At 41.1% G+C, this 559,504-nt stretch overlaps 23 protein-coding genes, 3 long non-coding RNA genes and 1 other non-coding gene across 72 annotated transcripts; 15 read left to right on the forward strand and 12 right to left on the reverse strand.

Moving 5' to 3' along the window:
* Positions 1-6,643: 6,643 nt before the first annotated feature.
* bcorl1 (BCL6 corepressor-like 1) lies at positions 6,644-35,378 on the reverse strand. Of its 9 annotated transcripts, XM_046405502.1 has the most exons (13): positions 24,362-24,510; positions 21,267-21,338; positions 20,737-21,163; positions 18,572-20,589; positions 18,183-18,315; positions 17,384-17,845; positions 15,433-15,620; positions 14,907-15,173; positions 14,641-14,807; positions 13,924-14,069; positions 12,428-12,505; positions 11,113-11,284; positions 6,644-8,530 (listed from the first exon to the last, which is right to left on the reverse strand). In XM_046405502.1, exons 2-13 carry the CDS (start codon positions 21,270-21,272, stop codon positions 8,164-8,166), a joined length of 4,431 nt encoding a protein of 1,476 aa, XP_046261458.1. In that variant the 5' UTR covers positions 21,273-21,338; positions 24,362-24,510; the 3' UTR covers positions 6,644-8,163. The 9 variants fall into 9 exon arrangements, with proteins under 9 accessions (XP_046261458.1, XP_046261452.1, XP_046261454.1 ...); XM_046405496.1 differs by lacking the exon at positions 24,362-24,510 and adding an exon at positions 35,182-35,378 and having other exon boundaries at positions 18,572-21,163; XM_046405498.1 differs by lacking the exon at positions 24,362-24,510 and adding an exon at positions 33,644-33,724 and having other exon boundaries at positions 18,572-21,163.
* On the forward strand, positions 34,026-34,098 carry trnav-uac. Its single transcript has one exon. It is a non-coding gene; the product is annotated as a tRNA-Val (tRNA).
* Positions 35,379-35,523: 145 nt separating the features above from the next.
* On the forward strand, positions 35,524-48,011 carry cstf2 (cleavage stimulation factor, 3' pre-RNA, subunit 2). Its single transcript, XM_046405510.1, has 13 exons — positions 35,524-35,683; positions 35,920-35,998; positions 36,269-36,438; positions 36,526-36,662; positions 38,587-38,706; positions 38,828-38,950; positions 40,036-40,147; positions 43,987-44,086; positions 45,518-45,717; positions 46,188-46,312; positions 46,638-46,721; positions 47,133-47,290; positions 47,453-48,011. Exons 1-12 carry the CDS (start codon positions 35,587-35,589, stop codon positions 47,256-47,258), a joined length of 1,473 nt encoding a protein of 490 aa, XP_046261466.1. The 5' UTR covers positions 35,524-35,586; the 3' UTR covers positions 47,259-47,290; positions 47,453-48,011.
* Positions 47,742-54,274, reverse strand: nox1 (NADPH oxidase 1). Its single transcript, XM_046405508.1, has 13 exons — positions 53,968-54,274; positions 53,723-53,818; positions 53,524-53,634; positions 52,949-53,033; positions 52,168-52,313; positions 51,859-52,052; positions 51,643-51,766; positions 51,418-51,510; positions 51,088-51,329; positions 49,803-49,965; positions 49,413-49,559; positions 49,152-49,276; positions 47,742-48,738 (listed from the first exon to the last, which is right to left on the reverse strand). The coding sequence occupies exons 1-13, from the start codon at positions 54,010-54,012 to the stop codon at positions 48,612-48,614; spliced, it is 1,698 nt and encodes a 565-aa protein (XP_046261464.1). The 5' UTR covers positions 54,013-54,274; the 3' UTR covers positions 47,742-48,611.
* A 135-nt stretch (positions 54,275-54,409) lies between these two features.
* xkrx (XK related X-linked) lies at positions 54,410-62,863 on the reverse strand. The gene is made up of 3 exons (XM_046405511.1): positions 61,935-62,863; positions 56,517-56,779; positions 54,410-56,180 (listed from the first exon to the last, which is right to left on the reverse strand). Exons 1-3 carry the CDS (start codon positions 62,273-62,275, stop codon positions 55,315-55,317), a joined length of 1,470 nt encoding a protein of 489 aa, XP_046261467.1. The 5' UTR covers positions 62,276-62,863; the 3' UTR covers positions 54,410-55,314.
* Positions 62,864-63,501: 638 nt separating this feature from the next.
* On the reverse strand, positions 63,502-77,437 carry LOC124067843. Of its 4 annotated transcripts, XR_006844823.1 has the most exons (5): positions 77,350-77,437; positions 69,337-69,520; positions 68,682-68,923; positions 66,278-66,555; positions 63,502-65,970 (listed from the first exon to the last, which is right to left on the reverse strand). It is a non-coding gene; the product is annotated as an uncharacterized LOC124067843 (long non-coding RNA). The 4 variants fall into 4 exon arrangements; XR_006844826.1 differs by lacking the exon at positions 66,278-66,555 and having other exon boundaries at positions 63,502-63,560; positions 77,350-77,431; XR_006844824.1 differs by having other exon boundaries at positions 63,502-66,555; positions 77,350-77,430.
* arl13a (ADP-ribosylation factor-like 13A) lies at positions 66,467-71,458 on the forward strand. The gene is made up of 10 exons (XM_046405512.1): positions 66,467-66,621; positions 67,977-68,093; positions 68,539-68,609; positions 68,709-68,961; positions 69,109-69,214; positions 69,357-69,562; positions 69,680-69,788; positions 70,110-70,386; positions 70,477-70,593; positions 70,705-71,458. Exons 1-10 carry the CDS (start codon positions 66,602-66,604, stop codon positions 70,758-70,760), a joined length of 1,332 nt encoding a protein of 443 aa, XP_046261468.1. The 5' UTR covers positions 66,467-66,601; the 3' UTR covers positions 70,761-71,458.
* tmem35 (transmembrane protein 35) lies at positions 73,416-76,067 on the forward strand. Its single transcript, XM_046405513.1, has 2 exons — positions 73,416-73,667; positions 74,632-76,067. Exons 1-2 carry the CDS (start codon positions 73,548-73,550, stop codon positions 74,995-74,997), a joined length of 486 nt encoding a protein of 161 aa, XP_046261469.1. The 5' UTR covers positions 73,416-73,547; the 3' UTR covers positions 74,998-76,067.
* An 11-nt stretch (positions 77,438-77,448) lies between the features above and the next one.
* cenpi (centromere protein I) lies at positions 77,449-91,754 on the forward strand. The gene is made up of 20 exons (XM_046405507.1): positions 77,449-77,753; positions 79,228-79,365; positions 80,659-80,777; positions 81,078-81,185; positions 81,738-81,786; positions 81,934-81,980; positions 82,238-82,327; positions 82,444-82,575; positions 82,812-82,955; positions 84,899-85,019; positions 85,251-85,345; positions 85,467-85,584; positions 85,694-85,758; positions 86,484-86,593; positions 87,442-87,577; positions 88,570-88,694; positions 89,151-89,199; positions 89,854-90,069; positions 90,501-90,542; positions 90,705-91,754. Exons 1-20 carry the CDS (start codon positions 77,582-77,584, stop codon positions 90,846-90,848), a joined length of 2,220 nt encoding a protein of 739 aa, XP_046261463.1. The 5' UTR covers positions 77,449-77,581; the 3' UTR covers positions 90,849-91,754.
* A 96-nt stretch (positions 91,755-91,850) lies between these two features.
* On the forward strand, positions 91,851-233,930 carry drp2 (dystrophin related protein 2). Of its 3 annotated transcripts, none has more exons than XM_046405504.1 (26): positions 91,851-92,468; positions 136,318-136,488; positions 158,177-158,280; positions 166,417-166,591; positions 180,173-180,329; positions 187,368-187,488; positions 187,939-188,050; positions 189,456-189,612; positions 191,700-191,846; positions 196,564-196,642; positions 198,091-198,151; positions 199,404-199,465; positions 200,021-200,095; positions 201,727-201,928; positions 205,473-205,558; positions 207,990-208,147; positions 210,488-210,654; positions 211,466-211,577; positions 212,438-212,574; positions 214,122-214,187; positions 219,739-219,804; positions 223,215-223,361; positions 225,827-226,079; positions 228,470-228,587; positions 230,034-230,120; positions 230,533-233,930. In XM_046405504.1, the coding sequence occupies exons 3-26, from the start codon at positions 158,241-158,243 to the stop codon at positions 230,550-230,552; spliced, it is 2,805 nt and encodes a 934-aa protein (XP_046261460.1). In that variant the 5' UTR covers positions 91,851-92,468; positions 136,318-136,488; positions 158,177-158,240; the 3' UTR covers positions 230,553-233,930. The 3 variants fall into 3 exon arrangements, with proteins under 3 accessions (XP_046261460.1, XP_046261462.1, XP_046261461.1); XM_046405506.1 differs by having other exon boundaries at positions 230,037-230,120; XM_046405505.1 differs by lacking the exon at positions 91,851-92,468 and adding an exon at positions 125,593-125,788.
* LOC124068635 (aryl-hydrocarbon-interacting protein-like 1) lies at positions 232,269-244,367 on the reverse strand. Its single transcript, XM_046407031.1, has 10 exons — positions 244,075-244,367; positions 242,681-242,860; positions 242,106-242,294; positions 240,935-241,111; positions 240,224-240,365; positions 237,584-237,812; positions 237,235-237,385; positions 236,472-236,613; positions 235,631-235,837; positions 232,269-232,276 (listed from the first exon to the last, which is right to left on the reverse strand). Exons 1-10 carry the CDS (start codon positions 244,168-244,170, stop codon positions 232,269-232,271), a joined length of 1,521 nt encoding a protein of 506 aa, XP_046262987.1. The 5' UTR covers positions 244,171-244,367.
* A 1,281-nt stretch (positions 244,368-245,648) lies between these two features.
* Positions 245,649-254,605, reverse strand: taf7 (TAF7 RNA polymerase II, TATA box binding protein (TBP)-associated factor). The gene is made up of 12 exons (XM_046406346.1): positions 254,241-254,605; positions 253,033-253,109; positions 252,857-252,935; positions 252,224-252,357; positions 251,894-252,014; positions 251,694-251,752; positions 251,132-251,204; positions 250,383-250,496; positions 249,351-249,545; positions 247,505-247,617; positions 246,856-246,915; positions 245,649-246,454 (listed from the first exon to the last, which is right to left on the reverse strand). Exons 1-12 carry the CDS (start codon positions 254,257-254,259, stop codon positions 246,410-246,412), a joined length of 1,089 nt encoding a protein of 362 aa, XP_046262302.1. The 5' UTR covers positions 254,260-254,605; the 3' UTR covers positions 245,649-246,409.
* A 484-nt stretch (positions 254,606-255,089) lies between these two features.
* slc9a6a (solute carrier family 9 member A6a) lies at positions 255,090-270,637 on the forward strand. 3 transcript variants are annotated; one of them, XM_046406343.1, is made up of 16 exons: positions 255,095-255,663; positions 258,521-258,720; positions 258,987-259,064; positions 259,239-259,315; positions 259,872-259,984; positions 260,564-260,669; positions 262,436-262,577; positions 262,732-262,837; positions 262,950-263,038; positions 263,659-263,772; positions 264,060-264,171; positions 264,645-264,798; positions 265,750-265,780; positions 265,883-265,968; positions 266,581-266,686; positions 266,973-270,637. In XM_046406343.1, exons 1-16 carry the CDS (start codon positions 255,372-255,374, stop codon positions 267,246-267,248), a joined length of 2,082 nt encoding a protein of 693 aa, XP_046262299.1. In that variant the 5' UTR covers positions 255,095-255,371; the 3' UTR covers positions 267,249-270,637. The 3 variants fall into 3 exon arrangements, with proteins under 3 accessions (XP_046262301.1, XP_046262299.1, XP_046262300.1); XM_046406344.1 differs by lacking the exon at positions 255,095-255,663 and adding an exon at positions 256,754-256,982; XM_046406345.1 differs by lacking the exons at positions 266,581-266,686; positions 266,973-270,637 and adding an exon at positions 266,096-266,532 and having other exon boundaries at positions 255,090-255,663; positions 265,883-266,027.
* A 1,479-nt stretch (positions 270,638-272,116) lies between these two features.
* Positions 272,117-285,901, forward strand: fhl1a (four and a half LIM domains 1a). 4 transcript variants are annotated; one of them, XM_046406351.1, is made up of 7 exons: positions 272,117-273,074; positions 273,845-274,001; positions 281,531-281,712; positions 283,050-283,227; positions 283,850-284,019; positions 284,237-284,423; positions 285,072-285,901. In XM_046406351.1, the coding sequence occupies exons 3-7, from the start codon at positions 281,557-281,559 to the stop codon at positions 285,224-285,226; spliced, it is 846 nt and encodes a 281-aa protein (XP_046262307.1). In that variant the 5' UTR covers positions 272,117-273,074; positions 273,845-274,001; positions 281,531-281,556; the 3' UTR covers positions 285,227-285,901. The 4 variants fall into 4 exon arrangements, with proteins under 4 accessions (XP_046262307.1, XP_046262306.1, XP_046262305.1 ...); XM_046406350.1 differs by lacking the exon at positions 273,845-274,001 and having other exon boundaries at positions 272,124-273,074; XM_046406349.1 differs by lacking the exons at positions 272,117-273,074; positions 273,845-274,001 and adding an exon at positions 278,309-279,065.
* Positions 285,902-285,947: 46 nt separating this feature from the next.
* On the reverse strand, positions 285,948-312,067 carry map7d3 (MAP7 domain containing 3). Of its 16 annotated transcripts, none has more exons than XM_046406328.1 (20): positions 311,910-312,067; positions 304,297-304,398; positions 303,899-303,979; positions 303,465-303,628; positions 303,048-303,159; positions 302,635-302,715; positions 301,871-301,978; positions 300,988-301,089; positions 300,414-300,512; positions 298,422-298,547; positions 296,457-296,596; positions 293,837-293,967; positions 293,480-293,700; positions 291,547-291,676; positions 290,653-290,938; positions 290,218-290,271; positions 290,070-290,139; positions 289,662-289,830; positions 288,875-289,167; positions 285,948-288,784 (listed from the first exon to the last, which is right to left on the reverse strand). In XM_046406328.1, exons 1-20 carry the CDS (start codon positions 311,953-311,955, stop codon positions 288,777-288,779), a joined length of 2,523 nt encoding a protein of 840 aa, XP_046262284.1. In that variant the 5' UTR covers positions 311,956-312,067; the 3' UTR covers positions 285,948-288,776. The 16 variants fall into 16 exon arrangements, with proteins under 16 accessions (XP_046262284.1, XP_046262283.1, XP_046262285.1 ...); XM_046406327.1 differs by having other exon boundaries at positions 302,635-302,718; XM_046406329.1 differs by having other exon boundaries at positions 296,457-296,572; positions 302,635-302,736.
* Positions 312,068-317,361: 5,294 nt separating this feature from the next.
* On the forward strand, positions 317,362-330,246 carry adgrg4a (adhesion G protein-coupled receptor G4a). 3 transcript variants are annotated; one of them, XM_046406862.1, is made up of 29 exons: positions 317,362-317,537; positions 317,659-317,783; positions 317,992-318,615; positions 318,879-318,976; positions 319,087-319,145; positions 319,715-319,727; positions 319,979-320,016; positions 320,157-320,305; positions 320,894-320,953; positions 321,114-321,191; positions 321,943-322,028; positions 322,117-322,187; positions 322,275-322,302; positions 322,482-322,504; positions 322,643-322,788; positions 322,873-323,002; positions 323,769-323,875; positions 324,095-324,311; positions 324,413-324,578; positions 324,946-325,104; positions 325,929-326,066; positions 326,168-326,213; positions 326,445-326,548; positions 326,815-326,936; positions 327,768-328,036; positions 328,154-328,259; positions 328,534-328,814; positions 329,185-329,286; positions 329,389-330,246. In XM_046406862.1, exons 2-29 carry the CDS (start codon positions 317,708-317,710, stop codon positions 329,532-329,534), a joined length of 3,642 nt encoding a protein of 1,213 aa, XP_046262818.1. In that variant the 5' UTR covers positions 317,362-317,537; positions 317,659-317,707; the 3' UTR covers positions 329,535-330,246. The 3 variants fall into 3 exon arrangements, with proteins under 3 accessions (XP_046262818.1, XP_046262816.1, XP_046262817.1); XM_046406860.1 differs by having other exon boundaries at positions 317,363-317,537; positions 319,712-319,727; XM_046406861.1 differs by having other exon boundaries at positions 317,363-317,537; positions 319,712-319,727; positions 322,646-322,788.
* Positions 329,224-345,582, reverse strand: LOC124068529. The gene is made up of 3 exons (XR_006844924.1): positions 345,519-345,582; positions 336,869-336,938; positions 329,224-329,419 (listed from the first exon to the last, which is right to left on the reverse strand). It is a non-coding gene; the product is annotated as an uncharacterized LOC124068529 (long non-coding RNA).
* vgll1 (vestigial like family member 1) lies at positions 330,469-334,085 on the forward strand. 3 transcript variants are annotated; one of them, XM_046406865.1, is made up of 4 exons: positions 330,469-330,680; positions 331,610-331,806; positions 331,914-332,270; positions 333,178-334,085. In XM_046406865.1, the coding sequence occupies exons 2-4, from the start codon at positions 331,617-331,619 to the stop codon at positions 333,246-333,248; spliced, it is 618 nt and encodes a 205-aa protein (XP_046262821.1). In that variant the 5' UTR covers positions 330,469-330,680; positions 331,610-331,616; the 3' UTR covers positions 333,249-334,085. The 3 variants fall into 3 exon arrangements, with proteins under 3 accessions (XP_046262821.1, XP_046262820.1, XP_046262822.1); XM_046406864.1 differs by having other exon boundaries at positions 330,471-330,685; XM_046406866.1 differs by having other exon boundaries at positions 330,473-330,685; positions 333,173-334,085.
* tmtops3a (teleost multiple tissue opsin 3a) lies at positions 338,150-344,186 on the forward strand. The gene is made up of 4 exons (XM_046406863.1): positions 338,150-338,607; positions 339,569-339,897; positions 343,579-343,812; positions 343,917-344,186. Exons 1-4 carry the CDS (start codon positions 338,220-338,222, stop codon positions 344,139-344,141), a joined length of 1,176 nt encoding a protein of 391 aa, XP_046262819.1. The 5' UTR covers positions 338,150-338,219; the 3' UTR covers positions 344,142-344,186.
* Positions 345,583-347,085: 1,503 nt separating the features above from the next.
* Positions 347,086-350,228, forward strand: cd40lg (CD40 ligand). The gene is made up of 4 exons (XM_046405478.1): positions 347,086-347,367; positions 348,031-348,055; positions 348,165-348,263; positions 348,379-350,228. The coding sequence occupies exons 1-4, from the start codon at positions 347,167-347,169 to the stop codon at positions 348,756-348,758; spliced, it is 705 nt and encodes a 234-aa protein (XP_046261434.1). The 5' UTR covers positions 347,086-347,166; the 3' UTR covers positions 348,759-350,228.
* Positions 350,229-350,578: 350 nt separating this feature from the next.
* arhgef6 (Rac/Cdc42 guanine nucleotide exchange factor (GEF) 6) lies at positions 350,579-374,165 on the reverse strand. Of its 2 annotated transcripts, XM_046405474.1 has the most exons (22): positions 373,743-374,164; positions 372,534-372,617; positions 370,575-370,659; positions 367,871-367,992; positions 367,503-367,707; positions 367,133-367,185; positions 366,485-366,579; positions 366,084-366,179; positions 365,018-365,140; positions 363,521-363,659; positions 362,453-362,512; positions 361,067-361,213; positions 359,924-360,010; positions 359,476-359,557; positions 358,614-358,729; positions 358,243-358,422; positions 357,024-357,044; positions 355,629-355,725; positions 355,052-355,138; positions 354,851-354,950; positions 354,491-354,545; positions 350,579-353,117 (listed from the first exon to the last, which is right to left on the reverse strand). In XM_046405474.1, exons 1-22 carry the CDS (start codon positions 373,905-373,907, stop codon positions 352,995-352,997), a joined length of 2,322 nt encoding a protein of 773 aa, XP_046261430.1. In that variant the 5' UTR covers positions 373,908-374,164; the 3' UTR covers positions 350,579-352,994. The 2 variants fall into 2 exon arrangements, with proteins under 2 accessions (XP_046261430.1, XP_046261431.1); XM_046405475.1 differs by lacking the exon at positions 357,024-357,044 and having other exon boundaries at positions 373,743-374,165.
* Positions 374,166-374,598: 433 nt separating this feature from the next.
* Positions 374,599-380,615, reverse strand: rbmx (RNA binding motif protein X-linked). Of its 2 annotated transcripts, XR_006844822.1 has the most exons (10): positions 380,304-380,615; positions 380,066-380,191; positions 379,353-379,459; positions 379,108-379,273; positions 378,827-378,970; positions 378,050-378,167; positions 377,461-377,589; positions 377,283-377,374; positions 374,903-375,006; positions 374,599-374,718 (listed from the first exon to the last, which is right to left on the reverse strand). XR_006844822.1 is itself a non-coding variant. In XM_046405476.1 (9 exons), the coding sequence occupies exons 2-9, from the start codon at positions 380,172-380,174 to the stop codon at positions 376,174-376,176; spliced, it is 1,182 nt and encodes a 393-aa protein (XP_046261432.1). In that variant the 5' UTR covers positions 380,175-380,191; positions 380,304-380,615; the 3' UTR covers positions 375,852-376,173. The 2 variants fall into 2 exon arrangements, 1 of the variants encoding a protein (XP_046261432.1); XM_046405476.1 differs by lacking the exons at positions 374,599-374,718; positions 374,903-375,006 and adding an exon at positions 375,852-376,490.
* Positions 380,616-382,373: 1,758 nt separating this feature from the next.
* On the forward strand, positions 382,374-391,461 carry LOC124068368 (transmembrane 9 superfamily member 2). Of its 2 annotated transcripts, XM_046406567.1 has the most exons (18): positions 382,374-382,703; positions 383,267-383,334; positions 383,447-383,540; positions 383,679-383,806; positions 383,975-384,104; positions 384,928-385,055; positions 385,187-385,301; positions 385,411-385,490; positions 385,602-385,707; positions 386,614-386,664; positions 386,997-387,129; positions 387,316-387,435; positions 387,561-387,618; positions 387,769-387,928; positions 388,027-388,178; positions 388,291-388,402; positions 388,775-388,946; positions 390,762-391,461. In XM_046406567.1, the coding sequence occupies exons 1-18, from the start codon at positions 382,566-382,568 to the stop codon at positions 390,827-390,829; spliced, it is 2,013 nt and encodes a 670-aa protein (XP_046262523.1). In that variant the 5' UTR covers positions 382,374-382,565; the 3' UTR covers positions 390,830-391,461. The 2 variants fall into 2 exon arrangements, with proteins under 2 accessions (XP_046262523.1, XP_046262524.1); XM_046406568.1 differs by lacking the exon at positions 386,614-386,664 and having other exon boundaries at positions 382,375-382,703.
* Positions 391,462-394,070: 2,609 nt separating this feature from the next.
* Positions 394,071-396,763, reverse strand: gpr101 (G protein-coupled receptor 101). Its single transcript, XM_046407211.1, has one exon. The coding sequence runs from the start codon at positions 395,863-395,865 to the stop codon at positions 394,525-394,527; it is 1,341 nt and encodes a 446-aa protein (XP_046263167.1). The 5' UTR covers positions 395,866-396,763; the 3' UTR covers positions 394,071-394,524.
* Positions 396,764-413,071: 16,308 nt separating this feature from the next.
* On the forward strand, positions 413,072-420,613 carry LOC124068331. Its single transcript, XR_006844902.1, has 4 exons — positions 413,072-413,531; positions 419,251-419,309; positions 419,519-419,600; positions 419,711-420,613. It is a non-coding gene; the product is annotated as an uncharacterized LOC124068331 (long non-coding RNA).
* Positions 420,614-424,085: 3,472 nt separating this feature from the next.
* On the forward strand, positions 424,086-493,812 carry zic6 (zic family member 6). 6 transcript variants are annotated; one of them, XR_006844915.1, is made up of 4 exons: positions 424,086-424,178; positions 425,018-425,111; positions 473,579-473,647; positions 475,555-475,964. XR_006844915.1 is itself a non-coding variant. In XM_046406731.1 (4 exons), the coding sequence occupies exons 3-4, from the start codon at positions 466,160-466,162 to the stop codon at positions 469,413-469,415; spliced, it is 1,290 nt and encodes a 429-aa protein (XP_046262687.1). In that variant the 5' UTR covers positions 424,086-424,178; positions 425,018-425,111; positions 466,083-466,159; the 3' UTR covers positions 469,416-470,311. The 6 variants fall into 6 exon arrangements, 2 of the variants coding, with proteins under 2 accessions (XP_046262687.1, XP_046262686.1); XM_046406731.1 differs by lacking the exons at positions 473,579-473,647; positions 475,555-475,964 and adding exons at positions 466,083-466,823; positions 468,790-470,311; XR_006844913.1 differs by lacking the exons at positions 473,579-473,647; positions 475,555-475,964 and adding an exon at positions 493,444-493,812.
* zic3 (zic family member 3 heterotaxy 1 (odd-paired homolog, Drosophila)) lies at positions 452,935-458,251 on the reverse strand. The gene is made up of 3 exons (XM_046406732.1): positions 456,991-458,251; positions 455,994-456,157; positions 452,935-455,347 (listed from the first exon to the last, which is right to left on the reverse strand). The coding sequence occupies exons 1-3, from the start codon at positions 457,979-457,981 to the stop codon at positions 455,165-455,167; spliced, it is 1,338 nt and encodes a 445-aa protein (XP_046262688.1). The 5' UTR covers positions 457,982-458,251; the 3' UTR covers positions 452,935-455,164.
* Positions 493,813-559,504: the final 65,692 nt, after the last annotated feature.

Below are 559,504 nucleotides of genomic sequence, written 5' to 3' on the forward strand. Positions count from 1 at the left end.
CAGTGATTTAATAATTTAATAATATGGAATAATATTGTCAGTAAATTCTTTCAAGGGCCTTTTTCTTCAAGGATACAGTTAAAGGAAAATGTGTACAATATAGCACTGGAAACAGATCAATCACAAGGAGGTGAAAAGCTGTCCTTGTTTTTGTTTATGTTTAACTGGATGTGAACTTTGTACTGTGATCAATAAGTTTAAGGTCCTGGTGTCTGGTAATAATAAACTCTAAATAACAAATTGTTTCAATATTCTAATATATGAAACAAAATAAGTTGCTATTTGTAACTGCAAAGTGCCAGCAGCCATAGCCGGATTATGAGAAAATGAACTGCTGGACCCCCTGCCCCCCCCACCCCAACTCTTACACTGCAGCTGAAATAGACACACAGCGTTTTCTGTCTCTTTCTGTCTCTTTGTAGTCGTTTATATCTCAGTTGTCATTTTGAATCGTTATCTTTATGTGGTCATTACGCATCTCTTTGTGGTAACTTTCTGTGTCTTTGAGATCATTTTTAAAAATGATAATCCAGTAATATAAAATAACGTAAGCTGTTTAAGATATGTGAAGTACACGTTGCATATTATACTAAAATTAAGGTTCTGATTGTTTGCTTCAAGCTGGGATAGGCTCCAGCCCCTGACGGATAAGTGATATAGAAAATGTATGGATGGATGGATGGATGTGTGATCCACCGCTGGTACTACAGACCAACATGCATAGCCGGGTGCTCTCTCTAGCTCTCTAACTGTTCCTACATTATTATTTTTAATGCTTCTGTATTAACCTTTGGTGAAAAGATTCCAACTTCATATCCTCTGTGTCGAGTGTAAGGGTCTGGTTTCAGATGAAAGCTGCTGTCCGGTCTTTCGGGCCTCAGATCAGATTCATCTCTTTTGTGTCGTCAGCACGGAAACTCCAAAGTGAGACTGGGAACACCATGTTCTCTTTCAGGCGGAGGCTTTCCCACTGAACCCAGAGGCAGCACCCCACCTCCCTGCTTTTCCCCTCGGCTTGATAAGACACAGCACTGACAGATAGCTCAGTCTTCTCTGTTTTGGGGGAAAGGAATCGATCTCTGTGTTGTTTACGTTACAAAGAGTTTCCTCCATAGTGAAAGTACTCTTAAAGACGGGACAAGAAAAAACTGAATCAACTTAGAGCACAATAGAGCCTATTTATTATGTTAGATATGCAATCTACACAGAGTTACACTAGTGTAACACACAGATAGCACGCCATTCCCTGCCATCGCTGGCGAATATCACGCCACGATCAGTATGTGTATAGTCCATACAGAACATAAGGAGGAATGTATGCGGTTATGTAAGAGGCGAGTGGGCGTGGAGTCCAGCTGGAGCAGCTTGCAGGCTGACACAGAGTGTATCTGAGAGCGAACAATCCCCCCTCAGCCTACCCTCCACTGCACCTCATACACTTCTGACTCCATCCCTTTATGTGCTACTTATATGGGTTACTACAACTTCCCATGTGCACGCACACATATGAGGTTTTGTGTGCCAGTCTGGTCTGTGTAACCTGTTTATCAGCTTCAAAATGCATGCCTTATCTACAATGTATTTTCAAAAATGAACTCTTGTAAACTGTGAGCTTTGTGGTAGAAGCACTCAGAGCTTCTATTTAAGTAAAACAAAAAAACCCTGTAAAAAACAAAGAAACAAATAAACAACTGTTTACACTGTTCCTCAGGTGCTCAGTTTACTGTAACTATCAGGTGTGCAGGTGATAACTATCACGCAGCTGAAATCCTCTGCTCTCAGTGAGACAGTCGGTGGTCAGTAGGTAGCACAGTGAGATAAAGAGAGGAGTTCTCTGCAGGTCAGTGCTCGTGTTGTCCAGCTCTAACGGCCCGCTGCATTTAATCTAATCTGCAAGATAAGGTATGAGACACTAGCATGGCTGTGTGTGTGTGTGTGTGTGTGTGTGTGTGTGTGTGTGTGGGCTCACTGACATGAAGCCCTCAGTCAGTGGAGCTACGGGGGACCCATACAATCACCAGAAAACACAGTGATCGGATTTCCAACATCAAAGTGTGTGTTTGCATTGCAAAGCTCAAGCTTTATCCTCTAACAAGAAGCTTTTGTGGTCATCAAGTTTGCTAGTAAGCAACCAACATGACCTCAAACGTGAAGTGAGCCAAAGAACGGAGAAGTGCCTTGTGATGATGTGTTGTTTTGAACGTTAACTCCTTTAGCCACCAGCTAGAAATGCAAAGTGAAGAGTTTTATTCTCAATTTCTTTTTTACAAGACTTCATGGAGTTGTGGCATATGCAGGCTAGCTGAAATGTTAGCCGAGTACACATGCAGCTCTAAGGGCCCAAATATACTCCCAGACGGATGTGTACACGGACCAACTGTGAACATGTGTGAAATGTGTCCTGCAAGTGGGTCTCCACAAAGTATTATAATCAGAACAAATGCTTGCTTGTGGTGTCTGCAGAGATCTGCTCATACAGTCTCCATGGACGTCTGCACACCTCATTAGTTGTGACCAGACGGGCTTGTTGTACAAAATGCATCAACTGTATATGCAGTGGATGCTCCAAATGGCTGCCATATTCAAAGAGATGCTGTGTGAAGAGATCCATCACTACCCGCATCTCAACAATTCAGTTCTTCTTTATTGGGTGATTAGACCTAAAGCATCTACTTTACACTAAATGGAACCATAATTTACAAAATGAACATCATGATGTACTGAAGAGGACTTGAAATTAGCAACTGAGACCATAAATGCATTAGGAAACTATTTTCTGAGGTACAAAATCGAATGAGAAGAAGGATCATTTTCTCATAAGCTTACATAAAATCAGATTTCTGTTTGAAACCGATGCAATCACTTTACATTCCCAGCAGCTGCAAGTTTAAGCATTTTTAAAGTCTTTTTTGGTTTACTTAATCATCTTGTAGTTTTCAAATTGTGCAAAAGTGCGAAATGTCTTAATAATTTTAACGAGATTTCATTACTGTGTCTGGGTGACAAGGTTTCTGATGTACGTGCAGGCTGGCTGAAATGTTGGCTGCACACAGAGGCTAACTCAGATGTCTGGACAGGGTCAACACCCTTGCAACATAGCGAGGGACAAACCATGACAATGTTTCATCCTTTCCAGTGTTATTTTTTCCCCTGGGTTATATTTGGAGCTGTAGGGATGAAACCATCAAGACAGAAATAACAGCAAATTAAAATTATATGCCACGATATTAACAAGAAGAAAGGACATTTAACTCTCTTCCGGGTGTTATCTTATTGCAGCAGTGCTGTAGAATTTATGATATATCAATATGTTTTTTAATGTAGAGCCACAGACTGCTGCAGACGTTCTTGACGACAACACATTCATTTAAATCCTGCTGATCAGGATAACAAAGGAGTACTGTGCAGTCTCATGGGATAGAAGCAAGCACGATCTGTCTCAAGCACTAAAACGTCTCCCCAATGCCCAAAGGACAATTCAGACAGATTACAACATTTATTCTTGCGTGTTTAAGATTCTGATCAGCCGTCTACAGAGCAATACAGCAAGATGACTTCAATAGAGACTGAGAGAAAAGGAAGTATCTAGGCTGTGCTTGAGATGCAAGTTAAGTGAGCAGGACTTCCCCTTTCCTTGGTTTTCTTCTTTCTTTTTTTTTTTCAAAGACGGCTGTTACATAACCTGAGCTAAGTGCCGTTAAGAGAGACAATAGAGACGCAAGTGGCATTTAGAGGAAGACAGGACCCCCCCCCCCACAAATGGGCCTTGATGTGAGACTGCTTAGTCAACCCCCCCTCCCACACACACACACGCTTACACACACTTAATTTTATTTATACAGAATGCTCTATTTTACCGAATGTTGTTTTCCCTTATGTTTCTTTGTCTCCATGTAAGGGCAATGTAAAACTCCAACTGGAAGGCCTCCCTTCCTCTTTCCATGTCAGTCTGTCAGTAGGTCTTGTGAAGACTTGCCCTCGTTTTCATCCAATCAAATGCTACTGGCCCACAACAGGGGGCCAATGAGCAGCGAGGCATGGCAGAGGCACGGTGACGGGGGCGGTCGGAGAGCTCAACTCCATTTATGATGCAATGAGACTTTACGGGAGTCAAAATTTCCACCCCCAAAACTCCTCGTGGAGCAGCTTGAAGCATCTGGATAAAGTTTACCACTAAAAATACTTCAAAAATACTTTAAATCATTAATGACAACCCCCAAAATCTTTTTTATGTGATTTAGAATCCATTCTTCATCAGCTCTAAGAGGTTAAAAAAAGACAGAAACAGGCAGAAAAATCTGACGGCAGCCACATGCTGTCACTGTTGGGAGGCACCGCCTTGTTACCGAACCTGCTGACCTGCAGTGACTGAACTTGAGTAACCTCCTGGGGGTTGCACAGGTTACACTGTGGTTAGGACCATCTGTACTATGAGGCCCTGCGAGGGGCTACGACTGGTATGTCACGCTTCGGTACAATGAAACATCTCTGTGTTTCACAGTCACACTGAGACATCAGACGGAGAGCCATATGCTCCCAAGCAAATGCTGAATTACAGTATATCATAGTGGTTCACATATTGGTTTTAGCATAAAAGTGAAAAATGCTTCCTCTTAGCTGATTTTTGATTTGCATTTCTGGTATGCTCTCGGTGGGACTTTTATCAGCAATGTTTTTTACCCAAAGCTCCCCAATGTGAAGTAATAAAACTGATCAATGAGTTTGATTTAACGTCACTTTTAGGTCAGTTTTAAGGATAACGATGCTTTTTTTTCAGATGACTGTCAGATGACGGATAGTGTTACTTTAACAGATCCATGTTCTTTTACTGTCATGGATCGTAATGTTAAAATCAGAGAAATTAGAGTGAGAATTTTAAGTGGATCTCAAATTGTTGTGCGTCTAGTCTGAGAGCAGACTTTGCCAACAAGAACAGCAGCCCTGCAGGACACACAGAAGACCCAACATGTCTCACATGATGCCGCCTCCTGACGTTTGGCTCCGTTACTTTCACTTTATCAGGCTCCACTCTGTCTTGAACAGCAGTGTCTGAACAGTGAGAAGATGCAGATGAATTGCAGAATTTGTTGAAGCTGACAAGTTATCCTTTGCATTTTTGGATGCTGTTTCAATCCTCAGAAAACTCTTGCAACACTTTCAATAAGGGCTGCTCTCACATGGCCTTAAAAGTTGAATTATCTCTCCACAAACAGTAATATAATGTGTATAATCTCGCCAGTGAAGTCACTAGTCACCCATGAAAGGTAGCTCACTGACTTTTACATACAACAAGAGGAACAGGGAGCAGATTCCTCCCTTCTATTTATACAATAATTGAGTCACTGTCATTGGTTCCCTCTAGTGGATAAAGCCAGACAACACTGTATGTCTGAGTTACTGGAATGTATTCGGTCACTTAAATATGTCTAGTCCTGATCCCTGACAGTCTAATCTTGACCTTGGGAACAGCATCTGACACAACAGTCTCGACTCACAGGCCACGTACTGCGCAGGTGTCTACTGAACCACACAGTCCGTTTATCAGCAGAGGGAGTTTGCAGAGTTTTGCAAACCTTCCACGATTCTGAGCACCTTTGGCACGTCTCATCTGTTTAAAGTGAGACTAAGTTTTAGTGAACAGTGGCTGCCAGCATGCTTTCTCTAATTACTGAACTACTGCAGGAATGACTAACCCAGAGAAAGGTCAATGAGCAGACACAGTAAAACCAGTTAACCAACAACTTTAACTGTGAGTTTTGACTTTAGCCACCACAAGCTACTGGTGACTCCAGAATAAAAAAGCAGTAGCTGTAAAACCACTGGGTATATTTAAGAGAGGCTGCCTGTATTGCTTATGAGTTCAGCTTTTTTATTTGGGATCAGCAGACAAAAGGTCAGTCTGCTGATACAGACTGAGTGAGATGGTTGAAAAGGCCCAGAACAAGCCAGTATATGGGCCTTGATATGAGACCGTTTAGTCAACATTTCAATCCTGTGTTTTATTTCTGGGAGGGCAAATTATCGTGGAACAAAAACAAAAGCACATCCAAAAGCCACACACACACACACACACTCTTCAGCAGGCACCAGACTAAACAGGATATCATGTCAAAAGAAAATCTCCACACTTGTTCTCTGCTCATGCTTTGCTGTTTGCGGTTGCTGTGGGATGTTTAAATCAATCAGGTGCGGTGCAGACTATCCAGATTCTACTTTTTTTTTTAAATGTAACTCTTTATTTTATTTATTTATTTATTCTTTTTGGCATTTTCAGCTTTGCTCGACAGCCTGACAGAAGGGACAGATGGGTAATCAGTATGTACCTTGGACCAATACTCCACAGAAAAGCCCATTTATGATATTTACTCATCAGAGAGTTGAATCAGAACAGCTAACACTCTTGGGTTTAAACATAGAAAGCTTTTCTTCTGGTACAGTGCAGATTAAAGTCATGATTCTTTGCAGTATTTCTCTGAGGGGTGAGCTATCTGTGATTCAAGAAAAAAAGAAAATCAGCAAAATATCTGAGGCTAAAGAGATAAACTTGAGAAACGCCTGAGGAGAATTCTGACATTAACATTCCCTTCGTTATAATAATCATTTTTACTGTAATAATCCAATTGACAAAACAAAGAGATAAAACTAGGATTCACAATCATGCTTTATTCTTGTTGATTTCTTATAAAAGAATCAAATAAAAGGCTCTTCAAGATCTCTCACACTGCTCAGTCTTTCAGTCTTGCTGTGTCCCGTTTTCTTTAACTAAACTATACTTTTCTTTACACCTTAAGTCTCTTCATTTTAAATATCTTTTATTAGTTTGTGACTTCAAACCAAGACATCATTGATTGTCAACACAAAAATCTGTCTTAGCACCAGTACAATAAAACTGTACTTTAGCTTTTTTGAAATACTGTTTTTGAATGAGGGAGGAAAATATCAGAATAAAGGGATCCTAATAAGTACATTTCAAAATGAAGCACCAACCATACAAAGCATTTTTTTTTCCATAGATAGGCTTGTCAGATATACAAGAGGTCAAATATATTAATGACTATTAAATTAAGCACAACAAACAGTGTAAAGAAAACACTGCAACACAAAGCACTCTAGGATCCGGAAACACCATACTGGGACGTAGGGGGACAGTCGCTGCTGCAGTTAATCGGGCGTCTCTGCTCCTCGGACACAGGAGCAGGCTCTGGACTCCAGAGATGGTACTGATTTTCCTCTGAACAAGATCCACAGGATTCTGTATCGGTTCAGGAGGAGTAAACCCGGGGAGTGGAGAACACCACTGCCATCTGTCCATTTCTGTAAACAAACTCTCAAGGTCCAAAACAAACAAACAAACAAACAAAACTTACTATTTCATACTATGAGCAGGGACTTTGACAGCTCAGAGCTGCCCTGGCTTACTCTGTGAAATGCGGAGGAGAAACAAACATCGTAAGCTATTAGCTCTGTCCACTGATTTTCTCCCACGGATGTTGAAAGTGAATGAAATGAAACACAGGAGGTAAAAGGAAATGAGGCTCTCATGTGAGAGGGTGATTATGTTTGAATATTATGTGCCGTGGTCTCTCCTCTGCAGGTCTCCGGGTCTCCCAGGTTGACAGAGAAACCATCTGGGCCACTGGCCTCCCTGACTTAAGCGTCTTAGCGTTATGCAAGAGTTCACCAAGATAAAAGCCTTGGATTATCTCCCATCGAAAAATAGCGCTTTCCCTCAGGAACAAACTCAAACGAAAAAGTCCTGAATATAATCCGTCCTTTGCCACAAGAATACATTTATCTATCCAAATGTTAACCCTGATGGCAAGATATACATATACACTACATGTACATACATAATCAATAAAAAAAGCTTGCTCAATAGTTCTCATGTATTCAAATATACCTATAGATAGGAACCTGAAAGCTGCTTTCCAGCACCCACCACTCCCATGTGCAGGTCCTCGTGATCATTTAATCACCTTCTGTCTGAGGTCAAAGGTTATAGATGGAGTGTCAAGTCATTACTGGAGCTGGAGTCAAAACCCACGACCCTCGTTACAATGGACGGAGAGGTTTCGTTTGAGCCGCTGAGCGCAGGGAAGGACTTGGGCTGACACTTGAAAACGACAACAGTTTGCACGTTGGAGGAGTGCGGCGACAGAGAGGCTATCGGCTGCGAGGCTTCCCTGTGTTTCTCACCATCTCCTCCTCCTCTTCCTCATCCTCCTCGTCCTCCTCCTCCTCCTCCTCCTCCTCTTGTAGGATGTGAATAGTGGAGCCCAGTAGTCTCTGGAGCTCTGGTACGCATCGCACCAGATCCACAAGTCCCTCCTCTTTCTCGTCTTCCTCCTCCTTGTTCTTCCCTCTGTAGGGCGAAGCCAACGTGGAGCTCACCTGGCTGACCGATACCTGCCTCCAGAGCTCAGAGCGCGACAAGCTCACCACCTCCAAGTGTGGGTAACGCGCCCGGAAGATCCGCGCCGACATCTTCAGGCGCTTCAGGACGTCTGTGAGGAGGAACCAGTTGCAAAAGCTGCGAGAGAGAAAAATGTCTGATATTAGTCCAAGGTTAGAGTATTGAATAAGAAAGACAAAAAAAAAAGATCAGATTTGCTATTCTAGGAACCACATTTTATATTTTTACCATATTAATTCTTATGTGTGGACAAACAAACACAAGTCTACACATTTCAAGTGAGGTGTACAATAAAAACAATTTTCCATAAACTGCCTTTTTGCATTTTTTGCACTCTTTTCTTGCTGATGTGCAAAGTTTGCTGCTTACATCAAACCTGTTACTTACTCACTGACAAGAAATCCTACTTTTCCTAAAGTTTTCGTTAAAACTGTTCCTCAATTTTACGATCATTTATGAGTTTGTTCTGTTGTTAAATTGTATTGCATTATACTGACAGACGTTTCTATTATTTTGTCCACTGTACTGATATCCATGAGGGTTGAGTGCACCTCTCTGTATAAGGTGATAACAAGTGATAAAGTTAGGACTAATGCAAAGCAGAAAGGTTCATGAAAACAACACAACAGGATGGATTAATTTAGAAGGTTTGACATGTTTTAGCCCATTAAGAAATCACTGTTGACTGAGTTTTAATACAGCCGTTGGTTTCAGTTGATGATACAGCATGAAAAGCAACCATGTTGTGAGAAAGATTTAGCGCATGTTCAGACAGGTAATCCAGCAGCATGGAGTCTGCTAATTTTACATATCAAGCTCTAAAATCAAGTCTGAGAGCCATAACAATCACAGCAGCCGTAAGCTCTGATGTCAGGAACTGAAACTTAAGTCGATATGGACACAGAGAAAAGCGGTTGCTTACTTAGAAAACATTACAGTTTGCCAGATGAAGCTTGATCGTGTCTGCCCACAAGAACACCATTTTTAAAACAGTGCAATAATAATAATCTTCATAAGAAAATGAACCGAGGTGCAGGTTGATCATACAACTTTGCTCTTTTTAATCAAATAAGCTAGTTTCAATCAAAACTCTGTTTCATAAATGGATTAAAATGCATTTCCCGTCTCATACATCTGGAGAGCTATGCTGACTAAATCTGTCTGGTTGGTTTTGAATCACTCTGCCATACTGACTCTGATGCCGCAGGTCAAAAACGAAACATCAAACTTTGCAGAATTTTTTCAAACTGCACAGCAAAAAAGACCCGACGAGGATGACAGACAGGAGCAGGTAGATTAGGCAGCTTGCTGGTTGTCAAACCAGCCAATCCAAGCTGTCTTTTTCTAATTCTGATGTTCCGATAATGTCGAGCATGTTTAATATCACTGGAAGGTGGGCATGCACTCCCTCACCAGCAAGCGGCAAACTGGATGGTTACTTCAGCAACGGTTGGAAAAGCGTTCAAAACGCCATCACACCCACATGGTAGACGGTGAACTGACAGGGTTATGAGTTGGCGTTTCACTTGGCGTGTAACTTATTTTAGTGAGAAGTCTTATTTTTGAAACAGTTCGCCTCTCATTCTCACTGTGCTCTCCCACTAAAGCAGCACAGCTAACCAGTGGAAGCTGGTCGAGAGCTGAGGCGACAAGATCCAAAATGTAAAGGTTGTAAGGAAACAGAGTTTATGTTTTGGGATTGTACTGGCAAGAACACTGTTGACACATGACACCTTTCATCTTGTGTTCTGTGCTTTTACTGACACTTAACAAATTGTTAATGTGTCGTGTTTCTCAGGGGGGGTGTAGCGTGTTAGCTGCCCCGGAGCTCACAGGGAGCTGAAGTTTAATTCAAGCTGTTAATATTTAATTATCTGTATTTTTTAACGCTTTGTCAACACTACAGAAGCACTGGGTAACTGCTAAAGCATGATAAGGTTGTCTGACAACGACTGTTGTTAGGTACTGGTTTGATTAATGTTTTAATGAAGTGTGTATTGATTACTGACAGAAGTTAATCAGTGATCAGGATAATTATGAGCTCATTGTACTTGATCATCAATCATGATGTGCTTGATGGTGTTGTTAATAACTCCTAATGAAACCTGAAAGCTCAGGATTCTAATTGACCTTTAGCTTCCCTTTTCATAAGTCACATTAACATTTGAAAAGCTCATATTGTGCCCTATAATGTGACCTCCACATTTTGTCAGCTGCTGCTTCTGATGTGTAAATACAATTTCAGGCCAAATGAGAGAAGTTAAAGCTGTGACTTACAGACTATTTATGTGCCTGTCGTTCTAATGTAAACGCCTACCAATCTAATCACTCAAACAGTGCCAAGTCTGTTTCCATTTTCATCTTTTATCATAACCTCATCATCATCACTTACAACTACTGAAAGCAAAGTGAAAATGCATCCAAACTGAGTTCACACGTGCTAAATTTGGAGGCATTTTGCTTATAAGTGTCAGTAAGAATGTATTGAATGAATTAATGTGGCTCCCTCCAATTTTCCATGTTTCATTCTTGTTTATTTAAACTCAAAATTACCAATTTAAAGAAACTATAAGATGTGGATTTTTGGATAAGGATTTAAAGCTTTAAATTAAAATAAACAAATAAATAATAATTAAAGGATCGTGCAACCTCAGCACAGTTATTCATCACTTTCAATCAGTTCATCTTTGCGAACTTACCCCTGGGATAAGGACACCTGAACATGATAGCAGGGTAAGAGAGGCTCGGATGAGAACTCAAACAGAAGGCAATCTTTGTCCGAGTCCGGCTCAGTATTCCCTGTTGTATTCTCCTCCAGTTCCTGATTCTGCTCAGACAGCAGGAAGTCCCAGCACGGCTCCTGGTCGGTCTCTGTGACGACAAGTTCACTGAGGTGAGAGGAGGACCAGCGAACAAACTCAGCTGCTTGGATACATGGAGTCTGGACTCCCTCTAGAGGACGATCTATTCACGTCAACCGTAAAAGGTTTAAGACTGATTGCTGGTGATGCTGAGATCAGATACAGGAATGCAAACTTTATACCCACAGCCACATGTGGTAAAGGAATATTTACTGCTAGACTGCAGGGAGTGTGATTCAGTGCCTCTACTGATATGAAAGACACAATGAAAACAGATACAATGACATTTTAAAGCCTCATGTTTTCTGTGACAGGAAGTCAGCGCAGCTGTTTCTCAAACAACAATAAATGCCAAATAAAAGCGCACAAATAATCCACGATTTCTCCCGCAAATAACATAAAGGATAAAGATTAAATATAATCACACATATTTTACAGAAATCTATTCAACACTAACCAGCAAACCAAAGACTGGCATCAGTTCTTTCAATATATTAATAAAAAAGTTGTCAGGGAGGAAAGGCTGCAATATAAAGGGAGAACTGGATGCAGGCTGTATTATGGGTGATTTAAAACCAAATGGAGGGGAGTGTTATCATCCTCCATGAAAAGATTTAACACAAAAAATGGACAATAATGTACAAGGAGCAGATGTAACTTTGATGGAAATTTTAGAATAAGAGTACTTAGATAAGAAAAACAAATGAAAAAAAAAACCCAATAAAGAACAATATACATATCTGTCCTCAACGTGGGGGGCAAATAAACGTTTCTTCAGTCATTTTTTATCTGGACAGTTTCATTCCAAAGATTTCCACCTTCTCATTCATTCTTCCATGCAACAACTCTAATCCTCCACTGAATAACTGGCTCCCTGTGGCTGTTTACAACACAGCACTGATGCTGGTACAGCAGACTGTCATCCCTCAATGTCCCGATGGCCGAACGTGAGCCTGGCCTACAAACTGGAATAATTTTGCTGCAGAAGGCTGGTCAATGCTTCAACAAGCCTCAACTAGTCTTCCTCACTGCCAGAGCAAGACTGAAAGTACTTCTTCATCACCACAAACTGAACTGAAGAATCGGTCCATCGATCAGCGGACGGACTGACAGACAGTAAGACAGATCAAGCCACTATTGCAAGTTTTCTTACCAAAGAGGGAGCTGCTGTAGAAATCCCAGTGTAAACTGGGGTCTTGTTCCTTGCGGCCTTCCAGGTCGGTGAAATATTCTGTGAAAAACAAACCAACAAACACAGAAACAAACAAACAAACAAACAGTGTCCTGTGTTATATTTTGTGGTAAATTTGCAAGACAGGGCCTAACATTAAAGCCTGTCAAGATCAAACAAAAAACATGATGGCTTTTGCAGACGCCTCAACAAAATAATACACAACATAAAAATGAGTACTAGTTGCTGGAAAACTGGCTGAAGTAGCAGTTTGTCTTTGTGAAACAATCTATTTTTAGGCATCGGAGCTGGGCCTGCGTGTGGCTGTATTAACTAATGAGCCTCCATCTGTCTATTTACCTGAGACGATTACATTCCTTTGAATGCTGATGCTGCAGCCAAGTTGATGGTGAAAGAAAAACGAGTAGCAGCGAAGTGTTAAAAGCAGACTGGTGTTTCCTGACTCTTCACAACCTGGCTAAGCGCTGCAGAAAGATGCTTTAAACTGGTCAACATCAGCAGCACTGATGTGAAGATAAACCACAAAGCTCAGCATCTATAAACAAACTGATGGGCCTGACTTTTTACTGGTTCCCAATGACAAACAAAAGAGTCTTTAGTGTTGTTCTAAGGAAGGCAGATGTGCAATTAATGGCTCAGTTATGGAACAAGGTTGACACAAGAGAAGCCAAATTAAAGCAGTTTCCTGAATCTATTACTAATGATCGATAACTGAGAAATCAATAGCAGCTTTTCAGACACACCATGCATGTTTTTCTTCAATAAAAGCTATATTTAATCTACCGTGGGCTGTTTTTTCACCACAGCGATATCATGTCAAGATGCAAGTCTCCCTGATTTTCATTTATTAATGCGAACATATCGTCACATATTGATGAAGAGCTGCAGTGCGTTCGTTTATGTGGACGCGAACCCAAGGTGATCGTGCCCCAACCACTGGGGAAACTCAACTGAAGTCCAGCAATTAAAACTCCCCGAAGTTTCCGTAACCAGGACAATATTTTCAACTTTGGACGACCACAAGACAACAAAGTAATACGATTCACACATTTGAACGCAAGCAGCTCAAACTGTTAATGACAAGCCCTTTATGGGTTATAAGACTTTATAAAATAGAAAAAAGTTCTTATCTATGCTGCACGCAGCATTGTTAATCTTTCACTGTGCCAAATGTGATGTAGTGGCACTGAGCACTGAGCTTAGTAATGTGTTGACACATTTACAGTCAGAGTTACTGTAAATGTGTCCAAGTTTTATTATTTATTTTCTTGTCTCATTTCGATTAGCTTTACTGTAGTCTGCTGTGTTGTTTATTGTGTCTGAAGTGTTTGTTGATGATGTGAAAAATGAATTTAGCCTGGAGTAAAACAGCACTTCAACACCTTGGAAACGGGAATGGGAAATTTATTCAAAACTAGTTCTCCTGGCTGATGAAAAAAAAAAAACGGATGAGCTACCTGTGAGGAAGGTCTTCATGCTCGGGCTATGAGCCAGTTTGACTGGTGTGTGCCCAGAGTAGGTGGCCAGAGTCGGGTCTGCACCGTGGTTCAAAAGCAACCAGACTATTGGGAGGTTATCACTCGCTACTGCATCATGAAGGGGCCTGAACGAAGAACAAACAAAACACAGATGGCTTTCAGGGCTGCATTTTACGCTGTAGATGAAGCATCAGATGTGTACTACAGTAAAACAAAAGCAAGATTAACTTTCAAATACTTTCCTCCTCTTGCTTTGATCAATTACGATCTGTGTGAACAGAAAAGTAAATAGGCTTAACAGGCAACAGGAAATATTACCATTTTTATATCTCATTAAGATGTCTAATTTCAGGCTGTGTATTTTCAGAGGAGTAAATAATAAACAGTGAGATGATTGTCAGGTTATTTTTGATTATTGCAGACATTTCTTGGCACAAAATCTACACTACTCAATGAAATATGTGTCCACTATATGAATACGACCAACAGGCATCCACCTGAGATCTCCTTTTGCTCAACAAAGAATGCAAGATGCAACAAAAGGCTCCAAAAAGCCTGTAAGTGGAATTTGAAGGTCAAGAAACAACCTCCATATTCAAATATGTCACAAAGGTTACACCCATGACAGTACTTACATGGGTTTAATTCAGCTAACCAGAATCATAACTCAAAATCATCCCCCCCGTGAAGCCTCACCGTGTTCCATCCTGGGCGCTACAGTTGACGTCAGCGCCGTGTTTCAGTAACATCTGGACAATCTGAGTCCAGCCTCGAGAGGACGCCTCGTGGAGAGCTGTGTAACCGGCATTATCACGCCGATTGACCTCCCTGATGTCCTTCTCAAGACAGTACTGGACTACATCCTGCAGCACAGAGGTAGGACGACAACATGGTTCAAAGAGGTGCACGGCTTATTGGACTTCACGTTATCAATACGACACATGTGAACCAATGGATTTTACCTGATAGCCCAATCGAGCAGCACGCTGCAGCAAGGTCTCGCCTGCATTTTTATTGACAATCAGCCGACGAACCTCCGGGGGAATGGGCCTTTTGGGTGGAGACTCTGAATCGCTGCTTCTTCCCGATAAGCCTTTCTTATTGGGAGGAGATGACGGCAAAGTTTTTGGAGTGGGTGGGGGGCTGGCTGTTCTTTTTACATCGGAACCATCATCATCCAGCGCAAGTGACGCACCACGCTTTCCCAAGCTGCTGCGTTTAGTCTTGATCTAAAATACAGAGTTATTGGTTACAGCACTGTGCAACGAATTAATTTTCTTGTAATACACTGACCATGCAGTGTGTTCCACTTATCAAGGAACTGCGCAGCATAAAACCAGCTGCTATCATAAATGTGACAAACATAGCATTTATCTAGCCACAGGGGGGCACTGTAAGCTAATATATTCATGGTGCACCGTACGTTATCAGCCCCGTATGGTTCGAGGTGTACTGTAAGCCTACAAGCAGTATCGGAGAGCAATTCACCTTCTGATCGTCACTGTCACATAGGTGCTTGCTTTTGAACTTTCTCTTCCCTGAAGGCTTGTCACTGTGCTCTGGAGATATCTCGCTGCCCTGGTAGCGGACCGACCCCGAGCGAGTGACAGAGGGTCTCCGTGGAGCAGGATCTGGACTGGAGGCAGTGCGGCTCGGACACTGATCCACCTGTGGATCTGTAATGACAAATTAGATTGGAGGTTATGCTGAGTAGTACTGAAGTGAAAAATCCACTTAACATGTTAATATCTTAATGTTACCCATTTTATCTAGAATGTGCTATAGACATTGTAGGTGCCTGCTGAGCACAATGTGGAGTTTTCTTCAGGAAGCATGGCACTTCCTGAACCAATGGTCCATGGTTTAGTCATCGTATCTGCTGTAACAGGATAACTTGTGTCTATGCGGCTCTCTGCTCAGTTTTCAGCAGCGCTGCGATCAGGCTGGAGATACAGTATTTCTGTTAATTCTCCACATATAAACCTTATGTGTGTCTTATCAACAGGTAGCTGATGTCGACATGACACACAGCACCTCAGGAAGATAAAAGAGTCAGATATTACTGTCTTCTATTTGTCACTTTTCATATACTGTATACATTGTTTTCTCTGGGTTTACAAAGAAATTAACGTCCCCATTATTAACTGTGTACAAAAACTTGGGAAAGCAAGTGGGAAAGTGAGGACCAGTTACAAATATTAGATCTAGGAATTTTGTTCATTCGGGTTAGGTGGTGCCCAGAATGGATCTGGTGCTGGGTGTAAGCATTATAATTGTAGGGAAGACCCAGGTACATGCCGTAGTTGTTGAAAAATTTCAAACGGTCTCACAATGTTCTATCAAATGATTTCCCACAGCACCTTTTATGAAGATGTACCTCACAAAATCTGAGGTACATCTTCAGAAGCCAGAAGCTGCCAGCTATGCTTCCTTATGGTCCATTCTGAATCATTTATCCTTTATTCCTGGATGGATCATTTACGGTATATGAATACACTGAGGGTTCACAAACAGCTATTCACACCACCTTGTCTCTGTGTGTTGTTCAGAAGCTAATAAAAACAACATAAAAACAAAAACATGCAAATGTAAAATGTAGTGTTTTTATATGTATTTTATCCTATATTCGCTCATTCCTAAAAGCACAGTTTCCACTGTCCGTATAGATTTATTCATCAGGTTTCTTTTTTTAATAGAATGAATTATCACAGTCTACAAAGAGTCAGAAATAATGACAAATGCCCATCACAAGGCAGCATTGCCAAATGTTTTGTCACTTAGCCTGATTAGCAGCCAAAAAAGGATTAATATATAATGGTATTAAAATACAACAATTCAGGCTTATTTGTGAGGCTGTTACAAACTAATGAATTGTGTGGTTCAGAGCTATAACAGCTACTTGATTATTCAAAGCTGCCACGGTAATTTTCATAATCATTTAATGTGCTGATTTTTTTCACAAGTAGTTGATTAACGGTTAAAATGTCAGAAAATTGTTCAAAATGTCCTTCGCTATTTACAGGGGCCCCAGACGACAACTTCAAAGATCATATATCTTGTCTGCACAACACAAACTCAAAGATACTCTGTTTACAATGATATAAAACAGAGAAAATCAACAACTTCTGAAATTAGATGATGACAGTTTTTGCTTTACAAATTACTTAGACAAACAAAGCTGGTTAATTTCCTGTCACTTAATTAAATGATTAATCAACTAGTTGTGGCTACCCTGGTCAAAGCTTTCTTTTTAAATATCAACTTCAGCCCTTGATGAACAGAAACACTAAGAAGCAGACTCAAATTTTAAAGATTCATTCTCTAAGCTTACACACTGCTTTTGTCATATCTGTAACTAATAGCTGCACTTTTGATCAACACTTGGGCTGGAAACACTTAACTGAAAACCTGACTTGGTCTCTGGAGACAAACTGCATACCTGCTGGTATTCCACTGTCCTGTCTCAGGGAGTCAGATTCCTCAAGGCGCCCTCCATCTTCCAGCTTGTCTTTCTCAGTGATGTACTCCCCAGTCTGGTACTTTCTGCTACAACATCGTCTGCGTTTCTTATGAGCGGGTGTCTCACCGTCTGCACTGACCGTCTTGCCCTTGCCCTGAATCATTCGCTCTGGCAGGGGGTTTGAGCGAGGCCTCCCCCTCGGACGGCGGGCGGGTTGGGCAGTGGGTGGCAGGGAGGCTGGTGGGGGAGGCGTTGGTGGGGGTGGAGGGGAAGGCGTTGCAAAGCCCCAGAGGTCCAGTCGTGCCTCATCAGCTCGCCGTCGTCCTCTCCTCAGTCTTGGGAAGGAGCTCTCTGTAGTGTCGGGCTCTTTACTGGATACGGCACAGCTATTGAGAGAGACTGGAGTCTCCACACTCTGAGTGCTGCTGCCACTATCTGTAACTGATTAAATCACATTTGATTGTTATACTCACACCAGCTTTTATCCAAAGAAGTATGACTGAGGCATCCAAAAATGCCATTCAGACAATTCATATGACATTTTCCATTTCCTATTACACAAACTACAGTACTGCTGCAGATGACTGCAGGTTATTTATCTCCAGAACTAAAGCTATGAGATGCCAGAGTAATCTAACTGCAAGCTCGATAAAAGGCTACATGTCAGACATAACTGAGAGCATCATTAAATTTGTGATAGATATCAGACATTTGTCCACACTGTGAGAACTTTACAGGGCAGTAAATGCCACAGGATTGTAAGAAACAATGACTTTACCTGGTTTGTCACGGGTTGGTTGCTCCACCTTACTGGGACTGATCTTGTCCCTTGGAATCGGCTCTTTACTCTGTGCAGAAAGTTTTCCTGCTGATGGACTCTGCTCCAGCACAGGTGCACATTGTTTCTTCTGCTGAAATACACAGGGGGACATAGTGAGCATGCTGTATCGTATGCTATTGATCACACAGCTTTCGTGCTGATGGAAAGAGAACGTAGCTGACTCACACTAAGCCCTTGGAAGTTAACAGTCGTAGATTAGTATTATGACAGGGAGCTCTGTATGGCCAATTCACTAGTTAAAATCTTTAAAAAGGCAGATAATAAAAATGAACACAGATATTTTGGACACTACAAAGGATGTATAACCATACATACAGATAGTTTACCTTCTTTTGGCAAGACACTTTGGTCGGATTGTTTTCTGTGCCTTTCTTCTTTCCCGTAGCCTTCTTCGATGGGCCAGTCGCTGACTTTTCCTTCGCTGCCTTCTTCGGGCTGGTTTTCTTTTGTTTGATGGCAGCAGCTTTTGCTTTGGCTGGCGATTCCTCTTTGGTTCCGTTCGTTTTCTTCTCAAACTTGTCGCCTCCACCCGCACGCTGGCCCGTAAGAATAGACGCAACCGTGCTATCCAATTTGTCACTGGGAGGACTGTCTGATGCCCCACTTTCTTTCTTCAATATCTCCCCCTCTAACACCTGGGCTAGTTTGCTCTCCACCCTGTTTCCATTTGTTGATGCATTGCTCCTAAAGAGATAAGACTGGCCGGCAGGATTTGTGGAGCCCTGCTTCATTTGTAGTCCCATGTGTTCTCCCGGACTGGTGTTTAATTCAGTATTATTCTCTGAAGGCTCTGTGGCATTCACCTTCTCGTGCCTCCTCATAGTTTGAGCTGAGTCCCCTTGAGATGGCGTGCCAGCCCACTTTTCCAAAGACCAGTATGGTGGGTATTTAAAAGCAGGCGTATGCTTAGATTGGGTGTCTTGGCTCCCTGTGAGTGGATTCAGAACTTCAGCTTTTCTTGATGTAACAGGTGAGGACTGAGTATTACCCTCACCAGTCAGTGCTGTTGTTTCGAGAGCTTGCTGCTTTACAATGGACGCAAGATTAGACAGGGGAGACTTGATTCTCTCCCACTTATCATCCTCAGGTTTGGACGGGCTGTGGTGGGTATTCTGAAACTTAGATCCTTCTGTCACTGGGGCACCCTTGGTCTTTGGAGATCCTTGTGTGATTTTTCCCTGAACAGCCAAGGCTTGGTGCGGAAGATGAGACGGCTGTTGCCATGCTGGATTGACAACGGTGGCTTTGCCAGGTCCGGATTTCTGATGAATCTGAGCATTGGCACAGCTTGACAGAGCAGTTGTGAGCGCTCCTTTAGAAGGACAGTTCTTAGTTATGGCTGTGCTGGTGTTTTTAACATGTTTGATGCTGTGAGAATGTTGGTTGCCCTTCATCAGACAGGATGGCTTCTTTCCTCCTGAGGCCAGATGTTCTCCTTGGTCAATTATTGATATAAACTCCTGTTTTGCGAAACTCTGAAATTCATCGGCAAAAGTCCCTTTTCCATCTTTGCCCCGTAGAGTAGAGGCCAGTATGGGGCTAGCCACACCTACATATGTTCCAGGGATGCTTTTAATGGGGTCTTGTGAAGATCCCTTACCCCAGGTTGGTTTGGGCTCTGGGATCTGGTGATTCTGAGGCCTATTTATTTGCTTTTGATGAGATCCATTTCTGTGAGTGTTTGGTAAGATAGGGTACTGCACAGCTGAGCTGTAAGTTGCCGAATGACTCCTCTTCGAGTTTAGAAAATCTCTCTGATTTGACTCATTATGATGAGTCTCAATCATTGTAACGGGAGGGTCACTTGTGCATTTTGGACGTTTTGATTTAGCGGACAGATCAAGTGGTACATCTCTTGGTTCAGCAGAACAAACTGTGTGGTCCTCTGGAGCAGAGGGAGAAGTCGTTTTAAGAGAGCCCGTGGTTGTCTTGTCTACGCTGTTGCCTTTTTCCACATGGTTCAGCAATCTGCTCTGAGAGTTGATGCTGGCCAGTGCAGAACCACAGCAAATGGCAGCAGTGGGAGACAGCGTATAGCAGGTGGGTGCTGCAGAAGTTAATGATGGGTGCTGCAATGGTAGAGCAATAGCTGGTGAGGCTACCACTGAGGCTAAAGATTTATGCTCTCCCACAGACTTGGCATTCTTATTAGATGAATGGCTAGATTTAAGTTTTGAGGTCGACGTGGCTGCTTTTTTCTCTGTAGCTGGAGTCCGGCCCATGGAGAACGGATAGGGATAGGTTCGCATGAGTGGTGTCCCTCCGACACCTGAGCTTTGAGGCTGAATTTCTTTCTGAAACTGACTGGCTGTGGCTTCCCTCAATGCTGCAATCTGACCCAGTGCTGGTGGAAGAGTGATTTTACAAAGTTGAGAGGAGAAATTAGTGGAAGGAAGGAAGGCAACAGGCTGGACTGGTTTAAACATAGTGGAGCATTGAAACCCAGGTGGAGCGCTTTGCACAGATTGTGTTTGTGGGTGTGATTTCTTACTGGATGTCACATTGCTGTGACAGGGGTTGAGTGGGTCCTCTCGGCTGACTTTTACACCACTTGACCACTGAGGAGTCGGGAAGACCCCAGCACCATCAGCCTTGAGTTTGGATGCTTCTACCCTTTTGTCTGCTCTCTTCTCTGAGCTGGTGAGGGCTGAGCCGGACATTGGTGCATTGTTGGGCTGCTGAGGTGGAGAAAGCTCAGGGCTGTGGTTGTAATTGCTAGTGTCCAGGCAGGCTTTTGCTGTCTTACAGTCTGTTGTTGGAGTGGTCTTGTTTTGCTGACTGAGGGTAACATCTCCTCTGAACTCAAGGGGTAGCGTCTGGGGGGGATTTCCCACCATACTAGCAGACGCTTTATTTGGAGCACTGATCTCTCTGCTCACCGTGCCTCCATCCCCTACATTCATTAGTGTAGGATCCACCTGAGTAATAAGAGAAGTTCATGAGGCCAGTATTAATTAGACAAGAGGAAAGAATGCTCTAATCTAGTAATCCAACTGTAATGAAAAAAACAAAAACAATTACCTGCATAGGTGTTTCTTTAACACAACATGCCTCAGGGGTAGCTGAGTCAGTCAGGGGAGATTTTTCCTTAAGCTATAGGGATATGCAGAATACACAGGAAAAATAACATTTAAAGCAATCACTAATAATGCTGCTGGATGAATAAGAGCCATTCTATACAACAAAAGGCTCAGAGCAACCAAGGTTGGGAAACTGAAAACTTCCTTTCTGTGATACAGGCTTGGAGGCCAGATATGTTACAATTTCCTCAAAGCGGGGAGACAATTCAGGGTAGCAAACAGAAGTGTGGTAAACCGAAGAGCATGGTTCTTTCGTTCTTGCATTCGGTTTTACTTGATTGCACATAATGAATGTTAACAATTTGTCAGAACTGATCGATCCAGAAAGCAAATTATCATGACTAAAATTAGGATATCCAGAGAGGGAAATGTGACCTTATGCATCAGCTGCAGCCTGGAAACATTATTAGCCAACGACGCCCCAGCAGAGACACGTAACAGGTCACCATTCCTAAATACCAGATCACCCTATTCGTACTATTGGCCACAGTTTCGCTTGTGTTATCCATGGTATTAGCAGGTTGACTCTTAAGTTCTGTTGTCGGTTGAAGCTACTTTGTTCGCACCGGAGATGAAGAGAGGCTGTCTCAATCCTCTTCAAATCTTCCCACCACAACAGATCCAGACCGACACTCGTCTCCACAGATTTCATACAAAACACTGAAGCATGCGGTATGAGATACAGGGAAACAAGAAGGGATATTCTGCTGTTGAACGTATCACTGTTGAAGCCTAAATACGGACTATATAGCAGTTTTAGGAAAACAAAATAAATACTAGATGAGATGTTTTGGTCAAGCCCTATGACTTTTCAACGGCAAATGCTTGTAACAGTCACAAAAACAGAGAGTCTTGCTTTTACCCTGTGACCCCTTTGGGCCCCTGAGCCTGGCCTGGTAGGCCCGTTCAGTAATCCATCCATGAGGCAATCAGCTGTGACTGCTCAAATGATCTTTTATTAGTGAGCGGCAGCCGCAGTGTGTTATGAGCTGTGGAGAGCCATGTGCACCCGTGAAAACCGGGTGACTGAGACTGAGCAAAAGTTTTGCTACCCGCTATGGGCAGGTGGTGATTTATGATTACAATAAGGCAAACCACCTCAATTAAGTACAGTTTTGATCACGCAGAATTAAGATGCTATCAGTTTTATGTAAAATTCAGCATGAAATTTCACTCACTGGCTCTCTGCTGAAAGATTTTCACAACAAAATACATACCCTCCACCATAAAACAACGCTCACCACACACACACACACACAATCATTAATAATAACACGACAAGAGTCGATCTGTCTTGATGTCATCTGAAAACAGGTGCTTGAAATACTCTCGTGTATGCCCAGGACACACGCCAGGACAGCCCCCGTGGTATGTTCACACAGGTGAGCGCGGGCGAGCGCATCTGCAGGTATGTGAGACCACCAGGCAAGAAAAAAACAAACAAACTGTCAAAGCTTTGGGAAAATGGAAAAACGCTTCACCGTGGAGTCAGTGAAACATAGCGAATACGATGCACATAATGAGTGACACACCAATCTGCTGGAATCTGCGAGCACGGACTGAAAAGGGCTCCAGCGATGCAGATACCGCTCAGTGCAAGGAGGGTCTGCATTCATTACCGTACAACAGTTGCTTACAGCTAGTTAGTCTTAGCGCTGCGACCATACGCGCTCTACTCCGCATCAGCATTTGAATTCATCCGCTCTGATGTAGGCCAATAAATGTATGCAGTGCTCCGCACACACGCCGCGTTCAGACAAAACAAAGTCAAGCCTGACATTACCTTTGAGGAAAAGAAAAAAAACAGCCTCGAAGAAATCAAATTATTCTGCTGTAGCCTACTTCGACCCCGGCCAGCTCAATGTCCGGCCCACGGCATGAGAGAACACACGTCCCAATGTCACGTCTGGAAAGTGGACAATGTAGACCACATGTGTGCTGTGGCACTGGGGCACTCTGAAAACAATGTGCTTTTGCTCTATTACAAATATCGGCACGGGAGGGGGGAGGCGACTCTGGAGAGCTCCGGGTCGCTCGCTGCTCTCCCTCACTGGAGATGGCGAGCAGTCACCATAATGAGAGAATGGCAGCCGGCTCTCAGGTGATCGCTCCATCCACAGACAAACACGGCCACCAGCGGAACTCCCTCAGTGAACCATGCCTAAGTGACGAAGACTAGCGTGGACTGAAACGTGTCGGGATGAAGGGCAAATGTTTGGGTATATTACGGTGACAGGAGAAGAGAGACCCCATCACCACCCAACACCCACCTCCCCTTATCAAGTGGCTGCGTCGCAGGGACACAACGTGGCAATGTGTCACATCTCCGCCCGATAAGGTAAGTCAACATCGGTGCACAGCAGCACAAAAAGAAAAACACAAGAGGGGTGAGACAAACAATCACAACTCATAAACGACCATCAGTCCACGAACACCCGACAAAGTAACGCTACCTGTCTTTGGGGGACGAAGTGAGGGGAAGGGGGGCGGTTTTTAACAATCAAATAATCAATTTGCCCCCAAACACACATCACACATCGGCTGCCATTTGAGTTACTCGCGCACAAGGGGGGAGAAAAAGTAGCCAGCCGGACAACTAACGGAGGGGTTGTGGGGGACACAACTTATTACACCGGACTGAGCTGCTGGAGGGGCCACGAAAAGAGGACAAACAATATATTTAACTCCGCTGACCACCGCCACGATCACCACGGGGAGGTTTCCCAGCTCCCTGCGCAGCGGAGACTCCGCGAAGCCCTCACGCTGCTCCCGGCGGTTTACATGTTGAGGCAGGCTACTGTTATTTATCCCCGGCCGACCTAATACGAAGTGCTCCCGTCTCTCGTGTCGGCCCTTTGGTGGACTGACTGAACCACTTCGGTGTTGAAAGGCATTCGCCAAGCCACCAAGCCTCTCCTCTCCACCCCCCTCCTCCTTTAAGACTCTCTCTCTGGCTCTCTGAAATATTCAATAATTCCCAAGCTAATCAGTAGGCGAGAAAAAAAAAGATGTCTAATGACACAAACAGTTACGAACCCGCTCGTCCAGATGGCATGAGAACGACGGAACAGGCACACGACTCGGATACGGCCGTGTCCAGCCTCTCGCCTGCCGTCCGTGGCTGCTCACTAATCTCGACGGTTTTCGGTTCTAAAAAGTCCGGGGGGGAGGGAGGGAGGGAGGGAGATAGAGAGAGAGGAGAAGGGGAGGGGAGGGGAGGGGGGGGTCGTCAAGACAGTCCGTTTCGTATCGCCAGTCTCCAGTCTGGTGAGAGAGAGAGAGAGGGATAGAAAGAGAGGGAGAGAGAGGGAGAGAGAGAGGGAGAGAGAGAGAGAGAGAGGGAGAGAGAGAGAGGGGTGCTCTCGGTGACAGCATGGGAGATGTAGTGCTCGGCTATCCACGCCCAGGATTAGACGCTGGAGAGCCAGGGAGGGGTAAGGACTACAGGTACCGGCATGCAACGCGAGCTCCAGCCGCTCAAGGGGAATTGAGAAAAGGGGGGGCGGGGGTCGCAACCACAGAGTGTAACGGTGCGCTAAACTGAAAAGGCTTATCGGGGTAACGAAGTGATAAACTGTAATATTTGATTTTAACCAAAGCAGACTCGTGAGTATCACTCAGCGGGTGTTTCCGTTTCAGTGACGGTCAGGTCAATTAACAGAGAGCCAGGGCAGCGGGTGATGGCCGCTAAACAGAAATGCCAAAAAATAAAAAAAAAAGAGAGAAGAGTGGAAGAGGTTTGCTTCTGTTGCAGGGGAATTAACACGAGGAAGCAAGACTCCGGGTGCTGGAGGCACTCCAGTTGCATGCTGTAGGCTGCAGGCTGATGCAGCTTGGAGAAGACTGGGGGGGGGGTCCGTACTAAAGCCTCCTCTGCTGGTTTTTTTGTAAGGATTTCAAACCCACCAGGTTGACCATGTGAGACATATATCTTCCAGTAAGTTTTGGTGATTGGCGTTGCCCCTATCTAACTCGACTGACACATGACGAGGTTGAGCTTCAGTTGTTTTAAAAAGGGGCGCAAACACAAAGCGTTTGCACTAACTCACAAGGTGACAGTGGACTGTTTTGTAAAGTCTCACTTGTGTCTTCCCTTTAGTTGAGACTGGCTTATGGGATATGAGCTGTATGACCGTTTCCACATGCTTTTACAAACCAAAAGTGATATCAGGAACCTCTAGAGCCAATATCATCATTGCCTCCTGATTCTTAAAGACTAAAATGCACAATTAATCTAAAATACCAAAAAAAAGGCACAATTCCTGCAGAAACATGACAACTTTACTCCTTTGGATTCAAGTTGAATACTTTCCTCTTATCTCAAGGAAATTCAATCGAATGCAACTGGACTTAGTTATTGTCTTTGAAGACGTTTCACCTCTCATCCAAGAGGCTTCATCAGTTCATGCTCGCTTGACTAGGCTGGGACTTTCCTCTTAATCGTGATGACTAACTATAATGTAGGGTGACGACATCCCAACTGAAGCAAACTAAACCATATGATTTCCTTGGTTGTGTAATTTAGTCTAAAGGCTACTAACAATCGGTGGTCATGAACACGAACAAAAAGGTGCCGCTCATTCTGCAGTGCTTCTCTTCACTTCACTCTCATTCAGATCTTGCATTGCAGTGTGTCAAAATCACATTTCCTGTCATCATCAGGTCAGGTTTTAATGTCACTTTAAAGTCACACACACACTTTCCCACTGAAGAAGAAGAAGACGGCTTCAACTGGGTTCCAGGCAAAACTACAATTTGAATAAGTTTTTGATTTTTTACTTCATTTCAGCCATTGGTTCTATACCAGACTTTACGCAAAATCAAGCAAAGCCCTGACAGTCCCTAAAACGACAGCCATCTCAATCTATACTGAAATGACCCAAATGTGCTTCACGCAGCAACTGAGCTTAACACAGAGGACACACAAGTTATTTTAGAAAAAACAACAACAAGGCAATATGGAGATGAAGCAGCTCTAATATGATGCACACCGAAACCTCTCCTGGATGTAATATCATATTTACATCATTTGTTAAAGAATAAAATCCATATTTATGTCCAACTTTTTTTTTAAAAAAAGATACTTTCACTTTGAACAAGTGCACAATGAAACAAGGTCAGCTTTTACTAAACTGAAGTCTGACTATAACTTAAGTGCTGGAAAACAAAGACCCAAGGAGCTGAGAGGAACATGTGAGGATCAGCAACTCATTTGCAATTCTGACATCTGCAACTTCCAATCACACACAAGCCAACGGATAAAAGTTTCAGGTATGAAATCAGAGACAAACACCCACAGAATATTTACCTGTTCCTACTCCATAATCACATTTTTGGCACAAGAGCTAAGCAACACAGGTTACCCTGCTGTAATTAGGCCACTTGTCTTACCTGAATCGTCAAAGCAGGCCTGCTGTTTACAAGGGTATCCACTCCTTTAGGCCAACAGATTTCCTACTTTTCTTTCAACACTTGTGGTGGTGAGGAAATAACCGTGCACACACACACACACACACACACAGCGGGGCTGACATCGTCGTGTGACTGAAAAGAGTTTGTTTACTACCATGCACGATCCGTGCCGTCCCTGACCACTGAGGCGGTGCAGGGCGAACGATCCTGCCCGTCCGCCGAGAGCAGAGCGAGCTGAAACTATTTCGCCGCTTTCCTATCGCGGAGTGAATCGGTGTGCGAGAGCTTCGAACATGCCCTTCGCCATTGGCTCAGTAATGGCTGCGTGCAAGCAGCCAAATCGCTGACAGATGATCAAACCTGACCTGGGGAAGCCATAAAAAACGTCGACCAGTAGAAAAGAAAAAGAGGAACGCCGTAGAAAACCGTGTCGGCATACAGCAGGACTACCACAAAGTCGGCAGCTGACACATCGCATTGTGTCTGAGCCGGGGTAACCCGGAGACCTCAACGACCGCGCAAGAGCTATCCCAGTAGTGACCGGCTGCTCGGGGCTTCACCAATTATAGACGAGTTTAGTTCACAGGCTCCACATCGTGGTCTATGTCTGGAGCTGTGGGCTTCAAGCAACTTGTTATGCATGCAGTTATAAATCTCTCCCGAGCATGGATGTGTTCCGCACATGCACTACGACAACTGCGATAGCACAGATGAAGGCACGTTGTTTATTTCGAAGGCCTGATTTAAAAAAAAAAAAAAGAGAGAGAGAGAGAATGTCGCCTTCAAAGTGGGCATACATGGTCATCTATCTGCGAGTCACATTGGAGATTATCGACCCTATTTAGGCCGCCATGGTTATCAGCGACGAGGATGTCCCGTATAAGTTCGTGGTTCACCTGGTCAATATTGAATGTCGAGGCTGGGAAGGCGGCGGGGGGTGGACACTGGGTAAAAATCAAGCGCATTATTCTTCCATCTTGGTCTAAGTAATGAATTATTCTACAATGAACGAAGGATGGCAGCCGATCACAGAAAACAGTGAAGGGTGATGTTCTTATTTGCCAGGTTAACGGATGGCCCGATGTGCCGTCCGGCTGATGTTACATGTCTGTCCGAAATGTAAACGCATCACTTCGTGTAGTTACCGTGTCAGCGGTTGTATAGCCCATCGCATCCACAGCCGACACGCATGGACAGCAGAACCAAGTCCTATGTCATCTCGACACACAACTTGGCTGTCCATACATGTGACACGATCCTACATAATACCGTGGGATAACAGCGAGGCATCACGGCAACTACTGTGGCTCCTCAAAGACACCAACAACTAGAAAATACAGATATCCAGGTCAAAGTTTGGCAGAGTTTTACTCGCCCTCAATAGCGTTGTGCAATGCCCCCTTTAATGCCCCCTGCTCGCCCGTAACGCCTTTGTTATTAGTAATCGCATGGTATTGCACCGTCTTACCTTGCGCTCCGAGCTGTCTACAGCCACAAAGCCTGCACACAGCGCAACAAGCTATTGTTGTCTACACACAGCGGTCCGTGCAGGGCCAGGGATGTGATTTTGAAGTAGAATGAATACAGTATGCAATTTTGGCTTGTCCTCGCGATCTTCCCTTATTGCCAGTTTTCGGTCTGCAGCAGCTGGAGATGAAAATCGCGCACCCTGGGTCCTAGCGCCGGGTAAAGCCCTACAGGTGAATAACAAACAGACTGGTGCTCGGTGGGTTTGAATCTTTAATTGCTGGGGAATTTACCGGAGTCACATAAACAGTCCTTCTAGGGCAGACTGTCTAGCTTTTTTATTCCTGTTAAACCTCAAAGATTTAGATATTCTGCTCGGATGACGTCTTTTTTCTTTTAAAGAAAGGTGTCAGGTCCGATTACGCGGAGCACACGTTACTTTAATGGTGTACTCATGGTCTGCTGTCACCCTGAAAACGATCATTTGCATTCTGTCTAAATGCAACACCGTCAAAAGCACTTTTGACACACCACAGACCGATTTTATTCCCAATGAAGCCATCCGTGTTTAACAAAAAGATAACATAAGTGTTTAAAATCAGTGTCCAACAGTTGGCAGGCACAGCCACTGTTTCTTTTTAAAAGGCAAATCCAGATTGATTGCAATGGCTGAATGGACCTGCTGGGAACGGATTGAGTGGCCCAAGAAGTCAGGGGCCAACAGAGCCAGAGCATCTGTTTGAGTGACCCCTGGCATTACTGATATTTCTCTAAGTCTTGCTATATGACACAGCTGCACCATTCAGACACCTGCTACATTATAAAGCTATATTATAACTGGTCAGGCAGTTTGCACATTAGACAGCTGAGTAATTCTGCTATAAGAAAATAACAAAAAAAATACAACCTGCACCACAGGTTCTCTTGGTGGAGCCACCTTACAGACCAATGTATCGTCCAAAATCCGATCATTGCAGGTGAATCGGTACAGGTGCATACATCAGCTGATAAATGCAGGCGAAGTGCAGAAATGGCAAAGACGTGTTGTCAAACGGTGTCACCATTCTACAGTTTTTCAGAGAGTAGAGATAAGTTTATGTTCAACTGCAAAATATCCTGCCCTGTATCTCTCTTAGCAGAGGTTATTGAAAAAAGGAAAATTTCAGGAAACCCTTTTCCCTTTTTTTGTTTTTTTGTTTTTTTTTAAATATGATCATTTACAGTATGGGCTGCCAAGGGAAAAAAAATCTAGGCTGATGAATCCTTATCGGATTTTTAAAAACTCTCAAATATCAATATCAGTACTGGCCTCAGAGAGCCTATCTCAGTTTCTAAAATATTTGTGTCGATTTAGTTATATTTCCGGGACATTGGCATCGGCGTGGGTTTTCTGTGGAACGAAGCTTTAGACTGCCTCTCAGCATTTCCTGTGTGAATATAATACTGAAATGCAGGTACAGCAGCCAGGTCTCTCATAATCCGTATACAAGCACCCAACATCACAGTATCTGCCCTCAACTGTGTGACATCCAGTGCATGCGGCGTCTTTAATAGCTGAAATCTTTGCCTCTAAAATGCCAGCAAACCTGTAGACACGTGTCTTGTTATTTCACTAATGAATCATAGATAAGTAAAAGGTGTTTGGAGGGAGCTCATGTACGATAAACAGATCAGAAACAGCTAGTCCTCGTTCTCTTGGCAACGTCATGGCCGACGAGACAAACTAGACGTTCCAAAAGTACAAATATAGAAGTTGGGCAAAACACTGAAGCACAAACAAGTCTAGTAATCAGCAGCAACACATACAGGAAGCTGGCAGAATCCAGTTTTCTTTTACTATTATCATACACTGACCTGTCAGAGATAGCTGGACACTTCAGGTCAGAACATCCTGGCAACTTATTAGAGGCTTGTAAAAGTAGCTTAAGTCAGTGAACAAATCAAACTGCGGTTACTGAGGTAAAGGCCCGGTCAAAAGGTTCAAGAACTGTCCAGTGGGACGTGAGAATATGCCAAATGGGAAGCAGGCAGGGGCATGAGGTCAGGTAGGCCATGTCTCAGTGCAGGAAGTCTACCATACAGTGCACATGGTCTCACTAGCCTTTCTGATGCTCACCTGTAAGTGAAGTGATGCTCCCTGTGCCTCAGCAGACAGTAGTGAACCCGTAACGTCAACGCAGCAAAACCGTCGGAGACGCGGCACAAACTAAAGGCGTCTGGAGACAACAGCCTCGGATACAGGACATTATTCAGATTATCCTGTCATAAACAGGCACTGGTTTCACTAAAGTGGCGTTCAAGCCGTCGCCCAATGTGCAGAATGCATGAGTGCGTCCGGCAGGTGCAAGCTGGTTATTTCCCGAAACTATACTTTGCTTACTCTGGATAATCTACAGACCACGCAGCAGGTGAGCAGTTTTCATTGGAAATACTGTACTTTCTACTGAAGAAACAGATCCTATGGAAACTGTTGACAGTGAGGTGGATTATCCTGAGTAAATGGGACACTGCAGCTTTTCAAATGTACTTCACAAACTCTTTAAGCAGCGCAAATGAAACCATATTCACCACAACTCTATTTGGGTGGTGTTAGAAATTTCAGAGGTGGGTATTTGAGAATATTGGCACATGCAACTGAAATTACCTTCAAGGCCAGACTCCACTGGGACTCAATAGTATTTTTTTAAGTAAACTGACTCTTTGTGTCTAATCTTGTACCACTGTCTGAAACAGAAAGGCAGATACTTAAGTCGTCTCTCAGGAAAAAGACACAGATGGGACCATTAGAAGTAAGACGGACAGTCGGACGGCTGATTCTCCTCACAGAGAGAGTATGTCCTGTCTGCAGGGTCTGCAGAGTTATTGGATTCACAAGTGTGTGCAAGAAGAGGGCCATAAAAACGGCCACAGCCTGTAACAGCAAATGGTGTTCCCTGTTAAACTGGGAACACACTGCACAGTCGAAAGTCCCACTGTAGCACTAATTTAGTCACAATGAGTGATGACTGAGAGTCTGCACCAAACAAGGCAGGTTACCACTGACAATATCCTTTAGCGTATGGGAGATTAGGAATAAAATCTTTCGCCTTCCGTCTGAAGCTCAGATTTTCTTTTTTCAAGCAGACATGATTAATTCAAACACATTAGACTTTCATGACTGGAAAATGGACAAATGTGAATGTGAAATTTAAATGCACTGTGCCTATCTACACCTGCAATCTCCAAAAGACAGGCATTTTAAATGTGCGCCGCTTCCACGTTCGCTTTTGTGCACGAGACAAACAAAATGGAAACCAGTTCAAAATCTCCGCAGAGCAATTTTACCAACCACTGTGGTTTCCCCATATTCTACCGACTGACAACCGGTGAAGGCAACACAGCAACAAAGTTAGCAATGAACTAACCAAGGCAGGAAGTCAGCATGGAAATAAAAAAAAAAGAAATGCATTCTCCTTTCTGTTAGACTGTCAGAAGATGCAAACAATGTTTCTGATGAGAAGTACTGATAAATTTGTTTACAAGAAAAACCCTGGAGGCCATAAAACTCAGATCTGATGGTAAGCGAGTCAGGTATCGAGATTAACTGTAGCATCTTTTAGGCTGTTTTTAATAATATGATTTTAAGAAACATATGAAACAGGACCTCAGCAACCGATTTGCAGCCAAACATATGTGATCAATTCATGTCATGCCAAGTGGACACTGCTTCCATTAAAACACAAACAAATTCATAAAGATCTACTTACAAGCTGCTTTAGAGGAAACAAGCCGGAATGCTGTTTAAAAGATTATGAACGCAGATGCAGAGCTTAAATAATTTGTCAAATGATCAGCTAAAATAGCAACAATTTTATAATTGATTATTCCTTGAAGTCATTTATCACACTAAAATATCAAACATTCTCTGACTGCAGCTTCTTGGCTGTGACTACTTGATATTTTTCTCTGTTTTATATTGTTGTAAATAGAACATGTTTAGGTTTCGGTCTGTTGGTTGGACAAAATAAGCTATTTGAAGACATTGCGCTGGGCTTTGGGAGATTTTCACGGGCATCTTTTTGTTCTTCTTTTATTTTAATTTGTCAGTCAGATCAGTTGCTAATGAAAATAATACTTAGACGCAGCTCTACATGGATATTTTATGCTTGTTCGCTATTTCTTTTTTTGTTTGAAATGTTTCTTTCACATTCCAAATAAGACACTGTAAACCAGTAGATAATTACCATTACTTTCCAGTATCACACACCATACTGAATGTCAGCCGGATTCAGAGCTTGTGGAATAGACCCAGCACACCTTGAATTTTGATCCTGTCCACATATGAATCTGTCTTGTCTATTAATTCTGGCCTACCGTGTCAGAGCCAGAATCAGTGAGAATACAAGCTCTGGCTGCCTCTCAAGGTGTGCTATTGTACCCCACATGATAAACAGATGCAGCTGTCATCCCCACATTTTCCAATGCAGCCTTTCTGCCCTTCCCTCACTGGTACCTAAGGAAGCTGGAGAGCTACAGCCAAAATGGCTAAAAATGGAAGGACGATGCTGAGGGCAGACAATTTCAAGAGAGGAAAGTTGTTGGTATGAAATTAAACAGCAGATTGGGGCAGTCACTGATTTCACACCCTAAACCACTAAACTACGGAGAGGTGGACATGCAGAGAGAGTTTAATATGGAAAAGCTTCTTGATAGATGCTCATTTTAAGGATTCTCAAACAGCTACAAACACACTTACAGGCCACAACTGTGTGTATGAAGAAGATAGAAGCAGAAGATGTGGCTATGAGGTTTAGAAATTCAGTTTTAAACAAATCTCTTTGTGTTCGATGCAGAAACACTCACATATACTGTATAACTGATAGCATCACAGCACAGGAGCTCTCTGAGAAATGACTGAGATGAGTGAATGTGCCCTCTTTTCATGCATTCATGATACAGCAGTCTCAAAACAAAAACCTGTATGACGGGAGGAAGCGCTGCTCAAGACGCAGATCTGTGAATCTAGATGCACTTTCTTCTTAACAGCCTGTATTTTAATATGACCTTAAAAATTAGGTTAAAAAAAGGCGACAAGGGCGGCTGCACTACCTGTAGGTCAGAAAACTATTTTAACTGCTTAAGGCAAAGATACTTTCAACTGTACATCAGATTCAGGAGTGGGAAACTCATTTGATGTGTAATGTTTAGACCTTTGAGGTGGGCTGTGTGTCACTTGTAAAATATTAAACACTGACTGAACTGCAGTGCACAGTCCCTGTTTGTTTTTAGCAGCGCAAGTATGTGAGGGTCTACTGAATAATGTCAGTAGGTGACCTATGCTGCTAAGATGCATCAGTGACCTTCTTTGTGGGAAACGACGTTCCTACAAGTTTTTTCTCGTGAAATGCACAAACTTGGTTCAGGCTAGGTGGATAAGACAAGGCAGCTTTTTGAACATACGTAACAAGCGTAAATCCTCACTCCCCAGTATGATGGTTCCAGTGCATGCAGGCGACAGGCTGGAAAGACGAACGACGAAAAGACGAGCTCGACTCGACTCACTACTGAACCAAAACACCGACAGCCAAGACGTAATGCAGCGTTAGTATCCAAGCTAGACGACCTACTGGGGAAACTGAAGCTGACCGATATTTTGTTTCGCTAAACCCTATCCTGCAGCTACGAAGCACGGAGCTCAACTCAGTGTTTCAGGAAGCTTCAATGAACGTCAGGCGACTGTCGATGTTGTCATTCTTTTATCACACTGCGAATACAAGATTGAGACGTAAAAATTATAAACAGCACACACATATACCGAGTCAGCGACCTCCTTTTGTCAGCTGGTTCCATAGTGTAGCGGTTATCACGTCTGCTTTACACGCAGAAGGTCCTGGGTTCGAGCCCCAGTGGAACCACTAATTGTTTTCTGTCCAGGATATTCCCCGCTCTACCTTTACTGATCAACTACCGATTAAATAAAGCTATTAAAGTAGAGTGAAAAGTCCATACAATATACTCGTCACCAATTGAGAAAGGTTAAAAATACACTCAGTGAGACCTTTATGGGTTACAAATAAAACATCTAAAAAAAATCGAATGCGACAGCGTTCATGTCAGTTAAATATTAAGGTATTTACTTATATTGATATGCATCTAGCATTGAGACTGTCATTTCTGTAGTACTGATATGTCTGTTATGGTTATGCCATCACTGATAACAGTCTGATCAATTGTTCGATGGCCCAAGGCCTACGGTGGCCGCAAACTTTCATTTCATTTAAAAAGTCCGTTTTCACAAGAAGAAGGTAGCAGAAACAACTTTTGACATCCAGCAACAGCAAACACTGCTGCCTATTTATGTACCAATGGAGAAAATGCAGTTTTCCAACAAGCAACCTGGTGACAAAGTAAGTAAATAAATAAATAAATAAATATATATATAACTACAAAACCTGAAGGGTCAAAACATAATCCGCTGGCCATCACAAGAGCTAGTGCAAAATACTGACCTAATGACCTAAATGACTTTTCTTTATGTTAAACAAAGGCGTCTGTAAGTGTAGATGAATAATAAAGATATATACCTTTAAATTATCCATCCTTTAAGAAAGTTTTTTATTGCCTAAACTAAACCCTAAATGTATCATTTACGTAACTCATTCATACAGGTGTGTGCGCTTACCCATGTACAGCAGCCGCCATACATCACACTACATACTTACCTATTACACTTTCACTACATGCTACAGGTTCATTACCTACATAAATACTATTACCCAAACATTAAGGACAGTCCAATGGTTAACCACTTCATAAATTATAATTAACCAAGTTTTGATTGACATTATTGACATCATTTACACCTGTCTGATCTCAGTGCCGATCCACACTTTTGTATCCCAACGGCTGACTAAATTTTCAGTTATAAATATTTGTTAGCTAACATCAATGAGCAATTCAAAACAAGTTTGAGTCCTTATCCCCAAATAGTCACTCACCAAATCAGCTCTTGTAGGAAAAATATCTTCTGGAGCATATCGGACGCGTCTACACCATAAACTTTTAACCTATAAATTACCAGCTTTTACCTTTTCATATTTTCATCTATCACACTGATCGAATGTAGTCCAAACAAATGGCTAAGTTAACCACGGACAACAGCGCCACCTATTTGTTCTACCAAATTGTGCTGAGCACATTGACCGTGGTGTTGTCTTTTATTCTGTCAAACAACTATTATTCATTGCTAGTTAATTATTACACATTAAAAACTATGTAGCTGATGGTGTCAACTGTCAAGAGCCCGGGATCGATCGCACGGTTACTATTTAATGTGGCCTTTCCCACGAACGGATATTATCTCATCTTAATTTCCGGGTGTCACATTAATTTGTGTCCCCAAAATGGCGAACGTAGCTTCAGCTGCTGCTGCTGCTGCTGCTGCCGCTGCTGCCGCGAATAGAGATCCAGCTGTTGATCGTTCATTAAGATCAGTATTTGGTAGGTTTGTTGCACTCAGGTTCTTAGTTACTCCAAGATTTATCCATTACGTGTACAATAAGTCGATAAACCACCTAATGAATTAATGCGTGCTAACAAAGATAGCGGGCTAATTTTATCGTTAGCTAGGCAACGATGGAACAAACTTAACTTAAAAACGAGAAAGCAAGTCTTAAATTGAAAAAGTGAGGTTATTTTAACTGTCACGTTAATGTTTCTCGTGCATCTTGCTTTAGTGGGGAACATCCCGTATGAAGCCACAGAGGAACAGCTGAAAGACATCTTTTCTGAAGTCGGACTTGTTGTCAGCTTCAGGTGAGTGAAAAAGGCTTCAGTTTAATTTCACACGGCACTGTGCTCACAAGTTACCCATAGTTATGTGCTGCAAACCTCAGATTCAAGAGTTATTTTTTGCCCCATTAAACAGACTCCTTAAGGTCAAATGAACAATCCAGTCTTGAATACCTTTATGGTTGTATAAGTTATTGTTCACAAAGAATTTTTAAATGGAATTTCTCAAGTTAATTCAGGTCAATTCTAAATCCAGATCATCAAACATGATCACATGTCGTGTGTTGTTTTCAGGTTAGTATATGACAGGGAGACAGGAAAGCCAAAAGGGTATGGCTTCTGTGAGTATCAAGACCAGGAGACGGCCCTCAGTGCCATGCGGAACCTGAACGGCAGAGAGTTTAGTGGTCGGGCTCTCCGTGTTGATAACGCAGCCAGTGAGAAAAACAAGGAAGAGCTCAAAAGTAAGTATTTATTTCTGTTTTTGATTTGATTGACAGATGTTTGTGCAAAGCTACGTTTCTCTACTATTTCTGTCTTTTGTGGCACAGGTTTGGGAACAGGAGCCCCCATTATCGAGTCTCCTTATGGAGATAGCATCCAGCCACAGGAAGCCCCAGAGTCCATCAGCAGAGCTGTGGCCAGCCTGCCGCCCGAGCAGATGTTTGAGCTTATGAAACAGATGAAGGTAGGCTGATTCACTGCCTCATTTTTGTTACTAGCAAATATTTCAACTCCCTCTGGTGTCTCAGACTCAGATTCTCAAGCATGTTATGTTTCTAAGTGACCTACCGTGTTTTAAATTCATTAACGCAATACTTCCAGAGAGAAGCAGGCTGCAGTGATTAAATTCACCTTCCACTCTTCTCTACACTAAACGTATCAGAACAATTGCGTTCCACTCACTGTTTGTATGTGATTTTAAAAACAAAAACATATAAGTATAACATAAGTCCTACTTCTTATAAGAAAAATGAGCTATCATGCTTGCTTACAACCCCCCTTGTAATATGATGGCAGTCAGTCACCATAAACCCAAGCGTCTAAGTTAGGTTGTATCCAATTCTACTTCATAATGGAATATGCAGAAAAGAGCTCACTGAATGGTTGCCTTTCGTTAGTTATGGTGCGTTTGTAAATAATCCACAATCTAATTGACCGTTGACATTCATGTTGTCAGAGAGGTCAGCAACATGGCTTGATTTTAGTGAAAGTTAGGTTAAAGTTACTGTGACTAAGTCTTGTTTTACTTTATACATGTGTATGTACTACTTCGTATTTATTGGCTATGAGGCTGCCATAATTCCTGTCAGTTTCATCAAAAACATCACAAATGTCAGTGATTACTTGGATTGCTGTTCTGTAATGAGCTGTCACATGTGACAACTTTAGGGTTTTGATAAAATGCATTTGTAGTTTTTTTTTTAAGGCAAATCTGTGTCTCTCTCTCCCCCTCCCTGTCTCTCTCTCTCTATCTATCTCTCTCTGACCCATCATAAATCTTGAATACGACTCTGCACACCAATTTTTTCTTAAGTTTTAAATAGTCCTGTTTATTCTTAAAGAGTATGCATAACACACATGTTTAAAGCTAATCAGAGGCTTTGATAGGCTGATGAGTGTTAGTGGTAAAGTCTTTGGCCTGGCCCTAAAAGGATTAATGGGCAGTTATGCTTTGTATCTTGTTTTAAGAGTTGATCTGGAACTGGTGAATCCATGACATTTATTATTCTGTTGGATTTATGCTCAGATCCTTGTGTAACAATTTAGTCTTGCCAAATTAGGGCAGAAGATATAGTGTCTGGCACAATATGCCAGAATGTCAAAATTTTGATGCTATTTGGCTTCTGTTAATGCTGTTAAGGCAGTCGACACACGTCTTTCTGCCAAAATTTTAAAACCAAAGTCTTATGGATCAAACTCACTGCTGCAAAGGTTTTCACAAATTCCAAAGGACCAAATTAGAGACGGTAGCGAATGATGAATCCAGCATTACTGAATGTATTATAGTTATTCTCAGACTGTACGTTTTGATACTGTTTCTTCTTTTTAGCCTCTGAAAAAGCCGGTGATAAATGTTGCTCTTAGCTTGAATCACCTCCAGGATGACAACTGTATGCAGATGCTCCTACGTCCCTTTCATTAACAGAGGCTGTGCTCTCACAGTCTGTCTCGCGCAGCTCTGCCTGAGAAGCCTTTGCACATCATTTGATCTTTGCACATCAGTCAGTGTGCTTCATTAAGCTCAAAGAAATGCCACACTGCAGACGTTTTCCGCCCAACTGGAAAAGTGTTTTGTTGCAGTAGGACGGCTCCATATGCTGATCAGCACAAACGTTCTCACGTCCTGATACCACGGAAATTGTTGCACATCTTTGTTCAATGTTTTGTAACGATGCAGCCAATTTGGTTGGTTGGTTGGTTATAGATCTGTATATGAATGTTAGTTTTTTTGCAGGCACTACAGGGGTATGTCCAACTTGTCAGGAAGTAAAAGCACATGAAGGTTTTTGTTTTTTTATGTGGGAAGTTTTTATGGAAAAGGGATGTCTTTTTTGCTCTGCCTAATTGTAGGCAGTCTGTAATATTTTGTTTCTGGTTTCTCTCTCCAGCTGTGTGTGCAGAACAGTCCTCAGGAGGCCAGGAACATGCTGCTGCAGAACCCTCAGCTGGCCTATGCTCTGCTGCAGGCCCAAGTAGTCATGCGGATTGTTGACCCTGAGATAGCCTTGGTGAGAGATGCTGAATTGAGAATGAAGAGATTAGTCAAATCTCAGGAGATCTTTTTTTTTTTTTTTATTTAAACCAAAATAATTTTTTGAGAGCTACTTTTTCCATATGCTCTATACACAGAAAATGCTCCACCGTCAAACTTCGGTCCCGCCTCTGATTACCAGCGGGCAGGGTGGAGGAGCACCTCCAGTCAACCCCTCCCCTGCACAGCCCAGCGTGCCAGTGTCTCAGCCACAGACTGTGGTGAGTACAGTTACACTACAGAACAGTTTTTCCTCCCTCTGTAAAATAATGGCCACATTACACTTCACTCTATCCTGGAAAAGGCTGTGAGGTCACGGCTCTATTGCAGTGACAAGAAACCAGTGTTTCAGAGCAATGATACTGGTTGTTATTTGGCCAGAGAGCTCACTTAAACAGGAAACATAAGCTTGAATTAGTCCATTTTCTGGGCTCCAGTCGGAATGAATGGGAGATGGAGCAAATATTCGGTGGATGTGAGTGTAATGTGACTATAGCTTATCGCAAAAATAAAACGGTTTACATCACATCATGCAGTCGATTGTCTCTCTTCTCTTTGTGTAATCTAATTTTTCCAAAGATCTTGATTTAAGCAAATTTAAACTGTGAAATAAATGATGAAAAGTTCCTACTTAACCAAAGTAACCTGTTGGCTTTTAGTTTTATGCACTCAGCCCATCTTGCACCATCTTAGTTAAGTTAGATGGGATTGCAAGTAACATATTCAGTTTGACAAAAAGTGTAGGATCTTTTTTTTACATCAGACATGCTGCTCTGGTTGGTTATAAATCCAGTTATCTGATGTGTCCAGAGGCAATTTGGTCCACGCCCTTCAGAAAAGGACCTGAGTTGTTTTTGTGATGCCAGGCAAAGATTTTGATTAAATTACTTATGTTTGCCGTTTTGGCGGCACGGTGGTGCAGTGGTTAGCACTGTCGCCTCATAGCAAGAGGGTTCCAGGTTCGAATCCCGGTCTGGGCCCTTCTATGTGGAGTTTGCATGTTCTCCCTGTGCCTGCGTGGGTTTTCTCCAGGTACTCCGGCTTCCTCCCACAATACCAAAAACATGCACATTAGGTTAATTGGCTACTCTAAATTGCCCCTAGGTGTGAGTGTGAGAGTGTGTGGTTGTTTGTCTTTGTGTGTTGGCCCTGCGATTGACTGGCGACCAGTCCAGGGTGTACCCCGCCTCTCGCCCGTAGTCAGCTGGGATAGGCTCCAGCTCCCCTACGACCCTGACGGATAAGCGGTATAGAAAATGGATGGATGTTTGCTGTTTTGTTTATTTGATGTTTTCTTTACAATCAGCCTGGAATGCATGTCAACGGAGCCCCTCAAATGATGCAGCCCCCCAATATGGGCGTTGTCCCCGGCCCAATGGCAGTACCAGGACCGGGACCAGTACCAGTGGGACCTCCAGGTATCATCATCAAACTACTTTTATCCTTGCATCACACACTGAACTGAAAAATGTCAAATATTATTTGGAATTTTTTAATGTGTTTTATCCATAGGCAAAAATTTATGTTTTGAGACGGGGGCCAAATCAGTTGAATGCCACCAAGGTGATGATGGGCACAAATTTTTGTTGAGTTTCCTTTAGCAGTCGAGCTTGCTGTCGTCTGCCGGTCGTAGCCACAAACCACAGTCCTGAGGGATGAGTATTTATGTACACGTTGGCAGCAACACAAAACTACATCATCAGCGAGTATAATGGCCAAAAATTAGTGCTATAATTATCACACAGAGACGCTGGTTTATTCATTTATTTTTGTTTAGCCCTCCCCGTGCGTGCTGAACCCTTTGGGTGGGTGCTCAGGCCTTGGGGCACCCATGTGATTAGTGCGTATGGTCGTTTTTTTGCCCAAACCAAGATTTGTCTGCAGGGTGTTCCCCAAACGTTATCAATCTGATGATGTTTTGTTTTGCCGTGTTGCGTTTCTTAGGCACATTTCATCTAAGCAGATCACCAAAATGGCTTTGGCCAAACCAAAAACATTTGTTTGTATTTTTTATGTATTACCTATTCCATTCAAAAGTCAAAGAGACATTAAACCATCTTGTAGCAGGTGTAAACAAAGCAAATTATCACTTTGTCATGTAATGGTTGAAGCTCTTCTTCAAAGTTATTTTGCATGCTAAAGTAACTTTGAAGAAAGAAGAAACTGTCTTTTTAATGACTAAATGTCTTTACCTCATTTGATGTTTAGCACATGTCATGGCTGACTGGGACCACTAGGTGTCACCAGAGCCTTGTAATTAGTCGAGGCGCTTTATGAAAGGGTTAAAATACAATCAGCTCGACTCTTCAGGATGTTGATTCTCCCTAAATGTTTTGGCATTAAGTTGTCTCAGTGTGTCTGTTGAGTCATCAGGTAATATATTTACTAATGTGAGTGTGTATACAATAATGTCGTCTGCACGCTTCAAAATGCTCTTAAAGTGCTGCTTTGCCCTCTTGAGTCTTGTGTCTCCTGTTCTTTTTGTTTTTGTTTTTTGTTTTTTTTTTTGTTTTTTTTCAAACTTTAATGCTGGCTCAGGAAACCTTCAGCATTCCCCCACAGGATCGTCCGGGCAAGCTGCTATCGAGCGGCCTCAAGGTATCACTGTACTCCTTCAGTTCTCCGGTCAGATCATAGGACTGATACGGAGAGCCCACACATCATGAGGGCAGGAGGGATGTGGTGACCCTGCATGTGAACAGATAAACGTTTGCCAGGAATAAAAGTGTTGCTATGACCCAAATGTTATCGCATAATTACTTTTGACAGTGTTAAATCCAAGCCAAAATATTCTTACTGGATATTATGGTAAACAGGAAGTGTATTGTAGTAGTACTTTTGTCTGTAGCAGAATACGGCGATGGGTTACATCATTAGGAAGGAACAATATATAGTTAAAAAGAAGTGTTTAAGCATGTGTATGTGTATGCATATTTGTGTAAAAAGATTGTCAGAACTGGCGCAGAAAATACTGCTCATAATCTGAACAAGTAACCCCAAATACAGAAAACCAAACAACAGTATCACAAATGTAGAAAAGTGCAACATTTTTAAATACTAAATATGCTCAGTGGATCAGCAGCTGCATTTTTAGATAAAAATGAATCGACTCATTATCCTACAAAGACAATGTTGAAACGAGAAAACTTAAATATTAAGCGAGGCAGCATACGTATAGAAGAGTGATTAATACGCAAAATGCATGTTGTTGTGTAAATGTGACAGCACTATTGTAAGAACATTTTGCATTTAGTCACATGAGAATAAGCATGCTGGTCACCTCTTGATAATACAAATGCATGTGAGGTGAGTTTGTGAGGACACTGCAAGTTTTCTGCCTTTTAACTTTCTTCTAATTGGACTGCCAAGTACAGCCTGGTGGCCGTCAATGCAAAACAACCCTTGAGATACTGCTGGGTTTACTTTTGGATGTCGTGAAGGAGGTGAAAGTGATTTAGAGGTCTCATCAGCTCAGCACACCGGGTCTGTGTGTTTGTCTTGTGTCAGTGAGACCTGCCGTAAAGTTTCGGCTGTGGTGTGTGAGGATGCACTTGGAGGAAACCACAAACTTTTAGTCACTGAATTGTAGCAGCAACAGAACTTTTGTCCATGCTGATGTCTTCTTGCTTCTGGTGAGACTCTGTTGTTAATCACCTTTTAGGATGTTTTGTCTTGTGCTTCTTTACATGCGACGCTCTGCATTTGACAGAAGAGAAATTGCTTTAACCCCCCCCACACACACACACATTAATATCAAATTACTTTGACTGAACCTGTTTATTTCCATTTCCTGATTTCCTTTGTGTGCTGTCAGACATCATTTACCGCAACCGACAAAATTGAACTTGGCACAACTACTTAAACTGAGATACGCTATTTACAAACTGCAACTGGCAGCTTTAAACAAACCTGAATCATTAGATATTCATGTGAACTTTTTAATTTCAACAAGTAAAGAGTTTCGGTCTGTTCAACCCATGACTGTATTGCCAGTGTAAAGTTGAGAATAGTGAGAGTCTGTTCTTCATCACATAAAATTGCTGCGCATGCTTTGGAGCAGCATGCTGCTTTCAAGGAGTGTTGGAAAATCAAGCTTCTTGGCTCTTCCTGTGCCCTTTGTTTGTGTTTGTCCAATACTCCATCAGTTTCATGTAGCTGCACCCCCCCCTGGGCTCTCCTCTCAGTCAGCTCTCTTCTCTGTTTTGCATAGTTTTCTTTTTTGATAGACACATATTTAACTTTAACATATCAACGTGTGAAATAAATGTCAGTTGCTTACAATGTAGAACAATGACTCCATTTCCCTGCACCCTAAACACCACCTTCACTGTGCAGTTTTGGTCACGGTCATCAAATCTCCTGAGAAAATGAAGGCTGACTGGTGATGCAGTGAGGCTGGCAGCTTGGCACCATATCTGTCTGCTTTCACGTCTACCTTACAGACCGAGTGGATGAGCAAAGTCACACCTTTGTCTTGTGTTGTTGGTAGCTGCTGTGTAATACCATTAGGCTCTCCTTTGGCTTCTGGGTTGAATCGTACCTGTGCTGGCATTTGCTGGCACGATGTGACACCACGCCTTCCTACCTCCACCGCTCTCTGGCAATCGGGCAGCCTATTGGCAATGCCAAGTAACCACGAGTGGGTGATGTGAAAATAGATATAATTAGTCCAACTTAATTCCAGTCACTGTCATGTACAGATGTAAGTGTGCCTTATTGAACTTTACTGACATACTTCAGGTAATGAGTGGTACTTAAGATGTCAGACTGAACACTGACACACCCATTGTACTTCTCCCTGCATGCGTCTCGTCATGATGTACTCATTGCCCCATAACACCAGAGTTGCAAGACACAAGTAGGAAAATATTCTCTAGTCTTTGAATTCACGGTTTTCATGTTCTGAACCTAAACCCTCCTTCTAAATATTGATGAGTATTAAGAAGGAAGATGATGAAATTTTCCTGCCCCCCACCCCACCCCGTTGTTCTAATCACAATGTGTTGTGATATGAGCCTGTGGCAGTTTGATGTGGTCGCTGTGTGCTTTTATTGCATAGTTTCTCCAAGCTATTCTCCACTCCAAACAGCTGTGGTTGTTTTCTCTGTGTGTGTGTGTGGTTTCCCTTACTTAATTTCCCCATGTAAAGTTGCAGCCTATTTTTAATTGATTACTCATGGAACATTTCCTGGTTGAGGAATAGTGAAAGTGCTCTTGGGTGTGGTGGTTTTTATGTGGTTTATTTGTCTCCCCTCAGGACCAGGTGGGATCCCCCCCAGAGGCCTGCTGGGAGATGGTCCTAATGATCCCAGAGGAGGAACTCTGCTGTCCGTCACTGGAGAGGTCATAGACCCCAAGTAAGATGTTCACTCTGATCACGTTGCCTTAATAATAGAACAGGATGGGTGATTTTTTTTAAAGGAGTGTCAATTCAAGACAGCAAATTTATAATCCATAATTTTCCATTCCTGGTCGATGTGGCCACACCTGTGGTTACCGGCAAGGTAACGGCAGGCGTGGTTTAATGCTGTAGACCTCACAGTTCTGGAGGCGGCACACACTCACCGAGCAGCATGGTGAGAAATACAAAGTGAGGATTAACCAGTGCATGTGTTAACAGCACAGCCAAACAAACTCTCGTTGTCCTGAAAAGTCGGTAGATGATAATTTGCAGCTGCGGTCTGATTTCACGCTGCACACAGTGAGAGTAGCAGGGCACAGCAACGGAGGCGGATAATTTTATCTTTATCTAACAGCTCCTTCTGTTCCGTCACTCATTTGCAAAGATTAAAAAAAAAAAAAAAAAGATTCACAGAGGACATAAATGCTAAAAATATTTGTGATTGACAAATTGATCGCGTGTCTTGTGACTGCTTCACAAGGCCACTTTATGCTCTGCCGCTTGAACACTGAAAGATATAATGTGTAACGTTTGCACATTAAAATGTCTAAAAATGACTAGATGGTTTCCAGCAGTGTTCAAACCCAGAGAAATCAGAGAAATTTATTCAAGGTAACGCTGTTTCATTTGGTTGCGTGTCGCTGTAACCTCGGGAGAGAAACAGAGCATAGAAGTCCATTAATGTGACTGAATGTATCACGAATAAAACTTTAAAACATTACCTCCTCTGTGAACATTTCTGCCTGAATCCCGTCTGAAAGGTTTTCACGGGCAGTGGGTGTGGTTCACTAATGAAGACAAGCTACGTCTCTTGTTTTTATCGAGGGACCTCAGTGGCAGACACTGCACACTGTGTTTAATGTGCTGCGTTTAAAGCTTTGTAAAGCTGGCTGTGATGTCATTCTGTACCTCGTTGGTTTTGAGCGTCAACAATATTGAAAACTACCACGTGAAAACATCAAATAGGTATTGCTTAAAAAATATCCGACCACAAAAAATAACAAAAATTTGATTTCCTGAAAACACTTAAGGATTATAACTTCAAGCTTTTTTGCCAAAAATAATGGACTATTGAGCACACCTGAATACAAGCCGCACCCACTACATTTAAAAAGAAAAAAATACTTGTACATATATAGGCTGCAATTGTCTATAAGCCGCAGGTGTCCACGTTGTCAGTCTCTTTTGTTGTCGCTCTCAATGTCAATTTCGTCTTGAGGCAAAATCCATAAATTAGCCGCCTCATTGTTTAAGCCGCAGGGTTCGAAGTGTGTGAATAAAGTAGCGACTTATAGTCTGGAAATTACGGTAATTGTGATTTTTGAAGTTCCTGGCTTGTTTTTTACAAAGATTTAATTGCTCATATTTTGTGTCTGTGTGTATGTAGCCGGGGTTACATGGGCGCTCCGCCGCCACACCAAGCCCCACCTGTACACATGGCCCCAATGGCAGGTGGACCCCCTCCGGACATGAGAGGACCTCCAATGGACATGAGAGGCCCGCCCATGGGTGAACCACGAAACATGATGGGTGATCCCAGAGGGCCCCCGATGATGGAGCCACGGGGACCTCCGATGGAAACCAGAGGTAGCTGCTGTAATAACCTGAACTTGTAGTAGTTTCAGTTCATTTGTCACTGTGTGCACATAGTCAACATTACGTCTGTAACACATCTCAGCTCAGTTTCCGTCCCGGCTGGCAGACCAACCAAATTCCACTAAACCAAACAAAAGTCTTTTGTCTTTGCAAGGGTTTTTAGAGAATAACAACAGTTGTTTGATATGTCACACACTGATTTTCCTGTTACTGCAATTACACCTGATTTCCTTATATTTAATAATTTATTTTCTAAGGTCATCCATGGGGCAGTGTTTTTCTAAAACTTCTCAGCTACAAACAGATTTTTTTTTTTTTTACATTTGTGGGTTTAATGTTTTACGAAAGTTCCTGTCTCTTCAAACAGTGTGAGTCCCGTTTAAACAGAATTGTCCTTTGTTTAATGCACGCATACTCTGCGATGTGTGAAGGGTAAGCGTGGCTTTGTTTCATTTCTGCAGGTCGTGACCCGAGGGCGATGGACGCTCGCGGTCCAGTGACTGGGCAGAGGGTTCCCATGGCAGTAGGGATGCCAGGCCCTGTTCCTCATAACATGGGTCCTAATGCTCCTCCACCTGCGAGACAGGTAAGAACCACATCTAATGTCTGTGTTGGCTGCGTGGTTGTGTTTTTATTATCAGACTGCCATCCAGAGACTCTTCTTTTGTGTTTTAAAACTTAACTACATGCAGTTTTTGTACACAGTAGCTAAATTTGATAGGGAATTTGAATCTCTCCTCATTTGACTCATCAGGTGTTATTCTATAAATACTGAAACATTTACTCCAAAAACAAACTTTGTGAAAATCATGTAAATATGTATTGAAGGAAGAAAGGTACAACAGAAATCAGTGCCATGTTTTCCTATTGGATAATCACTCAGCGAGAACTAACAGTAGTTTGTCCCGCAGGGTCCTGGGATTTCTGGTGTTCCTCCATCAGGAGGAGGCTTCAGTCCAGGGCAGAACCAAGTCTCCACACAGGACCAGGAGAAGGTGGGTGTCACTTAAACTGTCACAAATAAAAAGTGGCTTTGCACAACAAAAGTCACCTCTGAAGGCTAGACACCGAACATTACTGTCTGTTTTACGACTTGTTGAAGTGCTTCTCAGGAAAATGCAAATGCTTCTGTGTTCTCATTCTCTGACTGCAAGTCATTCAGACTATGTAGTGCTTTAAGGTGAAGCAGGCGTGGTTTAATGCTGTAGACTGCGCTGTAGACGCAGGGCTTTTGTAAAATGCTATTGTTCGACAAACAGCAAGTCAACGAAGGCTTTTCAGGAGGTTTTCTGATTGTCTTGTTGGTTGCATGAGACACGTAAGAGGCACTCATGACTTCTGGTAAACACATTTAACTTCCATTTAACTCCATAATGTATCACATTTTCTTGTCTCTCTCTCCTTAGGCTGCCCTGATCATGCAGGTCCTGCAGCTGACCCCAGAACAGATTGCCATGTTGCCCCCAGAGCAGCGACAGAGCATCCTCATCCTCAAAGAGCAGATTCAGAAGACGGCAGGAGGGGCACCCTGACAGTCCAGCTGAAGAACTTTAAAAGCTTTCAGGTAATCTAAGATGGTTTTTTTTTTGTTTTTTTTTACTTCACGTCACTACTATCACTACTTTCCATCGCTGCAGGAAAATCACACGTTTTTGAAGCGTTCTCATATCGTCATGGAGTAATACTGAAATTTCTGATGCAACTCTTTGTTTTGTTCTTTATGCAGGACACACAAACTACCCCAAACCGTCACCTTCCTTTACCCTCCGAACAGATCTGAAGATGACTCATTAGTTTTCTAGTTTGTTTTTTTTAATCATAATGTCTGTATGAGAGTTAGGTCTGTGCTTGTTGATCTGAAAATAAGACGATGAGTGTTGGCCAGAGCGTGTGTGTAAGGAGGTTTAATCCTTTCCTTCAGTTTTCTTGGCGAAGCCGACCATTTTCGTGTTATCAGCTCTGGAAACTGTTTGTCTGCATGTTGTTTTTGTCAATAAAACAAACAAACAAAAAAATACATTGACTGCTTTTATTTATTTATTCAAAGGGAGTTCGGTATTGCATACAAAAAAGGGATATAAAACAAATTGTGAAATTAAAATTTCCATTAGTGTAAGCCCTTCCATGCCTTTAGAGGATGACTAACCGCAGGCTACGTGACTGGCTCACAGTCATCTTATCACTGCCATAAGGAAATACAGTTTTGACAGATATAATGAGCCATTGTCAGTTTACAAGAAACCTGTTTCCTTACCCATTAAACCCTTTCAAAAAAAAAAAAAAAAGTGGCACTGGTGTACAAGTTCAGTTTACCATGTAGCTCAATCACCTTTATTAAGGAAACTACATGGTTATTTACAGTATTTACAGTGTATTTTAACAGGCTAATTCTGTCTTGTGTGGAAAATCCATGCGTCAGTTAAATATTGACGTGGAGCTATAATGATTAATCGCTTGGTTTAACATTAATCAATTTTGAATTTTAATAGTTCATCTTTTGTTTTAAGAAAAAAACATTTTTACTGAATCCAGCTTCTTCCACACAATGACCTGCTGTTTTCCTCTGTCTTACGTGACAGTAAATTATTTTTTTCAGGGGTTGGATAAAATAAGAACCTTCTTCTAATAGTCACACAATTTAAAGACCTAATGATTAATCAAAGTGGGCCCTGAGTAGTGCTGACAACAACATGGCCTGCCTCTTATCACAGTGCATTAGTCTAATGTGCCAAAATATACCCAGCAGGCATCAAAGGATGTCGGACAGACAACCCGTGTGTCTTCATCGTCATTAACTGCTTTAAAATAAGCCATAGATAAAAAAGAAAATCTGCCACCAGCAGTCCTTCAGAAGAACCCAAATGCTGCTTTCCTGTTGTTTTCCCTCAGAAGTTCTCCTTGTTGAAATAAAACTTGGTTTTCCGGGGATCCACGTCTGAATATTTCACACATTTCTTCTCCAAGACTTTTGCCAGAGCTTCAGGGCCGCATAAGAAAGTTCCCACCACAGACCTGAAAGACAAGATTTCAAAAGGATAACGTAAAGTGCTTAACAGAGTTAGCCATTCTACTGTGATATGGAGTATTTTGAGCTAAAGGCTAACATCAACATGCTAACCTATTCACAGTGACAATGTGTATGCTGGCACTAAATGAAAAGCTGAAACACTCCAGTTTATCTTGAGGGACCAAGAAAAAACAACTTAGTTTATGGAAATCCATCCAATCTCTGACATTTCATTCAAAAATCACAAATGTCAACCTCATGGTGCTGCTAGAGCAAACGTCAGACGGGGTCCTCAGGGAAAGGCTGACGTCTGTATAGGACTTAAATCAATGAAATATTTGCAGAGATATTTCAGCCTGGACCAAAAGAGGCGATTCTACCTCTACTGTCGCGGCTAAAAGAGAGAATTTTAACTCACGTGGGGTTCTCTTTGCGAACTTGTTCAAACTCCTTGTCCCAGGCGGGTCTGCCGTAGTAGGTTTTCTGTCTGAGCCCAGTGATCACGTCTTTGTCCTCATCGGAGTGAACCATCACGTGATCGGCCTGTTACAACGTGTGTGTGTGTGTGTGTGTGGGGAGAGAAAGACACAACTGAGTTTAAGTTGAAAACAACCTCACGCTGTTCATCTGGACTTTGTTCTGTGACTTGAGCAAAGCGGGAACTCATTCACACACGTACTTGGCTTTGATCCCACTTGGTCAGATACAGCTTGTAGGTGAGGAAATCCCCCATGCCTCTCTCCTCCATCTCTTTCTCCAGCACCTGCAGGAGGTCGGCAAACCATTCAAAGGCGTGCGTTTCCCGGCAAAGCCAATAGAAGTAGATCTGAAACCAGGAAGCAGATGCAGGCGTGTTAGAACAATGACCCTCTTACATAACAGCTGTCCACGCTGCTTACGAAGTTTCATTGTATTGTGAAAACACACATGTCCTTTATTGAAAAGACAATAACAGCTGCTGTCTCACTTCTATCAAGTGCATCAGCGTATCAGCTCAGTGAAAAGGCTAAACAGGTTTGAATGTCAAAGGGGATGAACTGGGACCTGATGTGGGCGTTGGAGCGGTTACCTTTCTGGTGCGCAGTTTAGGGTTGGAGTCTTTGAACTTGTACCAGATGGACTTGAGGATGGAGGCAAAGGGAGTGACTCCGATGCCGGCACCGACCAGCATGCTCACCTCATAGTCGAATACGTCCTCACTGGCTGTGCCAAATGGGCCGTCAACTCCCATTCTGAGGGAAAAAGAATCATAAACTCGTTTGCTCAGGGGCGAATAAACTACAGGTGGCAAGAACGGGCTTGGTAATGAATACATCAACTATGCTGGTTTTTACGCTAATGAGGTTGAAAATATTTCTTCAGACACACATGGCATGACAGCCCACAGCCTGATAATTCTTGGAAACGCTAATACAAAAGGTGGGTCACACAAGCCTGCGGCTCTTATAGCGGGTGTTAGTCATATTTCAGTTCTATTCAACACATTATTCAGTTATTTGTTCTGTTAATGGGAACAGAAGTTTGCCCTGAAGTTCTCCCAGTTGTTTGCACTGGGGTTCAGAGTTCATTCTTGAGTTTGGAACAGCAACTGTGAATAAAAAGTTATTTATATTAAATGTTTATTTTTACAGTGACAAGTGTGCAGCACTGAGGAGTGCCACAGGTCACAGTGTACCATTAATACCCCGAGCCCGTCCTTAGAAACTTTTAAGACAACGCTGAAGACCTTTAAAGCGCTCAGACAAAAAAAAAACTGAAGATTGTGCAATTGGATCAAAAGCTTCAGACGTCATCTTGGTGACAGTTTGCTGTACACGCTGCTGATTCACAGCCACATTTGTGCAGGACCTTACAATCAGTGGCTTAAGATGGGGTTGTGTCAATACATCCAGGGTGGACTCCCAAACCGACAGTTTACCTCCAAAAAGGTAAACAACTTAATAAGTTAAACGCCAAATGTTATTTTAGTTGCTTTGAGTATGGAAATAATGAGGCAGCAAATGTGTCCGCGGCATTAAGATCCCTAATCTTGTCTGGTTTTATAATTTAACATTCAATGTATGTTATGCGGCTTTCCACTAGAGGAAAAGATGGCACAGTCATTGATAGCTCTACTACAATGATTAACAGAACTTCGTAGAAAAAGACAATAAGCTTGAGATGTGGGGCTTATGACAAACAATGGATTCTTTGTGAATATGAAAATTGTTCTTTCATAAAAACAACCCTGAAGGACCTCTTAAATCAGATCAGTGGATAAAAAATGTTTCCTGCTCGTACAAGAAAAGATAATAATGGTAAAACTATGAAATCTGGTAGTTATTTTTATTTATTTATTTTTTTTAAGCGCTCACTTGGGTCCCTGTGCTCCCTCTGGTAATTTCTGAACGATGTCGATGAGTTTGTCGGTCCAGTCCCCAGCCGAGCGGATGTGGATGCTGAAGAAGTCCTCCTCGGGGGCAGAGGTCATGGTGAACGGGTGCCACTCCAGCTGGGAGATGGCCGGGCAGTTGAGGAAGACGTACTGACCCACCTCCATTTTGAAACCGTTCTTCACCAGCTGCAGCTCCAGCACCTTGGACGGCCGCATCACGATCTGAAAGTAAAGCAAGCGAGTTAAAGTCGCTGAGACGTGACCCACGGGACAACTCAGAGGACGAAGATGAAGCGCAAATCAAACGTACCCTCCTGTATCTGACCGTCTGCATGTAACGAATGAAACGTATCAGACGCTCGATAAGGTAGAGAACCATCGGACCGATCACATAAAACCAGGTCTGAAAAAACAGAGAAAATACAGAAACTGAACGGCTCATTTCTATGTACTAGTAGTTGTAAAGACTGTTTACACCACTCAGGTAGCCTTGACTTATGAAGCTTCGGACAAATCGAAATGGACAAAGACGAACCTGCGGGAATCCTCCTGCAAACTGAGGGATGGGACACTCGGGAATCCGTCCCCAGTCATCGATGCGGTCTTTACAGAAAGTGAAGTTGTGTTTATCTGTGTTCTGCTGACTCCTCACAATGCGCCTGCAGGTGGGACAGATGAGTGAAACTAATCTGCAACCACGACAGCAACGTTCCATTAAAAAGAAAGAGAAAGCCCGAAATCTTTCCCTTACCCGGCTCCGTGAAAGACGAGACCGGCGAAGAAGATGACGAAGAGATGGTGGGTGTACCAGAAGACTTCAAAGTAGCTGCGTCTGATGACCTCCATGGAGGAGGTGATGATGAGGATGAGGGCTAGAGTGATGATGACTCCTGTGAGGCCAGCGATGGTGGTGAAGGCAAAGTAGGTTGGAATCTGCTGCGGATCCTGAGACACAAGAAGGAGAGGGTGTGACCAGTCTGCACATGTAAGTGGATTTTATGTCACCACGTTCATCTTATTGCATCATGGTAGCTGCATTCTGTTTAGTCCGGTAGCTTACCAGGTCTGTTATGCGGACTGGGTTCAGGTAGGTGGTGTTTTCTGTGTCCTCCAGGTCGGACAAAGCGGTGCTGAGTTCGTCGTACACTCTTTGTCTGCTGTTGTTGTACCACTCCAGGTTCAACAAATGGGCGATCATATGAACAGCTGTCAGTGCACAGGGAGGAGACACATTACCGCCGCTGCATCTTAGCCGGCTGCATGAGCAGGTCAGGGGAAATTTGAAGACGTAACATTTAAGAGGTCTGCAGTTGCTTTACTCAAGGCTCAAAGATTTCTTCTTATCTTTGAGGACAGAAGAGGGAATAGACCTTCAGTCAATATTTATTTTAACATTCGTTTGCCTCCCCTTCACAAAATATGACCCCTTTGGAACATTTCGACCAGTGTTTGTCTGTCTGTGTGGTGAGGAGGATGTACGGCGGGAAAAGACCACCACAATCTGTGTCATATCTGAAAAGAGAAATCTGTTTTGGTATAATGTAAATATTTCTTCCATTTGTACCCATTTCAGGGAATGAAACCTTTTCTCCCCTCTTTACTATCCTGTGCCATTCTTTGTCTGGTTAAACGCTGATAAGCTGCAGGTCAGACAAGCTTGCTCAGTGTGGGAAATAGTAAACTATTCACCAGAGTTGTCCACAAAAAGCACTTTGGAATCAGAGCAGAAAGCCTGCATTTCACTGTGAATATACCTTTTTTATTTATGTTTTCTTTCACTGCAGAGAAAAAAAAAAAAAAATCTGTGCCACACCCAAATCTACAAGTTTGCATTAGTTCACCTGTCATCAGAGCTATCATGTAGGCCACCAGCTTGTGGAAACTCAGATTTTTGTCCAGTTGCTTCCTCATTGATCTGCCACAACACTAAAAAGATAAAGAAAGAAAGAAAGAGAAGACAAAAAGTATCTTATCAAAGCTGTCACACAAACCTACCCGACCTGCATCTATTATGGAAGGCGTGGTGGTAAGAGTGTAGAACTCCTTACACACACGCATATTGAAAAGTGTATTTGCGTAGCACCTACAGAGATGCAGCCCTCGTGTCCTTTGTAAAACATTATTTAAAAGGAGGAAACTAAGTTAAGACAGAAATTTAAAAAGCATTGAATAGATTTTTTGCTCATTAAAATGAAACATAAACCAGTCAGTGATGGTAACATCATGTATCGCAGATTAGAAGAATTAGAATTGAATTTAGGAGGCTGAATAAGAAGCTTTGTGTTAAAATACCACAGATGAGTTTCCGCCACATTCAGCTGTTGAATTATTTTGCATGACACGAAAATAAAATGATCCATTATATAATGTGAGGGTGCTCAGTGAACCTCGCCCTGCTTTGTCAGTACAATCTTACCACGAAGGAGCCCCGGAGCAGAGACAGCAGGTTCCTGCACACCGGGAGGAGGATCAGCATGCAGTTGAAGTTCAAAACGGCAGCAGGAGCTCTGGCCCAGGCCAGTGCAGACTGAAATAAGAAAGTCGTGTGTGTATTCACATGAGTGGGACTGTAAAATAAAAAGCATCTGAGCGGACACCCCCAGTATGTTACTCACCCCCAAGAGATGACGCGTGTAGAAAAACTGATCCCCCAAATCGTAGAACAGGTAAAACCTGACGAAAAGGAAGATATTGAGGCCCATCCAGACCACCTGCGAACACAGTCAGGTTCATCTCCATCACAATAAAACAATAATAATAATAATAAAATCAATTTAGCGCATTTACATGACACTTTGATGGCATTTTACGCACAAAACTGCGCGTAAACTCGCCGTACGTTTAACTACGAAGAACTCACCAGTATGAAGGATGTGAGTCCATGGTTGATAATCCAGTTAGCCATGTTGAGCGCTTTGTGTCGACTCGTAACAGCTTCCCTGCATCCTCAGCCTGCCTGCCTGCACTTTTTATCTCAGATCCTCCTGTCCGGACTCCTCCTCCTCTGCGCGCGTACAGGTGACACAAGGAAACAAAGCCAGCAGTAATGAAGTTGTCAAGAAAGTTCCGGGGAGAGGCTTTCCTCCGCTGCAGTGGAAAGACTACATTCCTATTCGCTGGAAGATTAGGTTGGACCAACAGGCATGGACTGCAGGAATGAGGAAGTACCTGTTGCACCATACGGGAAATTATAATTTGCTCGACTTTGATCAGAGAAGCAAAGCTTGTTACAAGAATGGGTGATTTTTTTTCAGTTTTATTTTAATAACAAAAAAACAAACAAAAAAAGGGGCAAGAACACATGTTTAGACTGCTTACTTTATTTAACTTTCAAGTAAAACACGAGTACTCAAGGCACTGAACAGACCAAACATTAAACAACACGCAAACCGTGAAAGCACTTCAGTGAAGTAGAAACCAATTCAGTGTCCGTATCGTTAAATGCATCGACTGTAATGTTAATATTGAACGACGCAAATGATATTCCCTGCAGGGGAAGATCCTCACATATTTCCATGTTTCTTTTTGCCAAACCAAAAAAAACAACCTGTTTTTCCAATCGAGGCATCCAGACCAGACAGTAATCAATACAAGGCATTCATCAAAGCAGGCTTACGCAGTTGGGTATGAGGAAGATAAATTCTTCTTCTGACCGTTTCTTGCACTCCTGTTTTTCTTCTATTTTTAGTCTGTGTTAGTGCAGATGCAAAAACGTGCAAACGGGCCGTCCACAGTGTGAAAAACCCTGAGAGGAAGTAAACTGCGGGTGGGTTCCTGTTCAGTCTTTAGGGCACTTCGGACACACTTGGCACAATTCCTGCACACCTGTCTCAGTCCTGTACGCACTGCTGCTCTTTCAAGACGGCCTTTGTGCATCGCTGCCTACCTCGACATGCTACATTCTTTGGTATACTGGGGCCCCGTGGTGCCCGAAGTCTACGTAATCATCCCTGATCAAGACCTCAGGAGTTAACCTAAATCCTTCTCAGAATGAATGAAAGTTTTCTGCACTCACGAGGGGAAAAAACCCCAACAGTAGTTAGTTTCAGAAGATTCAGATAGATTCAAAAACACAAAATTATTCAGTTTTCTTGTGTTAAAAAGACGAGGTCTCATTCTGAGGTGCACCCTGCAGCGCCAGCTGGAATGCAGTTCTCCTACATTGGAGAAATTAAGTTTGTTCATTTAATTCCCCACAACGCCCATCTCAGGCAGCTTCCATCATGTCTTCAACAATAGCTGTCTCGCGCTCTCCCGGCTGACTGATGAGGTCTGTTGCTTCTGAGTTGTTGGGGTTCAGCAGCTCCACCGGCTCATCCGGCACCAGCACCATGGTGGCAGCGGTGGAGTACGAGGGCGCCAGCGTCCGTCGTCCGCCTCTCACTCCACCTGTTCCTTTATAACAGCAGACGCAGTGCAGGCAGTCATGGACGTTGTACTTGAAAAGGCGTCTGCAGGGGTGGCAGAACTGGTAGAAGAGCAGCATGAAGAGCACCGCCAGGCTGTAGCAGATCAGCAGCTGGACGGCCAGCAGAGGCGCGCACACGTACTCGTAGAAGTCCGACTTGAAGAAGTACCAGAGCGTGATGAGGACAAAGTTCTCAACGAAGCGTCCGCAGTAGTACATGGCCAAGCGGCCCCAGCGCTGCTTCCTCTCGATGAGCTCTCGATGGGTGAGGTCCAGCTGCACCGCCGACCAGCAAAAGACGTTGATGCATGCGTAGAGCAATGTGAACATGCTCAGCACCACGACGGTGCCCAGTTTAGAGAAGTTTTTCTCCACGTCCTCAGTCAGCGAGCCTTTCCTGGCCCAGAACTCAGCCCAGGGGAGGAAGAAGAAGAACAGCAGGTTGGCCATGCCGACAAGGATCACCCAGTGAGTGAGCGCCGTGCTGAAGAGCACCAGAGCGGTGATGCGGGTGGCAATCTCCAAGCCTCTCCACACGATCATGCACAGGTAGGCTGCAGGACGCAACCGCACCTTGTAGTCATCGTATCTGATCTGGATGGCCAGAACGCTGCACACAAGAGCCCCGTAAATGATGGAGAGCAGGGTGATGATCATCAGAGTCCCTTTGAAAACAAACAGAGGTCATTTGTTAGTTGTCAGCAGCATCACATTGCTGCACCATTCGAAAACATCTGAGCTCCTTCTGCTCTCAGCATCGACTCACCATGATTCAGTCCAGCCAATATTTTCAAATATATTCACTTACTACAATAGCTGCAAAGCTAATGAAACTCTCATCAGCCTCAGCTGTACTGTGTAAACTGTTAATTGGCAAATGTCAGCAGGCTAACATGCTGAACTATGTTAGTGCAAAAGGTTAATATTATACCAGCTTAATATTAAATACTGACTGTCTTTGTGAGCATGTTGGCTGACTCTAACCCCTCAGTCATTCTTACATCTTGCAGGCAGCAGTAGGTATTTCTCCTGGATTGTGGCATAAAGCTGGAGTGTCAGTTGAGGCGTAGAGCCCAGAAAAGCCTGGATGACCGCGGTGCGTTTGAAAGCGTTTCGGTGAGTGGCCAGGATGCGCTCCGACTGGCCTATTTCCCACTCCATGGGCGTCTGCTGTCCCTTCTTCAAACTGATCTTCCTGGAAATGGTGACGTAAGGCTCCTCCTTTTTACCCGCCTTGAAATAGACCACCAGAGCTTCAAAACACCTGAGGAAGTGATGAAAAGTGACCGTGAGTGCAGTACTATATTCGCACCAGTAGAGGGCAGCACAATGTTGTATTTAAGCTATGAGACACCACAATTAAATGTGACGCTGACTTGTGTCATTTGATATTTAACCATCATAGAGTGAATATGAAAAGGAAAACTCTGAGTAGCATAAAGGAAAGTACCAGGTACAACATGTCAGCCGTTTGTTGTTTCAGCTTATGTTCAGCCCAGAATTTTAAAATTAAATGTCTGGGTATTTGTCATGGATGGACAATGATGTCAGATATGTTGTCTCATGTGGGCCACCCAAACAGACATTTTTTTAAAATCACAGCTGAACAAAAATGAGCACAACACGGAGAATCCACCAGAGGGCAGCAAGAGGATGGAAAACAGAGTTTCCTGAGGCCGGGACGTATGCACTGGAAATATGTGGGTGTGTAGCTCTTTATGTTTGCAAGGTAAATGTCTGCTGTGTTTGGGCATGGCGTCGAAATCAACACTGTTCGTGAAGAGGGAAACATGCTTTTTTCCAGAGATTTCTGTCCGTGAAGTGCAGACTGCTGACTTTAAAGAAACTATCTGAATATTCCGCAGATGCTGGCGACGTAATTGTGTCTATATTAAAATAAGCAATTCAAATTCTTCCCGACTGTGACACAAGATTTAGTCAAATTATTTCAGAAACAAATACTCCAGCTGAAACATGAAAACTGCCTAAACTGGAAGTGCAAGTTTTCCACCTGCCGACAGCAAAATGTGAGAGTTATTATCCCTGCATAATGCATGTAAAATGACCCGAAGCTCACAGTGCAGCACATCTGTGCTCAACAGACAAACCCAGCCCCCTGAGGATTTCCACTGCAGCACTAAATCTCACATCAATATGCTGGAATGTTATCTTTTGCTCCAAAATCCCAGACTCCAAGAGTCACACATGAATGTACTCCTCCATGGTGCTACCAGCCGTCCTGACATTCCAGTCACCAGTCGGACATTTTCCCAGACTGTTGCTTCAGCTGCTACTAGTATGGAAACTGTACTCTTTGCTAATGAATACGTCACAGAGCCAAGCGTCCCCACAAGTCCCTGAACTGTGCTTGACCTAAACGTCAGAGGCAGGCAGGGGAAATCTTGCGGTTATTTGGAAGCACATGCTTATCTCTACACCAGCACACACACACACACACACACACACTGTCAGTATATTCACTCCCTTGTAACCACAGGCAGATGAGGGTTATTCTGCCCTGTTGTATAAGCGCTATGACAGAGCAACAAAAACCTGATTTACTGACATCCTTTCCTTGAAAATCTGGCACCACAATAGGCTGAGGACGCAGTATGAGGGTGCTGAACTGAAGCCAGCATGCACTTAAGATTCTACAAAGCAATGGAGAAGCAGACTGAATTTCACTTAGCAGAGAGAGAGAGAGAGAAAAAGGCAACATTACCGATGAAAGCATTAGCCAAGAGAATCAATATGCTGACTTCCAGGCCAGCGTCTTATGGATGTATAAAAAGAAACACAGGATACTGCTCGGTTATTTGCAGTCTAAACTCGCAATCTGTTCCCTTGCTGTGTGTGTGAACACGGCGGTTTGGTGTGACAAATACCACATGAAAGAAGAGGACTTGCCTTAGAAAAAAAAAGTCAAAAGACTCTGGTGGCAAGTGAAATACAGTTTTTCTCTGACTAAAGGGAACCAGAACATTCAGGAAATTCTTTCAACAGCTCTTTAGCAAGACTTGGTTGTCTGGGAGTACACCAACAGCCTGATCAGGCTGTGGTGAGTGTCAAACACAAAGAGACACAAACAAGAAGATCCACATGCTGAGACTGGTCTACACTGACAGTAATTGTGTAGTTTCTGTCCCTGCTTCGGGAGCAGGATCATACACTTAGGAGACAAGTCAAGACAGGGTCCAGCCTGTGTCAGATACTCCAACCCCGCCTCCTAAAAGTTGCAGTATTGACTGATAATCTTCTGGGAGACTCCAAAACTACAAAAACAAGGCTGTTAAAAATAGGAAAAAAAGAAGTTTATTTGTAGCTATCTCTACATGTTGTGAGTTGAAATGCAGTTTCTGATAGCAGACAATATGCTGACTGTTCAGCTACAAGATGAGCAATTACACCATCCCTGGGTCACACAGGAAGTCTCCAATCTGAGCCAAGAAGAGTCTGTTTACAGCAGCACAGTGTTGAGTAAGAAGAGCTTGAGATAAAACAGAAGAATAGAGCGCAGAATGGAATGAAATATTCTGAAATGACAACCCTAGCATTTGTTTTCTGGGCTATGGATCAGTGTAACAGATGACAACTGCTCTCAAAGCTCACACAAGCGATGCAGCCAGCATGGTTGCATGGGCTCACTTTTGTGTACAAGATCATAAACGAGTGTAGCTGGAGCTGAAAGATAGCTGCTGCTTTCGATATTTGGCAGGACAATCCGGGATAATTCTTAACCAGGCTGCTGCAGCAGTGGGCCTCTATGGCTGCTAGTGTCAGTCTGACAGTTACTCTGTCCAGACCGAAATATCTAACAGCTACTGTTTGTGTTATGATGAAGCCTATACACAAAATGATGGTCTCCAGAAGATGAGGCCTACTCATCTTAGTGATCCTCTTACTTTTTCCTCAGCAACTCAATACTTCAGTGCTTTGGTTTATGTCCAAATACCTGCAAAATTAAAGACATTTACCATGCTAATGATGATGGTGACCATGGCAAATCTCTGATAAACATCAGCCATGTTAGCATGTTAGCACAGTGGACACCATTTAGCTCAAAGCCAAATTAGCCGCAAGCAGGAGACTCTTAGTCTTATATACTATTTGTTTGTCTTTTCTGTTTTCTTTGTCAGGGATCCTCCACCGAGTTGGCCTTGAGTTACTTAGAAGAAGGTATCTAAAAAAGTAATAAAAGCCGATGCAAAAGAGATATCAAAGCAAAGTCAAACATCATCCATGAAGTTGAGGCCGTCATCACTAAATCAAACACCACGGCTGTTGGTCTGCAAGTCCCCTGAGTGGAGTTTTAAAACACCACATCACTTACATGGGAAAATTACATGCAAACTCAATCCAATCTGCTTTCTGTTGACTGGAGTAACAGTGTTAAAAATCGCCAGCACTCTCACTTCATATTGAAACAGAGCAGTAGGTGGTCTCCTTCAGCTTTATCTCCAGTGTTAACAGATAATTATAGACCTGTGCCTGACCTTGGTCCAGTTAACTGGGGAAACTGAAGCACTGCTGTATTAAAAGAAAGGTCTGGCCTCTATACATGTCTTAAATTGCCCTGATATGTGAAGCATATTTGGCATTTAGCACAACAGGTAAGGTGGAAATTGTGCAAGTCTTGGCACTGCGTTCTGAAAACATACAGTTTTATCTGTTGTGATGTGCTTCAATACACAACAGATAAGCTCAAACCAAAACTGCCTCCTGTCTTGTGAATAGCATTACAAAAAGGTCTGCACATGTTTCATTTGTAGCTCTCCTAGGTCTTTATACCTCACTTTATCGGCACACATTTTCTTACGTATGCTCTTTTGAAATCTGTTGGACTATTTTATGCTGCACTAAAAACTAAGCCATAAAACAAAGTATTTATATTCCTTTAAGCAACACTTTCTCCTGCACAGCGTTCTTCCTGTAGCACATAACCTGCACGGAGCTGAACATAAGGCTGAATTTCTGCCCCACTGCTTAACTCTTACAGACCTGAACATCCCCTGAGGGCTCACTGTTGACACAAAAGTTCAGAAAGAGAAAGAGATCAAATGGAGTGCAGATTTGGATTTCACAGCGCAAGTCTCCGCCTACTTCTTCCTGCATGAGTCACAGCACATCAGGTGGAACAAACTGCAGACTGCCTGTATTTAAACAGACTAACCGTCTTCAACAAGCGTCTTAAAATTCAAGCTGCATTAACCTCTCAGAGCCTTTCCGGCAACATCTGCAACCCTTTCCTGACCTCCCTCTGCTCCTGAGCCAGCCAGGCCTAATCATTAGTATGACTGGTCTGTGGCACTGAGGTCTCTGGGTGCCATTATCCTGAGATGAGGTCATACAAGTGAGTGGCGTACAAGCGATACACATGAAGAACGTGTCACCAGAGCAGGTGCTAACATAGCAGTCATTTGACAGACTGGTTTTAGAGTCTAGCCTGCAGGGGGTTTCACTAAAGGATGGGACCACATACTCATGGAGGACTACAAATTTAAAGCTCAGAACTCCTTATATTTGATGTCTATTCCTGCTCAAACCTTTACATGACGTGGGAGGCTGTTATGCTCATATCATCCCACTTACTTACACATACTGGAAAGGCTCTCCATCTGGAGTGTGATTCAGTTTGTGCAGTAATTCTTCACTGCAAAAAGAAACCAAAACTGCTTCAAACAAAGTTAACACGATGCTGCTACAGTCTATCACACACATTCAATTGATGAACTGCAACAGACCAACGCAGACCAACAGTGAAACTTCTTGTTATAATTTCATGTCTTTTTTGTTTGTTTAGCATTTATGTTAAGTAAAAACATCAAATGCTCACATCTGAGGCTAATATTTTGCAATTAACTGATCCTGAAAGCAAGAAAAACGCACTGCGCACACACTCTACATCCACGTCTCTTTTATCAGGTAGATGTTTCGACCCTCAAGCCTTCTACAAGATCAACACTCATCCTTTACTGAACAATGCAAATGAAGCCAGAATGTGTGACACTTTCTTTTGTCCTTCTTTCAAGTCTGCTTTCAGTGATCAGGACCAGAGCACGGCCCCTGGTGTGTACTTTTCCATTATAAGCAATCGGTTATCAAAATAGCTGCAGGTTAATTTTCTGTCAGGTGACTAGTCGCTTTAATATAATAAGCATTGCTGCTTTTAAACACGAGTAGCAGGTATTTATCGGGACAGAATCGAAAAATACCAAACCTTTGTCTTGTAAAACTGCCAGGTTCGGAAGACACGACTTTTCAGGCCTTTTATTAACCTTACTGGTGCATATGGAAATGGAATATGGAAAAACCACCAGGACTAAATCAACGTATTTGTAGTGAGCTGTCCTTTAACATGTCAACCCCACCCATCCCATGATGACCATGCCTTTGCGTTGCGCCACCTGACCTTCACCCACCTGATGACAGGGCCGAGCAGCAGCAGGTGCAGGAAGAGGACCAGAGGCCGGTCCCGACCCACGTCTCTGTGGATGAACGTCAGCGCCAACTGTATGAGCACAGCGGGCACCAGCATGAAGGCGATGGTGAAGCCCATCCAGATGACATCGTCGGTCTTGTGGTACATGCTGCAGAGCACGGCGGCGGAGATGAACTCTGCGCAGTACAGTACGGTGGCCAGCACGACGCTGAAGGGGGGAGCGACCCGGCTGTGGCTCACCACCAGCATGACTCCGTTCTCCACCACCGAGGGGCACTCCTGCGGGTCTAGGTCCGAGATGTCCCTCTCCTGCTCCTCCATGGTTCGCCCACAGTATTAGTTCGAGGTGGATAAATGACGCTGGAGTTGGACTGAACACGTCTTGCCGAATCGCGCTAGCAAAAACATCACTTTTTGTAATTCAGTCCCCTGATCCGTCGTCTCTCCCAACTTTCCACCAAGTTGATCATCGCCGGTCTCACATTTTGTTTGACTTGAAAACTCAGCTGACAGCCACTCACTCAGCTCATAGGAGCTTTTGTTTGGTTGTCTGTTACACCGCGGTACGTGGCGTTACCACCCCGTTTAATCCAAACGAAGCCACCTGACTATCCGCAGTGATATCAGGGTTGTGACCGCCCCGTCGGTGTGCACAATGGGGAAAGTTCAACCTCGTCAAACACTTATTGTCCCGACTCGGAGGATTTGTGTGGATTTAAGTTTGAGTAAAAATGGTGTTAAGGTTTAAAACACACCGAGGTTTTCTCCAGGATCTGACCGCAGGCTGTAGAAGGTCTGGGTGTCTTCGTGTCGGCATACTTGTGCGGTCTTTTGATGCGCTATCAGCTCAACGGCTGCGTGAAGTCAGCCAGAAACACACGGGGCGGTACCGGAAATGATGGGCGGCCGCTTTCAAAGTAAAATAGATTAGATAGATTAGATTAGATTAGATTGGATCGAACTTTATCAGGACTTTACTCATCACTATATACGTTTCTTCTTTTTTCGTTTTTGACGTTTTACTTCTTTATATACATATACTAACATACAAACACACTGTCAAGACACAATGCAAAAAACACACAAACGGCATGAAGAACACAGAAAGGTGTTTGGACAGGCAGCTGTTCCGGAAATAAATACGTTATAAATACACTCTACTGTATACCTAATTTAATAGATACAAAATAAAAGTGAAAATGAAGTAAAGCGAGGTATAAAGTAAAAATGAAGGTCTAACACATCAAGAATGTAAAAGGTATCAGTTACATAGATTATAAATAATAATGAATCAACTGTACAAGAAGATTTAAAAAATAAAAGCTCGGAAATACACAGTCTGGATTACAAATGAAAATACTAACACATATTCGAACAATATTTGAACTGTAGCCTTGAGAACTACTAGGCCTAGAGGCCTCTCAGTCTTTCTATAACAATAGTAAGAGAAATAAATAAAGAAATAAGAGAAAGAAAACATTATTGTGAATTTAGTGAAACACGACAAATTATTCAACATTTGATTTGCTAAAAAAACTAACTGCAACTGGGAGAAATGCACTGCAGCTTTGTTACGTACAGTATTCGTCCTATCCAAGTGGAAGCACTGTGGAGGGAGAGCACAGAGAGATCAGTTTCTCCCCACTTCCATTTTTAGTTTCCACCAACAGGGCGGACTTGGCAGTGTTATGGTGACTTGCAGGCCTCATGTGAACAGGTGCAAAACAGACACACACACACACTCAGACTGAATCAGCTTCTAAAATGTCACTCTGTCATCTCATTCACGTTTTCCGCAGGCTTCTCCTCACTGTATTCCTGTTTCTTGAGGCTACATGCCCATTAGACAACACTGACACTTTGAGACTCAGGTGAAACTGAGTGAGTTCTATATTTGCTCAACTACTTATGCAAACAAAGAGTACCTGTTTGAAAGATGTATGAGAAGCACACAATCTGTACTGACATAGTTAATATTTCCAATGCAAAACCAGTCTGTGTAAGTAAGTCCTGTCTTATTTTCTGAAAAACATCAAGAAATCAAGCCCTTAAACTACCGTCATGGTAGGTGTCTTTGTGTTGTTAAACACAACAACAAGGTGAGTTGTTCTGTTTCTCTTTCACTATGAAACGTGGCACAGTTTGAACACAGATCGTCCCAAACATGTCCACGTCTCCCTGTCTAATCAGATTCAGACACATCAGCATAGCATTGTGAAAGGGGCGAAGGCTTGTCATTACTAATGCATGTGTGTTGTGAAGCATTGGTGTAGGTCAGTGACTTCAGACTGCAGAGGATGCATGCTCTGTGGAGTCGAGGGGAAGTGGAAGATGGAAACATCATTATGGGGAAATCACGAACTGTACACTGTTATCACTCAGGGGCCAATCAGGTACACTGCTTGTCTATGTTTAAAATTCTTTAGCAGAGCAATAAATTGCTCTTCCTGTCTTCGACATGAATTGTCTTTAAAGAGAGAGTTTGACAGTTTGGGAAATTTGCCTTTGCTTTCTTGCCTAGTGACACCATTTTAATGTCTGTACATTAATTATGAAGCTACAGCCAGGAGACAGTCAGCTTAGCTTTGTATAAAAACTGGAAACAGAGGGAAACAACTTGACTGGCTCTTCTAGTAGGTAACAAAAGCTACGTACCAGAACTTCTAAAGCTTTCTGATTAATACATTTCATCTTGTTTAATTCTAACAAAACAAAGAAGTGTTAAAAAAAAATATCACCATTTGGCAGGTCATGCTGTCCCTTGGTCAGGTGCCTTCACTTCCTGCAGGCTCTACTCTTTGCCTGGCACATGACCCTTCGTAACATCTGTGTGTGTCTGTTATATACTTCAGTTTTTGTACACCGTAAACAAGCCAGTTCTAAAGAGTTAATTAGTGAACTTCAGGTGCTGGTGGGCTTTGTTCTGTTAAATTTGAAAAGAGGAAACAAATAATCAGGCTATTTGCTTCCCTCTGGTGCCAGTCATTTTGCTAAGCTGGACAAACTGCCCCCTGAACGTAGCTTCATACTTATCACAGTTTTTATTTGGACTGTGGTGAACGATTCCTTCAGTGACAATATTTCATAGCAGATGCAGTAAAGTAATCTGACTGTAACCCGGATAGCAAAATCATCGGTCAGAGGTCTCTTGAAACATGTTTACAATGTGGAGAACAGGAGCAGATGGGGGGTGTGGTTTTTAGCTGCTGCTGTTTTTGCAGTATGTGCGTGTGTGTGTGTGTGTGTGCCTGTCAGTCAGCTGACACAGGGCTGTGGTCAGAGTCTGGGATGAGTCTACTCAGCAGAAGAGGGCAGATCCTGACTGGACATTGATTTAATGACATAATGAGATAAGGCCTGCACAACAACCAGGCTGCAGGTCTCTGAAGGCTGGCAGCAACACTCCTTTGCTTAATGTATAATTTCATACTCGCTGCAGAAACTCTGCCCCTCACTCCACTGTGAGTTTTCTTTAGATTTAAGAGATAAACATTAAGATAGAAAATAATCACTTCTGTAGATTGGTGTTAATAGAGGGTGCACATCAAAAATATGTATGTTCAGTTATGAATAGACTAATCATGGCTTATCAAGGACTAGAAAATGGAGCCTTTATGTTATTTACGTAGTGGTCAATATGCACAGCAGCCATGAGCAGTGAAAATAAATCCTGTGAATATGAGGCCTTCTAGTGGCTCCTGCTTGCATTACAAGATGTATTGGACTCTATGTATTAATACTATTATCTAATATGTTCTTGTAAAGGTTAAAGTGAGCCCGGGTTGCAACTGAACATTAATATTTAAAGTGAGAAAATGACATTGATCTATTCTAAACAAAGTGTAAAGAAACATGTTTTCACGTGAAATATACTCTTGTTATAATCCATACTGAATCTGTCTTTGTTTGTTTATGTTTTATTTCTTTTATCTGACAGGAACAGTGTTCTCTAGTCGGTGGTAAACAGCCTAAAATTGATTTTCCTCTGTTGTCCCTGGCCGGATGAGAAAAATGCCCTGTAAAAAGAATTAAATGCCATATCTTTATAGGTTCACATGCAGAACATAATTAGTATACACATAATCGTGCACTATAGACCCACTAATAACTATTAGTATAAACATGGTATCATGTTGGTTAGCTACAGTCCCTTTCAACATTGTTATTTGTGAAATTATCACGCCACATCTAATCCAATCAAAATGTACCTCACAAGAAAAAAATAGGTCTGTAATAAGCTTTAGGTCCAATTGTACCTGTCAGGTTGTTGCACGTACATTGTAATGTGACAACATCTGGTCACCGCGGTTATGATGTCATTACCTCTGTGAGTCACTTTGCCACCACTCTGCTTTCAGACTTCAGCGGGAACAGGATGTGACAGCACGCCACAGATCACACCATGAGACACATTTAGTTCTCCCGGTGGGATATATGCACCTTAGTTTGTTATAGTTAAAGAAGAACCACGCCATCCAATGGGATTATCGACTGGCTCAAACGACTCTGTGATTGGTTGGAATGCCAATCCAACATTTCCCAGGCTGTACCTCCCACATGGGGTGACCAAAGGCTTAGTGTGAGCCTGATTACTTCTGTAGCTGTTGGGTACAAGATGTTAGCAGAGACGAACACGTAAACAAATGCATGGACATAGACTTGCTTCTGTAAGTATTTTTTAAACTTCTCATGGCATATTAAACTCTTTCACAAATTTTGAAACTGTTACATGTAATTTAGTCCCTCATTGATAATCCTGCTGCTTGTCCCCGACTGAATCCGTTGTGTGTTCCTACCCATGTGCACAGTTTGCTGATTGTTATTTAAACTGATGCACTGTTATTGTGTGTTTTTTTAGAAGTTATGATGGAAATCTTAATACATGTACTGTATTTTTCTATTAGTGATAAACAAATTGATCTACTGCAAGCCTGCTATAGTTTTAGTTGTCCATTATGTCTGTTACTGGGATTTTTAATTACACTTTAAAGCTTTTTATAGTTTATTCTTTGTGTTTAATATTCTGGTTTCTTATTTTATTTATGCTTTCTGATATTCATAAATTGACTTGTATATTAACATTTATATATTTACAAAATAGGGACCAGAACTAAACAATCAGTTGGAACAAAAAACATCTCAGTATTCAGTATAACTGCAGTATTTTTCAAAACAAACTTAAACTAAACTGCAGTGAGTATACATTTAATGTTCTTTTTTAAAATCTCCACTCACATTTAAAAGTTCAGTACTATACAAAAATATTTTCCGACACTGTTATACTAATTTGGTGTGAATGACACAGCAACCTCAGATGCTTGCGCAAAATACTGTTCTCAAACATGGAAGACTTGCACTATGGTGGAAACTGTGATCACCTCACTGTATTCTGCAGCCAAAACAAATATGGGTCAGCTTGTTAACAACACTACAAAAAGAGGCCATTCTAAACTGGCTTTAGCAGATTACAGAAGCCTTAACAGACGCACTGCTAAAAGGACTGAAAGATCTGCCCGTGTTTTTTTTTTTAGCATATGGTCTCAGACACACCTGCTGCATGTGTACTACAAAGACCCAACAGGATTACTCATTGTTCCCTAGACGTGGCAGAACACTTTCGCAGGGCTCATAAAGATGATATTGAGACTAGTTACAGAGAAAAATTATATAGATAGATATTTATGTTTATACTATATTTCAGTATTCCTATATTTGCAGATAGATACTTCTAATTTGTTTGCTTCTGATAGGTTATTTTTCTAAGAAACTAAACAAAATAAGACGTGAAATGAAGCTGTGTTTAAGAGATTAGAGACAATTTTAGATTCAGGAGACTTAAAGAAAGACTCTTGGCAATCAAAGCATTGCCTGGATGTCTGACCATCTGTGAAAGGCTCCAAAGCCCACAGTAGACACAAAGCGTCTTTGTGTTAGACCTGACCATGACAGCCCAGTGACTCAACTGACCGGCTCTATTTCTGTGTGTGCGTGAGTCATACTGAGGCTGACCATCTGTTTGCAGGTATCAGTTCCAGAGAAGATGGTGGCCACTGTGCACACCTTTCTCACCTCAAGTAAACATGTTCAACCTGATGAGCAACTGCTGCACCTGGGTCTCAAAAATACAGGAGCCGATCAGGTACAAATAATGCATTTCTTGAAAAATGACAGGGTTGTGTAAATGTGTGTAAAGGTAAAATGAGTCTTTAAAAAATTATTGGTGATGCATGTGCTGCATTCTGGTAGTTTTGCATAAAAGGGATTTGCATGTCATGCACACTTCATCTGGTTTGTGGTTTCTGCTTTGGCACAACTTCAGTTTGTAGAGGCAGCAGCAATAGCAGAAACTAAGCAATGTACTGCAGTGGCAGCAGTAAAATGCATTTTAGCTACCCAAAAAAGGTACACCTAAAAAAATATATATATTTTACACAATATGGGAGGTTCTGCTCGACTGTTGCTTTGATTGGTTAGTATGTTTGTATTCTCATGTGGTTTAATGGGTAAGTACCTCATATAACTTGACATCAAAACATGAACTATCCCTTTAAGTGACTTCCTGTGCTGTGCATATGTCTTTGCAGGAAAGTGACCATTCTGGTGGTTGGACTTGACAAAGCAGGAAAAACATCCTCCATCAGAGGGATGTTAAGGGGTAATTCAACAGTGACTTGGCAAATGATTTATCTCTTAAAGTGCTCTAAAAGGAACACAACAAATGATATACCTTTTGTTTTGCTTGCTGTTCTTTCAGTCCCCTATGGTGTGGAAGCAGGACCCACCCAGGGCTGCATTCGAAATGAGCTGAGAGTGGAGAACTACCTGGTCACCTTGCTGGATGTGGGAGGATCAGCAGAGGCAAGAGAAGCCTGGAGGGAGCTCTACGGAGAAGCCCATGGCATCATCTTCGTGGTGGACTCTTGGGACAGACAGCGGATGAAGGAGGTCAAGGAGGTTCTTGCTGACCTACTGAAGCAGCCGAGAGTGTCAGGAAAGCCCATATTAGTGTAATTATATTCAACTTCAAACATACATTTCGAGTGAGAGCTTACATCATGTGCAAAGTAAACAGTGCCCCCTGGTGGATAATGAGAGGGAATATGAAATAACTAAACTACTTAGTTCCAACCTGTTCTGAAACTTTTTCTTCTTAGGTTGGCTAACAAACAGGACAAAATGAACGCCTTGCTGGGAAGTGAGCTGATTGAAATTCTCTCACTGGAGAAGCTGGTCAACCAGAGCCGCTCTCTTTGCCATATTGTAAGTGTTGTTCTAAACTTCATGCATGTAAACGGAACTATTAAAAATCTCTTGTAGGCACAGAAACAGTAAAAAAACATAGAAATACAGGATTGCAGAGATGCAGGTAGACTTAAACAGACCTTTTTCCTTTCTGTATCAGGAGCCTTGTTCAGCCTTAATGGACCTGCGACGCTGGTCGGACAGGAAGACTCTACGAGGCCTTCGCTGGTTGCTGCGAGCTGTTTGTCTCAATTACCCCGAGCTGTGTACCCGTGTGGCCCAGGACAGCAGAAGGCCTCTGGAACCAAGAGACAAGGAAAAGAGCTGGAAAACAGAGAAAGTACGAAGAAAAACCAAAGGAGAACGGTAAGAATAGCCTTACCCTTGAATGCTTTCCTTTGTACAAATATTGTACTGATTAACATAATACACAGATTACAAAATACACAGAGATTTTATGCTGGATTTTATTCCTCCTCTCAGAATGCGATCGAGCAAGTCAGATCTTCGCCAAGTTCATAGACCAAAAGACAAGGAGAAAAAAACCAAGGGTGAAGGAAAGCTGCAACCCATTCGAAACATGCTGCAAAAGGTTAGGAAAAAATCTTTTTAAAAACCACGCTCAGTGCCCGCTTTATGAGGTACACCTGTAAAGTTGAATTCAATCAAAACACTACAGCCACAAATTCTAGGTGACAATGTTCACTTTTTAATGGACACCATCAGAGTGGTATTGATTTAACTAAATGTTTATTATTGCAGTTGTAGTTTGCAGTGGTAGTCTATTCCCCTGGGGATCAATAGACTATTTCCCTCGGGATCAATAAAGTATCTATCTCTATCTATCTATAATGCCATACAAAATGAATATTAGAAGAAACAACGTGAATTAAACACAGCCTTTTATTCACAGGAAACAACTTTGAAAAAAAAGCTGAAGACAAAAAAGAAGAAGAAGTCGGTTAAGGCCAAGGAGGGTGAGAAGGATCGAGAAGAAGCAAACGTTCAGGAGGAGGAAGAAGAGGAGGTTGATGGTAATGAAGGAGAGCAAGAAAACTCTGGTCACAGAGAGAAAGCCAGCAGTGCCCTGATCCCTCCGAAAAAAGGCAAACCGAAACGCAAAGCAAAGGTTAAAGAAGAGACGCTGAATGAGCCAGAATCGCCCGACAATGATGAGAAGGCATTCAAAGGTTGAAATCAGTTATTGATGGCCTACAATTTTTGGTTATTAGCTGTGTAAAAAGGACAATTTAATAATTTTTTTAATATCTTCTCTCTAGTTAAAGGGGAAAAGAGGAAGAAGAAGAAAGTCATCAAAGTAAAAAGGAAGAACAAGATCAACACAGAGGAGATGCCTGGAGCTTACGCTCAACCAGTGGACCTGTCCGCAACCTTTGGTGAGCCTCATCCACTTGTTCCATCTCCAAATCAAATCCAATAACACTTTGGACGCTGACATGATGAAATCACGGCTTTGATTTTAAAAAGATGACCCTGTCTCCCGATAGATCTTTATCGAAAAGCAATACTGGCTCTGAAGGAACGTCAAGATCAGGGACAGTGAGAGTGAATCCTGGTTGTGTTCTGTACCTGAGTGAAGGATTTGTTCCACAGCAGTGGTACATGGTCACACAACATCACTTCACAGACTCACACTCTTTTTTTTTCTAAAAACTGTTGTGTCTTTATCACTTTCTGTAGATGATCACTTCAGACCTGATCGCTGAACCTTTGGAGTGAAAACTCCAATGTGTAGTGAAGGGCAGGTCTGCATAATGATGTAATGGTAGAAACATTAATGATATATAACTAAATAGACAACTAAATTGTTATATATACTGTGCATCTAAAAAGCTTTTTGTGGACCTGGCCAAAATGTTAAAGGTTTTGTTTGTAAAAATCTATGCGATTTTGACTGTGGGGGAGACTTTTTAAAGTGTATCCCTTTTTTTTTAACGATCAACACTTTTTAGCGATAAACAGTGCACCGGGCGCAGTATGGAATATTGTTGAAGAAATGAACAAACCTATAAAATTGTACAATAAACATGTTGTCACTCCTTGCAAGGCATGGGTTATGTGTTTACACTGCAGCAGTAACAAAATATTTGTGCTGTTTTGACCAACTTCTGCAAGACACTGTTCATTTCCTGTATCTGGAGAAACTCTATTTACCAGATGGTACCACAGATACGAGTCTTTGTGCTACCGCTTTGTGGCAGTTGTTCAGTTTTATCAAAACTGATTGTACTGTCTTGTCTATGGTAGTGAAGCAAATCCAACATAGCGGACAACTCTGTCGAAGCTTAAAGTGACTCATGAGATATATCCAGCTCTATTAGTAGTTACCTCTAAAATTTCTACAATAATAGTTAATTATTCCCACATGAACCCATAACTCTGCATGTGAGTATGTGTATAGATTTGGTCTGTTCAAGGTTTGCTAGCCTTTAATAAAAGTGCTAAATTAATTAAATACAGCATGTAGTCACTTCCTAAGCTACAGGAAGGTTAGACAGCTGGTATTTGTCTTTAAAGAAAATCTATTCAGAGCCTCATGGGCTGCTAAGAATGACTACTGACTAAATACTTGTATTGTGAAAGCCTAATTTGGGATTTTTTTTAAGAACACCATCAAATGCCTAAACCACCAGGTGATGTTCATTTTGCTAAACATTGCAGAGTTTTATTTCACCGTCCCATGGTTTTAATGAGCGTTTAGTGAAATCTACATAACAAGGGACATTTTTTGTGCTGTCTGGCACTAATGGGAATAAAATATGTATTTATATATTTTCCGTCTGTGCGGACAAAAGTAAAACTTTTCCGGATGGCCAAAATCAACCAGCTTGGAGACCCTGAAGGGAAAAACAGGAGCTAGGTTTTTGTCCCACATTCTGTACAATGTGTACAGTTCTTCTATGCTAGAGCACAACCTGGTCCGACTTCCTGTAATTTGATCATTGATTTGGGAATGTGCAACATGGCAGACAAAAACTGAACAATAAAAATTCAATTTTAATAGAGGGACCCTCTCCAAAATCAGATACCCGAGCAGGGTCCACCTTAAAGGAAAGGTTAAACATTTAATGAAACACTTCTCTTTTTTGCCAAGAGTTAAATGAGAAGGTCCGCTCTTATGTATAGTAAATAACGAGCTACCACCAGCAGCCCGTTAGCCTAACTTAAAAACTGGAAACAGCGAGCTCACCCCAAAGATAACAAAATACACCAACCAGCACCTGTAAAGCTCTCTGTTTAACTTGTTATATCTAGTGTATTTAAAACGTACAAGTAAAAACGCCAGATTGTGGTTTTATTGGGAGTTGTGTGAGACTATTTCTGTCCCTGGCACAGTGGGATTGCTGGAGTCTTTGCTGGTTGCCTGGAAGCCTCAGGTTTTTCCCAAAATGTTCAAATATTTTATAACCATATTGAGAGTTTAGAGATGATTTATTGTAGTTTAAAAGCTATAATGGCCTAATAGCACTATCAGGTCCATGTTATCAGTAAGTGAAGTTATAATAGCATACTACTACTTTGACCATTAATGATAAAAATCATAATAACTTTATGGCATCTTTCATGCAAAGATGCAGGCAATGATAGCAACAAGTAAAAAAACAAATAAACAATCGCAATAAAACATTATTAACAATGATACTAGGAAAGGATAATAATCAAAATTGAAAACAAAACAGGTCTTTAATTTCTTTTTTTTTTTTTTTAATTCCAAGGGAGTTTTCTTTTTAAAGACTCGTGAGGATGTTTGTTATGATGTGAATAGTGTGTTAAAATAATGTGAATTTTAACAAAACACCAGCCTCACCAGATTCCTTAGAGGACTTCTTAAAAAAAGGCAATGGAAGATCAGAGAGTCTTTGTTGGGGCACAAAATGATACTAATAGCTTTCTATAAGGGTGCAAGACTATGTGAGGCTTTGTAGGTAACTAAACGGACTTCCTGGCGGCAGCGTTCTGCAATATAATTTCCTTTCTTAAACAGAGATTTGCAATAATATAACGGGCTTGTAATGGCATTTAAAAAAAAAAAAAAAGTTTTAATTTTTGCAACGTTTCAATTTGCTTGGACGGGCTACCACGTAAAGGTATAGACAACCAGATGTTCAGTTATCTGCAGTTTTCAGTAATGAAAGTGTACAGCTGTGTGTGAGGGGTGAGTGAGCTCCTGTCGGATCGTGGATGCGGCGCAGAGAGGGGACCAGGGCGACGCCATTTTTGTCGCTCATCCAGAAAGCCCATCCCCCTGGCTCATCTTCACCAGGAAACCGTCAGACTTTTCATTCAATTCAGTGGGGGGAAGCGCCTGCTGCATGCACGAAGGCGAAAGATGGCCTCACCAAGGACAGTAACTATTGTGGCCCTTTCTTTTGCTCTGGGTTTATTTTTCGTGTTCATGGGAACCATTAAGCTCACTCCGAGACTAAGCAAAGATGCATACAGTGAGATGGTGAGTAAAGCGGAAGGCTAACGTGCCCTCATCTGTGTGGGCAACAGGGCTATTGTTCTGTGTTAGCTGCACACGAGAAAGGCTCTCAGGCTCGAATAATGTGATTAGATGCTGACCTAAATGGTGGATAATGCGTAAGATAAATAAAATAATGCTTTCGATGTAGACTTTCTCCTCTAATCTGCCTCTGTGAAGCGGTATTTTAGTTAATCTGGCAGATGAGTTGCCATGTATATGAAATGTTAAGACGTGCTGCACTGCATGCAACAACACAGTTAGCACACATGCTAATCCTGTCATTTTTAAGGATAAATCTTGAAATATTTAGGTATTACAACAGGTGACATCCTTAATTCATTTTAGATACGTGGGACAATCAGATATGTGTCTGCCATTAACTGGTGAACGCTGAGACAGGGATGAACAGCGAATCAATGAATGCGCCTTACTTTCTTAATGCGTGCCACAATTTAGCTTAAAGATGCACACACATGCCGTTTAATCAACCGATTTGTAAGCTACAGCGTTCCTTTTAAAGCCCGTTTAATATGGAGCAGCTGCTAAGCGTCTCGTTTAATATTAAAAGCATCTTGACAGCTTAAGAGCAATGGCGGCGCATTCGAGCAAATTCTGTGAGATGCACCTGTCGGTACTGATGTTGAAACGTCCTGTGTGGAAGATGATAACTGGCTTGCCGAAAGCCATCATGCAAAATCCAAATAAATATCCTCAGACTATACTTTCATATCATAATTGAATACGTTTACGGGCTTTCTTGAGCCAGGGTGCACGGCCGAAGAATAATTGTGCAACCACATTCATGAAATGAAAGCACTACATTTGAGAGTGGGTGACTTCACACGGCCCTTAAATGACCTCACTAAAGGACATCCATGGGAATTTGTAAGACCTTTGTTTGATGTTAGAAATATTTTAAAAAGATCTCTGTACTTCTTCTTTTCAGAAAAGGGCATACAAGAGCTATGCCAAGGCATTGCCAGGCCTGAAAAAGATAGGGATCAGCTCAGTCCTGCTTCGTAAGATCATTGGCTCTCTGGAGGTGGGCTGTGGTGTGGTGCTCACCCTGGTGCCGGGCAGGCCAAAGGATGTGGCCAACTTCTTGCTGCTACTGGTCATGCTGGCTGTCCTGTTCTTCCACCAGCTAGTAGGAGACCCCCTGAAACGGTACGCCCACGCTCTAGTCTTTGGTATTCTGCTCACCTGCCGACTGCTTATTGCCCGCCAGAGTGACGACCGGCCGGAGAGAGAGGACAGTAGAGAGGAACAGCACATCAATGACCAGGAAAAGAACAAGGTCAAGCAGTCTTAAGATCCTCTTCTCCTGTGGTCCAAGCTACACCCAAGGGATTGTGGTGCGCCTCTATGGATTGTAGTAGTTCAAATTTTGAAGGAAACAGTCACTCCCAGTAATAAAACCCCTCATGCACATCTTGTGTCCATCCAGCTGGCTGACTGATTACTCTCACCTACTCCTCTGCACTCTTGATGTGTAGCTGAGAACTCCTGATGCATCCACCCTCTACATAACCATGGACAATCATACCTGTGAAAACTCTGATGAGCTCAGCTCATTGTCACAATAGTCAACCCATTTTACTATTTATTTAATTGCTACACTGTGTTCAGTGTGTCTGTGTTCTTGTTTTTAATCAAGTGTAAATTTCATTTGCAGTATGTTACGAGTTGATTTGAGAATGCTGTTTTTCATGAAAGAATCTTTGTAGCTTGTTTTTCTAATTTGTTTTTATACTGTAGGTAGGAGACACTGGTCATATGTGAATTTCAGTAGTCCAAGCATGTTTCATTCTGGTCATGCGTATAAAACACAAACCAAAATCAAAAACAATTTTGAAAGGATTTTATACTAATTATACATTAACTAGTAATACATATCCACATCTTACTTTGGTGCAGTGTTACCAGAAGGCTATTTTAGAAGAAAATCTAATCAAATCCTGGTTCATTTTTCCAGCAATAATGCATGAAATCCTTTGTCCCAGAGTAAAATAAGCTGAATATCTTCTGTCTCCTTTCAGTCCAGTTACCACAGTGAAGTTGTTTACCTGGAAATGACAGCTGTTGCTGCCTCAGGTGTCTGCTGCTAGCTTGTACAGCAGAAAATAACTCCAGTCTTTCTGCCTGTTAAAAACAGAATTTTACCTTTTGTAATTCAAACTTGATGTCTTAAACCTATTAACCATCTCTCAAAGATTCCTCTCATCTCTTTGGTTTTATTTTTTTCTCTGTGAAGATATGAAAAGAATTCCTATTACAGTTTTGCTAGGGGATGAGGTATCAGTTGAAAATTCTGTCAGTTTTGAGATTCACAATATTTCTGTAAATGATATACTTAAAATAAAGAATTGGAGGTGAGACTGACTAAATGGTATTTATTGTTTCACTGGCACTCTTGCATTTCATTCAGTCAGAGCTAACGTTGCTACCTTAAATTTTAAGCAATGTGTTCTGGTGTGGGATTTTTGTGTTGTAAGATTGTTATATAACTTCAGTTATATAACAATTTTAGTTCTGTCACTTTAATTCCTTCATATAGGTATAAGCTGCGTACAAAGTTACAGAAATACAGTGCTTGTCATCATGCTCTTTAAAAGATTTGTTGTTTATTTTATTCTGTGCATTACAGGTATTTCTGCTGCAAGCTAAGACTAAAAATCTATTTTTAATGATGATTAATAATGGAAATCGAAACATTCTAATATTTATTACAAGCTTGAGCAGTAAATTAATGTAGCTCTGGAAGTTTGCATCATAAGGGAAGTGGTGTCCTGATTAAATCATTTTATTTTGTAAACCTAATTTTTGCCTTAAGATGAAGTCTAGCTGCAGAATCTGCTTGACATTTTTAGGGCATTTTTGGTGACTGAAAGTGCCTCAGTCCAGCACCATTTTTGACACAGCAATACCCATCCTAACCCTACATGGCCAGAAAAGGACCAGTCTAGACTTGTGTCAGACCTAATAAAAGAAGCGAGGGGACATAAGGGTCTTTCTGTTATGTCTTCTGCCTTTGAGACAAAATGGAGTCACTGTGCCCCTGCTTGTCCCTATAAGCATGAAAAAAATTTAAAGGCATCCTCCTCCAGTTCTTGTATCTGTCATTTTCTGACAATTTGTTTTGTATGATTCAGATAGTTACCATACCATAACAATTTTGATAAGTCACTGATCATTAGTGCGAGCAAAAATACTCAAAAAGTGAAGCTTTTCAAAGGTACGTTATTTTTGTACATGTTACCATGGGATCTGGGAAATTGTGATGGACATTATTTTCAGCACATTTAAAATTCTCAACCAATTCAACTCATTTTCTGGGAAACTTTCCCAATGCTGAATAATTTAGACTAGAAACACAGTCCCCGAGAAAACCGTTCATAGTGAGGGCTGTGGATTAACAACCAGAGTGCTTGCAACAGTGTTTCAGAGGCGAAACATTTTAACGTCAAATCAAAAAAATCCATTCTCCTGCTTTGTATGGCATCTGTTCATCCCCAGAGATTGATATTTCAAACCGGATGCAAATAAATCCATCAGCTGGCTAGTGTCACATACTGGTCTTATCAAAGGCCTCAAAGTTTTCCGACTAGTCATTCACTTAGTACGCACTTAAATTCTGATTTATTTTAAGAAGTAGACTACTGACCGGCTTTCGGTGCTGAACGACTTAGCTTCTTCCCCTAAGCGTGCTCGGCTCAGTTGGTCCAGGCTCTGTCGCGGTTGAAAGGCAAACGGACTACAACTACCGGGAAGCAACCAAGCGGATGGACCATACTGCGCAAGCGCAGAGCAAACGGTCGCGCGGAGGATTTGAGTTTAGTTTGAATGGCTGAACACAGGCAGAAGCAGATTGTTTTTTAACTTTTAGCAATGTAGAAATGGCAGCAAAGCGAAACCTGTCAGGGCCGGTGGATTCAGACACATCCCTACCAAACGACCAATCTCTGTCCAGTCGGAGCGTTAACAGGAGTTTGAGAGTCGCAGAAAAGGAGAGAAAGAAGAGCGAGGCGGAGGACCCGTTTGTTCTGGCCCTGAAGTACTTCACTGACGGTACGGCTAACGCTAAGTTCAAACTCGCAGATCGACATCAGATGGTGGCGTACTGTTAGCTATCAACTTTACTAGCTAGCTGTGCATGATTTATACGTCAAAAGTCTCCCCTAAACAGACACAGAAGAAACATATAACGCTAACCTAAGTTTCTTTCTTGTTTGGTTGGGATCTAGACATGACGTAATAATAATAATGCACATAGGTTCAAATCTGCCATCCTTTCCTAAAAACTGTAGACCCAAAACCAAATCTTAAAACTACATTCACAAAAGATCTGACGCTGCCGTCAAAATCAAACCGTCCTCAAGCGATTTGTCTGTGCCCCAGTTATCACACAGTCCGCTCATGCACGCAGCCATAGTCAAAACACATTGTTCAGGGCATGTAGCCACAGATAAAAATGTTGTTTACTGTTAACACATTTTGTATAAATGTCGACTCACAACCTGGCATGAAGGTGTTACTTAACAGACAGTATTATCTATTATTAAGCTCCATACTACAGTCCAAGCAATGTAGTAGTACAATAAGAGATTCATTCTGCCTCAGCATCTCATTAGTGCTGCGACAGGGCAACGGCCTAAAACAACAAAACATGCACAATATGGATCTTTTTAGCCTGTTTCTCCCAGTTGATGCCAATAAAATAATTGATAATTTAACATTTTTATATTTTAAGAAGAAGTTCATAACTTGTACTTTATACACACCTGAGAATAAGAAGGGCTAAGATGGATGTAGTGAGCAAAGATGGATGATTTAATGATTTGTTATGTTAAAAGACGCAGGTTATTTCCCTCCGCTGAGAGCCCTTGTGGAACATGTATTGTGAACTGCAGTCATGTTGTCTTCCTCTGAAACGGCAGATAAAAAAAACGTCCACGCTGCCGACAACATGTTTGAGTCTCTAGTCTACATTGTTTGACTCCAGGCAGGTGCAGCAGTTTGAGATCATGAGTGCCACAACAGCATGCTGTGCCTGATGTTGTGCTGATGTGTTGGTCATTTATACTTACTGAAGTGACTGAATCTACAAGAGAAATAAATAAATGTATAATGAGGTTACTGATTTTTGTTATATATTTAGATTTTACATCTATCAGTCCAGCTTTTTAGGAATTCACAAGCATCCACCTACAGATCATAACCTTTAATACCTCCCCCCAGATGAGGATTTAAAATGTTGGTATTTTAATTCATCTGCCACTGCGAGATGTGAATTCATTTCATATCACAAAACAACAACCATGAAAACTCCACCTTTTTTTTTCTTCAGAAAATACTGAATTTAATTCTCACACACAGTTTGTATAATAACAGATAGTCTGCTGTGATGCCACCCAATGTCTTCAATAGAATAAAAAACAACTGAACTTGTGGAGTTGACGCTACCTCTTGTATGTACCAAACTGTGTGACGATTTGAATGTTTTTGAAAGTACTCCCTCTGATGATACCTCTCCCTCCTGTAGTTGAAGCAGGTACTCCTGTGTATGGAAATGATGAGGTGGAGAGGAACCTGGTGCTGGTGGAGAAGGTGGCCTACAGTAAAGGACTGTGCCCAGAGGCCATCTCCATCATGCTGGACTTTGCCATGAGCCTCCGTATGGGTGAGACAGTTACTAAGCTGCAGTTATGACCTTGGTATTAATTGTGAAATTTCTAGCAGAAGAAATAGACCTGTATGTATAAAGCCATAATTCCTACTATACATTCTTCTTCTTTGGCGCATTACCCTGTATAATGGGGTCATCAATTACGTCTCCCAAAGAGTCAGAATTTTTTTAAGCAGATACTGGGGAAAGGAATTTCTTTGAAAAGATTAAAGTTTAATTGGGCCTAATTAAATAACCAGACTCTTAACTAGAAAATGCTCTTAGAGTTCTGCCAAGGCAGTTTGCAGAGGAGTTAATTAAACCCATTCTGTTGACTGAGAAGTTTTGATTGTTATTATGAGTCACCATAATTAAACAGGGTGACCAACTCTCACACATGGAAGTGAAACTCTCAGTCTGCACATGTTGTCATGCCACACATCCATTTTCTCAGACAGCCAGAAACAAATTTATCACTGATCCTGACACAATAAAAAAAAGAAGAGCACACGAACAGACAAGAATCAGCGGCTTTTCTAGCAAGCGTGCATCTCGCTCTCCTTACACCGCATGCAGGCAGACAGGAGTGAGAGGGAGCTGCTTTAAGCTCGGAGTGAGATTCGGTATTGGTATAGCGTTTTACTCAGCACAGAGGTCATAATAATCATGTCATGTCAAGGCTGATCAACATACTTTCCAACGGCCAGCCATCAGGGTATGTGAGAATCTTCTCAGTTACATTTATGCTGACACATAGGCATACTAACCCAATAACCATTTAGTCACAAGAAGGTTTCTCTTGTCTGTTTGTGTCCTCTTTTCATGCCATTGTCTGTTCTAAATTTATTTTTCACATCGTAAGAAAATGGACTTGTGATGTGAGACTGTATGAAAAGTGCTGAGTCTGTCCTGTCACATGCAAAGCAAGTGTACACCTTGGATGAGTTGCCTGTCAAAATGACCATCACACTTTTGTTCACCTCAGCCAATTTAAATGGTGCAGTGTTAATTACTGAGACACTTAGCTGTAAGAAATGTAATACCTTCTGGTTTTTGTGTTTATAGGGCAGTTGAGTTGGCAATAGTGCTGCGGCCAAATATCACTTGTGTGGTAGATATGATATAATGTCTATGAGAGTGATATGAGCACATATCTTTCACACAATTAACACACATTGCGCATGGTTGTCTTTTGTTCTTCCCAAACATTTAGGAACACCTGCGCAAAGTAGAAAGTGATATTTTTACAGTCAGTCTTAACGTTTGCCTCCTTAAACTGATTTTGTTCCTGTGAATTCCTCTGTGTAGGGACGACTCTGTGTGCCCGGGTGCTGAAGTGTCTGATTCCTGCCTCTGTGGTGCCACAGCAGGCTGTTGTTCGAGCGGTGGTTTGGCTGGGTGTAGGAAAAATCCCCATCAGCACACAAGTAAGTGCAAATAGTTTTATTTGCAATTAGATATCGTTGTCTTCTTACCCTTTTAATTCATGTTGTTGGTCAGTAAATCTTGATTTGATTTGCCCAAATTCTTTTAGTCTTTTGTCTATTCATTAGTAATTGAGAGTGTTTGGAAGAGATTGTTGCCATGTGTCACTCTGTGTTACCCCGAGATACACAGTATTTGAGATAAATGAGTGTCGGTTTATCTGCTTTTGATTCTGTCTGTGTCTTTGCTGAGGTTGGACTATAGTTAATCATTTTTTTCCTTGTATGTGCTGCAACTTTCAGGTTCTTTTCATAAAGTGGGTGTTGACCGTGTTTGACATGATTGATGCAAAGGACGAACTTCGAGCTATCTACGGCTTCATCTTCAGCTTCGTCACAGAGGAAAATCTGGTATGTGTGCTGAAGATGATCTCTGCATCGTTGTATTAAGAAGTTTAATGAGGTCTAACTGTTCACTAATGTATGGCTTTGAGCAACAAAAGTAGAGTTCATTTGACTTATTTGTCATTTAAGTGGCATGTATATTTTTATATGCCAGAGTTGGGGTTTTTTTTGGTATGATGAATGAAAGTTTGTTTCTGCTGGACTGAAAAGACAGATACATCTATGGCATATAGACGTGTAATTCATCACAAATGAGGTTTATGCCTTTCTGTTTGGCTGAAGTTTTGTTAAGGGCCAAAATGCCTCATAACCCAAGAAGCAGGTTAGCAAGTTATCTGTATAAAAAGTCTGCTCATATCTGAAACTGGAAGTTAACAGGTATATTCTGGATTTTTCTCTGCGAAGTCATTCACATAACTGAGTAAAATTACAGGTTGCAGTCTTTCTCAGTTGTTGTTTGTTCACGGGTGAGTGATTGCCTATTTGTCAAATGAAGTGACTGCATCACTTTAGACTAAACAAGTGCTAAGATTCAAAATCATTATCTTTTGTTTTCAGTGTCCTTTCATCTGCCATCTATTATACCTTTTGACCAGAAAGGAAAGTGGTAAGTCAACCATTGTCACATCTGAAACATCCACTTTTGTACTATTGTTTCCCCCCTTTTTTCCAGTTTGCTGAATTATTTCCTCTTTGTAGTGCTCTCAACACTTCTGCAAGCATTATTGACAGCTTAATTTTTTCCTCATTGTAGTGCGAGTCTTCAGGGTCAGAAAGCTGCTGGAGTTACAGTCTAAACTGGTAAGCATCCTGCTGATTTGATGCTCTCTAGAGCCATTTATCACAACTGCTACCTGTTTTCCATAGTCTTCAGTATGCACTTCTACTCAGTGATAAATTGCAGGATGTTTTGTTTTGTACACTGTGTATATTATTCCTGTAAAAATGCAGCTTTTCCATACTAGTGGTTATTGTTATTGTCTGCATTATTAGGAAACATCAATCAAAAATGGAGATTTCAAGCTGAAAGACGTGTCATATTGTTCTTGTTTTCTCAGGGAAGACAGCCTTTTCTTCTGCACCTGCTCTCACTTTACAAAGTGTTTTGTCCTGAAATGGTGACACTCTCCATTCCGTCTCGAATGAGGGTTTGTACAAGGACTGTGCCTTTAACACATGTTCCTCTGTCACAATATCGCATGAACATCATCTCTGAAGTCCTAAAGACATTGTATATTTTTTTTTTGTTCGTTTTTTTTTCCAGAGTGGGTTTCGGAACCACAATTCCCCCTGGAAATCAGCACTAATTGGTGTTCAGAAGAGGAATGGTTCCCAGGTTGACTCCAGCATCAGTCTGGCCTTCACAATTAAAGATAAGACCCACTCAAGGAAAAGGGTATGGAAGTCTATTTAATTTGCCAGCTTACTTTGTTTATTTGTTTGTGTGAATGATTGCTGGATTGACACGGTCAGAAGATCATTTCAAGTAGCAAATAAATAAAGTTTATGTTTGTAATAAATATGTTTGTGATTTTGGCATTTTAAATTCCAGGCAATTTGAAGGTATAAACATATACAAGTATATGCTATCCTGGACTTGCCTTTATTTATTTTCTTATGTGCCTTTCTCAGAAACACCACCACCTGGACCTGCCGGCATTGAGTTCCATAGTCAATAAAGAGGCTCAGACTGAGCCATCCTCCACCAGAAAGGGAGTCCCCCTGGTTCAGGTCCACTCCTTTGCTCACCTGTTAGAAAATATGCACCATATAGAGGTAATTTCTCCCAGGACAAACCTCTGAGCTGCTCAAATCAGCATCTGCAGTTCCGTTGTTAATTCCCTAGCCCCCAGTGCATCTGAACTTCACTGTTCAATGATTATTTAAGCAGCAGAATAAATTGTATGCCAGTCCCTTCATGTCATTAGTACATGTAGCCACGGTCTGTTTAAATTGTGATAAATCCCCACAGCCACAAGGTGGTGCTGGGTCACTGTTGCATTTTCTGTAAATTCCCCAATCGGCCAAATCACTGAAACCCTTGACAGCTGAAGTGAGTAACATTGATTATGTCACTGCAGTGCAATGTTCTGCTGGGAAACCTTGGGTTCTGGCATTCATATGGATATTTTTTTGACACGTGCCACCCACACAAGCACTCCGCTGCAGTCCAAATATACTCCTCTGTGGTATTGCACCATCTCCCACCACCATTTAAACCACTGACACTGATCGGTAACAACAATGCTTTATTGTGGCTGATTTGGGTCCTGTGGGTTTTTTTAAGGTGGGGCCTGACTGACTTGTGTGTTTTTCTGATGCTCAAGCAGAATGAATTTGAAGTTTGAAGGCCAGCTTGGCACCCTGAGTTCCAAGTTCCTCAAACTGTTCCTGAATGTTTTTTCCAGTGTGCTGCTGGTTGTGGTGATGAGTGCCAGAACCTGAGGTTTTCCTGCATAACATGATGACTGTGATACACATCACCCAGTGGTTTTTATGTTTTGGATGATCGCTGTATGCTAGAGTAGGAACATCCCAGTCAAAGTACAGCGGAGGGGCTTGGGGCTGTAATTTGTTTATTAGATTAGAGCTTAAGCAAGCTTCATGAACACAGTGCTGAACATTTGTTTCATTAAGCAGGCCATTTTTTTTGCAGATATAGTCAGTGGTTTATCTGTGAGTAATGAAAGCAACAGACATGAGATGTGAGGTGTCTGAGTAATACACTGGACAAAGTTTCCCAGCAGTGGACTGGTTGCTCAGCAAACATTTTGACATATCAGAAGTGAAACCTCACAGATGTATTAGTGACTGCTGCATTTCACTATCACTGTTAGTAGGACACCGAAGCTGTCGTTGGGACTGTTATGGCCGCTTGTTCTTCCTGCTGTTATAAGTCAAAATGTCTGCCGTGTAATCAGTCCGTTGGTTACTTAAAAAGGCCTCTTCCATAAATGTTTATTTGCCCTGCATATTCAGTGCCCTGATAAACGAATATAAGTCATTTTAATGGCTTGCAGACCTTTACGCGTCACGCTGCATAAATTTTCCCCTTTTCAACCAGCCACAAAACCAATGTGAGCGATAAGACTTGGCCTCTACTTTGCTGCATCTGAGGAAAGACGGATTAGTACACTCAGTTATATTCTTAAAACTATTCAGCAAAGCCATTGACACAGGATCATTGATTATTTCCCTCATTGCCTGTAATTCTGTTGTCAAAAGTTGAATGGTGCTTTCGCAGTTTAATGATACAGTTGCTCCATAATTATGGAAGAACTGAGCTGTGTCCATTCACAGTCTGTCTTCTCCTCATTCTAATTTATTTATTATACTGACAAAGTCTCCATATTGGGAGGCAGCTGTTCATGCACAATAAGGGACTGTATAAACTATCCAGCGTGAAATGTCCCAATGCTGGCATTATGGGGATTACTGGATACTGAAGCTTTAGCCCAATAGCGCGTTGCTGGCCCACTCAGAGAAAACAAGGACATGAGCATCCGTTTATTCTCTAGCAGGTAAACAGATTGATTTGAAACTAACTTGAGGGTGTTTTTATGCAGTGTTTGACTTTCTGACTATAGTCACATAGCAATATGATTTTTGTTTTTCCACCTTTTCTCTGTTCTTCGTGGCTTTTTAACGGATATTTGATTATTTCAGGCTCTCAGTCTTTCTCACATGTTCTATCTTCCCATTCATTTTACCTCCACCAGCTGCCTGCTCAGATGGGCTCACTGCTGGGCTCCAGTCTGGCACTGCAGTACCTGGACTGTGTACAGGATGAGTCTGCCCTCCTACGCCTCAACTTCTGGCTGGGATATGCTCTTCATGAAGGTAAGGAAAGTGAGGAATCAAATTACCAAACTGCTGTGACTTCCTCTGTCAGGAAGAGTCATCTTAAGCAAAGACCTTGAATTGAACCCTAACGCATAAAATAGTTGGCATATCAAAGAGATTCTTTCAGGCAGAGGTTCAGGGGTTGGGGTCTTCTGCTGTTTTTCTTTTTTTCCTTTTATTCCCTTGATTTTTACACCAACTAAAGACCCCTTTTGCTATTTCGTTAAGAATTCTTGTCCTGCAGCGATGGAGGAGCCTCCCAGAATTCGGAAGAAGCTCTGCTGTTTTTAAACAAGTTGCTGTCCACGCAGCACTTTCTTCAGGTAAGCCTCACATTTCATTCACAGTAGTTCATTCATTGTTTCCTGTGTTCAATAGCCTGCACCCACATGCTTAGGCAGGCAATGGTTTCATAATGACCAATGGTCATATTTTGCCCACCAGGAGGGCTTTTCCAGTTCAGAGGTTTTTCTCTACAAATTCCTCACCGTTTGGGATGGCTGCCTCCTTCGCCCGCAGATCCTTGGCCTGCTGAGCAACATTCCCGTTGTCCCCAGTTCCCGTGAGTTTTGTTTTTGGGTTTTCATTCTGTACATCAGGTGTCCCGTCCTTGTGTTTTCCTCAACAACCTTGCTTTCCACTTGAGTAAAATAACTGTCTCCCTGCTTCAGAAATCGGGTCACTTTTGTTTGAGCCCCTCATGCAGCTCTTCTTCACATCCTCAGTGTTTTTCAAGGTAGGCCCTCCTCTCATCTACTGTACTTGAATTACAAAACTTTCTGCTATAAATTAATAATAAACACAATATCTGTTTACATGCTAATGTAGACTCTCTGAAGGTTTTCTTTACAGGTATACTCTTCACATCAGTGTGAATTAGATCCTCTGCACAGCACTTATTTAAATAGCAAATACATCAGGTTTAAAGCTGGTTCACCCACCACTTCCTTCTTCCATTGAGGGCAAAACAGCATCACCAATCTGTTTTAAATAAATAGTTTAGCTAGTTAAAAACACAAATGCACAATATCTGCCAACGTTGGAGTGTTGTACACCAACGAGCCTGTTTGTAACCCATACAGACAAGGTTTTGTTCACCTGTCTCCTCCCTGCTCAGCTCTGTGTGTCTGCCGAGGGGCCCCGCCATCGGGGAAACACAGAGGGCGTGGCCCCTCAGCAGACACACAGAGGGACCTGCGCCCTCAGTGAAACACAAAGAGCAGTGGAGAGGAAAAAACTAGCATGACCGTAAATGACCGCAAAATACGTTAAAGACTCATACTGAGATGAAACGATATGAGCACATATAAATTAGGTAAATAACTGTAAATATTTCTTTCGGGGAGAACAGCAGTGGCCAATTAAACAGGAATCAGTGGCAAAGAAACAGCATTGTTTTGTAATTATAAAGCACTCATTATGGTCTTGTGTATGTACGTATGTGTGTGTGTGTGTCTGCAGTGTGGACTGATGGAGTGTCTAAACAATATGCTGCTCAAGTGGCTGACCTGGCACTCAGTCTATGCTCTGGAGGACGACTTGGACATCAGCCTCAACAGCCACACCTCCATGTGAGTCTCACATCTACTTCCTGTTACTTGTTTATGCCCTGAGCATAAACAAGCAATAGACCTGAAACACTTTGGGAATTTACTTGAGAGCATAAGGGTTATAGCTCGTTTAGCTTTTACTTTCGAGCCAAGATGTGCCAAGATGCCTTCTCATATCTAATCCATTCTTACAGATGTAGTAAAAGTGTTGAGGTGTTGCCTCAGCTTTATTTACGGGGGGTTAATGTAATGAAAAAATCACTTTCTGTTATAGGTGTCCCTGTTGACTTACCCATTTTTGTTCCAAATATGAGGCTTAATAGTTCTATTAACTTTCAGTTACACATTGTCAGAACTTTTATTTTTTATTCTGTCTGATAGCATTTTGAACAGTAACTTTTTAGCTTTAATTTAAGCCATTGTTACCCTCTGCCAACCAAAGCAACGATGGCAGAAGTGTGTATTCACAAGATTTTCCCTTTTGGTTTTGAGCCTATTTATTCATCAAATCCTTAAATTGAAATTTGGGTACAGACACAGTCCTAATGTCCTATTAAATGTGTTTCCAACTTCCAAATTAAGGTTAATTCAGTTGGTGTCCATTATGTTTAAGTAACGATAGATTTTTATTCACTGCCATTTTCAAACTCACCTCTGGTCTTTAGCCAGATCAAAAGATCGGAGATTAGATTAGATTTGTATTTGTGTACACTTTCGGAACATCACTCTTGATTCTGTTTGTCCTTTGAATTGCATTGAACTGCCTGTCAGATTACTTGTGTAAACAGATTTCATTTAGGATCGTTCCCAGGTGCTGGCGCTCAGCTTAAAATGTGCATCTGACTCTTTTGCTCTGCCCCCTGTCCCAGAAACATGACTCTGTCGGGGTTCAAGGATTCAGTGATGGAGCTGGTTCACTTTGTGGGTCGGCTGGCCTCTGTGGGCCTTCAGCTTGAAGGCTGCCATTCACTCCTGCTCAGCTTCATCCTGGACTTCTACGAGACGGTAAATGAGCTGATGCTAATTCAGTCTGCCCTCTGCCTGGGCTTTACTCGTGCCCTTAAATGATATAACTTTAATTAAAATGTTTTTTTTTGTTCAGTGTTACTTCATTTCAATGTCAGACCTTTAATGAGCAGATGTCATTCTGCTCAGCGTTTTCACATTCGTCTATTCATGAGAAATGTTTCTTTGTGCTCAGGTTATGTATATTTCAATATTCATAGATTCTGGATTTTTAAATGCAGAAAAGAGCATGTGTATTTTTTTAATAACCACATTAGGCACAAATTGCTGTTCAAAGTTTAGTATTATTGTTAAAACTTCTGATTTGGATCTTTATCCATGACTTGAGATTAAAAAGGCTGCCTTTCCAGATCAAGTCAGCAGCAGCAGCACTTAGAACATAAAAAATAAAGCTTGCAAAACATACAGGTCGGAAAAAAAGTGAGATTAAATATTGGAAGAATAAGCAGTGATCAAAAAACAGATGAGTGAGGGACAAGTATAAAAATGTATGCAGTGGATACATAAAGTCCTAAAATTGGTATCACTGATGGTCACAATATAACTTAATATTCCATCCGGATTAACATGTAAGAAACACTGACAGGAGGAAAACTTTTAAAGGAGTGCAAGTAGATAAATTTATGTCTACCTGAAGTGTGTTACAATCAGCATGTGCAGTATAAATGAATGTTTGTTGCTTTTTTTCCCCTTCAGTTGCTTGGTCAGTACACAGCTTAGGAACAGAGGAAAGAATCATGTTTCTGCAGCAGAAACGGCACTTCTCAGCTTCATTTGGAACAACAAAACTGCCTAAATTCAAAGTTACCATTAGCTTTTACCAGCTTTGTAGGGCGCTGTTAGTATTCCGTTAGTTTTTCAGAGTCGTGACTAATGCTTCAGCCGTGAGATATAAGGTAATTTGGGGTATCCACCTTTCATTCCTAACTCTGTCTGTCCTGATTAGCCTGCACATTTATCTCCTCCTCCAGGCGTGCGACACGTTTCTGAAGTATGGGCTGCCCCTCATTGTGATGCCCCCTCCTGGAGTTTTTTACCCGGCCCTGTTCGCCGCTGACCCTGTTAGCGTGGACAGACTGGCCTACATCATGTACAGGTGGGGACTCTTCATCTCCATGCTACAACCTGCCATCAGCTTATCGTGATGGCTACAGCAATTGGCAACATCCTTAACGTAATATGTCACACATTTATGCATATTTGATGGCGGAACAGAACGGGAATCAAATGGCTTCATTGTACTCAAATGTATGATTTATGAAAATGTGAGGCCAAGAGGTAGTGCACTTAAGCCCTCCTCTCCTTTTTATGTAGAATCCGAGCGTCATTCGTACGTCCAGGCTTTAATAATACAAATCCTCATAGTGTCGGCTAATTGACTACACTCCAGGCTTCTGAAGTAATTTTACTGAAGCTGAGCGTAAAAGAATGCCACGGCAAAGGAAAATTGCAGCGTAATTGCATTATGTTTTTTGACAGACTATAGCGAACAAGCTGTTCTGCAGTAATTCATGATCACAGTGGTCTTTTCTGTGGTTTTTTTTTTGCTCAGGTACAAGGTGAACTTGACATCAGCCAAGAGTCAAGAAAAGCTCACTGAGGTAAATAAAATACTTTGTTCTTTGTGCTTTGCATGTCTGATAATCAAACATGCTGTGATTTGCTGTACAGTGATAATACAAGAACACATTTTGGTCCGCTGCATCAAGCACTTGACATATGATGTAGAGGAAAATATTTTTTATTGGCTTACTTAACTGTTATCTCAAACCATGGATTTTGAATGCATTTCTTGTGATTGCATTTACATTTCAGGCATTTAGCTGCTGCTCTCCTCCAGAGTGGCTTTCTGTGTGTTTTGATTCACTGTGAATCAGTTTTGTTTGGGGTTTTTTTTCTAGATTTTACATCTCTCAGTCCAGCTCTTTAGGAATTCACAAGCATCCACCCACAGCTCATAACCTTTAATACCCTCTCAGACGAGGACTCAAAAAGTTGGTATTTTAATACATCTGCCGCTGCGAGATGTGAATTTACAAGTACATGTTAGGCAGCCAGTCCACTCAAATGAAAATGTCAATGGCACTTCTTATTAAGAAAAATGGAGTTTGTAAATGGCATGCAAACGAATCAGGACAACAGACATCAAATGTGAAGCACTGCAGTTTTGGAGAGTGCTTTAGCTGGTCTCTCTTACACTCTCTCCACTTTCTTTTCTTTCTTCTCGTTTCAATTTGGATTCTCCTTTTCGGCAGGCCTTTCACATCAGCCGCCAGACGTTCCACGAGTTCAACCATTACATAGTCGTCATGGTCAACTGCCTGTGGAACTCCCAGATGTTTCAGCCTGGCATGGGGGTACAGCTGGGGGAGGAGCTGCTGCTCAAGAGCAACGTGCCACAGTACTGGACGAGCTTCGACCTCGTCCACCATCCCGCCTTCGTGAGCTACGCTGTTGAATTTCACCAAAGGGTGGGTGTGGACCATCTGACGTCTTGATTCGGGTCTTAGAAAGATATTTTGCATGCATCCTACCAGCTGCAGACTACACAATGTGCTTGTCCTCTGCACCTTTTAAACAAAACCTGCTCCAACTCTCTTGTTTATTCTCAAACTTTAAGAGGCCAGTGATGGATCACTGTGCAGCCAGTCTGTACAGTTTGGTTAATAGATTTCCAGGCAGGACAAGGAGACAAATGTGGTATTAATGTATCTTTCATAGAGGATACATTAATACAGAAGGACATTTTATTATTAATGGCTACTGCATGAGACGTGGTCTTCATCATGTTTAATAATACACATACCTTTTTTGGTTCAGTCTAACTACAACATCCAGCAGTGATCTTGTGAGATTTAGCCGGGTGGTCTGACAGTGCATATTAATGTTCTCTCTCTATCAGTGTTGGCCAGGGAGAAAGGACATGGACCTCAATTCCATAAAGGTACGACAGGTCTCCTTTTCAATTCTGCGTTTATAATAGAAGTCACATGTTGTTCGATGTGCATCAGTCATATTTCAGAGCTTAAGAGAGGTCGCTTTGATTTTGGAAATCCTCAGATGTCTGAGATGTGATTGGGTGTGTTTTCCACCGTGTGCGTTTCAGGATTCCAAGCCATGGAGCTGGTACCTGGAGTATTTGTACACTCAGGGTTACGACGGCCTTAAACAGTTTGTTCAGAGCAACATCAGCCGGAAGATGGCAGCAGGCGACGGGCAGCATGACGACCTGTCCACGCAGCGGAGGTAGTGGCACAACTCGGTGGAGAGCAAAGGCAACCACTTGCATCAGTTTTTTTTTTTTTTTTTTTTTAAAAAAGACTTGTACATATTTCATCTCCTCGTGTCTTCATAGCGAGCTACTTGCAAGCGATCTGAGCATCTTTTTATGTATATAGATTTATCTGTGTTTATTGTATTCTTGACGACTTAACGGCTTCAGTGTTGGCAGCATGCTTAAAAATATCAGTAACAAAAGTTTCAGTTATTTCAGTAACTTCAAATATCTTTGCAAGGAAATCACGATCATACTTAGTTTAATAGCAGCGAACCGACCTTGAACTAGCCACAACATTGAAAAAACATTTTTTAACTTACCTTTTATGTTTTTGAGGTATATTTTCTTGTACAGCTTTTCATTTGCGAAACTCGACTCTTGAACATTGTTGAATATAAATAAGTGTGAGACTTTTAGTTTGCAAACAAATAAAATTAATTTGTTTTGTATATACACAATATACTGAAGTACAGTACAGTGCCCTAATGTGAACCTCAATTTCACCATTATCAGTTGGCATTGCTAGCTTGGGGATCTGTTAAATGGATAAGTATTCTGGTGCAGTGCAGTCAGTTGCTTTTCCCAGCTGGAAAACAGCATTTTGCTTTAATGGAGGAACCTTTCTGGGTGGTTATTAGGCCTCAGGCTACTTGCGCTACTTTTGAAAATGCAGGATGAAATCGTTGCATACTCCGTCCATACAGTCATCAGCTTTGTACGTGGCAAAAATGTATTGACCCAGAAAGTGTTAAAGACTGGCTTGTGTTCCTACATAAATAAACCTTCTTCATATCTCTGTAAAACAAAAGAGAGGTTCAGGAACCTCCGCAGGTATCCAGAAAATAAACCAGTGTGCGCTATTGTACTGCTGCAACTAACGATTATTTTCATCAGTTCATTTTCTTCTTTTAAATTAAACCACTGATTGTTTTGGCATATTTAACAACGCACTTATTTAGCTTATTTTAGTTGTCAGACTTCCTCTGGGGTGTTAAGCATCTAAGTTTGGCCTAAAAGGACTATTTTGGACATCACAGATTTATTTTTACGTTAAGTTTTCATTCCACTGTCGGCGATGATGAAGAGCTGCAGAGAAGATGTGCTCTCTCAACCCTGAGCCAAATTGGATCCTTACAGGTTTTTGGATGCCCCCCCTCCTCACACACACACACACACACACCATCTCAGCTCTGACTTCAGAGCCTCCCTCCTGCAGCTCTGTCATAACGCTCCACGGAAGTTTTCTGCCCGTGTTACGTTTAATCCAACTCTGTGAGATGATAATATCATTTGTTGAGACGGTTAAACCCCCAGCAGACGAAACCCTCGGCGTGTGGTGAGTGAGTGGCGCTGATGAGAGGAGCCACCTTAAAGAAAAGCATCCCGCTGATGTCAGAGAGACGGTCTCCGCCGCCGGTACAGCGCTGCGCTGCTCCATCGTTTCAAATCTTCATCCGCGCTGCTGCTCTCCTCACTTTTCTTCAGCTCATGTCTCCACCGCATTCACTGGAGTAGCTTATTCCAACCTCTTCGCCAACACATTCAACTGTGTCAGTCCTACCTGAGCCAAATCCTCGCTTCGGGGAGAGAAAGGTAAGATTGTTCAAGGCTGCTTGTTTTTTTTTTCTTTTTTTTTAGTGTTGACTGCAGGAAATGTGTTTTGTGATTGAAGCCGGTTAACCCCGCATCCAGGGCGCGCACACTCACAGAGAAACATGGTGTGACAGTGTGTCGGGCTTCTTAAATCGCCTCGGAGTCACTCCTGTGCACGCTGAGGGAGACGCTGGCTGTTGTGCTGCAGTTCACATACTGTGCGCCGTCCTGGTCACAGTTTGGCAGACGGCTCTTACTGAGACCAGACGACATCCGTGTGTCGGGTGAGCTTTGCCTGATTCTGGCCCTTGGAGCTGTCAGACCAAAATGTGTTCAAGTGAGCGTTTTGGCAGCCAAATGGTGTGTTTACGCTACAGTCCTGTTCGTTATTCTGAACTGCATGTATCTCACAGACTTCATGACCAAAACGCACAGACGACAGTTTTTTAATTCAGTAGCCTAATTGCGGATCTGAGGAAGTGAAATTTTTCCAACGCTGATCAAGTGTGCGCTTAATTGTGGAGTCCAGAGGAAAGAGACCCTGCCATCTTTCTCTGCAAGTTTCCCCGCAAGTCTCGCTTCCCGCACAAAAGGCGCATTTTTAGAGCTTTTCTGTCTCACCAGTTTGTCTGGGTGGAGACTGACGTGTAATGGCAGACTGAGGTGCTGAGCCGGATTTGAACTCTGGATGTCGCGAGTAATTATGGTTACAATTACACTGAGTGCGTCTTAAGCCCCAATACGCAACCCAGTGTGGGATGATTTAGAGAAATGTTTTACAGGGAGGAGCAGCCCTGCTTCCCTGCACAGGACAGTGGTAATAGCTTTTATATTAAAAAGAAATCCAAATATCAACTATGAACAAAAAACACATTGTCTAATGTTTGTTTGCGGACCTAGTTGTGCACCCCCCTCCCTCCTTTTTCCATCTAAAACTTCATCTATGTGACTGATATAGTTAAGAAACATGCTCTAACAGCCCCACTGAAGGGCTGGCAAAAATATTTTAGCTGTAGCAAATTATTGCAAGTGTACATGTCTAAATATATCAGTTCATCATGTGAACTGTACATTTGTCAGGGCTTTCATGTCCATATGTCGACTGCATGCTCATTTTGAGAAACAATCAAACACAAATATTTGATTCATGAAAATTTTATCTTGGTTTTGAACATCAAAAGCAATTCAGACTGAAAGGTCGAAGTCTTTCATGTTCATAAAGCCCAGTAATTCTTGGCATTCATAGCTCAAACCAGGATGAAACTGAAGGTCTCTGGAAGCTTGAAGTGGTTTATTTTGATTTAAAAAAATGAGCTGCATAATGTTTCTTCCCCAAAGGGAACATCCTGCCTGACAGTGAATTTCCTCTGACAACGACTTTTATGTTGTCATTCTGCAAGACCTTTTTAGTGTTTTCAGTCTGTTGGCCTGTTCATTTAAAATAGCTTCAAGTGATTCTCATGGACAGTAATCTTCCTGTACCGAGACACTGAAAGATCATTTCCCTCAGAACGCATGTCTGAAGTAGGAGGGCGTTTTGAATTTTCTTCAAAGAATCCAATTTGATGCAATGATAGAATTGTGTGTCTTTTGATCTTAAAGAATCCTGAATAACATCTGACAATGTAAAAAAAAAAAAAAAGAGGAATAATTCTGCAGATAGTTGGTTTAATAAATGGTTGATGATGAGTAGCATCTCGCATATTATGTGTTGCTCTTTGTAACAGATTTGGCAGAGGGAAACTGTGTTTGTCAAGGCTCCACACAGTAGTGAAATATAACTGCGAGAAACGCTAAAAGGATTACGAGGATGTTCCATTGTCACCGCCTCTCTCCATCTACATACCTTCTGGTCATTTTCTATGTTATGCATTTTCAACAGTCTCCCTCCAGCTGTGTTTTGGAGAATGTAGATTAAATCATACAGCCTCATCCCATTTTAATGTCCTGTATTTATGCTTAAGATGACAGTGCCACTGTCACTTGTATCAGCTAGCGTTAAGGCAGTGGTTCTGCCTTTTTGTGTCTGATGTGTGCGTGTGGAACGAGGCACTCTTCTTCTATTAATAATACCATGACATGCTCTGCTGCAAATGTTTTAATAGCTAAATTGTACTTTCAACCATCCATTAGTTACATTCAACGATAACTCAACCACTTATCTTTTATTTTTTACGCTATTTTATCTGTTTAATTATTTGAGCTAACTATTTCAGCTCTTTATGAATTTTAGCCATCTGATTTAACCATTTAGCCCATTTATCTATTTGAGCTGTTTCTGTGGGACTCCATAAACCCTTGGTATTTCAGCTGTGGCCAGGCCTGCCATCCTACATCATGCAGAGTGTTGGTGCCTGTTCTTGTTCCCTCACATTATGTCATCTTGTCACTTTTTGGATACACTAGCAAGCCTTAACCCTAATTGTAACTTCAGAGATGATCTTTTAAACATATTTTTTGTTTGTGTCCCTTAAGGAATCAAAGTCAGTGTTTGTTTGTTTTTTAATTTAACCCAAAAAAAAACCCAACCAAAAATAAAAAGTCAACAAAGCATTACGCAGGGTTCGAACCCCAACCTCCTGGGTTAGAGTTCTGTTTGGTCATTCATTCAACACAATTTGCTGCTTGATTTGGACTTCTCTTTTTGTTACACACTATGCCACCTATCTTCAAGTCCACCGTCTGGTCCAAACGTGGTTACTTCTGGTTCCAGAAACACACCGGTCAACCCTCTCATTTCCCCCATATTTAGCCTTCACTCCCATTGTCCTTCTGTTTAATTTTTAGCCTTAAACAAAAAATACCTGACAGTAACATTGACACCAGGCATAACTGCCGGGTTTAATTTGATGTGTCTGCCACATTCCGCTCTGGTAAACCAGATGGTCATATGTAGAACACTGACTGTAACACCTAGTGACGAGAAGTCATTCAATTAAATGGCACCCGCTGCTAAAACAAGAAGAAAGGCAGCATGAGGATCCAAGGATGGATGAGTGTAAGAGGGATGGAGTAGCCTGCCTGCCAAAAAGGCTAAAAGTTTGTGCGAATATATGACCAAATGGGACAAGGCTTACCTGAACCTATTGGAGAGCAATATTGATCAAAGTCAACCAGGTATCTCATTCTGACCACCTAACTGTAGCCACTTTATTACCCCGTTCTTTGTTGCACTGATATTTTAAAGCAAGATGTCGCCTAGTGGTGATCTTTGCATTCACCATGTCCTTTGTCTAAATTCAAGGGGTGTGTGGATAGTGCTGGGGATGGAGGGACGGCTTGTGGGTGGCGTGCCGGAGAATTTTCTTTTATTTTCAAACGCCGATATTGACAAGCATGCCAATATCACAAAAAAAACCCCCCAAAAAAACCAATGGGTGACATCACATTGGTTCCGTCCAAAGGTGAAAGGTTAATCTTAAATATGCAGTACTTTAAAGTGGGTAGCTGGTTTCTTTCGTGATTTGTTTTCATCACCTCTGATGAATTCTAAAGATGTATTTTGGGATTGCATTATTTATGCTGTAATGTGGGGAGCAAGCTGTGTTAAAGATTGTCTCGGGCATGTTTTTCTTTTCTCCCTTTTTTCAATTCAGGAGAGTGATCTGAAAATGTCATCCTTTGTTAAAGTCTGCCCCAGGTCTTGAGTAACTCTAGCAGAGCGTTAAGAATTAGCAAACTACCAATTGCTGTAATGACACTGCATATTCTTACTGAAAAGATTTTTCTTTATTTACAATGAAAAGGTGGCTGTAGGTCAGATCCTGTGAGTTCATGTAAGCACTGTGATCATGAGTAATTAGTCAAGTCTGATATTTTCTTGCCATACAGAGGAAAGCAGTAGCGAGTTTTCAGGTTGCGACCTCATGGAGTCAAATGGTCAGACTGTCATAGTGATTTAATTACTGCTGACCCCAGTGTTGACCTTATTGATGTCACCTTGCTGTCCGGTTGGACAACTGAAGACCTGGGTGAATTGTTCTTCTGCATTGCCTTGTGTTGCTAGACTGAATATTTGCACTTTAAGAGCTTTTTTGACTCAACATTTCTCTGTATTTAAAGCATAATTCTTATTCATGATGTTTGTCTAGACTGCTTTTTACATAAGTATAATTAGTATTAAGGTGTCATATTTCCTCTGGAGTCTGTGCACAGCATAGCTGGAGCTATCTGGACTCATTTTTCTCCGCTTAGAAGAAGCCATATGTTGCTAATCACTCAACATAGTGTGAAAAACATCTACCAAACATTAAAACACTTGACAAGCCACTGAGTTTGTATCCCATGAAGCATTTATTTGGTTTACTCAAAGTCTCTCTGCTGTGTTATTTCATCATCCCTTAGCATGATGCTTTAAATTTTAACCATGCTGGCAGAGAGCAGAGAACATGTCAGGCTGGCTGATCAAACCAGTAAGACAGTGTCTGTGACAATATAATTGGTAAACACACCAAATTAACTGCTGGTATCTTTTGTGGATACGTTGCATTAATATTTGGCTTACTTACAATCGCCTCTGAAGAAATCTGTATGGAAGTAATCTCTAAAAACATTGTCACACTGTACACTTAATTGCCACATTCATGTCCTATCATTTGGGTCATCTTTAAGGATCACTTTAAAGGATTAGCCTAATGATATTCTGTATTTTTATCATTGTCAACAACACTCACAAAAGAACTAAAGAATGAACTGACTCTACTAACTGAGCTACTAACAGGTTTTGGTTGTGTATCCAAAGCTTGATATTGTACACCTGACCTAAGAAACTGGCCAAAATGAATAAAAACACAAATGTCTTAATTGTAATGAAAATAGGCACTAGGAGTGTGAATCTTTGGGAATCTCATGATTCATGAATCAATTTTCAATTCATAATAATTCTTGATTATAAAAGATTTTTCATTGAATAAATATAAAAGGGGGTATTGTTTCCAGTCTCTTGCCTCAGTGTACTTTTTGCCAAATCATTTACTGGTGCCCTCCGTTCATTGAAATACAATTATGAAATGCAACTTCAAAATTAGGATAAATGTTCTGCAGCCTTTTCATTTAAAAAAAAATTAAAAGTGTTAATTAATGCATGAATTAATTTGAAAGCATCATCTTACCGTCAGGCCTGTGTGAGAATAACCAAATGAGGGGGAGGTGGAGTGCTCCGCTGCATTGTTATTAATGCTGTTTCTCCAGCAGTAGAGAACAGCCTGGAAAAGCCATCGCTGTACAAGATTGTGAGCGCTGCAGGGGTTTTTTGTAGTTGAAACAGACTGAATCTAAAGCTCTTTTTTTTCACCTCAGAGTCAGTTTAAGTTGTTTAATCCTGTGTATTGATCAGCTGTGTTTCTTACTGCTGATTGCTGCTCCCCTTTGTTGAAGTTAGTAAAAATAAAAGTATATTTGTGACTCGTTTTTAGGGCCCTGATACATCTGCAGTTTGGCGAGTGTCAGTGTCCCTAGTGGCCTTTGTTTTCAGACTGCTGAAGATCGGGTATCGGCGGTGGAGCCCATTGGTGAGACAAAATCGTGCTGATTGGCTGTTCAGCTAAGTGAGCCAGTGAACAAAAAGTGAGAAAGTCAAGAGGGCACACAGAGAAGTGTGTTTTGCATAGATCATACTAATACTCAAATATTTAAAAACGATGAAGCAACTGAAGACCAACTGAAGCCAAGTAGTGAGCGACAGTGGTGTGAAAGGCAAATGCTGCTGTATCACAACAGCAGTTTGTATTTTCACAGTCTATATCTTCTGAGTTCCCTTTTAGTTTTTTGTTTTTTTGATAAACACTATCGCCACCTGCTGGTATGGAGAGTTATGCCAGCTAGTCTTTGCAGTGTGTTTAAATTTAACATTTTGGCCCAGACAACCTCAACAGGAAGCTGCACAACAGTCTGCTTTTGCCGTTGTTATGGTGTCAGTCCGTTGTGTTGGGCTTTAAAGGGTAACTTCCTGCCCTCTGTGGTTGAAAGCCTGCAGTGTTGTACCTTTAAACACACTCGGAGTCATGGCATATACCTGTATAGATGCAGCAAGGTAAGAAGTTAAACCTGTGGAGGTCAGCAAAACACGATTTTCAGAGGGTGATAAGGTGCTCTTTAAAGGTCCAGTGTGTAGGTTTCAGTGGCAGCTAACTCAGCCCTTCCCCACCGCAGCCATTAAAAACATGATTGGTTTGGTTTATCCGTTCAGGGCTACTGAACAAACACGACTGTCCAATGCTGTAGACTGCATGGAAGAGGACTTGCTCCATCTGTAGATATAAAAGGCTCATTTTTACAAAAATACATTATTTATTATCCATACATATAATATTAACATAACTATAAATACTATACTGAATTTCTGCCCCTAAATTCTACAGCCTGGACCTTTTTAAAGGGAAAATTTGTTTTTCATTACAATGTGAGTTGTATATGCAAGTGAGCAGGATGTCAGCTTCTTTTTATTTTGCCTTTGCACAGATCCCACACTCCGCGTTTGCTGGCAAAACTCTGCTGATGAAGGGGTGCTCTAGGGCTACTGTACGAACTACAGCTTGTACCTATGTCACTTATTGTTCCCTTTAGGGACACAGATGCAGAAAGCAGGTCGAGAGAGAGAGAGAATACCAAAGCTTTTTTCCCCCCTCTGTTTTCCCTGGTCATGTAACCCTAGTTTAAAAATTTCCATCTTCCTATACTGCATAGACAAATCATTTTTATTATTATTATTTTTTTGTTAACTTTTTTGTTAAATTTGTAGAATATTTAAGACAGTAAGCAACAAATAAAATGCTCTGATGATTCTACCTGTAGCACTCTTTCACAATGCTAAGTGAGTATATTACTAGAGCTGTCAGTAGCAGAAGTATAGCCAAAATTTCACAATACCAACATGATAGCTTGACATGTGTCAGTATCAACGATAGCCATGTTCATTGCGATATTTTAGGTGTTTTCTTAAATGTGAATTGAACACGAGGTAATATGATTGGCGATGACAATGATGAACTGTTTTGTCAAATATGCAGCCTAAATCTAACTTCACTGTGATGCTTGAGCAGCCCTGAACCGAAGAACGATTGTTGAAGCAGCAGTGACGTTAGACTTGTGCAACTGCTGACCCTGTTGCACAGATCATATGCACACAGCAGAAGGAGTAACTGACGACTGGTTTACTTGTGTGCGTATGATCGTGGCATTTAACAGAGTTGATTTTTTTAAAAATGCATTTGTTATATTACATTAGGTAAGAGAGCTCGGACAACTTGCTGCTGGAGCTATGGGACAGCCAGTGTAGTCAGCCAGTGTGCATTCATGTATTTCAGAAGAGTGGCTTTGAAGATAGTCCTGAAGTGGGGGGTTGGGGGGATTATTTCTTTTGGATACTTTCAAAATCCATCTCTTGCTGAGTTCACCAAACTCACCAATCCCAGCTTTAACAAACTTGCCAATATTGCAAGCTTTATCTTTTATTTTTCTACTAGCTTAGACACTGTGAAGTTTTCTTTTAGGGAAGACAAGAAATAAATATTTTAAAATACATTTCTTTTTTGAGTAGAAATCAAGCTTGGCTAAATGCCCTCACGAAACAGATAAGAGCAGTTTGCTCTGGCCCTGTGTATAACCTCTTTCAACACTGACCACAAACCAGCTGTGTCAGGTGTGTCCGCAATTCCAGTCCAACAAAAGTGCCACTGGTCAAAAGCAAACACCTCAGGCCCTGCTGGAATAAAAACATCTGAGTGCCCTGTCAAATGGCTGTCCCTCCTGAGACCCAGATGGACGGATAGCTGTCGTACACCTTGGAGCATCATCACGGCGAGCTCCGTGGCCGTAGGACAGCTGCGCTCAGTCAAGCAGGCTGCAACAGTCCTATCATCTGCCTGCTCCTCTCCATCATCCCCAACATGCGCTGAGAGATGGAAAAAGGGACAAATGGGGAAAGAATGGGGATAGAAAAGCAATTTGCTAACTCCATAAATTCCTGCGCCTCCAGTACCTATCCTTGGCCATGGTGACTGCAAGCTATTATTTAGAATCTGGTAACCGATGCTTTGCTATTAACATTAAATGGGTTGGTGTCTGTGAGTTGTCTCCTAAGACACGTTTATGCTTGTTATTTACTGCCCGGCACTGCAGGCCTTGCTCTTGGAGTTGCTCTGAGGGCTGACTTTAAGTGTGGCCCCATGTGGCCAGTCATCTTTAATATGGCAGAATGGGAGGGGGGAGAGAGGCAGCGACTGGTTACTTAATTTACAGTCGGTAGCTAAAGGCAGAGGAAACTCATCAGTGTGCAAATGAACCAGAATCAGAACCAGTTTTATTGCGACATATGTATGCACATACAAGGAATTTCTCTTGGCTTAAGGTGCAAATACACAATATAAATCTAGAATTAGAGTTCATAAGTACAATATTTACAATAAGAAAAACAAAGTTAAAATATTACAAAAATATTAAAAGTATGTACAGTGACATGAATGGAATTTTTTACATAAGAGAGCTGTACAGTGCAAAAATATCATCCTGCAGTGTTCACAGTATTGAAAGAAAAAAACAGGAAGACTGTGAATGAGCATTAATGTAATACATAAACAGATTGTGGAATACACTTTTCTTATATCATGTAATGTCTGTAGAGGACAGGGGGTTAGAGTCAGTGTATGTGGTGGGGGCTGGGGCTTTGCCTTGTTGATGAGGCTTGTTGCAGAGGGGAAGGTTTTGGTCTTGATGGACTGCAGCCTCCTGCCAGAGGGGAGGTGCTCAAAGAGTCCATGTCCAGGGTGAGAGGGGTCAGCTACAATCTTTCCTGCGTGCCTCAGGGCCTGGGAGGCATACAGGTCCTGCAGGGAGGGCAGATTGCAGCCAATCACCTTCCCAGCAGTGTGAACAGTGCACTACAGTCTACTTTTGTCCTTACCAGTAGCAGCAGCAGTGTACCAGGCTGCAGTGGAGGAGGTGAGGATGGACTCAATGATGGAGGTGTAGAATTGCACCATCATTGTCTTTGGCTGGTTGAATATCTTCAGCTGCCCAGAAAGTATCCTCTGTTGGGCCTCTTTGATGAAAGAGCTGGTCCTGGGTGATGATGGATCCCTGGAAGCGGAAGGAGGATGGGAGCGGGTGGGGCAGTGTTCTTCCTGAAATCTACAACCATCTCCACTGTCTTAACCACATTCACTTCCTGGCTGCTGTAGTTGCACCATGTCATCAGATGGTCAATCTCCCATCTGGAGGTGGACTCCTCAGAGATGAGCCCGATGAGGGTGGGCAAACTTCAGGAGCTTGACAGACTGGTGACTGAAGGTGCAGCTTGTTGGTGTACAGCGAGAAGAGTAGAGGGGAAAGAACACAGCCTTGAGGGTGCTGATGGTCCGAGTATCAGGTGAATTTTCCCAGTCTGACGTGCTGCTTCCTGTCAGACAGGAAGTCTGTGATCCACCTGCAGATGGAGTCTGGCATGTTGAGCTGGGAAAACTTGTCCTTTAGCAGAACTAGGAGGATGGTGTTGAATCAGTGACACGGGAAGAGAAAACCTGTGAGTACGTGATGAATACTGCATTAACTGCCAGTTTCCTGCTGATTTTCTTGTACATGTCTGTATGTCAGCATGTGTTTATGACAGCACTACCAGAAGGGATTTAGGGATGGCAGAGTCAGTCAGTTTGTTGGTCCACTGCTTTAGTCCAGACTGAAATATTTTAACAGCAATTGGATGGGTGACTGTGAAACTTTGTACACACATTCATGGTCCACAGATGATCAATCCTACCACCTTTGATGATCCCCTCACTTTTCACCCGTTGCCACTGGCAGTTCAGATTTGTCACTTATCCTGTGAGGTCCATGTTAGCATGCTGACATTAACATTTAGCTCTAAGCACATCCTCTTACAGCTGCTGGCATGGCCAACAGACTCGGTCTTGTTTAACAAGAGAATATGAAAAGTCCACACTGTGAAAGACATATATTTTGCCCAGACTCACTGTCAGGCAGCAGTGCAGTGAGCTACAGATGTGAAGGTGGTGTTATTTCTTAATCCTGTCATCCTCTGTGCCAGAGATGCTGGCTTTGGTTGTTTTGCCTTTTATCTGCGTTTGTCAGCATGTGGGACAGGGGGTTGACTAAATACTCACTGCCTGAACATTTCTGCTTTTATGCTGAGTAACACTCTATTTCCCCTTCTGACAGCAGCATCTCACAACAGATGAATGATTAAACATGTGGCAATTAGTCAATGGCAACTGGCTTATGGCTTTTTTTTTATATGTTGAAATCTAGTGTTTACAAGAAAGTTGTTTCTGTTCTTAGGTTTTCTATCATTGCTTAGTGATCGAAGCTCTGCTTTAATGGTCCTTTCTAGTTGTTCCATTCACAGGCAAAGCTTCATCTAATCTAATCAAATGGACTCTCATATATACAACTTTTTGTGATGAATCTGTTCAGTAACGCTATATCAGCAGTCCTCCACAGGCGCTCCACTCTAATTGGAGTTAATGGCTCCACTTCAGCCAACGTTTTGTGGCTGCTACTGGGTTTCTTTCCCTGGTTGCAGCTTCCTTTCCAAACTGTGTAGAATATCTTAAGTAAGTATAAATACTTATATCTACAGTATTTATACTTTTTCCAAGTAAATGTTATTTCTCAAGTGAACCTGTCACTCTTGTGTGTCAGGTCTGGTTAGGGTAATGCAGTGTCAGTTCTCCACTGGTCACACTTCGTTGTCTGCACATGTGCTAACATGCTCCAATTAAAGCTGACATGTTCTGATCTTCTCATCAGCATGTTGTCATGTCTGGCAGCATGAGCTCAGGTGGTTCGGCTTGTCCTCGACTGCTCAGTCTCTCAGTTCCATCCTTGTTTTGTCTCTTAAAATACATAGGGATGTGTGTTGCCATGGATGTGTGTTGTGACTGTGGTCCACACCTCAGACAGGAACTCTGTCTTGTGTGTTTTCTTTTTTTTTTTTGTTTTTTATCTAAAATTTTCAGATTCAGGAAATGAGACAGACTTATGTTGGTAACTGCAGCAAACCTCCTGAAGTGTTTCGAGCTGGGTATCATTTTCAGAGCCATTGTTTCAATCGAATATAACAACATTTTACTAAACTGCACTGTTGCACACACTGCAGAGATGGTGACTCTACTAATCACAGTTTTAGAACAGTAGCCATTACTGCAAGCAGCACAAGCTTTTAACCCTGTCATTTCAACAGCAAAATAAATTCCCTGGTGGCTTTGTGTGTGTGTAATTTTCTGTTTTATAGGGCTTCTTCCTTGTGCTGGGTGGGTTATGTTTCCCATTTCTCACAGTGTGCAGTGGCAGCAGCAGTAGTCTACTCCTGAAGAACAGTATTGGTACTATGTACATGTTGTCCTCCCATCTCTGCCTTCTCTCATCTGTGCTCTTGATTTCAGCTCTTTGTCTGCATTTAATGCCCAATAGATAAATATGGCAGACCATCAAAGAGAAATGACTCACAAACATGCTTGCAATAATACTTCTCATAATTGCTCTGTGGAACAATTTGGCATCATTTTGATGAGTGTTTTGATGTTCAAGCACAAGCTTTCTTTTTAGAGTTATGAATGTTTCATTCTATAGTAAATGTACTATTTAGACAAAAGGGCACCTGACCATTGCACCAACAGGTACATTAATGACATCACATTCTAAGTACATAGACAGCTTTGTAACTATAACAGCTTCCACTCTTCTGGGGAGGCTTTCCACAAAATTTCTGTATTTCTGTGGAAATTTTGGCCCATTCATGCAGTAGAGCATCTGTGAGGTCAGACACTGGTGGTGGACAAAACAGCCTGGATCACAATCTGTATTGCAGTTCATCCCAAAGGTGTTTGATGGGGTTGAGGTCAGGGCTCTGTGTTGGCCAGTCAAGTTTTTCCACCCCAAACCCATCAAACCAGGAATAGAAAGGGTCTTCTCCAAACTGTGGGCACAAAGTTGGAAGCATAGCATTGTCCAAAATGTCTTGGTATGTTGAAGCATAATGATTTCCCTTGACTGACAGTGAGGGGCTGAGCCCAGCCCCTGAAAAACAGCCCCAGAAAAAGGTGTGTCTGGATACTTCTGTCCATATAGTGTAGTTCTCATTCTTTCAAGCTCGAGATCACACCCAACAGTGATGTCCCACAGCACTGACACACCCTGGAGTATATGTCTACATCACTTCAGTAAAGTGAGAAGTGAAGTCACCGAAAGTCATCAAAAGCAATTTTCAGCTGGCGTTAAGTTAGTCTCCAAGTTGTGTTTTGTAATGACTAACAAACTGTATTTAATGAGGACTGGTCACCATTTGGATGGTCCACTAAACAATGTCAGCATCAGTGTTGAAACTGCTCCAGTGCATAAAATCCCTTGTGAGGGTGGTTTTGCTAATGGCTTTGTAACAGTACTGTTTAGAAAAAAAAAGAAAAAAAGAAAATTTAAATTTCTGCAGCAGAGCCTGTTGACTAACGGGTTATTATGCAGAATCAGAGTAAAGGTCAAAACTATGAAAATAAAATCAGCTGTTGTTGCATAACCTAATGGGAAATGAAATATTACTACATTTTGAGATATACATTATGAGACATTAAAAAGTAGGGTCTATTTGTACAAGTTTTGTTTTACAGCAGCAACCTGTTATGTATGTTTCCCCTTAATAGTCCTGTCAGTTTCATCTCTGCAGACAGCAGACTGTAGTGTTTCTGTGCTCAGTTTTCCGTCTTTCTTTGTTTTTACTCATTTTAATAAAATATCTTATGATTGTTTTAAGACATTGCAGAAATAATTAATCATATTTCCAAGACAACAAAGAAAAATGCAGATCAACTCAGCTGTAACCTAATTTTTGTTTGTAAAGATGTGTAAAGATGAATATGTAAAATTTATAATTTAACACAATGTAAATACAATTAATTTGGCAAGAGCTGAGTTAAACAAAAACATTTAAATCTTCCACCACTTTGACTGATCTGTTTTGCAGACTGAGTTCAAGACTTCATACTGCGCAGCATTTAATAAAGCCAAACCTCTTTATAATGATGAAATCACTTGGAGATCACAGTTGATTCTCCCACCTTTTGTTTCAGAAGATTAAATGATTAATCTTCTCTAAATCTATGATTACCTGATTTGTTTTTTAAGGCTGTCTAACTTCTGATTTTGAAGTTTGCGATCAGCAGCAGCAGATAAAGAAGAATGTTCACAACCTGCCAAGTTCAGAAGCCTCTGCTTCAACATTGTGTCACAAAGCCAGTGAAATGTGGTTTCCTCTTTAAAAGAACCAAAAAAGAAGCTAATGACTGTACATTATTCACAGTCCAGAGACTGGTGTGGCTCCTCCTGTTGGAGCCTAATTGAGCACCACGGGAATGCCTCTCTTTACTGAGTGATGAAACAGGAATTTGACTTCTTCTCAGACAATAAAGCTCTGAGTGTCTTTGTCCCCTTTTGAGCAGAAAGGAGCAGAATAATACAAATTTTGCATGCTTGCATGTGGTGTATGTGTGCTGAGAGCACAAACTGGCCCGGGTCGATACAGAGCTCAGATCCTGAGATCATTTCTCAAAACTGAGAAATCTATGAGGATTTCTCATCTACGAGGCTAACAGCAGTCTCTCAGGCTTTATGATTTATCAAACAGAAAAGGTCACTACGGCAGGCCGCAATTAATTCTGTCTGCTTTTATTTGGTGCAGCTTGGGATGCTCGCTACATTAGTGACATCATTCATTACATATGTTGTCTTTAGCATGGGGTGGGGAGGAATTTGTAACACGTTAAAGAAAAAAAAAGCACATAATAAGTAGGAAGGAAAAAAAACTCGGCGTCCTCTCTCGACCGAATTGATGAGTTGGAATTCCGACATTGTGTGGCCCTTCATTTATCACTTCCGGAAAACAATTTACAAGTACAACTCGAACGCAACATAATAATCACAATGTTAACATACTAGTGATTAGCAAGTAGTGTGTTTGTGTTAATAGTTTGGTGTGTTTGCATGCTAATATTTGTTGATTAGTGCTAGTCACAAAATGCAGTTGAGGCTGATGAATCAAAGTAGCCTGTTAGATTTTCATCTGATGAGATTACCAATGATCCGATGTTATTATATGGATATGTGCACTTCAGTTGTTTCAGTTTTCTCACTTATAGTGGTCATCATAAAACATGGAACTTTGGAATTGCTTCCAACTTAAGTGTGCAGTCAGTCTGACTGTCAAATTCTGTAAACCTAAGACACAGAAAGAGGAAAGTCCATGTACCAAATTTAATAACAGTCCTCTCTGTGGCACTTGATTGAAAGCTCAGCAGGACTCCTCCCTTGGTGAGCATGAATATTTCTATAAAACTTAAAGATTTGAGATATTTCAGTCTGGAACAAAGTGGTGGCCCAACTGACTGACAGACTAACATTACCATCTTTAGAGCCACGCAACTAGCATGCTTAAAAACTGCAGTTATATGGTGAGTATAAAAAACATGTAGATGTGCACACACCAATAAGGGACAAATTAAATAATTCAGATCTGTTAAATGAAAGTAAAGAATACGATTATCAGTACGTTTGTCAGTCTCGGACAGCAACAGTGGTGTATTTTTAAGGTTATTTTTTCTGTTTAAAGAGTCACTTGACTTAAATAAATGTTCATACACAAAAGTCAAGTAAATTAACTGCCTGTTGTGGATTCACCCCACAGCTAATACAAAAGCTGTGCTCTTCTGCTTCTTTTCATTTTACTAGTTCTGTTTTCTGATGAAAAAGACTTTCCATCTTAGATTAGGCACCTTGCCTCAGGCGGTGTTTATTTTTGTGATGTTTGTGCAGTAGAAATAGCTTGCATGATGAAAAATCTCAAGTTATTTCAATATGTTTCATAAAGCGAGGTTATAATCCCTCCTAATTAATGCCAAATCATTTTCTCTGCCTTTTGGCTGTGTTTTGAACATAAATAGTCTTGCTTCTGCACTTAAAGCGTCTCATCAATCTGGATTGTGAGCTGATAGTCACCTTACTTAGTTCCTATGGAAACTGCAGTGTTAAGAGTTCAAACTTATTACCATGCAGAGCAATCCAATAGTCGGTAAAATGTTGTAAGACTGCAGAACTCTTTGCCCTTGTAGACGGTATTCCTTCAATGTTAAATTCTCCTTTTTGGTGTAGGACAGCAGGTCACTGAAGTGAAGGCAGTATTTTGACTTTGAGCTTCTTTCTCAAAGATCCAAGAGCTATGGAATAAACCTGGACTAAACTAGGATGATTCAGATGTTTGATTATTTTACTGGCTTGACCTTTTAGATTCTCTCCAATCATGCTGACCTTTCCATGTGCCAGTAGATGTTGTTGTAAGTCTTTCCTCTTAACATATTAAATCCTGACATACACTCCAGAGCTGTTGCTGTGATCATCCTTCTACTCCTCAGTCTTGCTCTTACAAAGCTGTGCCTTTTTATTTCTAGATCGAGGGAGTATTCTGACTGGTCCTTTCTGCACGACGCCTCGACGGCCGTGTCAGTACCAATGCAAGATGTATAGTATGTGAGGAAATGCTGATGGTGCCTGGTCTTTATTTTTAGAGTCAATCTCCTGTTGGTGCTCTGTCTTAGCGAGGAGTGAGGCAGTGAGTCATGTTAAAACCAATGAATGTGAACTGTCAAATGCCAGTGGTATGATAGGAACCTCACAACTATTGCTTGGTGGTATCAAAACTCTCTTTTTACCCACAAGATACAATATGTTGTTTTGATGGGTAAACATCCAGCTGGAGGATTCAGTGGCAGCTTTGATTTGTGGTGTTTCCCCATAGCGTGACTCTGGGTAATGACTAAATTATTTGGCTTCATTTGGCTTTCTGCATCACAAATTAGTTGGAGCAGGATATTCACTAAACACCTCATGCACCTACTCAGTCATCAAACTGTACCATCTTATTTCTCATGTTGAGGCATATTTGCTACCCACCAACCGTGTGGGACATAGTGCTTATGTATTTGATTATATTTAGAACAGATGAATTTACTGAAGAAAGTAGTAGAAGAGGGGTTTTAAATGTCTGCTGATTTATTGTATGGAGATGTTCCAGACCACATCAGGCACTGATGGCTCTTCAGAAGAATGAGTGTTATGTTATAAAAGCCAACTGTACGTTAAGAATACACTCACTCGCTGAGTTTAAGGTTCACACAGGTAAGTTATGAATATTTAATTGTATCTAAATTTCAACTTCACAAGAGCTGCTTTTCGTCAAACTGGAGCGATGTACTTATTAATCTGAGCTAGTTAAGTTGTAATTTGTCATTGCTGATTGAAATTACATGCAGCAGTTGGAAAACACTTCATGGTAGCTCATTCTGTGGTAATTAGGCAGCCACCACAGTGAGCAGGCAGCCAGTGACAAAGATGTTTTAGCTTTTGAAACTTGGCTTATGATAGGAAATACTGCTGGATAAAACACAACAAAAATAAATCATAATTTAATGGTAGGGGAAATTTGTTTCTTACTAGACGCATAACTCATAACATAACCGTTGCCAGGTTCAGTATGATTCACATGTGAAAACTGTCGCAGGCAATTGAAAGATAAAAATAAATCTGACTTACATGTCTTTGGGTTTTCAGACTTAGATTTTAAAGGAATGATTTTGTTTTGAGTAGAATAGTTTTTGCAGTCTTCCTGACATTTCAATGAGAAGATCGATATCACAAATCTGGCTCTGGCTGGAAGCAGGTTTTAGCTAAGATCCTCCACAAAACTTTCAGAAAATCTGAAAAGTACTCTGTAATGTACATTGCCATAGCTTTGAATTAAAAAGTCTGTTGTTTTCCTGTTCAGTTTCTTGATTTTTTGAAAAATTTGTTTTGACTTTTTTCTGATGTTTAATTCATTTTATATCATTTATTCTGTTCCCCAAATCTTATATAATGCACTTTGGATGATTGAATATGTTGTGCAAGTACAGCTGCTGAAGGAAACCCAAATGAAGTCAAGAACCTCCCCACAGTTGGCTCTAATTGGGTCAAAGAGGACCTTCCTCCTGTGAGTTGACATTGCTAACCACTGGGTGCAGATACTGGCTAAGATCAAATATTCCCATGTTTCAACTCTATGTCTAATGGATTGAAATAGTTAAGTGAATGCATCAAAGAGTAATTTGTTCTCAGATCTTAGTATATGCAAATTAGCCTGGCGAATAAAAGACATGAACTTTAGATGGCTGCAAAGATCAATCACTGATGTTTAATCAGCTGAGTACTGCGCAGGGCTGCAGCTAGATGGATGGATAGATGACAGAGTGAAGCAGGTGCTGAGCTAGGAAGACACTGACCTCAATAGCAACTGACTGTTTATCTCGAGCTGTCATGGCTTCCATTATTCTGAATGCCAGCCCTGTCTTAGCTTCATACTCCAGAGTGATTGCGTCTTGCATAGATAAAGCCTTAACGTCAAAACTTATCTCTGGAATTCAGACTGGCTGCCCTTATCCCTGTACTGTTTCATGCTCTTATTCAAAACCCAAGAGAATTGGCAAGGTTTGATTTGCTCTAACTCTCTAATATGGTCCTCAGAGGAAATTCAAAGAAACAGGATGCTGTTTTGTTTTTGTTTATTGTTTTTTTCCAAAATCATTTTGTGTAAGAGTTTGTTGTTGCCCGAGTGTTCCACATCAATAGAAAGGAACAGGAAATACAGGGAAGGAAAGACAGAAGGACAATCCTGGAATTGTGCTGCCCCAGAGATGATTGTTCCTGCATCTGGGATGGTGCGAAATATCTGGTTAGTGTTTTCATTGTGGCGTGAGGAGGCTGCATCACGTGGGGGCTTCAGGCTATCTAAGTAAAGGAAAAACTTTTAGAATCAGGACGTCCAGAGGAGGCAAAAGGTAAAAAACAAACATAAAATTTTAATTATATTTTGATTAGTAGTCATTTCAGAGCATATAACTGAAAAACACAATCCCAATTTTCAGTCTATTATATGGATATTCAGATCTATATTTCAGTGTGGATCGATCAAGTTGAAGAGGGGAATGTGGCAAGCAGAGAGGAAAGCTTTTTGTACTGAATAAAGTCACCTGCCTGCAGTTTGGAGAACTTGATTTTCTGGAAATGCAGTGAAATCAATTGTCTGACGAGCACCTTGAAGGCACATGTTGATGTTTTCAGGAGTGGGATTTGGTGAGATAGTCACCATCATCCAAATCCAGGTGATGGCTTCACTTTTGATTTCTGTACCAGTCATGCATTGATCATGGATACTTACATACATACTTTTGGCCGTGATCCTTAAGCAGCTACACAGGTGTAGAGCAAAAAAAACAAAAACAAAAAATCCCCCGATGCAGACCTGCAGTATCTACATCAACACAGGCCCGTGTTGCCTCCTACTGACATGAGGCAGATGAATATTCATGCAGTAAGTTAATTTGTATTTCATATTTGCATTGCTTAGATCAGTTTGTAGAGATTTGTCTTTACATTCACACTTGACATTTTCTTTTTCTGTTGAGTTCAGTGTGAAAATGTAGTTCATCCGCTATGCTTCAAATCTGAGAGACAAAATGAGATACTTGTCACAAACACTGTATACCACATAGACAAACATTTCAAAGAAAGAACTTTGCGTGAAAATAGTACATATGCGCATATAATGAGAAAAGGTTATAATATCGCAATTATATTTAAAAAAAAAAAAACAACTACTGTCAGCCCCTCCGAAACAGTAGCATTTGATTGAAATCTCACTGTTTGGTCTCTCTTGACAAGCCAGTGCCAAAGTGCTGGGAAAGTGCTGGACTCTCGCCAACAGACAAACTTCAGATACAGCGAAAGGAATGCTGTCTTTATTTTACATTATTTTTAAACATTATTCTATGTTGAGTAGTTGATTATTTTTATTTTGTCATAGATGATCATGATGTTGTGGTCCGTGGTGCATGCTGTTCATGGTTTGTGCATCTGCGTGGTTGCGAGGGGGGTCACTTGATTTGAATTCCATCTGCAAAGACTCGGCGGGTCACAATTTTATTTCATTTTGTGGGGAAGGCACAAATCTGAATCTAAAGTTAAGGCAGCAAAAAGATTGGAAGTAATTTGAATTCTGTGTGGGTTTATTATCAACAATATTAAAATGTGAACACCATCAAACCCACGCAAAAGAATATGTAATAATATAAAAATATTAAACAAAGAACATGCACAGGCAAACACACATATGACCTATTCCACAGGATTAGCCTACATGTACTAAGGTATCACAGCAATGTGTTGGGTAAATAAATTAAAAAAATACTCTGCTTAAATAATGTGCCTGGTGTTGTTGTTTCAAGAATTTCCCTCCAGGGATTAATAAAGGAATTCTGATCTGATCTGATCTGATTGTTTCCCCAGAAAAGTATAATCACCATGAAGTTCTTAAAATCTTCTTTTTCATCTTTTGTATTAAAAACTATATTAACAGTTAAACTAATATATTAACAAGCAAACACAGTTTATTTCAAAAGATTGCATTGCCAAACCTTCTTGGCAAATCTCCTTAAAATACGAACCAGAGTGTTGTCCTGCTCTGTCTTGATGTCTGACTGGTCAGGTCCAAGCTACCACAGGGAGCCACTTGTTCTATGACTATGATGTGCAATTGTGTCAGTTGCAGCTGAGGATAATGACGATCAGCACCACAGAGTCAGAAGAAATTCTTTCCTAGATTAAATCGAGCGTTGTGGTTGGTCTTACATTCTGTGGAGATTAGAAATTGAGGAAGCCACTGGTGCTTCCTAATTAGGAGCACTCAGGTGATTCGGGTCCTGATATACTTGATGCACCTTGCTGCCACTCTTTTGCTGATTGACTGGGAGCAGGCTTGGGGGAGGACCCAGGATATGTTGGAGGGACTACAATAACTGCTTCAAGGTGTTCTAGCAATTGCAAGGCCAGGAGGTGGCTCGAGGTGCCCCCCTCCACCTCTGGACACCCCACACAGCACCATATGCTGTGTTGCTCTTTTTCCTTTTTTTGTGCAAAATCATTTCTCAACTGCCACAGCTCCACTGGGGATGCTTTTTAGCAGTACACCCATCTGGTTGTACTGCATGTCTCCTGCTCACAGTGTATTCAGTGTTCAGCGTACTTGCTCCTGGACCCCTTGTGACACGATGAGATTTCCATGAAACTAGAAAAAAGCCTCATCGTGTCTGTTGCTTCTCATCACTCTTCCTGTGATCATTAAAACTGATGCACCCTGAAATCTTGCCTATTGATGTTTTGTTGTGTAGGAGTATTTTCTTTCCCCAAACAGTAACAATTACATATTAATGGCAGTAACAAATCGTGTGCATCACCCCGTATCTGTTTCAAAATAACAACAATCCAGTGATTTGTAAAATGTCTTGCTTTTGATATGAAAGAGCGGTTTGCATTAGCGAGCATTAGCCCCTCCTTGTAGAACAGTGACCTCTGTGAACAGACCTGTCACAGACTATAAGCTTTTCAATGCATATATGTTGATAATCAGACTAAATGGAGGTTGCAGCTGAAGGTGGATTGGGTCTCTGTGTGCAGTGAGTTGCACCAACTCACAAAAAACTGTATCAGCAAGCAGCATGAAGGCCAACAAATTTTAAAATACTGGACACTCAAACTGCAAAGCATAGTTTCCACAAAGAGTCTGAGAGCCAGAATAATCAAGGAGACATGCAGGGCTGTTATGGAAAGTGATGGATTTTGATAATGCACAGAGGAAGGGGAGTAAAAGTAACTGTTTTAAGATAAGACAGCACAGTCTGACCGTGTGTTTATTTTTTTGGCTGCAGGTTTGTATAAAGTTAAGATGATTTCAGCGTGGTGCTTAGCTGTCAGTTGATACATGGGACATCAGATTTGAAAGGATGAATTGCAGGTGTTTACATGTTGTTGATTTGCTGTTTTCCTGCAAGTGGAAAAAAAGGCAAATTTTGCAACTTTGTACAATGCAATCAAATATGTGTGTGCTATTTCACTGGAAAATGGCAGGAATTTATTGGAGCTGCAGCTATTGACTACGGCATGTTTCTTTATTTCATTGTAAGAATGCTTAATCTAGTCATCCAGCCAGAATCATCAGAAATGTTTGTTATCTGGTGATAAAAAAAAAAAAATATATTATTATTTTTTTTTTTTACTTTTATTTTGTAATCAGATGGAAGGATCTAATAGCATCTAGCCTAACATGACTCACTCACTTCCAAATCAAATTAAACAGGTGACTCCCGTCTCTCAGTTTGAGTCTGTACACAGCAGATTCAGACCGCCAGAAAGTGAACGTGAACAGTTTTGACCAATACGAGCTCTCATTGGCTTACACAAGTCCTCTTGTGTCCTGAAACCATCCGTTGTGCTTACAATTCTGTCCCCCTTTTTCTTGTGCACAAATCTGATTCTGCTCTTATAAAGTCGTGCCTGTGTGCTATCAAAGGTTGAATCTTTTTTCGTAAGTACACTTCCATATAATTTTCATTGCGAGAAGACGTGGTGCAGACATGGTGGAGCAGGGTTGAGAATGGACCATTAAATGATCTGCTGGACCCAAATGGCAACAAATGTGTGGCAGATGATGTTAAAATTGTCAGATGGAATGATGTTATTTTTGAGGTGTTTGTATTCCAAGTGAATACAATAGCAGACAGAAGTGACAAAGGCTGAGGTCCAGGCAGTGGTATTTGAGGTTTCAGTTCATAAAGCCAAAACACACACACACACACACACCTCAATTTTAGCTTGCTAACCACTTTGTTTGGTCCTTAAGCTGGTTTATTCACTGTTTCGAGAAGACGCCTTTCTCAAGGTGGTTATAATTCCATCCACCCATTTTCTTATTTGGCACCAGTCCTAGGCCAGATAAGACATATAATCCTTGGTCCGCCCGTAAGTCTCTTCCCAGTTGGACATGTCTGGAAAACTTCCACTGGAAATAGCCCAGGAGCATTATAATAATACCAAGACTACCTCAGCTGGCTCTGCTACCACAACACGCCAGTACAACGCCTGCGTTACTGCTGGCAGCACAATAATCCGGCTGTCCGTTTTGCTCTAAAAATTACCATCAGTCATAACCAAGACCTCAAGATGCTTAAATTTCTTCAACTGAGCTATCAGCTAACCCCCTCATGCTGGAGGGAGCGATTCGCTGTTCTCCATGAGAGAATTATGGGCTCCGACTTGGAGATTCTGACTCTCATCTGAGCCGCTTTCTTATGGTCCTGTGGTCCTTTTATAGGGCGGATTACCGAGCACTGTGTTTAACCTGTCAGTAATCACCCATATTTTCAGCAGCAATAACCGACTTGAAAAAGATTTATGTTGTATGTTGATTAATAATGTGCACTTTTGGTCCAAGGCCTTACACCGTACATCCTTGTTTTTAAATCACATACCTTGTTGACAGCCACTTCATCAAATGTGTTTCCATCGTAACAGCACAACCTAAAGCATTTTTTAAATCCTCAGATTGTATCAACATAATTTTAACCCACGCTTTCTCCTAAGTGCTTGAAGAGGCAGCTGTGTGTTGGGAGGATGTGTGGGGGAGGCATAACGGAACAGGAGGAGGGTGAAATGAAGTCTTGAGTGAGGTGCGTGAGCCCTTATCAGAGGTTTGTCGCGCTCCTATTGAGAAGGCAGTGAAGATGAAGCTAAAACGGAAGTGAGGGCTCCCTGTGTGGCCTTTTCATTCCTCCCTCCTCTCCTCCTCACCCTGTATCCTCCTCCCAGTGGTCTGTGAGTAATGAGCCTTAGGCTAGCCTGGCTAATTAGACCTGACATCACACCATAATGCGCTCGCTGAGGCTCCTCTGGTCACTTTTTGACCCACGTAGATACTCATAAGCACAAACGAATGTATAAGCACACACGCTCACACCCAAACACACACCCCCCACACACTCATGTTTCCTTGAGCCTGTCAGGCACCATGCTGCACACAGGGCTGCTCACATCTGAGTGTTAAGTCTGCGAATGACCCCCTGCTTGCACTGATCTTCCTCATCTATCTCAAAGTTTAACATCCATACGAGGCAAGGTCTAAGCTCACAAGCAGCACGACATGCCTGAGTACTTGGGTGTTTTCACAAAGATATTACGAGAGAAAGATGTTTTGTTAGCTGTCTTTAATGGCTGTCCTTAATAAAGATGGGTTGAGATGCAATTACCATTTAAATATGTAAATAATGGAACGGTCTTTCCTGGAAGGCACTCATGATGTCGCAATTATTTGTTCACATGAAAAAAGACAGAAATAGATGTACACAGAATGGAAATGTGGAACTTTCATGCTTCCTCACATCTGTATACCTTCTTCTTTGATTCAGTCAGAAGATTTTCACGGTCATGAATGTCCGATGGTTTCAGAAAGTAACAGAGATGTTTGGATGCGGTTCACACAATTCTGATGTTGGAAAAGTGATGGGGAAAGGGGGTTTCAGACTTCTGTTGGAGTATGCTGGCGCCTCCAGGGGAACAGATATGAATGTCCATGACCTGTGGATTTTAATGTGGCTCTGGGCAGGTTAACCTCAGTCTGTCAGGCGGTCTGCCGCTTTCATCCATTCTCAAATATCTCAACAACCATTCAATGGATTGCTTTGGTGATCCCCTGACTTTTCTGTCATTTTTTTTGTACAGATATTCATGTTTTTTCTTGTACAGTTGTACTAACACACATGTAATAAGCATATGTTAGCATGGTAACACACAAAATTCAGATAGTGACCTTGGCAAACATTACACTTGCTAAACATAAGCATGCTAACATTGTCCCTGTGTGCATGTCAGCGGGCTGGCGCATTTATCTCAAAGCACAGCTGTGCCTGAGTTGAGCCTCACAGAGATGCTAGCGTGACTCGTGTTTTTGTAGTTTGGAATGTAGGATGATTTGAAAAGGGTAATTTGAGGACATGGTAGTCAGAAAGAATGAGTTGCTTGTTCAATGCATCTTCTGAATGCTGTTAAAGTGCTTCAGTGCCATACAGAGTGTGAGCAGCTGGGTTTGAAGCAAAGAGGACACACTTTCCAAGTTAGTTCATCTGTGTGTGAGAGGAAGACTAATGGAAATGTTCGGCATGTACCATAGAGGGTTGAGTTATTGTGATGTGGAGTTTATTTGAATCATCGCAGGACTAGTTGGACGTGTGTGACGCAGCTGGGACCTGGCTGTTAAATTCACTTCACACCGCTGTTTGAGTCAGGTGATAGCCCTATGAATTACGAGTAGGATCTCTTACACGTATACTTACTCACGCTGCCACTGAATGGCTGCTGATTTATTGTGTAATAAGGTGACTGATCCAAAGCAGCCATGCTTTGATGCACACTCTCCCTGCTCTGTGTGTAGTGATATTTTATTATTAGTCTCCAATCTGAATGTTTATAATAAAAAAGTGTTATTGAGGATTATCGTGGAACTGTTTGCCAGTCCACCGCTCTTATCACTTAGTAGCAATAATTTATTAAGTTCAGTGTGCCAACCGCTGCTGCAGCTTAAGGCACAAAGCCTCTTTTAACCTTGACAGCTGTAATCAAACCCTAATAAAGTAGTTTTAATTAAACAAATAAAGCAGATGATCTTCTAACCAGAGGCAAATGAGAACGTGCCCAGGATAATTCTGTTTAAAAACTATTGTTTGTAACAGTTTTCAAAGATATGGACAGTGATGTTGTTCTGGTAGGATGGCTGAGCTAATTTTTACCCAAATAAAAGCTTGGTATCAGAAATATTTCAAAGACATGATAATCACATAAAAAACTCTGCACATATTGACTTTAATAGCGGAGTACTGAGAGCGTCTTTAATCGATTTCTGCTGGGTTTTGAATTTCTCGGTAAGCCACCATACAAATGGATATATTCATTAAACAAACACGACAGCAGCTGTATGATGGACATAAGTCATGATTAGCAGCTTTGATTTTATGCTTTTAAAATTTTTCTCTTCACGCATTTATTGCCCTCGGCTGCACTCTTTACAGGCATCATAAAACAAAAGCTTGTTCTTTGATTCAGTCAGAAGATTTTCATTTGAAATCCTAGTTTATACATTTTCTTTAATCACTCAGGATCAAGGCGTCAAGTATGAAGTTCTGTCAGGCTTAAGACTTAGGTGTTTTTGAACACATTTTCTCAGTGATGTGCTTTGACTTTTTAAAGGAACTGGTGAATGTGCTTTCTTTGCTCACCAAACAGTAAGCAGCCATGTCTAAGCTGAGCTTTATGAGATGCTGAAGCATGGTACTGTATAGTCTGCATGACACAAAGACCCATCTCAGTAATATCTGCGACCTCTCTTCTGCCGGCTACCAAAGGCTGGGTATTATAACTATTGATCTGTAAAGCAGAGCGCAAATCATGTGAATCTCTCTCTGTGAAAGAAAATTACTTTCGGCATCAAATCTTAAATGCACCACAACTTGTCTCTGGAAGAATATCGTGACTTGCGACAGCCACATGAGGTTAGAGCTAATGGAGAGTGAAGGGCAAATAAGTCAGAAAATGAGTATGCGTGAGTGTGTCCGTGAGGTGTCCTGTTGACTTTGTTCTTGGAACGGCACAGGATAATTGATCTGTGTTGGGGACCGGGAATGCTGTCCATTCTTCCATTAGAAAAGACGATCTAATGACTTACACAGCGACCATCACATAGCCATTGATTTCTGGTGTGATGCCTTGAAAGCCACATTCGAGACAGCGAGGGGGGTACGGTTGTGAAGAAGACACAAATGGCAGCATCTGCTTCTCCAGGATGCAAAGAGGCAGGAGAAGAGGAAGGGAGGTTGGTTCAGCCTGATAAAGAGAAGGAGGAAGGACGAGTAGGGGTGGCTGTCTGCTCTCGGTGATAAAGGTGCATCTCCTGTGGCTTGTATCTGCACAAAGGCTGGCACCTGATTGAAAAGTGTCCTTGTTTGTTGCTGCTTGGTGGCAGTTCTGGCTCTTTGCATATTTCCATGTATCTACAGCACAAAACGATAACCTGTTTGCATATAGTGGTTTTGTTTGTTTGCATGCGTCTATGTGTGAGTGTTCCGTTTGCTGTGTGGAGGCTCGCTACTCTGAAGGATTTCCAAGCACAGCTCAGCGTGGTCATCTCTATGGCAACTCTGTTCCTGTCAGGACTTCATGATATGCTGAATATAATTAAATTGTGTCATGTAGGAGGGAAGAAATTCAAGTGTTTTTAAATGAAGTTAAATATTCTAATTACACCTTATGGTTTTAAATACAACAGGAGGATTTAATTAGGGGGAGAGGCGTCCCAGTCTGTGCCATCCACAGGGAATGCGCTGTAGACTTGAAAGCAATTTGTTCCTGCTCTTCCTTCATTCCTCAACCCTGAAATGGTTCTGATAAGTGCAATAAAATTAATGTTTGGAATAAGCATTGGTGGGATTTAATAAATGCCCCCCCTTCTTCACCCAACTATCCCTCACTATTCATCCATTTCTCTCTTTCACACCACACTTTCCTTTTATACTCCTTCACTACATTCAACCACGACAACACATCACACAGCTTCACGTTCCCTAAAAGATAATATGTCAGTAATGTGAGGTTTTCTGATGGCTGCTTCAGTGCATAGATTAATCTCTCCGCTGTGTGAATGTGACAAGGCATTGTTCATCATTCTTTTGGCCTCAGGTGAAGATGAGCTCGGAATTCAGTTTTCATAAGTGCGAAACCCTGACTTCTCACAGAGTTGTGAATAAGCAATAGAAGCCTATGGGGAGTTGCCAGGCAATGAGAGACTTCGCTGTGTATTTACAAAAATGCTTGCCAGCTGTGTTTATTGAGACCTTTGAAGTGAGGTATAGTGGCTCATCAAAAATGAATGCCCTGCTGCAGTGGAATTTCATTTGTCATTAGAAAACTAAAGTTAATTTCCAGCTTGCTCATTTGCTAAGCCAGGATGTGACACTGGGATTCGCTCCAGGAGAACTGATCAATTGGCAAATATGCCGAACAGGGAAAAGAAAGAAAACAATAGATACTGAATACATGGCTGCAGGGCTTAATAGAAATACATAGTAAATAATATGTTCATGTTATGTTAATGCAATTACTTGACTGAATATTTTGCTCCCAGCTGAAGGTATCAGGAATATGTTCATTTTAATTAATCCACATTATACATTCTCGTCATTTCGCAGGGACAAATATAAAAATTATCAGCAACTTATAATAGAAGTAGAAGGTATTTGTTGGAACATAACTGAAATTGAACAATAACACAACACAAACTGCAAAAATAAAAGTAAATGTGGCACCATGACAGTAATGCAATTATTTTATGATATTTACCATAATTATACAACCAACCGGTACTTAATGTTCTGTGTCATTATTTTTAAAATGTGTTTCAAAACTTTTAATCAGAAACAGAATGAGAATCAGAATTCCTTTATTTATCCCTGAGGGGAAATTCTTCAAACACATTTTTAACACATTTTGCAACGTGTTACTCGATAGCAGTCAGCATTTACCTGTATTTGTTTTATTCCCTCCACAAATACCAGATGATATTAATATATTGTTGTGGGAAAAAAAAGTCGTGATAGCAAAAAATAAATTAAATAAATTTATTGTGACTGTTGCTGTGATGGTCACCAGCTTTTTTTCTCCTTTTGGCAAACTAACGGGGACAAGTGCATGACCACTTAGTTTGTCTCAAACTTCTGGATGTTCTTTCACAGAGGTGTTTTATTTTTTAAGGGGTGTGCACTGGTCTTTTGACACCATATTTCTTTTTTGCCCCATCACAGACAGGTTTGACAAGGTATGGTTCCCCCCTCTAAAGTCTTGTTCCTCACCAATGAACCTTCTCTTTGTCAAAAACTTTATGAACCATGACTGCTCTATCAAAGGACACTGGAAAAAGCTTGCCCGATGGACTGTCAGTGGTTGCCATTCAGTGTTATATTGTATTATCCTATAAGAATGTGGTTTGAATATCCTTGACCTTTATCTCATCTGCCTTCTAAAGAATCAAAATGTTCCCCACAGGGTTACAAGGATAGCCTGCAGTCCTAACTAATTCATCAGATGCTTTAACTGTAATGACCAAAAATATTCTGGCTTTCTCGCGCCACTTTCCTCTTTTCAGCACGTTATGGCACCAGAGTCCCAGCTAATGAGCAATTCTCTGCCCTGTGTGCAGTGTGCCGCAAAAAAAACCCAACAATAACAGAGGAAAAAAAAGTGCTGCCTCAAGCTATGAAAATGTAAGTTAAGTGCTGACCTTGGTGGCCTAATGGCTCTAAATAGCTTATGAATGTCAGTGTGGTCTTGAGAAGGGCAGCTGGCTCAAGGGTAATGGGTAAATCAGTGCTCTGAAGTTGTGAAAAGGGGGTGGGGGGTAACAAGGCAGTGGGAGGGCACTGTTAGATGCATTAGACGGGAATAAAGTGTTTGTGACTATAATTTCTACAAACCCACTACTTCCATTTGCCCTGCTATTGCAGGAAAGTACAGGGCTCAGTGATAGACAAGTTACAACTGGACAGATTGGAAGAAAATTGACTTGAGATCGTTGCTAAGCCCGTTTCTAATGTTGGGCTTTGGTCTTTGTATTGAGGTAGAAATAAAGGCAAATTCTCATTTTTAGTCATTAAGTGTGGATTTTACTGGCTCAAATAATGATTTGCTTTATCAGCTGTTGGTACCTCCTGTTGCTAATTAAGCTAACTTCAAAGCCGTGAGTGGATTAAAAACTCTGTCTCTGAGAACAAACTCTGTCTGGCTTTTTACTGTTTCCATCTGACCTGTTTTGTTGGGGATGTTGCCTTGATTGATTGCTGAATTTGATTGCTATATGGTACCATGCTAAAGGAATTACTGAGGGTGCACAGTGCAGGGAAAAACTCTTGCACTTGCACCGACTTTTCTCTCATTTTAACTGGTCAGTAGGGCTGCAAGTTAATTTAGTAACCTTTACAGGATGCCATGGTAAAGTTCTACTAACCGGGGTTGGTGAGTTGATTCTGTGCTCTAGTGGTGTAGACGATAATACTGGCTCTGTCATGAGGCTTCCAGATATGAAATCTTAATATAGGCCATTCCTCACCAGATCATTAAAACCCATTGAATTGGAAGTCTGATATGATTTAAGGGATTTTGACTCAATAATCCATCTCATTTTACCTTCCATGAGGCAATAAAAGCAATCTTTTATTCACCATTGATGTCTTTTTATTCATCAGTAAAGAGCTTGAGTGGGACTCAGTAATGAAGTGAGCTACGTTCATTGACAACAATTGAGTGGGATGTGGATGAGTGGACGACAGGTGCCTGGGTTTCATTGCCATTGTGTGAGAATCCCTTCACTTGCCCAATAGGTGTACTCACAGAAAGCACGTAGAACAGTGATGCTCACACAGTTTGAGTCATTTAAGGAGTAAACACAGTCAGGATTTTAGTACAAGTGCTTCAGCCGTCCACGGCAGGCGATTTGTTTGAAGTGTGTGTGGGTGTTTGATGCTGGAGTCAGTTTTTGCATGGTATTTCAGTTCCACTGCTTAGTTAGGCCTGACTGTATTTGGGACATTGATGAAAAGGGACGGGGACAAAACGTGGCTTTTTCCTATCTGAAGGCATTGTCTGTGTCATTGGGCTTTCAAAGTGTTTTATCAGCAGAGCACAAAATGGTTGTGTGAAATTTGCTGTGCAGGCTTTACTGAATTGGCAGTGGAAGAAGTCTATTCTTCTCAAGATGTCTGGCTCAGGGGTATGGGGTTTCCTCTATTTGTACTTTACTTGCTATGTATTTCTTATTTAAATGAAAGAGGCCCATATGGCCTTCAGTCATAGAAGGGTTATTTCATGTTTTATGTCTATCTCACTTACCAGTGAACTTTGAAGTGTGACATTAATATGTAAATCTGCTACCAGGGCCTGTTTATAAGTCTGACATTTTCTCATGGTAAATAGGATAGTTAAATTACAGATGCATCACTTAGATGAATGTAGTTATTGTTTAAAGTTTGCAGAATGGGTCAACATTTTAGCTTAGCACAACATAAAGACAGGGGAAAACAGGTGGTGGTGGTGGGGTTGTGTACAGGACCATTTCTTGGGTCAGAATAAGTATTTTCCTGACAGCCTCATGGTGATAAAGAGGCTCCTGGACATCACGGCACCCAGTCAAAACATAGTCCCTTAAAACCACTACTTATCAGTCTTGTAACAATCATATAAACACGATGTAAAATATTAACTATTGATCTTTAGACAGATTTTTCAATCTTACCTTCAACAGACGTGTTTGCGGGATGGTTGAAACAACACGAAAAGGACTAGATGGTGAGAGGATAACAAGAGAGATTTACAAAACCCTATTTCTCCATTCTGTATACTATTTCTGTCGCTCATAAATGCAAAGCCTTCCAGGAAATGCTGACTGAAAATGTGCGCAGTGATTCCCTATTTAAACAATATTTTGTCTCTCTGAGAACTGGTATTTCACCCAATCTTAAACACTTCCAATGTGGTCTGCCAGCATGAGGTACAAACTGGTTGTTTTCTTGAGTAACACAACCCTTATACAGAGTCAGGCTGGCTGTTTCCCCATTTACTCACATTATGCCAAGCAAGGTCAAATGCCCGTGACCTTTGATTCCTCAGGCAGCACTGCATTAAAAGCCAGCATGACTGCATAAGTGATATTACTACAAGTGCTTAGAAACAGCTCAGAAAACCACTGTCACAGTTCAACCCTGCATCTAAAAGAGACCATGCAAAGAGTAATCGTATATTAACAAGATCCAGGCATCAAATTCAGACTGAACATATATTTACATTTAAAACATTAAAGTGCATCAGTTTAAACATTAAATGTCTTCTCTTTGTACGGTATTCCAGTGAACCTATATTGCAAATCCTTGCATTCTGTTTTCATTTACGTTTTAAACAGCGGCTCAGATTTTTTGGAATCAGGGTTGTAAATCAGTCAGCTGTCACCACATTTATCCAGTTTTGGATAAAGAGTCGCTCTTGCTATTCGTAAAGCTCTTGCTCTTATTACTTATGAGTAAAAACAGGGCACAGTGGACGTCAGGACTGACAAGGACTATTATTAATTTTCCAGTGATCGAGCTTGTCCCTTACTAGGTGACAGTTGAATAGTGTTCCCCTGCAGAGGGAATGATGACTTAGTCATTCAAGTAAAACGCTGAACTGCTTGACTCACCACAGGTATGAACTGTGTGGAAAAATATGCTTTTTTTTTTTTTTTTTGTAAAACAGACGGGACTGGAGATGCTCCTGGTCAAACTGCTTTCACTCCATTTGAACACTACATTTCTTAGCTAAAAATAAAAGGATGGTAATGAGGCACTGTTGTGGAGCACTAAGGCTGTTACCACTGCCCAGTGCTGTAAGCTCTCTTATTTATGGTCTTTTTTTATTGCCACCAATCGATCTCTCCATAGATGTTTTCTATGTGAAAATCAATGCCTTGATTGCATTTGCTTTTTTTTAACCTTGGCTAATTTCATTCCTGAAAATAAAACTCCTAAATATCATTCATCCTGAAATGTCACTTTGTTTTGTGGGAAGGTGGTGGGTGTGCTGTAGGGCGCAGAGGGAACTGTGGGAGCCATGTATCTGTCAACATAACTCAGCCACATTTAGCTTAGCTCTGCCATGGTTCCCAATGAACTCTGGCATTTCAAGGATCCGAGCATAAAAGACTTGCAGCATTGGGAAACATATGATGGAGGGGGAAGATAACCTGGTGATTTGTGGAAGGAACAACCCCCCAGGAAGTCTTCTAACATCGGTGCTTTAGTGGCAGCAGTTAGCAGAAGGACAAGGTTAGCTGGCATCTGTTCGTCCTCAGCCACACTCCTGACAGGTCCAGCACAGAAGTGGGGGAAGGGGGTGCAGTGCTCTCATAAGGAGTGGCTTATTGTAAATTCAACATTACAGCCATGTATTTAGACATAAGAAAGTAAACAGGAGAACAGGATTCTCACATAACAAAAAAAAAAAAATGTGTATGAATTTGTATTTACTTGAGTTTGTGTGTCTGTTTGTGCGTGTGTGTATTCCTTTAGTTGTGGGGACAAAACTCTGTTTAGACAGTCACATTGTGAGGACCAATGGGGACAAGGCCCTCACAATGCAAATCACTAAATGTTAGTGTGAAAACTTGCTTTAAGGTTAGGTTGAGGTTAGTGTTAGGATGAGGAAAGTAACATTTATTGTTATTGTTAGGTGGTGGTTAAGCCTCCAGGAAATGAATGTTAGTCTATGTAATGTCCCCATAGGGCATGAAAACATAAACTGTGTGGGTGTTCAAAATTGAAATGTGTGGCCCTGTTTTATACAGGCTGCCTTATTTTTATGTAGCTTGTCCTCTTGAAAATATTCAAAAACTGCCCAAAATCATATATTTACCCACCCTCATTTTTATTTAAATGACTGAATCCTGAGAGGGGAAATTTATGTGCTAATAGTGTCCAAAAAATTCCCATGATAGGACAAAAAATTAGTGTCCGTGGCATGCTCTACATCACCTCTAACAATGCATTGTTTCACTTTAAATAAACCTGTTAAAATGGCATAAAATGGCAATTTACTGCTCACTCCAGTGTAAAGTATCAAGTGTCTATTACAGAGGAAGTGGTACATGAATGAATGCGGGAGTGATCTCAGACACAGTCCTACATTTTGCTCCTGGAAGACATAATTAACATTTCAGTTAACATTAAAAGCACCAAAAAAATTCATCATAAGGTATCATAAGTGTCTTGTTTACATTAAAAAATTAAGTCTTGTCTGTACTTACTTGGTTCCATTACTCAGAAATGACTAGAAAGGAGGGATAAACATTGACTGTGTGTGTGTGTGTGTGTGTGTGTGTGAGAGAGAGAGAGAGAGAGAGAGAGAGAGAGAGAGAGATGGGAGTTGTTTACTAAGATCTAAATTACTTCTTGACTGGTCTGGTCAAATGCATTTGAGTCATGGTAAAAATGAATAAAGTTTAAAGATGGTGCTTATTTTGAAGCTGTTTGTGGTTCCTCAGTTTGCAGTTCACACTCTTTTGCACCTCTCTCTCTCTCTCTCTCTCTCTCTCTCTCTCTCTCGCTCTCTCTCTCTGTCCTTGGCTGGTGAGGAGGAGGCAGTCTCTGGCCTGCATAAATCCAACATGTAGTGTAACAACACTTTTGCTGGATCTTGTTCTATCATTTTATTACATGCTGTGGAGGAGGAAGATGACTGGTATTCGGCAACTAATTCCTGGAATCTGGACAAGCACTTCACACTTGCTTGTTTTCTCTGTCTGGGGTTGAGGGGGCTGTCTGTGTGCTGCATAAATCAAGGTCTGGTTCTTATTACACTATGACCATGTAAATAAATTATGATGGCTTTCTGTTGTATAGCAAACAGGAACAATAGACATTGAGAGGGAGGGAGAGAGAGAGCTCCGTTCCATTTGCAAGACAAAATAATATTAACAATAAGTGGTTTATTGACATATTTCCCCTGCATATGCGGGTGATGCAGCCATTAGCTACTCTGGATTTGTGCTAAAACCAAGTGTGAAAAAATGAGAACAGTGCAGATGGTTTGGCAGTGGCACTTGCCTGAATCTTTTACACTTAAGTGGTGAATGATCAATGTTTGTTATTTGGGTTGTAACACTTTGTGTCCACATCACATATAATGTAGTTTTTAAATAGTTTGCATTAAAACCAACAGGATTCATTGGATTTATGGATAAAGTAAAGTTTTTAAAATTCTGTCTGTTTCCACTTTGGTATTGATAAGATTAGGGAATGGCTGTTGTAATAACAGTTAGTGATTAAGGTGAACCGACTTAAACACTTTCTTAGAAAACGGTTGTTTTTATGGTTGCAAGGGAAGGGAATTATGGAAGCTTCTAATATGAATGCAGGCAAAACAAGCTGTTAATAATACTGTTAGCAGTGGTTTATTTACACGTCCATAGAGTAATATTTGAATTCATCGCCTCTGGCAATCTTATGAATGTAAGTCCAATTTTCACTCTATGTGAATAGCAAGAGTGACTCTTTATCCAAAACTGGATAAATGTGATGACAGCTGACTAATTTACAACCCGGATTCCAAAAAAGCTGAGACGCTGTGTAAAACGTAAATGAATACAGAATGCAAGGATTTGCAATTCCTTTGCAATATATATTCACTGGAATACCGTACAAAGAGAAGACATTTAATGTTTAAACTGATGCACTTTATTGTTTGAAATGTAAATATACGGTCAGTCTGAATTTGATGCCTGGATCTTGTTGATATATGATTACTTTTTGCATGGACTCTTATAGATGCAGGGTTGAACTGTAGCCCATGTAGTAATATCACATATGTAGTCATGTCTCTATCAACTCCTGAGAGGATTTTCTGTCTTTACAGCTGCTTCACTTCCTTCACCAGTTCATCAGTAACTTGTGTACAGTCAGTTTACTCACAGCCTTTTAGGCTGAAAATTCACGCCACACAAAGCGACGCTGGTCAGACTGAAGTTTGCAAGCTTGAAAACCAACGGCTTAAAAGGGGCTTAAAAGCTCTCCAGCGCTCAACAAACCAAATGCCTGTCAAGAACAACAACAAACTTAGCTCAGTTGGAAACACTTTATAATACAGTACATGAAAATGTGAGTAGTTACTAAGGAATGAGTGAGGAACAATCTAACAATCTATCAATCATTAATGAGTTTTACTTCACTTGAGGAGGTACAAAAAGAGAGAATGATTAAGTAATAAGTAATGAATGAGTCGTTACTAGTCTGTGCCACTCAGCAGCTGATGCAGTTAATCATTAATCATTAACAACAGTGTAGTTCTCATTTTGATTTGCCCATATCAATGAATCATTACCTATTGGTCTTTAATATATCATCTCCCAGTCTGTTCAGTAATAGCTCATCATTATCCACAATGCTAAACCAAATTTATTTGGGAATTACTCATTAACGTTATGAAGTGTTACACTTCAGGTTAAAGTTAGTGGAAGATCATGGTTACGCTTACATTAATGTTGAATGCAGGTCTCTGATGTTAGAAAAACTCCTTTCTCCTTTGTGAAAGTTGTCTATAAGTCCACTCAGTGTCCATCCATTCTTGATTACCATCCATTTCATGTCCCCCTATTTAGGTCACAGTCGAAATCGTGCAAAGTCATTCATTCATTCATTTGGATGTAATTCGTAGGGATACTGGGTTGAGCTGACAGAGATTACAGAGCTTGATGATAATTCCCTGTGGTTATATCACAACATGTGACACATTGCCATGTGAGCTATTGTTAATATAAACAATGATAAGGAAGGGAAATTAAAGGAAGGAAATTAAAGTACATTAGTGTTGCCACTTTACCTGTGGTGAAGAGTGTCACCATTAAGCCCCGATAACATTCAGCAGCTGAGTTGATTCATGCAACACTTGTTTTGTTTTGTATTATTGCAGGGGACAACTTAATCCTCTTTAGCACTGAAGCGGATGCGAGTCCTGTGTTCTCTCTGCTTCCTACGCCTTTGGACATCAGTAGTAAAGAGTGGTGTTGTAGCTTTGCTGTACACTTTTTGCTGCAATGATCTGGTTTGTTGTTTCAGAGGATCATAGTGAGGCCATTGTGGACGATTAAGATCCCACAGCATTAACTAGTGGGAATTTGTAGTGCAGTATTCTCCCGTGCGTGACTAAAATCCATCGAACACCATGAGAATTGGTTTATGTTATGTTATTTCTTGTTCCATCTGTCCCTCATTAGGAGAAATAAAATAAAATTCAGTATTAACCCCATCCACCAAGATCAATATAACCTTAATGTAGTGTAGCAGTTTGTAACCCATCAACCAGAGTGAGATAACAATCTACCAGAGTCAACAGAAAGCCCAACATGGTAGCACGGTGGGAGATTATAAGACCAGATAGGGGGCCATAGTGAAAGGAGTCCTCTCCAGCTTCTCTGTGTGATCATCAGGCTGAGGCATGATGCTGATCTGCAGGCTAATAGACCTTGACGACCTCTCAAGGAGGAATGCTGGAAGACCTCACACAAAGCCGGTGACCTCTCCTAAAAATGAAAGCCTTCCCATTGATTAAACACCGCGCACTTCTATGGGTGCTTAATAAAAAATGCAATTACATTTAATAGCTTTCACAGTATAGCAGAATAATGCTGACATGAGGAGCTTGCCTTTGTCAAGGTTTGTGTAGTACATTGATAGAACTCACCTTAAAACCTTTTTTTGGCTCAGTAAAGATGGATGAGATTCAGAAAATGCATGTATGCATAGTACCGACAAGGTAGAAAAGGAGACCTTAAAATGGACGTACTGATGGTTAATGGAAGGCTGTGGGTTGGGGCAGCTGGTACTGGAACAGTGCCTGAGGACAACGTTTAAGTCTTACAAGGAAAGGGAGACTGTACTTGGAGGGAAAAGTTCACAAAGTTGGGTGGAAGAAAACACATTCTTAAAACTATTATTACAGAACATGCAGTCAGATATGTAAGCATTTGACCTCCATGCTGCTCCAAGAAAACATTGTTTAAGTGGGAGGTGAAAGGTGGGGTTTCAGCTGATGTACACAACAAGCTTGGCTACATGGATGTACCTCTGCTGCTCAGTTAAATTGTTATTCATTCACTGTGCATCAGGGGCACTGTTAATGTGGGTAAAAACAGATTTAATGGTCATATTCATTGGCCACGGTATCAAAGGCGTAGTCTCAGTGAGTGCAACAACACAAGGTGTCAGCCTAATTATTCATAAGGAGCTGTAAAGTTTTGTGGTTTGGTCCTCCAAGTGAAAAAAAAAGAAGAAGCTACTTAAGATGGGTAATCAGCAGGAGGAAACTTTCCATGGCTACTTTTCCCCTTCAGCTACAGCTTGGTTCCCAGACAGGGTTCATTACCAAAGAAGATGGCCTGCAAGTAATCTCAACACTTAACCCTCTGGAGAGTCCCAGTCGCCAGACTCTCAGGGGCAAAAGCTTCACGTCTGACTGGATACATGGGCAGCGTATAATGTCCTCCCATTTGGAAACTGAAATCGTTCAAAGTTCAGCCAAAGTATTGAAGCAAGAGCCAGGCCCTGGTCAACATTTTCCCAGAGGCACGTGAGATTGATGGAACAGCTGAAGCAGTAACTGCACATGTGAAATTCTGCTACTTACATCACATAACGCAGCAAAAATACGTTTCTTTAGAGTCCATTGTTGGCAGTGATGTAGTATTAGCAGTTTCAGGTTTGTGTTCAAAGGATCAGAGAAACGCTGATTACTTGTTTTGGACATGAATTGTTGTAATTGTGTTTCTCACTATCAGTTGATTACGTGACAATAGCAGTAATCAGACACAACAGTTTCCCTTTTTGTCACACAAAAAAGCTATGCCAGAGTTAAGGTAAGATAGTGTTTGCTTTTCAGTGAGAAAGTAAGATTAAACTGAAAACACCATAACTTATCATCAAAGCATAACAACTACAACAACAACAACTCACAGGAGCTGCAAGTGGATGGAAATGCACGTTCAACGGTTCTACCTTCGTATTCATACTAGCAGTTTTCAGTCATGTCTGCTCACATAGTGCTTCATATTTTAGAAAAACTCTCTCTCATTGCTCAGAACATGTTTTTGCATTTTAAGAAGCACTGCTCACATCAGATTGAATACTAGACTTGTGGTCTTGAATAGACTTTCTACTGTTGATCCTGTAGCTGAATGTGGAAAGCACAACACTGACACTGCATGGGTGATGATTCTGATTCACACTGCAGCCATTCAGGCTAAAGTGTGTGCATCATTCTGCAGTTATTCATCATCCTCCATACCCAGAAGGCAAACCCCACTACACCTACTGTATATGGCCTCAGTGACACTAAGAAACTCTTAGAGAGTCTTGTTTTACCATTGGCTGAGTCTTGGCCATGCTTGGGTATGAATAATGGAGTGACAGCAATGTGAGAGCAAGGTGGCAGCGAGGACACAGAAACTGAGAGGACAAGCTCAGAGATGGTCACCCTGTGTGGCTCACCACCTCTGCTGGGCAGGCAGCTGTTACACTGAGGTGGGCAGATATTTATGCAACTCTGTGCCAGTGCTCACAGTCTTGTTGATAAGGAAAGTGAAGGAAAGGGTGAACTCTTTAAGGGACTTCTGTAGATATGCTTTGCTATATATATATGGTACTAATTTGTCTTTTTTCCTTCTTATCGTTTTTGTTAGATATATGCTTTATAGATGATTGTGTAGGTGGATTCTGATTTGTGGTACTGGATTTTGCTGTCTCTGCTTCCTCTGCATTTCTGCTGCATGACAAGACTGAAAATTAAGCAGCTGCGAGAAGTGATTGACGCTGAAGCTGGATAGGAGATTTTCACACTTCAGTACCAGATGTAACAGTCAGTAACTTAGTTTAGGATGTTAGCATGTTTAGTTTTTTTTTTTTTTCACTTGAATGCTCTTTATCCACTCATTGTATTACATCATTGTATGCATATGGATATTTGTGTGTCTGTGCTTTGTGCTATGTACTGTTTAATTACCTCACTAGGGATAAATCCAATCATTGAATTGTATTGCACTGACCTGAAAAGTGCTATAGAAAAACAATAACATTTGCAAGTCATAAGACAAACCTGCACTACTGGCTCTATTAAGGCCTCCTCAGCAGAACAAAAACCACTATACTAAGTGACAGTAATGTTATCTTAACAAGGAAATTACAGAGAAAAGATCTCACAGTAGACTTAAAGGTCAGCAGCTCAATTTTTATTATTCGTGGCAGGTGAATCATATTGGCCAGTCACTGTGGTGTATAACATTAGAGCTCTGTCCTGTTAAGTGTGTAGAGAAGACTTTTGTTTCAGTATGCTCTGGGACCAAGCTGCTATTAAATAGTAAAGATAGTTTTTATTCCAGGCACTGACTTCAGGGACCAACTATGGAATTGCTGACATACTTTTGAAATGAGTGAGAATGACAGCAAGTCCTCCCAGCATTTCACTTCTCATTTCTCACACCTTGGCTTAATAGGATGTGTTGGACCAAGATTGCTGCCATGTTCCTGGAATCTCATGTTGGATGTGTTCAGCACTGCTCTGTCTCTTACTCTCTCTCTCTCCAAAAGTATAGGATATCCAGCCATTCATCTGTCATGCTCTTTATCTCAGATTCTTTATTCTCTAGTTCCACTTTCTCCTATTTCTCTCCCCGTCCCTTATATGAATGTCTTTCACCAGTTCTCTTGCCTTTCACTCTTTTTATTGAGTTATTCTATGAATACTATGTAAAGTTAAATAATTTACAATATACTGTACTGTATGGTATACTGTTCGCCATTTTATTTGAGGAACAAAAAAGGTGCTAATGACATGTTCACTTCCGCCAGCCATGCATCACATTTTATAGATGCGAATATTAATGTGAATGGTGGAGTGATTTTGGACACAGTCAGGAAGCCACTGTGACATTCAGTAGGTGAGGAACTGATATATTAAACTTTACTGTTAAAGTGTCATAAATGTCGTTGATTATGATTATGCTAACTCGCCTCATTGGTCATGTGGTATATTGTTGTGCGATCTGAGGTGCACTAAATAGACAAAAGTATTTGGATGGGGCTGTTCTTCACGGGTTGGGCTTGGCCACTTACTTCAGTGACGGGAAATCTTAATGCTTCAGCATACCAAGACATTTTGGACAATGTTACACTTCCAACTTTTTGGCAACAGTTTGATGAAGGCTTTTTTCTATTCCTGCATGACTGTGCCCCAGTGCACAAAGCAAAGCTCCATTAAGGCATGGTTTGATGAGTTTGGAAGAACTTGACTGGCCCTCACAGAGTCCTGACCTCAACCCCATAGAATGGGATGTCATTGTGAATTTCCCCACGGACTGATAAAGCCTTATCTTATCTTATCTAATCTTACATAAAGTCTGTGTTCCTGTAATTGCGGCATGTCCCAATGCTTTTGTCCCTATGGTGCATATTGTGTTATTTTCATCAGTAAACATAATTTTGATTAAGTGTCCGCTAACATTACTTTTCTCTGTTATGGGAGATAGCAAAGAACCACACCTGACAGTTACTGGGTGTACATATTCAGTAATAATCTAATCTGTACATACATTAACTATTTTATGAAGTATAATTTGTTTTAAATTTGTAAATGTTTACTTTGTAAACCTGAACTGACAAACACCTAATGCATCTGGGGATTGGAATCATTGGGATTGTATGGTTCTAATTTCCTTTCTTTTTCCCTCTCTTTCCCAGTCTTTTATTCTTGCTTTTTCTTATTGTCTTCCATTGGGAATACGACTGTGATGCTCCTCTCTGTATTAAATTCTGCTCTCTTGGGGAATACAACCTTTTGAACTCTCAGTGTAAACACATCTTGGTTACTCTGTGTATGTAGGGTATTGCCTGTGTGTGTATACCCTTTCTCCTTGTCTGTAGGTTGGATGCTCTGGCTGTTTCCGTTGTCTGAAAACCTGATTTTAATCTGTCCCAATAAGTTTGATTAAATTGAGTCAGTTCAACCCATAACAAACCAATCCCACCGAAAGCTATTTCATTTGACTTTTCTGAATGCGTATCCAGTCATTCCCAATGACATAGTGCTTCATTACTGAGTCAGCATGAAAGTGGATGATGAATTGCGTAGAGTGGTTGAAGTGCTCTTCAGTATGCTGTCCTATTTAAATTGACAAGCAGCCTCTGCAGCTATATGACTAAATCTCATACCCCTATCCTGGTAGGAGAAAGATGGCAGGAAGATGCGTGAGAATTGCTTGAGGCAATGAGTGCCCCTTATCCACCATGGAGAGAGAAGCTTTGACAACCTGGTGTCCTCCATGAACGATTGGATTCCTTTTGAAATGTTGTTGTTTGAGGCGACTAAACTCTCACGGTCAGTGAGTGGCCACGGGGCAAGTGAAGAAGAAACAGAAAGGGAATGTTAGTATTCAGCAATACATCATGTTCGTGTCACTTTTGTACTTCTGTGAAAGAGACAGAGCCAAACATCATTCTGTCTGGCTGTCTGTTTTTCCAGCTGTCTGTCAATATATACATATATATTTTGTCAATATATGTATCTGTCAACAAAGTGATATTCAGCTTCCCCTCTTTCCTGAAGCAAATTATTCTTTGTAAAATTCATTAGAAATAATAATTAGAAATAAATGAATTAATAAATGAATACTGCTGCCACATTGCCAGTGTGGTTTAGCTCTCCAGCAGAATCCTGATTGAGGTTTGTAAGACAGATATTTTATGAATGACAAAAAGTCGTGAGCCACTTTGTGTTGTTACACACAGCTGAAAAAAGCTTTATGTAATAAATCCTTTGCACCTGCAGAACTGTGGTCCTGCCCCATGTCTCTGTGAACCTTTGTTCCACCATAAATCTGTTTCTGCTGTACTGGACAGTAGAATCTGAGCATGTTGCTATTTTAAATAAGATAAAACTAGAAATATATCATTACCATTTAACATTTCTGAGATTTAGGCAAGCTGACGAATCTTCAAAATGTGTTTATTTATTCCTGCCATTTACTATGACTGGTAACCACAAATCGCATTATCCAGTTATTATCCATATACGGCATAGTGTTATTGGACACGCAAGAGACCTCATGCTGTGGACAAACATGCGAGTACGATCTCCTCACCTGTATGCTGAGGTGGTGAAGCCTGTTATGATTTGCAGCAGCACAGTGTTTTGTTCAATAGTCTTACTAAAGAAAGCTCAGTAAAAGGGATTTTGTCCCAGTCATCACTGGTGGTATCCACTAAAGTTGGGCAAAAATATGAATATGACACCTATGCTGGGATATATTCATAAACAAGTCAAGATACAAAGTAAAAGCATGATTCAGACTTTTTCTTTGCTTTATATACTTCACTTTTTCACATGGAAGATACACAGGTGGTTGCAGAAAGGAAATTTGCCTTGATCTTATTTCATTTACATGAACATCTGCCTTGTGAAGCATTAATGTTGTCTTCTGTTCTGATCTCAGTGATTCCTTGTGGTTTTATTGTCTCATATAATAAAGTGGACATTTATTCTCTGGGGACTGTTTCCATTACTGTGGTTATGGCTTCATGTTCTCATTTGTGTTTCACTCTGAGTTACGCAGTGATGTGAAGTGACTGGTTTTGTTCAGTGCATAAACAAACATCTTCGGAGCTGCTGGTTGCCTAACATGTAGAAATGTGTGTGTGTGTACCTGTATGCTTATCTGTGTATGCTTTCTACAGGCTAAATAGGAAATGAATCTGTTAATTGATATTTTCAAATCCGATCAACCGCTCTTTCTGCAGTGTCGCGTTTACATTTAATTAACGGTTCGAAATTAGGTTTTCACATTTGAGGCAAACTTTGCATTAACAGCTCAATGTTGTTTTCTGTTTCTCACTTTTTCTTGCTGTATTAGTGCACGTTTGTCTGTATTTAATAATTTCTATCACATTATGTCTTCCTTACTCATTCTCTATCTTTTGCTCCCTGCTGTTTCCTCCCTATGGGTGGTCCTGCTGTAGCTAAATGGATATCTACTGCAACCTTTGATCACATTAATATCCTCACTTTATTACATCTCATTATTATTAGTTTCTTTTTTTTTCATTGAGAGGCTGAAATAGGTTGTTGTGCTGGTTCTGGCTGTCTCATTTAAAAATGAAAACTGCCTCTCGGTTTGTGACTTGCAGTTGTCAGAAATGTAACGTCTGGCTGTTTCATTTTGACACCCCTGCGGGATGTTTGCATAAAAATCTAGCATATTGAGTAATTTAAATATTCTGTCATTCATGTAAATAAACATAATAAAAAACTAACTTCTAATACAAACACAGAGTGGCTACAGCTCAGCCGTCAGCGCTGAGGGAGAGTTACAGGCAGGAAGAGGAAGACAATAAGTATGAAGGAATCTTTTATTTCCTCATATTAAACTATAATGTGAATTATGAATGCTGCTTACTACTCTGAAAATAGTTCAGCTCATCCCCTCTCTGCTGGCTGCTTGCTGCCAGCTTGGCATTAAACTTTTATATGTGTTTTGAACTGTTAGTGCTTCCCTTCTTCCTGCACCCCCTACTAGATTTATTGGAAATATGAAACACCTCTAAGGAAGCCTGTTTGCTGACAAACTTTCTCTAAATATTTTTCTCTTATTTTAAAGAGCCCCTGTCTCTAAGCCCGTCTGTGCGCTGTCTTCAGTATCTGTGCAGATTAATGTGGTTGTAAGTGGTGATTAATGGTCAGGTTGTGAAGCTTAGAATCAGAGAAAAGTCTCTGGCTTGCTATCAAACCTGAGTCCAGGATAGAGTTGCTTTGCAGGGCAGTGTTGTGCCAGAGTAGAGGATGAAATCTCAGGGAGGAGAGGGGACACTCATTGGTATTCCTCTCACATTGCCTCACTCGCTGTTTCCTCCCAGCGGCCAGCACCCAGTGTCTCAGCAGTCCTATATTCCAGGCCCGAGTGTGCTGTCTGCTGATAGTAAGCAGCCCAACGAGCGGGTCAGAGTCACAGAGGTTTGCTGAGTTAAAGCTGAGCTGCCCTACTCTGTCTGTCTCGCTCAAAGGTTGGGCGAAACCTTTACTTTATGTTCAGTGTCGCCACGTTTTAAAGCCCCTGCTGTTACTGCTTTGCTCCCCAGGTCTGAATGTCACTGAGTTTGTAGGAATGGTGGGTGGGGGGGCTGAGGAGGAACTGGGTCTTTGGCATTTAGCTATCTGCCAATAAAGGATTAAACTCCAAAAGACAGCTGTTAAATGGTGTGTCTTTTCCAGCCTCTTATCAAGTCTCCTTCAGTCCACTGGGGAGGGGTTTCTGACCCTCTTTCCTGTATTGTAGGTTCCCCTCCTGTGTGAGGACATTGTTGGTGTTGCTGCTGCTGTTACTCCACAACAAGGTCTCCCCCACCCCTCCTCCCCCTCCGCCAGCGCAGGGCAGCCACAGAAGCGTTGGCTCAATTCCAGGAAGGCTCCGATCCTGCAGCCACGTCAATCACGTCTTCACCGCTGGGTAACTATCAAGCATGCAAGCATATACTCCTAGTTTCTGAATTGTTTCGGAGATGAGAGGCACAGACTTTTGAAATTATGTGGTCTTGTTTTTGAAATTGTTTTTTTGTGCTTGTTTGTTGCTTTTGGCTTCACCCATGTGTGCATTTTCCATGTAAAAGAGGTATTTTTTCCAGTCAAGCATGCAATACACTGAAACACACACACACACGCACACACACATACACATGAAGCAGAGATGCCAGAGGGCTCAGGAGGAATCTCAAGGGGTTTGATCAGAACTGTTGTGTTTTGTTTTTGTTTTTTATGCCCTTTGACTAGTTTGACTTCGGCTCCAGGTGTCATCTACTGAAGTGTGTCAAACTTAGCAACCGTATTTCAAAGTATTGTGTCAGTGAAGCGAAGAAAAGCAGAGGATAAACCAGTATTCTGTATGAAATTGTCTTGCCCGCTGAGAATAGCACCGCAATCTAACAAGTCAGGTGTACATACTGATGAGCTGACAGGCATGCAGTGTATGCAAGGACGAAAGTTCTTAAAGCTGCACTCAGTGTTTCTTTGCAGTTAATCAGATGACAATGTTTAATGAGGATGGAGTGTTAATTATTACAGACTCCTCACTGAACAACATAAATATCATACACATAAATACTTTCTTCAGTCTTGTTCTTTTTCAATGTTTTTTCACCCATTCCCACATCCATTTTTGTTACAATTATGTCTCTGCCTACTTCCTGTTTCCAGAAAGCTTTCAAATGACCTAACTAATATCACATCCCTGTCTCCCTCCTACACATAAATGGAGCTCACATGATCGGCAAGAGAGATACGAGCAGTGGCATCTTTTTGTTTTCCTCCATGCTCTCCCCTCCAGACCCGCTACGGTGCATTTCATCATCACATCCGCCTACACTCAGCCGTCGTTGCAGGCCCGTCGTTTGAGGTTTCTCCGAGTTAAATAAATGGGTCGTGAATTTCCGCCGAGATGTCATTTAAGTGTGTTTGACCCTCTGGAGCCAATTCAATCACTGTCTACCCACATGTAATGTCCGCCGCCTGCCCTTATCTCTCTGACTCCAAATTACTGAGCTTCATTGCTGTCTTCACATCACAGTATCAGTGAGGGAAGTGAGGGAACAAGGAGTGAGCTCAGAGAAGGTCAAAAAAGGTAGCTGTTGGAGAGAAAAAAAAGTGCAGAAGCTTGTGTGTTGATGCACAATGAGGCTGCAGCGATTCTGAGGATGTAGACCCAGCTCCATGCCCAGGGCTGGCAGGGAAATTAGCTCTGTGCAGTGCTCACTCAGTCATCCAACTGCTGTGGCACAAGGGAACATTGCCTCGCCTCAACTGCTGCACATAAGAGATCTGATTTTGGAGTTGCAGCCTGTTAAAATGTTATCTCACTCCAAGACATTTGAGAAGTGTTTACTTTGTCAGTGAGAGATTTTGCTTTCTCTTTTTTCCTCTTTCCTTATCTGTGGGCTGCTGCATTATTGTTGGTGCTGATTGACAGTCTGCAAGTGCAATCCATGCTTTTTATTATTTTTCTACAAATCAGTATGCCAGCTGTACCGTAGGTCTGTGCTCTAATGTGTTCCTCTGCTCAAATGCTGGAATAAGCCTCTCCTCGCATTGCACTCCTGTGTCACAGATCATCCCCAGCCAAGTGTGTACGACAATAAGCTAATGTGGCAGCACCCTCACCACCGTATTCCTATGCTAATCAACAATAAAGTAACATGAACCGCAATCATCAGCATGTTTCCTTAAGGTTTATCCCCTCCAAAGCTCCCAGCCTGTAATTCCTCTGTCTGTGCTGATTCCCATGTATTACCATATAACCTTTGGTGCATAATTTTTTCCTTAATATCATAATCTCTGTGTTAATAAGCATAAAACATATGATTACTTGGTACATCTGAAACTGGCTAAATATATCAACATCACATTAGTGCTTTAGCTTTTTGAAACCCTCATGTGACCATGGATGAACCTTGGAAACAACTCTGCACTGCAGAGCTCAGTGTTAACATCACTCACTGTTTCTGTGGCTTTCAACTAATCTATGTTCAAGGCAGCTTAGCCCGCTTGCCCACCCTGAACGTCCCTCAGTGTGTCAAAGCGTCAAAGACCCACCACAGCAGCTCCTGGCAGCATCACGTCCCACATCACATTTTCTTTCTCCCTCTTTGTACTCTCTTTCCATCTGTAATTCCACTTTCTACTCCCTTGTCACACTTTGATCGTCTTATCTCTTCTTTCATTTGAATCTTCTGCGTCCCCCTTTTCACTTTCCTGTCCTCATTCCTCCCTTGTTGTGTGTTATGTGCTGTGATGCGCTGGAGGCTGCCATGCATGTGTGTTGTCCTCCAGAGGCCTGGTTCCTGGTGTGGAGAATGAGCAAATGTGGCTCTCTTTTCTCATCCTCTCCGTCTCCTCACCAGTCTCCCTCGTTGCCATCACATCTCCCACTCCCCGTCTTCACTCCTTTCTTTCCCATTTCACTTAGCATGTATCTCTCCCTCACTCTCCCAGCCTGTCGCTTCTTAGAATGATTGGTAATGCACAGGGAATAGGGGTGGTAAAGGAGCAGAGATACACAGAATCAGCCTTACTATTTGTTCTTCTGATGTGTGTGTGCGTGTGTGTGTAGTTGTGTGTGTGGTTGTGTGTTTTATAGAATTGTAAATGGGTAAATGGGTGGTTGTACATCTTCACGCTGGTGTGAGAATATGTGGGAGGTAAGGGTGTGTTGTTTATGTTTGCTGCATCTCAATGTTACCCATCTGAGGAAACAAGAATTTATGTGTGTACACAGGATGAGTGGTTGGGTGTGGGTCAGTGGTGTGTGAGGATGGCGCTTTCTATCTGTTCTTCTATCGTAGTCCTGAGGTGTTGAACTCAACGGCACCGGAGAAAAAAAATGTCAGAAAAGTCAATAACAAAACCGAAAACACAACATTTCAGAAAACATAGTAGCAAATAGGACAACTGAAAACTGAAACATGAAAGCAGAAAGTGGCAATGGTACTTTGTCTCTGTCCAGTCACAAAGAAGAACAGTTGTCCCTACCTTTTCCTTTCTGTAAAACATTGTTGTGTTTTTTGTCTTGTTATGGTGTTTGTCTGCTGTTCTCGCGTTTTGTACCTCAAGGCAGCGTTGCTCATGCTGCATGTAGATGTCTGTGCGTGTGCATATAGTTTGTCTGGTGTGCACTTACACAACTTAGCAGACGTGCACTCGTGTAAAATTAAATCCATGTCAGCAAGCAGCCATTCAGATAAGATTAACAGGACCTGACATTTCTTTCATTGGAGACAGATGCTTGCTCCAGTTCCCTCAGAACATTTCCCCTCCATCCTCCATCCAAATTACATTTCATTTCAGTTTGAGGACCCCCCACCCCCACCCACCCACAGCAAGACCTGTTATCATCACCATTAATGTGATTTCTGATATTGTTATTACAGTGCGATATGATTAGGAGAGCATGAGTTAGATTAAAGGCTTGTTTTATGCCATGTTGAAGCCAATTATCTCTTAGTACACCAATTCACCTCAACAGACAGATGACCATGAATGCAGATATTATGTATACAGGCAGTCTCACTGCTACGGCAAAATGTTTCAGTAGAAGTATACATATATATACTGTACACAGTTTCTATATTTCTGTGAAGGTGGAAGAAATTAAAAATTAATAGGGCTTATGTATGATGGATGTCACCGTGCTGCTTTATTACTAAAGTAGAAGTTCAGCCTAGCTTGAACTATTATTTGATTTGAAAAATGGCCTCTATTATTTCAGATAAGAGTCATAATGTTCATATGATTAAATAAAAAAAGATGCATGCAAGTATTAAAGTAGCATGTCAGTTTACAGAGACAGTATACAAACATGTGCAGTGTGCCATACAGCAAAAGATTTATGTAACTGCACAAAACAGCGCATAATGTGTGCTAGTGAGTAACACTTTAGGAGATGTGGACATCATTTATACATAAGCACAGTGGATGTCACAGGAATGTCACCAAGGGCCACACTGAGGAAATGTGATTATCATTTATGCATAAGAACCATTATTGTGTGGGAACATTGCACTGTAAAAAGCAGTAACATCAGTGTTTTAAAGCAGCAGGTACATGTGATCCTTTCTCTAAATGGGCTGCTTTACAGCACAATACCTCATTGGTCGGCATGTTTTCGTGATGATGGTGAAGGTACAGCTAAGGTCAGGGGCCGAAAGTAAGTACATTCACTCCTGTATTCAAGTACTAATTTCAGGAACTTATATTTTATTTCTGTTTTATACGACTTTATACTTTCTCTGCCTTAATTTCAGAGGGAAATATTTTACTCCCACATTTATCTACAGGTACAACTATTAGTCACTTGGCAGATTAAGATTTGGCCCCTTAGGGCTAATTGCCACATTTCAGATATTTTTTTTGTGATATCCCTTCCACCCAAGACATTTCCTCTTTAAACTGTTCAGGTAGTTTCATTTCAATAGCTCTTTAAGGCTCAAGGAGGTAAATGATTGGAGTCTGTCCTGTCAAGTAAAATGACTGCATTACAGCAAGTAATCAAATCAAAATGAGACATTTAAGTTCAAGTGACAAAATCTTCTATTGACTGTAGAAGATTCTTGGACCTACAAGAACAGTCAGCTTTGATTTATTTTAACCTTGACAATGAAGGTCTCATAACCTTCATGAAGGACGTATTTAGAAGAGTATTTATCAGTGAAAAACATGAGTAAACAATAAACACAGTTCCAGGTTTACACGTCATATTTCCTTTTCCCCTTTCACCCTTCAGCGCCGCCCAACCTCTTCACAGCAACAACAACCCACATCACTGAAAAAAGTAAGGAGGAGACGTTAGGAGACAAAGGTTTGCAACTTCTTTAGAAAGCCCTCAGTAGACCCTCTGAGCAAATTCCAAGTTGGGAGTGTTGTTTGTCTGGCTGTAAGTGTTGTGAAAGCATCACAGAAATGTCCAGTGATGGGCAAGTCTGTGAACTGTTAATCAACAATTTTGAGACGTTATGAGAATACATCAAAAATCAAAGTCCAATATGTTCCTTTGGGCAAGACCAGAAAATATGAGAAGTCTGTCTGCAGTAATGATCACATTTGGGAAGGGAATCAAGGTAAATCTCAGGCAGTGGACTACTTTTAGCTGGATCAAACTGAGGATGCACAGGAGGATGAAGAATTTATCCCATCTAAAGCCAATTTCCACCAGTACTCTGCCAATTCCATTCCCAGGTCCCTCTCCCTCCATGGCGTGTAGATAAATTTCAGATCCTGAGGGGTCCTGTGAAATGAATCAAACTTTGTATGTATGAGGTGACAGACCGCAAGATAATGGAACAAAATTGAACATGGGAGAAATAAATATAGAACATAAAGAGTCAATGCGATAAATAATATCACCTTCATAGAGGTCTTTAAAATGATTGATTCTCTGTGTACCCCAGAGAATAAAGGTTGAATCCCAAATGGATGGAGTGAATAAGTGGTTATTACCACTAGGCCTTAGACTTGACCCTGAGGAAAAATTAAAATGGGTACCTGTCCGCAAGTTTTTTTGTCTTCAAGTGGTGACTCATTGACCCACCCTACTCTGTCATCATATTAAGTAGTTAAAACTAGTTCCACCTGGACAGCTGCAAACAATAACTACTATTGCTGATACTCAATCATTGTTGCAACATATACATGGAATAATGTCACAGGGGTTTTTTCTACGGAGGAATACTTTTGCTAATAGGCCTTGCGTGAGTGCAGGACTTTTGATTATGATGGACTATTTTTTACATTGTTGTACTGGTACTATTAAGAAATGGATAAGAGTATTACTCTTTTGCTGGTTTGGCTCAGTGTTAGCTGACGTGGCAAAACTGCTTTTGTAAGGTGCATCATTTTTATCTTCACAGTGACAAGAATGAATGATACTCTCCCATCATTTATCCATGTAAGGAGCGGAGAGTCGCACATTGTGCCCTGCCTTTTATGCAGGCGAGGCCATTATCATGTGTGCTGTGTGAAATAGAGTGGAGGTGACTGAGAAGTAGCTTGGTGGTGTGTGAATGTGATGCTGTCACTCCAATGTGTTATGAACCATTAGTGGAGCTATGAAACGGGGGCTTAGGGGGACAAGCCATTGATCTTTTTTGTGCATGTGTGTGTTTGTGTGTGTGTGTGTACATGTCATGTTATATTTTAGTATTGGTATGCATTGATGTATATATACAGTGCTGGGCAAAAGTCTTGGGCCACCATTAGATTTGTTGTTTTAGCAATGCTATAATAACCATATATAATTATTTCTCAGGCTCTGTATTAGAATACAACAAGAAAAAAATGTGTATGCAGTATTAAAAAACAGACACAATTTTTTAGGTCCAAATGTCAACAATATGTGAGAAGAAGAGTTGGAGAGAGATGAAAGAATGAGCGTTTGCTGCCTTGTGAAACATGGTGGAGGATCTGTCATGGTTTGGGGCTGTATTTCTGCCAGTGGTGTTGGTGATATTGTCCAAACTGATGGGATCTTGAATGCTGAAAAGTACAGACTGTACAGTACAGTACAGTACAGGTTTTAATTCATCAGGCCATTCCTTTTCAGCATGATAACGATCCAAAGCACACTGCCAATGCAGTATAATCATATTTAGAGGGAAAAACATCTGATAAAACACTGACAGTCATGGACTGGCCTTCACAGAGTTCAGACCTGAATATTATAGAGGCAGTGTGGGATCACCTGGACAGAGAAAGAAATGAAAGACAGCCTAAATGTAAAGAACTCTGAGAAGTGCTGAAAGAAGCCTGGTATAATATACCAGAAGATTACTTTAGAAAACTTCACAACAGTCTCCCCAAGAGAGTTCAACATGTGCTTACTGCTAAGGGAGGTAACACTGATACTGACTGCCTGTAGAAGCCATTTTGTTCGTTTGTTCATTTTGTGTTTTTTCTTTTTCATTTTAATTTTGTGTACATATTTCCTATGTTTTCTGTTTATATCCTAATAAAGATACCAAAAAATGAATATGGATGGTCATTAAAACTTTGCTAAAACAATAAATCTGATGATGGCCTAAGACTTTTGCACATTACTGTATGTGTACGCACTGTGCTGTATATCAACCTGTATTTAGCATTCTGTAGACGTGTTCACACCTTTAGTGTTAATCCTGGAGCACAGTAATTGTGAGGATGAGGGAGAGAGGGTCGTTTCATTGGTATCTGTTGGTCCTAATATCAGCACTGAAATGCCCTTCATTAGGGAGAAGTTAATCCCTGCTTATAGTGGTGGAGGCAGACACTGAGCGTGCTCTGCAGAAGGCACAGAACACATTCATTACAGTGTAGCCTCTGCTGGAGGAGGGCACTTCTCTTAGGCGATGAGGACAAGTCTGTTGTTTCTGGTTAGAGTTAAACTGCAGCTCTAATGGAGATATTTTTAATGTTTTGCATTCTGGAGGCATAGCTCTTCTGTGTTTATATTTTGCTTATGTATTTATCTCTGTAGGTTCTTAAGAGTGTCCCAACATACCCTCAACCTTGGTGTTTAGACAAAGACAAGAAGTACAGGTCATGCAAAACTGTCAGAGACCACGGTGCAAAAATATAATATAATTTATATGTTGAGAGCTTTAAAAAGGTGTTGAACTTTGGTTGAACTTTGGGTTGTTTGGTGTCCCTGCTGTGATATTAGTCCAAATTCTCATTCATCTTTCTCAGTTAAATGAGTCGGAAATGGGAATTAAAGTTTTTTTCTATCTCTGTTTACTATCTCTGCGTGGCCAAACAGGTCATAAAATCTCACTTTCAGCTCATAAACAAACAGGAACAGTGAGGATTCTGCCAATATGCAAATAGAAAAACAGATTTCGTTGAGTTTTTAGCACGTTAATGTGCTATTTTCCTCCTTGCACTGAGTTTGCACTGTAGCATTTCAGCTCATACAGGAAGCTTGCACAATTCTGGGTGTAATAATGTGTTATTAAAATCTTTTTTCTGTCCCAGACATAACCCAGACATGAGTAACAAGACTTGCTTTTATAAGCAATGCAACATGCTTTGTTAGGATTATTATACATACTAAAGTAGACCTGTTCGCTCAGAGTTGCTACAATATAGAGGGGAAAAATGCTGCTGTGTTTCCTACTGACAGGCTAAGGCAGGTGTAGTATATCATGTCCAGAAAGCTGTACAACTCAATGTTCAGTATCACTTAAAGAATACATTTTCTGCAGTTTTCTGTATGCAGCTCTGGGTCCATCAACCTGTGGTAAAGAATCGAAGATTTGAATGATATCACACTGCGGAGAAATGGCTCTGATGTGAAAGACCTTACCCACATAATTCAAGAGTCATAAATAACCTTGCATTTGGCGCATGACAGCTCACCTTGATACCCTTTAACGTCTGATTGAACGGTGGATGTGCGCAGCAGGACAGCTGTGAAACATCACATGTAAATGTATCTATGAATTGCAGTAATATTAAGTAAATAACCTTGTGGGCCACTCTTTACTTTGTCAGCAGAAAGATGTGCCACTGAGATTTACTACTGAAGGATGACGGGACACATCTGAGCGGCAGAGTGGAAATGCACATCCTGGCTCACAGCCTATGCTGCTTTGAGAAGTTCTGTGTTCGTATGTGTGATGGCAGCAGGAGTTATGTGGCTCTGTGAAATTGAACAAACAAGTTAATAAAATCCCCGGCTATCTGTTACCCAGGAGCGTGCTGAAGCTGACAGGCGTGAGCTAATATGTGTGACGTGTGTTGTTATTTGTGTGGCGCACGACTTAGAGCCGCAGGCTTTCATCTAAAACATGAAGCCCCCATTGAAGGTAGTCTCCAAATTACTTTATGTTTGGATTAACTTGATGCAGGTCAATTACTCCCAGCTTTGGGCCTGATTCCACAGCTTAACTGAGGTGGACCAGGGGTTGCCATGTCACGCTGGGGTCGGATGAGCAGACGGCATGGGCGCCTGTGATTGAGAGCGCTGTCACAGCACCTGCGGTCACAGCCTCTGATGAACTCCTCGGGGGGCATGAATAATGTACACAGTGGGTCTGAGTGATGGGTGGTGTAATAACGCCAGGCAGAATAGCGTGACCAGAAACCCCAGTGATGTCCACTGTCTTAACCAGCCTGCTAGCCAGCACACACACACTCACACACACACCTACCAGGGGAAAGAGATGTATTTAACTTGCAGTCTGCTATTGGATAGTCTCTCAAGTGCTCCTGTTAGAGTGAAACTGTTCTGCTTTCCTTTCACATCTGAAATTTTTATGTAGGTTTAGAAACATAGCCTTACTGCTCAGATGTATTGGCTCTTACAGTTGTTGTATTTAATGAAGTGGGATGCAAAAGCAGACTCCTGGGACAAGGAAGAATTTGTAAAAAACAGGCTCCACTCAAATGTCGGCCTGCACAGGTAGACAAATCTTGAGGGTAAAGGCAGGAAACCACAACATCAGAGCTGGAAGTTAGTCAACAACTAACCACTAAACCACTATGGTAAGTTGCTCAACACAAAATGGGAGATAAAAGGCTGTGGTACAGTATGTTCAAAAATTAAACCCGGTTTGTGCAACGTCTCACCACATCTAAAGGCAGTAGCGTTTATAGCTGTTCTGAACTGCCACACTGGAAGTGGGATAAAAGTTCTGCAGTCACAGTAAGGGGTGAGCTGCCATGAATGCCACAAATGGGGATAAGGATCAGACACTCTCTCTCTCTTCAGAGGCATTTATGGTGTTGCACTCAGTGGCAGAAACAGTTGTGTAAAGATTATAAAAAGAAGGCTTGAGAGAGAAGTTGAAAAAGTGCACTTTCTCACATCAGCACACTTGACCACCTCTTGAACGAAATGGGCAAAGTTAGCCTCGCCCTGCTGCGACGTCAGAAAGACGTAAGGAAAGGATTTCAGACACTGTCGACTTGAATGAAAAACACTGACACCCTTAAAAGGCTATCTCACACTTGTACTGATCCTTACAAACTCTGGCTCAGACTCTCATCACCAATGGAAACAAGCACTGTGTTTGAAAAATTAAGCTTGTTATGCCAGCATAACAAGCAGCATTTTGCCATCGCCTTTTTGCACAGAAGACATTTTGACTTAGTAGCAAAGGCAAAGGTGTTGACAATAACATTAACAGTAGCTCAGTTTTATTCAGATGTCCCAGTAAGTCATGACAGGGTGACACCTCAATATCACAAACAATACCAGGACCCTGAAACTGAAGCAGCTAAATGGAATTCAGCCATCATGTTTACGTGTCTGCCTTTGCTACTGCGACATGTCAAAGTGTTTCATGTGAAAAAGACCCACTGACAGTTTAGAGAAGCATGGTACAGGCGTCACCATGGCGACAGGACGTTTCATTAATTTGACTGATAGCTCTCAGAACAACAGTGTGAAGTTAAACGCTGCCGGTCAGGTGACTTTGAAACACATCCAGGTGTGTTGTCTCTGGGTGGGAGGTACAGTAGGTGCGACGTACACCTGCAGGTACTACAATCTTCCTGTCACCAGTGCAAAATTTGTTTGAGTTCAGAAGTTAGCTCACGTCTCTCTCAGACCACCGAATATGCATCAGGGACTTTTCCACTAAAATGTTGCACGTGCCTTTACTGCCTCAATTTTCTTCCCCTCTTTGTGATATCTTCTTGACTGTCCTCTTCCCAAATTCACCATCTTTGTGCAAGTTGTTCATTTTCCCTGAAATGTTGATTTGTTTCTGCAGAGAACATGCATCCTCCACTGGGGCTTGCCCTCGTTGATTACTGCTAAGCTCTTTCCTCCTCAGATCCCCGTCTGTCATCGACTACTTCCATGTTGTTTTCTTCTTTCCTTTCTCATCGATTCTCCCTGTGTCCCGCATCGGCACACTTTTCCCTGTCACTCATTGTCTCTCTTCTGTTCTGTCGTTTTTCTCTGTTGTGCTGGTGTCAGGTACTCTGTGACAACTCAAGGCTAATGGGAATAAAAAGGATATGAGAGACACGCGAAAACACCACCATCCCGTTAACATCTCCCATCTTCTCTGGGGTTGAGAAAAAGAACAGGAGGTAACAAGGGAGAAGAAGAAAGGAAGTGGCGCAGATTACTGGAAAGAGAAGGCATCTTTTTCTGGGCCGGTGATAGGGTAACAAACACCAGACTTCATGGCAGCACTGTGATCTTCAAAGCCTTTCTCCCCTAGTCCCCTCTCACTCCCCTGCTCCCATGTTTTTTCACTTGAGAGATGGTATATATTGGCTCGCTTCAGGCATGAAGTTGTTGTAGCTTTAAAGTTTTGATCGTATCATCTCAGGCTTACAAAATAACCACATCCTTTGCTGCATCCTTTTGCCAACAACATCCACTGTTCTTGTAATTAAATGACTTTTCTTTCAAAAATATTGCAGCAAGAACAACGTTAAGGTAATACGTTTTGTGTCGTAGGCACGATAGGGACAGTTCCTCTAAGCTTGAGCTTGATTCATTAGGGTTTGCAAGCCCAGAGACACAGTACACCACTCCTATCATTATTGCCTGGCTGATACTGAGTGTCTTTGAAATTAATTCCACTTCACTATTTCATTATTAAAACATGCTGCAGTAAAAGAGCTTGTCACAGAGATACACGGGAAGCTGCTGTACAAAAATTTTGCTGGAGTTTGCTCATTCGATTTTTTTTTTTTTTTTTTTAATCAAATTTTCAAAAACTCTTCCTGTGTTAAACAATCCTCATGGCCAGTTGATTGATCTCTGAGTTTACAAGGGGGATTTGAATGCACCATGAAGGCCCTTTCCCTGTGCCTTTCAAACGTCCATTATTGACACCAAATCATGACTTTTTCTTATGTGACTATTTTGGTACATATATTTGCTCACCAGTGTGGTGAATAGCTTTGCCACATTTACTTGCCAAATGGAAAATCTACCCACCTTTGGCCCTTGGTGGATGAAAACAGACATGTCACCAGCTTTCTCTAGCTTTTGCTTCCTGCTCCATGATGACTGGAGCATTAAAAACCTGGATGTGCCATGGTGGATAATGCTCACATCTGAAGCAGAGCCACAGTCTCGGTTTTTCATAGAGAGAAGACAGTGAACTTGCTTTGAAGGGGGTTTGCTATTTTTGTACTCCACAAATACCTTTGGTATCCTGTTTTTTGATCCCTCCTATTTAATCCAGTCTCTGCTTACAGGGGAAAAAAAAAATCTGACAAAGCATTTCTCATGGAGGTGTTGCTCAATATTTATTTAATCAAGATGAAATATTATTCTATGCCTGAATATAAATGTTAATTAGATGCATGTGGTAATATCTTAATTCAGGACAATGACAGAGTGATGGCATTATTTACCCAACAAGGTGCCCAAGGGAAGCCTTTGATGGTGGTTTATGAGTCTGGTTAGACATTTGATTAAGGACTTCCAATGAGGCTCCATCATCAGCGGAGCGCTAAAAAGACACAGTGAGCTTCAAGTCTTTCGTCCATCATCTGTGGGCGCCAGTATGTTTGATGCAGCATATAATTCATCTTAAAAGGTTGTAAAATTGCAGGTTTTTCCAGCATAATCTGATGAGTAAAAAGCACGTATTTGTCCACCAATTTTCTCTTTTGGGGGGGGTAGAAACTTTGGAAAAAGCACAGTGGTAGAGTCAGGTATAGCTTAGTGTTTAAATGAAATATCTCTGTAGGAGCCACAAATCAAAGTCATCAACAGTTTATTTTCCCCTTCCTCAGCAGCACCTTTGGAAATGACAATGCGAAGAGGTGCAGCAAAAATTAATGTCTATATTGGTAACTCAAGAAGTCAAACAGACCTGCATGCTTACATGGAACAAACTCCAGAGCAATGTCCCTAATAGAGTCTTTTTGCAATGTTGTATTACATAATAAGCTTGAGTGGATAAATAAGAAACTACCTGGATGGATGCCATGTCCCGAATGAGTTCTCTGTCTCAGTTTGGCTGGGAAACTGAGCGTAATTATTTCATGAGATCTTGTCAGTGTCAGTCCCAATGCTGTCTGTGTGTGTTGGCTTAGCTGTGACTTGGCACTAAGAGGGCAAAGTGTGCTGCTCAGAGAAGAGCAGCAAATGTATACAGACATTTTGACAAGTGATTGGTTCTTCACTGTCAGGCTGCAGACTGTCCCTGACACCTGTGTGCTATAGACTCGTGGTAAAGCATTGATGAAAGTGTGCACCCCAGTGCTGCTTGGGCCACCTGGACAGTGCCAAGAAACAATTAGCTCTCTAAGAGCACGACTGACTCTTTAATATATGTCACATCTAATCATCACCAAAGTAAATGTTATCAATTTTAAGCTCACAACAGAACTGTGTACCAAAACTGGTGTAAAGTAATAAAGTAATTTTACCCAAGTGCTCTTTTTAGCCACATTAGCTCCATGACTCTTTTCCAAAATGAAAACATTTATGGTCCCCAGAGGATAAATCCTACTGACTTTGGTGAGCTCCTTACTCTTCCTCTAGTGCAGCTGACAGGTAGATGTTTGGGGTTTTGAGTTAAATGTCTCTTTATTTGATGGATTGCTGTGCAATTTGGTATAGACACCAAACTGACAACTGTCACAATATCATGGCCTTGGCTTTTCATTTACATCTACTGCATGTCGGTCCATCCTGGGAGACGGATTGGTCCTCTGTTGCTCTTCTTGTCATTTTTTCAATGTTATTCCATGTTAAAGGTTTTTAGGGGAGCAGTTTTTCTTCATATGAATTAAGGTTCTAAGGATAGAGGATGCCATATAATAAGACACTCTCACAGATGCCAAAGCAAAACAGGGTCTCACCTTTCCAAATTTCCAAGTGTATTATTGAGCAGAAGACATATACAACATTGTGCACTCTGAATGATAATTACTTCAGAATGTTGCATTAGAGACTTATTGCAGCATTTGAACATCTGTACAGAGATAAAACATTCTTCTTCTTTTCTCAATTGTCATTAAAATTCAAACTGCCCACATTTCACCTTTTTGGGTATCATCATTTTTGGATTTCGTGAGGATGAAATCGAAAGATTTTCCATTACTTCCTCTTAAAAGAATTCACTAATATATTGGAGACCAGTCTCTGCAACAAAGGGTTTATTTTCCATCAGTGTGACCTTATCACAAATGTTGACCCATTGTCTCAAGATTAATTCTTAAGACAGCAGTGGGGGGACTGATTTGGATTTTCAGGAAGATGAATGAATGAATGGGAAGTTTTAGCCATTCCTCTTCCATCTCAGTCTTTTCAAACTCAAGCTTTTCAAATTTGAATTTGCCCCACATTATTTACCTTGTACTCTATTCCAAGCATTGTAAACAGTCATTGACTCTTCACTACTTACCTAGAAACATTTCTTTGTCTAACTCCCAGAAAGATGCCCCGGTCTTCTTTACTTTAATCACCAAATAGTTGATTCTCATTGGCTGGAAGTTTAATCAACAATCTTCTCATATACACTAGATCAGAGATTTAATGAGTTGCTTTGCATCTTGAAAACATCAGAAACACACAACAAAGCATGGCAGAGAAACTTCATTTTATTTGTGGCCTGTTTATTTCTCTCTTTTCCTATCTAGGCACAGCTGAGCTCACTCTTCTACTAACTCCTCAAGTGCATCTCATCTTGAGAGCTCGCCTTTACTGCCATTTTTTGGTGTTTTTGTTTTGCCTTGTATGTGTGTGTGTGTGTGTGTTCTTTTGTGATCGTGTCTAATTCAGTTGTTGCTGTCAGAGTACAGTGGGGAGGGTAGGGGATTGTTAAATGTAAAAAAAATAAAAAAATTAACTCCTTCTCAAACAAGTTAAAATGCAAGATACAAAAAGCACGTAATCCAAATACTCTTCCACCACTGTCTCTCACACATCACATTAGCACCAGGTCATTATCTTTCTCAACATATTATTTATACTCAGTGGCACTAACTGAACAATATTTGCTGGTACTAATTGGACAGAAAGGATTGAGAGATAATCTATTTCTTCCATTAGTGAGATCGAACCTTCCACCAGGGTGTGAAAAAAAGGCAGAAAAGCAACTTGATTTGCTGCAATTTAATGACATGTGGCTCTTGTTTCACATTTAGGCTTGTGGAAATGTTCCATTAAAGGATATCTTTCAGTCTCTCCTGGTCGACATCTGACACTTGTTTGAAAATGTTTTCTCTGCAGGCTGGAAATGTTATTGTTGACTGTTGTTAATCATAAAAGAGCCTTGACCATTTTATCATCCCTGGCCATTATCACGAGGCTTGCTGGAGGGTGCAGTTATCTTCCAAAACTGTTCCAAACTCAGGAGAAATGACTCATTCAGAGCTTACTTTTTATGTGACGGTACATTCAGTAGCCTTAAATGTCAGGTTCAGTTCTTTCCGTCCAGCTCCCTGCCTACTGTCCTTCACTGAAAGGACAGTTTGTTTGGGAATGTGTTTGCAAGGCCTACTCAGCCTTTTCCCTTCCAACCACATTTGCAATCTTGTCCCACGTGTAATGATATATGGCAAACGTTGTGTGTGTCTAAAACAGGATTTACTCTCCTTTGGGTAGAATCTCTGAACTAATCAAAAGGAGCCTTATGAATAGACCTTGAATTGAGGGTATGAAGAAGGTTAAAAAGAAGTGAGCATGTTTATGCAGGTCTCAGAGTTTCAGAGGAGATGAGTGCTACCTGAATATTTTAAACTCTCCTCTATCATTAGCTCTTCATTAGTGCATTGGAATCCACCCTAGATTCATCTAATGGAAACAAATTATTCTCCCCTTTTATTTTCCGCCACCTGCAATCCACTTACGAGTAATCAGCACCATACAGTGCCTAGGAATTGATTTTACTCACGTCTGACTTGCTATTTAGGTTAGGTTTTGAAAAATGGAAATGATCATTTTCTCATTTAAGTTAAGATCTTAGCTTTTCTATTGGTCATCACTCGTCGTCCCAGTTTCATCCCAGTTAGTTTGTCCAATTTCGGTGCATGTAAATGATTCTTGAAACATATTTATTTTTTTTGAATAAAATAATTTGTGTTCAGCGAGAGGAAAACAGACATGACCCTGTTTACACAAACAGCTGCTTTCACACTGGATTTGTGCCTGCCCCAATTACATAGTTAGTCAGCCACGGAGTTTATGTCCCAGTGTTTTGTGACACAGGCAAAGCATCAATGTTGCATTTTCTATTTCTGTTGTAATGTTTGTTAAATCCGAATGTCTCCTGTGTGTTTTACGTCTCCTCCTCTGTTTGGCAAAGTGCACTGCTGCTCAGTGCTGCTCTTTCTCAGTGAAACTCTGATTTATGCTGTAACAAGAGCTCATACTGTAGGCTGCAGATATTCTGTGGAATTCATTGTCACCTTCTTAATGGACAGCAAGCTGTCAACCAGATTTCAGTCTTTTGGAATCTTTATGGCTCCCTCAACAAATAGGAAGTGACAAGGATGACAGGCTGGTGAGTGTGGACAGTTGAGCAGAGAGCCAAATGTCACACTTTACCCTGTCAAAAGCCTTTTCTTGCTGTTGAGATGAGATTCTTGCTTCCAAATGGGCCTTGGTGAAGTGTTGAATCCATTAAAGCTCTTTCCCTGTTGATTTGTGCTCTCTGCTGCCTTTATTATCGCGGATGTTCATCATTAGCGTCTACTGGCACTCTATGCACAGTGGCTGTGACTCTTCTGTAATTGTACCTTATTTTCCTTCAGATGACAAATCCTCTCTCAGCACTATTTTTTTTTCATAATTTCACAGTTCTGACTTGATATGTAGTGTTTTGTAACGTGTCACACGTTTATATCCGTTACACTGTCAGTGTTTCAGTCTTCTGGCCTCACTGTGTGTACATTGTACAGATATACAGCGAGATAAACACTGGAAGCATTGTAAAAACAAGCAAAACAATTTTAATCAGTGATTAAAATCAGAAAATGATAACAAAACAACATTTTCTAAATTAATTCTGCCAGCAACAAGGAACCTGGATTCATAAAAATATAAGCTAGTTGTCAAATTAGTTTAGTTACACTGGCCCTCATGCCAGAGAGAAAAAATGAGCAAATTTAATGAAAGATAAACCTTAGGTTCCAATAAGAAGTGCAACACAATAATTAATGATGTAAACACACAGCAAGAGTTCAATTTTTTTTTTTTCCACATTTTTTTATTTCCACAAGGTCAGGCTGGCTAAATCATTGTCAGTACAGACTGAGTGGCTGCAACAATATAGCACATACAAAACAAGCGCAAACACAAAGAATATACACCGATTGACCACAACATTAACATAAACATTAACATTTACTTCAACATTAGCACCACTGACAGGCCAGTGTGTGGAGTTTGCAGTCTGTGATCTTTGATGCCCTGGTGATAATTCTCTCCATTTTCTTTATTGTGCACTTAGAAGTGTTTTATCACACAGTAACTGATGGTGACTGGACGCTCTGGATTACGTCTGTGTAATTTTCCCACTGTGGCACTAATAAAGGATTATCTTATCTTTTCTTAACAAAGGACCAGTAGACCTTGGCCAACTTGTTTTTGCATTGTCTCAGTAAGTAGAGTCTCTTATGGACTTTTTGCATTTTATGGTTGGCACTGAGGTCCCATTTCAGGTTACTGCTGATGTGTGCCCCAAGCAATGTGAAGGAGCTGGTTATTGTACCTGGTTGGCTATTGATGAACATAACTGCTTTCATTGATTGTTTTGTTCTGAAGCTAATGATCACTTCAGTAATATTTTTTCCATTCAGTCTGTTCTTCTGAAATCAGTGGTGAAAAGGGACAAGAGCAACAGGGACATTCTCATATTGGCGAATGCTGGCCCCTACACGAAATGATAATTGGGCAGATTTTGGGTCTGATTTGCCACTGCCAACAATTGAAAGGTTGTGCCCGATTTAAAGTTTGTCTGAACAGATTTTCTGCTCAAAAATTCCTGTATGGGAGGAGCTTACAGAAAATAATTAATGTTACCGAGAGGGATCTGTAGTGTGTTGGGATCCAGGTGAGACTGAAAGTTTATTACTGAGCATGGAAAGTACTATAGGTAAAATATATTACTGTTAAGGTTAATTGGTGACTCTAGATTGCAAAATTGCATGTGAATGGTTGTTTATGTCTATATGTACCCCCAATGACCCTGCAGGGGATAAGCGGTGATAAATAATGGATGGATGGATGGAATTAACATCAACAGAATGTGGCCAGACAACAGTGATGAAGTTATGCCTGTCTATGTCTATGTTGTGTTGCAGAGATATCTACTGTTAGCATACTAACTACCTAGCTCCAGCAATACCACTTTGAACCTCTAGAGGCAGTTGTGTGATAGCATTCAGTAGTTTCAACTGGAAACTGTTTCACAAGGTCTAATGAGTAGAGTTAGTCTAATAAGTAAACATATGTTGCTGATATGTTATTTTGGAGCTACCTTCGAATTCTGTCTAAATTTTCTAACTTCAGGTTTTCAAGTCTATCTAGTACTGTCTTGATGTAATTAGAAATATGTCAGGATAAATTAAAGAAAATACTTCATCAAATTACATTTTTGCTCTGGAGCCAAGCTTGTATTACACCAAATAAGGAGAGCTGGTACTGGTGAAATGATCAGTGAAAACGCATTGCTTGGAACCGAGGTCAGGTACATTGTGTATAATCAGGTTTGATAAGGTCAGCAGTACCTTCCCTGTGAAAATCAAATAAAAATAAGCATTTTATTACTACTTGTATTTTGTGCTTTTATGCTCTCTTTGTTATTTTAATCATTAAAAACTGAAATCAGAATACGCAGACTTTAGCTGCCTTAGTTCAATAGAATCCCAGCTGTTTTATTCATGCACTATTAGTCCCAAATGCTACACAAAGCCATAACAAAATCCTGGCTCTTAATTTGCATTATTTTTATGTGGTCGTTGGCTGCTGTGCCACCTCTAAACCAAACTGCTTGTAATTTTTCTAAGGAAGGGTGGATTAATGAAGTCATGGCCTGATTGTTACCATCTGGAGTTTTATCACAGTAAACTTGGAACGTTTTGTGACCTAACCTGTTTGTTTCAAGACCAAGTACAGTGGTGTATAGTCCTGATCATAGCAATGCAATCTTTTAGTTATCTTTATCGGGAATTATGTGATGAATGATTAACCAGAAAATGAAGGAAAAGGAGTCGCGGATATTTTATGAGCAGGAATGAATGGGAAAGAAAAAAAGTTACATCTCTTTTGTTTTAAACTTCATCTGACTCCATGCGAATGCACTCTCTCTCAACAGAGTATTTCATCTCATAGTGTTTGCAGTTGAAGAAACGCATCTTAATTAGCAGGGATTTCAATTGGGGTTTGCTAAATCGCTTCCTTTCTGAACCGGGCATTCCCTCTCCACACATCACAGCCTGTTAGGAAGCACTGACAGGGCTGACTTTTAATCAGCATCACTTGTACAGTAATTGAAAGGCCATATGTGAATTTCTTTGTGTTAATTTTCTTTATTTAAGTCTAAATACAGCAGATGCGCTGTTCAAGAAAGGGGTTCACACACAAGGGACTTTTTAAATTTATTATCCTCCAGTGGTTTTTAATGTTTTTTTGCGCAACCCTCCAAACAATGCAGCTGGGGCCACAGATATGAACTCTGTTGAGATGAATGGTTTTATGTCTTGCCTTTTGATACAGTTATAAAGGACTGACTAAATAGTCTATTCAAGATATGGACTCATATGTCTTAAATCCTCTTTAGTGGTCTATCGGTTTATTTTTTTGACAGTTGCATTGTCACTATATGCACCCATCAGCCACAACATTAACACCACTGGCAGGTGAAGTGACTAACATTAATCATCTGTATACAATGCAGTGTTATGTGGGGAAACCTTGGGTTCTGGCAATCATGTAGATGCTCTTTGACCCAAAGGGGCCCTACAAAATATTAAGCATGTGGTTTTAATGTTGTGGCTGATCAGTGTATATTACAGTACCGTAGACGAAAATGATTTCATACATTACATCACAACAACGCATCGAAATTGCATTATTAAAATGACATTGTCAAGACATTTAGGGCACTTAATGTTGAGTTATAATCGACTGGAAATAACCAGTTGTATCATATTTGAAACCCACTGCAGAACTCAATTTATTTTTACATCTGGCTGCTCAGTCTCAAATCTGTTCCTTTGCTTTCTCAGCCAATGTATTTTTCAGTGTGCTCACTCGAGTTTACCAAAGGTGTGATCAAAATCATTCACGCAATAACAGTATTCCAGTCTGTTAACAATTAAGTTAATCACAATTTTTTGCTTTTGCTTAAGTAATGAGCCTGCAGATTCCAGAAATCAACAGAGTAAATTTTGTGATTTGTTCTCAAGTAATTTCATGCCTTGTGATCCTGTGTTTTTAATTTGATTTGTATCTGCTTGTCATCATCAGGAGCCCAGGAGTTAATTTATGACAAGGGAACTATTTTTTTTCTTTTTTCCTTCTCTTTGGTGAGTTTGGTTTGATACAGGATGAAATATCTCAACTGTCATCTGCTGCCTTAAAACAAATTAGAACATGGTCAACAACTCAGGGCATGCTTCAAAACTTCATAACTCCATCTTACCAAGTAATTGTTACCACTGAGATCTAAAAGCATTTTCCTCAAATAAGTGAATAAGTGTATTGTGTCAGTGTATTAAAATTAAAAATCAGCTTGTTTTGGGTTGCAGCATCTTGAAAGAACATAGAACAGACTTATGAAGTGGGAGAAGTTGTTCAGTGTGTGTGCTGGATTTTTGTGGGAGATGTAGTTTGCAAGGCTTTGATCAGTTATAAAAAAAAAAACAAAACAAAACAAAACATATGAGTAATTGCAAAAAGTATTTTGTTCGTATTTTGTTCTTTGCTCTTTCGATAAAAAGTCAAATATTCTAGCCTGTCCAAAACCTTGAAGCTGCTCTATAGTCAATATTTTTATATTGAGAATAAAGCAGATTACTTTTTCTAATGTGAAAAGAATTTCTACTACTGACACCCAACTCTTCAGTTTAACACAGCTCTGTGAAGCTTATTTAGCCTCTTTCAGCTCATTGTTTTGCTTTTATGCTTGCAAACTTTACTGTTTTCATTTCCTCTCAAGCTTCTCGTCAGAGTTGTTTCCAGATGCAGCAGGCAGCTGTTTTTGGCCAAAAAAAAAAGCTCTATTAAACCTACTGTACACAACCCACTCAGCAACAATTGCCAGAATTAGGCAGAATTAGTAACTAGCTGCTGAACATGGCACAAAGCACCAACTTACACAAATCAGGTGCCCAGAAACATGACTCGACATGAGTGTTAATGTTCCTCTGTGTCTGTTGGCTGTCTAAATGGGAATTTCTTTGCTATATTAGCTTTGTAAGGTGATAACATCAGCACTTGTCACTATGTCTGCCTCGTTGTGTACATTCCTGCTCATTCTGTCTCTCTGTCCCTCTTTAGTTCACTTGCTGCGTTCCAATTCTACCATACTATTTAGCACACCAGACAAAGATTTAGTGCGTCCCAATACATAGTATGTCAGATGCACTATGCCAAAAATACCAGAATGTCTTACTGCATCTGGTTGCATTTTGCAGTATGTAAGCCAGCATGCTTTCCCGGCTATTCTGACCCACAATCCTCTGCGCAGCCGAAGATACGTCACATCAACTGAGACACCGAGAGAGCACAGACAGATGACAGCTCATTGACAGATGACAGAAGCTGCAATGACAGATGACAGCGCATTCAAGAGTGAGTACAACATACTTTTTGCGACTCGTGTGTACAATTAATACATTAAAATATGGGTTATATACATATATAGTACTCTCCACTTATATGCATACTTCATACAAAAAAAGCATGCAATTTGGAACGCAGCCGCATTTTCACTTTCTCTGGCTCCTTCAGCATTATTCTTTACCTTTTCAGCAGATGCCATCTCACTTTTCTCTTTCTACTCTCGATCCTGCCGTTCTCATCTGCCTGTCAATCACTTGACGGTCAGATCAATCACCTCACCTGATTTTCCCCATCCATATCCTACTCCTGCACATGATTCCCTCATTAGCCACTTGTGTGTATACCAGCAGTTGCAGTGTTCCTCTGCCAGTTTGTTGAAGTTGTAATGTGCTTCAGTTTTTGAACTTCTGCCTGATCTTTTTAGACTTTTGGATTTCCTGCCTACCTCTCTGGATTGGTTTAGGTTTTGCCCTTTGCCTCAATATTCTGTAAACTGTCTCCATTTTGGTCCATAAATCCATGAACTGTGCCAGTCTGCCAAGTTGTTGGCATTTGGATCCTATCCTGTTCCTCTGCTCACACCAACTGCTTTTTGCACTGCCCTCAAATGACCCAAAACAGACACCAAACATGTTGAATTTGTCTCAAATGATGCTCAAGAATGATGCTCTCTCAAATGATGCTCTAGAATGCTTTCATTTGATTTGGAATATGCGTCAGTGTAAACAGCATATAGCCTCAGTGAAAAGCTAATACTGAATACACTCATAAATACAGTGATTTAGGCAGTCTTAATGTTTTTTTTATGGGAAATACAGAAGAAATCCATATTTTCAGAGGTTAAGAGTTGGGTGGAAAACCTTGGAGACCAGCAACCCTTCCTGGTCTATAGGCCTATGAGGCTGATAGCAAAGAGAAATGACACTTGATTCCAGGTCCTAATGCGTTAATGCGTTAAAGCAGTCCCAGCTCTAGTTTTTTGTAGTGCTGCTGCTCACTGGGATCAATGGGCTTCAGTAAGGCTGTGTCCCGTCCCATAGTATCCTCTGAATAGGCACAAAGGGGCCCACAAACCAGCATATGTACACACAAACTACAGCAGAATATTTCCAGCCTGTCAGTTGATGATGTGCTGTTCCTACAGAAGCATTTCAATCACCATGAATGAAAAACATAACCATTACTCACCTAATGATAGACTCAACACAACAAGACTCCTATGAAGTGTTCAAATAACACTTGTCCGTTTCAACCTTCTTAATGGTGTTAATGTCTGCTGAGCTTTTTTCTTTCTCTCCACCGAGCTCTCTCTTCAAAGACATCTTTCAGGAGAAAAGCCAGCAATGGCATCATGTAAATATAAATTAAAGTGTGCGAATGGCATGTTTGCTCCTGGTGGAAATTACTTTGTCATTGAAAAGAAAATAAAGTAAAAAGGGTAATGAAATGTCTGGTTGGAGGGCAAAGTACTGCAAGCATGACAATGAGCAGTCGTGATGGGTGTACGGGATGAAGATGGCAGGAGGGGAAGTGAAAGTCTTTTCTTCCCCCTGCTGTTCTGTTGGGTGCTTCCAATCACAAATCACTGTGCCACATGTCTGCAGACAAAAGGAGTCAAGCTTGGAAAGAGTGCAGCAGTGTTTCAAAGGGGGACAGTAACAGTTTGATAGCTGCCTGTGCCCAGCATGGGGGTGTATGGAGAGTACTGCTAATGTCATTGCAAGTGTGTGTGTGTGTATTTTCCTACAGTAAGCGTGTGTCTCTGCATTTCCACTCCTCAATAGGTGATATTCACGAGTGCCTCTGTTAATATGTGTGTGTTTGCCTATGTGTGTATGCTGTGTCATTGGAGCTTCTCCAGTTCCTCCAGCAGTGTGTGACGGTTGCAGCTGTGAGTGGAATCTCAGCTCGCTCATCCTGCATCAGCAGCAGCAGAGAGTGACTGAGAGCTGGAGGGTGTGTGTGTGTGTGCGTGTGCATGTGCGTGTGTGCGTGCATGCGTGTGTTTGTGTGTGCTCCTTTGCCTTCTAACTAGTGGCTGTTGAGGGGCTGTGGGACAGCGGGATAGAGCAGCAGGGAGGCAGTGGTCCAACCTCCACTAACCCCCATCGGGCTCAAAGCCAAGAACCTGCTACTGAAACAAGCCACACACGCATCAGCATGCATCCACATACGCACACGTACTCACAGAAGTCTGCGAGTACACTTGCACCGACTTGCATTCACACGCTATTCACCAGCAGGCCTCCTGGACACCGATACTATGCGTCATTGTTGGCGTGCCGTTTATTTCTTAAAATTAAAACAGGGTTTGGCACATATAGTGAAGCCAAGCCAGAGATCTGGGCATCCATATTAGAGCTTGCCAGTTCTGTTGGACAGTGCATAATAGTTTTATCACTTCTGTTAAGTGTTGTAATTGTGGGTGTAAAAGCATTACCATTCGTTGTTGGCTTTATCCTGCTGACGGAAGGATGTGTTTGCAATTACTGTACGGAATTAGTTCCATTTCAGTACAATCGCTCCATCTGTCACAGCTGATGGTTGTTTTAATATGAATGTCTTATCTCTCTATGAAATGTCTCTGAGAAAAACTTTATGACCCCTTTGGACCAGACCTTTAACTCACCCCAAGTGAGTTTCCTTTCTGCTCATCCTTTCAATTTTTATTTAAAAAAACATCAACAGTTTTTTTTTTACAATTCATTGCAATTCATCCATTCATGACAGCCCATGTAATAGTTGCTGAGATAATTTACTACAGAAAAGTCAGGTAGTCACCAACACTGGTAGGATTCATCCTCTTGGAAACATGATTATCTTTACAAAATATCATAGCAATGCAGTCAGCAGTTCTTGGGAAAGGACCGAAGTAAACAAAAGTTACCTTCTGAAAATTTAAAATTAACAATGAGAACATACTTGCTGTTCACATAACCTTCCCTGCTTTGCTGTTATTTATTTACAAGCTACACATTTTAACTGTTGCCGTGGCTTTGACACTTGCTCTCCTTATTATTAATTGTTTTTTACTGTGTGAGCATGCCGTCTGAATCCAGTTCTCTGCTGTAGTCATTTATTTTTTAACTTCACTGAGTCAAGACTGTTCTCAGAACCATTAGTGCAGATTTCTGTGCACTGGTGTGTGTGTGTGTGGGTCGACGGACATCAGGCAGATGGCCTTTTCTTCCCGTTGGGGAGTGGGGGACCATGTAGGTGTGAGCAGGAATGCATATGGACAGAGAAGTCTTTGACCAAGAGAGAAGTCTCTACTTATTAGGTCACCCGTGCCTGTCTCTGTCTACCCCTCCAAACCCCCCCTCCCTCCCTACCTCTGTCTCTCTCCCCGTTTTTCTCAGTTTCTTTTGTCCTTCTCTGCATGCCCAACTTATCTGCATTCTCTGCCCAGCCAATCAACAGACATGGTAAATAACGTCAACACTGAGTTACTCTTAGTGACGGCTTCCACAACGTGAGTCTGAGACTGGAATCGAAACTGCGCAACAAGTCTGTATTATTAAGGTAGGCACTGCACTTTGTGAAAGACTTGCATTTATCTGAAGAGCTCCGATAATGAGTGTAAATCCTATCTTATTGGTTCTCAGGGATATCTTGGCTACAGTCTTGATTCCTTCAGATTAATATCAGTATGTAGACATGGTGTACAGGCACAGTGGCTTTGATCCTCTGAGGCTCTATCTGCACAGCTCAACTGTCTCCTCTCTTTTGCTCTGAAATCCAGTAAAGCTTTGTGTGCTATCTTTTATCACCTCCTGTGATTTGAAATTCACATATTGTCTGGAAAATGTCCTTCCATGTTGCTCGGCTTGAGTGGTCAGAATAAAAGGAACATGAGGCTGATGTTCTGTCCGCACTGTTAATCTAACTGGGCAATTTCAAAAGTGTGAAGCCATGATTTCTGTAGGACACAGTCATGAGTAGGTTACATGGAGGTGAGAGCTGTAGCCACAGCAGCAAGATGAATATTGTCTGTGTCACTTTGGGGAATGTCAGTGAAATCTCTGCTGGTTTTTCAGCATCTTTAGAAAACATGCAGCACGCACGCTCGACTGGGCAACGCCACATCCGATCAAGGCCGTAAATAATACATGTAAAGCTTGACTCATGTTTTTGAAGTTTAAAATGGGAGACACCCTATGTCTTCCACTGCAGGCTGATGCATGCAGCATGATGCAAATGTGTGCTGAAGATATTTGTGCAACACACTTTTTCTGTGACACAATTTGGAGACATCATTTCCCCATTGTGATGGTGTTTTATATATATTGAAACCAAAATGAAAATGATTTTTTTTTTTTTTTTTGTATTTATAAATACACACTGCCAATGATAATGGGAGAATTTGTAGCTTTATATGAAACCGTGCTCACAGCTGTTGGAGGGTATAAAGGAAGAAGAGAGATTGTTGAGACAGCTGTCTGTCACTCAGTTCCCTCTTCACTCCAGAAACAAACCTCTCTCATGGCTATGTTTCACCCATGGGGTATTCCCTCTGTGATAGCAGGGGTGGTTTGCTTGATGGTTGTCATTGTCGGAATCCATTTGATGATGAGTCAGTTTTCCCTTGCAAACAATCAGTTTGCAAGTGTGTTCTTAAACTCGTCACTGGGTCATGTGGAGCCTCCTCTTTTTTGTTTGCATTTGCTGTCATGTTCTGTCTGCAAGCATAGCAGTGAAGTGAATCAAATAACGTCCACAAAATATAAAGGCCTTTATGTTATTTTGGTAAATGGTATTTGAGCTCAGGTGAGGTGCTTGAAGCACTAATAGTATTCAGAGTGACGCATGACCTCAGATTACCAGTGAAGGAAAAGAGACAGCGTGAGCAGGACTGAGTAGGAGGGATGTGCAGCGTACTGCTGATTCATACGAAACTCACCTTACACTAACAGGAGCTGTCTGCAGAAGAAAAGGGAGGAAAGGAGGAGAGGAGATAACCGGAGACAGGAGTGGGAGCGAGATGGTGATGATTCAGGCAAAAAAAAAAAAACATCTGGACAGTCTGAGGTGAAGTGGCCTGCAGAACAAACTAGAAAGGAATAGAGAGGAATGCAAATGTATAAAGAACATGGATGAGGATAAAGTTTAATCAGTCTCTCTGAAGTCGTTCACTCAAATGTTGACACTGCAACCAAAGTTACGTCTTCTTGGTTCACTTCAGGCTCAGTTAGTTTTAGACAAACCACCTGAGAGAGAAGTACTCAAAAGTATACGTTAAAGTACACTTACAACAATTAATATTTACTTCCGTGCATTGATTTGTTTTTCTGTTAAGGGGAAATCAAACACATTTTCTTGTTACATGTCTCAAGAGTAATGTGTAAACCCGGAGAAATAAAACTCATTGTTTTCTTGATTGGGTGATCAATCATTCAGTATATAAAACATTTACCAAAGACCAAGCTGATAACTTCAAATGTCTTGTTCTGCCTGACCAACATTCAGAAACTGAAGAAATTCATCTTAAATTGAGCGAGAAAAAAACTGTTGCTGCTAAAGAATTTTGCCTTTTCTTTTCAGAAAGGTTACTGGTTGATCATAAGTGGTGGTGCAGTGGTTAGCACTGTCGCCTCCATAGCAAGAGGGTTCCTGGTTTGAATCCCGGTCTGAGCCCTTCTGTGTGGAGTTTGCATGTTCTCCCTGTGCCTGCGTGGGTTTTCTCCGGGTACTCCGGCTTCCTCCCACAATCCCAAAAACATGTACATTAGGTTAATTGGCTACTCTAAATTGCCCCTAGGTGTGAGTGTGAGAGTGTGTGGTTGTCTCTCTTTGTGTGTTGATGATTGACTGGCGACCAGTCCAGGGTGTACCTCGCCTCTTGCCCGTAGTCAGCTGGGATAGGTTGATGGATAGGATTATTAATGAATAGATACAATTAAAAAGCACATGTATGATATTTATAATATTCAGTTCAGCCTCAGTAGAACCAGCTCAGACTTGCTCACAGGTTTTTAGGCAATCCTATCATTGTTTTTTCCTTTACAAACCAGCACTGAACATTTCCTATACATTCAGTTTGTTTATTTATTTTATATCACTGTTTGAGTAGCACCACTTCCACTGATGACGTGAGGCTTGTCATGATTCACGATCAATTGACTTTAGCAATGTTTAATTTTGTAATACTGTCTATACCATACAAAGATGTTACAAGATACATATCAATCACCTGCTAGAGTTGCAGGTGAAAGTGAGTTAATGTGTGTGTGTGTGTGTGTGTGTGTGTGTTTGTGTGTGTGTGAAAGATGAATGACTGACTGCTGCTGTTTAGGTTTGTGGTTGAGACCTCCAGCAGGGAAGAATCGGATTGACCAGTTTAAAGAAACAAAGTGACAAGAGCCCCCTGGCAAAACACAAGCCAAGCTTCAGGCTGGCTATGGTCTCTGTGTGTGTGTGTGTGTGTGTGTGTGTGTGTGTGTGTGTGTGTGTGTGTGTTATGATGCTGAAGGTGTTACTTGAAAGGTCCAGCTGCTGCTGAAGTAACGGTTGTGAAATGAACAGAAAGACAGGAAGCCTCTGACGGCTCAGTGACCGGACACAAGATTTATCGTGACCTGTGAACCTGGAAAAGCTTCTTCTGCCCTGAATGCTGCTTGTTATAGTGTGTGTGTGTGTGTGTGTGTGTGTGTGCCGATGATAGTGCTTGTATGTTTGTCTGCATGGGCTGCCTCCTTGATATTTTTCCCAGCAGCTCCATCAAGGGGATTGCACCTTTTCAACTGTAGCCCCATGGGCCTCCTCACACTCTAAAAGTCTGTGAAAAAAGAAGCTTTTTGTCTGTGTTTGTTTCCCTGAGTTTAATGGATTGGAATAATGGAATAAAACCGCTGCTGTCTTATGATTCAGGTTTTTTATACTACACGCCAGAGAAAATTATTCAATTTGACTTTTGTTGATGAGGTTTGTGTGTGTGTGTGTGTGTGTGTGTCATGCTTCATATTTTTGACCATTGCTACAGAGTGCACTTGTGCTTTCTTTAACCAGGCAGGTATATTAACCAACTTAGCTGTCTGATAACATACTGTTCAGTCGATTCGGATCTATCAGATATCAGAAATCAGCATCAACACTTGAACTCTGAACACATGAAGCTTCGAACCACTTCCAGAATTTAGGTCACTGGCTCAGCAACGAGACGCCTCACTGAATATATATAGAAAATAACAGGATTAATTTGACATTTTGGAACCAATTTCAAGGCAGACTCCAGGAAGCAGACAAAAAAAAAATCTGGCACATAACTCCATAACTCCTTTGTTGTTTTTACACTTTGATTTTGTATGGCTTAAACAGTCTATAACATGTTAATTGGTGATCTTTAGAGGTGCTGATGGGTGGATTCTGATAGCTTTGGACAGAGCCGTGCTGGCTGTTTCCTCCTCTTTCCAGTCTCTGTCCTAAATCAAGCTAACACTCTCTCAGATGTAGCCTTATGCAAGAGTGTATCAATCTCTTCATCTAACCCAAACAGGCTCATTTCCTAAAATGAACCTAAACTGAACAATGAGCTGTCAGTGGAGATGTTTGTATTCTACTGGATTCTTTTCACTTGTTTTACTTCTGGGGAAATGCTGCATATTTGTCTAATTTGAAGTTGATTGGACTGAAAACAGCCCTGCATCAGAGCAATGCAAAGTGCCCTGTCCTGTCAGTGTAACTATAGCAGTCATTTTATCTTTTGTCTTGACGATTACAAAGAAATCAGAAGAAATATTCTCTTCATCTTAGAAAATAATCTACCAGGGTTGTGAGCTTGGATGTTATTTGATTGGTCAATGCTTTGCCTTGACAGATGATTGTGTTGTGGCAGGAGTGGAGCCAGGTCCAACTTTTCTGTTGGACAGTCCTGCATTGTTTTCCAGAGCTTTTACCATTGACATTCCTGCTAAAGTTACTGTCGTCTTAACTGCAGCTTGAATATCTGTGGACTGGGTTTGTACGATGAGGTGTAGTGTTTGATACTACCACGGGTGTAAACTAAGCCAGAAATTTTCCAATCCCGCCCACACTGGCTTCATGTATCAGCCCAAAATATGAATTATCAGCGCACCCAAAATGTGAATCAGCCTTCAAAAATGAGTTGACTGTAATACTCTTGGTATTTCTTTCTCTTGTGCCTCTTAGCTGCGGGGCGGCCCTCGTGGCCGGGATGCCACTGTGTGCCTTGCCAGTCCACAGTGGACGGTGAGGGGCAGGAGGAGGGGACCGAGTGCAGGAGACTGAGAGGGGGCGGCTCGCATCAAACAGGAGACATGAACCTCTGCTGGAACGAGATCAAACGCAAGTCCCACAACATCCGGTAAGGCATTCACAGTGGTGAATCCTGCAGGGATTTACTTGTTCAGAGCCACGATGACTTTGCAAGAGTACAGATCTTTTTTGCCAAGGAATCATCTGATCGGTTTCAGCTTTACACAGGCTGTTTGTTAGATAGCACATAGCCATCAATGTCGCATACCGGTTCACTGAGATTCACATGCAACTGAACATTTCTTAAGGAAATTGCCACTTGTCACTTGTCTTTTTGTGATTGTATCTCTAGAGGAACATAATGCTAATATGTGTAAATTTATGTTCAGCCAGAGACACGGGAATACAGCATAATAATGTCCAACATGTACCGGTATATACTGTCTCTTTCCTTTGTTTGCTTTCCACTTTGCCTTGATTATTCTTTCTGTTTCCATTCACAGTCCGTTTTTGGGTAATTAAAAAAGTCTAATAATGTACTTGCACACAATAATGCATATTTAAATACTTCTTCCAGTCAGCAGATTAATTATTGATATCACATGGGTTAATACTGTCATTGCATAAGTTACACTTGAGAGGTTTTCCAACACAGAACAATTAGAGGGTGTTCATGTTCTTTGATGCTTAATTGGAAATTGTCCAGGCTTGCCGCATCATTTCTTTAATTCAACTGGCATCCTGTTTAGACAGTTGGCCCCTTAATTGCTTACTTGACCCTGATGTAACTAGGAAGCGGGAGGGGGAGGTTAAGAAAGGATAGTTGTGAAATTGGTGAAGACAGTTTCCCCTGCAGTACTGTGTAATGAGATCACTATGGATGGCCTGCAGTGGCTGTTTATACCCGAGCTGCACTCTGACTTCATCAGGCCGAGAGAGGAATAGGTGGGGGGGGAATATAGGAAGGAGTCATTGGAAGGAGAGAGAGAGAGAACGGGAGAGACAGCTGGTATTAAATCATCACAGAAGAGACATGGGATGCAGGAGAATGGGAGGGGCACAGAGAAAAAACAATATAAGAATGAATGAATGAGAAAGAGGTTGACTGCAAAGCTGTCTAACCTTGAGGATGAGTGCTGTCCAGAGGAAACGTCCAATGCCGGCGGCCGTGCAGGCGCAGACAAGTGGCTTTATAATGGCCTGTCTGGCATTGATTGACAGGTGGTTGAGGCTTGGTTCCAGTAAAAGTCATGGCTGCTTCCCTCTATGCTTTAAATACATACATTATACTGTGCCGTTACACCTACTGTACCTTGGCTGGAATTAAATAGAGCCCTGTTGTACTTTAGTACTCAGCTCTTAACAGTGCTAAGATTCTACAGCCATACTATCTATGTCTGCAACCGTGTAACTGTTGACAAGCTTGACCACATGCTGATGTTGAACAGGTATAATGTTTACTATGCCTGCCCCAGTTTAGTTTAGCATGTAAAATTCTAGTGCTAATTAGAGGTAAACGCAATGTAAAGTTGAAGCTAATGGGAATGTCATTCGTTTTGTATGTATTTTACCTGATCATGGTGCTATATGAAAAGTAAGAGGATGACCAAAGTGATAAGAATTCATTCTGTGGTGATAATGAATTGAGAATTTATCCTCTGGGAAGCAAAAATGTTCAGACTAATCCGTCCAGTAGGTGTTGAGATTTTTCACTGCTGGTCTGGGGATCACCAAAGTCAGTAGGATTCATCCTCTGGAGACCATGAACCATCCATCCACCATATTTCAATCTTGACCAAAATGGTGAACTGACTGACTGATGAACAGTGAGCTGAAATTATTTTTTCCAAAGCACTTGTATGCCCCCATGTTTGGAAACACCCTGAGAAGATAAGCAGTAAGAAGTACACAAAATATATTCTCTAAATATTTAGAGATGGCTATGACACAGGGAATTTATCAGTGTGACACAGTGTAGCTCAGCTAATTGGACTCAGCCCTGATAACAGAAGGTTAAGGTTTGATCATTTTTTGGCATGTTGTATGGAAAGCAGGCAAAATCACAACACTGTGAGCTCGTCTGTGTACACTCACCAGCTGCATAGCATGTGTTATCTGGAAAACAGCATTTTGATGCCATTGGCAAAAATGTAGACATGCTGCTCTTATTGCTGTGTAGTTTGTGCTTTATCAAGTTATGGTTCAATGTCTTATACAGGATTGAGATAATAGCCCCAAGTGGACCACAGCACTGTATTGTGCTGTGTCTACTATAATCACCAATGAATGAGTATGAATACATGTATGTATGTATATACATGTATGTATGTATATATATGTATATATATATATATATATACACACACATTTATTACAGCAAGCATATTTGTAAGGCCATTCCGCCATCTGTAACTATTACGTAAGAAAATGTAATGTGAGAGTGTAGGAGGTTTCAGTGAATTTACTATGCTGTTTACTGTTATGTAGCATTGCTTCTTGTTCTGTACGTGCCTTTTAACACTTTTAAAGGACAAATTGGAGCTTATAACAACTTCCTACTGTCATTTAACTCATCTTCTGCTCAGCGTATGTTAGTGTTAGACCATTGTGAGACCAGCTGTAATGCATCCTATTTTTGCACTTGCATACTATGGCACTCACATACATAACAGCTTGATGCTGAATCATCACAAATCCCCTCCCAGTTTAGTGTTAACACAGAATGCTTAGTCATAGAGTCATAGTTAGAGATATGAGTTTGTCAAACAGATTTTACATTTAATATAGCTGATTACAGTGTCAACCTTATCGGTAACAATATCAGGCATTGTTGAGATTCGGGCCACATAATAAGGTGCTCACTGTTTTGCACTGCAGGGAATGCCCACCAGGGTAGGTGTGGGTGTCTTGGTGGCATGTTATGAATTTATTTGCCGCATGGCTCAGATAACTGCAGAGAGCCAGCCGCCCACGCTCAGCGTCTGTCTGAGGGCAAAGGCAGACCTCTGAGTCTGTTTTTGTCTTTGTATGTTTTTGTCATTACCACAATGTTCCTGTTGAGCTGTATAGTTATCTCTTGAAACCGTTATCACTCAGTGTCTCTTTTATTCCCATTCATGTTCCCATTCAGCCTCTGCTGTCCCTACTTTTCTCTTCTTCTGTTGGTATTTTTCTCTTTTATGTATCCCTCCTCTACCTCTATTGTTCTCCACATCTTCCTACCTACTCGTGCTGGCGCTTTCCACGTACAGCCCAGACTTTAGTGGCCTGTGGTTGTACTGTGCTCCACTTTTCCTACACCACCCTCTGGCAAGTTAGAGTACAATGGCTGCAGGACTTATCAAGCTCCAATTACATGTTAATGTTAATTTGTTCAAGGTTAGGGGTGAAAACCTGGAGCTGCTAAAGGAGTTAGCAATGGCAAGTGTGTGTGAGAAAGTGTTGTGAAATTCAGCCATCAATCATTCAGTATCTTGAAGGGATGGATTTTGCTCTCACTGCTGCCTGAGAATCATTCAGTGGTGTATTTCAAGTAGGAAAAAGACAGCATGCTGACAGAATGATACATATTTAGCAGTCTCTCAGTGTACTCATAGAATGTTTAATAAATAGTCAATGGAGCCACCGTGACGTCACCTGTAGGATTTTTAAGCTCAGCGTGGGCTGTCGCCATCTTGGCTTTGATTGACTGACTGGCTAATCCAAAAATGGGCAAACGGAGTGTGGGTGAAGCTAAGGTGAGCCATTTACACTCACGCTCACCCACCTTCACACCATAGACTGTATAATAAATAGGTTCACACCACCGAAAACAAGCTAATTTTTGCCTTGTGTCATTCTGGCAGTCAGAATCCTTTGCTGTATAGAAACAGCTGGTGTTTATGGCTGTGTGTTGGTGTCCAGTTTGGCCTCCAGAGACCAGAGACTCCAGTTCTTTGTGTTAACCTTCGGGGTCTTATCATTTTCACAATTCTTCTCCCTACAGCCATTAAGTTAAGTACATATCCTCCATTTGGCGCTCATATTATCTTTAATTATGCATAACTTTAAGCCTTATTGTAATTTAAGTGAGTTATATAAAAAAATTACCTTGTGTGCAGTTGTCATAATCAGGGAAATCAGTTATAGAGACCAAAACCATTTAATGTAGCAATCTGTAAACTTGTTTATTCCAGCTGTAAAGTTGGGCATTTTAACTTTGCTTTGGTTTGCTTTTGAACCCACCCTGAAGTTGCCATTTAAGTTTTTGGCAGTTGATGTGAGATTTCAAATGTTTGAATTTGAATGTTGAATGTTTTTTTGTTTTGTTTTGGGTTTTCTTTTTTTTTTCCACCCGGTTTTCCATTTGTAGGCAAGTGACATTTTTTTTTAAACATCTTAGCATCTTAATCAGTTAATTCAAACATGTATTCAGGCCTCATGCAAACTCTGTTCTCTTTTCCCTGAGAGACTGCTGTTGACGTCATGTGTATCACTCTGGCTATAGGGAAGTAAATCAGGCAATTAAGATTTCACAATATAGTCTATGTACAATATATTTGACAAAATAGTTGCAGCTTTTAGACTTGCGGGACAGACGTCATACCTGTATGACAGTATGTGTGCATGTGTGTAGATCTTCAAATTAAACAAGAATGAAGCTGTGAGGAGAGTACTGGACTGAACCTACGTAACCTTCATCTGGTGTTCTTGCACAGATGAGACAATTTTGGACTACAGTGTCTTTTTGACTAACAGGGAAAAAAAAATCAGGTTTTATGCAAACGCAGCACCCCGGCACTGGTTTATATGGAGCAAATCACATCCCCAAAGGAGTGAAAACATTGTGTGCTTTTGGAGCTGCAAGAACAATGAAAGCTCAAGCACTGGAGACATGGTTGGTACATTAGCTCTGTTTACTTGAAGACCTGCAAACCGAGACCTGCATGCAGGTCAAAGGAGGACAAGTCAGTCGAAAGTCTGGGTCGATAAGTTAAGTAACTTTGCATGCTTTACTGCTGTGTTTATAATTACTGATGAAAAGAGACCTTTAACAGCATCATAAAACAGCAACATAATTTAGTTGTTGCCTGGTGTTGATCAGTGTATTAAAAACATTTTAATCAATTTTCCAATCAAGTTCCAATCTTATTGTTTTGATGATTATAATTAAAAATTGTGTTCTTAATCTTGCCAGTATGCCTGCACATGCAAATACACCCACAAGCGTTTTGATGCTGAATACTTTCCTACAGAGAGACAATAACTGCCCTTCTTTGATCTGATCTTGATCGTACTGCTGCTACGTTAAATCATGAATTTAGTCCACTATTGGCTTAGTTAAACACTACTGACTGCTCATACTTATATGTCTTATTGTTTCTGTTATTGTCATTTTTCTCTTACAACGTAAAGTACTATACATATAGTGCTATAGAAATAAAATGTATTATTATAATTCTAATAATTATTATATTTATGAATCAGTGAAACATTATCAATAACAAAACATGCACTTGAGTGACATCTGCAGCCCAAGATTTCATATACTTCAAGAATGAAAGAGTCAAACAGGAGGCAAACATCATGGTTTGAGGTTTCAGTTTAGTTTAGTTTAGTTAGTTTTAGTTTTTCTCCTCTTGAGTTTTGTTTACCTTTTCATTTCCTGTCTTTGTCTGTTTTCCCTCCTTTATTGATTGTCTGTCCTTCCCTGATTGGTTTCACCTGTGTCTTCTTAACTCCCCTATATAGACTCAGCTCTGTTTCGTCTCTGTGTCTGTGTTTCCCTGTGTTTCCTTGTGTTCTCTTGTGTTTTCTGAGTCGTTTGGATTTTCTTTTGGACTCTTTTGACCTGGACTCCCAGCTGTCTTTAGTTTGTCTTGTTGTGTTCCTTTTTAAGCAAGTTCATTAAAGTTTGTTTCATGTAACTCCTGCACTTTGGGTCCTGATTTTTACACTAACTGTAACAAAACAAACTTTAAGTTAGTAAATTGGCTACATAAGGAAGAATAAAACTGTATGTTGTGTTCAGAGAAAGAAAAAAAATAAATGGTTTAAGTCAGTCATTGAAACACCGTCCTACACTATACAGACCAAAGTATTGGGCATCCCACCATTGTGCCAACAGGGACTTTAATGATGTTGCAGTCTTTATACACAGACAGCTTTGCAGTTTCAGCTTCCACCCATCTGGAAAGGATTTCCACAATGTGTGTTTCTGTGGGAATTTTTGCCCATTCATGCAGTAGAGCATTTGTGACGTCGGACACTGATGTTGGACAAAAAGGTCTGGATCGCAATGTCCAGTTCAGTTCATCCCAAATGTGTTGGATGTGGTTGAGGTCAGGACTCTGTGTGGAGTCCTTCCACCCCAAACTCACCCAACCATGTCTTTGTGGACCTTTGTCCAAAATGTCTTGGTATGGTGAAGCCTTAAGATTTCCCTTCACAGGAGTTGGCTGAGCCCAGTCCCTGGAAAACAGCCCTGTAAAGCGGTGTGTTTAGATACTTTTGTCTGAATGGTTTATGTTGTATTGAAGCTTGGCAGACATTGTTATAATAAATGTAAGGTTAACATCTGTAGCAGTGGCAACACCACCTGTACAAGTAATAAAGCTAATTATTTTCTCTTTACTAAAAGAGATGGTGGCTTGAGCTGCTACGTTGTGTATATTACCTCATCACAGCTCTCCAACCTACATAATAGCTTCTTGTGACGTGAGAGAGGAGCCATTATCGACCAACAATCTAAATGCCCCAGTCCCCCTTTTTCCATCTGGAATACTAGTCTTGAAAATCTGTAAACCAAGTTTGCATGTATTTTGACTCCAAATAATGAAAATGCTCTTTGCTACTTTGATAAGACAGTGCTTGCCTGAAGGTTAAGAAGTAAGCTTATGACTGTGAGGATTAATTCCCAATCAGCAGAATAGATGGGGAAAGTGGAAAAAATAGCACTAGACTTCTTTATTCCCTTGAGCAAGGCCCTTAACACTAACCATTTCGAGTTTCCATTCAGTAAAACGTACCTTAATAAACGTTAAAAATTATGGGACCGTTTTACTTGTTAAAATAAGCCATCTGTTAGACAGTTGGTGTAATTCAGTGAGCAGTGAGTGCCGCAAACAACATTGTTATTCCATAAAAATCAAAATTTATAATATTTTATGCTGAAAGTCAGATATAACTGACAATGTTCAGCAGGAGATGAAAGGCTCATGGCCAAAACCTTATCTAACACTGAATGCTGTCTGAAGCTGTATGTATAGGCTTGAATATTGTGAGAGAATGACTGACGGAAATGGAAATGGGCTGCTCACACAATGTGAACAAAAAATGTTAATGAAAAAGTTTACCATTCCAGGGTTTGGTCTGCACTTACTTAAGGTTAGGAAGTTATCGTGGCCATGGTCTCCAATATGGCTGGAAATGGAAACAAATCAGCGATTATCCATTTATTTCCTATGTGGACTTTGTCATTTTCTAATTACATCAAACTGCTTCCTCCTTTGCTCCACATGGAACAAAGGCAGAATTACTATTGTGCCGATAATTATTGCTGAACTGTTGAACGAATGAATGAATGAATAGGTACAATGATTGTATGCACTCTTACAAACATAAAAGCAATTGAAATTCTAATCTGTAAATGTCTATCTTGTAACTATGAGTGGTATGTAGAAGAACAAATGATTCACGCAGGAATTATAATTATAGCAGTGAGTCACTTGCAGAGGAGGATGAGGTTGTTTTTAAGAATCTTTCATTTCTGTTCTTAGTCATTTTTTTCCTCCAAAGAGAGCATCATAATCAGACTGCCATAGATAAAACTTCATTTTCCACCTTAATTGAGAGCTGGTAAATTTGCTTTATTTGTCCAAAAAAATTCTGGAACTTAGAAATTAAGAGTGTCTCATAAATACAAGCACAGAAACTCACAATCAAGAGAAGGCTGAGTTCATCAGTACTGGATAAGAAGCTTTGTCTTAACTCCATCACAGTTCAGCTATTTTTAGACCAGCCACAAACAAGCACCCTGTCTGCAGTTTACTGATTTGAGGTCATGTGATTTGATGGTATTGGTGTTTACATGTGTTTGTGTCTTGTGTTGTAATTTGAAGCTATAAGCATGCCAGGTCTGCCTTGTGCAGCTCTAAACAATTTGTTACAGGAGTGCGTTACCTGTGGGCATCAGCTGCTGTAAATCTTCAGAAGTCTACAGTATTTCCAGTTGTGTTAAACAGCCCCAGTGGCTGGTGTGCTCTTGTTACCCATCAAATGTGTTTCCCACAAATCTCAATGAGATGGCTGTTGGAAGAGTCGCTTTAGGCAAGGCATGACTTCAACTCCTCCACCACTAGAGAAGTCCCTGAATGCATCACATGCGACACACTCTATTCCTACTCTGCATAAAACCTAAAAGTGATGCAGAAAGAGAGAGAGAGAGAAATGCAAGAAAGGCTGGCAAACATGAACATGCTGTTTGCAGTTTACAGCTTTCCCGCCACATGATTTAATAATATTGAATTTTAAAACTTACCTCCTTCTGCGACTGCCACCGCATGCAACAACATGCAACTCATAATCAGGGTGACAATTAATTTGGGCAACATGCTCAGTCAAGCCCAGGTGAGGGATGGCAGCTGCAACAAGAGATGTTGTGTTGACTTTCATTTGGTGTGTTGTACTGTGTCATAGCCTGTGATTTGGGTGCACGTGTGTCTCTATAAAGCACAAATGTCACAGTAAAATTACCATTTTATAAAAAGAGTTTGTAAAATCAAGAAATAATGCAGTTTAATGGCAAGAGTTCAAGTCAACAGGTCTGTTCATTTTTGTTTATTTTTGTCAGTTAAGACCGTATTTGAGCCTGTCTGAAATTTGCCCATAGGAGATGAATCATCAGTGTACACATTAGCAGGTAAGTAACAGTTTTGCTTTTCTCTACAGCCAAACCTACATAAAACCATCAAACCTATTTAAAGGACAAGTCTAAGGTTCTGCAGTAAAATTCATCCACTGATGTCTGGTTATCATATTCTTTAAACTCCTAACTATCAGTATTAGCCTCAAAAATTCAATATCTGTCAATCATAGCTATTGTCTGAATATGTGAAAAATTTAGGAACTAAATATAAAATATTTTTCTTAACCAATAAATTGTACTTGAGTTTTATCAGAGAATTGTACCTCTCTAAACTGTAAGTAACAAAATGGAAATAATAAAATATCACAAAGCTGTTTGAGCAGAGAAAGACACTCATGGATGACCTGTTTGCTCGTTGCACATACTTAATTCATATGTCAAAATAGGAAAAGAGTCCAGGAAACCATTGCTCAGTGGGTTTGGAGAGTAGGTGGACAAACCAGTTCTGGCTTAGATGCAAACACACACACACAAAAACATTTTGTAGCTGCTTCACAATGAAGGCTCTCCAGTGGGTTTCCAGTGGGAAGCTTTAAATGTGAAGGAGCAAGAAGAAGAGTTTGAGCTGCGTTAAATTTACGGTAGTGTGACACAGCAAAACAAGAAATCACAAATCAGTTTGCTGGATGAACAGAGCCAGAGGAAAAATGTATATTCACACCACCAGGTCTTTGCTCTTTGTGATGGAGTAATGAAGTCAGTCATTCACTGCTGCTTTGAAATAAGAGTTTTCTGTTGCTCCCTTTCTGTAGCCCTCTGACCGTACCTCTTCAGTGGTGTATGTTTTCTCATGATCTTAAGAATTTCCTGACCTCAAACAAATCTAGCTAAAGCCTTTTTATTAGCTGATGCACTGCTATGGCTATTTATAATGAAGAGATTAGAAGAATCATTTTAAGGTACATGGACTTCACAGTGTTTTACTGTAGAGTTTTTAAGCACTTCCTGTCTTTGATGACACAATGCAATGCAATGCAACCTCCACGCAATGCAACACAGCAGAAATCACTGTAATGCATCGCAACAAGCCTGATACTGCTTCTCTTTCAACATATTGCTGACTCTCTCCATCATGACTTCTTTCCAAGCTAGCTAATCCGAGAGCGACAACGTGACACAGTAAATGCGTTGCATCTCAATCTACTTTGATCCAAGGCTGCCGTGCCGTGGCATCCCTTTAGATGTTGAAGAAAAATATACATATATATATACATTTTTCTATGCACACACACACACACACACACCTTTTGAATATGTACCCTTTCTACTAAATATAGTGCTGCTATGTCATCTTGGCCTATCACACACCCTCGCACTTTTTGCCAGCTCTCGCAACATCTCTGCAATTGAGAAAGAGAGAGAGAGAGAGAGAGAGAGAGAGAGAGAGAGAAGAAAGGATATAGGAACAGAGCTGTTCTCAAAGCTTCTCTGGGCCCTGAGGCAACACACTAGCTAACTCCTTACTCCTAAAACAGCAGAAACACTGCTCCTATCTCCTATGCATTAATTAATCATCGACCCGAGCTCTATGCCTGTCTCTCTGTAATCTCTCTGAGTGATTTGGGAGTTGAATTTTTATTTGGCCATGTTATTTACTTTAGATGTTAACAGTTAAGAAATGTGGGGATACAACACTTATTAATATGCAACAGAATTTTCCAACTTTGAGAACACTGAGGTACAGGGAATCCAAAACCCACAGTTTGTTGAAGAGTGCCATAATTTTATATTTACACTCAAAACACTGTGATTAGGATTCTTATCCATAATCATGTTGAGTTGGTAGCGGTTCAGTGTTTTTCTCAAGGACACATAAAATGTTAACTGATACCTTAGAGGTTGCTGCATGACTCAGTGTATTCACATTCAAAACAAAGGTTGGCCTTTCTAATGCTGGTCTGCATATTTTCCCTATTTTGAATCCTTTGCTTGCTTGAAGCTAATCCAGGAAATGAAAAAGGTCTACAATCTTTATTATGTCAATACCTGTTATTTGGACAACAACTCTCAGCTTAGACGAGCTCATCATGTGTTCCCTGGTGAGATTGGCTGTTTTTCAATCTTGAAACTGTTGAGTGTGTTGAAGTCCCGCGTCACACAGCATCTCTTAGCCCGTTCTTGCTGATTATTGCTGTTGTTCTCGTGGTTGTTGTTTAGCAGCCTGAGATGGGAACACACATACATCTAAAAATAGACTCAACAAATGCCATGCCATAAACTGAGCAACCAGACTGTGTTGGATGTGCCTTTATAGGCAGAAATTATTTTGATATGTGGAATGTACTATTTTCTGTGACAGAAAGCGCTGCATCTGCATTGGCTCTAGACACTGTGGGATATTTCTGATGTGGTCCTCTGAAATTTATTGTCCTCTGCTGGAGTAACACTTTTGCTGGTTCTGGCCTTTTCATGGAAGAAAAATCTCAACAATTTGCTTGATCACAACACTGAACTGAACCTAATGCTAAGCCTAACTCTAAACCAAACACTTAAACCAAGTCCAAAACAGTCCTTGAACTGTTTTTGGTTGACTTTCATCTTTGCTTCAGTACTTGGCCCATAAATAGCCCTTAAAATGATATGATGTGTCCACTGCAGACAGAATAGCATCAGTCAGCCTCCTGTACTGGCAAACCTTTAGCCTGGCTCTCGCCCTGGCTTAGCAGGGCAAGAGTTGTTGTTGGCAGCACTCTCCATGTGACGACGCTTCCATTACAGCACTGGCAGTGCTCTCTTACTCTCGCCTTCTGTGTATGTGTGTGTAATGGAAGCAGGAGTGATGGGTGAGTGTTTGTGTGTTTTTTCTGTAGGAATGTGTGTGAATCGAGGATTTCGTGTGCAGTATTAAAACGTTTTGAAACTTCTCAGCAAAAGCGCATCCTTTGATTGATGTCCTTACCTACATGTATCTGAGGCTGATATTCATTCTGATACAAATCAGAAACCTTCCTCCATTCATGTTGCGTGTATGTTTATTTATATGTGTGTATTCATGCCTGTTATGGGCTGAGAGCTTGGTCTGAAGGGGCCACAGAAAAAACACTTCCTCTCTGATTCAATTACCACAACAAGCTGAGCTGGAGGGGCAACAAGAGGCTAGGGGACAGCACGGTCTGCTACACACAAGTTTTCTGACATAGGGTTGAACAAAGAGGTCTATCAATTCTGAAATGTGCACTTACAAGCTCGATTTCACCTTTTCCCTCTTTTCCCCCCTCAAAGTCTCAAAGCTTTTCCCACGTCTTCCTGCAAATGGCACTCCTGAAGTGATACCTAATCCCTCATGTGTCAGAACTCATCTGTCCCAAATTCAGTTTGCAGAAAATTGCCTTGCAGTTCTTTTTCCGTCTGCACATTGCTGATGGTAACATGGTATTGGTGCATGTCAGTCAAACGATAAGAGTTGAGGATTTTCTTGGACTTTTTATTTAGCCATGTGAATGTTAACCTTATGTTTTGCAGAATTGCAGCATTGTGATTTATTGTGTTTGACTGTATTCAGACCTAGAAATCTTAAAGTGTTTTTCTGACTTCAGTTATGGTTTCATCAGAATGTCAGTCCCTCCCTTACAGTTGTGAGCAGATTCACTTTGACTGTCTGTTTTGCTGCCTGGCTCTTGCTCTCGCTCCCACTCATCATGTCTGATGTGACAGTGCTGGCAATTTGTGATGTGCTGGAATAACAATATTTGAGTGCTGGCTTCTTGTATGTAATTGAAACACTGGGTCGCTTTCACACTGCTCCCCTCACTCCCCCCCACCCCAGCTGTGCCACTGATACAACAGCAGAGATTCCCTCAGATATCTCTCATGCTACTGGCAGGTGGCAAGCATAAATTCACTCTGTTATTTGGTCCTGATTTACTGCAACAAACCTGCTGCAAGACTAACCTGTGACTCTGTGTCTCTCATCCTGTCCTGCAGGTGCCCAGCATACAGGCAATATGCTTGTTTTACTGTGACTTTTGTGCTGTGATTTCACACTGTTGAAGGTACATATGCTGAATAGTGTCCTGCATTGGGAAATCAAGCTTTTGTGTGGCAGAAATGTGTGGTCACACAATTCTGCTTATACTTGCTTATAGTTACCCTCGTACAAGATGTTACAATCAGCCTGTGATTTCAGGGGGGAAGAGGAGCAATGATACCCCCCCCTCCATAAGAAACCAGCCTACACTGAGGGTGTACTATCAGCAGGGGAGGACGAAACTGAGAAAAGCGCCTGCTATCGAAAGCAACTCGAGTCAGCATAGACGAGCCAAGGAGTACCACTGACAAATGTAATGGTTATTTACATCCCTCAGGCTTCCTAAGAAATCATGGCTGACAATACTGAAACACAGCATGCAGATACAGCATTGTCCAGGATGACATGATCAGCAAGGCGTGACAGACCTCAAGCATATTTGTTCTTTACATCAACAGCAAAGCACTGACCTTTTCATAGCTGCGTCCACAAGGCTCTTCAGAATGTTTATTCTGACAGTTTGACATGAAGACATCTAGAAGAAGGTTTGTTAGTAAAAAGACATTTTTTTATACCACTTTCTATTGTTGCTGATGATTAGTAGGCAAATCACAGGGACTGCATCATTACTGGATTGCAAATGAAGGTTTAAATTCAACATCTTTTGATGAAGTTTGAACTTGTGGATGTTTATTGTGGACATTCTGGATAATGAGAAGCAGTGACCAAATATCATGTGTACACTTTGGCTGGTGTGTTGGAGAATGTTACTGTTCGCTGAGCTAATTGTGTGTGTGTGTGTGTGTGTGTATTGGCAGGGTACGGCTAGAGGCCTTCTCAGACAACAGCGGGAAGCTGCAGCTCTCACTGCAGGAGATCATAGAATGGCTGACAGCCAAGGACGAGGAGCTGTCGGAGCAGCTGCCCATAGGAGGCGACGTGGGGGCCGTCCAGCACCAGAGGGAGTTCCACCAGGTAATGTGGACTATAACACCTCTCCAGTGCAAATATTGATGGTGTAGAGTCTTTATTTTGTCCAAGGGAAAGCAATTTACACTGTATGTTTAGTCACTCAAGACAAAGATATGTCCATACAAAAACACACATGCACTCAGATAAATGGAATCTATATATAGAGCAATATATATATTCACAGGGGTTTTGTGTTTGATATTGCATGTGCTAGAGGAGCCAAGGCTCCTGCTAAAGAAGTCCATTATCTGCATCCGTGTGCAAATACTCTGAAAAATGGACCGCGAGTCTGCCCGGAGTCATGTACATTGATCTGTGCAATGCATGTGATGGCTCTGTCATTGAGATATAAGGAGGGATGTCCCCAGATGAAAAAAAAGAACAGTAGTAGTGAGGTATTATGGGTTGTGTGCTTTTTCAGATTGGCAAGGAACAGAATACAGCAATTGGACTTTACTGTTGTGTGGATATCACAGATATGAGTTTACTGTCCGGCCTGAGTTCATTCCAGGTAGCTGAAACCTTTTCCAAGTTAACCTGTCATTGATGGAGTTGGGGCTCTGTGCATTACAGAGTGTGTTGGGAGTTCCAAGGACCAATTCTAACAGTGCAAATAAATCTTTGTTGGAAATGAATGGCATATTGAGTCCTTAATGAACACTTACAGGCTCATCTTAAAAAACAGATTGAAATTAGAATAGATTCTAATCCTGTGTTACTGTGTTAGTCATTCAGTTTTATCTTGAATATGTCAAATATATGTCAAAAAATCATTTATGAGTGTTTTTATGATAAAATAAATCCCCTTTCCCTTGCTGTAAGAGTTTATAGACTAAATACTTTTTTACAACTCATTTTGAACTCTGGAGTCTTTACAGAAATTCTTCCAGTCAAACACAAACCACTTGAGAGTGATCCAATCAAGTCTGAAGGATTTGATTTAAAACCCTCTCATAACTATACAGGAAATAAATCACATGCTGGAAGATGAACCATGCCAACTCACAATTTCACCTTGCTTTAAGGTAATTAAGAATAAGTTTATACTCTGTTGACTAGAAGATGACATTCATTTGGTCAAAAAAGAGCAGCAAACAAAAAGAAAAAAATATATCTTTATCTTTATATGTTTCTTTCTATCAGCAGTCTAAAAGAGAAGGATATTCCATCTTCTATGATGAGAGATCTGTCAATCAAATGTTTAGGATTTTGATTCTCAAAGTAGTTCTGGTGATTGACTCAATAACTACATTTTGCAGCTCTAGATTGGACCATAAAGCAGTAGATAGTTTTCATCCGACAAGAAATTCGAATGAGCTCAAAGGTTTTGTGTTTCCAGTTTTTGGTCATTGTGTGATTTATTCAGCCAGGCATGTTGACTCCATTCATATTCCCATCTGTGGAGTTTAGATGCCATTAGATGTAACAGTACAAAGGGCAATATTTATAACACACAGATACTTAATCTGCACAGTACAACACTTGTTAATATTGAGCCACATGAGGATGAACTGGTTCACCTCAGTTTTCATGTCTTTGTGAGTTTCTGAGGGTGATGAAATTGCTCAATGGTAAACTGGTAGGATTGGTAGTCATTTTAACATTTTGGGTGTTTTTTTTTTTTTTAGTATTGCAGTTGAAAGTTTTAGGGAACATCCGTTAAAGTTGCTGACAGTGGGGTGAGCCTCCCTCCTCCTTCTCCTCCTCCTCCTCCTCTTCCTCCACCTCCTCCCTCCAGATAATTCCTCCATGGTTCAGCGAGTTGAACTGGGCGGTAAATCCCTTCAAGGGCTTGTGTGGATAGAAGGGCACACAAGCTCACAAACTCACAGACTGAGACCTCATTGATCGCGGCACAAATCAGCACTTGTTTATCTTTCCAATAAATTGTTTCATCCTCCTATTGAGGGCAGCGAACTCCCCTTTAAACCTTGGGATTATAATTTGACTTAGAATACTTGTTGTCATATAATTTTGCAGAATAAGGTCAGGGGCTTGGTAGAAATACACAAACACAGACCAAGTCACATGTTCAACGTACATCAGGCTGCTGCAGCTGTTGTCATCTTCTCTTGCCTGTGTTGACATGTAGAGACATGTTGCTTAATTTTGGTTTGGTTACACCTTTTCAAACAGGGCAACAACTCGTCCAGGATTTATTTCGCTTCGCCTGGCCAATAGCAGCTGCTGCAGTTATGAGCTGTGAAAAACATTTACAGACATGTTGTTCATCAGCTTTATCGATCTCCAGGTGGGAAATTAAAAACAATAGCCAGGAGTCACCCAGTAAGACACTGAGAGTTACTATTGCAGTGAATAAGATTATATTTCGCTATATATTAATGAAGCTTGGTTTATTGCCCATTTCACTGTGGAGTGACAGACTTGTATGGACTGTGCAAAGATCAATTTTGTACAGGGCCGATCAACGTGAGTCATTTTATTAATGAAACAATATACACAATAGAATGAGGTGCTTTGTGTCATATTTTATCTCATGGGGGTTGAGGTTTTTTGGAGTTATGATGGGACTCTTGGAGTGCCCAAGGCCACAGTAACAAATGTGTAAAATTAGCATTGGCGAATATTCACCTCCCATTTATTTATGTTCTATTTGAGGGAAATCACTTCTAGCAGCAAAGCAAATTAACATCTTGGCTCGGCATGGAGTTCAGCTTTGGTGACCTATAAGCAACAGAGTCACAGCCTCAGCCACCAGCACAGATGTGTGTGTGGCTGACCCCTCAAACGGACTACAAACCAGCAAGCTGATGTGTGCGTCACGGCCTGCATTAGCTTTTGCGTGGTCATGTATTAACAGGTGCAACAAAACTTAACAGGACAAATCAGTCAGGCACAGTGTTAAACGCCCACACACTCCAGAGAAGAGGACCAGTCGGTCAGTGAACACCTGTGTGGGTGGAGCATGTGTGTGTTAGCTTTGAGGCTATCGACCTGCGTTAACACACAGTGAGAAAGAAGAAGAAAGCCTCTTGTCACTGATGGCTTTAGATACATATGCATGTATACAAAGTCACTTTGCAAGCTCTTTTATATTAGACTTTCTTAATTTAGCAAATTGACAGAATAGTTGAAGAGAGTTTCAATGTTATGTTTGTAGCTTTTGTTTTATTGGGCAGATCAAAAGAAAATAATTGGCTTCCCTGTGTGTTAAGACTCTCACTGGTGGGACAATAACAACAATTCCAGGTTGTCTTTAAAGGAGGAAAGTCTCTCCACTAAAATCTTTTTAATTGACATGTTATACAGCCTTGTGTTCACTGCGCTGGGACTGACGCCCATAAAGTTGGTACAGACAGGAGTCATGCAGCATGCAGACAGTGTGTGTGTGTGTGTGTGTGTGTGCAAAAATTGCTTCAGACAAAAAGAAGAATCTGATGCAGTAACTAAATAATAGCAGAAATAATGTTTCTAATTAGTTTTGGGAATAAAATTATTTTGAGCTACCATGATATCTAAATCAAGAAAACTAAAAATTCAAGTATTGTATGTAAGTGGATGTAAGTAAATGAAGTAGTAAGTAGTAGTAAGTATGAAGATGTGTGTAGAGATGTGCGGAAACACACACACACACGCGCACACACACAGACACAGAAGGACTGTTCTTTAGGTACAACTGAGTTTCCATTTCCACCCCCTTTTCCAGTCAAGTGTCTCTGAGAGCAGACTTGCATTGACAGCTAGAGGTTTGTGGCTCCCGCACACCTTTACTACTGCACTGAGACATCAGCCTCGCAATTAACAGAGCAATAAAAACAACACTTAACATTATCCTACAGTCACTTCTTTCTTCTTGTCCCTCCTCATCCCTCTTTTAGCCTGCACCCTGTCTGTCTGCTTTACATGCTTTGAAGTCCTGTTCCTGTTTTCTCTTTCTATTATGCCTCCAACACTGATGGCTCTCCTCTCCTCTCCTCTCCTCTCCTCTCCTCTCCTCTCCTCTCCTTTCCTTTCCTTTCCTTTCCTTTCCTCTCCTCTCACCTCCCCTCCCCTCCCCTCCCCTCCTCTCCTCTCCTCTCCTCTCCTCTCTCAAATTTTCCATTTTCATCACAGAAAGCCTTTATTATCTGAGATGCCTCGGCTTCCCAAGCTTCTGGTCGCTCTAAAACTTCCGACAAAGCAGAGAGAGAAATTGCATCCCAGTTTTCTATAGAGAATTAAAGCGTTTTAAGAAATGTGAATTATTGATCTTAAGTGGATTCGTTCTGATGTCATTTTTGTGTGTGGGATGAGTTCCCTCTGCACGCATTTGCATGTGTATTGGTTTTGGAGGATGTTTATGTCTGTTTGGGGTGATGATGCAGGGAGGAAGATTTGTTGGGTGTGTTTTGGTCTTGGGATAAGTATGAGTTTTGAGAATGGGAAGGATTTTTTGGTGTGTGTGTGTGTGTGTGTGTGCGTGTTTAGCTGCAGAATCTTCTCTGCCTTGCAAGAAAGAAAATGACTCGGAAATGTATCTTCTGTGCTGTCAGAAGCACATTGAGAGGGACTGTCCAAAGGGAGGGGTGCAAGAATGCCATCAACATGTTTAGACGAAGTCAATGAAGTCATTTCCTCCCTCCGCCTTTTCCTACCCCATGTATAATGTATCTTAATCTGATCTGAAGGCTTCGCTCTTAATGTTCCTTCAACCAAAGATGAAGCCTCTGAGTGTGAAATTTAGCTGGAATTAAAGTTTTAACATGACAGCTGGCTCAGGGAATCCATGGCTCAGCTCCTCTTTGGGCAGCAAAGCAGCTAAAGAGAGGATGGAGAGAACAGAAAGGATGAAGAGAGGGTGAAAGAACAGCAAAGGAAGGAAGCGAGGATGGGTGAGAATTTGAGGCTGAGGAGAGAATATAGAAAGAGTGGTATAGAGGAAGAGGAGAAAAAAACAGACAGCAGGTTTTCTCCATGAATGTTGTGCTGGGAATCTTATCTCATGCCACAACTCCACCCGCTACACACTTTTGCATGTTTGCTTGGTGCCAGTTAGTGTTTTACTGGGGGCTTTCCATTTGACTCTGCATGTCAGGTGTTATCAGGCCTCCTGGGCTGTGGTCCTCTTTTTATTTTTTCCCCCGTCATTGCTGTGCTGTACAACGCCGCTAATTCCAGCTAGTAATGTAGATTTTCAGCTGAAATTGTAATCTCTTCACACCGTAAGAGGATTGAGTGTGCTGGCTTCACCTAAATAAATTACTTTGAAGAGAGTGGATATCCCTGGCATTAATTCACACACCTTCAGTGTGTTTTATACTAAACAAAGATTAGTGTAGAAGAATGAAGAAGGTTGACACATTGGCTTTCTTCAAGGCCCTGGGGAGGTTCTGGGTATCTACTCAGTAGCGGAGTAAAGGTGTGTGTGTGTGTGTGTGCGTGTGTCCTTGCACAATGAGCTCTTTGTCTGTAATTTACATAAAGTGAGCTGTTCAGTGTGGACCAGTTGTGACTTTCCAGTTAATTGGGTCTTCTGTGCAAACAGGCCAGCTAACCAGTACTCCCAGTAGATTTAGTCTCCTATTATGGCTTGCTGCCTCCCTGTACAAGCAGACAGCCATGTAATATCATGTCGCCCTGCCAACAGATCACTGCTAGTGTGTACGTGTGTGTGTGTGTGGGCGCTCATTTATTCCTATAGGTAACCAGTGTATTCAAACAAGCCAAATTTCTCTCATGGAAGTGTAAGGTGTTTCTTGAATATGTGTGTATTTTGCTCTTGGTGTCATCTGAAAGCAACATATGTGCAGTTTTTGAATAATAAAAAAAAATACCGCATTTTTTTTCCCTAAAAAGTCAAATTCTTAAACAGTATAACACACTCTTGCTCAGGTCAGTACACTTTTGAAGGTTTTTGTTTTTTTTTTTTACTGTGAACATTTTTGTTTCACCAGTAGATTTTGATGGCTGAATTAAGCTAACATAAGCAAACATTTGATAGATAACATTTACAGCATCTGTGACTTATTTCCCATTTCCAACTTCTATTTAGTGTGTGTCTCAATAAAGGATCTTCCAAAGTCTCCATTTCCAAAATGAAATGAACAACAAATACATTCTTCTTTTTCCCAAGTTTGGAGGACACAACATCAGCATCCCGTAATCCACTGTGTGCCAATCAGTTGCTTAATGATGCATTCGGATGATGCTTGTCAACCTGCAAAGACTGGAAATATGACCACATTTTATGTACCACGTATTTCCACTCAGGTGGTCATTGGTCACCATGGTGATACATCACTTGAAGTAGGCCGATGAAAACGCCACTGCCGAATGTGAATAATGGAAGTCGGACATAAACTTTTCCTTTGGTTCTTTTTAGCAGCTCAGATGTGTTGTGAATCACTGGGGATAAATGGAAGCCACGTCAGGTCAGGTTTACTTATACATCACAAAAGTTTGTCGAGAACTTTATAATCAGTACAGCATACGATTAAAGGGATCTGAATCAATTTATATGAATGATGAGCTCTTGTCATTGCTGTTTGTCTGGTAGCCTAGATTTAAGTTGCTATAATAACATTTTCTCTTTTTCTTTTTTCTAAGGATGTTCCTCTTTATTTTAATGCGAATGGACTGTATTTATATTTGTCATAGCTTGTTTTAGGCATCATGGAATTCGACCTTCAGATATTTAATGCTACAAGTGCACCAGGGCTACAAGTAACCATTGTTTTTCTTATCAGTTAACCTACTGATTATTTTCTCTGAGTGGCAGATTAATTGTTTAGTCTATAAAATGTCAGAAAATAGTATCCATCAAACGTTCCACTTACATTGAAAAAGGTAGCAGGTCCCTACATTTCAGAATGTGGAATGGGCCAGTGGTTATCTTTTTTGCTTGATAAATGAATTAGTTTAACATTATTTAATGTAAAAATTGTTATCCATTACTTCAGGTCTTATGAGCTTATGTGTGAAAACCTGGCACAGGTTCAACAGGACTCATCTTCCTCGACTACAAAGTCGATTGAACTTGAAAACAGCTCACTTCTCTCATTCTCCATTCATAAAAACTCCTCTCTGTTTGTCTCATCGCAGGCATTCATGGAAGATGTCAAGTCTCGCGGGCCGTTCATCTACTCAGTCTTGGAGTCTGCCCAGGCCTTTCTGGCTCAGCACCCCTTCCAGGAGCCAGAGGAGACCCTGACCGATGGAAAAGGTCTGCTCCCTTCATACTCTGTGCCAACTGCTGCGCCAGCCAAACTGTCATACTCACAACCTCCCTGGGCCAAGCCCGGGAGTTCATTTGGTAGGACCCATGCAGGTGAAACCGTCCTTTAGTAGTTATTAACAGTGCTCTGTCCTCTGATGTCACACTGAGTGTAGGGAAAGTATCCAGGTCGGGACCAATTACCTCTAGACTGTCAGCTCTATGCTAACATCTGCTCAGATCAATAAACAGCATGCTTGGCTGTTTCTCCACTGACGCGTCCTCTTCATAACGTCTGGCTCTGAACACAGGATGCTCACCTGGAGAATGCTGTAGCAGTCTATACTGTGTCCTCTTTGTAATTCCACCTTCTTTGTTCCCTTTCCTTCTTTTTCATGAAGTTTGTATACCAAACCTTCTCCAGTCATAGTTCTTCTCTTTCTCTGACTTCCAACACAGAGGTGTCTCCACGTCGACGGATCTTAAATGTGAGTCGCTCAGTGTGGAAGCAGGCCAACGTGGCCAGTGACCTGTGGGAAAAGCTGACGGCACGCTGTGTGGACCGCCATAGGTCAGACATATTGTTTTGTTTTGTTTTTTTAACACTGTGTATATCTTGCACAGGTTAAGTGTTCCTTCTACAGGGAAGTAAATTTCTTTCAGACTGTAGTTACAAGTTAACCTATGGTTATTTTACACTAAATAAAAACATGTATGATAACCATATACAATACAATTCATTGTTAAGATTTAAGCTGCTGTTTGCCAAACTTTTTGGTTTGTTAGCCCTTACAAAAATGCAGCGTCTGGCCTGGGCCTTTGTCACATCTGTGAGTTGTTTTCTGTTAGCAGTTTCACTGAACAGACATTTCACATCTAAACTTGCTGTTATTTTAGTAAGTGGTTGAAGCCCTACCTCATCCAGCCACACCAGTAAAATGCTGCTCAGACACTGATGCATCAACATTAACAATAAATTCAAATGTAATAATCCAGTCACGTGGGATATTCAGAATAACTTTTACTTTCGATACTTTGGGGACCATTGGACCTTTGTCACTAGATGTAAAAGCACCAGGAATATAGTAAAGGTTTTGGTGAATGGAAAGGATTGTTTTCAGTGGTGTATTTTCATTCAATAATCTGTTTAGAATAGCAGCATTTTTCTCTTTCCTCTAAAAGCCTTGCACTTTGAATTTGGTGATTATTTCTTCATTAAATAATAATGATCATAGATAATCAGGGAGTTAACTAAAGTCGACAATCGTGTGCTTGTGAAACTCAAAAAGTAAGTTTAGTTTTTGCTAAAATGTCAATAATTTTTCATTCCTCCTGAGTGAAGAGCTTGCTTGAATATAAATGTTATCCTGACAAGAGCTAGAAGCTCTTTTATTTATTTATGCATTGTTATATATATATATTTATTTGGTATATTTGGGTATATTTGTTTTTTCCTTTTGTTTTTTTTTATGTCAGTCCTGTTGACACTCTCTCTCTCTTCCATCTTCTTTTTTAGTTTTTTAAATAATTTGGGTATATGTAACAGGAGGAAAACGTAGGCAGAGAATGCTGTTTGAAGATTTTTGATAGAAAAATATCATATATCAAAGTTGATGCAAAATTATTATTTCTTCCTGTGACTATGTGCGTCAATCCATAGCTGCAGGGTCATGCAGCGGCAAATTACAGGCAACACAACTACAGTAATCTGATTACAAAATGTCGCACATATAATCAACTACAGAAACAATTAGGAGAACACATTTATCAGCTTCTATAGAGAGTAGAGTTTATGTGTGAAAACCATAACATTTGTCTTCAAAGAAAAGGCATTTAGGCTGGTTTAAAATATTGCATAGCCGCACTGAAATGAAAGTCTATACATCTGAATAAATGATGCGTTTGACTGCATGGATTTAGAATTTTTGACTATTGTCTCCGTTAGTGAGTCATATTTTCAACAAAACCCCCACCAGACACATGGAGAGGACCTTAGAGCGCCTACTTCAGATCCAGGCAGCGATGGAGGAGTTGGCTGTGGCTCTGGAGCAGGCAGAGGGGGTGAGAGACGCCTGGGAGCCTGTTGGAGACCTCTTCATCGACTCTCTGCAGGACCACATAGACGCTACCAAGGTAGACTCACAGACAAAACCACGCGACATTCATTACATCCACGCTCTCCTCTCTCTCTTTCTCTTTATCTCCCTCACACTTGAACATGCACACACATCATCATGAATACCAGACATAAATTGGTTTTACCTGTAGAGCAAGTTAATTGTCTCCTCTGAGACAATCGCCTCCGGCTAACCCTGAAAAAACGCACTTTGACACGTCGTAAACAAACAGCAAAAACAGTGACATCCAGCGTTTTTTTCTTTATCACAGGAGCGCAGCAGTGATGTTACTCGTGAATAAGTGAGAGATGTATATCAGGCTGTGTTACTTTAAAATGTTTGTTTTGGCTGCCTGTGTACACATCCCTGTCTGAGTAGCTGTGATGTGACAGATGATGACAAGGACATGGCACTTCATACTGACACGGAGGAGAGATGGCAGGGGCTGCAATCCTCAGTTGAATAGATGTTGTTAAACAAATGACAGGTCATTGGTTTAGTCATTATGGAGTGCCGAGTGCCGCTGCTGCCTGTAATTGTGTGGTGCTGTTCATTAGAAGTGAGGGCACTTCACAATAATCATGTCACTGTTTGGACTCCTGTCACAGTCAGCACATGCTCAGCTCAGGCCTGTCACTTGGCCCCATATGTACCCCCTCACTCAATTACATTTACACGCTGACATGTACAAAAGCAGACACGTGGATGCATGGACACGTCATAACACACATACATAGAGTGCTGCAAGGCTCGCTCTCATCAACCATTAATGAATTAATCATTTGCTCTATAAAATGACAACATGAGTCCCAAAGGGACGTTTCTTCATGTCTGATCAACAGTCTAAAACAGGAAGACTTTTTTCACTTATGACTGAGCAGAGCAGCAATCGAAAGGATCAAACCACCATAACATTAAAAAAATTGATATTAAATTAGCTATCACAGTAGCTGCAGATAAATTTTCTGCTGATTGACTCTGTGAATTGTATCAGCACTCAGTATAGTATACAGTATGCTAAAGCTTGCACACTCCCATGATAGGGACTGCTTGTCTTTTTTGTTACTTCTCTGTCTGAGGTTGTTCCTGTTGTTGTCTCAACACAGTCAGCACATTTGCAGGTATCAGGGACTAAGCCATTTGGTGAATTTGACTCAAGTTCAAGCGGTAGCAGATCTTCCATAATGGTAACCACAAAACTTTAATATGGTTTGAGCAAGATTTGTGTTTGAACATTATTTTAAAGTGCTGGAGTTGAATATTTTTCACAGGAATTCACAACCTGACATTTAGATGGCTTTCATAGGGAAAAACGGTGGGAAATAATCCCTAAAAATGTGACTTCAGGCTGTGCTAAAGCTGAGTTTGCTGACATTAATGCCATGTAGTCATAGCTTACTAGTTTAAAATGAGGCATAGTATCTTTCATTTCTACTTTTCTATTTTTCGTGTTTACTGTTTACTGCCAAATAAAGACATCAGTGCTCAAACCATTATCCTAAAAACATGTCACACAGGCACATTTTCTTGTCACATTTCTCACTATGGAGATGTGTTACTTTCAAGTGAGGCTACACTCTGAAGTTTGTAAAAATGTAGAGCAAATTTTCGCAAACTAAAAAGAAAGAAAATACTGTTTACATGCAAAATAATTAGTAAAAAGATAATCATATGTACACCTAAGCTGTCAGTATACTCACACTAAGCAGAATCGGTTATGAACAGACGCTGGTACCTTTCCAGTATTATTGTACATTCTTTTCTCTTCAGGTCAGGTAAATATGTGGTTACTGTCAAATATTTTCTACAACAGAGCCGACAGCAATCCTGGATCAGAATCAGAATCAGAATCAGAATCAGAATCAGAATCAGAATCAGAATATTTTCTACAACAGAGCCGACAGCAATCCTGGATCACATGTCTAATGATTTTTAAAAAAATATGATTTAATTTGAGTGGAGTTTGGCCAGACTGGATTTTTGTCTTTATCTGATGTTTTCTAAATTCTGTATATTAACAGCCGTTTTCTCTTTTATTCCACTTCCTTCCTTTCTGCCCATGTCTCTCTACCCCTCCACTCTCACTCTCTCGTACTCCTTCAGTTATTTAAGGAGGAGTTGACCCAGGTGAAGGAGGGCATGAAGCACATCAATGATTTGGCCCACCAGCTGGCGATCTCCGATGTCCATTTGTCGATGGAGAATGCCCGCGCCCTGGAGCATCTCAACAGCAGATGGAAAGTGCTTCAGGTAGAGTTCACTTCTGGGTCTGTGTTGTCTGTTTGACATTGTCAGCAGCAGCCTTTTCAAGGGAGACATTAGAGAGTAATTCCATGTGTAATGTTTGTCCTAATGGAAGTTAAGGGGTTTTGTGAGGTTCCAATAGTGTGTGCAGCCCAGGCCTCCAACTGCTGTATGGCTTTTTATCTTTTTCAGGTTTTAAAGGGCTGTGAGTTGTCAGTTTTAGGGGATGGATAGATGATGTGTAATGACAAGTTTTGATGTCGTAAGAAGAGGTGAACAGAGAATGTTTGCAAGCTGATAGATGAATGGCAGTTGCTAACACAGATCATCAAAACCACTGAACTAAGTGTTTCATACCACCAGATGCCATTAAAATGCCTGCAACTGTTCAATTAGTCAAGTAGCATCAAATCCGACCATTACAGGCTTTCTGCCCTAGCTTAAAGATCCACACAGCTGTGCTCTGATGGCCAAGGGGTCAGGACACTGTGAACTCAAATACCCAATGTTTGAACCCAGAGGGGAAACTTTGTTAAATGTTGTTTGCCTTTTCTTTCCCCACACTTTTTTGTCATTTCCTTAATGTCGGCTATTGAATAAAGTTTGCAAAATAATTATTTATTCCTGTTCATCCCGGTTTGTTTTGGATAAGTTAACAGGATCTTGCTTATGTTGCGTAACCCATCAAAGAGAAAAGAAATGGAAAAAAAAAAGAAAATCAAAATTCTATAAAAAGCCTGCTTTGCAAACTGGTCAGTTTTTTCAGCATATAAAGTAAAGGTTGGCTGCACCTCATCCGGTGATGATCTGAGTTAACCATTTTCTAATGAACACACTTATGTATATGGGGGAAACATTTGCGTAGTGTTCATTATTTATAGAGCATAACTATTGGTTAAATTTTTCAGTTTTGGAGTCATTTAAATTGGGTCTTTGGTATTTTTGTCCATCAAGATTCGGAGGTTAAAGTGAGAAGTACGTCAGAAAAGATGAGTGAATGATTAAAATGAATCAAAGTTTGAACCCATGCACTCACTCTTAAAGCCTTTTAAAAATTTCAAGAATAAAGTGACTTGGATTCATTGAACTGGACATGCCACCACCCTTGATGCTCAAAGTATGGATGCATTATCCAGAGAGCATTACTGTAATTCTACAGCGGGCAACTTTCAAGCTGAAGCCACATGTTCCATCAGTATCCTCTGCATTGCTCTCATGAGCATAACAAAACCCCATGCAGCCTTCCCTGCACCTTATGCGAGGACATCCTGTTCCCATTAGTTAACCCTCATGGCATCCTCTCCACAGCCTGTCGTTTGTGGCATCATCATCACGACATAATTGCTAGTCTGGCTTCTCCTCATCTCTGTCTGTCTTTTTCTCATTTGATGGTGATTTTTTATCTTTTCAACAGTTCGGAGAAATCAGTATCCACTTTGCACAGCCGCTGCCTCTGTGCTTCTTTACGACTTTGATGTTGCCTCTCTCTGTCAAAATATACCAGAATAAAAGCGTTCATGGAGAGAACAGAACGAAATTAACCAGAGCTGATCAGTAAAATTGAGCTTTGGGTTTGATTTGTTAGCCAGTGTTTTTTCATGTTCTCTGCTCTGAGTGAAAGACATAATTGGTTGAACTTAAGCCTTTGTCTTCCCACTGAAACTTTTGGATTGCTTGCAGCAGTGATTCACAGCGATACAGAGTCACATGCTGGCGTTTTCTGAAGAATTCTCTCTACATCCTGGCTTAGGTTGAAATACTTTAGGCTGGCTGTATGAGAGGAGCTGGCAACATGGCTCATGGGATGGCAATGTTAGTGCCAAGTTGTTCAACCCATCACTTCAACTCTGATGACTCCCTCATGTTTCTTGTAAAACCACCTGCAGCTTTCATGATTTTAAGAGAAATGTCTTACCAGCTATTGGAAGGATTGACTTCATGTTCACACTTACATGCTTATGGTACGAAATTAGGACTCAGGTTCCGGGAGCAATACGTAGAATATAAAAAAATATGAAATGAAAAGCTGAATAAAAAATAGAAATATAAGCTAAGTAAAAATAGAATATATAAGCTAAGGACAAATGCAATATAAAAACTAAACATTCTGAGAAAAATAAATAAATAAAGAAGCCAGTTTTAGCATGTGCAGCATAGCATAAATATACATGTGCAAGTGTGTGCTAGTGTGAGGTAGTCCAGGACTTCTGGATGAATTATAACAGCTTTGGTAATCACAGTTTATGGATAAATAAAGAAGATAGTAAACACAGTAGACATTATACTTACTGTATATCAGCAAGTTAGCATTGTTACCGTGAGCTCTGGACTGTAAAGTGCTGACTTAAGCATTTCACTCAAAGCTCTGTTGTGCCTTTCCATTTTGAGTGTGTCGTCGACGCGCACTATGCTGCCACAATGCAATACACAGGGGAGATGGAGGAGACGAACAAAATGTGAATAAAGGTATCGGTGGTGGTGAAACAGCACTAAAAAGTTTTGGGATAAAAAGTATTAAAGATTAAAGATTAAAGTGACATATTTTGTCATTGGAGGGAACTCACTCCAACGAAATTTGTTCTCTGCATTTAACCCACCCAAGTGACGTGCACACACACACACAGCAAACCCGGGGCAGTGGGCGACCGCGTGCAGCGCCCGGGGAGCAGTGGGGGTTAGGTACCTTGCTCAAGGGCACCTCAGCCATGGACACCGGGACAGGGAATCGAACCAGCGATCCACCGGTTACGGGTCCGACACCCTAACCGCTGATCCACGATGATCTTGGGATGTCAAACTTGCGCTGTCATTTCAAGTGGAATGTTGGTACTAACTGCTTAAACAGCTCATTGCTGTACTGTGATGATTAGTATGTAGCGCATATATCAAATTAATATGCAGCATGGATTTCAGACACACCTTAAAAGGCACTCCTCCTGTGTAAGGGTCTCATTTATTTCTAGCTGCATTGATCTGGTTTTAGGACACCTCTTTGACCAAGTTTAAGTGCTCAAAAAAGTGTGTGGGACGAGCTGCCTCCTTCCTTCTGGTTCATTTAAAATGGATTTCTTTCATAAGGGGGTCATGATGCATAGTAAAGCTTAACTGATGGTTAAAATTATTCAAATGTGCATACAACTTCAATGACACACTTCCTGAAGCCTGAAATATCAAGGAGACATCCTCTACAAAGTGTCACCTCAGCTTCATGTATTTTAGAAAACGAATGATATACATCCAAAGAATAAAAATCTGGACTCATCTTGCTTCCGATTGATGTCCCTTTGGGTTGGAAGCAAAAAGAGTCTTCATGAAAAAGTTCTTTTACAGGATTAGTTCTGTTAAATCTTTCATGTGCCACAGTCAGCAGTGTATCTTGTGGTTGTTGAATCAAGAACTAAGTGAAAGCTTCTTATCCCTCCTGGTGATCAGCATTGTTAAAAAGGCTTTTAGTATCCATAGTCACCAGCAGATATTCATCTCCCAAATGTTAGATTGTTATTGGACTTTCTGTGATATCAGTACAGCCCAAGTGACATAAAATGAAGAGACAAATGGTTATAGAAAAAACCCCCCAATTTTTTTGTGTATTTCAGCCTTCTTTGAGCTGTGTTGTTCGTACCACCGGTGGATCTGCTATCTATATTCATTCACATTCATTAATTTCAGTGCAATAAGATGCACCGTCCAGGCGCTTTGTTATTTTCGATTGTGAAAGCATTCTTTTCCTTTGTCTCCCTCTCTGTGTCTCATTTTTCTCTTAATTAAAATAATAAATGCTAAATCCCAGCAATATCCTGTGCCTTGTTGATTTTGGCTGCTCTGACGCCAGCGAAAATGCATTTCCAAATTTGATTTGCTAATATTTGTCGATCACGGATAATTTAGTCATTTGTCTTCCTTATGGCATTCCAAATTGCCTGTACAACAAATAGATTGTGAAACACAGCACAGTTGGCAGCAGCATCTCCACGGCACACCGACAGTGCTCTTTATTAGTCCCAACCAATTTAAATCACGGGTCCAGATTATATTGTTCGAGGGAGGCGAGGGAGCAATGACGTGTGCACACTAAGAAATGCTAACTTAATGTATCTAACTTCTTTTGGAAGTGTGGGCACTACTTAAATTGTCTCTTTTCTCTTTCTCTCTTTATCGTCTCTCTACCTGTGTGTATTTGCCTCCCATTGTTTGACGTTTCAAACATCCAGCTGACACTGATTCAGTTGCTAAATTCAGTGCTTTTAAAGTAAACCAGGATTAGCCAGAGTAAATCCCACTGCGTGGGAAATGTGACTGACGTGAAATGCTTTTACAAAGGTAATGGCAAACTTAATTTTGTCAACGCAGTCTCCATAGTTATCGAACACATGAGGCTTTGAGGGTGTGTAATTTCATATTCTCTTCCTCCAATCTCTTTTTCACACTGACACTGCAACAAGGAACCGTTGTCCTCGTTTAAACAAAATATATAATTTAATCATCTCTGTCTTCATTTCTTACCTGCTGCTCTTCAAAGGCTTTCAAAGTCCTTCAAGACAGGCAGCAGAGGAAAAAGACTTAATTTATATTCTGCAGTTAACTAATGGAAGAGAAGCAGGTGGTTTGTGCATGTGTATTTCTATTTGGGGCATTTGTGGTGAAGAGGGATGAACAGCACGATTCCCTTTGATTTAACTCTGCATGTGTGTGTGTGTGTGTGTGTGTGTGTGTGTCTCCTCAGGGTTCGATAGAGGAGCGGCTGAAGCAGCTCCAGGATGCACATAGAGACTTTGGCCCCGGATCGCAGCACTTTCTTTCCAGTAAGAGTCCTCTTCTGCTATTTGAAGTAGTTACGTGTGTGTGTGTGTGTGTGTGTGTATTTGGGTTAGAGGTGGAGCTGTCAGGCACTGTTCATCTGTCTTCATCAGCTGCTGGAGACAGATGTGCTAAGCATCCCCGTTGATGCTCATCACAACGGTCATTGCTCTCATTTAAGCTGAGATGCATATTTGTGAGTTCCGTCTCTTCTTTTACCTGCTGCTCTTCAAAGGTTTCACTGATGTAGCAGTGGGGGTGAGAGGCAAGATTTACTTTGCCTAGTTTAAGTTGACGAAGAAACGGAAAACGCTGTGTGTTGCAGGGCTCTCTCTCTCTCTGTGAGTGTGTCTGGAGTGGTGTGTGCTCGTGCCTCTCCAGTGTCCTCACCAACCCCATCCAGTTTTACTGCTGTCACGCTGGCTCAGAGATGCCACACTAGGGCTTATTTAGCACTACTCCACTGCCAGCTCAGCCCCCTGCACCCTGCAGGAACGTCTGGGTTTGTGTCTGTGTGGTTTTTTTTAATGCACCAGCGTGCCTGTGTTTCATTGTGTTGTTTGATATACCACACAGTGTGTATGGTATAGTGCATAGGGTGCTTATTGTGCACAAGCAGACAGATTTGTGCTGTTGGAGCATATTTACAATTTTATTCTTTCCATTTTACGCTTCTGCGCTTTAAAGAAAAAAGCTGTACTGTTTATTCCACCGCACATTCATCTGACAGCTATGATTGCTAATTATTTTCAAGTTAAAATTGGACCATTTTATACAATATGTTTAAAATTCTACTAGCATTGTCTTGTGACCCTTTGGGTGAAATTACTGAACTGTAAAGTAATTAAAATGACCTCCTGCTCAAGCAGCTGCAACTATAAATGCTACGTTTGCACTGATACACTGATATTAAAAATCTAATAATAACAATAATAATAATAATAATAATGATAATATGTCAGTCAAAGGAAATATTTTCCTCCACAAACAATACTTTTATTTTTGAGTCCATCCTCCCACCGCCCTGCAGAACAGCAACATCCATGTCTACATCGTGCCTTGTCATAATACAATAATGAACAATGACATGGTGTGTGTGTGTGTGTGTGTGTTCCTCTCAGTGTTTTGGTGTGTATCATCTGCCTTTTGTTTCTTCTGGTGCAGTCCGTCCCATTTGCTGAACCCCCTCGGTTTGAAGTCCTGTTAAAACGTCTCACCGGCTCCTCCACCTCCCTGTACTGTATCAGGCCATGCCAAATAAACCAACACTCTGAGGAAGCCCGTCACAATAGACTTATCTCTTCGGCTTTACTGCGCCTGTTGTACACCCAAACCGCTCTGTTAAGAAGGTCTGAATTGGACATGCTGCCTGGACACGCTCTCAGGGACACTGCACACAATGACTCTTCACGTGTGACATTTCTATTGATTTGATTTCCATGTGTTTATGCAGGTTCAGTGCAGATACCATGGGAACGTGCCATTTCTCCGAACAAAGTGCCCTACTACATAAAGTAAGTGCAACTTCAGGGTCAGTGTTTTTTTCCTTGTAAGGTTAGGAGGCTGGATTAAAGTGTGAGGTATCACTGTTGTGACTGCTCTGTCAGTGGAGCACATTGGTTTATTACCAAGGTTAAGTTTGACCACACAAAACTCTAGTGAAGCGGGCCGTTTGTGGTATTTTTCAGGACTGTGATTTTTGTTGTTTCTCTTCCTGTCAAGAATGATGGGTGAGGAAACTCATTCTTCTGTGTCACTGTGAGTTAATATGTCATTTTTACAAGCAAGTTCAACAGCCGAGTCGAGTTAACCTTCATCTTGCTTGCTTTAAGCACAACTCGCCTCACATTTTCAGAGGTCTTTTAATTGCCCAAACATTAGAAAGCAGGTGCAGTAAATACTAAATGATTCAGAGAGGAACTCTGTTGAGTTACTGTGTGCCCTATTTGCCTGAGCACTCATCTGTTCATCTATTTACCTCATCAATACTGTTTCACCAGTGGTTTTATCAATGAGCTTTGAACGTGTGTGTGTGTGTGTGTGGAGGGGGGTGTTTTCCTTCAAAGATGGTATTTTTGCGCATGCAAGTTTACAATTGTGCAAGCATTGTGTACAATTTGTTCCTCTGCAGACTATGAGTATTTATTTTCTTAATCATTTGCAGCACAACCTCGTGGGTCTTGTTTTAGTCTGCTACTCAGTTCTTTATGGGCTATATTACTGTACCAGTGAGACTGGGAGTAGTATCTGAGCAGCACTTCATTGGATCCCAATCAATGGGTGCTCACACTGCTGAGACGATGAGCGCTGCCCTAAATGGCACTTGGGCAGTAGCAGGCTTCCAGCTGTGGGGTTTCTGATTTATTTTTCTACACTTGCCTTTTCTCATTTGAACTTATTTTCTGAGTGTGCTGATGCCTCTGAGTCTGTTACTGGCAGCACGTCTCTAGCAGAGAAGCAGTGGTACGTAACTTTGATGTCTGAACCTGAATCCTTTATTATGTTTGACATATGTTTGCACTTCACAGGCCTGAAATCTCTTGTAAACATTGGTCGCCCTGTCCTGCCCTCTTATTTTTCTCTTTCCCTCTCTCTTACTACCCTTGGATCTCCTTTCTTTTACTGTCTCCCACACCTGTCTGTCTCTGCTCTCCTGCCTCATTCGTTCATTCATTGTTTCCTTGATCTTTCTGATATGAAATGTGCACCTCCGCTCTTTGCCACCTTCACAAAATCCTCGTCTTTCATTTTTCTGTCTTCTCGCAGCCATCAGGCCCAGACGACGTGCTGGGACCATCCAAAGATGACAGAACTGTACCAAGCACTGGGTGAGTAAAGAGACAATTAATGCACCCTGTGAGTTGTGCTCATTCACCCATGACCCCCGCTGGACTGCAGCAGCAGCAGCAGCAGCACCTGCAGCACCAGCAGCACCACCGCACCTCTGCTTTGAAGGCCCTGTCAGACTGCTCGTTAAGGGCACTGTATTTCAAACACCTTAGGGACTAAATCACTGCTGTCATTAACCTACGAGGCCCAATTTGCCAGTGCTGTGATTGCCTTTTGCTTAGCCTTTAATTAATTGTGATAACAACATCATGTGTTTTACCGTTAATCTGATCTGACGTAGAGAGCTTGCGGGGAAGATAGGGAGGTTTTCGAATACACATGCCCAGCTACATGCAAGCGCACAGATACATACACAGATAACATTAGCAATACAGTACCCTACTAATGACTTTTGCAATGGTGTGATAAACACAAGGAGAGATAGCGATGTCTAATTCCTCAGTGGCAGGGTGGAGTAGTGCGAGACGAGTCTGTTTTGCCTCATCTTTTCATTTACTCTAATCTCTTTCTATCTTCCTCTCTGCCTCCATTAGCGGATCTGAACAACATCAAGTTCTCTGCATACAGAACAGCAATGAAGCTGCGGCGAGTTCAGAAGGCTTTGAGATGTACGTACAGCATTTCATCGATAGTTTTTTCTGTTTGCAGCGCCGAGATGGCTGGTTAGGTGATATACTGTTATCCTGCACCATCAGTAATCCACTATGACAAGTTCTCTTTGGAAATGAGATATAACGATTAGCTTCTTTACTCAGTTGGAAGTAGAAATACAAGGAATCTTTGCTCTCTCTATTCTGCTTGGAATGCAGTTGAAAATATTGCCCGTGCTCACCATTACTATTGGCTTTAAAAAGTACAAATCAAAAGTATTGATAAACTCAAGAGGCCCCAGAACCACAGGATTCCTTCCTCGTTTGGATCCAAGGTCTGGATTGTTGCCGTGCTAGGTAATTAAAGCTATTAATTGGTCAATTTGGCTTCGAGAAAAGAAGGCAATTAGTTTTTGCCGCATGGTTGAAGCTTGAATGTGTGTCTCTTCAGGGTCACAGCACTTACTGTATCCCTCTTGGTCCAGGCTCTCTGGCGTTCTGCTTGAATTTTCTAAACATTACCGATTCCTGTAATGCTTCTCTTCATGACTATTTTGTGTTTTTGTATGCTTCCGTTTCTTTGTGCTCTCGTCTTTTCACTACCTCAAATATGGCCTTTCTTCCTCCTGTTTTATGCTCTCCTTGATGTCATTTTTCTCCCATCACCTGCAATGCTACAACTCCCACTGACTCCTGACAAGCCCATACATGTGGCCAATTTTGTACTTTTCCTCATTCATGTTCACCTCACACACACACACTTCTCTTCCTTCTCCTTCAACTCTCCTGCCACCTCCTCTCTCTTCCACATTGCAAGCTGCTGTAATAAAAACTCAGACCAGTATGAAAAACCTCTTTCAGTAGCTCTCTCTTATCTCACCCTCCTCTGGTCTGCTAGTTGATGTCGTTACAGAATTTAATTGCAAGGCTGCCTTGATAACTGCAGACCTCTCATTCTTTCTGTCTGCACACTTTATGAATGATTGAGCAGAGCTGTATAAGAGCCCATCAGAAATGCATTTTTAGGTGACTCCCTTCCCAACCTTGAGAATACTCCTGCTATCTCTTCTCTCTCAGTTCTGCCTTATTATCGTGCTATCCAATTATACCTGGCATCAACGGACACCTTTTTAGCTCCACTCCAAGGGATGGGCCATCAAATTAGTTTAGAAGGGTGAAATCAAATTTGTGTCACTGCTCTTGAAACATCTGGTAGAGCTTAAGTGGGCAAAAAGGGTGAATAAACACTATTATCGTGTGTGTGGGTCAGGACGGTGATCCGGCTTGTGTTTTAATGTGCAGTCGTGTATGTATGACTGTAGGTGCTAAGGCTCCAGCACATGCTTTTAAATTAATAATAAAATAATAATCAGTTTACTTTATTTCAAAACATTTAACTATATCAAAGTTGCACACAAAGCATACAGTACATATGGTCACAATGAAATTAAAAAAAATTTGCACGTGCACATCAAAATCAAATGAGCTCAATGTCTGTCTTCTTTAATTCTTAAGAACCCAGACCCATTTTTATTTACAGGAAAATTATGGCGCATAAATAACAGATCAAACGGACCTCATGTACACATTTCTGAACTAGTGTCACAGTGGGTTCTTATGGGTTAATAAGCATCTGTGTGTGTTTTCAGTGGATTTAGTGGCACTGAGCAGCCTTGTGGAGGTATTTCGGGAGCAGAAGCTGCAGCAGGGTGAGCATGTAATGGATGTGGTGGAAATGATCCACGGCCTCACAGCTCTTTATGAAAGACTGGAGGAGGAGCGGTCCATCCTGGTTAACATTCCCCTCTGCGTTGACATGTGTCTCAACTGGCTACTCAACGTCTACGACAGGTCGGTAGGATGGGGTGAGATGTTTAGTAAAGTATTTATTAAAAATCACTGAATGCGTTGGTCTGCTTTGATTTACTTTTGGCTTAAGTTAATTGAATTCAACTGACAGCCAAGAGGATTAATGAAGTAATTCTTTGTCTTCTTCTTCCTCTGCTTTTTCTTCTGCTTCCACTTTTTCACAAATTTAAATCCAATATTAATTTTCCTTGTAGCTCTCTTATTCAGTCTCCACCAGCTCCTAGCAAAAATGTCTTTACCTCCAAAGATGTCTGACTTTCTTTTCAAGCATTTGAAGTACTTTAAGTACTTTAGTTCTCTGCTGATTTATACTACCTCGAAGGCAAGGACCATATAGCCTCTGTAGTGGTAAAAAAAAATCAAAGTTGATGGGAAATAAGCTCATTGTTAAGACATCACCCAAGACAGTTGTACCATTTTAATGGGTAATTAACAATGGAAATGTGCTAATCTTGTAGAAATTATGCAGAAAACCTTTTAATGCACCACACACTCGGATTGTCCTGTGATACTATGTTTCATGTCTTTGTTTTCTGCCACATTGGATTACTAACCTTGCCCTGATTACCTTCACCTGTGCTGTTTCCTCTGGTGTATGTATACCTGTGCTCCCTTAGGGTTTCTCACCAGGTGGTTATGTTTCCTTCTGACTTACATATCAGCATTGCCCATGTTTTGCCTACCTGTTTTTTTTGGGACTCTTGCTAGCTTTGTGGATCTTGACTTTGTCTTGCTCTCTGGTTCTGTCCCCACTGCTGGAAGGGGGCGCGGTCCAATATACTGCCCTCTGATGACGTGGCAACATTTGACTGGATGACCTCTCACCTAGAACTGTCAAAACTGAGTTTGACGAACTGTACATCCTTATTCTCTCTAATTTAATACCTTTCTGAGTCCAGGAGAATAAAATGTTCGCAAGTCTGAAAATGAAAATACCTGGAAGGTGGTGTTAAAAAGCTTGCTTGCTTCTCTTGCCTGCATCTCCAACCTAAATGTGGGCAGTTGAGTTGCATTGTGGGTAATGTATGCTACGCTTTTACAGAAGAAGAATGTAAAAAAAGATGGTTCTGTTGCATTAATTCTGATCTTGTCCTTTCTTACAATGCTAAATCTGTGCAGAAGTGGCACTCCCATTTTTGTCATGTAACATTATCATAAAGTTTTGTGTTATAATGACACTTCAGAAGATTTTATATCAGAACCTATATAAAGAATATATACAGTATACTGTACTTTACATACTTTACTTTACATATGACTGACACTGCAGATCTGGACTGTGACCTTCCCCGTCTGATTGTCTAATTTGATGCCACACTTGAATCAGACACTTGAATTCCTGTGTCAGGTCAAGAAAGTCCGCAGAAAAGTCTGTGTGTAATACTCGGTAGATTTAAACCCCTTCATGTTACTAATGGGTATGCTTCCTCACAGTCCTCAGCCAGTCTGTCTACAGATTGATGTAATTGGTGCATTGGCTACTTGTACAGACATCTATAAAGAGGCTAAAACTCTAATAACAGTGTCCAGGCAGACAGCCAATCACCCCTACTGAGACACAGCAGGAACAAATCCTCTTTCACACTAACATTCACCCCATCTTTGCTCCTGTTTGGCTCTTTTGTCTCTGAAGAAAAAACACAGAGCACACATACAGAAATACAGGAATAACCCCACGAGTATTGTAAATTCAGGCAGTAGTTTGTAACTACTTGCTGCTAATGAGAGACAATCAGAGACTTTACCTTCTGCATAAATTTCAGTAATTGCTTTTTGTTTTCCAATAAATAACAGCAGTGAATCTGAATGAGTTTTGTGCGTCCATTTTGTGTGTGTTTATTTGTGTGTGCCCCTGTGAAAGTGCATTACGGGATGTCACAAGATGCATGTGGTGTGTGTGTGTATGCGTATGTCCTCCAGAGGCGTGCCACACAAGCAGGGTGTGCAGGAGTGACATATACCCTCAGGAGCAACACTTGGGTGCATATTGAAGATGGCTTGCAAGTGTGTGTGAAAGATGTTGACAGCCAGTCATTCCCATGTGCTCTCCAGCTCCTGTGGACCAGCTTCAGCTCTGAATTTATTTGGCGAAATGACAGTAATGCTCCCATTATTGCTTCTCATGTTTCTCGACCTGACTCTAATGGCTGATCTGGTTTGACCTGCCTGCAAATTAAAAAACAGTGTCCCCACTTTGTTTTTCTGACACGTTCATAACACCATCCAGCTTTGGAAATGTAATTCTTTGATTCAGTTTTGTGCTTTATTGGCCTGACTTGGCTCAGTATTGGCACATCTTCTGTCGTGAGAGAAATGTTTATTCTTTTTGTCTTCAGTTAAACAGTTTCTGCTTTCCCTCTGTAACAATCTTGACTTCACTGTGTTCACTTCTTACCTGATTCTTCCTGTTTTCTCACTCCTCTTCTCCCTCTGTGCTCTGACAATCACACACAAACATATTTTTATGCAGCTGAAAAAAATAGACAACTAAACAGAGCATTTATTGAAAAAATAAGAGGTAGGAAGAGGATGGAGAATCCATATTAGTCAAAACCTTGTTCTGACATGACCCTGGGTGTTTTGCTGAGAGAAAAAAAAATGTCAAGGGGAAAAACAATTGTACACGACTCTCAGAAACAATTTTTTTAGCATCATGTATAAAATTGAGAAGGGCTTGATCAGAGCCAACATCTTTATGAATGAACATAAGTTAGGTAAATAACAGAAGTAACATGTAATTATTGACATGATAATACTTATAATTGTTATTGTTATCTTTTAGTGGTGCTGAGATGAAATTTAGGTTTGCTGAAGCACCCCTATAAGGAGTTGAAAATCGCCTGTGTGTTCTCTGATGACTGTGATGTTCTTGCTCTTATTTTTCACTGAACAATTCAAAAGTGAATTTAATAAGCCTGTGGTTTCTGCCAATGATGCTCAGCTCGACACAGCGTTGGCACTGGAGCTGTGAAATCCTCAAGCAGTGATGGTACATTTGCCTCTCAGATCCAGTCTCCCCATAGAAGCGTCCTCATAACCCCCTTTTCTATTTCAAGCAGAAAGCCAATGTGACCTTTTTAGGCTCAGGTCAGGGCACAACTGCGTCCATCTCACTGGCCTTGCCAATGGCCAGTGATGAGACAATATACTCATCTGGGGACTGGACTTCCACAAATACCAGATATGTGTGTGTATTAAGCAGTGTTTGCCTGTAAGGGACTTTGTGGTGTATATGGACGTATTATTCCTCTTCTGGGCATAAACTCATGGATACTTCATCAAGTCCCTGTAGTGCTTTTAGTTACTGTAGATGTGCTCAAATCCAATTTCACACTGTTGCACTGACCTGTACAGTACTGCTCTGACCCATGTAATTCCTCCATGCTTTGTCCCTCCCAGCAGGGCTCACCCACTGTATGAATAAATTACCACGACACAATACACCATCATTAGAGATAACTCACTGTTGGAAATTTTAAACCTCACATCTCTCTCTCCCCCCCTCCCCCCTCTTTATTTCCACTAGTGCTCGAAACGGTAAAATGCGGGTTCTCAGCTTCAAGATGGGATTGGTGAGCTTGTGCAATGCAGATGTCCAAGACAAGTACAAATGTGAGTCTGATACACTCTCATGTGCCTAATGCATCTCCTCAATTGCACACAATGAGCCAAAACAAAATGGCCCTGATTGCCAGTATTACATAAAAACATCCACTTAGTCTAATGGAGGAAATGACTCTGCTGCCATAATGGAAGAAAGCTTTCTTTACTTCTACAAAGTACACTGGGGGGTTTAAAAGGATTGCTTGCCAAAGACACCATTCATGCATACTCTTTCTATGACTCTCTCTCATTTTACTTCTCAAGTCAACTAGCAAAGAGTGAAGTGATTCACCTCCTCCTTTTTCTATTATAAACTATGCTGTAATATTTTATTAGTGTGCTGCTCCAGTCTGATATATGTTTTTACTGTTCTATTGTAAGTCCTGTTTACGAGTTATCCTGTAAATGTAGGTAAAATGTAGTGTGAGTATTTGATCTGATGATGGTTGGACCTGGAACAGCTTGTAGCTGATACAGGATCTGAGACCAAATGTTGCCATGCCAGGATTATTCATGCTTGGCACACCATCTGTGTCAGCTCTTAAAGGCAGACTTAACAGATATGCCTTCAACTGAGTGGTCCCTGAGGGGAATCAGCCCTCTTTTTCAGGGATCAGGTAGTGGTGGCCTTAACAATTTGTCATTTCTTTCACTGATCACACATTTGCCAACTTCAGACAACACTGGAATAATATTTGCAAACAAAGATGAAGCACTTGTAGCAATCTGTTTTGAGATGCAGATGGTGGCTGTTTATATCCTCATCACCAGCTTTTGGCTCATGATTCAAAAAAGGAATATACTTTTCATGCTTTGTCATTTATTGTTATTTGACTTTAACACGAATTTCTGATTTTAGACTGCATCTTATGTAGTGCTTTTAGCTAATATTTGCCTGCTTTCACACATTACTTCACAAATGTGCCACTGGCTGCTGTTCTGTGCCTAACTTCCGTTTCTGATTTTTATATCAGCAAAACATGGCGGTCTCCAGTCTCCCAAAATTGCTTAACGAAAATCAGTTGCTTTGGATGTGTGACTGGAGAAATTGTCCACACAGTGTGACTTCATTACATATTTGCCTCATTTAGTTTAAATGGTTGTTTATCGTGTATAGACAGTTTTAGGGGGCTGTCATGTAGTAAAAACTGAACTTGGATTTGCACATCTAGTTTCCACTAGCTTCCTCATTCCTCACTTTTTAAGCCACACAGTTTAAGTTTAAAATGTTGGTCTGTGGGTCATCTGGTTCAAAACAACTTCAGAAATTTTTTTTTATTATTATTTACCCCCCACAAGTATAAGTAATATTGGTGGTGATTTAATTTGTCCAATCATTTTTTTCAGGCTGTAACCAAATGTTTGCAAAACTAGTGACAATCCCATAAAGCTAATCTGTACTACTGTGTTTAATGTTAGTTGTCTAATATTAGCATGAAAACATGTTCATCTTAAAGATAGTAAGCCATCGTAAACACAACACCTGGTAAACAACAGCTTGTTAAAATGAGAATGTTAGCAAGCTGATGTTAGCATTTAGCTGGTAATAGCTAAGTATAACGGCATCATAGAGTTGCTAGCATGGCTTGTGGCTGTGGTTTATTCATTCGAGGTGGCTATTTCAGTAGGTGATAGTGAAGTGATAAGTTAAGACATGTTTACCCAGTAACTGATGTGCAGCCAGTTCAAGGAATGGCATTATTTCACTGCAGGGTTTGCAACATTTCAGGCTCCATGTAATAGACCAATATAATGTGCATGTCTAAAACTCATCTCTATCAAACAGCTCACTGTGGACATTTAAAATGTCAAACACACCTCATAAGAGCTATATAGAGGAGGCTGTTTCACATGCAGGTGTTAAAGTGTTGTCCCTGTTGAATAACAGAGAGGGGAGATGCTTATACTGACGTGCAGCACCCTCACATGCCTGTCAGCATTCATCTACTCAATGACAGCCAGAGTCTCAGTGAAAGGCCTCATTCAGACAGGACTCCACTTATGCATCTCTTTCATGTCAGAGCAGACCAGCCTGACCACCAATTCTGATTCTGTATCTGTCTGTAAGTCACTGAAGTTAGTTTTATTCAACAAAACTATCTTTAGTAAATCTGTTGCCTGGGGTTTGAGGATCACTCCTGAAAAACAGTTGAAAACACACGTTTGGATGTTGTATTGCCAAACTTTGAATACTTCTTCCAATGCAGTTTTTATGTTTAGGCTAAAACTATGCTGCAATACTTTTTTGATGGTGAATTCTTGGCTTTGAAATTTACATTTTAATTACATTTATTTTAATTTGCAGGCTCTGTGTCTACTTTTAATTTACATTTTGAAAACACTGAGGACATCCACTTTAATGCAAATGCTTCAATCAGGAGATGTAGCTGATGTACTAATGTAATGATACTTTACTTTGTGTATTTCCTTGTGGTTTCAGACTTATTCCGTCAAGTATCTGGTCCTGGAGGTTTGACAGACCAGCGTCACCTCAGCCTGCTGCTCCATGAAGCTATTCAGATCCCCCGCCAGTTGGGTGAAGTCGCTGCTTTCGGGGGCAGCAATGTGGAGCCCAGCGTCCGCAGTTGCTTCCGTGTGGTGAGGACAGATGCACCTGCATGCATGTCACGCCATTCATATCCACATCACAGATAGGCAACCTTGCGTGTACAGTTTGCTATGCACTTGCACACACACACTATGGACAATCTGAGCAGATGAAATCGTCTGTCTGAGATATTTTGTGAGCTCACTTTACCCCACTTGGTCAGATATACATTTTTCTGGAATTGATCATTTCAGTCACAAGATTCAGCTAGTAGTAGTCTCTGTTAAACCCACAGATACACACTAGAAGCAAGAGAGAGGCTGACCACCGCTTGTAACACTTCATAGTGCCAGTTTCAGTACTTTAAACAATGTCACGATTGCCCCAATAAGAAAATTGAAGTTGAACTTGAAAACTGCTATTACAGAATACTAATGTACCTCATTTGCTAATCAGTTAATTATTGGAAAATAATGACCTCCGGATAATCTGAATAGTCTTAGCCAAGATGATGTTTCGAATATAAAATCATTATTTTAAAAGCAAAAACAATGGCAAAATCAAACAGTTTCCTTTGCATGAGTTCCATTAAAATCTGCATATGTGTTTGAATGACATCAGCACAGTCTCCTTCAAAGGAAGAAGTCGTCAGATGCATCATGTCAGAAACTGAAAAAGTTAGAATTGTTATACTTGTCCCAAGTGCACTACCAATTGCCTTCCAAATATTGCATAATATGAATACTGTATTGCACTGATGTTAATACTCATAAACTAGAGTCAGTGGCAGATAATACTTGACATGCACGCTTAACCATACACACTGTGAAATCCAGGAAGTTTAAGTGGGAAAGTTGCTCTTAGAATATGACCTATTGGAATATTGATATGATGAATCAAAGTCCACTGGTGCACAGAGCAGTAGCTAATGAGGACACATGTTCAAAGCATGAATTAATTTGTCTTTCCCTCTTTTGCTTGTTCTGAATGCATCTGAACTTGCACGTTTGTCACATTTTCACGTTGTGAAGTTCACCTTAGGGCACCAGGTAATTAGAGAGGTGTCAAGAGCAGACCGCAGCTTTTTTGGAAGGTGGCCTATGCAAATCCTTCTAAGTCCCTCATTTTCAAGGAAGATCCTAATTATACAGAGTCCATTTTGGTTTGTGCTTGCTGTGTCAGTTACAGCTGCTTAAAATCAATTCTGTTCTCCATTTGCTTCTTGTCAAGGCATTTAGTCGTAGATGAAATATCGATGTAATGTGAATTGGAGAGGTGACCCATTTGTCTATTTATCACTTGGCTTGAAAATGAGCGACATCACTTAATGGAGATGTGAGAGGAGCATTTACTGCCACCTCAAACAGACACTGACTTTTAGACTGCTGGCAGAGGGACCAGATGGACTGACATGGGGCAGAGAATATGCAGAGTTAAGTGGCTACACAGAACGCTATGATTTTACTGAACGTGTTGTTTCTGTGCAGACTGTTATCAGCTGGGGGAATAATTCTCATTTAGTTCTGAGTTCTGCCTGTCAATTTGTTTTCTTGTCACATGCTGTTTACTGGATATATGGTGCCGAAAGCACATCGGTTTGATACATGACTAAATGTTTATCACTCCGTTTTTCCAATGATGTTGAAAGCATCCCATATGCTCAGCTTGTTGCTTTGAGATCTGTCGGCGTGCTCAGCATAGTCAGTGCCAGTCCCAGGTGTTGGGCATATGAGGGGCTGCTTCTTGACCCCCCCCCCCCCCCCCAGCGCACACACACACACGGAGCAAAGCTGGCTACTCTACTACCAAAGAGGAGCTCCTTCATTCTCGGGAGACTGCACCTCCGTACACCTCACAGTCTGTGATCAGTGTGCACACACACACACACACACACACACACACACATTTATTATGCTACTTTGGTTGAGCCATGGAGGAAACCCCAGGGAAATCAACCTCTTAATGCATCTCTGATGCAGACTTAATGAGAATTTAGCACATCACGGATTTTCAGCGCTTGGCAGGTCATTCTTTTATTAGGTTGACTTCCTTTTTATCCCACTTTCTGGAATTCTCAACAAGGTGAGTCTTAAGAAAACACGTACAGTAAACACTTTATTTATGTCTGCTGTGTTTTAGCTTTATAATTGTTCAGGTAGTTACATAAAAGCAAAAGATGTCCCCCAAAGTATTGCATCTTCTTTCACTCTTTTCTTCCTTCTCTTATCCTTTGTATTCCCTTTGATTCCTTTTTTCAGCAATAGCTCACTGCTGGTCCACGTTTTGGAAAGGAAGCACACCCTCTCATTACTTTGTTTACCTTCCCTGCTCTCAGTCTATATTTGGATTGTTTACAGTCTTTTGCACCCCCACCTGCCTTCCTTTTCCAGGCCCCAGGGAAACCTGCCATTGAGGTGTCTCACTTCCTGGAATGGATGAGCTTGGAGCCCCAGTCGATGGTTTGGCTGCCTGTCCTCCACCGTGTGACTGCTGCAGAGTCAACCAAACACCAGGCCAAATGCTATATCTGCAAACAGTGTCCCATCAAGGGCTTCAGGTAGGCGTGCCAGTGGAAGTGAACAGATGCACGGATACATGCAGGTAGCATGTAAGCAGTGATCACAATGGGCTATTGCAACATCACATGAAGGATCCTCACATTCTGTAATTTCCCAGTTATGGGACTAATAAAGGATTATCTTATCGGATATCAAAGTCTAAATCATATAATTCTAAACATTAAGGAGGGACATATACTATGGACATACACAACCCTTATACACATGTTAAATAAAATTGTGAAATTGTGGCTGGTGTTATCTGTTTTCATAAGAATTGCTGCTCACTAGATAACAGCTTGTTAAAGACTCTCAGATGCAATGTGTAATAAAAAGAGGAGCAGCTGCACTCTCCAGTCTGTACAATAATGTTCATTTATTGAGGCAAGTTTTAAGTATTGCGCATGTCTGTTGTTATGCAGTGTTCTTCATCCTGATAAGATCTGCCACCAAAAAGAATTTGTATATGGGTGCAAACTTAAACAATATGTTAAATGAATATAGTATTCAAGTATTGAATTCACCTTCTTTTATTTGTATTTCACAGACTGATCAGTAAGCACACAGCTAAAAATCACATTTCATAATTTATTACTTAGGATTCGGTCGCAGTTTTCATTGACGGGTGGCTGTAATGGAACACGCTTCTGTCTGGAGCAGCCCAGTGTGTGGAAAAAGTAAAAGGAGAGCAAAGGGAATACATTTGACATGCACCGACCATTTATTCTACACACACAAACGCATACCTCAAACCTGTTGAGTTCTCTTGCAAACATCAGTTGAGCCTCGGTGTTGTATTGATCTTGTCAGGTATCGCAGTCTGAAGCAGTTCAATGTGGACATCTGCCAGACATGTTTTCTAACCGGCCGCACTACCAAGGGAAAGAAGCTGCACTACCCCATCATGGAGTACTACACCCCAGTAAGTCAAACATTATCAAGTGCTGTAAATGAATACAAATATCCAAGGCGCCAGGGATGAATAAAACTCAGCTGTACTACAAAAGTAAAAGAAAAAAAACGTTACTGCTATCTTCTTATTCCTGCTGTCAGACATAGATTAGCCTTCTCGCAAATGTGTCTCAAAGTGTATGCTCCTACATATGCCTGCAGTGCCTCGTCTAGATCTATAGTATGCAGAAAATGAGTACCGCTCAGCAGTAACTTCCTCTCTGGTTCACATAGGGGGCACATAAAGTGCTATTTGGAGCACACATTTTTGGACTAAATCTCCAATAAAACTACAGTGTTAAGCGACCGCGCACACTCGCATCTCGGAAGTCGAGTTAATTTCACAAGAGCACTGAAGAACTTGAGCTGGAGTGTGCTGAGAGGGTGTCAGGTTTAATCTCTAATCAATTCTGAGCTGTAAAATATGGCAAAAAGCCATTTGTACAATATATTTTTTTCCCCCACTGGAAAATGCTTTATATTTACTAGTGAAAGTTTTTCACAGTAATGAGGCAGGCGGGTACACATAGATTCCCAGTATGATAGACAGAGCAGGAAATAGAGAGCCAGATAGTGAGAGTGTGTTAAATGGGATGGAAGCAGAGAGAGAGAGAGAGAATCTCACTGGGAAAGCAGATGGAGGAATCAGTTAGTCTTCTGAAGTTAAAATAAGACAAACCTGCACTGAAACAGAGTGGACAAATTTCATTTGGATTTTCAAGTGTGATAATTTGTCTCCCACCTATCCACTCCCACGGCCTGCTTCTCCTAAACCACCACTGCCACCTACCACCCCTCCTCCAACCTCTTTCATCCTAAATCACACTCCAGACAACCTCAGGGGAGAAGATGAGGGACTTTGCCAAGACTCTGAAGAATAAGTTCAGGTCAAAGCAGTACTTCACCAAACACCCTCAGAGAGGTTACCTGCCGGTGCAATCTGTGCTGGAAGCCGAGAGCTCGGAGACGTGAGTCACACACGTAAACACTCGCAAACACACACATCTCTCTGTCTCTGTCATCTGCCTCTCACTTTGTCTCTCTTTCAGTCCTGCTGTTGCAGGCTAATTATCATGCTCTGGCAATTTTGGGACCTCTGACTCGCTGAGATGGGTTAAAGAGGCAGCTCTGTGTTCAGAATTAACATAATGGTATTCGTGTGGATCAGATGCTCAGTTCACATGAGTGAGTCTCACTCGAAGGGAAAAATAAAAGCGATGAGACTCACTTCCATGAAATCATCAAGAAGCATAGCTCAGGGCTACTACAGTAACCAGAGAGATTAAGAGTCCTTGTTTTGACTGATTGTGTCACCATTAGAGTCACCTTTTATAGCCTCAAATATTACACGAGACATAACATGACATAGAGCAGAGATGAGACTCTGCTACTGCTACTATTACTACTTTGCGATTATTACTATTATACTTACTGCTTATATTCTTCATTATACTACATCTGTGTTTACCCCAGGGTTTTCTAACTTTGGTGGTGGGTTGTTGGATAGTTTTTCCTGTACATAACTCTTAAAATAAAGCTGTCTTAAGTACTTCTTTGGTCGAACTGCTCATGGGATAGGGTACAAAGGTGTCAAAAGCAGACAAGAAAACTTGGAGACTTGGAGCACAAAGTTAAAATAAGAACTTTTTAATGAGGCGCAGCACATAAGTTGAGTTATAAAGCATTTCTTCATCAGAGTGAGAAAAGACATTATAAGCTATTTAAATTGCCTGTGCTCGGCTGATAGCTGTCTCTCACTGGATGGCCTGAATGTGGTGATATCATACATCTTGCCAAAGCCAAACTGCAGCATAAATAAATATACAGAAAAAAACATACAAATCATCAAATTACCGTGTATGCGTTATATAAGATGAGATGAATTCGTTTCTTTCTTCCTGTAGCTTTTGCTGTGCATCAGTTTGTTTGTAATGTTTCCTTCCTCAGGCAATGGGGAAATCTTTTACATTCCCCAGAAGGTCAGGGTCGATCTATGATTTGCATTAACATGACGACGTGCCACTGCATACTCATGATTCTCATTTTGAATACCCGACTCATGCTCAGCCTTACTAAAGAGCTTTTACTATAGGTGTATGCTCTACATGCTGATTCACTCATAGCTCATCAACAAATGCAACCTGTGGCAAAGGCTCGTAAGTAAGTATGGTTTGGTTGTAAAACATCAGAAGCCAAAAATACTGTTATGTTATAAGGCAAGTATATGTTTTATGTGTAAAATATTAATCTGCAAAGTACCTAGTAACTTAAGTTCTTAAATGAATGTAGTGAGGTAGAAGCGTAAGGTAACAAAAAATGAAAAATACTCAAGTGAAATACCTCGAAAAAATTTACTTGCGTTTCTCCACTGTCATGCTAATCTTGTTTTCATCCCATCAAAAACGTTTTTTTCTTTTTAACAAGAAACACATTATTTTTTTCTGGCTTTTAATAAATAATGTCACGTTTAGATTTGGCTTGGTGGGGTGTTTACGTTGGCGTCTCTCGTTCTCAGGCCGTGCTCCTCGCCCAAGCTGCCCCATGCAGACACACACAGCAGGATTGAGCATTATGCCAGCAGGTACGTGGCTCGCGGTGCTGTGCTATACATCAAATCATTACAGCAATGTTTCTTCCTCTCTCCCTTTCACTCCACCCCTGTCTCCACCTCCCCCCCCCCCTTTAGTCTTGGCTTCACACTGATTGAAGTATTGATTTGGCTGCGCTGTGCACTGTACTCCAGCCAGGGTAGGGACTGGACTGCCCAGCAGTTTCCCTCTAGCTTATTCTCCACACAAGCAGAGCAGTTTGTGTTCATCGTTCAGTATGTGTGTGTGTGTGTGTGTGCGTGCGTGCATGTGTGTGGAGGTCAGCAGGGTTCAGCGTGCCTAGCGGTTTGTCACTTGCTGGGGCAGTGAGCCCATTGGTCACCTGGGAGCTGTTGGTGTGGATTAGTGTCTGTTTGACAGGTTATAAACAGGGCACAGCACTGGACTCATACTCTCCTGGCAGCTCTGCCCACAGTACCACAGAGCTGGACACACACACACACATTTCCACTGAGCCTGCTAGGGTGTGTGCCATTGTGTATTACTTCCCTGAGGCTCTTACACACAACCGCCTTACACCCTGCCAACACAGAGGGAACACACACCAACAAGAGAGCAGGCACAATTGTCCTCTTTACCCCTCTTATCTCTCCCTTTTCCCCCTCTCCGCTTGTGTTCTGCTTGCCTTTTTTCATTTTTCTTTTTATTCTTTGATCCCTCTGTTCTATTGTCTCCCACCCACATGTTTATTTCTGCCTCTTTTCCCTCCTTTTACTCCTTCTCTAGCTTTTTGTTACTCTCCATTCCTTAATATTTTCTCTGTTACATCCTCTTACATTAAATCATTTGTAGTTAATTACATTACAGTTTTACTTCAAATAGGCCTTAAGTCATTTTGGCCACTCAGAAAAATCTTAGGCAAAAGCTGTTAGTACCCAGGGGTCTGTAGCCAGCAGCGATATTGTGTTTCCTAAATCTAATCATATAGTTTGGTTCCGTACACCTCAACAAACTGTGACTAAAAACTGAAAATAATAAGTCAGCTGTGTCCAAAAATAAAAAGCTAGCACCGACTGGGTGAAAGTCTTGTGCTTGACCCATTCATCCAGCACAGCCTCCTCTAAATGCAGATTCTGTTGGGAACAGATGAATAGCTGCTGAATGACTCTGCTCACCCAGGTGCAAACAGATGCTGAAAATCTTAACCGGCATAATACTGTAACTGCCAACATCCTTCATTAAAAGAGAGAACCGAAATGGAAACATGTGCAAGGTCAGTTAGTCAAAATGTTACCCAATCACAGAGAGAGAGAGAGAGAGTTTGTGTTTTCTTTCTTCTACCTGCTAAGAAAATGCCAGGAAAAAAAAATCCCATGGTTGAACATAGTTTTTTGTAACTCACATGTACCGTAACTCACAGCTTATGTGAAGCGTCTGCTACTGCTTTAGAAACCGATAATGATTGCTTAAAATAATTGTTCTTGAATTCTGAACAGTTTTACATGAGGCCTGTGATATTCTGTATTTTTGTTGTTTGTTATTATTGTGCTCTGTGACTTCTTCAAACATGAATTCTGTATATATGTTCATTATTCCCCTAAAGAGCTTGGCTCTGTTGCTTTTATCGAATGACACTCAAACGGAAGTAAATAACGATTTTGCTGGGGACTATTTTCAGCCGAGCATCTGGTGAACTAGCGAGTAATTTTGGCAGCAGGATTGTGCATGACGGATTAACTCTAAATAAACTAACAAGGCCCATATTCATCATAATGAAACATGTCACCCAGTGGCTCACTGATGTGTTTTTAATAGGCTTGGACAACAATGGAGCTTTATGGCTTAGAGGCACGTGTTAGCTGCATAACTCTTTGCCAAACAGCACTTGTTATTAGGATGAATTAAGGGTTGGTTTTGGTCTTTTCGTGTTATTTGTTGACAGTGAAAAACATATAATATCACCGGACTTACCTTTAAACCTCTTGTGAATGACTGAATTATCTATACGTGTTTGTAAAAAGTTGAGAAACGCTTTGTAAATCTACTGTTATCGATGTTTATCTTCAAGTATGCATTCATGTATGCCCCAGCTCTGGATGTTTTATGGAGGTATTTACAGATACATTCAAACAATTTTGAAATGTCCTTACATCTGCTTTTACCTACATAGTGGTATTTACATACCACTGTGGGTGTAAACCAGACAGACTGGAACACAGCTAGAGCCTGTCCATTTCTCCAGTGTTTAATACTGCATCTTCAACAGAGGAAGTCAAAACAAAATGTGACCATTGTGCTGCATATTGCGACTAATGGTACAAGAGCGTGAGGATGTGACAGAGATCAGTTAAACAGTCTCACAGTTGAGGTTTAGTTTTGCATGGCATGGTGGTGCAGCCGTTAGCGCTGCTGCCTCACAACAGGAGGGTTTCAGGTTCGAATCTCAGTCTGGGCCCTTCTGTGTGGAGTTTGCATGTTCTCAATGAGCCTGTGTGGGAATATCTCTGGGTAATCTGGCTTCCTCCCACAATCCTAAAAACATGCACGTGCACATTAGGTTAATTGGCTACTCTATATTGCCCCCAGGTCTGTGTGTGTGTGTGGTTGTCTATCTTTGTGTGTCAGCCCTGCAATTGACTGGCGACCAGTCCAGGATGTACCCTGCCTCTTGCCTGTAGTCAGCTGATGGATAAGCGGTATAGAAAATGGGTGGATGGAAGTTTTAGTTTAGTTTTTTTTTATAGATATACAATAGCACAAACACAACAAATGATATTGTTGTGAAATTTGTTAAGTTACATTTTTATTGAGATAAAATCAGAGGTATTTTGATTCAGTTCAGTGGACATTTTTAAGCTTGTCATCTGTGTTTAATTGGACTGCTGGGGGTGGCCACGAATTACTGGGTTGGCAGTTCTGTCTCTGGTTCCTCCTGCCAACATGTCAATACTGTTCCTGATGGTTAGGCCAGTGTCTGGCATGGTAGTCGGGAGCTAAAAAGATAAGGGGCTGAGCAAATATTGTTTTTATTTCACAAAATCATTTTCTGTATACATTGTACTATGATTCTGTTACTGCATGTGTAGTCCATTAACCAGTATAATTTTGGTCCAGCGTGCATAAACACATAGTATCAGCTGAAATGAATGAAATCGGCATTCGCAGATTTACACACAATAAAAAAAGAGAAGTGCAAGCACACTGATCTGAGCACCGTCATAATAGGAGTAGACAGTCCTTATTATGGGAACGTTAAGTATTTTATCTGTGCTCAAGCAGCATGCAGAATTGACTTCAATCCTCTTTTCAATTCTATTTTTTCTTTCTTTCTTTCTTTCTTTCTTTCTTTCTTTCTTTCTTTCTTTCTTTCAGTGAGACATCACATTTCTTATTTGAATTCAGTGCTCGCATTAATCGTAACTCACCTCTCACTTTGAACACTAATGGAAAGTCAAGCTGACATCAAAATACTGGATGTCATCACTGGCAGGTCAGGGTCTGAAATTCTCCTCTTCTCCTCGACAAGCATGGTGTGTTAGACAGGTGTGTGTAGGAGTCAAATGTGTCAAAGTGCCCCTCAGTCAGTGAGGGATGGACATGTTAATCCATGGCAATACTGTAGTCTCCAGCCACATTAAAGGAGATAAAGTATGTGATTTTTGGGGTTAGGAAAGCCAAGCTCATAGGCATGTCAAACACACAGACAGCCTCTGTCTCTTCCTTCCTTCCCCTCTCTCTCTTTCTCTCTCTCTCTCTCTCTCTCTCTCTCTCTCACCCCTCCCCATACTGATATCAGGAGTAGAGTTCATTCCTTTCATGATTAGCGGTGCTGCTTCGAGGGTAGAGGATGGATGAGAAGAAGAAGAAGAAGAAGAAGATAAAAAAACCTCTTAGAACTCTGTTAGGATTTCTCCTTTCTTACCCTCGCTCTCTCTCCCATTTCTCATTTCCTCTCACATTTATTTACATCGATACAAGCAGCCTAACTCACATGTATGCACAAAGCATTCACACACAGACACACACGCACACTGTTATTTCCTATTATTTTCTGCCCTCTCTTTTCTCATTTGATGCTGTTCCTGACTGAGACTGAGCAGGTTTTGCCGAGACCTTCTGATGAAAAGCGTAGCAGAATGAATTACGGGTGGTCAGGTTCACAGGCCGAGCCTCCTGTAGGAGGACATGGATAAATCCTAAATTTCTCAGTGTTACGGCCTTATTGGACACTGGAGAGAAGTAGGATGTAATGTGAATGTCCCTGACAGCCTCTACATCACTCACCCCTCCATTTCACATCTCTCACTCCCTCAGCTGATGACATTCTGAGAAAGATTATGCAGCATGCAGTGTACCGTGTGTGTTTGCTGCAGTGTAGGTTTAATGCTGGCTTTCATGTGGCACGTGTGTGTTTATGTATGTATGTGGGCAGCCACAAGGCTCCTAGCACTTCTACATCAGTGGGTTGGATCTCTGTGCGGGTTAATTACCTTACTTGAAGGATAAACTCAGCCTTTGATCATCTAGGACCTTTATATATCATTAACATGTGATCTTCGGTGGACTTTCAACATGCATCAAAGGTCAGTCAGGAAAAAGTGAGGGTAGTGTTAAAACAATGGAGGTAATAATGAAACTGAAAATGCTCCTACAAACAGTCAGCGGTAAATGATGTTCTGGTCACACAAACACATTCACAAAGAAAACACTATTAATAATCGTTGTAAACAGTGTTTTGTTGGGTTGCAGCCTGTTTATATGAACCATGAAACACCAAAAATTGCAGCTGTGCAACCAAAAGCATCTTATGATTGGCCTCCCATTCACACACACACACACACACACACACTCGCACACTCACTCACATGCATGCACTGATGCCGGTGACAGACACTTGCCTCAATTCTGAGAGCAAATGGGGCTCAGTGCCTTGACTCAAGCATCTCATGTGATTTTTCCAACTGTGATTTATTTATTTATTTGTATTCATCGAACCTGAATCATACATTTGTTCTTATCGTGAGACAGTTCACAGTACACGGCATGGCTGTGTCCACTGACAGTCAGCAGGTCATAATGCAGAGCCTGATGAGCTGTCCTCGGTGCTGAAAAGCCACACGGCAGCTCACTCGTTTCTTCCTCACACTCACACACACACACGGTCTGTGGTGTCTGGTGTAAGGCTGTTTTACCGCCTGCATCCTGGGAAACCTTTCACAGTATTTTATCAGAATTTCATCCTCCCTCCTTATCTCGTACTCTTTGGCAAGAAGAATTTCTGCCACTCACGTTTGCTTTTCAGCCTCAACCCATAAAAGTAAAAGGCCTCATATCTCGCTCACACTAGTGGAAAGCTAAGCTGTACTGATTGTTTTACCTTGTGTTCGTAGACAGTATTTCCCTAGCGTGTGACAATATGGACATGTTGTTTTTGCTTTTTCCTGCATTTGCTCTGACTCATCCACTGTATCCTGTATTTCTCTTTTGTGTGTCTGTGTATATACATATGTATGTGTTTGTTTGTGTCATATGATGTCCTTGGTGTGTGCGTGTGTATTTTTATTTATATATATGCTTATATAGATTGGCAGAAATGGAGAGCCAGAATTGTTCATTCTTCACGGATAGCCTGTCTCCTGATGAAAGTCTGTGAGTATGCTGCCTCCCCCACACTAAGAACTCCCTCATTACAATCATAGCCTTTCACTGGGATTATTTGCGTGTGTTTTGTGTGCACACACTTAACTCTGGGTATCTGGATTGTTTCTGTGTTTATGTGCATGCTCAGTCTTGTGCATGTATGTGTGACTGCGTGGGAAAGTCTGGGTAATGACATGAATAATCAGCTACATAATGAAAATGACCCACAGTGAGCAAGCGTGTGCACATTTTCCTTTTATCACGCACATGCCTGCTGTGATTTAAGTCTTTGGCTGTGGGTAGGTACACGAAGCCTCTCTGAGAAGTGGGAGACGTGTGCACGTATATGTAGAAGTTGGCTGAGTGGCGAGGCTACAGCAGAGAGAGGATGTTTGATGTGAATGAGGTAGCCAATAATATCCTCATTGTGGAGTGCTGAAAAAGTGTCATGTGGATGGAGTGGTTGGGGATGTTTGAGAGCATCTATTTGTGTGTGTCCAAGTCTTATTTTATTGACATCTGTGTGGGCTGTCAACTGCTTCCTCCTTCTCTGAGATGGTTGATTTTCAAGGCAAGTTTGCGTGCGCAGCAGCTCTGTGTAAAATGTTCTCTGTTTTTTTAAGGGCTCCAGGTGTGTCTGTGTCCTGTGAATTGTGCTCATTATTTCTTTTCAGACGTGTGTGTGTGTGTGTGTGTGTGTGTGTGCTCTGAGATAAGGCTGTGATTGACACCACATTAAAAGCTTAGACTTAGACAAGACTACTACTTTTCAAACAGTGCAAGACTTTTTACTACTGACACCTGTGCTTCTCAAGCCTGCTCCCGATGTCTTTGTTGCCATGTGCATGTATCTAGAGTGCTGCTTGGATCGAGCTTTGTCAAAAAGATGTGTGTATATCAGTGCATGTGCATATAATATTTGCATCTGTTTCTGTCAATATTTCTGTGCTCTGAGAGCATTTGTGTGCGTCACACTTCTCTCCTACCCCTTATTTGTTGTGCTGCTGTTTGCTTCTCTTGCACCCTTGTATTGTGTTGTATTAACTCCGTTAACCCGTCCTTCTGTCTGTCAGTGCGTCTCAGTTTTTCTTGCTGCATGGCTCTCTATCTGTGCCTCCAGCTGGTGTTTGGCTGGCATCACAGTTTCCTGTTCTGGGCAATGCTGATGTGCAGCCTTTAGCCTGCAGCTGTATGCATTGTTCTGAGTTCACTGTTGTTGCTTATTGCCATGGAATGGACATGAAAATAGTAGAACCCTTAGATGCATTGTTCAAAGGACAATAAAATGAATCCAGTTCGGAATATTGTTTTTGTTAATCATGAATATATACTATGTTCAATTCCAAAGTAACATTATTTAATTGTCACATTTATGTGCATTATAGTATTATTATATTTGCAAATATTAAAGTCTGTCTCTGTTTAAGCCAGCTACAGTGACATGTACAACTGCAATAATATCAGCAAGCTAATATTAAAGCGATATAAATACACTATATGGGCAAATATATTGGGACAAGTGACCATTACACCAACAGGTACTTTAATGACATTGCATTCTAAATAAAGACAGTGTTGCAGCTATAACAGCATCCACTCTTCTGGGAAGGCTTTTCATAAGATTCTGGAGTATTTCTGTGGAAACTTTTGGCCATCCGTGCTGTAGAGAATTTGTGAGGTCAGACACTGAATGAAAGGGCCTGACTCACAATCTGTTCCAGTTCATCCCAAAGGTGTTGGATGGGGTTGAGGTCAGGGCTCTGAGAGGGCCAGTCAAGTTCGTCCACACCAAACTCATCACAGAAGGAATAGAAAAGGGACTTCCCCAAACTGTTGCCACAAAGGTCGAAGCATAGCATTGTTCAAAATGTCTTGGTATGCTGAAGCATTAAGATTTCCCTTCACTGGAAGTAAGGGGTCGAGCCCAACCCCTGAATAACAGGCCCATCCTATTATCCCTCCTCTACCAAATTTTACAGTTGGCACAATGCAATCAGGCAGGTAATGTTCTCTCTGTCACTCCACACAATACATTTCCACTACTCCAGAGTCCAGTGGTGGTGTGCTTTACACCACTCCATGTGACGCTTGATATTGTAATTGATGATGTGAAGCTTGCATGCAGCTGCTCAGCTATGGAAAGCCATTCCATGAAGCTCCTGCCGCACATTTGTTGTACTGATATTAATGCCAGTTTAAGTTTGGAACCCCTCACCTATGCAATCAGCAGAGTGTTGGCAACTTTTATGCACCATACACCTCAGTCCTCAATGAGGCCACTTAGACCACTTAACATGGTGTTTCGCTTCACGGCTGAGTTGCTACTGTTCCTAAATGCTTCTACTTTCCAACAAAGCCACTTACTATTAACCGCAGAATTTCATGAACTGTCTCATTGCAATCCTATTATAATACTGCGCTTGAATTGACTGAGCTTTACAGAATGACCCATTGTTTTCACAAATATTTGTAAATGCAGACTGCATTGAGAGGGCTTGATTTTATACATCTGTGGCAATGGTTCTGATTGAAACCCCTGAACTCAATAATCAAGAGGTGTGTACCAATACTTTTGTCCATATAGTGTATCACTAAAGTAGATGCATATAGGTAACACAAATTTTCTGTGTAAAATAATGTGGGTTAGTGAAAAAGAGGCAAATAAAAAAAAGGTCAATGGACAAAAACAACAACAGAAACATTTCTTCATTCAAGTTCATTGATGACCTGGTAATGCATCTAAGGGTTAATTTTGAGACTTCCTAAATAATCGATCTGACTGGGAGGTCTGTTATGACTAAAATGGGTCTGGCCATTGCTAGACAAAACCAGTCTGCTTGAACACACTTGGCCTATAAATACCTCTGTGATGTATAATCTGGCATTACTATTCAAAGCCTATAACTTATTTTTAACCTTGGCTCAATGGTGTAGTTTGATTTGTAGCCTAGAGCATTAAACATATAAACAGACAAACGGCTGTCTTTCCTTTAAAAGAACTGCCAGACATTTACAGATGCATTTATTGTTTCTACAGCCGTAGGTCTACACTCATAGAACCGCACATTAAGTTTTCTGTTCCATTGTCAATAAAATGTTTCTTCCAGAGCAATAAATGAAGCTCCACCTTCCATTTTTTAAGAAATGTGAGTGTGTGTGTTTTTTTTTAATGGTGTGTTAAGCCACGTTTATTGCAGAACATTTAATATTTGAACTGTGAACCTGGCACAGTGCCTGTGTCATAGCTGCTCATCCCATTCAGTCCAGTCTTGTTTGATCGCATCCCGTCCTGTAATACCTTTCCTCGCCCTGCTTGCTTTGCTTTGCTTTGGCCCGTCTGCTGTCCCTGGCTCTGCTTTGTGCTGCTGGTGGCTGTGTGCTGGTGGCTCAGTGTGCTGTCTCCTGTGTGGGGGACTCAGGGATGAAGATCAGTACCTCCTGCGTCACTCCAGCCCAGCACTGGACCATGACTCACCCTGCGGACAGCACATGCTTCTGGCCCACCTGGAGCACCAGAACAAGGAGCAGCTCCAGTGCACCCTGGCCCGTCTGGAAAATGAGAACAGGTCTGTATCCAGGAAAAACAACATGAGAGGTGGAGTCATCGCCTCGTGTTTGTTTTTGCACGCAATAAATTCCTCTTAAACAGACTGACATGCACATTGTACGTCAACAGAGTACAACAACTCCGTCACATCCATAACAATTAGTGTTCATGTAAACATAGAGAACTGTTTTGAATTCGATTTGGTTATAGCTTCAAATGAGATTAAGTTTTGGAATAAGACATGCAACAGAGACATTAAAGTTTGTTTCCATCAGCAAAGCACCCCAGAATCATAGTAACATGCACTGTATAGACAAAAGTATTGGGACATCTAATCATTACACCAGCAGAGATTTGTGCATGGACACTGGTGCGGAGTTGGTCCCCACCTTTGTGGCTGTGACAGCTTCCTCTCTTCTGGGAAGGCTTAAGAAAGACTTAAGAGTGTTTCTGTTGGGGTTTTTGCCCATTTATGAAGTGGGTTGTCTCTCAGTATGCTAAAGCATTAACATTTCCCATCACTGGATGTAAGGGGCCGAGTGCAACCCCTGAAAAACAGTCCCATAACATACCTGAATTCAGTTATAAAGAGGTTTGTCTCGGCGCTTTTGCTTATATAATTTAAATATGTTTGTGTTTAGGCATTACAGTCTTTTTGGTTTGCCTGCTGCTAGTGGCAGGCCTTTTGTAGAAAGTCATTTCCTTTACACACAAATATTATTGAACATCCTTACTTGAAAATAATGTGGTGATAACATTGAAAAACACTTGCAGAAGCTAAAGGAAGTGGCTATCAGGGATCAACTTTTGTGATTTTAATATAAAACATCCATGATATACAATAGTGTATATGTTAGATGTTAGTTTATAGGTTGAAAGTACTGTGTCGTTTCTCCTACGCTCTTAATTGGTTACTAGGGGCAACCTTTATGTGAATGATTCATACAAATAATTTTCTCTTTTTGTCCTCTGGTTGTGACCTTTCTACACACACACACACACACACACACACACACACACACACACACACACACACACACACTCACTTGTTCCCTTTGGGTGTCTGAAACCTTGACCCGGTTCAATTTGCCTACATAGTACGCCTCTTGTTATGACACTGCAGTGTACCGTGTTGTTCTTATTTATGACTATTGTTGCTGCCCCTTCTTGGTTTATATCTTCTGCCATGGCTCTCATGTGGCTCATACTTGAACAATAATTCAATACCAGAATCAGACACCTTAAACTCTAATCCTGCTTTGGGGTGTTCAGCTATCAGATTAAAAATACACTGAACATCGTTTCATCGGCTTGGTACTTCATGCCTTTTCCTAATTTTATGAGTATCGCCTTTAAATCGGATTTTGAATGGATTGTTCAGAGGATTCAGATGTCTGCTACAGAAAATGATGCATTGCTTCAGTTTGGGGTCTCATATACATGACTGTGAAATATGGTTACGTTCGATAGATTTTCATCTGCTCTGTATCTGTGATTGGTGTTGACAGCACATTTTACGCAGCGCCCCTCTTCTCAAATGCAATTTTTAGATTTCTGTTATTGTTCTGAGTTTGTTCTAACAGGGAGTTTGACTTGTCTGTGGTCTAATCGACGTCACGTCACTGTGGTGGAAGGCATATCATATCATATCATCACTACTTTGTGACTTTTTAGCAAGCAAAATAAACATACATTTGTTCATGCATCGCCCATATAAATGAATATTTCTTATTTGGAGCAATAATAAGTGCTTTATTGAAATTTTTGTTATCTTCATCAAAAGCCTCGTGTACCATAGGGAATAGTTAGCAGTTCAGTACTCTTCTATATGCTGGGTTTTAACAACATCAGAAAAAAGAAAAGGAAAATATATTTTTAAAGGAAAAAAATGCTTAATTTTGCAGTTGTTGTTTGTTTTACAGCAAGACAGAATTCTGTGACACCCAAAACTACAAGGAAGACAGGAAAGCCAATGTCAGCAAAACAGTGATTTGTATGTTTGTTTGTTTGTTTGTTTTTGTCACAAACAGAAGTTTATTACTAATTCAGTACATAGATAGACAAGCCTGATTTTCCAGCACCCAAATAAATCAAAATTCTTTCTGCAATGCTTCACTGCACAGCACAGCACAGCACAGCACAGCACACAGTCAGTTAATGGCCACAGAGTCGCACAGACCCTGATTTATTGCAGCTCATATTCACAGTGAAGATGGTTGCTCTCCACATAGTAAGATATCAACAATACATTCGTCTCCTTGCTGCACTTCTTTTAAGTATTAGTATTTACATGAGGTGAAAGTATACCATTAATAATGAATAATATAACTCACAAACATTTCATCTTAATATGTGCAGGTGCTTTCTGACTTGTGTCAGGTGGAAGTTGGATAAGAACATTCAGTTGTGTGCATGTCTTTTGTATTCTGCACCACCATGTGGGCCTTATTGTTTTCCCTCCATCTGTCCATTGTGGGTCCTCAGGGTGCTGCAGGGCGAGTACAGGAGGCTCAAGTGGAAGCACGAGGAGGCGGCATCAGTCCCCATGCTCACTGAGGCTGGAGAGGGCGGCCCAGGTTCACCCACAGCGGAAGGGCAGCAGGATGAGGAGCTCCTAGCAGAGGCACGGGTCCTCCGGCAGCACAAGACGCGTCTGGAGACTCGTATGCAGATCCTGGAGGAACACAACAAACAGCTGGAGTCCCAGCTGCGCAGGCTCAGGGAGCTATTGCTACAGGTACACCTGTGTGAGAGGCACGCAGGTCTGCTGTTGTGACAGGAGTACAGTACAGTAGATTTACAGTAGAATTAACTAATAACTTCTTAAAAGTTTCCTGGAAAAAAATATGTAATGTGGTACTAATTACACTGAAAATAGAGACAAAGAAATTGTTTCACTGTTCGTATTTCACTTAGTAAGTGTTCCCAGAGGAAAAAAAAAATGCTCCATTTTAACTCAAGTAAGTGTTAATTTATTATTTATCATCATTTATAAAAATGTATTCTTCACATATCGTAAATGGTTTGTTTGCCTGTATATATGTATATATTCAAAAGTTATTTAAAAAAAAATATTTTGAATTTGTGGATCCATAAATTAAAGCGTGACCATAATTTGTTATAGATTGATAAACTCCACAAGTCAAGCAACTGCAACCATAAAATGTTGCTTCTTCTTTTTCTTCTTCTTACCCAGGAGCACCACATCCCCTCCTACATCCCTCTACTGTGGTGCAAAGTTTAAGAATAATAAAAAGGGAGGAAAGCAACAGCAAAATGAGTGGCTGCTTTTGCTGAGCTGCCAATAATTTTGAAAAATAACATCTTTTCTGAAATTAGCAACTCCGTGGAGTCATTTGTCAGGCTGTAAAGTGTTTCCTGCCAAAAAGAGTGTACATTTGCCCTGTCTATAAAGTACAGTACATGCTGTTGTCCTTTTGAGACTCAAAACTATGTCATTCCTTTCATTTGCCAGTCGTGAGAAGGTCATTTACATCATCAACAGGAGAAACATCCAAAGATTAAAACTTAATAAACATAATAATAACGCTACAGGTATTAGTAGATCAGAAATATCCCACAGTATAGTGGCTATAGTAGGCCTGTCAGCTGAACTCTAGTGTGTAGTTTGAATAACAGTTATGGACACTTTCAAGTTCAATGATTTTCACATTTGTATGCATACATCAGGTAGCACAGTACTTTATATGCATTCAAGTACAAAAAGCTAAAGGTATAAGAAATGTTCAAAGTAAGAACTGCACCAAAAATGTAAAATTGAAAGTTGAAAGATATGACATTGCAAGATGGTAATACCAGTAGCAGGAGTACCAAAAAGTTAAAAAAAAAAAAAAAAAATTAATAGAGATGATAAGCATTAAGATACTCTGGAGGATAATATAAAAGGATTTTCTGCATTCTAAAGGAATGATATGAGTAAGAGTTTCAAGTAGAGTGGAAAGTGTATCAGAAGGAGTACTGAATAAAGGGAAAAAGGGAATGGTAACATGTCAAAGCCTGGGAAATTGCAATGGAAGTAGACATAAATATTGGGACAAGTGGCCATTGCACCAACAGGGCATACTAAATACTCAGACAGCTTTGCAGCCATGACACCTTCCACTCTTCTGGGAAGGCTTTCCACAACATTTTGGAGTGTTTTTTTTTTTTTTTCATTTTTCACCATTCGTGCAGTAGAGCATTTGTGAGGTCAGACACTGATGTTGAACATGAAGATCTGGCTCACAGTCTCTGTTCCAGTTCATCCCAAAGGTTGATGGGGTTCAGGTCAGGGCTTTGTGTGGGCCAGTCAGGTTTTTCCACACCAAACTCATCCAACCATGTCTTATGAACTTATGCTTTGTGCACAGTCATGCTGGAATAGCAAAGGGCCTTTCACAAACTGTTGCCACAAAGTTGGAAGCATAGCATTGTCCAAAATGTGTTGTTATGCTGAAGCATTAAGATTTCCCTTCACTGGAAGTAAGGGGCTGAGCCCAACCCCTGAGAAACGGGGGTATGTCTGTATATTTTTGTCTATATAGTGTAGTTAGACAAAGTAGAAGGACTTAGTATTCATCTCCTTTCCTCCCAGAATTAACATCACAGTTCATTTCCTCTGCTCCTCTGTTCTGCTCCTCTGCTCCTAGCAAGCCCCCCCCCCCCAGACAGTTTACCCAGTTTCACTGCAACTACTGACCTCACTCACTTTTAGATATTCCTACAGAGTTGCTAAAAACACAACGAATGGCAGGTTATATATATGTGGTATTTGAGAATATCCTCGAGTGTTACATATGCAACTTTGAGTGCAATTTGAGACCTTACTTCACTTCCGTGAGTGTGTTTTTTACGGTGCTGCAGTATGCAGTGTAATTCACTATCTTTTTATCTGTCTATCAAAGCACAAATCACAGTAACCTGATGGTATTGTGTAACAGCTGTTGGACAAAATTGGCTTTTTAAAAAATGATTCTGTTCAGAGATTCCAGTGGAGGACTGATGGCTGAGTGCCATTAACTATCACATTCCTTATTATGTGAAAGGCTAAATGACTCTGTAGCCTGAAACATGATGGATACGAGCTATTATTTTAAGTGAATGACAATCAGTCTTTCCTAAAAACAGCCCAAAGATGACTCAGAGGCCAATGGATCAGAACCATCAACCCTGTCTTCTCCTGTGTCTGGAGGGGGTCTCCACAGGGAACCGGCCAGCAGAGAGACCACTGACACTGAAGCAGCAGGTCAGCGACATGCCACCAGGATCAGATGTAGGCTTGATATACAGTGCCTATAAAAAGTATTCACCCCCTTTGATGTTTTCCCATTTTCTTGCTTTTATAAATGGCAGCATACTCAATATAATTTGGATTTTTTTTGACGAATGTGCAAAAAATGTCTTTAATATCAAAATAGAAACAGATTTCTACACAGTAAAGTCAATTAATTTAAGATAAAAGATAATAATGTAATCAAAAATTTTACTTTACTTACTATTCTTCTTTACAAAACTGCTCAAGCTCTGTCAGGTTGCATAGGGTTCAGACGTGAGCAGCCCTTTCCAAGTCCAGCCACAAATTCTCTATTGGATTAAAATCTGGCCTTTGACTCGACCAGAACATTCACCTTGTTGTCTTTAAACCTTTTCTGTGTAGCTTTCTCTGTATGCTTCAGGTCATTGTATTGCTGGAAAATAAATCCTCTCCCAAATCATCATCCTCTTGCAGACTGAATCAGACCATCCTCCAGGATTTCCTTACATTTTCTTGTATTCATTTTACCCTCTACCTTTACAAGCTGTCCAGGGCCTGTGGCTGAGAAACATCACCACAGCGTGATGCTGCCATCACCCTGTTTCATGGTTAGGACGGTGTGCTTGCGGTGATGTGCAGTGTTTGGTGTCCGCCAAACACAGTATCTAGTCTGATGGCCAAAAAGTTCCATTTTGGTCTCATCAGAACAAATAACTTATTTCCAGTTGATCTTGTAGTCTCCTGCATGCCTTTGGCTTTTGGCATGCCTTCAACAGCAACTTTCTACCATAAAGCTTTGACTGATGAAGAAGCTGTTGCCTGGGTTCTTTGTCAGTCTCCCATTTCAGCTGCTGAAGCTTTTAACTGCTTCATAGTAGTCATAGCTGTCTTGGTGGCCTTCCTCACATTTCTCTTTCTTGCACGGTCATTCAGTTTGTGAGGACGGCCTGCAGATTTACACATGTGCCATATTCCTCCTGTTTCTTAACGATGGATTTAACTCCAGGAGATATTCAGTGAGTTGGATTTTTTTTTGTATCCATCTCCCGACTTATACTTTTCAATAACCTTTTCTCTGAGTTGGTTGGAGTGTTCTTTTGTCTCCATGGAGTAATTGTAGCCAGGAATATTGATTAACTCGTGACTGGACCTTCCAGACAAAGGTGTATTTACACTACAATCATTTGAGAAACATTAACATTAACAACCAGTTGGCTTGACCCTTGCTGAATTAGATCAGTCATTATATATGCTTAATAAATTGACATTACTTTGTAGCACTTTGCCATTAAAGATGTTTTTTGTACATTTTTGTCCAACATCCAAGGGGCAAAGTGCCTTTTTATAGGCATCGTATACATGCATAATTAATGTTAAATCATCCCACATTCCATCCTTAACCATCCATAGAGGTGTTACGTTCTGTGTGTGTGACAGGAGATGACATGGAGCACGAACACGATACAGTGCTGCAGCTCCAGGAGGTCATCGAGCAGCTGAGAAATGTCTTCCCTTCGGAACCGGGTGAGTTGGTCTGGGCTGCATGGATCGTAACACCCAATCCTTCAGAGACAGGCTCTCTGCTCCTCCACCATCCGCGGAAGAGTGAGAGATGAAGAGGAGAGCAAATATGTACTGCTGTGGGTCGATAGTTGGGGGGAGGGACAGGGAGATGAAATGGCAGGGAGGTGGAGAAAGATAAAGAGAGACAGTAGCTAAGAAAGACAAAGAGAGCATCAACGTCGCACGCTTTGCAAACTGTCCCATCCCATTTAAAATGCAATCTGCTGGGCAGCCCAAAGTCTGTAATTTGAACAAAGAAAGAGATTATTATAATTAAAGCCTGTTTAGTTAAAACCAAGAACACTCTGTCTTGTGCATGTGTTCATGAAGTTGTCAATTCCCTTTTTTATGTTCTTCTTTTTCCTACTTTCAGGCACCACATCACACATCTAACCCTGAGTGGGTCTGGAGGAGCAGAGTGTAAGCCTGAAAAGACAGTTGATGGCAGAGGGATGAGCTCCAGATGGTTGAGGTCAGGTCACTATACACCAGGCCCAGTGACCACTGCAGCAGCTATGATAACCAGAGCTAACCCTCTACCGGAAGTCTGTGCACTAAAAGCCTTTTTCATGCATACTGCTGAAGGCTCACGCTGATGTCCATTTGGCCAGGCTGTGCTTGATAACTTCTGTGGCGCAGCCTGACACCATTTTAACGAGCCAAAGGAAACTAATGTTAGCAGCAGGTCAGGGAGAGACTAAAGTAGAAGGGAAAGGCCCAGCCAAAACACTGTGCTTACCAGTATCTGTGTAGTTGTTCGGAGGTATGAAGCTTTATGTCAGTCCACAGCACAAATTGGACCTTCAATGAAAAGAACTTTGAAAAATGCAAAAAGGAATAACAATATCCCCTTGTTTTGTCAGAATGCCTGTATCTTCAGTGTTTGTGTTTTTCTTTCTCCTTGAATGTGTTATCATGGTTATTATTTTGGTTTTCTGAAGGGAGGTGGTGCGTTAAAGCTTGCTAGTGTTAACTAGATCAGGGCTGGGCTGACTGCATTACATGTGGCTGCGTGGTGCAGATTGTCGGGGAGTTAACAGCACCCACAAAAAGCTTATTTACTTTGTGTGAGTGACACATCATCAGTTAAATCCATGATTTATTTAAGACAGCCAAAGTGCCCGCTAGCACAGCGCCTCTGTATGCACACACTGTGTTCCTCTAATCCTCTCAAACTGTTTGTCACTCTCATTGCTTGTCTCTCCTAAGTGAGCCCTTTATCCTCATACAGAACCACTTGTACTTGCCGTCTGTGCACACACATACACACACATCTGCTGCTACATCCATGCTCCCTATTGACAATGTCCCCTTCCCTCACTGTGAGCAAATGGCTCCCTGCATGATCAATATGCACTGTGCTGCATCACTAAATGCAGACTTCCAAAAAAAAAATTGAGATCCATTACATCTCTGGCTTGCGGGATTCAGACAGAATCTCAAGTTTTGAGCCAATTTGTATTATGACTGAAATTGGGTTTTGTTGAGGAAATGTCTGCCGATAAAAATCAGCATGTAGGCATCCGCCCTGGAATCTTTGGGCTCTCCTGCTGTGTGCAGAGAAAGAGAAGGAAGCAGCTCCAGGCAATAGTGCTGCCAGGCTGAAACCCCTCTTTCTCTCTCTCTCTCTCTCTCTGTACATTCCTACACTGACGTCAAGCCTAGTAATCTCCCCTCTCCATGATCTCCATGATAGTTTTCAAAATAACAGTAGCTATTGAGTGTACATGCCTCATTTTCGCTCTTTAATGCATACTTAATTGCTTTTAGATTTGCAAAAAGACGAGCGTTTGGATTGGATTTGGCCCTTTCGTATCGGGGTCATTCAGTTCTAAACATAGCACAGTCAGTTAAAGCCTTAAGACCAAACAGAATCCATGCAAAACAAGTTAGTCTTTCTGGACTTATTTTTATGTTTTACATTGAAGGAAAGTGGTTGCTCAAGCGTAGGTTTGTTTGTCTGTGAGTCACTGGTCAGACCTGTGGTTAATTTGGTGTAACAGTAAAAACAGAAAAGTGTTGATCACAGCACATGAATATCCATTCATTGAAACCAGCTAAATAGGGCTTTTGAGGGTGAAACCATGAAACTGGGGATGCTTGAAGGGCCTAAAGATCTGAGACAAGAGAAGAAAGGTAGGGAAAAAACACAAGAGAGAGATCCACTTTGATGTGCCTGCCACAGAAAAATCTCCAGAAGCAAGACAAGCAATTGCCTGAAACAAATAAGCTGTGGCTCTGTGTGTTTCTCAGCAATCATACCACCTGATTCTTGCAGAAAAGACAGACACATACACAGAAATTCATCCTAATCCTTAAAACGATGCTCTGGCCTCACATACATGAGTTTGAAACCCATGTGCTGCATTCATTACGGGCGAGCCCTCCAGGCACACAGCGCTCACATTTTGACACCATCCCCCTCAGCACTCGCTGGTTGTTAGTTTTGATACTGTTGCTAGGGAACTGCCTCCAAGGACGCGGTACCACAGGTTTGTGAGTTATAAAGGTGATGTGCCGTTCATCATACAAATGCTAATAGCCTTAAGGGAAGCAAGGGAGGGCGTCACTCACCTCTTCTTCACTTCCACCTCCACTGAAGCCTGTCAGTTGCGTAGCTGCTAAAGATAATCATTATCATCTGTTGAATCGGGCTCTGTACTGCTGAAGCTCTCACAAAGTCAGAACAAAGAGCAGCGGCTTGATTTATGGGTGGAAGAAAAACAGCCTTGACAAGCAATGTTTATTCATCCGTGTTTATTTATTGGTATTCACACATCCTGTTACATATTGGCGATCACCCGGCAGCCTCACACTCTTATCTACATACTTTTCATGAGGGTACACAAACTGATGTAACAGTGACAGCGTGTGAAAGAGAAGAGAAGAGGAGGCATTCCCCACAGGACTGCTTGTCAACATTTGTCGTGTGTATTTTAAGATCGTATAGAGGAGGCAGATTGGAATAAATGTCCTCGGTGGTTCAACGACAGAGTTACGTTATCGTACACATGTTGTCCCCGTGTTTAACTCTGCTGGTTTCCGTGCCGTCTAAATCGACTTTAATGGTCGTCCAGCTTGTAGGAGAGTCAACTGGTGAGTCTCTTTACGCTGTGTGATCATCACTTTGAGGTCTGATACATACAGAAATTTCCATACTGGAAGTGGTTTCCTATATTCCCCATGCACACTAAGACATACTCCGCTCTCTGTGGCGTGACTTAAGTTGTTTGATTGAAGAAAAAAGGCTCTCCACAGAGGCAACTTCCCCAGAGGACACTGCTTTCGCTCTCCAAACTTCTCTTACTGCATGTAGCCAACCAACACACTACCGGCGCCGTACATTACGCTCCCGCCGCTCCCGTGTCACACCCTCCGTGGTAGCGATTATGCATCTAAGGTTGTAATAGGGACACGTGTGCGCTTGTGTGTCGTCTCTCACAATGAGGCAATGAATCATCTAACCTCAAACATGGTGTTGATAACACTAACACACACATTTACACACAGTCATACCCTGAAGGTGAAATAAAGGTTTGTCTTTTTTTTAAATCACCATTAATATACCTCATTAATCATTTCATATGTTTATTGTTTAATGGGTTTGGTTTTATGTCACTGTCCAGCACTCAAACACTTCTTGCTGTCTTTTCTCTGGAGTTTTTAATCTGTATAAAAAGTTTTCTGAGGAAAGGCTTTTTATTGTAATAACAAGTGGGTTACTGGCTGCTTTATACTCTTTGTGTACAGAAATAAAAACTTTGTATTTGGCAATCTGTCTGCCTGGGCTTTTTTCATGTGCCTGTTCTTTATCCCTTTGAGGACTGAATAATGAAAACTTAATGAAGAATGATGCCAAATGTGGTTTATATGCTGTTTATATTCATTTTTCTTCGTGTGTTTATATTTGGATTTGTATGTGGTGGAATCAGTGTGTCTTGCTGAGACTTGAGACTTTGCTTCACTTCTCTTTGCTCATGTTTCAGTGCATCCATGTAGCACACACTTATTTAATAACTTCATGAAAATGTAACAATAATAAAATTTGCACTTGTGAACAAAAAAAATGTTCTGACTGGTATTCTAAGAACATTTTTAATCAGTAAACACTATTACATTGTTGGTAATTTATTACATTTTCAAGTCTTTTATAATATCTTACACAGATAATGTTATACTGTGTTCATTTTCAGCCCAGAGTTCAACATTTTGTTTTAAGAACGTTATATATATATTGGAGCTGAAATATCTACGATTGCTAATTGCTTTGAGTACCAAACAGCCAGATACACATGGGCAGAAACTCATGAACTTGGAACAACATCCTGCCCTTTTTGAGTGGTTGATGGACTACCTCCTTGGGAGACCACTAAATGTCAGGGTCCAGAACTCCAGGTCAGAAAGGCTTCTGAGCAGCACTGGAGAGTCAGGTAACTATTCACTGAATCTTCACTCTTTATTTGACAGATTTCCAGCAAAACACTCATGAAAACAACCCGAAATCCAATAAAACATCTTTCAGTAATACTTAAGTTTAAGGGATTTTACATAAGCATTCATAACATCTACATATATGAACTACATAATACTTGATATAAACATAGATAACCACTCATAAGTTTTGCTCTGTGTGGGTGGGTTCATTTCCCACTCATAAGGTTCTTAGTTTAATGAATCTTTGCCAGATAACAAAGTACGACATGCCATCTGGTATAAAGGTCAAATTCCATATAAAGCCTATAGTTTACATTTGCAGTCATTTTTCAATAGGTTTGCATAACACTCCAGTCCTCCAGTTAATTGACTTGCAATATTTTTTCTTACTTCATTGTATCATCTGTCAAAAATTATTACATCATCAGTTTAAAAAAATGACCCACCTGAACAACGAAAAACAAACAAACAAACAAACCCCCCCCCCCCCCCCCCCCCCCCCCCCCCCCCAAGTTATTACATCATTGGGGTTTATTACATTTTTGACTCTATTTTTGTATTATTCTATTCTGACTGAGTGCCACCGTTTCCTCTTTTATCACTGATGGTTTTGTTCTTTGGGGTTGTGCTTGGGCCCAGTGCAGCACTTGATTGGCATTTAACCTTTCTGCCCTTATCGCTCTCTGATCTCTTGCTCACTACATTATCTTTGCCTGTGCCGGTAGGCGTGGGATTGCTGTCTTTATCTGTTGCTCGATTATCTGGTGCACTCTGCCCGTCCTCATGAACCACTACTCTCTCCATATTTTCATTACCTAACCCCCCTCTACTCTCACTCCCACTCTGTATCTCTTTACTACTCTGCTCTGCTTTCACATCTGGATTTTTCTCTGCTTCTGCATCATCCACTCCCTGTGTCTCAGCAGAGGCTAGTTTCTCTGAGCTTTCCTCTTCTTTTATTTTGCTGTTTCTTGTCTTCTCATCTGCTTCAGTTTTTTCTTTAGTGATTTTCTGTGAGAATTTCTTTCTCGCCGCACCCTTCTCCTGCATCGTATCCCAGTAAGTCTTATTTTGGCGGGCATGCATGGAGCGCATGGTCTCACCCAGCTTTTTCAGTTCCTGCCGAACAAAGGGTTTGAACTTTGGGTCCAGTTTCTCCACCGTGTCAAAGTCCCTCCGAGCTTCATCCACATTGCACAAAGCGGCGTGTGCTCGTGCCCGCTGGTACACCGCTTTAAAGTTACCTGTGGAGAAATAGAAAGAACTGAAATACTGACATATAAAGACCACATGAGGCAGCTGGAAAAGAAACAGGTGGTCAGCAATAATAAAACTGGCACGCATTAAACTAAAAGTTAAAGGTAAGATAAAGTACCAGAGGGTGAATGAAACAGCAGCACTGAACCAGCGGTGATATGGGCAGTGAGATGAAATAGAAGGAGAAAGTTGGAGAGAAGTAAAAGCAGGAAAAAGGAAAGCATAAGAACAACCTTTTCATCAGCCTCAACTATAAATAATTCAGTCATTGCAGAAACGAAAAGAAAACAATGAATTCATTTTTGACTGTGATGGCCATGGGCGGGCGCCAGGGGAACGAAAGAGAGACTCAGCAATGCGACTGTGATTGTTTGGTTCCTGCTTTCTCTGGTAAACACAGAGATCAAGGAATGTTGCAGTGTGAAGGCAGGCACTTGCTAGGGGCCAGGCATCTGTACTAGCAACAGATTCTGATATTTTTAAGCTAAAAAATTAAGGTGTGAAGAAAAACATCAAAAACAGAGTTTATTATATATATGTGTACACATACACTCATGTACCTATTTCTTTATCACGTCTCTTTCTGTTTCCTCCTTTCATCTTCACTCTGACATGCATTACCTTTATGCTTCTTCAGCAGCTTGTTGTTAAGCTCCACCACTTGCTGGTATTGTTTGAGCTCCAGCATGCACTGGCACAGGTTGAGAGTAAGCGGAAGACGCACTTTCTCCAGAGACTCCCAGTCGTCTGCCTTTTGGTCCACCTGTCGCGCAAACAGAGAGGACAGCAAGGGTGGGATTTAGGGGCCATGAGGATGAAGGAGGTGGTGGTGGTGGTGGTGATGGATAGCAGAGGAAATGTTGAAAAGATGAAACAAGAATAAAAGAGCTTGAGAACAAAAACACAGGTGAAAATGTCAGCGCGAATGATGAAGAAGACTAGATTCTGAAGATGACAGAGAGATGAGGTAACGGGTAGAGGACTGTAAAAATAGGGTTGACGAGATAAGGGAGTGTGTGTGTGAGAAAGGCGTGAGGATGTGAGACAGCCAGGTGTGGCAGGAGTGGGGGAGTTTAAGAAAAAGAAAAGAGCGTTGTCACAGTGATATCTCTGTGGATAGCTGTTATTTTTAGTGCTCTTTTCTGCGCTCTTCACTTGCCAGCATACCAACAATACCACAGCTGCTCTTTAGTAAAAAAGCAGCAGTGACAGATGATTATAGTTTACGGACCACAATCCCACTTTCTGGCACATTCAATCCATAGTCTGGGCTGTCAGTTGGTTTGCATCATTCCTACGACCATCCGGACAATCTTTTTGGTCATTAATTTGACAGAAAAGAACTACATGTATTAAACATCACTGTGCAATCAATTACACTTACCATATTCTGAAGGACGTCCACATATTCTACGGCCTCCTTGAACTTTTCTGAAGCATCTTCAAAGTGCTTTTCCTTGATGAGGAAGTTTCCTTCGTTCTGCAGCAACATGACCAATCGTAACATCTGCTGCCAGTCCTTCCCCTCTGTTTTACTGGAAGCATTTGGATTGATGGCAGAAGAGCGTGCTTCCTCTTCATTACCTGTTCTCTCAGGTAAGAGTCCCTCTTCAGAACATTTGGATGGATATTCTTCCTTACCTTTTTCTTCTCCTGCTTCATCTTTACTATCTGTGGTTACATTTTCATTGATTTTTTGTTCTCCTTTGTTTCCCACATCTTCTTCTTCTTCTTCTTCTTCTTCATTTTTATTATCCTTTTTCTCCAGCATGTTCCAATACTTCTCCTTCTCCTCCCAATACTTCTCCCTCATGCGGTCTGACAAGGCCCTCAGCTCTCGACTGACAAGAGAGGCCAGAGTGACATCCAAATGGGCCACCATGTTGAAGTCTCTCCGTGCTTCCTTTTCATTCCACACGGCAGCGTGAGCCTTGGCTCTCTTGTAGTAGCCCTTCACACAGTCTGAGACAGCACAACAGAATATTTTTTTTTTTTTAAAAAAGCATAAAAACAGAGTTGTTAATGTCTAGCCTTGAGATATTCAATAATAAACCTGCTCTGTCTGCTGAAGCTGAGGTGGCCATTTGTCTGCATCTGGGAGAGTGTAGATGTGTACTGTCAGTATGTATATTTCTCATCATCACTGAGTTTGTTTTGCAAACTCAGCACTTATATGCTGTATATTTATTTCCTTGCTACAGCATTATGTCTTAAAGCAGAAGTTTGACATGCCTAATTCGCAGAAAGGCTGGAAGCATGGAGAAACATCTACCCAAAGATGACAAAATTCAACCCCACAGCTCACTAATTAATGCATCATATCGTCTTGTCTTTGCCTGTGTTACAGGTGGTTTCTGTGCCTGGCCAAGCAACAGTCTGGCATTATGCTTTTTGTTTGTTTTTTTTAAAACAAGGCTTCACGCCTTCTTCTCAACTGAGTAAACCATCTACTCGCTGTAGAGCCACGATGAGCTCAGGTCAGAGAAAGAGAAATATGGTTTAGCTGACTCTGCCCAAAACCATAACCTGTTATTTTTACATTTGTTCAGGTTAAACAGTCAGACTAGCTGGTGGCCCCTTTTTTCAGTCTCTATGCTAAGCTAAGCTAACTCACTATTAACTGTAGGCTTAATAGACAGACATAGAAATGATATTGATCTTCTCATTTAGCTCACTGCCAGATGCAGCATAAATGTATTGTCGTGAACATTGCATACATCCTCACACATACACACTGTAATGGCTCTGTTTCAGCAGAACGGGCCCATGTGCTTAGTTAGATACCCACTGATGACTCAGTTTTTTCTGTTCCTCTGCATTTAATTTCCCTCTACACTAAATCTTCATTCAGCCAACATTTAAGAGATTTTTTTGTCGCCTCTGGCAAAAGCAGAAACACTGCAGTAAGCCACCATTGGGTGCTTTTCTAAAGAGCAACTGGGCTGAACGGATAAAACAGAGTAGAGTGGCTGACTAGAACTGATACAGACTACATGATATTGATGACAGGAGGAACAACACAAAGGAGAAGACGCAAGCAAAGTAGAGGGCAGAAGAAGAAAAGGAGAGAATGGTTTGAAAAGAAGAGAAATGAAACTGGAAGAGAAGCTGTAAAACGGTGGCAAAAAGGAAACTATAGACACTGAAAAGGGAGAAAATGAGACGGGAAAGTTGGAAAGAGGCCTGCAGCTTTGTGGCGACAGTGGAGCTCTGTACCATTATTTCCACAATGGTGTTGCACTCTTGTGTACAAGAAAGTGAACTCCTCCTGCCACACAGTCTCAAACACATCGTACCGGCACACACATTCCCAACTGTACACACTTCCTCCTACAGCCATACACAAAGACAAATATAAAACTGGAAATCCAAGCCGAGGGACGGAGAGTAAAACAAAGACTGCCTCGGTGGCGTAATTCATAAGGCTCTGAAGAGGGGAGTGTGCCAGCTTGTGAGCTCCTGGGATTATGCGAGTAGCCGTGGGAAGGGCAGAACAATTCCCAAGGCTGCTCAAGCTGTAAAATACTTGGTTATGTCAAACTCAGCCATCCTACATACTCACACTTAATACAGAGCTGAAACATGCAACAGTCACTAAAGCCAGCAGAGGCCTGGTACCCTCTCCTCTAAGTGTTTCACAACATTTTCAAATTAATGCTTGTCACAGTGTTCGTATCCCCATAACTCTAACTTCTTTTGTTGGTCACATTAGCTGGGAATTGGTTAGCTTAGCTTAGCACAAAGGTTGGAATTAGAAATGGCTAGTTTGGCTCTGTCCAACCCTCCATAGCTGTAGAGATGCTGGTAATCTGAATTTCTAGATTTACAAAAAGCCAAGCCAGCTGTTTCCTGCCTTTTCTCTCGCTTCATGTTTATCCGAGAGACATATGAGTGCTATCTATATTCATATCTAACTCTTGTGAATGATTAAATAAGAGTATTTCTCAAAATGATGCAACTGTGTGAAAAGTGTGGTCACTCAGCAATAAAAGTAAATTAAAGATGTGCTTCCAATAATGACGATTAAATGGCCAGTAAGGATTTAGTGGCTTCTAGACATGATGCTGCAAATTACAATGAAATACATACCCTTTACCTCACCCTTCCCTTTCAAGCACATCGGAGAACCACTAAAATGTGAACAACAACAACAATAAAGGCCCTCTCCTGAGCCCGTGTTTGATATATCCATTCTGGGCTACTGTAGCATGGCACTGCAACATGTCAGGCTACATGGAAGAGAGATATAAAGGGCTTATTCCAAAGTAAAGAAAATGCTACATTCTGAATATTATATTCCATTTCATTTCCATATATCCCCCCTAAATGCCACACACTGCACCTTTAAATCAGTCCTCCAACCAGGCATTTACCTTTGTGTTTCTCAAGCAGTTCATTGGTGTGCTCTATGACTTCATAATACTCCTCCAGCTCCAACATGCACTGGCAGTAGTTCAGCTCCAGGGGGACGATCATTCGACCCAGATTAATGTAGTCTATATCACCTGGCATCTCCTACGCACACACACATACACACAGATGGAAGTACAAGAACAGTGCTGTTATGTTTCTTGGCATCTCCTACATATATTTTAATATTTTATGGGGATTCTGTAGGTTTGAATATTTTCACACAGAGAAAACATAACATGGCTTTGGGACAGTGAAGTATCTTCTCGAACAAGCCTAACAGAGCTTTACTAGCTGTTTGCACACAGGCCAGCTATCTGAAAGCCTCCAACGTAAAACTTGGAAACGCAGTATAAAGCTGCCAAAAATCACTCTCTCACACAGAAGATTCCTTTACAATCTCTTCTCAGAAAATCTCATACACAGCTTGTTCTCCCTCCAGTATTCCTCCATGCAGTCCCCCCACCTCCAACCACCACCACCACCACCCCTAACCTGTAATCAGGGACACAGTGAAGCAGAGCAAAACAGGAAAAGAGCAATCTCCCACTGGACAAAAAGCATATCCTAAATAAAAAAACCAAAATCCTGAGAAAATTCAGAAGCCTGTACATCAGTCATTCTGTACATCACAATCCTCCATCTCATCTTTCTCCACTCGGTTGTTCACTCACTTTGGACTGGACTGTTTTCAGCAGCAGGACGGCCTCTTTGTACTTGCTGGCAGCCTCTTTGAATTGTCTCTGCTTGACCAGCGCATTGCCCTGCATGTGGAGAGTTGGCACAGTCTGCAGCTTCTCATCCTTTTCCATCATCCACGACTCTCTGTGGTAGGACATGGGGTCTCCCACCTGGACGCAGCGGAGGCAGCAGAAAAACACAACAGAAGAAAAACGTCAGAAAGAGAAAAGGTCCAACAATGGAAGCACAAGTTAATGCCAAATCGGTGTAAAGAATTGCAGTGGTGAAACTTTTTACTGCACCACATTTATTTGACAGCTAAAATTACTGTTTACTTTGATTTTTACATACAAAACACTTGATCATCTTGCATAGACTACGATGTTTTATTAGATAAGGCCCTGCATAGTCACATGGGTGTTTTCAGTTGATTAGATCTGCTCAGACTGGAGTCATGCTAAGCTCTGCTGGAATTAATTTGAGATCAACAATGATTTCTTTTTATCTTGTTGAACAAATGGGCCTGCACATGATATTATCTTGTGCATATAACGTTACAAAAATTAACATTCAAGATCTCCACAATTTATCACTCTGAAACAGGTCCATTATAGATTATTAGCACATTCACTTTAGATAGTAATGCTTTAAGTAAGTTTTGTGGGGAACACTTTAAAGAAAAATTCGATAAAACAAAAATTTTGAATGCACAACTTTTACTTGCAAGAGACTGTGTTGCTGCTTTTCCTTAAAATAAAAGATCAGAGTACTGAGCTGACAACTTGTTCATGAGAAAGCACTGTGAAACTGGAAAGATGTTAATTTACTGCTACTGCTGCTCTACTCCCTGCTGAGTTTCAAGCTTGTTCTGGATGCTATATAATTTAAAGCCCTATGACTTAGGCCCTACTTGGCCTGAGACATAGTCAGTTCTGTTTGTCATTTCTGTCAGTGGACTATAGAAAATAATGTGTAAGCGTGGCTCACATTTAGAAGAGGTTTAGATGATAAAGTAAATGTGTCTTTTTTACTGTCAGCCTATGTTAACAGATGCTAACATCTAAGAAAAGCTGATTAGTAGACAAAGTAACAGCTGAGTATTCAACACTGTCTTCTTCCTTTTCTATCCAGTGTGATATACATTAGTTTGCCACTGGTGCTTACCTGCAACAGCTCCATGATAAATATAAGTGGTTGAGGAGTTCTCATTAGCTCATCCAGCTCTGGGAAACCGGTGGAGTGATAGTGAAACATGTTTCCCATGCCACACATGTGCCTCTGGCCCTCTAGGGGGTCTTTCCCTTGAGCGATAAGCCTCATTCCCTTGGACACGATGGGGTACAAGCCTGTGTGCTGCAAAATAAACTCATCAACAAAAACATAAACCACAGGTCGTAGGGACACAGGACACACAACAGGACAACACATGGAAGCACTTAATCATAATCCCCTGGTGTTACCAGCCTGTGCCAATCAGTCCTACCAGGAGAACACAAGGGGTGACTGCAATTTTACTTGCAAATTACATTTTTTCCAGAATAACAACACTACAATTTGCGCAAAAAATATTGCACTGTTTTGTGTTTGTAATACTGAGCATGTAAGGGCTTTCTGGAGGCTGATTCATGTGCATCATAATGAGGATCAAATGCTTCCATTGCTCACTTATTAGGACCTTTTTTAGGGCCCTAATATCTTGGTGTATGTGTATGTGCAATGAAGTCTGTAGATCAACTCACAATGGCGTCACACCAGAATTCAGCCACCTCTCCAATCCTCATGGACATCAGCAGCGTCTCCCAGACTTCCATCTTGAACATCTTTCCAACAAAGATCTCAGCTGGCCTGCCAGCCAGTCTACTGTCATCAATGACTGTTCGTTCAAAGTTGTCCAACAGCGTCTGGAAATGGAAAACCAGCTGGCATGGAAGTTAGAGAGTGAAGATTAATGAGTGAAACTATTTATCAACAACAAATACTTGATCGAATACATTAAAAAATCGAATAATGGTGTGCAGTCTGTCATTATATTTTATACTTTAAATAGACTGAAATAAATAGTTTTAGTGTTGTGGTATTGAAGAATCCTTGGTGGGATTATTTTTCAGGAAGTCCATGAATGACCCCCCACGTTTTCCAAGACATCTCCGTTGAGAGAGAATTTAAAAGACCTTTTATTCAGTGGCTAAGAGATGTGTTTTGTGGGTTTTTCCAGCAGCCCTGGTATATTTAGCTTGCAGATAACAAAAATACACCATGTTTTTCTTGTCATTTTTAAGCATGGTAAGGAATTACTGCCTTTCAATTTTTTAATATATGTATATGTATGTTTGTATGTGTTTTCCTTCCTTTTACAGCAATGTTTTGTATTCCACATAAACACATACATTAGATGGAAACAAATTATTTGTCAATTCTGACAATGTGCTTCTGTTTAATGATTATTTTTAAAGCTTATTATACATGAATTATGCATATATTTTCAAAAAGTTGAATTGCACTGAGTACTGTCTTAACTCACTTGTTATGAACATACTGCTTTTCATTATGTGTGCCATATGTTTGTGTGTATTAATAAGCCTTTTCCATCATTCTGACTGTAAAATTATGCTGCCTCCACGTAACCTTCTATTTACAGCATGACAGATTGTGTATAACTGTCTGACAACTGTGTGAGCAACCGGGAATCACCTCACCTGGGAGCGAACACATACTGTAATACAGACACACAGGTAAATGGAAATTCATGCTGGCATTGTCATGGAAAATGTTTGTCACGGTGTCCAGGCTCAGTGCCATATGGCTGGATATGACTTGGAAGGGAAAAAAGTCAGCGACCAGCGGATCAGTGGAAGAACAGAAACACAGGTATGGTGCCAAAAAACATGCTGCAATTTGGGTGACCAAATGTTTGCTCTGTGTGCAAGTGCCAGATACAGAATAAATTTTCCTCACTTCATGAATAATTCAACAGAATCTAATTGAAGTGGGCAATGCAACACAGCTAAAAATAGACATTTTATTCTGTGGAGTTAATTACATCACAATGGCATTGATGCAAGCAATAATTTCCAGCCATACTGAGTTTGAACTTAGTGTTATTTAGTTTTTCAAGTTAACCATGACTTATTACCTTTGTTCCACTTGGAAAGTGTGGCAGCGGTCCTGTCCCTCCAGCCAGAATCTTCTTCCTGACTCCTGGATGGTTCAAAAGATATGTCTCTTCCATTGTCACTCTGCCTTGACCAGTACCAGACAGAACAGTGTCTGTGTGTCGAAGATGTTTTTTACCCCTCTAGGTTCTAGCTCCTGGCTCTTAAATTAGCCAAGTGGAGACAGTCTTGGCTGGTTAGCTGCTCTCTGACAGATGGCAGGATTAGGCAGGTTTTGAAGGTGGACACTTTAATCTGAGGAGCTAATCTCTTGCCTACCCCTGCGATTGGTGAGACAGTCCCTGCAGGAAGGAGCAAAAAGAGGCGGGGATGACCACCAGAGCACGGGATCATGTGGACGAGAAAGGCCCAGATCACTCTCGACCAAGTTAAGATCATTCTGGAAAGGAAGTAATCTGATGACGTGGTGATGGTTTAGTGGTGCAGCTGTGTGGCCATGATGGCAGGACTTTTTACGAGGTAGTTACGGTTAGATCATTTCTTTATAGGGCTGACACACGCACAAAAGAAAAATGAATGCAGGCTTTTATAACCTTAGTGCTCTTGGCTAATGCCATGCTGTTTCGACCGGTCTACCTAGAATTGCTGTTGGCTGGGTACAACTTGTCTGGAACACAGCAGCCTGAGCACTGATGAAGACCAGGCAGGGAGCACACACAACACCTATCCTGAAGTCACTGCATAACAGTTTCAGAATACATTTAAAGATTTTATTACAAGCTCTATAATAACTGAATGGCCTACCACCAGCCTATGTCTCAGCAGTGCTTTTTCGACACGTACCTAGCTGCACTCTCACATCCTTTGCAGCCGGCAGACCTCCGAGTTAGCACTAAAATTTCAGTAAAAATGGCATGTGGAGTCAGCCTTCAGTCACTGTGGCCTTAGTCTCTCAAACAGGCTGCCTGAGGATCTTAAGCTTTCATTTTTTTCAGGTTTTATCAATGGTTTTCATTACCTTTTTACCCATTGTCCTTGTTAATTTTATTTACGTTAGTGCCTTTCATTTATTTTTGACATTTATTTTTATCAACAGAACTTTGATAAAAAAAATTCTATTTATTGTTGTCTATTTTTATTTTTTAGGCTACTGTTTTTTGGTCTATTTCGCTCTGTGAAGTACTTTGGGCTGCCTGTCTGTACAAAGGGTGCTATAGAAATAAAGTTAAAATGAGATGAGAAACTCTTTAACCTTGTGACTAATTAAATTTGAACCAAAGCTGCAGCTATTATTTTCTTTACTGATTAATCCACCAGTCATTTTCTTGATTAAATGTTGTAAATTGTTATCACAGCCAGAAGTCCAGAAGGCCATGCCATAAAATTGTGTTTTGGCCAAACCACACTTCAAAATTCAAACATATTCAAAATATGATGAAAGAGCAGCAAATCTTCACATTTGAGAAACCGGAAACGGCAACTTTTTGAGTGAAAACTTCAACACCTTAAAAGATTGTTGCTGATTGTTCTGACTAATCAAGTAATCATCCCAACACTTATTTGAACAGAGGAAATTGAATGAGTGAGAAACTAATTGTGATGAGTGTGCATTGTGCTGGCACAGTTTAATTCCAACAAACTCAGGGGACGTTATGCTAAATACACTCGTGAGCTGTTAGAAAGACACGGCCAGCGCCAGGCAGCTTTAACCTAATTTAAATACACAGTGAAATGAGAAATACATGCTAAAAATGAAAAATAAAAATAGAATATTTGGGGATGTGGGGAAGGTCTGTGTGTGTGTTGTGTGTGGAGGACAACTGCTGTCTGTGGTGTCATATCTCAAAGTGTCAAAAATACATCCAGTTACAGAAAATAAAGACACAAAGTTCAGTTTGACTCTCTCTTTAACACTTTGAGAAAAGCTCATCCACCTGTACAAAAAAAAAAGGATTTTAATGACCAACATCAAACTGCTCACTTGTGTAAATCTAGGCCCAAATGCAATAAAATTGGTAGTTTCCATTGACACTTGTGTATGACTGTAATTTATTCTTTATGGAGGTAATGAAAAAAGACTTGGAGCTGTAGTAAAAAATGGCTGAGTGACATTTAGCAAAACCGACACATAATCACCATTAAAGTCAACCAAATAATCAGACAGAGACTTTTGTAAACTTAATAAAAGAAAAACAAGAGAAGAAAGAGAATACAGATATCAGTATGCTGTATGTGTAATGTATGAAAATTACAAAGTGAAAGATATGACACAGCAAGTCATTTAATGAAGGCTCTCCTTTGCATCCTCCTCCTCTTCTCGTGTTGACATGATGACATGAGGCTGCCCCCTGGTGGTCACTTCTCTATCAGAGAGTCCAGCTGCTCCTGTAGGGAGGCCAGCTGTTGGAGCAAAGAAAAAAAAGGGAGTGGTGATTGATGCCAGACAGCCCCAGGGTGTAATTGGAGGGTAAGTGGATGATGATTAACATGTCTTTTCACATTAATTTGCTGCCTTCATTTGTCAATTCAAACATCGACCCAAGACAGTGGGTGGCCTCTATGCCATAGCTGCAAAAAGGACTCCGCAGGTATCTGCTGACAAATTAAATTTCATGTGATTGAATTTGAACTTTGCTATCAGGCATGAAAATGACTGGGTTTAAAAAAAGGAAAGAAGACACAATGCTAACTTCCTAGCATGGTCTTTGACAACCACACAAGATAAATACATGCTAAGTGCTGAAAGCTGTCAAAAGCTCACAGCAAGTGCTGATCCTCAGCTTTCACAAAAAGGTTCTTACCTGCTCCATCTCCCTCTCCTCCTGCTGAATGATCTCATCCAGCAAAGCTTGGAAGCGGTTCTGCAAGAGGAGAGAGACAAACAAGATTTGTACAAGACAACATGCTGAGCCTCATTAAATTGTGATGGCTTTTACTGCCCGGGCTGCTCATGTCACTATCTCCTCTCTGACAGAAAGGCCATTTGGAATGCCAGTCAGAGACAACTGACCTTTTCTCTGCGACTGTGATAATAACGACTGGAGATGGGGCTTTGACGGTCCCATAACACTGGGCAATGAGAGTTCTAAATGACGGCATAAAAACGTCATGTCTGCTCATGTTTCACTCATTGTAAAGTCCCCATTAAAAGGTCCTTGACAGAACAATGAAGTTCCTTGGCATAGCGATGCTTACACAGTAAAGGGCTGACAGGAGAAATGTAATATGTAAGACTTTAAAAACACAAAAACCAACCAATGCCGTCTAACACTGTTTTCGTCATAACTGATGAGAGAACTTAGGCTGCATGACGACTTCTGCCTCCAAGCTCATCTGCATGTTCTTGTTTATGTTTCTGTACATGCAGACCTAGTTTCTGAATGACTGAAAAAAACATGAGTATGTATGTGTGCATGTGTGGGTGTGCGCGCGTGTGTGTTCACTGTTTACTTTGAGGGCCTGGTTTTCCACTTTCATGATGAGCTCCTCCTGCTGTTTCTTTCTGGCGCAGGTTTCCTGGAGCTTGGCCTTGATGTTGTTGATCTGCACCTGATACTCCATCACTGCAGGAAACAACAGGAGGTTCACGTTACAACTGTCATGAAAACAAAAAAATCCTTTACGCTTCGGCTTTCTTGTGCATTGAAGAGCAAATGGGGAAAAAAAAAACCTTGACACAGATGATGATGTAGCATTATTTGAGGGCAACATTACACAAAACTGTATGGACAAGATGTGCACCTTAGCTTGCTGAAACACCAGGATGCCTCCATTTCAGTTTGACAAATTGCAGTTAATGGGAACAACAAATCCATTTAAAGGGATGTGAGCCAGCAGGCCAAAGCACTAAAAGACTCAACTAAATCAAGTCTGCTCTGGTCTCCACAGAGGGTTCTCATTAAATCCAGCCAAAGTGCCTCATAACAACCTGTAGCTCCATCACCATCACCTATCCTAACTAATTGCACCCATCCACTGCCTCCCCCCAACTGACTCTCAATCCACTGATAAATACCATCAAATATGCACCATCGAGTAGGGAGGAGTCCCTGAAGATCCATTTTTTTTTCAACCTTGCTTTGCATGCAAGAAACATGCACAGCCACACTCTAACACATCTGCAAAGACTCCGCTGGTCTGCTAAAGTGGAGCGGACCAGTAATGTTGCTGACTGACAGCTCCATGTATGTAGATAAGCAGGCATTGAGCTGTCAGACTGGACAGCTGTCTGAGCCAAACACTGAAGCACAACACCTGTCAGGCCAGTTAGCCGAGAGCTGCCATCGTAGTGCACCTCTGTGGGCGAGGGTGCAGCACGTGTATTTAAGGAAAAGCAGGGCTACTCATTTGAGAGAGAGTGTGAGCGAGTGTGTGAGAGTGTGTGTGATGTCTGACCTAGAAAACTCAGCTCTGATTAGAAGTTCAGACATCTGGCTGAGATTATTTTTGACCTCCACTTTGACAAGTAGTAGGGGTTTGATTTAATTGAATGTCGGACCGTCTCTGGTCTACAAGTCTGATCCGAAATCAGCAAGCCAATTTCTCGGTCATGACCCAATATAACTAAAAAATGAAAGACTGTAGGTTTGCCAGATAAGACGATTGAAAGAATCAGCATTCACACTGAGGCGTAAATGCAAGATGCAAGCACAGCACCAAGGTCTGCATAATTTAATGCTGCACTTTCTTTATCTACCCAGGCGGAGACGGACAGACGCACACAGAATAGCTAACACGTGCAAATACTCAGCTTAAGGACACATGTACGTGTCATGTCTGTTGCAGTTTCTATATGTACTCCATTTACAGTATTCCACCACCTTCTCCAGACCTGAGTTTCTGAACTGGAAACAAGTGATACAAACAAATGTTGCACCATCTCTAGACTGCATCTAACAACAATTTTCATTAACAATTAATTTGTCACTTTTTTCAAAATCCAATTAATTGATCATGCCGATAATGTTTCCACAGCCAAATGTCACAATGTGAAATTACTTGTATTGTCCAATCAAAACTCCAAAACCCAAACAGATTCAATTTCTAATTGTATAAAAGAGAGATGAGCAGCAAATTCTGTACATTTGAAATGGTTAAACTAGTATTTGTAATTTTTCCTTTGCAGACATTTTTTTTTTTACTGTTTTGGCTCTGCATGTCAGTAACATAAAATCTCTATATATAAGATAGAATTTTTAATACTTCAATGAGCCTTTCATATAATGACCAGTATTCATCATTCTGTAATTTTTTATACAGTTTTCTGGTCTGTGTAGAAACTCTGATATCCTCTCACCTATTTGGCTGTTTCTATCACTTTCATGCTGTGCAGAATCAGACTCATTGAGCTTGTCTTGGAGCTGTTGGACCAGATCATCCTCCGTATCCATGATATTCAGGTCCTCGTCCTCGTGCCGGTCCCCTTCGTCTTCCTCATCCTCACTGGAGCTGCTGATGTCATTGAAGATCTCCCTCAGTTCGTCACGCTGGGCTGCTCATGCGGAAACACACATTAACGTTATTAACAATGACACAAACACTTGCTTGGGCTTCGATCTAGGTCACAGAGACTACAGGCTGGTGAAAAACACATGAAGAAGTTAGGGATATGTTCTTGTGTAAAGTAAAACAGATATGATTAATGTGGACACTTAGCTACGCCACGATGTTGTGAACAGTTTGTCTTACATCCCGAGGAAAAACCGGGTGCTCCAACAGTTGACGGTATATTCATGGATCAACCAGTAAATAAGTGTTTTTTCTTTTGATTTGGAATATTCGCTGTCGTGGCCACTCATGCACTCCGTTCACATTAGCATCCATACATGCCACCACAATTGTGCTGTGCACCTAGGTAATCTTAAGGCCTAAGAATAACTAAAACTGGAGTGCACTCTATTTCCATTTCAGACCACCGGCGCCGAGGTTATTGAGAGTACAAGAGTGGTGTACATGTTCAAAATGAAAAGGGAAACCTTCTTCTGAAGAGAGGAGGAGAGCATCAAAGAAATCACTGTACAACTGTCAGGTGTATGAGCTATCTGTGTCTTTTCAAAGGAAGTGCACACAAGTACACCACAAAAAAAACACACATTGGAAGCCTCGCTTTTTAACAGCTCACAATTACACTTAAGATTCACATCAGATCTAATCTTGCTTTGTAGAGCTTCAACAATAACTCTTTGTTTTGTGTTTCTATAGGCCATGTGGTCCAGATAACAACATGTACCTGATCTGCAGCTTTAACAGACTGGAAAGGCCAGCAGGTAACACAGCTCACCACATCTTAATCCTCATTATTTACTAATGAAAATCATGTTTCACTTACCAGAGGACCCATGACCCATCTTGTGTCCTGAGGTGCCTGGTGAGGAGTCCAGGTTGGCCAAAGAGCCATGCTGATCTGCTTCCTTAGATTCATCCTCTGCTATGATTTCCCACCCTGAATGTCATGGGTTAAAGTCAACATACCCTCTGTAGCCCGATGGTCTTTCAAACTCTCACTTTCCACAGGCTCTTCTTTAAAGCAGACTTGAGAAGTAAAAACCAGCTGACACCCCATAGGAACTGCCTTCACTTTAACATTCATTTATGTGTCAAGAGCACATCTACTGCTGCATGCAAATGCTACAACTATAATTAGAGTCTGGCTTCTCTGTGGCCAACTAAGCAATGATAATGAGCAGTCCATCTCAATTAACACACAGCAAGCAGCCACTCAAAGAGGCCCTGCTGTGCTCTTATTCTGTCAGGCGAGTTTAGAGTCTCATTAGGGCACTAATAGCCTACTTGCAAAGTGCATTTCCCCCACAGAGACATATGACTGAATGAAGTCAGGTGAGTCAGGCAGGAGTCAGGACACCTGCTTTGGCCTCTGATGCACCCATTTTGGATTTAAGGTCAGTGTGGATTTAAGGCTAAGGGTTAGTTTTGCATTTGATTCTACTTTTACATGCTCGCTTGCAGTTATATGAATTAAACACCAGTGCTGTTTTGCTTAGTTCAACAACCGGTTAATTCGTTTTTTAGGCTTTTCTAAATGATGTGCAGAACGTTTGTAGGGGTCTAAAAGGATACGGACACTGACGGCCTCAGCATCTGTGCTCAGCAATCTCTTCACCTCCTTCTCCACATCAGGAGACTCAATGTACTGTGAGAGAGAGAGAGAGAGGGAGAAACAGACTGGGTTACATGTGGCATTAGCAGCATCTCTCTTGCTCACTTTCTATGTGTCTCTCATGCACACTCACACAAAAGGTAGCAGCTGGCCGCATGCCAGGAAGCACATTAGTGATTAAAAACAGAAGAGGCCAAATCAATATGGTTCAGCTCTGCATCTTCAGGAAGATTTATTCTGAAGACAAGGAAGAAGTGCGATGTTCAAGCACATTTGCTTTCACTCTGATCAAAGCAATAGTGAAATTGCTTTTTTTTGCATGCCTTTGGGCAAATCATGATGGAAAGGCTTTATTTATATGTAAATCTTGGTTTTCACTTTCACCACAGTCCCCATTTCATGAAATGTAAATGTTTTGTTGGAAGACAGCCTAGGAAAGCGATGGATGATCAAGCAGGATGCTAAAAGAGACGGATAGGAAAGGGGAAGGCATTGCTGAGGGGGAAATGCAAATGTCAAAACCTTCTTTTTTGCAGTTTTCCGAAATCGTCTTTTGCGTGTGTTCTTCAGAGGGCAGGTGACTGGAGACAAAAATAACAGGATTAGTGAAGTCAAAACAGCTTAATCAGCCGCACAGGGCACATTTCGATTCCTGAATTGCTTAAGTTTTCAGCACTAACAGCTAAAACAAAACTGTTGTGTGCAGATATTTGTCTACTTACTGCCGTGGTTCCAGATGAATTTCTTGTCCTTGTCCTTGTCCTTTTTCTTGCTCTTGGGGTCGGTGCCAGTTGGCTCCTCTAAAGGGGGGTAAAGGTCTCCATCTAGTGTACATACCAGCATCTAACCCATGGATGCAAAAATGACAATTTAAAGTTACTCTGCATTCTGCTGACTAATACTGTTGTTTGACATTTTTAAAACAAGCAGGATAAGCAAAGACAATATATTAAGTTTTGAATGCTCATGTTAAAATATGTAAAAAGAACTTAAAGTAATAAATAAATAAATAAAGATGATATCCTAAACTTGATGCCACTGCAGTGGTTTACCTGGCAGACATCAGCAGTCTTGTAAAATGTCTTCTTGTCCACCGTTTTCAGAGACTCAATCATACAGGGCAGATCCACCAGTTTGCATGCCAAAGGGACCCGGTCTACTCTCACTATGCCATGACGACCATCAGCTACATGTAAAAAAATAACACGATTGAGTACAATAAGATATTGTGTGTGAGACAAAGCTCACCATTGCCACTAGGACACTGTATTATTATTATTATTATTATTATTATTATTATTATTATTATTATTATTAAGTAAATGCAAAACATGTTTTTCAGATATGTGACTTAAGACCATGACACTTGAAAGTCATTGCCAAACTAGCAGTTGTAGTAATGTATTCCAACAAAACTGAAAATAAAAATCATGAACATGATGATTTCAGCTGGACTGTTAGAGTCCAAAGTTTGTGTACTGAAAATGTCAGCTGTGCATCCGCAATTACAGACTACAAACACTAAACATCTTTTGTTTCGCTGCAGACATAATTAGATTTCACAAGTGACAGCTTTCATATTAAAGTGAGTGGTAAGACAAATTAAATCAGTGTTTGAATGGTGACGTCAAACAGATCAGTCAGACATAAATGCCAGCATTAAAACCACTAATAAACAAGCTTACGGTGCAGCTCAATGGTGAGTCTGTCTTTCATGTTCATACTGCTAGACTGGGCAATCCTTCTTACTGTTGAGGCGTACTCCTGGATAAGAAAGAAGATGAATGAAATCAATATCATTTACAATGGTCACACTGAATTTGACAGAAATGACTGGTTTCAGTGTTTTCAACAGTCTTACCAAAGGAAGCCTCAGGACAAACTGGCTCTCCAGCTCATACGGTGCATCCTCCTTGTTCTTGGAGCCGACCTTCCCAACTAAAAATGAAACAAATCACAGAGAACAAACAAGCAAATAAACAAATAAATAAAATAAATTTAAAAAAGGTAAATTAGCTCCCTCACATACTGGACACAACCGGTGGTGTTTGACTTCTATGCAGATAAAGCTCAACATATCTGGTTTTAGAATCAAAGAGTACTTGTTGGCTTATTTTTAGCTAACAAAAATGTTCTTGCTGGACGGTGATTTCAACTCATATTTCTGAGCATTTTAAGGCCTTCTAACCACATCTCAACGTCTGTCTTTTTACAGTGGTCTGCACCAAACAAGCACGTTCTCTCATGTCTGGTCCATGATGCTTCAATTATATGCTGATATTGATGATATCTGATGTTACAATGGTTTGTTGTCACACATTTTATCTTGATCAAAAAAATGTAGCTTGGATATTGCACTTAGCCATATTGCCATTTTGATTTTATCTTGATTAAATGTTCAGTTCTACTGTTGAATGATATAATCTTTCACATTTTAAGTTGCTACATTGTTGTTACATTTTTGCCACCTGTATCCTAATTTCTTGTTTTAACACGGATTATACATTAAAACGTCCTTGTATACATGACTTCTATTGCACAGTTGCATACTACAAACGAATGTCTTATATTTTTTAGTTTATTTTATTGAAGTGATGACTTTATATTGTCAGTAGTAAACAACAAAATAGCCAAACATCAGCCATCATCAATATATTCAAAAAAACAACGTTATCGTGACCTATGTAGAGGTATTAATTTTACTGATAATACTAACCAACATTTAGTTTTCAAATATCTTTATATGAATGACCTGTATGTTTTGCCGATGAACATATAAGTGTGTGAACTAGCACTAGCTGATTCATTTCATCCATCTATTAGTTAATGTAACAGTAGCGTTAAGCTAATGTAGCAGGGTTAAGTTACAGAGAATCATACATAATGCTACTAATAAGCTTGATAAAACAGCTACAAACCAAATTCTCGTAATTCTGTGCTGTTACTTTTATCGTAGTTAATAACAACCTCTTCTGCTTGAGCAGACACAGCATGTTTACAACAGAGAGCTAATATCAGCTATTGTTAGCCTATTGGTTAGGATGAACTAACGAAAGCCTTGCAACGTACCTTTCAGTTTAGACGTCATCTTCACTTTTGTAATATGGACGATGCAGCTGCATAAATATGTTTAAAAGCACACAACAAAAGAAGAGCCAATATGTTGATCTTCACTAAATCAATACAAAAAAAGTGTGTTGTCACGAAGCAAACACCGCCATGGCCGAAGCAAAATGCAAATTGTGACGTCTGTAAACTCTTGCTACATTCACGTTCTCCTCGGAAATTGCGTTCCTCTCGGCTACGCAAGCTCAGAGATATACTTTCCAGTGTAGCTCTGTTAAATAAATTCTTGTAACATAATATTTATGTGGCTTACATTTATTGTACTTGATTTTAGATTATCGATGATATTGTTGTTAGTTCATATGAAATGTGTGCCAACATGGAAAGCAATAATTTCCGACAGCGACCTGGGACTGCCACGAAAATTCCCGTTTCTGTATCGCGAGACTTGTTACGCGGGCTAGTTTCGGGGTAAAAATGGTGATTCTCAAATATAGACAATTTTCCAACATATTAAGATTGTAATATATTGTTTTGTATAGTTGTGCTGAATTATTATTAGCGAAACAAAGCCGCTTCAGTAACAATTTTGAAAGAAATTTTTGGTGCAAATGTACCATCGGAGCCCATTAGTTGATATGACTATAGGTGCTCCACGTGTTATACAAAATGTGTTATTATAATTGTTTAACTTTAATCTTGCATCCGAGCCAACTTGGTCAATATAAAAATATCTAGATTTTAATCCCAATTGTAGTTCAGAGTAAAGAAAATTTAAGATTTCAAAATAAGAGTCTTCAGTTAGAACTAGTATAATCAGATATGGAAAATACTACATGAAAATGGCTAAATATATGTTTTTATTCCTTCAAAACTTGAATCAATTACAGACAATGCGTTGCTCTAAGATGCGTCAGGTAGGGGCCATTTAAACCAGCAACATCTTGCTTTGGTGCTTTTACATTGAAGTTAACATCGAACACTTTCTGGAGAAGTAGTTTTCACTTCCGGGCCGGGATCGATTCCTCTGTTGATGTCGTCTTTTTGCTCTCCCCTCAGCTCGCGAAAAATATTAGCGTGAAGTTTGTTGTTATCTACCACGACAGCGTAGCGTTTGGCCGCTCGCTAGCCGAAATGGTGCTTAAAGTGACTGTCAACAGTGCCTGGAGGGCAACGAGGACGCTGTGGCTGCTGGTGCTAGTGAGCCTGTCTGTGTGCATCTGTGTTGGCCGAGCATCATCACCTCAGGAGTACAGTGCCATGGAGAACATCGTCACAGAGAAAAAGGCTGAGGAGAGCCACAGGCAGGACAGCGCAGACCTGCTCATCTTCATCCTGCTCCTCACCCTCACCATCCTGACCATCTGGCTGTTCAAACACCGGCGGTTCAGGTTTCTGCACGAAACTGGACTGGCGATGATTTATGGTGAGGCGCTCCGGCGTGACTGCGAAACGTCATCAGTGTCATTACTCTCATTTTGTGCTCATGATTAGATTTGAAATGACTGAGCGTCAGTATGAGGGTTTGCTGTTCTAACCCCGGCAGTAATTTATTAAGAATCGTAGTGCATTCAGGCCCCGGACTGTTCCAGGTTGATTCTGTAAGGTAGCCAACATGTTTACGACAGTAAAAAAAGTAAAACTCCTTCTCTGCACCCTGTTTTGTCTTGAACACAACCTCCAAGCAGCTAGTATTTTGTTTCCCCAGGGGGATTACTGTAGCATGAAAAACCCACAATTTCACTTTTCTACACTTTCACTTCTCCAAGGCCAAGAATGGATGTGAAATACATCAGGCTGTAGACAAACACGATGTGGCTGACTGTTCACCCAGACACCAACATTTAAACCCTTCCTGCTCCCGAATCACTGGCTGGTCTTTACTTTCTATTTTTAACGGTTATGGGATGGTGACATTTCAGGAGAGTTGGGAAATTTCTCCTGAGTCAACCCCCTTAAAGTGATTTTCTGAATCAGTGAGAAGTTGGCCGTGCTGTAGCAGAATCATGTTACACTTTGTAGCTACGATAACTTGTTTCAATTATTGCTAAAACCACAGCGCACCCACAGGTCTTTCAACTCACAGAGCCTGATAGGCCTTTTCCTGGTGTTGTGCATGAAGCTCACCGGTTTGGCTTACTGGAGTCTTCAGTAACAGTAGTAGCTTTTCCTGCTTGACAAGTGAAACTGTCTCCTGTGAAAACCTTAAATTGCTTCTTAGAGCGACTCGACATGTGCAAGCGCTGCTCCACTCACATCTCCTACACTGCTTGGTTAGTTTTGTTGTACACACTTGGACAAAATTGTTGGTACCCGTCTTTTAATGAAGGAAAAACCCATGATGGTCACTGAAATAACTTGAACCACCTGACACAAGTAATAATAAATAAAAATTTAAGGAAAATTAACCAATGTAATGCAGACATTGCTTTTGAGCTGTTGTTCAACATAATAATTTTAAAAAACAAACTAATGAAACAGGCCTGGACAAAAATGATGATACCCTGAGAAAAGATTGAAAATGATTTGACCATAGGTACATGTTAAAGTAAGACGTGTCCTCTAATTAGCACCACAGGTGTCGTCAAACTTGTAATCAGTCAGTCTACCTATTTAAAGGGAGACAAGTAGTCATTGTGCTGTTTGGTGACATGGTGTATACCACACAGAACATGGACCACAGAAGGAGCAGGCGAGAGTTGTCTCAGAAGATAAGAAAGAAAATCATAGACAAGCATGTTAAAGGTAAAGGCTGTAAGACCATCTTCAAGCAGCTTGATGTTCCCGTGACTACAGTTGCACAAATTATTCAGAAGTGTAAGGTTCACGGGACTGTAGCCAACCTCCCTGGACGTGGCTGCAAGAGGAAAATTAATGACAAATTGAAGAGAAAGATCATTTGAATGGTAACTAAAGAGCCTAGAACAACTTCCAAAGACATTAAAGGTGAACTCGACGGTCAAGGTACATCCGTGTCAGATTGCACCATCCGTCACTGTTTGAGTCAAAGTGGACTTCATGGTGGACGACCAAGGAGGACACTGCTGCTGAAAGCACATCATAAAAAAAATGAGACTGGAATTTGCCACGATGTATATTGACAAACCACAAAGCTTCTGGGAGAATGTCCTTTGGACAGAAGAGATAAACCTGGAGCTTTCTGGCAGACACAAAAATGAAGCATACCAAGAAAAGAACACTGTCCCTACTGTGAAACATGGCGGAGGCTTGGTTGTTCTGGAACTGCTTTGCTGCATCAGGCACAGGGTGTCTTGAGTCTGTGCAGGGTACAATGAAATCTCAAGAATATCAAGGCATTCTGGAGTGACATGTGCTGCCTAGTGTCAGAAAACTTGGTCTCAGTCACAGGTCATGGGTCTTCCAACAGGATAATGACCCAAAACACCCAAGAATGGCTAAGGGCAAAACATTGGACTGTTCTGAAGTGACCTTCTATGAGCCCTGATCTAAATCCTATTGAACATCTGTGGGGGGAGCTGGAGAAGACACCCTTCAAACCTGAGACAATGGGAGCAGTTTGCCTGTGAAGAATGGGCCAAAATACCTGTTGACAGGTGCAGAAGTCTCACTGACAGTTACATAAATTGTTTGATTGCAGTGATTGCCTCAAAAGGTTGTGCAACAAAATATTAAGTTGAAGGTACCATCATTTTTGTCAAGGCCTGTTTCATTAGTTTATTTTTTTAACAATTCAAAAGCAATGTCTGGTTTACATTGGTTGATTTTCAGTAAATTTTTTGAAGTTTTGAGTTATTTCAGTGACCTTTGTGGGTTTTTCTTTCATTAAAAGAGGGGTACCAACAATTTTGTCCACTTGTGTACCTGTTAGGTGTCACTTTACATGTCATCAGCAAGTATGTAGAGTTTGTTGATGTCATGTAATTCCCAGCATAGCAGTGCCTTTTAAAAAGTTTTTGTTTCCGAGTCATCCTGTCAACAATACTGCAGTATTCCTTATTTATATTTGACAAGGAAATCAGTTCTCAAATTGATGTTTTTCAGAGTTTAGTATCACACCAAAAGCTGAGCTTCTACCAGTTTAAAAAATACAACAACTTTGTCTCTGTTTTTCTTTATTTACAAAATAACCGTATCAAAACATTTGGCGGCGCTCTGCAAGTTTATGCAGCCCCACAATCAGAATCGTGACAATCAGACATCCTCTAATGACACCTTTTCATTGATTTTTTTTTTTTTAGCCTCCCTGTTGCAATATTCAACAGCTGTCCTCTGTATCCTTTTTGTCTCCCCTCTTTTCCCAGGCCTACTCGTTGGCGTGGTCTTGCGCTATGGCATCCATGTTCCTCGGGATATTAGCAATGTTACGCTCAGCTGCCCCGTTAATGCCAGCCCTGCGACACTGCTGATCAATGTCAGTGGCAAATTCTATGAGTACACTCTGAAAGGAGAAATAAGTGCCAGCGAGGTGGATGACGTGCAAGATAATGAGATGCTGCGAAAGGTACAGATTTGTCCTTGTCATCAATTGATAATGAAAATAATCATTAGTTTAGTCTTTAGTGAAGTATATCACTGGGTTTTGTATTTTTATGCATCACACACAAACGCTTGTAATGTGTTTATATTTGTGTTTTATGATAAATTAATTTATTAAGTTATGCAATAATGCAGCAGCCTTAAAGTGTCCATTAAACCAGGTTTCTGTTTTATTTTTAAATCTAGTGATTCAGAACTTTATTATAATGCTGTTTTCTCTTTCTGACTCAGGTGACCTTTGACCCTGAAGTGTTCTTCAACATTCTCCTCCCACCTATCATCTTCCACGCTGGCTACAGCTTGAAAAGGGTACAGTAGTGACCGAGGCACACTCTTTACTGTTGCATAAAAGCGAAATGCTTGTTAATTACGAAGGCAATATAAATAACACACACTTTTTCACCTTTAGAGTTAAATGATGTTATTGTTATTGATGTTACATTGCACATGATTGTTGACGCGTGTAATTGTTTTGTCTTTCAGAGACACTTTTTCCGTAACATGGGATCCATTCTGGCTTTTGCTTTTGTGGGCACAGTTATTTCCTGTTTTGTTATTGGGTAAGAATGTTAATTTGCTCAAAAAATTTGGCTCCATTTTGCACACGCAACTCTTGTTGGAGCCACAATATGCACAATGAGGCTGTATGCCAGCAGATATTCACTAGTAATCGACTGATTATTGGCCTGGCTGATTATCACATTCAACATTCAGCATTTTTCCCATTAGAATAATCTGTGAAGTAACTAAAGTTATCAATCATGGGGTAAAAAGTTCGATATTTGTATCCAAAATGTAGTGGAGCGGAAATATAAAGTAGCAAAAATGGAAATAGTCAAGTAAGGCACAGATACTTTAAAAATGTACAGTGTAGTAAATTGTGCATAATTACGTTCCATCACTGGTGGCACTAAGATTTTTGTTGTTACCGCACATGTGTATTGGTTCCAAATATTGGTTATTGGTCTTCTTGATTCAATAATAATCTGTATCCAAATGAGTCAGTCCCTAGTGTTGACATGTATCTGTTACAGTGGTGTTAAAAATGTCAAAAACGGCAATAAAGTCCATGTTGTTTATGACGATATGCAAAACCCCCTGCTGTTCCTCCGTCAGGTTGCTGATGTACGGCTGCGTGATGCTAATGAAGCAGGTGGGACAGCTGGCTGGAGATTTCTTCTTCACTGATTGTCTGTTCTTTGGAGCCATCGTCTCCGCCACAGATCCTGGTACGTACGCTGACTCTCTGTCTTCACAGTGTTTTCCTGCTAATTATAAACCGGATTTGCTTTCATCTCTTGAATTGCTCAAAGCTTGCAAGAAGCAAGACACAGACATGAAACAGTTCTTCATAACGCCAAGGATATGTCAAAGTTGCGAATGTAATGGAAAAAAATAAGGTCACGCTTCATCCACACTAAAGAACTGACACCATGCCTGTTTGAAATGCACAGTTCCTTTCCTTTCAATACCCAATTCCCGCTGAGAAGGAAGATATAATATATAACAACAATAATAATAAATAAAAAGAAAAGCAGTTTGGGGAAAAAAAATAATGTTCATCAAATCCTGAAATTTTACATTAACTTGCAGTTTGCTTAACATCCATCAGATCCTATTATACATGTTATTTGCGTAAAACAGTGAAGTAGAAGTATGGTAAAAAGTAAAGTAAAAGCGTATGTTACTCAACATTTACAGTATTAGTATACAGAAATGAAGCGCAGGTCCTGACACCTGTTTCCATCGGACCCAGTGAAACATGGAGGAATGCCGTGGGAAGTAAGCGTGATTGTGTGTGTTCACAGTGACTGTCCTGGCTATCTTCAACGAGCTGCATGTGGACGCTGACCTGTACGCTTTGCTCTTTGGAGAGAGCGTCCTCAACGATGCAGTGGCAGTGGTCCTGTCCTCGTAAGTCGTCTGCCGTCTTCTGGCGTCTGTTCCACACTGTCTTGAATGTGCACAAATCTTCTTAGTTATTGCTTCACCTAGAGAAATGGCAAAAAGTTTTTTTTTTGTATGGATCAGCAAGTGGCCTTTTAATTTTAATTAATCTAATATCAGCTTCTCATTAGTGCTGTGCTGAATGAGCTGGTCCCTAAGCTAACAGTTTCTCCACTCCTTTGCGTGCGACTGTGATTCATTCCACAGCATTGTAAATTATGATAGCAGGCGCAGCGGAGGGGCCGGTCTCTGTGGAGAGACTCTGACCAGCCCATTGAACGGCTGTACTAAGTAGAGCATGGCGTTGTGTGCGTTTGTGGTGCCTTGAGACTAACTTGACAAATCACCAACCATTTGTTTTTCCGCTCTGGTTTATTCAACTAGGGGCACAGAGGATCTCATGATTTATTCATTAATTTTGTCCTTTTTTTTCCAGTTAAGTGTCTGATGTTGTAACTCGCCTAGCAACGCATTCCTATTATCGTTTGAATTTACTGTACACACAAAAGCCAAGGAGAGTACAGCTTGCCAGGAAAGCTTAAAGACAAAATGCCTGGTGATTTGTTTTGTGAGTGGGGCCTGGGAGGGTGGCGGGGGGGGCTGTGAATAGAGAGGATGATTAAATCACTATTGCCAGAGTACCTCAGCAAAAATCATTTTTTATAATTGGGACAACTGCCCTGCTAAATGCCCCTCTATGATGAAAAGCCTCTCATCCCAGACTCCAGTTTAAAACTATCAAACGCAGTTGTTTTCAGAAGCCATATGATCCTGTATGGTCCTGTTTTTTTTTTTTTTTTTTTCTTTCAAGTGTGACTTTATTAGAATGGGTCAGTGTTGATACTCAACTATCAGGTCACTCAGTTAATGAACAGTGCAAAGTGTTCATGATGTTTCATGAAGGATACACACTGTAGAGTGCAGCTGTGGCACAGATGTGTCTGTGAGTGAGTTTGCTTTCTGTTACCGCCTTTGGCACACTGAAAACCTTTTACTTTTCTTTCAAAGCAGACTTGATTGAGGAATCTGTTTTTTGTTTGTTTGTTTATTTTTGGACTACATTTTCTTCTAGGAAGGTAAAAGCACTTTTTTTCTTGCTCCACCTTCAGAAATTGTTTTTCCCTTCTTCCACCTTGAACAAATGTGTGTTAAACAGCATGTAATGATGTTTGTTTGCTGAAAACACCTATTTTTGGTTATTAAGACCATTGCAGTAAGGTAGACCAAAATGTCACCATAATTTAATTATTTGTTGTTCCACATTTGCACAAGATTTATGGAAACATGCACCCCTTGCAAAAAAAATCCTTGACCTCAGTGAAAATTTAAATGCATCCAATCTAAAAACAGTACTTATCTGTACTTAATGTCACAGGGGAATATCACTGCAGTAGACTTTTTAGCAAGCCAGCCATCATAAGTTGAGTGTTAATGCTGAACTGTCCTAATAGAGACTCTGTTGTTCCAGTCTGCTGACCTCTCCATTACTTCTCTTTATCTGAACTCCTTTTTTTTGCTGTGAAAGCCTATAGAGGCACAATTGAAGTGATCTAAGTTCCTTGTGCAAAGAGACCCGCTACAGTGCCAGAGCGTGCTATTAGTTATTGACAAAATATATAGAAAACTATTTACAAGAAAGGTTGTTACTACATGCCACCACATTTTCTGTGTGCAGGCCTTAATTCAGGCTTACTTACTAATTTTCATTAAATGTATGTATTGTGTTATATCAGGTCTATAGTAGCATACCAGCCACAAGGAGACAACAGTCACACCTTTGAGGTCATGGCGATGCTGAAGTCTTTTGGGATTTTCCTCGGAGTTTTCAGCGGCTCCTTTGCTCTGGGGGTGGCCACGGGAGTCGTCACTGCTCTCATATCTTTTTCTCTCACTAAATTATTGATTTATTTCTATATCATTAAATGATCCCTTCACAGGTCCTTTCTCAGATGTTATGAACTGACATATCAAAGTTTCATGTGAGTTCACCTTTCAGTGTCTTGTTAAACTCCTTGACTGCTGTCTGTACGTGACCAAGTTCACCAAGCTGAGGGATTTCCAGCTGTTGGAGACGGCTCTGTTCTTCCTCATGTCGTGGAGCACATTCCTGCTGGCTGAGGCCTGTGGCTTCACAGGTAACACACACACACAGTAAACCTACAGGAGTAAGCAACCTTTGAACTTCATGTTCTGTGTTTTCTGATGGCCTGACTCCTCTGTGCCCCCATCGCCCCTGCTGTGTTGCAGGTGTGGTTGCAGTGCTGTTCTGTGGAATCACTCAGGCCCACTACACATTCAACAACCTGTCTGCTGACTCCCAGGACAGGACCAAACAGGTCAGACCTGGACTACAACCACACGACTGCTCAGTCTGTTCTTTTTCAGTGTGCTTTATTTTGACTGTCGAACAGCAAAACCAAGAAATGTTTAAAAAGTGAAATTGTCACACAGCTACTAAAGGTGTGTGTCAGTTTACAAGCTATGAAACGCAGCAGTGTAATGAGTTAATGCACAGTTGGTTGATATTTGTTGTTTGATATTGTGGTTCAGCAACGCATTGAGACACTTCAACCAATCAAGAAGGGATGCAATAAATCTGTGAAATTACTTCAGTTCTGCTCTGTTAAACTCCTTCTGTACATCTCTGTCCTTCTCACACACACACACAAAGTAGCAGGAACAAAGTAGGTTTGAATTAGGTGTTAAAACTAGATTTTATTGGTGAAAAATATCTGAATGGTAATACATAGGAACTATCAAAATGCAAAAGATTAATACAACAAAATCCCTGCATTTATTCAGGCGCTGAAATTGAATTTGTTAAAATTCGATTACCGACAAAGCCCTTCGTTTAGCTGTTGAATGTCTTTGTAAATGTAATTTTCTTCTCTTTTACTGTGAAACTCTACACTCACCGAGGTGTTAAACATTTGATCTTGCTTCTTTTGTTTTGCAGCTCTTTGAACTGTTAAATTTCCTGGCAGAGAACTTCATTTTCTCCTATATGGGTCTGACCCTGTTCACCTTCCAGAACCACGTCTTTAATCCCATGTTCATCGTTGGAGCTTTTGTATCTTTTGTATGTGAAACTACCAGGTGCACACAAGCCTGCTGTTTGATGACAACAGTGGCTGTTTTCACACAGGTGTTAGTCTCACCATCAGAATAAGGAAGTGCTGCTTATTTCAGGGATTTTCAGCAGTAAAATTCTGCCTAAATTTCCACGGTATTATAACCAGCAACCAAAAAGTAAACAGTACTTTATTTGAAGGGGCAGCAAACAAGCTTGGAACAGAGTAAGACGACTTTATTAGTTCTCTGTTTCGTTGTTGTTTCCTTAGCTGTGTTCCCTCTCAGGTGGCCGTGTTCCTGGGTAGAGCCGCCAACATCTACCCTCTCTCATTCCTTCTTAATCTGGGGCGACGTTATAAGATCAGATCCAACTTCCAGCACATGATGATGTTTGCAGGTTAGTGGTGCAAATATGTACACTATATAGACAAAAGTATTAGGGCACCTGACTATTACACCAACAGGGACATTAATGAATTTTAAATACAGCTTTCCACAAGATTTTCTTTCACATCAAAATCATCCAACCATGTCTTTATGGACTTTGCTTTGTGCACTGGGGCACAGTCATGCTGGAATAGGAAAGGGCCTTCCCCAAACTGTAGCCACAAAGTTGGAAGCATAGCATTGTCCAAAATGTCTTGGTATGCTGAAATTCCCTTCATTGGAAGTAAGGGGCCAAGCCCAAACTCTAAAGAACAGCCCCATAAAGAGGTGTATCTATTCTTTTCTCTATGTAGTGTATATCATGAGCACCGTCAAAACCTTTGAGTTCAAGATAAGACTTTGTTGGAAACTTAGGCCTTTTGGCCTCTGCACAGATTAAAATACAGGCTTGTAAACAGAGATAACCTGATTTGTCTCATGCAGGACTGCGGGGAGCGATGACCTTTGCCCTGTCCATCAGGGACACAGCGACGTACGCCCGTCAGATGATGTTTTCCACCACTCTGCTTGTCGTTTTCTTCACTGTTTGGATTTGTGGAGGGGGCACCACCCAGATGCTGTCATGCCAACGCATCCGGTACTCCTCTCCTTCACCCGTAAAGATCCATCTCAGGATCAAACCATATTTGGCTTTGTTTTAATACAAACAAGTGTATTTCAAATATTGTCAAAGAAATTGGCTTTTCTCTGATTGTCCAGATTTTATGTCTCCCAAGTTTTACTCATCTGTTCCTCCAACCAGGACTCCCTAAAAACTTGGTATTTCATCCTACACCTGATGTACTTTCTGGCTCACATTGGGTCATCTTGTCAGTTTTTGAGTAAACTAGCAAAGCTTTTCCCCAAGAATAATCTGTACAAGACTTCATGCCTAATTCTAACTTCAAACAGAGATGATTTTATACTTTTTTGTGATTGTGGCTGTTTGTGTTCCACTTTTAATCCAAACCTTGAGGTTTCATTTCCTAAACCGAAGCAAACTGTGACTGAAAACTGAAACTGTTGGGGGAAGCCCTTAAAAATAATAAATTCACAGAGTCTCAAGATAAAAAGTAAATGAAGTGGGACACAAATGCTGATCTCCTGGGTGAAAGTCCATTTATCCAACACGATCAGTTCAGTTTTATTCCCTCTTTATATAGCATGTCATCTGACTTCTGAAGGTAACTGCCAAAACGAGCTTACGAGACAGAACATCACTTTTTATGTACTTAGGTGTGAAACCAAGTTTGCAAATTGCAGGAGAAAAATGTGCACTCAGAGCAAAAACGTGAAATGTGCACCGCTGTATCCTGCAAAACCACACCCAACCGGCTGAAATACCAAGTTTCACTTGCAGGGATTCACTCCTTTGCACAGGTTACAACATTCAGCATTCTGTCCGTGCTGATGAATGCTTCAGGCTGTTTATATGCAGTGCGGCCACCTTTTAGATGGAGCCTTGCTGCTCAGGTGCTTGCTAAAATGGGGGGAAACTCATAACACAACTGCAGCTGATTTGCGTGTGGTTTTCTTTTTCCTTTCACAGAGTGGGAGTGGATTCTGACCAAGATAACTCTGTAAGTGTGGATATTGTAAAATACTTACTATGATACTATTATTACTGTAATGTGGTATACACCGACTGTCAGGCCTAAACCAATTTTTCTGTGTTGGTTCAGATGAGCATTGCTGAAGGCTCAGAGAGAAGAAGCACCAAACAGGAAAGCGCCTGGCTTTTCAGAATTTGGTACAACTTCGACCACAAGTATCCTTTGGCAACAAATGATAAGTTTTGTCACAACCGTTACAAGATCTCGACACACTCTGAAGAGTGCTGCACCTCTGACACGGAAACTTAAAGTAAATTAAAGTGCATACAGTGACATGAACAGCAGAAATGATCATAGATTCACAAAATTAACCATTAAATATTTAAATAAACAAGAGTTCAAAACCTGTGTTAAGTCACGGGTTAATATTAAAGTCTGCCAATATAAAAAGGCAAAATCTGTATAAGGTGTTTAAAGAACAGTTGGAGGCTATGAGACGACGTCAACCACGTGTCAGCTGAGCAGTGACTGCTGTACTTGACAAAGGCAGACAGCAGAGGGAGCACCATGTGTAGGCTTGAAGACAAATGATCCCTTTTATTGGCTGTGCTGTATGATGGCCATTAAGCTCAATGCAAGTTAATTAACATACTTGAATTGTTTTCATTTTGACTTGAACAACAGCAACAACAACAAAAAAAAGCCAAACTTCTTGTATTTGTTAATAACTCTTTACATTAATCTTTACGTAAAATCACACACTCTCTCTCACTGCCTTTGCTTCTTTTCTGGTATTATGTCCTCGACTCGAGCCCCCTCTTTTCCAGCTACCTGAAGCCCATCCTGACTCACAGTGGCCCCCCTCTCACCACCACGCTGCCTCCCTGCTGCGGCCCCCTCGCCCGCTTCCTCACCAGCCCACAGGCATATGAGGTCAGATGCTGCTTCATGAGGGAGCTATTTCTGGCTGAACTGTGTTTATTAACTTTTATCCCACATTAATGGATAGAAGGGAGGGGAAAAAGTGATTCTGTCGAGTCACGAAGCACAGAGGTTTAGTTTGAAAGTTAAGGTTTTGTTTTGCTGGTGCAGATGAGGAAATAATAAGAAGCACTAATCAGAGTTACAACCTTTTATTGGTAAAATTTCTTTAATATTTTCAAAGTATTAAAGTCACTTCCTGTGCTTCATTTTGGTTATTCGTCTTTCCTCTCACCAGAATGAGTGCCAGCTGAAGGACGACGACTCAGACCTCATCCTGACAGACGGCGATATCAGCCTGACCTACGGCGACATCACAGTCAGTACAGACGGCACGGGTGCCCACACAAGCGGCGGTCTGGCTTTCGCAGGCGCCACCACCTCCGATGACTTGGACAGAGAGTTGGCGTACGGGGATCATGAACTGGTGATGAGGGGCACGCGCTTGGTGCTGCCCATGGATGACTCCGAGCCGCCGTTTACAGACCCCCACCACCATCGCTTGCAAATGTGAAGGTGTTCTTTCAGCGCAGAACCAGACCGTCCCACTCGAACTGACCCGAGCCATCGAGCAAACCACTAGTACCTGACACTCTGTCTTTCTGTGTCTTTTTTTCTTTGCACATTTTCTCATTCCGCGTGTTGTCCTTGCCCACACTTGCTTTGTCCCCTCGTGGCAAATCACTGTCTCTACCTCATCCTGGTTCTCCTCCTTTCTACACCTTCCTGGCATCTGCCATAAGTGTAATATAGTCTTATTTATTTGCAGGGTTTGTTTGGTTTTTTTTTTGGTACTGAGTTGAAAGTCAGTTTGCCTAAGTTCAGCTTAAAGTTGCGTGTCAGCCACCTTACTGTAGCATTGCACAGAGGTCCAGCAGCATGTGTTAGTGTGTAAATGCAAGTACCAACCACTAGCTAATCTGTCGATGTACAGTATATCACAAGAGTTCTATAACTTCGATATGCATGCTGAGGACGCTTGTTGTTTTCTTCGTGTGGGAGGTTGAGGGCTTCTCTGTTTTGGGTCTGACTTTGAATGTTGCTGCCTTCTCTCTGTGCGTCAGAGGCATGCTGACCCAGCGGACAACTTTACTGTAAAATTTGTTACAATCAAGTGCCTGCGAATTGTAGTTTTAAACTCGACAGCCCACACTGGATCGGCTCTGGGAGGCAGAGCCGGTTCAAGGCGGGCTGTCACGCAGCTGTAGTTTTCCTTTGTAAAAAAAAAAAAAAAAAGAAAAAAAAAAAGAAAGAAAGAAACACCTAAAAATAAATAAATACATAAATAAAAAATCTAAACATACACCTCTGTCCATAAGGTAGCAATATACTCAGTGGGTGTTTGGGCTGTCAGTTTGTGCTATTCGCCTGTAAATAATGTGTGTCAGTGTGATGCCACCGATGCAGTGTAACCTGGCAGTGAAAGTTGTGGATCTCTTCCAATGACCTTTGACTGTGACATGGAGAGGGGCTTTACACCTTATTTTAGAAGTTGATGTCGCTCACAGCACAACGAAGGGCTGTTGTTCTGACAACGAGATCCTAGTGCGTTTTAACAGAGAAAGCTTAGTGCCATTTCTGTCCTGCATTTTGACACTTTGTGAAAACTGAATGCAGACGACCTTAAAGTGTTTTGTATTCTTTTTGCAGCAGAGCTTAAGGACTTTAAGCTGAGTCATGTTTGTCATATACAGTTAGCTTTGTGAATACATTTTCTGTTACAGTCGTGCGTTCATGTTCAGACCTTTGCTCACATTTTAGCACTGAAAGAACCTGAAAAACACAAGACGAATCAGAGGATCGATTGTCTCTTTATCTGATTTTATTAGGGCTGCAACAAATGATTGTATTCATTATTGATTATCATTATTTTTGTATAATTAAATGATCATTTTGTCTACAGAGTGTCTGACGACAGTAAAAAAAAAAAAAAGCCCTTTACAGATTACAATTTCCCAGATCTTTGTCGACTTAAATATCTAGTTTTGTTCCTTCAAAAGTTGAGAACCCAAAGATATTCACTTTATAAAAATCTAACAAATATTTACTTTGGGGGAAGCCAGACTCGGTGAATTTTTGCTTCATTTTTGCTTCAACAGTGACTTAATCGATTAACAAAATTGTTGCCGATAAATTTTTTTGTTGATCAGCTAAGCGATTAATCAGCTAATTGTTGCAGCCCTGTATTTTATACAGAGACTCAGAATGCCCACCTGTTGATTATTCTGATCAGTTTATTCCTGATATGAGCAGATATTTATGTTGGTACTGTGGCAGTTCATCCTTATGAGAGCTGCGGGAAATGAAGAACAATGGTTGTTTATATGCTGGCTGTGTTTTTTCGGGATGGGGATTCCTGTGGGTTGAATTGTGATTGAGCAGCATTAAAACAGCATTACTTAAGGTGCATGAAGTCATAGAAACGCACTATTAGAAGGGTACTCATGAACTGAGCGTGTTAACGTTTAACTTTGTGGTCTCATTGCGGGGTGGGAGGAAGGGTTAGTTCTCCTAGCAGCTGTTGATGCAGGCTGAACAGGAAGTGTTGACGGGGCGTCACCGTAGAAACGCTGTGTTGATATGGACGAAAGCCAGAAAAACATGAACGCATGAACTTGGTGACTAAGTTGCACACAATCTTGCCGGTTCATCATCTCGGTGAACCGAAGACAAAAGACAATGGGGTGTATGCAAAATGGATGCGAGAGGATGATGTTGGTGTTAAAGAAAAGAGTGACAGAAATGGAGGATGAAAGACAAAGAAATGTAGACGGAGGGATGGTTAGTGTTTGTGTGTTGGGGATGTTACAGAGGCGGAAGGAAGAGCAGGCTCTTTATGTATCGCTTTTCCTACCACAGTTATCTTCTGCTGTGCAGGAACTTTTCTTTGTTTTTTTTTTTTGTTTGTTTTTTTTAATCAGGCACGCCTCTTGACATCACATCGTCCAGGAAATGATTCATTTTTTTCCACCATTTTTATACTTAAACTCATTTGTTGTTGTTGTTGGATTTAATTTTGTAGAAGGGAAACGGTAACATAAAAAAAAAAATATATATATATATTTGCACTCATCCATCCAGAATGTTTTAGCGTTTTGTTATGATGTTGGTGTTATCTAACAGCTGCTTTTATAGTATTTACTTTCTGTGTTTCGGAAGGTTGTGGGAAAATGCCAGATGAATGTCAAACTCATGTCAGTTTCATGACTAGGAGTTAAGTTGGCTCTTTGGCATAACTTTGTCAACGATGAAATCTACATTTTTGGCGGCGGTTGAGATGGTCCAAAGTCCTTCCATCGTCTTCATCTGTTCCATCTTTTCATTCTGCCATTCAGGTACTATGGTGTATGTTTGCAACAGATTACTCTCTGAAAGCTGTAAGCAGGACTTCTGCAGAGCATCAATCATTCATCTTCCACTCATGGTGGGGGAAAAACAAAAAACAACAAAAAAACAGACAAGCAGAATTGTGTGCCACTGTTCCTCAACTGAGACATGAAATAATGTGAAATCTGCGAAAAGCTGATATAGGTTTTGGTGTTTGCCTACTGCTCTGCCAGTATGTGTTCTTTCTCTCTCTCTGTCCTCTGAATGGTGACTCGCGATGGGCTTTGATCAAATGAAATCTTCGTCTGAAGTAGCTGACCAAAGAGGCCTGCTGTGCTTTGTGTTTTCAGACAGTCCACTCTATAACTCTCTTTGTACTGCAAATTCTGTGTGTGTGTGTGTGTGTGTGTGTGTGTGTGTGTGTGTGTGAGAGAGAGAGAGGGAGACTTGGACTCTCTCTGTGTTGCAGGTACTGACTGTTTACATCTGTGTAAATATACTCTCATTTGTTCATTTGCGTGCAGCGGTCAATAAACAGAAGCCTGTGCTTTTGATTAAAGCCCTCGCTGTAATGGCCTCCTCGTTTATCTCGTATCCTCTTTTTTATGTTGGGTGTCTGGGCTGCGTGAGGATGTATCCGCGGAGCTCCTCAGATCATCCCATCCCACAAAAGGTATGAAAGAAGATTAGTGGCAGAAGTGATTTTATTTGAGTTACATAAAGGGAGAGGATTTTCTCATACTTAGAACAGGTTTCTAATCTTCCTAACCCTTGAAATATGGCAGTTAGCACGAGCTTATATGCTGTTAAAGATTTGTAATTATTCTGGTGGGATAAAGTCAACTTTAGACTGAGGCTGGATGATCCTGAGGGGATGTGCAGTGGTTCCCAACATGGTGGTGAAGGCTCCACCAAAGGGTCAAATTATAAAGAATCTGGACTGGGGGAAAAAAAAAGGTTTTTCTGTTGTGATGTTAACTTTTCAGACTTTATAAAATAAATTGATCTGTAAAACACTTCTTGGTTGAAGTGGTCACAACTTGCTGACATGTGAAAGCTGTTGTGACGATTCACAGGGAGAAACATTCATTCATTTTACAAACATAAAAGGTTTGGAATCACTACTTTAGTGTGGTAAAACTGGGGTTAAAATTCTCCGCGTTTGGGTAATTTGTCTCCCGATACAGTCAGTCAACAGTCTCGATCTGTGAATTATAATAAGTATGCATAGATTATTTGTTTCAGGTTAACTCTGGGACCCTGGATCTACCAAACCATCTCCAGTGGGTGATGTATGAGCTAAATAACCACTTCACATGCTGTATTTATTGAATGAATTTTAAAAACTAATCCCAATATAAGGTATGCACCTTGCTCTTTCTTGTATCTAATATTTACATAGCCCCCCCCCCCCCCCCCCCATTTTGATGAAACACTCACCCGACTTACAAATTACTGTGACCTGGTCCACTATTTCTTTGTATAAAGAGTGGGGCAGAGCGGTGTTAATAAGAACCGCACCCTGCACCGCCAATACTGATGGCATTTAATTCTTCCAAGCGCAATTTGTGCCAGACATCACGTAAGACGTTCCTAATATGGGCACAACTCCCTCCAGTGTGCTCAAGAATGTCCGTATAGTAGAGTTACAGTCCAGGGAGGAAATGGTAGTATTAAAGAGCCACTTAGCTTCAGCTCGCGTCTCTAACTGAACAGTCTGATTTCCACTGCCTGTGCAAAGATGTTGATGTTGTTCAGCACAACATATTTTTCAAAGATTATTCCACCAGATGCTAAGAGTTACCGTTGGTGAAGTTAAACCGGTTTCAAATAAAACAAAAGGTTATTTGGCTTATTATAAGAAAAATTGGGCTCTTTTGTGCTGTCGACTTCCTGTGTCATTTTAATCCATCCAGTGAACAATGGATTTATAATAATTAAAAAAAAATGCAAAGGTACCAAACATCTCCGGCTAGATGTTCGTGACGTACAGACCTGCACAGGTGGAACACATGGCTCTCATACATGCTGATCTGTTGCGCAGTACAGTGCATACAGCTATGGGAGCTTCTTTATAAGTAGATATGTGCAGATAAACACGGTTAGGAAGAAGAATGTGTGAATATTTATTGCATGTTGGTGCAGGAAAATGGAGCTGCATAAGAAGCCATATTTTGGCCTGATGTTAGAGTAACAAAGACAACAAACATGGCTTGGTAACCTTAAAAATCCCCCCCCTTCACACTCGAGCCCTGACTTCGCAAACGCAGGTATCCTCACTCACTTACACCTTTTGTTATCTGAAGGACGCGCGTTGGCTGGAGCTCAATCCATGATAGGAATAACTGTTTAGTCTCAGTGACAGCTGGTGTAAAAGCTGACATCTGTGTTATGTAACAGGGACACCTTTTGAGCATTTCATCATCCATTTGTGATTGTAATGGATTAACTTTGAGGGTTAAGTTTACAGGCTGCATGTGTTTTCTTTGGGTCAAGAAATGAGTCATCTTGATGTTATTCGTCTATTTATTACCAAAGAAGGAGATGAGTGAGGTTGATACAGAAGTGGGACAACGGTGTGTCAACTTGGGCAGTGCGTGCATCTTTTTAGAAGCAACAGAGCCGTTCAAATGTAGTGAGGATCATTAAAAGCATGATTGATGAGGGGGGGGCTCCCTGCACAGCACACCTGCCTCGAACACAAAAACGTGTTATTAAGTCAGGATGCGCGTTGATGCACAAAAGTCATGAGTTAATTTCCTTCTTGATGCCGTTTGCTTGGAGTGCAGCGCCAATGTGAATTTTACTGAGAGAGCTTGAAAATTCCTGGTTGAGGTCATTGTTTATGCGAGCTTACAGACGTTTGGCACACGTCCTGCAGTTTTTCTCCCCCCCACCTTCTCTCAGCTCCGTCTGTCTTTTAAAGCTGAGTTCAGAAACCACCTCTCGGCCAAACCCACCGGACACACCGCTGGCGTCCAGTGAAAGACGCTCTTCTGTTCACTTCGGAGAGGTGAGTCTAAAACCACAGCTCAGGTTACCGGGCAGCCGCACAGCTCTCACCTCAGCTGGTGTTGGGCCAGTAGCGCGACGGAGGAAGTTTATCCCAGTGCGGTTGTTTTAGCCACTGAAGTGTAGTGAAGTCCCAAAGCATGAAAGTTTTCGACACAATCGGGCTCAGTTTTAATCCTCAGTCTCACAGGAGGTCCTAACTGAAAGATAATGAAATGTGCAGCAAATTCTTTTTTTACTTTAAGCTTTTATTTTGATAGTTTTTGGCACGAGGCTGATGCGCTGCGCAACAGGTGATGCGCTTTGCGTGGCTCTTCAAGGGCACTTAATGTGGATAACCAGTTTGCTCATATCTCCCTATATACATATTTATCTTTTCTTTCGTTATGAGGAATTGAACGTCTTAACTTTTTTATGATTATTATTATTTCTGGCATGTACTTCTCTATTTTACTGGGTGACTCATATTCACAGGAAAGTACTGCACTTTAGTATTTCCATTTTATGATAGGTGCAATTCTAGTCCACTACATTTCAAAAGGATGTGTTTGTTTAGTTTGTTTAAACTCTACACAGCTTCAAATTGCTGGTTACTTTTCATATCAGAACCTTACAAATCATGATTACTTTATAGGATATGATGCTCTGTTACAAACAAAACAACCCACAACTATAAAGCAGTTAAAGTTAGCATTTAATCCAGCAATAATATTAAAGTAGTACTTACATGTTAATGCTTTTTAATACTGTGGTATTGCTACCTTCATTTAGGTGAAGAATACTTCTTCCACTAGCAACCAGCACAGCATCTTACTGCAGTATGTAAGGGAACCCAGTGCAGCAGCCCTGCAGAAAAAGACCTGCTAATGAAGCTTTTAATGTTCAGTTTTGTTGAGACTCCGTCAGGAAGGTGTTGACTGAAGACATCGTAAGTGGACTTGAACTGTTGAAATGTACTAAGAGGGTAATAATACTCTAATATTCTGAAGCAGGTATGTCTAATGAAAAGCAGAGGACAAAGGTTAAAACATACATCAGCTCACTGGTTTGGGCAGCTGCCAAACCAAATGCATGATGTCATTAAAGAGACTTGGAGATTACTGACCTTGTGGCTCCAGTATGACTTCACCATCCTTCAAAACTAATAAAAACTTTGTACTTTACTGAGAAATAAATTAAGTCACTTTCGTCTTTTTATTTTAAGTGTAAAATCAGCACAAAAGCAGTGAAACAAATCCAGCAGCGCATCATTCTTTCATAAAGCCTAGCATGTAGTGTATAATTTATAAAAACTTTTCAATGAAAGCGTTGTATGCCAGCGCCTGTGAGATCTCCTCTCTCTCTCTCTCTCTCTCAGGGCAGCAGCGAGACGTTTAGTGACTTGGTGCCTGCAGTTAATAGAGGCAGAGAACGACATGCTTCTGTGGAGAAGCCAGTTTCATCATTTCTTTTTTCTTCTTTCAAATGTAGCAGAGAGACAGAAAAAGAGAGAAAGAGCAACAGAGGAGGGTGTGCCTGAGAGTAGATGACCGAGTTGATGAAACACATAATACAGCCCTCTAACCAGCACAGCGCGCTGCTCCTAAATAGGCAATGCTTGTTTGTCCATGTGGGCTGAGCGAGCTGAGTGGAGGCAGCGTGTTCTCTTGTGGATGTCAAACTGCTTATCCTGCACTGCTGTCCTCCCACTTTCTCCTTCTTCTGCCAGGGAAAAAGCCTCAGCTGAATAGCACATGATTCCTTTGCGGAGAAAAAAAAAAACAAAAGAGGAAGAAAGGTGAGACTGAAGGAGGCTAAGAGGGTTGAAAGCCCACAAGAATAAGCCAGTGTGTTCATGATTTCATGCAACTGTGGAAGAATTACTGCAGCACAAATAATAAAGTGCAAATTTACTCTGCTATAAGCAATGGGCCAGTCTCAGCAGTAAAGTGTAGACTGCTTAAAGTATCAAAAGTAAAAGTATTCATGATGCAAAGTGACCGAGTACGGTAGATATATACACATGCGTATTGACGATTCATCAGTCGTCAAGTCGTTCCTTATTCATTCTTCATCTGTTTCCCAATTAACCAATCATTAGAGACTCTAATTTGATTAGTAGTCACTCATTAACAGTTTATCATTTGTTCCTCATTTGTTCCCTTGTAACCGATAAAACTTTAGTTATTCTGCAAAGTACAGATAACTATAGGTGTCAGAGGAAAAAAAACAATATTCTCCTCTGAAATGTAGGAATATAAAGTAAGATATGAGATCAAAGTACGAAATTAAAGTAACGTTACAGAACTTGAGTAAAGGTACTTGTTTGCTGTACTTTTCGCAGCTTAAAAGTACAGCAACTGTGTGCTTAATAAATGGCTTCCCCGGTTTTGTGGTAAAACTGCCAAAGCACCATTTCTTGTCTCATAGTGGGAGGAGAAAGGCAGGAAGATTGAACAAAATGGTGCCTTTCTGTGTTGAAATGTGACTTTGGATCGCTTTGACTCCCTGAGGGTTGAGTGATGCAAGTCTTAAGAAAAATCCTCTGACATCCACTGCCCTTGAAGAATGAAGTTTTATGATGTTTTAAGTGTATTCTCACTGAAATATTGAATCAGTAGTCAAGGACACAATTAGGTCACTTCTCCCCTCCACACATCAGGGACTGACTTTTTCTGTGTTCAGATGCTTTAGTCATGTGAGACGAATGAGAGCTGAAGTGTTTGCTGCTCTATAATGAAGGCTTTATCTGATCGTGTGTGTGTGTGTGTTAGCAACACTCCAAGCCATATTTGTTGGATAGGAGTGTTACTGTGTTGATAAAGCTCCCCTCCCTTTTGTCCACACATATTTGACCTCAGTGTGTCTGGGTCTTGCAGCCGCACCCTGATTTCTTCAGTCACCAGCTGACCTTATGTATGTGTTGTGATACAGCTTCATGTGTGGACAAAAGAGAGTGTGTGTGCCTGTCCTGTTCTCCTGACACTGTGTGTGTGTGTGTGTGTGTGTGTGCACACGGTGAGTCACCGAGCGACCTGACAGAGATCGTGCAGCCCAGTCTGTCACTGGTCTGTCTGCCCACTAACTAGATTTGGAGGGTTGGTGAGACACATGGATGTCTCTGGGACACAGGGACGAGGAGCTTGTTGCTCTTGGTAACAGTGAAGAGAATGCGGGTGCTTGTTTCAGTCACGCTGAGCGATTTCCTCTCATTTGTTCAGGAAGTATAGGTCGGGTTTCCTGTTTCTCTGTGCCAGCAAATGCCAGATCTGACACTCTAGAGCTGAGCGGTGATGGAACTGTATCCAACACTTCTGTATGCGTTTGATATGCATTGCATCTCTTGTTAGGATGACTTTCAAAAGCACACCATGATTTTCTTGTATTTGGCAAAATACACAAATATATACAATATTTGTAGTTTTGCTTATTGTTCCAGATGATCAGTAGTTATGTCTGCTTTATTAGAAGTAGGCTTTTGTAGATGGCATGTGGGGAGATGGCAGTGAGTGGGTGGAGTGAGGACCATCGCCGGGTGAGACAGTCAGTATGCAGCGAGACACTGTGAAACCAGATGTACTTTTATCTATGTTAGTGCTGTAAGAGAATCAAAACTGAATGGAATGGATAAACAAACATGTCTTACAGCTTAAAAATCCTATTTAACAATGAGTGATTTTATGTTTCCATCGATGGACTTCTGGTGGTGTTTACAACAAATGAGAGAAGATAGATTTTTCTGTTACAGCAGTTCGAGAAAACAAATTATACTGACAAACCGCAGTGTAGTACATTATGAATATCTTATATTCGTGAATATCTAATTTGGTTAATGTAAACTAATTGATGGAGATATATATTTCCATGTGACATAAAAACTTCATGTATACCCTTTATGCTCTCTTTGTTTAAATGATGTTCATGCAAATTGACCTTCTATTAGTAACTTAAATGACAGAATTGTCAACAAATCAGGTCCTATGTTGCGTTAAGCATTTTTTTCTACATTATGTGCTGTATTTGTCATTTTCTTCTGCCGATAATATTCGACTGCTCAAGGTGTGCATCCTTTTTTCTTTAATTATTAATAATGGGGTTTTTTTTTCATCTTCACCTGCCTGCCAAAATCTACGTTAATTCAAAGCTTCAAATGATGGAACTGGAGAGAAATGCAACAAGCCAGATGTTAACATGAGAACTTTCTTAAACGTTAACAGGAGTGTGAAGGAACAGAGGAGCTGGAACACAGTTTCTGATGTTACTCAGAGGGAGGTTTTTGTAGGCGGAGAGTCACGGCGCCTTCCTGCTCATTAATTAGTCTTTGTGGGTTTGGTGTAATTAGGTGACAGATTATAAAAGGCCAAACGTAATGCTGTGCTCTGTGGTAATGGACCAAATCAAATCTGTAATTACATCCAGCTGCCCTTTACACACAAACACACACAAATACACTTACACACAAGCCATCTAACTGCATTGATTTATTTTGTTTTTGATGTATGAAGAAGGTTATTTAATAAAGTTAAGAGACAGGCCCCCCTTTTAAAAGGAAAGTATTATAGTTCCTGACCGAGCTTAGTAGATTTATCATGAGTGATTTCCTGTCTTAGTCATTCTCTTGAGGCTCTTGGTCTCATCTATATTTCAGTATTTAAGCTTATCTGGACTCTAAAGGGCCAGAACAGTCAGAGTAAAGTGAAATGTGTGGACTCACATTTGCTTTAGTGCAGAACAGACGACGACGATGGTCGTGCAGTCAGAGGTCGCACTGGCTTTGCCTCATTAACTCATCGTAAAACTAGACAAATATATAATTCAACTCATCAAAGCCATTTTTTTTTTTTTTTTTCCCGCAATCACTTCTGGTTTGGTCAAAATGAATCCTTAACTCACAGAGTCAGATGAGAAAATATTCTGGTTCCACATGCTGTCTGCAGACTCACTGCGACTCTCTTGCTTCCTTGCTGCTCACCTGCCTCTCACCTTTCTCCTGTCCCTACCCCACCTGCCGCGTCTTTTCGTCCCTGGAGTCACAGACCTCGCTGGAGTTGCTGTAAATCCCCTCTGTGCTGTTTACCCCACCCCCCACCCCCGCCCCTGCTGGTCTTTGTGGCTGCATCCAGTCCCTGTCTGAGGTCAAGTTGCGTTCACTGGAAGGCTGAAGACCTCGGCTGACCTGAGATTGCTGTCAGTCTGAGCAGACAGAAATGGATGGGGACTTTGTTTTTTTGTTTTTTTTTTTTTTCAGTTTTGGTGAGATTATCCATGATGTCTTTTTTGCTTTTCTATCAGGAATGCACTTTGTGTTTTCTTGTGCAATATTATCTCTTGGAAGAACAATCACCGAAATAACAGAGGGGAAAAAAAAATGTCACTGATGCATGTTTTTCTTCCGTTCTAAAACGTTCTACTCTGGCTCACTTCACAGTTTAGTTTCGAGCACATACCACACACCACCTGTACTTATATAAGACTTCGCTTCTCCTCTACTCAGTCGGATATACAGTTGCTCCTCCTGTGAGTCATCCCTTTGACTTATGATGTCAAGAGGTCCAACATGTCATCTATACGTGTTCTGGACTCTCCAACAAAACATTTTATGTTGGGGCAATGGGAGTATCTATTGTCCCTCATGGCCACCATTCAAAGCCTTCACACTGGGTTTTCTGGGAGTTTTTTTTACCCTCTGATGTTGCAGCAGTGGAATCCAATCTCCATCACCTAATCTATCCCGTCTGCATCATACTCTCTCTCATCCACGCTGTTCTCTAATGCATAGCCTAAAAAGGACTGGCAGGCCCAACGTTGGATTTGCACATGGGGTCGGGGGTGTGTGTGTGTGGGGGTTACAGAGGGGTATATACAAGCCCCCCATATCTTCACAAGGCATATGGTCTGTGGGTTTGACCCTCTGTGGATGCTACTGTCTCCTCCTGTACCTGCATTGTCTTTCTTTTCTCCCTCTTCTTGACCTCTTGACTGGAACCAATCATGACTTTCTACAGACATTCAGGTAAAATTAAGAAAAATATCGGCACCACAACACTGAATGCTGGATAAATTATTGAATATGTTAGCAGTAATCAGTTGCAAAGTGTCAAACCTGTCTGCCATTTTCATGCCTCCATTTGCAGCTCCAGAAAAATTGTTTTAGGTTGATTGTGAATTTGTGCAATGATTTCAACATAATACTGTGAAAACCACAGTAAAAATGTTGAGTTTTAGATTAGAAAACTTTCAAAAGTTCAACCAATTTTAAATGTATTATTTAGTTTAAGAGGTTTTTAAAAAAAGTGTTAATGCATGGCATCAATACTCAAATGTCCAAATAGAAGTATATTCCTTCTCTGGTAGGAGACATTTAATTGATTCCTTTATGCTCTGTAGCACTGACGCATTGATACAGACTTTGTCATCTATTTCAAAACTAAAACCGCATTGTGTTAATTAGCAGATGAAATTTGTCACAATGAATCCATGAATTTGTAGAAGTAGAGGGCCCAGAGGTTCATTAGTGCTCAGTAAGAATAATGATCATCTGACCTTTTTCTGCAGTCCACTGAATGTCAATTGAACTAAACATTTGTGGTTATGACAGAATCATCTTGTAGTAGAAAAATATTTGGTACTCTCTTTTACTCCTCGTTTGTAGTTGCATGTCGTGGGAAGTGTTCTGCAAGGTTTACATTGTATCTCACATGTGTTTTGTTGTACCTCAGTAACTTTTTGTCTCCGAACCGCCATGATAACAAGACGTGAATGTGTCATAATGACCTGATTTCATAGGAAGTCTACCTTTAAGAGAGCACGCTGTCATTATCCAAGAAGGTTTTGGCAATGTTGATTTGGCTTATAAATGGTCTGAGTCTTTCTGTCTTTGATCTCACGCTGCCACTGACTCACCTCTTATACTGGTCTCACATTGACCTTTCTTGGTCCCCAAAGGGACCACAGTAGCATAATCCACCCCGTATACAGCTCGGTGTCGGTACATACCACGCCTGTTTGACAGAGGGCAGCTGTCATACTGTTTGCAAGGAAAGATTAAAGTGCTGGACCCTTCTCAGCTGGAGCCACAATAGCTGCATAGTCCCAGTAGTCATCACTCCGCATCCGTCTCCATTTGTCACCTCTGGAATGTCAATGCACTTTAAATAGAGAGTGCAGATTTAAAATAGATCTCTGGGCTGCCTGGACTCAGGGATGAGACCCAAGCATTGTGATTTGACAGGACTGACTATGGTGGACTGGGTGGGCTTTTCCTGTTTTAGTTCCATGAAATGATAAGAGGAGGTGAGTTGAGGCATGTCAGGGCTCAGTCATCAGTCCAGTCTTTATCCCCACAGCACAGCTGCAGATAGCTCCCTCACTCCAATCCCTCTCCCATCCATGTACACTCCAGGGATGCATACCACGCTCCGGGAGGCCCATCTCTTTGACACGGCTGTTTACCACATCCCACTTAAATAGCTGCAGTCTCCTTTCATAAATATTTCCCTTGTTCCTATGGTTACTTGGACAAAATGACATTCCTCCCATTGTTTACTAAATCGCTCCTGTTGCACCGACCAGATTAAAATGATATCTGTCGCGCCGGACAAATCACTTTTTCTGACACAATGCTCAGCTGCTTTCCCTGACATCCTGTCAGAGAGAGAGATAGAGAGGTATTAAAGTGATATAGATGATGCATTTTATGCCCACGCTCTCCACTCTACGCAACAGCTGTTCCAGGAATCTACTCAGCTCAGGCCTGGTCCCAGTGGATGCCCCCTGCGATGGGAATACAGAAATGTTGTTGACCGAGGAAGCAAAGTGACTAAGTTTACAGTGCTTACACAAACAGTCGATAAAATGACCGGGCAGAATATGCAGACAAAAGACAAATTGTGCGCCAGAGTCATCGGGGAGGTCTTCAAGGTGGGGGGTGACGAGAATGAGCCAGACAGTCTAAAAATATGCCCTAAGCTTTCCAGGGAGTGTTTGATAAAAAGTCTGCAGGCTAGAAGGCATGCAGACAACAAGCTTGACTGCTCTTTTCTTTTTTTGCCTAACTTGCCCTTCTCTCATTAGTTTGGTATGCTGCTGTTAATGGCTGCATCTCCCTGTGTATTTCATTGTACAAATATTAAAAGGAAAACATAAAAAGTATACATGTATAAACAGATTTAGAGTAACAGTCCATGGCCTTATTTAATGACTGGTGTTCACCAAACTCCAGTCATTAAATTTTTATTGCATCCTTATTAAATGCTTATATTAAACTTGTGACTTTCCTCACCTCTTTTGTTCTCTTTTTTTCTGAGCTTTAAATCAACTGTATTCATTGTTGCTGAATGGGATCATCTAGTTTTCACTTGCAATGTTCAGAGAATCATGGGGACTTTAGAAAAGGTAACACTGTCCCCATCTGGTGACTAAAGGAAAGAGCCAGAAGCTCTCCAACCGGCCGTCTGACAGTCACTTGTGTTTCCACAGGTCCCAAGAGTTATCTCACCTCCACCATGACTGATCGCTTCGACTGCTACTACTGCCGTGACAACCTGCATGGGAAGAAGTATGTGAAGAAGGACGAGAAGCACGTGTGCACCAAGTGCTTCGACAAGCTGTGCGCCAACACCTGTGCGGAGTGCAAACGCCCCATTGGTGCCGACTCCAAGGTGAAAACACAGTGTGAGTGAAGGAAAACGGATGAATGAGTAAAGAGGGGATCAAAATAAACAACAAAAACAACCAGCAGTTCAGCAGTGGTGGGAGGTAACTAAGTGAATTCCCTCAAGGACAACTTGAGTACAGTTTTAAGGCCATGCTTAGTTTTTGATTTAGTTCTTGTGAAAATAGATGCATAGGTCGTTGTGAGGGTTGTGGTGTGTTATGCCTCAGTACTGGTGAAAGCTGTGGTCGGAGGCATTGTGGCTCAGCATTATTGTTATCTGTTCAGCTGTTTCTCAAGAACATCTCAGGAATGCCTTTTCGTCTCAAACGTTCACTTGGACTTGAGGATGGACTGATTAGAATTTGGCCAAAGATGGTCCAATGTCACTGTGACCCCACAAAAGACATTTTTGGCCGCAACTCAAGAATTTCTACATTAATTATGACAAAATTTCAAAATGTCTAATAGGATAAAATGATGAAGGGCTGACATTTTATATCCAAATGGTCAAAGGTCAACTTCACTGTCACGTCATAATGTTTTCTGGCCATTGTTCAGCACCATAACTCAGGAACAGAAGGGCAGACTGTGAACATATTTCACAATTGGATCAAATGGTGGACTCTAATCTTGGGAGTCCACCTTGAGGCTGTGCTGACTGCATAGATCTCCGGTATAGCTGGGTTGAAGATGTGTGTGTGAAACCTCAACATCAATATGTGATGCATTGTAGCCCACCACAAGCTCACTGATTTTGCTGATACTGAGCATCAGGAGATTGTTGTTGCATCATGTGGCGAAGCTCTCTATCAGTCATCCTCTGAGTCTGACCAGACATGGATGTAAAGTGCAAATTGACTGGTTGGTGGAGGCATACAGAAGCTTTTCCATCTCTAACATGTCAAAATGTCCTCTGTGAAAGGTTTGTTACTGGCTTAATACAAACACAGATGGCAAGAGAGGAAGTGAAAGACAGAAAATGAGGATGTTATTGTTGCGTGTGTTTTTCTCAGTTATCGCTTGTCTATTCAGAGATCTCCGTCTGAAGCTGTTGCACAAATTGCCTGTCATCTGGCAGTGACTTCTGCTCCTATAATACTCTCACCACTCAGTCAGACAGTTAAATGTGTGAAAAAGATGTTATTACTGCTAATGGGGCTTAAATACTTTATATCTCATTTCCACTATCTAAGCCCCCTAACGTCTTCATGGCACACCACACTCAAGTTCAAGGCCCGGGCCTCAGTTCACATGATGGGTAAACAAACTACTTTAATGAGGTCTGCATGAGGACTGGGTGAAGACACCTCTGCTCATCACAAGCCTCCTCTGTGTGTTCAGGAGCTGCACCATAAGAACCGCTACTGGCATGAAGACTGTTTCCGCTGTGCCAAGTGCTACAAGCCGCTGGCCGCGGAGCCGTTCAGTGCCCGAGATGATGGCAAGATAATGTGTGGCAAGTGTGGCGCCAGGGAGGATGGCAACCGCTGCCAGGGTTGCTACAAAGTGGTCATGCCAGGTGAGTCTCTTAATGAGAGACCAGCTTTGGTTGATTTACTTGAGATGATGAAAACACACCCATGCCTTCCTGATGAAGCAGTTTAGTTTAGTTTTGAAGCAGGATTTCTTCAACAATAATACTTTAAGCTGTACTGTTTAAATGTTGACTCTGATTGCTGTTCATTGCTTTTTACTTCTTCTTTTTTTGCTGTTTAGCTGTGCCTATTTAGACCTCTCTTTGATGTCATTTTACTCTATATGAAGTATTGTGTAATTGAATGAAGTGCTACATGAACAGAAATTATTATTACCAGTGACAGTAAAGATCCTGGAAAAATAGCTTCCTCATTTGTGCCACTCAGTGTCCATTAAGCCTTCAATAAGCAGCAGCCTCCCTTCCAAAAATACCAAATATGTAAATGCATAAAACAAATTATGCACAATAGATTTTAGTCTTGGATTTTATTATTTTCCCTCATTATAAAAGCTTCAGTGATGAGAAGGAACAAATTAGATATAATTATGTCAGACAGAGTAGAATTAAAAGATATTAAAAACACTGTCGCCTATGTTAAGGTAGCCCCTTAAATCCCATTGACTTAATCCAAAATGGTTGATTTTAATTTATGTTTGTGTTTTAGGATCCCAGAGTGTGGATTACAAGAATAAGGTGTGGCACGAGGAATGCTTCAAATGCTTTGAGTGCAATCAGCCAATCCGCACTCAGAGCTTCCTGACCAAGGGTGATGACTTCTACTGCGTTCCCTGCCATGACAAGAAGTTTTCCAAGAAATGCTTCTGCTGCAAGCAGGTGAGAGCCTTGAGCGTATCGCTGTGTGTGTTTTTGTGGTTGGAAAAATATTCATTGGTTTGACTGAAAGAGCAGATGTATCACTTACTGTTTAGTGTCCTGTCTGTACAAAACTGTGGTGCAGGCGGCTCACTTTGCCAAATTCCAGCTGAATGAACAATATTACAGCAATTAGGTGTTTAAGATCGTGATCCAGTCGTTCCTGTGCCCCTCTAAGGCCATCACCTCTGGAGGAATCAGCTACCAGGACCAGCCGTGGCACTCTGAGTGCTTCGTGTGCAACAGCTGCCGTAAACCTCTTGCAGGAGCTCGCTTTACTTCCCACGAGAACCAAGTTTACTGCGTGGACTGCTTCAAGACCGATGTGGCCAAGAAGTGCCATGGCTGCAAGAACCCAATCACAGGTCAGGGCAGCCTAAACAGATGTTCTTATTAGTGGGATTTCTGTTGCAAACACATACCAGTGCTGTTAACTAATTCTGAATAATTTCCAAGAATTTTGAATAATTTGAAAAGAACTTTGGTATGTAATTTGGTACTAATTACAGAGAGTATTGACCCATGTTGAACTGATTGACCTTGAGTTAAATTAATTCCCGTGAACTGTCATCACAGACACGCACAAATGTGAAATTTATCTTCAGCTTAGGATACAATTCCAACTAATAATTCTATAATAATAATAATAATATTCCATAATAATTAAGTTTGTGTTATACTGAGGAGGGCAAAATCTGAACTGTGGTAAAAGCATATTTTGAATCCAATTTAGCATGTGTTACTTCGACTGACAGCCGTCACACTGAGCATCCTGAACTAAACAGTTCAGCAGTAGATTACAGCACACACTGAATTCAAAGTGCCTTGTTTAAATGCCCATAAACCCTTAAAAAGGAGCATTAATTTCTAATTTAATTCTTTAGTTCTGTCATAAAGACCAATCTGTGTTGGATGTTGGGACAAATGACTGGAACAAGTAAAAGATTCATTACCAGTCTTGACTGTCGACTGAAGGATAAGGATGTCCACCAATCTCTGCCCTGTCTCTGCAGGGTTCGGCCATGGCACCAATGTGGTCAACTATGAGGGCTACTCCTGGCATGAGTATTGCTTCAACTGCAAGAAGTGCTCCCTCTCGTTGGCCAACAAGCGCTTTGTCATCAATGGAGATCACATCTACTGCCCTGACTGTGCTAAGAAGCTGTGAACTGCACAATCAGCTCTGCAGAGGGACACTGTTTAAAGGGGAAATACACCAAAACTGACTCTTACTTTGCAAAAGAACAGTTTGTTCTCATTAAATTCAACTTTTGGGAGTTTTTGTAGTGAGATTTAACAACAGAGCGCGTGTGACGGACGTCTTAGCATTTCTGAATTGAAGAAAATGAAGATGTCAAAAAGTTTTGGTGAAACTTCTCTTTTATGCAGCTGACAGACAAGTTTCAACTAAATATGCACTAGCTTGAATCATTTATCTACATATACTGTACATTACTGCAAACTTGTTTCAAGTGTTAGATGCTAACATGGCAACAGAATTTTGTGGGATTGTGATATGCACTGCTGGGTCTAATCTCATCCAGGATTCTGTGCAGCTGTATGAGACAAAGGCCTTTTTAGTGCTTTACTGGAGTCTATCAGAGAGAATACTATGCTTTTTCCATGCATACTGCTCATACATACCAGCTTTGATTAATAATCTGTTATGTCTAGGAAGATTTGAATGGATTATGAGAACTTTCAAATACGTTTAGTGAGTGAATTTGAAATGCTTATAATTAGGTCTTTGAGACTGATGCTGAAATACAAACTGCTCATGTATTCAAGATTTTATGAGTGATGTTAAATATAAAAGAAGAATAAAGGAGGAAGTGACCTGTTATCTCTCATTTATCTACAGCAAGGAATTAAAAACATGTCAAAGGGAGTATTTTGCAAGACTTTATTGTTTTAACAGTTTGTATCATCTCAGTACGCTTTAGATAAATTTACAGTACAAATTTTATTTGTGGACAGGGCGTGGTTAGGATTCTACATCTTCCAGAGAAATATGCATATTCACAAAGTTGCCCTGGTTGGGTAGACTGATTGTCGAGGCCGAGGTAAGGACAAGCTTTCTTAGTTAACTGTGATACAATAAAAATACTAAATCTCTAAGGCACCTTTCTATCCTACTGTAAGAGCAGTCGGCTCTGCACTCGAGCCCTCAAAGATGCAGCAGGACCTGGAATAGATACAGTATCTGTTCAAGCAGCAGCTACAACAGGCCCCCAACAGGTGCTACTCACGAGTGGAGAGGGGAGTAGAAATGTTTTCGGGGGGGCAGACAAATTAACTTCATTAAAAAATTTTCACACAACTCTCCTATGAGTATGTACAGTAAAGCTACTCCTGGATAACCATCCTTTAAACACAGCGAGTACTTTTGTGACAGTGCAAAGAGTCTCATGTTTTCTAAATGAATAATGTATGAACGATAAAAGCCGGCAGCTCTGGCAGACATAGTAAATAATGAAGGACGGTTTCTGGAGTCTGTTACATTCTTTGAGCTTATATTAATCAAAGCTAACATCAAAAGCCCCTTGGCTTTATATACAAAGAAATTTTAGTTAGCAAGAGGGTATGAAAGCCAGCAGAGAACAAGGCAAAAATCAAGGTCCCCAAACCTCGTGCTCAGACTGTTCAAGCATAAGGGATTTCAAGACTTTTAACACAATTCACTGAAGATCAGAGAAGAGACAGAAAACAATGTGGAAACAAGTCTGACCCATGTCGTATTTTGTTTGGTGCCTCACGCTTCAAAGTAGAAAATCTGCGACCTGAATTGATATGTCTTCCATAACTGTTAAACAGCATCCCCGCATACTTTGATATTACATAAAATACATTTTGAAGACATTAAAAGCAACACAGAGGCACAGCCATGACTCCCGTCATGGGTCAGACATGTTGCTGTAACAACTTGCTACCAAAATGTTGACTTAAGTTTCTGTGAGGCAATATTCAGAACCAGGGCTGGGGGTTAAAGGGCTGAAAGCACTCAAACATACACACAAATAAACACAACATATTTTGAGAAATATATATTGGGTCCCCATTTGGCCCCTTGTTTTGCAGAACTCTTGTGGAAGAGGACTTAATGTAAATTTTGAGGTTTCAGGTTGCCCAAACGTAACCCGACTACCCTGTCACAGCACATGAGTCCAACAGAAACCTAACATATCGTAGTCACACACAGGTGCTTCAATTATCCACATCCTGCCACCACTCCATCCTAAACATGGCTTAATTTGCCTAATACTGATTATATACAAAATACAGTAACACTTAAATATATGTAGAAAGGATTTTTTTTATATATACGTAAACAAACAGCCAAATTTTGTATTATAAAAACCTAGTTGAAATGCATTTTATCAGGTGTAGCAGCTAGTGTGTTGGGAACCTCGGAAGAAGGTTAGCAGGGGAAATGTGTGTGTGGTTGTGTTGTTAAAGCTACCAGAGAAGTGAAAATCTGATTTTAGTTAGAACGGAACATTCAAGTCCAATTCAGTAATGAACACAAAGACAATCAGAAGCAGCTACGAATGAGACTAATGGACTTTGCCTGTGTATCAAGTTAATATGTGATAGCGATGGTTGGACATGGAGATTAGACTAAAACGACCAGATTCTGATGTTAATTACAATAGCGTAGTTAGTAAACATAAATTCAATATACATGTGTAAAAATGAACAAAAACCTAAATGGCCCATAAACCCCAAATGAACACATTGCTGAAACTTCACCGAATACACAAATTCACAACCGAGTTTGAATCAGCACTTATCAGCTTCAATCATAGCAGTTGGAGCTGTGCTCCTGAAGCCCCCTAGAGGGCAAAAGCAGGAATCACACAGTGGGAGAAGCCACAGCGAGATGGGTGTGTATTTCATGCCTGAAAAATGAGGCTGAAGGAACAGAGATGAGTGAAGCACGAATAAGCACATGAAAAGATGGTTTGCTTAACTGTGCGTGTGTCAGCTTCAGCACAAGTGCTTTACAATATTCACTCTTAAAAATTCAAGGTTGGGAAAAAATGTTAAGGCCATATTTGCTGGATGCTACAAAGAAATGCAGCCGGTCAAGTAAATTTGGATGAATCACATGCAAAACCTGGTATGCACTCCCCACCTGACCACCGACACAACAGAATGTATTAACCTTCCTTTCACTCACAATAGTAGCCTCATATTCAATTCAGACAGCCTGGAATATTCTCGTACGTGAGAGAGAGGAAAAAAAAAAAAACCCAACAGACTAAACACGTTAGAACAATAATTACAATAACAATAAAGCCAGAATTAATAAATTACAACAATGCACCCCTGATGAATACAACTCTTAAAAAACATCATCGAAACTGGATGCGACATAGAAAAAAAGTCTAAAGAACTAAACACAAGAGGAAGCGGAAAAAGAAACCTGAAGCAAGCACACTGAAGGAATATATAGAATTTCCCTGAAGCAAACATATTTTTTTTATATATATATATAATTTTGATATATTTGTTTCCTCATCGTTTATGGTGCAAATGTAGCTCTAGGGGTGGTCTTTCCACTTCATCTTGTGTTCCTCCTTCTGGAAGAGGAGGAGGAGGAGGAGGAGAAAGAGGAGGAAACTGTAACTGGGAGAGAACTTTTCTACTTTTAAGGAGCTCAGGGAGACGGGAACTTTACGAGTGCAGTAAGAGGCTTCTCCGCAATGGCTGCAGCATCAGATCTCTACAGACACACAGAGAGAAAAGTCATCTTTCAGATGGCTGTGTAAAAATACATTCAACAACAGATGAATGCGCGTAAGGGACTCCTCACCTGACAGGGCTTCTATGGGTTGATTAGAGGAATGCAGGGTGTTGACGGGGGTTCCCTTGTCCTCGAAGGCTACCCTGGGTCCATCTGAGCTCCCTTCACAGTTAATCAAGACCTGATCACAGTCCTCTGCCTTGATGAGGGGCCGAGTCTTGGAGTGGACGTTGAGATCAATGAGTTCCTCAAAGCTCCACTGGCCGGATTTGCCGTTAAGACCCGAAACCAACCCCACCTTGGCGGAGCCCTGCTCATTCAGGAACTCTGAGCCCTCGACGAGGTGGCCCTTGGGGACTGGACTGAAAGGTGGGAGGGGATGAAGATGAAGAAGTGACAGAAAGAAAGACAGACGAATAAAAGAGCTAATGTTATTCTATGTATTTTTTCTTAGCAAGGTCAAAACCAACAATGTGTTTTTATTTTTTCCTACCAAGAAAAACATCAAAGTGGATCACAAATATAGTTCCTTAAACAGTAATTTGTGCAGTACTTTAAATGAGTTTTAAATCTAAAATTTAAATGTCCTGAGAGCCAATCTGAAAAAACTAGTGCTTTTCTGGCGAGGTAATGCGTCATTGCGTGATGCATGGTTTTTACAAACCAACAGCTCTAACTGTTTCGAGATGCATTAAAACGAAGTTGTCTGATCTGCAAAGATCACGCAGATTCCATAATTTTTCATCCAAACAGGTAAATGTCACCCCTTCACTTATTTATCTCAAAGTACAATATGTTCAGCAGTTAATTAGAATTTTCTGCGTGGGTTTCATTATCTTTTCTAAAGTCTTCACACCTCACTGCCTGAGTCTCATCTGTGCTTATGCCATTGTTATTCTCCTTGTCGTCTGTCTCTGGTTTTCCATTCACGCTGCCCAGGGGCTCCTGTCGCTGTTCCACCGGCTCACCAGTGGACAGATCGCACTCATCTGCGTTGGCCTCCATGGTCATATCATCCATCTGATCTACAATAACAACAGAAGATGGATGAGACACTGACTTATCTAAATTCACACAAACCATTTATGTAAAGTATAAGCAAATAAACACAAAGAGGGGAAGATGCACTCTCACTCAGTGGCAAAACACAAAATTCAAAAATGTTCATGAAAAAAGAAAAATAATCATGCACTCTTTTATTTCCTGAACCTACCATCAGTTTAAAATCTAGAGTATGAGAACACTTGCTCAAAGTTTGTCTTACCAGAGTTTGTCTGGTTCAAACCCTCCTCTTCATTCTCCTGGGAGCATTTATCATCATCGCCTGCATCTCTCTACACAGGAGACAAACAACACGTTAAGGTGACGCGCACACACACCGAGACACACCAGACGAAAGGATGTGAGCTCACCTTCAGATCATTCTGGTCTCCTCTTCTTGTTCTTTTCATAATCTCTTCTATTCTCTGAAATGGAAAAACAGCATATTTTAGCTGATTATTTTCATTGGATCTACAGAATAAGGCAACATTAATAAAAAAACTATATATATTATATATACTATATGTCGGACTATAATTAAACCACTTAGAATGTTGTTTTGCAATTTTGAGAATTATATCTGAAGAGACAAATAAATAAATGAATGTCAAAATATAAACAAAGGTAGTATAATCAGATAATGGTTTACGGTGATCAATATGACAGATTATTTCAGAATTATTGTAGCTTTCTGCGACTGATTTCTGACACAGTGTTGCTGCTAAAAACAGGCCCGACGTTCTTTACAAACACTGTTTGATCTACGTCCTGATGATTAAGAAAGAACCACATCAATCTACGCATACCTTCCGCCTCTCCATTCGTTCTTGCTGGTTCTGCTGCATAATGCGGTCTCTCTCTTGACGGACTCTTTCTGCCTCCTCCAGGGCCTTGGCCTCAGCCTCCTCCCGTTCCCTCTGGAGCTCAGCCTGTTTCGCTGCCTCCTCTTCTGCCCGTCTCACCCGATCCTCCTCTGCTTGACGGGCCTCTTCCTCTTCTTTAATTTTTCTCTCCTCTGCGAGCTTCTTTTCCTCCTCCAGCCGTTTCAGTCGAGCCTCCTCTGCTAAGCGCTTCTCTTCTTCCATTCTAAGCCTGGGATGATAAAGAAATTGACATGTAAGGGACGTAATTTCCAACAGTGTGGATTCTTTAAAGCCTCGATGGCTCACTGGCTAAAAATGATAATCTTACTATTTTTTATTATTATTATTATTATTTTTGGATGTTTTGCCTTTTATTCAGATAGAGCAGCTGAAGATATGACAGGAAGGGGAGGCAGAGAGAGACAGGGGATGACACGCGGCAAATGAACCACAGGCGGGTGAACCTGTGGCCACTGCAGAGGACAGACAGCCTCAGTACCTGGTCTACAGGGGCGCCCGCTAATTGTATTTTTAATGGCCATAAAATAAAGACCTGCAGTAAAACACTGCAGGTTTCTATTTTACTAAACTTTCGTTCTTTCTTATTTTTATTACGTTTGTAATATATTTATGTTTATTTATGTATAATATTTATGTTTATACTGTTTGCACACAATCAAACAATTCACTTAGTCTGGTTTCACTTAAAAATAACTCTATTTTTCTCAAGAACATTTTTTACAACACAGAGCCACTGATGGTACATTGCTGTTATCAGACCTGATTCATCAGTGTGACGACAACAAGTAAGACACTGAACATTTCCAATACGCTTACTTCTCCTCTTCCTCACGCTGTATCCTGAGCTGCTCCTCCTTCTCTTTCTGCTCTCGCATCAGTCTGCGATTCTCCGCCAGGATCTTGGCAGCCTCAGCAGCAGAGTTGGTGCCTGCCGAGGCTTTCGAGTCTGACGGGTCGAAAGACAAGGCAAGAAGATACACATTATACCAAGTTGAGGAAGGTTCACACGATCATCTCCCTGCGCTTTTAAATAAAAAAGCTTCTCAATTACCGTAATTTCCGGACTATAAGCCGCTACTTTTTCACACACTTTCAACCCTGCTGCTTAAACAATGATGCGGCTAATTTATGGATTTTGCCTCAAGACGACAGTGACATTGAGAGTGACGATGAAAGAGAGACTGACAACATGGACACCTGCGACTTATAGACAATTGCGGGCAATATATGTACAAGTTTTTTTTTCTTTTTAAATTTAGTGGATGCGGCTTATATTCAGGTGCGCTCAATAGTCTGGAAATTACAGTAATTTTTCCATTAAGATAAGATATTCCTTCATTAGTCCCATAACTGGGAAACTGCAGAACATGTAAAATGTACTACATTCTGATATATGATGGTAACAAGTGTGCAAACCGACACCAATTTGCTTTTTCACCTTTCTAGTTTAGAGTAGAAAACAAGTCTTTGCCCACTTGTATGTGGTATACATTTATTTTAGTTTGCAGAGTATGATTCCTGGCCAGGAGGTGGCAGCAGCAACAACCCCAGATCTGTAGCAGGATGTGACTCCAGCTGGAACTTAACAGGACTCCAGCTCCACTGAGATTTATTGCAAACTGAGCTACTGCCACATAAATTTGCAGCACACAAACAAACATATGATTCTGTATATGGTGTGCTGAATAAAACAGATGACAATACTTTATTATCTTCAAAGCAAACTGCTCCCAGAAGCAGTATTTGAACATGAGGTGAATACTCCTTCATGAGCTTTACTTGATGCTGTAAGCATGCTTATTACAGAGGCAGAGCAGGAATTCAAAAGGGAACACAGAGCTACACTGTGTTAAAAACCTGTGGGGAAATTCATTCTCAGCATTAACCAATCCTAAGTATTAGGATGCAGTGGGCGGCCACTGTGCAGCACCTGGGGCCTAAAGGCAACTATAAGCTGGCGTCTTGGTCAAGGGCACTGACAGGAGAATAAACCTAACACAGATGTTTTGATGGCAGAGGAAACCCGTGGAAACACAGGGAGAACACACAAACTCCCCACTTCAACTGGGAACCTAACCCAGGACCTTCTTTCTTGCTGTGACAACCAATGAGCCACATCGTGCACAAATTTCAGCAACAATTGCTTAATTTAAAAACAGTTAATTTAAAAGCTGCTTTCGCAATCCCTTAGGTCTGTATGTATAATGTTAGGCATAAGTGGAACAGGTATCTGGACAATGAATACACTGAGAATGAATAGCAAGATGGGCTAAGGTCTAGGAACAATCTTTACTTGCTACAGATTAAGGGACACCCAATTAGTCAGGGGTAATTATTTGGAACAAGATGTACCTCAGTATAATGGCAAAGAGAACAAAGACACAACTTTAATCTTTTATGGGAGTGTAAATAGATTCTGGATGTGCACGGCAGAACTTCAGTGATATTTATTTAGTGAAGATGAAAAGGAATTCGGCTTGTCTCACTGGGTTCACTCCCCTCTCTGAAACTGATGGCACGTCTCAGTGCACCAGTGCAAACATCCTGGTTGCCAGAATAACAATCAGTCTTGGCAAATATTGATCAAGACTAATTAAAACCTGTCAGCTGACTATGGTTGTTCAGTCTCTTTATATGAAGCTCTATTTTATAGAATTACATTTTTATAGAATTACATTTTATATATGAAACATCTTCTACAGTGAACATTATACTGGGAACCACATTCTTATCACTGAGACTTGCTCACCATCTTTGTCTTTGGTCTTGCTAGAGTCAGAGGACTGCGGAGACCCAGGCTGGACAGGACAAAGATCCTTGGACTTGGAGTCCCTCTTTCGTAAGGTGGGAGGCCCTGTTGGAGTGAGAGCCGGTTTCTGGATAGGTGGTGGTTTGGCTGATGTGGGCTGGGGGGATGGGGGACGTTGTTTCATTGCACCAGGTGAGGGTGGGCGTGTCTTCGAATTCTGCCTGTAAGAAGAAAGTGTCAGTCGTAACTATTCATGTTTTATTATGAAATCAAAATCAGAGGATCCAAACTCTGAAAAAGCTTTCAGTGATATATAACTAAATCACTGGCTCTACTGAAGAAGGCTTGTAGTCTTACTTGGCTGCTGTTGGGGACGGGGTCCTCTTTGGGGCTGGATTGGGGGCTGGGGAAGGTGAACGGTTACGTCCCAGGGGGGTAGATGGGGAGGCAGGACGCTGCCCTCCAGGCGATGTTAACTGCTTGTCTTTCTGTAGTTAAACAGAGATGGGACAGAAGTGAAGAATCAATTCCTGACTAACACAGTTAACTTAAAGGGAGTTAAGGGGAAAAAGTAAAGTTTAAAGTTAAGGGAACATAAAGGGACTGTGCAAAGAACTCACAAGAATTTGTTACAAGCACTTTTAGCATTTACCATTTAAAAATGTTGATGTTAGTTCAAATCCATCAGCATAGTAAAAAAAAAATTGTAAATCATATAACTTACTTGTACTAACATCAGTAAAGGCCACAACCACAATAATTAGTCACTACATGTTGGACTAAGCAATTGTTTCCCAGTATTTTGGCTAGGTATTTGGCTAGGCAATGAAAAGGTAAAGGTATTGAGTATTATAGAAGGAACAGGCAAAATGTTTTTTTTAATTTATCCCATTCATCATCTTGCACTCCCTAATGTTGATATTGGTTCCTCTCTGGTTGGTAACCACAAATCTACTGAATTGCCTTCATTTTCGGACAGAATCAGGAGTGAGTGTGAATAAAAATCTAAAAGAAATACACAAATATGTGGATGCCTTTTTATTATAACTAAAATGAAAGATAACTATGTAACTCCCGTTTAAATCCACTTCTGTGTCTTTCAGCTTCCCTGGCATTTCAAACAGTGACACGATGCTGTGTAAAGGAGGCCATGTGTCAGGTTTTAATTCATCTATTTTTAATGCCCATGTGTTAAATTTGGCTCTGTCAACATGATAACAGAGGGGACAGGACGGTCAACCATGTGCCACCCAGATACAAATATAAAGTACTCTCCCACCGCAAGCCTTTAGTACTGAATACAGAGTAAGTAAATTAGATACAAAACATTTAGAAGGAAGAAATTGCTCTGCTCTTATAACGAACTGTTTCAGCTGTGGTCACACAGCCTTGACAACCATTCTCTTGGGAGGATGGGATGGAAAAGCAGGACAGTAAACAAGTGACTGGTGTACAGTTTCATATCAGGGCAAGATATCAATTTCCTATTTATGTCAATATCACATTGGTGCAAACATAGTATATAGGCAGTATGAAGGACAGGTCCAGAAGTGATGTCAAGGACACACACAGAACAACAGCCATTAAAAGTACTTTACCATGATGATCTATACCATTGATAAGATCCTTTAATGTTAATGAGTCTAATTTCCCTCATAATCGTTGGTTAAACAAAATATCCCACACTAGGCTGACTTGAAAAACATAATTTAAAGTACTTGAGTGATGGGCTTTGAATTTCATTTATCACCACCCCAATCTGTGCACGTGGATGAGAGAAGATAATGAAATTGTGAGGAAAGTCAGAGGCTTTTGACGTTTGCCCCCAGGGCGAGGGTGGGGTCTGCTTTGCATGGCCTGATCTGTCCATAATCAGGCTACTGTGGATCCCTTTGTCTCATACTACGACAATGAGTCCCTTCACAAATGCATAGGAGGCTAACAACAGGAAGGTTACCAGAAAGAGTAAGGCACTACGGGTCATCAAGTTAGAAATTCTGAGACATCACTCACGAGAGACAGTAAGTAGGGTAAAATGTCAGTGATGTATAAACGCATTCATATTATGAGTGACCAGCTAAGGTCAAAGAACAGCTGGAGGAACAACATTTCCCTATGGTTAGCATCCTGCAGCAGTACTTTGACAGGCAAATGTGGTCAGATATGTGCATATAAATCAGAGTCTTTGGTGCCATCCACTTATTCGTCTGAACAAAGTCATTTCAGCATAGGACAGTATGCATTTGGTATTGCAGCTTAAGGCAGTTGCTACCAACAATTAAATCATGTGTCAACTAAACGAAAATGTTTTCATAATCTGTCCATATTTTTAAAGTCAAATCCAATGGCTTTCACAATGAAATTAAGGCAAAGTACTGGTGGTAATTTAAAGGTGTAACATAGTTGTACAAAAACTGCAATGCTATTTTCCAGAAATTATTTTGGATTTCTCTTGACGGTATACAGTATGTAACACATCTCTGTAACCAGAACATTATAAGGATCCTATCCATCCATCCTACATATGCACTATCTTGAATTTATCTTTTATCATATAATCTAAAGCCCCACGTCCAGCTTACGCCATCAGTAAATGCCAATTAACATACTGACACAGGTGTAGGGCTGTAAAATAATTTGCAGTGAAACTTTGAAAAAGCATTTCAAGTTTATCAAATCATTGTCAGAATCTTACCCTTCCAATACTGTAACAAGCAAACTTCTGGGAAACAATATTAATCAATCAATAGTCATTGTCAGCTACTTCACGCATTGCCGTTTTACACATGCGTGTACTCAAAGAGCCACCTAAGACGTACTTGTTCAGTCAGGATACAAAAATGCAGCTTATGGACAATTGATGAGGGAGCTCTCACTTCAGTTCATCATGAACAACATTACACATTTCTTTTTGTACATGTCTGATCTCTTTGAGACCGGTGGTGTAAGTCACATGAACGTCAAAAGGTGTTCTCACCAGCGAAGAGCCGAGGGCTCCGTCGGCCGACACAGAGGTGGTCATGCCGCTCTTCTGTCGGTCAATGCTCCGGCTGCGCACGGGTCCACGCGGTGGGTGCAGGGGACTGGCAGAGGCTGAGCGAGGACACAGGTGACACTCTGGTAAAGGACACAGTCATCGCAGGGCCAGGGGAGCACAACCAATGGGAGTCGAGATAAGCGGCCGAGTTGGGCAGCAAAGCAGCAAAGAGCAAATGGACAGAGGAATACGGAGAGTGGAGGGAAAGAAAGAGGGAATCGGGAGAGGAAGAGAGAGAGGAAGGGAGGGGAGATGATGGTTGACAGAAATGCAGGAGAAGGTTTTTATAAGGGGAGAAGAGCACACACACAAAAAGCGATTTGTTATATGTAGCACTTTTAGGCAGGCAACAGCTTGATTTCTGAAGCTTTGATTGAGCTGGAGATTACTGGCGACATGAGCAGCATAGAGCAACGATCTCAGAAAAACCCCAGACACTCCACAGGTGCAAAAGCCTCTGGACACAACACGAAAAAAAAACATCCGGGCACTAAGCACCACAGCACACACGACACAAAATCTACCACCAACACAGCATAACAAACAGTGACACTGCACACACGTATCACACAGATTTGTTAGTATACAAATTGTCGATACTGCTGTTTGCAGTGTTTTAAAAATTGAGTAATTGAGTAAAGACTGCATCTCTGAGTGGTGCTCTTCATTCTCCTGGGAGCATTTATCATCATCGCCACACTGGCATCACACCATTACTCTCCAGATCAGACACTGAATTCAGCATTTACTATGGTTTCAGGACCAAGCCTTCTCCAGTAGTAGTGTGTAAACAGGACCAACAGTGCTGCTAAGAAACTATAACTGTCGAATGGAAATGGGTGAAAAGCGCTGTCCTTAGCACTGAGTTTAACCGTAGCCTTTAGTTAGTAGGCAGAGCATGTACTGTTGTCCACATGAGCTTGCTGTGTCAGATTGAGGGATTAGCTATGATAATCCCGAGAGGTAGAGAACTCTCCCTGCCACAGCCTGGTCACAAATGTTTTGTATTACATTCTGACTGCACTCTGAACAGCTACACTACAGTGACTATGAAATTTACCCTGCCACAAGCTAACACTGCTACTGCTAATGCAGATGTGTCATATTTCTGCTGTGCCTATACTTAGCAGAAAATCTATGGCTGCTAATGGGTGTGTAATGGCCTGTCAATAAACACCACTACCTAAAACCAACATGGGGAATGCAGTTGCAGCTCTGAAGTGAGTCACTGCTTAGGCTGCCATCACTAAAAGCATAAAACATAAATAAAACAGTCCCTTTAAAACAAAAGCTATGCAAGTCATCCAGTGAGATAAAACATCAGAGATGGTTTACCGTGTACTGGAGTTGCCGGCACTCTTGTCAAACTACCAGAACACATGCAATAGCACTACAGTCTGATTCTGACGTAAGAAGAGCCAACAGGTAAGCAGCTTAGAGCAAATCTCTGAGCATGGACTCCGAGGCTCCTCAGATACAGAGAAACGCTCCCAGCCAAGTCAGCCCTGCTTAGCACAACACACAACAGCCAATTGTGTCAGAACTGAGAATGCATGTGAGCTGGACCCACGTGTGTGTCAATATTTATTGTGTAACTATGGCCTCTCATATGAGTGTATTTTGGTGCAACTACTGTACATAATAACATAAATATTGATCATTGCAATGGAAACTTTTAACGGGCGGAAGCTGTGCAGAGACTTCTGTAACACCACCACCAAGAGGCCACCCATGACTTTGAAAGATCTAAAGGGTCTGCAGAAGGGCGCTGGGGTGAACTCAGATCTAGTAGGAGTGACTGGGCTGAGCTTCTACTGATATAAAAAAATGAGGTGAAATTGAGAGGACCAGGATCTGTGTCTAGCCATCCTTCCTCTCTGTCAGGATCTCCTATGCGGAGGTTACCTGGAGCATCTTTTCCTTCTGCTGACAGGGCGGCGGCGCTCTTGCTCCTAGCTAGTGAGGCCTGGGTGGGAGTGAGCAGGCGACTAAGGACCCCTCCGTCCACAGTGCTAGTCGGTGGCCTGCGAGCTACACGGCCGAAAAAAATCACCCGAAAATAAGAGGAGAACAAAAAGGCCAAGAAGGAAAGAGTGGATGAGAATGGGGAATGAAGGCAAAACAAAGGGGGGAGGGGGGTCAATTCAGTTTAGAAAGGGCACCATGTGATTTAACCAAGAGGAAACAATCAATGTCAACAACCAAAGGTTAAGTCCCAGTAATCTTACATGGGTTCCTTATCAACTGTCTTTAACCTGTTAGTGTATCCAATAAAATGAAGATAGCCAGCAAAAGACAGTAAAGACAGGATGCCATGGAAGAGTGCTGAGACATACCAAAGACTGATCGTGTGATAACTGAGTTTCAGTTAAAACAGTAGTCAAAGTAGACAATGAGGTCAAATCAATGGTTCCTAGGGGCAGGAGGATGTGCTGACGGGAAAAAAAGACGTTATAGTGAATTCAAAGACAGCAGAGGAATACTATTGGGTAGGAAGATGAGAAGTGGGATGAGAAAAAAAAAAAAAAGACTAAACATGATTGAGTAGGTGACTGTGACCAAGCAAGAGCTCTTTAGCTTCTGCTGTGCAAACTTTTCTATGGTTTAGATAAAGACAGTGCCAAATTTAAAGCAAGGAGGCTGACTACAACGGTCAGTGCTAAACAAGTCAGCAGTGAAAGTATTACAGTGTGCCTTTATTTTACAGCACAAAGAGCTCCTGCTTCTGTGACATGGAAGAATTAAGAATTCTCCATTTATGCCATTGTTGCTATCCGAGTCACAAAGTGGAAATCATAAAAGAAGAGAGAAATTGGTGATGGGTTGATTTTTCTACATTTCCCTAAATACAAGCTCTTTAAAAGGACATACAGAGTCACATGTCCCTCTGGAGACCCTTACTGACATCTGTTACAGACAGGCTTGTTTTTTTATCAGCTGGTGAGTGCTAGCTCCTGAAGCATTTCAGTTTGGCTCATTGCTCTGCATAAAGGTACTACAAAAATGCAGTTATTGGCCTACGATAAGGTAAAAAAAAATAACAAATGTGTGGTAGCTTTTGCTTTATAGTATTTCAAGAAAATGTGTTTTTGCAGATGAAAACTACTAAGAAAGTAGCTGTATTATCACCTAGACTAAACACACAGAGCAAACAGGAACATTTTTGCAGTTCATCATCTGCACGAACAGCATGGCTATGGGACAAACAAAAGCATTGGTGGTTAATGGCAATACACAAATTGCAGTCAGCTGCCGTGGTCATTTCTGTGCTCTGGGGGTGCTAATGGTGGGATGGCACTGACACACACCACACTGAAGCACGAGCCCAGCAGCTAAAATCCAGCTATGACGTCATCTGGGAGGGAGAAAACAATCAACACTTTGTGACAACAAAACAATACACTGTGTTAGTGCAGACAAGGAGTGTGGCAAAACTATTCCTGGGTTGTATCGAAAAGAACAATAAGAGGGGTTAAAACAAATCATCCGTAAGTGAGAAACATGGCACAGTACAGAAACTGGTATGTTAAGACAGCAGAGAGGTTAAGGCATACATGGAAGGAGCACAGTGTTCCCTGTTAATCACAAACAAAGAGTGCTTAGCAGCTGCCTAGGGGTGATTCAGCAGTCAGTGAGAAAGATTTAATTGAAAGAGAACACAAAATACATCACAAGAAGAGCTGGCCACTGATAACACTGAATTGTGCCAAACGAGTGTGTTATCCACAGAATCTCTCGAAAAAGTAACCATGTTGATGAGAAAAGAAAGAAAAAAAAAAGGAAAATCAGAATGAGCCATGAACATCATAGCAACAAGCTTGTTATTCCAAAAGGGAGCCCTGAGCGATGCAGATAGGTGCGTGGAGAAAAAAAATAAAGACCGTTCATGCTAGCCACCTTGCTCATCCGTTGTCCCCTTATCAGGCTTGGCAGGGGTCTGTGCTCTACCCACACTTACTCGTGTGAGGGAGGAACTTCTCTTCTTCATGGAATGGCCTACGGACATGAAAGTGGAGTTATAGCCAATCAGGCACTGAGAGGGAGTCAACAAGGAATCCCCAAAGACAGTTTACAAGTCATGTGCACTTCATTTGGCCTTATGTGAGTCACCAGGCTACAGCAGGCAGCAGCTGATGTGCAAGTTTCATAGATAATACTTAAGCACAATGAGGAAGACTGTAACTGTCCCATTTGATCAGATCTACGGCATCTCATTCAGACTACTACAAGGTTAATAATACAATGAGAAGACTTGTTCTAGTAGCAATAGCTGTGAGAGTTTAAAGCATTAGCATGTACAAATGTACAAAGCTTGCTATTTTGCTGTCATAGCTGTGATAGAGATAGAGCTTTATAATGGAACCCGAACCGAAGACATTCCTTCTAACCTGTGGTGATTTGGCAAATTGTGTGCAGTACACCATCTTTGTTATAAAAGTATAGTGTGGGATGAAGAGGGGATCTTTTGCACCTGTCTGTTCCAACTGAAGCTTTTTGCCATCTTCCTTACTGGCCTGAGCAGCATTGCTGTTGTTAGGCAACCGGTTACAAGACGAACTCCTTGGCTTAACCCCTGAGAGACAATGATGAAACACCCAATGATGAATTTACATAACGCTCATGAATGGTCTCTCGGACTTTTTAGAATGTATTCATAGGTCTGGGAAAAAGAAAAGCTGAAGTATTGAAAAAGTTCAGAGATATAAAGAAATCAGCAACACATCCAAGAAATGGAACTTGCAGGTCAAACAAGCTGTGGAGAGATGTGAATCAACTGATTGTGTTGATTATTTTTTCTGCAAAAAATCAAATACAGTCCTAGTGAATCTAAATATGTTTAGAAAGGCTTCTATACCATTACGAACACATTTATTAACAAATCACAACTTGATGCTTGGGATCCCTTGTGATTATAAAAACTTGATTCAGTACTTCATGAAGGTCCACAGTGAATGGATGCAGAAGCAACTGGGAGGCAGTGCTAATTTGCCATTAGCTCGAACCAGAGACAGAGAGCACAAACAATTTTTACCAGTCTGTTCGTGCTCCAGTGAGACTGTGTGTAAAATCCTGGATATGGAGAGCACAGAGCTCCAGGGGTCAGAGCTGTAAGGCTAAAGATTTGTAAATTGTGAAATTAATTTTGTTCTAGATGACCTACAGTTTGTAACATGGTATATCTCAGTGTATTAATCCTCACAACAATCAGACAGACGGTCTGGAACATACCACATTGGTCAAGACATGGCACACAAATACAGGGAGGGAAGGAGGGAGAGAGGGAGCAAATAAGTGGAGGAGGGAGGAAGGAGGGGTGGGGTCGGGTGGGGTGGTTAGGAGGGCAGAAGACTTACTTTTGTCAGGAGATTTGATGAGGGTGGCAGAGGAGGAGGATAGGCGTTTGCTGATGCCAGCCTCAGGCGGCTGTTTCAGGTTCATGGTGGATGTGGAACGCTTGTCCACTAAGAGGGAGGAGGAAAGACAGACAAGGGAGGCGGGGTTTACACTGGAGGTTGGTCAGCGGGGAAGGGCAGCTGAGTGCACACGGTTATGTAAGATCTTAATACTCCTAATAAGCAATGGGTGATATGTGACTTTTATGATATGTTACCTAAAAGAAAAAAAACTATATATATTAATATAATATACTTATTCATATGACATACCTATTAACCCACTGATTTAATATACATACAACTTTTAACAAAGTTGTTGTGGTTTGAGAGACAGGCATGGGGGGTTAGTAAACAACTGATGCTTCTGTTTGGTCACTCCAAAGAGGAGAGCATCACCAGCATAGCACAGTCCATGCCAAAGAATCCAGAAATGATATTTAGCCTTGTGTTTTGTGCTGGGCTTCCATGCGAAGTCCCCAATGTGACCCGAAGTGCTTGATGATGTGTGTGAGTGACACTTCCAGCTATTCACCCAGCACAAGGTACACTCAGAACACCGGCCCCAAAAGGTTAGTGGAAAACTGCCAGCTAGACCGCAGGTGAAGGTTGGTGGGGTGGGGGAGGTTGGAGTGTGGGTAAGGGGGTAACCAAGCTATTTGGAGTGCCAGTGCCAGTTCATGCTGTGTGACTACATAGGTAAGCAAATTATCAACAAACAAAACCTTGTCGACTCCTTGGTGGCTTTTCTGGCGAGGCAGGGGATATAATTATTGTTACTGGAGATGAGGCGCCGGCATCAGAGTCTCCTGAGGGAAAAGATAGCTCTAAGAGAGGAGCAATAACATACAAGATGCTGAGGCACATCCTTCATGCAAGGACCACCACTACATTACAGGCGCTGAAGATGCTGAGAGTGAAGGGTTTATGACCTGGACTAAAATGTGCTATTGGCAGGAAATCCAGTTGTTTTGCCCTCACTTTTGGTTGAGCTCTCATGTCGTATCATAACTTTATATACAGTCACTGATCCTAACTGGCTCTTTAATGCACAGTGGCAAGTTTATGATGAAAGTCTTGTTGAACAGAAAAGCGGAAAGGAAAAGTTGAATTTTTCAGGCAAAGAAAGGGTGTCTACCTGTTCGTCCATCTGAGTCTGTGGACAGCCCTCCCCAGGACCATCTTTTCTGCCTCTGCTCCATTCGCTGACTACGCTCCAGTGTCCGCCGCATCACTGCCTCGTAGTGCTCCTGCAGCATAACAGGGGCAGGGGGAGGACAAAAATTTATTTACAGCAGATCAACATTTGTCCCTTAATCTGAAGCGACAGTGTCATACCTCTAAATTAGAAAGAAAGGATAAATGCTGTTATCCCTTCAAAACTTATTCAAAATTGTCCCTCTTTCTTCTTCTTCTTTTTAACTATATAGAGGAAATACTGCATGTGCCTGTGCTTCTATATATTTTTCACTCTTTTAGTCACAAGAGTCAAATCAGCTGAGGAACTACAAGCATTGCTCCAAGGCTCTAAAGACTCCATACACGCTGCATCTACCTTTTCCTCTTCCTGTTTCTGCTTCCTCTTCTCTTCTGCAGCCAGTCGTTTCTGCTCCTCCTTCCTTCGCTGTTCCTCAACCTTTTTCTGACGCTCCTCCATCTGACGCTCCACTTGCTGCTTGGCCTTTCGCTCCCGCTCCATGATCTGAGACTCTCTCAAAGCTTAGGACACACAAAGTATATGTTCACGCAAGATCACACAAGAAAATCAAGTCAATCATTAGCATGCTGTCATCATGTGCATGTTAACAGCTCTTTATTGACAGAGAGACAGCCTTTATTGTCATTGTATAAAAAACATACAAGAGTATGAGTGCTACATCTGAGTGTCAGATCCATCCAAGAAAAATTAACAAGACAGACCACATGCAATTCAAAGATAACAGGAAATAATTCAATATATAAATAGTTAAAATAGGAATAAATCCTTACCCTGTTGTCTGTCTGCCTCTTCTCGCCTCTCTTTTGCCACTCGCAGTCGGTCGTCTATTCTAAGTGTGGCACCGTCAATGACTGCAATAACATACATGTGTACATGTGGTTAAAAAGGAAATTGTGTAGCAAAGCATATTCAGAGAACAGTAGAGTGTCACATAAAAGTTTTGCATCAGGCAGGCAGATGTGTGCATTTGATAGTCATGAATGAGCTTTGCCAACTGTTAGAGTAATAAGATGAAGACTAAGATTTACTTGCATTAAACCGCTAAGAGGATGGTGGAAGTGGATTGTGTTTCATTTAATGGTTCAGATTATGAAAGACAATTGTGCAGTGACAGGATAGTGTCTGTGAGAACAAATCTGTTTCTCTGTCAAGGTGTGGTGTCACTTACCTGGCCTACACCCCTGAGGTTTAGCTGGTGCGTTGGTTGTAGGTCCTGGACTGTTCCCGGACAGGCTGCGCCGCTCCTCGGCCTGTGCCTGTGCAGCTGCAGCTGTATGTAGGAAAACACACACCTTACACACAGAGAACTGGAGTGGCTTCATACTGTACTGTACATCAAATAATATCAAGGAAATAAAAGTGCATTGGATACTCCAAACCAATCAAGTTTAAAATCAGCCATTTCCCTCTGCGTTTTGTTTGCTCTCCATAGGAATGCTAGTTCTAGAAAGATTCAACGGATCTGAAGCTACAGAAACAATCCAGCCATTCAGTCGTCTGACATAACACTCTGCTCATGGTCAGCCGTGAAGCCAGCCAAACACTGCCTTCTGTGACAGCCCCAGAGGCAAGGGCTGCTGTGAGAAACACGTCTGGAACCAAACCCTTGTGAGCTTTCTGGTATACAGCTCACATGCCCTATGGTCCACAACATTTTAAGCCCAAACAACTTCCTATAACATAAAATTAAATAAAATCAACAGGCTATCAAACAAATTTCCCCATACACAATCAGCTTTTATGTTGGTTTAACCATCTTGAGAAAACAGATTATCAGCATGGGTCATCCTAAGCCTGCAGCAAACTGTTTCACAATCTCTGTTTTCCCTTGGAGATATGATTTCCTGCACCACAGAGAGAAAATGTCAGTGTCCATGAAGACCATTCTGTTTCAATACCCTTAGTCCATGGGTGTTGAAACAGAATGGTCTTCATGTTATGTGATTCCAGATAAAGGCAGAGGTTAAAAATGTGCTTTAAAGGTAGCAAATAGTTCAACCCTTTCACTTGGAGCACCACAGGGTTGACTGCACTTTCTTCAACCAAAAGTATTCAAAGGAAAATCACAGTTAGGAGATACAGGGGCAGGAAGGAAGGAAACGGCGAGGATGTGATCAACCTTTATGAGCCCTAGTATCAGCCTTTTCTTTTCTGTCGCTGTGTATTCACTGCCACAGAACTGCTGACGACGAGGTGAAACGATGGTCAGTCATGTGATATTCACAATATTGATGAACACTTCTAATTCTGTTCTGAAAGGGTCTCGCTGTCTCCGTTGCTAACTAAAACTATGACCATGTCAGTATAACCATCACAACCAACGCCTGCGATTTGCACAGAATAACAACTATTAAACTTACTAATAAAATTTCAGTTTGTGTCATTATATCTATACTTCTGTAAGGAAATCTCTTTAAAAAAACTAGAATGCTTCTGCACTAATGCTTTATGGCAGTGAAGTTAAAATGCATGGGCTGTTTAAAAACCTCAGACAAATGAGTTTTGAGAGTGAGCTGCCATGAACATTCTTTATTCATACTGTATTTTACCTAAAACAGTAAAAGCAGTCTGACAGGTAGCCCAGGACTATCACCAAATATTAGGTCATCAATGACATACCTTAAAAAATATATTAAATATAGCATGTCACCATGAAAAACTCACTGATCTGTTAAGATTTTAAGATATTTAAGATATGTTAAGATATTCTTATTAGAGTCTCCTCACACCCCCGCCATAACTGTTCTCCCTGTTAACCTTTGGAAGGAGGTTTCGCAGCATTCAGTGTAGAACCACCAGGTTCTATAACAGCTTTTTCGTCCAGGTCATCAGACTGCTCTACTCTAAATGAGTACTAAATTTCTTTTTGCACTACTGAACTCAATAGGTCACTTTTACTACTGCACTTTTCAGTATATATTTTTTTTAATTATACTTTATTTACTGTAATTCTGTGATGAGCCACATTGCAACGAAATTTTGTTCTATGTACACTGTGCATAATGAATGACAATAAAGTCTAAGTCTGAGATTTAGTGCCACTGAAAAATCAAACTTATGTTGACCGTCTGTACGATAGTACTGCTTCTCCTTCTCCTCTGTCATCTTTCAGAGGTGAGACAAGATAACAAATGCTCCATTAGCTTAGTATAACATGCCTGTGATATGGTGTGCTGAGTCATGATCACATGCGCTCTCCAAACAGGGAATAACTGAGCTGACAATACCGTGGCTCTGGCTTGGGAGCTAAAAGATGACCATCTCTGCCTACAGTGCACCTAATGAGAGTTGTGTTGTTACACAGGTATGCTGTGTACAATATGATGCTAATGCAAGCTAAAGATTTTCTGCTACTTCACATCAAATTACTTTCTACCAGTGAATCACTGGAAATATTGTCTCCTTAAAGCAGCTGCATGAGTCAAGATAAAATATGGATATTGTCAAAAAAAAGCTGCAACTGTGAACTGGAGTGGCTACATCAAGGCGCTTACTGGACTGCATCAAAGTAAGCTGCAGCTTTTCCTGTGTTGTCTTAATGTACTGGTATGTAAAACATTGCTCACCACAGGCACTAATCGTGGTTGCTCGGTACAATACTGCATGCATCTCCCATCTGTATGGAAATTGTACACCCTGCTACCTTACTCTGTGGAAAGCTGGCTGGAAAAGGGTCCCTTTCAAGTAATAACATTTGTTCACTCAGCTCTATTTAGAGTATATATCACACTGTATGTTTAGCAGATATATGTCAGCATGTAGGAGGGTTCCAAGTTCATATCCCAGTCTCTTGGTTCTGTGAGGAGTTTGCATGTTCTCCCTGAGCCTGCTTAAGTTTTCTCCAGCTACACAGCTTCCTCCCAAAATCCCCAAAACATACACATTAGGTTAATTGGCTACTCTACATTGCCCCTAGGTGTGTGAGTGTGTGATTGTCTGTCGGCCCTGCGATTGACTAGTGACCAGTCTAGGGTAGTGGACCAGTTCGTAGTCAGACTTCAGCCCCCCTGCCACCCTGACAGATAAGCGGGACAGAAAATGGATGGATGGGTGTTAGCATATGGATTTTGGGATATCAATGAAACTATTAACTGTCTGTCAAGACAGACATTCCCATTTACTCAAGTGAGTAGGCAGAAAAAACAGACCAGGCATTGTGAGCTAAAGGAGCTTTCAGAACACAAAGCTACCTAATTCTAGGACATGAATGAATCTGAGCCAAATATAAACACGGTTATCTATCCAGAAATATGTAGACAGACAGACAGACAGACAGAACTGCAATGTGCAGGCTTTGAAAGTAGCTCCAAATCACACTCTGTTACCCAACCTTCCCTGTTCATATAAAGAAAAAATAATAATAAAATGCCAAGCACCTCATGTAACAAGGTAACCGTTGCTAAGTAATGCATACAGCAGCTCAGAACGGTTGAAGAGCTTCTCAACCATGCTTAGTGTCAACGAAGACACTGACTGTGAAATGAGATGATTCATAGCTAAGTAAACAGAACAGAGAGGTAAAGCTTTGAAGGATTACTCATCAGACTGTTGATTTACAAGCAACAATTACTTCACATTTGGGCTTTAAAACATAGAATCTATTTATGAACAGCAACACCTTGTGTATAAAAAGATGCTGATCTCGCCCCTGATAATCAGCAGATTCAGGAAATATATTATAGGGTTACTCAAACAGTAATTGCACAAAATACTGTCAACATTTTAGATGGGACCCCACATATTATGTTTCTGACTTTCTTCCATGATATGACAGGCTTTAGACTTCAAGCTCATGGCATTTCCAGGTCTTCAGAGAGAAATAAAAACAGACGAGAAGGCAAAAAGGTCGAGTAGCAACAACAGCCGTAATGTTAAAGTTAAAGAAAAATGCAAACTCTTTCTTGTGACATGAGTACAATAACAACATCTGCTGTAATATCCATTTAAGTATGCCCTTTTCATTTTTAGGGTGCCATAACCACAATGGATGCACCTATTCAATTAACTTCAAGAAGCTAAGTAAGTGCAACATTAAACTGAGATGCAGAGAGAAACTCTGTATTCCCTAACAAACCTCAAGAGAGCCTGGTGTGCTCATAGAAATGAAAAGGGCCAATCAGAGGAGCTGTCTCTCATCACTCAGTCATCACTCCACATCACTATGGAGATCTGCATACATTAACATACATCAATGAACATCAGCATCAAGAAAGGTTAAATTCTTCAAATGGTAAGAGGAAGAAAAACACAAAAATTAGTCAGGCCAGTAATAATACACCGGACTGATACATGGTTTTATCTGAGCCACATGATCAGGAAAGTACAGCAAGTAGTGTTAATCATCATGTGGTCAGTTTAATGAGATGTATTTCAGTCTGTGATGAATTTTACTGTTGATTCTGCAACATAATATTAATCAATTATTGCAATGATACTGATGCCAAAGCAATATCCAGCAGCTGCCAATAGCAGGTCAAAAACAATAAAAACCCATTCTGAGTGCAGCACATATTGGCTGGTTGTGGACCAACCCTCAGGGTGCAGAGTTATTATGGTGGCAGTAAAGACCACAAGGGGGGCTGGAGGTGATCACATGGCTCTGCAGGCCAGACAAAAACACTAAACAGGAAACAGGCCAGCCTGCATTACATCATCATAACACTTCTAGTTGAATGTTAGCACTGATCAAACGCTCATTCTCTCAATAATAAGCAGGAATTTTAGATATATCTTTAGATATCTTTTGACAATGTTGGTATAGTGGGGAAGAGAGAGTGGGTTAGGACTGTTTTATTTTTCTGTCCCTCCTTCCAAATCCAGCCTTTACTGTGCCCTGCTATACGGTACAATTAAGGGGCTTGTTGCACAGGAAGTGTCTGCACTGCTTAAATGAAAGGTTGGCCAAACATTTGCTAGTGAGTACTTAAAGTAGGGATTTTCAACTCCAACTGAACACTAAGAGGTTAATTCACCTACCAAGACTTGAACTCGCAATGTGTTCTTTATATCTTGTTAATTTTGTCCCAAATCAGCGACAACATCTTGTGTAGTATTTGACTGCAATAAAAATCTCAACATTCTTGGCCATCTGTGGCAAGAATGGCTTAAGATTTCAGGTCCTCAGATAACACTGCTGTTGCACGCTCATACACGTGCACACACGTGCGCTCACAATCACACCAGATCTTCTGTGGGATTACTTGAGACTTGTTCATGCAAAGGTAAGCCCTGGCTATTTGCAGTACGTGCAGGATAATGATGACACAGTTCCCTAGGGTGACTCCTCTTCCAGGTGGACTGCATTTTGCTGTGGAGTTTAAGTCCATTACCAATGGACCAAACTGGCAACTACAGGTTTATCATAAGGTTCAATACTTAAATAGTAACAAAAATGGTCAAAGTTGACAATGAATTACAAATATTCTGGAATTCTAAGTCACATGCCAGGAAGCAGACTGAAATTAGACTTTATGAGACTATTAAAATTGTAATTCTCTGATTTATAAACCTTACTGATACAAAACAAATTAGAACCAAGAGGGTCAAACATGTGGTTCCAACTATTTATGATGAATGCATTTTACACTCCTACCTTACACATAGCATCCATTTTGCTGTCTGTATTTCAAATAGCACATTAAATCAAACTTTGACTCTGTGCCCCATAGACAATGAGTGTTATGTAGTTGCTAACACAGTGAAAGAACAGATAAGAGTAATTAACTTTCAAAAACTGCACTATTTGGACCTGCCTCGAAATGGCAATTTCCCCTTAAAACCATTCCCAATCTCTCAACATACTACAGAACTTGTGAATGCAAAAAAACTAAAAATAATTGGGATATATAAACGTACCAACTGATGCCCAATGAGCAAAAACACTCTGATGATAGACTGAACTTAGTTATAGTCTACACAAATTAGCATGTTTTGCTATTCAAATCTTTGGTGTGTGTACGTGTGTACACTTATACTGTAATACATCAGTTTATTTGGGACCAAAATAAAACAAGGACTTGTGCAAGCATTTGTGCTAGAATAGCAAAGCTATGCGGACAGATCCAAGGAAGTACACGCTGAAATTGAGGCTGGTCCACTTCCTCCCCTGGTTAAATCCAACCAGCTCTGAAATATTTCTCATGCTTTTAATTCTGCAGCAGCAATCACTGAGCCAGGATCAGGATAACCTTGCAGTGTGACTTGCAGTAGTGTGATCTCCCTTTATAATAGCAGGGTACATTTTCTTCTTGTGCACATTCTTGTGGAAATACGCAAAAGCTAGATTCATTCTTCATTGTTTTGTTACTGTCAATCTTCCACTGTGACTGGAGCAAGCTGACATCCTTTTATTCCTCACAAAGCCAGGATTCAAACATTTCACATTACTCTCAACCATGTGGATATTTTCATAAAACCACAGAATTGGGTGGATGTACATTCCAGATTGAAAATACTGAATGTTTAAGAGAAACAGAAAGAATATCAGCACTAAATACGGTCCAGTTCTTGCCAGGAGTAAAACACGCATACTCCCAAACTGCAAGATAACACCCTCATACCTTAAAGCACCAACTAAAACTGTCAGCCCAACTGCAGCTCAGGTTATAACAAACTATGCATTCATGCCCACAGAATCAGACACAGCAAACATCCATGTCTAAGTGTGTAAGTCTTAAGACATGGATGAAAAGCACTGTCAGAGATTTTGCCGCTGCAGTCAGTCTACATAGCATCATTTACAAAAATGCAATGTGGGTTTTGCTTAAAAGAACTGTTTGTAACACAGGTCCAAGCAAAACTCTGTTATCACTCCATCACAACATCTCTAGAAAAACAACTATGCAGCTTTATTCTCTTATCAGAACTCAGTGTCTGACACTCCAGCTTTATCTGAAATTCAGGTCAGACATTGTTATAGTTACATCCCTCCCTGTGGACAGTGGAAGGGGTTATGCCATATGTCAGCATAGCTATAACAACAATAGCTATAACAGGGACAGCAACACTTTTGTTAAGGTAGTTTTGAACAGGAAGCTACAAAACTGCTGATGAACTGTGAACCGGCTGTTATGTGGCAATTATAATCAAGTTGGTTTCTACGATAGGTATCAACTTAGCCTGTTCTCAACAGGCATGAAAAGAGAAGCAAAACGCTTCCTAAACTTTTCTTGAATATTGCTCTTGATAATGATCCCCGAGTGATGGGCAACGTTGTCTACGCTACTGACGAATGTCAGTTACAAAGCAGTTAGCTTCGTTTACCAAGCACTTAGCGGTCATCTAACTGGCCTAATGCGTCCCCCCAATACCACTTTGCTGGACAACGTGATTAAGATGTGGCAAAGCAAAGCTAATGAAAAGCTAGGTGAGCTGGACGTCAGAAAATTAAAGCCGTGACATGTCAACCAGCGCTCAGGCTACAAAACCTTATTTACAACTTAAGCTAACGTTAACGGCAAGTAAGTTGTTTTACTTTCAGTAAGTCAAACCCGCTCTAGAGTGGCGTTTTTTCCAGAAATGCACAAATATAGCTATCGATAAGTATAGATAACTTTAATACAATTTATAACGTTTAATGTGGGAAGAAACAGCAGGTTTTTCCGCATCCATTGTCAGCGGATGACCGGACAGCAAGCTAACGTTACTAGCCAGAAAAGCTGGCTGCGTTGCGACACGTTCAAAAATCCCGGTTAGCGGCGGCAGCTGCCAGCAAACATCACAAAGTGATTACTACATTGTAGACGGGGTCAAAAACAACTGTGCCTGCCAGGATTTTCTTACCCATTTGGGCTCGCAAGCCTTTGAGAGTCGTAGCACCCTCCGCCATTTCTATGAAGTTATCCTTGTCTGTTTTTTTCTAAGGCAGGGGCGCGTAACACATCGCAGCCGGGTAGGAGCACGGACAGCAAGGGGACGTGGACACCAAAGAAAAGATGAATGCTGAAGATGCCTCACTCTGACTCGTTTTCAAAAAACGAAAACAGAGTCGAAAAGGAGCAAAACAATCACAACTATGCTGTGTTAACGGAAATTTTATCAACTGCAGATATCATATACTTAAGACATTTGACAACTCGAAAGCAGTTCGTTAGATCAGTTTAATAATCAATAAGGAGTAATAATAATTTAATAATAATCAATCAGGAGGGCAAATGCAACACCGCTTAATTAGCTTATGAGCTCAGTCCTTACTTCCACAACTTCGACAACTTATCCATTTCCATGAAAACTTTCCATTTTGCACGTTCTGTCTGTTTAGGTGAGACTTTTAATTACAAACGGAAAGCTGTGCAAACCACGAGGCATTATTTCGAGTAGTAGTGGCTCATCTTTATGTTAGACGATCTCAGTACCATAAAGTAAAATTCTAGGCAAATTGACTATTACACATAAGAGCGCCACCCAAGGTTTGTGGTAATTGTTGCATGCTAATAAGACGAAAGCAGTGCGCACAGCTCTAGATCTTAAGCACTGCATTGGTTGCCTGGTCAGCCAAGAATAAAAGAATACAGATCCTACATGTTCACACACCTCTGTATGTTTTCACTAAAGATACTCAAAGATATCAAGTTTCTGCACCAATGAATAAAACATTCATAATACCACCATGAAACAAGAAGGTTCAGTTAAAGAGAGACAGGGAGAGAAAGAGAGACTTTCATGATATGAAACATTTTTCATCAGGCTTCTGAGATCTAAAGTCTTCAGAGTAAAGGAAAGAAAGAGCCTATATGTCTCAAACAACACAGTGAACTTTACTAAAAAATGTGTTGCTCATTAGCTTTTGAGATGGCTCTGAAGAAAGTGTTGGAAAAAAAATTGAAATCTTACCAGATTGTAATTGCTGAAGAATCTGCAGAGCTAGAGACCAAAGAAAATTGTCAGTAGGCTAACTTGTCCCAATGAGAGAATAAAATATTTTCTCAGGGCTCTCAGGGTTGTTTCTTTTGACATGAACACTGCATCCTCTGTCCTGGTCTGTCTCACATGCTTTAGCCCGAGGGTCTCTCATCCACTTATTGCGGTAAACAGGAAGTAACACCTCATGTAGGGTTGAACTGAAACGGTCTAGATGTTGTGTTTTAACACTAGAAGCACAAATTTTGACTTCTACACTTCATCCAGCTTCAAGTCAGTCATGCTGTATCTGTTGTAACAAGGAATTTATTCAGATAGAACTTGATAAAGAAAATATTTATACAAACAGAGCGCAACACTGAACAACCAATTGAAAAAAATATTCTTTACTCACACATTATAACTCTCATTCCCTTAAAAGTAATTGCTTTCAGCAAAAAGAAAGCCTGTGTGCTGACGGTAAGTGTTGGGTGACCCATCTGTATTAGTGTCAGAATGCAAAATGTGTCATAAATAACAGCTGGGGTTTTCACCACAGTTCTGTGTATCTGAGCTACAACTTTGGGATTAGGCAAAAGCACAGCAGCCTGGGCCAGCCGGGGCAGCAGTGTGTAGGTGGAGGTGCGCAGGTACTGAAAGAGGTCCTGGAAGCCTTGGAGATGAGCGATGACCTTTTCAAATTGCTCCTGTTGCCAGCAGAGTCAAGCAGCAGGGACAAGTCCTGGACTGAGACAGATTCAAGCATCTCGATATTCTGCCCTGGACCGAGTCAGAACCGAATCAGTACAACTACCAGCATGAACTTAAGAAACGATTCAACTGAACTGACTGATGAACCTGCTCGGAGGCCACTTATTCTCTTTGCTTAAAGGAAAACATACGTACCTTGAGCCACTTCCCACACTGTCCAACGTTTAGTGATGGAAACAGATGCTGATGCTAACATCATTCTGACAGAAGCAAAATAAACTGATGTGCAATGAATATTACATTATTATTATCTTGAGTTTCCTTTGGAATCAATAAAGTATCTATCTATCTATTAGCACTAAATTAGCACTAAAATTCATGGAATTAAGCAAATGATCATTTTTAAGAACTTTTTGGTCAAACCCTCTGAGATGCATATTCCTGATTTTATCTCTTTGATCGAATTTTAAACTGAATACCTTTGGGCATTCAAACACGTACTGTAACTGTGCTGTGTGAAGCAAAGTTTCTGACAATTTTTAGATTCAGAGAAGAATCAGTGAATCTCTCTCTTCTTTTATTTTTTTCTTTACAGAGGAAATAGCCTTCATGAAAACTATTGTCAGTGAGGTGTGTGGATCTAAATGAACTTGTTTATGTGATTTGCACAACTGACAAGTTGACCACATAAACTTAACCTGATGGTATTAGAATCACTCAATCATACTGAAAGCAGCAATGCATTTTTGAACTGTCCTTGCCTTTACAACGAATATGATACATCACATCCTCTTTACCGCGTCCATGGAAGAGCAGCTGCTTTGCTGTTCCGCGTGTGTGATGTCCTCCTCTCTCTGATCAGAGGACTAAATGTTGGCGATGACATTAATCACAACAGATTTAGGTTGTACTTCATTCTCTTGGTCTCTGGGCAGACATGAAATTGGTGTACATAATTGCACAGGGACTGATAGAGATAAACTGAATGAGTAATGAAGCAGTAAATAGTATTTGGAAATCACCTCAAGGTACCTTGAGTTGAGCCAAGTGTCTGTGAAGTGGCGTTTGATTGTTTGGCTGCTCCCTCAGTGGGGCTGGACAAAGGCGTGTACTGAAGGTCATATGCAGACAATTGTCCTTCAGGATCTGGACGGGACTCAGGATCCTGCTCTGAACATTGCAACAAGAGCAAATGATGTATTATGTCAGACATTAAGTGTCTTACTCACTCTTCTCTCTGCCGTCAGGAGAAAGGCCCAAAACAGTGGAGCCATGAGGAATATCAAGGAAGCTTTTGCTGAACCAATCATGACCATTGAAAATGTTTTCTCTTTTACTGCTTGATTAAAAAGAAAGTCGGTCAAGTCAAACTGAATACGAGGGTTGAAATTAAAAAGAAAAATCCACTCACTACTTTGGGTTCTTGGGCACCGTGACTGCACTCTGTCAGAGGACAGCAGTTATAACCCTTCCTTGACAACATCTGTGGAAAATCACCAGTCAATAAAACTATTTATACAAGCTTATTAATGTTGTTCTACCTATGGTTTATCTCTGGATCTTACCTCCTTTAGAGCTGTGAGCTGTCAAAAGCAAACGCTCTTTATGTACTGTATCATGGCTGTAAAAACGCACACAAGCTCCACCTCACCTGTCATGCTCTTGAGTTCATAATACCTGCACACACAACCACATCCAACCACTTAACACACACACAAGATTAAAAAAAAAATGCTGTCATCTCTCATGTGGTCTGACCCTTGTGGCTGTGGGTGTAACTCACTCTGACAGGCACTGACCACGCTGGGCATCACCGGTGGGTGAGCACAATGTCTTTTCCAATCGGTTCAACAGACTGCACTGGTTGCATTGCATGCAGGGAGCTACACCTGCGTCAACGCTGAACTTCCCTACTTCACACAGGATACAGACACCTTCACCAAGATGCACCAAGCCGATTTGGAGTAGAGAGGGATACTGGTAAAGGAAATTAAGGCCATCAGGGCAGAAGAAACTCTGTCTGATCACAACTTTCCTCAGATTTCACCAGCACACATAAAGCCTGAGGAAATACGCATTCAAAACATGTTCTCAGCAAAAAGTATTTTGAGTGTGAAAGTAAAAATATACATGCAGAAAAAGTTATTCTTTCATAGTTTTTTAATTATATCTTTATCTATATCTACATATCTCTCCTTATGTGGATAGATAAATATGTTGCACTTTTTAAAGAAACATAGACTTAAATGACTCCATGAACTACTAAATTTGCTCAATAAGATGATTTTGTGTGCTGACCAATACATCATGTAACCTGCAGCATAAACTGGGATTATAAGATGAGGTATTTGCACTTTACTTGTGGTGCCAACCCTGTAAATAATTACTATATAAAAACAATACAGGATGAAACAGTCAAAGATTTGGGAATATGTGTCAGGAAACTGCTTGAAGGTCACACCTACCTTGAGCAGAGCAGCACAGAGACAAAACTCCACTGGTGAAGTGTCTTTGGTCTCTATTTCCATACGGAGTAGAGCTACATTGAAACTGCAACTCTAAAAATGTGTGTATTCTCTTGTGAACACAATTTCACATTTACAGTTAAAATTCGATAGAACTACCTTTGTCAAACTTACATACTTTACACGCAGAGGCTGTAAAATTGACAACAGAGACCGACAAACCTAGACAAACCGGTTTCCATCAGTGGCAGTGAAGTTCGCTTCCCTACAAACCTGCTCCTCAATCAGCAGAGATAAAGTGCTTTAGAAATCCCCCGAATTTTTCATTACTTGTTACGTGGGGAAGGTTTCCAGCGGGACTATCAACCGGGGGTGGGGGGCAATCAGCACAAGACTTTCATGTCACCCTCACGTGGGCCACATCATGTTACTCCAGATCTTCTCAGGAGGGAGAGGAGTTAAAACTTATGAATGAGACACTTGTTAAAGATCGTTTATGTGGGTGAGTGTGTGTTTTCAGACCGGAACAACATCTTCAGCTTTGGTCTCTTAAGTTCTGGCTCCAGGGACGTTCCAAAACTGAGTTAGAGAAACATCAGTTGCAATATACATTTTGACCACTTGGTGATAGTATGGAGCCATAAAACTGACAAAAAAATCATTTCACCTCCCTGACAAAATCTGATGGGTATTAAAAGGTTTAGTGACACAGATCGGTTGCATACATCACTGGAAGGCTGTAATACAGACTTTCTTCACTTACATGTCTGTACACCTGAAAATGAGACAGAAATGTTCATCATGCAGCACACAGAAAAGCCAGACAGATTTGTTGAAGCGTTAATCACACAAGTTCAGTACAAGAATATTACTCTGAACCTCGGCAGGAAATTTACGATGGCGGCGAGCCTGATATATGGAACACACATGCTAAATCACACCATCCTCTGCTTTTAGTTGACATGACCATTAATGTCAACCAGACAATGTATCTATCCACGTCAAAGGAACTGAAAAAAAGAAGTCCTGAATAACAAGTCTAAACTATTTTCATTAGCTCTTTAACTGTTCAAACCTTGTCCTTCCATCAAAGCTTTTAAATTCTAACACTAAAACAAAAGTTGCTTCACACTAAGAACGAATGATGTGTTAATGGGGCGATTTTGAGATTCCACTTGCAAATGTTTCATGCCTGTTATCTTGTTTGTCAGTTGTGTTTATTGCCGGTGATTAATGAGTAACTTAGGGAACTAAAGCAGGAGGGTGTGGAGGTCTTCCTATAGAGAAATAAAGTGACGCCAGTCTGAGCCAACTTCTCACAAACCGACACTGATTGCTTAAATACTCACAGAACGGCATAAACTTCAGATTTGACCATTTCAAGGAGATGACTGCGGTAAGTTTCACTTATGTGCTCAGCCTCAAAACTTAAGTTAATAATTCCTGTGTTATTACTTCAAGGTGACTGCAAATTTAAAAACAAAACAAAACAAAATATTTCTCTTGTTACATTTCAGCTAATGACCACTTTACCGGCATTGAAGCCCTGAGTTTTTGTTTGCTGTCATGAACTCCATCAGCAGCTTGTCTTCTCACACCATCTGTCTTTGTATACTGCTGTCAGTGTGTCTTCCTGGCTCAAGTAAGATTTCAGAGCAGCTGAATGAATTTAAAGCACTTGACAATGTAAAGTAGTACAATGTATCATGTGGAGTCATTGCCTTACATGCAAAATGTCACTTTGTACCAGTATTTTTAATTGTATTTAATGACATGTACATTCTGCTTTCAGCATCTTTATGTTACTGTACTGTTCATCAACTGTCTTTTCTAACTATTTGTTATTTCAGGTGCCTCTGTCGATTCCAGCCTGTGGGGTAAGAAGATACCTTTCAGTAGCCGTCCATGCATGTGGCAGCTAAAACCAGGTACTGTGGTGCCAGCCCTTAAGGAACTGAGTGTATGTATGCTTTTACGCCTCAGCTATGGGACAGAATGGACAGGATTTGTCTACAAAGCACAAGGTAAAAGTCAGATAGAGCTGGGACTTCGGGGCGGAAGTGGGCGTCTGGCAGCATGGCTGTTTGGAAAAGAGCAGCGCTTTAAATCGGAACTGAAACTGCAGGAATGGTACTCCGTCTGTCTCACTTGGTCCGGCCAAGTTCGCAGACTTCGGGTCTACATAAATGGAACCAGACAGCATGAGGTCTCTCTCTCCGCCCTACCCCAGCAGCTGGCCCAGAATGGGACTCTCACTCTGGGGGTGTCTCATTATGTGGATCCAAATGGGGAAATAAAGGCAGAAAGTGGGAATAATTTGCTTGGTGAGATCAGTCAGTTCAGGATGTGGTCCAGAGAATGGAGCGCTGAGGAGCTGAGCGATCAGAACTGTGTAGACGGAGACGTGATGAGCTGGGACACGAAGCAGTGGAAATACAGCTGCCCTCCTGAGCCTGACAAGACCCTATTTTGTGGTAAATACAATACGATCTTTTTCTGTTGCATTTCAGGGTCATCCTGTTTGACCTGCCTGAATTAAAAAAAAATTATTCCCAAAGGCAATGTACTGTAGGTGAGAGTTGAATGAGTGGGAAGATAACGCAGTCTATTGTCCTCTTCAGTCAAAGAAATAGTAAACCACCCATTCCTGAGTTCAGCAGTTCATAAATCTGTTTCCTTTGGAAATAATTCAAAGCAATCATTTTCTTTGCTTATGGCTTTTTTTCTCTCCTTTTAGCGTGGCCGTTCTATAAAATCAGAATGTGGACATCCATACTTCAATCCACCAGGTCTGAAAATTGCTCCGTATCACCGGAGGAACTCACAAGAAACTGGGTATGAAGAATTTATGAATATGTTAGTGGCCAATAACTTTGAACAAACAGTCATACTGGCTTATCAAAATAATCTTTATTTGAATAAACTTTGCTGCCATCTCTTATCAGCTGGATAGCATTTTCCCTTTCAACATTTCTGTCCGTGACATCATTGTGTCATCCCCAAGGTAACTTCACTTTTTGTTTTTTGTTTTTTTGTTTTTAAGCAAAACTATCCTCTCAGCTGGCAGTGGTGGGGGAGGTGTTCTGATCCCTCAAGTGAAAGAATCAATACAGCAATATAAAATTACTTCATTCAAAGTAAATGTCCTGCTTTGGAATATACAAGCAATCCATAAATAAACATATTTAAAAAGCAAAACTTGCAAATTTAAAGTATTTTACATTCTGTCGGATAATTAAATCTATAACAATACATGTATTTTGGAAACATGCCTACCTAATTTTTTGCATGTAAAATTTGAAAAAAATTTGTACAGTAATTTGTAGCCAAAGCTGTCAAATAGGTATAGTGTAGTAAAAAGTAATATATTTATGTACTTAATTACTTTCCACTGTTGTCAGCTGGTTTCTTCTTATCACTGTGTGTGTGTGTGTGTGTGTGTGTGTTTTGGCAGTGCATGACAACAGTGATTTGTGCATTATACATCCAAATGTATATTGTGATTGTGGTCCTCGACAACAACACCAACATTCAAGTCTCTAATTTCTGTTTATCTGTGTTCCCATACAGCAGTTCCTGCCATGAGGTTAGAAATTCTGCTGCTCTACACATGCAGCAACCTCAGATACACCACTTTGAGTCCTCAGTTTGATTTTCCACTGGAAGAAGCAGCAATATCCTCAAAGACCGTCTGATTAGCCAACAGATGAAAGATGCTTTTTTTGTAGATTGAGACAATGTCATTTTCCATGGAAATTAATAACACATGTGAGCACTGACGTCATTTCAGAGGCGAGGTGTAAGCAATAAAGATATGAAACAACTGTGTGTTTTCAGGGATCAGGAGCTTTATCAGTCTCCACCTGCGATAAGTGGTAAGATAAATTCAACCCACAGAATACTTTACGACATAGATGAGCTACATGGCACGAGATGAAAGCCATATATTCTCTAAAGTTAGGCGCAATGCAGTTCACATGTGGGTTTCACTCATGTCTTTGTGATTAATCCCCAGTTTCAGCTGCGAAGTCTATGTGGAAGTGGATCCTGCTGCTAATGTAGGAGACGTTCAGGTGAACATTGCCACGTTACTGAGTTTGAACTTCTCTAACAGCTTTCTCAACGTGACATCTGACCCTAATAGTATCAGCATAATACCTGTGGGTATGTACACACTGTACAATACACTTCGGTCCTCTTACATGCACCTGTAAAATGCTCTCACTGTGTTTTAGCAGATACTTAACCAAATGCATTTTTATTACCATAAAAAAAGAATGTATGTTTATGTCACATGAAGTATTTGCATATTTTTTATTACTAGCTTATCTACATGCAAATTTTATAATGAGTGACCAGTGCTTGTGTCGTAGAGACACGAAGCAGACTGTGGTTTTAGCTGGATATATTAACTTGAAGCATCAACATTACGCAAGTCCATTAAAGAGATTCAGTTTAACAATACCATGCACTTTATCTGCGACTGTGAAGTGGCTGGATTAAAAGCACGCCGCACTAATGAATACAGTGAAAAAAAATCCAACACCTGCAAGCATTAGAGACAGACAGCATATTTATGTGTTTCTATGAACTAATACTAAAAACTAAACTAATAGATGAGCAGAAATGCGTTACTATTTGTTTTAAGAGCATTAACATTTGCATAATTTGCATCCTGTCAGACGTCATGCTATTTTGCTATTTTTAATTCTTTGCATAGCGGTTTTGTAATCAGTGATTCGTTTCTTTCAGAGTCATTCCCTGTGGTGTCAGAGCCACCACCAACTGCCAGCATTGCTGTAATTTCATCAGGTGAGCACGCAAGAAAAAATAAAACAAATGCCTTTCACAAACTGGTTTATCTGTAGTAATAACAGTTCTTCAATTTCTTTATTATGGTGCATTCTACAAGACCATTTCTCTGAGCAGTTATACCTTCTTGTAAACCGTGTCGTATGATTCACACAAACAGGTCCAACTCAAAGTGCGCCAACTCATCCTGCTAATATATCAACAACAAGAGAGCCATTAGAAATCAACAAGACTGCCGGTCAGTTTGCTAAACAACTAAACACATGATCATTGTGTTTGTCTTCATTCATGTTTCTTTCTCATGTTGTTTCAGATCTGACTGGGAAAAATATTTGTGCAGGGCACCAGCATTAAAGTGTACAAACACTGACAATGCACGATAAATATGCAAAAAAGAAGCATTAAAAGTGCTAGTAATGTACAAACAAAACAGAGTGCAATAAAGGTTTTGTACCATTCCATCAAATCAGTGTCAGAGCAGATCCAATCACGGATCTGGAAAATCACACCAAAAGCTCTCATCTAACATTCAACCTGAGTAGAAATTACACACTGTGTTGCCCTTTGTTGCATATTGCCTATGTGTTCGCATCAAGGCTCAATTTCGCAGTCTCAGTATCCACTTTTTACCCTTTGACAAAGATCTGAGAAGCCTTTCTGAAGCAATTATTCTTAAGCTTTAGAAATGTTCAATCTTAGAAAAGTGAGCACATGAGCTGATTATATACTCATTGCTGCTAATATTAGTGCCTGTTGTTACAGTGAATTTTGGAGTTATTGATAGAGAGAGTCGTGTATGGAATCTGCTGAAGACAAATGCTAAAATAGACTAAAATAGACTAAAATAAATAAACAAATAAAAACACAATACTATTTTTTGTTCTTTAAAATCTTAAATGATCCGGGTCAGTCAATGATTCCGCCTAAAAGAGGAATAGTGACAAAGCGTCCATGTTTTGATGCCCTGCTGTCTTTTCATTCCATTGCAGTTGCACCTGATACGTTCTTCAGAGTTAACATGACCTTGAGTATAACCGGAAGCCCCACAAAACCACAGGACATTATTGAGAAATGGGTAAGAGATTCGCAAAACTGCATTTGAAAGCAAAGCTTCACTAAAGAAAAAAAAACGGGAACACCAAGTTATTCTCTTTGGGCAAAAGGTAAAAGAGAAGCTGGAGGTGAATGACACCATGGTTGTACTGAATCTCATCACACAGGAGAATGTAGACAGGTGGGTCCCACTGAGTTCATTTAGTGTTTTAATGTTTGTTATAGGAAAGCTCAGGCTGACTTGTTATTTATTGATAATATTTCATAGGAACATGGACCAGTACAGTGGACTGATGGTGAGTTTGCACTTCATTTTAATAGCATGACGAGTTAGATAAAAATACTAGACAAATAAAAATGTCATAAATAAAAGCTGAAGTTTAATCCTGGTAATAATATGTCACACTGTTGTGACAGTTATATTTAGATATTTACGATGTGACATCTCTTTGTCTCTCTCCTTTTTTATTGTTAGATTTTCCAAGGCCAACAAAAACAGTGGGTGACGTTAACAAAAAAACAAAAAAGAATAAGGATGATGAAAGCTACCTATACAACCTGTTTTTGTAATTAATTCAGAATTTACTTAACCTGTGGTTCAAACAAATGTTGTTACCGCCAATTGTGTTTCATCAGCAGATATTACTGCACCTTCCATGTTCAGGAATACAACATGAACAGTGTGGCAGAAATCAAAACTTTTATTCATGCTGCCTTAACATCAAAGTATCAAAACAACTCCCTTACTGTTCATACTATGGATGTGGCGATCAAGCACATAGGTAAGATGGATTTCCTGTGACAAATAAAAAAATAAAGGTGTGCTTAATTGTGGCATGAGACTTGTATATACTGATTTCTTCCAGTGCCAGAAAACTGTTTAGAAGAAACTACTTCAACAATCTATGGACAGTATATTTGGCCTGAAGCATTTCCACAAGTCAACCAAGAAATGGGATGCAAAGAGCCCATATCAGAGAGAGCCTACAGGCTTTGGTAAGGCATTAACTTCAATTTACCCGGCTGATTTATTTGTTACCAGACACTATGATAACTGTATTGTTAGACTGCAAAATTATGACCAAACCACACGGCAATAATCAGTCAAAATGATGAATAAATCAACAAGTTCCCTCACGCTGTATAAAATGATTTGGTATTTTATTGTTTTACATAACACAGGAACACATTGCATATTGTCTCTAATAAAATAATAAAGCATATATTGGTTCACAATTGAGACAAAGTGTAATAATATTCACGGGTTTATTCATGCAGGCTATCTGAGCAAACATTCATCTCGGTGAAAAAATATGAGGAGAAAATGGGGATTTTCTTTATATATTGCTCTATATTACTGCCACAGACCCTGGTTATCTTTGTCTCAACAATATGTTTCCATAGAGACAGCTCGACCACAAAATTCCCTCAATTATAGTGTCCTGTTCCAACTAATCCTCCCACACAAGCTCTGACTAAACACATAATACTGAAGGATCCCTGCCAGCTTGCAGCTTGAGTAAAAATCAATTTCCTATGAGTGAATTATTAATGCAGTGAAGGGCTTCAGTCTCCTTTACTTCACCTCGGTCAAATTTTATATAAGCATCACTCAAGCAACAATGACTGACTAATATTGGTCATCAGTTTTACGGTCTATTAGTGAAACAATGCAGTGATGCTTAACACAATCATCCATCAGGAACAGACCTGAAAGAATATTGTGTTCCTTCTGTTACCTCTCATTTTCTTCTATCTTCAGTAAGTTAGACATAGAAACTGACACGACCAGTTGGGCTCATTCTGATATGACAAACTGCAACCCACTCATGAAAATATCAGACCTGGACAATATCACCGTCACTGCTGGTAAGAGGATCGATCACACACAGTCTGGTTCATTTACATTGCTTATAATATATATATATTTTTTTAACTAGAGGAAATAATTGCATTTTGAGAAAAAAAGCTTTTGCCACAACTCTTGGAATAAAACATTTCTTTTTTTTGTTTATATTATCTTTCCATCTAAACAAAACCACAACAGAAAAACAGAAAAAAAGCTCTAATGATATGACTGATTTCCAGGTAATGCGGCTGAGGTTGTGGACGCGATTCAGGAACTTGTAGATGTTCAGTTGGGTACCAGTCCAGCGCTCCCTACCTCCGATCTGGATAGAGTGGTGGAGAAGCTCAGGGAAGTGGCCAATATCAGCAAGATCAAACCTGCTATCGGTGCCATTATTGTCAGTATTGTTTCAGATATCCTGCTTTCCAAAACTAACGTCAAAGGGGTGGCTAACACGTAAGTAGAGAGGGACAAGGGTGTCATGTGAACACAGAAATGTGCAGTATATTCCTTCTTTATTTTCTTGTTGCTAATCAGTCTTTTGTCTGGGGAAAAAGTGTCCTTGTCCTGACAGAGACAATGGGAAACAATATGGACTTCCAAGATGAATCTATCAGTATAACAGCACCCTTGCTGGCCCTGTCCATGGTCAACATAGATCCAGATGAGTTCAATGGCCTCACCTTCGGCGTGTCCTCCAACGATTCAACCCTGAACCCAAAGGTGAGCCAGCAAAAAATACATCCTGTAATATGCAATAAAGGGGGCAGCAAGTTTTAATTATGAACTGTTTCTGTAACCCTCAAAAGTGACAGATAGAAAACCCTGTTTCAATTTTTTCTCAACTCCAAAACTGTTTCCACCTGACTGCCCAGCGATAATTTCTGTTGTGTCAATATCCTTGAGTGACTGGGAAATAGTTAAACAGACGTTGTGGCCCCAGGCAGTCTTAGCACATTAAGCTTTAACTAGAACATGCACATAACAAGAACTGGTAGAGCATAGTGAATTACTGCACGATCCATTGAGGTGGTTTCAAAGTTCCCTGCAGAATTGTGATTCAGTCTGTCATTATTACTTGTATTTTCAGATTTTTCTCACCCAAGGCTTTGTTAGTGAACCTCTCCCTGACACAGACGCTACCATCTCTTTGCCCTCTGCACTCTACAACTTTTTTAGCTTCCTTCCCGGAAAAAGGAAAGAAATCCGCGTGCAGTTTAATTTTTATGGAACACAAAAACTTTTTCAGGTATTTTCATTCAAATTTTTGTTCTTGTTACTTTCACTTCTTCCTCTTCTATTTTTAGATGTAGAAACTTTTTATGCTATTTTGCATTTTATGCAAACCTCTCAACCAAGACATATGGTTGTGAGGAACAATTCAACATTTTGGGGATTTAGCTTATTCACTTTTTTGCAAAGAATTAAATGAGAATATTGTATTGGCAAAATGTCTGTGGGACAACTGTGAAGTTAGACTGGACTGGAAACAGGGGAAACAGCTGGTATGGCTCAGCCCAAAGATAACAAAAACAACCCACAGACTCCTAACTATTTAGGTTATATCTGATTTGCTCAATTTGTACAAAAACCAAACCATAAAACCCCCAGTTTGTATGTACATCTACAATCAGACTGTTTCTCAGCTGCTACCTTAAGGTTTCCATGTAGGCAGCCAATGAAAAATTGTTGCTTTTTCATTTGGGTTTTTGTAATGGTTAAACAAACAGTATATAATGTGTTCACTGGTAAGCCTTTGGGCTGACTCAGGCTATTTTATTTCCCCTGTTTCCAGTCTTTATACTAAGCTAAGACAGCTTGCTGCTGCCTGTTGCTTCATATTCACCTGCAAATGTCAAACAGTTTCTTTGGCGCTAAAATAATTACATTTTCCCTTTATTTAGATATTAAATAATCAATAGTTTAAATATGAGATATATAATATAAGTTTGCTCTTTCTGTCTGCAGAATGTTTCATTAAATAATGACCTCAATTAAACTTTGCTACTATATCTACTTACTTTCACTTATAGCCTTGCCTGTTAGTGTCACTACAACTTTATATTTTAACAGGACCCGCTCACAACCAATTCAACTCACTGCAACTGGACATTGAATTCCCATATAGTATCTGCCAGCATCAATAACAGCCAAGTCAGCAACCTAAAGGATCGAGTTGTGGTGACCCTCAACAATCAAATACCCAAACGAGTGAGAAGTGAATCCACTCAGTTCATCAGTAAGAGGAAGGCTTTTCTATTTGACTCTAAAGCGTCATCACTTTTCTGTTGTTTTTTTTTTTTTTTGAACAGCCAGAAGACAAGGTACAGTGCATGTTTTGGGATTTCCACAAAAATGGTGAGTAGGTCGTTGTTTATTGTACTTTATATGTTTATATGTGGACTTAAATGATTTACAGTAATGGAGCTTCATACTCTTTAGGGAATCAGTGAGATCAATAAAAATCCCTCAGTGCATGAAGCAGCGTGTCATTTAAGAAGATTTAATCAAACCTTGTGTGTCTTTGCCTATCTGTGTGTGTGTGTGTGTGTGTGTGTGTGTGTGTGTGTGTGTGTGTGTGTGTGTCAGGCGGGCAGGGTGGCTGGAGCAGCAGAGGTTGTGAGACCTGGAGTATTTCTCCCTATCGTACCAGCTGTCTCTGTGATCATCTCACACATTTCGCTGTGCTCATGGTGAGTCTTTGGTCTGCTTTGAGAAAATGCTGTGCCACACTGCCCGTCTAGCTTGACTATTTGTAGACTACTTCCAGATATTTCCACTTTTCCACTTTTGATCATATAATAATTTCTGTCGCATAATTATGATAGGGTGGCTTTCAACAGCTTGCACTGTTGCTTAACATGGTGCCTTTTTCGATTCTACCACTAAGAGGCACAAACGTTCACTTTAAACAGTAAGTAAACAATAGATTTTGTTCTGTCTGTATTTTGGGTTTCAGGATATATCCAAAGCCCCTCTCAGTGAAGCTGACAGTAAGATCCTGACAGTGATCTCATATCTTGGTTGTGGTATATCCTCCATATTTCTGGGCATCACTCTTCTCACCTACCTTGCTTTTGAGTAAGTCATTTGTATCACAACTAACACTTCTTACCACAGTGTCGCAGGTTCTTGTTGCAAAGACTGTATTTGCTGAATTAATCAGCTGCAGGAGGAGGAGGAGGTTGTACATTTGCAAGATACTGCACATTATCTGCAATGCTACTTCACAGTAGATACAACTTTCTTAAACATCCCTTAATTTTGTTTAAACAAGCACTTATTATTTTCCAATTATAAGGTAATGTGATATCATGGGGGTGACCATAACATCTTCAATAATGGTGTATTTAATGATAGAAGTTTTAATCATGAGAGTCAAAGTCTGGAAAGTTTCATAGCTTCTGCAAAAAAAGTCAAACTCAACTATAGCAACACAACAATTGTGTTTTTTGTGAAATGGTACAACCCCACTTGATGTGCTCATATAAACTTTAGAAGAATTGATCGTTGTTTAAAAGTTGAATGCTCTCAAACCAAACACGACCACCTTTTTATCTCTTTCAGGTTTTTCCAGTCTACAGTGCATTTAAACTAAACACAACATGCATGCATCATGTCTGTTATAACTACTTAAATGTTTAAAAAGTAGAATTGTGTTTTTTAAAATGACTTTCCAAATAATTATACTGTAATTAAGGTTGAAATCTCAAAATTATCATAACAACCTTCCACAATCCAAGAGATAGAATTTCTTTATCACCACTGAACTGTATGTATGATAGGTTTTAATTGCATTTGTTAATTGTCAAATGATTCCTTACTGGTAATTTTGACAAAGAAAATCATATTTTGCCTCTTTGCAAATGCCTGACATTCGTTTTCCTTACTGTTCACTCTCGTACACTTTAGGAAGCTGCGTCGAGATTATCCATCTAAGATACTCATCAGCCTGTCAGCTGCCCTGCTGGGGTTGTGCATGCTCTTCCTTCTCAACTCCTGGCTCTCCTCCTTCTCCAACTACGGTCTTTGCATAGCCACTGCTGCAACACTACACTACTTCCTACTGGCTTCTTTCACCTGGATGGGCCTGGAGGCCTTGCATATGTACTTCGCACTGGTCAAGGTCTTCAATACCTATGTCCCTTCCTACATCCTCAAGTTCTGTGCTGTAGGATGGGGTAAGACAGATGTTTGAGTGCTTCTCACTGTACCAGAAAAAGTCCAGTGTTCGTTTGCTTCGTTGTTCGTTTGAGAGGACTAAGGTGTGATTTATTTATTTGTTTATTTTTTCACAGGTATTCCTTTAATCATAGTCAGCCTGGTGCTGGCCATAGATAAAAATGCATATGGCAGCATTGCACCTGAAGAGGCTGCTGTAGTGCTTCAGTCCACTGAGCAATTGTAAGTGCAAACTCTGGGCGAACAAAGTAAACCTTGGGAGCATCATACTTAAATTGTCTGATAAAGGAAAATGTGAGATTAGGTTGTGTGTGCTTATGACAAATTGTAAAATTATAAATTCATTGCAGAAATTTAGAAAATTGCACAAAGTACATAGGCAACAAATGCAACACCCAGCAGTGTCTTGGACAAAGAAAACCGCAGCATGATGACATTTGTCATAAATCCTCAAGAGTATCAAACAATAACCAATCCTGTCCCTCCCTCCCTCCAGTTGCTGGCTGCAGAATGACGTCTTCTTCTACGTGACGGTGGTGGTGTTTGTTCTTCTGATTCTGTTGTGCAACGTTTCTGTGTTCATCGTGGTTCTGCTCCAGATCAGACAGATGAGGGCCAATAAGGTGTCAGAAAACAGCCGCAGCTCTCTGCGGGACTTGAAGATGGTGGCCAGCCTCACAGTCCTCTTGGGCCTGACGTGGGCAATGGGCTTTTTTTCATTTGGACCAGGCAGAGTGGTCCTGATGTACCTGTTCACCATCTTCAACAGTTTTCAGGGTAAATGTGAGCTGTTGCTGGTGTTATATTAGTTACAGCAGAGCAAGTCATTTTAACACATCTGTAATTTTGTTTGTGTTTGAATTTTGACTTTGGTTTGGAAATAATTTAATCAGCAATGTGTTTGAGTTTCCTTGATCGACAGAGAAACAATTACTGATTAGGTTTTCTTTTTGGTGAAGTATCACAGTTGTTCAGAACAGGGCACTTTTAAGAATGTAGTTAAAGGTAATATATTAAAATGGAAATATGAAATGAAACTAAGTGGTAAGGGAAACAGAAAACCAAAACTACGGCTATGTTTGTAGCATTTTAAGTGACGGAATAATAGATGAATATGTCTAATATCTCTAATGCTCTTTGGTCCCAGGATTCTGTGTTTTTGTGTTCCACTGTTTGATGAAGGAAAATGTGAGGAAACAGTGGAGAATCCACTTGTGCTGCGGACGTTTCCGACTCAGTGATTACTCAGGTACCTATTTTGAAGCACAGCAATGGATGGATGTTTGTCTGGATGTTTTCTATTGCAGTATAATGGCCGTATGTTTCTTTCTTTCCTGCGTCCTGTGTTCAGACTGGAGCCGCACTGTGACGGTGGGTGGTCCCTGCAAAAAGAACAATCTTGTTAACTCTGACTCAGTCGCTTCTGACAGCACATCTGCCATCAGGAAGATTTCAGACTCCTCGGCAGGATCAGCACCAAACCACCGGAAGGCATGAGCTGGCTTCTGAATGTGCCATTATGTACTGCTCTCTCTCTCTTTCAAGGTCCATCACTGTCATATCACACACTGACAGCAGAAAATCAAACAGCTCCATGTCTGTTTCAGCACTCCTGCACCTTTCATTAAAATCAGCCATGAAAAGCAAATGCTGCACTGACTGTTCTGAAAAGTACACATTAAACGCAAGATGCCCTTGTCTTCAAGAACCATATAACCACTTTCACTGTTCAGTTGACTCCTGCTTGGAAAAAAAAGATTTTGTGTTTGTAAATTTTTAACAGTTAATTAATGAATACTTGTAATGTTGCATGCGTAGCAGTTATGAGTTTTCCATTTACGTGCAATGAGAATGACTGAATATGTAATAATGAACTGTTTTCATCACATGAGGAATCTTTAGTGCTCATATTTCCTTTAAGGAAGCTTTTCAAAGGTGTTCTCACTGTCATTCATCACCAAATATTGCTTTGCATTTTGTCTATCTATATTGTGTGTGTCTGAAGATTGATTTTGAAGATTAAACCTTTGAGCATGTTTTCTATTTTCTCTGACTGGGGACCGTACATAGTGTGTGAAAATCAGATATTTATTTTCTCCCATCAAAGTGCTTTAAAAAAATATCATAGCATTGAAATCCTATTATCATTTGCTCACATAAGACACAGTTTCATTACAGTAAGTGAAAAAGAAGGAGGATGTACCAGGGTCCAACACTGATTTGTGGCAACAGGAACAGCCACACTTTGTAACATGACCAGCAAATCACTTCAAAGCGGCTGCTGTATAACTTGTGACTGGAGAACGTTTGACTAGGTGTCATTTAGATTTGGAAGAAACTGGCTGGATGACATTCTGCTCATAGCTGTCTGTATTCACGAAGGATGACACGCCCTTCTCGGTCTCTGACATCAAGTAACTTTGGAGGCTCAGTGAGAGAAATGTTTTGTCTGTAGAGGAGGAAAGGAAAAACTGTCGATGTTGGCTCTTCAAATTTGATCAATGATTCGGATGTTTAAGCTCAAGAAGAGTGAGGTTTTCTTTCCAACAAATTTGGCATCTCCTCATGCAGGTGAACCCATCGGTTTTGACTGATCAGTCAGCACGACGCCGCACCACCTGGTGATCTTTGGCCAATCATCAGGTCAGGTAAGAGAACAAGTTATTACATGTTTAACTGACATGACGGTTTGGTTAGCTGGTCAACCGAAGTGGTACAGTCTTTTTCTATCCACGCCATGAGATGGGTGCGATGCATTTTCATTTACACGTCACTCAATCAGTTACAGGTTCTCCCAAAAAGAGGGCACATTCTGGCGGCTTGGAAAATGAATACTTCATGATGTTGACATTTCTCAAAAGTGTAGTATTGCATCATCTGATTTTCATGCATTGCGAGTAAAAACATTGATTTTACTGCAGACATGATTTCTTTGCCATGTAGTTTACGAAAACGAAAGACTCACGTCACACTCTTCCTGCTAGTGTTACTTGTTAGTGTGCTATAATCGGCCTGCTTCAAAGACAGCCAACAGCGATCCATGTCATGAGTCATTCTAGGCAAACTCAGTTTAAATTGCTTCAAATAACCAGCTATGGAGGGAATGTCAGAGGAAGAGGGTTTAGTCTGATTTTCCTTTTCAAGGCTAACGACATGAAATAAAAAGGGTTGCTATAAAGATGGCCACTTTTAACCAATTTAAAATGTTGTGCCGTCATTACAAAGACACCAGGTGGTAAGTAAATGTATCCTAAAGTGTATTACATATATGAAAAATGAAAGCATGTAGACTGATAGTGACACTCGCAATCACTACACTTACTGCCACTGCATCCAAGAGGAACAGGTTTTAGGGTCACAGGAAGCAAAAGCCTTTCCATCACTATATGCTGAGAAGGACCAACAGTAAAATATGTACTGCACACAGTATGAATCAGACTTGTTTTTTGTGAAAGAAGAATCCAATCTGTTCTTGCATGGATCTTGTAGAGCAATACAAGATTATAAGCCATGACGAATTACATTAAATACTGGTATCTTTTAATGATCCTGTTTTGTCTCTCTTTTCACAGTTGACAGATGGAAGATAGAACAGATGATCTGATGGCTGTGAAGGTGGAAAAGCATTCTCAGTATGTCATCCTGACCTACTTCCAGGGGGACATCAACAGCATGGTGGATGCTCACTTCACCCGTGCACTCAGCAATATCTGCGAAGCCAAGGCACCAGCAGTAAAGACCAAGAAAATCCGTAAATCTATTAAAATGGGTAAGCACACCAAACCAGCGGTGTATGACCTTCCTCACTGTAATCATAACATTCAGTCCCATTCAACCATCCTTCACTGTTTCCATCTTTGTCCCCCTCCCCCCCAGAGGAAACCAGCACCTGTCAGGGGAGTGTTGTTGACCCTTACACCAAGTCACAGCTCCCTCACGGAGGAAACCTGCTGACCTTCAGTCCTGTAGATGAAGCTCCTGACTCGTGGCACTCATTGCCCACCAGGGCAGGAGAGGGCCCAGGGTTTCCATCCATCGCATACTCCCTGTCCCATGAAGGCTTGAGTCTTACTGGACAGCAGTACGCCACATCCCTGCTCAACCTGCTGCATAGTGACAGGGGTGAGATGGGACCCAGTCTGGCTTCCAGCTCCAAGCCAGAACTGCTTCCCAGCTGGACGGTGCCACAGGGATTTAGAGAGTCTGCAGACCCTGCTGTGGTCTTTGAACCTGGTAAACCCACGATATAACTTTAAAATGTCTTCTAACTTCCAAAGTGACTGCTTTTTAGATAATGGAATGGATAAGACTTGTCCACAAAATCAAAACTCCTGTGAGTTCATTTTTAAATAAACTCAGATACTGTGCTGAGGGGCAGGATCCAGTGATGAGCTATTAAATATGTGGGAATCATACACTATCTTCATGAATAATTTTTAATGTTTTAAAGGGGTTACTAGTTGTTCCCCAGCTTAAAGGGTGGAACTAAATTTCTGAAGTTCCACTTGAACTCTAAACCGGTTGCCACATGGCACATGATCCTATTATTAACCTCTTACATTTCAACTGATTTTTTTTCTAGAAAGCATTACTCATTCATAAAAGTAATGAGAGAGACAGCTACACTCTCATTTAGAAAATCCCATTGTTGTAAACATGATGTATTTCCAGAAACTATTCTGAACGATCCACCATTTACTTAAAGATCCCCTCCACTCAAAAATGTCCTTTACGTTGGTCTAAAACGTCTCAGCTGTATTTTAATGACTTTTATTTATCCAAAGTTTGCCACTAGATAAGTGTTCACATTGGATGTGTATGTGCCATCTGAGTTGTCCTTGAGCAGTTCATCAGGCATAATTATTAAAAAAGTGTGCGTCAGTGTGCGGGTTCATGGTTATGTTGGAGCTAGCGGTTGGACTGTAAACACCTATCATTATCTAATCTGGAGTATTTGTCAGGTATTTGTTAATTACCAGTTAGTTCCTAACATCCTTGCTCATTACTTGCTGCCTTTTTGTAATTTTTACGTCGTATCCAGGGAAATGATACTATGTGAAAAAGATAAAAATGTATTATGTATTATTATTTATAAACTTGCCTAGAAATCATTGCCATTTTGTCTCCTCTGTCAGGACAGCGTCTGGACAAGAAGGACTTGTACTGGTATTGAAGAGAGAGCAGCTGGAGCAGCAGAGAGAACAGCCTTAAATACACCACCTAGCTGTGGTTCACTCTGGGAGCTGTCTGATATTGTCTGGTCAAACAGGTCTGAGCGGCATCTGAGAATAAACACGGAAGAAACAGCAGCTCCTCCGTTCCCTTCCCCACTCACTTCTCTGTAAAATGACCTCAGCTTCTCAGTATGTTCTAACTGGAACAAACTCTCTGAACGGGAACATTCTCTGACAAACCTGTTCTTCAACTCTGTCATTCCTCTGCATGTGTCGCTGCTCACTTTGCAGTGGAGTTGGATGAAGGGTATTTTCCTGCTTTTATCAGGCATTTTCTCTTAGTGGGCCTACACCAGTAAATAGACCAGTATTAAGTTAAAGTGCATTGTGAGCCTCTGGAGTGTGTAAATATTGATGTCAGTATATGTCTACAGTTCGTTAGAGTTAGAGTTAGAGTCAGTTAGATGAGTTGCTTAGAGAATTGTTTTTATGCATCCAAATGAACAAAAAGTGAAGGATAGCGATGTTATGTTAATGATTTCTTCTCTTCACAGAGTGTCAAGCACTGGGCAAAAATGTAATCATATATGAACTTAACTTAAATAATAACAGAGTAGACAAAATTACTCAGTCCTTAATATAATCATTATATGAAATACCTCAAAACTAAGAATATATATGCTCTGTATATGTATGTATGTGTGTGTGTGTGTGTGTGTGTGTGTGTGCGTGTGTGTGTGTGTGTATACACATACTACTATGATGACATACTTTTTTAATATATATATATACAAATATGTAAACAACATACGGTCAGTGGTGGAAAGTAACTAAGTACATTTTCTCGAGTAATAAATTTCATTTGGACATACAAGTTCTTGAGTACTTTCATTTTATGCTCCTTCATATCTCTTCACAAATGAAGGGCAAAACTATCAACAAAGTATTAGTTTCTTCTCATCTGTGTGAGGGCTCATGGACCTTAAGCCAGGTGCAGGCATTGACGGAATAAGATGCCCCTTCGTGTGTTTGCATTCAATATTCCAGCATCTCATAATCAGTTGAAGGTTTAATCAATTCCAGAGCAGGGAAATACTTCAACTGTTCTCATTGTGGAATGCACGTGTAACACATTTGCTGGCAAAAAATAATACACAGATGCATATGTGCTCATGACGCCCACATTGTCCATACAGACTTCCTTATTATATATTAGCTATTAATAGACACCTTCTCCCAAGCTGGATATGTACAACATTTACTTATCAACTCAGATGATTGACGGATCTACCACCTGTTGCACAGTAAAGAAGATGCAACCAAACAATTATCGGGTATTTCAGCCTTTTAGTTTTACAGGTACCAGTCTCAGGTCGATAAAATCTTCTTTATTATGATTTAATGCTCAAGGTGTGCAGATGAATTCTCCCAAAGCAAACTCCTGCATTAATGTGTCTTCTCCTGCAAAAGACTTCCTGCAGTGTCAATTATGGCTTCAGTCACAAAGGTTTTCATAGTCCCAATAAAGCTGGTAGACATGATTGGATGGCTTGGATAGAAAGGATTATCTTGACTTTGGTGGTTGATTGACCCTTCCTACTGGTTAACACCGATTTTCAGTGAAAACATCCATCCATCCATTCATTTTCTATACCGCTTATCTGTCAGGCTCGTGGGGGTGCTGGAGCCTATCACAGCTGACTACGGGCGAGAGGTGGGGTACACCCTGGACTGGTCGCCAGTCAATCACAGGGCCAACACACAAAGACAGACAACCACACATATTACACATATTACACCTGCTGAACATCTGCATTTTAGCATTGTCAGTGTCAGCATGCTGATATTAGCATTTACCTGAAAGTGTTGTTGTCCATAAATACAGCATCAGAACAGCTAGCATGGCTGTATAGAATAACCACATTATCATGGTAGTACACTGAAATGTGTGTGGTAGCTAGACAGGTTAGATTAGTTGCACGTATGATATGACTCACTTGACTGCCTTAAATGTCTCTATAGAGCAACAGGCAGCATGTACTTGAAAATACAAGGCGCCACACAGTTTCAGTAATGTCATATTATCATATGTCATTTTGACAGCACTGGAAAATTACTGATGATGGCATTGAAAATGCTGTAGTAATCAAGGTCCCTTAACTAACTTTCAGAGCCAACTACAAAACAATCTAGTGATATAATTTCATTCAGTAACTACACTATAGCTCTGTCTCTCTCATAGTCCTCAGTTCAATAATGAGTATAACTATCTCTTTGCTCTCTGACCGTTCCTATTGTATTGGCCAATATCTCTATTGATTTTCTCTGTTGGTCTCCCAAAATAGAAAATATTTCATGTGAAGCTTGCATGAAAATAGCTTAGAGTTGGAAAAAATGATGGTGGTGTTTCTACCAAACACTGCAGACAGACATCACTGGATTTCAAAAAAATCAAAGATTTAAAAAATAACCCTAACCCTAACCCTACAAGAAGGTTTGAGTACGGGCTGGGCCCTTGTGTGGAGATTTTGCATGTTCTCTCTGTGCTTTGGGGGGTTTCTCCCCGTGTAACCCGCCTCTCGCCTGTAGTCAGTTGGGTTAGGCTCCAGCCCCCCTGCAACCCTGCACAGATAAACGGTATAGAAAAGGGACGGCTGTCTTCAGAGGGCTGTCTGTTATTAAATCTGTTAAAATTTTCACTCTTTCCAGCTGTCTCGTCTTCTTTATATTATAATACTGGTTGATTTGGCATTTCAAGAATTCCCATTTCATGTATTTCCTATGATCTTCAGATGGCAATATTTAAATCCAAGAGAGGTAAATTGTATGGTTCATGCTCGTCCAAATCAAACTGTAGATACATCAGCAACATAGGAACATTTCTTTTGGTTGGTACAATTATGGATAACTCATAGACAGGGCACTATACACATATTATTGAGACATTCTGGGAACCACTCCAGCCACTGACTGACCTGAGAAGCTCAAGTCTCATGTAAAAGGAACTGAATGTTAAGTGGCATTTCACTGGGATGTTCTACGGATACAAAATATTTTCTGCTTGCTTGCTGACACAGTTTTGGCAATGAATAAAAAGCCGTAAAAATACAGCACAGACAGTAAATCTCAAACAAATACCTGCAAGATCAGCTTAACGGCAGACGTCTACTAGGAGAACATTTGATTCCTCTTTGCCTTATAGGGCTAACATGAATTCAGTGGTTTAAAAAAGCCAGAATAAGGGGCAAAAGAAACTGGCTGCTATGGATCTGAGGGGCTTATTGTTAACAGTTTACCACTCCTTCTGGTATGTTTTTTCCAACATTATAGACAGAAGACTAGCAGCAGGTGTGGTGGAGGAGGAACGAGCAGAGAACCTTTCTCAAGGAGGAAGGTTCAACAACCATGCGGATTTAAAACCATAATCCCTCTTCCTTCCTTGTGGAAGGAATAATCAGGCTGATCTGAGGCCCATCTGGAAGGGAGAGGAGGAAGAAGAGATTGGGTCTGCAGTGTTAAATCTCCCGTTGAGCTTTTAACAAGTCAATGATGCTGACTGCAGAGCAAGAAGAGGCAGCATTAGGTGTTCAGGGTTGTTGTGTGTGGTGTACAGCTGACAACAGGGTCCATAACAATTAAGAATTATGAACATCTCACCTGCAATGGTGGCCTCAAAGAGATGTCAGCCACTCCAGTCACGTCGCCAATGTAATCATCAGTGAGGGAGCTGATGCAAGCAAAATGGGAGAACATCAGGGTCAGATAGAATGAGTAACAATTTTAAATTATATGTTGTCGGTGTTTGTGTCCTTTCATCTGGAGCTCTTTGTTTTCAGCAGAAGAAATGCCCCCAAAAGTACCTGTAGTTTGCTTTGGTCTAAAGGATCATGCTGGTGTTTTTTCATATTAAATACCATTTACGCCAACTTATATATACTTTCTGTCTCTGGGACCCATTTTTCAAGGGATACTATAGTTGTTTTACATTTGTCAGGATGCATTTTCTGTACTTACAGGCATTTGTTGATCTCCAATTTACTATGTAATAGATATTTGAACACTGATTTGAAACTTGCTTGAGTGAAGAAATTCATTGTTGTGGTTGCTTTTGCTTTTACTTCAAGGTGGTGCCATTGTTTGATGACACCTGGAAGCACAGATGGCATACAGCAATAACTCAACTTTTATACAACTTGGGCCTTTTCAGCACAGATCTCAAGACTGAAGTGAGTTCACACAGACCAGAAGTGAACGGGAAGTAGTGGCTGCCTGTAAAGACGTTTTTGAAAATACAAAAATACAAAACACTGGAATGGTCCTTTAAAGTTGTTGTGGAAGTTGGTTTCCTGTACGGCAGGCTGCGCAGAAAAGAAAATGCTGAAGATGTGTGAAACTCTTTTTGTTGATGACTACCTTTGTGCTCCATTGTGCCGTCTGTATATGTGCTGCTACACACAGGAGCAGCCTGGCACAGGAAGCAGCAGTGAATATGAAATGAAAGGCTCAGCTTAGCAAAATCATGCAACCAAAGTTTGTATTTCTGGAGCGGAACACCCCGAGCTATTCTCTCCAGTGTTACTGAAAAATTAGAACTTCATTTAGGGCAATCGCTTAATCTTGCTTTTATCTGCGAAGAAAAACCCTAAAAATCCAGAGCAAATCGGTGTAACTATGCGAATTTGATTCACGTGTCAGCACAACGCCTTGAAAGGCATTTACAACCTGGAAAGTAATAAATTTGGGGGATTTGCTGTATTTACACAATCCTTTGCGTTCAAAGGACTTACTATAATAACTGGAGAGTATCTAAGAAAGAAAAAAGAAAAAGAATAAAAAACGGAGTTTGTACGTGGCAGAGAGAAGAGGGTGGAGGTATTTACATACATTATGAGGGTGTAGGTATAAAGGAGTGCACAAGGCGCACTCAGCTGTCTTCACACTCTAATAACTGTGTTGTATTGGCCCTCACAGCGTGTGAAGCTGCTCTACTGGGGTTCTGCTCTCTACTATGGTCGTCCACACGCACGGCTGCAATTTCAGCACCACAGACAGCTCTCTCTCCAGCTCCAGCCTCGGCACTGCCGCCCCCATCCTGCGGGGCTCCACGGAGTCCCGGAGCCACGGCGATCTGAGCCGGACGGGCCACACGGTGGTTGCGGTGTGCCTCGGCTTCATTTTGGTAGTGGGAATCCTCAGCAACTTCCTCGTTCTGCTTATTTTCGCAAAGTTTCGCTCCCTCTGGACGCCCATCAATCTCATCCTGCTGAACATCAGTCTGAGCGACATCCTCGTGTGCGTCTTCGGGACACCCTTCAGCTTCGCTGCCAGTTTGCACGGAAGATGGCTCATTGGAGAGCACGGCTGCAAATGGTACGGGTTCGCCAATTCCCTCTTCGGTGAGTGACATGTGCAAATCTAAAACTTCTTCCGTTCTTGTTTTACACCAAGTGGTGTAGAATGTAGGAAGTTCAGAAAATTCAGGAAGTTAAGAAGTCTGACTGGGAATGTTATTCAGCTATTTGGGCATATATGAAAATTTTGCATAAACTTGACCTGATGATGGCGCTATATGAAACGTCAAGGTGTCACTTAAGTTATTAGAATTTATCCTGGGTGTCATCAATGTCTGAACCAGGTTTCATGACCAAAATACAGCAGTTGACAAATCTGTAAGTCGTGATGGTGCAACAGGAAAAGTCATGGATCACCAAAGTATGGAAACCATGAATGTCTCTTCAAAATTTCCTATCAATTCATCCAGAAGGGCAGTGTTAAGATATTTCAGTCGGAACCAAAGTGGTGCACACTGCAATCCATGCGGATAAAAAGGAAAATAAAAGGTAACATTTCAACATTAAGATTTCCTTGAAGGAAAAAAATGTTTCTCACACACATTTGATTCGATTGCAATGAAAGGGTCATCACTAATGTTAGTCAGTCAGTAAAGTGTACCCTTTAATTACTACACAGATATGTATGGTGTAGTTAGTACAGCAGGACGGAGGCACATAATATTGGCTCTCACCTTAATGTCACAAGGATCTATTTCCATGATCTGGACATCAAATTCAGCAAATTATTCTTGTCAGATGAAAGCTTTTCTATAGTAAACATAACATAAAGTACATTATGCATAATTACATTTTCACATTTCTTATTTAAAATTCTAATGACTGTTTTTTGTTTTGGTTTTTTTTTGGTTTTTCACTTATAGCTCAAGCGATTCACAGCTGCTCTCAGCCCAGCGATCATTTTGTTAGAACTGGTTTTGAAAAAGGTGCAGACTTAGTGCTCATGTTACAGTGAATGAAGTCCTGGTGGTCATTTTGTTCGTCTCCTCCTCCCCTTGTCTTAAAGGGATTGTGTCCCTGGTGTCCCTGTCTCTTCTCTCCTATGAGCGTTACACCACTGTGCTGCGTTCCTCGAAGGTTGACATCTCAGACTTCAGGAAGGCCTGGTTCTGTGTCGGAGGCTCCTGGCTCTACTCTCTCCTCTGGACTTTGCCGCCCTTCATGGGTTGGAGCAGCTATGGGCCAGAGGGACCTGGTACTACATGTTCTGTCCAGTGGCACCTCCGTTCAGCCACCAGCATCTCGTATGTGTTATGTCTCTTCATTTTCTGCCTGCTGCTGCCCCTTTTGCTCATGGTCTACTCTTATGGCCGAATCCTGGTCGCAATCAGGAGGGTGAGTTCACACTGTGTTAATAAAGACATGTTGCATTTCACGCATTTGTGAGTCGAGCGTGTCACAGACATCACTGTTTTCACATGTTGTTTTACTTTTGATTCATATATTCACTAGCAAAACAAGAAAAAATAACAACTTTAAGGTTTTTGATGACTACTGAAGACATCCTTTGTTGATATAATACAAAATACATGATATAGGCAAAAGTATCCAGAAACATCTCTTCATTGGGATGTTTTTCAGGGGTTGGGCTCAGCCTCTTATACTTTCAGTGAAGGGAAGTCTTAATGCTTCAGCATACCAAGACATTTTGGACAATGCTATGCTTCCATCTTTGTGGCAACAGTTTGGGGAAGGCCTTTTTCTATTCCAGCAAGACTGTGCCCCAGTGCGCAAAGCAAAGTCCATAAAGACATGGTTGAATGAGTTTGGTGTGGAGGAACTTGACTGGCCCACATAGAGTCCTGACCTCAACCCCATCAAACACCTTTGGGGTGAACTGGAGCAGAGATTGTGAGCCAGGCGTTTCAGTGTCTGACCTCACAAATGCTCTACAGCATGAATGGGCAAAAATTCCCACAGAAACACTCCAAAATCTTGTGGAAAGCCTTCCCAGAAGAGTACATCATTTCTCATTCATATGTAAGCATGAACTGCAACAGTCATTTAGAAAACAACACACATGGGAAAGTCACTGAACAGCAGAGTCAGAGTTAGTGACTTAAATCGAAATTCACATCTCTGTGCCATCCATATGCAGGTGAAGGTGTATCTTTGCCTCCAATTTTGAAATGTGTTTTAATTTTTTTCCTTCATGCTTTGGATTATAATTTACAGGAAATTCAACCTGAAGGGCACTGAGATGTTTTGCTTTCAATTTGACAGAGGTATTTCCATTAAAACTCACATTTTCCCTCTTTTTTATTCACAGGTGGTTCACTTGTCCCACTTTTCTGTGCTATAATTATGCCACTGAAGTATGTGCCAATCCAACACTGATACTGCATTTGATATGTCTGAATGCATTGTATCATCACTGATAAATTTCCACAATATAAACATTCACAAAAGAGCAGTATAATACACATCTAGCACGGATTGCATGTATGGAATTGTAAGTTCCTTAGGATGATGTGCTTAAAGTACCATTTCAGTTTGCTCAGCCACACGGCACCGGAACAAAAGCTGTGTTAAAGTGGGTCAGTTGTGGCTCTTGAGCTGTCAAAATTTTATTAGGATATAAGATCGTGGCTCAGAGGTTGAGTGATGGCCAACTAACACCAGGTCAAATGTTTTCAAGGTAATTTCAAGGAGCATCAAGCCAGAAAATCCTATAAGGTCTGTGTTTACAATCTCACAATCAATTTATCCAGCAGGAGAAGGAATGAGGACCAGTATCTTTAGGGGAGAGCTTGGGATGTTCATCCGTGGCTGCTAATGGCCACCTGTCAGTTTCCAGTGACTCATCCCTGCCTTGGTGCCCCTTGCATAAACCTACTAGTCACACAGATAATTCATAATTAAGGGCTCCCAGTTGGTGTCGGGTCCCTTCATGCACATTGTTGCTGCTACTCCTATCAATGAATCACCCCAAAGGTATTTTTAGATTGTGGAAGCAAGCCGTTACTATTGGATACCCGCTGTTATATAACCACCTCTATTTTTTTTAACTCTGTGAACCCGAGGGAGTCAGAGCTGAGAGGGGCTTTGCAGACTTGATTACTGTGCCGATGAATGGGGAATCTCCAACTGAGAGCCCCTGCCTTAGGCTTTTCTTAGAAACAGAACAGTCTGTGGATCCTTCTGCTAGCTTCTCAAGATGGCTTATACCTCCACGTCAGACTGTGACATGACATTTATATCAACAGCATCGCTGTGGCTCAAGCTTGGATTTCTTTTTCCTCTCTGCATGACAGCATCGCATCTCGATTCCATTCATAGTGCAGTTTGGAAAGCTTCTCCTACAAACACGCACATTTTTGACATTATCTGTTCCATCGCTGTCATTGTAGAACTGACAAAGGGCACATTTGCAAACACAAAAGATTCAGTTGAAAAAATAGGAGATTTTTATGTGCAATTCAGCAGATATTTTACTCTCTTCAGATAAGACAAAGTTAGTGTGACCTAGAGCTGTGATGCTTGTCCCATTTTTTTTGGCCATTGCCAGAATAGATAATACAATAGAGGGCGTCGAGGAGTCAGAGCAACAGATGCTTTGACCAAATATCATACAACACAAAGTGTAACTGCGTGTGCAGGTGGACAGAAAGGGCAAGGGTTTCTGTTCTGAAGGATCTCCTTCATGGTAAGAAACCCTCATTTATTCATGAAGCACTGTGATGATCATCAAAGTGGTAAAAAGACCACAGGTGCATGAAATCAATACTGAGGAGGTGACAATCACCACAGAGGAGATACTGCTCTGTCTGGACTAATTTCAGAGCACAGCTACAGCTCCTCAGGAGAAATGAAACACATCAGAGCACATAAAGTGGGCTTATAGCTGCTGCTCAAACTTTAATCTGGTGATGTTTGATGTGTTTTTTGCAGCTATAGTTAACATGGCGTGGCTGAGTTGCACACATTACATCTGTTTTACTGATTTATTAGATCCAGCGGTCATTCACAAGTGATATTACTTGTCTGATTCAATTAACACCACACTGTATACATCACATGTGAATACATGACAGTTATTACATTAATACACTAATTGCTTCTGAAACAGTGAAGGAGCAGTTGATTAAAAAGCACAACATACAAAAGAATTATGTCTCAAAGAACTTAACAGATATGGAGCTCTAAGATATATTAGAGGGATGATTTTATACATTAAGTTCAGAGTTTTCTTTTACCCTGTTGGTGTAATCAGGGCTATTTTTCTTTGCTTAGGCTCTAAGTCACATTCATAACAGAAAACCAAGTAAATCAGGCAGGAAAGGTCTTCTGAAAGGCACTGTTGAGTTGCACTATGTTTTTGGAGTGTGTTCCTGTCCTGTTCTTTCTCTACAGAGACATGCTACTTTATGAAAGAGCAGCACTAAATTGAATGACTCTTATGTGTTGAGTAAATAACATAATTTCACTTTTGTTGCTTTTCCTTTTCTTTCCTTTTTTTCTCAGATTTTAAATGGGACTTGCTAAAGTGAACCAAGGGTAAAACTGAGTTGAATGCATGTTGCCTTACTTTGTGATCACAGCGTTTCTCATTGTTGTTCTGATGGGTTAAGTTTTAGTTTGTAGAAAAATTAAACAATCTTAGCGCAGATTTGTTCTTCTCAGTGCCCCCAGGTCGGATCCATGAGGGTGTCTTTATTGATGCTACCACTGGGTGGCACTAAAGGAAGAAAGTGTTCAGCTGCTAGCGTCTTACGCAGTGTGTTGCAGTAATAAGTCACAGAGCAAACTGAGTTAATAGATGCAACAAAACACGGCATAGAAAATTTTTAAGTAAAAATGAATAAATAAATGTGGGAGAGACATGTAAAACCTCCCTACCTATCTACTTTTTCTATATCTGACCTCACCTAGCTTAGGCCCTCAGAGAATCTGTTAAAAATGACATAAAGATGCACTTTCTTTAATTACAATAATAAAGTCAGTATCAAGCAAAACTATTGGCAGGAGAAGTTAAATCTCAGCACCTCCTCCTCCCCTCCTCTTTCATGTCTCCAGGTGGGTAAGATCAATCTGCTTGCCGCTCAGCGCAGAGAGCAGCATATTTTAGTGATGGTGCTGTCCATGGTGTCCTGCTTCATTGTGTGCTGGATGCCCTACGGCATCATGGCACTGATGGCCACCTTCGGTAGGTCGGGACTGGTCACTCCCATGGCTAGTGTGGTGCCCTCCGTCCTGGCCAAGTTCAGCACTGTCGTCAACCCCGTCATCTATGTGTTCTTCAATAACCAGGTTAGAGCAGAAGGCAGAGCGGTGATGAATTGTGATCCAGAATCCAGTCACAATTTCTTGGTGTTTACAGGAGGTGACCATAGACTTTTGTACTTTCTTCATAGTTTTACAGATGCTTTGTGGCCTTCTTGAAGTGCAGTGGAGAACCCCAGCCTGTTCAAGGGGAAGAGCACCCAGCTAGGAGGACACAGTTCTCTGGTTCCTTCCCCATCCACAGACAAACTTCCTTCAACTCTCCACAATGTCAGGTCCTCAGCAGCTCCAGAGGCACTGCCCACTGCAGCCGGCACAACGATCGCCGCATTCTTGTTGTCCACTACACTCCGTAAGAGCTTGTGATCTCAATTGATTTTCCATATGAAGCTAAATGTCATGTCCAAACTGCGTTTCGTTGCATTGTACTTGTACATGTGTACACAATAAAGTTGAATCTAATCTAATCTAATCTAATTATCCATACCATCACTTGGTACTTGTTTTTTTAAGTAGCACCATGTAACACCCTGGAGGAATGTTGTTTTATTGCTGTATGTACTACACATGCACGGTTGTAATGACAATAAAACCTTGACTTTGATTTAGAGTGAGTGCAGTTCAGCCTCTGCTTTAATCCATATTTAATCTGGTCATGTGCTGACTTTCCATATGTGTGTTAGTGTACATGTTGTGAATGAATGCTCTGAAAATACATGTATGCGTTTGCTGCAGGTTTATGTTCCATGTTAAAGCAGTCCTTAGGTTTTGATACTGAAGTATCATCTTGTTTTTTGTCACTAAGTCTTTTACTTTTCCCACGAAAAATAAAGACCACAGCAAACAGGAGTGGCAAATCAAAGATCAACATAGTTATTAATACAATACGACTTTATGTGTTGTTTAACAGAGAAACTTAGCACACAGAGATGCTGATTCAGTAGAACAAAAGAACAAAATATATAAGATAAGAACATAAGAACAAAATGTGATACTGTTAATAAAATCAGATCTCACATCATCTGGCAGCTCAGACAAAAGTTAAGACTATAAAGTAAAAAACTGATTAGTTGAATTCTAGGATTTGTTATCAACGTTTAGCAAACATTTATTATGTACAAGTAATCTAAATACTTGGTGTCGCAGCTGAGAATATTTTCAACCACTAGGTGGAGTTGTGAACCATTGCTAAAAAAGATTAACAGGCATGTCTGGAGTCTCCTCATAATGGCCGCATTGTCATTACTATACATTCTTATAGAGATGTAGCTTTGATATAATATATGTGTGTATTCTGTTATGAACACTAAATCCAACACCTTTATTGTGTACATACCGTTGTAAAGCAAACATACTCTACAGTACTTTAGCAGGTTTAAAGCACAAAACAATGCAGCATAAAGACAACTAAACCTGTCACAGCAATAACTCATTATTTTTATTTTTCAGTATTCAAAACTGCAAAGGATATTATTGATACTAGTTATATATTGATATTGATATCATTTTTAACTTGGATAAATCTGTCCGTCTGTCCATCCATCTATGCATGTTTTTATCTATCACAAGTTGAGTGGGACATTTGGCCCCAGAAGCCAGAGATGGCACACAGGATGAAGAGAAGGACCTATGTATAGAAAATAACGAAACAGAAGCACAGAAACAGGCAAACTTGAGCAGGTGACTCAACAAAGACTAAACTTAAAACTGGACAAAATGCAAAGTAAACTGACCAGAGAATAAGGTGCAGGTGGGGAGCTGGGTGGAGAAGCACAGGCGAGGGAATGAGGTGAGGAAACAAGACAGGCTGATTGGCTGGGGATAAAATGATGGGAACAGGACAGGACTAATGAGGCTGATGCAAGCCAGGTGCGCAGTCTACGGTCTACCTATCTGAAGCTCTGAGGGTTACAAGTGAAACAGGCCTTAGGAAATTAAGTGCTGTGCTGGCCTACTACTACACCAACTACAACTTCAGCTTCACGAAGACGGCGCCATCGTTACACAACAGCACAGATGCATCTGCTAAGCTGCACTGTACTTATGTGTAGCATTCTATGATCTGTTGCGTGAATGTCCCACATTCAAAACATTTCATAGTTCATAGCCTAAACTGGCTCTGTGGGTTCTGTGAAAAACCATTAGTCAGACTCATTCTAGGCAATGTGCAACCACAACCAAGCAGAGTTCATGTATATTGTGGTTCAGAGAGATCTGATCATCTATATATCTAACTATCTATATATCTAGTAAAAAAGTTGGATTCTGTAAGTATAGTAATCACTGGGAACTGTGTAGGAAATGTATTATGTCTTCAAATCAGGAAACTGTAACATCACTTCAGGTGGTGCCAAATACATATTTAAAGATCTGTTCTTAAGCATTTATTAGTTTCTGATTCTGGGAATGTGGGAAGACACACTTTCTTTAACCAAATCACACATGTTCAGCCAAATGTATGTGCTGTCCTTCTGATAACTGTAATAAGTAACGCAATATTTTTTTCACCAAGCCTCCCCTGAAACTGTTCAGAGGCTCACCTCGACCTGTGAAAATGGCTGAATCTAAGGGTGTTTTCACATCAAGCCCTTTATCAACCGAACCAAACTCAGTCCCCTTGTAGTGCACCAAAAAGCAAAGCAGCAGAAAAGTGACTCAGTTCTTTTTTGCTTTCACATCATGAGTTCACTTGAGAGAGTTCCCAGTTCTCTTTCTGGTCTTCTTCAGCTCCGACCCGGAGAGATTTCTGTTCAACACACATGGGTTAAGCGAACCGCTTTGAGGATTTGAAGCGAACCGAACTGATACCACCTTCGAAGTGGTCTCTTTTCGTTTTGTTTCAGAGGGATCTGAGTTCATTTGCTGTGTTCACACGTGACTAAAAAAAAACCAATCGCTCTGAGTTTGTTTGGACAGCTGAAAGGGACGTGTGAAAAGTGTGAAAACCCTAAATCTGTGATCATTTGTGTTGACCATGTCCTCGTCTCAGGACATACCACTAAGCACTCAATGCAGAGGCCTGTGAGCATGCTCTGATATCACCTACTTTAAATGATATAATACTAAGTGTCATAAGACATTATAAAAAAAAACTCTCATGGGATTTTTCATTGGACAAAAATAGAAGTATTGCCACACAGAGAAATAATGAGTGGCTAATCCAAGACCTCATGGCATCACATTTAATAGATATGTTTTCCTATACACACACACTCACGTACACATACAGGTCACACCTTTCACAGATGTACATGTTGAAGAGTTCAGAGCTTCCAGGAAGTAACAAGAGAAAAACTCAGTTGCTCAAGAGAGCAGCAGTTCAGAAGTGCATGGGATGTCACGGACGACAGTCCTCTCTGGGTTTTACCATTCCTCTCCACCATGATCAACACTTACCAGACCAGCTTGGCTCCACCACCGCTGCCTCCACGTCTCAACAGGTCCCATCAGGTCCTCATCCCAGATCCGCTTCCATCACAAGGCCACAACAAACCTCTCATCCGATTTTTGGTGGCTGTAGTGCTGCTGCATTTATTCCTGTCAGTTGGAGGATTCATCTATCTGTACAACAATGGCAAAACGGTAAAAGAAAAAAAAAATCCTTACACAAAAGATTTTAAATGAGTACATTTTGTGTACTCAAAACTAAAGTTGTGTACTAAAACTTTGTGTACAATGTACTAATATTTGATATTTGGTGGCACTGCTGCATGTAATATTACAGTAATTATACAATAGAAGCATTTCAAAACCTCTAATGTAAAATATTTTTACTTTACACTTGTGATGGCTTGAAATTATTTTATTAATTATTTATTTTTAAAAAATGACTTACAGTAAACCTGAAAATTAATTGAATGCTAAAATTAAAAAAAAGTGAAGTTTATTTTCTAAAATAAAATTTTACAGAGAGATTTAAACAGATCTTTCAATTTCAATTTCCTTTTTCAATTGCCACATTAATTTTTTTTCATTCTGAAATATGAAACAAGTGCATTTGTAGTGCACATGGGTTTGATTATGTTACAGTATTAAAACAGATCTTTAGAAGAACAAACCTGTGCTTGAAGTGAAGAACAGGAAATGCTCTTAAACATAGAGCGTGATATTTTTAACACAGAGGTTTGTTAGATTTATGTGAACGCAGACAGGAAAATATTTCGTTATAACTGTCACGTTTTAAATAAGTACCTCCATTTAATTGTTATTTCTATTTCTTATGTTCTGCTTTTTTCATTCCTACAGGAAAAACGTTCTGCAGAAGGAAAAGGTAAATTCATTCTATTCATTTCTTCCTGAAAGTAATTTTTCACAGTAAGTTGCATACAAAAATACAGTTTCAACAATGTCTCTGACCAAATGTTTGTTCTCTTCTCCAGTGGCTTATATTTCATCAGAAAAGCAGGAAACTTCCTCTAGAACCTTGGCACACATGGTAGTTGAGCACAAAGCACGCACAGCAGAAGCGAAATCTACACGTAAGAAACCATGACAATTGCATATTTTAAAAGTGCAATAATGAGCAGCCAAAAATCTAGAAGAGTAAAAGTTTTCTAAGTGATATTAGCTAAACTTGTCCCTCTGTCTGTCCAGCGGGTTATCTCCAGTGGGACATGAACCACTCAGTTCGTAGGGACATCAACTACTACCACAACAGCTGGTTGACTATCCTGCAGCCAGGCGACTACTACGTTTACTCCAGGGTGACCTTCTCCAAGGGCGACTCTCGGCAGCCACTGACAAGCAAGGTCAAGCTGAGGAAGAACGAGACAGGAGAGGAGAAGACTGTGATGCAGGCCTTCTGCAGTCTGGGCAGCCACAGTGGGTCTGCGTCGATCCCTCACCTGTGCACAGCCTCGCAGGTAGAGGTGATCACACTGGAGAAAGGAAACCAGCTCAGTGTCTGGGTACAAGACCTTTTACTGGTGGACTATGATGACAAAGCCACAACCTTTGGGATGTACAAACTGTAGGACTCCGATGTGAGCACATGCATGGACCTAAGCTGAAGGGTGGGCATTCCTGAAGTGGATGGAACTACTGAGAACACTGTTAAATAGACTGGATCAGAAATCAAATTCATTCTTTCTAATTTTTTTTTTTTTTTGTGGATTCTCAAACTATAATTTATTAAATCAAACATAATTTTGTGTTATTTCTGTGGCAGTAATGTGAATGGTTGTTCTGTATTTATTGATGTAAATAAGATTGTTTGGTTGTGAAATGAAACTTTGATATTTAATCTAAAACATTTCTGCTCTTCTCCTCATCGTGTTCTGCATGTGCCCTGTTTCAGGCCTTAGGTGAGAGTAAAGGGGAAACACACACACTAGACATAAAAGATCCACTCTAAAGGGCCACATATTTGGCATCTCTGTTGTTGAGTTTCACAATTAGACACTGTCAGCAAAGCGCAGGATATCTTAAATCGTGTAAAGGAAAGAGGAAAAAATATATACTCAGAATGATCCTCTGTGGGTTACTCAGACATCAAACTTTTATCAGTGCATAAACCGACTGCATTTTGCACTCTAGCTCAGTTTGTACCACTGTGGTTTAAAATTTCTAGGACACAGGAAACCACATAGCAAAGATGCATTTTCTCGTGATGCCAAGCCACAAGAAACAGGACCCCTCAGGGTGAAGGTTACCAGGCAAGGAGGGCATCTAGACTCAGCAATGACCATCACTTTGATGGTGTGCGTATAAAGAAACGTAGGAATCAAACTCAACATCAGTATCTGATTAGGACCCCAACTTTATTTAAACACCCTTAATCACAAATCACGAGTATTATTATCAATACTTATTATTATGTTGTTGATCGTGTTTTAAAGCAAACTGCATACTTTCCACTGCAACCTCCAATGTATTTTTCTATCTTCCTATGTAGCTACTTTTTCCACTTTTTTCCATAGGATATGTGAATCATTTATCAGACTTTTGAAACTTTTTTAAAGTTGTATTATCCGTCACAGTAAACTTTAGATTTTTCACTCCATTTTACTTGTAGATCTAGACTCAGGCAAGGCTGAAGAGCACTGTTTTATTTTCATTCTGTATAAAACTGAATTTAGACCAGTGGCTCCTCAAAGAAAGGGAAAAGGGCCTTGAAAAAGGAGCAGCACCAACAGCTGAAACTTTGAAATATATCATTAATGTCAAATTATTTAGGATTCAGAAAGAAAATTTCATGTCAAAACATGAAAAATAACTGTAGTTGTTCTGTTAAAATGCATATATAAATTGTTTAGACCTTGACCTAGTATTTTAAATCCAATTACTGGGTACACATTAACATACAGGTATGAGTTACAAAAAATCCTGCCTGGTGACTAATATGAAGGTTTTGAAATTACTTGCTGAGTAATATATATTACAAAAAAAAAAGCTCTGCCAACCAACCCACCATGAAACAAAATTCACTGCAGTGCAATTTCAAGTTGGTGCCTGACACATTACAAAACCTACAGTAACAACGTGTCTCACAGGTCACTGCCGTGGTGGAGCCAAACGGCATGGAAAGTGTGAATCTTTATGGAGGTGTGTACAGATGCAGAGGCAGTGCGGTTTCACAGGATGTCATCTATTCTAGTCACTCCTTCCATCCTGTACAGGGTTTCTTGTTACCGAATCTGAACAACCTACAAATTCCTGAACCGCACATGTGCTGAACGCTGCCTGAAAAAGCCCGTCACGATGGATTTTCCAGTATGAACGAGGGAACAGGGCGCTGTTCGTGCTGTATGGTTTTCCGTTTCTCTCTTGGTGAAACTGATGTCAAAAGCACCGCTTATATTATATTAAATTTTTAATAAAAGAATGACCATACCAAACACAAAGTACAGTGTGTCTAGAAAAACAAAGCATTACAATACTTGCAACAACAATAATTGCATAGAACAACCTTTCAAAAACAATACACACAGAGGTGTGGAGACAAGATAAACAAGATTAAACTGGAGTCCCCCGCCCCTCACACCAGTAAGTGCTTACTGAGGCTATAGGGAATTGAAAACTAGAGTATGTGGTAATTAATAAAAACATTTTGAGTACAGGGAACAGCAACAATGTTAATCTCAACAGCAAACGTATGATGAGACGAAGTCACACATGTGAAGAGGAAGCAGAGTCTCTGTAAGCATCCCAATAGGAATAGGAAATATAGATCTGCTCCAGCTCCAGTTTTTCCTTACTGAAGTGTCGTTGAGCAACACAGCCCTGCAGATATACCTGTGCTGCCTTGTACCCTGCAAAGTGCTCTGACCTTCCCATAAAGAGTTACAGGCAAAAATAGCACTTCGCAAACAGGGATTGTACAGTATAACAACATTATTACATTTTGGATCAGTTGTGATGAAGATCAGGGACCTGGTCAGTGACCTTTAAACAATCATCATTAGCGAGTGACTTGATTAAATAAAAGGTAAATATAAAATAATGAATAGCCTAACTGTGTGGTGGCTGGACCACTGGTGATCTCGGCCCCCTTTTGGTTAATAAATTGCGTTAATTCATTCATCATTATTCCAATTTCTCCAAATCTGGCCCCCTGCGCTGGGTCTAACCCAGAAGTCAGTCAGTAAAGCAGTCACTTATTGCATTTCAATAGCATCCACTGCTGCAGGAGTTGATAACAGTGTTGACAGTGCACACAGTCAGCCTCATGAGGAAATGTACCGCTGCGTGTCCTTCTAAAGAGGTCGCATCTTAAATAGCACACGAAGCCCCGTACGTTTTTTTTTCACCCACCAAGCTTGAGCCATTCTTATTGAAATATAACAGAAAAACCACCAGTCACACTTTCAATCTAAATCGTGCATTTAATCCCCTCTGGGAGGCACTTGAACAGTTGAGCTCTACTCTACACCCACAAATAAATCTGTTTAATTCCTCAGTCTGTCTCCATTAGTTTTGTGGGAACCTGCTGGGAGGCCATAGAGACCACAAAAAAACCCCTCTGAAAAGTCAGACTTATTATTTAAATAGTCATTTTTTTCCACTCTTTTGTGATGAAAAAAATGTCTATTTCCCTTGGCCAGAACAAGGATGTTTTTGTGCCTTTCAACATCAGTGTAGTTTAATACAACCATAAACTCCAGGCAAATGTAAAGGCAACAAAAAGTATCTATCTATAAGGCTTACACCACAATTAAATGTTTAAGTGACAATAAATAAAGAACACTTTTAAATTAAAGCTAGGCTAGGTAATTTGTTTTACTTGAACACATTTTAGTAAGAATAAAAGGGGTGACACCTTTGTCGTTATTTGCGTAATCCTGTGTAATAAATGTTACATAACTAAGCCTTTTCTATTCTATTATGCAGCTGATCCCAGACAGCTTTGGACTACATATCTGAATATTGTGATTATCACATTTCTGATGCAGAATTTATACTGTAGAAACACTGTACATTCATGCAGTTTTTAAATAAACAGTGAAGGGCTGCATTTGGAACTGAATGGTACATGAAGAACTAGCCTGTCTGAATCGCTGAAATGCCTACAGAACGGCCTGGAATCCTGTGACATGAACGTCTACAACGTTACCGACGTACACAGGCTCAATCAATCCATTTCCCCTCTGCGAGTCCTTGTACCAAAAAAAACAAAAAAAAAAAGAATTTGACAATGAAAATGACAAAAATGAGTTATGAAGAGAATGGAAGAGAACAAGTCAGCTTGGTAACAGAAGTGCATGCAGGAGGACACCAACTGGACTTGATGGCTTTGTACTCCTTTTCTATTTTCCAACTGAAGCAGTAGAGAAATTGTTTTGTCCTTGTCCAAAATTGTTCCATTTGCTGTGGAGTGGTCACAGTGCCGGTTGCCGAGGGGCGTTACGGTTTGATTAACATCCTGCTTGATCAGTCTTCGTTCAGCCGAGCTGCTTCATGATGAGGCATATCTGCGGTCTCATCCAGTGAGGTTTGATCAGGAAGACAGATTGATTTGTGACAAATCGCCTCACGTGCTCCAGCACTTCAAGCGAAAGGAACTCCATGCATGATCGTCTGCTATGTGTGATTGAAATACGGAGACGCGATACAGACAGATGCACAAGTACATACACACGACCCCTCCTGTCCCTCCTCAAGCATACGGCCATAAATGTCTTCACAGGTGCACATTATCCCCCCCCCAACACACACACACACACACAGACACACACAGCCGCACTTGGATGATAATGATTGTACAGATGTGTTCAGTGGCCGCCGTCATCCCAGGCACAATCGTTCTTCTGCTTGGCCAGTTTTCGAACAACTCTCTCCAGCTCTTTGCGAGACTTCTGCTCTTCCTCCAGGAACTGCTTCATCCACTTGTTCTCCTGGAAAACATTTAAGTGACAGTGACAGCATTTAAAAGGTTGTGCGGCTGTTCTCGTCCGCAAACAATCAAATGCACACCTAAATCAACACGCCAATGTTACCGTCAGCGTGTGCAGCTTATGACAGATATACTGTATTTGTATCAGCATCTATGACAACAGTTACACAAAAGAAATTACATAATGGCAAATGATCAATGTGTTATGGGTGATATTTTTGTGTTATTCTTAATGTGGTTCATGTTGTTTTATTTATAGTTTTTATCTGGAAATCTTTTTAGAATGTTTCAGTTTTCTCTTCAGAACTGACTGCTTTGATGAACTCACTGTGACAGTTAGTTTATCGTTTAATTTTTGAATTACTGTTTTCATGTGGAGGTGGTTAAACATCACAAGGCTATTACAGGCTCACATTTGGTTCTACTGAAGGCTCAGACTAAACTGAAGGAGAAAATTTCCACTGAAGATTGATAAGAGGTTGCTGTTACAGTTCAGACACAAACATAAAGTTACAGCCGGACGACGCTGAATTATTTAACTAGTGTTAAACTGAAAGTAAACTGTATATTAGCATCCCTGATGTTTGTTTTAAATGCCCTAATCTCTATGTTGCTTCATTCATTGTGTGTGTGTGTGTTTGTGTATGTGTGTGGGGTGTGTGCTAAAAATAGTTTTGGAATAAGTTATTAATATGATCTCAAAAATGTCATTCGTAAAAGTTCCCTTTGAGGTATTTTTATTTCACTTAAACCCTTATTCAAAGGAAACAGGAAAAAAGTGTTAAGCCACATAGTAATTTCTGGGTTAAAAACACAGCATTACAGCTTAACATTACACGGTATTGGACAGAATTAGATACACTATGAGGGGTATGTGTTTATGAAGCAATCTGGCAACTATTCACACAATCTTTTTGTTAGTTTTCATTTTAACGTTTTTCTCAAAATACTTTTTTGTAAATGTGTAAATGTTACAGTTACTTTATCGTAAAAATACATATAATCCATGTGCATCAGCACAGAGAAAATGACAAACATTTATTATTGTGCTGTTGGGAAAAAAAAACATGATTAATAAAAGATTTCATAATTTCTGGGGGAAAAAATGTAAACCATTCTTTAAAAGAAATAAAGAATAAAATCTAACACATCATCGCGTAACACATCATTGTAATCAGATTTGGTTCCTTCTCTGCGTGTTTTTTTTTGTTTTTTTTTGCATCCTGCCCAAAAGGTCATCAAGCACAGAGACAACATTAAGAAGTAGGACACAGATGTATGCAGCTGACACACACACACACACACAAAAAAAAAAAGTCCCGACATAAATTGCGAAGTGAAACACTTTCGCATTTTGGGTAAACCTGCATTTACCTTTTTCAGTTCATGAACCTCATCCTTTAAAGCGTACACAGCATCAACCAGACTCCTGAAAGAAAAACAGACAAAATACAAAAAAGTGTTGCTAAATAATATCAGCATTTTCTGTCCTTTTCATTTAAAACATGATTTGATATCACGTCTGTACATCAAGGTTATACTGGCCTCCAACTTAAGGTCATCTTGTGTGAAGATTCATTCCTCCACAGCATAAATAGGATCAATATCACATTTCCGAATCTAATTACAGACAAAATCAAGATCCAAATACTAATAATGACAAAGCCTGGTTTGTCACTCTGATACAACAACAAGTAAACGAAAGCCTATTCTCCGACATAATAACAGGCTTACTTTTCCTCAATAACCGTCTGCCCGTTGCTCTTCATCTCTTCCACAATGATCTTCTCTTCCTCTGGCAGGAGCACCTGAGGGATGCACTCTTTCCGCACCGCTGCACACAAATTAACGGGGAAAGCTTGATTCATGACTGTATCAGCTGCTGAACATGTACAACCAATCTAAGAAAGGATTAAAAGGAACACAAACACACACCTGTGGTGGTCTGGTGCAGGCTGGCTCCCGTGCAGTACGCCTCAATCACCCTCAGTATCTGAGCGTCCTCCTCCAGAGCAGCCGTGCCTGTAAAACCAGAGGTGATCCAAATCAATAACACGCTCTGGAAGTTTCACTCACGACGCCACACACGTGGACCAAATAGATTCAGATAATAGGACATCCACCCAGAGCACTGTCGCCATCAACATAGCATTACATTAGACGGGGCTTCTTCTGTTATTATTCATGTTAAAAAATTGGCTGCAGAGGCCACAGGTGCGGGCTGTTGATTTCCTCGATGACTTACTGACCTGCACAACACTTGGAGGGACTTTTGTTGCAATGGACTAAACCACACTTCTGCTCAAATTCCATATTTCACAAATTTACTTTCAATATTCAAACAACCGTAGCAGTAAAATTAATTTCTATCGCTGATCTAAGATATTATCGTCTTGATGAACAACAGCAACACGATCACACTAACAACTGTAAATGGCAATAATAAAGTAATATAAGCCTGTATTAAGTTATTTCCCATACATTTCATATTATAGTAAGATGAAAGCCCTACTTTTCCTAATTTGAACCTCGTCATCAGAGGGCTTCCTCTCTTTCTTCCTATTGCCTGGGAGGAACTTCTTCATGGGGCGTGGGCTCTTGCTGGAGTCCTGGAGGGGTGCAACATTAAATTCAGTACTTATCTACACACACACATGCACACACACACACACACACGCACACAATAAAGCCAATGCTCCAAACCAAACAGAATGCAAGCTCACAAGGATGCACATCCCTTATGAACGAACAACATCAAACAACGAGATTCCATCAACAAACATGGCAGCAAGCATGTGGTGAAGACTGTGACCAAACCATCCCAGTTATCCATCCGTGCTAATGTGAACCGCACTGAAATTCATTTCCACATTTTTTTCAAGGTTTCTTATGAAAAATGTCACTGATTGCTGTGGGATACAGTGTTTACAAAGCCATGTGAAAGAAAGCTAAGACATGATTACTTTATTTCTTTATATTCCATCATTCCACAATTATATGGCTTTATGAATGAGATGTTTTTTCTTTTTTTCATTGCCAGGGTTGAGCTTATGGTCTGAAAACAGACTGTTTCCTGTTCCTGAGCACATTAAAGCTGAGGTGTGATGAATTGTTCAACGTACTGAAAATAGCAGTTTTGTCATGTTTTCTTGGCTTTACTAGCACAGACAGGTGCCGCCAGTCTGTGACTTATGAACATCATATTCTTAGATCACTTAACAAGGTGTCATGGGGAATCCTGAAACTCTACCTAACGCTCTTTAAAGTCCCTCAGAAGAATCCAGAGGAATAACTGACTGCATCATGTTTCTCCAAACCACCACAGTGACTCACGTTAGTGCGGACACACAAGAAGACTTTCCTGAGACGTACGGCGGCTTTTCCCCTGTTGGTTTAGTGTAATTTAAAGCCAACTTTTCCCTTCTTTTTTTGTTTTTTTTATTACACATGAAAAACACAACTCCTACCAGGTTTTCCAGAAACATGGACTCAACTTAAAAGGAGACATCATCTAAACTATTACAGTATATTATGGCCGCTTGTCATTCTTGTCAAATGTGACTCGACTGCACGTCGCATTCCGTCCAGATTTCCTAAAAATAGCACCCTTACTATGAAATGAGTAATACTGGTGCATCAGAACAGACAACTGGTACAATACACTGTGAGCATCTCACTGCAGAGAATGAGAAAAAAAGAACGGACATGCAGAGCTACAGAAAACAGGAAACCGTGACAACGAGGGAGGGGAGGCGCAAACAGAGCAATGGCATGCCAACTCAACACACACACACACACACACACACACACACGCGCGCACAGGCAACCCTATCTCACCCCTAAAACCACATCCTTACCCACACACACACACACACACACAGAGAAACACGGAGAGGTCCAACCTTACCTTCATGATATAAGACATCCTCTACAGAAGGCAGGATGGAGAAAGAGAGAAAAAGGGGAAATGTGCATGAAATCTACGATGAGCGAAGGATGTGATAGAGAGTTAATGGTGAACACTTTTACTCTCCCCCTCTGTCATTCACCTATTCTTTGTCTTTGCAGAATAAGGTGATTATTTCATGTAAAAAAAAAAAAAAAGAAAAAGAAAAAAAGAAAGATATAAGGAGAAATGGGGGACTTGAAAGAAAGGTTATGCATTCAGAGGACCATGCAAGCAATCTCTGCAGAGAAAGAGACCCAGACAAGCCTGCTTGCTTCTATGAGCGTAGGATTGCAAGTGTGTATTTAGTGTCACAAAGTACAAAGAGGCGGAGTCATTTCTGACACAAGCTTGTCAAAAAAAAATGTCTACACACATTAACTGTACATATATATTCAACACTAGATCCTCCAGACAAATGATAACTGAAACTTTGAAAACTGTGAAGGCTTCTAACTCCCACGTGGACTCCAGTGTGAGCACAGTCACTCTTCAGAAGAAAGGTTCATAACCAGTGCTGCACTCAGAGTTCTCAAGTCATTCTGTGTCAGTCACTCTGCCTTTACTGGAATTTAATTCCTCCCAACATAATCATACCATGTGTCAGAGGCACTTGTGATCATTTTAAATCGATTCCTTTTTCTGCATAATTAATCATATTCTAATAATATTTCCTGCTGCTTTTCACAGTAACAGTATACTTCATCTAGCAGTCCCACACATTGTGCAAAATATTAATCTATATATGCAAATGGCTTTCCTGTTTTTACCACTGCACAGAAAAAGGTTTTTAGAGTCTGTGGGCACATACAGTTTAAATAAAAAGTAAACATGTCAAATGCAACCAAGGAGTGTTTAGTCAAAGTTCAAGAAACAAAATCTCCAGATTAGATTGGATCACTAAATCTATTCTCGTCTGGACAGACATTTTACTGTCAAAAAAATGGATTGGATGTGTGTGTGTGTGTGTCAACTTCTTTTGTGCTTTTTGTTTAGTGGAAAGTTTTGTGCAATACAGGACACTACAGGCCAGAATGAAACAGAGACCGAAAACGGGGACAAGGGGGGAGGGGACATCTTGTGGTTGTTGACTGATAATGTGCAAGGTTGCTTGTCAGAGGAGCATATTGAGCTTGTGTAGGTTTGACTGTGTGGCTAGACGAGGTCTACGATCTCCTACCTCTTTGTATCCCAGTGCAGCAGAGGGTTTGAGGGGGGGCGCCGGACGCAGGCAGCTGAGCGACCAAGGCTTGCTGATCTTCGGCGGCTCCAGCGGGCCGCGGCTGACAGCGCTGAGGCTGCCCAGATGGGACAGGTGACTCGGGGTACCAACCATACTCAGTGACTTGCCTTCGACAGTCTACACGGAAATGCCAAAGGACAGAAGACAAGCAAATGTGTGAGGATAAACACATGCGATGAAAGAGGAGACTATTGTTTATCACCTCAGGTTTTTCACACATCAGCAGTTTGCAGGTTTCACTTTTGTTACTGTTTTGACTTCACACTGTATAAGTGTGTGTGTGTGTGTGTGTGTGTATCTGTCCTAACCTTTGAGATGGTCCCTGCGGGGCTGCCTCCTTTTGTAAAGGGCTGAAGGTGCTCTAGCCACTCCTGTAACTCCTGGGCACTACTGCAGAACACTGTAATGCGGTCGATCATGCTTCCTGCAGCACATAAATGCGCGCGCACACACACACACACACACACACACACACTTCCTTCAGTTAAAGTCACAACCACAAGAGACCAGCCAATTTAGGGAATGCACGTGTCATTTACAGACTGAATGATGTTTAGTTTACACCCCGCAAAAATGTAGCAATTCATTAAGTAACAAACACAAATAACACAAGTAACAAATATGTGAATAAATACAAAATTAAGGGCATCAAATCTCACAAAGATGCACAGAGATGACGATGTAGAAATGAGAGAAGACATGTAAAGCAACAGCCAGCCAACATGAGCTAACATTAACAATCTCTCGAGATCGTGGGCTTTCCCACACTGAGTAAATACCGCACATTCAAACACAAAACCGCCCTGCTAGCTCAGTCGTCTCTTAACCAAGATATCTGCTGAAACAAATCATTAAATCGGATAGACTGATACTCCGTCCAAAAAACTTCAGCAGCGATGTGTCACCGTCACAGCCGAAGGAGGATGCCAGAATGTCAAGTAACGTCACGACTTTACTGTCTCTGTGTGATCCAAGCATTTCCAGTAATTCCAGAGCCCAAAAGTCAAAATTAAATGAAAAAATATAGATTGGTAAAAAGACAGCTGTGGGACAGCTTGGTCAAAATTCTGACCAGGTGTCGAGGCAGCCATTCTCGAGTTTTGAAGACACTGTCCCACAGCTGTTTAATGAGCTAATGATCAATCTAAGATACAAGATACAGATACAAACCTGTGATGTCAAAGGCATAGTGGGCATTGTCTGCATCCTCTGCATGTCTTGTTACTGTGGTGCCTGTTAGTGGCAATCTTCCCTGAATGGGACAAAAAGAAAAAAAACAAAAAAAAGGAAAAAGGGAGAGCTAATAAGACACAATTTCATAAGGAGGGGATACAAGGGGTATCTTGTTATCACCTGAAATTAGTGAAGTGATTTGGAATTATCATGCCCATAAAAATCGACACTGTTTTTCATGTCTGCTGACTGTGTGTGTGTGTGTGTGTGTGTGTGTGTACCTGCCCGGGGACTGCAGATGGAAATGAGCTAATAGCTAAATCTGCCATAAATCATCTTTTCTCATTTTGACATCACTGATTTTGTGCATGGTCCTTGCTCAACGAAAACTAAAAATGGAAGAATGACTCATAAATGGGAAGGCTCATGGCACGGTTTGTCTCACCTGATAAATGAAGCCACTCATGCGGGGACTGGCTGACAGCATGACTAACACATTGGGGAACAGCATTAGATAGCGCTCCTCCTTCTCCTGCAACAGAGAGACAAGAAACACTTGGTTGCCATATGACCTTTATGCATACAGGCATGTTAGCCTTTTGGTTAATACTGGCACATTTACAATGACATTGATCAATGTGCACTGTACGTAACAAACAAACAAACAAACAAGTGAAAGAACCGTGAAAGCTTGACCGGTTAAACAAAGATTTCCACCCCGGTTTTTTTGTCAGTGACGGGAAAGTGTCTGCAGCTGAACCCGTTCCTTATGCCGATTGTAAGGAAAAAAAAAACCATTCTAGTTACTGTCACATCTACTGATGCAAAGCTATCCTCATATCTGTTCGCTAGCACATCTTATCTCACATTAGCAACTACATGCTGGCTTGGCAAAGCCGTTGCTTAACACACGAACGGAAAATCGTGGTGACTCAATTAAAGTGGTTGGAAAGTGGTTTACATTGAATAAAAGATGGTGAATCCAAATGTCTACCAAGGGCTTTCTTCCAACCACAGGTCGACCCCTACACAGAAACCACACAAAAAACAGTAGCTGGCTTTTTAGAACACATATGGCCTACATAGGTTTCTGTTTTCACAGTTGAAGGAGATGAATTAGTACAGTTGACAGATTTTAATCACACCACACTATACATGATTATCATCAGTTTAAATAAAAATAAATGCTTCTCAGTTGTTTTAAATAATGACACACTGCTGGTCTTTTGGAACTTAAGTTACCATCAGTGCCGGGACAAATCTAGAGCGCTCGAGGCGTCGTTCACACTTCCTCCCTCTGCCCGATTATGACAACTGCATGTCTTACTGCTGTGTTTGTTATCGGAGAGCAGGAGAGGTGTCCACTTCAGTGAGTATTTTCATGTGGAACTAGCAAAGTCTCTCAGAGATGGGAAAGAAGCACACAGAAGTCCTTCTTATACTTTTTTCTGTGCCAAATCTGTGTGTGCTAAAATCAACAACTTTTACAACTTTTACTAAGACAACCAATTCCCAACAATTGCAAGGAAAATAATGGACGACTTATGTTAGTTCTGGTCACCCTGGTCTATGTTGAGACGTCTCTCACCTCACTGGACCCATTTTTCACGTGGACTTGAGACATGTAGGCCACATGGCCCAGGCTCTTCATGCTTTCTCCCTCCCAAGCTCGCACTGGTTCTGACAAGATCTGCAGCTCCAGGTTCTTGCGCTTCCGTAGATCCTGGCACTGCGTCTGAACGTGTGCACAAAAATATTTACGCCAGTTAATGGAGATGGAAAAATGTTTTGGGAATCAGATTTGGGAATAATTTTAAGTCCACATTGTACAGTATCAAATGTGTGATACTGGTTTAATACCGGTGAAAATAACCATTATATTTCACTTAACCTTTACGTTGATTTCTTGACTTTTAAAAAGACAGATTTATGAGCAGCACTGATTTTTTTTCCCACTATGGATTTGTCTACTGAAAATGTGATTGCTAATATTTACTGTGCGTACATTTTACTTTTTTGTCAGAGGTATGTGGAGTAATTAACATAAGCAGAGTATTTTCAGGTGCTAGGAAGGGTTTCTCCCTAGTCAAACAGGAAAAATGACAATGCAACATATGCCATTTTCCACCGCACATTATACTAAAATGAGAGTCTGTGAACGGAGCACTGCATACGAGATGTAACTGGCATTTCTTAAGCACCTGCCCACCTAACCACATATTCAAAACACTCAAAGAAAAATGAGACTTGCAAATTACAATCGTCTCTACTGTGTGATGTTTTTTTTTTTTTTTTCCCGCTTTCCTGTGCAACCCTGATGAAAAGATGTGTGAGTCACTTCATCTATTCTTACAAGGAACTCAGAGCTATACTGGGGAAATTGTGTCTCAGAGTCATGTTAACTCAGGTATGATGTGGTTGCTCGTTTCTAATCCACCTCTTCTAAAATGGCATTTTAGTTCACACCCACTGTAGGAACGACATGATCACAAAACATGCAGCAGGGAAAAAGGCACTTTCATTATATTTTTTTTTTACTCCTCCCAGAGCTGTACTATCATATCTTAACCTATTTCTTAACCCACATTCGAGACCGATCTAAATATTTTAGTCAGTTAATCATCACCGGAGATTATGTTGAGCTAAAACTCATTGCATAAATTTGTAAAGCAAATTCACTCGTCTTGCCACAGAAACAAACAAACGAGCAAAACTGAAAATCGAGTGGCTTTACAATCCAGTAATTAAGAATTGACGTGAGAGCCTTATTGGTTGCTTGACCAAGCTTGTTTATCGCACTTATCCTGTGGAGGATTGCGAAGGGCTGGAGCCAATTCCAGATGACACTGGGATTAAAGATTGTTCAACTCAGCCTGGTTCAGTATTGATAAAAACAAGAAGCCTAATCCCTGGTGGAGATTAACAAGATGATACAGTTTAAGGCTAATTTAAGCATACGATGTCCCAGACTTACCACTAGGTTTCTAAATGCTGCTGTTGCCTTTATAATGTCAGCATAGTCTGGGTGGGCCTCCTGCGGAAGAAAACAAGACAACAGATCAACTTTTGCAGCTACAAAAACCGATTGCACTACTGAACAGGAAAAACCTCAAGTAAACTCATTAGCGCAGCATTTTTTTCTCCTATTTAAAGGGTGCATTATGCAGATAGTATGATAGTGCCTACATAGGTGGCATACACTCTGCTCATTACACACTGGTGATGCACCCATTTGTACACGTTGATATTGTTCAAGTCCAGATGTACATTTTCATCTAACTGCCACCCAATCAAGCAAATTTTTATGATAATGATTTGATTTTTATACCCACGTCGATAATTGTCTGCACCTCCACCGGTGCCTGTAGGCTATATTGTCTTTTATGTCAAGCAGAGCCAGCTTTCCAGGTGATTTCATTATTGTGTGTTGTATGATCTTTAGCGATGTACTTCAATGCTTAGAGAGGCTGTGATTTTAAATGCGCTCAGTAATGTCACTACAGCAAATATTGTGGGATATTTAAGCAGCAAAACTAAGGGTTGTAGTTAAGACAGGACAGAACACAGAATTAAAATTTAGACTTCTGAAGCAAATGCTTTTAGATAGCTGATGGAACTCAGGGTAACTGTATAACTGTATGAAATGGACTGTGCGTGACATCACTTAACATTACATCTTGAGTGACCCTGTAAGTGTTTTGTAAGTGTGAAGCTGCAGTGCCTTGTGCATAAATAATAATATATAAGTACTATTATCATAAGTATTATTTCTCCCAGCAACATTCGATCCTCTAAAAATCAGAATGGTCCTTTTTATGGCCCAGCCCACGCAATCCTGTGACCCGTGCACCACTATTACAGAAACTGGGATGCAAAGCCTCCTCAGTAAAATATTGTTGCATTTGTTCAGTGCAATGCAGTCAAATGAAGCTGTTGATAGCAAAGAGGACTGGGAGACGGCAAGGGCAGAGAATCCGCTGGTCAAGGGCCACATACCATACCAGTAAATGGGTGGACATGATATGTTTATTTTCTCTAGTACCTCCACATGTCTCTCCAGCTCCTGCAGCAGGGTGGGGTATTTGTCAAGCCTCATGAAGGGCTTACTGAGACTGGTGGTCAGGGTCAGGATCCCTGGAGCAGTGGCTCCCTGGCTCTCCATGAACTTGTCCAGCTCCTCGCTGTTAAACACAAATACACACACATGCAAACAGATGTGCCATATACTGCAAGAAAGTCACTTATTAAACACGTAAGTTTGAAACAAGTTTAGAATATATGATAGATTAATTCCTGAGGTTCTAACGAGTCCTGTGAAGTCTCATATGTAACAGCTTCCTCAAGGTTTCCATTTATTTGTCATTGCTGTAAGAACCACTGACACTGACAAAAACAAGCTAAATGTCAGACCTGTACTGCATGCAAGAATGGATTTGTGGGAACTGCAGTGGTGTCAGCCATTAGTGTAAAAGGCAGCACAAATTAGGTCAGCAATCTTTGCATACACGCTGCAACCACCTTGCATCAAGTTCACTTCCCTGTACTGGGAAAATGCACTTTGAAAGTAATGTCATTCATGAGTTTCCATGAGTTAAAGGTTTAATCATACAGCATCCTGTTGCAATACTGGTCACAGTACCAGGTAAATGTGAATGTCACAAAAAAGCTCCTGAAACTGAAATGTGCTTACTGTGAAAAAGTGTCTCACTTGCTTGTCAACATAACCACAACTTCATATATCCTGTTGACAGTCAGCTTCCTGTGTGTAATATGACTGCAGACTCATAATGTAGAAACAGCCTACCCACTTTGATGTTATCCAGCATTGTATCATTTAAACTACACCGTGGATACTTTGCTACTTCACAGTGACTATGATCTCTACAATTCAGATTCATAGCAGGAGATTTTTTTTTAAAGAGAATAATGCATTTCAATAGCAAATTTAATGAAGGAAACTTTCAGCACACGCAGACTGTGCCTAACAGCTTAGACCCAGTTTAGCCTCAGTTATTTACAGATGACAAGGCTGACATCTTGTGGTGCAAAGTTAAACTACTACAGCCCATCAACAGCATGCAGTAGTTCCAAAGCTCAGACACCAATGACATACATCAATATAAAAAGATAAGTGAGCAAAGTACGATGGTCTCCAACCTTATCTTCATTTGAGCCATCAAACTGTGGCTCAAACTTTCCCTTCTCAGACTGTCATATTTAAATACATATAGAGGCAAAACTATATTATACGTCACAAGAAAAAAACGGATAAGGATGAAAATTTGATAAGTTTAGACCAAACTTCTTAGCCATGAAATTATGTGTAATAATTCTACACAAAATGAACACCCTTGTTGTAACTTCCATCAGCCGTACGAGTCTATGAGGCACATTTAAGTCAATTAAAGGTCTGAAAGATTACCCTAAAAATGAGGCTAGATGACTTAACAGAGTTGTCATGTGACAGCTATTCTAAAAATACCTCCATGATTTAAAATCAGACGTTTCTCTGCTGTCTGTTTTGTGTGCAAGGGCTGACCTGTGGTCAGTGAGGATGGAAACAGCTGAAGGGTGGCTGGAACAGTAAGCCAGGTACAGAGTCTTGATCTGACACATCAGGTTTAAATAGCAGCCCGCCACTCGCTGCTGGCCCTCTGACACTCTGCAAAGCCAAAGAGACAGATAAGGTTAGAGGAGGTGAAAAACAGAGAGCGATATGATATGCAGGGATGTGTCAGATTTTTATTCACAGGTAGGATACATGACCGTTCTTGTGGTTTAACAGTGTAGGTGTCTGGTGTTAATCTGAGACATCAGATTAAAACTAGGTACTCACTTCTAAGGATGCATATTACATACTGGGCCGATAAATCATCAGCCTGATAATGTGAAATTTACATTATTGGTTATCTATGGGCTGCAATGAAAGTATAATCGATCAATAAACTGGCTACAATGATATTGGATATAATTTCATTCAATTTGTTATTTAATGTCACAAATTTAAATAGATCCGTCAATACAAATTGGGCGCAGCGTCTACACAATCTAATACAGTAGAAGATGAGGAAGAAGCTTGCTACATCCCAGCTTTTCCCATCCTCAGGTGTGCATAAACTACAGATGATAAATGTCTTAAAATACAAAAATCCAAAATTATCCATTATTTTAAACAGTATTGGCCATGAGAAGCAGGTAATTATTGGTACACAAATCCATAATAATAACAATTGTTATCCTTTTACTGAAGGTAAGACAAAATTAAGATATTTTAAGAGCTCAAGTTTAAATTATATGGCTTTATAAAAAAAGGAATTTAAAGAATTTTAGGGCTATCAAAGTGCAAATATAGTGACTCATTAAATAGAAAAATATATTTGGTTGTGCAGTCATGATATACATGTTTGAAGAACGCTTGCTATGCAAGGAATAGCATGTTTGCGGTGTAGTAAATGAGGTACTTCCCCAAGCCTTTGATTATCTCTTACAGAACAAGCACAAGAGGGTGTGCGCTGTTTTCCAAGCAATGCTCTCCGCCTCACACTCACTGAGGATGTTAAACTAGAGAAGAAGAGAAGAAAGGCTTTGTCTCCAGCGTGACTTACTTGATACAGTCCTCCAAAGCCATGCACAGTCCCTGCTGAAAGGTGAGGATCTCCTCCAGGTTTCCACACAGCGTGGCGCTGTCTGCACTGCTCAGCCTGAATATGCACGCGCACACGCACATACACACACACACATACACATACACACACACTGTATTTAGCATTCTATATGCACAATTAATAAAAAAGTTTAAACATGAAAATACATTAAGCACTGTATTGTCATCAGTTAGTTTCTGTAAATTCAAGATTATTGATTCTTTACTTAATTGATTTATTTGTTTATTGTTAAATCTATGTGTTTATATGATAATCAAAGAGATTTCCCAAAAAATCCACAGCGCCCTCTGCCTTCGATGATGTCCATTGCTGATCTGTCACATCTCATTGCCTTTGCTTACTTGTCACTGGCTTGCAGGGTTCGTAGATAACAACTCAGCACTGTTTGTAATTCTTTGACAAACTCCCGCTCATGTTCCAAGATATCCTGCACCACCTGCCAAGAGCAGCACAAGCAGAAGAATATTTAGTGTTGTCACATTCCAGTATTTCATGAAAGTACAATTTTCAGGTAAAATGGGTTAATAACCAGGAAAACCAAGATGACTTTTGCCTTAATTACCGTAGTCTACAACATTCCATCAGTACTTTGGTTATCTTTTTATCTTTTTTTTAAAAAATGAGATAACAAAGTGATGCCATGCGGACAGAGTGATTTGGAGAGGGTAAATAACCTGCAGTGGGTAAGTAACCCGCTGAAGTTAATAACAAAAAAAAACGACCAATCCTACAATCCCATGGTCACAAAGTATTTGGGATTATGCATGAGCAAGCAGTTACTCAGAGTAAATGAATAATATAGTCAGTATTGGCTGAAATCCAACTATTTCCTTTTTTGCCACCTGAACAGCCTGGACAGGTGGGACTTTGACAAGCAAAATATCTCAGAAAAAAGAAAACCTACACTTCGACAAACTCCAACAAACAGTTATGACAAAGGAATTTCAAACGTATGTCCTGCTGTAAGTATTATTAAGCTGTGCACTCACCACGCTGTAGTAGTTCTTGGTGAGCTGAGTTCCTTTAGGAGACACTGGCTTCTCTGTAGAGGAGAAAAGCAACAAGGATTAGAGAGCTCGTCGGCAATAATTCAGGATAATCCTAAAAATGATTTTAAAAACATTCATATTTGACATCCAGACAAAAAAAAAAATCTTAGATGACCTCATAAGTGACCTAAAAAAAGTTACAAAGTTGTTTTTTCCAGACCAGCATTGAGTTTAGCTGGCGTGTTTATAAAATACGTCTGAAATATCTCAACTTATCCATCCCTGCCCAGAAGGCTAAAATGGAATCTGTAACAAAATATCTGTAATAAACTCCACCTGTCATCACCATCATAATGGTGGCCCAACTCACCGCAGGGTTTGATCTCCCGGACGTAGTTACTGGGGAACCAGCCTGTTTTGCCGTTGAGTGTGCCCTCCCACCAACCTCCCTCTTCCTGCCGCGTCACAAGGATCATGTCACCTTTACTAAATGACAGCTCATCCTCATTGTTCTGCTTGAAGTTGAATCGGGCCTTCACCATCTGCTGCCCGCCTCCGCCGTTCTCAGACATCTCCTGTTGGAGATGATCAGAGGAGCAGTGATGCAAACACAAATCTCATGGGATGGTAATAGCAAAAAACAACAAAAACAACAACAGACCCGCATGACAAATTTAATATGTGCAAAAGGAATGGAAAGGAAGGAAAATGCAGATATATAAACATAAGAGAACGTACCACTGATTTGGATTGTCTACGCAGAGAGCCTTTGGATTTGGCCGAGGAGAGCGTGTGAGACGATGTCGACTGACTAGGAGACGGAGCACCGGACTGAGAACATGTCCTCTCAGCAGCACAGTCTGTGGACACACACACACACACAAACACACACACAGAGGAAATATGGAGTCTCTGTTATTTTGGTCACATCAGTGTTTGAACTTATGGCTCCCTTGTTCTCACCAGGTGAATAACGTAACACAAGCATATCATCATCATCGTCGTCATCCTCATAGCTAAAACAGGTGCACATAGTGTGGAGGCTGACAACTTGATGATAATTCATGCGAGTATGGTCCATTGCTCTACACAGCCCCAAGACAGTAAACCCACACGCGCACATGCTCGTATGCACGCACGCACACACACACACACAGAGGCTACACATTCACACTGCCTGACAGAATCATCTGATTTGACCAAAACTGGCACACAGCTTCGAAATGTAGCTGTAAAAAGGACAGCAACATGCAGTCTTTCAATTATAATGATAAAAAAACACTTGACTAATAGAAATAAGTCTCTGTGATCACTCATACACAGTGCGTACGTTCAACGAATACATTCAGACCAACTGACACAGAACAAAATTTCCTCCGGTCCCGTCTCTCGTGCGGAGTGCAGCTCAGCTTCAAAATCAAATTTATGTTATCGACACCCAACTCCTCCACAGTGCCATCACCGAGCCACTGCAGCAGACGAGCAGTGATTTAGGGCCGGCAGCTACCAGCCGTCCTGCAGTGTGAGTGCAGACCTTGAGATGCGCTGACAGAGGTATCAATTGTGTTGCCGGTACGCACTTTAAAAGTGACACATGGCAGCCCTGCAACCACTTACGGGCTTATCAAATGTCAACTGGATGCTAGCCAGCTCCACTGTTTAATCCCTGTGCAAATTACAAAACAATCAAAAATTATAAGAGTGCACACGAGGCCTTCTTAACCTCTAATTCCGAAGGAGTTCATCTTGGATGTTATAAAAATCGACAAATGCTTTGGTGCACTTTCACTTTCAGGCAGTAAAACACGCATAAAAATATGCAATAAAAGGCAACACTTTTGGCATAATCTTGTTTAATCAGCACATCATCTGGAATCTATGTAATGTAAGATGGGAGAAGGTTGGAGATTCCCCACTGTTTTCCATATGCAGAGACGACAGGGTGCATCGCACTGAGGAAGAAACTGATATGATAAGAAAGACAGTGAAGGCAGCAGGAGAATCGAATCCCCATGAACTGCAGGTGCGGCTCATGGATCCCACATGCCACTCCCTACACATGCAGAGAAGTCCAACAAGCCCTTCTGTCAGCTAAGCTGTGGGGTTAGCACTATTACATTTGAATGCAGGCAATATTCAACAGCATTTGCCCTAAACAAACATAAAAGCTGTGCAAAGACAAGCTTAAGGCAAAAGTAAAGTTGGAGTAAAAACATCTCTTAGTTTGATCATATCTTCTATGTTGGATCTAATCCTTTTTAAATCAAGATGGAAGAACAGCAACTGGGAATAGCCAGTCTATAAAAGATTTGCATGTCCAGCACTGACAGAGGCTTCTGGTCCACATCTCACACTGTGGGACAGATCATCCACCTTCATTCAAGTGCCCCCAAGAGACTGACTATGCATTAACAAAGTCATAGCAAGTCTAACATCACACCGAAGAGTAATAGCATGCAGCCTTGAAACAATTAGCTGATTAATTGCCACTTTGGGGTCTGGCAAACCTCATTTCTTACAACTTTTTGGAATTTATAGACTAATGAATTAATCATAATAACCAATCAATAACAGTAACCAAATAATGAAAAGAACCATTAGCCAAAGTGCTAACATTATGCTCCATCTTTACTGTCAATCATGCACAAAGTAAGGCACATATTCCACTACTATTCCACTTCCACACACATACAGGAATGTCACAAATAGCCTGTAATGTTAAGCATCTACTATAAAGCATGCAGAGGTGGCAGATTGGGCTTAAAATGCTGACTACGCTCACCGCTGTGAGCTGGAAATTGGGAGGAGACTGGTATTACCTCTTCAGTGCTCCCCAAAAGGACTCTCGAGAAAGTGATTAGCCCCAAACTGCTGTGGGGCTGCTGCACTGCGAACCATTTTATGCATCCTTATTGAGAAAATGCACTTGAGAAGGGGATGTACGTGTGCCTAAAAGCCATACGCTCATATTCAGTAATATGCATTTTACTTGATTCTGAGCTTAATCTAAATGTAAAAAACAACAAACACATAAAATGAACAGAAAAGGATATCGTTCGGTGCCTATCAAGCTATGGATGCACATGAGTAAATATTGCACCCAGCATGACACAAACACACACTGTCACACCAGCTGGCCATCGGTAAGGACAAAATGTGTCAAAAAACGCAAAGGCCACCAGCATAGCAGATACAAATGGCAAAAGGCATCACCTGCGTGCTTCTAACATTCAGCTCTTCATGTACTGCTTATTTATCATCTGAGCTCGTTTACTGAGATGTCTGCACAGAGCGACACGGGAGGGATGAACACCAGACGAGCACTTTGTGTACTGCGTGCCATAATATGTAGCCTTCTAATGAATCCAAGTTTTCTTTCTGTGACTTTACATGCTTAATTTTCTTTAAAATGGCAGATTGCTATTAAATTAAAAACTCTTACCTTGTGTGGCAAAGTTGACTGCCAGCAAAGTTGCCAGTACTTTGCCAAAATTCTCACCAGTGTATAACCACTCTGGTTCAAACCCCTGGATGGAAGAGGAATAGAGAGGATGTTATTTAAAAAAAATGGTCTGATCACACAACCTAAAATCATTCAGAAGTAGAAAAAGAGACAGTCAGATTTCTGATAACTGATAACTAAGATCTGAGCATTGCTACTTGTTAAGGACACACAGACAGACATACACACACAATGAAACACACACAGAGAGATTTTTATAAGCCTATAACAAGGCAGAGATAAAAACGGGCATGCTGAGCATGACCCATATTTTGTCACTGAGTGGTTTGTAATAAAACAGGCAGTGCCAGACTCATTTGTCATTCGCTGTTCACACATAGATGCTCACTCTCTCTCTCTGTCACACACACACTCACACACACACACACACACACTGCTTGCTTGTTCTGTCTCAGGCAGCTATCTTCTTTCCTCCAGTGGATACGATTTCACATTTTAAATAAAACATCTTAAATACTGAGTCCGAGTACTACAGCCCTGGCCATGGGTTGTGTACATAATTTAGTTAGTGTTAAAGCAATTGTGTCCAATACATCTTCATGTATAAGATCAGGGTCTACATGGGGTCTACATGACTACCCAGATTTACTGTATGCAGACTATTTTTCATCATGTAAAAAAAAGCTAGAACACACTTTATTCTTTATGCATAATGATTTTGCACCACTGGTTTATAAAGAGGAAGATACCAGAAAATCCCTTTTGCATTAATAAAACAAAACTTAGGAGTAAATAGTTCATTACATCACAACATAACACTTGATCAGCAATAACTGTCAGAGTGCTAGACTGTGGTTAGGGCCGGTAGCTTCAGTGAGTCATGCTATAAATCCACGTTACTCTGAATGACTGTAGTGTCGTAAAATCAGACCAAATAAATAAACTCTTTTTTTTCAGTTTATAACAAAGCAAAAATAATCATAGGCTTTGGGCAGTAATGTTTGCTTCCTCTTCCTGCTTCTCAGGGCAGAAGTGAAAGCAGCATGACTGCTCTCTGTGCAGTCACAGGACAGACAGGCACTATTTGCTATGGCAAAAAACAGAGTAAAAGAGCTCTCTCACCATGATCACATCACTGACCAAAGGATGGGTAGGGCTCGCTTTAGCGCCACAGACATCCTCTGGCTGATACATTTTATAGTGGCTCTCCAAAAAAACTTCTGGCCATGAGCTACTGGCTGCCCGCAAAAGGTCTAATTATGGGCTAAGGCAGGCTTGGTGGATAAAAGCAAAGGGGACCTCCCAGACATAACAAGCCAGCTGGGCAGAACTACTGAACCACTTGACTTTGCAGTGAGCCAGGCTTGCTGACTCGATTAGCTGTTTAAAGAAACCAACCGATGTGACTCAAGACCAGAAAAGGTTTATTTATAAAACCGGAGGAGAAATTACTGTCCGGTGTGACAATCACAAACAGGCTGGCACAGAGAAGGAGAAAACACCCAACATCTGCAAATGATCCCCCTCAACCCCCCCTCCCCAACATTAGGACATCTTTTAGCAACGCAGGCCTGCAGCGTATGACAAGAAAAGTGTTTAACTTGCAGCACCAAGCATAAAAGAGAAAGGGCAGCATGAAGGAAGTAGACACTGTTAAAAAACTAAATTGTGGCCATCTGAAACCTGAGGCACTAGTCATAAGGAACATCAGTTCCCCTCCAATCTGGTCAGTGGTAGAGACTGACAGCAAGAGCATGTGAGTAAAGCACTATGCCAGCAGGCTGAGCACATCACAACACAAGCAAGACTGTATTTAAAGTCGTCTCTGTAAACTGCAGTGAGCTAAGAAGACTAAGAAAGGAGATCATGAAAGAGAGGTCAGGCCATGTCAAAACACCGTACGTTTGTATATGAAACTTGACATACACAGCAACTTACCTCTACTTTCAAGGACGAGCATCCTCTTAAAAACTCCCTGATGTTGGAAATGCAGTCGGATTCAGTTCTCGGATCCTGACAATACTGAGCACGCACACACACACACACACACACACACACACACACACACACACACACACACACTCAGTAAATATATAAACACAAAGCTCGGCTTAGTATGACAAATAGACATCTGACACAGTCACTTATCTAACGCCGGTGATACTCGGTGTCATTTCAGTGACACATAAAAGCGCATAAAGTAACAGCGTTGTAGCAATTCAAATGTGCTTACCTACAGTTCACAAAATAACTGTGGATTCTTCCTGCGTCTCCTTCATGCATACATAACCACCAACACCACATACACGTCAAAGGCGCCACATTTAAGCAAAACATCCGCTCACTTTTCAAACTTTCACAATAAAACTCGTTAGACGGCCGCGTCGCAGCGAATGGAGATTAACACGCGTGGCGAGTTTGTATTTTTATGAGTAAAATCCAGAGGTTTCTTTTTGGAGCAGTGTACGACGGGCAGACAGAAAGCGGCAACAAACTTTACATGACATTAGCTCGCACAAGAGAGAAGTTGCTACTTCCGGTTTCATTCTCTTTAGTTGTTTCAAGTCGCATTGACGCCTCACATTTCAAAAGGGGAGGTCGCACCGGGAAGAGCGGAGCCTTTCAGGAGGAAGTGACGACGAACTGTCTCTGCAACTGTTGTTTATGATTATCAACTTTGTCATCTCAACAACTAAGCAAAACACGTCCAAAACGCTGATTTAGCGCGTCAAAAAAGTTGTTCAAAAGCCGCAAGTCCCGTGTAATCACACTGCGTGACCTCCTCAATGCGGTGTATGTTCAATGTTTAATGCACTCTTCCCTGCCGAATCTGTCCTGTTTTGGTGGGTGTTCACACCAACTCGCTCGCACGAAGAATGCGGAACATTTAATTCGCCTCGCAGGAAACATCCTCGAAGTCTCACGTTTGAAATTACAGCAGCAATTCGACGCATCCCGCATCATACAAAACCGCCGTGACTATTTAAACGTAGCTGCTCGAGTGCCGGGAAGCTGCAAGTAAAACGAAAGGCCTGCTGCTGTGAGAAGTTCTTATCGGTATCAGTTTAACCCAAACCCCTCCCTTCCTTTCGCCACTAGCCGTCGATCAGTTCGCATTTGTTGACTTGAGTTAAATCAACCACTCACCTTGGGAGTGAAGCCAGGTATGAGCCGCTCCGTGAGCTTGCACAAGACGACCCCATCCTTCAGCGATGTTTTCAGAAACTCCTCCGGGTCCGCTATATTCTTTTTAGGCGAGCTGAGCACTCCTAGTGATATTAACCACGTTACAGTCTGCTCCTCTTGATTCATTGCTCCACAAAATGATCATTGCCTAAGCCTGCATTGCTTAAAAAAACTGGCGGCCTGTTCCGTATCAATATGTAACTCACATCCGCACTTCTGCTACAAGTCAAAAAAAAAAAGAGGCGGTGGGGGAAGGACGACGCGCTTTCTATACGCAAAACTGATGATCACCCCTACTGGCAAATAGGGACCTCAACAATACACTGAAGTCTTTTGACCCTGACAAGTAGCACATGCTGACAGATGGCAACTTCACACGTGTTTAACAAGTTAAAAAGTGATCAGGAAACTGATGATGTGCTTCAGCACGTTTCGCAACAGATGAGACCACATCTTACTGAAGGGATTTCTCAGGAAATGTCAGTAGACCTGACATGTGGTCTGCTAAACTTCACTAGCAGATTATTATTATTTGATTGAGCTAGTTGAAACCCAGAGCATCTTAAGTACACTTTTAAGATAATGATCAAGATGTGTCACGCTTAAAATTTCTGAAGACGCAACAAAAACTGTCACACATTTTAGGTACATGTTGATTGAATTGTGACATTTGCAGGGAACAAAAAAAAAAATCATATAATCTCAATGGATCTGTGTGGTAAAAGTTAATCCTTGCAAATGCTTATTTATCAATACTATAGCTCCAGAATGGAAATGGAGGTTTAAAACAAAACAAGTCAAAACAGAGTTAACAAAGCTCTTTTTAAAGTCTTTATTGAAAACACCACCAAATGTGAACTGGAGCAAATCCTCAGTCTGAGTTCTTCCCACTTTCAATCTGAAAACCAGCACTCTCAACAGAAGCCCGTGCCTGCATCTGAAAGACAGTAAACACAAAAAATACCTAACAGTTTAATTCTGCAACAATTACACACAACCATGGTGGTCAAATGCATTTAGAAAGCAGATTTTGTTTTTTTACACCAACATAAAAATTACAACTTATTTTTCTCCCCTAAAGTCTTTACAATAGTTAATTACATATACACTGGAGGACATACCTGCTCTGGTGCACTGTAGTTTCATTGGTCAACGACTTGTGGACGCAAACAAGGAAGTTGCAAGGTTAAGTTGCAAGGGCAGATGCCTTGGAGTTGTGTTCATCCTGCAATGAAAACATAATATTAAAATGTTGCCCTTTTCTTAATCTTGTATTCATAGAACATCTGAAAATCATTTTGTAGTCCTTGGTCCGACTGCAAATTCGCTTCAGTGATCGTTTCCAGTTTGGCAGTTAGGACGATGGTGTTCCTCCAGAGGTCTCCATTGTTTGAATGGGCATGCTTGTGGAAAATGTTTTGATAGTGCGAAAACGGCTCTTAATTTAAAATCATCTTGCAATTTTAACACCCCCTCAAAAAAAAAAAAAAAATCGATATCTTAACCTATGGCTTAAGAATGCACGGTTGCCAATCATTTTACTGAGGTCTGGACGATTGGTTAGGAAAAATGGATCATCGTTTTGAGGGCTGAGTTGGCAAAATGGCAGTTAAAACTTTCACCGCTGAAAATGGGACGAAACTTCGTGGGATGTTGCTGCGCTTCTGATAATTTTAGCTGTTACGGACAACAATGAAAAGGGCACATTCGCTTGACCTTTCGTCTTTAGTCCTCTGAAGCAAAGGTCGCCTTGGATATCACCCCCTTTTGAGGGAATATTGCAATACAGGACAATGAGAAACTCACTTACAGATGAGAAACAAAGAGGTTTGCTTTGCTTACCAGCTGTTGACTACCAGTCGAGTTGCATTTGGTTGTTGTTGCCTTTGGTTTTGTCGTTGCATGTCAACAAATGGCTCTAGGGTGATGGATCCATTTCCAAGGAAACTACATTGGAACATTCTGACAGTAACATTGCCTAACGCTTGAAAACAGCACTGTCTTATGTTGTGGCTCTTCAACATTCATGGTACTGCCTCTGGTCTTGTTTTGAAAATCGATGAGCAGTGATCAAGGTACAACTAAAAGCTTTATTAGAGTAGGAAAGCCAGACTCATAGGGCATTGCAGATTCCAACAGCACTGAATGTACAAAAACTAACACCCACTTGGTACGTGTACTGTTACATGAGCAAGAGAAATAAGCTACTAAAAAAAAAAAGGAAAAAAACTTTTACACATTAAAAAAATGGGAAAGTCAAGACACAGTTCAAAGCTAAGGTTTATATTCCACAGATCTAGACATGGCTAGTTTGTCATCAGACTTCATCCAAAACACTTGTTAACTGTGCATGGAGACTAATGTTTGCTTTAATGTGATTTCCAAGTCCAGTTCAGTATCTGCTGCGACCCATTCCTCTATCAGGTCGATTGCCACCACGGCCACCACGTGGCCCTCCACGACTTGAGCTGCTGTACGAATCACGAGGAGGGTAGCCTCTCTCGACAGGGGGGGCTGGGCCCCTCTCCTGCCTGCCCATTCGCTCACCACGGCTAGGTGGATATGGGTCACTCCGACTGCTGGGGTAACTGTCACGACTGCCATAGCCATCCCGGGAACTGCTGCCATAGTCATCGTAACGACTGCTTCCACTGCTCCCACCATAGGATGGTGGGGGGCCCCGTGAAGGTGGGGCGCTGCGAGAGTTACCTGCAGGGTCAATGGGTCAGGTAATTGGAAAGGTTCAATCTATACATTTTCTTGCACTGCCAAGTGCTCATTTTTGCCAATAGAATTCATTCTGTGAAAATAAACTTGAGGACACATTTAAATGTCCCATGTTATCGATCATAACTCAACATGGGTATTTAGTTGATATGGGTTGCAACATATCCAAGCACAGGGAATAAATGGGCAGTGTTATCCATTTCAGCATGCCATTGATCTGAGTAGTCGTTTCCTTTTAGAGCTCCACGTGTTAGAACTGTAGGTGAGGACGATGTTTTCAGAGTTGTCTTGATGGGTTTTTGAACGTTACTCCTTGAGGGAGTGCTTTGCTAGGCAACACATAGTGAGTGGTCAGCGGAAGTTTCCAAGGACTTTTTGGGGTTCCTTATTGCTCGCAAACTCTGGGAGACTTTATATATTCTGCATTACTTGTGCATATTGCCACAAACTGAATCTTCTGCTGAATGCAACGATAATATGGACTGTGATAATTTGGACATAGTTTTGTTTTTGAGTTGAGGTGCCAATAGTTACATATTTGTGACAGCATGAAAATATACGACTTGGATTGCAGGTCAGGATTGTGGCAAAGGGAAAGAAAAGTTTAAAGAGGCTGTCTGATATGTTGTTTCCACTGTGGAGGGGAAAAACTGCAGCGTCTTGTGAGTGGAGATTGCGGCAGACAATGCTGTGATTCGATTGGTTATTTGTGCAGCACTTCTTTGGGCTACAGTGGCCATCATTTGGCATTACACTGATAGGGTCACATCTTACCGTAACCATCATACGAATCTCTATAGGATCCACCACTTGGACGGTCCATGTAGCTTCTGGGTTCCCGGCCACCACCATAACCATCACGGTCACTAAAATCATACAAACACGTGTTAGATGATGACTAGATGAGATCCAATCTCAGTTTTTAACCTTCTGCATGAACCCACGCCCTTACCTGTATCCTCTTGACATTGAGCCATAGTCATCTCGAGAACTGGAATTTGAGTATTCCCGGTAAGAATAGTCTCTGGGTGGAGGTCCATAGTCCCTTGAGTCTCTGGAATTATAATCGCGACTGGAGTAGCTGTAAAGCACAGCACAATTAACTGCAGAGTGGTAACCATGATGTTAAATATTTTACTAGGTAAATGACAAAAACAGCTAAAAAGTTACCAGCAAAATTGTAACATATTGCATTTTAGTTGACTTATTTGATTTTTCTTTTGGTGCCACAGATGTATACAATAACCGTTTAGTTTTCTGTTGCACTAATTTAAAGTAAAACTGTTTGCGGCGTTGAGTCTTCTCAGATACAGGACAGCTCAGACTCCGCTGCCAGTGTGTTTTCAAATTACCGCATGTAAGAGAAGGATAACAGATTGGGATTTAAGCAGCATCAATAAAAGCATCAAATATTTCTTTACATAGTCTTTCAATGAAGTTATAAATCTTTTGTCACAGTTTGTTCCTAGCAAAAGCTCAACAGCTTATGTAAAAATTGGGTTTGTCCAAACAGTTTCATATAAATGTGTGAAATGTCCTACCTGTCTTTTGAACTGTAATGGTCATCTCTTGGTGATGGATAATCATCCCTTCTAGACATCATGGAGTCTCTGCGAGGAGGGGGTGGACCATAGGGATCCCTGTCTCTTGACATAGGGGCTGGAATAAAATAATAAAGACACAAACATATGACACATTGTCTCATTAATCGCCAAGTAAACCTTAAATACTAAGAGAGCCAGATAATAAGTAGAAAAATTGAGGCTCTAAAACCTTTTAGAAGGCTTGAGATTTGGAACCAGGGACCTAGTGTATATCCTACTGCAGGGCTTTGTAATAAAGACTGCCTGCTCCCCCAAGTAAAACGCAAGTAAAACGGCACTTCTGGGTAGTTCATCTAGCAACTCACATGCCCGATGATTCTGTTGAAAGTTGCACATGTACAGTACCAGTCAGGCACTTGTGATAAAATGGTGACGATTCGAGACATTTGTGAGGTGAAGCTCATTCACCCCAGAAACAGGAGTTTTTGTCAGGTGGCATTAAAGGATGTGGGCAAAACTGTATATTGCACAGTCTTCCTTAAGTTTGAGAGCAATCCTGTCCAGACTAAACATGACCATTAGCTTTAGCCTTTGCTATTTGATAGCCACTGATACATGGAACAACTTGTAAGGGGGCAAGTAAGGATTTAATTTATTTAAATAGATTTCTGACCTACAACTGAAAAAAAAAACATTAACATTGTATCCTGTGCAGTACATTGTTTTTTAAATTACTTGCACATCTCTGTGTGCATTAAAATATCAAACACTTACGTCTGCTCATGGGACCAGATGGAGCAGACCTCTTGGGTGGGGGACCTCCATTGCGAACTGGGGGTCCTCTCTTCATTGGAGGAGGACCTCTGGATGACATCCCTTTAAAGAAAGTTTCTCCATTCCCTGAATTATCATAGTAGTCTTTTAACAGACAAGAAATGCAAATGTTAATAAACATGAAAGAAATGCCAGACAGATACACCAAATTACAATATTTTACAATTTCACACATTCTATTATTTATAAACTATATAAAAATAAGTCACTTAATAAGGTACCTCTGGATGGTGGGCCCCTAATACCACCAGGACCTCCCCTGGATCCACGGGGGCCTCTGGGTGGCCCACGACTGCGGGAGTGCAAGAGTGGAGGTCCTCGTCTAGCAGCACTCTCAAACTGAGGTTTTGTAGCTTGCTCCACTTTGATAGGCTTGCCATCAAGCGACTGTAGTAGAAAACTTACAGTTACAATCCCAACTACAAGCGGATCTGCAGAGATTATGGTATTTAAAAACAGTTCTGACCTTTCCATTCATCTCACGTGCTGCATCCTTAGCGTCACCTGGGCTTTCAAAAGTAACAAAAGCGAAGCCTCTTGATTTGTTTGTTTCACGGTCCTTCATCAAAAGAACTGAAATGAGGAAACAGTAAAAGTAAGGCTTGTGCTTTGTGTCTGATCATTTAGCATGATTTCATTATTATCTAACAAAGGTGTAACTACTTATTTCCAGTTTAGGCTGGACAAAAGCATGCCGTGTCCATTTTACAAACTGTAATTATCTCTCCTGCTTAAAATGTGCCCCCCTTCATGGTTCACCTTCTAAGAAGCTGATGCAAAATCAAACTGCATTTAACAGTAAAAAAAGCTCCTTTTGCAATAGCTCAGAATAAGCTTCATGCCCAGAAAACAGTGACTCGAGCACAGGTCAAATATTAGCAACACACCAGAGTACGTTGAGGTAAACTAACAATAAATCCTTTCATATCAAAAATACATACAAATTAATTGAGCTTGTAAGAACTAATTCCGAAAAAGATCTTTAATTTAATTTTCTGTCCCCAAGAAACTGAAAAAACGCAGACATTTTAAATAGTTCAATCACAGACACAAATACTGGGTATTCATTTAAAGCACGAATGAGCAACAACTGGATAGCTAGAAATAACTGAAATAACGCTGCATTTTATCCACAGTCCGAACTGAGAACAAAAAGGGAAACAGTAATTAAATGCACACCTTCGACAATCCTGCCATATTTGCTGAAGTACTGCTCCAGGGCCTTCTCGGTGGTCTCGGTGTTCAGTCCACCGATGAAGAGCTTCCCTGGTCGGTCCGCCTCTGCCATGCTACAAAATTCACCACCTACCACAGAAACAGAGTCGCAAACGATTATGGAAGCTTTGAGCATCTGCAAACACACAAACATAAAACGCTGCATTAGCCAATGGTATCCAGACATTTCTGAGATGATTACCTTGATTCTGGCGAAATTCTCGAGCTGTATAGGCGCAAAATGGCGATAAACCTGCCAGCGGTTGTAGCAAGTTACTTAGCTAACACTAGCCAGCAACAGCAAGTTCTCAGGCTACTGGCTGGGGACTCGAGCTCTACAAAAGCCAATGCGCTCCTTTAAATACATAAAAAAGTGCGATAATAAACGTGTGTTAAATATGCACGCATGCAGCTAGCCGTTGCCACACGGGATTTAGTCGCCGCTTTGTGTAACTTTTGGCAAGCGATGTATTTCCACTCTCTTCCTTTTTCCTCCTTTCTGTTTCCGGCAAACCAGACGACTCAAGATGTAACGCTGCCTCCTGCAGTTCAAAACTGTGAATTAGGGGTGAATTTTTTTTTCCTATCCCTCTTAACAGGGTATGACTGTAATCACATTGTCTCGATTAAAACGATCCACTAGATAAATATCCTCCACGTGCAAGAGTAGTGCCAATAAACTAAACACAGCTTGAGAGTATGAACCTTTAAATTTGTGTTTGTCAAATCAAGTGATTCACAAAAATGCCCATCAACATTTTTGAACACCAAGAAGCACACCAGTGATTGTTTTGGTTTGTTAATACAAGACACAATCACACACACTATAAGAACATTTTATTGGATTTTTTTAATCCATTATTGAAAAATCAATTCCTTAATCTCGCTCTGGTTGGCTCACTGTTCCTTCTAGCAGCCTGATTCACAGACTGGTGTAGGTTATGCATTTCTTTCATGTCAGTCTTAAACCTGCTTTCAGCTGCCAATGATTGTCTATAGGAAAGAAAATCTAGCACTCCTAAAGTTTCCTAACAATTATCTAACAATTGTAAGGGAGGTAGGTTTGTTAGCTGGTGAATCAGGTGACCATTTCAGTATTTTTGTGTCAATATTGATGCACTAACATATAAGCAGTTTCTTTTTATATCAGGTCATGGTGGTGCCATTATTAATGACTGCATTTTTAGGTAGCACAGCCTTTGACAGTTTATTGTATTTTGTTGTTAGTCATGTTTCATACGTAAAATCTGAATTTGCAAACTCATTTAAGCTTGCAGGCAAAATGTAGTGGGGACAAAAGTACAATCTTTCCTCTAAATTGTAGTGAAGTGGAAGTACTGTATAACAAAGCATTTAATTGATAGCCTACCCAAACTACAAGGATATCCTCTGTATTCAAGTGCAGTACTCAAATGAAAATGCACGTAGGAACTTTCACTATACTCAGACAGATCAAATCAGTCAGGACGATATGCGTTTATCATAGATGCACTGTACCCACTATATAGACAAAATGATCCAGACACGCTTCTTTATGGGGTTGTTTTTCAGGGGTTGGCCCCTTTCAGTGAAGGGAAATCCTAATGCTTCAGCATACCAAGACATTTTGGATAATGTTATGCTTTCAACTTTGTGGCAACAGTTTGGGGAAGTCCTTCTTTAATTCCAGCATGACTGTGCCCCAGTGCACAAACACCATAAAGACATGGTTGGAGGAGTCCGGTGTGGAAGAACTTGACTGGCCCACACAGAACCCTGACTTCAACCCCACTGAACACCTCTGGAATGAACTGGAATGGAGACCGAGCCAGGCCTTTTCGTCATCAGTGCCTGACCTCACAAATGCTCTACTGCATGAATGGGCAAAGATGATCTCCACCGTGACCACCATTGTCTTTCATTTCGTTTCGTTTTTCTAACTTATGTGCACCGCAACGCGAAGTATTGTTCTTAACGAGAAAACAAGACTTTTACGTACAAATAAGCAACATCAGTGTTACTTCCACGGTGTCAAATCACTCAGGAAAAAAAATGACCTCTGACTTTACTCCTTTCAACGTAAAAGCCATTGGCGACATACGTGTTGTTCAGTTTGAACATGCAATTGTTTATTAACGTATTTATAAAACGTTTGTCTACAAAAGAAATCATTATCATATCTACATCGGCTATAAATATATAAATTCCACATTTTAAATGCATTAATTACCCTATGCGTTTATTTCGAAGGTAAAATTGTTTCTCTTCCGGTGTTAATCTTATGACTTCCGCATGGCTTGACAGCACTGGACGTCACGAATGTTGGTTACGCCGTCAGACGCGTCAGCCCAGCCACTTCGTCCAGCGTAGAAAGCAGTAGCTAACACTAACAGTGTATCACTAGCAAATATTCTCTTCCTTTAGGAGAAGAAACACTCTCCATTGGTACAAATATAAAAAATCGAAGAACCGTGTCCGCGTTAAAATGAAGAGGCGGATACACGTTGGTTTTGTGCTGGTTTATTCGCTGGTCTCGTATTTCTGTTCGTGCTCGGCGTTTTATCTTCCGGGTTTAGCCCCTGTGAGTTTTTGTGAAGAAGGTAATGATGGTGACGATTGTCAGGTATGGTGAATTCATAAAACTAATATTTTTATTAATGGATAGGATTTTGTGCTTTAAAGTTAGTTGGAGATGGCATATTCATTTCATTTTGTTATTCCCACAAATCTTGCTAGCTAGCCAGTTCTCTCTGTAGGCCCCGGCTATTACCTGGAAACGGAGCACCGACATTATATTGTGATGCATTGTTAACATTGTTAATATTTTTGATGGCACACTTTATCATTTCTAAAAGGAATACGTATGCATATTTAGCTGAGCTGCCGGGTTTTTTCACCATTCTAGCATTAGGCTGTTAGCACATGTTAACATACAGTCAAATAATGAATCCTAAAAGATAATATTAATCTTTGTACAGTCTTGTCTGCCCTGTTGCATGGCAGAGTCTTGGTTAAGAGTCTTGCTTAAGAGTCTTGGTAGAGATAAAGAAAAATGTATCGTCTACAATGAATTAGTCTTTGGTTACTACTAAGTAATTTCTTCTGACTAGACTGTCAGCTTTTAGTTTGTTAATAGTTTTGTTTCAGTTCAGCCAATATATATTGAAACTGTTTCTTCCTTTACAGAAAGTGATTGAGCTGTTTGTCAATCGCTTGGACTCGGTGGAGTCAGTCTTGCCTTATGAGTATGATGTGTAAGTAACATTTAGTTTGTATGGGATGCCTTTCATGTAATGTGTAGTTTTGTTTTCCTGCTCAATATTGTCTTCTCATTGTATGTGGCCACCATCTGCAAATTTGTTATAGGTTTGACTTTTGCAAAGATGCTAAGGAAAAGAGGCCATCAGAGAACCTTGGACAAGTGCTGTTTGGTGAGCGAATTGAGTCATCACCTTACAAGGTAGGTGTTAACTGTTAACCAGGAAATCTAAGCCTGCATGGCATTGAAGTGTTGCCCATTTTAAATTCCATGTAAAGTAGGTTCCCTTGGTTTAATGTATTTTGTTAATCCAAAGTAACTCTCTTTTGCTTTTTACAGTTCAACTTCAAACAAGATGTTAAATGCAAGGCGGTGTGCTCAAAATCCTACAAGAAAGGCAATAAGGAGGATGCAACCAAACTGGATTTCCTTAAGATGGGAATGCAGCTGAACTACCAGCACCACTGGTTTGTATGGATATAGTGTATTGAACAATACTATAGTGTGTTTTTTTTTTAATTTGGGAGTTAAATGTGGGTGTTTTGATTGAAAAAGTGAATATAGCAGAAAAGTAAAATTGTCAACAAACATATGTGAGAACGAGATTTATTTATCAAGAACCAATTATTTTTCAGGATCATTGACAATATGCCAGTGACTTGGTGCTATGATGTGGAAGATGGTCAGAAATACTGCAACCCAGGCTTCCCCATTGGTTGCCTCGTTACCACAGAGGGCAGACCTAAAGATGCCTGTGTTATCAATGTGAGTTCTGATTTCACTTCCCTGGGATCCTTGAAACTGCCAAAAGTGCCCCAGAATAATATTGTAACTTACCATTTTCTCATCTGCTAATGAGAAAGCATTTTGTACTCCAACCATTATGTTATTTTTACTATTATTTTTTATAATAACTAGAATCAGTGCATGCATTTCTCAATTTTGAAATGTAGATTATAGCCAGAGTTGAAATACCCTGAATTTCTCCATTTGCATCATTAAACATACAGTTTTGCACTTAAAGTAATTCATTCAATCAGCTAGATGACAGATGACTATCATCTAGTTGGTGCAATTTTTCTGTTACTTAGCACAGATCTGCTAGTGAAAGACAATACGTTGAGTTTGGAAACATAAGTAAGAAGACATTAAACATTACAATCTCTGCAGTTCAACTGAAAAGTAGATTGGAGGCACCTTTAAGACAGGTCACATTCCCAGATTGTCAGCTCACCCATACTTAATATACATTATTTTATTTTATTATTTAGATATTCTTGTGATAGGAGTATATAGTAGTTATTAATTTCCAGTTAATTGTAATTTAAAGTCTCAATCAGTGTTTAATGATACTTATGATTGTATTGATGACTGTAATAATCATCAATAATCATCTTTCATGTGATTATTGAATTAATGGGTCCCATGCCAGACAATTTAAAAATATTAAAATTGGCATAAGTAGGATAGAAGTGCAGCTAAAGTCATTTTACCAAGTTGTTTGAATTAGATAATAGAAAATACTCAGTAACATACAGATGTGTGTTTACAAATCTTACCTGATATTGAATAAGGTTTTTATTTTCAGGCTGAGTTCAACAAGAAGAACACATTTTATGTCTTCAATCATGTGGACATCAGGATTGTTTACCACAGTGGAGCACAGGAAGGATGGAGAGGAGCTCGGCTGGTCACTGCCTATCTGGAACCAAAGAGGTAATTGTGGTTAGTAGTAGATAGCAGTATATAGGAAGCCACCATTCGTTGATTGAGGGCAGTCTACCTCACTAACAACAGTTTCATTAATATTCTGACGTGAAAGTTTTTGTGTGTTTTGTGCACAACAGTATCAAACATGCAGATGAGAATAAACCGGATTGTGAGGGAACTACCCCAATGGAGGTCCCTGGGGAGTTTGATGGTGATGTGTCGATAGTGTACACTTACTCGGTCTCATTTAAGGTAGGCCTCCAAACTGCTGTTTTATTGTAGTTTCTATGGACTTGTGAGAATGGAAAGAAGAACATTTTGTGTGTGATATTTCCTGCATTAATTTTACTTCATTTTACAGGAAGACAATTCTATCAAATGGGCCTCTAGGTGGGACTACATCCTGGTCTCCATGCCACACACCAACATCCAGTGGTTTAGGTATGAATATATATTTTTAGACTGTGCAACACCTGAGTGCCCTCATATTAAAACTCCCTGCATCTTGATGTTTTTTGTTCATGCTATGGCATGTTTTGTGTTTTTCTCCAGCATCATGAACTCCTTGGTCATTGTCCTCTTCCTGTCTGGTATGGTTGCCATGATCATGCTGAGAACCCTACACAAGGACATTGCCAGATACAACCAGGTGGACCAGGTAAAGGCATTGTTGAGCTCTCTCTTTGTTGAAGCTGGTCTGGATGTGTATGTGAATCATTAGTATACAAGTGAAGAGTTGTTAAAAAATAAAGTAGTTCGAAATAAATCAGAACAGATTGCACACTTAAGGTTAAAGTTTAACTTTAAGTTCTCACTTGGTGAAAACCTTATATTTCTATGCCAGAAGAGAGGAGCTTGCGTTACTGCCCTTGTATTACTAAAGTGATGTTACTGGGGTTTAACAGATCACTCAATATCTGTGGTTGGAAATTTTCCTTATCCCACCAAGGATAATGGAATTATTAGATGTTAGCTGAAACATGCAACTTGCATATATTGTAGGTTTTCACCTGGCAGTAACAGTGTTTGCTGGTCCCTGTTACTACAGTCACTTGTAGGGGTGGACTATCTGCCCATTTTAGATCATGATTGATCGTGAAGGCGTCGACAGTGTATTTTTCAGGTGATTCATGTGGATCACAATATTTAATGTCCTCTTACTTCTGTTTCCAAACTTCACATAATCTCTTTGACTAGTGGATCTGTGTGTTCTGGTTTTTCTATTCTAAGTAGGGGTATATGCTGACCAGAAAACTACTTAATATGGCTCTTCCTTGGGTGGCGGATGATGTGATGCGAGCCACAGCTTGCAGCATCGCAAATGAGGAGCTGCGTTAAGAACTATCTTTAATGCAGTATTGTGTTTTAATGCTACAAATTGAAAAATTTATTGGTCATTGCTAGTCTGGCTATAGTCTAGAGGGCATTTCAAAATTGAGAGAAAAAGATTGCAATTTAGATCTTTGATTATGACTGTGACATCTGAAATCTGCAGTTTGTAATACCACTTAGCACACTGGCTACACAGTACTCAGAATTATAAATATGTTGTTACATTTCACAGGTAGACTTCATAAAGCTTCCAACAACCAAAGGGAAATCTTCTCAATCCTATGTAAGCTTATTGGAAGACATTTCAAACAAAACCTTTTATGGTTATTAAATCAGGTGTATGGGTGTGTGATTGCAGCAAACAGACACGTTAATGCAACGCATATGTGGTGTGAATACTTTTAAAGTTTCTCATACATTTTGACCGAGGAGCTTTTCACACCAGATTTTTGACTTTCTGTTAAAAAAATGTTCACAGTGTTCACCTTAATTTCCTCTGCGAGACACTATGCACTGCTTGGTGGTTGGTTAACCTTTGGCTTTGCAAATTTTCCGATGTTAAGCACTTCCTTGATTGTGACTGTTGCCATATTTCTTGTCTGCCTCCCTTAACAGGAGGATGCACAGGAGGAGTCAGGGTGGAAGCAGGTGCACGGGGATGTTTTCCGCCCCCCCAGGAAAGGCATGTTACTGTGTGTGTTCCTCGGACAGGGCACCCAGATCTTCATCATGACCTTCATCACACTCTGTAAGGATTGTTTTACATTATACTGTAACATATATGAGAAATTCAGTCTTACTAACCGTTTAGCCGTACTTTGATAGGAACAGCATTAAAACCGGTCTGGTATTGATAGTACAGTACTTACTTTGCAATGGTGCTGGTATTCTGTGTGTCTTAATGAGTGTGCTAATGGCTGTTTGCCCCCTCTAGTCTTGGCTTGTCTGGGTTTCCTGTCACCAGCCAACAGAGGGGCTCTCATGACGTGTGCTGTGGTCCTCTGGGTTCTGCTGGGCACACCTGCTGGCTACGTGTCTGCACGCCTTTACAAAAGTAAGAGTCCAGTGAAAGCTTTATATTAGTTTCATTCAAGTCTTAAGTGCCAGCACAGATGGTGTTCCATCCAGTGTCACCTTTCTCACTGTGATATCCTCATCCCTTTCTTTCTCTGTTCTCAGCTTTCGGAGGTGAAAAGTGGAAGACAAACGTTTTGTTGACAGCCCTCTTGTGCCCAGGGTAATTTCACTTGCTGTATTTGCTCAATTTTTGTTGATTTGTCTCACTTGTTCCTGATGTGCTGGAGTATGCCTTGCACACAGCCTTTACCCTTCTTAAATGTGTTATCCTTTTCTGTGTCGTTGTCCTTTGTCCACATTTCTTTCCTAGAATTGTGTTTGCAGACTTCTTCCTGATGAACCTCATCCTTTGGGTGGAGGGTTCCTCAGCAGCAATCCCCTTTGGCACTCTGGTGGCCATTTTGGCTCTGTGGTTTGGAATCTCTGTGCCCCTCACGTTCATCGGTGCCTATTTTGGATTCAAGAAGCCTGTGAGTTAGGGGTCTTAGTTTATTAATTTGTCATGCTTTAAACGCTTGATTGAGATATTGTTATACCCTTTTCTCTTTCTCTCTCTGATCCTGTGCAGGCAATTGAGCAACCGGTGCGAACAAACCAGATCCCCCGTCAAATTCCCGAGCAGTCATTTTTCACAAAGCCTATTCCTGGCATAGTAATGGGCGGCATCCTGCCCTTTGGTTGCATTTTCATCCAACTTTTCTTTATTCTCAATAGCATTTGGTAAGAAACCAGGAATGCTGTTTGTCCAGATTGGCCTGCAGTACCTGTTCTGAACTATTTGCACTCTACTACAGCGGAGGTGAAGTTTAATGTGTTGTACTTTATATTTCAGGTCTCATCAGATGTACTATATGTTTGGATTCCTGTTCTTGGTTTTCATCATTCTACTCATCACCTGCTCTGAGGCCACAATTCTGCTCTGCTACTTCCACCTATGTGCTGAGGTACCTGAATGTTCAGGGAATTTTGTCTCACTTATCAAACATGAGTATGAAAAAAAAAAACTAGTTAATTAAACTTTGAAATAAATTCATTGCTAACAGCATATACTTGAATAGGGATATTGTAGTAATACATATGTAAAACAAAAAGAAATAAAGAAAGAAAGTAATCCAATTGCAAATCTTGATTCTAAATACATTTGTTGAGCCCTTGTTTTTTATTGTACACCTCTCTAAACACATAAAGCTGACAAAATTATTGTATGCAGAGTAATTGAGTCAGCATCAGTATGGCTTTTTATTCATATGTAAGGTATGTATGACATACCTTAATTACTGCATCCTAACATGTCATCTTTTGTAATGTGTGTCCAGGACTACCACTGGTGGTGGCGTTCCTTCCTGACCAGTGGCTTCACAGCAGTTTATCTGTTTATCTATGCTGTGCACTACTTCTTCTCAAAGCTGCAAATAATTGGAGCTGCCAGCACCATCCTGTACTTTGGATACACTATGATTATGGTCCTCATCTTCTTCCTCTTCACAGGTAAGGCTTTGTGTTAAGTGACATGTGAGCTCTCTAGGCAGCTACAATGATTTCTTGGTGACTCTGACTCATAGCAATTACACCAGGATATCAAATTATGATTGACTGCTTTTATTGGTGATTTCAGTTTGTATAAAAACCATAAAGTATGCCCATTCAGTGCCATCTCAATTTTGTGGCTGCTGAAAAACCTCCAACAGGTTACTGCAAGTCAGGTATAAAGGGTGTGCAGTTTGTAGGTTTGTTTACTTTGCTCAGTGTTCATAGTCACACCCAGCATCAGTTCCACTGTGTAGTGATGATCCAGGATGTCCTTCCTGTCACTGTGATATAAAACACCAGTCCATACCATTATGCATACTATTTGCTTTCTAGTCATTTAGTTAAAGCCAAGCGTTGTCCTTTTTATTTCTGTACTGACACTATTAAAAAAACACTGTGTCAAATGCAGTTAAAGAGCTTTTATTTCCATGGGTCCCATTTGAACTGTCTTTAAATTTTAATGAAAATCAGAGAGACTGTGGGAAATGAGACTAGAAGTCTTTCTTGATCAGATCTAGTTTTGCAGACTTATTTGGGTCAACTTTATCATCTGTGTTTTGCATTTTGACAGGCCAGCGCCTACTTTTATCAGGGAGATCACAAGATACAGGCACCACATTCACTTGTTGCCATGGATAATAATGAGTCTATATGGAGTCAGGATTCCTGATTGTTGCTGTTAAGACAATTTCCCTTTGATTTGCACTTAAAAACCCAGCTGTATGATTGAGGTTGTGGAGATCTCTGCACCGCACAGCTTATCACAAAGCTAGGGTGAACAGAACATTATTGCCGCTTTTGTCTCCATGTTAAAAGACGCAGACATGTTGACATGGTAACAGCACTCTCTTGCCATGTCCAGCTCTCTTGCACACCCACTCAGATGAGACTAGGTGTGTGTGTGCAGAAAAAGGATAATATACAGGACTAGATAACAGCCTGGTCCTTATGTTGCCCAGAAAAACACTGCTCACCATGATGTCAGATGATGACATTTTGCTTCTGCTGTTATACTGTCATTAGGCCAGATAAAAGTTAGCCTGCAGCCCTGCTTGACACTATCTTAAGACAGAGCCGTAAGTAGCAAGGGGACGAGATGTCAAAAGATTACCACCAGAATAATCCAAGGATTCAAGGAAGAGATGATCAGCTTCCCTCCTTGCTTCCAGTTTTGATCTAAATAATCCTAATCTCTCTCATCCGCCATTTTTAAGTTTTTATTTCCTTGTCTGTCTTTTTCACCTCGTTCCAACTTTGATCACAACTTAATTCGTGATTGGGCTGCGTGGCCCCCACTGAGCAGTCAGATAGGACTTTTGTACCCACATGAATTGATCCAGGATTTTGACCAAGCTGGCTTCTCAGCATTGGAGGCGAATATTCTCTCTCTCTCTCTGTCTCTCTGACAAAGTGAAGCGCTGGTGCTGCAGTTTTTGCTCTCTTGTGGAGGTTGCAGTCCTAAGTCCGTCAGAAGTTATTTTTCAAGCTTTTTGTGGATGGAAGTTGGTTTTGCTGCGACAAACTTGACACTTATTGGTTATTTGTTTTTATTTTTTAATTTTTTTTGTCTGTGCTGCAAAAGCACGTTAACTTCAAGACCTTGTGGCCTTTCATTAATATTTGTTAGTTGCTTATAGTGGTCTCAAAACAGATTTCCAAAAGCTCCCAGGGCCACTGGAGTGTTTTAAGTCAGTTAGTGTGATTACTTGAATTTTGTGTTATTTTTATCAAACTTTCATGAAGTTATTTCTCTAATCTGTCATTTGTTCTCAGGTACAATTGGCTTCTTCGCCTGCTTCTGGTTTGTAAATAAGATCTACAGTGTGGTCAAAGTGGACTAGAGGACTGAGGGAAGGACTGACTCCTTGCTGTGGCACTACTGGGCTCCTCAGTGCTGGCTGTGTAATAAAGAGGTCTGAATGGACCTGAACTGAAACCATCACTTCTCATAGAAAAGACCTGAAGGGCAGAGTCCGTCCTCTTTTGTGCTTTAAAAACTATGTTGCTGTTTTCTTTCTTTTTTCCCCCTCTTTTTTAAAATATATATATATATAATAATTTGTGTTATCTGTTGACCAGTAATATTTTGAGTGGCTTCTTGAAAAATCTGTGTGGGGCTCCAGTGATCTAGCTGTCATAATGGCTGGTTTGTTTTGGTGGGTTAACAGAAAAAGCTGAAATATTTTTATTTTTCATTTTCTAAAGAAAATAAAATGTTCTGTATGTTGCATTTCTATTCCTTTAAGGCTAAATAGTTTGTTTTTCATTACTTGTAATGAAATGATGGGGAAAAATGTGTGTATATAAGCTGTATAAAGGGCACGAATGAGAGAATGCTACTTAAAGATTGTCACCATTATGGAACCTTCTGTAGACGTTCTTTTTTCCTTCGAGGTAAAGATGGGGCTTTAAATCCTTAAACATCAGCTTGTATTGTAGTTCAGAAATATATAAAACACTTTGATAACTATGACACATGTCCATTCTTTTGTATTTCATGGCTACAGTTAAGTTTGCATAAATGAAGAGAGAACCTGGTTAAGAGGCACATGTGTATCATAGGTTAATGTGCTACAGCTACAGGAAGTTGCACAGGAAACATCTGTCAGTGACATGTCTGAGCTGTTTGGCGACAGGAGAGGTTCTCGCCTAGTTATTGTAACGCTGTCCATGAACTGGCCAATCAAATACATATGCACCATTCAGATGAGCCCTTTTAGGCTTCGATCAGTGGTTAACTGAAGTTTAGCTACGTTAAACACTGCTGCCTTTTGCTTCGAGCAGTGAGGAGTCATCGCCCAAGGTGATAACATTTTTTCAAATAAATGCAATTAATTCAAAATAAAGGCCCCATGTTTGTTTTTTTTCCCCCTCTTTGGACCACTGGACATTAACAATAACATATTACACACCGTAAACCATGTTTTTTACTTACGTGTTCAGACATAAGGCTATGGGACTCAATGTTCAGCTCCTTTTCTTGGCCGAAGAGAAAACAAAAACAAAAGGAGCATATTTTGTAAGGATGAGTACGCAGGAGATCACAGAGAGTCTTGCTGACTTACTGCAGTGCACTTGATGAATTATGACCCAATCTTATTCTCCCTCTATCACTTTTTATATATATATATATATATATATATCTATATATATATATATATATATATATATATATATATATATATATATATATATTACAACCTGTACTCGTTTTCAAATTCACTTTTAAAAATGTAGAATTTTACCACAAGTACACTAAAATCTCTATTTAAGTGGTAGTCAATTTTTCACTTCTCTGATTTCATCTCAAGTGTTTTAGTGCTGCACAGTTGTGCCTTTTTGAGCTGAGGATTCAAATTGTCCTGAGATCAAATGGTTTAGGTCTCATTCATGTATATCCTTCACTCACTCACAGTATGTTGTTTTACCTGCTCTTAAAACACAAACAGCTGACTACACAGGTTACCAGTCAGTGGGCAGTTTCTTGAAGATCCTGCTTAACGTATCTAAAGGTAGGTAATGACTGACTTCGGCAACATCGACATGCTCATGCACACTTGTTGTCAACGTTGCATAAAGCACTTGATGTAAAATGTTTAAGAAAGGGGGTGAATATAAAATTTTACACATATTGCAATTCACCTTTATTAAACAACAGACATTTTTGATGTCACATAATGAAACCAGAAATAATAGAAAAGGTGCAATAGAAATCACAAAAACATTTTAAAGCACTTAAAAACTCGACTTTCTCCTACATGAAGGTACATTTTCTTTGTGTACTGTACCCCTTTGACCTTTACAGATCAACTTTCTGACAAACTTATTTTACAGCTTTGATTGTCATTTATAATATAATACTGTGTGACTTTTTGAATAAACCAAGGCTCAAATCCATGCCACTCCAGTCAGAGCCAGTAAGTTGTTTCCCACAAAACTTGTCTAATCTAATCTAATCTTGTGAACGTAACACACTGGGAACACACTAATTTTGCAAAATCTCATTTTTTTCTTTCCCAAAACATTATAAAAACATGGGAAGGGACACAAGGGACAAGACATACTTTACAAATTATGCACATAATGTTGTGATTCACCACGATCTCATTTGGCAACACGTCATTGACCCAATGCACTAAATGGGTATCCTTTCTCTGAGATGAGTCACTGCAAGCATAAAATACTTACACAAGTACTCATAGTCACCGTGGCTTTAAAGAGATTTAAACTAACACAAATATCAGGAGGTATCTTTACACACCTACATCTATTAAGTGGACTACGAGATATCTGTTGCGTATGATCTTGCGGCATGCAGCCTACGTTAAACATCTGATGCAAGGAGTCCACTACAGTTTTGCATCATATCCTACTCTCTATGCACTGTACTTTTTCCAACAAAAAGACTGTGCTTCCTCAAAGAGAGGCTAACATTGCAAAAGCAGCAAATGCTCAGTCCAGATACATAACGGCACACAGCAAGACAAAATTTCCACCTCGGTTCAACTAGAGTTCAAGGAAATCAAGAGGCTAAGACAAAGCGGCCCTCCAATCAGGCCAGGCTAGCACAAAAAAAACCCACTATTTTACTCATTTAGTCAAAAGGTGCTCTGAGACTAACACAGCAGGATAAACACATGTTCACTTGCTCAACCAAGTTCAGAGGTCAGCCCTATAAATTTCTCCAGAAGCATACCCTGAGATCATTATTGGTAGATGAAGCTTGACTGCACTAACACGAGGACTGTACATCATATGCCCTCAGGCAGGATCACAGAGAACACAACACACAAAAGTTTAAAGGCAGGTTGTGCAGATACTGCAGATCAATACCTTATCATGGACACCTGTGGCCCACAACTCGAGCAAAGTGATCAGAACACAAACCACTTTCTATTTCTACACAGCAAGTCTGCTTTCAAAAAAAAAAAAAACACGCAGTGGGATTTTGAACAGATTTAAAATACACATTAAAAGAGGTTTCTGGTTGAACTTTAGTTGTAATATATTTAAAATTTAGATTCATTTCATTATTCTATCATAAATGTAATTACCTGTATAAATGTTCTATGCTATCTTAACCCAGGATTCCACAAGGACAAATAAATCACCTTATTTCCTGAAATACCAGTTTTTTTTTTTATAACAATAGCTACAGCAATTCAGTACATTTAACTTATACGACTCGTGTGACTCAAACACGAATCTCTTTTACAAAATTTGATGCAAAGCAAAGGAACAGTCATTGTTTTGGATTTCTTTTGCACAGACAGTATATTACACATTCTTAATACAACAATGAATGGACCAAGATACATTTGATCTTGAGTAAATCATTCAGTCAAACTTATTACAAAGCAGTAAAAGATCATTATGTTGGTGATCAAGTCAGTAACACCACCATTCTTTATGCAGAATGCACAATTCTGCTGTTAAGAGGGTATACTAACTTAATTGTGTATATATTGTATACAAATCTCTTCAAGTAAGAGCACATACTGCCTCTCCGATGTGTCCTCGAGGCAGTTCACGTGCTTCACTTGCTGTGGACTGTGAGTTCCCTCTCAGAGCTGACACTGGTGGAGGTCGTCTCTTTACGGCTGTCCCTCAACTTCCTCTCGCAGGTGGGAGAGGAGGACGTTGTGCACTCTTCCCAAGTCCGCAGAGGGAAGACTCGAGCGGTCATGCTGGGCAGTTGAGAGTGGGCGACAAAACGGCCCTCTGTAGTTGTGAAACAGCTTTCCACAGCAGAGCTCTGCCTGGGACGGCCCTGCTTGCAGAAGATTCCGCAAAGCAAAGCTAGGAATTCCTTCCTCACGCTACGGTGCATGTAACCGTAAATGTACGGGTGGAGGCAGCACTGCAAAAAAAAGAGCACAAGGGCAACAGAGGACAGCCAAGGGGGTACAACTGTTCCGGGACTCATAGATATTGTATTCAGTATGCTGTAAGGCCCCATGCTGAGGATATATGAAGACATAATTACAAAAACTACACGAGCTGCTTTGCAGTGGTAGTGGAAACGTCTGTGCCTCACTCGAACGGGGTACCCCCTGGCTGTGTAGGGTCCATCAGGTGAACTGGCCTGCTGAGACTGAGGCTGGGGCTGCCGCTGTGGACTGCCAGGTCCCTGGAAGTCCTGAGGGCAGGGCTGGGAGTAGGATTGTGTCCGTATGGGGTGCACAAGTGCGTTTTGCCTCCGAGCTGCTCTGAACACCATCCAGTAACATCCGAGCATGATGAGCACAGGCAGCCAAAAGGAGAAAGTGGATACCACAGCAGAGTACGACAGGCTGGAGGACCACACCACTGAGCACATATTGTGATGGTGGTCAAAGTCAATGGCCCCCCAACCATAAAGGGGAGGAGTGCTCTGCAGTAAACTGAGCACCCAGGTGCAGATGATCAGGTTGGTGCCCAGGTGAGGGGTCATACGTGTGGGATAGGACAGAGGGTGGATGATGGCCAGGTAGCGATCCACAGAAACAACTATTATCGTGTTGACTCCAGCAAATGCAAAAAGGTGCATGAGCACCACCAGGGCCTGGCACAGTCGGGCATCCAGGGGCCACACACCTGGCACGGTGGCTGCAATGGCAAAGGGCATGACTAATATGGTCTGGAGTAGGTCTGCCAAGAGGAGGTTGAGGACGAAGCGATTGGCCACGTGAAGGAGCTGAGGCTTCCTCTGGAACACCAACAGAACCACCACATTCCCAAACAAGGACACACACAGTATGAGAGATATGAGCACCATCTTCACCACACTGTTAGCAGTGGAGGACCAGGCTTGGTCTTGACTGGAGCTGGTGACGCCAGGCTCCCAAGGAACGTCAGTGCAATTAGTGCCCATACCGGAAACCTGAGAGCTTGGCATTGTTGTTCCAACAGGACGGCCAACGAGTACCCGCGTGGCCTCACATCCGGCAGAGTGCTGACACGAAGTCAACTTGGTCCCATCTTCATCAGCACAGTTAGAGGAGAGAAGACCAGCCCCGGCTTTGTTTGCTTTTCAGGATGTCACAACAACAAGCCGCTATTATCCAGCTCATTCAGGTGCAGCAGCCAACATACGTCTGACATTGTTCTCGTATGCATCTCACCTAACATGGCATATATCATCCACTACATGTGAACACAGTCCAGGAGACTCATGTTTGAGTAGCCTGTAATGATGTTCTGCACTGATTCGTCCATCACCGTGATCAGCGATTAATCCCTGAACGTTTCACCCACTTAACAGGCCTTATTCTTCCTGCAGACCACATCTGCACAATGAAAAAATGGAATTTGACTGGCGACATAAATGCCGGTACCCTTCAAGCATCGAGTGGAAACGTCCAGACAGAGGCAAATATCGCGGACTGCTAATCTGTAAATGATGTAGAATACCTCGAAATGGTCAGTGATGCGATGTTTTGCTTGAGGATTCTCACACTCCTGCGCTTCGTTTTCAGCGTTTTGCCCCCCATTTCAGCGTGAGCTCCAGTCAATGGCAGCGAGCTTTCACGGCTCAGCTAACATACGCTGCGTGTCTTCACCCAGCGGGGGTCTCTCATCCAGACGAGCATATCTCTCCTCTGCTGCTCTTTTCGGATTTCATGGCAGATCAAACATTTATTATTTTATCAGCTTTGATTCCTCCTCAACAGTCTTAGGCTACTTACGGTTCGTGTCTTGTCTCCGAGGTGTCAGGGGAAGGGGGGGAAAAAAGGAAAAGAGACGCACACGCAAGGACACCTGCGCTGAAATCTCCTCCACCGCTGGAGCTTGTCACCGACCCTCCGCTCCCTCCCACCCGTTTTTCCCCTTTTGTTGTGGATGTGCGTTTCACGATCCCGTCTGTCACATGGTGCAACACCGACATACAGACGCTATCCTTATATATGATCATTGATATATAAATATCGTTATGGTGGTTGAACAAATAGCTCAGTTATTATTGTTATTTGTTCCTCTCTTCTGCATGCATGCCTGACCGCGGTGCTAATTATGTGGATCAGTATTGAAATGAATGAAACATTGAGAAATTCTTTAATTTTGTGGGTTTTTTTGTTTCCCTTTTTTTATTTTCTCCGTGCAATACAAAGCCAGATTTTACATTTGGCCATAGCCCACAGCCTCGGCCATTCTCCCAGATCTCCTTAGCAACAAGTGATTCAGTCAAATGGCTGTTTATGTGATCAATAATAATAGCTTGGCTGTCAGGGCAGACAGATAAAGTCTTCTCTGCCTCTCATCATGCACTAGAAGACTGCAATTTTCATGTGAAATATTTTTGCAGCTCAGTGCTGAAAACAGCATCATAGCATTAAAGGTTAATTCCAGTATCAAATGTGGGCCCTTTTTTGACATATTCTGGGGTCTAAATGACTAAGAGGTCCAAAAAAGACAGACCTTTCTGCTAAAAAGTACGGTTGTTTTAGTTTAATCAGAAACAGCGGTTGTATCACTCTGTTCAAAGTCACCAGACTCCTTTGACAAAACACTAGAGTTGCTGTTTGCCTCAATCAGTTAGTTTGTTTGTGTTGTTTTGTGACTGTGATGATTGAGGGGTTAGTTCGGATCAGATCTAACAAAATAACTGATCAAAGCAGTGGTAGACCAGCAACTCTAGTGTTCCATGAGTTAAAATGACTGTTTTTGCCAAAATGGGCTGGTGGCTAAAACAGAGCAATGTAAAAGCTGTTTCTGGTTAAACAAAAAAGAGCTTACTCTATAATAAAAAGTCCCTTCTCTGTAGGGTTCCTCTCCATATTGTTGTCAGCCACAGAATAACAATCTGAGCTTGTCAGTAGCGAAGGCGAGCACTTTTAGTGAGAGAAGGATCCCTCCTCTGGGGATCTCATGCACTGTACAGATTTTAGAGCCTACTGAGACATTATAGTTGGTCATTTTAGCCCATATAAACGAAAATGACTGGACTTGACTTGATGTGCTTTGACAGGGAGATTTGCACCTAAGCATTGTGTTGCATAGTTGCAGCCAATGCAGCTGCTGAGGCGACTACTGGCAACGACTTCCATTGGATCACTTCAAAACCTTTTAATAGCTAAAAAAATGTGGTAGATAATTCATATTTTAACTTAAACTCCATATTTGTTGTTGTATTGGGCTGCAGTTCTGACTGATCTGTACAAGACCTCATCAATACAACATTTTAAGAAGCACTTTGCTTAAAGAAGATACTTTTTTTGGAAAAACATAATAACTTTAACCTCTTCAGTTACTGATATAAAAAGGAAATGAGCTGCATGTCCTCCATTACTACAACTCTGTAGGGTTCATCATTCAGCCTCTAACAGGACGCTAGCTTTTGATTTATTCTAAATGTAACAGAGTGGACAGATAAATAGAACCCTAATGTACCAAGCTGAAATACGTTTTCATTGAACTTCTATTAACACAAAAAAGCACTCACATTTAGTGCTTATAAATAGCTGTATGTGGATAGCTCAGTTTAGATCAAACGACCACAACCTGTTTGTAGAATGACGTGTTTGCATAAGCCACCGTTTTTGTTGCTGGAAACACAGAAATTGCTTCACCGTTTCAGCCTTTCTAGCAAAAAAAATTTCAAAAAAAGAAAAAGAAAAAAGACTTCATTAGGATGCACATAAAACAACAACAGCACTACATTGTGCAATCCAATTAGTCTGTACCTTACACGGCCTACTAATCAACACTCGTAATTAGTCACTTTATGTCGAGCCTTTGCTCTATCAGAGCTTTCAAAAAGCCCTTTGATGTGACTCTCGAGCACCCTGTGTTTTAGATTTAGATTGCAAATGAAATACTGGTGATTGCAAAGGGGTGTGGAGATGTTCTTATGTTCAATAGAATGTGGTTCAAAGCCACAAGCCTGCTGCCTCATGGGATTATTAGACTGTGAATACAGTATGAATGTACAGTGGCCCATCTCTCCATCCATTTTCCTGTCAAGCAGCTTCTCTCTCATTCGCTGTCGCTCACTGACACCTGTTGGCCAACACACAGTGGGCAGAAAAGGTTATCTTTGCACACTCACAACTTTTGCATCACCTGTTTTGTATCTCTTCCCTTTTCTTTCTCTGTGTCTATTTTCACTTAAGTTTACAGGGGCTTTATTGACATTACTGTTTATGTACAATTATACCACATTACATTAGTGTGAATAACAATGTGGGTATCTCATCACTGTTAAAGCCACATTTATGCATCAATAATGAATCATAATATTGATAATATTTTGTTAAATATATTGTTCTGCTTTATATATCCTGATGTGAATACTTTTGTACTTTTACTTAAGTAAAAATTAAAATACCCGACTTTTACTTAAATGCATGATCTCAGTACTTTTTCCATGTCTGGAAATTAAACCCGCTTTCCTGTACCTGGGACTGTTTTTAAATGCTATTTCTTGTCAATTTAAAGATTGCAAGAAGAATGTGACATTTGAACCATTGTCTTGTTTTCATAAGATCAGTGTTAGAGTTAACAAAGATTATTTTACAGTGTCTCAGTCGCAATAATTTCATCATTTCTTTCTCACTGATGCAAATCAGTAAATGGATGCCTAATTAGCAGTAAGTCAATCAGTTTGCCATTGGAGAACTCTTAAAGGATGCATACAGATTATGTCAACAAGCTACATCACCCATAATGAGCTGAAATGGACGCGTCATGCAGTAGCAGAAATGTGACTAATCAAAAACTATATTATTTCGTTAGTACAGCAATAGTCTGTGAAATCGCTTCAGACATTTTTCTGTCAGCTGTAGCGAGAGCTCAATAGAGGATAAATACAGGTCATGTTCAATGCAGGAATGTACTTAATTAACATACTCTTTAGGATTGGAGGGAACACAACATCTGTTTAATTGATTAATTGAAATTCCTTTGTATTACAGCTTATACATTTCAAAGTGTCTTTTCATACGCAAGATGAATGTTGACATGTGCTTTGTGTGGTCAGGAATTAAAGCGGAGAAATTTTTAAAGCACCTGGGATGCGTACAAGCTAAAAAACACGCCGCACACATGCACATACTGTATATGTTCAAGCAAGGGTGCAGTGAGGAACTGCAGAGAGAAATCTCTCTGTAAACAAACAGATGACAAAAAGATTGAGAGGAACTATCACAGCACTGCTCTCTAAAGGGAGCCTTTCATTTTATTGCACAATGGCAGTTGTCTCCGAAGCCCAAACAGTTTAGAAGTAATTACTAGTGTTTTCCCCAGAAGGTGATTACTTTGCCACACTTGGCAGCCATTGTCAGTAGCCGGGCACCACACTCATCAGTCGTACAAAGGGGAGAAGTGCTCGATTGATGATGAGCCCTCTGTGGCTCGAAGAGAATTTAAAGTACTTGTATGAGGCTCTTTCAGGAGATTAACTTGCAATAAGGGCTACCTGCCATGGACACATTCCCTGTATTCATGGTGCTGACACAAAGACTTTTTTAAGAGGGGCACAGCTGCATGAAAGCAAATGGCGAATGGGGATAATAGTCACAAAAGACAACAAACCTCAAGTGTAAAGAAATAAAGTGTTTTTTTAAGATGGGAGGCTTCAATTCAAAGCCAGACCATTCCTTCTTTTGACCATTGAGGATCCGGCCACTCCACCACCCAAGGCCCCAGTCTAATTATTTTAGGACAAGACATGTTATGGTGCAAAGTGGCAAAAAGAGAGCACTCGGGACCAAAGTGCACTTTAATTCAATCATTCTATTGGACAGATTCCCTCCTTCATATGGACGTCACACACCAGTAAGCTGGCACAATCGGGAGGCTCCTGGCGAGGCCTCAGGCCCTTTCGGCAGACACAAACATCACATGCACTTGTAGATAAGAGTAAACGTACAAGTAGATAAGAGTAGATGTCTTATTTGCTGGTGTATTTTGCAAAAGATTACAATTGTGTGAGGAGGTTTGGTTTTTTTTCTTTTCTTTTTTTTAATCAGGAAATTGTAGAAATCTTCAAAGGCAGATTAGACCAGAGCCACAGGGGCCCAGATCTGATTCCATTCATTAAGCAGAAAGAGAGAAAGAGAGTGAGAGAGAGACCGCATGTGTCCTTGCTTGCCTAAATGTGAAAATTGCTCATGCCATTATTTCAGATGAGAAAGTGGGAACTGAATGGATTTGCTTTAATATAGCAGACATGGAATACCACATACAGAGAGACACGGGGGAGGTGGGGTGGGGGCTAGACTTCTTTGCTTTTGCTCACATAGTGGAAAGGCCCTGACAGGTGTGCTTTTGTATGCGTATGTCTGTGTGAGGGTGAGGCAGATTGTGTGTGTGTGTGTGTGTGTCTGTATGTGTGCTTGTGGACGTGAATAAACACAGACATGAAGTGCGTACGTGTGTGTGTGCGTTTGTGAGTGTGTTAAGCTCTCCTTGTTCTGGTCGTATAGCAGGCCAGGATTCAGTGCTGACCTTCGTAAGAATCAGACTAACTGGTCCTGAGAGGGAGACAGAGCAATTTTACAATATGTGGAACGAAAAGCCAGCTGTAGTTGATGAAGAAAATAGCATTTAAACAGCAATTACAGCAAGCAACTGGATTCTTACCACTATTTTGGAGGTTTCTGTTGTCTGGATTTGTTGCCAACTGTGCAAGAAAGTCAGCAAACTTTGCTTGCATCTCAGATCTTTGGTAAGAAAATTTAAATCGTCTGCTTTTATGTTTGAAATTACTCAGTGTTTTATTCAGTATTTTCTTAAACAAATTCAAATATGTAAAATGTTTGTGTGATGCCAGGCCTCGCAATTAAAAAGAAAATGCCGCTCTGCCACGCACGCCTGTATGCCAGCTCCCACCTCCTCCGAAACTTAGGTGTGAGGAGGCATCGCCTCTTTAATTTTGACATCAGTGCCACAGTCAATGAAGTGAATGACATTTAAAGGTCAGAGGTCACCTCACCCAATTTAGTGACCAGAGATAAGAGATCAGAGTAATCCCAAAGCTGGATAACCTCTTTGTTCAAGGTCTATTGTTATAAATGTAAAAGATAAATTACATGTGCTACTTTATTTATATTTATACCTCTACATGCATATATATATATATTAAGATACATTGCTCAAGAAAAGCGGAACAAGTTTTCTAGATGGGCTTTACTTTTATTATGGCAGCTGAAGACTGATGCAGTTTTATATTTGATCCACTAGATGTCAGGATTTGCCTAGTAACAGTCGACTACCCCCCACCCTTCACCAACACCTGAGGGGGAAACTTGTGAGTAGCCTACACATGGTGTGACAGCTTCCCCAGGAAGCTCGGGTGACATTTGCCTCACTTAATGACACAAGCTAATTAATCATTAGCTGTCCCAGAGGTATTGCTGTTTGAGAGGCTTTGTCGTGCCTCTCCCCAGTAGGGGGTCCCAGCCTCAACATGTTATGTATGCATAACTGCCTCATCCCACGCTACAACATCTTAATTCTCACCCGTTTAGCTAGTTTGACTGAAATGCACTCGTTCTTTTCATCCCTTCATCTCGGATAAAGTATAATCTGCTGAGAGATAGAACACCTTAATTTTTTTCTGCCTCTTAGCGGGCCAAGGAGTCTCTCTCTTCCTGCGTAAGGAAGGGCTAGACTGGTGTTGTATTTGTCTGCAGTAGTAAAGAGGAGAGATTTTATTGATGGCTGATTGGGTAGACATGGGGATGGGGGTTTAGATTTTCTGCATCAATGGCTTTAACCACATCACTCTATCAAGGCCCAATGGACACTTTCATAGACGATTAGTATGAGTAGTATTCCTGTCTTTCTTTAAATGATCATCCTTTGCTGTACTTGTTCTCTAAACCAGTGGTGGCAGAAGTTTGGTCAAAAGTTGGAAACGTAAAGGAAGATCACTCTCTCGACTCTCGTCAATGTTTTATTGTGGCTCTGCTTGAGTAAACCCAAGGTGATAGAGTATTTGAAATTTAAGTGAATGTGTATATGAACCCAAGCTAACAGGGCCATATGGGTTATGAGTAATTATCTCTCATGGGATGAAACCCTGTGTAGCCAGTATTTGAATTCAGCAAGAATGTGCGAAAAGTCTTTGTGAAACATGGAGAAAATGAAATCTGCCCCCTCTATGTGTTTCTGCCCCCTCAGCATCATTACTGCCTCCCCCCTACCGGGACTTAGGCTGGTTTTGGACAGACCGAATCTGTGCATGTCATACCGGGGGGCTCCAGGTGATGCACTCAGGTTCCCCCTTTGCCCACCAGAGAGGAGTGTGGAGTAGTGCGTACGTGCATGGGGCCATTGGGGGCACTCATTGATGAGGACCTGGGCTGCAGGAGGGCTTTGAAAAATGTTAGAGGTTTTAGGATGAGACTCTAGGTACCCTTGGGATACCGTGACCCCTGACACCTGCTCGCTGGCCCTTGTGCTTTGTTCTGTGACCTGAGAACGGTGCGTGCATGTGGTGAGATACAGGACAGCTTACAGCTAATTCAAAAGTTTCATCTGAACACAAGTTGCAGTAGTGAGTCACCAAATGATTGCTGCACCCTTAAGTACTATTGCGTGTCCACTCTATAATGGCATTATCACTGTATCTGTTGCACATGTTCTTACATTTTTTTTTCTCTGTACTTGACTGTAATGCCTGCCTCCACTGCCATCGTCAGTAATGGCAGTCATTATAAAACACGGAGCGGCAACATGTTTAAATGCTATCTTTGTAATTCATTTTCTTTAGTGATGATAACATCATACAGTATATTTGACCTGTGCTGGCTTTGCATGCAAGTTGTAGCTCCTACATCAAAAACCATTCTTGCAGTCCAATACATGCACGGTTGAATAATTCCATTTCACCAGAGCGCCAACTTATTGAAATGCAAGGGAGTACAGGGTGAGGCTTTAGCGCCCCTGCTCCGCCATGTGCCATTTAAAATCAGTTGGATATACTACACAAGATCCTTCATTTCCACTCTAATCACGGGCGAGATTTCATTCTGCCTAGAACCGCCACTGTAATTCTGCTAATACAGAACAAACATAGCCCCTTTCATGATAGCAAAAATAAAAAGTAAACTTAAGTTATGATCCATAGTGATGAGAAAGACGTCTGTAAAACAAGCACTGGTCCTTGAGTAAACCCATCATCCAAAGATGAGAGCCACTGAGGTGCATTTATATGCTATTATTGTGCTCCCACTATGTCACCTTGATGAAACTCTACATGATTAAATTTTCTCTGTTACGTTTAAAATGGAGCCTACTAAAGAAAATCTTTGTGCAAGACATCTAAGCCTTGACCTTGCGGATACAGACGCTGCAGTTTCCACAGTCCTAGCAGGAGGCCTTTGGACAAGATACATGAAGAGACAACAAGAACCTACTGTTCTCTGACTATAGAAGTATCTGCTGAACCTTTAAGATGCAAAGATGGATCTGCAGCCATGTTTGCCTCTGTCTCAGTCTCGAAAAACACCGGGGCGTGTCCCTCCTCTGGGAACCCCATCTGCAGGCCTAAAGTGATGGAACCACCCTTTCCTCCACACCCATCACCATTCCCTGTCAGTAAGACAAACACAAACATGCACGTACGGACCTGCACGCGTGTACGCACACACTGAACAGGGAGCAGACTGTGCAGTGTTTGTGCCCTGGAACATATTTAACAATGCACACTTGACACTCATACCATCTCGGCAGGAGGCCACAGGAAACAGATGAAGACTAGTCAGGCTGATCGGAAAAACCACAGCCTACCTGCACTTGCCACGCACCGTGTTCACACTGCCAACCTCTGGGCTTATTAACAATAAATCAGCATAATTTTCTGTAGAAAGCAGTGTTCATACTTGAAAGAGCCTATACCATGAAGCTGAAAATGGGGTGGGAAATCAACCTGTCGCTTGGTTCGGGTTCCGCCCTTCCTGATTTCTAATGAGGACAGTCAGTCCCCCTGCATTTATCAAGCTCTGCGCATGAAATTACCCGTTCTGAGGCAGCAAGTGGTGGATTTGTACCAGGGCCTTTAAGATAACTTATTTACACACTTGTGTATTGTGCATCAAAGTGAGGCAAACTTTTCTGCTCCCCCGTGCAGATGAAGCTTCACAGCCCTTTCATGGTGTCTGGGGCGGGGCTAAGCTTTGCATGTGATTCTCTATCTCCAGGAACCCCGCAATTACATCTGGCACAACTCTACATGAAGTAACGCTTTATAGGCCTTTGTGCATCGCAGCTTTGAAGAGCCGTGGTACTCTCTAAGTTTGCTTTTTGTACCCCCCAAACCCTGCTCCCCCAATACCCCCATCCCCCATCTTGGGACACAAGACAGAATGTGATGTGTCGTCTCCCTCCCCACACAAAGCCCCAGTGCATTGGACACACCTTGGACAGCACAAAGGATGAAAAGCACGACGAGGCTTGGACACGCAGAACCACGCTGCCAAGCCCGATAAAGACGCTTCAAAAGTCGAGCAACAAACAGTGGCCTTCCTCTCTTCTGCTCTTTTCTTCCCAGGGCCTTGCAGTGAGAGATGGAGAAAAAAAAATAGAAAAAAAATATGAGACAGAAAGGCTGACTGAGTAAAAAGATATTTTTGTCTTCTGTGTTTTTACCCGCATGAGACCTATGAATGTGATTTTGGGTAATGTTGTGTCTACAGCAAAGCTGACAGTGTAAATACGAGTGTAAACATCTAGATTAACATTTCCATGTCTGCTTTTGGTATGAGTACAGGATTAACCAAAAACATCCCAGCTTTGAAGCAGTCTGCCCATAAATAAACTCTCCTGCTCAATCTCCAATCCCCTTGTCTCTTGAGCCGTCTGCTCACAGTGGCAGGCCACAGATAGACCGAAACCTGCCATTTAAACTGGAAATGGACGCCATTTTACCTCATCTAAAACAAGTCACATTTGGCCTATTTGTGTTTACCTGGTTACATAGCAATAATTTTCACACCCAGTCATTAATCTGCTTTATGGGCTTTAACATTTTTTGCACTTGAAAGGAATAGCTAAGTTTATTTTGTTATTCTTGTTGTTTATACTACTGCTACTGTTTGAATTTAAGACAAGTTGCAAATATCGTTGTACGTCACTTTTTCTCCCCTTTTAATTTTTGTGCCGTTGTCATTATACAAACTGTCCAGACATCATAAAAGCTGACTTTTCACCGGTAGCTCCCTCCTCCTTCCTCTCCCCTGTCTCTCTCTCTCTCTCTCTCTCGCTCTCATTGAAACAGATGGCGTTTTATGCTGGGCACAATCAGGACTATTCAGCGTCAGGCAGGGCAGGCCCTCCCCACCTGCGCTCAGCCCAATCACAACCTAATGAACACATTGGGAGCAGTCTGTTCCAAATTACTCCCAGTTGGAGCCAGGGCCACAGGTAACCCGCCTCGCACTTTGCCCCTTCCCCTGCACCTCGCCTCCTTCGCAACAGTCTCCCTGCCCGAACTGATATTGGCTCCAGCGCTCAGACCCTCAACTCAGACTCTTAATCAAATCAAGATTCATATCTCTGAGCTGTCAGCATTCCAACACAGCTCAGAGAGGCTGCCTATGCAGCGAACGGTGTATAAGTTACATGTGGGGAGATATGGATTGACAGCTGAGGTGTTTATGTGTTGGAGCTAAATTGGTTCCGTTTGATGTGTCTCTGAGAGCTGTTTTTCCATATGTGTATTGAGATCTAGGATTTTACAGGTTAATCATCTCTCTCACCAGTGCACACCCGCACACACACATGCACTCACGTACACGTATGAAGGAACATCCAAGGTCCCTGTAAATGCTGCGGTGTTAACCACAGGCCTATGTGAGAGTCTTATCAGTGTGTTTCCACTGCTTCAAAGGACATCATTTATACATTTGTGCTCAGATTGTTTGCTCTGTTAACTTCATGCAATTTGTGTTCACAGCATATAGGTTCTATATATTCATGTTTTATTCATGATGTTGAACAAAAAAAGAGAAAATTACCTGGGTTTTTTTTTTTTTTTTCATTTCATTTCAACGGCACAGTCTACGTCACAGCCACTTGAATACCTTTTTTTTCTTGTTGGTGTATGTGTGGGCAGGCTTGGGGCAGTTGTATATCGTAGGCAGTTGACACCAGAAGTGTGCTGTAGCCAAGACACGCTGACATTCTGATACACCCTCCAACATCCCCAGGGACAAAAGACTGAAACCAGGGCGCCTGCCTCGTCATGTCTCATCAATTGCTATCAGACCTCAGAAACCGCAGGCCAACTACCAGCCCCCACGTGGGTGTCCATCACTGGATTTGACAAGAGCATTTGACAGGAGCGCTGCCCTGCTGGCTGCCCTTCTTCACTGTCCCTCTGGTCAATCTGCACCTCAATTGGCCTTGCACTGGTGGGTGATGCCTGCTCCTTCTGCCGCATGTCAAAAAGAGCCAGGAGCCACAGAGGAAGTGTAAATATCCTCTAATGGCCTTGATCCAGATGGATGCGCCCATGACAATAGGCCCCCGTGCCTGTGGTTTGGGTTTTTGTCAGTGAGAAACGCAGAGGCCACCACAATAACAGAGCAAAATTATGCATGCAGGACAAATACTATTGACATGTTAAAGAGCACTGCCAGTTGCTATGATAATTAAGTTAGCCCATTCCAAGGCAGAGAGCTCTTTTCTCTGAACATGTCTTTAAAGGCACTCTGGGCACATAAGGCAGGCTTTAAGACAATGGATGCAGGAGGAGAAATAATGGATTCAGTGGGTCACCATTTCTCTGTCCATTTGCTTAACACAGGGCTATACATCTCTTAGTGAATGTGCTTGATAGGATTGCTTTTGGGGGGGCTGTTTTGTGGGTTTTTCAATCTATCACTCAAAAGATTGACACATTGTATGAAGTCCATATGGCTGTCTTAAGGATAAGGTAGATTAAAGAACAGAGTATGAAATATTCAGATGACTGCTCTACTTCATGACAGTGGCAAACTTTGAATTCTCCTTGTTGAGACCTCTGGGCCTGAACCATCACTCACAAGTATGACATTACGTTCTGTAATATCACACTTGCCAAGAGTGAACACTGACCTGTTTAAGCAAGCAACAACATCAACGGCATCCCCTCTGTTCACTTTGCTTTTAACTGGGATGTTTGGCTATGTCATGGGGTGTCTGATCTCCCTCTGCCCTCCATAGGGTTTCATTGAGAGAGGCCACTTTGTGTACAGCTGTGGTGTGTTTGGTCAGTAACGTAAAACCAGGAAGCCTTTGAAACTTAACCAAAGCCTCTACAGGAAGAGGTTGGAAGTTCACTTTTATTTGGAGACTCCAAAGCTTTCTACTTGGACACACTGGGCTAGGTCAGGGACACCAGAAGCCACCTTTCTTCCTGCGTTCTTCCTTTCCTCCACGCAGCTGTAGGATGAACTCAAAGTCAGTGAAAGTATCTGTGTCCTAGTTATTTTTCTCCTTGGATATGTCAGAGTCTTGATGGTATTCGACCTACTTGTATTTCTTTCATCAAGTTTCCAACCCTATATGAAGAGGTCATCAGAGTTACCTTCAGTGATCACTATCTTATTCATTCAAACCAGATACCCATGCATGGCGCGCATATGTGCACTGCCATGTTCTTTTCATATTTAGTTCATTTTTATATTTAAATATATATTTTAAGTCTAAATGGTGCCAATCTGCCACAACAGACAGGCGCTGAGTGAAAAGATTTTAAAATGCGACTCTAGCACTTTCAAGGCAGGTCCTCTGTGTTAACAAGATGGTAGTTAATGGTTCTGCTTTTATGGCAGTGGTCGCATGTATAATTAAGCTGCTGTTGTATTTGTCATAAAAATCAGCGGGGGTGCAGGAAATGTTGCTGGAGCCATTTTTACCTCGAGCAGTGGAAAATTAAAACCGTCAAACCTCACAATGTTGTTTTGACATCATTCCAGTGTTTATGGATTTTCCTGTGTGTGGTTGAGGTTTTGGTATTAAAAAAAAAAACACTTAAGTGCCTCACCTTGTGTTTGTTGGGGGAACAAAGGTTGCAATGTTTGAACAATGCAGATTGTCACTTCTGGGAGGTCTTGCCTGTGGTGCTACTTGTTGAGAAAAGTTGTTGCATGTCTGTCATTAATGGATGTCTGCCGTTGCATTGTTCCTGAATCATGCAGTTCATGTAACAATATCGGATCCGTTTATGGTACAACCAGTCATAACTCTCGTATACTTGGGGATTTGCTTCACCAGCATTTCATGGGTATACCGTATAGTGCCAGACCAACACTTTGAAATGAGAGACCAATCCTATTGAAACAGCCAGGATTTCTAAAGCCACACTGATAACCTCTTACCCCAGATATGACCACATCTAAAGCAGATATGTATTCTTGCACGCAAGAAGCAATAACATAAACAATGAAGTGGCCTCTCTGGGATTATTTATAAGTCATGCAGTTTGTGAAAAGCCACCATCATGCAGACTGTACAACCACTCTCACAATCACTCTGACAGCACAGAATTTTTAAGTAGTGTTTCATTTCTGTGTTTTGGGGACAACCAAAGCAGTATGAGGAATGAATCGCTTACAAGGATTACTGAAACTTAAGGTGTCAGCTTGTTGGCAGAATGTCATGCACCACAGACTTATCTTAGATAAGCCTGATGTATGATTTAGCTACATGGCCCCAGTGATATCTATGGAGATGAGTTGGGGTGTCGTGGCCCTGCTGTCACCTCCATAACACTGGTTCCCTGCCATGCTGATGACAGTATCTATGCTAATATGGGGATCAGTAGAGTAGAAAGCTCATCTGGCTCTTCGTGCTTTCGTTTTATCTTATCACCTTACTCGGCCTGCTTCTTTCTTCACTGCTTCACCACATACCTGGCATGCTGCGCACATGAAAAGAGTACAGCCTCCTTTCACTGTCCCTATGTCTCTCTCACCCTCACATTTTTCCTCTATTTCACATTTCTACATTTGAACTTTTGATTACAATGCATGAGCCTCTTTAAATCATCACCCACACCTAGCTGTTATAATGTGCCAGACCTGCCATTAAAATGACAAGAAAAGCTCAATCAGACTTCTCCAGTTTATTTCAGTTCCTGACATCCTGGTACAGTAGAAATGCTTTGGTTAGTCTACACGAGAGTATCATTTGTACAAAACTAAGAAACCAAACAGTCACATCAAAAGTACATCCAATAAAAGTTTCATGTCTTCCTTCCGTCAAGAATCGGTTCATCCAGACAGTAAATCCTATCTGACTTAACTAACCTCCCCGTCTTGTCCCTCTTAGCCTCTTTGTCTCCCTCACACCCTCCCTCCCTGGCATGATTATTTCTTATCATGTATTTATTTGTTTAATCCACCCCTCCCCCCACAACACTTGGCGGCCCTCTCTCTATGCACGAGCAGCCTGTCTGGCAGTGAGGCACCCTTATCCCCCACCTCCTCCTACTTGTCCATATCCAGTCCCAGTCCCATCCCCACCCAGCTCCAGCCCAGCCACAATAGGCGGATGTTGCTTCCAGGGCCTCGAAGCTTCATTCGGGGGGAAGAGACACCCACCTCCTCACTTCATCTGTACATCCCTCCCACTTGCATGTGGCCACCACTAGCCAGCCTCTATGCACTCTATAAATAATGGATGCATTAGCATGCATGAATATCTTTTTAGAAGGGGGGTGGTAGTGCCTTAATTCATTATTAATCCCCTTCAAGGAAAAAATGGGCCGTGGCTCTGGTGGAGCTGGGCCCCTACTAAACCCTGCTTTTGGGACTTCTCTTGTCTATGCTGTATTCCCTTTTTCCCCAAAATCGGTGACCAGCTCCACCCACCCAACTAAACCCAACCTCCCTCTTAATCAAAGATCCTCCTGCTGTCCCCTCAATCTCCGCAAAAACACATCTGGAAGGGTGGCGTAATCTGTAATTTTTTTAGGGTGGTTGGGAGGGGACACATCTCCAAAAGCAGCCTGACTAAGTCTCTGTCTGGTGATTTGAAAAAGGTGGACACCACTGTTCAGTCAGCTGGTCTGGTTGTACATCCCTAATTTGCCATAGCAGAAGCAAAGGGATGTTCCTTTTTGAAGGTTGGGTAGTCACAGAGCTCCTGACTTTGAAGTTTCTATCAGTGCCATTTGGTAGAAGAGGATGATTTGGCTTGTGGGAGGACCGAAGTAGGAACGGGGGCGTGTAAGGCGGAGGGGCTGACATAACAAATGTGTACAAACCTGTTTAGAGAGCGTTAAGTCATGTATGTGGGCGGGCTGTAGGGAATTATCTATTATTTTTAAACCTGGAACACTATATCTGGTATTGAAGACATTAGATCAAATAGACGGGTTAGAGGTTAATAACATCTGTTTCAAGGAGATAAATCACTAAATAGAGAATTAACAAAGCGTGTGGGTCTGCGTGTCTATCATCAAGATGGAAAGCGTGTATTTGTGAGAGGATCTATGATCCGTAGTGCACTCCCCTCTGCACCACACACCCCTCTTCCACCACTAGGTCGCACTGCCTGCCTCGCGGCCTCTGCTCCTGCTTGCCACGGCTCCCTGACTAATCCAGCCAATCACAGACCCTTACAACAGAGGCACATGAGAGCATCTTCCTATCAAAAAATACTACACTACACACATGCATGTATACTTGTGCACAGGCTCCTCCACACACTGGCTGACTGCCTGCCTCACTCACGATGATACAATGTACCTAATCCTGTTTGTCTGAATCGCTGTGACATATAAATATAACTAATCCACATCACAAAGTCAAACACAGCTTCATTATCTTTGTGTTTGTAATACAGTGTGAGCATATTTTTCAGAATATTGTTACAGTAAATGAAAAGAAGATGAATATAAAAAAAAGTGTATGATACACATGTCCTATAGGCTTTTTAAGGATTTTGTAACTGGTGTTTGTCCAGATTTGTCAAGTGAAAAAATGCGATGACGTGGTCGACAGCCTGCCAAAAGTTATTTAGACGAGGCTTTTTTATTTAGGCTTATTTATTGATCTAGAATCAATTTTAATGCTCAGCAATTTCGAGTTATCGTCTGGTGTTTCAATAATTCTAAAGTCAAAATAATTTCAATTTTTGAGGCCCAAACAAAAGTTTTTATGACTGAAGTATGTGAAAACCAAAGTATTTTGAATATTTAAAAAAATGTTTGCTTGAATATCCAATTATATATAGATATTTTTCATTCAAAATTTTATTGGAATCAAGAAACTTTTAAAGAGTCCCACAACAGGCCAATACCAGTCAAACACCAGCTTAATCCTGCAGACAGACTCTTCACTGTTCTGTAAAACAACCTCTTATCTTCGTAACGTTGCACTCACAGAAGCAGTTTGCTCTCATGTCAGTGTCCTCTTTGCTGCTGTCTGTCAGGCAGGGCGACGGCGGTAGGGGTTGTTTTGTTGACACAGAGAGGACCTTGTTTCTGGAATGTTCCAAGCTGAATGTTTGGATCTCAGGTCTTTCGGCATGAGGCTGGGGCCTGGTTGTGAGCTGGAGGCACCACACTGTGCCTCTGAACTTCACTCAACCCCTTAAATTCCTCTTCCTGGGCAGGAAATTGAAATATTGTGCAGTATTGGCACACTGATGGTCATCTATCAGAGGGGCCTACAAGGGGATGAGAGTAAGAGGACACCATCTGTAGATCAGAGATGGGCTGCTGGGCCTGGGTTCAAAGGTAAAGAGGAGTCAGTTCTCAGACCGGTCCATCACCAGTCTTGCAGATCACTTCAGTGTGTCTGCCACTCATCAGTGAGGAGCAATCAGTCTATCCCAGGGAGCTCGAATAGAAATAGCTTATGTGTGTCCTCGTTACGATGCTTTAAAGTTATCTTGAATGCCTGTCAAAGGACATGCATATTTCTTAAAGCAACCAGTGGCTCGAAGCTTAAACACAGCAGTGAGCAGTCAAATAAAGTCCCAAAAGGCATGGACTCGTTTAAAACTGAATAAGGGAATATAGGAAATTTAGCTCCATGAGTTTTTTTTTAATTGTTATTTTAATTTGGCATCAACAGGTGTCCCAGGACTTTGAGATAAACTGTAGCTTTTACAGTGCCTTACATGCTTTAGAGTGCCAAAGTGATGATGCCGCCTCATATTGCATAATCGTGACCGTAAATGCGCACAGTGTAGCAGGAAATGAAATTCGCCGGCGCATCACATGATGTGGATGTGACTGGTTATATAAAAGTATAGGGCACAGTTGGAGTGAACCAGATAGGATGATGCCTGTCATTTTAAAGACTAACGCTCTTCTCGTCTGTGTCTGGAAATTTCGCCTCTGCGTGACCTTGTGAACTTGTCTGCCGCGTGACCTCCAAAAATCCCTCTAACGGCTCCCCGACCACCCCTCTACATCTTTGCGCTCATTTGTACAGGCTATTATCCAGGCAGGAAGTGACATCAACGGGTCCAAACTAAAAATATGTCGCAGGACGTGCAGTCTAGGATGTCCAGGACCGGTGTTTGTACAGGAGGATGCCTTGCACCGGCTCTACAAAGTGATGCTCACTGAAGGATGCAGGAGAGCGCCACACAGGCGAGACACACAGACGTACTGGAGGCTGAGTGAGTCGCCTGCTGACTGAGTGCTTTAATTCCGTCACTTTCATTCATGCAAGTTCAGATATGGTGCCATACTTTGCCCCTGTCTGAAGCCGGCGACGCAGCGCATAGCAGAGGCGATAAGACTTATGGTGTGAACTAACGAATTGTGTCGGTGTCGGTCTTGCGAGACGGAGCTGAGGTGTGTGTGGTGCGGTGGAACCGAAAACATCACTGTTCTGACTTGAATGGCAAGTGTAAGAGGGAGGAGTGAAATCCGTGCGGGGTTGGCAGTGCGCTCTTGCGCATTTTGACATAATAAACTGACAGATTGTTTAAAGAGTGATCTGTAATTCTTCCTCTAATAAAAACACGCTGTTGTTAAGAAGTTCACCAAGTTGGATGTGTATTATGTAGCCTCCTAAGCGCCCTCTCCACACAGGAATGGCGTCTATTTTTATCCATCCAGGGCGTGTGTGCGTCGCCCTCACGAGGGAAGCTCTGACAGACCCTGCCGTGTGTCCAGACGGAAAGTGCTGCAGTCACGTGACGTCTGCTATCATCCACCCTCACGTCAGGTAGCCTACAGCCTGCTGCTGAGCAGAGGCAGTTTGGCAAAAGATTGTTCATAAAGATAAGAAAGATGTTTAGAAAAGTGCTTACAGCTATGATAGATAGATAGATAGATAGATAGATAGATAGATAGATAGATAGATAGATAGATAATGCCCAATGATAACCAAACTGCGTGGCAAAATTCACACTAAACTTAATTTACACCTTACTGCATTATAAATAAGTGTATTGCACAACTTACATATTTAAGGTCCCAGTTAAACAAAGTAATAAAATATTAGGTGTCTCATAGCAAAAAGGCTTCCTGTCAAAGAACGACTGGCAGATGGGCATTATTTTTGAAGATGATGAACAGGCGGCTTCCATCACCTCACCCCCTGCTGTTCTGACTGCCTGCACTTAGTTTGACATGAGGTAGAGAGGTTAAAGTTACAGTTAATAATTATTTATGAAATTACACACACACATTGTCAGCTGTTAGTAACTATCAATTCCTGTCAAATGCTCGCTGATATCTATCAAATTGGCAGATATTACTTTTCTCGCTATGGTCCATATTTTCAAATTACCTTGTTCAATTTAACAGTTGAAATGAAATTGTTACGCATCCATTGGTGGATTAATAATTGTAATACAAGTTTATAAAAATCTTGTGAAAACATTTCGTTGAGTGACCGTCTGAATGGCTAGAGGCAAATAAATCTCTGTTTGTGCAGGTTGTGAGTGTGCAGCACACTGCTTTTCTTTTCTGAAATTAGTGCGTAGTGTCGCCACGTAACACTTCTTTGCACCTTGGGCCCCTCAGCTTTTCACATCAATGAATTGTCCTATTGTAAGATAATTGTAAAGCCAAGTTGAAGATGTCACGCTAAAACCAGAGGCCATTGAAGATCCTTAATTGGCTCTAAGTGAATCTTCTGCAGTGGGAAATAATGCATGAGCTATACAGTGGTGCTGTTACTGTATACGTTTTGCATGTGTGTGCAGCAGCCTATGGAGTTACTGGTGTATATAACTCACACTGCTGTTGCCTGCCTGTCTGGAGTGATAGCTTCATTATTCATGGTTGCGTGTAGACAGCAGCGCTTAATCTCTACATTGAATGGGGCAGCCTGTGACTCTGGGAGTAAATGCTCATGCTCGGTCAGCCTTATCTGGCCGTTGCTGAGGAATGGAGGGGCATCAGAGAGAGAGAGAGAGAGATAGAGAGACTGCAGAGCTGGGTCTCAGGGTGGCAGTGGCAGCTAAACGCTCCATCCCGTTGTAATGTTCAGGAGCAATTAGCCAGACTGGACCAGGGAGCAGGGCCATATATTCTCTGTGGTGAAAGGGTCTGGGCAGGGGGTCTATTGGTGCTTGACAGGTGCAGTGGGAAGAAGGCGTCAGGAGTTTGGGGAATCGAAACCAGAGATGAGGCCAAATGACAGCGTCTCTGGCTTCTGGGGTCAGATGCTTTTTTTCACCCCTGGAGGCTCCAGAGCACAGCAAGAGATTCTTCCTGCTCTGACACTGTATTTTAGTGTATGCATGTGCATTAGTCCGGTGTGTACAGACATGTGTGCTTCAATGCGTATGTGTGTATGGGGTGTTCTAGGGGTATACAAGTGAAAGAAACCGGAGGGGGGGCATGTTTTGAGTCACGGTAATCATCTGTCTTACTTCATCTGGCTCAGACTCGCACAAAGAACTTCGGGAACACCTCTTGTTTAAACATCCAAGTGTCCACTAGTATTATATGACATCCATGAGGAGCTTTGATCGTTCAGCTGAAACTCTGGTGATTAAAACAAAAAAAAAAATCCTGTCTGAGGTGTTTTGACATGTTGTTGATGCCAAAAATTGAAGCATGTATTCTGCAGCCGCATTAAAGAATAATCTGGACTATTCTGTATTGTAGAAGGGGACACACATGAGTCATTGTACAGTCCATTAGAGGGAGGAAAAGCTGTGTTGCCGACCATGTCATGTTTTTTTTTTCTCTCTTGCTTCCTGGCTTTTCTGCTTGAACTCAGTAATCCTGGATACAGCCATTACAAATCCTGCTGTCTTGACTTGAGACCCGAGACGGGAGACAGGGTCTGCAACTTGGTTTCATTTAGCATTCCTCTGGGCTTTACGGGCAGGTGTTTAACATTACTGGCAGGATATTTATTGGCAACTTTAAAGTCAACTTTTTTGCTTACCTCTCAATTAGGCACACACACATACAATGTGTGCAATGTAGATGCATGCTCACACATACACGGCAGACAGGCAGGCATGCATAAAAACACATAAAGTATGTTCCGTGCAACAAACTTGACAGAGTGGATACTTAATGTAACATATTCTTACACTGTCACACACACTTTATGCCTTTTGAAGCACAGATTCCCATCCTTAGAATCCAACCCTGACCCATGAACTTTTCTATCTCTCTGTGTGCACCCCTCTTCCCCATTATGGCAAGTCAGTGTATGATGTGGAGCAGAAATAGGGTTGGAGGTACGATGGGATGTGTGGCCTGTAATTACCGAGGCTTAGCGGGGCCAGTGGCTATGATGTGCAATTCTCAAATCAAGGTGCAGCCTGAAGACTCGGCCGGACGCACTGCTGCCCTCTGCTACTTGATTGCTGGCAGCTGGGTGAGCCATGTCAAGTGGCAGACTGGGAAATGTGAAATCCCAGATAAAGCACAGAGCCCTAAAAAGCCATGAAGCTCCAGTAATGAGGAAAGTGATGGGGTTTGGGGTTTGGACAGGCAGGCAAGCAGCCAACGGTAACGCTTTCTACCTCTCTCTCTCTTCTTGGTGTCTGTATGTGAAAAAGAGAGGAGAGGTGAAGGTGTTTGTATATTTGACTTTTATAATCCTGGATTTAGAAGGATCCACCAAACTCCAACAATGCAGAACTGGTGGGTAGGTCGGCACAGCTCTAGATATACCCAAACTAAATCCTCTGGGGTCACCCTCAGACATCATATCATATCGAATCATGAACCTAAAAGTACATCCTGCCTAGTCTTCCTTTGAAAGTCATGTTAAAACCCCTGTAATGTTCCCTGCTCAAGAGCAGCAGAAAAATTCCCGATATTAATGGCTGCATTCCTGATTCAGAACGATTCCTGAGCAGTTGTAGCAGTTAAACACATTCCTAGTTTTGTGGAGGCCATTATTCCTGCTTCTTAATCACCCCCTCGGCTTTTATAACCTCCCCAAGCCTTAGTGTGTGGCTGAGGGGGGGGGAGACACGACACCACATGTGGGCAGAGACCAGGAAATAACGGCACTGCCAGGCCCCCTCCCCTTATCTAAACTAACCACCACTAACAACATACAGGACACCAGTGCATATATCATCCATTTTACAGTATGACAGTAAATCAGAACAGTCATGATTTTAAAGGGTATTTCTGTTATTGTCAATATCATATATATGTTTGTTTGTTTTCAGCAAACCTTACTCAAACAGGAGCTATTTTAGTAGTTTAAGTATTAACGCACATTTGGTGCCCTTATGAGTGTTCACAGCAGTTTTTGGAACTCAGAAACCACAGTGTCCACGTTCAGCCTATAGCCACGGTTCAGTGGTGTCACTGATGTGTTTTTAATAGTTTTAGATGCATAAAATCAATCAGAAGTTTGCTACGCAGACATTTCTTGGTTAATAAGATGAATTTAATGTTGGTTTTTTTGGTATTTTATGATTTGTTTACAATAACAAAAATTCAGCCTTGTCCTTAAAGATTTCTTTGGTTCTTGTGCAAGGTCCTTAATACAACAGAGAGCTTTAGAGGGAAGATGAAGCAAAACAGATCTCATGGTTTACCTGCTTCCATCCATCAGTATCTCCTTACCTGCTCCCTTGATAAGGTTGTAATTAGGCTGCACATAGGTTACAAATGTAGTTCTAAGCGGATCCTCTGCTAAACCTGCTATACAGTCTATTGTACTATGTAATGCAGCTAGGGTTTAGCCTCTAGCTTGCACTTGTCAGTATGTGTGAAGTGGCTTGTGTGGCTGGTGATTTAGTTACACTTAACAGAGACACCTTGGTGCTCAGACACCAAACAGATCTAGTTCACTGTGTTGGGTGACTTGTTGTCAAACTGGGCCTGATGGCATAATTTACCCAGTTCACAGCCATGCATACTGTTTAGCAGACTGGGGGGGGGGGGGGGGGGGGGGGTAGAGAATCATTGCTTGTTTACCCTGCGCCTGGTGACCCCCTGCCAGCAACTACATCAATTATCACCTTGGAGGAATGTGGGACCCTTGTGTTAAATTCCCTTTGACCCCCTTGTTGGAGGAGGTCAGGGGGTGGGCACCCTCCCCTGCGGGGGGTGGGGGTGGGGGGTGCACTCAGTGGGTGCAGGGTAAGTGCTGTGTGTGTTCATGTATGTGTGGTGGTCCAGTGAGAATCCTTAAGATCTCCATCCCCAGTCTTTCAACCAGCTGCTATGCCCACAGACCCCCAGCACAGTAAACAAGATTTGCGTGGTGTGTTTACAATGTAAATTGGTTTCTAAAGTTCTTAATTTCACTTTGGGTAACACCAAAGGTGGTCTGGGGGCATACATGTAAAAATTATAAAGTCATAGTTAACTCTAGATTTCACAAAATTGAATAATATGACCAAAAAAAAAGTTAACAGCTACTTTTTGCCTCATTATTACATTAAGGATGCATCAGTAAATTAGCCCAACTGCTGGCACACCTTGAAAACCTCAACATTTGTGATTTTAATGTGTTTGTTTGTCTCAAGCTGTTTTTAGTGCACAAGTGTAAATCCCAACTTTACAAGTCAGTGTAGAGCGCAGCGTAAAGGGCGGCTGTTAATGTGCATGTGTGTGAGTCACAGAGTTAGTGAAAAAGAAAGAGAGTGAGAGAGATTTAGACGTGAAAGGTTATTATGTTTGATTCTTGTCGCTTTAGAAGGTACTCAGATGTGAACATGTAACATGTGTTTTGGCGCAGGCATGTAGTCAGGCACACATCTTTTTTCCTCCTCCATCTTCCCTGTGCCCCATATCAAATGTCTTTGTGAGTGTGAAGAAAGTCGTTGGGAAGTAGTATCACATGTGCTGTAGGGAGTGAAGATACCATGGAAATCAATTGCGTATGGATTCACTATTTTCTGACCATGATTGATGCTCCAAGCTTATGCATTTTTATCTTCTCCTTTACAGGCTCTCTATCATGGCTGTCTGGAGAGCACAGTGCTGTTTGCTCCCCACTTATAGCTGAGGTAAGATACCAAAATTGTGAGCTTGTCTGCCGATCTGTCTGCTTTAGATGACATTGTTGACATAATATAGTGCTACAGTTTCTTGTATGATGTATTGTCAAAGGAACAGTTTCTGTGTTCTAATAGTTTTGTAGTCAGTAGGGGGAGGAAATGTCTCCCTGAAATGTCTCCCTGAAATGTCTCACTGATTTTAACCCCTGTTACCCAAGCACCAGCAACTGTGCCCTGTCCTGAGTAGTCTGCGTTAAGATATGCATTGATTAACTCCTTGAAAGCAGTCACCCATGAAAGGTGAGGGCCTTTACACGTTGTGACAAACCAAAGTATCCCTGCAGTGTCATCAGATCACCTTGCCACTTCCAATTAACGGTCTTCTTGAACCCCTTCGGTCTTGTTGACAGGACAGAAACGCTGCAGCGAGCCTGACCGGAGACCTAGCCCTGAAGATCCAAAGCTCTCATCATTTATTTATCCACACACAGGCAGACAATACAACACAACACATGCCCCTCCTGTACCAGGACCAGCATCTGCCAGTTAGAAGAGGGTTCAGCAAAGTTTAGGTGGGGTTAGGTGGGAACGGGATGGACCAGCTCAGCTAGCACACACTCACACACGCACAAGGCACAATCAGAACATAATCTGCACCTTTTTGTCTGTAGCTGAACTTCTTCAGTGTTGTCATGGCGATGTAATTTTCTCCCCCAGAGGGGCTGTTGTTCTGTTGCCAATTGGACTGTAATGTTGGTGGTGGCTGAAAGGAAGGAGGGGGGGGGGCAGGGTGCACTTGACTGTACTCTGATAAGGAGTTCTTTGAGGAGAAAGCTATGATGTACTGAACTTGAGAAAGCCTTTTGATCTCAGTTTGTATGCTAATGAATCTGGTCTTATGTATGCATTGTAAAGCAACTCTTTGCCTTTGTTTATTTAGATGGGTTTATGTGGAGCCTTTATCCTTCAGACGTTATTGTGTCATTTGCATTAACCTCATTCCAAAGATAATTGCAGCGGTTGCAGGCTTTCTTTCAATTTGCCTGTTTTGTGTGTGCTCCTGCACACACAGCCAAACTTCTGTCTGTTTGATAGCCTGACTGCAAGCCCCTCTCACTTTGCAGACTTCTGTCTCCCTCAGCACACTTGCTCCCGCAGCACTCATCCACGAGCAACGCACTCATTCACACGCACTTTCGCATGACTACACAAATGCACAAACAGGACTTTCAGCCTTCACTGGCTCACGCACACAAAACACACTCGCTTACTCGCTCAGGAATTATCGCGGTAGTAAAACTAGAGAGGAAGAATGAGAGGAAAGAGGACTTAGAGTAGAGGGAGTGAAAAGGATAGCAGTTGCCCCAGCAGAAGTATTTTATTTCCCCAAGCGGTTTTTAAATGTTAGCCATGTCCACGAACCAGTCATGAGGACAGGCCATCATTGTTCTCTGCTGTAGCTGCTCATAGGCTGATGTAAAAATGAAAGCAAAGTCTATTCTACACACACCGTTTGCACTATAATAGAATGAGAATGATAATAAAATTTGTTTGTTCACAGGTGCACAATATCACTGCTGTTCTTACTTTTAGTGGCTGCACAGCTCAGCAGTGTACTTATGCTGCGCTTTGAGGGTGACAGAGATGTGACAGATGTTGATTCTGGTGGTGTTCTGTTGCTCCCACTTTTTCGTTCTCTGTCTGTACTTACTCTACCCTGTGTGTGTGTGTGTGTGTGTGTGTGTGTGTTCTCTGGTCTGCTGCTTTGGCACAAAAAGGAAGACCAGGCTGCCCCATTCTTTGTTTTGCTTCTTGTAGGAAACCAGCAGCAAATTGTGGCTCAATGAGGCGTTGCTGTTTTGTATGGTCTGATAAAGTGCAAACGAAACCGTCTGGGCCGCACTGGCCTGCTGCACTGTTTCCTATTGAAGCTGTGAATGTAGGCCTGTGTGATGCTTGGTTAGTGTTGAACATTAGGTGACGAGGCGGGTGGGGGGCTGCTGAGTGTAGGGACCATTCAAACAGTTTTAAGATGTCACCCAGTGTTTGGAGCTGGTGTCCGCTGTGTTTAACTGTGATGAGGGATGATTAGAGCTCTGTTTAAGACTGGAGGAGAATTTTCTGTCTTGCCTGCTTCCAAGGATTTCAAAATCCCAATATTGTAGAGTTCTCAAAGAGCGCCAACATGACACACTTGTCAAAGTGATCAGAGCAGAGCATATGTGTGTGGGTGTATTGATATGCATGCGGGAAATAGCCCAGTTTTTACTTCAGTGCATTCATCCAACACCTGCAGTAACTACTTATGGTGGAAATGAAAGGGGTGACTCACTAAGTATGCAATATTTTCATGAAGATTTCGTACTCCTGGAATTTGAGCAAACAACTACTTGAACATGATCTTAAGAGTTCATTGGATCAAAGATTGAAACATTCCCAAGCAGTGAAGTATGGAAATATTATTAAATAATCAGTACTTTTTGAGAAAAATGGCTGTGCATTGCATTACACATGGATGTATACATCTACTTAACTTAATCTATTGTGAAACTTTGGTTAAATATGAAGGTTTGCTCTTTCACAGTAAATAAAAGTGAAGGTACATCATTTTCTAAGAGCTGAAAACTCAAGCGTATTGCACCGGAGAAAAATGTAAGGGGGGACAACATTTGCATATTGCATTGTTAGGTGGCAGAAATGTACAACACCATAGGGATGCACAGGGAACATGTTCACAAATGCTGTGAAGATCCACAGATCAAGTTCATTGAGTCAAGCAAAACAAACACATGGCTTGGGAGATAGACAAAGAAGGAGGATCTTGGGTGTGCCACGGCCCTTGTCTAAATCGGTTACGGGCCCACATGGGCGTTCTGCTCTCCAGAGGCTGTTGGGGTAATTATCTACCAGGGTGCACGAGTGGGAGTGTGTGTCAGACCGAGTGTGTTTCTGTGCTCATGTCTGTGACGTGCACGTGGGATTGTAACGCTGGATGTTTCCAAGCATCCTGTCCTGCGTCCCGAGGCTGCGACCCCAAACAGGATGAAACGCATATCCACTCAACCCTATATGCTTCTTTACGCTTGTGTGGTCTATATGTTCCCCCCAAACATACACACACACAACCTTTATGTCTATCTATTTCTTATGTAGAAGATTTGCGGAAGGGGGTTCTGGGAGTCTCAGAGGAGGAGCGTGGCTTGGGGAAGAGACTGAAGAGCCATCTTTGACATAGGGCATGGGGCCCAACAGCACAAAGCCCCATTCCCTGCTCTTCCATGTGGAAAATGGCAGGAGAGCAAGAGGAGGAGGGGAACGAGGCAAAAAAAAAAAAAAAAAGTGGAGGAAAGAGCAGGAGGGAGCGACAATTAGTGGGATCTGCTAATCACCAGGGCAACACTCATTTAATTGACATGTGAAATCTGAATTCATCTAACAAGTCGATAGGCAGTGCGACAATGGAGCAGCCGTCTAAGGTCTGCTGGTGGAAGCCAAGGCGGGGAAGGGACAGCTGAGGGCTGAGGCCAACGTCTTTGTTAGAAGTGGCTGTGTTGTTGGGCGAGAAGGTTGTCCACAAAGAGATTATAAACCATTATGCCTTTGACCCTTTTGGATAAATAAGTACTCCACAGCTGCCTTTAAACACACAACAGACACACACCATAGCAAGGCTTGTTAAATTGTTCGCGTATGTTCTTGTTTTTTTGTTTTGTTTTTTTTCCAGCAGAAGGGAGAGTGAGTAAACTACGATTTGTTATACCACAATAAACCTGACCCTGATAATTCCAATGCCTTGGAAGAAGAAAATCACAAAAGGAGGCGTCCTGAAAAAAAACCCAAAACAAAACAAAAAACCCCTCAGCATTCTGTCCATCCCTGCTTTCACAGAAATCAATAAGCTATTTAAGGTCATCAGAAAGCAGCATCACTGTCGTCCAGCTGCAACAGGAAGTGACAGCACACGACTCTCACTGCCACCTCAAGAAGTGAGTTGTAAAAGATGCAAAGCTTTACTCACAGCTCATTTATTCAGGATATTACAAAAATACACACACACACATACGTAGAGCCTGTATCCAATAAAATTTCTCATTTTTTTTTCAATTTTTAACCAAACCAAATCTGCCAAGGGTCAGTCCCTGCCCCCAAAAAATCCAAATTTAAAAACTCATTTCCTCTCCAGTCATCTTTTTTCTCCACCTTTCCTTTTCCTCAGCCATCCTCTCCTAACCTTTCATAAAATTATCTTTTTCACAACATGCTAAAAAAATCAATCGACAGTGATATAACCCATGTAACACACATATTCCATTTCACTTTTCCACTTGTTACTATATTTGAAAGTAATGAAATGGAGAAATGGTACATTGTTTGACTGCAATGGCTTCTGCTGAGGCTACGGTAAGACCATTTGGACAAACCACACACAGAACTGCAGTAATGCTAGAACCTGTAGTGATAATAATAATGGCAATTAGTAAAGTTTGAATTAAATTTACATTTTAATATAACTCCCACCCCCATTTATATAATATATGTAATGACCCTCCTCCCCCCCTACTTCAGGAAATACCAATTAATGAATCCAATAACTCAATTATAAAGTGATTTATCTGTTTCAGTAGTTAATTATGATAAATTAATAGTGACCAAACTCTCTTTAAATGTGATGTTAACTAAATGTTAAAATGTGTAATCAGACCAAAGCCTATGAAAAAATTAGTACTTTCTCAAAATACATTAGAACCTCCCCTCCATCTATGTGATGTTGGTACATTCCCCCAGGAAGCCCTCCATAAAAGGAGTTCTAATAGACTGGCATTGGTTTGGCACTTCCTGGGTCTGAAACAGCTTGGTCAAATCCAGCCTAGAGGACAGGTAAGAAAATCAAACATGATAATTGAACCAAAATGTTCAAATAATTCTCATTTGTGTAATGTTTCCTGTCCAACAAACAAATATTTGTCATGGTGCAAACATATCCACAACAAACAAAACCAGCACTTATGTCAACAGGCCTCTCAGTCATACTTGGTACTCATTACCAAAGAGTGGTTACTTGAGTGTTCGGTGGCTGTAGAGCAGATGTTTCACTCAGATGTGAGTGGAGATAGTAGAAATTACATAAAACCTAGTTCATATCTTTTTGCAGTTGGTAACTAGAGGAGTGCACTTGAATGCAGATCTCAACCAGGTTTGCCTTCAAGATGGAGGCTTGGATCTCACATGGTGCCAAACATTAGTGCATCAGAACATACCGGCTGTGGAATTAATCTGCTGATGCTCAGGTTTTTAGCAGAAACCAAACTCAAGGTACCAAAACTTTGCACTGACTGATCTAGAATGAATAGGTACTTGGAGTACAGACATAGTTCTGTTGCAGTTGTTGATCACCTCAAATATTACACTGATGGGTCCAGTATATGTGAGATTAGTTGCCCACACACACACAACCAAATGCGTGATCCCCTCCAGGCTTACACCTGGTGGAGATAAAAACCAGACAATCAGTTAAAGTCAGTTAGACCACCAGCTTAGTCGAACCACATTTTACAGGCCTCCAGGTCCACTGTGGCCTGATGTACTAGCAAATGGCAGTTGTCCTGTGTGAAAAGGAATTGCTCACGTTTGAATTTTTCTCTAAATGAAGTACTTTTAGTCAGCTGGATAGATGAAGTTTCTGTATTTCCAACTAACTAAGGAAACTGTGGTTACAGACACTGTCTGTCTACCTGCGGCCTCCCTGGTCTGACTACACCTGACTGACACATACAGCTCTGGTCTCCATCGAACCAGCCCTCCGTATCACAGGTGAGTCCTGTCCACACTGTAAACTGTTCGGATTATGGTCAGATGATTCCAGGTTTCCGCCATATCTGCCATGTACATGCTTAGTCAACCCCAAAGGCACTGCTCATCTGCTTATTCTGGTACATGTCTTTCAATTTGGGATATTTTAGTGACCTCCACATCGCTACAGCTTACTTCCCAAACATACTTGTGTGCTTTTGATCTCCCTCTGCTAACAGATAGTTCTATTGTCAGAGGTGACTTTGTAGAAGTGGCAGAGAGTCAGAGGAGACTCAGGATACTTCCAAGTCTTTCAGCCAGAGTGTAATCCTCTTCTTTTATCTCTGTGGCTGATCTTTGCCAAAGCGCTGTGTGTGAGAATGATTCAATGAGTGCCTGCTTTTGTGTGGAGCTCAGTCACGTTTTCCCTCCCTCTCTTACTGTCTCTCTCTCTCTCGTTCTCTAATTCTCACTTGGGTATCTATTGTTGCGTGATGTTGCAGAGTGACCTTTCAGTGTTCACCTCCTCTCTGTTTTGGACAACAATGGTTGCCGATATGATGTTGCTCTGTTGTTATGATAAAAAATCTCTCTTTTTTTCCCCCTCTTTCTGACACACACGCATACATGCACACACACACATTCAGACAGTCTCCACCTTGCACTTACACACCAGACATGCTTATGTCCAGAATCACAGCTGGACTGATGTGTGTGCATGTGTGTTTATTATAGATACTTGTGTGTTTCCTTTGAGGGTTGGAGAGTGGGCTACATCTAGGGCATCTGATTGGCCCACTGGCATAGGAGCCAGCAGGATGGCTGGATAGACGTATGGAGACTAGCATGAATTTTTCTGTGTGTCATGTAGCTTTCCCTCTCAGAGCTTTGGCCAATAGATTCTATATTAGATTGCATTACAGATTAGAGCCAATGCAACTGGGAGCGCATAAATGTGTGTGTATGTGTGCGAGTTTGTGTGTCTACACAGCTCATCTGTGCAAGAGCACTTTTATCCTCCGTGAACAAATCTGCACGGTCTCTGCTCAGCGAGGTGATCACAAAATGCATTTGCCTCCCCCAGACTAATCATTAATTATTAACGGCAGATTTGACTTGGCAGATCGATGCAGTGGCTACCCATCATTAGAAGATTAAGACTGCACCTAAATATGTTTTCAACCAATCAAAATGTCAGAATTTATTGAAAATCCCTTAAGCTAATGGAAGACAGTTGCTACGTGATTCTTTGCTGTAGAGTTTATGGGCTTATTGTGCTCAAAGAGAGCAATTCCGGCACACATTTTCAAAGATGCACTGATAACCCATATTTACTGTTGTTTATGGGCTGCTGTTGTTTTTTTTTTGTTGTTTTGTTTTTTTATCTGAAAACAGCTGTCACAAAGTACTCATTTGACGGAATTATAAATCAAAGTATAGGAATATTTCATGGTTTCAGATGAATTTCAATTTTACCTTCATCACCAACAAAGAGATCCAATATTAGTGTGACACAATACATCAAATAATTAAACCCTCAATATACAGTCTGTATGCACAGAGCAACGTCTGGTCAGGGACAAAAAAATCTCTGTAGATACAAAAATAAAAGAAACAAACAAACAAAAAAAACATGTGGCATTGGAGTTGAGAAGCTCATTGAACCACAAATTTAGTCCCAATTTTCCTCCACATTTCTAATACAGAATTTATTTCAGTGGCAGAAAAGGTGGACACTCAAATAACATGACCAAACCTTACCAAACTACTAATTTAACTTCATTGATATCGCAATCAAAATTGCAGTCTTCAATAATCGGGAGTTACCTCTTCTCTTCTTCTTTCATCCTTGACCTGTTTAACCTGACAATAGAAGAAAGGAAAGGACAGAAGTAAAACTAGAGGCCAAGGGTGGGAAAGACAAGAGGGAAAGTAAGAATAGCACAAGGAGAGAAGAGAAGAGAGGAGACATGAAGAGCGCTGAAAACAGAAGCTTATACTCCTCTCTGTGGCAGGATCTGGCCTGTTACAGCTCCTAACTCTGTCATTTCACTTGTCAACATCATCCACTGTAACTCATGCAGTGCAGGGCCAAACCACCAAGGCACACCATACATGAAGCACGCACACACACGCATTAAAAAAATAAACAAAATGTGACCATGCATGCACACATACTGCCCATATGAACACGAAGAAACAGAATAACAGACACACATACATATTCACACACAAAAACAGCCGCACCATCGCCACGGTTGCACATGCCACATGGTAGGACACACACACACACACGCACACACACATAGACAGTGCTGCTTATTGAAAGCATGGCAGCACCGTCAACTCCAGACGGCTCCGCTCTCTCCACCTGTCAAAAAAGAATCAAGAGGAAAATTCACCTGGCTGGTATCTCAATCTCCTTTGGCGCTTAGCTTAGCTTAGCTCAACCCGTCTGGCTCAGCAGCTCTGCTCCCCTCCCTACCTCTTTACCAACTCTCACTCTCTCTTAGTCTTTTTAAAGCATGTCAGCAGTTACGCGGCACAGCGGTCTCAGTAAGGCTGCTAACGTGGCTAAGTGTCCCTGGGCCTTTTCGTTAGTCGGGGCTGTCTTTCTTAATCTGTATGTGTGTGTGTGTGTGTGTGTGTGTGTGTGTGTCTGTGTGTGTGAGTGTGTCTGTGCGCTTCACAGATGGCAATGGGAGGGGAGGGGGAGTCGAAGGGGGTGATGGAGAGAGCTGTCTGAGGCTCCGGCAGCTCTCGTGTCTCTCAGGCGAGGCGGTCTGTCTGCGGGCATCTGCAGACAGACCACCACCGCCCCACCCCCCCCATCCCTCGCCTCCCCCCCTTTCCCCGTCCACAGTCACCACGGCCACCTCACCATCCATCCAACACCGTGGCTTGGCAACTACCCACAGCGCAGAGCAGTCCCCGAAAGACGATTCCCCTTGACCTCAGATGTGTCACTTCACCGCCAAACCTCTCTATTTGCCCCAGCAGATGATTATTTTGATAAATGATAGGGGTGAATTATGTATTATGGTTGTTGGAAGAAGAACAGGCTCTGGCTGAGGCTAAAAGTTGCTCAGGGAGGAGTGTGTGTGTGTGTGTGTGTGTGTGTGTGTGTGTGTGCTAGTCTTTGATTCAGAGGGTTTGTGTTGTGCTGAAACTTTGAAGATGATTAGATGAGTGGTGTTTGTAGCGTACCTACCCTTTAAGATTGCTTCACTCTTTCTACTGCTGCCTTATTGATCACATCTCAGCGAGTTGCCACATCATATTTAATGACATGGCAGCTCACTATAGGCAGATCAAGGTCGTGATGTTAGATGTTACTTTCTTCTTGCATTTTTTTAACTTGTAGTTTTAAGTGTCATATTTTCCCCATCCTTTTGCTGTTCTTTTAATTTGTCAGACACAAAAGAAGCTGTTTGAAGTGGAATTTTCTACAAGAATATAATATTTAGTGGGTGTTTTTTTAGTTAGAATTCAACAGTTATGCTTTGCTGAATGCAAAAAATGTAGGAGTTGCATAACTTTGGGTTTCTGAATATGTAATGCACTGTGTACAGCACAAAACACAACAAGTAATGCAAACATGAATAACAAAGTTCTGATTGGCTTCGACTCTGCAGCTGCAGTGTAGTGAGTCGGCCCAGTTGACACATCTGTTCCTGAGAGATTCATGGAGGTTTGGGCACTGAAGGTGTTGGTATGCACTGATTAGCACAAGGACGTCTTTACCCAACCACCGGGCTTCCTACTGGGCTTCCATAAACTGTTTATCAAGGAGTCTGTTGCCATGGTTTTCAGCCATGTTCCAATCAGTCTTTTTTGACCATTCAGCTTTATTTATTCCTCAAAAAAGCCCATGCCTTCTGCATCAACCAACTGTTGTTCCCCTCAGACCAATTGTTCTAAGTCGTGTATATACTGAATTTCATTTATCTGCAGGATAGTGAGCTTGGATGATGATGTGAGCCTGATTGGATGAGCTTTGGAAAGAGTCTTTACAAGCTGACACCTTTGGCTCACGGGTGGTTTTGAAGCAGAGGCTTTGATGACAGAGAGATACCACTGTCATGATAACCCAGTAACAATGTTTTCTGTGTGCTGCGGTTCTAGTTAGAAGCACCTGTTAGCCATGCTTTTTGATCGCCCTTGAAAACGACATTTTCCAAAAACCCTGGTCAAGATAAGTGAGGCAAGATGATTATCTTTACTCTGATCCCTGTATGTGCCTTCTCTTTCATTCTTTTGCTCTTCCTATTTTCTCTGTTTTAATAACAGGGGACAAAGCTACAGCAGCATAAAACATGGAGCGGAGGACTAGAGTGATGCTCAGTGTGTCAGTAAGGTTGTGGGTTTTGTTTTCCTCTGCTGTGGGCTGCATCTTTGGTGTTTAATAGTCTTGTAAGCTGTTTATTTCGACCCTTTGCACCTCTCTTAACAGGAAGCCGTATCCCTCAATTGGATTACAGCTAATTAAATACGACACACGTGTAGAGTCAACAGACAGAGGTGTCACATACCCCAGTCTGCTGCCCTTTGTCACACCACTCCTCCACGGGAGAAACTTTAACACTGTGCTCTTTTATAGTGAATTTTTAAATATTAGCCCCACTGACTTGAAATCTCTGTCAGGGAGGTTATATCTTCATCTCTTGTGTTTTTCTGTGGTTCATGAGCAGATTTCTGTGAAGATTGGTGAACAGTTTGGATATGATCTACTTAAAGGTCCAGTGTGTATGACTAAGAGAGGTTTATTGATACCTTAGAATGAGCCATTCGTATCTACGTCAGGTGTGGGTTAGAGAGTAGGTATTCAGTGTCCACCGTAGTTCTCCTACACGTTTGGACAGACAGGTGCGTCGGGCATGGGGTGCTTCTTTCCAAGTACAGTTTGTAAGATAGTTGTTGAGTCTCGTGTTGTGTTGGCCTTGTCAAATACTGACCCTTTGGGTTAGTGGCTTGCACAGTCCACCATTTCCTGTCTTTATTCGGCTTACAAAAATCACCTTAACAACTTAATATGATAGTTAGTGATTTTTAAAGGTTCAGCATGGTTTTTAACTTGTTAGTCTCCTTGTATCCTCCTTTCGTCCATTGTAGTATCTCTACAATTATCTCACACATGAGAGTGACATTGATCTTCTAAGTGATTCTAATTAATTATCTAATTGTTGCCTTCGTAGGCAAAAACTTGGGTTTATTATTCTTATTTCAAATTATTTCAGTGACTATTGATGAATACTGGTACCTTTCCTACCGATAAATGGCTGAATCCTGCCCCCCCACCACCACCTTCCAAAGCCGCCCTTTATTGGCCAGTTTGTTAGCTCTGTGGTGACACAAGGTGACGTGTGACTGTTTGCGAAGTGTAAAGATAATCATTGGGCAATTAATGGGCACCAAAAGGGAACCATTAGCAAAGTGTTAGCTTGTGATACCTGCAAGCTTTGTAAATGATGAGAGTTTGGAGGAGGGGAAAAAAAACAAACTTGGAATTTAAATTGTAGCATGCAAACACAATGAAAGGTTTCTGAGTTGCTTTAATTCGACCGTATGACTGATGTGAGAATTTATCTGCTAAATAAGAGCAGCTGCAGGAGTCTGTGAAACTGTGGTACCAGCTGTTGCACTTGCTTTCACCTGTCTTACATTTGGGGTCATCAAAATTCACAAGGTCACATGTTTTATACTTGAGACCAGTCAATCAAATAGGTAACTCTCATTTCAGCTCCGATTTTACATACACACACATCTTGCAAAAGGACAAATAAAGAGGCAAAGAGGTGGACGATCTATTTTCCTGAGCAACATGCAGATCTTAGTCATTGTGCTCCTGTGCGACAACATAGCCATGGTTGTTGTTGTTACTAGTTTGAATGTTCTCAGAGAAATAACAATTTTGCCTGAATGAATGGTAGTGAGTGACACTGGAATCCAGTGAATCAGTGAGGGAAAGCACTGAAGACAGAAACGTCAAGGATGGTGGATGTTTAAAGAATGCTATTATCTTCAGCAAAACCCCTCCAATGGATTCAGAAATGCCTAGAACCATGTACACACACACACACACTTTCTTACAGACAATGTCTTTGAAAGGCTCAAGAGAATTTTCTCCCTTTTAAGTCTCTAAATCTTTTTATTCCTGTTTCAGTACAGCGCTCTGGCATGTGTGCATATGTGTGTTTTTGTATTCTTCAACAATCAAAGGTGTATATTTTATGTTACTACTGGCCCACATATCATAGTTGGAGACCCATCAAGGGAAATGTTCTAATTAACAATGCTGCCATTCTCGCTGACACTTATATCTCAGGGAGTACGTCTTCAACTTCCAGCATCCTCAACACCAACTCATCCCCTCAGCAGGGAACCCCCAAATACACTCAGGGTTACACGTATTCTTTGCTGCGAGGAATATCCTGAGCATTGATCTAGACAGGAGTCATTTTGCTGCAAATAGGACAGTAAGGGGGGTTGGGGGGGCTGCAGGCAGGCAGGCAGGTTGCCATAAAGAGGAAATACACACAGATGGCCTGACAGACTGACAGACAGAGGATGAGAAAAAAGTAGACTAACGAAGAGATGGACGCAAAGACGCATACGTACAGGATGTATGTGCTTTCCGATACCTGCACAGAAGTGTGAGCACACCTGTGTGTTGTGATGAATCCATATTTTTCATTCATATGTGTACATTTGAGAATCAGGCCTGTTGAACAACTATTGATATTTTAGTAAATCCCTGCCAATCACTGTCAACCCGTTATATATGTTACCATGGTCGTGATCTGTGTAGTATGCAATACGTTCTTTCCTTTTCTTGGCCTCTCTGAATTAGTTTGTCATTTATCAAGCAAAATCCCAAGCATCTGTTGCTTCCACCTTCAGAAATGAGAACCTGTTACACATCACAATAAATGTGAAGAAGTCATCCTGGTTTATTTGAGCCTTTCCACATGTTATTGAAATTGTTTCAACTAAATTATTAATCAATAAATCAAACAAGAAACTGTAAGTTATAACTGAAAGGACAGTCTTTCCCTGACCTTAGCCAAAGTACTTTCGATGACCAAACTGTATTCAAAGGGAGACTAAAGATGAAAATCCAAATGTCTGGTGTCAAGAGAATGACACTCATTTCAATGGAAAATATGTTTTAACTAAGTATAATGGCAACAGGTACATTTTCTTCAAAAACAACCAAATAATATATCAATTTAATACTCTAGAAAACATGGTTGTCATATTATTCCATCACCATATCAATCAAATAAACGTTTAATGATAAAAGCCAGTAAGCATTTGGGAACTGAAAGTGAAAGTGTTTCCCATTCTTGCTTATTATACAGTATCACTTGCTCAACAGTTTGGGGTCTCCATTACTGTATTTCGTGCTCCATAAGGGGACACACATTTTCATTTGTGCCTTCACAGATGTATTTGTTAGAAGATACCCATGCCATGGGCACTGGTACACCTGCATACCACCTGAAATGCTAGATTTTGAACTTTGCACTGGTAACAATCACAACGCTCAGCGTGAAATGAGTACTCTTTTTTTGCTTTTGCTTGCATATGCATATGTTTTTTGCTTTTTTGCATGGTAGAATTCTTAGTTTGTGTTTGTAGATGAACTATGTTTACCGACAACAGACCTTAGGAATGTTCCTGAGCTCACAGTATCTTTCATAAAGTCAGATTGGTTAATAATGCAGTGCTACCTGAGGGATCAAAGGTCAGAGACATTCAAAGCAGAGATTTCTATAGATTCTCTTTTAATAATATTATGGATTGTAGATAGTGAAATCCCTGCACTCCTTGCAGGGGTGGATTGAGAAACCTTCTTCCTTCTTCCAAACAGGTGTTACATATACTGTCTTTGTATTTTCAACTGGGTACATGTTAGGTGATCATATTCTGTTTTATTGTTTCACTTGGATTGACTTGACTTGGATTTATATTATATTTTTCTAAAATTCCATACTATAGAGTAAATAAACTGAATCATCTTGCTTTAAAAAAATTGCAAAACCAAAGATAATTCCATTTTTCAGGATTTAAATGGAGCCTTTTTCTGACACAATGATCTCAGAGCTGTTTAGAGAGTTGGCATGACCACTCATGAAGGAGACATCTTTTTTTTTTTTTTTTGGCATAAATGTAAACATACTGAATTTTGGCACAAAACCATAACGTTCAGTAGCTGCAGTGGAAATGGTTACATCCGTGGTAACTAACAACACACAGACCGGTTGGTGGCAGCAGGCGGCTCATGCTTGTGGTCGCTGATGCTTCAGGGCTTGGGGGGATGCTGAGTTGGATCCTGCTGGGTCTTTTGTCACCCCAGCTAATTGAGTGATCCTGGTGACCCTGTCATCGGTGCTGGGTGACATGTCAGCCGGAACCGGTGTTGCTGCCCTCCGCTTTAAGTCATAACTACATGTCTGGCTGCATGATGGGTGGTGGCTGTGGGATGTAGTGGTTGTAGCGCTGATGGAAGGATAGATGACAGATGAAGACTGGATGTATTGGCTATACCGCTGTCAAAAAGCAAGGTTAAGTGCAGAGCAGGATTGACTGAAATCTCAGTGCTTTAAGACACATCAAATAAACGCACCCAACTACTGGCCTGTGACTTTATGAAAGTGTGGGTGGATGCATACAAGAAGTGTAGGCAGAAATAAATAGTTTATTGCTCCTCGAGGACTTTTGCTTGCTGCAGGTATGCAGGCATAATGAAGAGGATGGAGGGATGGAGGTGCTGTTAGACCATTTGGAAATTAGTATGCTACGAACATATGAGAATAACACTTGACAGATGCTCACAGGGTGATATCATGCCCCATCTTATGATTTTTCATTAAGTATGCTATAACAGCTGCACTTGTACATCTCACTCAGTGGCGACAGCCATAGCATGCCAAGTCTTCAAAATAAAAAAAATAAAAAAGAAATCACTCATATTTTAATGCATGCCTTTGGAATGTCTTTCAGTGAACATGTGACACTTTTCAGAAAAGTGTTTTTGTGTTAACAAAATGGAAATCTTAATTTTGCTAAGCTAATTATAGCTTGTAGCCGGTTGCTAAGCAACCTAATGACAGGAGACAGCAGGGAGTCAAGAATCTAACCTTTGGCTGGATAGAGCCAAGAGGTGACATTTGGATTTCCTTCATATCAGCCTCTATTGATGTACAGCGTTCTGACTGTGCACACTGCGGCACAAAACTGTTCAAATGGTATAAAGTGAGCTTTAAAGTAGCTGTATTTTTATATAATAAAATATATTGAAAGCCTTCGATCAGCATCACGCATGGTGAAAATAACAGTCCTTACACAAGCATGAGACCTTTTGCACAGTAATAATGTGCTTTTAGTTTTGTTTCTAGTGGCTTTATATTTTCTCACAAGGCATGAAACACTTGGATAGTCGGAGAATTTATACTTCAGAGCTCTTCCCATAATGATAAATAGCAGAGGGCTATTGGACTGAGGCTGAGGGTCTTCTGTTGTTGCTTTATTTCAGGGTTGTACCATGGATTACATTCTAAAGCACATCCATATGCAGTTGAAGTCACCCAACAAGGTTCTTTACTCTTACTCTGTGTTACATTAATACAACATTTAGAAATTCTCTCTTGTGACGGGCTGGAGGAATAAAACACAAAGAATGTCAATAGGCACCTCTGTTATGGCTTCATGTGTGGTTGTGGAAGGTTTTCTGTATATTTGACATATGTTAGATACTATTTTTGATCTACTCAATATGCCTATATGAGATTCTCCGAAGACGATGTCCGTATGCTCTGAAAATGTCTTTGTGGGTGTCTGATTTTTTTTGTCCTCCTATTGGGCGGGGGGGTCGTCCATGGCTCAGTGCCAAAATAGTTTTGAAGTATCTGTGAAAAGACTCCTCTTAATCCGTTTTATTTGCTCTGCTACCTCCGAACCATTTGTCCACGCAGAGCTCCCAAACTCTCCACTCCACCCAGCCATCTCAGGGATTTAGTGTGGTAGAGCAGAGGTGCAAGAGCCCACAGACAGTTAAAAAAAAAAAAAAAGCCATCTGGCCGGGGGTGAGTGGGAAGCGAGGTGGGGGTGTTGGGAGTTTTAGGGCGGAGGAGTCGTGCTGGGCAATCAAAATGACGGACAGCAGTGAGAAGTGTTTTGCGGGCTCCCATGTACATGCAAAGTAGCCCGACTTGTGAGCTTTCACAGCTCCCTCTGGTTTTCAGGTAAACACTGACCGGCTGAGGTATGCAGTGGTCTTTCCCCACCTCAGTGTGTGTGTGTGTATTTTTGTTTGTGTATGGTAATAATGTGTTTGTTGGCTTGCTTGTGAGAGGAAAGAGTAGACTTGTTGTATTTACGCCCATGTTAGTTGGTCGTGTATTTGTGTGTTCAAGAAAGGCTGCCAAGTTTATTTCTGTAGTTTTTCTTCTTTTTTTTATTTTGCCAGTGATGGTGTTTGCCAGTAGAAGGTGTTTGACCAAAGAAGTCAGGGTTAGCAGGTGAAATAAACACAATACATATTTCATGAAGCATAAAAAAAAACCCAACCTCTTCTTGGATTCGACACAGCCTCAGTTCTAAGGACACTGTGAAATGGGTGCACAATTGTCCCTCTTCGCTCTGAGCAAATATTATAATCCTATTCTCTTATGCTTTCCATCTTGCCCCCTCTCTCTAATGTTCGCCCCAATGGCGGCCCCTTTCCTTGAGTGAAAACCCCTCCGAATGTGTGGAGGCTTCATTTTTCACTCTCCCTTTGGGGCTCTGTTGTCAGAGAGCAGCCCTTAGGAAGTCTTTATTTCTGCCAGGCAGGGCCTCTTGCGTTCCTCCACCCTCTCCCTCCGTTCTCATGGCTGTCCCCCCCACCTGCTGGGATCCTGATCCCAGCCGGGGCAGGGCTTCAGCGGGGGACAATTACTGCTGCTCCCCAGCTTTGATCATCTGACCACATGGAAGCATAACAGCTGACCACATGTTTCAACAGACAAGAAGAAGAAGAAGTAAAGAGAGGAAAGAGTTCGAATAGGATGAGAAGAAGAAGAAAAGAAGCCCCCCCACCACCACCCCCCTCCCCTTTTCATTTAAGTTGAATCCAAAGTTCCATTCCACTTTGGAAGCTTTACGAAGAGTTAGGCAGAATAGTCAAATCTGTGTTTCAGTTTCCTTTGATGTTGATTATTTATTTGGATCATTGCAACCATACTTATTACGGACTATGTCTGGCTGCAGCATCCAATAAAGTTCAGTTTCAATTTGCCACTCTCTCTTTTGCGAGTGCCGCAGAGAGAGAAGGAGAGAAGCAATTTGAGGCAGCCCTTGTAAAAAGTGAGTGCTAAGTCTGCTGGTATTGTCGGCCAAATTGTCAGGAGGCCAACTGGGCTCTGCTGTCGTGCTCTGAGCGCTGTCTGGCTTTTTTTTTTTGCAACCCAGGCCACATCCACACCGCAGACAATAAATAACACAGGGGAAACAGCTATTAAGATAGTGAGGGCAACGGTGGAAGTAAAGGTGCAAGAAACATGTTGCTCAACCAGCCAAAACATGATTCAGCTACACAAAATACAAGCAAAGTCCTTGTTATACTGACAAAAGTGTCATTTATAACTACAACCAACGGGGTGATGTTAGGTAGATAGTTTTTTTTTTTTCTCTGTGCACAAATATGTCTCCCATGTTGCGGGATATCTTCTCATGGGATTTGGGCCAAGGGGGTTAGATGGAAACTGACAAGGTTGAGGGAGAGGGGAGGGAGTTTGCTTTGCTGTGGTTGTCAGGGATGGCCTCTTGGAGTGTCCCAATTGTGGAGGAGATCACTTTACCACATTAAGGGTGCCTCAAAAGAACCTCTTCAACAGCACTTTGGCCCAGGCTGGAAGAACGGGGCTTGTTTTGACTGATCTGCCACCTTTTATTGTCACTGCTGTGCCGACCAACAGCTTGATTCTTCTTCTGCTATACTGACACTGTGGCTCTTTGGGAGACTCTCACACACACCATTTGTGCCCACACATGTGCACAAACACACACATGCACTCCAAGAAGGAATGCAAATATACACACACACACACACACACGGGTATATGCACTCGCATGTACGCTTGTGTGCGCAAATTCACACATGCTCACAGAAACCCTGGGGCAGACTAAGGAGATTGGAAAGATTGGAATTGCCTTCGATGATTGCACTGGTCAAATTAAGCATATGAGCATTAGAAATTTACTAGAAGTTGTGTGAGAGATGGAGACCTGTTGTTACCTTATCTGGCCAACCAACAAAAGAATCAAAAATCTCCAAAAACTTGCAGAGAAATTTTAGAATATCCTAGAAATTCAGAATTTATGCAGAACAGTTGAGATGTTGTGAAAAACATAAATAAACATAACATATGCTTAATAATAACATAAACATATGCTTATTCTGAATTTGATGCCAGCAGCATGTTTCAAACCAGATGGAACAAAAAAAAAAACAAAAATACAAACAAATAAAAAAGAAAGCGAAACGCCTACCTGGATCACTCCACAGGTAAACCAGTTCATCTGTAACAGGTGATGGCATCATGATTGGGTATGAAAGGAACATCCTGAACCTTAGCTCAACAACACTTCATAAAACTTTTGTCCATAAAAGCTCTCTTTTATGGACAAAAGTTTCTCTCTCAAATGACTGCGTTCTGTTTTTTTTTTAACTTAGATTTTACTCAGCATCTCAACTTTTTCCTTTCAGTTGCCGTTACTGTTTAGCTGATGTGACTCAGCAGTAATAGACTTGTCAGCAAAATTAAAGAATTTAAATAAATGTTCACAAATCTTTAGCACTTAGCTGCGTGTTGGGGAACACTAGCTGTGATAAACTGAAGACGTAAATGAATAGCCGCATTCTTAATGAGGTGAGAAACATCAATGATTAATATTTCTGGACCTGTGATGATGACTATTTGTAATTCCCTTAGATCGCTGCATTTATGCACGAAAAAAGAAATCGGTAGCATGAAAACTGCTCTGGCAAGGGTTGGAAACTCTCTCTCTTTCTCTCTCTCTCTCTCTCACTCTCACACACACACACACACACACACTCTCTCTCACACCTTCTCTCTCTCTCTCTCTCTCGCTCTCTTTCTCTCTCTCAATACCAGGGATATTTCTCAGAAGCACTTTGAGTATGTCTGAGTGAGAGAGTCACTTAATTAAATGCTTGTCCAATAAATTGAAAAGACAATTAGGATGAATAATTTCACTTGCTGCTGTAATTAATATAACATGTCAAAATAAATTCTCGCTGTAATGTGTTCTTCATTACCGTTTAATATGCCGTTATTTGTATGTAAACCCTTCTCTATTTGTGTGATTTTTTTTTTATTATTTTATTTTATGATCTGTCATAATGACGGACACAAACCTTAAAATCAGGTGAGCAGGCTTGAAGATAAAATACTTTTATTTTCCCTTTTTGCCATGTCAAACAGGAAAACGAGCTCAACCAAACCCAAGCTTTGTTCCAAAGTTTTTCTCCAAAGACAAGAGGTCACTTTATGAACTGGCCTCATCCATTTGTGTATCCTGCCTTACGTCATAATCTGTTTTATCCGGCAGTTAAAAATAATTAACAAGTCATGCTCTTTTGTTGTCCACCATTTTAGGTCCTTGCTCCAGTACTGAAAGGGCCTTTCCATCAACATATTCGCGTAATAGTGTCAGGATGCATTTTAAAGCGCAGTAATTCAGTGGTTTACACGGCCTCATAAAATACCAACATGCCCCGATAATGAGAAGCATGAATGGAAACTTGGAGTTCCCTGTGGCCCCTGTGTGTGTGTGTGTGTGTGTGTGTGTGTGTTGGACTGAATGGGAAGATGTAGAATAAAGAAAGAATGGAAGCAAGAAATAAAGAAAGAAAAGAGATTTTTCAAGGCACACAGCTGCTCTTATTATCCCTATTTATGGCAAAAGAAAATAGGTGACTGGAGGACTGTATAGCTTTGATGTGCTAACAGAATTCAGATAAAGTTCAGAGAGGCAGGATGGGGACTTGAGGCGTCCCACAGTTCTCTCCTCTCTGAGTGCTATCATATGGACAAACGGCAAAGGTCACAGACAGCTCAAGCACATAACTCTTCATCATTCAGCTTCCTTTGACACTCTTTATGGTGCCTTAACCTACTGACAGGCAGGAAGTGTGTGTGTATGTGTGTGTGTGTGTGTGTGTGTGTGTGCATTTACTTTACTGTACGTGGTTAAATGTTACTAAATCTGAATATGTGCAGTGGATGTGGAGATCATATGTGTGCGTGCTTCAGTGATTATCTGCATGTCTCCCTCCACCAGGTGATCAGAGTCAGGCATTTTGATGAACACGTCTTAATTTTACATTCCCAACTTCTAGCTGTCATGGAATAAATCATGATGCAGCGTGGAGGTGGTGGCAGGCAGCGTGAGTCAGTGAAGCAGTCTGCTTGACTTCACACTCACTGGGGATCTGGTAACTCAGCAGGTAGTCCGAGTACAGATTGAAACTAACTATGCCTTTCTGCGCTCAGCACACCCTGAGAGCTCTATTCAAGTGCACGACTGTTCCTTTATTGTCGAATAAATTGCAGGAGTTCTTTTTTATTGTGTACAGATGGGATAGGTTCAGGGTTGTTCAACTCCCAGTCATTTACTCACAAGGTGCATGTGTGTCAAAGACTTGATGTAATTCAGATTTTTACCAGAGTAACATGTGGGACTGCAACTTTATGATGTACGGGATTTTTTTGGGGGTTTATGTTTTTTCATACTCTATTAAAGAAATCAAGACGAAGAACTGAACTCGTGGCTAGACCAGTGATTTGTCAGTCTCAGACAGTCACTGGGCATTAGTGAGTTAAATCCTGGAATCAGCCCACGACCTCTCGGTGAGGTTACCACCACCAGGGCTGTTTTTCATCTCCCTTGTGTTTTTGTTAGCACTAACAAGATTGACTTATAGCAGATTTGCACTACTGTGCATGTCGTAACCGCTGACTAACTAGCGGCTATTCGTGCACAAAGCAGTTCAGTACCAGAGTGAACGAGCATTTGTGATTTATATTAACAGCTGAGCAGTCACATCTGTGTTTATCAGGCAGCAGTTTCGAATGAAACTCAGCCAATCAAAACTATCTGTTTTCTGATATCTTCTTTTGCTGAGGTAGTGAGTAAATCAGTATTTCTGTATAGCAGGCAGTTGCTGGGGCTGTTGCCAATGAGTGTGTGAATTACACCCATGCATAAAGCTGTCCTTGTGTCCTGCTGGCCAAGAGCTACAGGGAGACTGGAAATGATCGTAAATTAAGCAGCACTTGGCTGAGGAAGTCATACAAAATGTGGGACTGAAAGGAACATTTGGAATGATTACTAGGGACCATAAGAGGAGTTCCCATAAAGTGAGGAAGGCCAACAGAGGTGGGGCAAACGCTGTACAGTCTCAGAGTGCTAGACTACATAACAGACTGGTGGAAGAGATGGACATAAGGTCAGATTTGGGATACAGTAGTAGTTGTAAACGGTGGCTCCAGCTGATGTCTGCCACTAGAGATGAATTATTCACTCACTTGTCAAATCAATAATGACCTGGTCTTTAGTGGCCTATTCTCCCCATGCCCTACTTATCGGTTTTGGGGGAGAGGACACATTATTTTGATATTTTAGCAGTTTGCATTCATTGTAGTGAACATGTGGCCCCTTGCTGAGGTAAATTGGCTGTCATTTTCAGGATTGTTTCTGGAAAATTGGAACTTTGTACAGAGCTTTCCAAAAAAAAAAACAACAAAAAAAAACCCAGAAGCTGGACTGAAGTGAGCACACATGATTAATATGGCAGTTTTGTTGAAATGGAATGTGGCAAATGGAGGTGGGGAGGGGGATGAGGTGGTGGTGGGGGGTCTGGCAGGATGGGGGTGGGGGGTTGTTGCCATGGCTTTTAAGGGCATGGGCATGTTTGGATGGCACAGCCCACCCCCTGCCCTTCTGCCTCTGTTCATGTGTCAGTCAATGTCTCCCAGCCTGTAATTTTCCATCTACTGTAACAGTCTGGGCACATCGCCACCCAGGGAACTTTTAAAATAAATAAAGAATTCATTAAATAATTAGTATCTCCACAACAATCTCTTTTGTTCTGTCAATCTCGGAGCGCTCAAAAGTCATCCTGAGAGATGGAGAGAGAAAGAGGGGGTGAGCAAGCGAGCGAAAGGGAGAAATTAGTGGAAAAATCAATTTTAAAAAATTAAAAGCATTGAATTTTTTGAAATGCTTTTTACTTATCCGCCATTGATTACATCTAATTGGACCTCATTTCCTGAGGAAAGGGAGTATGTGTGTGTGTTTACACGCACATGTGTGCACTTGCATGTGTGTCAGCTTGTGTTATGTGACATTTCCTAATGGCCTGGTGCATAGATGATAACCACTTGGCTTGGAGAAAGACAGATATGAAAGGTTGTCACTCTGAGCAGAGACAGCTATAATGGCCCCATGAGTGACTTGCCATGCATCAGTATACGTATGTGTGTGTGTGTATTCAAGGCGATGATAGGGGCCCACACTTGAGGCCTGGCCATGCCTCCTGATCAAAACCCATCCGCTCGCTGGGTGCTTGTACATCACTGTGCTTGTTGTATGGTGTTTACATTGGGAGAGACGGAGCAGAACCGCCTCTTTGTCCCCTCAGAGATTTGACATTGTCCCCCCCGCCCCGCCCCGTCCCTCCTGCCTGCCACCCAGCTGTACGTGTGGATAGCAGCCTGGAACGACCTTGTATTTATAAAGAGCTTGTGGAGGGCCTAAAAAGAATAATGTTAACCTCATCATAGAAAGTGGACTTAGTTTCTTGACGTAACATAATAACAAAGACTGTCGAGGTGGGTAATAATTGGTTTTTATATTATGTATCACATTAGAACCGTGCCACATTGGACATAAGAAGCCTGGTCAATAACACATTAACACTGAGCCTTCAAAGCAAGGAGAGATGACTTTGAATCATGTGTTTCCATACTGCAGGTGAATCGGTTACAAAAACTATCAAGATACTTGATGGGTCGAGAAGAACGACCCCCAAAACCACATGACAAACACAGTCAAACCGCGCTGGTATGAAAACACGAGTTCCAAGCTCAAATCAGCAGGTTAGTTTTAACAACCATAACAGATACAGGAGTGAGCAGCTGCCAGTGGTCCTCCGTCGTGTTCATGTTATTTTGTCTACCCTCTATTGTATTGTATTATATTATATTATATTGGACATGTTTGTGGGTGTGTGTTTGAATATAAATGTACGTGTGAAACCAAGTGTAACCGCTTACTTGGTTTGACACCTGACATCCCTTTACAAACTTAAAAACTGCTGCGTCGACGGACTGCACATAATGACCTCTGATATCTTATACATCTCTCACAAATGCTTGATCTTAAATTTTCCTTGGGATCAATAAAGTATCTATCTATCTATCCATTATCAAGTAGCTTTAAGTGCATTTTTCCAAAAAACAATGGAAAGGAGTGTAACAAAACTGTTAAAACTCACAGAGAAGGAGAGAAGTCGTGTTCTTGTGCATCCTAAAATGAGACTTTTGCCGACTGTATTTTCCGTATTCTAGTTATATTAAATGTTAAACATCACATCGCGGCGTTTTTTCCCCCAAAACAGAGTGTAAAGTTTTGGAATGTTACCCTTCAAGACTTTTTGGGCAACCAAAAGCACTTGTCGCTCCTGTCTGTCACTCCTGTCTTTTTATTTTGTCTCAGGCACTACATCGAGTCGACATTTAGTTTTTTTTTTTTTTCTGAAATTAATGGGGAATTAATGATTCCGTTATTCCCCCGCTGTGCGAGGAAGGAGGGGGGGGGGTTTTGGGATTCTTTTTTTAATCGCCCAACCTCTAGAAACTGATTGGAGCAGGAAAAATACGCCCAGTCCCCTTCTGCCAGGCCTCACAATGGAGGCGCTGATTTTTTTTTGATAGGGTTCTATGCTGCCAGGGGGCCAGCTGGAATTAGAAGTGGATTAATAATTTTAAACAAGGCTAAACCGCTTGGACTGTCTGTCTGTCTGCTCTTTCCAATGCTTAGCCAATGGTCCGTCTGCTCCCCGACCACATCAAAACAATCTAAAAACGCTATATCTTCCTAATGAAGAGGGTTGGGTTTAGTTTATGGCCTTCAGAGTACATGAAAACATGCTTATTGAGACAGATTTCATGAGCTTCCAAGTCTGAGAACAAGCTGGGATTATCGTGAACATTTTTACATCACCAGAACAACATCCTCAAAAAAAAATAAAAAAGAAAAAGCTTTACCTTGACTTAACTACGAGTGTATGAGCAGGTGATCCGTTTACCCAAAAGTTAAGCAACTTTTTATTACTTTGTCTGTTTTTCTCATTTTATGCTTTTGAGTAATCAAATCCTGGACCAGCTTTTAGCACTTACTAATTTACTGTAAGTTTGAGGGGAAATGTACAGTAAATCCTAACACTCATCTGCCTGATCACTTCATTTCTGTTCCGCTCTGCCTTGTTAATACATGTATGGGACAAAAAAAAGGCACATTTCTTCTTGTGTCAGATGTGTGCTTTGATGTGAGACAGACTGTGGACTAAGTTGGTCGGAGTTGGTCCAGTGGCTGGAAACCTAATACCACCAGAATAGTGACCCCAGTCAGAGGAAAGATTAGGTTTAGCACCAGTGGGAGTGTTAAATGGTGAGTTGCAGGGATTTGGGGGGCTATTTGGAATGATCTAAAAGCAGACGTATTACCAACTGAATTTGGGTATAGTAAAGCCAAGCAAATCAGGTCCTGCTGGTGACATCTCTCACAGAAGAAAACCATGTCTCAATAATCCCCATGTAATTTATGTGTGTGTTAGACTACAAGTGTGTGTGTGCGTGTGCATGCATGCATGGGCTATGAGGACAGACAGAGCAGGAAGAGGCTTGAGAGAGTTTCAGAGTGCACGTGTGCCCTCTCTGTGGTCGTGCATGTGGGACTCTGTGTCTTTGGGAGGGACGATAGAGCAGAAACAAAGGACAATAATATCAGTTCTTCCAACTGATCCTCCTCAGACAAAGAAAGATGAGAAAGAGAGGTCACAAATGGCCAAAAAGGAGAGCCAGAAAAAAAAAATGCATTGCACAGGTTATTTCTATTTTACAGCTTTTTTTTTCTCCTTGCACTGTTCAATCAAAACAGGACAAATGCACCCACGTCCACAGAAAGCTAAAGCACAGAATAAGACGAGAAGAAAGTGTGTGTGTGGGGGGGGGGGTGGGGGTACAAACTATAACATAAATCTATACTTTTTTTTCTCCTCTTTTAATTCAGTCATTACAAAAATGTTCTGTGAATGTAGCAGGGACATTAGCCCCCTTCTGAGCTATTATCCTGGCTGTCTGGTGTTGCAATTTCACACTCCACTGATTCCGACAAGCAGTAGAGAGTCTGCATGTCCCAGATTTCACCTTATTTAGGTAATACAGGCAAATCATTCCCAAGACAAGGTAAATTAAACTGGCACACTGGACTGGCACACTGTTGCCAATTTCAACAGAATATCAAATACCAGAATATCACATAAAACTGGCTGTAAAACGCAGGAATGAAATTGTGCTCTATGCAGGTTTTACTCCACTTCACAAACCTGCAGATTTGGAGTTATTTTACTCCTGAAATGACGCACTGATCTGATCTATTAAAATAAAAAAATGTGTTCACTTATTTATTCAAATTCTACTTTTTTTTTAAGTGTCCAAGTCCTTAGGTGTGAACTTGGTTGTTGAAGGTTGAGCCAATGCCACGTCTTATAATATCACAGCTTTCCAACAGCTTCCACCACCTTCATTTCTAATGCATGAACGAAGGCATATTAAATGTAGCTGACAGACAGGAGGGGTTATATATTATTGATGCTGCGCAAGAATGAAAACAAACTGCCTGCGTGGTAACGTTTCTCGATATTAAACTGTATCCTGACCTGCACACAGCTTGAGTTATGGCCCCTCAGCCGTTTGTTTTATTTGCAGAAGAAATCTATCTAAATTACGTTATCTTTATTTGGCTCTTTTTGCTGCAGACAATAAAAGCATCGCGCTGAAACGGTTCATTACAGAACAAAAACATTAACATGTGAAGTAATACAAAAAAAGAGGGGGGAAAAAGTTTATATTGGCTGGAGATTTTAAACGCTGTTATTTATTTATTTATTTATTTATTTATTTTTTGTCCTCAGAAAAGTCGAGTGAATTTCGTTTCTGCCGAAACAACGCGGTGATCAACTCAACTTATTTAACGGTTAATGTTGATGGAGGGCTTTTCCTCCCTGCCGCACCGACACTTAAAGAGTTTCCCTCTGCAGAAAACGGTCCTGCTTTGATTGAACTCCGTTTCCTTGACTTCACTGCGCCCAAACCTTTCAAGGACAAGAAGACAAGTGGGTCGTTAATAATTAGAAGTGCGCACATTTTTCTTTTTCGGTTATTTTGAGCTGTGAAGGCGGCAAAAAGGGGAAGGTTAGTGCAGATGAACGACGGAGGCCTCGTACGTGTCACTGTAAACGCGCTCCTTCAAACCAATAAATTCACAGGCGTAAAGATAATGAATAGAAAGAAGAAGAAATAAAAGAATAAAAAGCTGAAGTTGACACGATTTTGCAAACCACCTGATTTCAACATATCATTAAAAATAGTGATAATTAACATGTCAATTCTGTGGACTTATTAATAACAGTGTTAATACTGACAAAATATTTTAGTATAACTAGTATAAACAATAATATTGTAACTAGAAAATAAATTTTATTTACCAAAAAAGTCAGGCAGATGGATAGGCCTACTGGGAAAAAATGAGGGGGGGGATAGCTTTAATAGGATTTAAAAAAATAAAAAAAGAACAAAAAAAAAAAAAAAAAGATTTTTGTTGGAGCAACAAGTCAAACTTTCCGTTGACTTTAGGGCAGACTGTGAAGAGAGGTTTTAGGTTTCACTGGGCCTGCTGAGCTTCCCTCCCTCCATCAGGAGAGAAATATGTCATCGGTCATCATAGCAGAGGATGGATAGGATGTCTCAGAGATGCAAATGAAAATATTTGGCTCTGTTACTTTTTAACAAACAGGAGATAAGTTACAACTTCCTAAAGGTCTCCTCATGGAAAATGTGCAATATATTAAGGAGAGATCTGCCAATCACACACACAGCTGTGTACAAACTTTGAAAGCAGTCTGAAAGCTGCATGTGTCTCTTGTGTTATTTTAAAATCCAAAGGCATTGCTTATGGTGTATTACATGCCATACCAAGATAAATTGTACTCTTATTTAAAACTATATGGTGACTGTGAATGACTATGTATACAATATGCTATGTATTTTTGCAATGGTTGTGAGAAACAAAGTCCCTTTTCTTTTGTTAGTGGCCCTCAGAGCATGATTGAAACAGGAAAAGCAATTATTGGAGAGATTGTCCCACAGGCATTGAAAAGCTATCAGCATGAGGGTTGGGATTGGGGGACACCTATGGCCCCATGCATTATCCTGGCATGAGGTCGCTTTGGCAATCGCCTGCCAATTTCCACCAGCACCTGGCTTTCCCAGCCTCCCCCCTTTCCTTCACCAGGCCCTCCTACCTGGTTCCTTTTCCTCCCTCTCCTCCTCCTCCCTCTCCAAACCCTGCTTGCCTGTTATTGTCACAGGATGGTGACCATTAATAGAAAGCCAAACGAAATCTGTACTGTCCAGTGAAGGTAAGCAATCACACCGTATTGTTTCCCATCGTGATGGAAGTGACTGTTGATACTTGGAGGGGAGAAATCGCCTTTGATTCGACACTGTAGGTCTAGATGTAAGAGCTGTGAAAATACCCAAAGACTGAAAACCACAAACTAACCGTAACGCTGTGAAAATATGAGCCGGTGGTGTACTGTTTGGGCCAAAAGGCACAGTGAGAGAGTCGAGTCTAGATTAGTGGAAAAGTGGGAAGAAAATAAGTGGTGCTATGTTCAACATTTCTACTGTTGAGGACCTGTGTAACACAGCTGTTGAATATCACTGTAATTTAGCGGCAGAGCCCCCGCCACTCGCCCAAAGACCCGACCCTTTTCTGTTCAGGCCCAGTTAGCTCAGCACATCTTAGATCAGGATCACCTCAGTCTCTTACAGCAGTGCAACAAGGGTCAGGCAATGAAAACCCAGGCTGCATTGTTGTTGTGATAGATTCAGACTCCTGTTTGCTATTATGTGTCATGCTTCCTCTCTCGACTCATAGTCACCCTGTGGTCGTACACTGCAGACGTTAACACACACACACACACACACACACACACACACACACACATGCACACAAATGTTTCTGAAGTGGTTCCCGGCCTTGGTGATCCCCTCAAACCATTCTTTGTTTGTTTGAACCGAAATTATTCTTCAAGGTTTTCGGTAGTTATTACAGTTGCAGATGAACACTGAGTCATTTTGTTAATAAAATGGGAAATGTTCCTGGGAAATAAACAAACAAACAAACAGGAAAAAAAAGGTTCAAAGAGAACTTTTCGTGTCTTCCTTTTTGTGTTTTTACTGAATTCCACTTATATTTGACATTGAAAATCAGAGTCAAAATGACATAACTTCTTCAGAAGTTACCTGACACCAGCACTTAGACCCTCTGTACCTCTGTACCCTTGTCTGACAGCAAAACATTTATTGTTTATAAGAGAGTAAATATGCGGCGGAATCAGATCATCTTTTCATTTTAATATTCCATTCGGATGAGTAACTGCTGTACCCGAAAGTGAGGCTTCAGCAAATGGCTTGCAGCACTTGGAAAAGTTTAGCATGAAGAATTTTTAGATTCACAGAAGGTGTCAGTATCGCAGCGTGTTAGCCTGAATCATAACAGGTCTGTTCATCTTTCAGAACTGTTAGTGTTTTGAAAAAAAAAAGAAAAAAGAAAGACTCCTGTATTCTCAGAGAAGGTCGCCATCATCAGCCACTTACTTTGCTTATATTTGAGGCGATTGCTGCTCACAGCGAGTGTATCACCAGAGGGATCATCACAGGAAAAAAAGATTCTAAAAGTCTCAGTCTTTTCAATAAGTGACGACTAATGTGTGGCTTTTAGACGAAAGACTCTTCATTATCATCCGTGTGACATTTTTTTTTTCCACCATGATGTTTTCCATGCATTGACGCACCAAAGATTATTGGCAGTCTAAGGAAGCTGAATGAACTCGGTTCCTCGTAATAATAAAAAATAAATAAATAAATAACCAGTAAACTATGTCAGCCCCTTCCACCTGCCCGAATGGAGAGGTGGGCCTATAGGAAAACAAACAAAAAAACCAAAAACAATAACTTTATCTTTGATTGTTTCTTTCTGTGTTGGTGTGACGCCGGGAATCGCGCGCACACGTGCTGAGGCTGTGGTGGGATCAAGCGGATTGTTTTTCTTTTTCTTTTTCTTTTTTTTCCATGGTGCTATCCCTGCCTCATGCATATCCATAACGGATTAAAGATTGCGCAAACATTATGCAACCGGAGCTCGCCTTTTTTTTTGCCATGATTGGCATTTCTGGGACACAAATCGGTATTGTGCAAGAGATATAGGCTACTCTTGTTTCCCGTTGTGGTTTTGTAGTAGAGACATCAGTTTTTATTTTTGTGAGGAACAAATGCTTTGGATGGTTTATTTATTCATTGCTCGTGGATTCGTGCAATACCTATATCTGTCTGTCTGTCTGCCTGTCTGGTTATTCATTCATTTATCTGTCTTGGGAGAAAGCAACTGTGCAACATGTGGACGTTGACATTTAAAACATCAGCCTGGTGAAAACACATGTGCGTCCCTTCAGCGCCCTGATGTTGCAATTTAGCCTTGCTTCTAGATACCACAGCATTGCGCAAGCGCGGAAAATCACAGCGAGAGAGAGGCGATGAATGAAGAGTCTTTAAATAATGGAAAGGCACTCTCCAGTTCTACTCCATTGTTGCCAGAAAAGAAGGGACATTAACGAGCTTTGTCCCCCTTATTTTGAAAGGCTAATGAATATGTGAGCTCTGCTGTCCGTCCCCTCAGGGGGAGAACCCGTCCTGTGAGGTGGAGGCTGTCCCGGGACGGGGTCCCTCTCAGGTGAAAAGTTTGTGGGAATCGCATCATTCGTCCAGTATGAACCAAATCCAACATTTTATTCACTTTGCAGCTGATATAACTTAAATGTAACCTGCAGTTCAGTGGTTCATAAAAGTGAACTTCACTCCTCGGGGACTGCAGTCTGCCTTTTTGCGCCTGTTTATTGAGCAGCACTCCCTCAGCGACCAGGACAAAACAACGAACCATTAAAAAAAGATGTCAGTTGCTCATTTGGCCATTTACCACCTCTCGGAAGTGCTGAGAAATATATCTGTCAAAAGACAAACGCACAGCACAATTGCCGAACATCTGCTTTGCTGAACGAGCGTTTGCGCAGCCCTCGCTGGGGACCTATTAGCGTTGATTCTTGCGCCTGCTCTGATAAGGAATTCATCAAGTTTCTGACACCCCGCCAGATGTTGGGGAATTAGCGGTGTCTCCTGTTGGACATCCCACTAATAGTTTGTCTTTCAACCCGTGGCATAACAGTAATATCGTTGGAGTAGTGGATGTTTAGTGCGTCTTAGCAGCTGTAAGTGATGGCGCTATGACACCATTAACTGGCTCTGTAAATCTGATGATGAGGCCCCCTTGATGTGTTTTCTTCTTCTGATTTGATCTGTTAGGCGTTTTATAAGCCTTACTTCTGCCAAAAAAAAAAAATTAAGTAGCTACAGGAGCTCACCTCATATCATTTTATAATGTTCCACGATTGGCTACTTTCACTCGTTTCCTCATCAGCAGAAATACCTGCAGGCTACAGTATACAGTATGATGGAGTATGTAAATGTCTCCGAGGAGTCAATTGAAGAATAATTGAACTCAAGACAAAGCCATTGTGTTAATCAGTTTGCATCACAAAGGCCATGAAACACGTTCAGATAGAAAGACATACCGTGGATTAAGGTACTTTTGTGAATGCATATTCAACACCCTGCTGGAGGTGAAATAAGCATCGATAATTGGCAAGCACATCAACTTCCGCGCAAATGGAAGCCCTCGGTTAAGCAATTATCAGATGTTAGCTCTTGTGCGTTTACTTGTTTATTCAGACATATTTCCCTCATAATGTTCCAAAACCATCTCACCTCAATCTAATTGTCATGGTGCGTTTAATGACAAAATGTTGTAGTAACTCGCGCCTTAATGTCGCGATTAAGGAAACGCCTGTTAGAAATATCTGCACTAATCCACTATATTAACTTGTTCTGTGTGCCACATGTGGAAAGATAACCCTTATATTACACACACACACACACACACACTCAGTTGACTTTGTCAATTATGATGATTCAGCTTTGGCAGCATTTTGTCTTATTTAGAGCAGTGATGGGAGGAGATCTGAACGTCCCGATGTGCTGCACACATCAGAGTCCGGTCATATTCTGATGTGTAAGTGTCGTCCCATGTCCACAATGTCTCAGATTCAGGTCAAAAGCCAAGTGCCCCGCTAGAGCGCCCTTGAGCAAGACCTTGCACCCTGCACCGCCTCACTCGCCGTAAAGCCCTTTAACAGTGCCAAATAACAGCCTCGGTTAAATGCTCTTGCGCGTGCAGTTGTATGTTGCGCGCACACGCGGCTACCTACCTATGAGTTAATTGAGGTAAAGTCTGTGCGTGTTGCGTCTTATATTACTAAATTGTAGCCAGCCTCCGTTGCGTGACAAAAGGCGTTGTGGACCTGCTTGTGTCAGTTTATCCTCTTAGAGCGCGCTCTCCCGCTTAGCCAGCAAAATACTCTGCGACTGAGAAGCCGGAGGAAGGTAGAAGGGGCTGGGTTTGACCAATCACTCCGATATCGAAGTGCATACCCCCCCCCCCCCCCCCACACACACACACACACACACGCCGATCTCTCTCTTCCTCTTTCGGCAAAGCGCGCGCGCGAGAAAGAGAGATTATAGGCTACTGCGCGCTGCCAGCAGTCATCCTCCGGGTCCACACATGGCAGCCAAGCGCAACAATCCATACGATAACTTGAGATGAATGAGCGCTAACGTAATTCAGAGCCAGGCGCAGTCGGCTGCAGAGGGGCATTGTTGTGATGCCGCTAGTCTTTACACAACTGCATCCACGTGACCGTCACTGCTTTCTAATCCATTGAGAATCCACCAGAAAGGATCCTTTCATTTTTTTTTTCCCCTTCTGGGTTGAATCGCCTGCTGTGGGTTTTCATATAATCTGGAACCGATGACTTGTATTTGGGCGTCAGCATGTGAAGCATATACATGAGAAATGAAACGAGCTGTTCCTGTTGATGGGTAAACATATCTGACAGTCAGAAAACTGTTTTACTTTGGAGAATTACAGTTGACCCAGTTAAAAAATACTCCGATAACTGCTGTGATCTGGTGTAAAAGGGTGTGTGTGTGTGTGTGTGCGCGGGGGGAATCAACGTTCAGATGTAAATATGTTACACAAATAAGTTTTATTTGGTTCATTACGTTTCTTCTTCCTTCATGACCACCCGTCGCAGGTTAGTTGAGCACATCCCACAGGAGATGCAGCCTCCGTGTGAGCCCGCCGTATTTCGGAGGAAGCCGGGTCTCGGTTATTTGACGTCACGGTGTCTGTGAGGGGGAACTTGAAATGTGCGACTAGACGAGCCGGGAAGAGAGGTAGGGAGGGAGGGGAGGGAGGGAGAGGGGAGGAATGGGGAAGAGGGGAGGGGGCGAAAAGAAATGAAATCAAACGGAATGCCAGAAGTGCGCTTGCGCAAAAGTCAAAAGCAGAATTTGAATCAATATGCCTAAATCTGTTTATAGTTGAAGGATATTGCGAGGGTAGGGGAGAGGGCTGTGGGGTGTGGGGGTTTGAAGCACCTTGTGTGTGTGTGTGTGTGTGTTGGGGGGGGGGGGGGTTGGTGTAAAAATACTCCTCTGCCTCAGACTCCAAAAGAGAGTAAAACAGTAAAATCTTCACTTTACAGCTGTCTCTTAAATTATACAGTGTGTTTTTGTTGTCGTTCCCCTGCCTTTAAACGGATGTAGCTTTATAAAAGATTGGATGCGTTACACTGTATAATATTAAAGATTTTAGGCTTGTGCGTGAGCTCTTGTTGTCATTCAAGCTGATTTTTTCGCCGTTTAAATGCTTATTGAAGCGTCCATTGATGGTGTGGTAACTCCTTTGATTGTTTTTATGAAGCGGTTCCTTGTTAGTCGGGTAGTAGGAGACGCGGAGGCAGCGCCACTTTTGGCAACATATCCCCACTCCACTTTCACGGTCACACAGTGTCCTCAGTTGCCCGTCTTCCAGTCTGCACGTTTGAATTATTATTTGTAAGCGTTCATTTAGAAGCAAAACTGCATACGCAATTTTTGTAGCCATGAACGGATGACCCACATCCTCGTTTCAACCCCCCCCACTCTCTGCCAAGAAGTGGCTCTCTGACTCGATCCCCCCAATATTCCCATTCTCTCTCTCTCTCTCTCTCTCTCTCTCTCTCTCTCTCACACACACACACACACACACACACACACACACACACACACACACACACACACACACACACACACACACACACACACGCACACAGCCAAAATACTAAGATGGCGCCTTAATCAGTGTCAAGTTCAAGTGACTCCTACTAGTCTGACGCAAACAGCATGGTAAACAGTGTCGGCTATATGCGTAAGGATGCAGGGAGCAGAACAACATGGTGATAATAATCAACGTGGCAGTCTGAAAGTCGCTTTTCATAATGTTTTTTAATTTCAGTCAAAATTTCCGTTCACATTTCTTCATAAATAGTTGGTAAAACAAATCAACCAACATACAGTAGCCTAAAAAGTACAAGGAACCTTTTTGCCTCTGGTAGCTAAATAGGCTAACGCATAGGCCTGCTGTTGTTGTAACATGGTTTGCCTCAATGTGGCACAGTGACACAGTTCATCAGTAAAACATTTTTGCTCTTCAGGAATAACTTGGAGTGTGACCCATTTCTCCCAGAAAGTGTTACAACATCACATTCTAGCTGTGTTTATACACCAGGTATTTTTCTCTGACCTCTGGACACGGGGCAGAAAGGTGGTGGGAATAAGAAAAAAGTACTTCATTTAAATTAAGGTATAGAAAATAGCATATAAAACATATATTCCTTAAATTATTTAAATAAACTTATTTCATATATCACTGTCACGAGGTACCGTTTTTTTTACATTTTGTTTTAAAAGTAGTGCTGGTGGTCTGAAATTGTTCTCGTATGAGTACAATATACTTTGTGTATGCATAATATTTAATTCTTGAGAATAGGTTACAATGCAACGCTGTAACTCTTTTTGCCACTGAACGTATTCTCCCGCCCCCCCCTCACCCACATAGATCTAGAATTCCTTCCACTAAATTTTGTTTAACACAAAAAAAAATGTTATCTTGACAAGTTATCCACACAAAACAAGCAAATGTGTAATCAAACTGCTCTATATGCAACACCACAACAAATAACACGCTTAGTTTCACAGAAGAATTACATTTAAAACAATGCAAGCTGACAGACAAAAAACTTTTTTTTATTTTTGAAGATACTGTGTTGTGACAGTTCCATTGTTGCCGATGCACACATTTAAACATACTTGCACAAAGACATTGCTGGAACTATAAAGATTGCCATACTGGCGCATATATTTGGGTGCTTGACCCGAATTTGAAACACGCAAAAATGCTGTCACCTTGATTTGGAAATCATGAACTTCGCACACTCTTCTAAGACCTGGAGTGCAATAGGCTGATGGGTTTATTCTGTTATTTTTTTTTCTTTTTTTCCCCCCAATACTGAGTTTATGCTACGAATTGACATCTAGAGCCTCTAAAAGTAAAATACACAAAAAGTTTCAATTTAACCAAAAATAAAGATATCAACAGAACGGTTTTATAGCTTCTCAGCTCAACTGAACTCAGTCCTACAAAGTCAATGATTTACATGTCAATGGTCTCATAAACAAAATAAAAGTGACGGAAATATCTGCATTATATATAGACAAATCCATAATATTCATATAGATGATTTCTTCGATCCAAATAAGACACATGTAGGCCTATCGGTTAAGAAGAAAATAAAAACAGAAGGATACAATCGCGATGTTGGAGCTTTAGAGTTTATCATTTGTTCAATGTTAAGCTGGTTATGACCAAAACTGTACAGTTCTTGTTAGAAAACATTTCCATAAATATCATTTAAGTTTCAGAACTTATACCCATAATTAAATTACAAATTGATAAATATGGCATCATGGATATGTATTTACAACGGTATTAACAAAAGGCAACGTTATATTCAACGGTAACAATCGTAACCTAATACCACATTTCTCCACCTGAAAACGGACGCTGACAATAGATTCGACCCCATCAAACAAGGAAATACATTCACGAGTATAATATTTATTTAGGATTTTTTTTTTCTGTGTTCAAGTTCATGACAAAGACTTTGGCACGTTTCTTAAGACTGTTTGAAGTTCCAACAATCAATTGAAGAGGCGACAATAGCGCGTCACCGTCATATAAAACAGCGTGAAATAATCTTCCTTTTTATTCATTTTTTTTAAATAAAAATTTGAGAAAATACATAAAATGAAAAATAAAACAATTTTCTGAAATCTGTAAACTAAAAGATAAAAAAAGACATTTATTTATACTGAGAAAGTATTACGTTTATTTATTCGTGATTTATTTGATTTCCTCAAAACTGCGGAATAAAAGTCAAATTTCGTGATCCTGAGAACGGACGTGGCCTGCTTGGTGCTGGCATTTGCTCTCATCTCCTGTTGTTGTTGTCCCAATCCCATTAGTGTGTACGTGCGTGTGTGTGTGTGTGTGTGTGTGTAGTGAGCAGGAATTGTTTTTAAGGGTTGTTTTTTCTTTTTTTTTTATCCTCATTTATCCTCAACCCCGTGGTCCACATTGTGAGCGGGTTTGTTCTTCTGACTTCAAACGTACCATTCATTAAAGTTGGGTGCCAGTCCTTCGCTGTGGCCAGACGTGTTTTGTACGGCTAACGGCGGTGTTTTTGTCGGGTCTTCAGTGCTGGTCGAGACCAGTACTGGAGGTGTGGACGATTCGTATCCAGAACTTGCTGCTGGAGACGATTCAGATCCTTGAGACTCATGTACCTGGAAAAAACCCAAACAAACATAAAAATCCCCCATGAGTGACGAGTAAGACTGTTGTTTAATATTCACTAGTGCCCTAACAGTGGATTTAAGGTGGCTCGGTTAGAAGGGTGTTGAACTAATATACGGATTAACTCTGGATTTTTTTTTTTTTTTTAAATAGAGGAACTTTAACTGTAAACACACAGCAAACTTGAGACGACCACTTCTACACTGCAAAACGGTACTATCTGTGTCAATACGCCCTGTTGGCGTGCATCTGTTAAAAAAAAAAAAAAAAAAAAAATTGCCCCCCAAAAAAATGTTAATGAGGAGAGAATTTTAAAAAACTTTCTTTAAAAGAAAAAACAAAGTTACTTTTTCAAACAGGTCAAAAATGGCAGCCAAAGAATGACAGATGTGAAACATACACAACCCATTCGCTGTTATATTTCAATTACTGGATTAAACTACAAATTTAAGTCTCACTTTGGACTAAGTTACATCTTTACTGTTCTTTCTCGCTGTGTGGCAGTGCTATAGCATCATAAGAGATGCCTCAAGTTGTGATAGTCCCAGTCTGTGGCAGAGGTGGAGGAGGGTGGGGGTGGAGTGTGTGTGTGTGTGTGTGTTAATGTATTTAAGAAGTAATGAAGACATTAATTACCTTCATGTGTTTCCTGAGAGAGCTGGGGTGTGTGTATGACTTGTCGCACACTTTGCAGATGTATGGCTTATCTGATGTGTGCACATGCATGTGCTTTTTCCTGTCGCTGCTGTTGGCGAAGCGTCTGTCACAGCCATCAAATTCACACTTAAACGGCTTCTCACCTGCAGGATTAAATACACACACACATACACACACCGTGAATTACCTCAGAAGCCCGCACAAACAAACTCCCATTGTAACAGCACCTGTAAACCCGAAGCCCGGAGATGTAAATTGTCTGCAGCCTGTTATATAACAGCGTAACCTACATTTTCGGGGCGACATTGATACACTTTTACTACTACACACTTCTCTGTCAGGCTTTATTTATTTAAGAGGCCTGCTCCTTCATGCTGCTACTGGCCTGCACTGTGCGTCTGCTCTTATATAGTAAACACTGAATCAACAGGGCATTTCTGCACCACGCGTTAGTTGAACAAGGGCGAGAATTAATGAACACAGCCAGGAACGCTTTCGTTGTAATCGTAGGCCCTCATATGGCGTTCAGAAAGCACAAGAGTCCTAATTGTTCTGCAGCAGCCTCGCTGCTAATGCACCTAAACTTTGACAAGTGAGTTAAGTCCATATAGCATCAGATAACTTATAAGAGCTACAAGGATGAGCGAGGGTCAACACACACACACACACACACACACACACAGAGTTGCTGAACAGAACCACATTTTCTGTACTATTGAACCAACATTGATTCATCACTGGATATAGACATAATGCAGGAAAAAAAACTCCACTACCAACAATTTTAGGAATTGTGAAACACCATGAATGTGGACCCAAGTTCTCAAATGGTTCTTGGTTCTAGTCTTTTTTTTTATTATTATTTTTTTTAAGCACTCTGATAAAATGTCTACGACACCCAACTTCTGCTCAGAGTTAACCTCTCGTTTTAAATGATATTTTTCCTACAACATGCCACGATATTGTTGGTGCCTACCTGTATGTGTTCTTTTGTGAATTTTCAAATTTTCCGATCTGGCGAATATTTTCCCACATCCGGGGAACGGGCATGGGAAAGGTTTCTCGCCCGTGTGCACACGAATGTGGTTGACGAGTTTGTACTTGGCCTTAAATGATTTCCCCTCTCTGGGGCAGTCCTCCCAGTAGCAGATGTGGTTGCTCTGCTCGGGGCCGCCGACGTGCTCCATGGACACATGAGTGACCATCTCGTGCATGGTGCTGAAAGTCCTGTCGCAAGTCTTTTTAGGTCTGTTCATCTGGTTCTCGTCTATCCATTTGCATGATAATTCTTGTTTGATCGGTTGCCTCATGTATCTAAAGAAGGCCCCTGGACCGTGGTGTGTCGGCACATTCATCCCCATGTTCATGTTGATAGGATGGCTGTAATTGTGGAGCTGAGCCCCGTAGGGGTCCGTCCGAGGGCTTGCTACCGGACGATACGGATCAGGTCTTCCGAAAATGTCCCCGCGTAAGCCAAGATGCATTTGGCTGTTGACTACATGTCCACTCGGTGAAGTGTGGCTCACCCCCTGGTCGTGAAGTCCTGGAAACAACAGATGTCCGGGGTTATCGGTGATTCCGGGCGGCCCGTGGAGGCTCCCCGCCGAAGCTGCAAAGATCCCATGCTGAGCGCTAGGCGCACCGGACTCTCCAACACTCCGGTTCCGGAAGAGAAAGTCCCGTGTTGAATTGAAAGCTCCTCCACCGTACGAGCCCACCTGACCGCCGTGCGAGTGCCCCAGGGCAGCTGCATATCCAGTGGCTTGCGGGGTGAAAGCTGATGTCTGGCTGGAGGCGATATCGTGAGCCACTGGGCTGATTTTGAAAGCTGCGGAGTGGGAGGAATCTGTGAAGGGATTCAGTCCCAGACTCGAGTCTCTGCTCCCGATGTCGTGGTGCCGTGTTGTCCCGAAACCCCCCACTCCTAACGATGCAAACTGCGGACCGCTATCAAGCAGCATACTCATGAGCTTGAAGCAAACTTAGGAGACGGGAAGAAAACAGAAAATAAAATTAAAATCCAGTTTAGCGGAGCACGCAAGATGCAGACGCCGCGCCGAGATCTACCACGTTTTGCGAAAAATCCTAAAATAAAACGCACACCAAGGCAAAACGGGGCAAAATCCTATGCGTAAAGAGTTGGGAGGAGGAAAAAAACTCCCGTTGACTGCGATCCGTGAGAAAGAGGATCAAACTTCCCCCCCTTTCCAGGCGGATGATGTCCTTGGACTGATAAAGTCAATCACTCACTCCCAGAACATAAATGAACTCGGGAGGCAGTGCTACGACAGCCAATGGGCGCTCAGCTACCCGTCTGACACGTGACCGCGAAGGAGGGTGTTAATTGGCTAGATTTCTGGTGATTGGCACAGTTTGGTATTGAAGATGGCAGGTCGTCTCAATTGGTTTCATTTGATTGGCTCTTGCAGGCATTATTTTACAGGTATAACGGAGCACTCTAGCGCAGATCCCGTCATGTGTAGCGCACGTCTCATGCAGGTTCAAGTGATTTACACTCATCAAGTAACTCCTCAACAGTTTTATATATATTTATATATAATATTAATATAACAGTTGCGTTATAATACCAGCCTTTTAAGAACCGCTTCAAACTTTTAACGGACCACATGTGTTCTTTTACAGTATTAACGAAGCTACTCTGCAACGTAAAACTTGATTGATTTGTCCTATTTAGTAGGTAAAACTTGTAAGTAGCTCTACTTTTTTGAAAGAAAGTTTAACTTTGATTAGAGTGTATATAATTGAAAAAACCTGAAACTAACAAGATGTCTATCTATCTATCCATCTATCCATCTATCTATCTATCCATCTCAAATGTAGTTTATATATCATTGACTCATCTGTGTTATTTTTCTCTGTCATATGACCAGTTTTGCTCTTATTAACTGAAAACTTGAATGTACTTGGCACAGCGCCAGAATGTGCCTTTCTTGAAGCCGCTTGAAAGGGGAGGGGGGGACGGGGGGGAGGCCTATTTTTTTTTCTTCTTCTTCTTTTTTTTGCAATAGCTCTATAGGGTGTAAGACGGAGGAATAAAAGACAGAAAGAAAGATGGCAGTAATTGTAATATCCTGAGATTTTTTCGCTCGGCCAAAAATTCGTGCCATTGAGCAAGTTTCACAGGGCTGCCGCTGACTCTCTGCAGGACACATAAAATCTGATCAAGTTCAGAGACGCGCTGAGTGCTTCAAGCGGCGCTTTTTAACTCCAAGCCTTTCACATCCTTTCCCCCCTCAATCTGTCCCAGGAAGGAGCTCACATTCTTTATTTTAGGGGGATCTGGACGCCCCAAAAAAAAAAAAAAAAAAAAAAAATCTCTTCTAATCAGTCCTTCATTCTGCTTTCGCCCTCATCCTACCGCATTCACTCCACAACATTTCCTCGAGAAAGAGTTATACATTGAAAAGGTGAGTTTTCCAACTTGTCCGTCGTCTTTGTGGTGTAGTCAGAAGGAGCTGGAGGTAGGCCTGTGTGTAAATCTACAGTTTATTATATTTAGCCTGTGGAGGTTTCATGGTTGCGTTTAGTTTGCTTGAAGAGAACGTAGCCTGCTCTTACGCCTGTTACTCACATGGTAATTTAGGTGCTGGCCTGCATACCCGCATACCTCTGTGTTTTATGACCGTCGTGCACATTAGTACAACACTCAGGCTTTTTTGTACATAACCTCAACAACTTATCTCCAAGCAAAGCGACGAATGAGATTCACTTCATCTCTTTTTCCTCCGTGAGCTGATCTCTCCCTCCTCCCTCCCCTCCCTCCCTCTCTCTCTCTCTCTCTCTCTCTCTCTCTCTCTCTCTCTCCAAGGCGTAGCCTCTCAGTTTCTTCCCCCCTTCACTCTCACACACTCGTCTTTTCACACAGCATGTGCGTGCCCGAACGCACACACGGTATTCCACGGGCACTACACACAAAAAAAATTATGTAGCCTGGGCCTACTCTCTCTCTCTCTCTCTCTCCCTCCCTCACACACACACACACACTGTCTCTCTCTCTCCGTCTTTCTGTCTCACTCCTTCCCTCACCCACACGTACACACACACACACGCACGCACGCACACACTTAACAGAGTTTGCCTTTGCAGTTTTGCACTATGAGATTTATGGCGACCTTTGTGAACTTTCACAAGTGACAAGCAGCCTGTTAACTTTTCCTGTATTCCCTCCATATTTTATTGGCTTGTTGAAACGTGGAGGCTCCGTAAGCCACTTTAGGTTATGTGCCGTGTATTTGCAGCCGTATTATTATTATTATTAGGAAATAATTAAGTAACATGGTTTTTAGATGAGTCACAAATGTTTGTGAGCGACAGAGCAGCATCGCAGGCACCGAGCTCTTGCTGAGAAAAAAGGGGTGCTGTCGTCGACTAGGCGTAATGTAAAGCAACTGTTGCTGGAGAGTTAAATTTATAACTTCTGCAAGTCTCTTCTGGTATGCTGGTGTTTGCCAAATATTTTATTATTCAATTAATTCTACAAGAGTTGAATTTAACGAGTTGGTGGGGCTTAAAAAAGCTATTTTCGAATTAATTACATATATTTTCCCCACCATCAAATTAAACTTGAGAGTCAGGACTACAAGAATGATGTCTAATAATAGCTTTTCAAAAAAAAAAAAAAAAAAAAAACTTGTTTAATCTACATTCTGTTTCCTCAAAGTGAACTGACTGCCATCACGCATTAATATTCGTGCATTAGCAGTAGATATAGATCTCTTATACGTAGATCTGCACTTTTGCACTTTTATAACTGTTTGTCTCACTCACACTAGCGCCCCCCCCAAAATAATAATAATAATAATAATAATAATAAAATAAATAAATAAAAATGACACCCCCTGATTATGCCGCTCTGGGACATTTTCACCTCTATTTTTTGAGATATCTATTAATTGTAATTTTGGTAAATTTTTGACAGTTATACTTTCTGGTTCTGCAGTCACACCATATTGTGTATTTATTTTTTAACTTCCGAGATCTTCATTTTAATTGCATAAACTGATTAGATGTATTTTAGGCCTGTGTTTTCTTTGGTTCGAATATCCGACGCAGTAGAAAATCTTTAATGATGATATAAAGGTAGGCGTAATGAAACGTGCTAAATTATAGGAGGGTGTTCTGCAGGACTATGTATAATTTGATGATTTAGTTATCTCTGCTGGGATTACCTCACTGGGCGATGGGATAGCCCATTGGTTCTAATATAATCTTCTTCAGACTGAGCATGCGCGTTACCTTAAAATATCACAATATTGTAGTGTGCATACCTCTGTGACAGTAGGCCCATGCTGCTGGAAAAGAGCAGAACATAACCATCAGCCTAAATGGTAAACAACTCACATTTATACATTTATTCTAACTAGATGTGTTGGAGTCAGTAGCTATAAACGTTATTTCAGTGCACAATTTGATAAATGACCTAGATGCATGATAATTGTCTTCTAATCTAGACAAATTGGCCTATAACAGCCCAGTCTTCTGGATTTTTTTTTTCTTACAGCTATGTGGAATATATATATATATATATATATTTTTTTTAGTCCATGTTGTCTGGCTTGCAGCCTACACTCTGCTTGGCTGGCTCAGGCCTGGTGCTACAGACAAGTTTGTGGACTTGAGCTTAACTCAATAATGACCACCAGACACAAGTGAAATCTTCAGCTCCCTAAAACAATGGCCAAACTATTGCCGAATATTACTTCCTTTTATCAAATATCACCGTACAGGAATGTGTTTTCTGTATTTAGATTTTTAACAACAGAAAGCCATCAAAGATACAGTTAAATAATGATGTGATTGACAATTTTTTTTATTCCTTTTTTTTTCTTTAAAGGGCATTGCATTGAATGAACTTGCAAGTTTTTGCTCTGGTTTAATGTGCCACATCCCAATTCCAAGACTGCATCTATTTCTTGATTTATTAAGGAGATAGATTGTGCATTCTTGGTCCTCTACTTTTCTCAGTTCTGTTAAATTCTGCGGGGCCCACAAGAGCATAAAGGCTCAGGTTCTGGTCTGCATCCACACCGTAATCCAGTAGATTTCAAACATTGTAAGAATGTTTGAATTTTGCTCACATTTGTTTCAGCGAGAATACTATTTGTGCATGTGATGTCGGCATGCACTTATTTTCTGAATGCTTAGTGTTGTCACAAAACAAATGGTCACTTTATGAGTCGTATTTTCAAATACATGTAGCCTATATCAAAAGCTATTTTAGATTTCTGTACAATTTAGCAGCTGATAATGGCCAGGAATTTTTATCAGATAGCAGAGCTTTACATGAATGACAATTTTTTTCATAATTTGAAATTTCACAACATAATGCTTGGCTGTGTTGCATCGCTATCAGGCATGTTTTTGTGCTGTGCGTGTGTTTGTTTTTCATTTGTCACTGGGGAAACACTGTCTCAGAATTGTTTTGTAATTCCGCCTTTGCTTTGTGATTTTTCAACACAACTTTATCCTTACATATGGCACAATAAGAAGTGCATGGATTGTCATCTGTGGTTCCTGGATTATATGGTCAGTTGGGTCTCGAGTGATTGCTGCAGTACTTGGTGTTTGCCTTCATATGGCTGATGGAGAGGGCAAATTGACTGCTTGCTGTGATTAACTGGAGCATCTGTCTGCAAATGGACTCATCCCAAACCTGTTAATTCATCTAAATTTCATAAAGTCATGGCAAGACTGTGCACTGCCATCCCTCATCAATTACAATAACTCAGCACACTCTGCACTGATGCATGCAGTTGTTTAAACGTACATGCACAAACACACACATACATACACATAGGTGTCTGTAGCACATATATGAACACACAGTAACTTTCTTTCAATTGGAGACTTGATGAAATAAAATTTTGTGCTCGGCATCCTCCAATCTTTATTATTTTCTCTTATGTCTTGTATTACAACAGTTAATCGCCAAGTATGATACCTGGCGATTCTTATACAGACTGGGAGTAGCTTATTATGGGTAAACATACATATATATATGTATATATATATATGTGTGTGCATGGATGTGTTTATCGACTTTGTTTGAACAGTTTTCCCCAAATAGATAATTTGTGTTATTTTAAAACATTTCTTCTCGTCGCCGGCTCGGTTTAAAGAAATAAAAATTTGCTGTATTTTCCGTCCAGTGTACAACATGGCGTTGCAGTGTAGCTCTGGTTCTGCTTAATTTCATCTCTCCATCTCACCTTGTCATTCATTTGGTCTCCATTCCCTGTAATGGGAGCGACCTGGACCTTATGCATGTAAAGAGTATTCCCTGACATGAGTGTTTTGATTGTTGGAAAGCGATATTTTGTATGCAGCAGTCACTGGGATTTTGTCTGGCCTGTCAAATAACCAACATCAAAATGACACCCGACTCATAAAACTTGAGGGCTGGAAGGGACTGCAGATGTCAAAATGCTAAAAATTTGCTACAGTGTGGATATTTAAACTGAATTTCATTTGTCGTTTCCATATTGAAAATGCCACATTGTTACTGATTTTACTGTTTTAATTTTGCCCGTTTACTCTTAAAATTTCTATTGTTTATCGCCTTGAAGCTAACCTCACCACTCCAACATTAATCTAGTGAAATTAAAATTGTGCTTAATTTATTTGACAAATTTTGAACATAGGCCTATAAATTTACCAATTAAGTAGGCCTTCTTATGCCCATTTAGTTGATAATGTTGCTATTACTAGACTTACTGTATGGTAGAGAAATGAATAGACTAATTCATAGAAAACTGCTTATTAGACTAAAAATCTAATGAGGACATTAAGAGCCATGTGGACATTTAAGCAAATTTAGATGTCACGAGCATTTAAATAATCTTAGTCCTTAATGCAGAATATTACAGCAGTGTTCAGTTATCAGACAGGCCTACATGGCTCACATCACATGTTAAAAGTGCAATTATTCTCCGTAGTCCTCTCTCTGGTTTTGCCCCCTTGCTGCAGATGAGGACCTGGAATCATATGGGGCGCGGGTCTATCAGTCATTTGTGCTTTCTGAATGACAGATGGGAAACTTTCGGTTCATATGCCTTCGACCCTCAATCATATTTGGAAAAAGCATCGGGTTAAAGGTTGACAAATATGAGCGTCCATTACAATCATGACCGAACGAGGCCAGTTCTGGGTCCGTCTACTATTTTGCGGCATTTAATGTCAAGTGGGCCCCTTGCTTTGTCTCTGCAGGTGACGTCAGCATAACAATGTGGAAAGGGGATTTTTTTTTTCTTTTAAGAAAAAGTTGAAAACTCAAAATCGCTGCAGTCTGTAGGAATATGCAGGATTTTCACCTTAAACCACGAGCTGCAGTCCGGAGCCCACGCAGATTTGAATAACTGGAACAAATAAAAGAATGTGGTTAAACTGGTGCAGGTAGGAGAAAGTGAGTTGATGGATTCAGAGTGATGTCAAATTACACGAGACATGCAGCAATACGTGCTGCACGAGAGGAGTGAGGGGAGAGCTTGACGCTGCTGTCCTCACAGCACCCCAAAGTTTATCTGAGTTTCCCAGGGAAGAGTGAAAAAGCTCTTTGTCACGTTTATAATTTAGCCTACACTCGAACCACTTTTGATATTGGCCTGCGAGAGGCGTGGTGTGCGCTCCTGATGATTATTTATTCATCTTAGCTCAACTAGAAAAGGGTCTGTGTGTGGAAATGGTTCACACTGGTCTCAAAGGTAAAAATAGTGCATCATGTTCTCTTGTGTTTTCTTATGACACTGCTAGAAAATGTGTGCTTTTCCAGTAAGACTGTGATGTGTTGCTGGTCCGGTGGGTCGTGTAGAATTACTTGTTGCCTTGTCAAAGTTTTATTTTTCTTTGTACACGAGGCCATCAAGCAATTTAGTGCCTGTGACGAAAATGCATACTTTAAAATAAAAGTGTAACGCAAAGATACTAAAATCTCCACGAGAGCTTAGTAACTTGTAGCCTTAATGACATAAAAATAATACTGGATTAAACTTTATGGTTATACTGACTAATGACGCGCATTTTTTTTAACTATTTTAAATAATTTCAAATAACTTAGTTAATTGTTTGAATTACTTTCATGTAACTTTCACTGTTTTCAAATAAGGCACTCCACTCAAAATGCAAGACGTGACAATAATTGGCCTGGACACGCAATAGCCAGTCTCTCTATTATTCTTTCAGGGCAGGAGTGGGACATTTGCTTTGGCAAGATCTCCAGCGAAATAAAAGACGGTAGATGGGCTGTGATTGTCTTGTGTTCTGCTCATGTCTGCATTTAATCACTTGAGTCTTATCAGATGATTGGTACTACGCATTAACCTTTACATTTTTTCATAGGCCTATATAGAGATTTAGAGAAAGGGGTCTTATGAGAAGGCGCCAGAAGTTAAAGAGGCAGCAATATTTGCGAGTATCGCGGCACATTTCAAAGCGTTTTCTCTGCGATATTTGAAAACGGAGTCGTGCAGTGAACGCCTGCGTGTCCCTTTTAAAACAAACCCAGTGCCTGTCAATCACAGCGCATTCCAACCAATCCCAAAGCTCCCTTTTTAAAAGCAGGTTTGCCTGCTGTGCTTTTATATTGCACCATGGCCTGTTTCGAAGCATTTTTACTACCACGGTTATTGCCACAAATCAAGAGGGCAAAGTGAACGGCATGGGACTCACAACTTTAACGAAATTGAGTCTGGTTCCTACTTCTGCGAAGTTCACGGCCAAGAATTTCACATGCAGATGATATACAAACAAGGAAAATGGAAATTGAATTTCTAGGTGTATCCTGAGTGCCGAACTGGTGTGATTCTGCAAACTCATAGCCAAACTCACAACAAAACATGACAAGCCTTTCGAGGTTTAGTGGCTGCCCTCTCTCTTGCGTCAACCCCGGAGAGAGCAATACTGAACCCAGCGTGGTGCTGCCACCTTTGGCAGGAGAGCACATGGGACACCCCACTGGCAGTTCCTTAAAACTCTGCCCCTCGCACAATTTGCGAGACTACCCCGAGACGAGGTCCAGTGCATATGTTGACCATTCGGTTCCCAATTTTTCAGACTCTGGATATCCCAGCCACCGGTTAGAGCACAGCCCTAGGGGCATTATCATTGGAGCCAATCTTTCTGGAGCCGGCATGCCACCCGTCACTGATCAACTGGCATCAAGAGCTAACCAACATGGCGGGATTGGAAGGTATCGCGACTTTCCTGGCTGCAGGGACAACAGAAGCCATGCTTTTTTCACAAGTTATCAGGAGCAGGCCCACGCCTCCACCGACGCATCTCGAGATCTCGGCAGCCAGATGATGCTGGGTCTACCTGGCGACCTCCTCACCCGGACTCACCCTTACGGCCAAGCTATCAACCCCAAAGGAAACAGTCAGCAACTTGTCACACAATTCCTGGGTCTGTACAAACCCATCAACATGGCAATTCAGCGTGGAGGAGGCGACGCTTTCTTCAGGTGCTCCAAGCAAACAGTGAAGCATGAGCTGGTGTGCAAGTGGAGTGACGGCCAAGAGGGGGCTGGGAAGCTGCCTTGCTCCAGAGCCTTCGGGACCATGTATGAACTTGTCACCCATGTGACAGTGGAGCATGTCGGAGGACCAGAGCACTCTGAATATGTTTGTCACTGGGAGAATTGTGCGAGGGACAGGAAGCCTTTCAAAGCCAAATACAAGCTGGTGAACCACGTCAGAGTCCACACAGGGGAAAAGCCCTTTCCCTGCCCCTTTCACGGCTGTGAGAAAGTTTTTGCAAGATCAGAAAATCTTAAGATCCACAAGAGGACTCACACAGGTTAGTTAATAATCACACAAAAACACACAATTTAATAATACTAATACGAATATAGTGACATATTTTGATTGGTGCAATTTTAAATAAAGTACAGTCAGTATTTTCAACTTCATAAACTCTTTTGTTAGTATTGATCAGTTTTGCAGTTTGTCTGTGTAAATATATATATATATATATAAAATCTGATTCTGGAAGTTTGCTAATTCTGTTTAAATTATTCTTCTCGTTATTACCATTATTCTGATCATTGTTATTTTTATTATTGTTAAATAATTCTTAAATAATGCTGGTGTTTATTTAGGCCTACGTTTTTTGTTTTGTTTTGTTTGTTTTGTTTTGGTTGGGTTTTATTTATTTTTATTTTTTTTGGTTGTTGTTTTTAAAAGTGCTCTGCAAAGCTTCTCTGGCTGCTTCTCTCTGTCTCTGTTGTTGCCTGGTTTTGGAGAAGAGCAGCAATTAGGCCCACAGGCTCCACGCAGGAACCACAGCTGAATAGTAGTAAGCCAGTTACCAACGAGTATAGTCTGCAGGCCTAGTGGTTCGGGTGCCTCTCCCACTTCATTCAGTGAAATTATTAAATAAATGCCGGGACACCGGAGAGCTGTGACGTAGCCGTTACGCTGTCTGTGCCTTGCAGGGACTCGTCTCACTAACAGAGCTCATCACACAGTGAGGTAGCAGGAAATAAAAAAAAAAAAAGGTGAGCAGCGAATGACCTCACTCAGCAAAAAAAAAAAAAAAAAAAAAAAAAAAATACTAATGTAAACAAAATGAGTCACATTTCTAAAAAAAAAGATGATTTACTTATGGTCTTATCATCGTTTAATTCCCATCACTTGGACAGGCCCGTTACTTGTCACTGTGAAATTGTGTCATAAAGTGCATTTCATTTTTAAACGGTGACTTTCTTCAGGCTTTTCCTTCCGTGATTTTATTATCTTCTATAAAAGGAATTTACTGTGCAGTCGTATTTTATTCTTCACACAATGTTATATCGTAGAACATTATAACACGTGTTGTAGTTATACTGGCACGTAAGGATTTAAATTGAAAATATAATTAACCAATGAAGCGAATGACCCTCAGAAAAAAAAGAAAAATTAGCAGACGCCCTCTTTTACTTATGGTCTTAATTGTTTAACTAGTGAAAGGAGATAGAACAGAGACAGAAAAGACACACTTCATGACATTGTTATTACACAACTGCACATGCGTACTGTGCTGTTAATTAGACATATTTTATGTCAGGAAATTATAGGCTGCCAATATTAACTTTTATTTATTTATTTTTTTAAAATTCCTAAGCTCAGTCATCCATTCAGAGGCAGAGTGATAAACTTTTATTTACGAGTCCAGATTGTGCGCTGCATCAACGTGTGTGTGTGTGTGTGTGTGCAGGAGGGACAGTGGGCAGCTGTAGGCAATTTTGAGCTAGAAGATCAATTAGCATCTTGATAGACATAATTCATTCTGTGCATAATAACTCCATTAAAACAAATCTTTGCGTTTGCTGTCGCAGGTTCATGATAATCTAATGCATGTTTAACCACAGCCTTGTTGATTTAGTCCGCTCACTTGTTGCGATCAGGACCATTTGAAAGTTTTAGCAGCTAGTTTACACTCTGCACACTCCTACGTTTTTAAACATTGGTGATAAGCAGAATTCTGTGCCATTTTTTTTTTCCAACAACATTCATCATCAAGCCTGATGTGGCCTGAAAGAGCCTTCGTGTTTGCAGTGTCACTTGCTGACAGCTGAAGATCATATTGTCATTTCACAGAGTCGAGTGATGCCTGAATGTGCATTTTTGGTTTGTAGAGTCACTTTTACTATAACATGGGTATATGGAGTGCGCTCAGTTGACTGAGGCTACTCCAATATTAGCATAAACACCCAGGGGGGGTGCATGCACGGGCCTCTAAGCATTTTTATAACTCGCCGCCATTTCTCTCTTTGCACATTTAGGTGAAAAACCTTTTAAATGCGAGTTCGAGGGCTGCAACCGGAGGTTTGCGAACAGCAGCGACAGAAAGAAACATTCTCATGTGCACTCCAGTGATAAACCCTACATGTGCAAGGTCAGGGGCTGCGACAAGTGTTACACCCACCCAAGCTCCCTCCGAAAGCATATGAAGCTCCACTGCAACAAGGCCCACGACGCCAAAAGTGGAGACGCGCGCCCCGGTGACGGGGGTCACATGGCTGAGGCCAGGTCAACCCGAGTCCCGGATGGAGCCCAGATCACCCCTCCTCATCCTCCCACCTCCACTCAAGATGTCCCCCTGTCCCCAGAGAGTCGAGACGAGTCGACCCTGAGGTCACGTTTCCATCACACGTTTGACAGCAGTTTGGACTACTCCACACACAGGTCACAGCCCCTCTTGGACCCTTTGTTGCTACAGAGAGGCAGCTACAGGTCCCAGTCCTCCCAGCACCCCTGCGGCCAGACAGGTCACACATTTGCCCAGAGCTCAAGGACTTTCCCCTCCACTTCTCCCTTTCAGAAGAGTATTGTCAACGGATGGTACACATGCCACAGCGGCGTGGACTCTTTCCCACCAAAGCAATGTAACAACATCCCGTCTCTCTGAGTTCCTGCTGGGACACATGCGGGCAACTTCAAAAAAAAAAAAAAGAAAAAAATAATAATTATATATACATTGGGTCTATTTTTTCCCCGTTACAGCATACGACTTACAGCTGTTTCTGTATTTACTCTCTGTATTTTGGTGAATGTTGTATCAGATATTTTGTTGCACGCCCTGAGTCATCTTACTGAAATGTTGAAATTGCGGAATGTGCCGAGCTTTATTTGTTGTTGTGAGGCCTGTTTGGTTTGTAGCCCACAGTTACATATCCCCACTGTGGGTTAGAGGAACTTTAACAAAGTGTATATGCCTAATTGTTCGCTGTGTTACATAATAATTAAAGATACCTAGTGAGACAAAAAAAAAAACAAAACAAAACAAAAAAGGATTTCATGGAATCTGCGTGTTGAGTCATCTGATTTTATTGGACTGTGAAAAGAAGTCTTGCTGAATGTAGCCCCATGTGTTGGGGTCTTTGTTGAATGTAAACTAAGTGTAATGTATGTCGGGAAGATAGAAACATTTTTCATGTCATTATGTCGCAAGATGAAATAAATATCTGGAAGACTTTTAAGTTAAAATCTGAGACCTAACAAGCGTCATCGGCCTGGAGCATCGTTTGCCTGTAATTACAATACTGCGAGGCTCAGTATTTTTTTTTCTTCCCCTTCATTAAGTTCAACTTTTCTCCCCGTTTTCATTAAACATGCGTATCCTTGTTTGTATTATATGTACATTTCACATTTACGTGAAAAGTAAGACCAGTGTGAGCAAAACCCAGTGTTCGTGGTACTTTTAAAAACGTTTAATTAGCCTACAGTTCTACTGTACATAAGCCTACTGTATAATTAATTATGTATTCTATATTTTATTAAAGTGTCTATATTCTCTTTGATCAGGCGTGTGTGGTTAAACTCGATGCATTTTCATCGTGAACTCAAACTTTTTTTTTTTTTAATTTCATCTTTTTTCTTTGTACGCCATATTTGCAGGTTTACAATTTTGTGCAAATTGCAGTCAGACTGAACACGGAGGGTGTTTTTACACACGGATATTATTCTGTTTTGTTGGTTGGTTGTCAAGTACTGGACGAGGCCTTCAACACAAGGGTTTAAAAATATGGTTTGATTGACTCCTCTGTGAGTGAGCGGTGACATGTTAGAAACTAAAATATACTAAAAATGGCTAAAATGTGATGGCCAGACGGACCTCTCTCACCTTTCGCGTTTTCCACTGAGGATTTTAGCTTTCTTAACTGCGCCGTGTGTGTGTGTACGCGTGTGTGTCTTTGGGGATTTGGAGATACAGGTGTGTTTACCACAGGGTCGCGCACAGTCCGTCCTGTGCGTCATTTTTCTCACGCGCACGCTGAAAAGACTCAAGGTTATAGCAAGCTGCAAACAGAAAAATGACCCAAGTAGCCTCAAAATATTATGCAAGCACTAATAACTTTAACAGTCCACTAGCATTCCTGCCACGTTTTGAGCTCCTCACTTTGAGTCTGAATTAATATTTTTACTGGATTTCACTGTTCAAGAATCCCAACGTCATTCAGACGGGATTTGTGGCCTCCTCACTCATTTGGCTATTGATGAAAGTTTGAAAGAAGATTTTAAAGAAAGATTTCTTGGATGGCCGTGGTGCTTATAGTTCACTTTAAGTGAAATCATCGCTGAGGTTTATGCATGTTTGCTTGTTTGTTTTTTTGTACCATCTGGAATGTAAATTTCAAGAGATCTGATTGTTTTAGAGAAATAACCAGAGAGGACTTCTGCTGCTTTGATTCAGTTTCATTTCTAATGCTGGTACAGAGCTAAACTCACCTGTGGTGTGTTATTATCGTCACACAGTTCATTATTAGTTTACACTCCTCGTTTCCTGTGTCAGAAATTACTCCCCTCTCTAACAATATGACCTACTTAAATGGGAGAGTGATTGGTAGTGAGGAGGAAGTACAGTTAATTGGACATTGAATGGTGTGTGGCTAAAGATGACGTACACAGTGTCTGTCCTCGTCCTGCTCAGGAAGGTACTGCAATAGCTTGATTGTTGTGGAGGTCAGATGGGTCATAGTTGTGATGAATAAGATAATGAAAAAACCCATCTGCTCCACTGCCAGAAGCAAAGCTTTATACTTTGCTGTGCATATGGATTCAGCATTCAGCATGTCAGCATTTTATACCATTAAACAGTCAGCTAATGACTGCCATTACATATACCAATTTGCTTCCACACATATCAAATGGAAATCAGGTCAAAAAGTGCTTTAATTTTACATTTCTTTGAAATACATGTTTGCAGTGATCCGACAGCTAACTAGCTGTAACAAGGATGTTTTTTATTCCAGTAAAAGGATTTGATGAAGGGCCAGCTCTTTGGATGGTCACAAACAATATATGGGAGTGAATGTTCTAAGACTGTATTAGAAAATGTTTTCCTTCCAGTGTCAACCATATTAACATGATTTAGGTTCTTTAAAAGTTCAGAAGACTTTGCTTATGGTGCTGTTATTTGGATGTTATTTGTAAGACAAAATAAAAGCGGGATAAACCCACAAGCCGCTCATTATTTTTGTCGCAACATTCATCCTTCTGTATTCATTAAATGTAGAAGAAAACTGTTTTAATCCGCTGTGCAAACATGCAAAGTAAGCTCCTACATTTTAAGTGCTTACAGTGTAATTGTTTTTGTGATGGCGCAAAGCTGTGATGAACTTGTTTATGCCTTCTGTGTGCTTTTTAAAAGTCTATGTTGCACATGATACTCATGGGTATACATCTTTTGGGAGAGCCAGATTTTTCTGATGATGCATTTTGCAAATCCCTACTGAGTTTAGTTTTTAGCTTTCAGCGAGGCAAGTCTTTCTAACTACCACCGACAAGTTGCAGTATTTCCATTTCTATTTTGATAAGAAAACAACCAGTTTGAACTGCGTATCCTTTAGAGCTGACGAGGGTTGGATCCAAACCCGTTTGCTATTGGAAGAGAAGCAGGCTACATCCTGGACAAGCCCTGCCTTTTTGGCTTTTTGTCAGACTTGTTTTTTCTAATGAGTAGTGAATGTTTACCTGAAAAGCCACCGTTGTATCAGTGCTATTCGGGTTGATAATGTTAATAATGTTCATGGAGTTAAGTAGTCAACTGGGTTGGCTTCAATCAGTGTATTTTAACGATGCGATGACTTAAATTTCTGAGATAACTTGATCTTGTCTTGCAGTCTTATCAGTAGCTTGCATCAAATGCTTTTGGTGTTAGTGTGGTATCAATGTTTTTAAAGTAATATCCTGTACTTCTATCCTGAAGCTTACCTCCGAACCCCTGACTACTGTATGCATCATGTTGCCCTTTTCTCCTCTTTTTCTAAAAGTAGGAAATCTCTCCACAAAAACATAATAGAGGTGATCAAACATTATTTTGTGCTCAACGAAGCCTCCGTAAATGACCTTCCCTTTTCTGTCTGAGGACATATATCAAGCTAAAATGCAGAACCCTAAGCCGTGAATGTCTCCGACTGCAGCGTGCAAGCATTTTGCCGAATATTCTGACTAAGCTTTGGTAATATTCCATAATCATCGAACCCTGCCACACCCTTCCCCCCAGTAATCACAACTGATTAGACCTCCACTTCCCAGTTTGCCACTTGACTGCCGCCATTTTTACTCTTGCACTCTCTGCCTAGCAACAAGCAGGCGCCATTTTGGACAGTGTATACAGGGTATACATCAATTTAATGTAAATAATGCTATTTCACCTTGGGATGTGTTGAATTGCTATTTTTTCCCCCCTGGGATGCTGTTATGCCATGCTTGGGCTGAGCACCAGCTGTGTACCAGGGGGTGGGCTGCTTTGTCACACCAAATCTTTGGTTTTTTATGCATCATCATAACCACGTATGACATCTTGCGTAACTTGCACTGTGCGGCTCCCATACTTTTCCAAGTACGGTTCAAACACTCTGCTCGATCTATGTCAGTGTTGACTCTGACCAAGTGTGATTTTAATTGGCTCTCTGGCTTTTCCCCCCATCCTCCCTGGGTCAAGTCAGTGGTGCTGTTGATCCCCTACTTGCTTTCTTTTCATCCACCCCTCTGTACCCCCCCCCCCCCCCCCCCCCTTTTTCAGTAGGTCCTCTTGTTCCACCGTCTCATCTATCTTTATCCATGCAGCTCCTGGCTATCTTCACCCTCTATGGCTCCTTCATGATGGCCCCTAATCTCTGACAGTGTGGTTCCACGGTGAGTAGGTTCCCTCTGCCAGATTCTGCCAGAACATGCGTGGAACTTGACTCGTATATCTGCTTTTTTTCTGTACACTGCCCCCCCATGGAAAATTGCAACCCCACATAGTAAACTGGATGCAGCTACGCTGCTGCTTTAATTTTTTTCCTCACATTCTCCCTAGAGTTGGAGAACAATGGCTACTGAGGTTTGATATCAATGCATCAGTGATGCGGAGAATGTATAATGAGGGCAATTGTGACAATGAAGAAAGACTGGATGCAAAGTAAAAGATTTAGCGATATGTAATGCAACTGTGAATAAGATGAAACAGTGCAGTGAAATGAATATGCAGCTCATGTCACTTGTTTCTCGCTGAGAACATTAGTAAGGTAATCTGATTCATGTCAAAGCCTGTGTTAATTTGACAGCTTGACAATTAATAAGCCTTTAAAACACTCAATCAGAAGCGGGTCTCTTGTGTCAGACAATGCAGTCATTACAAACGCGCGTGTTTACAAACCATAAGATGGTGAATAAGAATGTAGAATCCCAGCACTGTGCTTTTATGATTTAACCGGACTGATCCTTTAGATTTCATTCTCATGTTTTCTGATTAGTGGTGCCAGCCCCTGTGTAGTCCAGCCCGTACCAGGGCGTATTAAACCAGGATTCTATTCACTCTCCTCAATGGTTGCTCCACTGTCATCTAAAGCCCAAACCCCTCAAACACTCAGCTCTCCGACTATTGTTGTGGAATTCACCAAAAACTGAGTATTGCTGAACAGCCAATAATTCAGCGGGATACAGAAAAGGGCCCGCCTATCCTCATATCTAATGCATATTTGTCTTTTGATGCATTGCAATTTACCCCTGTGGATTTGTCTTAAAAAGATGCCTTTTTTTTCTCTTTTTCATTTATTATCCATGCCTTACATAATAGATATTTTTGACAGTTTCTCGTGAGCTGGTTTCTGAGATTTCATTGAGACTTCAATGGTCTCCGGTGAGCTGGTAAGCACAGAAGGTAACTAAATGACTAACAATAATTATCTTATGCAAATAAAAATAAACAATAAACTAAAAGCAGTTTCTTTCGATATGGCCTGCAGTATTTGTTGAGATCTGTTGCAATGCAAAAAGAAAATAAATAATATTTTAAAAAGTCCATATCTTTCAAAATTCATACTTTCAAGGTTTTTTGGGAGTTAGAGTAGGGTTGTGTGGGGTGAGCAGACCTTTGAAGATCTTTCAAGTCCTGCAAGCTCCAGGCCTATGAGGTGCAATGCCATCCTTTTAAGGGAATGACCATAACTTTGGTCCCCTTGCTTCTAATCCCTCCTCCAGACCCTTGTCATCAGAGATCAACCAGGCTGAGCCTTAATGTCCTCCACTGGCTGGCAAGGGCAGCTGGTAGCTTTCATGTATGTGAAGAGCCAGATGAATCTGCTTAAATGTACATATTTGAGCAGGAATTTATCTCCTTTCTCTTCATCTCTGTATTTGTTCACAGTTCTGCTGTATATGATCTTTTAGAAATGATCAGCTACATTTTAGATTCTTGCCAAATGATTTACATTTTACATAATGCAGTTGAAGTGTTTTATTCAAAAATGTTCAAAAGGCTTTGATCATGAAACCTAAAGAGCACAATGCCTTAGATTTTATTAAAAAAAAAGGAAAAGAAAAAAAAAACTGTGCAAAGAGACCCTAAGTGCCTGCTGTCTTTCCTGTCTCTCAAAACTATCACATTTCATTAGCAGCAATTTGGTTCTGTTGTGAGATACAGCATTTGAATACTTTTTGTATGATTTCTCAAATCTGTGCTGTTTGAGGTTGAACTTAAAAAAGGGATCACATTGATCACGGTCCAGGGTGTTTCAAAGCAGAGAGTAATCGCGAGTGTTTAATTTTATCTGTTGCAGTATGCATTGCAAGGCGGCTGTGTAATCAAGCCTGTGAACTCGACATCTGAAGGAAGGATTCTGTTTCTGATCACATCCCTATTGAAGTCCATCCATTCGCTGAACATGGATTTGTTGAAGCACTCAAGCATAGTCTGCTTGGTATGTCGCCGTCAAATTAATGCATGTACTTGACATCGTGCCGTATACAGTTTTTTCAGCTTATATCTGGTGTTTGTAGCAGTAGTAGGGGCCCACGGGGGCCACGTTATTGAAAGCCATAAGTGGGGACGCATTGCGATCTCGCTGTTAACCTTCAGCGTTACAAGAACACCCCAGGGCCTAACTCTACAATGATGGATGTATAGTGTGGAGGGGGTTAGGGGAGCCCACACACAACCCTGGAATTCCCCTTGGGCCTTTTCAATTACAGTTAGACCAAGCTCCACTCTCTGATGATATGTTGCTTTAAGGCTGTGGCATTAATGGAGGGGACAAATGTGATTTTTGTGGTGTTGACCCTGAAGTGCATGACACAGACAGAAACAGTCTCGTGGTGTGGAGGCAACAGGAAGAAATGCAAGTGATTTATAATTGTTTTATTTATTTACAGTCATCAATAATAATAAAAATAAATAAATAAATCAAACACACCAAAGTGTCATTTAGGCCTCCCTGAAGACAAAAAACCTATTGATGGAAACAGTTTATCACTAGCTACAGGCTAAAGGGAGCACAAGGAGCATGAGAGAGCCCAGGTAACGGATTTAAGAGAAGCAAAGGCAAAGTGATGGACTGTCCCTTCATCTTTTTCATCATCAATAAGACATTCTTATGTTGGTGTAAAGGTTTGCACATCAAAAACATCTGCAGTGATTTTGTCCCAGGATCACTATGGCAGTATGTCTGTTGGCTGAGACCTGTGAAGTCTGTACTCCTTCGCTTTCTAGAAGTCACAACTGACTGCGTCTGTTCTGGTCTGCAGGGAACCATCGTGTGTTCAAGCTTTCTGGTTGAGTAAGAGGTTCAAAAATTGTCCCATGTTCCTTCAGGTCCATTGTTAAGGTGCCATGCAGTAAGAAGCACTTGTCCTCAACTCCACTCCTGTATCTGATACCTTGACTGTACCGTCACTGTTGTGAATGCCATTGTGTTCTTTCAGTTATGTAATCTACAGATTTATGCAATTCAGCTGTGCAACTGGGGTGTGTCCCAGAAATATTAATCTCTAACAAAAAAGAACATATTCCCTTGGAAATGCAGTACTCCACCAAGATATGGGAGATATCAGATCAATGCCCAAACAAAATCTGGTTTCTGAAAAGCAGTCTGTGCATGCAAGAGAAGAGAGACGGATTTACTATAGAAACAGTGACAGTCTTGTTTAAAATTGCACAATCTCTGAAACTTTGCAGCCACATTAAAAGCCCAGCTATAAATTAGTAATTAAAAATGGTGCATATACTGGATTTGACTGGTGTTATTACCACTTGATCATCATTATCTACGCTCTGTACATTAACTTAATTCAGAATGTGCCACATCTGAGGGGCCATGAATAATGCCAAGGAGCCTCAGAGGGGGGAAAAAAGCCACTCCCTCCCTGCAGCTTATTACCACACAGTTGTACTGTAAGTACCAAACTGTGCTTTTTTTCCCCCTGCATGCATTTTGAAATGTTGTGCAACGGCTTCCTTTTATCAACACATAAAGTAAAGATAGAGTAAATGGATCAGGAGCCAGCATGTGCTGTTGCTAATGCACACATGTGAACAAGATGCCAGAGGCAAAGTGAAGTCACTGACATAATTATCTAAAGACATTTTATTATTCATCTCCATAATAAAGCAGGCTTTGCTGTTGTTAGATGTTGTAAATCCATCACCCAGGATGCCTATAGATCACATCAGATCTGATCAGATCATACTGATATTAATTGATGCAGGGGTTTTTTTTTCATTTTTTTTAATCAATACAGTTTAATTTGTGGGCAGCCTGAGCAAGGATGGAGGCTAGTAAATGTCTTTTATTGTCCCCTGAGAAAACCAGATGTTGGGGGTGGAGTTATGGTGTTTGTGAGCACGTCTCCTCCCAAGTTAAAATGAAACCTAGGCCTCAGCCACGTGTAGGACTGAAGTCCCCATGTATTCCAGCTCACAGATCACAGAAGTTTTGAAAGACTGCTCTTTGATCATTCCCATTTCTAAAATAATTTCCTTTGAACATTTCAAGCCACTTGTGCTTTTATTTATAAAGCCTATTTAGACAATCAAGGGGTTGAAAATAATTAGGCTTGCGTGCACATGAGTGTGGACATGAATTCCCTTTCAATCAGTTAAAACCAGCTCTGTTAATTAAAGTTCTGAGCTGTTACTCTGCCCAAATAATTTTCTTATTAGCTACTGCATTCCTTAGATCTGTTGTCAGCAGAGCATATTTTCTCTTAGTTGCTCCAGTCTTGTGTTTTTCTTCTCTCACAGAAATCCCACTGACCCATATAGTTGATCTCATTTTTGAGGCGTATAATATAGATTCCGAGTTAACAGTGAAGTCTCTATTATTAGTCCCATTTGAGGTGCACAGCCTCCTTCTAGGTGCTGCCGTGTGTTTCTGAATTCCCTGAGTGAAGGCATTACCATCTCATTTGGGTAAGGGTGAGATTACCTCATGCAACTGAGCTGTTTCATCACAGAAAATGCAAGGGGAGCTGAGCTGTCGCTGCTGACTATTTATACAGGCGGCTGAAGGTAGAGACATTCCAGATACATTTCACAAACATCACACGTGACAACTTGTGATGCCACCTTACTGATGTTTCCCTTGAAAGGTCTCTCACTAACAACAACATCCTATTGATCCTCAGCACCATTTTAACAACCTCCTCACACCCTCTCACACATACACACCTGAGTGGGTATGGATTGAAAATGTTAGCAGTTAGCGGCTATGTTGCCAACACATCCGCTGTTGTCAATTAGGCCCAGTCGTTGTGGGATCGGCCCACAGAGAAGTCCTGCACAGGGAGAGAGCAATGAAAATCGGTAGTGTAAATAACGGATCGGTGCTGAATTAATATGCAATACTCACGTTTTGGTGCTGATTAAAAGGCTGTGGCACGTGATGAGCTATCAAAACAAGAAATAGACAACTTGGATTAAAATTCTGTTTTTAATTGGATAGATGAAAGGAGCAATTAGTTACAGTTGAGTTAAGTTCTGTTGTTTTTTCAAGTCAGCTTGTCCTCTTTTACTAGAAAAAGGGAAAATAATAATAATAATATATATATATATTTTTTTAACATACTGTCTTCAGTTTGACCATTTTTGGCTTAAAGGACTTTATTTACATTCAGTGTCCACTTACTAGGTGCACCTGTACAGTCCTTTACAAAGTTTATCATGTTGAGGTTTTGCTGACATTGTCAGATATTTGTAATATTGCGTGTTCATGACTGAGTTCATAGTTAAAGGTGGTGTTGCACAGAGAGGCGATAATTTTTTGTCCTCATGAGGAGGACTGAATATTAGATATTCCTCTGGATATAATATAGTCCCATACAACACCAGCACTTACATATAATTTATTTAAAACCTCTGTGGCAGTTTAAAAAACTAAACATCATAGGCATCATAAAAGCAGACTTTATGGCAGCACAGGTGTAGTGGATTGCATTTGAGTGTACAGCTCTAATTAATAAAGTGGCCACTGAGTGTATTTCCACTTGTTGTGATGATGATTGTCTGCGTGCTTGTGGTGTGAAGCGATGCTGTAAAGTCTAGAGGGATGAGCAATGCTGCACCCACCAAAAACAGGTTAAATTTTATTGATTTTAAAGACATATGCACATACCACTCAGTTGCCAGTTTATTAGGTGCATCCAGTCAAAACTAAAGTAGTCAGTGATAAAACTGCATTTATGAGCAGTATATAAACTTTTAGTCAATGGTTTATAACACAATGTATTGTAATTGTAAGCAGACATAAGAACATTTTAATGGTTAGTCATGACTAAAGATGGCTAAAGATTAAAACCTCTCCTGATCCTGATTTTATTTTAATGCAAATGTGTTTTACTATATTGTGGTCTTTATCTGTTTATACCTCAGCATCCACTTATAGGAGCCCATAGGAGGAGTGACATGGTAACATGGTATCAAACACATGGTAAATGCAACACTTGTGTATAGTGTGCTATAAATCATTTACGAGTTGTTTATATATTTCAGGAGGACTTGTGCAGTGTTGATGACGCGGTATGTAAACTGCCTACCACTTTTCGGCTGCGATCTTTCTGCCTGGCTTGTGGGCAGAAAAAAAAAACCTTCTTCCCACTTGTTGGCCTCCAATAGGTGTTGCATCCATACTGTTCATTCTGTACATTTTAGAAGATCTACGGTTTCAGATGGATCATGTGGTAGCTGCTGGAGTCCGAGGGGCAGGGCTGCTTTGCACTATTAAAGGATATGTTTCCTGTTGTGGAAAAGGGGGCAAGGTGACCAGTGGTGTCGTTCTGTTATTGCACCGACCTTACTCATCAATCAGAAATCAAAGCCTTGACAGTCGTCAACATTAAAGGGCTGCTACTGGTGCGTCCTGTGCCAAGAGGCTTCTTTCTGCTGAACATATTAATACAGCGCAGGTCACAAGGAGGCTCAGCACAGATCATGAAGGGAAGGAGCGATACTCCTGAGCCACACCAGGCATGATTCCAGTCAATATTCACACTGGAACTTACAATCATCAAAGACAGTGCAGTAGTGGACCACTGAAATGATTGAAGCAGTATGAGACTTTAAAAAAAAAAAAAAAAAAAGGAAAGAAACATCAACAAAAAATTTGCTGAAAACAAGACACAGAGAGAAAAAAGTAAGAAAACGTGGATTGAAATGAGAAATCCATTCCAGCAACAATTCTATAAATAGTTTTAATCCAAGTTTACTTATATATGCTTGACTTATTGTTGGTGGACCGTTTGCATGTTGCCTAAAGGTTTGCATTTGGGGATTCAGCTACAGGAATAAATTTTGCATTAAAGAAAGAGCTGAATATTCAACAAAAGTAATCATAATGTCACAGCTGCAAAAATAAATAAATAAATAAAAAACTAAGAAAGATTTTCAGCCCGATCCCACTCATCTACGTTTAGGTATGCTCAGTATGGTTTTCTCCGCACCCCCCTTTGGGATTTTCATCTCAGGCAGGATGTCTGTTTATCTGAACAACCAGCAGAACTTCAAGTGTTTCTCTGTTGCATTCAAAGTTTTGTCTTTAAATCATGTCAAGGAAGCCAGATTAACAATCAAGCTAACTGTAACTCTCTTTGATCTGCTGCTTTAACCAAATCACATTCATTTTAATGTAATTTGCACCAAACCTTACAGTTAATTATTGCAATGAGGTTTGGTTTTTTTTTTTGACATTTGTGATTTTAGTCTATTTTGAGTTACTAAACGTAAAGTGCGCAAATGTGAGTAATTTGACATGTTAATTTCAGGCATATGTTGAATGTTTATTAGGTTTTATATTCAAAGATTACTACTTTACTTTTCCCCTTTGTGACTGGCCAAGGTGCTTGTAAGAAGTGAACAAGCCAGATCCATTCATTCATCTGAAAATACACACCCCAGAAAATGTACACCATATTGAGCCACATAACAAACCCCCAGTTGGACAAAATATGTGCAACATAACATCCATGTTTCATGATGTCAGTAACAAGACATTCTGAGTTGGCACTTTGTCCTGAGCAATGTAGTTTATGCCTTTCCTAGTACTTATAGTATCTTAATTCTTATGCAGAGACTGTGATTTAGCCTTTTTTGTGTGTACCAGGACATGTTTATGGGCTAATAGGCCTTTGTTAGTAGTAGTCTATTTATTTAATACAATTGTAGTGTGAACAGAAGGAATAATAAACAGGCTGACTAAACATACGATTCTTCTTTTGGTCTGAGAAAACCCTGTGTAAGGACACAAAAGGGGGACGTTTCCACTGCGGAAAGTAAATTCTTTTGAAGTGGAACTAATCATCTGAGGGATGGTTCTCGTTGTCCTAACAACGCTGCTGAATTGGAATGAGCCTTCTTTTTTGTGGAAGATATGTTTTCTTTTTTTCATTCAGAACTGATGATGATAGTAGTTTCACGCCCTGTCCACCCACATTGTCCGTCCAAACTTCTTTGCAGATAAGTCTTTACTTGGAGACGCCGAACACACGGCGGGTGACTCTTGGACTGTGACGTCAGCCTCACTCCTCTGTCTTCCAGTCTTTACGCTTTTTAATACCGTTAGAATGAAAGGGGAATCTCGCAGCAAATCCTCTCCAATAACAGTTCTTTCTTAGAGTGTGAAAAGATCAAGACTTTCAAACCACTCCTATATGATAATGTACCAGAGACTCTTAAGATAACATTTCTCTAATCTTTCAAGTTTTGGTTGCTTTTAACAAAATTAAGAGTTAAATACGTACAGTGTAGGTTTAGATGTTAATTTAAAAAAATATGGTTGTATTTAAACAGTACACGAAGTAAACATTTCTAATATACTTCTTAGTAGTGTGACGATTTCTTGGAATTGAAGACAAAATAGTCCAGATATTCTGTTAGAAATGGCTTTAATGCTCTTGTTTCTTGTTTTTATATTAGAGTATCTTGAATGCAGCAGTTGCAGCTTTATTTGCATTTCTCTCGTGTAATCATGTGAACTTGTGGATCTCTCTCTCTTTATCTCTTCTAAACCCATCCAGCTTTACAAATGAATACCTGAATTGTTTTGTTGTTATTTTTTTCTGACATGAATAGGCTGGTAGTAAATGTGTAAATGACACTGATTCTCATCTTCAAGTGAGTAACCTTATATTAAGATTAAATTAAGAAATGACCTAAAAGAAACAAAAATGAAAAACCTGTTTACATTTGCATAATTTGCGCTCGGCACATCAATCAAATGGCATAGGTCTAAATGGCAAAAAATAAAGCAATTCTTTGTGATGGCTTAGCCAGTCCTTTATTATAAATAATGGGAACTATTCTTTCCCTGCTTGTCAATATTGCTAGGTCTGATAGGTTGCAAAAGACTGCAGCACAGTGAACACAGGATACTCATTATAATGTTCTTCTCACTTAAGATACTACATCCCATTTACAAACCAAGTAAGCAGTTATTGGCTGGAATGATGGGGACTGTGATTCAGTGTGACAGCTCCTTTGTCTGGAGATGAAGGGATGTAACTGTGTGCTCCAGCCTCTGTCCAGGGTCTCCTCATACACCCTCAGGGAGTTTAGAAAGGTAACTTTGGCCCTCTGACCTCAGACCGAGAGAATTCCAATCTCTTACAGTTAATAAATCTTTGTCTTCACACAGGTTGTATAGCTTTGCCTCTCTTGAGTTATAAACTGTCTGCCTTTCTGCCAGTCCTGTAGTCATCCAGCCGTTTTATTGTCTCAGTGGGGGTACAGAGTTCAGGCTGCAGTCATCCCCAGAACAGAGGTGACCTGTTTGGGGAGGTGTCTTCACTACTGTGCTTGCTTATCATTCAGTGCTGTCGAGACTTTGAAGGAGCAGACACACGAACACACAAAAATAAAAATAAAAAACATAATAAAGATTTTGAAATAAATAAAGACTGGGGAATTTCACATCGTAAATTAGTTGTAGATTATAGTTTGTAGATTTTGTCACAGAAAATAGACAAAATTGTCCCTTGGACAGCATTTTTAATACAATTGAATTAAAAAAGCTGTAGTGTTCATGCCAGAGGTTTAAAATATGCTCTTCTTTATCTCAAATAAACATGTGATGCGTCATTTAAAACACCATCTTCACAGTGTAAAGATGGCCATTAGAATAGAAATGTTACAGCATCAATTTTCAGTAAAATCTCTCATTGAACCATCATTGGATCAGGACATAGATTTTACTATTCATGCTTTGCCATGGCTCTGTTCAAAGCTTTCCCACTGTGTTTGTATGCGTATGTGAACTTCAGATGGCTATTTAAGTCTACATTATTCATAAATTCTAGATGATTTATTAATTACGGTCTTGCACTTTTCGGAGAAGGACAGGGAAAGAACAATAGGTTGCGGATTTATGTTATGTTGTAAAATGTTACAAATCAAACAAGTTTTCAACCGTCCACAATAGCAGCCTGTTGGCAGCGAAGCCATGAATGCAGCCAAAGATTTGGCAAACAAATTAGACCCAATATGAGTCTGTGTTGATAACTATAGTCAAGTATTTGTATTACTGAGTGGCAGGTGGCAGCCAAATGTACAAAGTCGTTCTTAGTCAAAAACTAATTCAGACTTGTAACCACCAGCCATGAGTCTACATGATGCTCAGTTAAAGCAGCAGCTTTTCACACACCAATTGAAGTGTATTTGGACTGCTGATGCGGGATTTGGCAGCGATGTATTCACAGTGATGTCACGCAGGGTTGCAGTGACAGGAGGAGACAACTCTGTCTTCTTCAGCTGAAGACAACAACAGCGGGAATTAGCCTTGCCCCTTTTTGTAAATGGTGAAACAAATGTTTGGATGTTGATTCTGGGTTCTTTTCTTTTTTGTTGTTGCTGTTGTCACTGTCTGTCTGCTGTACGCTGTCTGCTGAAGCTTCACGGGTACGCGCACACACACTATTACTGACTGGAGCAGGTTAAGGCAGGACACAGCACATAAGCTCACGGCACACTCGGATGTGGGCCATTTTTAGTTCTTGTTGGTTAGAAAGAAATTCAGCCCTTTAGAGGACACAGCTTGGAATCCTCAAAGAACCTAATTTCTTCTCTCCATCCAGAAACTGGCTCTTTTAAAGCTCACTGAAAGCACACTGCATTCTAAACTTGGAAGTAGAGGCTGATGTCCTGGAAATGCAAAATGGTTAGCAGTAGCAATGCCCAGGAATACGTTTCCTTAACAGAACCACTGATCAGTTGTGTTGCATTCTGCTCATATTTTCCAAATATCCCTTGGCATGCTTTTTCATTTTTACATGCCATGCGGTAGCTGGTTGCCATTGTCATCATGGCAGACTGGGAGCTGGGGAGAGGACGTCAGCGCCGTGCCAGTTGGCTTAAGTAGTGAAAACACAAGGCAGACACAGCACGATTCTAATCTTTATCGTTCCAGACACGAAGGTCACTTTTGTGGCGGTTGCAGTTTGTATTTGGGCCATCAGGCACAAGACGGATTTCATATACAAAGTGAAGATCTATAAAACCACCAAGCGCAAGATGTAGCCCATATACACTATTAACATGTGTGTTTTCCTCTTACGTTAAGGGTAAAAGACTGAGTTTGAGTTCATCAGAGTGTTATGTAACACTGGATGAGCCAAAGCCACTCCAGTGTTCCCTCAAACAGGAATTGCTTAAGTCTATTATCAAGAAGTTACCATTAGAAAAGGTTAATAGGTAATCACGTTTTGTGATATTCTTGTTGCATGTTTCCCATAATTTTACAACAACGTCATATGCATAGATAGTAGGAAGGTTTGTACACGAGAGAGTCATCATGTTTTTTTTAATTGACGGGTTACAGCTATTCCCCTACCGAAGAAATGCTGCTCTTGTCTTTGCTGCACTGCATTCACTGTAGCTTGTAATCAAAAATAAACGTGTGCATCTGAACTTATTGTATAGCTTTATCAGTTTTCATGCAGCTCTCCAGCCTGTGGACTCATCCTCCTGGTGGTGCTTTGCTTGGGTAGACAATAGTCCTGCAAATATCAGGGGCCAAGTCATTATCTTCTGCTCAGCAGGTGTAGATATTATTGGAGTGTTGAACTAATGATATGTAATGAGCTCCCTGTGACACATGTCTAGCCACCCTTACTATCATGGGGCCCATTAATGGATAGCAGCATCATAATTACCTTTGTTGAGAAGCCAAACCTAAGCTTATAAATATATCAAGCTATATTTAAGTTGTGTGTGCAGTATTACATGCTGCGTCCTGCACTGTGCCAGAAAAAGAATTAATCTTGCTTTTATGGCTGTTTGGTGAATGTAGTTTGTGCACCAACGTGACGTTGCTCACATACTATCAAAGCACTGATTCCACACACTGCTGACAAGTGCCCCTTATAAGAGTGCATCTGTGCAATTGTCTGTAACGACTTTTCTTTTTAAAACAAGCACTAAGAAACTGTTCCATGACTAACAGAGGGGCGAGTCATTATTTGTTAGCATTTTAGGTGTATTCTGTAAATTGAAAGCCCAGGATACAAATACATGGCTGTCTTAAAAATTTATATTGGAAATGGTTTTGATGTTGTACCCCACTGCAAACACTTTCAGCCTTCTGCAGGTCTCCTAGCAACAGCAAACAAAGGCAGGACCCATCTCAAGTTTCCCGTGGAGCGGCCAGTCCGGCGTGCCTTTGATCTTGACTGGGAAAATAGCTGAGTGGGCACTACTCGCATTTGTCTTTCATTTACTCCAGCCCCCCTCCCGCCCCTCTCCCAAAATGTTCCCTGAAACAGCCAAATCTTCATCTGTCCCCAGCCACTAACACCCTTCCTGGATAATCAACCATAGCAGGGGAAGTCACTGAAGCACTGCAAAGTTTTGGACGTTTTCGTCTGGGTGAAGGGTCGCTACCTTTACTAGGCCATCATTTGTGGTCCCTCTGTGCAGGAAAGTGAGCATGGGAACCAAGATGATATTTTATCCTTTGTTTCCATTGTCTCGGTGTAGTCTTGATGCTGAATTTATGACCTTCTCTCCCAGGGTTTTTAGATAAAAGTCTTATTAAATACAATAAACAGTACCTTTAACCTTGCCTTTTTCGATCCTTTCTACCTTTATGAATTTGGACCAAACTGAAAGTGCTTATTTTAGTAGCTGATGTGGATTTTAAAAGTCACAGTGCTGCCAAAGAGGTCTCATAGTTCCACATTTAAAAAAAACAACAACAACAACAACAAAAAAAAACTAGGATGCATTCAGGAAAAGAAATTCATTCGTCCACGTTTAATAATCACAATATGAATAACTCCTTCATTCTGTTCATGGCCATGGATAGATGAAAGTGAAAGATGAAAGATGAAAGTGACATATTTTGTCATTGGAGGGAACTCACTCCAACGAAATTTGTTCTCTGCATTTAACCCACCCAAGTGACGTGCACACACACACAGCAAACCCGGGGCAGTGGGCGACCACGTGCAGCGCCCGGGGAGCAGTGGGGGTTAGGTACCTTGCTCAAGGGTACCTCAGCCATGGACACCGGGACGGGGAATCGAACCAGCGATCCACCAGTTACGGGTCCGACACCCTAACCGCTGATCCACGACTGGGCAGAATATCACAGAATGTTATCTTACTCCAGTGCTCTGTTCTGCTTTCTTCCAGAACAGCTCAGACAGCTCAGGAAATTTAACAAATTGAAGTGTTACACACTGTTTTGGTGTAATTTACTGTAATTGATGTTTCTATCCAGTGCCGAGGCCTTCTAAAGCAATTGCTTGTGTTTGTAGAAAGACATGCAGCCCAGTGGGGTGTATTGACTCAGGCTGTTGACTAATACTGCTCTATTGGCACGTATTAATGCTCTCCCATTGTTTGCCTAACAGACTTCTCTGTAAAGTTAAAAGCACGCCTTGCCTAAGATGAAGATTACTTCTATACATTTTTCAAACTGTAGCAACGAACTGGAAATAAAAACATTTCCTCTTATTCTGAATGGTCCATATTTATGATATGGGTTTCAGGCGCTTCAGTTCAAGACATTCTGAATTGCTCAGCAAATCCTTTCCTCGTGTTAATCTCAGTGATGACTATAGTTTTTACTATACCATATGATGATATATACTATACAATGACTGTAGGTTTTAGAAGAAGAAAGAAATATTTTCAGACGTTACACTGTTAGATTGCACATATTGTCTTTGAAATGCAATAAGCTCATGAAGCAATGATGTGTACAGAGCAACTTTAGCAGACCAGGTTCTTTTAGTAATGAACCAATGCTTAGCGATGAGATTTGCCCAGTGTAAGTATCTGAAAGTAATTCAGTATTCAATATGTAATATATAATAAATGGCCCATGAGAGTGCTACATGATTTTATCTCATACTAACAGATCATACTGATGCAGTAAGATGCATTTTACTAGAGCTAGTTTATGTGCAGCTGATCTTAAAATACACCAATCAGCCATAACATTAAAACCACTGACAGGTGAAGTGAATAAAATGAATCCTATGGGGTGACTGATCAGTGTATAATAGAAGTATATAAGGCTATCTTATAGTCTATATGTACAGTCTTGGTAAGTAACTGCTAAAACTTTGAGGTGGATGTAGTCAAGTAAAAAGTATAACATTTCCCTCTGAAATGCAGTCTATGAAATTCATTTCAGTTCAGCTCTTTTTTATATATATATATATATATATATATATATATATCACTACTGCATGTTCTACATCACGTAAATGAAGGCAGTCTGCAATGATGTAAAAAACAAATCTGAACAAGAAAGGAACTCATAATAAACAGATATGGAAAAAGTGGACAGGTAGTGTCAGAAAGAGACAACAGTAAATTAAGGTTCCTTAACCAATTTGTCCAAGCTCTCATGACAAATATAAGCAACATGAGACAAATCATGGAAAATTAGAAGCGGTAGTGAAATATTTTAGATTGAAAGCTTGGATGCCTTTAAAAGCTCCAGTAAAAGCTACTAAGTGTTTGTAAAAAAAAAAAAAAAAAAATTAAGAACGAGCTCTTTATGCTCTGTATATTTTTATAATAAACCTATGATATACCCCACACAGTTCTGTCTCAGAGCCGCTTTAGCTTTGTCACTCCTGCCTGCACACAAGCTGACACTTTTGCACAAAATGTCAGCCACAATTTAGGAACTTTATGGATTTATGTAGAGGTACATGTAAACAAAAAATACTGCAATTAATCAAAATACTGCAAAAACATTTCAAATGACAATGTTTTGTTAACCATATTCTGTAGTGAGTGCTATTTGTGTATTTTTCAGCTCCCTTAGAGAGCACAACACTCATATTTCATCTGTTACACTGATGCTTGTTTGTGAGGAAAACTCTGAGCCCTATTTTGGTTTCTCAAAGTAAAGCCGCAAAAGGAGCAGGTTTTTACATTCCTTCATGATCCTTTTATGGAAGTGACTATGGTTTGGGTTGTTACATGTGAAAGAACTGTGAAAAAAAAACTAGTCCCACCTCTGCCTTCAACCGTCTGTATCCTCCCGTGAATACACTTTACACACACTGAGAAGTCTTACATTCATTGCCTCACATTATTCACCGCTATGTTTCTCAGTACTAGACCTGAACACTGAGGGGAACACTGTCACCAGCGTGACACAGGATGATAAACAAAAGGTTGTGATCTAGAGAACAAGTGCTCAGATACACAGAGCCTTACGTTTCAGGCAGTCTTGTGACCCGCAAAGGCCAAGTAAGGTTTGCTTTTGCCTCACACCTTCAACAACTCTTTTCTAAAACGGGTTTTTCTGGTAAGAAAAAAGAAATATTTGAAGCTGATCTTTTTTTTTTCCTACCAAAAACCCATTGGAACCCATTTTAGCATATTTATTTATAGCATGTTTCTGATTCAGAATCCTGCGCAAAAAGACCGTTATAGCATCATGCATCATCACATTACCCCTGACAAAAAATAAAGCATGTCTTCATGCTTGTCTGCACCAAACCCCACGCAGAGTTATACCCCTCTGATAGCTGCATGTGCCATCTGACTCCGACAACAATGTTGGGGTGGAGAATATATTAATATCCTCCTGAGCCCTAAGCATGCACATTTACTGTCACCTCAATTCATCAGTTTATATGCTTACCAGAGCTTACTTACAGTGTGCTTCCATGCAAGTCCTGCCTTTTAAAAGGATGTTTATGTAGCTGCTTTATCTGACTGCTTTTGGACATACAGGCCCTTTAAATGAAACTAGAACTGCTTTACGACACTGTAAATTAAGTTGTGGTGATGTGTGCTGTAAGTAACAAAAAGTAACGTACTAAGTAAATAAGGTGGTCCTTGAAATGCACTGCAGTAAATTATGCATAGTTACTGTTTAAAGTGCTGCTTCCCTTGGTAGCTGTGAATTACAATATTTTATGACAGCCTTATCAATAATGTAGGTCAACAATTAGACAAGGATACAGTACAAGGTCATGTCACCTGCACCTGTGTCTTTGTAAAGTTTCAACCTAATAGCGCAAACATGTTTTTTGTCTCATAATATTTTACTCAGTAGCAGTACTGAGGGCAATGCTACAGAGCAGTGGACAAGGATAATTTATTAGCACTTATAATGACCAGGCCTCTTTACTGAGTGCAATCCACAGACCTAACTGTGAGCTGTTTTCTTTGGAACTACATTTTTTTTAAAAAAAAATTAATTTCCATTCATCTCAAAATTATCTGCATTTGTAGATACCTTTGGAAGTAATGAACTAAATAGGTCTTGTTTTTTGTAATTTGGGTGAACTGACCCTTTAACTCAAAGGACACTTCTTTTTAACTTATTGTATTCTGTCTGCGTTTCCAGTTAAGATGACTTTATCTTGGGTAGATCAACTTTAATCATTACTTGAGTATACTAATCTTTCTTTGAGGGACCATATTGTTCCTGCAGTCCTGTGAGTTACTCAAATGTTTCTGCTCATTTGCAGATAATTTCCCATTTGAACTACCACCAAATAGCAAAAGAACACAGTTTAACTTTCATCTGTGGGACAGGATGTTTAAGTGTGGAGGTGTTTAAGAAGGATTTTGCTCATTTGACTGGTGCAAAACCACCCACACTTTTACAATTTATCATATGAGCGTAGACCACTGGCAGCTAAGGTTAAGCATCTTGTGTTTAAAGCCTAAGCACACTCAAAAATGTTAAATCCAAGTTGGGTATATGACATGACATAAATTTGGAAAGAGATTATCTTCAAAGTGCTGAAAGCCAAATACACATTTGTAGATTTATTGAGACATTCAGCACTTTGTAAACATGCGTTAAACACGCGATGTGCTGGCGGTTGCTTTTACCAAGACTGACGTTATTGTGACTGCACTTCTTCTCTGTTTCCATAGGTTTATAGAATGCAGGCTGCTACACCCACACAAAAACAGGACTACTATAGATTTTTGCAGTAATTTTATCCTCTGAATATTTTTTCTCACTTGCAGATCACTGCTTTTGAGTTCCGCTTCCGTTTCGAAAAGTGAGTCCACTGGAATCTCTGTTTACATGAAGAATGGGTAAAGCCCGCGTGGCTAATTAGAGTGATGCAAAGACACGTTACACCATCTCAATCTGTGTCAGCCTATATGCTATGTACACTTGGATGAAGTCGGTGTCTGTTTGTGCCATATAGATTTATCACCTCTTAAGTTTATGACATTTCTGGAGAGAAAAAACAATCATGGCACAGACGGAGTGGGGGTGGGGTGGCATTTGTCAGTGCTCTCATTGGGGTTCAAAAGTAGAATGTCTGTCTTTGTCTAATCCAACACATTTTATTTTTGTAGCTGAGAAATCTGTTCAGGGACCCCAACATTTTTTCCAACTGTCAGGGTGTCATTTGTCAGAAAAAAAAAGTGAAACTGAATCCCCACCCCCAGTCCTTCTGTATGCTGTGAGGTTATAGCTGTTTCATACATGCAAGGTGGGGGTTTGTAACCGACGCACATGTGGACAAGGCGACCTGTTACTTCAAAAACACACACTTCATGGTCATGTTGCATGCAGAGAGCTCTTTGGCCGATCTTCCGACTTCCTCTTTGACACTGCTCTGCCCTGTGGCCTCATCCACCATCAGCGAGCGATGACATTTTAAGGAGCCAAAGCCATCGGACTCAAGAGTATTGTCCCTCATGATTAAGACGTTAACCTCCAGGGCAGCCTATTACTCTTTAGTGTCTAATTTTTTCTCCCCCCGACCCTCCCCACCCCCGCTATCCTCCTCCTGCTTCTTCTTCTTCATCTTCATTTTCTTTCCCACTGGTTGGTCTCTGCCAGCAGCCTGCACAGAGAGGCTGTTGAGCCATTAGTGAGTCCCAGCATTGATAATGAAGCCACAGAGGTGGTCTGAGCCAGTGTGGCACAGGAGCTGGAGCACAGGAGGAAGGTAGATTAGGATAATTACCTGGCCACGGGGAGAGCAATGAGAAAGGTGTCTCACTTCCTGCAGGCCTCAGTCGGAGAAGGACCAAATGCAGTATAATCAGGTGCGACACCCTTTGCTCAGTAAGGAAAGACAAATTAGTTCCAATCATTTCTAATGATCAAAATGAGGAATGATGCGTTTCTTATTTTACTGTGACAGTGATTGCTCATTCTCTGTTCTTGCAGGTGTAATCCACATCCCTGTTTGCATGTATTTATTTGTTGTTTTTGTAGCTGTGATTCAGGTCTCTCACACATACTGTACGTAAGTCCTAAATATCCACACTTGCGGAGACTTTGAAGAGCCTATGAGGTCAGGTTTTAAATTATGGTCTGCACCCACACCAAGCTGCCTCTCCTTACTCCTGTAAATCCATTTTCCACACAATGCATTTCAAATCAAAGCAGCGTCACCATAACACGCCTTAGGAAACATTAAGCCATAGTGCATTACTTTCATGTATGATAGCATAGCCCCTGTATGCTTTGATGTGCTCACTTTTTTTTAATGCTTTATTAATAATAACAGACTGGCTCCTTCTCACACCAACATCAGCTTCTGGTGCTCCTTTTCTCTCCTCCTGAACTACATCGCTCACTCCTTCCATGCCTCAGCTCCTTCATCCCTCCCCGGCCCCTGAGCCTTGTCTCAGGATTGGCCTGTTTGTATTTAGGAGGAGGAGATTAGATGGAATGACATGGGCCTTCAGATGAAGAGAATGAAAAAGACCTATCAGAGGGCAGAGAGTGCGAAACGCTGCATCGTCATTGGTTGCTGTGGAAAGCAGACACATCTTCATTTCTTCCAGTCATCCTCTCCAAGTGCCCAGCTTTCATTTCCACGCCTGGGGAGGGAAGCAGGGAGGGGGGGGGGGGGCGGGGGGGGGGGGGGGGGGGGGGGGTCAGGATTAGAGTTTCTGTTAGCACATTTAAGTGTGTGTGCACGTGTGTTTGCTTGCCATGTTGTGTGCAGTAAACATCTTAGCGATACAGAAGGATGAGCGTGTAGACACTGATAGCACTCACCTCCTCCAAAGCTGGCCAAAATACAAATGCTGGAGCAGATTTGTAGTGTCATTCTAGCTGAGCACAATCCCTGTGAATGGGATGGCCGATTCATAGACATGGAAAACCTACTCAAAATGAAGATTTCTTAGTGATTTCTGCCATTATTTCAAATCTATCGCCAATTATTTTGCATTAGTCTTAAGGGAAATGATATTCCAGAGCACACAATAACTGTTCAGTGTTTACCAATTTCGACAATTTCCAAGCAAGTGTAGCAATTTATCAGATCACTTTAAAGCTCCCCACATTCGCATGCACACAAACATCTGTCCATTTGATTTTCTGCTTTTGTGTTTTCTTTTGGTTCGTTTTCCTTTTTGATGTTTCTTTCCTCTTAGTCATATATAGAATTATTATTGAATCTTGATATGCGTTGTCATATTATAATTTCAGGCCACAACTTCTGCAGCTGTTCTGTGAGTCATGTATGCACACTCACACTAATTTTTCAGTGTTGTGCTATGTCGGCCCGCCAGAGACTTGACAACACTCTGCAGTGGAAGCCCTTCCTAAAGTTTTCATATGAGTAACGTGTCTGTTGAGCTTGTTGTGCACCAGACTGTTGTCAGTATTTGCCTGCTTGTTAGGATGCAGCCAGTTCACTCTGGCTGTCTGAACAGTGATATGATGGGAGCAGTGGGTCTGAGCCCCAGCTGACTCTGCTCTCCTCCTCGCCCATAATAGATCTGCATGGTCTGGAGGCGCACTGGGGGCACCTGGCTCCCCTCCCTGCCATCTCTGGCCCGATCGATCGGTGAGGCCATCCCAGTGCAGAGACCAGGGGTCAGCTTCAAAGGCCTCCTGCCCACTTCCTGCCACCTGGTGTTCCATTTTGGACAAAGGGTACATTTCCTTTCTGTTCCCTCCACCCTCTGTTGCCCTTCTGCAAACAGGTTAAGGACATGGAGCAGGTACAGCGCCTCCCTGTGATCTCCTTCAGCCCCCACCCCAGTCGCCCCCAGACTGGGAGGGAGGTTGAGAGATCAGTCCCGTCCAGACGCATCACAATCACCCACTCATTTGATGTAAAAATTTGCTTTTGATTTAACTGTGGCCCTCTACGTGATAGTTACTTTTTCATTTTTCACGGACTGAAAAGTGTTGACTGGACTTAAACCTCTCATCTTCAACTCAGTTTCATGAGTAGTACAGTACAGTGCATCCTTAAAGTGTCCTAATTTCCTTGGCTGTCAAATAATCACATCAACACAGAGAATTATTATTCATTTATAGGATATATTTTATTTAAACATTATTCATATCACAATACAGCAAAAGGCAAAAGTTAATTAAGGCAGTAGCTTGTTTGCAATGATGCATTAATTTAATTGAACTTTTTGGCTCTTACTTGGAACATGTTTCACTATTAACTTATTAACAGATTTGCTATGGTATGAATATCTCTATCTTGCTTTCCCTGTTGGTCAAGTAACAAATGGCAGGACGATCGAACACACATTTTATCTCCATGCGGGCTGTCGGACAATTAGCTCCAAGAATACATATTAATCAATCGAGAATTTTGAATCTGCTTATTAAGCCCAGCCATTTTTTTTCCCTCCAATACATTAGCAGATCTCAGTATGTCCGCTACTCTTGTGAACAGGGATGAGAAGGAGATAGAGGGAGAGGAAATAAAGGTCTGATGAGTTTGGCAAAGAGAGGATGGAGGCTGAGACAGATGGCATGAAGTCTGCAGCACTCTGGCGTGGCTCGCCTGGTGCTAAAATCCTCCTCTCTCACATTCCAACAAATCCTACCAGGAGGCTGGAGAGTCTGTCACACCACTCTAAGGATCCGCACGGCTCTTTTCAAACCCTCCACCCCCCCACCTCCTACCCCCTGTTCTCCTCTGTCGCCCCAGCCCAACTCTGACCACTCTGTATCACATCCCTGCTATTTTATCCTCATATAAGTATACATTCACACATTAACATGTATAAGAGGTGGGTCATTTGGACCTTTACAGGCCTGGTAAGATAAGAAGCACCAGGAGGTGCAGATATGAAGAAGCACTCTCCGACTGCTCTTATGGAAAAGGAGCCAGGGGGGCTTAATTGAGAGAGGTGGCCTTCACTCTCGCTCGACTGTGAGATATCTTATTCAGTAAACACTGGGCCAAATCATGGGGAAAGACTTTACAATCCATTTATATCAGAGGAAGAAGACATAAGAAGCTTTTTGATTAGTCTCACCAGGGCCCGCATCAGGCCGCAGTCTTCAACAGAAAGACTGCAGCGCAATCTCAGTCCAAACATGCACTGTTCAGACACATATTTCATGGCTCCCTGTGGGCCTTACAATCCAAAGTGGACAGTAAATGTAACTGTGATTACACACATAACATAAGGCCGACAACTGGATCACAGGGCTCCATGTCATCTCCAAATACTGTACTGTTAGATATCCTTTGAATTCCCGAAGTGTGCTTTCTTTTACCATCTCAAGCTGGTTCATCTAGTTCATAAGAACAATCTAATTTATTTTTACACTACGCTGTCTCCCCATGCCTCTTTCTTGCTGTCTTTCTGCCTGCCTTCTGGTTGTTCTAATGAATGACTTCTGAGATGAGGTGCTGCTGTGAGGAGGTCACAGGGGGCTTCAGAATCACATTACAGTTAATGATAATAAAAAGAACAATCTGTGGTAAAACCTTTTGGATGTCTTTTCTTCTCTCCCATATGGAATGAATGTTTTATCTGCTGTTGTTTTGAATATCTTTAAATGTATTTTGAATTGAAGTCTATGCAATTAAAATGCACAATAAATATTGTTTTGTGTTTTACGCAAGCATTGCCTATCGACAAAAGGCTGCTCTGATAAAAGGTATGCAGTGGTGCACCATCTGGGTTACAAAGTACACCATAAAGCACAACATCAGGCGCATCTTAGCAACATGGTGCTGCATGAGAAAATATATTCCCGACCGTGTCATTTTAAGTGCAAAATAAATGCAGAAAATACAAGCATAACATTTGAAAAAGTTTTGAACCTAAATTAAACAAAGCTCGGTGTGTGCCTTTAATAAAGGCTGACAGCTTGCCTCATGTTTACATGACATGTAGGTTCAAAACTAGTCTTGATTAATACTGCATTTTTACAACGTGATATAATGGAAAAGGAAAAACTCACATATACAGACATACTGGCTTTCGATGCATTTTTTAGCAGAAACACGAGCTTATTTCTCCAACACTAAAACAATACACCTATTAACAAGTGTCATCTTGCTGTGCAGCTTTTCAACACTTGCGCGAACGGTCATATCAACAACATCAAAGTGTTTTCTGGGGTTGTTTACATGGATGTGACATTCACAAGCAGATCATCAGTTACTTTTTCCTCCCACCACCGCAGAGATAGTGTTGCTGGCTGTCCTTCCTAAGTAGAGGGGCAGCGTGGCGTCCCCAGGCTCATTGGCACTGCAGCTGTCACCCACAGGATGGGAAAGTGGCAGGGTCGATGGCTCCACGGTGTGGCTTCTGGCAGCATCCCTCCCTTCCTGGCCTGGTGAAAGGGCAGAGACGGGGAGCCCAGTCTCTCGGTGCATTGATCGAGGGCCAGCCCTCCATTAGCCACCGTCAGAGCTAAAGGTCAGCTAAGGCCAACGGATGGGTCCCGTGTGCACATCCTATTGAGTGACTCATTCTCACACCCAGGAAGCTAGTCCTTGTCACTTTGGTCTATGCTGCCCCCTACTCCTGGTGGCCACATGATGATGACCACTTCTCTCAGAATAGTGTACCCCTCCCTGATGGGTTAATGTGGGCAAAACTCACTCGTATATTCCAATCTGTGTTTGATGTCAGCCACACTATGCATTATTGTTGCTTTCAGAGCTATTGCCATCTCCTGGCAAATTAAAAGAGCCTTCCTTCTAATTTTCTATCTCTAACAGAAATTGCTTAATAAATGAACAAGCCCTGATTTGCACTGATGATCACACTGCAACACAATTGCATCAAATTGCTCACCCAGAGATGCTGCACCACATCGTGCTCATCATTGAGTGGCAACTACTGCCTGGTGTGGTTTACATTAATGCAGCCAGGCTGTGAAAGGGGGATAATTGTAGTGCTAAATGCTGTAGAAGCTGACAGGATCCATTTCTTGACTTGTCAAGGGCAGCAGTGATAGAGAGGGTTGTGCCGGGGTCTATACACACACACACACACACAGAGGCAGATGAGCTTATTTGCACCAACATGCATGCACACATGTGGGCACGTGAGCGCACACTCACAGGCAGACAAAATCAGCCACACTCCACATAGAGATGATTGTCTCTTGCCTCTGTCAGGTTGTGCTTTTTTTTTTTCTCCAGCCACGGAGACCTCATCCTGGGAAATTGAGCAATTTCTGATTGAAAACAGTGCCGGTAATTAGAGCACTCACTATTTGTAACCACTTGGCATTGCATTAGTATGCAAAGCTGGCAGCCAGCTTATCTTGGGGAAAACGTTTGTTTCCTTAATTGCCCTCTTAGGACAAAAGTGAAGGGGGTGGGTGGGGAGGGAAGAGAGTAAATGTTAACGTGCTGCAGTAAGAATGGAGACTGGTGTGTTGAGGGGATGTGACTCCCTGAACACAGGGGTTAAACTCCACTAATAGGCTGCACACAACACACACAGGCACAGAACAACAGTGGAGACACATACACCCACATATGGGCACACACTTGCATTGGCACATGGGCACATGGAGGCACAGACAAAAAGACAACTATGATAAGAGCACACATTCCAGGACACACACAATTAGGCACAATTAACTCCATAGACATACTGTATCCCATAAAATTAGACGTGTAAAAATAACTAATTACCACACTAATGAATTAAATGACCCCGTCTTTAAATAAAGAATCCATTAAGATGTAAAGCAGAAAATGAGCTTTCTTCAGCTGACTCAAATGGTTAAATAAATGCTGTCTTAAACATACTGAACATATAGTCAGTTAGATCTGCTGAAATCAAACGCAGGATAAAACTGTTCACCGTCCCCTGTCATCTATAGAGCGTAAAGCTTTTCTCAGTTAAGTTAAAAACTGTAGAGTCTGTACACAGCTCAGTCCTGTCACCTCTGGCCTACTTCTCATGGTAGGCAGACCTTCAAAGTCAAAGCCTGCAGCCTCTCCTTGTTGCATGACAAGTGGATGAAAACAAGAAATATTACTTTTTTGCACTATGAACTAGCAGGCCTATTTAGGTTTGCAAACATTTTTTTTATTATTATTTTATTTTATTTAATTTTTTTGCGCCAGTGACTCATGAGGTGTTAGTTAGATAGTTGCTGAATTACTATGATTTCCCCTGACTGTTGGATAGGACTATCTATATCTCAGAGGACCAGACAGCGAGGCATTCTCTCTTTGACAAAACAAAAGAGGAAATGTTGTAGCTGAAACGTTCCAGCACATGTAAAGACATTAGGCTGATAACCAGCTGTGCACTTATAAAATCAGTTTTCCCAATACTTAGAAAACTTTCTATGCGTGTTTAACTGAAGACACGACACAGGGTTGATGAATATGAATAATTTTCACATAAATGTAATTTCAGCCGTAAATTTCCTTCCTTCACGAACGGGACGAACTTTAAAGAGAAGTTTTTTTCCTTCTGAAAGTCTGCTAAAGCGTGTGGCTTGTGTACCTGCGGACGATTCACTCGGTTCAGACCTTGCGGATGGGAAAAGGAGCGTGTTAGTCCTACTTGTTATTTGTCTGTTAGGCAAAAACAAACAAACAAACAAAAAAAAAACGCTCAACGAAATATAAGAAACTGCGATGACAACTGAAATGTTCTCCTCTTTGAAAAGATTATCGCCACATGCTGAAACTCCCTTTTTCATGTCTCATCCGCTTTCTCAAAGGCGGAAAATAATTTCCCATGAAGCAGAAGCAAAGACAGCGTTATTCTGACTTTTGACACGACGATATTTGAGTGATGCCAATTTAAAACCCCGGACTGTGACTTTAATACCAAGGATTTACTCTGTCTGACCTCTAGGACAATCGTGTTCCTCTGAACAATGCGACTTCATCCACATCGTGATATGACAGTTTGGATGAGGTGACTTTAATGTACAATAAATAGTTTATTCCTGTGTGTAACGATGGACGAACCAAAAAAAATAACCACAGCATAAGAAGTTATATAACGGATTTTAATGCCAAAAGTGAGAGTTTCAATCGACTTTTGTAACCTTTTGGTTATTTATTCACAATAAATATGTCGTCAGTCATCATTAAAAAAACAACAACAGCCCGCTTTGAATATCGTGCAGCAAATTTTAATCAAAATTATAGCAACGAAACAGCTGCTATTAGGTTTCGCAAAAACACAAGCTTATGACATATGAAAAGAGTTTTAATTTCTACATTTCAGCGGAAGTGAAAAGAAGCCTGGACGCTACAGGTGGATGGATAATGATGAACACATCCCTGTGGGCCCGTGGGCCTTTTCATGTGCTGTGCTTACTCAGATGCTCTGAACAAAAAAAAATAAAAATAAAAACGCATTAAAACTATTTTCAAATCAGCTTAATTTTAGTCGCTAAAATGATAAAAGGGTCGTGATGTTAGATATATTCCAATTGGACATTAACTGGTGTCCGATGAAATAAAGTTTCCCCTTTATTCTCAGAGATCTGTTGCGTTTCCTGCAGCCTTCTCTCTCAGTAAGCCAATAGAAAGTAAAGAGAGTAAATCAAAGTTTCTGGAAAGAAACTTGCTCATTAAAAATATATATGGCCGTGGATATTGTATTTCTCTCCCACTCGTAAAGTTTTCACTAAATAAAAATACAGAACCTGAGAGAACTTCAAAATAAAATCCTCGCTAAACCACCTGACAGATGAGAGACGAGTGACCCGCCAGACGTGCGCGCCCTCTGTTCAGTGATGTGAGCTTTTCGCCTTAGGATGATGGATGTTAAGATAAAATGGGCCTACTTTCTGGGGACGTTTTAATTAGTCACAGCTAATAAAGCAGTCAGTTAAAATTATCTGGCTTAATTGGTTCTAATGCTGGATTTATTAAGAAATATGTGCAAATGTTTATATTTACACCTCGAAATACAACGTGCCTGAACTCACGTGCACACGCGGCGGGTGGGCTAGGAGACTGTGTGTGTGTGTGTGTGTGTGTGTGTGTGTCGCGGAGGGTGTTGGACACATTTCCTGGTAAATTTCATGTCACTCAAATCCATCGTTTTGGCCTCCGTAAATCATTTTTGGCATTTTGGAGTGGATAAGGCTCCAAAGGTTTTCTTCAGCAGTTAATTGAACAAATCCCGAGCTTCTTATGGTGACTTTGAGACATCAACAGGATGTTTTCAGTTCTTCTATGTAAACTATAATGGCATCTCCGATTGAATTCAAATGTTTTTTTTGCGTTTCTCCAAACAAAACCTGAACTAACACATTGATGAACGCTGTGTTACTTGAATAGGACGCCCCCTCCTCCCCCCTCCTCCCCCCTCCTCTCTTTTAGGTCATCTCCGGCTGAAGGTTTGAGACTTCCTTAAAGTTGTGAGGGCCAAACTGGCTTTAGGAGAGCTGAATCAATGTCCGTGTGTACACACCATGTCCAACAAAGGCAGGGGCTAATCCACCTAATTTACACAATGCACAGGGCCCTGTTTACATGGGATATACCCACAGAGGGCCCCTGTGTCGTCTTCCCAGCATTTCACACCGGACAGAGGTACGAATGAAAGACAAAGTGAATGAGTATTGATACAATCCGCAGTGAAACCGAAGCAGATACTGCGGTGCTACAAAGAGATCACAATGATTTGATTTAAAAAGAGCACAAGCGTCTCCCACTTATTGCTTACATACAGCTGGTTGCTTGCCTCATCAGATTAATCAGTCCGATTTTAGATGTTTAGTCAGGCATTTAGCCTGTGTCTCAAAGGCTGGCAAATGTATACCCCATCAAAATGGAAAGTTTACTTGAGTGCATCAGTCAGCTGAGTGACGGGATGTTATTTACATTAACATGACTGGACTGTAGCCTAACGAATATCACAGGCGTATTATTATTGTGTCTGTGTGTTTTTTTGTTGTTGTTATTGTTTTAAAATAAAGCAAGTTAATTGACACAAGCCCCCTACACCTGAACACATTTGACACAATTAAGCTAAAGAATCATTTCTATGTGACGGACAGTAAGGCAAACACACTCCAGGCGAGGCTATACGAGTCAGAATTGGGTGAATTATTTCGCTCCCGGATTTAAATGCCTCAGCAATACAGAAAATAAAATAGAATGAAATGAGATAAATAAATAAACTCGCCGTTTAGGGCCAATTCCAGTTGGTTTATCTCCTTTCTGTTTTGTTTCTGTCCTCCTGTGTTTGATTTCCAAACTCAGCCATCAGTTCGGCCCGGAGTTTTTCTGTTTCTGCGCGTCTTTCGCCAGGTTTTACAAAGAAGCTGGACCCAATATATGTACAGATACACAGACAGATACTTTATTGATCCCGAGGGTATATACTGAAAATGTAGTGCCTTTATTTTCCTGTGCTCTGCGAGTGCACGCGTTCTTCGTGATTATACCGTTTATAAGTGCGTTTCCTCCAAAATAAACGCCAATTAGTGAAACAACCTGCGATTATCAACCGCATGTTGAAGACAGAGTCAGATATATCAGATTCAGATTCCGCTTTGCTTTTCTTGAACTCACCCTAAACAACTGAACTATCTAATGTGCGTAAAAGCATGTTTTAAAAAAATGAGGTCAGGTGTTTCTAAATTATTTTTTCTTTCCTCCCTCCGTTCCGTTTTGTAGACCTCATCTTCAAACAGCCTTTTCAACAGGCTGTGCGTTTAGCACTGAATGGAGCATTGTCCTATTTCATGTCTTTCCAGCTCATTCACCAACTGACTATTTAGGCAATAAATGAAGAGTCCTGGCTGCTGCGACGATTTTTAAATTGCTTTCATTACAGCCCTAGATTTGCTGTTTATTCGTCTTAGAGCTCTTTGTGTCTTCCCCGTCTGTAGGTGTGTTTTACAGTTTCCATAATTGCATTTTTTTCACTGGGGGTAGGTAATTACTTTGGCACAGCCAGGTAAATTCCGGCGCTAAATTGAAATATTCTGCTTTAATCCTCCCTAAATCCCAATTGTCAGGACACGGAGATGTGAGCAACAGAGGAGTCATGGGGAGCTCCGGTTGCTTCTTCAGGTGAGCGTCGCGTCGCAGGGGGGCGGAGGATCTCCTCTCGCAGTCATAAGCATAAAACAAGATTACTAGATCTTTATCGCCGAGCGCAGTCCCCCCCCCCCCCCCTTTAACGGAACAGAAACTTCACAATGTCAGATTCAAATACGGGATGTTGCATAATGAGCAGAAACATGAATAGTAAGTTGTTTTTGGGGGCGAATATTTTACATATAAATATATTACAAAAAGTCATAAATAAACTTCCCTGCATATTTTCTAGGGGGTTCGTTCCTTTAACCAAAGAGCAGAGGAGCTTAAATCAGTCATTCAGTGGATGCATTAGTGCTTGATATCTTTGTTTTGCATGCTATTTGAATATAGGGCTCCTGACATTTATCACAAACAACTTCTTATTCTAACAAAAAAATAAATAAATAAAACACACGATTGATCACAACTAAAATCTAGATTCCGGGGGTTTTAAAATATAGTTTCTCTTGCAGGAGTAAATTCTGGCAGAAGTTTGTACCTACTGCTTGTCATGGTGCTGCCTGAATTTACCTTCCCCATATCTTTAATTTGTAGTCACCAGGAATAAAAGGCTGAGTCTCAGCTCTGGCAGCTCCCATGTCAGTCTTTGCAGGAGTGGGTGACAGAGAACAGCAGAGGCAGATAGCATGCTAAAATCGCATCACTAGAGACCCCACATCAAAGTAGACCAAACCTCATATTGAGTGAACTTTTAAGCCAGAAAGACTGTGTGACATCAGAGCACCTAAAATGTGACTGTCATGTTTTTCAAACTTGGCTGAACACAGGCTCAAAGACTTGAGAATCATTCAATGGCAAGCACTGTTCAAACACACTCACTAAGATTAGCAGTCTTTGTCTTACAGGAACTTCAAAGACCAATTAGATTGAGAGACGGGTGTGACGCATTTGTCAAAAATAAGATGATAGATATCACTTTGGCAGTGAGCAAACATGGCTGGGGATTTCACTCAAGCACAGTCATTGACAAGACACTGTCAGAAAATGTGTCATCTTCAGCAGACCTGCCAGTTGACAGGGATGCAGCTTGGGATTGAGATTGATCAATTCCCAAACTGCCAGTAAGACATGGCTCTGATAGCAGCACTTTAGTTTGTGAAGTAAAAAAAAAAAAAAACTTTTCGCTTGGATATATTGTCAATTTTTTATTTGCGTCACAAGTCTGCACCATCCCAAGATACAGAAGGAAGAGACAGTGTGCAGCACATTTCAGATAAAAAAACACCCATCAGTGTCATATTTATGTACAGTTTAAAAACTTTAACAGCAGCTTTAGCCTTTGCTAAATTCCTCTCTGCACTACACTCAAGGATTTGGCGAATAGAGCACATGTCTTTTTTTGCTGTTTAATGTACATCAATTCAGCACGTCTAATACTTGAGCTCGTCTTCGACCACTATTTCGAAAGTGAAATCCGATACTCAAAGCACTTTCCTCTTCAAAGTAGGTTCCTGTTGTGCTTTGTGACCACAATAGTGTCAATCTCGTACTTTCAAAGCTTCATCTCTGTGTCAGCTTTGAGTAGCTGTCTATACATGTCTCCGAAAAGGGTTGAGGCTTTGATGGCGGGTCTGAAAACAGTTGGGAGCATTATGACAAAATCTAAAGAGGAAAAAGGTATTTCTATTGATTTGGCTGCAGATGAGATTTGACCTGGAATTTGTGAAATTGCTTTCATAAGTCGAAAATGTGTTTGATGGTCGCAGCAACTCGTAAACATTAGTTTAGTAAACCGAAAAGCATTGTGGGAGCTATAGGAAGGAAATCCCCAGTCAGCTGTGAGTTACACTCTAGCAGAACATCTGCAGTTTGAGATGATTCCAGAAGGCTCCGTCTGTAGCCATGCATAGGAACACTCAGTTTTGACTACAGTCCGATTTAAGACACTCAGAAAGAGTAGCATGCCGTGTTATAGCTCAACATATTGGGAGTCGAATGAAAGAAAATTAATCGATCATCTTGATAATCAAATAATTGTTTAAAATGGCAAAAATACCAAACATCCACATTGTTTGTATAATTTAAAATTCAAATACATTTATGTTTTGGACTATTGGTCAAGCAAAACTAGCCAAGCTTGTAAATGAGATTCTCCCAAAATCTTTGACATTTTATAGATTTTAGAACCCATTAGTGGGAAAGAAATCAACAGGTAAAATAAGAAAAATCAGTGCTTTAATGTAATGTAATGGCTTACTCTGTATTTTTGTTTGAGATTAATTCTTTTGTATTGTGTTTCTATCACCATGAATCATGCATTCTTGTTTGCACTCATATAATAGTCAAAGATATGAGGTTTGGGTGGGGGGCATGTAAGAAAAAAATCTCTCAGTGTTGTCCTAAACAATATCCATTTGAAAAGCAGCGTTTGAAGCCATGCCAAGTGATTGGGAATAATCAAATGACAATAATCAGATCAAAAGAATGGCAATCTCAATAAACTTTGTCATTCAACTATTCAAGGTTCAGTCATATCAGAGGTGTTTTGCATAACTATGAGACCCTGGTTCTAATCCTCAAAGGGTTTTGGGGCTACTTGGCTTTGCACTGTAGTCATTCAAGGTCTCAACCCGGTAGGAAATATGGGCTGCCATAGCAACACAAAGATGGCCTCTAAAGGCTTAGCATAATTCTTCCCTAATAGAAAAATAACAGCGGCAAATCCCATCCTTAGTGAACTGGCTTATTTGACAGAGGCAGACTCCCACCTGTGAAGCACATAGTCACCACACCAATGCGCTAAGACTACGATAAGATGAAAAAGAGCCCATCTCTGGATGGGGATGGGCAGCCTAAGCTCAAGCCAAATTCTTTCTCTTTTCTGAAGCTGAAAACAGCCCACAGTGTGTCTCTGGCTAGCTTTAGTATTTTTTGAAGCTGGACAATATGAGCTGCCAAATGAATCATACTCTCTATATGGTACTTAACTTTGAAGTGCTTAAGCCATACTCTGAGAAAAACTTTTGGCAGGAGCAGATGGTTTATATAGGATCAGATCTTAGCCGGTGAATTGTAATCACCTCCTTGCTCTCAATTTATTGATCTAGTGGTAGTAATATGACATTAGGAGGTTCTAAATCTGCCTAGTAACTGTCCTCTCCCTTCTGATTGTGATCACAAAATATGTGATGTATCACACACCCTTTACCCCTCCTCCGCCTTCGCTGCCAGGTACCACAGAGATGTATTCTTGTCACTGTGTGAGTTGCATCAGGATGATGAGCACCGGGTGAGAATAAATTACCAGCACACTTTAGGGTGGGAGGCATGTAAGTATCAGCGGCAACAGCAGCGCGTTGCTCTCTGCTTATGGAATTACTAATGAGGAGAGGTACCCAGTGGTGTTACAGCCATGTTGACTGAGCTAAAATCAAAGGCTTTATGAAATCATTACTGTGAAAGCTAGCCATGAAAATCAAATCATCGCGCGGCACAGATTTATGTAAAAGGTATATGGCGTTCTCTTGTCACATGCAAAGGCTGAGATGGAGAGAGGCAGGGGGAGAGAGAGAGAGAGCTGTGGTTGAGAGATGTGATGCTTCCTACTACCGTGCACTTGAGTCAGCCATTTTTAGCTCGACTGAATTTCTGTTTATTCAGTACACTCAACAGCTACAGCCTCATTGTCTGCTCAGACGCCGCATCCTCCTGTCGGAGTCCCAAACACTTGTCTTATTCAGCCCTAATTTAAAAGGTGTTTCGGGCTGCTGGGATGAGTCCCGCTACCTCATTCCTGACTGTGTATAATCTCATCATTGTCAGCGATGTGGCATTCAAGAGCGCACAGTTAAGATGACATAGCAGAACTGAATTGAAGATTTTTATGATATCATAATGTCCTTTCAGCTCAGGGCAGAGAAAACTGCGTTTTGGCGTGTTGTAACCTAACTATAATAGTTATTAATATATAAAAAAAAAAATCACCAAAAACTAAAAAGATTCATGGCTTAATATCTTAATTTCATTGAGGATAAATTCTCCCTATCTTAATATCTGGTACTTGTGGTTCTAATAACCATAAGGGTGATGTATTAGTACTCTAAAGGGACTTTTTTGTCATGCAAATTCACCAGCTTTCTTATCAATTCATCTTTTTGCTGCTGGGCAAATATGCAAAATTCGAACATTAATATTCTATTCCCCCCATTATATTAAGAGTTATTCAATATAATGTCACTAAAAACAATATCTTTTTCTGCCCTTTACACCTTGAAATTCTGCTATTGCTGTCTTTGAAACCACAAATGAAAATCTCTTCACTGGGTCCTCTACATTCCTGCGGCTTGCCTATATTATTGAGTGATTCGCAGTGGTGTCTTCACATTAAATGAGCAATGACATTCACAATGGCTGTATGTGGGACTGAATCTATTTTATAGTGCAACCTCAGTGGCTGGCTCAATACCATAATAGACTCATTAAATCAACACTGTATGGACTGCTGTCCAACGAGGGGCCAGTCTCTCCTCCCTGAAGGGAATCCCACTGAACGTCGGCCTGTAAGCCTCCGGTTTCAGTCTTACGCCGAGCACCTTTCTACATCAAAGCTTGCAGCGCACCATGTCTCAAAGATTCACATCTCCAGGAAAGAATGGCCTCTGCTGAGATGTGGACACCTCTGGCCTCTTTTAATGTGCATGGTCCCCTCCCCCTTCTCCAGGCCTGAATCCGAGGATAGAGTGGCTATCTGACAAGATCACACAGAGAGGTGCGGGAACTTAAAGGCAAAGAGTTAGTGTGCATCCTACCAAGAGTCTCAAAAGAGTTCTATTAAAACACGTTCAATATGCCGGTCAGGGCTTTCAAAGTGCTGCACACCCTCTAGCCCCGGCAAACTCAAAGGGCATCAGTGCACATTCAGTAAGGGGAATCTGGCCCCCATTAATTTAATGAGTCCAGGGTATTAGTATGCCATAGCCAGCTGTGAAGTCTCCCTTTTTTCATCTCTGGTGCAGTTTTAAGGAAAGATCCACCAACTTGGGAGTGACAAAGGGGGGCAGAGAACGAGATACGCTCATCTAATCTAAGATCAATTTCTAGCTGTCAGTCCTCAGAGGGCAATTTCCAGTGGTTAAGATGTCTTTGTGCAAGCTGGATATCTAGATAAAGAATGCAGAGTGGCATCTTTACTGTCACCAGGAGAACTTTGCTGTCTCTTTATCATGATTGCCTCCTCAGAAAACAGATGTGAAACTTTGAAAAAAGAAAAAAAACAAGGGGCAGAGGATTGGCACTTGGAGACATATTTGCATAACATATTTGGAAACATGCTGTGGTCATTATAGCACTGTGAGGTTGTTTTTTTTTTTTTTTTCATTCAAGTCTCGTCTACAGTCACTTCACAGTTAATTAACTTGGTAAACAACGATGCTGCATTCTAAAGCTCTAAGACCTGACTTACAGGAGAACACACGGTCTGTCACTTTACAATGAGCTGACACGCAACTGACAGTCACCTGTAAGAGATTACAGAGACAGTGGAGTTTGCCAGGGCCTGTCAACCAGGAAGGAGCAGCTGCTGGAGCTAATTAAAGCCATAGTAACATGGTAACATAGCCCAGCTCAGGGCCACATCAAACACTCTTCATGCCAGTCTGGAGTCTCATCTCTGGGATGCTGAGGCCCTCTGTGACCTGTGCTGGGAGCCTGCTGGGCCCTAGGCCTGACCCGAGAGCTCCGAGGTGACTCAGAATGGGTCAGCATCACTGTGGGGTGCACCTGGACCAGCCTTACCTGTGTCTGTGTATCTGCATACCAAAACGTGGCCATGCGGCTGTGTGGCCGTGGGTGCACAGACTCTGACCTGCACAACAAAGCAAGAGAGAGAGATCGTGGGTGAGAGGTCAGGAGGAGAGTCGAGGCTTAGGAAAAACACGCGGAGGACGCATTGGCTAAACATGATCAGAGGGACACATGTGGTTCGACTGAGGTAGAACCAGATGCCCTCAGAAGTCTTGATGAAACGTAAGTTCAATGTAAACATGTAGCCTCAGTAAGGATTGTGCTTAAGTTACTCATGAGCTTAAATAAAAGTCCGTAATATGATTTATCTGATTATCTCAAGGTAAATAAAATACCTAAATGTACCCTGTTTACAAATTAAAAAGCTCTTACAGATTGCTGTCTCTCAAAATAACACTGAACTCATTCGTAATGAGCATTCTCGCTGAACAAACGTACCTGAAGCCCACTGAGGAAAGGTTGTTCCAGCCAATATTTATAGACATGTGATAAAAGAAAGAAGATAAAAGAACAGATAGCTGACTCTCACCGGTCCGTCTGTTTCTTCTCTGAATCTGTATGTCAGTTGCGGAGCCTGTGTGTAACTAACCAGAGAAACATATCTCTTATGAAACCTTTCCTCACATGCAGTGGCAGCGAAAATGTATCAGATAAATCTGTAAAAATGGTTTTATCATGTTAGCAAAAAATATGTTTGACCCAATTCAATTTCCTTCTCTAAATACTGAGTTAATCATAAATGATTCTGCGTGAATAAGCTGCACAAGTTCCCTCATGTTTTTTCACTTAAATTTTCATCACACTGAACCAAATTTTTTTTCCTGTTTACTTACTCCGAAATTAACATTGATAGATAACGGCACGAAAATGTTGATGAGCGGTATCACATAGGTGGCAGTTGCAGTGCTGATTCAACATTGAATCTAAAAGGAGTGTGGCAGAAGGCAGTGGGCGTTGTTTAAGTCCAGTGATCTGGCCCTGTGAGGAAGGCTCTGGGTGGCTCTTAAGGATGGTCTTGCCGCCATGTCTAAAAAGACATCTGCAGTACGCTACCACAGCGTCTCCCTCGGGGAGCCACGCTGCAGCACATGGACCACCTGAAGCGGGTCTCTGTATCCACCTGCCACACAGAGTTCAGACTCAACATCGTGCAGGGATGCATGTAGGCAGGCCTGTCTACTGGCGCGTCACCGTCAGCCGAGACAGACACCAATTTGCCACGGTGCTGGAGAGGTGGACGTATCTGATGTATACAGAGAGCATGTTCCAAACTGCACCATCAAAACAGAGGATTTTTTTTCCCCCATGTCTGCTAACACTTCACAATGACAGTAAAAAAAATTCAAACCGGCCTGTGTCGGATATTTCGTGTGCCTGCCGAGATGTAGGCCCAAACAGAATGAGAAAGCCCTTGACTGGATTTTGGGGGGCTTAATATTATTCTGCCACCCTGGGCAGCCAGGTTCTCTTGTTGTGTAAAGTAGAGCGAAGGCAACTTTACGCTTCACATCTTTACGGCTTCATGCTCAGAGTGACTGGCTGTGAGGGTCTGGGTGCTGTGTTCTTTCAGCAGTTGTCATGTGGTCTCAATCTCTTTACACGTTTCACTGCCAGGCTCCTCTCTACCAGGCCTCCCCAAACTGAGTAATCAGCAGATGTCTTTATAGAGCAGCCCACTGCCACGTGCACACCCCGCATTCTTTGCCAACTTCATTTTGGTAATATATCATTTTTCTTTTAGATTATTATTCTTTCAAGCCCTGCAGCCATGTTGATTTGGTTCTTAATGTGGCCTGAGGTTGCAAATATCGCTTAACTCAGCAGTATGAATTCATATGCCTGAGCGATATATCCCAAGTGTACTTAGGTTAGTCCACTCTATTATACCACAGACCTGCTGATTTCAACAAACCGACGTGTAGTAATTCAACAGAATCCTTCAGCCTTCATTAAGGCAAAGTCAAACTGACTGAGAAGGTTCTAGGGATAACAATCCCTGAAAAGTTTCAGTTATATAATATTATAAGCTTGCCTGAATTACTTCACACACAGGCACAAAAACTGTAACAAAAATTCAAAAGATGGTGAACTCTCTGTCAGCAAACACGTATTGTAGAACAATGAACAGGAGGTATGTCTTTTAGAAAAAAAAAAAAACACATTTCCGATTTGTCAGGATTTTTGGTTACTCTGTGAACATGCAGCATCACATTGTTCATGGTTCAATTCAGAGGATGAGGTGAAATAGATCAGCAGTGAATTTTGTGATATTGCATTGGAATTGTAAAAATATATGTATCTGATATAGCAATGTCTTATTTCCACAAGAACTTAATAGACGCGCACACATACATGAGACGGTAGCCATAATATCAGAGCAGAATGCAAGTATAATTTTCAGGCACTTTTATGCTATTTTATACTATTTATATCTCCCAGGGAAATATTGTGGTTTTGACTCCACTGCATTTATGTGATAGCTATAGCTGCTTTTTTTTTTTTTAGATTACTGAATGATGAGTTAATGATTCACTATAATTATTTAAACTAGCATTTTCATTATCAAATAATCTGCCCAGTATTTTATAAATTAGTAACTGATTGGCTTAGTGACCAAAATATCAAAAAGTCCTGACAAATGCCCGTTATAACTTTCCAGGGCTTAAAGTGATCATTATTTTGCTTGTTTTATCGGACCAATAGTCATATCTTATAAAAACAAGGATTAAATCCAGGAAGCCGGAAGCAGCAATTTGCTTGGACAAGATTTATCAATTGTCAGAATAGTTGCCAATTTTCCTTTCATCTACAAATCAATTATCTGACAAATCGTTACAGTTCTAGACTGAACTAGTCTAGGGGATATAAAGAAGGCACAGTTCTGCCATGTAGAACCACACCATCTATACTTTTAAGTAAGAACATGATAATAGATGATACAGAAATATAACACTGACACTTATGCTTCCATATTTTTACCTGTAACAAAATATTTGTGTTGTACTGCTCATTTTACTCAAGTAAGGGATCCGAACACCTCTTGAGCCATTCTACATAAGTCAGACACAGTATCAAATAATAGCTTTTCTGGCATGAACATGAAAATATCCATCCATCCATCCATCCATCTATCCCTCCATCCATCCATCCATCCATCCATTATGGGCATGTGGCAGTATGCATAAGCGCCACCTGGTCACCATCAGGGCACCGACACGCCAGTGGTCCATGTCTGTCACCAATATTGCTGCAGAAGGTGGCAGACTTGTAAAGGATTGGGCAGTCGTGAATTGAGCTGTCAAAATTAGCAGCGTTTCTGGTTCGTATAAAAGGCAAAATGGGTCACGCGCTGAGGCAACAACTAAGACCCAAGAGGGATGCCATGATGTTCGTCTCTGAGAAATTATTCATTATTGTATGTTATCACAACAAGAAAAGATTTTCAAGTTCCGTCTGAAATGACCTGGCAGTTAGGGGAACTAATTATTTCACATGACTGTGTCATATCAAGTCACATGATAGTGTTGATACTTACTCCTTAATGCCTATCCTGACCTTTGATAGTGATCGTGTTAATGACAACTCCATGAATTTGTTTTTTATTAATTGGCGATTTTGCTGGTGTAATGACATGGAGATTGGGAGGTGTGTGTGTGTATGTGTTTGTGAGCATTTGTCTCATAAGTGGTGATGTTAGACTTGTGCACTTGGCAAGCGTTTTTTTTTTCACTCCATTTGGTGACAGATTGGGTTTAAATAACATTATATCTTCACAGTTGTGACTCACAAGACTCAGCGTTACAAAGTCAGGGTGAGGTTTAGCACTTCAGATGAGGATGAAGGAGGACCAGGTCGCCTCGCTTCGTCTTTTCATTTATCACTTTCCGCCAGGCCTAATGTGGGACTCAATGAAACAAGCCTTCAACACTGTTTTACTGTTGTCAATCAGCAAAATCCTTTTTTACAAAAATCCATCTATGATCTCGTAATGCAATGTCTGGTGATAATGTTGGCAGATAATCTGGTGAAATGGCCTAATGCCTTTAAAATTCAAACACAGGTAACCAGCCGGCATTTAAGATGAAAAAAGGGTTTTGCAAAAGTTGTGACATACAGTAAATTCAACAACACAGGTGGCCAGTGTTTACCTGCCTGCTTTACAGGACACAGCTCCACGCTGATTACAGCGTGTTGCATTGTGGGGTGCTAAACATTGCTGAATTCCTCTTAGCTACTGTGCTAACATCAGCGCTGCAGTTTTTCGGCAAGACTTTGAATTTTTCATCTGAGGTCATAGCAGGGTGCATCTCCTCTCTGAGCCTCAGGTAGCAGGGCTTGCAGGGGGGATCTTTTATAATATCGATGTTTCGGGCTTGTAAAGCTGCGCTAACATTAATGTTGCGTTAACTTTCTGAGCCAGTATACATTACCGCCAGCCTCGTTTCTCCTCATCAGCCATGTTTGTTTTTGCTGTTGTTATCAAAAGCTAACTGTTTTACAGCACCCCCTGGTGCTCCTCTGAATAAAACTTTTCCTTTAGGAATAAAGAATTCAGCCCACAGATTTAAAGATATGATACGTAGAATTTCCACATTAAAATTTGTGAAAAACAGACTTTTGTTATATGTTTTATAGAGTTTCGTACATTTTTTTAAAATTTCATTTAAATTAAAGGTGCGTTTCATGGGGTCACCGATCAGTATAAGTTCGCGAGAGAGTCAGTGAGTGAGGAAAGGAGTCTGTGAATGTGACTACAGGCAATGTGAATAAAACTTTAAAACATTACACAAATATTTCTGCCTAAATAATGTGACAATCTTTCATCGGCAAAGCTGTTTAGCAATGAAGACAGCAGCTCCCACACTACTTCAGTATGTGATCAAACAACGTCTTTTGTTTTCATTGACCCCTAGCGGCAGAGGTTGCATACTCTGTGTTTAAACGTGACCACAGCCGTTTGTTTTGTCATAGGATCTGTCATTATACTATTACACTGTGGCTTGTCCGAAGAACAACTTCACATATTCCGTAGATACCTTCCTGCTCACTTCTGTTTGCCCTTTAACTTTTTTTGGGGCTAAATCCGTTAATGCTTAACTGTGTCATGTATTTTTAAGCAGTGAGTGTTTTGTACTTGTTGTCCAGGAAAGGTGCACTCTAATGTGGCCTTCCTCTCTAAAGCTTTGCTTATGTTCTACTTTGCGGCAGTTGTTCTGTCCTGAGCTGCCTGTCCTTCAGATCCAGGGCTTAGTATGAGGTGGGGCACAGACTGGGGATAAGAGCTGTCACTGCTGCTGCTGGGGTGCCCACGCCAGCAGTGAGTAGAAACTAATAAAGACGCACCCTGGTAGAACCCCGCCGACCAAGCAATGAGATGTCACCATAAACAAGCTGCAGGACGTTGGCAGTCAAACTTCCTGGTTATATAATGCTGACCCATTTTTACTGAAAGGAAGTCTGTAGGTCCTACTCAAGTGTACTGCACCAGTATAAATTCTGGAAAAAAAAAAGCGTCGTTTTGCTATTTCTGAATTTTCACCAGTTGCTTTTACATTTAGGCTCAGTTTGATTTTGTCAAATATTGAGGCTCGCTGCAATTATGTGTTTTTAAGAACGTAAGCTGAGCTAAAGATGACTAAATCTCCTCACTTTGTGAGTTGCACTTGCTCTTTCAAACTTGCATGTCAGAGTCTTTCAAATAGGCATCAGGACACATGTCCACAGGTCACATATCATGTATGTCATCTTTACAAATATTGAGTGACATGCAGCAGATATTTCTAGACCAAAAAGTGACGTGTGGCAGCACTCAGCTCACTCAGACAAGTGACATGATGTGATGTGTCATGATGGCAGAACAGGTGGATAATGCCACAGATAACACAAATATACACCAGGAGTCAAAACAGAGTGCTGATAGATAACAAAAATGTCAAAAATGTATCCCAGATACACCATTTAGAATGAGGATATTATGAGGTGACAGGAGACTGGAAAGTGTCAGTCCATCAATATAATACAAGTAAAAAATACAGGTTAAAATGGCACAGAGTATATATTTCAAATAGTCTCTAAATAGTTAAATTATTTATTGACTTTACAAAATATATTCATCATTTTGATTAGTTTAACGACGAAATTTCATATCTCAGATTGCCTAAATTGTACGTATTTCAAAGAAAAAGCCTGAAGACCCAGCAGCAGGAATGGAACTAAAGTATAAGTGTGCTTTAATTTAACAGTGTGAAATTGGAGCTCCTTTGAAGAACATCCACAAAAACCTACTCCCTATTTATTTTGTCGTCAGTGGTGCGACTCTGACATGTCCCTTTTGTACACTAGAATTATGGTTGGGCTCATTTAAGGTACACTTAAAGAAATGTGTGAGCAAGACCTTCAGGTGAATCAATTTAACGCGACCAATCGAAAGTGGGGCCTCAGTGACATAAACAGGCCTCCCACTACATTGAATGTATAATGGGTCCAAAATACTGCCAGTCATCATCATCATCATCATCATCATCACCACCACCATCATCATCATCATCATCTCTGTTTCCTATTTTCTATGTATTCTGATTCGGAACAAAACTGTAAAAATTTCTATGGCAAAACAAAATAAAACTCAAAACCTTTTAATGATACATTTTCCTAAAGGTTCAATAGTGTACAAATATTTATTCTGAAACTTTAAAAATTGTGGTATTTTTCTAATAATGAAAACATAAAAATAAGGGCACGTCTTATTAAAATAAATGGTCTAATGTTGTTCAGTGTTGAACTTTTAATTTTTTGAACAGGTAGTACTTCATAACTGTTGATTCCATATAATATATGAAATTAAACTGAGAAAAATAATATTTATTTCTATATTGTAACACCGTAATTCATGTTGTAGGGTATGTGGGTTAGTATTAATTTAATACAAATACAAATACAAACACAAAAAAAATCAAAAAACACAAAAAAAAGTGATAATTGAAAGACAAGATGTTTCCACTGTTTTTATTCTAATTTCAAAAATATGGAAAAATGTAAAATTAGAAGTGATAAGATAAGTTTGTTTTTTTTTTAAAACTAATTGTAAAAATAAGTGCCAATTTTGAACAAAATAGTGCAGACTCACTGACAAGAAAGCTATCTTGAAATTAAAAAACTTGATTTTGTAACATTTTCATAAAGTGTGCATGAACTTTGTTTTGACCCAGATACTTTTTACTAATGAGAAACAGTTGTCAATTGATAGTTTTTACCCTGACTCCAGCAGATGGAGAAAAGAAAGTTAGGCAAGCATTGTAAAAGTTTTCAGCTTGTGTCAGACCAACGGTATCTGAAAGAACAATCGCAAAGTGATTACACATACTTGGTGTTCGTTTAGCTGTTTGTTGAAGAAACCATCTGTTTATGAGTTTCTTTGTAATTCTTTTTAATTGTTTCTACATTTGCTTAACTTCATGAGCAGCATCAAAAGACAATGAAATTCATTAGCTCTCTATTTCAAGGTGGTATCTAAACAACAAACTGGCAGAAGATTCTTTTATTTCAAGTCTTTTTATTTCTTCAAGGCACACTGACTAGAATGGAAGGCTCTCATCATAATCTAATAATATGCAATGATAAATAAGAATCAGAGTTTTTGATCAAAAACTGTGAGCCAAATCAGATGTTTCTCTTAGGCTGAAATGTGAAACTTCTCTCAGTTTGCAGAATGAAAGGGCACCATCTGTTTTTTGTACGTTCATGTAGAGAGGACATTGAACTGTCAGCAGTCCCTCCTAGTTATCAGGATACTTACACATCCCCACAACACAAATATTCAATTGTTACTAGTCTTTTGTATTGTATTTACACCAGTGGCTCAAATGTACTGAATGTGTGAACAATAAACATTTACTTATTGATGAAAATAGTGTTCATATACATCATTTTATTTTTAATAAATGTCACTCTCTGAACTTTTATCTCACAGGCAAAATGGGAAAACAAATTCGATATAAAGCAATGGTTTGAAAAGATGAAATATTGATCTTAATTTCCACTGCATATTAAAGTTTTTTCCATTCTTTTCTTTTCTGTCAAAACTGTCATAGAAACTTTAAACATTATGGAGAATATTGTAACCCCCCCCCTCAAATATATTCACCTCCATAATGTACGCTTTAAAATCTGAGATCAGTGGGAAAAGTAGAGTGGGAGAGAAAGTTATCAGTCTTATCTATCTCTCATGATTTCCCAAAGTTAACGCATGAGGGGTGGGGGGTGGGTGGCTTTCAACTGCAAAGACTCAAACAGACTTTCATATGAAGCTGTCACATTTTACTCATCTCATAACTCACAATTCTTACTGAAAACATTTAGGCACACATTCTAATACTGAAATCTGTTGAAGTATGAGCTGTCATTTTATTTACACAATTTTTCTCTAAATCGTGTAAACTGTAAACAGTTCCTTGCTAAGAAAACAAAATCGCAGTCAGTCTGAAGCTGTGATGTCAGGAACCCATTTAAAGAATAAATCACTTCTACAACACAGCCCGCACTGTGTATCTGAAATGAAATAAAGTACGGAAGGCAAACTGAGTATTTAGCTACTAGAACAAAGCGAATAAAATGTAAAATTCTGTGATTACAGACTGCGTGTTGTGCGCCTTAGTATAGTGAAATAAGCATGCTGCTTTCAAACAGCATTCAAAGAGTATCAGCTCCATCTTCTTCCCAGTTAGCTTAGCAACAGCGGCCATTTTGTCTGCATTTGCATTTGGTCCAAATGTCTGTCTTGGGTCACCCCCACATTCATTTGAATTTCTGGTCGGGTGATGGTAAAGCCAATTTCAACACATTTTGCAGGAGCGAGATCTCTTGATTTGTGCCTTTAACCAAGACATGTTATGGAAGATGTTACTTACATGAGGCATGCATTGTGCATGCTCCAAGAAGTAATGCTTTCATTTCCTACTCAGAATGAACCAGACGTTGTATAGTATTAACTGTATGGCTGTCACACAAATGCACATTCCTACAAGACACATTTGTGTGGGTGCACGCCGCACACATGCACAAACACGGACATAAAATAGGATGAGCTGATCCCTTCCTTAGAGTCTGCATCAACCACCCGCTGCTCCCACCACCACGCTACGTAGACAGCCAACCACAGGATGTATAAACCCAGCTACCCAGAGGTCACCTTGGCTTGTTTACTTGACTGCAGTGGATGCGTAGTGGCAGAGAGGACCCCTGCCCTCCGCAACAGCTCACTTACTAATATGTCTTCAGCACTCAACTTTTACTGGATCCTTAGTCATGCTGTATGGGTAAGTAGCACAATCTGTACCTTTTACCCAAATCAGCTGTGCCACAGAGAAAAACGGTGATGGACAGATCTGCTTAAGACTGCTCACTCCTGTGTCTTTCAACTCTTTGAAAATCTGTAATTTACACACACGCCATCAATTAGTTATAGTTCTACCAATTAGCGTCTTCCTTTTCAACTTTGCCAGAATAATTCAATGGAAATCAATACATTTTTAATCTAGTGTTTCACAGATGTAGTTGATTTGGGCTACCAGGAGACTACTGTAAAACGCCTTCCTCCTACACTTTTCTGAGCATGAAATAGAAATGACCACACTGTATTTGATGGACGTGATTAATTTTATGCTCAAGATCTTCTTCATCTATGAAAATGGCCACAAAATGAACAAATGTAGCTTTAGCAACCAAAACAGACTGAAGTGTTAACAGTCTCTTTATTTGAGATGTTTATGGGCCCTTTGTCATGTCACAGGCAGAGCGCTTATACTGTACATACTAAGTACTAACTCAGCCAGTGTATGTTGTGGCAGACAGCGCTACGTACACACAAACACACGCCCACACAGACACTCACCTCTGCACTGCTGAAACACACCACTATGGAAACACTGGAGCCTCGTCTGATTCTGGTAACGTCCGAAATGTCCACGTTATTGGCCCAGAGGGATAAAAAGACTGTCTGGGAGTGAGGCCCGAAGACTGGGCTTTCTGTGTTTCCAAAGAGCTGCCCTGACCACCCTGATAAATATAAGAGAGCAAATCCTTTTCAGATTGAGAGTATGACACGGGACTGCCACATAAATCAGTGCAGGCCCAGCCCGGCACAGGCTGGGAACGCCATGGGAGTGGTAGGCGGCTCTACGGTGAGGTTTTTGGGGAAGGATTATGGATTGAGACGTACAGCTGGGAGGCTAAAGTTACACTTTTCATTACCACTTCGAGGGGGTCTTGGCTGCCTGGAAGCCAGTCAGATTTGTGAAGACCTCTTTCTCCCCCTGGAATGGTTGTAATTCTGCAGGCGCATTCGTCACCTGAGGACAATTGTTTTTGATATGGCAAAAACAATTTGGCAAAACGTGATGGGAAATAATGTTGTTTTTTTGGTTTTTTTTTTTTTTTTTTTGCCAATGGAACAATGAAAAAATAAAGAAAGAGGAGAGGCCATTGTGAAAAGTCCTCATTCACCAAAAGACCAGAGCAAAGAGAGAGCAGTATGCCCCCTTCTGGCTCTTTTTTTCTCTCCCTCTTTTCTTCTCCTTTTTTCCCTGGCGTCTGGAGATGTGAAGAAATGTCTTTTGATCAGCTCTGACAGAGCCTGGGCCATGTGAAGAGGGTGGCTAGCGGGACTCTGCCAATCCATGCAAGGCAAAAATGTTCCTAATAAGAGAGTAATAAGCTAACGGGTGCTGGGTGTCTGTTTGATCCACATTCTGGGTATTGTTTGTGCCAGCACACCCAGTGTCTTCTGACGTGTACCCGACTCTCATCAGTCTTTGGACCCTTTGCCAGGTCACTGCGTTTCACCTGGCCTGTCCCATATGCTCTCACCAATGGTGCAATAGTCTGCAATTTCAAAACCTTGTGGGCAAACAAAATTGAGAGTGGGCGTATTTCTATTTCTGATTTTACACACATTGCAGTATTGTCAATGTTCAGAATGTACAATATGTTTTATATTTGCTCTGATAAAAATATATATATGGGTGGAAAAATAAAGTACAGGGTTGGTTTTGAGCAAAGCAAATTTGTCTCACCTTGCCCACACAACATCAACTTGGGCTATTTCCACAACTGACTGCTTCCATTGCATGTGTGGGTTTGAAGTGGTCACATATCAAAGGGCTGTGTCTCTGCAGGGTGGATTCTCTGGTACTCTGTACAGCACAACAAGAAGGTAGTTACCTCTCACAGCTTCTCACTGCAGCATCCCAGCCCAAATAAACACATCAGCTCCACTGCAGGGGGAGGAGGACAGCACCACAGCTGCCAACCCCTTCTCATTTTCCTACCCAGCAGCACCAGCCAAGTCCACAGTGCTGCGGGGCATACCAGGCATGAACAGGTGCACTGTTGGTGGAGTTGGGCCTGGTTTTAGGCCTGTTTCTGGGCCTGTGCTAAGTGCTGAATGTGTGAGGGTTGGTGAGGACTGGCTGGCCAGACTTTAATGATGTGTTGGTGAGTCCTGGGTTTCAGCGCTGGTAATTATGGTGGAGAGAAGGCGATTAGGCAGTGCTGAGCAGCCCAGCGAGGGGGACGGGCCCACGCCCAGCAGGGAGGGGAGTCCTGCCACGGGAGGGACCAATCAAGTGTAAAGCAGAGCGCAGACCCTGGGCCTTGGTTCAGTGGGAAAAGGCTTGGCCACTGGTTCAGAGCGCCGCAACTTTCACGGATTAGTAGAGACACTATTCTGAAGACTGAAAGGGGGAACACAGCACGGAGGCTGCATCAATGCATGCGTGCACGCACACAAACACACACACAGTCACACAGTCTCTCTTGCTTTCTCTCTCTCTCACACACAACACACACACACACACACACACACAAAACCCACCAACAGCTGGGAGGAGGGCTATAGCCATTGCCATATTACCATAGCAACGGCATATCTCACATTTGAGCCCAAATGAAGACACTTTGGATATTTATTCTTCCAGTTAATGGAAGTATTTTAATAGTTTCTCTCTGTGCTTGTGGAACGCTTCCCCCTGACCGAGTTAATGAGCTGCAATTGGAGGTGCTTGGTGCATTAGACAAGCATCTTGTCATTTTGCAAATTACAGGATATCTACACTGTGAATTTAACTTGTGCATTTATGTGGAATCCATATCTGCTGCAAAGACTTGAAGAATTTTGGGCAATCTTTAAGTGGGATTTAGCGGAAAAAAGGATCACATTTGAGTGAAGCAGTACTTTCAAGTGAAATGAATGGCGTTTGCTCAAATTAAATGATTTCCACTGTTTGGTACCTTTAGCAGGTCCAACAAGTATGCAGAATAGGCTTATGCTGTGCTCCTCACGCATGAGATGCTTTTATTCATTTGGTTTGAAATGTGATTCTCAAAAAGCAAATAAGAAACTGGAGGCCTTTTAAAAAAATGGGGTTGGGTCCTGGCCCCAGTTATGATGAAATGTTGATATGAAGAATTACTTAAATGTAAGTTTTAAGAAACCTTTCTCGTATTGTATTGAGTGGAAATTGATCCAGATGCAACACAAGAACATGTCACTTATACAGGAACTGACTCATAATACTGTTCATCCAGCAAACAAATTAAACAGACCATTTCAAAAACATTGTGTTCACAATATGATTTGTAATTACACCAGTATTCTTTCTGCTGAGTTAGTTACGAAGCAACAGAAAGTGTAAGTATCACAGTAAACGTCTGGCCTTGGCTGCCAAAGGATGCGCTGGAGGCTTTCATCAAACATCACAATGTCGTCTGTTTTCTGAGCATGCTTATTTTCAGGGACTGTTTTGGTTCAGTTTTGTCCTCATTTTGGAAAGAGAGTAAACACGTAAACAGTGACGCTGATTTGTTTCTAGATGGGTTGTGGGGGGTGTGAGAGCTCAAGTCCTATTCTATTCTGTTTAATGGTGTCTCTTCCCCAGACTGCCTGTGTGTATGTGTGTGTGTATACACATATTCCTGTAGATGTGGGGACAAAAATCTGTTTACACTGTCAGATTGTGAGGACCCACCTTACTTATGGGGACAGCATGTAAGTCCCCACAACGTCAATCATTAAATATTACTGTGAAGATTTGCTTTAAGGTTAGGTTGAGGTTAGTGTTAGGTCAAGGTTAGGGTTAGGGTTAGGATGAGGTTTATTGTTATGGTTAGGTGGTGGTTAATTTTCCTCCAGGAAATTAATGTAAATCTATGTAATGTCCCCAGAAATGATGGAAACACAACTCTCTCTCTCTCTTTGTGTGTGTGTGTGTGTGTGTGTGTGTGTGTGTGTGTGTGTGTGTGTGTGTGTGTGTGTGTGTGTGTATGTGTGTGATTTAGCATTCTTTGAGATGAGGAGAGTGTGCCTGTATCCATGGGCCTCCCTACACCTCACCCACCCATCCTTTCCTTGCTTTGGGTACTGTCATCCTGCGAAGCTTTCTCTCTCTCTCTCTCTCTCTCTCTCTCTCTCTCTGCACACACACACACACACACACACACACACACACTTCCTGTCTCTCTCTTGGTTTCTCTCTTTCTGTGCATTGCTCATCATGCTTCGACTTTGAAGTCACAGCTTTCTCTTTCCCTTTTTTGTCTCTTTGTGGCTTTGATGCACTAACATTCTGTGCATAGTTCCTTTAATGCCTGGATCCTTGTGCCTTATTCTCCCTCCTCTGCCAGTGTAGGAACGGTGAGTCTCTTGCCTTTGAAACGACGTCCATAAATTACAACTTGTCAAGTGTCATTTTCCTTGTTTACAGCCTTTTTGGGCTCCCACTCCCCCATGTTCCTCTCTTGTGTTTCACATTTAATTGCACCAATAATGTTGGTGGTGCTCACCAGCTCTGCACATGCAGCTTGTTGCCGCTAAGGGGGTGCGGAAACTATTAAAATATTTTCCAGGCTTTACGAGTTTTATGTGTGTAATTTGTGTGGATATATCCCACTGTGTTACCACCAACTAGGAGAACAGAATGAGATTGTGCTGTGGCCTGTGTTACAATAGTGAGAGGGAGTCAGGAAGAGACGGAGGGAACGGGCTGGAGGGCAAGAGGAGGAGTTAGAAAGAAAGAGAGGGAGAAAGAGAGAAAGAGAATGAGAGTTTAGTCTGTGCAGGAAATCTGCACTAAGTGTTCTTAAAGAGCTCATGCCTTTCCTCCCCTGCACAAACAGCTTAATTTATAGCATGTCTGCTGAAGTCAACAGCCCTTTATAACCCCACAATAATTTCCCATATGGTCCATATATCACCACAGAGAGAGAGAGAGGGCAGAGGAGAGAGGGAGAACAGAGAGAGAAAAAAAACGACTGAGGCAGCAAATATGTTCAAGACCGTACTGTACACACACACACACACCTACACACACACATACACACTCAAGAGATCTGGTCAATTGCAGCAGGGACACCACTATTGTCTTAATCAGACTTGCATTGGTATGTGTGGATGTATGTGTTATTCCCTGCACACCGCTACACCTGTGGGTGGGCCATGAAATATTAAACACTCTTGTTCATGTTGTTTACTTTCATCATTAAGGGAGAGTCCTTGATAATAGAAAACTTCTCTCCTCTGGTTCTGCAGCAGGGAGTACCTAGTAAGGGTCTGGCACAACCTCAATTTCTCCAGCAGGACCAGTTTGTTCTTGTCAAAACTCATGTGCCACGATGAGGCTGACGAGGTGTAGGAGTTCTAAAATAAGAAGGATTTGAGTTAGCAGCCTTCCAAATCTCCTTCTTAGTTTCCATGTTTGGAAGGAACAAGGATGGGCAGGGTTAACTTGTTTCCTGTTGATAGGTCATGACTAATGATTAATAGTATTTATGTGTGACTGAGTGAGCAACATATAATACAACAGACATATTTGCTCAAATAAGCATGCATTTGCTTTTTTAAAAAAAAAAAAAAAAAAAAAAGTCGGCTTTGCAGAGGGCTGATCGATCCCCAGCTGTAGGTGGCAGAGCTGGAGAACAGCGCTGAGCACTTGAAAACCTGTTCTGACTACCAAGCAAACTGTGAAATGCATACACAGACGCATACACACAAAGAAAACAGCACACGCGGAGGGAGTATACGGTCCAGCAATCATCAGATCAGACAGATATACTGACTTGAGAAGACATTTTAGAGTACGAGTGTTGCTTGATTCTGTAGTTCATTATGGTCCTTGTACAGAACGATTTATGATTTCATGACTTCGTACATGATAAGAGTTCACAAAATCAGCAAATTTGCAACATAAAACAATGGCATTTATGACATTTCATTGACAGCAAGCCTTAGATTGTTCATGAACTCCTTATGAATTCATTAGATGATGGTCTTTAGCCTGTAAATCATGATAAGTAATAAAGCTCTATTCTATTTGTTCATGTGCAATTTGAAGCTCAGAAAATACCCGTCTTTCCTTCATGGATGAGCATTGTGTTTGGAGATTGAGCTTCCCGTTAGAGGCCGTTACGGCACCCTAATACATAAGAAACATTGTAGCTGATAACACGTACTGTATAAGATTTATAGTCAAATACTTAAAGCGATTTCTCTTCACGTATCTGCACATAAGTGAATCATCAAGTTATACGGTGAGAGCAGCCCCATCCCAGGCAACTCCTTATTCATAAGGAAATAGGTTAAGCCTTGATGTTTAAATCACAGGCAGAGTGCAAATCTCCTAAAATCCTTTCATGCTTGTTAAGACAAAATGTTCTTGTTTTGGAACATGTCTTTAAGATCATAGTTCGTGGTGGCAGATGTTACGTTTGAATCAATAAGAGGTGCAATTGTGGATGTATGCAAAGCTGAAGACGGAACACAAGAGATGGAGTCAGACAGAAAGAATGAGAGTATTTCACTTTAAAGTTTTGTCTGCTCTGATAGCTTTGGCAGTTCTGCAGACACATACAAGTTTGCTTAAAATGAGAGACTGATTTGGTGGTTGAGTCCCCGGGGATGGAAACTGTCTGGACACAGTGGGCATTCAATAGCAGATCAATATCTCTACAGTATCAGCCAGGCCCAAGCCGACTCCCTCCTCCCACTATCCGAAGCACAAACAACATGAAATGAAATTTTATTTGGTGTAGCACCGCGGGCAAATGATTGAAGGCTCCCTTAGGCTAAAGAAGATTTGGTAGGAAAAGAAAACTTGAATACGTCACCGGTGCTTAATGACTTACTGCACTTACAGGTACTGCAGTGAAAAGCACAGATGGGTTTATCGCAAGTAGTGCAAAATCTCTGTCCGGCCTCAACACAGTATATTACCTTGTTATTATAGGCCTGCGCAGGGGCAGGAGTTTTACTGCTTCTCCAAAATCAAACAAACAGGCTTTATTTGCCCTTTCCTTCTGACTCACAGGGAAATTATTATCCCTGACGTGCAGCAGTAAAGAACTGATTTTAAGCAGCGATGAATCAAGGACGTTACAGCTGAGGCTACCAGTCTGGCTCATGACTTCTTATATAGCAGTAACAGAAAATTAGATCCCTCTTGAAACCCTGAACACGCACTGGAAACTCAATGAAAGCCATATTCACACAAATATGCATTAATGCTCCCCATAGACTGAGTGAAGACTAGAAGAAGATATGTAGCAGTGACTTGAAATGATTCACAGGCTGCCACTTGCCAGATAAGAGGTTCTTCTATTTCACTTCTCCTTGGCATACATTCCTGTAACATATAGCAAACAAAGGCACAAAATGAGACGGAAATCATGCAGTTGATTACAGGAAATGAGCAAAATGTCAAGCACTTCTCCTCATTACCAGAACGGCCTTCTCAAACTCTTCTCAGTGAATGAGCTCTTGTGAATAGACTGCAGCATTCACCCACTATCCTATGCAAACAAGTTGTCCAAGAACCACATTGTTTCAAAAGACCTTGTGACACACAAAAAAGCGGGCAATGTCTTGGACACACATGCTATCCCAGACTCTTTCACGCCCAGGCTAAACGTTTAGCCACCCTGGCTAATTAACTGCTGTGAAAGAGCGTGCATCAAAGGGAGGCGGAATTTGGAGTCTCTATGACCATCCCTCAGGTCCAGAGGTCAGCCCTCTCCAAGACAGAAGTTAGGACGTCCTGGCCCTGGACCTCTGGACGCTAACCCTTAACCCCTGCTGGAGCATATCAAAGCTCCGGCAGCAGAGGGCTGCACAGACGTCCCCCAACAATAACAGGAGGACATCAAAGAGCTTGTTGGAAAAAGACGAGAGGAAAAGAAAATAAAAGCTAGCCAATATCAAATTCCCTCTTATTCTGCAGATATTCGAAAAGATGAATATAATTAATCTCTCCAAGTTGTCATGGGTCTAAAGGGCCCTTGCTGTGCCTCAGCCTCCTTGGGGCACTTGAGGAGAATTATGTGATTAAACAGACCTGTGAATTCTGGACACAGGCAGAAAGAAGAAAGCTTCAGTCCTCTTCATAATGCCCCTAATGAAGTGGCTGGTGGCTCCGTCATCCCTGGCTGGGCCTTGTGCAGCCTGTTCACAATCTGTCTAATGACAGAGCGGGGGCTGCCGAGCGCACCAGTGCTTCCCAATGAGCCACAAAGGGAGATCACAGGCTCCATTGTGGCTAGGCACAGGAGCTTAGCACTCATCAGGCCCAATAAACCTGTCTCTAGTCAGGGTAGGACACACCCCTCCGCCGCAAGCCAAAAGCCCTACGCAGCACACTCCTTCATTCGCTCACTCTGTCATTATGACATCAGGTTGACATGGCCTTATCACCCACTGAAATACAACTTACACTCTAACTCACTACTGTTTATATTTACACGCTGACACTGGAATACCAGGCCTTTTTTTCTCTCTTGGCCACTGCTGTTTTGTGTACTGTAGTGCACATAATGTATGGGTATGTATCTGCATACACTGGGTGTCTACTTGCCCGCCCTTTCGCCTCCATTTTAAACAGGGCTGCTCCTCTTGGCCTGTGCTGCCTCCCGGATCTCCTGCCAAACGTATGCAAATGAGCATGTCCACAATGGTGCCCACAGCTGCACACAGTCGGCCAAAGACAGAGGACAAGGCGGCCGTCCTTTTCATCCGTAACCCCTGATCCCCTCTCAGTGACACGTCATGTTCACCCCAACACTGGTCCCCGCCAAAGAACCATGTCGCCTCCCAGTCCAGATACCCACTCCCTACAGCTTTTCAGATGAGCTTTTGGCCTGGCTCTTAGGAGTGTTGGACACAGCATCCAGAATCTGCTCAGACATTCTGCGTCGTGATTCAAATACCTCCACCCTGTCGATGGCTCTTGAACGTTTGTTAGACCAAAGTGAAAAAGGAAATGTGGGGGGAAAGTAAACAACTTGTGTCTTTTTTTCTTCCACATTTTGTGAACAGGCTTTCCTCTGTGGTCATTATTTGGGCTAAAATTACTGTGCCGAGCGGACGGGGACAGAGAAAGGGAGGAGGGAGGAGGAGGGTTATCCAAAAAGAGTGGGGGTAAAGAACCTGATTGCTTTAATCTCAGTGCTCGCGGCGCACCCCTTTTCATAAAGCTCTTTGGCCGTGTGATTCAGACCCAGGCCCCAGTGTTCTGCGCCCCACTATTGTTCTCACATGAAAATCAATTCCCTTGAAGACCCTCCTTAATCCCGTTTTTGGCGTCAACAATGGCCACTTGTGCACGGCCTGATAGACTAAGAGCTGGGATGATGCGGCTGTCTGCTCTGATTCCAGCCCATTCAGGTAATGGCGGCCCGCATCACTTTGTAGTGCCAAGTGCAGGACTCGAAAGGAAGACGTTTGCTATCATAATTTCCTGCAGAGCAGAGGCCCAGGCACCCTACACACCCACAAGACTTTTAATTAGGACAGACAACCACAGAGATTAGAGATCAGCCTGTAACAATGACTGTCCCTTTGAACGGGCCTCAGCCTCTGTCCCCACTGAGCCCATATGGAGAGCAGAGTGCCATGATCACGCTAATAACGATCACCTCAGCAATGGTCTCCACACTGGACCACATGTTCGGTTGATCTGGATGTCTCTCTGTTTGCAAATGTGAATTTTAAAAGAACTGATGAGGCTGGCAGTCAGACTCAATCTTACTCAGATAAACTTTCATTTAGGTGTAGTAAAGCCAACGAAAGAAAATCATCAGTTTTTTTTTCCCCCTAAATTTTCAAAGAGGATCAGAGCTTCTACTGAGGCGTCCCAAGGACAACCCAGAGTGGTATCCTGCAGGAGTCTGTTCATAATTCAGTTTTGGGTTTCAGGTTGATTTTCAGATGCTGAGCCGTCTGTTTGTGTCTGGAAGACAAAAACAGTCACGTCTTGGCCTGTCAGGTACTGGTTTTCGACAAGTTCTGACGTCCGCTGATCTTTTTATTGGCTTCATACATCAAAACAGTGCAGTTTCCATGATTGCTGGACTCCAGATACAAGCTTTGATGCAGGCTTCCTCTAACTCTCCAAAGACCAACAGGAAAAGCAACAGGGAGCAGCATCATAGCAACAATCCCCCTTAATTACAGTCAGAGCTATATCTAAAAATCCTGATGAGGGATACAAAGGCCTAAGTCTACAGAAGAGATTTCATTACTCGTTCTTCTCCTTACCTTTTCTGAGTTTGGCAAAGAAAAGGAACAAAGGAGGAACCCTACTGATTGAAAACTAGCAGAACAGTGAAACAACAGGACACAACTGATCGCTCATGCATGGCTGGGATTAGGATAAAAGCAGAAAGAGCATGGAGAAGAAAGCACACAACAAAAGAAACAGGGGACTGACAAACTTTTTTCTTTTTCTTTTGTGGTGAAAAGGATGGAATGAAAGGTCTGGTCATATGAAAAGATAGCGAGAGAACGATTACCAAACAGAGGCAGCCCTTTTTAGCTTGTGTACGCCTCCATTTTTGTTCCTTTTAACCAGCTACATGAAAGATAAAGCTTGTGTCTCTGGTGACCAATATGAGACAAACATACCAGATAAAAATGAATTGTTTATCATTTTATTTAGTATTAATTCATTCATTATTTGTTTAAAGGCAAGTCGGTTGTTATGTGCCAGCCATCTTCAATGTGAATTTCTAAGAGTACAAGAATGGAACATTGAGATTCCCATTGACCAACTGGCTTGTGAAAGTTGTTCATTACACACTAACTAACAAGACAGCGCTCTTTTCAGCCCCTGCCTCCACTAAGTGGAGATCATCCAACAATACTTTGAGCGCCTCCCCTGTCTTTGGCCTCAGTTCAAGTTGTATTCTATTCTTTATTTATCTTCCTCAGCAAAACAGGAGGGGAAGGCAAGTGATTAGAATTTCTTTCTTTGACTTTTCCTCATTTAAGGGAGTATTTGTGAATGTGGGGAGGTGATGGCTACGCCTCTATTTCGGACGGCTTGTTTAAAGAGGCGCACCACTCATTCACCCTCACTTTGGACCAAGGTTAACTTGTCTGGAGGTGAATCAGGTCATGGTGTGAGTGTGAAGAAGAAGAGGAGTGCAGGCTTCCCAGTGTTGGGATAAAGAACTTACAGCTATTGTGTGGACAATAGCAAAGACTTAACTCACAGCTGAGCTCCCCAAAGTGTCTGTGTTTCATTCAGCGAAATGTTTCTATCCAAAATAATTGGGTTAAAATGCACTATAATGTACACAAACTGCATCAGTCATCTTTTTCTGACAGGGAGAGATGTTATACCGTATGATTAATGAATCAAACTGGTGATATTCTCTGCCATTTTTATCTCTTATGTTGATACATCAGAAAAAAATCTCACGTTTCCTCCTCACAACGGAGCTATTTTCTCAGGTGATTTTGCATACGTACAGAAATCTATGATACATCTATGATGTAAAAGCATCATTCATCTTTTTAAAAGAGCCAACAAAGCAGACGACCCCGTGTTTTTTTTTTGTTTACATTGGCTTTACTGCCTCATTGTTTGTTGTCCACAGACTCCACTGTTTTGTGTGTGTGAAAATATTAACAATAACTAAAACATTTTTACCAATTTCCTCTGCCAAATTCTTTGCTTTTCTTCTGACCCTATGAAAACCCAATATGTAGAAAACTATTGGAGTGATAACCCTTCCCTTTGTTACAAACCGGACTTGCACATTTCTTGAAGGTGACAAAAAACAGAAATTTCCATAAAACATCATTATTACACCAAATCAGAAAATATTTGTTATATGGGCTCTGTGTGAACAAATATACAGTATATTGATTTTGTTTGCCAAAAAGCCCATCACAGAAAAGAAAACGGAAAGTATGTTACCTTGATGTTAGAGGTCGGTTACTTTGGAACTCCCCGTTAGAGCTGTTGGAGTGTTATAAAACCCAACTGACAGAAATCCAGTGACTAACTATTTAGTAAGCAGATGGGGTAGTGCTAAATCAGTATATCAATTTCATTTAGCCATTCATTTATAAAATCAATATTTAATGTGTTAAGCTGTTAAATTTGTGGGGGGTTTTATCTACCTGAGATACCAAACATAAAATTAGGCCTAAAATAAATTTTTCAACATTGCAATTAATCAAGATGATGTAACTATCAGGTGAGAAGCACTGCGTTTAAAGGGACATAGCTTGAATAAGTTATTGATAAGGGAAGTGTGAGTCCGGTGTTTGGGTTCAAACATAAACTGCAGAAAGCTGAATTGTGTTGAGAAAGCAGTGCACACTGACTGATAACAGCGAAAACTGGTCAAACAAAGCCTAAGCTAAATATAACAGAACTATTCTCTTGCGAACATTGAAAGATGTGGAGAAACCCAACAATAGCAGAGAACTAAAACTCGGTTTGATAGATATTGTATGCAGTAACACACCTACGAGTCTCTGGAGCGCACAGAAATCCCAGAAATGCAGTTTGGCAGAAATGATGGGATGAGTTTTTTCTTTTCAAGTGGCTGCTGAGAGACAATAGTGAGACAGTCTGTCTCACTGACCAGCAGCAAAATACACACAGCACTCTGAATGCTGTAACAGACTCATGTTTTCAGACATTTACAAAGATAAGACAAGATTTTCCTTTATTGTCTCACAATGGGGAAATTCAAATTCAAAATCCTGAGCCGTACAGTCTTGAGATATTAGGCAGAGCTACTTAAAAGCATGTTTAAGTGTCACGGACACCTTAAAGCTAATAAACTAAACTAAATAAACATACCAAGGTCTTTCTATGAATTTATCAGCAAATGCTAACTTTGCACAAACACATGCACACATATGGTGTGTTCATGCACTCACACACAAATAGTCTGCAATCAGTAATGTTAGTCATATGTTTGCTGAAGTGTTCCATTTTTCTTTTGAGGAAGTTCTCGCTATTACCCCGAAATATAAACCTTGCATGTCGTCAAAGTGGCTTTTTGGAAAACAATAGTGTCTGTCCTCGAAAGCAGGGGTCCATGGGGGATTTTTCGGCGTCACCCCCGATTCTCTCACATCTTGTCGATGGCTGCTCTAATCGCCATGACTGGCTGACCTCTAGGCCAGTCTCCTTCTGGGATTTACAGCTTTCACTGGTTTGACCTTTGCCACCCAACACTCCTACAGACACTTCCTTCACGTGAATCCAGCCTCAGTGCCGGACAAGAGCTAATGCCGACCGATGTGTAGGCTGCTCCTGCTATACCTCAGCATGTCAATACCTCTCTAGGTGGTATGATTCAATCCACTCTTCATTAACTTCCACCTCCCACGACCACCCCCTCTACCCCCAACCTCCACAAAGAAAGTGTCCCCTTTGGCCTGGAGCAAGGTAGACCTGTTTAAAGCTCGGCCTAATGACGTGTGCCATGGTAGAAGAGGATAAATGCCACCACCACATGTGGGGATGATTACAGGAAATGGTGCAGAGTTGCCAGAGGCCATTGTATGGGGCAACTCAGCAAAAGCCCCATCCTGACCAGGTCACACAAATTTAGGAGCCATTGAAATTTAGGTGTAACGGGGGTTGGCTCTCCTAGTCTTTAATCAAACAGCTTTTACACTTTGCCTTGACAAAAAAAATAAATAAAAGCTGTAGTCTTTTCTTAATGATAAGCAAATATTTAAGTGAGGTGACACTGCAGTTTTGGGACTTTTGAATAAAACCCGCTGGGCTCAGTCTCAGGTTGAATTTCTTGGTTCACAACCCTACTCAGCATAACACTCCACTCTCAGGTAGCTAAAGTAATACAGCATTTCCTCTTTGGGGGGCAGTTAATCACCTCTGAGACCACGTGGGTACTGGAGCGTGAAGGCACCATTTCTCGCACACTTCACAACGAACCTTGTTTTACCCCACTGCTCCAACCTGCCACAGGTTGCTTCTCTGTGATTTCCTGAAATCATCTGGAGAATAAAATGGTCAGGGCGAGATCATGATAAAGCAATAAGAACATCAGGTTTGCCCCTTCCTCAGCAAAGGTTTCAACAGGCTAGAAGTCTTTTATTTAGACTTGCCAGAGTGAAGCTCACTCTGCCCACTTCTCAGTGTGTAAGACTTCAAAGGTCACAAGTTATTATTTATTGCCTTGTTTGACTGTGCCTAATGAAATCCCCAATGCCTTAATAGAGCAAGTTGGTAACCTCCTACCCAATGAAGTGGTCTATTCTCTCTTTTCTCCCAGACAAACAAAAACAAAACAACAAAGAGAGGCGGTACATAAAAGAGCTTTGGTCAGATGGGTCACATGCTGTCCATTGAGTCTCGGGTCCATCAAGACCATTCAGTGGGCTCTATAAAACCGGCAGGCTGCTTAAATACCTGACAGTACGAAAAGAAACAAAAACAAAGAGAAAAAGGGGGGAACAACAGATAAAATAAATAAGACAGCCCCTGTGACTGATGTGTATAGATGGTGCCGCAGAGTCACTGACAATTCAAGAAATGTGGCTACGACCACAAAAGGCGGCTGGAAAATACTGAAGGGGCTTGCTGGGCACATTTTTTAGGCCTTTCCAACTTGGACCCCCTTTTGAGCCTTTGTCTGTGCTCTGGGTCCATGAGAAAAGTCAATCATGGACACTTGGCTGTAGATTCTTGCTTTTCCTTTCCCTCTAGCAGTTAGTTCCCCAGTATTAAGCCAAAACCGAGATACTCTATGTTTACGTAACTAATTAGTGATGGGGATCTCTAATCCCGTGAAAGAACAATTAAAGGAAATAGTAGAAATACAGTGCTTCTCCTGTCATAGCCTGATTAAGATGTTACTCATATTTTAGCCTGAAAATATGGCAACATCAAAAGATGAGTGGAGAAGAAAGATAAATACTGGGCAGTGATTAAAATCCATATTTATGCAGCCCAATTTTCCTTGCGAGGGAATTCAGTGTGTTGGTTAGCTGGCTCCATTTGATCTGTGCTGAGAAAAGAGATGTCTGAACCTCGGGGGCCTGTGATCGCAGGCTAATGCATGGGCAAAAACACTCAATTATATTGTAAATTATGGGGAGAGGGGCGTCAAAGTGTTTGAACGGCACATGTTTTTTTTTCCTGGTTTAAAAAAGTCTTCTACAAAAATAAACAGGTTGGATCAGTGAGCATTTGGAGAATTATATTTATCAACGGTGACGTTTAATTATAGCAAGGTAATCGCACAGTTTGTGCAACAGTGTCGCTCTATTCAAGCAGGCAAACAAGAAAACATGACTTGACCTTAAAATACCTCTCATACCTCACACGCAACAGTGACACAGGAGTTCCTTCAGAGCCTGTAAAAAATGAAAGTTTGCATCAGTGCTTCCACTTCTATGTACGTGTCTCCATTTCTGTAAACTGTAAGATGTTGTTTAGATCTTTTATTTCCCAATTCCAGTCAAGTAATCTACCATAGCATTGCCCCCCCCCCCCCCCCCCCCCCCCCCCCAAACCCCTTTTTTAACAGAGCCCCAGAAGAATTCAAGCTCCACAACTCTGAGCAAAGATTTCACAGCCTGCAAAATAACAATAGTAGCAAACTTTACTCTTTATTTGAATGGGAAGTGTTTTCATGTTCAAGCCAAGGAATAAGTGTATAATTTCCCCAGTGCCCCATTTTCTCTCAGTGTTTGCTATAAATCAGAGTCTGTGTGCCCTTGGGCTGTGCGGATAGCATTTACACTGCGTGTCAGCCTGAAATCCAGCTAAGCCCATGTTCATTCTGACCCTGCAGATAACCTCTAAATAAAAAATATGGCTTCATTAATACTGTGATGATACTGTGATGTGTATGTTGGATGCGATATTTTAGCTTTCGCGTCGATCTGAAAACGTTTGGTTAGAGCAACAAAAGAATCAGCAGATCTCAGCAGTTGTTGGTGAGTATTGTAGTTAAAATAGTGTGCTGCAGACTGTAATGCCAGTGGTCAGTAACTGTCATGTCAAGTAAAGCATCAAAGCGCATCTCACATGTTACAGAGAACCACGCCTGTTTAAGATTATAATAATCAAAACGTCATAAAAATGTTGAAAAGAAACCGCATAAGGTCTACCTACTGTGTCAAGTGAAGACAAAATGACGACGTGTTCATGCCTTAATTGAGGTATGAACACATCTCATACTGTTGTGCTTCCCCCAAAATTGAAATTCCTCTTTGTCACTGTGACCAGTGGGCAAAAACTAAATACCAGTTAATTCTATGCTTGAAATAGCACAGACATGAGTAATCATCTGTCATAATCTTGGCAATGTTTTTCAGTAATGGAATGGATATTATGTTATTTCTTGCATGATGAGATGTGGTCGGCTCCCTCTTTGATCTTGTGCACTCACCAGGAAGAGATAGATTGAAAAGTTCATGAAATCAAAATAAACCTTGGATTGGTTTTCAGTGATGAGCTTCAATAAAAAAAATAAATAAATAAATAAAAAAGAATTAGCTTTATGCAAAACATCAGGGGCACATGCATGCAGTCTCAAAACCACCGGCTGTCTCACTCTCATATAACCTGGTATTTTTCTGATGTCCTCATGTGAAATGCAGTGCCAGACAGCCGGGCGCAGTTTCATCAAGGGATCACGTGTAACCTGAAAATCCACACTTTTAGGTTATTCTTTTACATGTACTCAGAGATCACAGTCTATAAAATAATAAGCATGTCTTTGGTCATATTGGTGTGTGGTCAGAGGAAAGATGAGGGCTCCTTTTAGTGCAAGGCTGAAGTCAGGGGGTGGCTATTTGAAGTGAGCACAGAGAGCTTGGTTTGATTGGATAAATCTAGGGCTTCACAGAGGAGCTGCCCCTGGTACAGGAGGGGGAGAGTAGATATATATTTTTTTCTTTCCTGTGGCATTTTTCCCCATCCGAGAAAAAAAGATGGGCACTGCAGCTAGGCTGGAACATGATCATAGGCCAGCACCAGACCAGAGAGCTCCCCATTAAGGTTTTGGGTTATAAACAGCATCTGTTTCAAATAGGGGCATTCGCTCCCTCTTTCCCTCTGCCTGTACCACAGATCTGGCACAAACTATGAAGTCTCTCTTCCCTCCCCTCTCTTCTCCCATCTCATCTCATTGCGTCTCTATTCCCCCTCTTTAGAGTTTTATACGCCTCCTGCTCATTATGGCTTTAAAAGAAAAGGATTTATTTAGTACAAAAAAAACTCAGCACAGCATACGCGTCCATTCTAGTTTGTGTTTGGTGCCATACCATTCACAGGCAATGCTTCCTGCAGCTTACAGAACCATAGAAGTGACAACAACATAAACCACAAAATCACCAGTTTTCTTAACTGGCTTCTGTAACCTTGTGCTTATTATTCCTGTAAGCATAAAACAAGAAGGACAAGGATATTTCAAGCAAACATGGAAATCTCATCTGGCCCACAGAGGAAAAAAATCCTTACACTGTCTTTTCAAATCATGTGTACAAGGCCTGATATTACAGTTTAAGAGGCTTTTCAGTTGTCTTGAACTGAAAACAGTCTGCCAGCTGAGGCTGCTTCTCTTAGAAAGACTCTCAAAGAGGCTGTGTGTCGCCCTCTGCTGGACAAATTCTAAAATTATGTTGATCACCGAAGAGATTTCATTTAATAAGCAGATATTGTAGTTCTGGTCATTCTGTGGAGTGACTCCAGTCATCAGCAGTTTTCTTCTTGATAATTTATATTAGAATGATTGACTTATATTTAATTCCAATTTATGTCGCTTAGAGCGTCACTTACATGACTCTACGTGTGTCCCTAATGGAATAATAGAGGTATCTCTGTGTCAATATGATAAATCAGCCCTGAGACCCTTATAAAGCTGAAACAGGCTCAAATAGCCTCTGCTCAGAGTAAACAGGAAGTGTGTTATATTTACACCAAAAACCCAATAATCCTTTCTCTGTGGACTGGTATCATTAGAGACTAGCGTGAGAATGTTCTTGGCAAGTGGTTTCTTCAAATAACAGCTATTAGGGGGTTGCATCTTGTTTTTATCCAACACCAACAGACATTTAATGCTAAGACTTTGCTCCAGAAAACATATGAGTCATTTCAATTAATTTGGACACTCAAATTCACAAAAAAAAAAAAGAAAAAAATAGACAGTTCATTTAAATCCACTGTGCTTTTGTTGGTAAGCGATAAGGTGACTGATTTTCAAGTTGAAAGGCTGGAGAGGGGGTGGAGGTAGGCCTTTGTTCTCAGCTTGCTGAGTGTGTGTGCAGAGCTCTAAGCTGCACCTATTTGAACACTATGTATTAAAGTTTATAGCAGCGTGAGGCCCCTGGAGTGAGACAAAGTGAGAGGTGGAAGAGAGAGAGAAAAAGAGTTTCCAGAAAAAAAAAGTCACTTCTTTGTCTACTTAAAAATGACATGACACAAAGCTACTGCTTTGTTCCCCGCCTTTTACGGTGTGACAGCTGTGCTGTGATAAGAAATTTGTGTGGGGGAGTACGTATGTACATTCAGCCACTCTCTCTGACACCAATGTCAAAATAAGCCCTCGCAAAGCACATTTTTACCCCCTCAATTTCCGTCAGCTCTGCCAAAGGAGAGAAAAATGAACGCATGTCAATGGTCCATTCTGTGATTTAAAGGACTTTCTGACAAGACAGATCGACTACAGTGTAATAGATTGGTAGTGGTGCTTGGCAGGAAAGGTTGGGTGAGGACCGGCTTACACTATCACCGGACACTGTCTTGGATGAGCCTGACCAACAGATGGTCACCTGGATTAATAGAGTCAATTAATTCATCCCATTATGTAATTAAGGATGGAGTCTGAGGGTCAGAGAACACCAGCCCTGGCTTCCTAAGATGCTAAGCATCTGATTTATCTCCTAAAAAAAGCAAACTGGTGCTAATTATCTATCAAACAGCCCAACAGTGTGGAAAACAATTGTTAAAAACATGAGCAAAAGAAGTGCACAAATGCTTATTTTAATTGACAAATGCAAAGTTAATTTTGTCCTTTGTCCTAATTTTGTCTTGATTAATCTAGTTTGGTGGTAAACACACAACATACCTCACTTGAGAAAAACAATTATCCTTGTTTTTAACCCCTGCCTCATAGATTCTACTTAGGTATGGAGGCCTTCTCAGTAGTTTTAATGTTAAGAGAGAAAGATAAAAAAGAGACCACTTGCTGTAACTTTATATGGCTTTACAATTCATCCAGTGCAGTACTAAACGTTAAGAACAAAGTGAGATTAATCAAAGTCACGCATCCCCCCTGTTGCAGTGACACCAGTGGATCCACTAGAGGGAGCTCCAATGTAACAGCAGCAGCAGCTCCATTTCTACTCTCTGATCTGCTCCTCCTCATACACTGACGTGATGTGAGGCACAGAGTGGATCTGAGGTGAAAACAGTGTTTTGAGGGCACAGCTGATGAAATGTTGGGTCACAGTGAGAAAGGGAGTGACATGAAAGTGTTGATGTCTTGCTGTTCACACCCTGCCTTCCTTCCCAGAAATCTGTCAGCACACCCATTACATCTGGATTCAGACAGAATTAAGTGATCTTCATTATGTGGCTTCCTGTGTTATTGCAACTTGCGTTTTCAAGTGCATGCAAGTCTCTCTGTGTGTTTCCATTTACACTGTTGTATAATAAATGCTGTATTTGCTAATCTGGAAAGAAGTTAGGATGAGTGTAAGCACTGAAATACTAGTGTAATAGTAGATCAGTCATATAATAATGTGAATGATTTCAGTGTCAGGATCAATACATTTAATCAAAAGCTGTCACTAACTACTCATGTTTCAATTATAAACCTTACTTCAACTCTGATGAAAGTTCCCTAACAACATGTGTTCTGACATGAAGGATGAAAGCAAAAGAAGACGACATTCGTGGAGATAATAAAAGCTTAACGGCTGTATCTTTATGTCACTCACAACAGTTAGTTTCAAACACAGCAAAAATGTTTTGTAAGGATAAACATTCATTGTACCAAGTGGCACATTAGAAGTTAATCCAACAGTTATTATCAGGTTATTAACAAGGGGACGTTGTGTTAATTTGACTATATGGACAAAGATAAAAACAAAAAAAACAAAAAAGCAGGAAGCGTCTCAAATCAACAATTTGGCGAGACATTTCCCAGTGGGGAGCACGGTCAGTGGGGGGTATGTCCGGCTGAAGACCTCCTGTGAGCTTGGGACACACACACACACACACAGAGAGATACGAGCATTTTGTAATCTCAGCTACTCCTATTAATTACCACTGTGTAATCTCCCAGGGTTTTCACACATATCAAGAGCTGGCCCTGTGCTCATTTAATTTAATGTAGGTTAGTAAGAGAGGATAAGAGGAAGGACAGTTAAGCTGATCTCTCTTGCCTCCCTTTCCTCTGCACCCCACTGAAAACCCAGCCTAGCCAGAAAAGAGGATACTGTCTAAAACGTGAGTAATCTTGGTGCAAACTCTGAGTCTAGCCTGTTTGCGAACCGGTTAATGTCTAAGAACAATTTTGCCTCTGAATCTCCGATGATCCTCCTTTGTTTTTGCCCCAAAGACAGCCATTTGGCACATGGTGGATTAGACTGCCTGTTTATCTGTCTGAGGAGCCTTGAGCTCTTGGTGATGGAGGGAAATAGCCTGGAACTCAGTGTGGCCAGCAGGGTGTGTCTCACTGCCCTTTGCTGGATTGCATTTGCTACATCAAAGAGCCTTCGTTTCTTTGTGCTTGTCCCAGAGTAAAGCTATTCAGTGTGGAGTTTAGTTCTCACTTGGGAGCATGGGAAAATGAGGTTAGTGCCATACACTTTAGAGGTTAAAAGGTGAGGAGAGGAAAGGGAGAGGAGAGGAGAGGAGACAAGGTGCCATGAGATAACACCAGATTTACACATTTTATTTTTAGCTCACACTGTTCAGAGCCAGGCTGTGAGGTTGTGTAATTAAGCATCTCAAACTTGGCACTTAACATTCAAATAGAAACTTAACTGCAGCATGAAAGCTTTTACCCAACCTAAGTGGAACGGTGGAAAGACAAACCTGTCTACCTGTTTGTTTTGATCCTAGTGAGATGTGACAGCTGTGAGGTGCGAGCAGAGACGTACCTTTCAGATGACAACCCTGCGCTGACTCCGCCAATATAATCTACACCAGGTGAGATAAGACACCTCACATTTCATCTTATATTTAACAACTTAGTCAAAGTTGTTTTTCTACATACTATGCCTTAACAGAAAAACACATAGTTGCACTTTTCCTTTAAATTCACTACGCTCTCACTCTTTTTTTGATTGTGTTGTAAAGGATATCGCAACATAAATCAGTTCCTTGCTTTTTACAGCAGGTGGCAGCATTGCACTAAAATGCAATCCACAGAAAGACAGACAAAAATCAGCATCCTGTCACAGAGGCCATAATTAATTCCTTCTGTCTCCTTGATGTATTTATATCCACAGTATTTTTGTTCGCATCAGAAAAAAATGGCACAAGTTCTTTCGTGGCAGCCAGGTAATTTTAATGCTGGTGCAACAATGACAGAATTTAAGTGAACATGTTTTGACATGAGTCTCGTGGGATTGTTAACGGCATGCACCTATGTCCCCTTATCATCTCACTGTCCTCATATCTTTCCGAGCAATGACTACAAATAGACATGTTGCGTGATTTGAGAAAAATATAGTATTTGAATATATAAATATAAAATACTTTTAGAGCAGTGGTGCGGGTGTGTTTGAGGTCCCCTGCTCCTGAGAGAACAACAAAATTTTGTTGTCAGTTGTTCTGTTATTATCCTTCCAGCAGAACTGAAGAGAGCAGTAGTTGAGGCTGGAACCTCCAACATGGAGCCCTAAAGCGTGTAGTCCTAAAGAGCCTTTACTTGCTCTTGTGTCTTATCGCATGGGGCTGGTTATTGACTCTTCTGTGTGAAATGGATCAGCCTGATAGGCTGTAACTCTGCAGGGAACATTTCCACTTGTCAGGGCTAACCTCTGGAGCCACTTTGTGAGAGCACTAATAGAAGCTGTGGCTGGCTGGCTGTGGGCGCCTAATGCACCAAAAAGGAAATAGGGGCCCAGCAAAATCAGGAAGTCTGTGCAAAAATGAGATATGATGTGATGTTACCGAGGAGGAAGAGGAGGAGGAGGAGGAGGAGGGCTTGCGTACTAAGCCAGTGACAGAAGTATAAAGCTGTTAAGAGAAACATGACCTCAGGTCATTTTACCACTGAAAAGAACTCTGTAAAGTGAGATTAGCTGGACCACAGGGGGCATTAAACTAGAGTCTCTGGCCTCAGTAGTTGATTGACCAGGAAATATCACAAGATAAGAAAAGGTAAGTGTGGACAGTCAGGCATGATAAAACCATCTGCAGTGGCTACCTGTTTCCCTGTTTAATATGAATAAAAGGAGTCAGAACATGAATGGCTTGTTTCTCCTCTACATTCTACACAGGTTACAGAAACTTATCACACTTTGCCTTTCTATTAGCACTGCTGAAATTACTTCAAAGAAAGAGACAGGTAATACGTCTTCTGATGGATCTTTTGAGGTACATTACAGATCATAACGCTTTTTCTTTTCAGTTAGGCATAGCATAAGAGAGGGTTGTGCATGCATGTGTGAATTCACACTAATATGTACACACAGTGTGCGTGCCCAGACACCTGCACACACATGGCTTGTTGCTTTTTATACAAACACTATGAATTCAGTCTGTCTAGCAAGGTGAACGACATGCAACAAGGGATTCAGCTCCTGAATGTACACTGTCTTCCCTCCTGTGTAACTGTTCATTTTGCCCTGAGGGAAGATGAAAAGTAATGTAGCATCAAACACGCTGCCCCTCTCAAACCAGCCACCCACCCACTGCGGCCAGTCAGAGGATCATACCGCACTCCTTTGAAAAAGACATTTCCCACACAATCCTTACAAAACTCTGAACTCCTCTTCTTCTCTTCTCTGATAAAATCATTCACACTGTTCAATAAGGCTGTGTCGCTCCTGCTCTTCTCTTTCACTTTCACCGTCATTGGAAGTTGTTTTGACCCATTGCCCTGGCCTTTCCCACTTCCTTTTTCCGCCTGAAATTATGCATCCACATCAGCTGTTTAAACTCACATTGTTTGATCATGATATATAACCCCGCCCTCGTCACACCTGCACCCTCAGAGGTATTCCTGATTGATCCAAAAGGCCAACCTCATTTAGGAGGCGTAGACTGCTCTCGAGAACTCACAGAGGCTTTCAGGTTTATAAAAGAGATCTATATCCGCAGCCTGACATCCAACGCTGTCAGCCTCCACAGACCCGACATGCTGTGATTACATAACCAGAATCTGAATATGGAAGAGAAGACAGGAAGGAACAGACATACTGTACTGATGATAATTATCTAGCACTTCGTCCCAGCACTGTAGAGGCAGATCAGACAGATCAGAGGCACAAACTCCAACTTCAGATTTCCGTTGATTCTTTGAAAGGTGCATAGATATTTCTTTTAAGCGTGACATCAATACTAAAATAGTCCCTGTCAGCGTAAGGCACCACATTCATAATGACTTTTTTAATAATGGCTAATCTAATGATGATCATTCTGTAATCTGACTGCACTATCAGTTCCCAATCGATGTGTAGTTAATAAAACGAGTAGATGGTTCAAATTAGAATACGGAGGTGGGTTGGTCTTCATTTGTGCAAAATTCACAGAAGATCTCAATGTCAACTTAAATTCACTCGGTTGTATTTAAATGAAGCAAAGGCAAAGTCAAGGTGTGTGTTCAACATCTAAGAGGAATACATATCTTGATGAATCATAAATATCTTTTTTGAGCTCAGATAATTATATTTTTTAAAAATGAGGGGCTTAAGTAATTACCTGGCCTGTGTTTTCTCATTTCTTTGAGGAGCAGGACTGTATTTTTGTTTACTCTCTACTGGCTGATAACAATAACTTTCCCATCTAGCTTAGCCACCTGCCATCTGGCTGAAGTTAAAAAATGAGCTTGTGATGCTGTTGTGGGAGTAAATATCTCTTTGCTTTTTTGTGAAAATGCCACATGCTTATCTTATGTGAACAAATGTGAATACAAACTACTTAAACTAAGTTCTTTCCACGGTCCAGAGCTGAAAGAAGATAAACTTCATGCCTTTCGACTTTTACACGGGGCTGAGTTCATGACACATTTGCCCCTTCGGGAGTCGTGTTTCTGGGCCTAACTCTGTCTGATTATGATGTTGTGTTCTCCTGGGGGAAAAAACATGAAAAAAAAGGGAAACAGCATATTAACAGAGTGATTGCCAACTGCTTCTCACTATACTGTTCCTGTTTGCTGTAGTTATCTTTGGCTGTAGCTACGCCCAGCATTAGCTCAGTCAGCCTTGGCGCTAGTGCCCTACAGCTGAATGGATTGTACCTGGACAGGAACATCTGATCACAGGGGGAGTAACAGCGGGCAACCTCCCAGTGAACACAGCTAGACACCAGACTGAGACTGGACACAGCCTCAGAGAACAGCAGAGGCCAACTTGATGACGAGGAACACAGTATGGAGGTGATTTACAGCAGCTCTGATGAGGATTATGACAGGAGAGAAGTGGCAGATAAGTAACAGAGGGTCGGGTGTCGGCTACAGGCAATAATGGCAAGCAGAGCCGGAATATTTTCACAATGTTCACAAGGTATTTTCAGAAGGTTTGTATTTGTCTGTTAAGTAAGGAGGTCTAAAAACATTTCTCTGTAACATGATACAATGTCTTTGACATGACGTCAACACTTTTGTCCCATCACACGTTGCTTGCTTTAGTTTTTGAATGTTTTAAACTAAATTTCTGGCCATATCTTACAAATTGCACCTTTAAGTGCTGTCAGAGGTTAGGTCAGGGTTGAGGCCATGGGTGACATGGCTGAGCTTGTAAATCACATGAGGGAAGCAATGAGACAGAAAGAAAGTGAATACCAGTCTGTGCGGAAGGAAGTCAAGCATTTTATGCTCCCTCTGCTAAGCGTAAAAACTCTGGGACCAAAGGCTTTATGGTGCTACAACAGCTCAGTGGGTCAGACGGAGGGAGAGAAGCGACGGACTGCCTCCGATGTGTCACTGATGAGCGGACAACACTTAATGTGGACCCCTGAAGTGAGAAGGCCTTTAAGTCAGATGGTGTGCCATTAATCTCCCTCCATACAGCTGCAACTATGGTAGGATACTTGAACAGAAGTCAGCAAGTGTGAGCTTACGTTTAAGCCATCACATCTGCACATAAAATACAGTTGTGATGCTTGTATAAATACAGGTATCGACTGGAAATAAATTCCTAAATACCAAAAACATGAACAATTAGAATTTTTACAAGCATACCTGGTAAGCGTACCTGGTGCTGGGGTCAACACAGCTCCACTGATGTCTACACCGTCCTGCCTCTTATGCAGTGGACTGAAAAGTGGTTTCCTTCCGCATTTAGCTGTTAAATTTTGTATGCATCTCAGAATGCACTGACTCAGGTTTGCGGTTGCAGAGTATTTGTTTAGTTGCCTCTCTGCCAACATGGTCAACTGTAACACATGGCAGCCTTGTTTTAAATAAACTTGCAATTAAGAGTAAAACAGGCAAAAGCATGATGAAAACAAAATTTGGCTGTACTGTCTCTGTTTACAATAATCAGCAATGAGACATTCTATTATAATTATTACTTTTTATGAGCAAAGTAATCATTCTTTTACACTTTGTAACTGCTGTCCCTTCCAAAAGTAGAAAAAAACATAATCCATTTGGTAACAAAAGCATTTTAAAAAAATTTGCTACAGACAGGAAGAACTTTCACAATTTGTCACAGAACATTAAACCCATTCTTAGATTTATCACAAAGAACAAAAGGTTTAAGGCAACATGAAGTCATGTAATTTTTTCACATGGGCCGGTTTTAGCAGTGTGACTAATCCATAAAAATACTCTGTCTTTGTGTCTGGCTCTTACTGTCGGAACATTTTCCGTCTGACCACACCCAAGCCTCAGTCTCTCACTCCCCCCTCCATCCCTCCATCCTCAGTGCTGCCTCACCCTCCCACAGGATCAGCCTCCTTCTCAGTGTCTCCTGTGGTGGCTCCTCAGCCCCTGTGCAAGTTGTCCTGGGTGACATGAATTAATGATAACAGCAGAGGCTTCACAGACCAGGCTCATCCATTACATAACCCAGGCAAGTCTGCTGCAGATTCGCACAGTTTTTGACACTTATGCACTGTACTGTAGTGCACCTTCTATTACTGACCCTTTTCACCCTCCTCTCTCATCCCCTCTGTCTGTGCTGCTGCATACAACATATGGTGCAGTGGGTATGGAACCATATGGTAAGTGTCACAAGTATTTATCCATAACGTATGCAGTGGAAGTATAGAAATGTAAGTATATATAGAAGTATAGAAAGTGATAACTTGGTTTGATGGGGAATGTTGACTTTAGACATGTTTTCCCGCATCAACTTTCCTTGAAAGTAATAGGCAAAACTTTTACAATTAGTCAGAAAGACAGGGATATATTATTCTGCAGTTACAGAGAGGGAGGCTCAATTTTGCAACCAATTAGAGGAGTGGCAATGCAGCTCATCTCTCCAGTGTCATTAGGCAGCAGAAGGCTGGTGTGTGTGACCATTAATAGAAATTTATCTGCCTCAACACCCCAGGGAGGCCTCAGTGCAATGAGTCCCTCTGCACCTGGATGCACCTCATTACATATTTTCTGCCAAGCCACACAGGATGGTAACTAGACACTCAGCTCTTTTGTTGGAAAGCCTATTAACAGCCCAAGAGATCTGGCAAATTCTTGACAATATAGAGCCTCAGATGTGTTTGCAGAGGTGTTTGCCAATGCAGGAAACATAATCTTTAATGGTACAGAATCTTCAGAACTTTGCTCATCCTCAATAATAAAACTCTTATTTCATTTTTTCACAGAGTACTTAATGCCTGACATGATGAACTGACAATCACCTCATGAATAAATACTGTTTATGAATTGTTGAGTATGACTTACAGAAGCCTTTGCTGAGGTGTTTGGTCCAACAATTATAATTAAGTGTTATTTCAAAGCTGTTAGTTAAGCACCGTGACAGTCTTCTCCATAAGTACTGCATCTGCTCATCCCATTCTAACATACTGCACAACAACCTCATGAAATATTGAGTAACTCCCTGCAGAATAATAACCTGCTGCTTGTCTTTGTTTTGTTGCACTTTTTTTCTTGTTCCTCGCATGTTAGACAAAGTTGGTGCACCGATATGGAACAAAATCAGTGCACTCCTATATTGGGGATTAGAAAAAGCAGCAGACTGGATGTAGCAATATACTTCCCCATACGTAGACTTTTAATGACTAGAACAGTAATTGGTTGCCTCACTGAAGAGTCTTCAGGAAACTGTGCTGTCTGTCATGAGAAGAAAGTGTCAGCGCCTTGTGGAAATTCAGTTTTCGCCTCCAGTGCTTACACTACTAAAACGTCGCACATCAGTGTCTGACTTTTATATGCCATTACATGAGAGTGAACATTGGACTAAAATATCTTAAACTGTATGGAACAGAATATAGTGAATTTCACAAATAAAGCAGCAAGCAGTGTCCTATATATATATATATATATATATATATATATATATATATAGATTTTTTTATTATTATTATTTATTTATTTATTTATTTTTGCATATTTTGTTTGAAAGAATGTCAATTTCTTACTAGCTCAGTTTTTTCTCTGTCTGTCGCTTCTGTCTTCTTGACATAGTCTTACTTTTCTTTCTGTGGTTTCATCTCTCCCTCTCTCTCCATCGCTCTCCTTCTCCCTCTTATCCAGCTTCATGGTTAAAGAGTGCCATTAAAGCTGTGGAAAACCTGTGATAGACCATTAACAATGGATTAGCTGTAACAATTCCATTTCTTGTCTCCCAGCATGTAGTTATCACACAGTCAAATTCTCCGAACCTCTAATTACAGGCTGTTTGAATCATTGTTTCAGGACAAAGGGCTTAGCTGAATCAGCTGAATTCAATTTACACAACATAAAAAGTTAATGCCAATTACAATTGTGTACTCAGTTTATTGTATTGTACAATATTTTGTGTATTGCTACAAAATATCTATTCTTTTTTTTTATGGTATTCATTCTCTGGGCTCACAGTGTACACTTCTGCACTGTGAATCTTCTATGCACACACTGCAATGCCAAAAAATGATCTTAATCATTTGTGACCTCTCCCATGATGGCAAGTTTGCCCAGCTGTTAAAAAAAAGTAGAAAAAGCATGAAGGAACACCATGGCTGTAATGGAAGTGTCATAAATTGTTCATACCAGTTTTCCTGCAGGCAGCAGCACACCTTTCAGCCTCTGAATTTCTCTTTGGCTTTACAGTGGGAACTCCTCCAGAGTTACATAATGCACCAGAAGTGTGGTTTGTTTGCCAATATGCTGGCACACATTGTAAGCAGTGCTTGCATTACATGGAATTAATACTCTCACTCTCTGCCCTTACTTACACACAAAATTTATCCAGTTTATTTACATGTGGAGAGAGGTTACCTTACAAATGCGCTCATTCCTTATATATTTGCCAATTTAAGTTTTAAAGGATATTGTTTATTCAGCAATATGACCTGCCCTATGCTGGTCAGTCCTTCTATCTATGCTATCCAAAATACAGGAGCTCATGCGTTTGTGTTAGACAGTACAACAACTTCCTCTGGGTGTGTCCATTCTATAAATGCTTATTTGTGAAATAAGTGTTTGTATGTGATCCCAGCTGTAGTGTCCACTTCTCTGTAAATGAATCTAAGCTGATTATGCTGTAGACAGCAAACCTCGAATGTTTAAATATTTCCATTTAAGCACTTCTGTAGAAATCAGTTGGGAACGTGTCTTTGAATGTTTGCCTGAATGCTTATTGTAGAGTTGAATCACAGCCGACTGTGAAAGAAGTTAATTGAAAAGGAGAGGGTTGTAGATTACATTGCCTCTGTCACAATTTACCCTTTTTACCATCCCTCCCTTGTTGTTGTTGCCAAGACTGAATGGCCATAAACAGCTACTGAGTAGCTGCTGAGATGCAGGAAAGGGGGCGAGTAATATGAAACCATCCAGTCAAATTTGATTTAAAATGACCAATAACCAAGATTTATTTTTGCAGTGTTCTTCAAACTGTGACCTCCATTGTGCACTAGAAAAAGCTGTGATGAGAGTCAGAACCTTTAAATCTGCAAAAATGATTTTTATTTTCACCTTTGCACCTGAGAGTGAATAACTAGTGAAGAAAGGTGTCTTAGTATTTCTGGGACTCTCAGTTTTCCAGCTGATCCATGTTCCAACCTTCACTTGTGATCATGTATGATCATATGTGTGTATGTGCAAGTCACCAAAGTAAGTCTCTTTTTCAAGATAGGTGAGCTCATCCTGTGGGACACATCCAGAAGAAGCTTCAAGTAGACTGCCGGCCCCTTGACACCGAACAGCGAGGTGGTTGGAGCATCTGACTGGGATGCCTTCTGGATGCCGACCTTTAGAGGTATTCTTGGCACGTCCAACTGGGAGAAGCCCCAGGGGCAAACCCAGCACACACTGGAAGGATCACACGTCCCATCTGGACTGGAAATTCTTTGGGATCCTCCAAGAATCACTGGATAGTACTGGTGAGATAGACTACTTGTTTTTTCTCCCTTTTTCCTTTGTCATAAATTGGATGAATAGACAGTGGACACTAAGCTATCATAAAATAATAATCCAGCATATCCAGATGAATGATAATCTAGTACAGCTACTAGTACAGCTGCTCAAGATTTAATCTTGTGTTACACAAGATTCACACACAAGAAGCAGTTCTATGAAACCCAAAAAGAGTACATTTGTTTTAAAGTTGATTTCAAAACATAACAGTTGTAACATTTAGGAACATGTTATATGGTAAATGAAAGACAAACCAAAGTTCAAAAGCAATTGCAGCGTTTTTCCCCGAAGCACTCCGGTCATTGATTTCCACATTAAGCAGACCTTTACACTAACATTGTTCCCAGATGCTGCTCAGAGAGCTTATTGATTGTGGTGGACAGCCAGACACCACAGATGCATCCTCAATCACCAATAGCAAAATTAAACATGTTCTTAAGGTAGCTGGGTATCTAATTTGGGGTGGAGTTTGGAGGATGAATGAGCATTACAGACAAACAGATAAGACCCTCTAGCCTCATATGCTAAATAATGAGGTGAATTACTCCTGTATGCTAACAGGACGCTGCTGTATTTCTGTGTAAAACGGTGAATGATCCAGAATGGTTTGAAGTGTTTAATGAAAGGAGGAATAAAATAACTGACCGAGTTCCCACACAACCTGCTTATTCTCCTCCTTTAATACGGTTTGTCATCCTTTGCACTGAAACTCAATCTTTAATCTTTTACATGTATGGTTATTGGATTTAATTCAAAGGTACCCATGCTTACTGTATGCCTTAGTGTTAATCAATGTCATATGCCATGTACATAAAGAGAGTAGGATAGCTGACTTATACTGTGTAATTTGAGATGGGAGTGTATTAATTGAACCCATCCAAACACAGATAGATTAAAATATCACACATACTGTATACTACTGATGGTGCATCTTTGTTTCATTATCAACATACTGTAGACATCCCTCAGACATGCACATTGTTCTCAAGATGCAGTATCTTGGACTAAAAAATGAAATGTGAGGAGTCAACTGCAGTCTCCATGACAGCAAGATCTGAAGGTGGGTGTTGAACTATTTACCGAGGCCCAGCCCCCGCAGTGTGACCCTGATCCATGGAATGAGAATGAACTAAGACACTCGCCTCCGTTGCCTTGGACCAGAAGGCAGACTCTGGGATGCCTGCTCTGCTGCTCCAGGCTACTTCCTTCTCAAAGGCATATTAAGTCTTGGGCAGCTTTATTAAGGAACACAGTCAACACACAATTATAGCCTTATGCTTGGTGGCTTGGTGTGGAGCGCAGACGCCAGTGGGCAGAATGTGTAGGACTGGATCTGCATAGTTTACTTAGCTTTTTGTATATGCCTATGATGCGACTGAAATTACTTGACATATAAAATTTGTATCTGTTTTTAAGTAGGTCAAAATGAGATTTGATGGGCTTCCAGTGTTTACTGTATGCACGGACTATGTGGTTGTGTAGATGAATGTAGCCATCCATCTTTGTAATTTTGCACCATGCAAACAATATTTTGAAGCATATCAGGAACAAATGGTTGAAAATACTGGTATGAGTGCATATATGTATGCAGCTTTTAGTATCAGGATGTTGTTTTCTGCAGTAATGTGTGCATATGTATAGAATAGAATAGAAAGCTTTATTGTCATTGTACAACAGGCACAACAAAATTGCAGATATTTGGATGCATGTACTGCATGGATCACTGCAGTTGAAGCGCAGTCGTGTACCTACCCTTGACAGAGTGAAAGTGATGGAGTATGCTGCGTGGCGTGCCGACAGGCTGTTCTACCAAAGCGCAGTGATCGACAGGGGTGTGTTTCAGCCCCCTGTTGAGGCGCAGCAGGGGAGTATGTAAAGGTGAAGTTCTGGGTCTCAGGGCCCACAATGCAGACCCCCCGGGGAAGGTAATCACCATGAGGCCAGCAACAGCCAGCACAGCAGTGGCCCCTCGTCACAAAGACACTCCTCTCCAGAGACATGGCTGCGCCTTTGTGCTCTGCCACACTCTGAGTGTGTCCCACTCCAGGGGGCTTGAGAGGCACCACAGGGTGCCCATTAAACCATTAGGAGTGGAGGACAACCCTGACAGCCTGATACACAAATACACACACAAACTCAGATACAAATGCACAAAAGCATTCGGAACCTACACATGTACAGTAAATGCACAAATGCCCTGAGATGACAAAAGCAAAGTATTGTTCACTTAACATCACTGTCAGCCATTTACAGCTTGAATGACAGTCTGTCATTGTTGTTTGCCCATTCACTCGCTGGCTAATCACTCTTTGACTCACTCAGTTACTGACTGACTGACTCACTGGCTCACTCACGCACTGCTCAAGTTCAGATGTTTATTTCCATGTCACCCAGTTTTGTTGAGATTTATCTTTGTGCAGCTCAGACATCAAAGCAGCACAGGATTCCGGCCTGTGCTGAAGGGCAACACTGATATAAGAGACCATAAATATGAAACACGATGCAAAAATATTAGTTGTTATTACTTAAGTGTCAAATTTAAGCGCTTGATGGCTTTGAGCTTCTGTAGGTGCTAACTCTGCAGTGAGAAGTTCTGCATTTGGCTTCTGTCTGACAGGAACAGTTTAGAGCACAGACATTGCTGGTTGGGCTTTTGGCCTTTATGTCATTATTCTTGTTTTCAAAGTAATAAACAACAACAAATACAGAAAAACCTATGATGTTACAATCTATAATTATACGTAACAGTATTTTGTCTTGGTGGCCAAATATCAAACAAGTACAGAAGAAGTGAGCCCAGTCTTACCAGAGATAACAGAGTTCTGGGTAGTGAGACATGAATATCAATTTTGTTAAGGATGCAGTGACTCATTAATATATTAAAAGCTAGTTACTGCAATACATGGAGACACCTTGCAAGAACATTGTTGAACTCTGCCCTGAAGTCAATAAAGAGATATTAAGCACATGGGGACTTCACTGTGTTGAAAAACTGAATGTATCAGCCACAGGGCTGGTTGCACTGATGCAAACTGGCCAACTATAACTGGGGAGATGTTTACTGTACTCACCAACACGTTTCTAGTCATTAAGATGAGCGATGTTATTTTTCCTGAGGCACTCCCATAACAATCTACGCTCAGAGCAGGCAGGAACCTTAGAGGTTTGCGACCAATTAAAAACGGTGGTAAGTGCTTGGTTAAGTTCATTAGCACAACGCCCGAGGGTGCTGTAACACACCAGCCCTGTAGCTATGGTGTTTATCTGGCGATGCAGGGTTCTGGCCTCAGGTTCTAAAAAGGTTAAAGGTAGGTTGATATTAGAGAGCAGAGCTGGGGCGGGTGGTGGTTTACATCAGTTTCAACAGAATCCATTAAAATTGAAGGATTACAGTTCAAACTATGCTATTCTGCAATACCAAGCACTGTGCGATTCTGTGATGTCTGTGAGTTTTGACACCGTGACATATTTGCCCTGAAGCTTAGTCTCTAATTTGTCTTTGTAGTAAGCTTGAGGTCTTTTTAAACAGCCTTTTCAAATTTATAGATCAGATGTTTGTACTGCACACTGACACTCTTCATAACAGCCTCATATTTCTTTCTACTAGACAACCTGACTTAATCTTTGATCCAGGGTTTGCTGTTGCTTTAAACAGTATTAGCTAGAATGCCTATACTTTCTTAGAACTGAAAGTGGAAAATTGCAATATCAGTGTTACTTATGTCCTTTCCACTCGCTCACTCAGTCACTCAGCTCATTCGGGCTGTACAACCCAGACTCCAACAAAGGCGAGATTCTGTGTTAAACGTAAATAAAACCAGAATGCAAACATTTGCAAACAAACTGTTTACCAACAATAGTAATATATAAATACTTATATAACATTATATTTTGTATATTTTGGCTATTTGGCTTTTGGATATTTCATTCCATCATTGAAACCTCTTTGTTAAGGCATGTATGTATAAGGATTCATAAAACTAGTCCAAGTAGTCAGAGATGAAAGCCAGATTCTGGTGTTGGTACTGAGCCGGGGTCTGCGCCGAGGTTTCTGCCTTCTAAAAGGATGTTTTTCCTCGTCTCTGTTCTCCGAGTGCTTGCTCATGGGGGTTTTGTTGTGTCTCTCTAAAAATCAGAATGAAGACTTCGGTCTAGACCTGCTCTAACTGGAAAGTGTCATGAGACATCTGTTGTTGTGACTTGGTGCTATATAAATAAATTGAACTGAACTGAATTTGTGGCATGAAAAGTACACATGGAACTGGAAAAACTGGAATTCAAAATTTTGTCACCAAGTTTTCTTCAGTGCCCAGGACACTGACATAGTTCTGAGTTATTAAGCTGGTAGGCTGCAGTATGTGTGACACTTTTGGAAAAGAATATGGCTGTAAGTGGTGCTTATTTTTTCCAGCTGATGTGAGTCCTCTTCTCATAAACTACTGTTACAATGCCCATATTCCAGTGTACTTCTGTTGCAGATTTTATAAACTACTGACTGAGGCTTTATCAATGCTTGGTATTAAATGTCAATTTAAGATGTACAGGGTGGTAAATATACCCTTTCCCCATAATCCCCTCCTCTCAGTAATGTTGGTGACGCCCTTCAAGAGTGAAAATGCACAAAGCATAAGAATGGAAGAGACGGTTTCTGTAATGAATCTTTTATGGCTGTAAGTTTCAAAAAGCTTTCACTTCCACTTTGCTTTTTCAACTTATCTTACTCAGTCTGTAGTCTTGAGCTTTCATTTTCTTAGTGGATTGTTTGGATTGTGACCTTTAAGTGAATAATATTTACTGATTTTCACCATAGAATATCACTAAAGAACATGAGTAAGAAATGATGAGAAGTAGAATAATCCACAGAAAGTTGCAAAGTGGCTGAGGTCATGAAGTCATGAATTATGAAAGGTGCTGCTAAGTTTAAACGCTGAGGTGAAGCGGAATGGCCACTTACATCAGCATGCAGTTATTCTTTAAGGACCAAGCTCACTCACACAGCAGCATTAAGATAGTACTACTCTTTCTCTTTCTCCAACATTTTCATTTTCATCTATTCATTTTCCTTTCATTGCAAAAACTGCTACCTTCAATAACATGCACATGCATTCATGAACTGGCACATGTACACACACAACCAGTGTGTGAAGAACCTCTTCAGTCTTTGGTTTCTGGTCAAGGTCTTTGCTGTGAGTACCAGGTTTGTGTTTGTGAGAGTCAAGGAGACCCTGAATGATAAGGCAGCTGAAGGAACTACGTTATGAAACAACTGACATACTCTGCTGGCCTTTAGGTTACTGTGTATTTGTGTTTAGATACAGCAACATGTACTTGAAGCACAATCTGTATGAGAGTGATGAGGTGCTCATACCGCACACAGCAGGTTTGGTGATATGATGACATATGATCTGACATGAAATTCAGATTCAGATTTTGTCATACTGTTTATATGCTTGTAACTGATAGACTGAATCTATTTGACAACATGTGATACATTTTGGTAAAATTTAAGGATGAACTTTGAAATTTGATTACAAGATGGGGCTTAGTATTTTGTAACTGTGACAGTACCAGAAAACTGAAAATATGAAAAACACATTTGTTGGACAGGCTGTAACTGTGCGCTGGAATATTTTGTGATGATTTACACAATGCATATGCAGGTAAACACATTTACATCCAAATAAAACACTTAATTAAAAAACATTTTTAATCCACTTTTATAATTGTGACATTTCCAGGTCATTGCTGGGACAACTGGAGATGAAAGATCAAAGTACTGAGAAATACATATACTCCTATGAGAAAAATGGGAATAGATGTTCACACAGTGATTGAAGATGAACGATTTTCATTTGAGGATTGTGCCAAAGATTCTGAGAAAAACTGCAGAAGCTGCCCAACATGGATAAACTGGTTAAATACACCAGACTCTACTTGAATCACAGTTAGTGTTTTACTGATGTCTTATTGTGGCTGGGTTGAGTGTTTTCATATCAGTGAATGGATTATACTGTGTCCTGTCACTCTTCTGACACCCACAGGAAAATCAGGAAATAATCACTCAAAACATGCTGTCACACGCGTATTATTGTTACATGCATGTCCTCTTATTTTGGCTTTTAAATGACAGCTAAACAGAATAATTGAATAATTCCAGCAATAAAAAAAAACTGACATAATTTGTCCCATTTATGCAACTGGTTAGATCAGTTAGAATAAAAGTGACTGTGACCTTTTTCAAACAGCAGATTGTTTATTTTGTTACAAATCTGTGCAGATGCTAAAATTTATGACTGATGACATCATATGTTGGCCAGTTTTATGATGTTGTGTATTTACTGCAGGCAAGAACATCTGTTGGCCAATAAGAGTGTATCTGTGACGGTGTGTGTGTGTGTGTGTGTCTGTTCAGATATGTGATAGGTGTTGTCAGCCACATACAGTGGCTCAAACATCAGCTTAGTTTCGGCTGCTCACAGTCCACAGTGTTCCCTACAGACTGACTAGGTGTGGTGGGGGGGAGTGCTGAAATGGGTCACTAAATATACTGCAGTGACTGTTAATTTACCTGGGCGGCCCGCCTGATTAAATTCTGGAAAACACATGATGTGCTTAAGAGGGAAGGAGAGCAAGAAGAGGCACACAGCTCCAAAAATAGAAAATGCAGGTATGGGAAACCCAACCTGGTATACGAGTCTTTGTCTCATTGTGCATAAACTTGCATCACATCGCCTTTGGATATAATGAAAAATATTGACCTGATTGTACAAGTATGTTATGAATAGACAGTCATGTAAACAATTGTTTTTGTAGATCACTTAATACCAAAGGATAACTGCACATAAAGTCCATTTGAAAGCAGAAACGTGGAACATAAGGTGCACTATCCATTCAGACCTGTCATTTTGAATTAGATATAAAACTACAAAAGAGGCTGTTGAGTGGTGCTGAAAAAATCTTCTCTGTCACGTAAACAGAAAAAACACAAGTCTTAATCAATTTATGAACACATTGTGGCAGCTAGTATTCTATGTATTGTGAAAAAAAACCTGCTGTGGGCAATTACAGAGCATGATTTATAGCTGTGTGCAAAATGCGTAGCACTCTTTTGAAATGATGAATTGCACATTGTATCCTTGGGAGTAAATCGATACAACCAGTGCACATATCGTGTCCTGGTGAACAGTGCAAGTGAATAAGTTCTGCATATACAAGGTCTTCTCATATACTCCATATGCAATATCTTTGGATAGCCGATTGGTACAAGTGCAGTTCAGCACAGTTTAGCAGCAGCCTGAGGCCTGTGGAGAGTTTCTCAGCTTAATTTGACTGGGCTCCTCCATCTCTGTCAGTGAAGGGCTGTTTTTGGACCTGGCTACCACATTATTAATAACGCTGATACATTCTCATTTGGCCCGTCAGGGGAAATGAATTATTCTAATGGGCTTAATTCCACTGTCGCTCCAATTCCCCCCCTGCTTAGCATGTGGGGCAAGATGGATGAGATGTGTGATTGAGTGGAACAGTGACATGGATGCAGCGATTAAATGTTCTTAAGCTGAGCTGTGAGCGTGACTGGAGGCTCTATATGTGCTGAGCGGGAAAATAATTTCATCAGAGATTCAGTCAAGCATGCGCAAAATGAGAGCCATCGTGAGCGCATAGGGAGCTGTTCAATGGAGTAATCAACTCATAATGTTATGAATATTAATTAGCTGATATTGACAAGGTCCCCACTGGCTAAATAATCGCTCAACCAATCACTCATCTGTGGGAGGTCAGCCAAGCCAGTGCTGTCCAAATAAGCTGTTTGTTTATCGTGATTGGCTGCTCCGTTTCCACTATCACACTCTCCATCCTGTCTCGCTCAGTTCTCTCTCTCTCTCTCTCTCCACTCTTTTCAGCCAGTGTTTCAGTCCAGCTTCCTCTCCTATATCCAATTTTGACAAATGTGCTGTCTGTGATGTATAATATAGTCTAACAACCAGTTGGCATGACTCGATTTGGTAGAGCCACGCTCTAATTGGAAGCAGTGCCATCATGCAGGACTCTAATTATGGTTTCCATAGCAACTGCACAAAAAATGGTTTCTTCTGCAGAGTCGTGATAGATTTGAGAGGGGGGAAAAAATCAAGGCCAGTGTATGATATTCTTGTATCTTTTTTGTTTTGCTCTCACTTGTAATAGCTGGTGTGTTGTATTAATAATATGATGCCATTCTGTCTGGGTGCATGGAATTAAATAAAGAATTACAGATAAATATAGGTTGATGAAAGTTCTTCATATTTTATGTTGCCTGGCTATTATTAGACTTACCTTACCCAGAGCTCAGGTCTGTGAAGTTATTAAAGTTCATAGTAGTGGGTTTGGTGATCTTCTGGTTATTGTTTTCAGCTGCTTCCTTTGCTTATCTCCCTTTTTTGTTAACACCATGCATACAGACACAAACACGAGCACATGTGCACATGCACTTGACCTAATCATCACATTCAAATATATTTAAAGGATGACAGCAGAAACCTACTACTGCTAGCCAACCTTAAAGCACGGTAGAAGCATCTCTTGGTACTGTATATGTGTGGGTGCACACATGCCTGTGTGTGGGTTGTTTTTTTTTTTTTTGTTTTTTTTTTTGGACAAAAGTCTGCTTAGTTAAATATAGTTTAAGAATACTTTAAGGGATTTTTAAATTCATATTGTTTTTGTGAAATAATAATTGGTAAGGAGTAAAGCTGATGATTTAGAATCCTGTAAAACCAGAGACAGGACCATCTGTAAGCAGCATCCAAATAAAGTTATATAGCAAATGATTTGTAACTTGACACCTAATGGTCTTCCATTTGATGATAAGAGGGAATTGTGTTTTACTTTTATAGTCCATCCATGTATGAGTCTTTAATTTGTGTTTGCCATTCATTTAATTTAATTTGCTTTAGACCAAACACTGTATCTCTTGTGCGTGTTGTCAATCCAGTAGCAGAGCTGTGAGTCTAAAGACAGCTGACGTCATGGTGCTTTGTTCTGTGTATTCTGGTGGTGAAGATGCTGCCACATAAAAGGCTAAAAGCCTGTTAAAGCTCAGCCATGACTCTCTCAATGGATTAGTCTGGTGTCTATCTGCATGTTAATGTGTGTGTGCGTGTGTTGTGTGGTGTGTGTGTGTGTGTGTGTGTGTGTGGATAGGAAAATGATGACGAGAATGATATGACACATGTAGGCGAGGGACAGTGCCTGTGTGTTCTTGGAAACCTGCATTGCTCCATCTGCTGCTGTTAGGCGACCAGCTGTCTGCCTCCCATCAGCACAGCAACACCAGCCACAACTACTCAGAAACCATGGCAACCGGCTCCATCCGTGGGGTCCGGCTCCATCCAGAATGACTGACCCCCGCCACCCCTCCTCCTCCTCCTCCTCCTCCTCCTCCTCTTTCTCCTTCTCTTCATTTCATCTTCTTCTTGTGAATAATGCAATAGGTCTTACATTTCTAAGATGAATCGTGAACTCGTCTTGCTCCTCTTGTTTAAGACCAGCCTGTCAAATGTAGCGAAGACAAATGTAATCCAGCGCTGTACTGCAGCGTATGGTACTGCATACTACTTGAGTGAAACATACGCACTGTGTCACTATAGTGTAACACTCGGAGTGAACATGCGCTAACCAAGTGCACCCACATGACACACCTACACATCACAGTGCCCCACTTGCATGGCTTACTCATTTGTAGTCACATAAATTTCAGCCACGCACGCACAAACTCACCAACTTTGTCCCAAACTGTCATCGTCTCTCGCTCAGCCCGAAGTAAACAACGAGCGAGCCCTCTCTCTTTTACATGTCTCCTGTTGAGAGATTGATTATCAGAACATAATGAAGTTAACAGCGGTGCGTTCAGAAGGGGGATCTGTGGTGGCAATTGCTACCCCTTAAATATTATTGGCTATCTTAAGTGCCACCCCATTATCCCTGGGTATGATCGGTCTCTGCCCAGTGAGAGGCAGGACCTTAGACTGAAGTCACTGTTCAAAGATAATTTTTAAATGAAGTATGTAGCCTACTTTTGGAAGTACAATTTGTCTTTGTGGACTTAAGGAATAAAATGTGAAAGCTTTATATTATATTTGTTCGATCCCATTCTTGTGTTGTGATTCATAATATTTATCTTTTAAAGGCACTTATTGTAAGTTGCTTCGTAGTAAAAATGTAAACACAGGAATGTAAGAAACTGAGACAGTATAATGTTGGTAAATTAAGCAAATGAGAAATGGTAAATAAATATAATTCCGCCATGTTTGTTTTACATGTGCATGTACTTTATGTCACCCGTGCATATGTATTTGCCCCACAAGGGGCATCCACCTCAAAATAGTAAACAGACGTTAAAACTAACAATCTAATAAGATACAAAACACAAATTGTAAATAAAAAATAATAGGATCCTGTCAAGGTATATCTGTGCATTCAAAATGACATCAGTAAAATGCATTTGTAATTAATGTTAGCAGCTTATGTCTGCCACCACAGGGCACTCATTTCAGTTTCACACAGGGTTTCTAAGGCTTTCATTTATTTGTGGAGGTTGTGAGCAGTGATTAAGAGAGACTGCTGATACTGTTTTTGCAGGTTAGTTTGGATGCATTTAACTCATAACTAATGAGCTTAGTCTCATTACAAAGAACAGAACTGTCTACATTATAGATATTGTGGACATTGACTTTGCATTGCTGACATGAAAATGATAAGGTGTGTTTAATAAGATGTATTTAAAAACAAGAGCGAAGCAAGTCTCAACTTCAATCACCATTCATTTTAAGAGCCTTGTGGCCATATAATGGGTCCATTCTACATAAACCCTTTTGGAAAGAAATAAGTTATCATAGGTAATAAGAAATGCATAAACACACTGCTCACATACACACTCTTTGCCCAGCCAATGCACAAGATATGAAAGTAGATATACCACAGGTGCACATGCAGCCACCCATGCCCACTCTTAACATAGACTACTGCAGATTTTCTTGCACATACGTGTATGTTGCTTCTTGATGCTTGTATTTCAGTTGGAGAAGGAAAGAAAGAAACACAGAAAGAAAGAAAGAGAAAAATTAGCCTGGTTGCAGTCTTAACACTTACAGCAGCATACACATTTACTAATTTGAATTGGGTGATGATTAATAAGCACTGAGTCTGATGTGAATTATTGCTTGACACTGAGATGCATCTTCAAACAGACCTATTACAAATGATATCACAGAGCACAACTACAATTAAAATTGATGTGATTTTACTGACAGCAAGCTTTAACCAACTTCTAGCATTGTAACAATTGTTTTTTAGACCAAATGTATAAAATGTCTGCAGCTTCAATACTACAGGTCTATGCATATGCATTCTTTTTGTCAGGTTTATGAAGTCATGCCATATGGCTGATTCTGTTTTTAGAAAAGCCCCTAATCACTTGGTTACATATCAGTACATCTGCCTGCTGCACCACTAGAGAGACAAGGTGCTACTTGCTGACTGTGTAGCGTTGAAAGGTTGCATAGTTGTCTTGTCTGAAGTATGTCTGAGGTGCACATGTTCTAGGCTGTACAGTCTTCTTTCCTAAATGGCAATTTAATTGAATGTGCATCTGTGTGTCAAGCAAGACCACAGCAGCATGGTTATGCCCTGCTACGAAGCAACAGTGAAATTTCATGGCTTTGCTCAAGCAAGCATGGCTAAAGCAGACCAGGCCCATGGAAAAACCCATTTACACAGGGCAGAAATATCTGATGACACTTGAGTGTGTGATGTCAGAGCCGCTACTGGCAAAATATGCTGTCACTTCACCGATTGGGTTGTAGCCAGAACTGCAATATGCTTAAATTTTTAAGCCCACACCACGCGCTGCAGCACAATGTTTCTGCCACATGTAACTAAATGTTGAATAGACTGGTTGCACAGCAGACATTTTGACATGTCTTAGCAGGAAACTCACTGGTGTATTAATAATTGCTGCATTCAGAGGACACTGTTTCTGGGGCACTTACTGGAACTGAGTTGTCATTACTATTACTAAGTTCATCTGTGGTTTTCCTGCTGTGACATGTCTTCATGTCTGCTGTTCAACAGATCATCAAGAGGGAAAAAAAAACTGTATCAACTTGACAGCATAGAATAATTATATTAGATCTATCAAGGGAGATAAATGTTATGTCATCACTCAGAAATAAGCATGATCTGTTACTGTATAAAAACATGTCTGGGGTTATAGCTTTAAACATAATCTGCACTGTATGCTGTATGTTTTTGTTGCGTTTATTATTGTGTTTTTTTATGTGTGCTTGTGTTTTCTGTATTTATCCTGGAGACTCGTGTCTTGAAGGGTTTTGCTAAATGTCACATCACTGGCAAGGCTGGGCATTACTGTGTGGGCCTGTATTTGCAAATCTTTGTGCACAAACGTGCATATGTGTTGCTGATTAACACTGGGCGACGGAGATGCCTCCTTCTTGCCAGCTCACCCAGTGAGACTGGCAGACATTGCTGCCTCCTGCAAGCTAAACTCGCAGCTTCCCAATGTAAACACTCAATAGCATTACACTAACACCAGATCAGATAATTCACCAAACAAATATATCCATATCTTACATCAAAAATGTAACTGAAATGACTTGCTATGTCTTCTTTCACACTGTCATAATTGTACTATTCTAATAGATGCATCCAAATTACAAGAGTAGCTTTGATTCAAGGTGAGAAACCCACTTAAGCAGAGCA

The sequence above is a fragment of the Scatophagus argus genome, chromosome 12, assembly GCF_020382885.2.
Source record: "Scatophagus argus isolate fScaArg1 chromosome 12, fScaArg1.pri, whole genome shotgun sequence".
NCBI classification, from domain to species: Eukaryota; Metazoa; Chordata; class Actinopteri; family Scatophagidae; genus Scatophagus; species Scatophagus argus.

Excerpts from the sequence above, each read along its gene's own strand:
- cstf2 (XM_046405510.1), top strand. The coding sequence starts at position 35,587 with ATGGCGAACGTAGCTTCAGCTGCTGCTGCTGCTGCTGCTGCCGCTGCT. Across the intron at positions 36,439-36,525 it reads AAACAAGGAAGAGCTCAAAA|GTTTGGGAACAGGAGCCCCC; the intron begins GTAAGTATTTAT and ends TTTGTGGCACAG. Across the intron at positions 44,087-45,517 it reads GGAGAGGTCATAGACCCCAA|CCGGGGTTACATGGGCGCTC; the intron begins GTAAGATGTTCA and ends GTGTGTATGTAG.
- fhl1a (XM_046406347.1), top strand. The coding sequence starts at position 281,389 with ATGGGATCATCTAGTTTTCACTTGCAATGTTCAGAGAATCATGGGGAC. Across the intron at positions 281,713-283,049 it reads CCATTGGTGCCGACTCCAAG|GAGCTGCACCATAAGAACCG; the intron begins GTGAAAACACAG and ends CTGTGTGTTCAG. Across the intron at positions 283,228-283,849 it reads CTACAAAGTGGTCATGCCAG|GATCCCAGAGTGTGGATTAC; the intron begins GTGAGTCTCTTA and ends TTTGTGTTTTAG.
- LOC124068635 (XM_046407031.1), bottom strand. The coding sequence starts at position 244,170 with ATGGAAGAGACATATCTTTTGAACCATCCAGGAGTCAGGAAGAAGATT. Across the intron at positions 242,295-242,680 it reads AATTCTGGTGTGACGCCATT|CACACAGGCTTGTACCCCAT; the intron begins GTGAGTTGATCT and ends TTTATTTTGCAG. Across the intron at positions 237,386-237,583 it reads AATAAAAATGAAGAAGAAGA|TAAAACAGAGGGGAAGGACT; the intron begins AGAAGAAGAAGA and ends AAATGCTTCCAG.
- nox1 (XM_046405508.1), bottom strand. The coding sequence starts at position 54,012 with ATGGCTAACTGGATTATCAACCATGGACTCACATCCTTCATACTG. Across the intron at positions 51,330-51,417 it reads AGACGGTCAGATACAGGAGG|ATCGTGATGCGGCCGTCCAA; the intron begins GTACGTTTGATT and ends CTTTACTTTCAG. Across the intron at positions 49,966-51,087 it reads GAGGGAGCACAGGGACCCAA|AATGGGAGTTGACGGCCCAT; the intron begins GTGAGCGCTTAA and ends TTTTTCCCTCAG.
- arhgef6 (XM_046405474.1), bottom strand. The coding sequence starts at position 373,907 with ATGAATCAAGAGGAGCAGACTGTAACGTGGTTAATATCACTAGGAGTG. Across the intron at positions 367,708-367,870 it reads GTAGACAATCCAAATCAGTG|GAGATGTCTGAGAACGGCGG; the intron begins GTACGTTCTCTT and ends CATCTCCAACAG. Across the intron at positions 354,951-355,051 it reads CCTGCACCAGACCACCACAG|CGGTGCGGAAAGAGTGCATC; the intron begins GTGTGTGTTTGT and ends ATTTGTGTGCAG.
- tmtops3a (XM_046406863.1), top strand. The coding sequence starts at position 338,220 with ATGGTCGTCCACACGCACGGCTGCAATTTCAGCACCACAGACAGCTCT. Across the intron at positions 338,608-339,568 it reads GTTCGCCAATTCCCTCTTCG|GGATTGTGTCCCTGGTGTCC; the intron begins GTGAGTGACATG and ends CTTGTCTTAAAG. Across the intron at positions 343,813-343,916 it reads ATGTGTTCTTCAATAACCAG|TTTTACAGATGCTTTGTGGC; the intron begins GTTAGAGCAGAA and ends CTTTCTTCATAG.
- map7d3 (XM_046406326.1), bottom strand. The coding sequence starts at position 311,955 with ATGGCGGAGGGTGCTACGACTCTCAAAGGCTTGCGAGCCCAAATGG. Across the intron at positions 303,629-303,898 it reads AGAGGCAGACAGACAACAGG|CTTTGAGAGAGTCTCAGATC; the intron begins GTAAGGATTTAT and ends GTGTGTCCTAAG. Across the intron at positions 303,160-303,464 it reads AGAAACAGGAAGAGGAAAAG|GAGCACTACGAGGCAGTGAT; the intron begins GTAGATGCAGCG and ends GTTATGCTGCAG.
- arl13a (XM_046405512.1), top strand. The coding sequence starts at position 66,602 with ATGGACATAGACTTGCTTCT. Across the intron at positions 66,622-67,976 it reads ATGGACATAGACTTGCTTCT|GTATCAGTTCCAGAGAAGAT; the intron begins GTAAGTATTTTT and ends ATCTGTTTGCAG. Across the intron at positions 69,563-69,679 it reads AGAAAAACCAAAGGAGAACG|AATGCGATCGAGCAAGTCAG; the intron begins GTAAGAATAGCC and ends TCCTCCTCTCAG.
- tmem35 (XM_046405513.1), top strand. The coding sequence starts at position 73,548 with ATGGCCTCACCAAGGACAGTAACTATTGTGGCCCTTTCTTTTGCTCTG. Across the intron at positions 73,668-74,631 it reads AAGATGCATACAGTGAGATG|AAAAGGGCATACAAGAGCTA; the intron begins GTGAGTAAAGCG and ends TCTTCTTTTCAG.
- gpr101 (XM_046407211.1), bottom strand. The coding sequence starts at position 395,865 with ATGCCAAGCTCTCAGGTTTCCGGTATGGGCACTAATTGCACTGACGTT.
- xkrx (XM_046405511.1), bottom strand. The coding sequence starts at position 62,275 with ATGGAGGAGCAGGAGAGGGACATCTCGGACCTAGACCCGCAGGAGTGC. Across the intron at positions 56,780-61,934 it reads CTGCTCGGCCCTGTCATCAG|GTGTTTTGAAGCTCTGGTGG; the intron begins GTGGGTGAAGGT and ends TCACTTCCTCAG. Across the intron at positions 56,181-56,516 it reads CCTACTGCTGCCTGCAAGAT|GGACTCTGATGATCATCACC; the intron begins GTAAGAATGACT and ends TTGTTTTCAAAG.
- zic3 (XM_046406732.1), bottom strand. The coding sequence starts at position 457,981 with ATGAGTATGCTGCTTGATAGCGGTCCGCAGTTTGCATCGTTAGGAGTG. Across the intron at positions 456,158-456,990 it reads TCACAAAAGAACACATACAG|GTGAGAAGCCGTTTAAGTGT; the intron begins GTAGGCACCAAC and ends TTAATCCTGCAG. Across the intron at positions 455,348-455,993 it reads CTCTCAGGAAACACATGAAG|GTACATGAGTCTCAAGGATC; the intron begins GTAATTAATGTC and ends GGTTTTTTCCAG.
- bcorl1 (XM_046405496.1), bottom strand. Across the intron at positions 18,316-18,571 it reads AAGTGTCTTGCCAAAAGAAG|CAGAAGAAACAATGTGCACC; the intron begins GTAAACTATCTG and ends TGTGTATTTCAG. Across the intron at positions 17,846-18,182 it reads ACCAACCCGTGACAAACCAG|TTACAGATAGTGGCAGCAGC; the intron begins GTAAAGTCATTG and ends TGATTTAATCAG.
- rbmx (XM_046405476.1), bottom strand. The coding sequence starts at position 380,174 with ATGGCAGAGGCGGACCGACCAGGGAAGCTCTTCATCGGTGGACTGAAC. Across the intron at positions 378,971-379,107 it reads TAGGGGCCCACCATCCAGAG|ACTACTATGATAATTCAGGG; the intron begins GTACCTTATTAA and ends GTCTGTTAAAAG. Across the intron at positions 377,590-378,049 it reads CATTACAGTTCAAAAGACAG|CTACTCCAGTCGCGATTATA; the intron begins GTAGGACATTTC and ends TGTGCTTTACAG.
- vgll1 (XM_046406865.1), top strand. The coding sequence starts at position 331,617 with ATGGAAGATAGAACAGATGATCTGATGGCTGTGAAGGTGGAAAAGCAT. Across the intron at positions 331,807-331,913 it reads CCGTAAATCTATTAAAATGG|AGGAAACCAGCACCTGTCAG; the intron begins GTAAGCACACCA and ends CCTCCCCCCCAG. Across the intron at positions 332,271-333,177 it reads TGCTGTGGTCTTTGAACCTG|CGTCTGGACAAGAAGGACTT; the intron begins GTAAACCCACGA and ends CTGTCAGGACAG.
- taf7 (XM_046406346.1), bottom strand. Across the intron at positions 251,753-251,893 it reads ATTCATCTGGAACCACGGCA|TCACCTGCCCTCTGAAGAAC; the intron begins GTAAGTAGACAA and ends TTTTGTCTCCAG. Across the intron at positions 246,916-247,504 it reads TGGAAAACCAGGCCCTCAAA|AACCGCTTCCAAGCTTTGCT; the intron begins GTAAACAGTGAA and ends CTCCTCTTGCAG.
- LOC124068368 (XM_046406567.1), top strand. The coding sequence starts at position 382,566 with ATGAAGAGGCGGATACACGTTGGTTTTGTGCTGGTTTATTCGCTGGTC. Across the intron at positions 385,302-385,410 it reads CTTACTCGGTCTCATTTAAG|GAAGACAATTCTATCAAATG; the intron begins GTAGGCCTCCAA and ends TTCATTTTACAG. Across the intron at positions 387,929-388,026 it reads ATTTTGGATTCAAGAAGCCT|GCAATTGAGCAACCGGTGCG; the intron begins GTGAGTTAGGGG and ends GATCCTGTGCAG.
- adgrg4a (XM_046406860.1), top strand. The coding sequence starts at position 317,708 with ATGAACTCCATCAGCAGCTTGTCTTCTCACACCATCTGTCTTTGTATA. Across the intron at positions 318,616-318,878 it reads TGACAAGACCCTATTTTGTG|CGTGGCCGTTCTATAAAATC; the intron begins GTAAATACAATA and ends CTCTCCTTTTAG. Across the intron at positions 322,188-322,274 it reads ACACAGGAGAATGTAGACAG|GAACATGGACCAGTACAGTG; the intron begins GTGGGTCCCACT and ends AATATTTCATAG.
- zic6 (XM_046406730.1), top strand. The coding sequence starts at position 465,866 with ATGACAAGCCTTTCGAGGTTTAGTGGCTGCCCTCTCTCTTGCGTCAAC. Across the intron at positions 466,824-468,789 it reads CCACAAGAGGACTCACACAG|GTGAAAAACCTTTTAAATGC; the intron begins GTTAGTTAATAA and ends TTGCACATTTAG.
- cd40lg (XM_046405478.1), top strand. The coding sequence starts at position 347,167 with ATGATCAACACTTACCAGACCAGCTTGGCTCCACCACCGCTGCCTCCA. Across the intron at positions 347,368-348,030 it reads TGTACAACAATGGCAAAACG|GAAAAACGTTCTGCAGAAGG; the intron begins GTAAAAGAAAAA and ends TCATTCCTACAG. Across the intron at positions 348,056-348,164 it reads ACGTTCTGCAGAAGGAAAAG|TGGCTTATATTTCATCAGAA; the intron begins GTAAATTCATTC and ends TCTCTTCTCCAG.
- drp2 (XM_046405504.1), top strand. The coding sequence starts at position 158,241 with ATGACAGAAGCTGCAATGACAGATGACAGCGCATTCAAGA. Across the intron at positions 205,559-207,989 it reads TGTCCAAGACAAGTACAAAT|ACTTATTCCGTCAAGTATCT; the intron begins GTGAGTCTGATA and ends TTGTGGTTTCAG. Across the intron at positions 214,188-219,738 it reads ATTGAGCATTATGCCAGCAG|ATTGGCAGAAATGGAGAGCC; the intron begins GTACGTGGCTCG and ends ATGCTTATATAG.
- cenpi (XM_046405507.1), top strand. The coding sequence starts at position 77,582 with ATGGCAGCAAAGCGAAACCTGTCAGGGCCGGTGGATTCAGACACATCC. Across the intron at positions 82,956-84,898 it reads AAAATATGCACCATATAGAG|CTGCCTGCTCAGATGGGCTC; the intron begins GTAATTTCTCCC and ends TACCTCCACCAG. Across the intron at positions 85,346-85,466 it reads CCACGCAGCACTTTCTTCAG|GAGGGCTTTTCCAGTTCAGA; the intron begins GTAAGCCTCACA and ends TTTGCCCACCAG.
- slc9a6a (XM_046406343.1), top strand. The coding sequence starts at position 255,372 with ATGGTGCTTAAAGTGACTGTCAACAGTGCCTGGAGGGCAACGAGGACG. Across the intron at positions 255,664-258,520 it reads TGGACTGGCGATGATTTATG|GCCTACTCGTTGGCGTGGTC; the intron begins GTGAGGCGCTCC and ends CTCTTTTCCCAG. Across the intron at positions 258,721-258,986 it reads ATAATGAGATGCTGCGAAAG|GTGACCTTTGACCCTGAAGT; the intron begins GTACAGATTTGT and ends TTTCTGACTCAG.